The sequence below is a fragment of the Homalodisca vitripennis genome, chromosome 7, assembly GCF_021130785.1.
Source record: "Homalodisca vitripennis isolate AUS2020 chromosome 7, UT_GWSS_2.1, whole genome shotgun sequence".
NCBI classification, from domain to species: Eukaryota; Metazoa; Arthropoda; class Insecta; order Hemiptera; family Cicadellidae; genus Homalodisca; species Homalodisca vitripennis.
In genome coordinates, this window is record NC_060213.1 from 128,865,345 (window position 1) to 129,442,060 (window position 576,716).

At 35.1% G+C, this 576,716-nt stretch overlaps 7 protein-coding genes across 18 annotated transcripts in view; 2 read left to right on the plus strand and 5 right to left on the minus strand.

The window, feature by feature from the left end:
• The first annotated feature begins 34,835 nt into the window (after positions 1 to 34,835).
• Positions 34,836 to 127,461, plus strand: LOC124366312 (cationic amino acid transporter 3). 3 transcript variants are annotated; one of them, XM_046822758.1, is made up of 14 exons: positions 34,836 to 35,027; positions 83,739 to 83,976; positions 101,995 to 102,123; positions 102,216 to 102,371; positions 106,988 to 107,092; positions 107,935 to 108,108; positions 109,465 to 109,589; positions 110,544 to 110,641; positions 117,831 to 117,970; positions 119,532 to 119,634; positions 119,732 to 119,916; positions 121,226 to 121,392; positions 122,854 to 122,962; positions 125,086 to 127,461. In XM_046822758.1, exons 1-14 carry the CDS (start codon positions 34,995 to 34,997, stop codon positions 125,205 to 125,207), a joined length of 1,884 nt encoding a protein of 627 aa, XP_046678714.1. In that variant the 5' UTR covers positions 34,836 to 34,994; the 3' UTR covers positions 125,208 to 127,461. The 3 variants fall into 3 exon arrangements, with proteins under 3 accessions (XP_046678714.1, XP_046678713.1, XP_046678715.1); XM_046822757.1 differs by lacking the exon at positions 117,831 to 117,970 and adding an exon at positions 115,435 to 115,574 and having other exon boundaries at positions 34,838 to 35,027; XM_046822759.1 differs by lacking the exons at positions 34,836 to 35,027; positions 117,831 to 117,970 and adding exons at positions 75,644 to 75,659; positions 115,435 to 115,574.
• Positions 127,462 to 132,047: 4,586 nt separating this feature from the next.
• On the minus strand, positions 132,048 to 168,495 carry LOC124366314 (cationic amino acid transporter 2-like). Of its 3 annotated transcripts, XM_046822760.1 has the most exons (14): positions 168,309 to 168,493; positions 166,684 to 166,924; positions 165,645 to 165,773; positions 164,426 to 164,581; positions 163,799 to 163,903; positions 161,631 to 161,804; positions 160,922 to 161,046; positions 155,193 to 155,290; positions 148,782 to 148,921; positions 145,624 to 145,726; positions 143,747 to 143,883; positions 138,159 to 138,325; positions 134,724 to 134,832; positions 132,048 to 132,204 (listed from the first exon to the last, which is right to left on the minus strand). In XM_046822760.1, the coding sequence occupies exons 1-14, from the start codon at positions 168,315 to 168,317 to the stop codon at positions 132,080 to 132,082; spliced, it is 1,818 nt and encodes a 605-aa protein (XP_046678716.1). In that variant the 5' UTR covers positions 168,318 to 168,493; the 3' UTR covers positions 132,048 to 132,079. The 3 variants fall into 3 exon arrangements, 2 of the variants coding, with proteins under 2 accessions (XP_046678716.1, XP_046678717.1); XM_046822761.1 differs by lacking the exons at positions 166,684 to 166,924; positions 168,309 to 168,493 and adding an exon at positions 166,561 to 166,676; XR_006922798.1 differs by lacking the exon at positions 132,048 to 132,204 and having other exon boundaries at positions 143,743 to 143,883; positions 168,309 to 168,495.
• A 1,522-nt stretch (positions 168,496 to 170,017) lies between these two features.
• LOC124366885 (cationic amino acid transporter 2-like) lies at positions 170,018 to 238,863 on the minus strand. Its single transcript, XM_046823485.1, has 27 exons — positions 238,795 to 238,863; positions 225,959 to 226,196; positions 220,413 to 220,541; positions 219,212 to 219,367; positions 218,370 to 218,474; positions 216,840 to 217,013; positions 216,621 to 216,745; positions 214,823 to 214,920; positions 213,480 to 213,619; positions 211,322 to 211,424; positions 210,223 to 210,410; positions 208,917 to 209,083; positions 208,320 to 208,428; positions 199,565 to 199,707; positions 194,988 to 195,222; positions 194,196 to 194,324; positions 192,793 to 192,948; positions 191,329 to 191,433; positions 189,726 to 189,899; positions 184,845 to 184,969; positions 182,012 to 182,109; positions 179,204 to 179,343; positions 176,609 to 176,711; positions 174,362 to 174,504; positions 173,039 to 173,208; positions 171,414 to 171,522; positions 170,018 to 170,200 (listed from the first exon to the last, which is right to left on the minus strand). Exons 1-27 carry the CDS (start codon positions 238,825 to 238,827, stop codon positions 170,079 to 170,081), a joined length of 3,717 nt encoding a protein of 1,238 aa, XP_046679441.1. The 5' UTR covers positions 238,828 to 238,863; the 3' UTR covers positions 170,018 to 170,078.
• A 7,568-nt stretch (positions 238,864 to 246,431) lies between these two features.
• On the minus strand, positions 246,432 to 387,199 carry LOC124366315 (dual oxidase maturation factor 2). Its single transcript, XM_046822763.1, has 10 exons — positions 387,038 to 387,199; positions 306,941 to 307,111; positions 301,474 to 301,531; positions 274,268 to 274,402; positions 264,627 to 264,843; positions 256,386 to 256,600; positions 250,503 to 250,698; positions 248,938 to 249,045; positions 248,139 to 248,267; positions 246,432 to 246,627 (listed from the first exon to the last, which is right to left on the minus strand). The coding sequence occupies exons 2-10, from the start codon at positions 307,094 to 307,096 to the stop codon at positions 246,576 to 246,578; spliced, it is 1,266 nt and encodes a 421-aa protein (XP_046678719.1). The 5' UTR covers positions 307,097 to 307,111; positions 387,038 to 387,199; the 3' UTR covers positions 246,432 to 246,575.
• A 25,995-nt stretch (positions 387,200 to 413,194) lies between these two features.
• Positions 413,195 to 515,206, minus strand: LOC124366316 (protein polybromo-1). 7 transcript variants are annotated; one of them, XM_046822767.1, is made up of 35 exons: positions 515,075 to 515,206; positions 507,869 to 507,941; positions 495,889 to 496,010; positions 495,618 to 495,737; positions 495,209 to 495,334; positions 492,400 to 492,546; positions 487,467 to 487,583; positions 484,727 to 484,888; positions 483,060 to 483,319; positions 476,850 to 477,013; positions 473,844 to 473,956; positions 473,043 to 473,207; positions 469,462 to 469,623; positions 468,316 to 468,483; positions 462,809 to 462,957; positions 461,265 to 461,427; positions 460,439 to 460,606; positions 458,102 to 458,307; positions 455,370 to 455,549; positions 453,579 to 453,741; positions 452,452 to 452,694; positions 449,681 to 449,857; positions 449,362 to 449,523; positions 448,591 to 448,742; positions 447,939 to 448,111; positions 446,721 to 446,893; positions 446,253 to 446,321; positions 439,479 to 439,619; positions 438,050 to 438,172; positions 437,186 to 437,459; positions 435,173 to 435,323; positions 432,811 to 432,896; positions 423,849 to 423,914; positions 420,242 to 420,332; positions 413,195 to 417,473 (listed from the first exon to the last, which is right to left on the minus strand). In XM_046822767.1, the coding sequence occupies exons 2-35, from the start codon at positions 507,921 to 507,923 to the stop codon at positions 417,257 to 417,259; spliced, it is 5,208 nt and encodes a 1,735-aa protein (XP_046678723.1). In that variant the 5' UTR covers positions 507,924 to 507,941; positions 515,075 to 515,206; the 3' UTR covers positions 413,195 to 417,256. The 7 variants fall into 7 exon arrangements, with proteins under 7 accessions (XP_046678723.1, XP_046678726.1, XP_046678721.1 ...); XM_046822770.1 differs by lacking the exon at positions 432,811 to 432,896 and adding an exon at positions 433,319 to 433,398; XM_046822765.1 differs by having other exon boundaries at positions 469,465 to 469,623; positions 476,850 to 477,034.
• An 8,897-nt stretch (positions 515,207 to 524,103) lies between these two features.
• On the plus strand, positions 524,104 to 534,268 carry LOC124366317 (DDB1- and CUL4-associated factor 12 homolog). Of its 2 annotated transcripts, none has more exons than XM_046822772.1 (6): positions 524,104 to 524,952; positions 525,692 to 525,907; positions 527,509 to 527,790; positions 528,934 to 529,093; positions 529,867 to 530,018; positions 530,957 to 534,268. In XM_046822772.1, exons 1-6 carry the CDS (start codon positions 524,539 to 524,541, stop codon positions 531,110 to 531,112), a joined length of 1,380 nt encoding a protein of 459 aa, XP_046678728.1. In that variant the 5' UTR covers positions 524,104 to 524,538; the 3' UTR covers positions 531,113 to 534,268. The 2 variants fall into 2 exon arrangements, with proteins under 2 accessions (XP_046678728.1, XP_046678729.1); XM_046822773.1 differs by lacking the exon at positions 524,104 to 524,952 and adding an exon at positions 525,044 to 525,618.
• Positions 534,269 to 537,272: 3,004 nt separating this feature from the next.
• LOC124366886 (chondroitin sulfate synthase 1) overlaps positions 537,273 to 576,716 on the minus strand; it is a 70,803-nt gene continuing 31,359 nt past the window's right edge. The window contains 8 exon segments of the mRNA XM_046823486.1: positions 537,273 to 538,751; positions 540,091 to 540,827; positions 542,325 to 542,526; positions 542,722 to 542,879; positions 543,680 to 543,955; positions 544,010 to 544,253; positions 544,386 to 545,381; positions 546,196 to 546,336. Coding sequence (XP_046679442.1) covers positions 538,455 to 538,751; positions 540,091 to 540,827; positions 542,325 to 542,526; positions 542,722 to 542,879; positions 543,680 to 543,955; positions 544,010 to 544,253; positions 544,386 to 545,381; positions 546,196 to 546,336 — 3,051 coding nt within the window. The 3' untranslated portion in view covers positions 537,273 to 538,454.

The window sequence follows — 576,716 nt, forward strand, 5'->3', positions numbered from 1 at the left end:
AACCCGTCAACATTACAAAGTGTCCAACTGATCCTGTCCAACTTGTATGTGGATTAAAGGTTTGTTCAGAGCTGGCATTGCTGACAGTGGATCTGCACGATCTTCCTACGTGTTCCGACACCTTGGCACACAGAGAGCTCTGCTGGAGAAACTCGTCAACATTACAAAGTGTCCAACTGATCCTGTCCAACTTGTATGTAGATTAAAGGTTTGTTCAGAGCTGGCATTGCTGACAGTGGATCTGCACGATCTTCCTACGTGTTCCGACACCTTGGCACACAGAGAGCTCTGCTGGAGAAATCCGTCAATATTACAAAGTGTCCAACTGATCCTGTCCAACCTGTATGTGGTTTAAAGGTTTGTTCAGAGCTGGCATTGCTGACAGTGGATCTGCACGATCTTCCTCACGTGTTCCGACGTCCTGGCACACAGAGAGCCCTGCTGGAGAAACTCGTCAACATTACAAAGTGTCCAACTGATCCTGTCCAACTTGTATGTGGATTAAAGGTTTGTTCAGAGCTGGCATTGCTGACAGTGGATCTGCACGATCTTCCCACGTGTTCCGACACCTTGGCACACAGAGAGCTCTGCTGGAGAAACTCGTCAACATTACAAAGTGTCCAACTGATCCTGTCCAACTTGTATGTGGATTAAAGGTTTGTTTATAGCTGGCATTGCTGACAGTGGATCTGCACGATCTTCCCACGTGTTCCGACACCTTGGCACACAGAGAGCTCTGCTGGAGAAACCCGTCAACATTACAAAGTGTCCAACTGATCCTGTCCAACTTGTATGTGGATTAAAGGTTTGTTCAGAGCTGGCATTGCTGACAGTGGATCTGCACGATCTTCCTACGTGTTCCGACACCTTGGCACACAGAGAGCTCTGCTGGAGAAACTCGTCAACATTACAAAGTGTCCAACTGATCCTGTCCAACTTGTATGTGGATTAAAGGTTTGTTCAGAGCTGGCATTGCTGACAGTGGATCTGCACGATCTTCCCACGTGTTCCGACACCTTGGCACACAGAGAGCTCTGCTGGAGAAACTCGTCAACATTACAAAGTGTCCAACTGATCCTGTCCAACCTGTATGTGGTTTAAAGGTTTGTTCAGAGCTGGCATTGCTGACAGTGGATCTGCACGATCTCCTCACGTGTTCCGACGTCCTGACACACAGAGAGCTCTGCTGGAGAAACTCGTCAACATTACAAAGTGTCCAACTGATCCTGTCCAACTGGTGGAGTGCCTGAGAACGTTCCCTGTGTCTGAGCTGCTGGACATACAGGACTCACTTAAGGTGGTGTAACCGAGTTTTTGTTGGGAAAATATTTATTTTATTTCTCATTAATAGGACATTACCGCAATCCTTGCATACCTTGACGCTCGAACCAAATATAACCTGAACTGTTGCTTCGCCCAGCTCATGGACTGTGAGTAAGGAGGAAACAATCATGCTGGCGTCACAACAGACAGGAGGTTGAGAAAAGTGACTTTGCTTACATTATAGTCGTATCCAAAGTAAACCCAGAAAATAGTTTCTTGTGGGAAAATCTGTATTGAATATAAATTATAAACTCAGTATTAACAGATAATCGTAAAACAAGTAATTAGGATTGAGACACTATAATCCACGTTTCTGAAAAGAAGTTAATATTATAGCGCAGTTTTAAACTTTTGCCTTGTGTTAATAGCCTCAGATAAGTGGCTGACAGATCTATTCTCTCCGTTTAGTGGCCTTATAAATGTATCGTTTCTGTGTTAAAAGAAAAGTGTTTATATGGTGAGATAAAAGTTGGTTTATTTCTTAGTATTCATCCTTACCAAAATCTTTGAAGTGAGAAATGGTAAGGGAGAATCATAATAGATTTTACATGGACTCTCCCTAACACATTTTACAGATTGTGTATAAATAAATTTAAATAGAAAATTACTAGAAAAAGCAAATTTCCATAAAACAAATCTAGGAGAATAATTAATACAGGTACTCTTCTTTGTTTAAAGTTTGTTATTGACGATGGAAGGTTTCATAGGATAACAGGATTTCGGATATTTGACATCCTTAAGGTCACTTTTATCCGTGCAGATGTGATTGTGTTTCTCATACTCGTGACTTGTGCTCAGGACTTCTCTGCAGTGACAACGCCTGGACTAGACTCCAAGTAGCTTTTGGGTATGTTTGAACTCTTTTCTTTCCCTTCTTTTCTTCTTTCTGTTATCTATTTTTTATGTACTAATACCTCCTCCACATGACAAAGAGGATCAATTCCACTCCACGAAACGTTATGTTATACCTTTCATAACCATAACGATGGAAAATGTCCGAAACCCTGTTATCCAGCCAATTAATACTCCATAGAATAAAAATAACGCTAATTAATATCAAATTAGAGTCAGTCATTTTATATTAGGTAGGGAAACCTCCACTTTAGTTTCATTTTCTTTACTCTACTTTCATAGGCCATAATTAGTGCTTTCAGATAACTTTTCATTGCCCACAACATTCTGGCACTTAAAGTAAATGTAAAGAAGTATATTTGGCCTTTGGCGTTTCTTATAAATTAGCTGTTATAATATTGTGGCGATTGTGCCTAAATTCTTCCATGTGCTTCTCTAAGTAAATTGTCTGTTTATCAGAGGACATCCAGTGACATCAAGAGCCAAAGCCCTGTGTTCAGACCGGTCATTGAGCCAGACTGTGTAGAGGATGCTCTGATCACAGATGATCCCTGGAACACGACCATTAACTTCCCTCTGCTTCAAGGAGCCAATGAGATTGAAGGGTTGTTTTTTACAGTCGGTAAGTCAACAGGGTTAAAGTGAAACGAGTTAGGTGGTAAATTCGGCTTAGTTTGAAGCAGCCGTACCGTGACCAAAATGTTTTTTTTTGGGGGGGGGGGAGGGTGCAAAGCATATTAGCATTTTTACACTTTGAAGTCAGAGGGTGATACTGACACGTCATAGCGGGAATAATTGGTCTTCAGTGTCGATATGGCAACATCGGCTCAAATCTTATCGACTATTTTGGTGGGGTCTGCCCTAGTATCCGTTACTTCAACCATGGATACTGATTAACTACTAATATCGTAGCGCTTCACCATATTACATCATAATTGCTTTTACTAAGAAGGCTATGGACTGCGGGAATTGTGTCTGAAGGTACTTTATCAATATTTGTAACTACTTTAATCTCGATTTATATTTATAACTTTAAATACAGTTTTATAAATTTATAATTATATAATAAAATAATAAAATATAGTATATATTATATAACATATAATAATAATTATTATTTAATTTGTTAAATGTAATTGAAGTGTTTAATCCAAGCTAGGTAAAAAAATTCAAAACATTTGTGAATTTATCAAACTATGAAATGTGGCAAAAACAAGCAGATGTAATTTTTTACGAATCTGTGGAGGAAATCTAAACCCGTCCAGAATACTCATAATCCGGAAATTTGGCCACAACAAGGTGCCACTCAACCGGGAAAACTGGCTACCGGTTTCGGACCCGGAAAAAATCTAAAATTAAATTTTTATATAACATTACCTTGAACCCCAAAACAGAATTTGATCCACTTATTCAATTGGGACCCCATCAATCTTATTCATGTATTTTTCGATTCATGATCCGTTGTTTCAAAAATCTAAATTTCTTAAAACGAGTCTTATAAAAATCTAATTAAATAAACAATCAAATCGTTTCTAGAAAGAATTGTAATTTTTTTAATTCATAGAGTTTTATTTTATTTTGAAGAATTACACAAGAATACTACTTACTGTCTTCCTACGTTAGTTAATTATAACCAGATGGATTACAGAATAAAGGGTAAATGAAGTAGTATTTTATTAAAGAATTAAGTTTTGTAATTAAGTAATTCCTCGACGCAGCGTGAACTGAAAGACTTAAATGTTAATTAGTTATATAGCAGATAATGACATTAGGTCTATTACAGGTGGTTTATAGGACTCATTTCAGAATTATAATTTCAGAAATCGAGAAGGATAAAACTGACAAGAGATTCCAGGAGTTGAATGATAACTACGAGGACATACTGCCCTACAATCTGTTTTTCGATGATACTGCAAAGCATCCTGAAGCAGTTGCAAAAATGTTGAAGAAATTTTATATTGGACATGGACCTATCGATAGAGAGCATTATCTCGGTCTTGCTGATGTAAGTTGAAAACATATCTACATTTTTAGAAATACATTTGTTTCAAACTGTATCTTTAAAACTACAGTAAGAAGATGGTGAACCGGATTGGAGCTACACTCAACATTGGTATTGAATCAACCCTTTCCACCTTAGCTTTACTTAAAAATGTTTCAAAAGAATTAAGATTTTTTTGGAAAAGAATTGTCAAAACCTCATCAAGTCGTTTTTAGAACGAAGACCCGCAGATACGTTCATGGCAATGATGCACTGCATGATCATTTGTTCCTGACCATCAAGAAAACAATGGTACTACTTTTTCTAGAAAAAGCGTAATCTTTTATTCTTAACTATAATTAGAGACATAGTAGAATCAAGAGACAGTGTGGTGTGCGCAATAACGAAGGGCGTTCGTACTTGAAATTGAATAATTTATACAGGGTGTCCCGTAACTCTTTGGACAAAGGTATAGCCTTCCACGTTATTGTTAGGTCAAGACAAACATATTTCACCATATGAACATGGATATCCGATGGTTAGTTTCCCATCTATCTGTCTGTAAATAATTAATTAAACTATACCAAATTTGGCTCAAATCTTTATAATAACAAGGCCAGTTACTGGAAAAAAACTTTAGTATTTTCAAAATGGCGGCCATTAAAACTTTTAAACTTTGAAATCCTTAAAAATTAGCATTTTTCTCAAGAACGGCAAAAATAACTGTTTTTAGTAGATTTTATCACAAATCTAATGATTATTTAAACCGAATAATAAATAACTGATTTAGAGCAGATTTACTGTGACAAGACATGTAGTGCAGTCATTGAAGCGAAAAATACGGTCTAACCTCCGAATTTTTTTACTGTGAACCGATTTGCATGAAATTTTGAAATTAGGCTCATCTTACCCTTACCTTCAAAAGTGAAAATGATCTGAACTCCGCCTATTATTTTTAAGGGGTGTAAACAACCCCTTAATGGAAAAATCGACATTGAGCCATTTTATCGCTAGAAAACATGTTTAATAGTAAGTGGTGAAATTTTAAAGTGTTTTATAACACAATTACCTCATATTAAAATGATATTCAACCCCTTGAACATCTTACAACCCTTTCAAACAACCCCTAAATTGAAAAAATCACAAAAAAATACTTTGGTATGATATAAAAAGAAGTAAGTATAGAGTTAGTAATATTTTATATTTTCTATAATAATTATCAAATTTTTAACCCCCTTTCACCCTTGAAAACTACCCCTTGATAAAAAAAATTGTTAAAAATTTTTTTTGATAAAATGAAAAGGATTTAAATATTATTCTACACTCTCGAAAATGATTATCATATTCTTAAGCTTTTCTACCCTTAAAAGTACCCCTAAATTAAAACAGTAAATATATATGATTACATATTATTTAAAAATAATTTAATTTAGAGTAAAAAATTGCCATTTATTGGATAAAATATTTACAAATTATACAAAATTTACTCAAATGTGTTATATATTCATATAAGAAAGTTGGTATGTATTCATGCCTACGTTTCCAAAATATATGAACCATATTATGTATATATATACACATTACAATAGTTTTGGGTCTCTATTATATTGCGTACTTTCACATTGCTCCAAATATTCACAGTCCGAAATTTTCAGTTACTACTAAGTAGAAAAAAATATGATAAGTTTTTTGACCATAACTCCTTCAATTTTCATGCTATCACAATTTATAAAAAACCATTGTAAAGTTAATTAAGAGAGCTACAACATCCTTCATTGCAATATATAGTAAAAAACCTTTTTCTCAAACGGTGAAGGGTTAAAGGGCTTAAGAGAGGCTGTGATTGCGCTGCCACGCGCTCTTTAAACAATCATATTTCCGTCAATTTTTGTTTTAAAGAAAAATCAAAAAATCCAAATTGGTTGTCAGAAATATACCTACATTTTATACCTACACTTTTATTCGTATGTGTCGTCATTTTTGAGATATTATGAAAAAGGTGGTTTTTTTAAAATTTTAAATTTTTCTTAATCGTGACTTTTTAAAAAAATATGTGTTCTGAAGCAGCCAAACTGTATATATATATATATATATATATATATATATATATATATATATATACAGGGTGATTCGGTTAGTGTTGCCGGCACTTTCTGAGCTGATTGTACTATAAAAAATAAAGAAAAAAGTTCATATAAACATGGGTGGCACATAATTTTATTCAGAATTAAATTTTCTGCAAGTTTCTTTGTAAAAATGTGGGTCTTCAATGCCTATTTAACAAAATAATTGTCCGTTAAACCTTAAAAAAGTGTTTTCAAAATTATTTTATTTCTGTTTTTTGTAGTATAACAAAAAAACTAAATGAGATACAGCTATGAGATGAACTTTATTCAATTTCTCATCTAGAAATCCGTTAGAAAAAGTTGCATTCGCCTATAAATATCTCTTCATAAACACGCGGCAAATCATCATTTGACCTCCTGCACACAATTTTTGGTGAAATCTTCGATTGGCCATAACCCAGTAAGGAAGCATTTCCGGACCCATGTTTATATGAACTTTTTTCTTTATTTTTTATAGTACAATCAGCTCAGAAAGTGCCGGTAACACTAACCGAATCACCTTGTATATAGAGTATATAGTATATATCTCAAATAAATGAGTTTTTATTATTGATAATACATCACCAGCAAAGTTTATTGACAGATAATTATGCATACATTTTATGGAATTAAATGTTATTGTTTTTCAATCAAGTGTTTGAGACATTCTGAGAAATTCACCTCTCATGTCAATCCCCAAGGAAGCTGACATAGATGTTGAATAACACAATCCCCTGCCGTAACAATAAATACTGTATTATATTTATTGCATTACTTATATATTCGTAAATTACGTAAATTGTAGTCCTGGTATGCCTGGAGATATTCCAAACGGATTGCGATATCGATGTAAAATCTTCACCATAACTATCAAAATACCTTTATGAACTTTTGAAGGATAAAAATATTTCCCCCCTTTTTTAAAGGGGGAAGAGGGGGGTCACTATAAATTTTCAAATTGCAAACACAAAAACACTGCAAAAGAAACACAATGACAAGAGCAAAACATCTCTACGACGATCCTAGCAAAAGTTATCGGCAAGCTACCCCTTACATTTAAGGGTGTAAATTAAGTCCGGGTGCGCTTGGATATATTAGAAACGGATTGAGATATCAATGTACAACCTTCACCATACCTATTAAATTACTTTTTTAAATTATATTGAGGGTAATAAAAATGTCACCCTCCCTTTTCAAAGGGGGGTAGAAGGAGGTAACTATAAATTTTTAAATTGCAACCCCTATCTCGTGACATGTCTTAGTAAAGTTCTATTTAATTGAATCACAGTGGCACTAATAAAACACCTTTACGCTGTTTCTAGCAAAAGTTATGAGCAAATAACGCACACAAATTATAATCTGTAGGGACAGTGCCAATTTATTGCGCATATCAACACAATGCATGCTTGCTATCTTTTAGTAGGACTTTGAGGGGCCCAGCTTAATTATTTACGTAGTATCTAATGTTTCTGATGTGCATAGTTGTGGTAAGAGGTGTCTTTTCTAGATGACATTACAATGTAAGGAGTTATTTGCCCATTACTTTTGATAGGATCGTCGTAGATATGTTTTGTTCATGCCATTATGTTTCTTTTTAATTTACCTTTAAATTATATGTCACAAGATAGGGGTTGCAATTTAAAATATTAAAGTTTCCCCCTTCTACCCCCTTTTGAAAAGTGGGGGAGATGAAATTTTTCTTACCCTCAATAAACCCCAAAAATTATTTAATAAGTCTGTTAAATGCTGTTCATTGATACCTCAATCCGTTTGGAATATACCCAGGCGTATCAGGACTTAATGTTCACCATGCATAAGTAATGTAATGATGTGTTTAAGCTACTAATGTAACACATTTAAAGATGGTTTCAGATGACAGAATCAACTACGGGCTTACTGTATCCGCCCGAGCCAACAGGGGCAAGACGTACTTCTACCGTATGAACTACAGGGGATCCAACACTATGGTACATTACCTGGGCAGTCAGGTTTACTACGGTGGGTGACTGACGTCCCGGGTGTCTTACCAGACAATAGTGAGATGGAAGTTAATAATAATATAATTACGTTATTTCATTGATAAAGACGCAGTAATGTCTCATTTGGTAAAGGAAAGAAATTGTTATAAGTTATAACAGTCTGTATATTATTACTATATGTACAGGGTTATCATAAAAGATTGGTACGGTTTCAGTAATTCGTAGGAAGCTAGTAGGGAAATTTCTAGATGTTATATTGGTATCTCTGAAAGCCTCCAACCCAAAAGTTTGTTTATAAGCTGTTCTAACCTCAAAATCAATTCTTATATTGTTGTTGCGGTGAGTTTGATGAGTTACTATGTTCTCAAATAAAGACAAAGCAAAGTGTGTTTTATTGTTGGCTGAATTAAAATCGGTGATTTTTGTTCCAACGTGAATTTGGAAGAGATCCACCGCACAAAAATAACACGACACATTGACAAATAATTCGAAGGAACTGGATCAGTTAAGAAACATAAATCAACAGGCAGACCAGGTGTACCAGACGGAACGGTTGAACTAATTAAACATTTGGAAATTAGAAGTCACAGTTTTACATCAAAACTTAAATTACATGCTTATAAAACGTTCGCTGTTGAAATGTTGGACAGAATAAGTGAAAACGAGTAATTTTTAGATTATATAATTTTTACAGACGAAGCTACTTTCCATATGAACGGATGCCAACAGACACAATTCACGAATATGGGGCTCTGAAAACCCACACGTAATTGTTGGGAAAAACGTGATTCACCTAAAGTTAATGTTTGGTGTGGTGTAATTAAAAAATCGCGTAATAGGGCCTTTCTTCTTTACTGAAGAAAACAATTAATGGAGATGTGTATCTTGACATGTTAACCAATTATTGCTTTCCTCAGCTAGATGAATTCGAAAATATTAACCAACTTCATTTCCAACAAGATGGTGCTTCCCCACACTTCAGTGTATAGGTCCCGGACGCTTTGAACGAAATATTTGGAGATCGTATATGCTGTGGCCTCCACGGAGTTCAGACCTGACACCTTATCTTGTAGGGGTACATCAAAAGCGTTGTTTATTCACAAAGAATTCTCGACCTGAACCACTTAAAACACAGGATTAATGAAGCAATGGCAACCATAATCGGAGAAATGTTAACGAATGTTTGGAGGGAACTTGAGTACCGTTTGGAAATTTGTCGAACGACTAAGAGCGCACATATTGAAATTTATTGTTCATGTAAAAACATTGCTTGAGACAATAAATTAGATGAATAAATAACATTAACTGTAACTAATTCGGGTTATCTTTAAACCATGTTTGAAGCTGCACCATTCTTTTATGATAACCCTATATATTAGGTTGTAAAGAAAATAATTATAAATACAGGGTAGAAGCATATATTATGAGTCATGAGTCGGCGCTCAGAGAGTGAAGGTCGCAGAGATAACGCTGTGTGCCGGTCGTTCTAAGCCTAACCTGTATATGCCAGTTAGTGCAAGCTTTCTATTTATTTTCTACTTTGTATACTTATTTTGGTGTTTACATCGACAATATTTTATTTCGCTGGTTCGCTATTATTTTTTCAAACATGGCTGTTTGTGACGTGTGTGTGAAACCTGTGAAATCTAACCAAGTTAAGTTGCAGTGCAGTGACTGCAAAAAGGAGTTCCATGCGCAGTGTTACAACTATAGTAGGGCTGACGTAGAATGTCTAAATGCAGAGGGTTTGCCATGGAGGTGTAAGCCTTGTAGTGCAGTAAGAAGGAAAAGTCTTCGTTTTGATGCTGAAGTTACTGAGGGGTCGCTCACTTTGGAGGATGTAATGCAGAAAATCATAGAAATCGCTGATAACCAGAAAAAGCAAGAGGCGGACTTTAATAAGGCCTACGAACACATGAATGAAAAATTGGAAGAAAATACGAGGTCAGTGATTGAGCATAAGGAGTCCATTGATAAATGTTTGAAGGTAGTAGATGAAATAATAGCAGAAAACAATAGATTAACACGTAAAGTTTCTGAGCTTGAGCGTAAGATCGAAGACATGGAGCAATACTCGAGGCTGAACGCGGTCGAAATCCATGGAGTTCCTGAGAGCAAGAATGAGGATGTTGTGCAAGTGATCAAGGATGTCGGGAAAGGTTTGGATATGGATATAACTGACTCGATGATAGATGCCTGTCATCGACTGGGGAGACGATCTGAACCTGGAAGTCCACCACCTGGTATAATAGTGAAGTTTGTTAGACGTCTAGACAAGGAGGAACTTCTGAAGAAACGTCGTGTGAAATTCAACTTCTCGACCAGACACATGAACTTGACAATGGATCAGCCTGTGTACCTGAACGAGTCCCTTTCACCTACAAGGCGGAGACTGTTCGCGGAGGCGAGGAAGGCAAAGAAGGACAAAGGATACAGGTTCCTGTGGGTCCGCAACGGGAAGATCCTCATGCGCAAAGAAGAGAAGAGTCCAGTGATTCAGGTGACCTGTCAGGCTGACGTAGCTAACCTGTAGGTTGTAACGATAATGGTAATCACCTTCCAAAGATCAATTTTGAGTTACCGATGTATTACTAAGCTATTATACCTTAGTTTGATTTTTTCTAAGAAAATTTATAAACCAAGTAATTATTTAAAATGCAATTTTTATTTATCTAATTATATATAGTTTTTACTTTAATAGTATTAATTTTCTGAGATATAGCCTTATTATTAATATATGTTTCATTCTTGATTCAGGTTTTTTACATTTTATGTAACAATAAATGGAAAATAATGTAGTAATATTTCATCAGAATATTAGAAGCATAAGAGCAAACTTTGATCTATTTTCAGCTGAAATGATAAGTAACAATTTTTCTCCTGACATAATAATTTTATCTGAAATTTGGATAAATTCTAATGAAGTTAATTTATATAATTTAAATAATTATAATGTATATTTTAAATGTAATGAACAACACAGGGCGGGTGGTATAGCAATTTATTTTAAAAAGTCATTGATAAACGTTAGTAAATTAGATCTATCTTGTCAATCAGCTGATTTGCTCCTGTTGTCGTTTGAAATAATGGGTAAAAAGTTTTCATTGATCGCTATTTATAGATTGCAGTCCTTTACAGCGGATGTTTTTGTTGATGATATGAAAATGTTGTTCAACAGAATGAATAATACTTTTAAAAATATTAAAAATTTATTGTGGGTCGGAGATGTAAATATAAATATTTTGGATTGTTATAATTTTAAAACAGCAACGTATGAATACAGTAGTTTTATGGCAATTAATGGTTTAGAAAACTGTTTGAATGAACCAACTAGAATAACTAATGAGTCAAAAACTTGTATAGACCATGTGTTTGTTAGGCTTTCTGATAAAGGTGTTGTAAATGTAGAAGCAAGTGTTAGGCATCTGGACATAACTGACCACTCACTCGTGCAAGTACAAGTGTGCGTGTTGGGAGGGGTGGAGGGGAGCGGAGCTGTGCCTCCCCGTCCCTCCGCTCCTCGCTGCCGCACTGATTACAAACGTTTGGAACAGTTGATAGACAACGCTGACTGGACACCGGTGTATGGTCGGCTTGATGCGTCATCTGCATTCGATGAGTTTTTTGACGTATTGGAGACGTTCATAATTGAAAGTAAGGTTGAAGTTAAATCTAATTATTCATCTTTCACTAAAATCAAGCCTTGGATTAATGATTACATTTGCATGAAAATAAAGAAAAGAAATCATCTATTTAAATTAGTAAAAAAGCACCCTCAAAATGTGGAATTAAAAAAATATTATTCAGCGTTTAGAAATAAGTTAAAAATAGATATTAAGGACCTCAAAAATAAATATTACAAATATCAATTTGAGCAAAGTAAAGGAAACTCGAAATCTACATGGAAATTAGTGAATAAATTAACAGGTCAAGGAAGAGAAAATGATTGTCAGATAAAAGTTCAAATTAATGATGATGATGTTGTTGATGAACCCTTTGTAGTAGCTAATGAATTTAACTCTTTCTTTTTGGATATAGTAAATCAAATAAATTTAAATTCACAAATCAGTAATAATTTCTTAAATCTGCCTTATAAAAACCAGTTTTTAAATAGAATAGAAAGAAAGTCAATATATTTAGAACCAGTATTACCACAAGAGATTATACTTACAATTGATTCTCTAAAAAACAACAGTGCTGCAGGTGTAGATGGAATTAGTTCTGTCTTATTGAAGAAAATAAAAACTAAAATTATTGATGTTCTAACGTATATCATAAACTTAAGTTTTACTACTGGAGTTTTTCCAGAAAAACTTAAACTTGCTGTAGTGATACCTATATACAAGAATGGATCCAAAACACAATGTAACAGTTACAGGCCAATATCCTTGTTGTCATGTTTCTCCAAGGTATTTGAGAAATTAATGAAAAAAAGAATAATAGGTTTTTTGCAAAATACAAACTTTTTTAGCTGCAACCAATTTGGATTTAGATCTGGGCTAAATACCGAGCATGCTTTAATTAATTTTATGACTGATGTACACAATGGTTTAAATGAAGGGAAGTGCGTGGGAGGATTATTTTTGGACATTAGGAAGGCATTTGATACGGTTAATCATAATATTCTTCTGGACAAACTTAATTCGTGTGGTATTAGAGGTATTGTTCATAAATGGTTTGAAAGCTATCTTTTGAAGAGAAAACAATGTGTTAAAGTAAGTTCAGTTATTAGTAACTTGGGTGAGATAACAAGTGGTGTTCCGCAGGGTTCGGTATTGGGTGCACTATTGTTTATAATCTATATAAATGATCTGTGCGGAGCTACATTTAAGGGTAACTTGACATCTTTTGCTGACGATACGGCATTGTCTTACAAAGGACTTGAGTGGAATACAGTAGAAATAGCAATTGAGGAAGATCTTAAAGCATTAAAGTGGTGGTTTTCAACTAATTGTATGGTCTTGAGTTCAGAAAAAACCAAATTTATTACTTTTACCTTAAAACAAAACCCAACTGTCTTCAAAAAAGTTAGATACATGTGTGCGTTCTGCCTTGAAAATAATTGTATGGGAACGTGTTTAAGAGATGAGTGCACATTTGTCAAATCCACAAATGAGATAAAATACTTGGGTGTTATATTAGAAAGTGATGTTTCTTGGAAAGCACACATAACTAAATTAAGGGCTAAATTAAACAACATAACAAGATATTTTTATTTTTTAAGGAACTTATGTGATATAAATGTTTTGCGTATGTTATATTTTTCATTGGTTCAAAGTCGTTTGGAATATGGAATCGTGATTTGGGGTAGTACTTATAAGACTTACTTAGACATAATATACATACAGCAAAAACATATATTAAGATTGATGTGTCTTAAAAATAAATTTGAACATACAAGCCCGCTTTTTAAAACACTTAAAATTCTCGAACTTTATCATTTGTTTGCTTATAAGGTAATATGTTCATTTTACTCTAGGAGTGGTATCAATCCTCAACCAGCAAATAAGTATAGAACAAAACTTAGAAACTGTAGCAATTTCATTGTTCCCAAACCAAACAATGCATACTTTACTAGAACTTACAACTTTATCGCGCCTCGCATGTTTAATAAATTACCAGACAATATAAAAAATTCATCCACTAAATTCACTTAAAAAAAAAATTAAATGATTATCTTGTAGAAGTAAATAGTGTTGATTTTCTTTTTAATATACAGCAGTAAACCTAATATAGTGACAAATGAGTAGTTTTTATGGTACAACTGACTACAGCCTGTATTTTCCCAAAATATTACAGAATAATAAATTCACAATGATGTCGGTGATTAATAATTGTTTTTTATTAATTCTTTTTTACCGATTTTGTTTGTTTGTTGAAGTTGTTGCAGAGTTTAGGTATGGCAACAATTCAAGTAAAGTAGACCGTTTGTTTTTAAAGTTAGTATAATTTTTTTTCCTCTCTGGTAGCTGAGATTTTTTTTTGTTAATTTAAATTGTAGGAACATCAAAACAGGCATTGCCTAAGAGGCCCTAGATTTCCTTTTATCCATATTTGTAAATTTTTAAATATAGTACGAGTATAATGTGTAGTTAAGTTTATAGGTAAGAACTCATTGGTTATATTAATTTTGTAAATAATTTACTGTTTTGTATAATAATGTACCATTGTATAAAAAAAGGAAATAAATCTATTCTATTCTATTCTATATAATCAGCCTTTGTGATCTAAATTCAGTGAGACCTAAATGTTAAACTCTGTCAAAAACACGGTGTTTTGCATGAATTTGGCAATGTTTTTGGTAAAATGATCGTTTGGTACAAGTAAATTGATGGCTCTGTCTATTAGGGGTGGGACACACGGATGAACTGTTCTTCTTGTTTCCTTTGCGTGCTCCTGGGAGGAATATAACACAAAGTGATACCATCTTCTCTAAGCAGATGGTCAAGATGTGGACCAACTTCGTCAAGTATCTGTAAGCAACTTATATTTGTATGTACTCATATACAACAAATGATTTAACGTTACACGCTTGTAAATCAAACTTTATTGATAATTAGGATTAGTGTTGTTTAATTTATGTGGTGAGAATTCCCTCACGTTTGCAATTATTGGTAGACAATTTCAGGATGCCTCATTGCTTCTTACCTTCCAGGTGAATGATTAACCTGAAATAGACTTGATAAAAACATTAAAAACTCAAAACCTCATGTAATTAATTGAATAATTGTAAATTGTAATTGATCATGTTTGTTTCTATTTGTGAATTTTGAGTTTAGCTCAGGTTTTCCCTCCTCTTAGTGCAGCATCTGGAATCTGAAGCTGTCACAGACTTGACTCCTGGAAGTTGAGTCATGATCGTCTGAAAAGATTCAAAAAAGTCGGCGACGAAGAAGCTGAAAATGTACTAAGAGGAAGGTGAACTGGAGCTAAACTCGAAATTTTCATTGAATTTTACCACCACTATGTATTGGTATTAGTTTTAAATAATTTTATGCTTTACTGTGATTTTCTTCCAAAAGTATATAAAAACAGTTATTTTGTATAGTAAAATTATATTGAATATCGAATCTGATGTGGAAGAGATGTTAAAATAAAATAAAGGTATCATGAAATATATGTCAAATCTGGTTATGATTGTTGGGTTTTGCATATATTTCTTTACAATGTTAAATAATGCTAGTCTTTGCTACATTCTCCCCTGACTGAGTTTTCATGACGAATCACTCCCCCGATTAATACACTAACTAATGGTTGAAGTATTACAGCTGATTCGCCTTTGAAACTAAAAACAGACAACACTCATTATTTCCACATTATCAGGGATCCAACACCCTCTGGATATCCGGTGAAATGGGTTCCAGTGACGTCATCGTCCGTAGAGTACCTCAATATTGGACAGCACTACTACGTCATGGAGAGAGCATTTCTCCAAGAGAGAATGGCCTTCTGGAACACTCTTCCCTTCAGAAACAAGATGGAGAAAGGTGAATCAAATTCTAGGTTTATGCACATAATAGATGCAACATTAAAATACTTTTGACTTTTTAGGAAATTAATTGCAGTTAGAAAAATATGGTTTCGTATGAGCAATATCTTATTACAGGTTTTAGTCCCTTGCCAAAATTGTTCCATCTCATCATTAATTTTTAAGGTACACATAAATTATCTTCAATTAATTGAAAACAAATGACAAAGAAACCATAAAACACAGTCAAGAACACCATAATTCATTCATCCCATTCAGGGGAGAAAGTAAAGCTGTCTTTTGTAGCTATCGTGGGAAGTGTTGATTTAATGCGAATATTGAGTTAACCTCCACTTCGCCTTCTGTTTAATGCAGCGGCTGAAATCTGACACTGCTGTAGATTGACTCCTGGAATCTGGAGTCCATACTCTGTCTGAAGAGATCCATAAAAAGTCGGGGACGAATCCGTTCAAACTAAACTCATTGCATCATTTCGACATCTAGACTACAAATGAGATCAGTCTAGAAAGTCTAGATGAAGACGTATTTTCATTCTCTCATTAGGTGCACAATTGAATGAACCACAATGTTTTGGATACGAATTCAAAGCACGGAGGAGCAAGTTTTCTACACATGATGTAGGAAGGGTTGGTTCAATGCAAATATGGAGTTCGTTTTAAACGAACCGACTTTTTATGGATCTTTCCAGAAACACGTAGACTTCAGATTCCAGGAGTCATCCTTTACCAGTGTCTTTTTCCTTATCAAAAGGAATATGAGTCACTTCTGTTATGGAGTGTAGTGTACTGTAATGTTCCATAACAAATTGAGTTAAGAGGCTCCATATAGGGGAATTCCTCTGTCTCTACCTACTCTGGAGCACAGTACGTATAGCTACAATTATAAGTTAGGAGTACAGTACATATTATCAGCAATCAGCATTATTAAGGAATTAGGTTTACTGTTCATAGCTATTCTCATTTTAATGTAATTCTTAGGGCTTCCGCTGAGAAAGCTTAGGTTGTAGTTATGTGTTAGATTAGTATGTTTAATGTTAGATAGTATATGTGTGGATAGTGTTAGATCAGTGTTGTTAGATATGTGTGCGTTAGATCCACCTGAGGAAGAGATAAGATTGCAAATCTCGAAACGTTGTGTTACTGATAACACCCTGTAACACTGATTCAAGTCCGTCAAAACCCTGTTGTCCTTATAATGAAGGGATGAAATGTATATTCAATCCAGCCATCTTTCGCTCTCACGTAGAACAAAAGAGAGAAAGTAATAACTGATTTTGCAAACAATTAATCTTCTACATTTAGTTTATTTGGTTTTTATTTATTATATTATATTTCATTTGAACTAAACTGGTTTTTTAAAGAAATAAAATACTTTATTTGCAGATTGAATATATCATAAGTAACTCAATTCTTAATGCAATTATTTATGATAATCGCTATAAACCAATAAAGCTATACCCTATTAGTAGACCCATCACTATAATTCTAGAAACAGCCAAAATATGTTAATGAACTATCACGAGTTAAATGTATTCTGTTTCTTCCAGCACTTTTCAACAGTAGTACAATTTTCTGTTAAAAATGGAACTTATAGACACTTGTGACTATTATTTGTTTAATTTAAATCCTTGAGACGTGATTATGAATAACGTAAGTCTAACAGCTAAAAAAGTCTTTATACAGAGAGAACTAATTTTACATTTGAAATTCAACTATTGAGTAAAACATTTTAAACATAGGCGACTCACTGAGGTTAGTGACTAGGGCTATGATAGCACTAGGTCTGGCCGAAGGATTGCGCTGCAGCAAGATTTCTATGTCAATGGATGTAGGCGACGCAGTGCAAAACCGATGCTGTCACTAAAATTTGGGCAAGTCATAGATGTCCAAGAATAGCATATCCTAAGAAAACTTTGGGATACCTAGAGGAGAGAGACCACTTTCTGCCAGCTTTGACCGGCAGGGGTTGGTACAGAATTAGCATTTCCCCCCCTCTAGCATATCTGAGATCCCCCCTTCTGGCTGCTCTGCCACGCTAGAGCTCTGAACTAAAGGCACATCTTATCCTCCATCATTATCCCTTATGAATTTTCTGTCCCTCTAAAAGCTGCACAGAACAAGTTATCGGTTTGAGTACAGTACAGGTTTCCTTGTCCTAGAGTAAAAGTATGTATTCATCTGTAAAGAATTTAATGCTTTTTGTGCGTTTTGTTTGTGTAAGTAGATTGGTGACATCTATGTTGGAACTTTGCAGTTTACCACATTTGGTATGTTTTCGTGTTTATATAGAATTGCCTCAATAATGTGCCTTGTTTTGCAGGACGACCTCGATGTTGATAGGGTGGAAGTCATTCTGGATTGGGCGTGATATATAAGAAGTAAATACATTGTTGTTGTAAATCTCATTACGTGTTACTTCAATGTACTTTTATAAAGAAATATGCATATAAATAAAAATAATTAGAAGAATATATTTTTTCAATGTTTTTATTTTATCAGAACTCTCCTCTATACACATTTCCACAGCATTGGTGTATATGTATTAATATCTCCTCCACCGGACGAAGAGGATAGATTCCAGATCTTCGAAACGTTGTGTTATACCTATAAATTATGGCATATGTCCGAAATCCTTTTATCCTACTCAACATGTTCAGTTGAGGAAACAAGAAAGCACAGCGAGCTCGAGACTATTATAAATGAAACCGCAGAACTATCTACCAGAGTACAAAGAGTATAAAGTACAATTTGTTGGGGGGGTGGGGCGAGAAAACCATCGGTGAGCGCCTAGTCCTTTCACATTGGTGAGGAGGGATAAGATACTGTCTATAGTCTGTAACATGTCCCCTGAACCCTTGACTACAATAATTTGTAGTCAAGGGTTCAGGGGATTTAGTAATCTATAAATCGTCGATAACGCGCCCTACCACAAGAAACAAATTGATAAGGCTCCTATTAACTTAATTTGTGTCGAATTCAAAGGTTGTGTATCTAAAAGGCATGCATCATATCTATGTCTCATTAAAGACCTCTGAGAAGACAAGTGCCAAGTACGGGCGCAGAGCAGTGGTCAGCAAACTGCATGCACGTGGCAAAAATCAAAAAGGACTTTGCAGCCGCAGTACACCAGATTGACAATATTATAGAATCCTTTACTATATCAGTTGGAGTTGGTTCGGATACAGACAGCAGTGACAGTGGCCCAGAAGATGAGGACCATTTGTGTGGGATCAGAGAACTCAAATGAAAAACAATCATTGTATGTTACACTTGTCATTATAAAATTGTATTTGTTCCAGTATTTCAATTAACTAAATATTATTGAATTCACTAAAAATTAAATAATTTGAGAAATTCAAATAATTGCAATAATAGGACATTTATTGTTTTTTTTTTAATTATTATTACATTTTTATAGTCTCGTTTAGCGTGTTTAAAAAAATTAGTTGTTTTATATTAATCGGAAAATCAATCCTAAGTTTAAACTGATGTTAAAAAGATTATTGCGCCTTCATCTCAGCGCCTAGCGCGTAAACGCAACCCGCCACACAGATAGCGTTTATTGGTTGAAATGGTAGTCAAGTCAAGTCACTGTAAATGAGGAGGGGTGGATCCCCCACTTCTTTCAAGGTCTCTGCCGTGAGGCTTTTACCTTGTGTCAACAAGGGTCAGAGACCTAGCAGCTATTGCTGCCTGTCAGTTGAGTAGTGTTGTGGAGTGTTGGTCTAGTCGTCCATTGGAAGACGAAGTTGGGGGACCTTCTGGGCACGAAGTTCTTGAATGTGATCCCACGGCGAGGATTCTGCGGAATCTTCGAGACCTTTTGTTAGTCCTTCCACGAAGCTCCTGATGGCAGGGACGTTGCACGACGCTCTGACGACCGTGTTCCTCACGAACCAGGGCAACCCAGTGGCCCAACGTAGACACACGCTCTGGACTGCGAGCAGTTTTCTCCGGACGGTCTTGTAGGTGAGATGGTACCATGCTGGGGCCGCGTAGGTTAACACTGGCCGTATCAGAGCCGTGTAGAGCAGGACCTTCGTCCTGGTCGGTAGCTTCGTGGAGTTGAGCAGGGGGCCGATGCTGGAGAAGCCCTTCCTCGCTAGACCGCAGATCCTCTTGACGTGGGGAGTGAAGGTCAATCGGGTGTCCAAGAGTACCCCCATGTACTTGACATTCGTCCTCCAAGGGATTTTGTCCCAGTTGAGTGAAAGGTGTCTGCCGTCAGCTTGCCTCCTTGTCCTCGTGAAGTTGATCGCCTCACACTTGTCAACGTTGACCTTGATCCGCCACTTGGTCAACCAGGGCTCCAGTAGATGCAGCTGCCGCTGGATGAAGAATACTCAGGTTAGCAGACGTGACCGTGAGGAGTGCATCGTCGGGCTACAAGGACAACTGCAGAGACGGATCGGGCAACGCTGACGGAGAAGGTCCGGCTGTGGAGGTAGCTTCGGAGCAGCTTGAAGATCCTGCCAGGCAACAGGGACTCTGAGCTTGAAGAGCAGTCCTTCGTGCGACACCTTGTCGAAGGATTTGCTCACGTATATCAGGACCGAAGTGGAGTGGTGCTTCATCTTCACAGCTCCGGTGATGATGTTCAAAACTCTGCGTAGCTGGAGGGTGGTAGAGTGGCCGGTGCGGAAGCACCGAACTGTTTAGTCCTGATAGATGTGAAGAACTCCTCATGGAACCTCGCTAGGACGATCTTCTCCAGGATCTTGGAGAGCACAGGCAGGAGGGAAATCGGCCTGTGATTCTCCGGGAAGAGAGGGTCCTTGCCGGGCTTGGGGATCATGATCAACTTAGCATCCTTCCAGGTGGTCGGGAAGTGAGCCAGGCGTAAACAAGAGTAAACAAGATCACACAAGCCGGCAGGTTCTTCAGCGCTGAAGTTCCCAAGGAGTCCAGGCCAGGGGCTTTCTTCGGGCGAAGGCGGCGAAGGTGGTCTTGGACTTCAAGAATAGTCACAAGGGCCAGCGGGTCGTCGTCGTCGGGTTGGTATCTCTCCAGGGAATCCTCTATCATCTCGCAGGTTTCCTCGTCGTAGACGTCTGTGCGTGATGAGAATTGGTCTTCCATGGTGTCGGCGAAGGCTTCCGCTCGGTCTCCAGGGGAGTAAACGATGCCACACTTGCCGTGAAGTGGTCGGTTGTGAAAAATATGTGAAAAAATTGCTTGTAATAAATTTGTAAACACAATTTGTAAATTGGAATTGCTTAAACAATCATTCGCTTAATATATTCTATTTATTTCGCAGTCCTAATATTAATGAAATATGCCAGTTGATAAATATCGAGACATCTCATATTTTATGGTAAAAACAATAACTGCAACTAGAAGAAGCGTAACTTCAAAGTTGACAATACAACTTATTTATTTGAGTTTTACTACAAACTTAGCGTGGGCACCTCGCTGCCGCCGACGTCGCGTCGACCAACCGCGGGACCTACATGGTTGGTGTGGAGAGGGGGGAAGGCAAATTGTGGATAGCCCAGGGGCGGCAAATCTTCAAATCCGCCTCTGGGTTAGAATAAAACAATAAAATCATAAAAATTAAAACGATATCCCTAATTTTAACCATATAACAAATAAAATTCATTCAACATTTTACAAACCTTTATGAGAACATTTTATGCATAAAATCATAATGTTTTGTAAACACGACATATACATATAGTAACCTCAAAGAATATACTGGGGTCCGCAGGACCTCAAACAATTTCATTTTTATTTTTCTCAGTTTAAATTTGTCATGGGAAATTTTGGTTTCCATGTAATTTTATTTGGCATCGCTAGGCTTCAAGCCCCACCACCGGCCTCCTTACTTGCCAGCTGTCAGCTGAGTAATAAACAATTTTATTTGTCTTGGGGTCCAGTGAACCCCTGTGTGCCGTTTAAAGTTGAGGTTTTCCTCATTGTCTACATTTGATTATATTACTTGTAAGTTGTAATGTAATGTTTGTAGTTATGTTTTGAGTAATTTACATAATCTAACTTATTGATCAAAGACAATTTTTCAATCAATAGCCAATATAAAAGTTATAAAATTTTGTAAAACCAGTGTTTTGAACTATATAGTCTATATTTTTTATTCAATTTTTGCATAAATTTGCGACTTTGTGTCAGATAGGTCATAATTACGATGGACTAAACACATACATATATTGTTTCTATATATAATAAAGTGTTAGCCACTGTACAGTTTTTCATAAAAATTTTTTAAGAAAACAATACACATGGCTATATTTGAAAAGTTTAAATTTTTCTTAAAATCACAGAATTTTGCGAGAAAAAAGTGTAAAATTGTTATATTTATTGTATTTCACCAATATATTAGGCCTACAGCTCGCATACACTAATATAGTCTAAGGAAACAAACAAAACTTATGTAAATGCAATTTATTTATATACCAAATAGATTATGTGTGGAAAGAATGTATGTGTACCCTTTAAAGGTTAATTAATGTATTTCCAAGGTACATAGATAATATTTACACTTCACAAATAAACTACATTGAAATATTAATTTTGTGGTATTGATGGACATTATTATAATGTAATAACATTGTTATATAAAACTAACTTTATTGTTACAAGCTTTAAACAGACTGCATCTATATTCTTTCGTGTTTTATGAAATGTATCCTTGTTTAGTATGGTTCATTTTATTTTTATGAGTATTTTTCAAATATTTGATCACATTTCAGAAATCATGATTCGGGTAACAGCTTAGTAAACTAGTGGGGAAGCTAGTAGGCGAGTCATTAAGGAAACCACTGTCTAGGTTACATCATACTAAAGAGTTCATACGACCAATAGATGGACTATACTTATATAACTGGCATTACAACAGCTGTAGCTGTGTCCGCCATCTTGTCGTGGGCAAGGAACGCAAAACTACGCTCAGAATGGTGCAAAATATGAATGCTCCTGTTTCAATACTATCTAGCCTACTTAGAATAACAATTACGTTTTGAAACTTTGTCTCAATTAAGCTGATAATACTTTGTTTAAAGTTTGTTATTGACGATGAAAGTGTTGACAAAATCACAGGATTTCTGACATTTGCCATCTTTATATGTTACTTAAAGGTATAACACAACGTTTCGAGAATTGGAATCTATCCTCTTCGTCAGTTGGGAGAGGTACTACTACTACATACAAAAAAGAACAGAAAGGAGGAAAGAAGGCAAAAAAGTTAAAACATGCCTAAATTTAATTAATTGATATGTGTAAACATTTTTTATGACTGCACACCTATATGTTTTATTAATTTAATGATTTTACGTTTTAGTATGAAAGCATAGAGTAAGCTTCATAATAACATCACATATTATTTCAGCCTTTCCTGCAATTGCTGTTGAACATAGAGTACGAAATACCTAGATGAGAAAATTAAACGTTCTAGTAAAAATATACTTTTAAATGAAACTGTAAAATATTAAGTATTAGATATGAAAGGACAAAATTATTATCTAAGTTTTACTATAAATTTAAAGACTGCTATGTTATGAAACCAATCTTAGTTGATTTTTGATAGAAGTAGGCTTCTCACATCTGTGTCTTCTCAGATTTTTTGAATCGTGACAAAAATGCAAGCTCAACATTGGCTTCTATAATATAATTCACTCAGACCAGAAGTGCTCATACACGTGCAAATCCTACAAAATTGCGCGCGAAACCGCTAGTATGCTAGTGGTCAAATCATATTAAAATCGTAGAAAGAAAAATCATGAACTATTGGTGCCTTCAATTCATCGAGCCATGTTTACATTCATTAGTGTATTTATATTTGTATTTTCTATTAGCAGGCGTTCAAAAATGCAAATATCACATACCACACAAACAATAATTCAAAACGCTTGTTTTTCTATTCGTTGCCTTTCGTTTCAAAGTTTTTTTTATAATTGAACAGATTTAATTTTAAAACTTAATTATATATTAATTGCAACGAACAGTTGTGCGTATATTTAGCAAATTAAATAATAATAATATGAATAATAAGATATGACATCAGGTGGTGGTTATCTGTACTCCAATCTGCACACAACGGAGATAATAGAATCTATACAAAATTATTCACACAGTTATTTTATAATTATGTATGTTTCATGTTACAAAATACACGGTACCTTAAACTTGTTTAGTTGTATATTTATTTATCAACGGTAATACACCATTTTACAGATAAGGATATCAAGATGACAATACAAATATATATTGTATTTATATTCAACGCATTTCAATTGTAAATAAACGATAGTAGCCAAAGTCTAGATTATCATCATCAGATGCTTTAAAGAGTGTTCACAAAAGGGTGTCACAAACTTCTGTGGGTGATAGTATTCTTCGTTTCAAGTAAACAATTTCCTATAAGTCTAGGTCGAAAAATGTGACGTTTAGCCGCTGGCCGCTATTTTGTATTTTTTTATAAAAAAGTTAATATATCTAGAACTATTTAAGCTAAGGAAACCCAATTTGTCACATAGGTTTGAATAGATGGGAGGAAATTAAAAAAATCATTGTCTTATTTCCTTTAATATTAACAAAATGGCGTCTATTGGAAATATTTAAAGACACATAACAAAAAAAACCCTTATAGTTATAAAAAAATATATACAAAGCACCAACTATTTGACCAATTTTATTACAATTCTAACTGCACTTCAACGAAATCCGTCTATGCATGAGCGACCAAGGCCACTTTTAAGGTACGCTTGCACAAGCCGGGAGCAATAAATATTTTGTCTTTTCATAGTCATCAGCTGTTTTACGTAAGTTAAAAAAATTTACAAGATACCAACTACTTTTTAATTTTTATGATAATTCTAACGGTACTTTTTTTAACGAAATCCGTCAACGCATAAGCGAGCACGAATACTTTAAAAATACACTTTTACAAACAGAAGCGTCAAACATATCACAGTTGACAGTTATCAGTAGTTTGATGCTCCTGGCTTGTGCAAGCAATATTTATAGGAAATTGTTTATAGACCTATTTATAGGAAAAACTGCTTATAGAATTTTTTATAGGAAATTGATGATAGAACACCTTGTACTATCATCCACAGAAGTTTGTGACATCCTTTTCTGAACACCCTGTATTTATCACCAGTGAGGAAAACAATCAGTAAATGACTTCAGGATAGCTTGTATAACAAGTAAGCGAAACAGCGACTCTAAAATGACGTTTTTTTTATCAAAATCTATTTTTGTCTATCGGATTGTGAATGTCGAAGATCATTAGGAATGACGTTGGGAAACGATGACGGACCCGGAAAGTGAAGCTTAGGGTCATTATAGTGTTTCCTTCTGACACCTCATCCCGTAACTTTAACATAAATACTGTGGTTTCCGGTGAATCAGTATTTTCTGAGTCATGCAGCTAGTAAAACCCCTGGAAGTCACAGCCATTAGGAACATTTAGACAGTGGTTACTTCGATAAATCAAATGATAAGGCGGACAGCTATGTACACATAATGATATTATGTATGTATACATAATGCATTCTTATTATGTATAATATGTAGAATATAATTAATTACATCTATGTATATTCTAAATCTACTATCTGCTCACTCAAGTTGTTTTTATATTTACTTTGGAATGAGTCTTATAATGTACGGTTCAAGCATGTAGACCTATATTAGTTATTAACGTGAGAAATTTGTAATTTTTCTTTTTTCATATAATGTAATATTATAATCTTTAGTTCCTCAATTTAGCACAGGCGCCACGGAGTGCGAGTTTTTAATTTGTTGCTGGACTCACAAATTAATGGTTTATATTTTAATTTTCTAAAATTAATTATCGTTGGCCACAATTACTGGATACTGTGGTCAACTTATATTCCTATGATTAAATTGTTTTGTATGCATACTTTTAAAGGAAATAAATTTCATTATTTCATATTTCATTTCATTAATTTCATTTCATTATTTCATGTTTTGTAGACATTGAATTCTTTAAGACGTCCTCCATAGAAATGCTATTCCTATAGGCAGAATAGCAGTAGTAAATTACTGCTAGGAACAATGACTGACTTGCAGTAGGATTGTAGATTCTGGTAACAGATTTCTGAATCTGTACAGATCCTTCAGTCTTCCCATAGCATGCTGGATACTATGAGTAATATGGTCAGAGAAATCCTTTTCTAAGACGGTTCCGAGACAAACTCTTATCATCAAACTTAACCTCAATGTCACTCATTGTAAAGGCCTGCATCAGGTTTTGAGGTGCTATATGAAGGACAGTGCTCTTGCCTTTTTTGAGTTACACTCCATTATCGGCTGAACATTCTGACACATTGTTGACATCGGCGTTGATTTTAAATTGGCACCACTTCCGGAAACTTCTAGTAAGGACATTGGACGGTTATAGTTATATTTCAGTAACTATGAAACGTCTTTTCATTCACATAACAGACTTTTTACATAAAAACTAATCATACTATTAAAAAATCAAGTATGTTACTAAATAAAGTTAGGATGATAAATTCACTACAGTACAACATATCATTGCAATCATGACCATTTGATTTATTATTTATTAATAATGTAAAGAGATATCAATTAATAATGTTCATACTAGTGTTATCGCAAGAATTTAATTTTCTATACTCATGCGAAGTTTAAATACATCTCAGGCCTAAATACATCAAACAACAGTTAAACAACCCAGGCTCCCAATGACATTTCTCGTACTATAAGCAATTGTGTTATGTAAATTTGAAATCTGTGACAAACTTAACGGAAATTTTCGAAACTCTACATTCAATATCAGAAAAGAAAATTATAATAAAACGTCTTAGTGGCTTGTCTGTTGGTGGCTACATGTTTCGATCAATGGATACTAATGAATACATACATTTCACTCAAATGAGTTTCAGTCTTGCTAAAACACTGTGTTCTGAAATATATGACCTAATGGCAATAATGAAATAAAAATTGCGAAACAGTTAGATATGTGGTCAACTCAATGAGTGCCAAGAGTGCGTTTTCCTCAAAACTATATTGCTAAAGCAATAGCACTAAATGTCAAGTAACGTAATCGTTACAAATAATTGTAACAATAAAGTCATAAAGTACGCAAGAGTAACCAGGATTTTGTTGAGTAATAGAGGTGGTTTTGATTTCGTTAAAGTGAGACTAACTCTTTTTTGGACGAATACAAATTTAGTTTATTCATCTGAAACAATTATTGCAATTTATAACAGAGAAATATAATATTTCTATTGATAATTGTTGGATTTACGTGAAAGAGTATTATACTTGTATCATTAGGGTAAAGGGTGACGGAATAATCTATATTTTCCAGATTAGAGTTCAGAAAAACAGGTAAATAATTTATAAAAAAAATAGGAGAGGACCCAATATTAAACCTTGAGGAACTCCTGTTATTACAATAGAAAAATCGGACCGATAATTCTTTGCCCATATGGCTTTGTTCAACACATCGAACTCACCCTACCAGAAAGAATTGAGGCCATTTTAGAATATTACCGTAGATACCAAAACGATTAAGTTAACTTAAGAGAATGATTCACAACATCGAATGTTCGACTAAGATCACAACATAACCCTAAAGCTTACTGTCTTGACTCAAACGAAGATGGAATATGTTTGGTAGCCAAAGCTATTGCGTCATTGGTACTTAGACATGTCATGAACCAAACTGACAAACAGATATAACGTTGTATTTTGAAATAAATCAATCAAATCTCTTAAACAGCATTTTTTCAAATATTTTGGACGTCACTGTTGTAATTGATATTGGTCTGTAAGAATTTGATTGGGAAGCAGAGTTATCTTTAGGGATTGGGATTGTTTTGGAGATTTTAACGTCAGTTGGAAAAGTCCATTGGGTTATGCAATTATTAAAAGTTAAAATAGGAGAAAGTTCTTGAATAGTTTCTTTAACAAAAATTGAGGATAAATAAATCATGTTCCCTAATTGGGTGTTTCTTAATGAATCAACTGCTTCAAATGCCTCAGGCACTGTTATTTTGACAACGAACAAAAAATTAACTACCTGGGAATTCATTGCATACAAGTGAACTAGTATTCACGTTAGTAGGCGTAGGCGTTATTTTATCAGAGTATCAGCCACATGTATAAACATGTAGATTAAAAACGAGGCTATCTCTGATGTTCCAAGAATTGATGGCCCCGTCCACTTCCAGCTCACACACTCCAGGGTCACGACGAACGACCAAGCCAGATCTACTGATGTTGATAGTATCCTATTGTTTTACTGGAAGTGAACATTGAACCTTCAACCACTTTTGAATTTGAGTCCTTGATAAGTTTCCTATGCTGTTTCTTAAGTAGCCCGAGTTGAGTTCTACGGGTCCATCAACTTGAAGAAAATAAACCCCTTACCTCTCTTTTTCTGCGAAGTATTTCTAGGGACAAACATTTTGGATATGCACTTGTTCTTAAACGGACTTTAATAAGAGGAAATGCAGAGTTGAAATGGATAACAAAGATGTACATGAAACGGGAAAACACACATCAGATGATGTTTGCAGAAATTGCAGAAAATCATCTTTCCGTGGTTCATGTTTTAAATATGTTTTTCCTTGGGACGAAACACTCATATTCGGACAAATTTAGTTGTGCTCTCGTAGTAATAATGGTATCTCCCCATAGACACAATATTGGAATATAATATTCAAGAAACAATAACGACTCACATTGTTCGGTCCTCTTTATGAAACGAAATTTTGTTCCAGCAATATCACACTTTATAAAAACATAAAGTACTTCTGAAAAGATATATTGTGGAACCAAAATACAAGTTAGAAGTTTTTATAATCAGAATTAACACGTATTGTATATTACAGATATCCAGAGTAAAGCCCTTCTGGTCTTGATCTAATGTGAAAGCTGTTCTTTTAGCCCACGAAGTGAACGGGTTAATCGATTTGTATCTGATTGTTTAATTTCCTCACTTAAGCCGCCTCTTCAACTGTTATAATCCCGATAGCTCTTCCCTATTTTAGAACTTCTGCCTTTTGCATTATACGGTTTGTTAACCTCACCAACAATAAAACGTGTATAAGCAAAGCCAGTGGAGGATTCCCCACTAGGCACGGGCCCAGCCTTTGAGGGCAGCCAGCTTGAGGGTTTCGCCGATAAATTTAAGGAACAGTAATTGGCTACCGAGTTGACTTGGTTTTTGTTATACGGGCGGAGGTCACCTTTTTCCGAAATCGATGTTTATTCAATTTAATATTGTTAGTGGTGAAGAAAATTTTAGATTCACAATCCAGCAATGTTAATGGTTACCAAGGACAATCCTTTACTAATTCATGCAATATGTCTGAGATTTGCTCCGAACTAGAAGCTTGTATTAAAGAAATTAACCCCAAAACACCCTATGCTTCAAGCTGCTTGCAAGAGGGATGCACGTTTTGTAATTTAATACCATATGTATATAAAATTTCTTCACTGGTTCTACAAAACGTTAGGAGGAATTAATGCGGCACCAGGTACAGGAAAGTTTCGTACAGGAAGGTACAGAAACTGTAATGAGTTTATCTGATAAAAGGTGGTTTGCGTGGAGATGTTTGCAGAAGTGTGTGTAAAAACTGAGAAACTGTAATCGAAGTACTGCATCTGAATGACTCGTGTAAAAAATCTCAGGTCAGAAATTAAGCTTCTTTTCTATTTTCAATGAAATGTACATACTTTTATATTGGGATTTTGGAGATTTTATTTAGAAAAAGATGTCAATACTCTTCAAATTGTTGATACGTCTATTGAGAGAGTAAACCGACTCTAGGATTCGCTTTTAGAATATCTGAACTCTCTCCGTGATATGTTTGACTTATACGAAAAGATGGCCTTAGATAGATGTGAATAGTTGGACTTTTAGTGTTTCCTGACCTTTACAAACAAAAAACCACCAGTCTTTGTAAAACATGCAACAAAACTGCAGAACCTTTACGATATTGTTCTGGAGTCACCATTTGGAAGTGAGTGCGTACAATTTTTTAAATTGATCAAATGCAATAATGCCACATGCTCTTTCTATGAGTTAGTTACTTAGAGAAGAGAACTTGCAGTATACGCTAAGCTATATTCGTAAATACAGGACTAAGAATGTATTTGTGTTAGTGACTGCTCCATAGAAAGGTTATCTGCGTTACTGAAGACAAATTACTATTAAAGAATAAATATTGAATTATCTTGCAATTCTGACCATTTAATCTGATATCCTTAATGGAAAAGAGTTAGATTTGTGCAATTAACAGAAGAATGCAAGAAACAAACGTTTAATGCAAGATTATATTTTCAATAATAAAATTTAGCATACTTTTCCTCGTAATATAAATATTCAACACTATATTCGACCTACGTACATTAATAGTAATTTATATACCTATTTTTTCATTATATATTGTTGTATGGAATGGAAGAATAAGTGAATACCTTTGTTTGTTAGGAAAATAGTAATTAACAATTTTGAAAGTTGTCTTATTTTGAAACAGTTTTATTCAAAACAACGTTATATTCTAAACACATTACATTAAAAAATGACATAATCATATGTTATTATTATTTTGCTTTTCTTTATAATACATTATAATATGTAGAATCCTAGTATCGTAACAGGTAATGACATTAATTGTTACGAAATTGTGTAACACTATAAAATATAATAAAAATAGATTTGGAGCAGGCTAAGTTAATTTTAAATTTAGCTAGGAACTTAATTACGTTCGGCAACCAATTTAGTCATATTCATGATGAAAATTCATGAAGTCAAACGTAAGTAGACGGAAAATTAAAAGTCTTATATAACTTTGGTACATCTCTTTTAAATTCGCGGAGCGCAAAAGGCGACAGGCCGAATCGTGGCTAGGGGCAGTGCCATAGGGAAGTACGCCACTTCCTCCTATAAGATCTGATCTCTCACCATTTTGTAATTTTTAAAAGGCTCTGTAGGATTTTTTGTTTTAAAGGAAATTTTTTAATTATTAATGCCAAGGTTAAGGAAGGACGAATACTCAAATATGAACTGTTTGTGTCACCCGCAGACTTCCAAACCACTGTCTATAATTTTACATTTTAATCCAACAAGGGTCTGTAGTATTTTTGCTTACCATAGTTCTACACTTCTTACCGATTGTTCAGTATAAAAACAGTTTAGACCTCCTTAGACGTTTAAATCCTTCCGTTTAGACGTCCATTGACTGGAATTTTCCGGAGGAAGTACTCCGGATTCATGAGGGCATTCTAGGTCCGGAAAATACGAACTTTAATAGCCTGCACTCGTTATTCGGGTGTTTTTTGCTGAATGAATAATTCGATATTACAATTAATTTAACTTAACGTATTATTTCAACTTACTAGCTACAGTAATTTTTAATAAACACCAAGAAGTAACTAATTTTTGAGAATTTGAAAATGGCGATAAATATGAGGAAATTATGTGAGATATTTCTAAATATACATGTGGGTTTGGCTTCTGATAACCCATGGGGAGAATCCTTTCCTCAATTTCACAAAAGCAGTTGCTCACCCGGGTAGGGATATAGGGCATGTTGTAAGGTTTTCGTAATATGCAGGTCTATGCCATATTTGGTTTTGTTATTTTACAATGTTATTACTTAATTTATACACAAATACTACAATAATTAAGAAATTTTATTTTTGTGAGGCCTTTTGTATTCAATGAACACATCATCAGACCCACATAACTGAAATAAAGTTGTTAAAGTAAAAATACAAACAATAAAAACACGTCATTAAAATACGAAGAGATAACATTTTAAAGACCAGGAAGTATGTCTACTGTATATGTAAAAATTAATATTTAATTACATTAAAGGCAGTAACGGTGAATTTTGGAGAGGTCCAGGCTCAATTATTTACTAAATCATTTTGGTTTTTATGTATAAAAATCGTTTTGTAAGCATCGAGGAATTTTTTTCTTTAATAATTTTACTTGTAAAAAACCGTGTCCAGTATGAATTATAAAATTTCATAATTATTGTAGTGTTTGTGTATAAAATAAGTATTTGATTCCAATATGAAGAAGCTGGTTGAACTTATAATGTTGTTAAATTTACATTATTAAAAATTATATGTTTTATAATATTCTTATTACGATTATTATATACTATTGAAGTTTGATAATATATCGAATCGTTCGATAATAACAACCGAATACAAAGTGTAGGCCGCTTATTATAGTTTCCCCATAGACTCTTCTTCGTGGAATCGGTATCGATATTATTTTCTATAAAACTCATATGGGATAATCTATTACATACATGTCTGAATAAAACTTTGTCTTTCCCTCGTGGGAAGACAACATGTCTTCTTGTACATGTAAGACAACATGTCTGCAAGTTTGTCTTCTTGTACAACATGCAGAAGACTGTGAGCTAGATTATGGCGTTGGTCAGAAAAGTTTAAGTTCCCGGAGAACTCTGTTTCTTGCTGTCAAGCATCAGCTATCAGGGTTTGATGCTGAAGGAGAAAACTGATTACGAAGTTGCAGGAAGGAATGATCCGAGGGAGAAAGTAGATCTGGAAGGAGGGTCAGGATAGAGACATTGCGCTCCCTGAACCGTGGATCTGGGCTTCCTGATATCCAAGAGCCTTACAAGCGGCAGGAAGTCCTTACTTGTCAGCGAATCGATGAGAGCTGTGTAATAAAGAGGTTAGACCACCTTTAAGACCTTTAAGAGGGTACAATAATATATTTAGCTCTCAATTTTATAATTTAAATTTTTTCTGGTCTCCGGGGGTGTTACGATCAGACTCGCTTACGCGGTCCGATATTTTAACTTAAACCGGGTAGAGTACGATAAAGAGGATCCGGTTTTTATATCAATTAGTACAACCATCGATACTTAATACTCATTTATCGAATACGCGTTTATAAATTACATCAACATATCTATAGCCATAATCACAATCATATTTTAAATTAAAATAACTAATACAACGCACAAAGCGCTAATATTATACGTAATAAATGAGCTCTAACGATCAAACAAACGATTATAACTGGAATTAGGAGAAGCTCATAAATAATAGTGAAATGATGACAACATAAACAAAACATGTATAAGTGGACATACGAAATATGCGTTATTATTTATATATTTTCTATTGTATAGCAATGATTAGCAGTTTTCGAGAAGTTGTTGAAGCATCTTCTCTAGAAAACTGTACTTCTCTTCTGCACAAATACTCACAGAGGTGATCTGCAAACAGGTCGGCTGTTATGTTACTTTTTAAACTTCCTCCACAAGCTTTTGACTGTCTGTTATTATCTATAAAAGAAAATACGTTTATTATATGAAAATGTTTATAGTTAGTACAAGCTAGTCATTGTTCAACGGTTAAATTAATAATCAACAATTCGGTTAGTTACATCGAAAGTTATAATTAAGTAATATCGTTTTTCAATATCCATATAAAAACCGGGTGTGCTTATCGTATGCTACCCCTTAAACATGACTTCCGTTCTGCAAATTCGGTACATAGTTGTGATCGACATAGAGAAGGTGCAGTTGGGGTATTTGCTTGCTGTTTGCTCAGCAAGGATAAGTAACCGGAAAACACGAAATCCGGGAACTAAGTGATGTAGTCTTGGCTTTTGAATCCCGTGAGTTTTTCCCTGAGACTCTTAAATGATTTTCGGACGAACCAAATGATTAAAGAGATTGTTTAGGGATGCTAGGACACTGCACCGATGTGTGGGAACACTGTTTTAAGTGGGTTTTGAGCAGTCGACTATACGTTCTACCTTTCAATCTGATTGTATAATTGATGAAAATTTTCAACGACCGTCCAACGTCATTTCCACAATTTTGGTTTGCGTAAATCAGATTATACAAATAGAATGGAGCGTGTAAAATTTTTAATTTGCACTTTACAAAGGATCCAAGTTATCAAAGTTATACAAAGGATTTCAAAAGTAGTTCTCAAAGTTAACCCTTTGAGTGCCAAGTATTTATTGAGTGGGTGTACTGAAAAGTGCCAGCGCTTTAGAAGCCAATTTGCAAGATTTCAGTAAAAAATCACAGTTTGATTATTTAATAACCTACCAACATAATGTTTTTCTCTGAAAACTCTGCATAATTAACATAAATTAACAAAGTTACCCTAAAATTAAATTTAAGAATAAAAAAAATTACTTACCAAAAGAAATTCCAGAATTTATTTAAATTTAATTTTTTAACCAAATTATCATTACCAAAAACATTCACTCACTTTTCTGTGTCCATATTACTGGAAAAGGTACTCAATCGTCTATAAATATTGAAAAATGTATACTGTATTATTTTCTTCAATAATGAGTGAGTTATACAACTTTTAAGAAACCTAATGTCACATTGTTTCCGGTAACCATGTCAAACAAAAAATGCTTATTTGTGAGTTCTAGATTGATTTTCGTTAAAGTCAACTGTCGGAAGTGTACTATAACAATTTATTTTGAAAAGAACAGTTCTTCACGAACAATTCAATATAATATTAGTTTAAAAATATAAAGCTTTCGATTTTTAGTGATTTTTTTCCCCTGAACATCCGGTAAAATCGGACGTTAGCACTTTCGGCCAACTTTTGACGTCCGGTAGAATCGGACGTTGGCACTTTTCAGACAACTTTTTTGACGTCCGGTAGAATCGGACGTTGGCACTTTTCAGACAACTTTTGACGTCCGGTAAAATCGGACGTTGGCATTCAAAGGAAAGTTATTCTTTAAAAAATGCAATATCTTTCAACAGATTTTCCGGATCTTGAATCCTCAGATTGTGACTTGCCTGTCTACATCTATAGGATTCGGTGCTATAGTCAGAGATTCGGTGCTTTCATCTTTGTAAGAACATATGGATCCTGTTGTTCCCGTAAATAACGATTTCTAGGTAGTCCATTAGACTTGCATAGCTTTCATCAATCCTAAGTTTGACGTCATCACTACCCAGGCGTCACCAATTCCCTCCTAATATGAGGAGGCTGGAGACCGTGAGGTCAGTCGCGATAGTGGTGCAGACCGCGGACTGAGACCTGGAGGATCAGTGTTTGGACATTTCTCCAGTTTCTCCTTCCCTCGCGAACAGTAAGAGGAAACCACTGGCACAACACACTTGCACAGCACAAGGAGGGGGAACAAGGACGTTGCGAGCCTAACTCACTTTCCCAGCTGTTGGTGTCGGCCGCACGCTACACGCCGCTCGCCAGTGTGTATTCAGTCGGTGTGCAAGTGTGTCAGTCAGTGAGCAGTGAGCAGTGAGCAGCGACATGGTTGTGCCTGCTACCAACACAAATGTCTCCGTAAGTCATTCTGTGTATTTAGTGGATCAGTTGTAAAGTATAAATTACCACTTAAGCTGTCATTCAGTAGTACCTAATGTTCTATTTAGATTTCGTGTGTATTAGGCTTCGTTTATGCTTATACCCAAAGTGTATAGTGTTTCAAATAATAAACATAACAATGCATAAAAACAAATTACAAGAATGGTTTTGATTAACTATTATGATTTATAGTTATAGCTGACCACGCGTTATTTGTAGGAGTAACATATTGTCATCGTAGGATTAAGTGTTGCAATAAAAGAAACGTTTCGAGGACACAAATTAACACCCCACATAGCAGATTCCAGCGCAAATATCTTTAATTCTATTATTATAGTTTATTTTCCAAATAAGTTAACCCGCACACTGTAAATTGACAACACTGTGAATTTAACTGTAACAAAGCAATAAACTTTGAAGTATATTATGGCGTACCACAAGGCTCTGTACTAGGACCTACTTTTTTATTATTTTTTCAACTATTTGCCTGATTGAGACGAAGATGACGCCGAACCAACAAAATAAATAAAAATAAAAAGTATTTGTAGAACACAATCAGTAGAATGTCATACGCGATTATAATCATATAATTTTAAAGAACAAAACCAAATAAAAACTAATGTGTGAAATACAAATAATTATAAAATAATTTCAATAAAGTTTCAGAGTGATATGTTACTAAATAATAAGTTAATTCCAGCTAAACAAATTTTTTTGCTACAACAGATTCACGATGGAACTGAAATATACGTAACAAAATGTGTAAAGAAATACATGTAACCTACTAGCAGTTACCCGCGATTTCGCAAGAAATTTCTCAGGCTTTGCACGAGTATGAGCACTACTAAGTCGAGTGAATTATATTTCAGGCTAAAATGTTAAGTTTACCTTATTGCTATGATCAAGGAAATATGCCAAAAAATGTATATATGGCCATTGTAATTTATTCCGGTCTTAGTATTTTTTGTGCCTTAATTGATTTTGCCTTGATTCCCCGATCAAATGCTATGAAAAATACTGTAAACTACAAAAACAGCCTATAAGACTCATCAACATAGCACCTGTTTTAGAATTCTATTTCAAAATTTAGATATAATGTTTTTCAAAACCATGCATGTTTATGAAACTTAATATGTACATTCATTCTATTTATGAGAAAGTAAATTTTCCGTTTAGAAATATACATCACGTAAAAAAATAATAATTGCATTTTAACCTTTTGAAAAGCTTCGAAGCAATTTCAGTACAATGTTACAATAGTTTACCTTAATTAGTAGACAAATTTTAACAAATTAATGTATGAATACATTTAAAATACTTAAAAGTACTGCTTTTATAGTACAATTAAAAATGTGTTGACATACTTTAAGTAAAAGATTTCATGGATTATACGATTTACTATGTTTTATGAATTCATTTAACATCATTATCGGTATTTTATTAGACTAAATAAATCTTTTAAGATAGTAAATTATAATTATTAAAATATTACTTAAAAGTATTCTTTGAAAAAAATGTTACGTTTACCAAAATCTTGAATACTATTACATTTGGAATTGGAATAATAAGTATACAATTACTTATTTCATTTCTCCCACCAAATCTTGTGCCATGCAAATTGTTTGCATCTTAAATATGATTAGGAGATTTTTAGTAATTATAATCTTTATATTACACGCATCCACCATACAGGAAGAAAATATCCACAGTCTTTTTAGAATCCTTATTACTTTGCAGTCTGACATTTTGTGGGGAAAGGGCACTATTTTAAGTCTTTGAAGTGTTTATGAAAGTTCAAACATTTAACAAAATGCTGCTATAACATTAGCTATGTTTTATAAATGAATTCTCGCAATAATTACTTGTGGTTTAATAATGTCCTAGTTCACCTTATCTTATAGTCCACATTTGAGGGTATTTAGTTTTAAATATTTATTTCTACGCCTCAGTGGCTACCTTAACGTTGCTTATCGATATGTTACGTATATATACTTAAAATATAACATCTTTGTCCACGTTATGCGTCATATATACAAACTAAGGCACAGGCTAACCGATTACTAGTAGTAACAGTTGGCTCTAGTAACTGTTTTGTATAGTACGATTATGCAAGTTTATGAAATTTCTCCTATACTCTATATCCAGAATATAGTAGTTAATACTTGTCACTTGTGCTCAAGTGACAAAAACACAACACAAGTGACAAATATTAACTACTAAACCCGTAATTATTTTAATTTCAATAGTACTCGGAGTTTACAATTTATGGTTAATAACTTTTTACTAAATTAAGCTTTAAGAATTTCTTACTCAAAAACGTAAAAGATTGTTAATAATGTTCATTTGAAAACTTTACAATTCGTCATTAGCCTCTATATTAAACTATTTTCTACGTTTTTGAAAGGCAATAAATTAATAAGCAAATTAATTAATGGGGGAAGCATGATTTTTCGAAAATTTACCACTATTCAGTGATAAAAGATACTGTAAAACTTCATTTCCAGATCTGCAATCTAATCTTTTCCTCAGGTGGATAACTAACCTAACACATAACTGTAACCTATGATAAGATAGAAATCATACCAGAATGTTGTGATGAAAGGTTCTGATATAAAAACGTACTGTTACTGATATTTTGTATCACTGAACTATGGAAGATGTCCGGAAAAAAGTCCTGTGTCCTTCACAAACCTTCTATCATAAAAACTGTAGATGTTTGAGACGGTTTCCGGACATTGAATACACCAAATCTTCAAGTAAAGTCAAACATTATTTACACAACAATGATGCACAATTCCAAACTCTCTCTCTCCATTAATCGTTTTACGTCGTCCGCGCCAGACTGCCGCGTTGATAATATGTAAATACTTGGACTATCCTCCAAAAAGAAATTTAAAACAATATGAAGTGACAAAGTACCGTAGGTAATATAGATAAAAGAACAGCAGAATGTGCTAAAGAACCGTTCTTAGACAAATTAATGTTCCTATTGTGAGCTTTAGCGTGTTGCGCGTTTTAGTCAAACATTGGCCTGACAAAAAGCACAATGGTTTTCCTCATAAATACACCGGGACTCGGTTTTGACTACGTTTATCAAACAACAGTTTGACAAATATTACGATGATTTTCCTCATGGATACCGAGGGACTAGGTTTTAATTATGTTTATCAAACATCAGTTTGACAAATATTACAATGATTTTCCTCATGGATATACCGGGACTAGGTTCTAACTACGTTTATAAAAAGAAACAGCCTTACAAAAATTAAATTTCCTGTTGCTGCCTGGTATCATTATAAAATTTATATTTATATTGCTAAATCTGTAGATAATTACGGGGCAGATTTTTGAATCTTAACTGCGAATTTTAGACTTTTGTCTTTAATGCTTGCCTTAGCAAAATCAATAAAATCTAGTGTTAAATGAAAACACAAAAAGTCTCACGAACAGAAAATGAATTAAAAAAAACTGTGAGTATGCGGACTCCAAAATGTGTGTGAATTTTGGAAAATCGATGGGATATATAGATAAATATTCTAAGCAATAGTCTTGTTTGAAAATAATCATAAAATTATCCACATTTTAGTGCATAATCCTAACGCCCCATAATGGCTAGTTAAGTAAAGTAAAGTAGTCTTATTTGACCAGGCGAAGTTACGGCTAAGAAGCCCTCTCTAACACCTTGGGGACCAACAGCTTAAAGGTGACTTTCGAACCACCACCAATTGTTAATTAAGCCAGTACTGTCTGGCTTTTATTGAATTAGTATGCATTAACGTAATTATCACATGTTATGCAGTATTTAAACGTTACTAAAATAAAAAAGAATAATACTATAGCATTTTAACATTAATTATCACATTAATCGTCTCAAGGAAAATCACTGATAACGCAGCTCAGGGAGTACTTGCTTTGTAACACTGTTTTGTGGGATGGCCTCTTGTGTTTTTGTTCAGGGAAGTGGGGAGATATTTCAATCAAAACACAATGCTGTGGTCGGGACAGATAGCACTTTGCAGGCTACTTCGCCGTGTAGCAGAGCTCAGAGAGTTGTTGCTTTGTAACACTGTTGTATGAGTTAACTACGTGAGGGTCCGCTGGTGTTTTGTTCACGGAAGTGGGGAGATATTCAATCAGAACACAATGCTGTGGTCGGGACAGATAGCACTTTGCAGGCTACTTCACCGTGTAGCAGAGCTCAGGGAGTGCTAGCTTTGTAACACTGTTGTATGAGTTAACTACCTGATGGTCCGTTGGTGTTTTGTTCACGGAAGTGGGGAGATATTCAGTCAGAACACAATGCTGTGGTCGGGACAGATAGCACTTTGACTATGGGCTACTTCGCTGTGTAACAGAGCTCAGGGAGTGCTTGCTTTGTAACACTGTTGTGTGAGATAACCACATGCCCCTTGGTGTTTGGTTCACGGAAGTGGGGAGATCCTTATGTGTGGTCAAATGTAATCTTTCTAGAACATCGAGAGTACAAAAACAAAACATAGTTTTTCTAGAGAATATAAGACTAATTCTGTTTCAGTAGAATATTTATGAAAATTCTTTAGTTTTTTTTATTTAAATCTTGAGGTATACTTCTGCCAAATTTAAGGTTCCTGATATATGAGGAAGTTGGAAAGTTAGTGATGAGTGTGTGAGTGAGGGCTTTGCCTTTTTTATATAAAAATTAAAATAAAATGTACTTTTTATTTTTTGTGATAAGCACATTTTAAAATTGACCACCAACAGTATATTCTGCACAAGATACAGTAAATACAATATAACTCACTTTTACCACCAAATATTGTGACTAGACCTCAAAAGAACTACAAAACGAAATTAGCATTGTTATTGTGTATAACCTTGCATCACATGGTGCTGTGCAATGCACGTGCGGAGAACCCCACTTCAACACATAATCGTTTCGTCTACAATTCTCCAGTGTGTAAACTGTAGTGAATATGCTGCACAATGCATACTACAAGGTATTATAGGCACAGAATTCGAAATTTTTTGAAGGAATTCCCGTACCCTCCTAAACTATGAAGATATTCAAGTCAATTACTGATCCTCTGAAGCAGTTTAGATCCGACCCTGGTCATTCGCTTCGATGTATTTGCTAAGATGTATGAAAAAGCTTGCACAAGAAAAGTTTAGTATCAGGTTGACAGTGAGCGAGGCCATTGTACAATTCACTTCCGCATCCTGGAGGTCATCAGGCGACACGGCCGGCGACTGGCCACTGATGTTCTGGTCTGTTGCTGGCCTGCAATGATAAGTAGTACTCAGGCCAGTAGTCTAGTCACATGTCTACCTTAGGTACTAAGGTTAACATTCATTTGGACGCTTTCTACAAGAGTAAATATTGTAGATGAATAACGATATATACTTATGATTTAATTGAACTTAAATATTGTAAAACAGGGGTATAGGCCCGCAAAGCCAACTGCTGTCTTTAATTGAAACATACCGGACAAGTACATATCCGACACCATTTTCTTTACAACAGACTAATGAGTTCTCCTGATTAGTTAAATCCAATCCCCCAAGGATGGCATCACACCAGTTACTTTATCCCAAACTAGTGAGTACATCAGATTAGTTAAACCAAATCACCCTAAGATACCATCACTCCAGTTGCTTTATCGCAAACTATTGACTTCTCCAGATTAATTAATTCCAATCATCAAAGGATGCCCTCACTACAGTTGCTTTATTGCAAACTAGTGACTTCTCCAGATGAATTAAATCAAATCGTCCAAGGATGCCCTCACTCCAGTTGCTTTATCGCAAACTAGTGACTTCTCCAGATTAATTAAATCCAATCATCAAAGGATGCCCTCACTCCAGTTGCTTTATCGCAAACTAGTGACTGCTCCTGATTAATTAAATCCAATCATCCAAGGATGCCCCCACTCCAGTTGCTTTATCGCAAATTAGTGACTGCTCCTGATTAATTAAATCCAATCATCCAAGGATGCTCTCACTCCAGTTGCTTTATCGCAAACTAGTGACTGCTCCTGGTTAATTAAATCCAATATCAAGGATGCCCTCACTCCAGTTGCTTTATTGCAAACTAGTGACTGCTCCTGATTAATTAAATCCAATCATCCAAGGATGCCCTCACTCCAGTTGCTTTATCGCAAATTAGTGAAATCTCCAGATTAGTTAAACCTAAGGATACCCTCACTCCAGTTGCTCTATCGTAAACTAGTGAGTTCTCCAGATCAGTTAAACCCACTCACCCCAGGATGCCCTCACTCCAGTTGCTTTGTCACAAACTAATGTATCTTCCAGACTTGCAAAACCTAAGCACAAAAACGTTCCACTGCACTAGTTGTTTTATCGTAGATCGTACATCAGATCAGTAAAACCCCGTGTGTCTAGGCACTTCCACACCAGTTTCTTTACCACTTACTTACGTGGTTAGCAGTTAATTATACTCTAAGAAACCAAACATGCTTCTCCACCAATAGATTTACCACGAACCAATAAATTAGTATATGTATTTAATTTATATTTCCATATGACAAAATCTTTTCCCATCCCGTAGCTATTATCCAGAGGGATGTCCTTTAAACGTGTACTAGCTACCTAATAAATGTCTGCTACCAATTTAGGCTACTATTCATTATACTTATTATTATATTTATTTTGAATAATAACCTGTGCACTATTTCCTCTTAGAACTGCCACCAACATAGAACCTTTGGTTATACTGAGTTAAAACGTATTTGAGCACTAATAGTTTCTGTATGTACAAAACAACAATTAACATTCTTTTAAATCAACAAGTTTACTCTATTGTTGACGAGTGATTCAATAACTGAGATCTTTACTCATTGTTTCCTCCAACTTGGAGATCTGAACTAATCCTATCTAGAAGTGTTGATTTATTAACACATTAACGTCGAATCAGTATTTGTTAATTACTGATTAGCCTAACTAGTTTCTTCACTTAAATTCCTTTTATCTGCGATGGAATATTGAATTCCTTTACTCGCTTTGAATATTTTACAAGAATCAACTACTTTTATTCCATCAATACGTAAACTTTGGAAAATATTACATTTAAATTTTATTTCATAATCTGGAATTCAAAATATATAATTTTTTTAACTTATTCATCAGAACATTATAACTCAATTGAATGATTTCTTGATTATAAATTGATTACACTCCTTACTATTCTTGCTTATATGTTTATAATATGGCATACTCTGAAATTCATGTATTGCTGCCACTTATATGGTTAGAACATACTCGTCACTCTAACATAGCCGTCTGTGGCTGCTAATAGTTGGTTATAATATGGCTCACTCTAACACAGTCGTGTATTATTGATACTAGTTGGTTATAATATGGCTCACTCTAACACAGTCGTGTATTGCTGATACTAGTTGGTTATAATATGGCTCACTCTAACACAGTCGTGTATTGCTGATAGTAGTTGGTTATAATATGGCTCACTCTAACACAGTCGTGTATTGCTGCTACTAGTCGGTTATAATATGGCTCACTCTAACACAGTCGTGTATTGCTGCTACTAGTCGGTTATAATATAGCTCACTGTGACACAACCGGATACTGGTACCACTAGTTTGTTAGAACGTGGCTCACTCTAACACAGTCGTGAACTGCTGCTAATAGTTGGTTAGAATATGGCTCACTGTGACAACCGGATACTGGTACCACTCGTTTGTTAGAACGTGGCTCACTCTAACACAGTCGTCTGTTGCTGCTAATAGTTGGTTAGAATATGGCTCACTGTGACACAACCGGATATTGGTACCACTAGACTGTTAGAACGTGGCTCACTCTAACACAGCAGTTTGTTGCTGCTAATAGTCGGGTTAGAATATGGCTCACTGTGACACAACCGGATATTGGTACCACTAGATTGTTAGAACGTGGCTCACTCTAACACAGTCGTCTGTTGCTGCTAATAGTTGGTTAGAATATGGCTCACTGTGACACAACCGGATATTGGTACCACTAGATTGTTAGAACGTGGCTCACTCTAACACAGTCGTCTGTTGCTGCTAATAGTTGGTTAGAATATGGCTCACTGTGACACAACCGGATATTGGTACCACTAGACTGTTAGAACGTGGCTCACTCTAACACAGCAGTTTGTTGCTGCTAATAGTCGGGTTAGAATATGGCTCACTGTGACACAACCGGATATTGGTACCACTAGATTGTTAGAACGTGGCTCACTCTAACACAGTCGTCTGTTGCTGCTAATAGTTGGTTAGAATATGGCTCACTCTAACACAGTCGTCTGTATTGCTGCTAATAGTTGGTTAGAATATGGCTCACTGTGACACAACCGGATATTGGTACCACTAGTTTGTTAGAACGTGGCTCACTCTAACACAGTCGTCTGTTGCTGCTAATATTTGGTTAGAATATGGCTCACTGTGACACAACCGGATATTGGTACCACTAGTTTGTTAGAACGTGGCTCACTCTAACACAGTCGTTTGTTGCTGCTAATAGTTGGTTAGAATATGGCTCACTGTGACACAACCGGATATTGGTACCACTAGATTGTTAGAACGTGGCTCACTCTAACACAGCCGTTTGTTGCTGCTAATAGTCGGGTAGAATATGGCTCACTGTGACACAACCGGATATTGGTACCACTAGTTTGTTAGAACGTGGCTCACTCTAATACAGTCGTGAACTGCTGCTACTAGTTGGTTAAAATATGAGTAATTCTAATACAGTCGTCTGTTGCTGCTACTAGTTTGTTAGAATATAGCTCACTCTAACATAGTCGTGTATTGTAGCTACACTAGGTGGTTAGAATATGGCTCACTCTGGCACTCATAAACACATGTTTATGATTGATTTCAGATTGCTTTACTCCTTCCAGGTCATGGATTTTCATAAAGCAGATTTCTATATCGATCCGTTGATTTTGCTTTCCCACTATGCAGAATCAGTCGGACTCGGTGGTCTCTGTACTGCAGATGTGCGGGGCAGCCGCGCCTACCGTTATTGCTTGGCAAGTGGCCAGGTGCGGCTAAATAATTGTTCCGCCGCAGAAAATATTGCTTCCTCGTGGAAAACGCCATCGGAACGCTTCCACGTCCCACGACTAAAGGAAGCTATGTTTCTGGGTTTTGGAAGATCCTCTCTTCTGAGCAGAGGCAGTCACGGTGACGGTTTAAAGGTTGGGTTAGAGGAGCACTCCACACACCTTTGATTGTGAGTCTATAATTGTTGAGACACTTGCTCCCATACGTGTCTATGTAACTTGTTTCAACCAAAGAGAGGACTATGCAGAGCCGTAGTTAAACGATCTTTTGCCAAATGCTCACGGAAGGGCGCCGAGACCTCGCCGACTATCCGAGACACTCTGGATGATCCAATTAAATATCTTTAGTCTCTGCCAATGCATCGGTGGGTAGAATCATCGGTTCTATGCCACAACACTAATATAACTTACTTTGAGAGTGCATAGGGACTATCTGCGAATTAACTTTGTACCTCTTTGTTTTTCAGTGGTTTGTATTGTTGTTTTACTATTGTAGTTCTTGGTATATTACTATAAGATAACGAATAAATAAATAGATACAATTTAACTCTGTGATAAACTTTCATAATTTGGCTTGACTGTATTCATTGTACTGTGAATACCATCTAGGTTTTCCGGTAAGAAAATCCGCGTCGAAACTAAACTCGATTCTAGAAATCCCCCCCCCCCAAATATTATTCTATAAATTACCACAATATGATTATAGAATAATTCTAGAAGGATAAATGCAATGCGTATTTACGAAGGAATAGCTCAAAATATAGCTACAAATCTTAGAATGATAAGGTCATAAGTAAATCAAGCACAGAGGAAGAAGGCCCCGTAAAAGGGAAGTCGATCAAGTCACCTATGATCCAAAACTACTATTGGATTCACATGAGACGTGTTGTTATTTTTATTGGTATAATATCAAATAATCTAGCCATTTCTCAGCTACGATACAGAATAGCTCTTCACCAAAGTTGCAATTCCGAAAACATGTAAATATAAGTTAGGAAAATCAAATAAAATATTTTCAGAATTGGTCAGATAAATATGCATTCTTACTTACTTTTTGAGGGTGACTTTTATGAGTAATCTGATGGTGAGATTCGCATAGCCCATTGTCATCTGCCGGGGTAAAAAAATACATGCACAACAGAGACGTTCGCACTGGATGTATAGGTAGGTTTTTCGCACTGAGAAAACAGCCTAGATTAATTCTTATAATATATAAATACCAAACAACCAAACGCCTACAGTAGGGGTCACAAAAGAGTGCAGTTGGCGGTAACCAATAGAATGGACAGGTTCATGCAACGTTGCCACACAACACGTCAATGGCGCGCTGCGATTACAGCGGGGAACAAGTTTGGCAACGTCGCTTAGTCCTCATTGGCTGCTCCAAGGTCACGCGCCAAATAGGCTCCTCCCTCAACTGCACTCTCTGGTGGTCCCTACTGTATCTTACTATAAAAGTTGGAAGTAAAAGTCTTTACCAATTTTAGACGTGGTGACAACAGGGAAATTAGAGAGGATATAGGAAATCCCGTACACAGGAAGCCAATAAGGTAAACATTAAAATTATCCAGCTCAAGGTTCTAGGCATTGAATATATTAATTAATCGTGCTACATAACAGGTACGTAAAGATAATTGGGGTGGAGAGGAATAAGTGGGCATTGCAGGAGAATGGGTACACTACTATACAAATCAATAAAGCATTTGAAAAAAATAACTAGGTGTCAGGATTTGCCATAGTTATATCCCAATTGAAATTAAACTTGTCTAATTTCCTTACATCCAGGGATCAACTGATTACTATCCAGGAGTTACTGAGTAGGTAGGACATGAAAAAGGCATAATATGAAAACTGTATTCAAGCAGGCTAAACACTGAAGAATTGAAAACAGTAGAAGACTTTGTATGGTTGGAGATACCACGTAAAAGTATCTGTACGATTGAGTGAAAACATTAAGAACCTGAATTTTCACTGTACTGAAGCATCAGACTTAGCGAAACACAGTTAGAAAGTCAAACAGTGAGCAAGAATTCCTCAAAACAGAAGCATGAATGTAGAGTTTTAATAAAAAAGAAATTGTTTATTCTTCCACATTTAATTTATTTCAAAAGCGCTTTCGCTAACGCTGTCCCAGACTTGACTCTTGGAATCTGCAGTGCGTCTAGAGGTATCCAACAAAATTGGCGCGAAGAAACTCAAAAGAAACTCTTTGCATTGTTTCGACATCAACGACACCCAGACTACAAAATACAGTGTAACTTAAGAATAGAATTTTCATTGTCTCATCAGGTGCACAATTGAGTGTACTACGATGTTTTAGACACGATCTTTAAGCACGGTGGTGCAACCTAGTTTTCTGCACATAATGTAGCTAGTGTGGAAGAGCTAATTCAATGTGGATGTTGACATTAGTACAGCTCCAGTTCACCTTCCTCTTAGTGCAGCGTCTGGAATCCGAAGGTGAACTGGAGCTAAAGTCAGCATTCACATTGAATCAGTCCTTCCCAACGTTATGTGTACAAAACAAACGTATTTGCAAAAATGTCATACTACTATCTAGTAATAGTAGAGAAACTATAGAAAGTTAATAACTTAAAACAGATGAGTTTTATTTTACATTTTAGATATTTTACTTGCTTATGTATTATCAAAAAGTTGGCAGTCTTTGGTTTGTCGTACTGATTGTTGATTGGTTCCGTTTTAACTAAACAGGACATAGCTCCGCCTCTCAGCTCACCTCTATAACCGGATGTGTGTTATTGGTATGAAAACTACTGACCAATGGTAGCTTTCCACATTGAGCCCGAAAATGTTCAAGAATTGAACTGTGCTAACAAATTTTTACATGGGTGTGGACCGGAAAATGTAGATAACGGTGATTACACCGACAGTGCAAGCGTAGAAACTAAGATTACTCGTATGAAGTTTAAATTAAGATTGACATTCTGTAAATGATAAAACAAATGGTATCTTGGGTTTGGTATGCTCTTTGTTTATTCTCATGACTGTTATCAAATAATTATTTGGATAACAGCGATAGCTGTAATTAACGACGAGGGGCCCAGCGTTAGTGAAGCGTCGCATGGTTGTAGTCAAGTTGGTCAAATCCGAAAAGCCCCATTCAGTTAGGAAGTAAGTTTAATAAGACTGTGATTATTTAAACCTAGAGAAATATATTCTTGAGCTGACCCTTCTTCCCTTCAGCGCTGAACGCACTGACTTTAATGATACTTCGCGACTTCCCAATTCTCTATAAAACGTTGGATTTTTTCCCCAACGCCTGAAATTCAGGACATCAATGCCCCATTTTTGGGAAATGGTATTGCTGGGTGGAGATAAAAGTTTGTGGAACTGCGATTGTCGAACGTTAGGACATCCTTTAAGGTAATTTTCACTACAAAATATTTCAGTTCGATATAAATTTAACTGGATTGTTTATATATGGAGCACATGAGAATTTATATCTGGTCAACAAAGTTCGTTCTAAGTTTCAACACGAGTCTGAAGACGATCCAGTCATACGCATTATTCTATAGGCGCATAAAAAAACTGGTTGGGCAATCTTACCAAGACGATCAAATTTCTTGTCTGAAGCATTCCAAATCGTGCCATATAGAAAATATTCTAGAAATGTGGGAATCTTAGTTTGACAATGCTTTATAGCTAGTAGGCTGTCGAATTCCTTAATGATCTATCCTTGGATTTGTTAATTATGCCTTCACAGTAAACAGTTTTATCTTCTGTTTGAGAGATTTCACTGTTACAGTTGGTACTCATTTGGTGTCCGAAACTGCTCTTAAGAACAATCTACTAAACCAGATGAAATCAGATTCTTACTAGTTTGAAATTATTGTAGAGTTATTGTAGAGATAAATATCTTAAAATTGATTATTGACCCGTTTATTGGAAAGTAACGGAAAATATTTAATTTGGAAGCTTTTCTAAAATATTCGGAATATAAATCTGAACAATACGGAATAACGTATCTGACAAACATCGAATATATCTAACCTAGTAATAAAATTTTAAAATTTTGATTTAGAATGCTCCAATAAGGTACCGGTAACAAAAAACTATGGCGCAAGACCAAGTACAACGCGTATGCCACTTGTACCTTGATAGCATAACAGTTCGTGAAGAACACGAGATCAATCACCAACAGATCACGTAAACATTACCGAAAACGATGCAAGCTCATGGTTGATAATCAGAGATACACCTCGTCGTCGAGGTGTGTTATGTCACGTAACTAAAACACGAGCTGTTAGTCAAGGTTATGTCAAATAAGGTCACATCACAGCTCAGTTCACTTGCTGTGCATACACTGGATTGATGAAAGTATATATGTAGTAGCATAGTTGAGGTATTTGCATATGTCACGTGACTAGCACCAGCTGACAGTCAAATGGTTCGTCAAATCACAATAAAGTCGTATGACAGTCAGTCCATATCATATCAGATTATTTTTACAGCTAATCGAATCTGGCGTGATACTTTCGGTTTGCTTTGTCACGTGACTTCAGCACAAGTTGACGGTCAAGGTCATTTAAAATCATATTGGGTCATGTTGTCAGTTCTTCGGATCTGAGATGATACTTTCGGTTTGCTTTGTCACGTGACTCCAGCACCAGTTGACGGTCGAGGTCATTTCAGATCATATAGGTCATGTTGACAGCTCTTCGGATCTGAGATGATACTTTCGGTTTGCTTTGTCACGTGACTTCAGCACAAGTTGACGGTCAAGGTCATTTAAAATCATATTGGGTCATGTTGTCAGTTCTTCGGATCTGAGATGATACTTTCGGTTTGCTTTGTCACGTGACTTCAGCACAAGTTGACGGTCAAGGTCATTTAAAATCATATTGGGTCATGTTGTCAGTTCTTCGGATCTGAGATGATACTTTCGGTTTGCTTTGTCACGTGACTCCAGCACCAGTTGACGGTCGAGGTCATTTCAGATCATATAGGTCATGTTGACAGCTCTTCGGATCTGAGATGATACTTTCGGTTTGCTTTGTCACGTGACTCCAGCACCAGTTGACGGTCAAGGTCATTTCAGTTCATATAGGTCATGTTATCAGTTTTTCGGATCTGGCGTGATACTTTCGGTTTGCTTTGTCACGTGACTCCAGCACCAGTTGACGGTCAAGGGCATTTCAGTTCATATAGGTCATGTTGACAGCTCTTCGGATCTGGCGTGACACTTTTGGTTTGCTTTGTCACGTGACTCCAGCACCACTTGACGGTCGAGGTCATTTCAGATCATATTGGGTCACGATTACAGTTCTTCGGATCTGAGGTGATACTTTCGGTTTGCTTTGTCACGTAACTCCAACACCAGTTGACGGTCGAGGTCATTTCAGATCATATTGGGTCACGATGACAGTTCTTCGGATCTGACGTGATACTTTCGGTTTGCTTTGTCTACTTTCGGTTTGCTTTGTCACGTAACTCCAACACCAGTTGACGGTCGAGGTCATTTCAGATCATATTGGGTCACGATGACAGTTCTTCGGATCTGACGTGATACTTTCGGTTTGCTTTGTCACGTGACTCCAGCACCAGTTGACAGTTAGAATGAGTTTACAAATTAATGACATCGGTCTCTATCTCTAATTTATTCATAACTGTTTATAAATATCCTGCTTGAACTCTGAAATAAGAAAGTTAGTTTTCTATTTAAAGGTATCTTTCCTTTTAGAGTTCTCTATTTTTGACAAATATTTTTAGGGTTATAAACAATGTTGTATACAATATAGCTTATTTAATAAAACATTGCTATGGAATATATAACAAGAAATAATTTATAACATTAACAGATACACTTGTGAACAATACTAATAATACTATACTAATCGTGTGAACAATTCTGTACTGCCTATAACACATAAGGAAATCTTACACTGGCAAAATACACAGTTAGATTACTTGTCTCTGAAAAACCTTACGTTTTCTGAGGAAAAAGTGCGCGAATATACTTTATTGATTTTGATTAAAAGGTATGTGAAACTTTTTGTATCAAATAACGCTAGAGTTTGATCTAATTTAAAATTAAAATAAAGCCTTAATAAAATGCAAAAACGTACTGAAGTAAGAATTGACAGTTCCCCTCAAGAAGCGGGTTTCCCAATCATTAGCATAGGCTATACGAGTTGGAACGACATCAATATTATCGAGGTTTTACTGCCTTGGCACAGAAAGATCACGAACATTGGACCTTGGGTTCACCCTTGGACACCTGCAGATTGAAGAATAGCAACAACAACCAATGGCAGTGGCAGCAGTTATTCTAGAATTAGCATTCCACTCCACGCGAGCGAATGATGTTTTCCTACGTCACCAGTTGAAAAAATGCAGTAGCATTAACATTAACGAGTTTATCAATTAATTAACGACTCTTGCAATACAGAGGTTAACCTCTTGCTGCAGTCACCTTGTCGGTTGATTGTTTTCACTTACTCCAGGACCATAAATCATCCCTCTTTATTTATCTATATCATGTCTTGATTAGTAATAAAATTATTAGCCTAATCTCTCTTAAGAAAGTCTACGAAGCGATTTCGCATTCTTATTCCCTTGGCGCGACAACTTTATTTAGGTACAATTCGCATCTTCAAAATTTATAAATTCTAAAAGTGCGATTCTATTCCATTTAATTTAACTGTACGGTTATTTTTTCCAATGAAATATATTTTTACGTCCCGATAATTGTGGGATTGAATAAAGTAATCAGTCTCAGAAAATATATACTACATACACGTTTCGCAACACACTAATATTTACAGATTGCTTCTTCTCTATAATCATTAAGCCTAAGCATGACGTGTCGCATTTGTGAAAATGTTTACCACAATAAATTTTCTGATTCTGATTCTAACAAGAATGAAAGTTTTTCGAAAGTAACAAAAGAGCGTAGACACATTACTACGCATTACACATTACACCGTAGTAGATATAAGAGAAATGCAAATGTCTATTATACCAATTGCACCCATTGAAGTTTATTATAGACGATGGATGAACTGAAAGGATTACAGGATTTCGGACATTTGCCATCGCCGTTTGTTGCAAAATATTAACACTTCTTTTAGAGTATCAACGCTCTTCTATTTTGAGCGTTAGTCCATTGCTTCAATTTAGATGTATAACATATATATTTGCTGGACCTATCTTTCCACGGGTGCGGCAGGCACTGGCCAAACTTGATTTTTGGAAGACGAATCGGTTTCGTGACTACCGATGGAACACATGACGAGGCAGGCACCTGTGGGTGTAGTGTGGGTCGCAGCCGCGCCTAACTTTCCACCAGTGCGGCAGGACTTGGCCGAGCTTGATCCTTGGAAGACGAATCGGTTTCGTGACTACCGATGGAACACATGACGAGGCAGGCACCTGTGGGTGTAGTGTGGGTCGCAGCCGCGCCTAACTTTTCACCAGTGCGGCAGGACTTGGCCGAGCTTGATTCTTGGAAGACGAATCGGTTTCGTGACTTTGTGCTCACTTTGTGATTGTAGAATGGGTTTGCCAATAAGAAAGCAGTAATTTTTTAAATAAATTTTGATGTCTTTAAGGAACGAACGGAGCCTGGAAGTTTATTAAAAAACACCTTGGTGATGCAGATTAGATTTAGATTTATTGAGCCTTTTATATGGAATATTGATAAGACTTCTATTTCCTAGTATTATATCTAAGAACATCACTTCTCAATATTAAACTCTCGTAATTTTCCTTAATATTTTAGTGATATTAAAAATATCATTATAACTGCGGTTATTATTAACCACATTCATGCCATTCTGGGTTATAAACAATGGTCTACAGCTAGTTAACTTTACATATGATTCTGAGCATTCTTTTGAAGTAGTAAAACACTATTGACATTAGAACTGCCTCCCCATATAGGATTAGGGTTTGAAAATATGCAAAATATGCTGTCTTAACATATTCAATAGGATCCCTTTGTTCTTTCTCAAGAGATATATTACTCTAGATAACTCACTACTTAAAATATGTGCATGCTCATACCAAACTAATTTACTATCTAGGTTTATGCCCAGTAGATTAACACTATCTTTAAAAATATTCACATTACACAAGCTAAATATCATTATCTGTGTTTTATTTATGTTAAGTATAAAAAGGTTGGTTCGGAACCAACTGGAGGCAGAGTCAAGTGAGTTCTGCATCGATATCACCAAGTCTTGTATATTAGCATTAACATCAATCAGACTGGTGTCATCAGCGTAACAAATTACATCAGAGTCGGTGTTACAGGATAATATGTCATTTAGCGTAACAAGAAAGAGTAAGGACCCTGTTGGAAGAAGTATCGGTTTTGCGACTCTCGATGAAACACATGATGAGATAGTGAGACTGTGGGTGTAGTAGTGTGGTGGCCGAGAAAGTAGTAGGCGTTGACCTAATCTCTCCAATTTTCTTCTGCTCTCGATTGATCGATGTCGGAATGAAGACCTCTTTCTATTTTGATGGAGTGTAGGCCTACTAGGTTCTTATGTTGTTTTCGTTTACTAGGTTATATTTTAGTTACATTTTATTAGTTAATTGTACGCTCTGAAGAAAGGTATAAACTCTCGTGATAATCACAATCAAATTAATGAAATATTCTACATACACATTTGTATTTTACTTCACACTGGGCCAAAAACATAAAATCAAAGTGCAAAGTTAAATTAAACCGTTATTGTAAATATACTAGTTCCTATTTATTCAGAATAAGTAGGTCAATTTTGTGGCAATGGTATTATTTCTTCTCATGGTATTTACATGTGTTAGATGTACAGAAACCCGTTCAAGATACCAAAAACTGCACTAAATGTTTCGTAAAAATGTTGCAATATTTTTTTTTAATTTTAACAACCATCATGTTGAAACAAAATAGCACACGAAGCCTCAGAACTTAATCGAAATATTGCAATATAGATTTTTGTAACAAGTTTAAACTGTTTGGATAAGTTCCATAAGTCGTAATATATAGCATTGAAAAGGAAGATGATTTTGTGCTCTGTGGGTCATGTAGACATTTTCCGAAAGTGCCACCAAGAGGCCAATTGCAATATACTGCTTTTGTTTTAAATTCTACCAAAATGTTTGAGATAATACTGTTCTTTAGATATTAACGATTTAGGTCAAGAAAGTTCTTCTATGTGAAAATCTAGTTTGGTATACAGTTTTATGACGTTATGTACACGTATGAATCATCTGTTCCATTGCATTATTATCCTTGATCAAATCAGGTAATAATTTATTTTATTAACTGATTTGATCATGGGAGATGATCGAACTGAATTACTCAGTTTTATTTTGTACTTTTCATCGATCATATCATAATCATACAGGGTCGATTGTTTAAAAGCAGACTCAATCAGATTTTGAGTGGATGCCGCAAACATTTAACTAATAAATTCTAATTGAAAATGTCTTGACTAGATGTTTTGAAGTTTAATGATTGCAGCTTTAGTATTTTCAGCTCTCCGACATTGCTGTCAGTACTTGCCAAATTTTCCTCGCCTCTCGACAAACCTTGAATTGACTTAATTACTTGCCAGACCGACTTCCTTGAGCATCGCAGTCAGCCGTCTTCTGTCTGAACAATGAGTTTGTTTCGCAACAACGCACAGGCAGGCCTTGGTGTTGCATAACTGACGGGCTGACATTCTGCGCTATTCCCACAACAGGTGGTTTAGTCTACTTATGCGGCAGCAGACCTGCTCGAGACTTGACCTTGAGAGATCTTGTCATGTCGAGTCGGAACAACCAAAATACTGAAGAAGTTTAATACGTCTCTTATGTTCCTGTTCCCTTACGTATGTTATGTTCTTCTTACGTTGTTTACAGCCTCAATCTTAAAACAAAATTAAGCAAAATCCAATTTTATAAATGTTGCTTTACGATCAGTAGATAGTCATGACGAGCCAACTGTTATATTTGCTGACACCATGCTGGAAGAAGTGTACTGTTCGAAATTCTTGGCAATGTACCTAGATCGAGGGTTGACTTGGAATGATCACATCGACAACGTTTGCTCCAAATTAGCCTCAGGCAGTTAGGATTTGAGATCTCTAGCAAAATACTGCCCGAATCAGGTTCTGATGATGGCGTATTATGGCTTGACCTACCCCCACCTCACTTACCTGGTGTTGTGGAAAGTTTGTGCAAACAATCGATTCCTGAGAGTGTTCAAGCTTCAAAAAAGCGATCCGCATCATCGCTAAGTAGAAATTTAGAGAGTCGTGCAAGGAAGCCTTCAAAATTTGCAACTGTTGACGCAGACAGTCTTTACATCTTGGAAACAACTCTGTTTTGTATGTCTAAATGTGCCATGACGAATGGCCGAGACATACACGTGGATGAGACTAGAGGCAGAGATAACTACCGAACTGGTAGACACAGAACGGTGGTTTACCAGATTCAATTATAAACACTCCAACGCTCAAGCTGTTAGAAACTCGTTTGAAACGCTTTTTAGTGTCACAAACATTTTACAATGTTGACGAGATTTTGGTATATAATTAGGAGACCACCAATTAAAAAGACTGACTGAATTCGACGCTGGAAGTGGGAATAATTGGTGAATGAATGGATGCAGGTAAGGTTGCAAATTGTGTGTTTGAATAAGATTTCTTTTGGTGTGTATGACAAAAGCTTTAGGAAGTAAAAAGTAAAAATTTGACTTCTTCCATGCGTTAACGTATAATGTTCCGGCAATAAAAATCTGATTTGATTTGATGATTCAAATCCTTGCTTGAGATTTCAAGTTCAATATTTTAGGTCAAAGGACCTAGGATTTTAGGTTCAAAGGAACTCTTCGTGGATTAGACCTGGAGTAAACAACAATGTCTTCTAGTTGAGTATCGTCACGCGATATAATTGAGTTGTTTATTTCAGAGAAAACTCTTAAGTGTATTCAGATGGTTTTGTGTTAATGAAGTTTTATGGTTGTAACTATGGTAGGCTACTGCTATGACAATGCAAGTTTCTGAGATGTGTTGAGATCAAAACAACGCATTCCCATAGAGGTTTCTAAGTGAATGAGGATGGATATATAAAATCACAGCACGTAATAATAACATAAACTGAATGTCTCAGTGCGTTCGAAAATTGTTCTGTAGTTTTAATAGACAAAGAGATATTCATGACCTCATCATCTTGTTGAAATCTCACCACAAAAGCTTCATTCCTTTTCTAAACCAATACTTAAAGCAAGATATGTCACTAGAACTATTTTTAAATATTAAAACCGAATAAATGCCTCTTTATTATACAACATCATATTTTTGTACTTTTGAGAAAAAGGGTGCATACAATATTCTCACGAGACATACAAGGCTCTTTAGGGTGGGGCTGAATCAGCAATGACATCTGAAAGAACCTTCAATAGACATACTACTTTTTACATATTTTTTGCAGATTTGACATACTTTTCCATATACATTCAGCTTTATAATCTGCAGTACTTTCTGAAGTGCGTACTTAAAACGCACAGTAAATTATTAACACACAAGTACTCGACTTGACGATGTTTATGTAGTACCAGCACATGTTTTGATGATGTCCTCAAGATGAAATTCCCAACTTGACGTGAAGTTCCTGTTCGTTGCAAACAATGATAACAACTGACGTGGTCCTCGAGACAAGATGATATGGGAATTGAAGTCAAGTAGCGTTTGTTTTCATAATATTTAGCCTATTGTAGACATAGACGACGTCTTAAAGTGTTTATCGCTATAAATGTTTATATTTGTGATAAAATATCGTTTCTGTAAACTGATACAAATTTACAGGATGTCCGTTATAAGAGTAGGTACAGTTTTGGCGTAGGCTTCGTACCAAGGTAGTTAATTAGCCTACTTCTACATAGTATTTTCTTAAGTTATATACATTATTTAGCGGCGTAGCCTAAAGTTTTGTCCAGCCATCGCGAATTCCCACAAATTTTATTGCCAATCGGAATTGTTTAGTTAATGATCTTTACCAAATTAATTTAGAAAATCCAAAATGGATATCATGATCAAGCTCTCATTACCTTTGTAGCGTTCGAAATCATAGAAGAAAAATAATTAATCGTTAATTAAATTACAGTGTTTATTTTACCCTATTAATAATTGTCTCTAAGAAACACCATCCCTTCCTTTTAAAGTTTCTTATAAATCAATTTGAGTGTTGAGTTTAGCTCCAGTTCACCTTCCTATTAGTGCAGCGTCTGGATATGACGTTTACCTATCAGAGACTCCTATTCAGACGCTGTACTAAGAGGAAGGTGAACTGAAGCTAAACTCAAATTTCACATATTTTAGCTAATTTGAAGCACTTTAAAAGAATGTGAACGAAGAGAAAATATTAAGTGCGCAGGAATGATAATAGTAACAAAAACCTATGTTTCGGCTTGTAAGCCTTGTGAAGAAACTATGTGGAGTATTCATTTTGAGCTTCTTTGTCGCTAATTCCTTTTATCTCTTCAGACATTGAATCTCTCCAGATTTCAGGAGTCAAGTCTATGACAGAGTCAGATGTCAGACGCTGCATTAGGAGGACCGTGAAATTGAGCTAACTCAACATTCACGTTGAATCAATCCTTCCCCCCATAGCTATGTTACTCGTATATGTGTAAATAAATTTGTTTGTATCACATTTTGTAAATAACAACTAATAGAGTTTAGTAATTTGCCAATGGCGCAGTGTAGCGGGTACAACGGTTATCGACAGATAACCGGATCAAGCAACGTGGAGCGTGGCTGCTGCTTGGATGGGTGACTGCTGAGCGATCCTGTCCTTGCAAGCAGTCCGCCTGCCCGGCCATTGGTGGTGGTTCGGAAGTTACCTTTAAGCCGTTGGTCCCCAGGTTAAGTGTTAGAGAGGGCTTTTTAGCCCTAACCTCGCCTAGTAAAATAAGACATCTTTACTTTACTTTTAATTTGAAGTCCTAAAAGAAAAATCCTCTTTTCCATTTAATTTTTCGTGTGATTATATAACTATGCAGCCTAAAGTTTAACTCTCATTTTAATTACATATTCTATTTGTATTTCCTGAGCAGGAAACTCACATGTAGTGTGTGGTTATTGTTTTACCGCTTACGTAGGACGAGGGCTGAAGACCGTCTTTGGTATATACAAAAAAGTATTAACAACTTGCTTGAAAATCGGAAGGTAATAGATGCTCCTCGAATACTGAGTGAATAAGGTTTCATGTTATAAACTGCGCCTAATGAAAAAGTTCTCTTGTTAAATACCTACTTGATACCGATTAAAATGTATCAAAATAAAATGCTTGTACTTACTTTAATATATTTTGATACGAAGTATACAACTTTAAAGTTAAACATTTTTACTACGAATGGTTGCAAACAGAACATGAAAAGCCCTTATTGTATTTCATATTTAATCTATACTATATTTACGACAACCAAGAACGTAACTAGGAACGATTTTGGAGGAGGTGATCCAGACAATTGATATTTACCTGTTGTGGGCAGAGAGTAAGGTCCCATTGTGTTCCTTAAAAAGTTCTTGGCCAATTTCTTTGTTGAGAACGATCATTCAGCAGTAAATGTCAACTGAATTATTTAAATAATAATCGTTTACTAAAAAAGTAATTGAAAACATTGAAAACTGAGGGATCCGGACCCCTTTAACCCCCTCGCTGGCTATGTTCTTGGCGATAACCTGAAAGTATATGTTCAGAAATTGTCTAGTTAACTGCCTATAACAAGTCTATATCAGTTTGTGCACCAAATTAGCTCACCTTATGCAAACATAGGCTGAGCTAAAACAACCATTGGTGATTCGTTATAATAATGTAATTATAAATACGAGGTTTAACGTATCTTTTCAAAAGATAAAGTGAACTGTTACGATATGAAAGTAAAAATGGTGGTTTTTAATGGCGGCTTGGTTTTACTTGTTAAAATGATATGGCACATCCTATCATATATTATTACGTAATATTACAGTAACTACAAGTATTCTATTTAAGACTTCTCAAAACAAAAAAAGTGTAAATACAATTTTAATAAACTAAACAAGTTTATATTACGTACTTTCTCTTGTATAAATTTGATTTGTGGAATTATTAAGCTTTCTTGTGCTAAAGGATAAAGTAATATCGTGTAATAAATTGTAATAACCGTGCAAAGATGCATTCGTGGTACATAAACTTTTAACTTTTCCCTGTCGAGGTCATCCTCTACTCGAGTCAAATGCGAATTGGTCAAGGCAGTTCATTCATAGGACTAGCGACAGGGGCAACCTTCGTATTAAATGGCAACGATTGAACACTTGGCGTCCCAGTATTGTAAATATAACAAGTAGGCTCCCTAAAGGTGTTAAACATCTCAATCGTGCCATACACCAAAAGTTCAAACCTCAACTATAACGACTCATGGAACCAAAGCCGTTTCACTCTGGTTGGAGGGTTCATGTTGGACTAGTTAATAATATAAATAATGTTCAAGAATAGTTTCTTGAACATTATTTATCAACAAAGAAGCCCTTCTTTTCTGCTATCCAAACCCGTGCAGTATAAATGTGATGACAATAGTACAAAACACATCTGTTGCTGATGAAAGATTGTTTATCCAATAAATAATTTATGATTGGAATTGTAGAATAATTATTGGAACGTACCTGTGATTTTACACTCTTTTAAATATTTTATTTGGGAAGCGTGGAGTATTAATATTTAGTAGTTAACATTGATAAGGGAACGTTTATTATTTATTACTAGCTGTTTCCCGCGGCTTCGCACGCGTTTCGTAAGCTTTGACCGTGTATGAGGACTTATGGTTCAAGTGAATGAAATTTCCAACGCCGATGTAGAATTTGCCTTACTGCCACAGTCAAAAAGATCTCTCAAAAGTGTATATAACCATTGTACATTTACATATACTTTATTATAAAGTGGTCTAACTCACTCAAGCTTTAAGTTCAATTAGAAATATATTTTAAAGACAAATATACATCATAACTTAACTCCTTCAAATTTGGCTTAACTCCTTGTGTTTGGCTATTTAATATACGTAGCTGGTTTCGTAATTGCAGTTTATAATGTGCAGGTGCTTTAAGGTTTAAAAACTTTTATCTTTTGCTGCGCAGCCTGTTGACGATTTACATCAATGGGCATAGCATATAAACCTTCTCCGAGGAATAAGCAATATACATACAACTTTTCATAAAGATCGGTCAAATAGTTTACGATTCCATAAAGAACAAACACACAAACATTCATTTATACATATATATATATATATATATATATATATATATATATATATATATATAGATTGGAACAGTACAATAAAACAGTACTGAAAGGTAGCCACAGCTGCGCGAATACATGATAGCTAGAGCAGCCAGTACCAAAATAGCCTGATGACGTTTAAGGCAGTGTTGCCAAATCGTTGCTGACCACCATGTGTTCCCTGATGTTGAGACGGATAAGTAATTTTTCATACGCGTAAACCTAAGGTAGGGGGTGTAGTGGGAGGGGGAGGATAAATGCAACAGCCAACACTAGATTTTCAGTAATGCCAACTGTATTTCTCATAATTAATTTTTGTGGGGTGATCTTTAAAAGCTCTACACGTAACCCATTTCATTGATTATGGTTCTCAATAAATTTCATTGATCCCATTTATCACCAGAAAAATGAAGTACAGCACATATTTCATAATCAAGAAGATCTCAGTCAGTAGAGGTATTTTAAATACTCATAAACGTACATAAATACTATTGAATATTTTTCTAAGGCAAATGATTTGTAGCTTCCAAACACAAGAGGGTACAGCGTGTAAGAGCTACTGACTGTTGTAGCATTGCAGCTGCCATGTTTCAAAACGATGTCTCATTACGTCAAAGATAACATGAAAATAACCTCCATAAATGTTTGGGGAAGGTTTCATTAGGTCTCAAGCATATTATAAACAGGCATGAGATAAAAATGGAAATTTTAATTTTGAATTTAAAAGTCCAATATTGCTTTTCATTTTGCTGGTTTTGTCTCAATAATAACTGTTTATTATGTAATTATGAAATTACTAAGTTATAAAATGATTTAATTATGTTATTAACTCCACTTATAGGGTTATCTATATAGGGCTGTAGTTATTTTCATTACATTAATAAAATGATTTAAGTTTACATTAAACTAAAGGTCTACAACAATTTTTGAACAGTAATATACTACTAGAGCAACCTACACCAAAATAGTACTATGAAATTTAGGGCGGTGTTGCCACATCGCCGATTCCCTGATGATGAGACGGATCAGTAATTATTCCTACGCGTAAACGTGACTGGGTTAAGTGCGAGTGTTGGGGGGGGGAGGTAAATGCGACAGCCACCACCTATTTTGACGACCTATTCTGGAAATTCTTTTAATTACGTACCTCTTCAGAGGGAATTCCACTCAAGAATTGAAGAAAAATCCTAAGTACCTTCATAAGGTCATGTGTATTTTTAAAGTTCCCTATGCTGTGGGAGCAAGGAAAGTGACGCAAATCATAAAATTCAAATTATTGTGCGGAAAATTTGATCTATATCATTTTTTTATGTGCGACTTTTTATACACTGCGTAGTAGTGTATATCAAATTGTGCATATAAAACACAAAGTCTTAGTACAAACTGTTGTAGCAGGTATTTTAAATTTGCTTATTATCTTTACGTTTGTCATCCGTGTTTTTGCCGGTGTCTATAATGTATAACAAAATTGTATTCAAGATCTTCATATTTAGTTTTGATCAGTATATCTGTATAGTCTACAGTAGTATAAATATAGGCATCCTTTATTTCCTTATGTAATAATATTTCATAGAGTTTTACATTTGTATGGAAATCAAGGTAATATTCCTTTTGTTCTGTATGAGATAAAGAACAAAACAGAATTTAAATAGGAAATTTCAATACAGGACAAGGCAAAGTTCTTCACAGTCAATAATGCTGTAGGTATTTTCAATACTCCTTGAACTGCTACGTACCAAAATACCTTGAAATATTTGCTTAAAATAAACTGTAGTTAAAAGACTAAGCACCGAGTGCAATAAAAATCCTTGCTGGGACTCTGTCAGACAAACTCATGAAATGCTGGAATTGATTTATTTTCCATTTATTTCTCGATTGAAATATTAATTATCCTTGATTATTATCGTTTAAAATCCATGTTGTTTATATTTTGCTTTGAGAAGTGTCTAAATTTACTATATCCCTATCTTCCATCACCATATTCGTATCTAAATTCTTAAATGATTTACACAAAATTCGTTAGTCATAGATGGATTCTAATGGCTGGAAACACAGTTTCAATACGTCGCATGAGGTTTGGTTGGGATACACCGGCCCCTTATTGTTATATAAATAAACATGTAAGTGAACAATTTATAGCTGTTATCAGCTCCAAGTACGGCTAAGACTTACAGTTATCAGGAGGATAACAGTAATTGTTGGTATTGGGTCGCGGGGGTTTAACGTCCAAGTGTTTACCAGCAGCTTGTCCTTGCAGATAGTCCAACTCATGCCCTGTCGAGACTAGGAGCTCGTGCACTGTTTTCTGTGAACCACTTACTCGTTAGATTAGGTCGTTTTAGAATACGGATGATCTCACTATTGGATTTACCCATTAGTTGTTTTGTTTCTTTGAGGACAAGAAGCTTAGAAATTGCACCTAGTCCTAAAATTGCTGCTTCCGGAGTGACAGGATTTTCTGGATGAGTAAGGTTTAAGGGGAGGAGCCGCATCCAGTCAAGATCCACGAGGAAGAATTTAGAGCATTAATCTCACTTAAGAAGGGAAAGCCAAGCTCAGAACCAGCCCAGCCAAAGCAGACAGGGGTGGCAGACCTTATGCCTAGGCTAACAAGAACCTTTGACTCTTAGGGAACCCCACAAACTCCAACAGTGATCTCCCGTAGTAGACTAGACCTATCGAACTACCCTTGGACCCCAGAACCAGTTGCGGTTAGTGATGTGCCGCTCCTGGACATCTATAAGGTTGCCCAGATTTAAGTGACATCGGTTTTGCCGTGCCCATTGTGGGTTCAACTTGAAGGTATAAACCAGCCAGAAGTGAACCCTCCTGGAGTTACAAATTAGTTACTAATGCATTTAACCACTTTTGTATATTTTGAAAAAGGTAGTAGTACGCCACACTATGTACCACAGGCCTTGCGAAGTTTGAATGCGTAATTTCAATTCTATATCTGCACGTCAAATATTACAATGTCATATACTGAGTTTCTTTACAAATTGGTTTATTCTGCATAAGACCAATGTTTACTGAGGCTCGACCAAATTCCATATAATGACATGCACCATCATCGAATTCGATGTTACCTATGTAGAAATCCAGATTTATACAAAATTTTAAATCTATAGGTCAATTTGTTCTCAAGATATCGTTTGGACAGACAGACAGAAATATACATTTTCCAGCCCCTCGATTGATACGCTTCGCTAACGCTCAGACAATAACAAAATGTCAAGTACATTCATGATCTATTTGTTGTCTTCACAACACGAGACGCTCTCTACGACTCTGCTGATAGTCCTATAATATACCTTGTAGTTCTGTTGTGGACTCAGCTAGAACATTTAGTTGCATTGTCCAAAACGATGGTGTATCATTGTCAGTGGATATTGAGTCAATATCATTTACGCGTTACCTTGTCATTAGCCACCTGAAAAAACGAGGTTATTATACACTCTGGCAAAACAACAACGATATATGTGTCCATGGTATCTGGGACAAGAATGGCTAAACATAGTTGCAATATCCAATGCCATTTCCAACTTTTAAAAATGTTCTGCATCTTCTGTTCGTATCCATATTGGCTTTGCATTAGCAGATATGATTTTTGGTAACACCAAGCATACTAATTCTCTAACCAATTTATATTTGACCTTTTTCTGATCATCTACAAACTTTGCACAATTTAAACATAGACTAATTTTAAATAATCATTCATTAAATATACAGGGTGTCCCACGAGTAACCTGACAAACTTCTCAAGTGGTTTCCTCCCATCAAAATAATGAAAAAGTTCATACAAACATATGCCTGGAAACGCTTTGTTAGCGAGCTACAGCTAGCGAAAGCTTTCGCCCGATTTTCTATGAAAGGACGAAATGGAGCAAAAATGATGATTTTATCGCTTAAAGATAGTAGTTAAATTTATTGGATTTTATGTTAAATTAACTGAAGAATTGAATAAAACACGTCCCCGACCTGTTAGACCACCCATTTCTGAGATATCAGACAAAATATGCAAAATTCGGTCTTGTAAAATATGCTTTGTTTAGATTTGAATTAAATGGGTAATAAGCACCCAAACTTTGCAACCAAAACTTTTAGAGGATTTAATTCCGAAGAGAATAATGTAAAATAGGCTATACAAGCACAAAGTTTAAAAAATTATTGTTTAATTAAATCAACACATAGGAAAAATAAGACAGAACATTCAATATCTGTTTATTAAATTAACGTTCTTCGTAAAAACAAAACATTTTAATTGCTGGCCTTTGCTAATCATTTATTCCAATACCTTATAAATGGTGTTCATACTCGATTTGGTAGGCGCTGTTAACCACCGTTAACCAAGGACGAAACATTTAAGGAGTTATACAATTATCCGATTATTTTAACTGCTTTCTAATTTTACTGTTCCCTATTCTTGTTCGATGTTGATTTATTATAAAGTGACTTCATTTTTCATGCTCAGCTACGCCCAGACTTAAAACTATAATCTGGGGCAAGTCTGTTCATTGAATGATTTCATTTATTTCAAAATGTATGATATTTATTGGGGGTTTTTTATTTTCGATTTTCGAATATGTAAAAACGGGTTCTGCATTTGGTTAGAAATGAACCTATTAAAACATCAGTTATTACTAAAAACGTATTCATGAGGCGGAACTAGGGCCAGGAAATCTTCTAATAGATTGCTCACATTATGGTAGCCTAGAGGGTTTAAACCATTAGAACTGATCTCTTCCGTGGAACTTTCACACCACATTAACCATTCAAGAATCACGTGACCGGTGATCACGTGCTCTTTGTCCTTTTGTTTTGTTGTGCAGTCTGTTTGTCTGGTCGCAGAGGACCAGAAAATCGTGTACGATGGTATTGTCTGTTGATCAATCCACGGGCCATCAGCGTAAGGGCGAATGGCTCTGTTTATAACCACATGTGGTATCAGTCCTACTCTTGCTAGAGAATCCATCCTAAGTTGTTTAGGCAGCCATTTGAGTTGACCATTTTCATAATCCGATATCAACATTAAGGAGGTGATAGGCAACAAACATATTTTTGTGTTACTGAAATAATTCGGTTGACGAAAAATCCAGCATCACTCAGGAACACAGAATATGATGACTTGATTACCAGAATTGAATTGACGTACAAACGTTGCCCTCTTGTTATTTCAATAAAATTCATGTTAATGTACCTGAATTGCAATTTAAATATAGTTAGTATAGTGGTTGCTGAGTTATGAAAAACGTAACCTAGTTCAATCAATCTACAGTGGTAATAAATTAAGGTGAAAATATTTAGACACCCTAAAAGTAGCTCAACGAAAGTTGTAGAAACGTAAGTAATAACAGTTTACAAAAATGTATTCAGGTTTAGGAATTCTAGAGCTCATGGCTAAAGGAAAAAAACACCTTCATTAGATTTCCAATTGGTTACCTTCAGGCTGCAGGGCTTGCAAAGAATAATTAAGTCTGACCAACAAACAGCTTCGCCAAACTATGGGAGACAAGAAGGTTCGTTAGTTAACAGACTTAGTTGTTGCTTAGGTTTGGTCAGTACACTAGCACTTGTGAAGAAACTAAGCAACATGGCAGATGACGATTGACGATAGTAATTGGTCTTCTTCCATTCCAATAAAAGGTACTGTAAACTGTATAGTATTAAGAATAATGTTTATTTCGTTCAGCTCTTTTTTACCACCCACTTAGTGCAGCGTTTTAAATCTGAACAGTTGACTCGCGAAATCAGGAGTCAAAGTCCATCTGAAGAGATCCTAAAAATTCGGTTACGAAGAAGTTCAAAACTAACTATTAGCATCATTTCGACATCAGCAACACCTAGATTACCAAATCGAATAAAATCTAGATCATCACGTAGATTGTCTCATTGTCTCATCAGATGCACTGCGATCCCAGATCAAGGTGAAGCAACCGAGTTTTAAACACATAACCTAGGTAGTCGAGATGTATTCGATGTCAAAACTATGCATAGAGTTCGCTTTGGTAGATTTTTCGTCGCCGACTTTTTTCGATCCCCTCATACAGACGTTTACTCCAAAGCTACGCTATGTGTATAGTATTGTACTGAATTGTACTGATGAACACTTGATTTACCGCGTTGTACTACAAATATGCATACGTAGGTCTGAAAAATTCAAAAAATGTAATGGATGTTCATAAGTATCTGATCTTTCATCTGTGGCGTGTAACAAGAATGTCGCAAACACAAAATTTCGAAACATAGACCATAACAGAATCTATAGAAACATTTTGTAAATAAGATATCGTTCTTTTACTACTGTACAGTGAATTTTAAACGATTTTTTTATTTATTTAAAATTCAATTTGCATTGAATTTTAAAATTGAATTTATAATCATAATTTCATTAAATTTAATAATCTACAAGAAACTCTGTACGAAATAAAAATCTATTTTCAAAGTTAGGTAGTTTTGTTTTTCAAAAATCTATTACGAAACTAATTTATAAAGACACGCTCTCAAGCAGACGAAATGGCAAATTGCAGTACTCCTCAAGATCTAATAAACTGGTTATTTACTTAATTGAAAACAATAAGTTTCAAAATACATTTTTGTTGTTTAAATAAAGGCAATCATTTTAAATCATATGACATCCTGAGAGATAAATTTTAATAATTATAATAAAAGATAAAAATCTATATTAAAAACCTGTAGAATAAGGTTTAATGAGGAATTACCTATTTGACCACCAGATACTTTATCGTACTCCATCATAACAACCAACTTATCCATATCGTTTTGTAATAATTGCTCTCTGATGACGGTGAGAAAGAGTTCAGTGACCTGTCTTGCTCAACGTCACAATATCATCTCAGGTTACTCCATCATGACAACATGACCAGCTCACGTATCCAGTCCCAACTTATTACGGTAAAATACATAACAGAGTCTCAACTGTAGTGTCTTGTAGTAATTTCTCTTTGATGATGGCGAGGAAAGGTTCAGTGACCTGTCTTGCTCAACGTCACAATATCATTTCAGGTTACTCCATCATGACAACATGATCAGCTCACCTATCCGGTCCCAACTTATTACGGTAAAATACATAACAGAGTCTCAACTTTAGTGTCTTGCAGTAATTTCTCTTTGATGTTGGCGAGGAAAGGTTCAGTGACCTGTCTTGCTCAACGTCACAATATCATCTCAGGTTACTCCATCATGACAACATGATCAGCTCACCTATCCAGTCCCAACTTATTACGGTAAAATACATAACAGAGTCTCAACTGTAGTGTCTTGCAGTAATTTCTCTTTGATGATGGCGAGGAAAGGTTCAGTGACCTGTCTTGCTCAACGTCACAATATCATCTCAGGTTACTCCATCATGACAACATGACCAGCTCACCTATCCAGTCCCAACTTATTACGGTAAAATACATAACAGAGTCTCAACTGTAGTGTCTTGCAGTAATTTCTCTTTGATGATGGCGAGGAAAGGTTCAGTGACCTGTCTTGCTCAACGTCACAATATCATTTCAGGTTACTCCATCATGACAACATGATCAGCTCACCTATCCAGTCCCAACTTATTACGGTAAAATACATAACAGAGTCTCAACTGTAGTGTCTTGCAGTAATTTCTCTTTGATGATGGCGAGGAAAGGTTCAGTGACCTGTCTTGCTCAACGTCACAATATCATCTCAGGTTACTCCATCATGACAACATGATCAGCTCACCTATCCAGTCCCAACTTATTACGGTAAAATACATAACAGAGTCTCAACTGTAGTGTCTTGCAGTAATTTCTCTTTGATGATGGCGAGGAAAGGTTCAGTGACCTGTCTTGCTCAACGTCACAATATCATTTCAGGTTACTCCATCATGACAACATGATCAGCTCACCTATCCAGTCCCAACTTATTACGGTAAAATACATAACAGAGTCTCAACTTTAGTGTCTTGCAGTAATTTCTCTTTGATGATGGCGAGGAAAGGTTCAGTGACCTGTCTTGCTCAACGTCACAATATCATCTCAGGTTACTCCATCATGACAACATGACCAGCTCACCTATCCAGTCCCAACTTATTACGGTAAAATACATAACAGAGTCTCAACTTTAGTGTCTTGCAGTAATTTCTCTTTGATGATGGCGAGGAAAGGTTCAGTGACCTGTCTTGCTCAACGTCACAATATCATTTCAGGTTACTCCATCATGACAACATGATCAGCTCACCTATCCAGTCCCAACTTATTACGGTAAAATACATAACAGAGTCTCAACTGTAGTGTCTTGCAGTAATTTCTCTTTGATGATGGCGAGGAAAGGTTCAGTGACCTGTCTTGCTCAACGTCACAATATCATTTCAGGTTACTCCATCATGACAACATGATCAGCTCACCTATCCAGTCCCAACTTATTACGGTAAAATACATAACAGAGTCTCAACTTTAGTGTCTTGCAGTAATTTCTCTTTGATGTTGGCGAGGAAAGGTTCAGTGACCTGTCTTGCTCAACGTCACAATATCATCTCAGGTTACTCCATCATGACAACATGATCAGCTCACCTATCCAGTCCCAACTTATTACGGTAAAATACATAACAGAGTCTCAACTGTAGTGTCTTGCAGTAATTTCTCTTTGATGATGGCGAGGAAAGGTTCAGTGACCTGTCTTGCTCAACGTCACAATATCATCTCAGGTTACTCCATCATGGCAACATGACCAGCTCACCTATCCAGTCCTAACTTATTTAACTGCAGTAAGACACACAACAGAGTCTCAACTGTAGTGTCTTGCAGTAATTGCTCTTTTATGACGGTGAGGAAGAGTTCAGTGACATGTCTTGCTCAACGTCACAATATCATTTCAGGTTACTCCATCATGACAACATGATCAGCTCACCTATCCAGTCCCAACTTATTACGGTAAAATACATAACAGAGTCTCAACTTTAGTGTCTTGCAGTAATTTCTCTTTGATGTTGGCGAGGAAAGGTTCAGTGACCTGTCTTGCTCAACGTCACAATATCATCTCAGGTTACTCCATCATGACAACATGATCAGCTCACCTATCCAGTCCCAACTTATTACGGTAAAATACATAACAGAGTCTCAACTGTAGTGTCTTGCAGTAATTTCTCTTTGATGATGGCGAGGAAAGGTTCAGTGACCTGTTTGCTCAACGTCACAATATCATCTCAGGTTACTCCATCATGGCAACATGACCAGCTCACCTATCCAGTCCTAACTTATTTAACTGCAGTAAGACACACAACAGAGTCTCAACTGTAGTGTCTTGCAGTAATTGCTCTTTTATGACGGTGAGGAAGAGTTCAGTGACATGTCTTGCTCAACGTCACAATATCATTTCAGGTTACTCCATCATGGCAACATGATCAGCTCACCTATCCAGTCCCAACTTATTATGGTAAAACACCATCAGAGTCTTAACTGTAGTATCTTGCAATAATTGCTCTCCGATGATTGGTCTTAAGTGATCTGTCTCGATAGATGTTATTCGTCCGTGACTATTAGAGAGGCAGCACGAAGGCCGGGGGCATTTGAAGTTTGTTTGTATGGTTTTATAAACAAACAAGACCTTTCACTTTATTAATAAGTCCAACGATTGATATATGAGTAGCCACTTTCATATCAGCGTGTTTGCATAGAAAATTGTTTGCGAAATGCGCCCGTACAATAGAAAAGAGCATAATACTTTGATGGAGTTTTCACTACTCAAGGTTTCACAATGCAACAGATCGTCAAGAACGGACCAATAGCTACAATGGCAAACTTGCTTTCACTAGGCTGTGCATTGAAAGTGAGCGCGTCAGAGCGTAATAATGGCTCATTGCAGGCTTCACGCTGTGAGCTTGCTCGGCGGAATGTCTGGTAATACGCGTACTTTGCGAACGAACAAATTATGAGACGCAGCATGCCGTATAAATTTACGCCCTGGTTTGGGAGTAGGTGAAGTACTCTTACTACCATAAGTTCCCCTGATTGTTGCCTTACCCCATTGTTTGACATAATCTGTAAAAACCTACCAATTACGCGCTGACATATTTTACACGGTCGTCTCACGAAAATTTAGAGGACACACATTTTGAGACTGTGAGGGTTTTTGAATGTTAGTTGACATAATCCGTCAATCTGTTTATATTGCTTATACCGGTACCTTATTACATTTAATCACTTAGTATTAGAAAATGCAATATTTTTCTTTGTGGGTTTGAAGGGACCGCTTTATAAAATATTATTTGGAATACTTATGCTTTGTCTGATAAACTCCGAATTAATTAAAATGTATTCTTTCTGATCGCTGATTACAAAGTTTAGATGTCACTACTACCAAGAACGTAGCCAGAAAAACATTTTGGGGTCCAAATTTTCTTGATATTTTTCTTGTAGTGGACAGAGAGTAAGGCTCCATTTTGTTCCTTAAAAAGTTCTTAACCCGTTTCTTTGTTGAGAACGATCTTCCAGTGCTTTTTAATAATACTTAATTATTTAATAATAATAATCGTTTTTAAAAAAAGTAAATGAAATAATTTGAAAATTTGGGGGGTCCGGACCCCTTGGCCCCTCACTGGCTACGTCCTTGACTGCTACGTTGAACAAGCAGCGCACAGTATATTATTTTATACTTGTTCAGTTGAGTTCGTGAGGTGCACAGTGAGGCGTTGCACGCTTGTTATCCTCATTATGTAGCTGTAAACCTCCCAGTGAATACCGGATTTCTCGGTTTTCCCGATCGGGCAGACTTCCTTCTTCCTGTAACTTTCCACATTTTGTGGCATCGGTATCATAAATGTGTACTACTTAAAAATCCGTTGGGCCCCTCTTCCCTGTACAATAGTCACTCTGCTGACCTGGCTCTGAAATAGGGAGCAGACGGAAGTACGTTAAGAGGGTGATAATGATTGGAAAGTCATGAGAAAATTTCATCCTTCAACCACCAATAAAAGTACTGAAATCTGGAGAAGCATGCCCTCGTTGCTGGGGAATTATCGTGTTACTTGATAAAATCTATTTCAAACAAACGATAACACTCATTTAGAATGTAGCACAGGCACGTCCTCCTTAAAACACAATAAATGTTTGAGTATAATGTTTTATATCACGTATCATTTATTGAAATGGTCTCTGTTGATATTTTAAGAAAAGCCTTAATTGTCCGACACAATTTGTGGAACGTGTAGAGTGACTTAGAAATTGGATTTTTTACCACTTAAAATTGTTTGTGGATATGATATCCGTGCTGATCCTGTGGATGACATAAAACTTAAACGTAAATATAATCATTCCACTCTGAGTGATAAAGGGATGGAAGTGGCATTGTGTGGGTTGTAATTAAATGTATGGCAAAGAACACAGATAAGGTCATACTTGATAAATGCAGAAATAAATGCTGATATACCAGGAAGTCCGTCATATTCTAACCAGCTCAGAAAATTTCCAGACAATCCATTCTTTCCTACGGACAGCCTCGATTATTATACCTGTGTAACTTCATTCCTTATTCCAAACAACGCTGACGTACTGAAAATTACACGAATCTGTAAGTCAAAATACAAGAATATCTTTTGTTACAAAATCGCACGATTCACATCACAAGATTCAAGTTCGTGTTACGTTTTGGCACTACTTACTTGTTTATAATGTATACACGTTGTGCTTTCACCAATTTCTACTGGCTGGAGCCAGAAAATGATTGCATAGAAAAAATGAAAGTTTGGATTATGCGTAAAGTCTTTTACTGTTTCTTTCACCCAGGTTAATTTAATTATTAACAGAATTGCGGAGAATACGAAGCCAATAGCACTAAGAAGGCATTCTTAGTAGAGCACCGTAATAACAGTCGACACAGCAGTTAATCGCACTAGGCATAGGGGTCAGTTTGATCGTGGAATATTCGCGTAACTTTCCAGTTACTACACATTACTGACTATGCTTGTGATAACAATTCATGGATTGTTAATCGTGGCTCTTCTGATAGACCTGAGAGATGACTTGGGTAGTGTTTGATCAGGATAACAACACCAAAATGACTACTTTTACACGAGACGGTACTGTCAACACACTGTAATAACTGTCAACACATCAGTTTACCGCACGAGACTAGAGTTCAGAGTCACTGCGGAATATTGCTTCCAGTTGTTACAAATCTCTGACTACGCTTGTGATAAGTATGTTGCCATGACTCTCCTGTTAGACGTGAGGGTACACGGGTAGTGTTTGATCAGGATAACAACACCAAAATGACTACTTTTACACGAGACGGTACTGTCAACACACTGTAATAACTGTCAACACATCAGTTTACCACACGAGACTAGTTCAGAGTCACTGCGGAATATTGCTTCCAGTTGTTACAAATCTCTGACTACGCTTGTGATAAGTATGTTGCCATGACTCTCCTGTTAGACGTGAGGGTACACGGGTAGTGTTTGATCAGGATAACAACACCAAAATGACTACTTTTACACGAGACGGTACTGTCAACACACTGTAATAACTGTCAACACATCAGTTTACCACACGAGACTAGTTCAGAGTCACTGCGGAATATTGCTTCCAGTTGTTACAAATCTCTGACTACGCTTGTGATAAGTATGTTGCCATGACTCTCCTGTTAGACGTGAGGGTACACGGGTAGTGTTTGATCAGGATAACAACACCAAAATGACTACTTTTACACGAGACGGTACTGTCAACACACTGTAATAACTGTTCAACAACACATCAGTTTACCGCACGAGACTAGAGTTCAGAGTCACTGCGGAATATTGTTTCCAGTTGTTACAAATCTCTGACTACGCTTGTGATAAGTATGTTGCCATGACTCTCCTGTTAGACGTGAGGGTACACGGGTAGTGTTTGATCAGGATAACAACACCAAAATGACTACTTTTACACGAGACGGTACTGTCAACACACTGTAATAACTGTCAACACATCAGTTTACCGCACGATTCTAGAGTTCAGAGTCGCCGCGGAATATTGCTTCCAATTGTTACAAATCTCTGACTACACTTGTGCGCGAGCATGCCATGCTTTGACCCTCCTGTATGTAACGGAAATGGAAGTAAGGCCTGTACTTGTTTGGTAAACTTATACGTCGTACGTCTCGTGCCTGTGCTCCAGGCTGCATTCTGTGCTGCAAGTGACGCACAGTAATAATTGTCGGCGCACAACGGTTTCCCGTGCGAGTATAGAGGTCAGTTTGATCGCGGCAACTTTCTACGCAGCCGCCTCGCCTTCGCTATATAATTAACTCGAATTAAATTGCGTGTACCGTAACTGCAGTAGAGAACAGGGTTACTTTGGTTTGCTCTGGAGGTTGGTTTAACTGGTAGAAGTAAAACGCCTTCTAAAAATGCAAAAATAGACCTTCTTGGATTGGATAAGTGGGTTGGATGTGCAGATGCATATTTAAAAGAGTAAAATCCAAGGATACAAACAACGAGCACATACGTAACGAAGGGGGTCTGCTGTAATATGTCCTCTAATCCTAGACGTGGATGTTTAAATGTCTAACCACTACGTTGAGTTTTTGCGTCAACGTATAGTTTCAAAAGTGAAATAATACTAATATTATAGGGCTCCACTATGATAAATCGTTAAGAAGGAGCACCACTAATAATAAAATAAACAATTTAATTGCAACTATTGAAATCTAGAATGGTAAACCAAGAAGTGTGCAATTCTTTCTATAAATTCTATATAATATCTCAATGGTGATCGCACAAATTGGTTTTCCCCTAGCTTCAAGTTTAACTATCAACGTTTTAAAATCGGATCTTGAGATGGAAATATATTTCAATTAACATCTCACGATATCTCAACTATTCGACAATGAGATTCAAATGCACTTAATAAATTGGAACTGTAGTTAAATTAAAATTGATCTTATTGCAAAAAATGAATTTCTTGAAACGGAAAATGATAAACTTGTTGAAGTATTCATGTTAAGTTTCAAAAACCTGACGTAAGAACAAAAATACTAGAGGAATTATGTGTGTGTGTGTGTGTGTGTGTGTGTGTGTGTGTGTGTGTGTGTGTGTGTGTGTGTTGTGTGTGTGTGTGTGTGTGTGTGTGTGTGTGTGTGTGTGTGTGTGTGTGTGTGTGTGTGTGTGTGTGTGTGTGTGTGTGTGTGTGTGTGTGTGTTTTAGGATGAAACGGTAAAACTATTGTTTTTTTAGAATTGTGATAAAACAGCTATAATAAACAATCTGAACTTTACTGCAAAAATCAGTGAACATTACATTCGTTTGATTTTCCTGCAACTATACGAAACTGTACCAAACCTGTTGTTTTGGGTCATATTTTATTATACCTTAAAAATTTGGGTTTACTATTATAGCCTTTACCAAAATTTGTTACTTTGTTTAGTCGATACTTATACGAGTCACTAATTATTACAAATTTTTAATATTTTGTTTATTTATTTCAAAGATAAAAAGGAATGAAATGCTTAGCTAATCTCCGTTTTCTGCTAGTCCATATCTGCCGAAGATCCACAAAGCGAGATAAGAAAAGTATTCAGAGGAATCAAATATATTTTATTTCATTTTGTATTCGCTGTATGATTCATATTGCCTTAATGGCAATTTTAGGAATTGTGTCAGTTTAGCTGCAACAACAGCTAGCTGCAGTTCTCTCGTATGCGGTATTTTAACTGATTGTGTTCACCCAGCCCTATATCAGGAAACATGGCGCCCTTCTACCAGAGCAAATATCCCGAGGCAAACTACCAAGGAAGCTAACCTCACGTGCAGCATTCCCTGTTTTGTACCAAATATTTTACGAGCAGTAACGAATTTCCCAAAGCATCAATCGATTTAAATTTGTCACCACGAATAGACATTCGGTAAACATTAGATTAGTTAAAAATCTATTAGACTACAGACGATGGACGATGTGGAGGCGTATTCATTGTGAAGTGGTAGGCCTACTTCTTTTACGCTCCTTCTGACGTATTCCCGTATTTTATATGTTAACGTGATCTTTCCAACTGTAAATTACTAATGAGGCCTGTTCTCCACAATTTTTTTTATATTAATTTCCGTACGCGCCTTACCCTTACGTTTTCACACCTGATGAAAAGAACAGATCGTAGCCCTTCAAACGATTTCGTTATCTTTCAATTTTGGAATAGTCACATTACGGGTCTTGTTAATTCGTTTGGATAGTGTAATTTGCAATTCATAATAAAAGCATTACGATGCAACTGCGTTTATGAGTTTGGGAATTCCGCGCGCCCCGTCAGAGAAGTGGATTGCGTTTTGGCTGATCAGGAACTAGTGGCAGTAAACCTTAAATCGTAATATGAATATATTGTTTTTCTTTGTGGTTTAAAACACACTGAATCTAACTATTTGACAAGCTTCGAGTAAGCGCTCACAAGTCACAATCTCGATGCTTAACGAAGCTAAAAGTGTATAAACACTGTTTTAATTTGTGTATTAATGTAATATTACAAAATAAAAAGGATAATATGATTGTAACTTATACACAATTTCAAGTCAATTTCAGGCTAGTTCGTTTTTAAAATAGCTTATAGATAGAGAGACAAAAATAGAATTTGTTCAACCCCTCAAGTTATAGGTTTCGCTAATGCTTAGCCAATAAAATCTTTATTTATAAAACATAATACTTCATATATTGTGTACCATTTATTTAGTTAGAGTTCTAGTATCCTTAATTTTTTCCTGGCCGTAGGAGAAGAAAGAAAATATAACAAAATAACTTACTTCTAAAGTATAAAAAGGTAGAGTTTGAAATAGTATTTTTAATAAATCATACTTTACTAACTTATTATATCCAGTACACATTCCCATTAAAAACTTAAATACTAAGAATTACGTGATTTTTTTATCTAAATGACCAAGATCATTTACAGTTAACTAATCGTAGTTCGAAAATAATGATGTGTCATTATAATTTAAAATAGTACATATTTTAGTGTAAGGCTAGGAAAAGAATTTGTAGCCATTTTAAAACTAATAAATTTTAGGTTGAACCTTCTGCTCAAATGAACACATTGCAATTCAAAAAAGTAAAATGATTAAAATTCATATAAAGATATTTTAACCATCCTTATCAAAACTGATTTGAATGGAATGATAATGTGCCAAAAAATTATAATTGATAGTATGGAGCCAAAGATAACAGAGTTAATAAAGTTAAGATGGCAGTAATCTTTATAGTGCTATAATCTTGTCAGAGTAGTTTAATCCACTGACTGTCTGACTATAGAGCGACTAGGTTTATGTGATTTCTTCCAGTTTAATAAAACATTACATTGGACTGTAATATTATAAACTTCGCTAGAAGGTAAGGTTTAAATTGTGGTCGTACGACTTAATCTAGTATTTTTCACAAATATAATTCGTAGATTTCATTTAAACTAAATAATTCAATCTCATTGCTTTCACACATATACTTGTACATGTTACAAGACTAATATGGTCTATATTATAGATGTAGTCAGTCAGTAGAGCTGGTAAAGACTTGAGTATGTATTCTCCACGAGATTATTTATCAACACTTTGTCATGAAACCGTTACATTTTTAGTAAGATACACAAACATCAATTTACTATGTACCTTATGAGTAACTCTTTTTACTCTTTTTTCTCTCCACTAGATATTTTTCTACATATTTCAATTCTGAATGTATTAAGACAGTAAAACAACTTGATTATTTCTAAAGTTTCTCTTATTACCCTTGGATAATAGTAAGGTGTTTTCGCAAGTACTTAATGGGGAAATATCTCAAGATTGTGTCAGAAACGTTTCGATGTGGTGTGAACCGGAAGATTTTGATGCTAGAATATTATAAATTGATACTGTTGGTCATAGCGGTTGTAACTCTTTCAAATGTGAATAAGTAAAAGTAAAGTAAAGATGTCAAAACTCTTTATTTATTTACATGATCTTTAAGATCAGTAGTTGCGTCAATTTACATAATAATACATTTCGTATACATAGACAACAAGAATCAAAAAGTTGTACACTAAGGGTTGTTCTGTGGTCTCCATTCAAAGAACTCAGTGACGGAGTAGAATGGGTTGTCTTGCAGCCAGGCTCGCAGATCTTTTCTAAACCGCTGTCGGTCTATCCTCTTGAGGGCTTCTGGTAGTGAATTCCAGATCTTCGCACCGATGTAGCTTGGTTTCTTTTCCGTTGAGGCGTGGGTGTGTACTGGAAGGCAGTAGTTAGTAGCATGTCTTGTATTGTACTGGTGAATTTGTACTCCGTTTCTCACTAATGATGGCATTTTGATGTGAGCGTAGGAGACTACTTCTAGGATATAGAGGTTGATTACTGTCATAATTTTGAGTTCCCGGAAGGCTTCTCTGCAGGATGCTCTCGGTTCCAAACCTTTAAGGCTTCTAACTGCTCGTTATTGTTGCACAAGTACTCGCTGCAAATTTCCCATTGTGGTTCCTCCCCACACTGCAATCCCATAGCGAAGATGAGACTCAAACAGTGCGTGATAAGCTATTTTTGCACTATCGATGTCACTGGTGTTCTTAATTCTTCGTATTACGTAGAGTCCTCAGCGGTCACCCATCCAAGCAGCAGCCACGCTCGACTTTGCTTGATCTGGTTATCGTGCGATAACCGTTGCGCCCGCTACACTACGCCATTGGCGTCTGTAGGTAGAAAACCAACAGTAAATGAAGCTATAGTTGGCGATTTGGCACACTCAAGCCTAAATTCCGACAATTGGCAAAAGGTAGTTCGTCGTGAACTGAGACCCGCTAAAAATAAGCAGGGTTTAACTATGTATCCTGTAAATCTTTGTGTGGGTCCTGAAACTTTTCTAATCGATACTGGGGCATCTGATAGCTTAATTTAAAAAAAGATTTCATGAACTATTTCCAAACAGACGTGTCATAAAGGCCGGAATAAAAATACGAACAACAATAATAAATAGATAATAAAAATGGGTTAATCTGTGTATTGAAAATGGTGATTTTCAAGCATGTTTGGCTTTGAATGGCTATGATCTTTTCAGTTAAACTGGACAGATCTATGTTCTGTTATTTGAATAAGAGTTGTTTTTATTCGATTGAAATAAAAGGGAAACCTTTCCAAAGACACTGAACATGTTGCTAGATTCTTAAAAAGATATTTTTAAACCAGGTATTGGTGAAATTGAAAATATTATACTCTGTATGATATAATCTGCCTTCTGAACCCTAGGCTACCTGGGACTCTCCCGGGCTATTTACTGACTCTCACCTATTAGCTTCTCTACTAGATAATCTAACATTTTTACCCTAATAACAGTTTCAAAAATTTGAAAAGTACATATAAAAATAACACCAACTATAAAACAGATACAAATTTAATAAAACACCAAATAATGGAGAGGTAGTCTATTTAAAGTTTTTAACAAGTTGGTTTTTTATTACAATACGACAATAAAATTACATTATAAATGTATAAAAATGTTACAAAACTAATTTCTGTCGTAGTTTATTAGTGGCATGGTTTTCATATAACGAGTGTCACAAGGAAAATTTGTGTTTTGTGTTATAACGAAACCGTCACTTGGAACAGTGGCCGGAGCGGAAATCTGACTCGGGGTGGTTCCGATAAGTGATTGATTGAAAGCTTACAGGTTAATAGGGTTAGAATAATAACTCCAGATACGATATTATTGGGTAAAGTCTTAATATCACAACCCATACTTTAACAATGCTATCAGAATACAACATTAAATCATACAAAATAAAAACACACCCCTACTTTTAATCATATAACAAATATACTTTAAGCAATATTTTACAAACTTTTATGAGAACATTGTATGTATAAAAACAAAATAAATTGTAAATACAATATTTTCGTACATTAACTAATAATTTCTAAGTTATATGCATAGACCTAATATTTACACAATACAAATAATATTTTAAAAAACTTTTATGAGAATTTAATATAAAATATATGTAATGTAGTTTTTAGATGTATATGGTACCAGGGAAACTTTTATTAGTACAGTAAGTTGTTCATTCCATTGAGAGGCCATCTTGTATCATAATTCTGCAAGTAAAGAAGGACTATATAAAATGTCAACTAATTTAAAAAGTTTATTTCTTTTGCAAAAAGTTTATTAATTTCCACTACAATCATTGCTAGAGGATGAGTTAACGGTACTTTGTTTTTCATTAGAAACTAATTTCTCTCTAAAGTGAATATAAATATAAACATATACAGTGAGATATATAAATATAAATATATATATATATATATATATATATATATATATAATTAAATTTGTAAAACTTTATTTGTCCACCATTAAAAAAATGAATTTCTTTCATATATTTGTTCTTGTCTCATTAAGACATACATATACCATGATTCAATTTGGCTTATGATAATCAACTAACACTCTTGAGAAGGTAAAATATCATCAATAACATACAAAGTTTGAAGTTTATACTTAAATTGAATCATTAAATAGTTAGTGTGTTCCGGTACTTGTCTATGTCATATGTATATACAATTTTCTAAATTTTCCATCTTCTAAGTCACTGTTATCAACTAATAATTTCTGTCCAGACCAGTCAAAGAAATAACTTCTATAAACAGTTTTATTAGATGAAATATTCTGTATTTGAACCGTAAAATATGAGAGCTATCATGTTACTCTATCATATGAGATGAGGATTACCGTATCTTATCTAGTAACATTGTTCTTAATTGAATATTTAAATAACTAAAGAGAAAGTTGTCTTATATAAAATTATTATTTTGAAAATTCTTAATTTAATTACCCCATTTGATTTACTTACTGAGGATTGAAGCTATTTTAGCACCTATCCAAACATAATAACAAAATTATTAATAATATGGAACAAGTATCCTGAATTGAAGTACTAACAAAAACTATATTTAACTATTATTTACTTGAAACCATGACCTGTTTTTTCATCAATTTCTCAGTATTCCACACAAAATGTATGCACCCTCATCGTACTCAGATTGTCACAGGTATGATGAAATGTAAGAAGCTATTACTGTGAACTGGCGAAGTACTATCATACCAATGGTAAATTCCCCTATCACCAGAACGAACAGGTGTGCAAACACCAATTCCTCAGTCTCTGTTTTAACTCTCTCAAGAACACGTTTCTCAGAACTCTCACAATTAGTAACAGTGTCATTCTTTGTATCAAACAAAAGTTTATAATATCTTTAGACACTATCTTGTAAAGGTTTACAACTTTTTTAAATATCTGACATAAGTGTTGTGTTGCTCAAATTAGTGGTGGTTTGATGTTTCATATAAATAATGACATACTACAGTGGTAGTGAAGTGGATTTTGATCTCAAACGTTTTGTTAACGTCAACAAATAGTGTTTTATGAACATTGTTAACGATGATGGACGAAGTAGAATTCAGTGAATCTTCATTCTTGGAGTTTACGTTTTACGGAACAGTGCAGTTCAGTAAACGACAGGTACTAAGTGTCAATGTCGGTGTGTTTATGGCACAAGGCTTCGCCACACATACATACCACATACATTCTAAGGTCAGATACACATGAAAACTCACTGAAGATCACAATCATTTATCAGGAAAAAGGTATCAAAAGAAGTAATTTCACTGCTTGAATGTAAAGCTTTTTTTTAAATAAAAAATAAACTGATCCACAATTGATAACCCAATTAACCCTTGTATGCCCACTTTTTATTAAATATATACTCTACACTAAATGTTATCATGTAATGCACCAATTTCTTTTAAAATACCTTCAGGAATTTCCATGTTGCCTTCTGTATTTGTTGTTGTACAGTGAAACAACTATAATAAAGTAATTAATTTTAATGTACTAATAAACTTGAACCAGGCGCCTTCTCAATGTGTTATTAACAAGGAATTGAAAACAATCATTTAAGAGACAAGCTTTATTGTGCAGTATGATATATTACTTATTCTATGGACAAAAACAAAATAAATTGTCACTTAAAATTTGTTACACAACTAAAGTTTGAATGGAAGGATAAGAGTTTGCCTCGCACATTATTTACTACATTAGATTTCTATTGTTTCAATGATGACACCAGGGTTATTTCTGCAATCATTGCAAAAACTGACACATGCACTGTGTTTACCTCTGTTTTATTTGAGATAATTCAAGTTGGTGACAGTATTAGGGAGATAAATCATGTTCATAACATTATATAACATTTTCCACAGATTATTGTTATTGAGGGATTGGATTGTGGTTACAATATTTGTCTGTCTATTAAAGAATGTTGAATAACCATGAATAGGCTACTTTACATTGCCTATCGCTTGGCCTGTAAATTGTCTCAGTTCGTGTACAAAAATTACTTGTGGTAAATGTTATCAGCACAGTGTTAGTGATAACGACTATAACTTACATAATAGCTACAGCTGGCTTAATGACAATGATAATAACACTCAAAGTAATTCTTCAAGAACAAACTTTGTAAAGTTAAAAGAAAAAATAATGTCAATTTATTAGTATTATATAAATTAGTTTTAACAATACCAGTTCAGTATAAGCTGCAGTACAGTAATTATTTTTATTACATCCTAAGGAACACATTTTAAAATCCTGGATGAAAATGTCTAATATTCTCATTTTATTATTTTTGGTCTATTTTTTTGATAAAAAAATTTATCAAATAGTCTAGGATGTACAGTTTGGATACCATATATTTTCAGCATAAAGAATTTTATTATATAAAAAATGTTATCTACAGTTATATTACTGTATATGTAAATCCAGGTATAAAACAAAAAGTGATTGTATTAATACAATTATTTCAAGTATATATGTTTAATATTTTGTTGCTTTTTATATTAAATTGGTAATTATCCAGTTTAAAAAATCATTAAATAATTATCACCTTCAAAATTCTGGTAAAAATGAGTGCCCTCTTGAGTTTCAAATCAAAATTACATTTATTTTCACAAAATATATAATTGAATATAAAAAGTAAATAACTAGAAGAAAAAATGAAAAGTTTGGATATGCAACTATGGTATAAACAATTCTGAACAGAAAACACTTAATAGATGATAAGGTAATTCTAAGCAATATATGGGTCAACCTCGATTTTTCTCATATTACAATATAATGTTCCAATAGTCAATTAAAAAAGGAAATGACTAGAATTTCTTGCCGGAAAGCAATTATAGGGAGCAGGCAACTCATATTACATTATAATGTTCCAATAGTCAATTAGAAAAGGAAATGACTAGAATTTCTTGCTGGAAAGCAGTTATAGGGAGCAGGCAACCGCGAGAATTACCTATTAGTGATCAGGGGCACTGACGTGATCTGGGCTTCAAATTTGGAACTACTCGAGTTAATTTTTTTTCCAAAAGAGCAAGCAGCGCGAAGCGCTGCGCAGCGGGCAAGCATTCGTGCGTGATCTTCGTCTATACTGAATTGATTCAGGCCAAAGGAATGACACAGATTACTTTACCAGATTTTTACGGAGATTTTGTATTGGGCGGATTATATTGGTTTACTTTGCTTTCCAGCATGTAATTATGTGTTTAAAATTGTTTTACATACATTACCTACATTATATTGTAATATGTAATAACAATTTATCAAAAATTTTTAATAAAAAAAAGGATCACGCACGATGCCTGCCCGCTGCGCAGCGCTTCGCGTGCTGCTTGCTCTTTTAGAAAAAAAATTAACTCGAGTAGTTCCAAATTTGAAGCCCAGATCACGTCAGTGCCCCTGATCACTAATAGGTAACTCTAAGCAATATATGACCGTCTGGCAGTTGCCTGCTCCCTATAACTGCTTTCCGGCAAGAAATTCTAGTCATTTCCTTCTCTAATTGACTATTGGAACAATATATTGTAATATGAGAAAAATCGAGGTTGACCCATATATTGCTTAGAATTACCGATGATAAAGACATATTATATTATATTACAAAACAAATAAAGACATATATATTAAATTTTAACACGTAGGCTACAAACCCAACTCTATTGAGGGATATAACACTCGAAATCCAAACATTACTGTTTTTGCCTATTAATTTTCTTTAGTATATTATAATAATATTATGGAATATAATTATTTTTATGAAAATAAAATTGTTTAAATAAAAAGTACTATGACTCCAACATGGTGTTGACATAATATGTCCTACCCTCAAACTCACTTATCTCCCATAATGAAACATGTGAGCATATAGGAGGAATCCTAGTCAGCAAATAGTAATAGAATCATGTGAGAGACTAATGTGAATCTAAGTCCTAAGTCAGCTAATCAGAACAGCTGACTAGAAATCAGCTGACACTCAAATTGTAAACATTAAAATATAATCAATACTTTGAAGAATAATTTCTGAAAACCAAGGTCAATTTGTATTCTTAGACATCTAAATAAACATTTAATATAGTGATAACTATGATTAAAATAGTACTATTATTAAATAGCAACAAATTTTGTGGATTACTCTGAATACTTTGTGGCATCTTTGCGACATGTACCACCATGGCGTCACCGGGATTGAATAAAAAATAAGAATTTATTTTAGATTTAATTTGCTAAGATGGTCTATGCAAAGATTTGAGCTCTATTTAAAAAAAAGTTAAAACTAACTAAATTTAGTTTTATTTATTCTTATCTTGACCAGTGTGAGAGTGTGGATTAATTTTATACAAGTTTAATTGAAAAAAGTGCATTAAACTAAGAAATAGATAATGGATATGATTTAAGAATTCTGACAGTTAATGATAATATAAAAAAAATAAAATCCTTATGCATTTTTCCTGGTTGATATTTAAACTTTTAGAACTTTTAGGCATAATAAGTATTAGAAGATAGAAAGTTCAAAAATAACTTATGATGAAGATTTTTGCTATCCTATCTTGAGACAGTATTATTTTTTTTATTTTTGTTTTTTTTTTGCCAATGATGCAGTGTAGTGGGTACAGCGGTTATCGCGAGATAACCGAATCAAGCAATGTCAAGCGTGACTGCTGCTTGGATGGGTGACCGCTGAGCGATCCTGTCCTTGCAAGCAGCCTGCCTGCCCAGCCATTGGTGGTGGTTCGGAAGTCACCTTTAAGCCGTTGGTCCCCAGGTTAAGTGTTAAAGAGGGCTTCTTAGCCCTAACTTCGCCTGGTAAAATAAGACATTACTTTACTTTATTATTTAAGACTTTTAACAAATAGAGCACCTCTAGAAACCAACATTCACTTCCCCTTAAATTACTATAAGGATTAGGAAACAACCAAAAGCCTCTATGGTGGAACTACCTCAATTTAATCAAAGAAGTTTCAGTACAAGGTTATTTGTTTTAAACCCAGTATTATATTATTTTTCTTAATTATCTTTTATGTAATCTGATAAATAACAATAACATATTGCAATCTTTCTTACAGGGCAAAACAATGCGAATCGCCAAGATCCTGGCGCGGCGGAAAACAGAAGAAGAGGAGGGTAATGATGGTGGGACCAAGCTGAAGAGAGTTCTGGGACTGGCAGACCTCACGATGTTGGGTGTGGGCAGCACTCTGGGACTGGGAGTGTATGTGTTAGCTGGGGCTGTAGCCAAGACTGATGCTGGGCCTGCAGTTACAATATCTTTCCTCATTGCTGCAGTAGCTTCAGCTTTTGCAGGTAAGTTACCTGATAAAAAATAGATTTCTTCACTTGACAAGCACATTCAAAATTTCCATTGAGATTTTGAAGAGTTTTACTATCTTTGAATATTTTAGTACAGTATCTTGGTTGCAATGTAGAATCTTTGCTCATCATGGGTTGCACATCAAGATCCTTTCATATACAAAAACCAGGTTGAGTGCTCTACAGTCAAGATTCACTGTTTCTATGTGTTGCTCTCCAGGAGCTTTTACTGTACGAGGTTCATTCAAAGATAAACCAGATTTCTATATCTGTGACTCACAGACTGAGGACAGTACAGAGGTTAGCTATATTAACGTTGACAGTGAAAGATGTGAGGTACTGCGCAAAGAGGTCTGTGCATATTCAAGAGGTCTGAGAAACCATCTTGCTTGCTACCGCAGCTGTGTCCAAGACAAAAGTTACATCAAAACAGCAACAGAAGATACACAAATCCATACATAAAGTGGTGGGAAGGGTTGATTCCATTTGAATGTTGAGTTAAGCTCCAACTGACCTTCCTCTTAGTGCAGCATCTGGGATCTGTCACTGTTACAGACATGAGTCCTGACATCTGGAGTCATGTTCATCTGAAGAGGTCCAAAAAAGCCCTTCCCACCATATCTACTTTATATATAGAAAACTTGGTTTCACCACCGTGTTTAGAGATCGTGTCTATCACATTGTATTTAATTCAATTGAGAATACCTCTTCACCTATATTACACTATATCTTGTTGTCTAGGTGTCTGTGATGTCAAAACGATGTAACATTTTCATTTTGAGCTTCTTTGTCACCGACTGTTTTTTGGATCTCTTCAGTGAACATGACTTCAGCATTCAGGAGTCTAGCCTGTAACAGTGTCGGAACTCAGAGCTGGATAAATTGCAGCTTAATTCAACATTCACACCAATCCATAGTTGCTGTTAATGATTTGCAAAATGAAAGCTCCTTATTTTGTATCAAGTGATTGTTGCACGCTAGAAAATTCTCCAGAAGGTTTCATTTTTGGGAATGTCCAGTTGAACTAGCTTAGGGTTAACTTGTTGACTTTGGTAGTCACCTTACACATCAAACTCCGTATAGACCAGCAGTGAAGTTGTTAGCCTTTGATTTGCTGGTGGTTTCATAGAAATATGAATTCATCTATACAGTTATTCTAACCAGCTGGTCGTGCTGGAAAAATCAGTGACCCCACTCACACATTATCAGCTCCTTGCAAGCAATTATTCAGGTACTTAACTGAACAATGCGAGCTATTGGTATTATGACTGGCAATATTTGTTTGTATGGTAGATGTCAGAATATATCTGGCCTCTGTGACAAGTAAACAATTGTGTATTCGATTGACAAGTAGTTCTTCAAACATCGGTGCATTTAATTTAGTTTAATTAACTTTTCTATATTTCAGTTTGGTTGCATATTAAATGGATTTGAGCATTTGATAGCTACAATCTCAATAGCAAATCTCAAAGCTCTTCAAAGCAGCACTGTCAGACTTGTAAACTCAAACAATGTAACAATATGTGTGGGTTGGATACTAGAAGATAACTGTTTACCCATTTTGAATAGGTAGATTCCCAGGTGCCAAACATATTTTCTTTACTAGCAGCATTGTCAGCACCAGAATGTACAGCTTTGCCAGACACTAGTAAATTGTAAAAGGCAATTATGAGCTAATTGTGCCCATTGTATAAGCACACTACCTGATGTCGATAGAGGAATTCCCAAAGAAAGAAAATGATCTTCAGATGTACTAGTGGATGGAGACGGGCATGGAAAAGTATCAAAACGGTAAAAAGTAGTAAATGAGTAGGTAAATAGTATAACCTATAAAACCTATGATTGTTAACCTATAAAAAATATCTTTCATAATTATTTCAAGGTCATAAGAACATAATTTGATTTTAAAAATAGTGATTTTAACTTTTTAATCTCTTAAAAAAAAAGAAATGTTAACTTCTAAAACACTTGAAAATTTAAATCATTAGCTTAACAACAATAATTATTATTTGTGATTTTTTACATTTGTGATCATGTTATATTTTGACTTTCAACATTTTCAAAAAAATTTAAGGATCCATGTCTTTTATGTTCTGAATTTTGGGCTTTGTACACAAATAAGGAAGGGTTAGCGTGTTTTAGAAACTAAATACTATTATATCACTGCTAACTGGTTACATTTAAATCCGTAAAAACATTTTCCAAGATTGCTCGTAAATGTTGAAATTCCTCATTGCAAGACTGTTGTATCAGACGTGTCTCAAGTCAGCAAACAAGTTACAGATCGGTAGTTCAGTAACCCCCAACACAGCTCAGTAAGTGGTCTGATAATAACTGACAAAACTTTGACAGTTCAACACTGTAATCATCACATTTTACAGCTGTCACCTCTCTGTTAGCCATCATGGGCTAACACTGCCAGCAACGTATTTAATCAGAATTAATAACTACAATGTGTAAAAAAGTAAAAAATGAAAATGTTTGCTCTTTTAGTTTATTTATATCTCCTTCTACATATAAGTCAATTAATCTGTTTAGAGCGGTTCATGTGCTGAACCCCAATTTTGGTTAAGTTACCATTAAAAAGCAAACAGCTTTTGTGCTGTTTACTTAATCTTTAATCTTTCTTTTTACTTAATCTTTCTTTCATTGTGTAGTAAACATCTGTTTTTCAAACACAGCGTATAGATTAGACTGAGAGATCCATTTGGGTGTCCTTTTTCACCAATTGGCTCTAATGTTGAATGTTAGCCTTTGTGCAGAAATCAAAATTTAATCCTTTTCAACACTTTGATTTATGAGCGAAGGACTGTGTAATATCAACATAGTGAACAGCAGCCTTGATTAGACAATAGACAATAGACAATAGACAATATTCTTTATTTGTTGTTCTTTAAGAAATACAATTGCGTCAATAGTAGATAATAACAAAAACTTAGATTAATATTTCTTGCTTTACAAATATTGATGTGGTATTTATAGAAGATCGAAGAAACTCCTTCAATGAATATACAGGTCGTTCCATCAGCCAGTCTCGAAAATGTCTTTTCAGTTCGTTCCCTTTCATGTTCTTGAGATTTGGTGGTAGTGCAGCAATTAATGATTTTGCGTCCAATGTAAGAAGGTTTTTTGCTGAATTGCGATGTGTGGTGTACAGGGGAGAATGTAGTCCGTTGCTCGTCTGGTGTGGTATGAGTGAGGCATTTTCATTTCTAGGAAGGTCCATCTGGCTGGTGTAGATGACGACTGCATGGATGTATAGTGCTATGACAGTAAAGAAGCTGCAGGGGATTTGAAAGCTTCTCTGCAGCTTTCCCTAGGGCTGAGGCTATAGAGTGCCCTTACAGCTTTTTTCTGGAGTATCAGGATTTTGTTGAGATTGGTTTCAGATGTTCCTCCCCATGAAATTAAGCCATATCTGAGGTGGGACTCCACTACAGCATAGTATGCTGTCTTTGCCGTCTCCAAACCTCCTATCCACTTCATTCGCTTTACCACATAAGTGCCAGATGAAAGTTTTTTGGTCAGATCGCGTATGTGATCTGTCCAGAGAGAGGTCAGCATTAATTGTTAGGCCAAGCAGTTTTGCCTTTTTTTTCAACTAAAATATTAGGTATTTTTGGAATCTGCTCTTGTCTTCTGCTGCTAAAATTTATCTGGGTGGTTTTGGATTGATTTATGACCAGATCGTTTTGAAGGCAGTATTGGAGTGATTTTTCTGTTGCTGATGAAATATCCAAAATTAGATTTTTGTGCTGTGTTATTTGTAAACAAAAGAGTTGTGTCGTCTGCGTACATAATGGTTTCTACAGAATTGTCATTGATAAAACTTGAAAAATCGTTTGTAAAAAGTATGAACAAAAAGGGGCCTAAAACTGAGCCTTGAGGCACTCCTCTACTTACTGTGAGTTGTCTTGATCTATACACGCATTTACTCCCATTTACATTTTGTTGAATCTCAACTATTTGCTTGCGTCCTTTCAGATAGCTAGTCACCCAATCTTTCGCCCAAGCCTTCAAAACCTAGGGCTGAAATCTTTTTCAAGATAAGATCATGATCTAGACAATCTAAAGCCTTACTGTAGTCTAATAGGACAGCTGATACGTGTTTGTGGTCTTCTAATTTATCTATGACATATTCAATTAGATTAGTGACAGCTGTGGTGGTGGATCGTCCTTTGAGATAGCCATGTTGGTTCTTTGTTATTAGATTATATCTGTCCAGATGTTGTAACATTCTTGAGAGTGCTACCTTTTCTATTATTTTTGAGAAAGTTGGTATTAGTGAAATGGGACGGTAATTTTCAGGTTTAGTGATGGATCCTTTTTTGTGCTTTGGTATATTTTTGATATTTTTAAGGGGGATGGAAATTGGCCTGAGGAAAACGATTGATTTATTATGGTAACCAGTGGTGGTGCTAGTTGTTTGGCACAGTGTTTTACTAATTATTTTGAAGGAATTTCATCAATTCCACATGATAATTTAGTTTTCAGGGAAGCTATCACTCCCAAGACTTCTTTAACAGTTGTTGGTGTTAAAATTAGTGATTGACAATTTCTTTGTGGAAGCAAAATCGGATGAGTTATGGCTGTGTATTTTAAGATGTTCTCTATTTTCGCCTAATGTGGGAATCTGCTATTTGGGAAAAGTATTGGTTGAAATGTTCGGCTATTTCGGCGGGGTTGTCTGTCTATTATGTTTCCTTCTATCTCCATCTTCAGTGTTGAATTTTCTTTCTGTCGCTTACTTTGCTTTTCTGAGTTTTTATTATGTCCCAAACGGCTTTAGACTTATTGTCAGAGTTAGTGATTGTAGTTAGCAGCCATATGTTGTTTGGAGACTCCTAAGCTTGAGATCGTAGGCTTTCTTTTTTGCTGCCATGGATGTTCTATCATGTTCATTTCTGGTGAGCTGATATCCTTGTAAGGCAATTAGAAAATCTTCTTTTAGTATTTTGGACTCTTGGTCATACTGAACTTTTAGTCTGCCCCTCGGCTTTTGCTCTTACTTTTTTGCTAGGGCATATATGGTCCAATATTTGTCTGACAGTTGTCTGAAATGTTCTGTATGGCCTCTTCAACATCAGGGGCATCGTGTACCAGTTCCCACTTTTCCATTTCGAATTTCTGTTTTAAGCTATTAAGGTTTTTTATTTGAGAAAATTCTTTTTTTGTGTAGCTTCTTTTTTAGGGAAGACTTCTCCTTCCACTGCAATAGAACAGATTTGGCCAGTGTGATCCGACATTCCACCTTTGGGATCACTGAAAAATCGACTGCATCTTCAGGTATATATTGGTACAGATGCAGTCTATTGATGTTGTAGAATGATTAGTAATTCTTGTCGCTGGAAGGGGAAGCCGCCTGACACTCCAAAAACCAGCAGTTCATCTTCGAAAATAGTATTATTCGTGTTAACAGTTAGCCTGTCTATGTTGATGTCGCCCATTAAGATAAGTAGTTTTGCCTCAGCTGTAAATGAGGTAAGTATATCTGATATAATGTTGATAGCTACATTTAGCTTGTCCTCCTGGTGAATGGGGTGTCCTCCATTATGAATCCTTCTCAGAAGGATTATGAATTCTCAGAAGGATTTATAATCACGGACAGCAGTCTTCCGTAGACTGCAGTAATGAATGTGTTGTATAAAACATTTTATGAAGATACAGTTTGGGTCATTTTAAAACTTTGTAGTAGACTATAAATTGTGAATAAGTAGAAATAAACACGTCAGTCCTTTATTTGAGATAAGTTTTTTTTATTTTTCCGCAAATGATGAATTTTAAACGCAAATATCCTTTTGTTTCTACAGAGTTTCAGTTGCCTCTTAACAAACTATTTAAATACAATTTGTTCCGGTGATATTAGAACAAGAATTTCAAGAGGAATACAATTAGCAATAGATTGTTAAATGTTTAAATGATAAAAATGTAGTTATATCAGTTATAAAGATATTAAAAGAAGATCAAGAAAGTCTTGAATTTGTCCACGCAAAATTTATTTAAATAATACATCCGTAACTAATTTCAATTCATAAGTGAAAAATGGCTTTATTCTGTATGACCTTCCTACTCATACAAATAAAACTTTAAGTGCCTATCCATAAAAGATTTTCCTTTCATACAAGTAATTGAGGGTGAACCATACAATATAAAACTAAAGAATAAAGATTCATTGTAGTAATAATAAGCAGAGACAGTAAAAGAGACAAGACAAAAAGTTGAAATCATACTCCGTGACAGTGTCTAATTTCCGTTATGCTTTGTGAATGTAATCATTCTCCATGGTATTAGTGGGTGTTGCTAGCTTTGTTAAGAATGGCTTTGGTTTTTTTCGGTTTAGTTCAGCTTCTTTTGTGTTCCTCTATTCAATAAACTATTACTAATCGGCAAATCAAAATTATAAAATCAATACTCAACTAATTAATACTGTTAAAAATAAAGGTTTCGGAACAGGTCTCATGGACTTTTAGTCGAGACTGAGCATAATTGTGATATTATTTTAGATTAATATGAAACTCTGGCTGTACTTGACAATTTTGCACCCCCCTTATTTTACCATGGTTTTGTGTTTGGTGAAATTACATTAGGAAATCACTTCTTTAGTCAGTTTTTTATTTGTTTAAAAGAACCTTAGCTAATTAAAACCGTTAAAAATTTTAACATTCACAACACAAAATTATGTTGTTTTACAAATAACGGTATATATTGCATTGTATTGTACAAGTCATCATATTCGTGGTTCGTTAATTTTCCATTTAGGTAGTTCAAGAAGCAAATCTCTTGCATTTCTATATTTTAACTTTTAATTGTGGATTATAACCACCTACTGATGAATACAACAAATAAAGAATACAGAGTTATAAACAGTTTTGAACTCTACTTCTCTTGAATTGATATCCATTACATCTGTACATATATTGTTATGATAATACTGATATTCAACATGCATGATTGAGGAAGTTATTAGAAACACATTATTTGTATAAAACTATGTGGACAGTAAGCATTACCATTGCAATAAAACAGTTGCCTATAGATAGTGTGTTTTGATGCATGGATAGTGAATAGAATGTGTGTGTGTGTGTGTGTGTGTGTGTGTGTGTGTGTGTGTGTGTGTGTGTGTGTGTGTGTGTGTGTGTGTGTGTGTGTGTGTGTGTGTGTGTGTGTGTGTGTGTGTGCACATGCGCAAATTTCAATAACTGTTTTTCTGGCATGCACTATGACTCAGTTCATAATAAGTTTGGTTCTCACACCTCAGGTACATTGGAAATCACAACCAAATGTTCTCTACAACAATCAAGTAAATAATACACTAAGATTATTAGTATTGTATAATTAATTGGAACAGATGCCCTACGAGTGGAGCTGAATAAAAGAGGTGATTATCACGTCTGACACAGGACATATACCAATGCCTTTTTCCTGATGTCAGTTCTTTCCTATTTCTATCCAACTTTCACTGATCTATTGATATTATGTTGTTGGAAAATGTTTGAGTTTTCTTGATGCCTGTGTTGTAATCATCATCAACTTCTGTTCCCAAAAAATTAAGAGTAACTTTTTTGTTGTTCTTTTAGGACAAGAAGCTTATAAAACTGTATCTAGTCCTATAAGGACCTTTGCGCTGCTTCCGGAGTGACCCCTGATGATCCTGGTCCTCGTTAAATTATCAGAAAAAACCGGTCTGAGTACAGGCCTGGTTTATTACTAAACCTTCTACATTTCATCCAAATCTGAGCTTGCTGAAAATAAAAAAAGACATTTGAAACATTGATGATAAAGAATGAAAGATTGATTATGAAGAATGATTCACCTAATCTCAAGTGTTGTGTCAAATTACTGATCCATGTGCACACACTGATAAGTACATGTATTGTTTTTATAGCTACAAGGGGCTCTTATCAGTATAGATGATAATAGTCACAAAATCTTAACATGTTATTATAAATAGACGAAGAGTACTTAACCTAGCTTTTTCTAGAATTTCACTGCAATGAAGATCCAAATATGGGAATCCACTCTATCCCCACGAGATTTCTTGTATATAGCAGAAAATATTAAACTAAAACGACTTGTGATTGAAGGAGGAGTCTTCTTTCCTGGAAAAACATGTTTCTGATGATGGTATCTTTGATGTTGAAAAACCTTGTGGAATAAACTTTTATGTGACTTTTTGTTCTAACTTACAATAAAGAGACTTCCTCATAATTGTGAAATACCGGACTAGGCTGTTAGTTGATAGTTGACGTTGTCTATTGATATACGTAATTGCATATCATTCGAGCTTGTCACAGGTGTTGTCCTCGTGACTTGATAAAGAAACATTGTTTTGTGTTTTTTCCTTGAAAAATCATGGAAAATTTATTACTGCTGTTTTTCACACGACATTCTCTTCATTAGTCACTCTTTTCATTCTCTGTGTGGAGCAATAAAAACTCTTGTCTCTGAGTTCAGTATCACTTTTCTTCCTCCCAAAAATCATTTACACATTTTATTTTGGGTTCGATTTGTCCAGTTTGTTTACCCCAGGAGAACACTATATTTAATCATAGCAGCTTGTAGAACATTTATGTTTCAACATATGTTATAGTATAGGAGCCAAGGGCTTAGTTCCATTTTATGAGTACATAACCTGGTTTTCTTGAAACTAAAGTAATTGTTCTTAAGAAAGAATTAGAGTGTGTCTTTCTTAACTTGATACACTTAAAACCAACTGTCAAACACATAAATAATAGTTATATCATATGGTTTATCTTACACTGATTTAACATTTATTTACATGCGTCATGGATGTTTTTAAGTATGTTAAGGTAAGCATAATTTGATTCTAGAAATATGATCATTTTAAACCCTTTTCATACCCTCCCATTTTGACCTCAACCAAAATTAGTATGACTGGATCCGTAGACAAGATGCCATTTAATAAAAGGAAACAGCCTTCTAAAAGAAGTGATAAGAGGAATTTTTTCAGCGTCTCCCTTCAGGTCGCAAAAAGTGCACGGATATCCAGCAAGAAACACTGCACTCTAACTGGCAAATCCAGCACAGATCAATCAGAAAACCCAAAATTTGAACTCAGTAAAACACCACCCCTACATGCAAAAATAAAACCTATAAATCAAAGTACTGAAGAATTTTTTGCACAAAATATTAACTTCTACTGCCAGGTTATGGGTAAAAATAATGACCTTGAACCAGTTATCAGCAGGACAAACACTCCAACTACATCACCTAAAAATATCTGCTCTAAAAATAGCCTACCACTCTCTCTTTGAGAGCCATCTTCGGTATGGAATCATCCTTTGGGGGAGTTCTTCAAATGGTAATCTCCAGAGGGTACTAATCTTGCAGAAGCGGGCCATAAGAATCATGGCCGACCTCTCTTCCCGAGACAGCTGCAGAGAATCTTTTACTGAACTCGACATTCTCACTGTGACTTCAATCTACATCATCGAAGTCATCATATATGCTTCCAAGCAAAACTTCCCGAGAAACAGTGAGGTGCACAACTACTACACTAGACAGGCTCAAGCTCACCGTCTACCAGCTCATAGAACAACGCTCTTCACCAAAAAAACCATCATTTGCTGGAATCAAGCTTCTGAACTCCCTTCCTGATGCCATCAAGACCGGCAACGCTAAAACTCTAAAAAGAAGACTACACAAGTGGCTGGTGAAGAACTCTATCTACAGTCTCGATGAGTTTTATGACATTCTCAACTCCTGACTTGTAATGTTTTTGTTGTTAATTTTTGTTCTTTCCTTTCAATGTTATGTTTCATAACTTATTATTTTTATTATTGATTGACAACTATTCTGTTCTTGATGATCATGAATAAAGCTTTCTGTATTCTGTATTCTATTCTGTATTCTAATTCCTCAACACTTCAACTGCAGCCTTTTTTAGTAATAGATCCCACTATCGAACAAACAACCTAAATAAAAAATCTCTCTCTATACTCCATCAAAACACAGACCGGATTGCAAACAAAATTGACAGGATAAACGCTCTCCTATACACGCATAAGGCTGACGTAGTTATTCTAACTGAACATGGTCAAAAAAAAGAAACAATGCTCAACACAAGAATAATTGGTTACTCCTTGCTAACAGAATATAGCAGAGAAAATCACCTAAAGGGAGGAGTTGCAATCTTCATTAAAGATCACCTAAAAAACAATAGCACAGCTCTTAACATCCAGCACTTCTCGATTGAACTCACATGCGAAATGACTGCCATAAATCTTAAAATAGGAAAAAGTCTATTCACGATCATAGGGGTTTACAGGACAAAAAGTAATCTTGAGACCGGTCTTGAAGCAATATCTGATGCTTTGGAAACCATACAGACACACAGACATCAAGTCATCTTAATGGGGGACATAAATATTGACTCTCTTAACAGAAATCATGACTCTACTTTATTGACTGAAACCTAAACCAGCTACAACTTATATAGGCTAGACCTCCCACCTACCAGAATTACTCCAACATCAAGGACGTCAATTGACTGTGTATGCAGCAACATCCCAGAAGACAACCTAAAGGTAGAAGTAATTGAAACAGGAATTTCAGACCACACAGGGCAAATATGCACTATAAATCATACCTCACCCTCCCCTATGAACCACACTATAGCAGAAAGAAGAAATATGAGCGAAGAAAATCTGATGTCTCTAAAAGAACTCTTAAACCAGCAAAACTGGACAGAGGTCTATAATACCGACGTAGCTGATGAAGCCTACGCTAAATTTAGTAGCACCCTTCTTACCGCCCTTAACGAAGCATGTCCAAAAATAAAATCAAGACAAGGAAGAAGGAAAAAGAATTATGCTCTGTCTGACCCCACAGCATACCAGTTGAAAAAGGACTTCCTCAAAGCACAAAACATCTATAATACTACAGGTAGGGGTGAACATAGGCAAACTGCCATATTATTAAAGAAGGAATACGATCTCCAACTACGTCTCTTGAGGAAACAAAACACAATATCAACAATTGCAACGGCTGAAAACAAAACAAAATCAATATGGAATTTTATTAATTTAGAAAGAAAAGCAAAATCAGACAACAGTGCCTTAACACATCTCAACATAAATGGAAACATAGTATCTGAACCATTGGAAATGGTAGACCACTTAAACACCTACTTTATTAATGCAGCCGATCAAACAATAGCAAGTAAAAACCCAAATACTAACCACTTAACAGAACCAATCCCACAGGGAAATATTCCCAACTTAATCCTAAGCCCAACTGATCCAGAGGAAATTTCCAAAATTATCAATGAACTTAAACCAAAAACTTCCTCAGGTTATGATGAAGTCTCCTCTAGGCTATTAAAATTGTGTAAAGACGACCTTATAGAGCCTTTAGTTCATATTGCTAACAAATCATTCTCTACTGGAACCTTTCCATCAGCTTTGAAACTTTCAAAAGTATATCCAAAACACAAACAAGGATGTACAGCACAACCATCTAATTATAGACCGATATCCTTAATTCCAACCATATCAAAAGTTTTTGAAAAAATAGTTCTATCTCGTCTTTTAAAACACCTAACAAACAATCAACTTCTGACAAAATACCAACATGGTTTTATGCCTGGAAAATCCACAACCACTGCTTTGATTAGTCTGGTGGAATTCATCATTGACCAACAGGAAGAAGGAAATACAACTACTGCTATTCTGCTTGACTATAGTAAAGCTTTTGATTGTCTTGACCACAAACATCTCCTTAAAAAGCTGTCATCACTAGGAATTCGGGGAACAACAAAAGAGTGGTTTAAAAGCTATTTAACAGACCGAAAACAACTGGTGGAGATAAAACACTATAACAATGGAAAACTAGAATTAGTAAGATCACATCCGAAGAAGATCACAAGAGGAGTCCCTCAAGGATCGGTTCTAGGCCCTGTTCTGTACATACTCTTTACAAACGACTTTCCTAAACTCCTTGAGCTCTATTGCAACTGTTTAATGTACGCAGATGATACAGTGTTATTACTTGGCAGAGAAAACACAGAACAACTAGAAATTGATTCCTTCACAGCCATAAATATGGCAATCCAATACTGCCACAACAATGACCTTGTCCTCAATGAAAAGAAAACAAAACAACTAGTACTAGGAAGAAACAGAGAAGTTGTCACACGAATACCAGAACTTGATGAAGTTAGCTCCACCAAATACCTTGGAGTTACAATTGACGAAGACTTATCGTGGACACAACACATCAACTTACTCTGCAAGAAACTTAGCACAGGACTGTATGTGCTGAGAAGAGTGAGAAGTATAAGTGACACCACAACTACCAAGACTGCATACTATGCACTCTTTGAGTCACACATACGCTATGGAATAGCTGTATGGGGAGGAACAACTAACACTAACCTACAACGTGTCTTCCTAAAACAAAAAAGAGCAATCAGAATTCTAGGGAACCTTCAACCAAGAGAAACATGCAGAGACACTTTCAAGAGCCTGAAGATCCTCACAGTCATAAGCATCTACATTCTAGAAGTTGTGACTTATATACACATCAAGGCGCCAGACGCGGCAAGAAATGGAGCACAGATCCACCACCATAACACCAGGCACGCAACCAACTACTGCCTTCCTGTGCATCATCTTAGTAGGACTGAGAAGAAACCCAGCTACACTGGCGCCAAAATGTGGAACTCTCTACCAGAAGACCTTAAGAAGACAGAAGTACAAAAGTTTCCACGCCGCCTGAAGAGTTGGCTTCAGGACCGACCCTTCTACAGCCTAGCAGAGTTCTATAACTGGAAACAACATTTCAACTAGCACTAACTTGAAATTATTTTACCACTTTGATAGAGCATTTTAACACAAACTTTGACATGTCCATTTTTAACTCCAACTTGTTTCATTTTGTATCATCAATGTTAACTTTAGATTTTTTCATTCTATTTCATATGTACATTTTTCTCTGTAGAAGTTTCATATGCAGCCAGATTGTATTCATTTAACACTGCTTTATTTTTAATGTTTAACAGTTTTAACATTTGTGTCAAGTAATAATCACTGATCATGTAACATTACATGTTTTATAATATGTTAATTAATGTTCTACACTGTAATAGTTAGTAACTTTGTATTTGACGCCATTACTAATCTTAACGATTAACGATTATGTAAATAAAGAAATTTTGAATCTTTTGAATCTTTGAATCTTGAATCTTTGAATTAGAGTAGATGATAATCAATTTCTTTCTTAAGAAAAATTACTCTATTGATATCAAGAAAACCCATGTTGTGTACTTATAAAGTGCAAATTTGCCCTCTCCTCCTAGGGCACAGATTCTCAAAGTCAAGTGAATCACTGATCCCCACCTAAAATCTTACAGTCCTACCAAAAACCTCATTAAGATAATTATTCTTATTTTTACCCTTACAATTATAATATACATAAATATATAGTTTTATTTAAAGTTTTTATTTGATTAAGTATCAGGTACGAAATATACTTATCAAAAAAATATCAAAGTTTAACAACGTTTAAGATAATAGAAGAAAAATAATTTATCAATTACACACTTGCATAATACATTCATGAAAATTAGTACCTAATCAAAAGTTTATACAATTTGTTTTTCCAATATTAATGCAGTAATAAGAATTCAGATCTGTTTTATTAGGACTTTAAATAAATAAGTTCCTTACAAGTACCCTTATAACTCATCACTATCAAAGGAAGGAATGCATTTCAATCAATCAAACATCTTTATTACATGAAAATTAAGTTCAGTAATAGTGTTATGAGCAAAGAATACTTAGTTGACTATATACTACTTGTGAGGAACTCTTCCAGAGTGTATACTGGTCTTGTCACTAGAGTCTCGAAGTTCTTTCTTGAGTTTATTTAAAAGTTCCTGAGGTTGTCTGGTTGCAAGTTTCTGAGTTTTCAGCCGATGTAAGAAGGTCTCTTCCCATACAGTGCAGTCCGATGTTGAGGTAAGACGTATCTAGAGGCGTGATGAGTGTGGTAGTTGTGGATGTCCACATTTGTTTGTAGGTCTAGCCTGTCGACATGTAAGATGGCTTCATAGATGTAGAGGGCTATAACAGTGAGTATGCAAAGTGACTGAAAAACTTGTTGACAGCTCTGAAGAGGCTAGAGATCTAACTACTTTCTTTTGTAGGACAAATATTCTATTGAGATTTTCCAGAAGAGCAACCCTAAACTACCAACCCATATCTCATATGAGATTCAACTAATCCATAATCAATCATTCTCTTCTTTGAAGATTATTTTCCAAGCCCAACTACAAAATAATTCTACCAGTTGTTGATCTTGTTCATTTCCAGAGAGATCAGTAAGGCTGGCAACATCTTGTTGTTTGGAAGGGTGTCTTATCCAGTCATTGTTTGCATCTGGTGCAGGATAGTACTTGCTCAACGTACTTGCTAAGTCGGTCATATGTTAAACAATTATGTTAGTTCAAGACAGGTAGACTTTCTTCAGATTTGGCTAGAAACTGTTGTAACACAGACAATGATGTGTAAGAATTTCTTTCAACTTGATTTTTTCCCACAGCTTCAGTTTTCAATAATGCTTTGATTTTGTCTTCTATTACGAATATATTAGTATCAGGTCCTTACAGCTTCAAGTTTAAAACATTTAAATATATAAATAAATCCGCAATTTTGCATCACACCGAAGTCATGAACGTTATCTCTTAAAATGAAGTTTTCGTGTTTTTTATTAAAAAGAAATATTCTTACATCATCAGCTAGTTCGAAATAAACACATGAGAACATTTCCTTAAGAAAGTTAACGATTACTGTGTGTAAAAACGTGTTACTGCACATTTCCGATTTCCTGACATAGATGGGAAAGAGCGAGAGTTTAAGGATCATGCCTTAATGTAGTTAACAATTTTGAGGAATTTGTCAAACACAGATTTAAGCTCAGTTGACATTTTCTTCACTGCCAGCACTTCTCTATATTTTGAACAGTGTATCCACTTTACGTAGGCACTACTTGCATCACCCAGACCATTTTGTGACATGTCATCTCACTAGTTCCATCAGTATACAAGAATCCTACACATTTATTTGCATTTGGTTATTCTTCTGAGTAGGAAGTGCTCATTTCAAACATAAAATAACGTTTTAGCTGCGGTCCTCTGGGACCCCCTGGTATAGGCTTCCCAATTTTTCAAAGATCTCACTTTATATATTGTAATTTATGTTGACTATATAGTTATTTAGTTATTTATGTGTTTGTATATATAAACACAATTTAAAATCAAGTGTGTGTGTGTGTGTGTGTGTGTGTGTGTGTGTGTGTGTGTGTGTGTGTGTGTGTGTGTGTGTGTGTGTGTGTGTGTGTGTGTGTGTGATATTTAACAATAAATAAGAGTTAAACAACTTCATTACTTACCATTTATTAAAACACCTGGACTTGGTAGTGTTTTGAAATTGTATCAATATGTATAAATGTTTAAAAAATTATAATTGTTGTTATTGGAAGTGGTTGCTTGACAGGAAATGCAGATTAGTGTTGGACAATAGTAATACACTATAAAGGAGTGTTGGGAATGTGGCTTGATAATGAACATGAGGCAAACTTTGAACAGAAGCTACACATTGTTCACTGAAGGATGTCTTGTCTTTGCATGTCAGAATAAATTAATGTATTGCAACATGCAAAAACAAAATAGGTAGACATAATGAACTTCTAAGAATAATCACTGGCAACATTTGCTCTTTAAAAACATAATACCAATCACCAGATAGATAATTTGTTATCAGTATAAAGCCTGTGGTGCCAATCAGAAGTACATAGTATCTTAAACTACAATATATGTGATGACGTGATGTTGGTTTCAAGAAAACAAGTTACAGAACTGATAGCTTTACAGTTAAATATGGCAATGAACAACAAAGCCTCATAGTTAGGTTATGTTTATAAGAGCCTATAGGTGGCAGTTTCTGGCCCATCCTGGATCCTCTCCAAAATTTCATACATAATGATTTTAGATATTTTGATGGCTGTGAGTAGTTTTTCACTTGATAGTTTGAGATTCAAAAATGCAAGGATACACAATCAACGGTATGAATAATGATGATCAACATAAGTATTGTAAATTCTTCAAAGAGAAAAATACCTATTTAGAACAATGTTAAATTTATTTACATAACATATATGTATTATAATAAAAAAATAACAGAACAAAAACATCAACAAATAAACAAAGCAAGTGTCAGACAAATAAACTTACTACCAGATAACAACATTGGCAAAGATTATCTTTTGATTAATGACTGACAATATAAACTTCATTTATCATGAAAACCGTCCAAGATTATATTGATAACTGTTGTTAGGAAACTTGGAACCACTCACACACCCATACAAAACACACAAACAACAAACGCAAAAGAGATATCATCCAAGCTGGCTGCTTTTCAGTTTAGGAAAGTGGAAGTAGGAACATAAAAACTGTCTGCTGGAAAGGATCTTGATGGTGCCTATCAACTTTTTTCAACTTGTTAACGTTGCACTTAACTTTTTTGTGTTACTGGAGCTTTACCTGTTTTGTTACATAACTTAGGAATATTGGTGCATTTCATGATGTATTCCTTCAGAATCTTCCCAGGGAAGAGCTTTATAAAGTAAAGATGAAGCTTTCCACCCATTGCACACGAAAAGATATTCTACCTATGAAATTTTTATAGTTGTTAAAAGAATTGAAGCAGACAGTTGGATAGTCTCACCTGAGTCTCACCTTACTGTTAAGATACTCTTCTTGCTCTTAGCTTCAGCCCGGTTTACGATTCCTTCCCTTCCTGAAATCTCAATGAACATCTCGGTGGACAACATAACGAGCTTTGTGAGATAAACCGGCACGTTTTTCAGTCCTTTAGGAGAGGTTTGCCAATTTGTTGCAGTAAAATTTCATCTTTGCCAAGGAAAAAGTCTTTATGTATATATGGATAATTTCAAATATCAAGATAAATATGTGCTGAGAATATTGGGAAATGCATCGATGGATTTTTGTACTAACTGGCTTTGGTTTTATTATTTACCCATATAAACTGAATCACAAGTAGGAGAATAACCATCGCACCCACGGTACAATAAAAAGCGTATGAAAAATCCTGAAGAAAAGATTCAGAGGAAGGCCTAGACAGGGATGTTGGAGTAAAGTAAAATCTGATATGGATTTATTAGGGAAGATCGGTTAAGATGGAGAAGATATTCGTGGGGCGAAATATCAACTAAGATTTAGTTGAAATTTAGTTACTTAATAACTGTAAGTAAGTAAATAGAATGAAAAAATTCATGATGCAGGAGAGGTGGCATCAACACCATTCAGGAGCGGAGAGGCAACTTTCTTACAAACATAAGTAGCTCATGTAGTGCCATGATAATACAACGGGGCCAATGTTCTAGAGTTGGCAAGTTTAAAATCAATTTCACATGCTCATCTAACTGCTTATAAGTATCTGTTCATGCATTATTGGCAGTAAAGGTCAAGAAAAGTTCTTTATTTTCAGTCCAGTGTGGAAGACATATACCATTTTTATCATAGGACAAGAATTCCCAACGGCTGTGGTGAATGTTGACGTTCCTGACATAAAGGACAGAATGTTCAAATGCTGGAAGTACCGTGTTTGTTCACTGGATGTTATGGTGAACATAAAAAGGGCTGTTAGATATTTACTGGTAACTGCTGCCATAACTGGGAGAGTGCAGTTTGTGAAAGTCCAACTGCAATCACCTTGTCCATGTAGTATTTCCTGATAAGAACAATGGGGAACATGAACACTCTTGAATAACACCATTCCCCAGTTCAAACTATGATCCTTCTATTAAAGAAAAAGCTTAGTCCTCGTAAAATGCCACACAACAGTCCAATAACTCACTTGGTGATGGCATTGGAGATGGATGTAGCCTTTTGTATTTTTCAATACCTAATAAAAAAACTGTTTTCCAGATGCTATGAAAAATTGGTTTAAAACCACTCTCGTATTTCAGGTCTCTGCTACGCTGAGTTTGCAGCAAGAGTACCGAAAGCTGGCTCAGCCTACGTCTACAGTTATGTTACAGTCGGTGAACTTGCAGCCTTCATCATCGGATGGAATCTCATCTTAGAATACGTAATTGGTAAGTTGTTTGTATCAATCGATTACTTTTGAGTTCCTAGTCATGTAAACTATGAGTATGATGATATTCTATCATGGTACATGTTGTGGCAGGCACGGCCAGTGTGGCCCGAGGTCTCAGCAACTACATCGACTCTCTGTTTGACAAAGTGATGAGCAACGCCCTCACGGAGGCGATGCCTATCGGAGTGTCCTGGCTCAGCCCGTACCCGGATTTTCTCTCCTGTGGATTCATCCTGGTTTTGGCACGTGAGTAGCTCAGACTGTGTAAGATTATAAAGAAATAGTAAAAACAACTGTTTGTGCTCTTCTGATGAAGAGGTAGTACATACAAAAGTATTCTTGAGCCATTTTAACACATTCTGAACTGTACAAAATGGACAGCCAGGAGTATAACTTCGTAGTGTTTGCATTCTGTGTGTGCCGCAGTCAGTGAGTTACTGACTGATAAGTGCTGAATTAATAATAATAAATTCTTTATTTTCTCAATTTGCAAAATACTTTAGCAATTTCTTAAATACAATCATCAATACATAAATTAATTAGACTCTTTTACATAAAAACTTATATAAATAAAATGTCCTTGCCAAGTCTGGCCAAAAAGTAAAAGCAAAACTCTAAATACATACAAACTAAAAATTAATATTAAATACACTGAATAAAAAAAACTTAACAATTAATGCTTTTATTACTGAACAAAGTATATACATATACACATATTCTTACATACAAGTTAATGAAATTGCTCAATTATATTCTTAAATAGAAAAGCAAATAAGAAAATTTAGGGCCTCCAAGGCACTTTGCCTAATAGGAGGTTCCTTTTACTTACATTTTACTTAGTTAAACAGCGATCAGATAATACAATTTTATTGTTTATATTTTTTTCATCAGCAAATGATAAAATTTGTTTTCATGATTGCTTTCAAATATAGAGTTGTAAGGAGCAAGAAATAATCCTCTTATGAACTAGCAGTGAATTTGTGATAATAATTGTAGTTAATACTATATCAAAGAGTATAAATAATTGACAAATACTACTAATTGCAGTGGCGTAGCGAAGGGGGGTCCAGGGGGTCCGGACCCCCCCCCCGAAATTTTAAGACATATTAAAAAATAAAGCATGGAGCAGGAGAAAAAAGGACAGTGATCATTACTCTTGTCTACAAACATTAAATTGATTGAAGTGACCGTTGTTAAAAATATAATTGTCCTTACGTTTAAATCATAAAGTATCAAACGATACTTTTGGGCTCGGCCTTTCGGATAGTGTAATGTAATCACGGTATTTATATAGGGCGCGGTCACGTGACGTCGCAAAGTAACCTGGACCGTAACACGGCGAACAGTTTAAATTAGCGACCACTTCGTTCAAATTCGTATTGGGGACGTAAAATGACTGCTTAGAATTAAGTTACGACGTTGATTTTAGGTGTCATTAAACTGTAAAAGTGTATATAATTATCGAAAAAAATCATTTTCGGTCGGAAAATACACTTGAAAAACTCTACTGATTATAACTTCAACTAATTTGGACTTCAGTGATTGAGGTAAACGTGGTGTTTTCGATTGAGTTAGGACGACGATTTTTGTTATCATTAAACTGTACACTGTACCTATATAATTATCGAGAAAGAAAATCACTTCCGGTCGGTAAATACCGAAGAAAAGCTCTCTACAGATTCAAGTTTTGACGATTTTGGATTTCATTGGTTGAGTGGTTGAGGTAAAAGTGGTACTTAGGATTATGTTAGGACGGTGATTTTAGGTATTAATTCAACGCCGACTAATACATATATAATTATCGAGAAAAAAACAATTAAATCACTTTAAATTAGCGACTTTTTTCCCATGGAGTCCCACAGGGATCTATACTTAGACCAGTCTTGTTCCTTGTGTACGTCAGCAGGCTGAACTCATCGCTCCTGAGAGGGAAAATGGTCTAGTATGCTGACGATACAACGCTCTGCATTAAAGCTCCAACAAAACATGAATTAGAAATCATTTCCTTTTTAGAATTCATGTATTCAGTTTTTTTCTAAATTAAATCTGAGGACCAACAACTCCAAATCAAATGCACTAAATTTCTGTTTGCGGCAAAGAGAGATTGAGGATGGCGCTGCTGTGATGGCGGACGATGTCCTGATAGAGGAACTGATTCCACCAAGTTCCTCGGAATGTACCTTGAACGAAGTCTGACTTGGGACGATCACATTGAAAGTACCTGCTCAAAGGTTTCTCCAGGCATTTATGCTCTACGGTCAAAATTTTGCTCCCGGGATGTACTAAAAATGGCCTACTTCGGCCTTGTACACCCCCATCTAACGTACGAGTTGAGGCTATGGGGCAGCTGTTCTAAATACAAATTTGAGCGAGTATTTAGAAGTCAAAAGAAAGTTGTCCGCATCATTTCAAAATTGAAATCCCGAAATTCATGCAGAGATGCCTTTAGGGAGCTTGGATTGCTAACTTTGCCCTGTCTCTACATCCTCGATGTTGCCCTGTACTGCCGATTTAAGTGCGAGTTGGTCCGGGGCAGGGACGTCCATCAATACGGGACAAAAGGCAGGGACAACCTTCGGTTACATCCGCACAGAACAGCCGCATTCAAACGTTTGCCATCTGAGGTTGGTGTTAAGCTGATCAACAAGCTCCCTGATGAAATGCAAAAGTTTGAATGAACCAACAAAATTTAAAGCTCGATTGAGACACTTTTTGGTGTCGAGGGTGTTCTATTCAGTGCAAGAGTTTATGATGAGCCGCTGGGATGAAATTTAAAGTAATTGGATCATCCTCTATTTCTGGTGGTAAAATTTAGAAGATTTTAAAACGTATGGCTGAGTCTTAGGAATGAGTGTGGACTGTGTATGAACGGGTATGAATGGGGGCAATTTTAAATAGATATACATATTTCTAAATAATTTAATTTGACGATTGTATGCAATTTTTATAATTGTTGACACAATAAAAAGTATTATTTTATTATTAATATTACTTCCAGTCGGAAAATACCAAGGAAAAGCTCTACTGATTCAGATTTTGACGATTTTGGATTTCACTGGTTGAGCCGTTGAGATAAAAGTGGTACTTAGAATTATTTTAGAACATTGATTTTATGTATCAATTGAACGCCGACTATTACCTATATAATTATAGAAGAAAAATTGAAAAAATCACTTCCGGTCAGATAATACACCAGAAAAACTCTACTGATTAGAAGTTCCGATTACTTTGGATTTCACTGACTGAGGTGTTATTTCATTTTCCTTAGTATATTCCGATCGGAAGTGATTATTTTTGGTTTCTTTCTCGATAATTATATATTTATTAGTCGGCGCTTAATTAATCTCTAAAATCAATGTCCTAACATAATTATAAGTACTACTTTTACCTCAACCACTCAACCAGTGAAATCCAAAATCGTCAAAACGAATCAGTAGAGAGCTTTTCTTCGGTATTTACCGACCGGAAGTGATTTTTTTCTCGATAATTATATAGGTAGTCGAGTACAGTTTAATGATAACAAAATCGTCGTTCTAACTCAATCAAAAATACCACGTTTACCTCAAGAACCGAAGTCCGAAGTAGTTGAAGTTCTAATCATTAGAGTTTTTCAGGTGTATTTTATTTCCGACCGAAAGTGATTTTTTCCGATAATTATATACTAGTCTACAGTGTAATGATACAAAAAAATCGTCATTATAACTCATTCATAAATACCTCAATTAGTGAAATCCAAAGTGGCCGAACTTCTAATTTTTTATTTTGTTTTTCCGGTGCATTTTCCGACCGTTAGTTTGATCTGTACCCGAGCAACGCTCGAAAATTTCCCTCCTTTTCTAAATGGTTTTCGGCCCTCAGTGGCCCAATGTCCCCGAAGGGGTATTTCATTTTTTCCACAGAATATAGTTGAGTCAATTATACGCTTGAGTGAAGCTCTGTTTTTGGTTCCTTTTCTTTCTTATCCAGTGAATCCAACATCACTTTGGTGCCTTCTACTCGGCCAGAATCGAACTTCGTAAAGTTTCTGTAGCTATACAAGAGAATTTGTGGTACTAGAGTTGCTGTGAGAGTTTAATTTGCCTATTACATCTTTCCACTTTCTATAAGGCGTAGTTACTAAAGCCCATATTTTTGGTATTTACCTTTTACCAGTGAATTCATTGGCAAATAACACACAAAACGTCCCCCGGATCCGCCGGTTTCGGACCCCCCCCCGAACGAAATTTCTGGCTACGCTACTGACTAATTGATTATTAAATTACTAATGTTGAATTTTAATCAATGAATCAAGATTACCCAGAGTCAACAACCATACCGAAAATGAAATTTGTCTAGAAACCATTTTAAAACAGGATAAAACTGTGAAAAGGAGATTTTACTGATTAGACAACATTTACTGTAGATGTGAAGATAAAATATGTCTACTTTTATATTGACTTCCTCAATAAGCCAAGGGTTGTTATTTTGATATGCAAATTATAGTAATCCTGATAATAATATGTCTATAGAGAATTGCTTATTTCATAAGTTTATAAAATGGGCTAAGGAAAGTAAAATAATTTCTTCTACATTCAGATTCTATTTGATTTGTAAATTAAACCTTAATAGGCATGAAAAATCTTGTAAATTCAAAACAAAAATGTTGGATTTCCAGTTAACATTAATGTTTTATTTGTCACACCATGTTTTTTTTTCATTTACATAATCATAACAGTTTTCAGTAAAACACTAAACAATTTTATATACATATGGTAATCCTGGACCTATTGAGTTTGAATTCATTTCCAGTTCCCTCTAAAATGCTATTTTCTACAAAACGCTACAATGTATTTTTTCTTATTCCCTCCGATTGTTGTTTCCAGTTCTCCTGGCATGGGGTGTTAAAGAGTCCTCCTTCCTCAACAATGTATTCACAGCTGTCAACCTCTGCACTGTGGCTCTAGTGGTCATCGTGGGTGCTTTCTATAGTGAGTCTGCCTTCTGTTTTTGTTTCACCTGGTGTTCACTTAATACTGACTGTAATAATGTAATGAAATCCAATATTGACTTAAAAATCCCATGAGAAATATATATTCAACATAAATTATGAACCATTTACTAATAGATATACTATAATCATATTTTAATAATTAATTAAATAACACCGGCCATACATACACAAATATTGAAAACAATCTTGAAATTTTACACACGTGAAAAAAACTCCCCTATTGTCAACTGTAAAACATTTTTAAATTTACAAAATAAATCCTAATGTAATATTAAATGACAAAGATTTTTTAACAAAAAATGTATTATTCGATAGACTTTTAAACAATATAAATTGATCAGATATAATATTAAATACAAAAATTTAGCCACCAAGGTAGTTAAAAACATATGACAATTTGGTTTCAATTATTTATTTACTTTATTTACCTTAACCTACAAGTACCTGATGATGAATTCATTGAATTCTAATGTACATTGTATAATAAGACATATAAAAAAGTGTTAAAAGATTTATTATTGTAAATTATATTAATAATAACGAAGAATGTATAAAAAACATTCCTAGAATTGAGGCGAGTTCCTATTTATAATGTGGTCATTCTAAACTTCTGCAAGTCAGAAGAGGGGTTCCACAAGGCTTGGTTCTTGGACCAGTCCTATTCATATTATTCATAAACGACTTTCCAGAACATCTAGGAGACTATTGTAAAATGCTGATGTACACAGATGATACTGTGCTCCTCACAGCTAATAAGGATACAACTAAACTAGAAATAGACTTATTCATTGTCTTCTAATACTTCATTTTCATTTTCAGTCAATGTTCAGAACTGGGCTCTGGACCCTGATGCAGCCCCGGATAAAGATGGCAGTGGAAAAGTGGTCAAGGCAGGAATGGGAGGGTTCATGCCGTTTGGGGTCTCTGGAATCATGGCCGGAGCTGCCAAGTGCTTCTACGGTTTTGTAGGATTCGACTGCGTAGCAACTACAGGTAATATTTCAAATGTACCTTTGTGAATGTACCATCATTATATTTTTGAACTTTTTAAAAATACCAATCAATATTTAGTTGGTCTGACACACAATAACACTGGAGTGTTAAATTGTTGGATACATACTGTAGTTGAGCGACAGATGGCATTATAAGTGTTAGCCTAGGCACAGGACTAACATTGGACATCTGAGCATCCTCCACATTATGTGTCAAGTGTTTGCGGTATTTAGCGCTTTTCACATCTTAAATACACAATTCCTGGAAGAATGGCATACTGTGACAACACAAAGATGCCATATCTTGTACCAACTCTTGTATATTGGTTTAAACTTTACCGATGTCTTCAAAGTCACACATTGAATGTTTGAAGTGTAGCTCAGGCTATAATAGCCAATAATGAAATATACTAACGAGAATGGTCAGTCCAATACATTTGAAGGTGTTGAATACACAGTGTACAAGACATGGCTTTAATATGTCCCTTAAAAAGGTGTTAATTTCATTCCATTTATTGTTGGTGTACATAACTATTAATGATGCCATCTTTGCAACTTTTAAATGCATAACACAATGTTAAGTGAAATCTTGTTCTACATGGATAGTATAAATAGTAAAAATGTTATCAACAAAGGCAATCTAAATTACTGAAGCTAGTAAAATGTACCAGGCAATAGAATTCACTAGTGTTTTGCTATGTTCCACTAATGGTAGTACTAGATCAGGCCATCGGATAGCACTGTCAACAGTTGTTTCAGTGAGACTTCTGAGTTAATACTTTTCTGTAGTTATCAAGCTGTATATTTTACCCAGCAGGGATCACTTCTGGCTGGTTTATACCTTCCAGTTGAACCTACCACTGGGCGTAGCAAAAACCGATGTGTCACTTAAACCTGGGTAACCTTATGGACATCCAGAAACAGTACAGCACAAATGTCGAGATTCTGAGGTGTAAGGGTATTCAATAGGTCTAGTCTACTGCGGGAGATGACTGTTGGAGTTGGTATCAGAGGTTCTTGCTAGCCTCAACATATGGGTGTGCCACCCCCTGCCTGCTTTGACTGGAGAGGCTGGTTCAGAGCTAGCCTCCTCTTCTTCCGAAGGGACATGACTTGAGATTAGTGCCCTAAGTTCTTCCTCATGGATCTCCATAGGAGGCGGCCCGTTCCCCCGACCTTACCCATCCAGAATATCCTGTCACTCTGGAAGCAGCGCAAAGGGTCCTTATAGGAATAGGTGCAATTTATAAGCTTCTTGTTCTAAGAGAATAAAAGAAAAGAAAAAAGCTGCATATTTTAGCTATTTCTAAAAAATGGTTGTCTTTCACCCTTCTTCATTTATGATTGAATATTCCAGGTGAAGAGGCAAAAAACCCTAAACGAGACATTCCACTCTCTATAATCATTTCTCTGCTCATCATTTTCCTGGCTTACTTCAGCATTGCCAGTGTGATGACACTTATGTGGCCCTACTATCTGCAGGTGAGATACACTTTCAATGTAACTAAATCTTGGAATACTATCTGTTTATAAGGATTTTAAGTGAACAGAAAGAACTCAAAGCAAGTAAAGAAAGTGTTGTGAGTCAGTAACATAATTTACTTTCATTGTATAGAACAGAATAGAAAATACTTCTTTGTTGAGGCAAATTAGGCCACCATGCCCTATCTTACTTCTAACCCCAAACGATAATAACCTAACTGATTATAAACAAGTTGATCTATTTTAAAGTTAGCTATAAAATAGCATAAAAATTTCTTAAAGCTTAGTTTTACTCATGCACACATCATTCATTATAATTAATTAACGAGTACTGATGTGCCTTGTGAATAGCAGGATCCCAGTCCACGATCATAAGGTTAAAAAATATTTCTTCAACTCCACCACAAAATGAGACCAACCCTCAATCCCCATAATGGTGTCTGGTAAGAAGTTCCAAGTTCTTGCTGTTGTCAGTTAGCATTAAGGTGGAAGATTGTCTAATAAAGTGTTACGTAGTCATCCCATCTGAGATCAAACAAAAAACGGATGCTATAATTTTCAACTCTGAGGTTTATTACTAAGGACCTATGTCATGTTATTGATTACGGTATTGAAGTAGTTTAAATGAGAGAATACAATTGTTTTCAATAGAAGTTTGACATGAAAAGACAGAAACTGTCATTCGTTTCAGTGTGTATACAACAGCAAACACCCTGTTACAGGTTTGAACTACTGTGTCTGTTCATCCCAGTGTGTTGTGGATGATGAGTCCAAGGCTTTTTCATTAAATATGTAATGTTGGCTCTTTGTAATATAAATCAAGCCAAATCAATTATTACTATTCTATAAAAAATACTATGATATAAAATTTATATTTACTAATAAATTAAGAAACTAAATTTTCAAGTTTCTTCAAGTTTTTAACCCAACTGAATATTTTTGATCGCTATTTAGGATGAAGCTGCTCCTATCCCGTACGTGTTTGGAGAGATCGGTCAGCCTGTCGTGAAGTTGATTGTTTCCGTCGGAGCTATATTTGCTCTGTGTACCAGGTATGTAGACTTACTAGATAATACATACATCTCAAACATTACCACTAACGTTATTGACTAATAAGAGTTCTTTTCAGTAAATTCTGCTTCATCCTTTTTACTACCAGTCATAAGATTAAAACTATCATCCATTTTCAGATGTTTTAAATATACAATTGTCAACAGAGACTGATGACTGATCTATTTGGTTTGTTAGACAATGCCATTATTAATTAAGGTGCATTATTGAGCCTATAACAAAATTAATAAAATGTCAATTTTTAATAGGATTTTTAAGTTCTCTTAAAGATGCAAAAGTTATGGAATATTTAAAGTTTATGAAGGATATTAAAATTATTGGCCAGTTTCAAAATATCACATTTTTATTAAATTAAAATTTTATTTTAAGAGAAGGAACATTAATTGATGTAGTTTTGTATTTAATAGAATATATAATATCGGAATTATAAAATAAATCACCAACTTACAATATGAGAATTGCCTTGAATCATTACAAAGTGTTTGGTTCTAATATATAAAATTATATACTGCAATAATTTTATCAACAAAGCTCTTATTATTAGACTTTAATTTTTTTGTTACCGTACACTTTATTATGGTAATTAAATTTAAATTATTCCTCATGGAAACGTTTGATAACACAAAATTGTAATCTCAATCCATAAACCAGTTTTTATTTTGCTGTGTTGATCATAAAATTATTTAAAATGCTCTTTACAGTTGTAAGATTTGGAGAATGTCGCACGAATTACTAAATTATTTCTTATCAGTGGATCAGAAAGAATTGAGATCTATGGCAAGTATCAAAATCCAGTAAATCTACATTTTGGAGTCTCACAAAGTTCAATAGTTAGTCTTATGTTATCTATAATTTATATTAAACAATGTTCAATAAATATATGCATAAAGCTAGTAAATATAATTAATTGAACATGTTGATGACAAATAATTGTGCCTAATAACAAAAAATTATTAAGAAATGTAAATGTTCAATATTTATTACATATACAAGATTTATCTGAAATTAATTTAACAGCAAACTTGCAAATCTCAAAGTTTTAAATTGATATTTTTTCATTCAATTGGAGATCAATTAAATATAAGGAATTAGTGTTATTAGTAATGAAATGTCAATCTATGAGATCTATATCAATGTTTACTACAAGAAGTAACAGTTATCAAATACATATTCATATTTTTTATGAGAATGAGAATGAATCTATCATTATTTACAATCTTTGAGATTATAAATAGTGCCAAAAAATACAAAATCAGGAATTTCAAGCTTTTTGGAGAAGCTCTTCCAGTATATAGAATAGCAATCTAGAAGCCATTCATGTACTTGTCTTCAGTTCCTATCATGTCAAGTACATATTTTCTAGAGTCTCTTTAGGTATATAAGCTCTAAGAGACTTTAGTGTGTACTGGAGTACTTTAGTGAGTACCGAATAACTATAAACATTTTTTTAAATTGTACAATTTGCTTTATATTTATGGGGTTGTTATATGATATAAGGAAAGTGTAATTTTAATTCAACAGTGAATCTAATTGTCCAAAAATTTAGAGCCTAATGAACATTCTTATGCAATAAGTATTTCTTCGACCCCTCTACTAAGTCACTGGTAAATCTTTCATTGTATAAGTTGCATGTCTTTCCAAGACAAATAACTGTAATTAAGTTCTGGAAAGTTTGGAAAAACTCGCAATCATTTACAGTTTTTGAACTTTGAATAATAAATCATTTGTATTATTTTTCACTAAATATTTACAAAAAGAATAATACAAAAAATGTTTTTCAAAAATACATTTGGGATAGAGAGTTTAACAATTTTATGATACAAGAGGTGATTTTTAAAAAATGATTTAAAAAAATAAATTTTCCCACTTCAAAAGTGTTAAAATGGGATAGATAGTATCACAATATTATTGTCCTTTCTTATTATCATGATATCAACTTGTAGCAGTTGGTTTTACTGTCAGTAGTTCATGCATAACAAGAATCAAGAATTTATTAAGTCATTTCACTTTTACAAGTAATAGACCAAGTCAAGTTTAAAATCTAGCCTATCTCTACATTACATTTAACAATAACATTTCATCAAAAGTGCTGACATTTCCTTAAAACCTAAAACTTGAATCACCGTCTAAAGCTTAAAAAGGCAAGGTTAAGGTCAGACAAGGGCAACTCAAGATATTCTTTAAGACTATAAAAAGGCTTATTGACCAAAAATCTATACAAAACCATTTTGAATTTATTTAAGTTTAACTGTTGTACCCAATGAGGCAGCATATTGAACATTTTTATGCTGATACAATCAAACCAGTTTTGTGACACTCTTAATCTAGAAAAAGGCTGTTCCAGTTTCCAGTTATTTCTCGTGTTGTGCTGATGGTTGTCACTCCTAACTATTAATTCACATTGGTCTACCCTTTCCTTAATTTTACAAAGACATACATAGGTATATACATTAAAGACAGTTAAAATTCCCTCTGATACAAAAAGTGGTCTGCAGTGTGCATTGAAGGAAGCCCTACTCATAACTCTAATGGCCTTTTTTTGTAAAAGAAGAACCTGTTTTACATTACAGCTACTACCCCAAAGATGAATACCATACAATAATATGCTGTGAAAGAAAGCAAAGTAGGCACTCTTCAAGATAGCCAACGGTAATACGTTCCGTAAATGCCTCAAGAGACAAACCACTCTACTTAACCTACCACGTACACTTTGAATATGCAAACTCCAACTTAGGGTTTGGTATCGTTACAGTGTGCAATATTTACTGGGACTTTGGTCATGGTAAAAAGCAGACTTTGGGTTTTAGTTTAGTTTAGAGATAGACCATTTGCTTCAAACCAATTTAGACTCTCTGCTTGGGCATCAGCCATAACTATACTAAGATTACACAACTCACTATTAGTCTTACTACTAAACAATGTTGTGTGACAAGTTTAGTCGTAGTCATGAATGTAAATGATAAAAGGAATTAATAAATACCATTTACTATTATTGGACAGATAAGAGAAATTCATTTGAACAAAACAACAAGTAAAATAACTGCATAACGTTAAACCTACTGCAGTAATCTTTAATTCCTTACTAACCTTAATTTCCTTTCAGTGTCTTCTAGTCATTCTTTTACTTTAAAAGAACTTGTTGATCAGTATTTTTATCAGACAGATACGGTACTGACGTGAATTGATATTTATATTGACTTATGTCTGAGTTCTTTTCAAATTAAAAAGAAGCCTTAATTGTGGTGAACACTATTTTTAACCTGGTTAAAATTTGGTGTATCTAGGAGAAAATTACCCAAGGCCCCGTGCTTGATCCCTCAAAAGTGCGGGGCACACAAGAGTGGCAAGGACAAGTTTTGGTTTATGCGGTTTAAGGAGGGCGGTTTTGGCACAGAGGATAAAGAACATCAAGGAAGGCCAGAAACTTTTAAACATGAAGAACATATCGGAAGAAGATTCTTGCCAAAGACAAGAAGAACTTGTGGCAACATTGGGAGTAACTCGGGCATTGGGCAAATTAATTCGATACGTGTAAAAGCCATGGACATGATTCAGAAACGATGAAATTGGGTACCACATGTGTTGAAGTCAAGATATTTCGGAAGGCGAGGTTTCACCTGCAAACAAGCTGCTTCAAAGGCAAAAAAGAAAATGTTTTTTCATTACATAGTGACTGAAGATATGATAATTCAAAGTGAACAAAATCATGGGGAAGACCGGGTCAAGCATCAACAACAACTGTAAAGAAAACAACTTTCCTGGATCGAAGGTGATGCTCAGCATTTGGTGGGACTAGGTAGGGGTAGTGCATTGGGAGTTAATGCTTGTTTGCTAAATTCAATTGTTTATTCCATACATTTCAATTATTTGCAATGCCTTAAGTAAAAGACAGAGTAGTAGTTGAAACGTAATTAGTTTCATTTTGGTTAACTTACACGCATAGAAAACTAAGACAAGACAATTTTACATTATTTACATTTCAAAAACGTTACTAGCATTTATTTCTTAAGAAAAGTAACAAAAACAAATTGTTCACTAGAGTGAACAATTAAACAAGTAAAAATCTTGTAAAATATGTTCTCAGATATAATTTTCTTTAAGTGAATTTACAATCTAAACCAGAAGAATTCTTTTTAATTCGGACTTGGAGTGGTAAAAATAATCAATTTGATGGTGTATCTATCTATGGATTTCAAAATATCAGCTTCTAAGTGTATAAACAGTAAAGATTCTAAATTTTTGTTTATCAAAGGCAATTTCAATCTGGTTATGACATGTCTTCATCATCATCTTCTTCTTGATCATTGTCATCATCACTGTGGTCATCGAATTTCTCATCTTAAACATCTTCATACTCATAGTTGGCGTCCATGCAGTAGTAACCTACAGTCGCAATACTCAATCAGACCGCTCATCAGCAATATCGACGATAGGCCTCACCTTAGAATGATGCAGATTGAATTATATTAATGTCAATTATTTTTTGTTTACTCAAGACGGTGTTAATTATGCTGTTAAATGAGACATAATTGAAATCAAGTAAACTGCTCAGTGTTGGTGTTCTGAGTGTAAAATTTGTCAGTTTCGGAACAAGAGGGCGCCAATAATTTCCATACTGGAGGGCGCACCGGAATAGGCCCTGGTGGCCCAGCATGGGCCTGAATTACTCTTAGAACTTATTATTCTCATAACTCCTGTAAAGAAAATATTTAATTAATTACTGAACAAATTTTGAATTGGCAATAGTTGGTACCACTGTAAAGTGATGTTTTAGCCTCCTGGGAGCCATGTTCCCTCTGCCACGAGTCCTGTACGCGATGGCCCATGACGGAATCCTGTTTGATTTCTTCTGCCTCATCCATCCGTCAACTCAGACCCCAGTGCTCGCAACTCTTGCGTCTGGCGTATTCGCAGGTTATAACACAGCACTTGCGCTCTGCACGGGTTGATACGGTACTCAGAACTAACAATTACTAACCATTCTAACAGCATTGTGCATGACTGATATTAATTTACTAACTTTTCAGTAAAGATTGTGCGTGCATGATGGCAGCTTCGCTACTAACATTATTTTACTTTTTCTTGTATTTATTGATGTAGTCAGCTATTATAACATACAGGAAATAGTTCAAAACACCAAGCAACTGTGTATCTAGCAACATTTAGAAAAATATTTTCCATTGTCGGTTATTTATGTTTAATAGATCCTGGTTGGTGTTTTTTGTCCTGCAAAAATAACAGTTTCATAGATCTACATACTCCATCTTTCTGTTAAGTAACAATCTGATTCTTTTAGCTGACTTTTCCCAGTGTTGCTGGAGTCAGCACTCACAGACTTGCAATCAATGTACAAACCTAGTACTTCACTTCAAGAGTAACAATATATCTCTTACATGCATATCACGGTTTTTCAATTTGAATACAAGTATAACTTAAAATGAGGGAACACCATTGCTCAAGTTCAACATGAGACCATTAACACAAATGGTTAGTCTGGTTTCCCCTCAGAATATCAGAGTGAATACATTTTTCACATTTTTTCTAAAAAAGAAATCCCATGTAGTTAATATCTATCTCAATGAATAATACTCGTATATCTGAGAAGTACTAAACTACGAATTTATACTTTGAGATTCTCCTCCAACCACTACCCTAATCAGATTTTGACGGGAACATATTATAGCTCTCCATTTATTCCCATGCGCTCATGGGTTGATGTATGGAGCCTAAAATTAACTTAAATCAGCAATTAAAAAATCTATTAAATAATCAATGTTCATAAGAGCATTTAAGTTGCTAATATATGATTTGCATAGCTGTGCTTTTAAAGTGTAGCAAAGGAAGCATTAAAAAATCAAATTTTTGACTTTGCCATTCCTCTACATCTCATAAACTGCTGTGTTTTGTACATATCTTAAATGTATATGACATGTAGCCGAAACATAATCAGTTATTATGACAGTGTTATAAAGTGTAAGACTAATGACAGAGATAACCACAAACTGGGAGATATGGAATAGTAGTGTATAAACACTTGTCCCCAAAGGCAGACGATGATTTCATTAACAAATTACAAAATTTCAGTAGAAAATACTCATGTTTACAGTGTAACAAAACTTATTTTCGGTGTCATGGTCATTTTATAATGTTTGGTAGGGGAGATCCAATAAGAATAATGGCTCATAATGTAAAATAAATATATAAACATATGAATAAACTTGTGTGTAATTTGTAAGAAGATTTTTTTTAATGTTTGAATAAGCATGTAGCATGTATATTATTATTTTTCAAGGGCTATATTGACTTTTGTTGTGCATTGTAAGATATTCTGCCAATAAAAGATATGTATACATATGTGTTTTATTTCTTAGTATAATTTTTTACTCAGACCACAAAGTGAAAATTATATTAAACCGGCGATTTTTTTATGACCCCAGAATGTTTGATATTGAAGAGATACAATAGAACCTCAGTTTCTCGACACAATGTGGAATATAAGGTTTTGAGTTTTAGGGTTATCAGGTTAGGACAGATTGAATAAAAGGAAACACTGAAAATGACTACAGCTTTTATGATTTCCTTTCCCAAGTTAACCTATCCCCCATTCCTACATATGTAATATATTACTTATACAAGATTGAATATCTAACATAAATAAAAAAACATCGAACAAAAACTAGGGCTACCTAAACAGATAACAGTGTCCAAACATGACAAAGTAAAATCAGATTAAAATTTCTTGATCACATAGAATTTGAAACTTGAAAACTTCATTGCAAAGGCGATGAATGAAAATAATGTCCATTGCAGATGAACTCTGTTGTTATAAATACCACAACAGCCACTCAATCTATTGTATGCTGTCACTGTAAGTAATTCTGTCTGTTTGTGGATCAATTTCTTAGCCATCATCAGAGTCATCTTTTTCCTCTCTTCCCTTTATCATTGATGACAGTGATTATTTCTGGCTCCAAGATCCATCCATTCTTCAACATCAGTGTATGAAGTATTTCGGCACCCACGCCAAGAGATTATCAAATACTTCTGAAACATCGGTAACTAACAATCCCGCCACACTGTTGAGTATCGGCTATTTAGTTAGAGAGGTTCTACTGTAAATTCCCCAATCTAATCTACTGAACTCCAGAATTGAACATCCACCTGTTTTAGTGTGATCGGGTCTCAGTTTGCCATACCCAGAATGCTCTACGCCATGTCATACGATGGACTCCTCATCGCCTCCTTCGCCAAAGTGAGCGTCAAGCGGCAGACTCCTGTCATCGCTACCATGTTCGGGGGTGCCGTTGCAGGTCTGCTGCTCTGTCTCCTTCCTGCAGAAGTGACAGTTACAGGATAAAGCGATACCTCGATAATTCCACCCCATCTCTCCTCTCTCTGAGAGTACAGATAAAAATCTCTGATTGTTTGCAAACTGGCTGATATATTAAACGAATATTAACAGTTCATTTACCAGTGATAGATTTTCAAGATTTACTTTCATTGTTATTTTCCAGAAATGAATATACTTAATATACTGTAAATAAAAAAAAAATAATTTCAACTACTAGACCCTGTTTTGTGTGTTGAATCATTGCCAAAAATAAACTTAACCAAGGGTGTAATGCCTCTGGAATAGTACTATTTTCACAGTAATTTTTGTTATAACATTTAAAATTTTATTTTTAGATTCCATTATACTTAAATTTTAGTACGTTTGAAATAAAAGAAATAACTATAGATATATTTATAACCCTCTGGATCCCAACTGATAATTTTATTATGAAGAAAACAATTCCCAAATCATAGCCAGGAACTTATAGCCTTAATATTTTATATTTTAGGTTTTGGCCATGTAATGATCTGAGCTATAGATGATGATTTATTCATTGTACCATCATGTGATTTTTAACCCCCAGCTGATTGTTCAAAAGAAAAGAAAATGCCCCTAACACAGTGCCTTGAGATGGACTTAGTCCTTAGGTCTGTCCTTGTTACATCATTGATAATGTTAACTTTATCTGTCCAATAGAGAAGTTCATAACTATAAAAGTATTACTTCAGCTTTTGGTTTTGTATTACAATAAAACTGCTATATGCAAAAATCATTTCCAAAATAAACACTAAGTAAATCATTTAATCTATTGTTATTTTCTTTAATTGATCATGGACTGTCACTTCTTCAGGAGCCTTTCCTTAAGCTGACTAATGCTTGCATGTGCTTTTATAAAATTTTGCTTGCCTTGCATGTTATTACTGCTTGACACTAACTTTTACTAACACTTTTTTTGAAAATTTATTAAGTCCTGTCTGAATTGGTGCTGTCTTAGTTTTAATCCACTGAGAAACAATATTAAGCTTCAAACAATATGACACTCTTAATATTAATCTCATATAAGATTACTTCGTGCCTAAAGACTTTTTAGTTTTTAAATATTTTTATTGACTACATAGAAAAATTAAAAATCTTTTGTGACTTTCACCATTGAAGTATTGAAATATATGTTTTTGCAAGAAAAATAAAGGCCTTTGGATGCTTACTGACCATATATTTTGGTTTATAAAGCTGTTGAAACTGTAGACTGGTTGGTCTTATGGTGTGATTAAGGCTTTAAGGCCATAAGGCTTAATAGAAGAAGAACCATATCTTTAAAATGAGACACTTCCAATAATAATATGAATATGTAAATAAAGAATATTGTCTATAATCAGAATAGGGGGAAAACTGTTTGAGGTTTACCATTTGTCTTGTTGGATACAAAAATACTTCAGTAGATACAAGTAATTTCTTATCTAAAATTATAAATGATATAAAAGTTTCTCTCAGAGAATTACTGTACATTTTTAAAAAACTAACATTCTTTAATGTTGCAGGTATAATGGCGGCAGTGTTCAACCTGGATCAGCTGATAGACATGATGTCAATAGGAACTCTGCTGGCTTACACTATAGTAGCCATCTGCGTCCTGGTACTTAGGTGTGTATGGCTAGTAATGCAGTTGATATTCTATCTAAAATTTGTAATGCGTAGTTCAATAATTTTTGTTTGACATGGATTTTTTAATTGTTGATAGGTACCGAGATCCGAACCCAGTGATGTATGAGGTACCGATGGTGGAACGATCAAATGGGAACTCAGCAAGGCCTGAAATTCAAGCTTCGACAATATCCTCTCTCAAAGACATCTTTAACCTCTCTATGATGAAGTATCCAAGCAGAACTTCTGAGATGATTTCCTACTGGGCCCTTGCTTCTTACAGTAAGTTTAGATCAAATCAATCAAAATTGTGCTTTATTTTATCGTAGTGCCATAATTAAATCAATGGGTGCCACACAGAGCACACGGCTGAAAAACATATTTCAGTTTTGGTCGACAGACCATGACACTGGACTGGTAACCCAACAAATGTTGTTACTTTAGCACACAAAAAATATTTACAGAACATACACTTACACATTTTTTTCCCAAATACTAGTTATGTTGTACAATAAGTCTATCTTAGTAAATAAATTTCATCAACTTAAATTGTTCGTGTCAAAACAAAAAACATGGGCAATGCAAAACTTAATATCCTTAAAAAAACCTGATCAAAACATATAAACTAAGAAATTTAAATCTATCAAAAAAGGATTAATATTAATAATATCCCTCAACAATTAATTAAAATTACCATTCAAGTAGAATTTTTCTCAATTAAACAAACAATGTGCATGGTCTGGGCCCCTCTAGATAAAATTAAAAACTGTTAGAAAGTACAAATACAAAGCGTTTTTTTTTAATGGTTACGTTACCAAACATTTATAAATATATATTATGATTACCAAAACTGATAAGGATAGTAATTAAAAGTTAAATTGATAAACTAGATTCCATCTATATTGCCATGCATACTTAAGATAGTTTCCTAGAGCTTGCCAATCCATACTATTCATGATAGATAAAAATTCAATTTGGTTTAATTCCAATTTAGACAGCCATATTTTTCTTTTATGGGCTAATATAGGGCAGTTAGTTATATCGTACAGTAAGTTTATGTTATCTTTTATCAAATCAAACAATAAAAATTGAAGAGGGATAAAGTTAATTATTGTCATTTATAGTTAGGAAGTAAAAGAGCAATCTTGCAAAAGGGTTTGGTCTTTGCATGTGAAACATCAACTGTTTTTAAAAAGAGCTCCAAGAGGAAATAGGAAGCGGACAGTACAAAGTCGATGGTACTGATAAAAAAATGCTATAAAGTTGACCTCGACATTGGAGAAAGGTAGCGGTTTTTTAAATTTTGATGTACATATTTTTAAATATGTCTACAATCAAGGAAAGGTACCCCATCTAAAGTTTGCTGTCAGATTTGTATCTTCCAACATCATAATGGTGATCCATTTATAAAATCACCTCTGTATTATAGTATATACATTTTGTTATAGGTGCCTTACAGTTCTGCTACTACAATTTATTTTCTGGTACTTCTGGTATTTCTGGTACTATAATTTATATACAAGCAAGCACAATGAATCTATTTAAATTTTGATTGTTGTTGTAAACCAGGAAATTTGTTTTTTGTGAACAGTTGTCCTGTCAGCGGTGTTCTGCATCACCTTGGTGAATGTGGAGGATTTTCTGGCCAACGGCACAGTTTGGGCGATTACAGTCGTCTCAGTCCTGGCCCTCTGCATGGTGATCATCCTGCTCATCCTTCACAGGCAGCCTCAGGCTCAAGAGAATCTCAACTTCAAGGTAGAGTGTACATCCTGCAGGATCCTGGGAGTTTCTGTAGATATATGACTTGAAATAGATCTAGCAAACATCTTGCACTGTAGACATTTGCTTACAGTATGTCTAAGGAAGTAAAATGTAAATAGACACATTTTAGCAATAATAAAACACAAGATGCAAGATGTGGAAAGACTGGACTATTCTAGTTGAGAGCAGAGTGTTGGAGGACAGAAAATCCACCCATGATGCTTTACCACTGTCGATTAATTCCTAGAATATCTGGTTTATAGCAAGTCATGCATCTGCTAGCACAATAACAATCTAGAGATATTTCAGTTTTGTTGTGGAGAGGTATATTCTGTCAGAATATGTTTTAGTCAAGAGGAGGTTCAATTTACCATTTCTTGATTGAAAATACCTGAAGAAAGGTCAAAGTATCTCAAAATTATAATAGTTAAATGAATATTATGGTGTGTTTTGAACAAAAAAAACAAGAAATATATTTTTTTTAATGGATCATCAATATCGTACATGTTTGTATTGTATTGTATTGCATCTTTATCTGTTGATACCATCTTTTGATACCTTATTTTATAAACACAACAGGTTAGTGTTAGTCAGTGGTGTATACAGACAATTATTTCAGAGGGGGCTGATGCTCTGAGTAGTTTAGGTGCATAAAATACCCTCCAAAATGAGGGGCTCAGAATCTTCATCCAGGAAGTATTGAGCTTTAAGACCTCATAAATGTCCTCTAGCTTAAAACAAACTACTGGGTGCAAATTTAATGTTTATCTCTAAAAATTTTGGGAGGGGGAGCTTGAGCCCCTCCCTATACCGGGTGTCTTAAAAGTTCCCCTCCCCCCCGCTATTAACTTTCTTGTGAATAAAGATGGAGAAATTTACTTTGGGGGATGTTTATATGACAAAATGATTCACAAGCAATGGGGGTTTATAAACCAATTCAAACTTTAATTAGCCACCAAATTTGATAGGGTAACATTAGAGACATCTACTTTGTGCAATTCTTCTAATTTTTTGAATACCTTTAAAACGATATGTCTGCTAGGGGTTCTATTTAAAAATTTTGACATATCCCAAAATACCCCATTTGGCAGGGGGAGGGGAGTCAAAAGTTTTTGTACATTAAAAGATTCCTCAGTTTGTCATATAAACATCCCCTAAAGTAAATTACTCCATCTTTATTCAGAAGAAAGTTAATGGGGGGGGAGGAGACTTTTAAGACACCTGGTATATGTTCATGGTGTTGGTATTACTCTACCTGACAACTCCTTTGCATTGCTATACCGAATTTCCATTAACATGATTTTCCTATTTGATTTCAGTACTCGCATTAATTAAAATGTAGCTTATTGTAATTCAGTCTCCTTAGAAACTGACCTCATAGATATAATCTATCTATAACTAGGTTAATAGACATTCTAAGGATAATTACAAATAAACTCCTATATTTTGTTGTAGGTTCCTCTTCTCCCGCTGATTCCATGCCTCAGCATTTGCATCAACCTGTACCTTATGGCCAAACTGGACATTCACACATGGATACGGTTCGGCATCTGGCTCTTTGTTGGTAAGTATTTTAGTCACAGCTAGTTCCATTATAATTGCTCTTTTTTATTTCATAAAAATCTCTACACTTTTAAATGTACTATTAATATTAGAAATGTAGCCTCGAAAAGTGTTTGATATAAGTAAACCATAATAAACCTTTGAACACTGTTGCAGATTTTATTTGTACAATGTACATTTCTATCGTCGAGTACTTGTACATTAAGGTAAATGCCTTAGAAAAGCAAATAGATAAATGAAAACAAACTGACATATGTTTTTAACTATCTTGGTGGCTAAAGTTTTGTATTTAATTTTATATGTGATCAATTTATATCATTTGGAGGTCTATAAAATAATACATTTTTTGTTAGAAAATCTTTGTCATTTAATAATACGTTAGGATTAATTTTGGTACTTTTGTAAATTTCAAAATGTTCTAAATTTGACAATAGGTGACTTTATATGCATATATGGAAAATTTTAAGATTCGATGTTTGTGTATGTATGGCCGGTGTTATTTAAATGGTCAGCGTATTTTGAATTTGATATTGTCTTCGATGCTTTTATGTGTTCATTAAATCTAATTTTGAAGGATCAGTGGGTTTGTCCAATACAGTTTTGAGAATCATTGCATTTTAATTTGTATACTCCATTATTGTTAAATTTTGAATTTTGATTTGTTGAATTATATTTGTTTTTGATTATAATAAGTTCAAGATTGTTGGAAGTTTTAAAATTATTTATTAATTTTGTGGCAGTGTTTACCAAGGTATTCTGATCGAATGTATTTCATATCTTTCTTTTTGTAGTTCTTCAATAATACATCAATCGTGCTTGGCTTGTATCCATTATTTTGGGCGATACATTTGTCAGTTTGGTTTCAATTATTTATTTACTTCATTTATCTTAACCTGCAAGTACCTGAGGATGGTTCTTTTATTCCAAAATGTAAATTGTTCAAATAAAATGTACATTTATTAAGATTTAAAATAAAAGTGTTCAAAGGTTTATTATTGTTTACTTGCACTATTAATTTTAGCATTCTACTCGTAGTTAGAGACCTCTTATTCATTGGGTCAACAACATAATCCCTTCACAACATATTAATAAGAATAAGAATAATTTATTTTCACTTCTTTTGTACATAATTTTTTTTACAAAAATAAATACTTGTACAGTAAAAAGATTCTTAGAAAAAAAAATTACAAAATGAAAACAATAAAAGAGAGCACTAGCTAGCACTAAGAATAATAGAGCATCGTGCCAGGAATGACTACAAAAAAAAATCTTAGTCACATTTACATTTAATCTAAGAACTAAACAACAACAAAAAATATTAATAAGTACCAGAGAAATTATTACATATTACATACAAGTATTTATATTAAATCAAAAGTGAAAATTTAGGACCTCTAAGGTAAAAAACCTGTTTAGAGGCTCCATTGCTAAAATATAAATAACAAAAATAAATATCAGCTCTCAGAGACATTAGACATATAATAAAAAGTAATCTTCTAGTGCTAAAACAAAAGATTTCATGAGTCTAAAAAGTTTATAAATTAGAGTTAGCTTATACAACTTATATACAGCAATATATAAAAGAATCTAATTAACAGTTAAATAAAAAAATTTAATTTATTCAGAAAATAAAAACAAAATACTACGTTTGAATATTTAAAAGAAAGTTTACATCTTCAAATTTCAAAAGCCACTAAAGAAAAATAAAACTAAAAAATTTAAAACCTGCTAAATTGTAATTTAAATCACTGTAACTTAATTCTTTTATTTTTGAAGCCATTGTTCAGTATATACCATATTTATCTAATTCAGAACAATTATTTTATCTAATTTATATTAACTGACAGATTATAGTAGTTTTTCTCTGTACTGTAGATAAAGATTAGATTACATCTCAGCAACCGTTGAAACATTTGGTTCTGATTGATTCACAATTCTAGGTTTTGGCAGTTTCATTTTGACACAGAAATATTAAAGTTTTATTCCTCAGGGATTGGACTCAGACATACATCCCCTCCTTGCACATATCTCCCTTTTGATATCCTTGGATCTCATTGCTCTCAAGGATGCTCAGAGAGCATGAAGCGTACAACTGGTTTTTTAAATATCAATTTGTTTGTTCAGGGATGCTGATCTACATATTCTACAGTATACCCAACAGTATGGAGGGAATCAAGGCGAAACAAGCCAAGGCGGAGTCCAAAAGCCAGAACAAATCTTCGACACGGGAAAATGCCAAGATATAGCCTTTAACTTGTACTTAGCTTGCCTTTACTTTGTAAATATCAACTTGTCTGTGAGAGTACCAGTGCTTGTACATAATAAGTAGTTTTGTAAATAAACAGTAAACAATGTGATAGTCCTAGTGTTAAGTTGTTCCCTCGTAATTTTACGCTTGCAAAGTGCAATTTTAAAATTAGATTTATCAAACAGTATCTGTTTTAACCGTAGTGTGACCTAGATGCCGTTGCTGACTAGTTCTGCTGTTAAATAATTTGTATTAGGTACTGTTCACAAATTATAGTAGACTTATAATTTAATATAAACTGAAATCATTGTACAACGTTTTACATAAACACTTCTTATTCAGACAAAACTGGCACAATGTAAAGCAATATCGTACCACTCAGTTCAAAATTGAAATGTACAGTTCTACCTCATGTCTATTAATAATATGCTTGAAACCTGATGAAACCTTTTACAAACAATGAAAATTTATGGAAGTTATTTCTAAGTAATCTTTGATGTATATGGGACATGTTGTTAAGGTAACTACTGTTTGAAATATGCCCTTTGCAATGCTACAAAGGGCAGTAGCTTGTACATGCTGTACCTTCCTGTGTTTGGAAGCTACAGATCATACTGATTGAGATCTTCTTTACTATGAAATTCATGAGTTGTGATTCATTTTTCTGGTTCTAAAGGTATTAAAGCAGCCAAAATTTTGCCATTAAATCAATGAATTTTATTGTAAAAATACCATAATCAGAATTATACGGAATGAAATGGGTAGAGCTTTTAAAGATTGCCACAAAAAAATTAATAATGAGGAATTCAATTGTCATTTTTGAAGATCTGGTACAGAAATTTATAAAAAAAATAAAGAACATATGCATTCTAATTTCATTACAATTTGATGTGTTTCTTCAAGTGTCGGAACTTTCAGAGGTGTCTATGGAATTGTCATTAAGTATTTAACATGTTCACAATATGTATCCGATTGGATACACACTGGGCTTTCGTAAATGTTTTTGTGCACATACTTTTCTCTTATAGTTAGACATTTAACTTTTTTTTAATCAATGACAGTTTTTGATTATTATTAAAAATTTTGACAGCATATAAAAAATTCCGAAAATTAGCCGTCGTCGTGAATGTGTTAAATGATCAAAAGTTTATAGTTTATGCTGGTTATCAAACTTATTGAATGAACTGCAGAAAAGACACATTTAGTCAGTAATCTTTCAAACTCGAGATCTCATTGTATCCTTGGGAATAACCATCTCCCTTTCATACAGTGAAAATTTAGAGATTAGTGACTACCAGCTGTTTGTGCTGTGTTTTGAAGTCAGCATGATGACGATAAGCTGAAAACAATCTTGTTTCAGTGGCAACCAAACACATGATGAACTTGTAAAAGGTGGGATTCTAAAGTTGGTTGTACAATTTGACAAGTGCCTCTATGAGTGGACGTATATAGAAGAGTAGATTAAGAAACAGGTTTTCAAGTCAAAATAAAACTGTTCAAATTATTAAAAATATTACAAAATGGTATTTACTGTAAGACCTGTCTCATATCTCATTCAGTCTCATATAATTTGGGATATACTACTTAAGATTTTAGGTAAGTAAATCAATTTATAGCCCTGAGAGTAACCTATTGAAATCAATCAAATTTTTGATCTGTTTAGTGTTTATTTAGCTATCCATATTTCATCTTATAACATCAAATATAGCAATTATGTATTTAGGTTAGCACCTATTGTTACTTGCCTACAATGTGACATATTTTGTTATTTTAGTTTAGTGATCTTAATGGGATTTTCAATACTAGAAGTATTAATTTAAAAAGCTGTTGTATGACAACTACACTGGGACAAATATAACTTATTAAATACAAAAATAGGTTAATATAATGTTGGAATGTAAATAATGAATGTAAAAACTTGAATATTATAATATAAAATAAATAGTAATTTTATGTAAGGGTGTAAAATTGTTAACCATTGTCCTTTACTACAAATCTAAAGCAATAGATAACTGAAGAATAATATTTTTGTACTACACTTTAGTAAAATACAGAATTGTTTGCTCTCAAAATGTTTTAATATGTATATTGTTACTTCAGAACTAGGTTTTATTTAGTAATATTACAATCAATATTTCTCTTTAAAATGTCATTAGAAACAACAAAATCCTTACTAGATTGAATAGTAATGTTAGAAGTGACAATTTTTTATTTGTATTTACTGAATTATAATTAAAATGTTTGACTTATAACTTGGTTTTTTATTTCTTCTGTAATAAAAATAGTTGAGCTGCATATTAACTCAACCCCCAACAGCATTCTACCTGTTGTTTAATTTTGTTAATTATAAATCATAACCAAATAAATAATTTTACAACTTCAAAATTTAGCATGAACGTTTCCTGCAATACAGTAGAACCCCTCATATCCGGCCTCGGTTTTACCGCACCTCGGTTTATCCGGCCACTTCCCGGAAGCCAATATCGAAATTTATTTACCACGGCTTGCAGACGCGCAGTTGCACGCACTAGTCTCCCACGACTCTTGCGTTATTTTTGTGTATCTATTTGTTTACATTTTCCTGTGTTGTCCTCAGTTGAGCTAATAGGTTTAACCTGTAAACAGTTCGTTGATTATTTCCAGTGCGGTTAGTACAGTACAGTACAATTGTTTTGTTTCGTCAAGTGCTGTGTACTGTAGGTTGGTTTATCCGGCCGAATCGTTATTCCGGCCAGGGGCTCGGTCCCGTGGTGGCCGGATATGAGGGGTTCTACTGTAATTAAAAAGACATACTTTCAAATATTTATATTCTTTCGTTACAATTCAAGATGACTGTTTTATTTACATAGTTAATTTGACAATTCTAACCAGATTTGGAATAAGGTAGCAGGCCTAAATACAGCTTCTAAGTCACTTTATTTACAGTAACAAAGTTGGAAGAAAGTGGTACGAGAATGTCTATCGCACTAAAACAGAACTGCAATGTCTTACGACTTTGGACAATTTGAGTAAGAAAATACAATTTGGTTACTTTAACAGGTTAATGATAACAGTTAATTTTCAAACTTTTATAAGCATTGAATTTTTTAATAATAATGGCCAAAAACCGTAATCATTTTTCTGCATTAAAGAAAAAATGTGTATAAAAAATACATCAGTATTCGGCTGTATTTTTCTTATAATGTCTCAGCTCAGTAATATCTTGTTTTCGAAATTGCTGTAGTTCAAAATTGTTATTTTTTTATTTATCAATACTATTATTTGTGACTTTTTATGTTAGGTTGCAGTTTTCCTCCCACTGAACCTTCGGTTAAGGCAGTATCTAACTACATATATACATAAGTATCAGTCAAATTCTTTCAATAACGTAAGATGATATGGATTACCGGTATGAAATGATTTATTCTGACTGACCAATACATCAACCAACAATTTTCTTATTTACATGTTCATCCAGAATGGTAACAGAGTCAAAGTATAATATTTAGCATTCTAAGATTATGCACATTGGAAAATGTTAAAGAGTGAAATTAGCTATGGTACTATTAAATGTAAGGATAATGAGATCTTCAGCATTTGCCATTATTATACATTACAAAATGTAAAACATAGCGTTTCGAGAATTGAAATCTGCCCTTTTCATCAGTAGAGGAGACAATTTATGCATAGAAGTTAGAACATGCAGCAATGGACTGCCATTAAAAAAAGAAAGAAAAAAGGAAGAGAAAATGTTAAACATAACCGTAAACTACTTAGAGTTGTCTGGGTTTCTTTACTTGTCTGGACTTCAAGCAGTTTACGATGTGTTTAACATTTTCTCTCTTTTTTATTTCTTTTTTTAGTGGCAGTCTGTTGGTGTATGTTCTAACTTCTATTTACAAATTGTCTCCTCTCTTGATGAAAAGAATATATTATATATCCTCGAAACTTTGTGTTATACATTTTGTAACATATAACAATGGCAAATATCTAAAATCCTATTATCCTTTAAACTTTCCATCATCAACAACAAACTTTAAACAAGTCTAACTGTAAAAATTACAAAAGGATTATACATATATGTACGTAATATGTGCTTGCAATTAGTGAACTGTATACTTAAGATAAAAGGAAACCTTCGGTTTTTTATGTCTCAGGAAGTAAGAGGACAATGAAAGAGATCATCATCGAGAAGGATAGGAGGAAGAACTCAGAACATAAGATAGTTTACTCAGAAAACAATAATAGAAAAAGGCTAGACCAGTTCTGGACAACCATCTGGACAAAGTACTTCAAATCTAATAAATTAGTTGAATTTTGTATAGTTTACAAAACCCTCACAAACCATCTCATGTCTGTAAACCATACCATCCACCTTAGTGAGCCTCATATTTAGCCACTTATAGTTTATCTACATGTTAATTACCTATTGTTTCATCTTTATTTGGTAGAAATGAACTTTTTGTAAAAGAATCAGTTTATTTTGTTGAACTTATAGTGGACAATGTAAAGGTATCCTGTCAGGTTTCAATGTGACGAGCATTGTTACAAACTTGCCAGACAATGAGGCTATGAATATTGCCAGGAGTATCAAGAGGGTGCCGAACTTCCTTTGAGAAATTCACGGATTTGCTTATAATTTGTGTATAATGTAACTTTGTAGTTCCAGGTGGGTGAGTTATTTTACTGTCACAGTTATGGGATTGCAAATGGAATTTGCCACTAAGACATTGGATGGAAACCTGTAATGTGGTTCCGGTATATGGGTGACGTATGTTGCGTTTGGAGAGATAGATCTCAGGAGCTTAGCGGTTTTAGGGACTACTTAAGTGGCATATGTGTATCATTAAACACAACCTTTGAAATTGAACACAAAGGACAGCTGACTTTTTTTGGAAATGGTTGTGACAAGTAAAGGTGGTTGTGACAATACTATTAAAATCATCCTGAGAATATAAAGTTTACTTTTACCTTTGGTTTGGTACATAGTGGTAAAAAATATCCGTCATTAAAAGAATTTTCTTCTAGTGGACACTTAAATGTATCACAAAATGGTTCAGAAGTAAAGCCTACTACAAATGTGATGCTTCTGGGATCAGTTATTTAAGCTTTTGGTGTAAAGAAGAATGGCACAAACTAGAGGTCTTTAATTTATTACTATATCAAATTTGGTGGCTAATTAAAGTTTGAATTGTTTTACAAAACCCTCAAAGTTTGTCATGTTTAAAGTTATTGTAAGACAGATAAAACATACACTCAATAGTTATTTTGAGAACTTACATCACCAAATTGTAAAACAAGTTATTACAACAATCAACAAACATAAAAAACAATCAATAACGTAGCATTTATTGTGTTTTACCTTTTCTGACGAAAGTTCAGTAGGAAGTCCTGGGAATACCAATGGCTGGTTTTGCCATGTTGTCTCTTATTGGTTACCAGTTAGTAAGTGCTACATATTCAGGAACTGACAAGACAAAACACAATAAATGCTATTTGGTGTTCTTAAAATAACTAGGGAGTGAATGTTTTATCTGTCTTACAATGACTGTAAATAGCCTATAGCTTTAATTGCGGGGATTTTTTAACAATTCAAACTTTAATTAGCCACAAAATGTAATAGAGTAACATTAGGAACCTCTAGTTTGAGCCATTCTTCTTCTTTTCACTAAAAGCTTGAATTGCATATTTAAATTACATGTAATACATGTTTGGAAACTTCAGCCAACTTATATTAAAGCCAACTAATTACTTTTCAAGAGAAAAATTTGTGGGGGAGGGAAAAATTGTACTTCTATGGTAGCCCCATCAACATTGTGGACAAGATGCTGAAGCAGAACAATAATAGATTAATGCTAGAACATCAATGTCTCTTTCTCTGTTATTTATATTTCAGGATAGAGAAAGAGATTCACACATTCTGAAATTTAAGTACAGTGTGATTCAAAAAGAGTGCCACCAGTTTTGGTATAACAAATGAAGAAATTTATTTTAATAAGAAGCTAAAAATAAATACATCATGTTCATACGACTTTTTGATTTCACACATGAAAAATGATGCCTTGCATGAGGTTTCCTGCCACGCTGCTCGTGAAATAATTGTGTCCCTCAATGAACTGTTCCAGGAGCATGTCATTTCTTGGAATTTCGACCATCAATGGCCACGAAGGTCGTGTGACTTGACCCTTGTGACTCTCACCTTTGGGATTACCAGGAGTCATTGGTGTATGTGAGTAAACCCCGAAATATCAGTGTCTTAAAGGAGGAAATTTAACGGGTTAATGACAAAATGGAAATGGAAACTTATTGTGCAGCCATATTGAATTTCATGCACAGAGCTGTTGCATGCTAGCACAGTAGAGGAAGCACATGCATGACATACTTTTTCATACATGAAAATCAGAAGGTTATTTGAACATATTGATCTATTTAGTTTTAGTTTTTTTTAAGTAAATCTAAATAAAACAATTTTATTTTGTTGCATACGCATATTTTTCCTGGAAGAAGCATAAAATCTCTTCCACGTATACTGAAAAAGGCATGTCAGGAATCATGTACGACAATGTTATCTTGAGTAATGTTTCTTGTCAAGAGCTCTTTCTCATCTTTTTCAGTTTAAGAATGTGAGTGTTGCGTCTTATTCCGATAAATTTCCAGTATCACATTGTTGAATATTTTGTAGGATTACACCAAAACATTGTTCTCTCGGAAAATGAGTGAGAGAGTAAACAACACCGCCCTTCTCCCTCTTTCTCTGTCCAATCTGGGACGTCCCAAATCTGTCTTCCATGTGAATCTTTCTTTTCTTTCAGTGGTCCAAAGATCATGAAAATTCTAAAAGGTAGAAATAGACTATAAATTTAATTTTAAGAACACATTTTATTGTATTTCTCATGAGTTTTCTGCAGCAGGGACCCGTTGCTCCACCCGTTGCTCCGCCTGCTCCTGTTGAGCACGTTTCATCTTGAGGCCCTTGACACTGTGTGGAATCCCGTACGATGTGTAGATCATCATTCCTGAAACACGAATCACATTTCTAGACTATGATATCCTTGTGATGTTATTAGATATGCTGTAATATTTGCATTAAGCATCCCAGCAGGGATCACTTTTGGCTGGTTTATGCCTACCAGTTGAACCCACCACTGGGCACAGCAAAAACCGATGTGCCACTTCAATCTGGGCAACCTTATGGATGTCCAGTAGTGGCACATCACTAACCGCAAATGTTGAGATTCTGGGGTTCATTGTCAATTCGATAGGTCTAGTCTACTGTGGAAGATTACTGTTGGAGTTGGTGGGATTTGTTCCCTTACCTCAGAGGTTCTTGTTAACCTCAACAAGGGTGTGCCACCCCCTGCCTACTTTGACTGGAGAGGCTGGTTCAGAGCTGGCCTCCCCTTCTTCCGGGATGACTTTGAGATGTAGTGCCCTAATTCTTCCTCATGGATCTCGATAGGAGGCGGCCCCTACTCCCCAACCTTACCCATCCTGAATATCCTATCACTCCGGAAGCAGCACAAAGGTTCTTACAGGACTAATTGCAATTTATAAGCTGCTTGTCCTAAGAGAACAAAAAAAAAATTTACATTAAGTTCACCAAAGTAGTCTTTTTTATGAGACTCAGTACTACAAATTAACTTCCAAAAAAACAAGGTCTTTATTTTTGAGTGCATTTCAGTCATAGAATCATGTTTTATAAATCAAATCAAAATTATCATTTTAGATTCAGATTATCAAAATTATCTTTCAGATTATCATTCCTGAAACACAAAACACATTTTTAGACTATGGTCTCTTTGTGATGTATTAGATTGTTATGCTGTAAAATTTGCAATAAGATCACCAAAGTACTCTTTTTTTATAGTGATTTATGAGACTCTGTACTACAAAGTAACTTCCAAAACAATAAGGTCTTTATTCCTGAAAGTATTTCAGTCATAGAATGAATAAATTAACTCATATCAAAATAATGAAAATACAATATTTATAAATTATAACAATCTAATATACTAAAATAATGTTACTAAGATAATTTACTTTAAACACTTATGCACTTTGACCTCATTAACTATCAATTATCAAGTTTCTTTAAACTATTTGGTAGTAAATTAAACAATTTAAGTGAAAAAAAGAAAACTGATTGCTGAGTTAATGTGACAGTCGATATATGTTCACTAAAATGTTTTCTTTGTATCTTGTATTATAATTTTGTTCAAGTACTGAATACACGTGTTTATTTTGTAAGCCAAAAATTATTGAGTGGTAAACTAGCAGGCTGGCAAGAATAAGGGCGTCACTTGATCGAAAGAGCTCCCTACAATTGTCCTGTCGGTCCAATCCCCAGACGATGCTCAATGCCCTCTTCGGGATGCAGAAAATTCTGTTACAGCAATTTGCTCTACACTAGCCCCAGAAAATAATCCAGTAACTTATCTTTAACTCAAAAAAGCCATTGTAACCCAGCCTGAGAATCTCCTCAGAGGGAAAGGTTGCTTAGTTGAGATGTTTATCCAAAATGTTTATGTGGGAATCCCATTTTAGATTGAAATCTAAATGAACTCATAAAAAAGTTAAGGGTGAGAGTGTTTAAAGTAAAATGATTTGGAAGATTTAGTGTTTTTCTATGAGAGATTCTATGAGATACGATTTTGAGCTGTTAAGAAACAGTTTATTTGTGTTCAACCACTCCATAAGACGTAACGAAGTTAAGTCAAAGTGTTGAGAAAGGTAATGGTAATTACTATGATTGTAATACAAACTGGTATCATCTACAAAGAGGGTTCAAGAGAGTGCTTCATTATTCACTGTGTTATGAATAATATTAGGAAGATTATTGATATAAAGTAGAAACAAAAGTGGTCCCAGCACTGATCCCTGAGGTACGCCTGTCTCAACTACTGAAAAATCTGAATCATAACTCTGTTTAGGTGCATTTTTGGAATTGAGTTACAAAAGAAAAATATTCTCCTAATATGCTCTAGAAATCTGTCAGTTGTTTCTAGACAACACCTTGCATACGGCCGGCTCCAAGTACAAGCATTTAATGTTTTCAGAAAACCGGAGAAAGGACAATCAGAAAGGTTATGAATGTTGAATTTAACTCCAGTTCACCTTCCTCTTATTGCAGTGTCTGGAATATGATGCTGTTACAGACTTGACTCCTGGAGTCTGGAGCCTTGTTCGTCTGAAGAGATTGAAAAAAAAAAATTACAAAGAAGCTCAAAACGAACTATTTACAAAGTTTTCGTTTCGACATCAGAGACACCTAAATTACAATATTGGAGGAAAACAAAAATAACCTCAATTCATAAAATTTCTTATGTAAATATTGTTTCAATATTATATACTTTTTAATTAATCTGTCTTGTTTTAGAACTACAAAAGTAGCTTATGTCGACTGTTTTAACTCAGATTAACTTCCAAAATATTCAAAGCATTTCGTTTTTATTTAAATATATTACAACATCGATGTCATTGCTTAAATTAGAGATAAATACACCCAAAGTGTAATTTTAAAAAACCAATTGGTTACCTATGACGAGCCAGAAGAGGAATCTCATCCAAGTATGCCTGTCCAGCTTGGCCATCAAGTACAAATTGACGAAGATGCTGATGCAAGGAATCAAGGGCAGCATAGGAACCTGTTCCGCAAACTTCATAATTAATAAGCTTTTCTTGATTTTTGTTTATGTAAAGTGTTTTCCAAGCATTCAAGTCAAGTTTTTTGTGTTTATAACTTCTTTTAGTAATCGTAAATTTTTATTAGGGATTTATTTATTCCTTGTAAATATTTATTCATTTGTAAAGTTGCCTGACGATGGAATCCTCGATTTTGAATGCCCTCGCAAAATTAGATTAATGTTGGAAAATGTGTTGTAATTCACTAGTTTCACTATACTGACAAACTAATTGCAATCCATCTTCATTTCTTGCAGCAAATTTAAAAGGCCAAGCAAACTTATTCGACCATTGAAAATTGTATATAGTACTAAAAAGTTCTATTTATGATTTTACATTAATTAATTTGAATAAAAGCTATAGTTTCAGTCTGAAAGAAGTTTTTATTTGACGTTTACAACAGGCTTATTTTTTTGAAAGAATGTTTTCCGTTTGTTTTTTTACCACCACAACTTGTTCTTAGGTTATGTTGTATTGTAGTTTATATTTACCGTTCAAGGCAAAGTGCTGTTGATGATTTCGGAGATATGGGGATACTAGTCGTCATTAAAATACGAGAGTGTACGTGAAAAGATTTATAGAATAGTTCTGTTAAATAGAACTATTGTGGTTGATAAACAAACAAAAGACGTGTTTTAAATTGTACACATCTGTCTAAGGCTTAAAAGAGCTTTAGAACGATTTTCTTGGAAGTAGGATATTGTTAGGGAAACAGGATTTTCCGGACATTTGCCATCTTTGAGTGATACAAAAAAGATCAGTACCACTATGTTTCGAGATCTACAGAACACAGGTCACAATAGGTCGGCATTCTGTATATATATATATATACAGGGTGTATATTATGTCTGGAAATACCCAAATATATCCTTTAATAATTTAAATATAAATTTGAAACCTCTTGCAATCGTGATAGAGATTGGGCATCTACTTTTTAGAACAATGTTTTGTTATGTCACACCAACGGGGGGACGTCCCTGCCGAGAGTATCGTGAATATTCTTAATGGAAGCCTATACCTTGTGATACATAATTTTAAAGGTAATAGCTTACTGATTGAATGCCACAAAACCGCATCTCAAGGGAATTATTCTATCAGAAAATAGAGCATTTTTAGTATTGAAAATTTACTGATGTTCAACAATGTAATTTTAACATGGTTCTTGCCACAAAATGTGTTACACTAATTTTTTAGCATTTTTTTTAAATGTTCAATTAAATAAAAACAAAAATTTCATTTTAAGCTGGTTCTATTAGCACAAATTTGCCAGTTTTTATTACAGTACAATTATGGAAATACTTATGTTATTGATTTCCTTATTACAAATAAAAAAATAATGTATGCTGTTAGAAAAGTCTTACAACAAACGTTTTTACCTGCATTTGGTGTCAAAGCAATTGTTCGAACTGTGTTCCTTCTACGTTTGACAATGAGCCAATCTTGTGTAAAATGATTCGACAGAGTTGCCTAACATTTCTTCAGTTATCAAAGCAATCTCCTCTATAATCCTGTTTCTTAGGTCTTCCAAATTATGAGGCTTTCTTCTATAAACATTGGATTTTAAATGACCCATAGGAAATAATCGATTGGTGACAAATCCGGAGATCTTGGAGGCCATTCGATTTCTCCTCTTCGGCCAATCCATTTATGAGGAAACCTTAAATCCAAATACTCTCTTACCTGTCTCCCATAATGGGGTGGAGCACCATCCTGCTGAAACCATACATTATCAAAGTATTCTCCTGATGCAATTTGAATAGCTGGGATTATTTCATTTTGGAGCATATTGTAGTAAAGTTCGGCATTTAAATTTCCATTGATGAAAAAGGGTCCAACAATTTTTGTTACCTAAAATTCCACACCATACGTTCAGTTTTTGTGGTTGCTGTGAATGGGACTCAGTAATCCAATGTGGTTTTTCACTAGCCCAGTAACGGCAATTGTGCCTGTTAACATTGCCATTTAGGAAAAAAGTTGCCTCATCAGAAAATAGTATGTTTGGTCAGAAAATCTCTATTGTTTATCACATTTGCGCATCACAAGTTCACAAAAACTCAACTCTTCTGTCGTAATCATCCTCACTTAACTGTTGGACTAAATGAACTTTAAATGGTTCGTATTTATTAATTTTTTCAAAATCTTACTCACAGACATAGGGTGCATATCATGTTGCTGTGCAGCTTTTCTGAGCGATGTATGTGGGTCTTCAATAAATGTTTGCAAAACATCTAGTGCATGTTCTTCATCTGTTGCAGATTGTATCCTACCCGACTTTGGCCGATTACGTACACTCCCTGTCATTTTCAAAACGCTCAATAGTTTTTGATATTGTTGAAACACTTATGGGATTCCTTTCTGGGAAAGTGTCATTAAACAAATTACAAACTTCCCGATAAGATCTTTGACGATTCCCATATCCTCCGCATCATCAACAGAGTAATTCGTTCTCTTTCAGACAATTCCATTAAAATGCCAAATAAAAAACTGAACTACTGTAAATTAGATAACTTGTTGACAGCAATGCTTCAGCAGACACTGATTAACTCGACAGGAATGATATGACCTTTGTCCATTGTAATTCCCAGCTTAGACCTGTCTAGTGAAAGCTCCATGCTCAACAAACTGAAACCTGTAGACCAGATGATTAATAACACAATAATGTTTCTCATAGGCTAGTGACCTTTGTCTCTTTAAACCTTCCTGCTGACTGGAAAAACACCAAGTACAGATTCATAAGTAATCAGAGAAAGTGACTCATAAGTTTTATTCATTGTAATAAAAAACTGGTAAAATTTGTACTAATGAAACCAGCTTAAAAATAAATTGTTTATTTTATTTTAATTGAACATTTAAAAAAAATGCTAAAAAATTAGTGTAACACATTTTGTGGCAAGAACCATGTTAAAATTACATTGTTGAACATCAGTAAATTTTCAATTAACTAAAAATGCTCTATTTTCTGATAGAATAATTCCCTTGAGATGCGGTTTTGTGGCATTCAATTCAGTAAGCTATTACCTTTAAAATTATGTATCACAAGGTATAGGCTTCCATTAAGAATATTCACGATACCCTCGGCAGGACGTCCCCCCCCGTTGGTGTGACATAACAAAACATTGTTCCAAAAAGTAGATGCCCCAATCTCTATCACGATTGCAAGAGGTTTCAAATTTATATTTAAATTATTAAAGGATATATTTGGGTGTTTCCAGACATAATATACACCCTATTATGTATATAGGTATTGTAGTTGGGGTCTTATTGTAAAAATGTGTTCAAAAATACTTACGTTGAATGAGAGTCTCTCTCGATTCTTGGGCTGGCAGCACATTATCAGTATAGTAATGACCAAGAGAAGAACCAATACCAAGAGAGTCACAATGGCCCACAGTTCTCCATTCACTAATTGGTTCTCAACGTTCACATGGGTAATGCAAGTAGCCAGCGCTAATACGACTGAGTACAAACACATTAGTTTAGTGTGGAAATGTGTCAGTGACTTGAATATAATATTGTTGTTTCACACCAAAAAAGAGTTGAACATGTATAGAACAAATGCTAAGAGTCATTATGACTACCGTAATTAACATTCACATATATAAGCGACTGGCTGAGGTTGTTGTTAGGGTTCAATTGATGTCATGGTATAGACTGGTGCAAAATATTCACATGGGTGAGCGTGAGGCCTAGGTTGTGGTTAGGGTACATCTGATGTCATGGGTTAGACTGGTGCACAATATTCACATGCGTGAGCGTGTGGCCTAGGTTGTGGTTAGGGTACATCTGATGTCATGGGTTAGACTGGTGCACAACATTCACATGCGTGAGCGTGTGGCCTAGGTTGTGGTTAGGGTACATCTGATGTCATGGGTTAGACTGGTGCACAACATTCACATGGGTGAGCGTGTGCCCTAGGTTGTGGTTAGGGTACATCTGGTGTCATACATTAGACTGGTGCACAATATTCACATGGGTGAGCGTGTGGCCTAGGTTGTGGTTAGGGTACATCTGGTGTCATGGGTTAGACTGGTGCACAATATTCACATGCGTGAGCGTGTGGCCTAGGTTGTGGTTAGGGTTACATCTGATGTCATGGGTTAGACTGGTGCACAATATTCACATGAGTGAGCGTGTGGCCTAGGTTGTGGTTAGGGTACATCTGGTGTCATACATTAGACTGGTGCACAATATTTACATGGGTGAGCGTGTGGCCTAGGTTGTGGTTAGGGTACATCTGGTGTCATGGGTTAGACTGGTGCACAATATTCACATGCGTGAGCGTGTGGCCTAGGTTGTGGTTAGGGTTCAACTGATGTCATGGGTTAAGACTGGTGCACAATATTCACATGCGTGAGCGTGTGGCCTAGGAAGTAGTTAGGGTTCAACTGATGTCATGGGTAAGACTGGTGCACAATATTCACATGAGTGAGCGTGTGGCCTAGGTTGTGGTTAGGGTACATCTGATGTCATGTGGTTAGACTGGTGCACAACATTCACATGCGTGAGCGTGTGGCCTAGGAAGTAGTTAGGGTTCAACTGATGTCATGGGTTAGACTGGTGCAGTGCTTAATTTCTAAAATTTTAGGTGTGGGAACTCTTAAAGCGGGAAGCTCAGACCGGTGGGTATGGAATACACCCCAGGAAGGAGGGAGGCCCTCACCCAGGAAAACTTTTGAAAATTATAACTGTAAACCTTTGTTTTTAGGCCACCCAGACATAATAATACATTCATTTTTATAAAATACCAAGTGATATTTTAATGCTGTTTATTTTCTTTAAGGTGCTTGATTAGGATGTAAGAAAATAAAAACATGAATTTAAATTATTGAGTTTACTCTCTACTCTACTCTACTCCATTAACACCTTGTTGCCTACTTTAAATTTCCCAGAAATATTTGGTTTGATTTCATTGACCATTTTGTTTGAATCAATGAAGCTCGCCAATATTAATTTTTTAATGAATGGTAAAATAAAAACAAATTGAGCCTTATTCACAGTTTTATTTATACACATTACAGTAGTAATAATAATACATATTAATATGTAAATGGATGTTTGTTAATATAACAGCTTTTTTACAAGTTTGCATATTTTACAAAACAATTGCATACCTTATGGGTACAAAACAATATTAATACATTCAAAATAAACCAACTTCTTGCAAAGGAGAAGGAAGAGTTTAATTACACACAAAATAAATGACACACAGAGTGGAGTAACACGGTTTCATTTTTTAAAATTTAGTGTAGTTTTAAAAAGTTAAGGTTGATTATTTTATTTGCTTATTAGTTATTATAACAAATATGTACGGATTTGTAGTATAATATTGTAAGGCAATGCCAAGACTGTTGGTAAACTTAGTTTTAGTTGTTTGTTAATATTTTAAAGTGAAAACTACAAAAGAAACAAAACAACAATACACAAAACTAACTGTAAGTACAAAAAAGAACTCAGAAACTTGAGTTCAGAACACAACTATAAGTTAGGCATAGGCTAGTTATTTTAATGAAAACTTAATGTTCTGAAATTCTAAAAGATATTTAAAAAACAGATTTAGGAAAAAAGTTCCCACAATGCAATGCTGTCTTCATGGTAAGTTTTCTGCCCTCGTTGTTTTGACTTGGTGTCAAGTGCAGAATGGTGTCCCTTCGCCAGCCAGGTTTTGACGTGTCGCTCGGGATTGTATCTAGCCACAGGAGGTCCTAGGAGCCTGATCCGCAATAAATCGCAAACAGTGTGTAGAGTGAAGATCTAAGAGGAGACATAATTAGATTCATTGCAGAAAACCCACGTTCACATTCAGCACTAGACACTGCAATACTATTTATGATGGAAATCAGTTTCTTAAACGACGGCGGTTGCTCTAGAATAGTAGGTTTCTCTCCACTTAACATAGGCTTCAGTCCCTGCTTGAAGTGTCTGAAGTCTCTAATTATATCCTGAGAGCTGCTAATCTTAAATCTATCGCAGATTCGCTGGATCTCACATTCTCCGTAGGTGATGGATAAGTCTTTTGGCCAATACATGGGGTGGATCACTTTGATGTCATTCATGATTTTGGTGTAGTGCTCAGCCGCATTTGAAGATGATGATAGCAACCTTGAAGTCAAGTTGTTAGCGAGGCTCCGATAGAACTGTTTTTCTGGAATACTGGGTATCTTGGATCTTACACAAAGTTTAAAATCTTGAAACATCAAATCGTCAATAGCAATTTTAGCTTCCACTGAACGTCTACCCATGTTTTCAACTAGGTTTTCAAATACTTTGATTATCAGTGTTACATCACTGTGGGCTTGGATAAGGTTGAGGCTTGATTTTTGAAGCTGTAAGGACAAATCCGATAACTCTTCTAGAGCATCGAACATCAATGCCAGGTTGTGTACAAAAGTTGTAGAAGATAATGTACTACAAAGCCCTTTGTAAGTTGAACGTTGCTTCGAGTCCCTTTGTTTGTCTTCAGATGCTTCAATGTAATGATTGTACAAAGCTTTAAAATCTGTCCAAACTGCTTTCACCGCCATTAAGCTGGAGGCTACCCAACGAGTATCTAAAACACGGCCGATTTTCAACATTTGCTCCTCTAGTCCTTTAGCAACTTCTGCCAACTCCCTGCAGTTTTTCGGTGAACAACTAAACATGTTTCTAATTTTATCCATGAATATCTTAAAATGATTGATTCCAGCTACTTCTTCTATGGAATCGTGCACGGCAAGCTCTAAACGATGGTTCAAACAATGCCAAATGAACAAGTTGGGGAACGTTTCAGTAAGCTGTATAGCAAGGCCAGATTTCTTGCCTAGTAGCACTGAAGCACCATCACAAGTTAGAGCAATCATATGGTCTTTCATGAATTCAAAGCTTAGACCTAATGCTTGTAACTGATTTAAAAGTTCTTGTAATATACCAGCTGATGTTGTGCTATTTAGCTCAAAAAGTGTTAAGAACACTGTCATAGGGTTTTGCATTCCCTTTAGAACAGTTCTGATATAAACCACCAAAGCATTTTTGTTTGAAACTGAAGTGGCTTCATCCAAAAGCAGGGAAAATTTAGAGTCTGACTTGATTAGGCCATTTATCAAGTCTGATTTCATTTCATCAGAAATATGATGAATTATATTGGAGCAAGCAACATTTGAATGTAGGATTCGCCCCATATCTAAGCCATTCATTATTTGAAGATCAATTTCAGTTTCAAACTCAAAAAATGGCCTATTTAGTTTAGCTTGCTTATAAGCCGTGCGGAAAATGCGCTCAGTTACAATCTGCTGCTCTTTATGCATAGAAGCAACAGCTTTTTTCATTGTATCTTTCTTAGCTTCAATGAGTATTTTTTCAGCTAAAGAATGAGCTCGAGACCCACGGTGTAAAAATATCTTTTTCCTAAGAGAGGATTGCTGGTCTTTTTTATTGTTTCCATAAGCGGTAACAGTTCCTAAAACCCACTCTTCGCTAATCTTTAGGCCCTTCGTTTTCTCTGCACCTAGAGTACTCACACTACGGCAAACGTTGCAACCTAGTTCTCTGTTCACAATTAACCATGGAATTTTAGCTTTAAATTCAACAATTTGTTCTTCAGACCAACAAACTGGCTGTTCACCCCTATTAACAAAATCATTATTTTCATTACTAACCTTAGCTTCGTCTGCATCAGATCCCAAACCCACCAACCTGGATACTATTTTGACCGACGAGGAAGTCGAAGGGGAATGGTAATCGCAATTATCCTCATTGATCCCGATTGCGTCTTCTTTTTTATCTTGATCAACAATTGAAGTTGTAGTCAATGCTTCCGAACTGCAGTTCTCATTATTCGCATAACCTTTTTGTTTCTTAGGGTTAGGTTTAAAGAAATAAACAATTTTTCTGGTAGTCATAGTCAATTAGGAAACTATTTAGCTGCACCAGCACTAATAAGCATAAACACGAACACAATCAACGACCTGTACCTCAAAAACGAACTTAAGCGTGATGGGATGCGATGCAACTTGTAACTTAAACGCGAAACACACCAAGGTCAAGTCAACTAGTTAACACACTTGTGATCACTGGGGCGGTGGCGCGGTGAAGGAATGGAGGGGGAAAGGAAGGGGGTGGGGTGGGTATTGCTTTGTTATTGAGAGGCGCAGCCGCGCATGCGCGAACTAGGATGACTCGCCCGTCACCTTCCTCCTGCCTGATTCCGTGCAAGACTCATCACAGCACAGCTCACAACTGCTTGTACGGGCGCTTACTATCTGCTTACGAGTCACTCGCAAACAAAGCATAGCATAATATTGATCCTACCTACAATTTTTTTTAACTAAAACTTGTACTCGTAGTTTTAAAAGCGTTCCCTTGCGTTCCGGCACTCTTGGGAGGTAAGGGAACGCCGTTCCCTTGCGTTCCCACTGAAATTAACCACTGGACTGGTGCACAATATTCACATGAGGGAGCGTGTGGCGTAGGTTGTGGTTAAGGTTCAACTGATGTCATGGAATCTACTGGTGCACAATATTCACATAATAATCACGATTTGTTATAAATTTAGTGTAAAAAAAGCTTTTCAAATCATAAGCCATAAAATCTTTAATTGAAGCTAAAGTTTGTGAATATGTACATTATATATAACTAATGTATAATTTATTGACTGTGAAACTAATTAAAATACTATTTTCATAAAATAAAAACAGCCCTCTTAGTGGAAATTATCGATTGGAAAGTTGTATGAGAAATGTATTCATTTCAGTATTAGATAAACCACAAATATGTTTCTGCCTCTAATCGTGTATGCGACAAAAAAGGTTTCATTTAGAAAAAAATTCAATTAAAATTGTGAGCAATATTTTCCACTTCTATCAATGGCACGTGTTCATCACACAGAGCTTATACGTCACCTACTATAGGCTGAAAGTGCGCAGAAAGCTCTCCTCGCAGAAGCGGAAGTAGGTGTAGGATGTGATGTACCACCTGCGTCATCATCGTCATCCGATGATGATGATTCATCTAGCTGTTCTTCACCTTCTCTTACTTTATACCTGTTACAATATCCAACACAGATTTTTAGTATTGAATATCTATATTCATCCACAAGGCGCACTCGCCTAACCTACCTAACATACATAACCTACGTAACCTAACTTAACCTTATACATAATAGTTGTTACTGTACAATTAATTATACTAATTTGACTCTTAATTTCATTCTGATAGTATTTTCTAATTCTTTATTGGTACACAATATTTTACATTTAACTATACTTCCAATTAATTTCCTTGTTTATTTGTTAAAAAAAATTAATCAACTTGGTTTAGTATTTTATATACGCCATATACGAATTGTGTGTTATTTTAACAGAAAATAAATGTAAACAAGTGTTCTTCTGATAATCATTGAATTATCTTGGCAAGATAATATCATTGTATATGTTTCTCATTGCTGATAAGAGAAAATTGTTATTAGGTTTTTTAAAAGATACCTACAATTGCTCTTTTTACAGTCGATTTCATTTTAGCGTTATTTATATCACGTGTAAGTTGCTCTCCACAGAACTTTATATAAATAACGATACTATGTAAATTTATTACTTTTCAATGCCTAATGAGCTTTAATATATTGAATCTTTTCCTTTTATGTATACTTCTATTTTTACAGTACCATGTGCATTATAAGTTTTTCTACCTAAACATTGATATTAAGTGAATCTAATTTATATGTTTCACAGCCATAGAGTCAGTTTTTACTTGATTCCATTAGGTTACCTGTCGGAGCATTGACATGAAATGTCACTTAGGGAGAGAGTTCCAAGCATTTTTTGTTGGGACTTGTTAACACATTATACAATGTTTTGAATCAACTATTTTCCTCTGTATGGTTAAATAAAGGCGTTATGATTCTCTATACAAACGGGACTAGCTGATTTCTCTACTTTGAACTAAAAGTGTTTATAATCTCTTCATTTTTCTTTAGTCTACTGAGCTGGTTACATCCCTTGCCATTTTTCCTGCGACTGGTTACAAACTTTCCCAAAATTACTACGTACTTCCAATGTCCACAGAAATTCCTCGTGTTGTGAAAAACCCCTTATAAACATTTTTTTCCAAGATAGTTATTTTAAAAGATCTTGCTTGACTCAGAAATAAAATAAAAACCCAACACAACAAAACACCAACTGTACCACCTAAACTTTTGGACCGCGATCTTATAATTTAAAATTTCCCATTAACACTATTTCTGTACTAAGTGCAACCAAGTATGTATTGTACCCGTCATACTTCGAGAATAATTGTAAACTGGTGGAGAAGAAACTGCCAATGATGTTGAGGTCCACACCTCGTTTACAAACCAATAACAATAATCAGCTTCTTGTTACACAAATGGAACTTGGAGGATTGAATCATCAAACTTTGTTTAGGAGTGAGTGCATATTTCCGAATCCAAAGCACAAAGCATCTCATTATACACGTATATTAGAGAACAACATTAACACGATTATAAACAGCCCAGAATAATTAAAACAACCGTTTTAGAAAATGTTTTAAATATTAAACTTAATATTAAAAAACAATACAAGCGAAATCGCCATTCATGTTTTGAAGAGTAACAGTACAATTATTTTGAATAGAAATATTTTGTGGTGCAGTGCAAAAGATATTTTTCCAATATTTGTCATAATAGATAAAACAAAGACAAATTTATTTTATCAATTTATATCGAATGGCCTTCATTTGGCACTTTCAATCGCTATTACGAAAAGGCTTTACCATATGTGGCTAACCTGAGTATGAGGACACACACAGCGACCACCGTGTAAGCCATCAGAGTTCCGATGGACATCATGTCTATCAGCTGATCCAAGTTGAAGAGAGAACCGGTTAAAGCTGCAACAATACAAGAAGATTACTTCAAGTTTTTTTGCACATAACTGTCGGTGGCTAAAGACATATTGTGCGCCAATTATTGAAATAAATCCACTGGTAGTCCAGATTTAGTAATTTTGTGGAAAATAATAATTATTTTTCATCGTACATCTGAAAAAAAAAACACATCTTTGAAATATTAATTCAAACAAACTCTCCAATAACATAAAGTTTTTTATTTTTTTTATTTTTGTGAGGCCTTTCGTACTCAATGAGTACATCTTCGGACTCACACAACTGAGGTTGAAAACTGAGGTTGAGGTGAGAGCTTCCAACGGGGCGACAAATCAGTTTTTAGTAACTGTCCAAATGATTATCGGGATTTTGTTGACTTTAAATAAACTCAACCATAATTTTTCCCCTCACATATTTATTAGGTACTTTTATATTGTTTTCAAATCTGTGGGTCAAGGTTTGCCATTGATACGTTAATCATTACAATCAGACTAATGAAGCTAAAGATTTAGTAACCTCATAAAACGTTACTATTTTCACTGTACATCTTTAAAGAAACTTGTATTTCATAAATCTGGTAAAATTTGTAGATTTGGAGATGTCAGTTTATTGTATCTTAAATATAACTCTTTATTTAGTTATCTCTGTGGAAAACATTTATTTATGTACAGCGACTGGGGTTAGTAAAATACTGGGAGGGGCAGAAATTTTGCTTGATAAATAACAGGCTTTGTTGTAAATGAAGAAATGAAGACGAGATAATGTAGCAGTAAGTCTGAAGAGAAAAATCAGTTGGTGCGGAGGTCCAACCACGTAATTAAAAAATGAAGAGGAGATAAGGTACTAGGAAGTCTAGAGATCAAGGAACAGTTGGTACGGAGGTTAACCCACGCAATTTAAGAAATGAAGAGGATACAAGGTACTAGGAAGTCTGAAAATCAAGGAACAGAAGGTATGGGGGTCCACCCACGTAATTAAAAAATGAAGAGGAGATAAGGTACTAGGAAGTCTAGAGATCAAGGAACAGTTGGTACGGAGATTAACCCACGCAATTTAAAAAAATGAGGAGGATACAAGGTACTAGGAAGTCTGGAGATCAAGGAACAGTTGGACGGAGGTCCATCCACGTAATTAAAAAAATGAAGAGGATATAAGGTACTAGGAAGTCTGGAGATCAATGAACAGTTGGTACGGAGGTACAGCAGCGTAATAAGAAAAATGAAGAGGAGATAAGTGTTAGGAAGTCTGGAGATCAAGGAACAGAAGGTATGGGGGTTCACCCACGTAATTAAAAAATGAAGAGGAGATAAGGTACTAGGAAGTCTAGAGATCAAGGAACAGTTGGTACGGAGATTAACCCACGCAATTTAAAAAAATGAGGGGGATACAAGGTACTAGGAAGTCTGGAGATCAAGGAACAGTTGGTACGGAGATTAACCCACGAAATTTAAAAAATGAAGAGGATACAAGGTACTAGGAAGTCTGGAGATCAAGGAACAGTTGGTGCGGAGGTCCAACCACGTAATTAAAAAATGAAGAGGAGATAAGGTACTAGGAAGTCTAGAGATCAAGGAACAGTTGGTACGGAGGTTAACCCACGCAATTTAAGAAATGAAGAGGATACAAGGTACTAGGAAGTCTGAAAATCAAGGAACAGAAGGTATGGGGGTTCACCCACGTAATTAAAAAATGAAGAGGAGATAAGGTACTAGGAAGTCTAGAGATCAAGGAACAGTTGGTACGGAGATTAACCCACGCAATTTAAAAAAATGAGGAGGATACAAGGTACTAGGAAGTCTGGAGATCAAGGAACAGTTGGACGGAGGTCCATCCACGTAATTAAAAAAATGAAGAGGATATAAGGTACTAGGAAGTCTGGAGATCAATGAACAGTTGGTACGGAGGTACAGCAGCGTAATAAGAAAAATGAAGAGGAGATAAGTGTTAGGAAGTCTGGAGATCAAGGAACAGTTGGTACGGAGGTTAACCCACGCAATTTAAGAAATGAAGAGGATACAAGGTACTAGGAAGTCTGAAAATCAAGGAACAGAAGGTATGGGGGTTCACCCACGTAATTAAAAAATGAAGAGGAGATAAGGTACTAGGAAGTCTAGAGATCAAGGAACAGTTGGTACGGAGATTAACCCACGCAATTTAAAAAAATGAGGAGGATACAAGGTACTAGGAAGTCTGGAGATCAAGGAACAGTTGGACGGAGGTCCATCCACGTAATTAAAAAAATGAAGAGGAGATAAGGTACTAGGAAGTCTAGAGATCAAGGAACAGTTGGTACGGAGATTAACCCACGAAATTTAAAAAATGAAGAGGATACAAGGTACTAGGAAGTCTGGAGATCAAGGAACAGTTGGTACGGAGGTCCAGCAGCGTAATCAGAAAAATGAAGAGGAGATAAGTGTTAGGAAGTCAAGGAAGATCAAGGAACAGTTGGTATGGGGGTCCACCCACGTAATTAAAAAAGTGAAGATGAGATAAGGTACCAGGAAGTCTGGAGATCAAGGTACAGTTGGTATGGGGGTCCACCCACGTAATTAAATTATGAAAATGAGAATAGGTACCAGGATGCCTGGAGATTAAGAATGCCTTTGGACTTTCAGCTACATTAATGTGAAATAATTGAGACCAATTCACATAACATATTTTAAACAATTCCTGAAAGCAAATGGCGTAATTCACGAAACTACTACCCCTAATCATCCTTCATCAAATGGCCAAGTGGAGAGATTCGTGAACAATGTTAAGAATTCAGAATAGCCTTGAAAAGTGTTTGATATAAGTAACCAGAATAAATCTTTGAACACTTTTGTAGTTTTTCTTTATTTCTACAATGTACATTTCGGATTCGAAGAGTAAATTACAATGGGCATAAATATGCATTCTTGACAGATTTTCTTAATCCCAAGAAAATGTGTTTGCAGCAAGGCAAACACAAAATGGACGTCGGAAATATAATTAACTCGAACAAAAAATGCTCGTACACGTGTAAAGCCTACGTAATTATGTCCGGAGCCGCGGGTAACTGCTAGTACTGTATATAATGTACCTGCTAATAACCCAGCAAAGGTGATGGCAATCACAGGTGTCTGTGTTTTGGAGTTCAGTTTAGACAATGGGGAGAACAACAGTCTGTCTCTGCCCATTGAGTAGAGGACCCGAGGGACCGGAAATACACAGCAAAGCAGACTGAAACAGACACATCATACATTCATTCCTACCTGACCTGCAGCTTAAGTCGAAACGAAACTAAGATTTCAAAATTGCAGATGCATATAAAAACATCTAAATAATTAAATGGCATCAGTATGTTTGTAATAGCTAAAAAAATGACCCTACAATGAGGCAGATACAAAACCCTTGCATCCACGTTCACCAGTAGTGGAACGCAACTTCACACCTCAATATTCGTTCTGTGTTTCAAAAAAATATTAAGTTACATTTCATTCACACATTATATTTAGCATTAATTCACATGCACGTATATATCTCGTATAAACGTCAAGGTCCAGTGGCGTAGCGAAGGGGGGGGTCCAGGGGGTCCGGCACCCCCCCCCGAAATTTCAAGACATATTAAAAAATAAAGCATGGAGCAGAGAAAAAAAGGAGAGTTATCATTACTCTTGTCTACAAACATTAAATTGATTGATTTAAATTGAAAGTGACCGTTGTTAAAAATATAATTGTCCTTTCGTTTAAATCATAAAGTATCAAACGATACTTTTGGGCTCGGCCTTTCGGATAGTGTAGTGTAATCACGGTAATTTCTATAGGGCGGCGGTCACGTAACGTCGCAAAGTAACCTGAACCGTAACACGGCGAACAGTTTAAATTAGTGACCACCACTTCGTTCAAATCTTGGGGACGTAAAATAACTGCTTAGAATTAAGTTACGGCGTTGATTTTAGTGTCATTAAACTGTAGACGTGTATATAATTATCGAAAAAATATAAAAAATCACTTTCAGTCGGAAAATACACTTGAAAAAACTCTACTGATTAGAAACTTCAACTAATTTGGACTTCAGTGATTGAGGTAAACGTGGTATTTTCGATTGACTTAGGACGACGAGTTTTTGTTATCATTAAACTGTACACTGTACCTATAGTCCAGTCATTTTAGGTTTTTTAAAACTCAATCTGCGGAAAAAATTCCTAGTGAGCTGAATTTTTGGTATACCCCTTCATTATGGCGTTTTAATGAAGATGGGAAAAATCGACATGGATATCGTGCTGGCTAAAAAAGTTATAAGGGTCAAAATGTTACGAAGACCAGTTTTTCGTGAATATCTCGCGATCTATGGCTTCGGAGGTCAATAAAGATTATTATAAAAATTATTTCTCATAACGATTATCTACAAAAAAATGTCTCTTGCATTTTTTCTGTAAAATCAACCGTTTTCGGACTAGAGTGCTGAGAAAGCGAGTAGAAGGCACTCACATAGGGTATTTTATAACCGTATACATGTAAGGCGTCAACTCTATTGCTTTTTTCAATGTATTTAAGTTAGAAAACTTTAAACTCGTCGGGAGTCTTGTGACGAATATACTTATATTATAAAACGGCTTAGAACTTAGTAAAATCTACTACATATAATATAAATGACCTCCACTGGCGAATGTTACATTCTTTATTGTTTTGAGACTCGTCCCTTTTATACCTGCTACTGCTCTCGGACTGAGTTTAGCCAATGAATACAAACCTTATAAGAAGCGCAAAAGCCAATGTTAAAAAGTCTGCCAATTTTTATTTGAATTTGGCAAGCTTTAGCGCGTCCACCGCTAGGCAGCGTGAAGGGCGCTCGTGGCGTGGCGAGCTAGAGTGAGACAGAAGACAGAAGCGGGAGCGAATGAGAAGGCAGCGTGCGGCCAGTTAGACAGAGAGAGAGAACAAGCTAGAGCGAGAGGGAAAGAGGGGGAAACAAGCGCTCCTAGCGGCGGACGCGCTAAGCTCGTTTTGGCGGGAAACCAACTTGGCAGACTATTCTCCATAAGCTTTGCGCTTCTTATAAGGTTTTGTATTCATTGGTTTAGCTCAGTGGACAAATATTTCTTGAGTTTTTTAGACGTTTATTTTCGAAGTTTTGTGCTCTTGAGCAGTTTTCATAATGAGTGATAAATGTTTCATATGTAATGAATCGTTATCTAGTGGTGACGTAGTAGAAGTTAGATAGACGTGGTCTACAAACATTAAAAACATGCTAGTGTCGCTAGAAGTGATGGTAACATTGAATATTTGAATACTGTAACATTTGTAAATGTTCACAGTAATTGTCGTAAAACGACGTCCAAGAAGAGCCGAGTACATCAACATCTCCGGCAAAAGTCAATTCTTTTGATTTCAAAAATAATGTTTGTTTTGTGGAGAAGAGGCAAGTGAAGAAATTGAATGAAAAAGAGAAAAAAAAATACAGACGCGCTATAAGAGAGAAGTGAGTACTCCTACATTTAAAGACACAGTGGCTATTAAAAGCTGCAGAGGCGCGTGGTGATAAATGTGGAGGAAATGTAAAAGAGCGAGTAAATTTTGAGCATGACCTTGTCTTTGTCGAAGCTAAGCACCATGATAAGTGTTTCTCAATTTTTTTGTTATTTAGTAGAAAGAGTGATGTAGGCCGTCCATCGATGAGAATATCAGAATTGCTATGGACAATGTTTTCCATACCATGACGATTGTAAATTCAAATTGGCTGAGTTGAAAGATGCAATTCAAGGTTACGTTCCAGATGAAAAGACAATTATAAACAAATTGATTGCTCGATATGGAAGTAATATTGTAATTACCGCGAAAAGCAAATATTTGACATCCATTTTTTTAAGAAACCAGGGAAAACAATGTTGAAACAAAAAATATACTCGACTGAGAGCATCAACAAGTATCCACACTGCAAGAGAAATATTCTTTTTTCTACATGCCATGACCGGATGTGACACAACTTCAACTTCAACACTTTTTTGGGAAAGGAAAAATTAAAGTCATGAAGATGTTTGAAAAAAGACCCGATTTTACTCAATTCTGCAGGAATATTCTGACAAAAAAATTGCGCTCGAGATCCCGTTGTCAATGCTGGAGTATACTTTCTACTGTACTAGCAATTTACGGTGCTCCAAAATCATAAAATTCAATTGACAATTAATCACAGATACTGCAGCTTTGCTAAACTAACAAACAAAGCACAGATGTGAAATTTCAATTATTTCCACCCACTTTTTTAGCAGCTCAACAGCACATTTATCGAGTCTATTATCAAATTTAAACTTGGCTAGGAAAAGAAATTGATCCAGAACTGTGAGGTTGGGAGTTGAAAAATAATATATTACAGCCAATAACAAAATAATGTATTGCCACCAAGCACCCGATTATCTACTAAACACAATCTGTTGATTGTACAAAAGGTTGTGGCGGCAAATTTTGATATATAAAAAAGTGGATTGAGATGTTCTAAAGCTTGTAAACATTGTTCGTGGTTAGTCATGCTTAAACGCAGAGTCCAAAGAAAATGATGATGTTGATTTAAATACAGCAATAAGTCTGCTCGATTTTTGTCAGCAACTTTTGATGAAGTTTGAAATTGAGGATATCGTCGCCGAATGAATATAAAAGAAAATTATATAAAAAATAAAATTTTCCCCCATTTTTCAATGTAAAAATATATAGTTATTAAGCATAAAATAAAAAAAAGCTATTATTACAGATCGTGGGTTATGCCTATGGGGGAAGCCAATGTAAAAAACGCGCCTTGCATTCTTCCTCAAAGATGGTGCGGATACGAGTGCATCTTCATAATGTAGTCGCTTTTCTCAGCGCTCTAGCCCGAAAACGGTTGACTTTACATAAAAATGCAAGAAATATTTTTTGTAAATAATCGTATGAAGAATAATGTTTATAATAACCTATATTGACCTCCAAGCCATAGGTCGCGAGATATTTGCGAAAAACCGATTTTCGTGAAATTTTTAACCCTTAGAACTTTTTTAGCCGGCACGATATCAATTTCGATTTTTCACATCTTTATTTAAACGCCATTATGAAGGTGTATACCAAAAATTCAGCTCAATAGGAATTTTTCCGCAGATGAAACCTTAAATGACTGGACTACTAAATAATTATCGAGAAAAAAATCACTTCCGTTCGGTAAATACCAAAGAAAAGCTCTCTACAAATTCAAGTTTTGACGATTTTGGATTTCACTGGTTGAGTGGTTGAGGTTAAAGTGGTACTTAGAATTATGTTAGGATGTTGATTTTAGGTATTAATTCAACGCCGACTAATACAATATAATTATCGAGAAACAAAACAATAAAATCACTTCCGGTCAGAAAAATACCGAGGAAAAGCTCTACTAATAAGAAGTTCCGACTACTTTGGATTTCACTGACTGAGGTATTATTTAATTTTCTCTAGTATATTCCGATCGGAAGTGATTATTTTTGTTTTTTTTTCTCGATAATTATATATTTATTAGTCGGCGTTGAATTAACACCTAAAATCAATGTCCCTAAAAAAAATTATAAGTACCACTTTTACCTCACAACCTCTCAACCATAAAATCCAAAATCATCAAAACTTGAATCTGTAAAGATCTTTTCTTCGTACTTACCGATCGGAAGTGATTTTTTTCTCGATAATTATATAGGTAGTCAAGTACAGTTTAGTGATAACAAAAATCGTCGTCCTAACTCAATCAATAATACCACGTTTACCTCAATAACTGAAGTCCGAAGTAGTCGAAGTTCTAATCATTAGAGTTTTTTCAGGTGTATTTTATTTCCGACCGAAAGTGATTTTTTTGAATTGTTTCTCCGGTAAATTGTATACTCGTCTACAGTTTAATGATACATAAAGTCGTCATTATAACTCATTCATAAATACCTCAATCAGTGAAATCCAAAGTAGTCGAATTCTAATCAGTAGTTTTTTTCCGGTGCATTTTCCGACCGTTACTTTGAATCTGTACCCGTGCAACGCTCAAAAATTGCCCTCCTTTTTCTTAAGGGTTTTCGGCCGTCAGTGGCCCAATGTCCCCGAAGGGTTTTATTTTAATTTTCTCCACAGAATATAGTTGTGTCAATTATACGTTTTGAGCGAAGAGCTCTGTTTTGTTCTTTTTCTTTCTTATCCAGTGAATGGTGTCTTCTACTCGGCCAGAATCGAACTTCGTAAAGTTTCTGTACCTATACAAGGAAAATTTGTGGTACTAGAGTTGCTGTGAGAGTTGAATTTGCCTATTACATCTTTCCACTTTCTATAAGGCGTAGTTACTATAGCCCATATTTTTGGTATTTACCTTTTACCAGTAAACTCATTGGCAAATTACACACAAAACGTCCCCCGGATCCCCCGGTTTCGACCCCCCCCCCCGAACGAAATTTCTGGCTACGCTACTGTCAAGGTCTCCACAGTTTTTCACGAATCTGCATAACCTGAAGCTTTCACTAACACAAATAAGTGTTCTCGAAATGACTCTCTCGAAATGTGTTCTCATCAAATTTCGAGTTGAGATTTTGATGAGATCCACCTGCAAGATCCAAAGAGGAAATAATCATAATAATATTATTAAATTTAGAAGTACAATTCTATAATTCGAAGTGTACCAAACGAACTTAAGTATTTATCTCGAATAGCACTAAAGTAAACGAGGACGTCTTAATGTGTCGACAAGCCAGCAAAACCTTACATGGTTTAGTTATTAAATATGTATTAACAACATGTAATACGTTTTAAACTTTTGTTTGTTTGTTTGTATTGATCAAATTAATAAAATTTGTACTAAAAGAATCTTCCAAATTATAAAATTAGATCATAAGATTTAGGATTTTCAAAATGTCTGTCTGTAACAGAACTGGTCAAGATAACATTTTGTCCCACGAATAGTGAAAAGGCATGTTTAAGATGAGGAGATTTGCTAAAACATTAATTTATATATGCTGTATGTACAGTTACGTGCAAACACAGTAAAATATAACATAAAGTAATACCATTTCCTATTTATATTTTTAAGAGCCTGACATGTTCTGTGTGAAAGTCGGGTTCATAGGTACTCAGTTGTAATGGTTTATTATTTAAGTATTTGTTGATGTCTGTCACATACGAGTATATCGCCAACGAATTCTTAAAAAGACGTTTCATTCATTTTATTTAATATGTTTAATTATGTAATTATATTTATTTTAATTACACATGAAAAATTTATTGTGGAGGACAGCGCCCTCCACAACCCTAGTGACATGACTACGTGTCGCCGTGTATTCTTTGAATGTTTTACACCATTATTCAGGAATCCTTTTACGAGGAGTACCAAGCAGAAAGCGATGACGTCATTTCTCATGACGTCAATAACTCATTTAAATTATTCTACTCGTCTAATTGAATTCCAGAGGATAGTAACCCATATTAGCTTTAAGCTGAACTAAATAATTTGAAGTAAAATATGAAAAAATCAAAGTATTTTGTGGCTTACCTGGTGCTGATGGCAAAAATTGCTCCAAATGTCACAATATATCTGACAGGGCTAAGATTTACATGGTCAAACACATGGGGCAAGGGAGCATCTTCATCCTGTAGGGCAGAATTATTATACAGAATAACAACACAGTCTGCACCGTGTTGATGTTTGTGAACATATGTTGATCGAAACATCTTAATTTCGAATATTTTCTATTATAAGAGATCTTAAAATTACTTTTGCAATTGATTTTGTTATTGGTTAACCTTATGTATTAGATTTTTGTCACCTGAAAAAGAGGTTTGATCCCAATCCATGAAACGTGGTGTAGGTACTATTGTTGTAACATTTAACTGTGCCAAACGCCCAGAATCCTGCAATCTTAACCTTTATCAAAAATAAAATTTAGTCCATAAAAAGACCATTTTACTCTGTCACATTATCTTGACAATATTGATTCTGCGATGGTATGTTGGTATGTTCTTGGCAATATTCATTTTTGTTGGGCCGAAGCCAGGTGGTTGAAATTCCATTTGTTAACGATTCTGGTTGCTTGAGTTATCGATTATCCTCTGTAGATGCAGTAAAATCGGGCATGCCCCAGGGCTCAGTCCTTGGCCCCATCCTATTTCTGTTATTTGTCAATGACATCTCGTCTAGTGTAGGTATAGGTAATTTGTGTCTCTTTGCGGACGATACGTCTGTCAATATGTCACATGAAGTTAGAGGAAACCTGGAGTGTGATATGTTCGTACAGGGTAGTTGTCTGCTTCAATGGCTGGAGGATAATCATCTTACTGTGAACACAGCAAAAACAACTTTTCCCGATTTTCATATTAGAGCTCCTATGAGCTGTGATAGTGGTTCGTCCATTATTATTGGGAATTCTGTTATTGAATCGTCAGAGTACACAAATTTTCTGGGCTTGACTTTAGATTCTGGCCTGAAATTTTCTCTTCATATTGACAATGTATGTAGCAAATTGGGCAGCGGAATCTTTGTATTGCGTCGACTGTCCCATTTTGCTAATAGAGATATTCTTTTGGCTGGATATTATGGATGTATTTACCCACACCTTACCTACGGACTGCCTATTTGGGGATCTGAAAATACCACGACACAATACATTTTTCGGCTTCAAAAGAAATCTCTCAGGATTGTGTTGGGGTTAGCTAGAAACCAATCATGTAGGGGGTACTTCCGAACCAACAAAGTACTTACATTCCCGTGCCTATACATCCTTGAGACCTTAACCTTCTTAAGGAAAAACATGTACATGTTTACCTCTGATCTATCTAAATATTACAACTTAAGAAAATCTTTCCGTTTGCCAACTCCAAAGCACCGTACATCATTTTTTGAAAGACAGTTGTATTAGTCTTCGGTTAAATCATTTAACCATCTCCCGTTAGAATTGAGATCCGAAGAAGTAGTACCTAAATTCAGATCTAAACTTAAGTGTTTTTTTAATTGATAGAGAGTATTACTCTGTTAGAGATTATTTGATGTCCCATTAATATTAAGTAATTAAGATCCATTGTTGTTCTTTTTATTAAATGTATATTGACCTTTGTCATGCAATGTATTTTATTGTTGATTGACAAATAAACGCTTTGACTTTGACTATGGGCTAAAATCAACCACATGTCCCTGAATCTTAGCAAAACCATGATAGCAAGTTTTAATTTGTATAAAAGAATCTTTCGTTATTTTTTATAATTTGGTGACTGTAGGGTAAAAAGTACACTTTTTAGAGTTGGGGTGTTCTATCTGAACGTAAACTTTGATCTTCTATTATCACGTAAGCTATTTTGTATCAAAAGCCAGGTTTTCAAACTTGGATTTTATGAAGTGGAACGGCCGTATTTTTAACACAGATCCTTGTAATGCTTAACAGTTTAGAAGCTACATTGGTTCGGAACAGGACAGATACAACCTTCGAGGCCGTGCAGGGAAAATTCTTTTCATAGATGTCCTGGAAGTTTCTTGCGCTGGTATAAGAAAGTATGAAAAGGATAATCTATTTTCAGCTCTTTCATACTATCCTACTATAGTAGACTTTGTTTTCCGAATACGCAAAAACTTTGAACAATACAATTTTTCGACAGAATTACGGAGGTTTAAAATAATATGTAAGCTTTGTGAAAGGAAAAGGATTTTTAATTGATACAAACTAAATATCAGATCAGAAACAAAAACAAATTTAACATTCTACATCTCAAATCTTACTTTTTAAAAAACCAAAAGTTTTATAATCTATATGTATATATAAATGCGAATGTTTGTTTGTATGTTCCGTTATAACTCTGGAACCAATGCACGAAACATCGTGAAATTTTGTACAGTGATTCTACACGTTCCTGGGAGTAACATAGGCATACTTTTAGAGAGGTATTTGGTCCAATTTTAATAGTTTATTTCATTAATTTTTTAATTATAAATTGTTGTTGATGTTGGTGTGTTTTATATTGGATCCGACAGACTGCGCTACGACACGTAATACAAAGCGAACTGATACTTAACAGCTGATAATACTTTCAGCTGAAGTTCATCAAAGAGGCAGAAACATTTGTTTACATTTAAAATTTAAAACATTTTTATTGTAAAGTGCTTGATCAGTAGTGTTTTTAAATTCAGATTGCATCAATGATCAATAAACTATTTAATTCAAAGAAAATACTACTCGTATTAAACGCTATTATGAAAACAACCTCATTATACAAATCCGTGAATGTTTGCACATAAGGTAATCGAATTTGGTTACATCGAAGGTAAATGAAAAGAGCCGAAAGAAGACACTTTATGATCGAAACTTGGTTTCTTTGATACATTTTCTTGAAGGCACACTCCTAAAATAATACTGGAAATATCTTAGACAGAAAATTAATTTTAACAGACCGAATGTGATTCTTTATAACCTAATTAGTTTACCGAGATTCATCCGTATACAGTAACTGTTCTGAATAACTTATCAACACCTAGCAAAAACCACGAAAGAAACATTACCAATTGACATTTTTTAATCAGTTTATTGTATTTAGGATATTACAACAAATTATTGTAACTAGAGTCACAAGTTTCTCCAGCATAATATAAATACGAATTTTTGCCCTTCAGTATACAATTACACATATTTTTTGTTGTCATGCACTTCAAAATCATTTGTTCTTGACTTTTAGTATATTGTGGAGTATATAAAACTAAAATATATTATATAAGCAGAAGATATACATACCTTACTGTTTATAAGAAAACATACTTGAAGAACTAAGCTAATTTATACTTTGGTTTATGTGAGACATAAATATATCAAATATAAGAAAAATGTTATGATATCTATATACAAAATTTAAATCTCTATGACCTTTCTATTAAAACCTTTCACACATACAGATTTTTTTAATCTATTTATATAAAAATGAATGTTTGTATGTTTGTCCTTTATGGAATCGTGAACTATTGGACCGATCATGATGAAAATTTGTACGTATATGTATTTTTCCACGGAGAAGGTTTATAAGCTATGCCCATCCCTTTCCCGATTCAGGATTCCGCCCCACTGGTTACAGAAATACCCATAAGAAATGCATTGCAGCAAACATATGTTAACGTCTTTTCAAATTTTTAATCAGCTGTTCTTTGTAAACATATATTACACTTATAGTTTTTAAAGCATAGAGTAAGCTTAAGAGAAACGACAAATTTTGTTTAAACTGTTTTTGCAATCACTGTTAAACATAGACTTTACTATCCAGATAATACAATTCAAATTTGACGTAAAAATTCACCTTTAACTGCAATATTTATTTAATATAAACCATGCTCATGCTTGATCAGAAGAGTAATGCAGATATCATAATTACTATCTTACGTTGGCTACAAATATAAAGAATGTTATAAAATCAACCTTAGTTGTTTTTTTTGACAGAAGTATGGTTCTCAAAACTCCGTGTGTACATATTCTCTCGATCGAGACAACAAAGCAAGCTCAATCGTGGCATCGGAGATATAACTAATTTAATCTAAAATTTATTATAGTAAAAAAAAAAATTTACTAAGTAATATAAGGACTTCGGTTCTTAAGATTTGCGTGCGAAGCCGTGGGTAACAGCTAGATAGAGGCAGGAATATGGTACATACCTTCATAATACGCCCAAGAGGCTCACGATGGAACGACTATCAATTATCTCAGCAATGTTTAGAATGTGATAGAAAAAGAATAAGTGAATATAGTGTACTGTTTTCAACGGGAAATTGCGTGCGAAGCCGCGGGCAACTTTTGCAAAAAATTATTGAAATGCGCAGCAAAGCGCGCCGGGCCCGCTAGTACAATATAAAGCATACAGATGGCACAATTGTAAGAAGCCCTTAATAAATATAGAATGAGTCAATGAATTGCCTTGGTATAAATGTAGAAACTAGAATGTAATAAAGTGGTTTATACAGAGATACTTCAGAAGTGTATTAGTACAATGACCAAAGACCTTTAGGTGACAGAATGAAGAAACAGAGATGCTGCAAAGCTGTTAGATAAGATTTCTTATGAGTAGCATTGGATTGGCTAGAAGGAAAATGTACTGAAAGACAAGAGCCAATTGCAATTTATGAGAACATACTTTTCATAAAATCAAAAGAGGAATTTTCTAGAAAAACAGAAAAAATGTGTCACGCTAATTCTGGTATAAATAGAAATGGGAGGGTAGCGAAAGAGTTAAAACTTAAGTAATCCTTCCGACTGTCAGAAGAAGTAGGTAGAAAATGCGACAACTGAAATATTATCAATTAATTTTCATGGAATTTACTGAACTTAGCCAAAACATTTTTAAGATAAATTTTTATACCAAGTTTCAACTTGTTTGGGCTTTTTTGGGACAAGTAGAGAGAGAGAGGGAGAGAGAAAGAGAGGGGGGGGGGTAATTTGCCAAGCAATCTAAGTGTACTAATAATTGCTAAGGACCATGGTAATGACTCACATGGAACTAATATGTGTACTAACAATTTCTAAGGAAGATGGTAAAGAATGTAAGCTTTGACTGTGAGTCAGTCATATTCTTACTCTGAGTTCCTCCGACACCTAACTAAAAATGATCAGGGTCCATTTATATGTAGTGTTACAAGCTTTGTTTTCAAGGCAGTTTTAGAATTTTAAGTTTTTGAGAGTACTACTGGTTCTTTTAATATCTACTTGTCGTATGGTATAATGCCAGCTTAAAAAAATAACGATATATTTATGCATAAGAATAAAAAAGTGCAGTAAGCTGTCGTATCGTATGGTAAGAAAAATATACATCTTACGTCACAAATTCAGGTCTAACCACTTAATCCTACGAATAGCATTCCTGACAAACCAAATTTAGTTCTGGTTTACTTTTGGAAAGGAATCGCAAAGGACGATTGCTCTCATTGTGGATCGTCTGACTGATGGCTTAAACATCTGCCAACACCAGAGAGATCCTGTAATAAAAGGAAATTCCTCGCTCATTCTACCAGATCCTGTTGTTGGATCAGCTCTCAACTTGTGTTTTACTTGTAATGCCAATTAAGATTTAGCATTGTTACCTAGCTAGATCGAATAAGAAAAACCTATTCGAATGTAGCTGGTACTATGATAATTACATAGTACCGATTACGGTGGTCTTCGAGAGCTCAACATACTTACCTGCAATGGTAAAACTGAGAAATCGGGAATGGAATTATTAATTTTGAGATGTTCAGGTAAATGTAATGTTTAATGTATTACACACCTGTAGGTAATAAGGTAACATCAGCGTGAGGATGCAAGCTCCACCGATGTAAGCAATGGTAATGACAATCAGAGACATCAGGATTGCCAGAGGAATGTTTCGTCTTGGGTTCTTGGCTTCTTCACCTGAAAAACACGTCCAACACAATATTTTAGAGTCCTGTTAAATATGGCAGAGCTTCTGACTATGTCCTATAAATGATTTCCTCTTTAGAGATAGTGACAGCTGCGAGATCTAAACTCTAAGCGATTCATTCTTTCATTAAGAGATACTGAAATCAGAGTTAATAATCAATCAGCAAGTTCCACCAAGGGAGTATTTTTATGTCAATTTCTGTTCAGATACACTCTGGAGGAATCTTTCTGTAGACTGCGAATAGAATGATTCTTCAGGTAGTATTAGACAGATCGTTGAAATATCAGACGTTAAATACGTTACAGCCTACTAACAAGCTTTAAGTATTCCTTAACTGATGTTCTACTATGAAAATTAAAAATGATTCTAATGGCCTTTTCTGCATGTTTTAGAATAGAATTTACTAGATGTCACTAGATTTCAATAGTCAATATTTAAAGGACTTAAAATTGCATATTTCCCCATAAATTGTATGTTCTCTGGCCTCACACACTTGCTATATCAAATTCCTCTGTCAGATATGCATTAAGTGTAAAATCAACTGATAATGACATGTTAATCAGACGTTTCTTACCTGTAGTCGCAATCCCATCAAACCCCACGTAGCCGTAGAAACAGGTGGCCGCTCCTGCCATGACGCCCGAGACTCCGAATGGCATAAAACCTCCTTCCCCTCCACGAACAGGTTTACCAAAATCATCCTTTTCCGGTATTTCGTCCTTTTCAAGGGACCAGTTGTTCTTATCAACTGAACAAAATATAAAATAATCATGAAATGATGTAGTATACTATTGATAAGTCACAGTATACAATACGAAACGTCACAATATTTCTCAGAATGGAGTCAGTAATGTAATCGTGGGGTTTCACAGCACCTAAAGACGTATTCGTGTCACAGCACCTAAAATTCAACCGTCCAATAAGGTCGATTCCCATAGCACCTAATGTCGTAGTACTTAATCTCACAGCACCTAAAAAAATGCCTGAGAGTCGCACGGCGCCTAGAATCGTGCCGGAGTTTTATAGCACCTAATCTCACACTACCTAAAGATAAATGGTGGGTTTTGCTGGAGAGCTCTTTGAATTGGTTATTGACAGGTGCTGTGCGGGTTGCATCAACGCGCTCGCTGGAAGAATGAAGGTGGTGAACGTAGCAGATTACTACAATTGCAAAAATGTAAAATGTACAAAACTTTTTCCAATGAGGTTCTAATCAATAAGCTTTGCCAGTGAAGTGAAATCGGTTGTCTTCGCCGTTTCATAGAGTTACGTTCTGGTGTGCTGTGTTCTCTCAGACTAGTGTGGCTCCCCTCCTGTGTCACGATTAGATTGAACTCTGCATTTGGCCCCAGCCATATTGTAATAGCTATATAAGGTTAAGGCAATACATCCGAACAATGAGGTATCATGATTATTGCAATGAAGCAACTTTTAAACAGAAATAAAACTCTTGTCTACCAAGAAGTTTAAAAGAAAAAGCCTAGTTTTCTTCCACTCGATCACGATCTTCAGTTACTACAGAGCCATCAATCTCTAGGATCTTCTTGAGTTGGAGTTGTTCCACACAAAGCTTGATACACTACTCAAGGAGAAAAACATCAGTATGTGTTGAAAAGGTTCAGAAGCAATATTCTTAAACGCAATCGAATCCTTAGTTGGTACAGAACCATCCAACTTCATGGTTCATCCTGAGTTGGTTTGGTATCAAACGGAGTCTGTTCCACCACTCAAGGAGAAACACAACGTTCTGCAAGTGCTCAAAAGGTTCTGCAAGCAAGATTCTTCAACTCAACGAAAACCCTCCGTTTCTACAGAGCCATCCAACTTCATGGTTCATCCTGAGTTGGCTTTACATCACACGGAACCTTTTACACCACTGAAGGAGAAATACAACGTTCTGCAAGTGTTGAAACGATTCTGCAAGCAGTATGTACATATTTTCTTCCCCACAGTCGAGGAGTTGTAGCTGTCGGTGACAGCTAATCTTAGCGACTTCATCTAAACAGCTTATTCTTCTTCCATCAGATTAATTCTGCTGTTGTGAGACACTTGAAAGCAGTAGTTTTGTTCATGCTTATTCCATTGTAGTGTGCCAATAATTAAAATATACTTCTACAATTAGAAATTATTTTAAAAATTATGTGTTGTTCTCAATAAATTCTATAATATTACACAGTTTGTAACATATTTTTCATCTACAAGGCAATGTACAATTAAATAAATACATTTGCTAAACCTTTAAAATGTATAATGTAAAATGTATAAGTGTAACAACTTATGTGCAGGGAAACACGTGTACGCCTACAAACTTCAAAAACGTTGTTTTGTAATATTTAGTCTTTGCGGTTATTACCGTTCTTCCACTCAGCCCTACAATTTACAAGCTGACACTGAAAAATGTTTCAAGTTAAAATGTTAAAATAAAAATTACAAAACTGTATGCAAGTACTTGATGGTGAGAGGAACGTTCTTGTGTATTTTAATCCGTACAACTATTCACATATCGTTGTTTAAACTCTGCTCCCTGACAAGTGAGAACTGTCGGTCTACTTCCCCCTCCACGCTACTACAGAGTGTAGTGCCCCGGTCTCACAGGCACTGACGCTTATCTCGAGTTCCCAAAATAGCTGAACAACATAATAGCGATACTTGCATAGCATTAGCCATCACAAAGACCATTACATTTTCAATATTGGTAATTCAATGAAACGGTTGAAGACAAGTCTAAAAATCTGTACTCACTGTAGAAAGAGCCCGCAACAATGACGGTAGTCAGTGTAAGCAAGTTGACCGTCGTGAAGATGTTATTCAGCAAAGTCGATTCTTTTACTCCCCAAGCAATGAGACCTTCCAACAAAAGACGTAAAAGTCGAGTATTTAGCTTGTAATATAACACTATGGGTAAATGTCTCTTCGTAGTTATGTGTTCATAAACCTCTCTGTTTATTTAAATTGATAAGTACCTGGTGTAAGATTTTTTAATACATACAACTGTTTGGTTTTTTTCACTAAAAGAACCTCTTAAAAAATAAAATGTCACAAACTATTTATTTTTAACTTTAATGCAAATTTTAAAAATAAATGTTTGTAAATGAAAGGACAATGTTGATGAAAGTACTAAATATTTTATGTTTAAATTAAAATTAAGAATCCAATTTATTAAATTTTTGATTTCAGAATTAAAGATGATTTATTTTTTATATTATAAATTTTTAATGGATAAATCGATACCTCTTTTAGTCTTATTTTGCCCATCCTCATAGTCACTTGCCTGTGCGAGGATCTTACTAAACAGAATAATATTAAATATTCTTCTTCCTTTTAGAAGACATTTCCACTTACAGATTATTTCCTTATATCTCTTCTCACCTGCCACGGTCACGATGAGGAAGAAGGTCAAGAAGTCTGGATAAGGACTGAGGAATGACACGTGGAGTGGCAGATGTTCCAGGAGATATTTACTCATCGCCTTGCCAAGCAAAGAGTCTATGTAGTTACTGAGGCCTCGAGCTAGGCTGGCGGCACCTGAGACAGTATTTGATATCTCACATTTCTAATTATCAAAGATGATGAAGTAAGTATTTTTATAACTCGAGTCCTTCCGGGAAAAGAAGGTATTCAACAGGTTGCCAATGGCGGTGTAGCGGGTACAACGGTTATCGCAAGATAACCGGATCAAGCAACGTCAAGCGTGGCTGCTGCTTGGATGGTTGACCGCTGAGCGATCCTGTCCTTGCAAGCAGCGTGCCAGTCCGGCCGTTGGTGGTGGTTTGGAAGTCACCTTGAAGCCGTTGGTCACCAGGTTAATTGTTAGAGAGGGCATTTAGCCCTAACATAACCTGGTAAAATAAGGCATCTTTACTTTACTTTTATGTTATTCACATTTGCAAGTTACGGCCTATAACCGACAGTATCAATTTCTAGTAATCTAGCATGCACACCACGTCGAAACGTTTCTTACACAATTAACTTCTTGAGATATTCCCCCCCCCCCCAAAAAAAAACAATCGTAGGGTTTTCTATTATCTATTATCCAAGGGTAATAAGATAAACTTTAGAAATAATCAAGAAATAAAATAACTTCAACAAAGAAGATAGCATGAAATCGTCTAAAAGCTAGCAACCCGTGATGAAGACGTCATACTGATCATAAATCATCGGTGGATGGTTAAATGGCTGTATAGGCGACTGCTTAATATTTTTGGTAGTTTCATGTGTTGATTGAAGATTGAAGAGCGAGGCATGTAATATCAAGAAATTAACTGTGTAAGCAATGTTTCGACGCGGCGTGAACTTGAAGACTGATGTACTTTTGAAACGAGCCTAAGAATAAAGTCTTTTTTATCCTATTTCATCGTCCAGGAGATTTTGGAATGATTGATAAATTCGACCATTTATTTGTTTATCCTGCCATGGTTTGGACGAGAATACAGAGATATGTTAACTTCTTTATGGTATGGAAGATATCAGCTTTACTAACGTGAATGTTCCAAAATCGTAAGTCCCTTCAAACTGGACTAACCTACCAATTGGAGAAATTTTACCAACAGATATGGTATGCACAAATTGAAATAACTGAGCTATTTACCAATGACGTATTCTAGAACAAGATCCCAGCCGATGATGAAGGCTGCCAACTCCCCGACAGTGACGTAGCTGTAGACATAGGCTGAGCCAGCCTGGGGCACTCTGGCTGCGAACTCCGCATAGCACATGGCTGTAAGAACTCACATTCGTTACATCTGTTATTTACTGCAACTACAACTGAGAACAGATCACGTGAAAAAGTGTTACTCGACTTGGGCAGTTTCCTTAAAGTAAGGAAGTTGTAAAAAAACTAGATATGTTTATGAAGATAACCTCCTCTCCGTACAAAGTCTTCCAATATGCGAGCTTTGCACATTGGATAAACGTTTTTTTTCGACTCGTGACGTATTTTCGAAGATGTTGTTTAACTTATCTTTTTTAAATTTCAACATCTTTTAATTAAGGAAACGAAGCCATTCGGTAAATTCATTAGTATAAATATCCTGCACTCAGAGTTATGATTAAAGGAGTGGAAATTACATTCCAGAAACATTTTGAGAGACAATAAATAGAAAAAAAACACCTCACAATTTTATCGAATATTTTGTGTGAGCAATTTTTACTTTAATTATTCTTTCACCTTGCCATTCGGCCATCTCGTTTAAATTTTAAAGTTTCTCCATGCACTAGAGTTTAAAATCCACCAAAAACGTTCTATGGCCCGTTTGGATGAATATTAATATCTATAAAACGGGAAATCTCCCACAACTGTACGTATAAAAAGTCCGTAACACTACATGAGGTTTAACACCGTTATAAAAAGGAAAAACTAGTAATTTTACTACAGCCGTTTCTTTGAGAAAGCAATATAATTTATGTTAAAAGAACAGGATAAATCAATGAAATTTAGTAATTTTGAGTCTTTTAGAGCTTCATTATTATCGGTATACTCTACTTTTTTAACATATTCATGTTACCAGCGAAGGCAGAGGCTGTAGCTGCCACCATAAATGAAAGGACTACTGCAGGCCCACCCTCAGTCTTGGCCACAGCCCCAGCCAACACGTAAGCTCCAAGCTAACTAAATGTACTCATGTTACCAGCGAAGGCAGAGGCTGTAGCTGCCACCATAAATGAAAGGACTACTGCAGGCCCAGCCTCAGTCTTGGCCACAGCCCCAGCCAACACGTAAGCTCCAAGTCCCAGAGTGCTGCCAATTCCCAAAAACGTGAGGTCCATCAGGCCGAGGACTCTCTTAAGTCTTATTTTCGTGTCATAAGTCTCCTCTTCCTCTATGGACTTGCGTCGAGACAGGACGTGCGCCAACTTTACCGACCGATCCTGCAACATAACAAATGAGACATCAATTCAAGGTGTCTCTTAAGTAGTAATTTCGATCTTCAAGACTTACGATATCTCTATAATAGAAATACATGAGATATAGCTGCTTGCAGACTCTCATGTTTAGTAAAGCTCACTGTGTGTCGTAAGTATCTTCTTTATGTTTTAATTCTCTTCCGTTAGAAAACGGTATTCCGAGTCTGTCCTAACCGCAATCGTTATCAGTTAGTCAAAACGAGTAGACGCATCGCTGTCGTTTTGTAAAACCTGCAGACGTCGTCTTAACCTGTTCGGTTGTAGTTTTTATTTTATTTGTCCTAATAAATAATGCCAGCTTGTAATATATCCGGTTACCCGTTTCTCGAAACTGTTTTTTATTTTTATTTTCCTTTAGAAATTAAATGACCCTGAAATTTAAAAACTATTGTACAGAATTTCGAGTTAATGAATTATTTTCAACTATATAATGGACACTTATAACACCCTGATGCAAGGATTAACAGTACTGTAGACTAGACCATACTAGGACATGGAGAAGGAACTGAAAGAAGAAAATGGATGACTCCAACGTGGAGGGTACGGAACAGTTCTGCGTTAAATTAACATGGAAATAAATGCCATATCAGAAACACAGAACGTGAATGTCAACAACGCTCTGGTGGAAACAGCCAAGGATGTGAACCTCGATTTAAAGACGGATATTGTTAACCATGAACTTGAATAAGGTAGCAGCGCACCGTGTACCAAGTAATAATGGAAAACGAACATCTTCCACATCATCAGGTTTGAATTCTATCGATCAGGAGATAGAAGATAAACTATTCCAAAAATAGTGGTAGCCCTGATAATTCCAAAGAATCAAAATGTAACAGGATTTCGGACATTTGCCATCGTTATAGGTTATAAAAGGTATAATACATATATTAATACATACAAAAATAACGAACAGAAAGAAGTAAAGAAGGGAAAGGGTTCAAACATACCCAAAAGCTGCTTGGAGTCTAGTCCAGGCGTTGTCACTGCACAGTATGCAGGTTCGTTATTTTTTTATGTATTAATACCTCCCCCACCTGACTAGATTCCAATCCTCGAAACGTTGTGTTATACCTTTCATAACCTATAACAATGGCAAATGTCCGAAATCTTGTTATCCGTTCAAACCTTCCATCGTCAATAACAAACTTAAACAAAGTACCAAAATGTGTTACTCAATGAAACTCGTACTTTCTTGCAGTGTGTTGGACATTGTACAAAAGGTAGAAACATTTTTTGTTTGCTATGCTTGTGTATACTATACAAAATAACACCATATATATTCACTAATACTATAATAATTTATTAATTTTATTGTAACCAAGACTTTTAAATTAGCTGTGTAACTCACCCTGATCATTTTGTAACCGTTTTGACAGAACTATACAACACTGGCATTAAAATTGTTTAATGGCACGGGAATAAATTTAAAACAAAACACCAGTTATTAAAAAAATCTTGTAAACGATCCATGCTACCAATTTCAGAATTATTTGTTTACTTTGAATTGACGTTTGGAGGGCAAATCATAAAAATACAATAAACAAACATATGCCTTGAGCCATATGTGTAAATACAGTCACCACTTTCTTAATTCCTATACACATTTATTTACTTGAATTAAAGTCACGTCAGGTATCTTCTCTTGGTAAAGTCGTCTCATCCTGTCGACTCTAACATAGTATTTATATGGAGATAATTAGCATAAAACAATAAAACATACACTTACAACATTACTAACACAAAATGGACGATTATTAATTATTGAGAAATTGTATACACAAACCTATAACATCTACTCTAACAGTTTACTAAGAAAGCTGTAAACTGTTGTAATTATCCATGTTTAAGATTGAAACACACATCTATCTGAAATAATATAGTTGTAGTTTCATACGTACGCATATAATAAAATTATTAACATTGTTTATTAATATGCAACATTATTTCTACCATATTTCAAACGACTGCATACTCGAAAATAAATCAACCTGTATGACAGAGTGTCGAAGTCTATAACGACAGACTGTAAAGTCTCCGAACTCATTGTAAAGTCTTCGAACTCACTGTAAAGTCTCCGAACTCACTGTAAAGTATCCGAACTCAGTGTAAAGTATCAGAACTCACTGTAAAGTATCCGAACTCAGTGTAAAGTATCCGAACTCACTGTAGAGTATCCGAACTCAGTGTAAAGTATCAGAACTCACTGTAAAGTATCCGAACTCAGTGTAAAGTATCAGAACTCACTGTAAAGTCTCCGAACTCAGTGTAAAGTATCAGAACTCACTGTAAAGTATCCGAACTCAGTGTAAAGTATCCGAACTCACTGTAAAGTCTCCGAACTCAGTGTAAAGTATCAGAACTCACTGTAAAGTCTCCGAACTCAGTGTGAAGTATCCGAAATCAGTGTAAAGTTTCCGATCTAACTGTAAAGTCTCCGAACTCACTGTAAAATATCCGAACTCAGTGTAAAGTCTCTGAACTGACTGTAAAGTTTCCAAACTGGCTGTAAAGTCTCTGTAATTCCCCCCCCCCCCCGGATTATCACATCTTCGTGACTCTTAGGCCTTTGACCTTTTAAATTAACAGGATAAATGAACCTTTCCTTATACCTTAAACCTCTCCTAAATATTAACAGGATTCCTTTTGGGATCAAGAGGACGCTATGCGTCAAGTTTCAAGTCCTGATTATTAATAATTTAAATCATGATAATTGTAAGGACAGGGAAGTTCACTATTAATAGCCTTGGACTTTCTTCATGGAAACGTATTATTGTTGTCAGTGTTGTTTAATTGTCTTGACTTGTCGATTAAGCTTTGGCGTTCATAATCGTCCTCTACAATTTAAGACATAGCTTAGGGCTCTGGTATCTTGTTTAATACTTGAGATACATGGAACCTATACATTAATGTGGCAATCACACTACAAATATTGTCAATACGCCATACTTTTTCCATTTATGCTTGGGTACTCGTACCTTGTGTAAATAACCAAAAAGGCATACTCGTATATCATGTTAAGGATAACATTAAATACACACAAATGCAATAAGACGTTAGTATTAAAACATATGTGTATAGACTTTATTTTATTAGGAATTACTATACATTAGAATATTCTTCAAGAAGCAGCAGTCGGTTCCTCTGGAGGTTCTGCGGTCTCCTCTTTCTGCTCTTGGGCGAGCCTGGCCTTATGCCCCTCGACACTATTCGGTATTCCGTAGCAAATGTAGATCATCATCCCTGGTAACATAACCACAGTATTAATACTGACCAGCGGTAGCTGTTTTACCAGTATAAGTATTATTACTGTAAATATCAGAACACTTTACTGTCACATTACTTTATGACGAAAGCGACTATTTTACAGTGTGTGTAGTGCATCGAACCTAGGAACGAGATATATGAATTATTTTTACTTAATTTCCCACTAAATATACCATGGGACTTTCAAAAAATTTCTATCTATTTTCAAGAAAGGAGTCTCAATGCCGAAGAGTCGTCCAGTGCTCGGTTCTGAAAAGATGTAAATAAAAATATACGTATGGTTGTAAATAATTTTGAGTCGTTCTTTATTTCTATTGAGAGAAAATATCTCTTTTTATTCCTTACTTAACTTATTGTAATACTAAATCTATGTCCTTTTAATACAGGCTTAACGCAGTCATTTTTGAACTTTGATATCTTCACATAATTGTTTTCATTACTAAACTGTGTCCTTGTAATACGGACCTAACCTTTCCGTATTTGGTTTCTGGGTTGACTTTATTTAGCTATTGTATTACATTGTATTACGTGTGATACGGATGTAATATTCTTATACGGGGCGATTCCCGAAGATGCGCAGAAACTGTGGGAGATTATTCTAAATGTAAAAATAACGAAAAAAGTTTACATTAACAAGGGCTCGGAAATGTTTCCTTATCGCGTTACGGCTAGCGAAAGATTTCAGCTCACCATGTACAAACAGGCCTTCCTGAAATCCTGGCAAGATAGATTATGGGGTGAATTCAATTATTTCTTATGGTTTTCGACCTGATAAATTGAATGAAACAGCTCACAGAACTCTAAATTAAGTATATATTGAGAAAATTAGAGCCAAATGCAAAGAAATTGAGTAAAATATATATAATTTTATTCCGAATTCAGGCGATAATATAATAATAATAATTGAATATATTTGTTAAACATAGACTAATGGAACATTTCAACATGTTATGTCTTGTTTTATAGAGACTACTTACATCGTTGATAATCTGCGAAAAGTCTCCACCATACAAGTAAATAGTGTTCCTAAACTTTGATTAACATAGTTAAATAAATTAATAAGACAAGACAATGGCATACACACGCTTTGTACACTGTATAAACCGCGTATATCAGAGTTACGCAGAGTACACTGCAGTGTTACTACCAAATAAACTCAGCATAAGTTACGTGTTAACCAAACGGTTACCAATGATGAGCCAGACGATGAATCGCATCCAAGTGTGCACGTCCAGCTTGACCATCAGGTAGAAGTTGACAAAGATGCTGATGCACGGCACCAGCGGCAACAGTGGTACCTAGGGGAGCAACCTTGCATCAGTTTACACATCATAATGTAATCTATATATATATATATATAAAAATGAATGTTTGTGTGTTTGTCCTTTATGGAATCGTAAACTATTTAACCGACCATTATGAAAATTTGTATGTACATGTATTTTTCCACAGAGAAGGTTTATATACTATGCCGATTGATGTAATTCGCCACCAGGCAGTGCTGCAAAAATATACAAGTTTTCAAAGCACCTGCACACTAAAAACTGCAATTACGAGACAGTTATGTATACTAAATAACCAAACACTATATTGAAGTTATGATGTATATTTGTCTTGAAGATAAATTTCTGATTAAACTTAAAGTTTGAGTGTTAGACCACTTTATAATAAATTACATGTAAGTGTATGATGGCTATAAACATACACAGATTTTCTTGATCGTGGCAACAAGGCAAACTCGACATCGGCTCTGGAAATATAATTCACTTGAACCAGAAGTGCACATACATGGCCAAAGCGTGCGAAGCCGCGGGATACAGCTAGTATATATATATATATATATATATATAAAAATGAAAGTTTGTGTGTTTGTCCTTTATGGAATCGCACACTATTTAACCGATCATTATGAAAATTTGAATGTATATGTACTTTTCGACGGAGAAGGTTTATATGCTATACTCATTTATAAAACTCACCACGAGGTGGCGCTGCAAAATATAAAAGTTTTCAAAGCGCCTGCACATTATAAACTGCAATTACGAGACAGTTACGTATATTAATTTGCCAAAGACTATTTGAAGGCACTAAGTTAGAACACATGTCTGTCTTTATGATACATATATGGTTGAACTTAAAGCTTGACTGTTAGACCGCTTTATAATAAAATACATGTACGTGTATAATGGCTATATAATAAGCATACACAGATTTTCTTGATCGTGATAACAAGGCAAACTCTACATCGGTTTTAGAAATATAATGCACTTGAACCAGAAGTGCAAATACATGGCCAAGGCTTGCGTAAAGCGTGCGAAGCCGCGGGAAACAGCTAGTTATTTATATGCATGATTTGCATTGTGAATGTAACATATGGATTGGTTTGTCCATGACGTAAATCATGAATGCATTCCCAAGTAGTTGACAGATTCTGTTGTTTTGAGATAAAATAACCTAGCTATGAGGCATTGTCAGACCGGATACGGGTAGCAGTTGGGACAAGATAGCGATCCCGCTGCGTTTCCAAACTGTGCAAATCCGAAAAAAATTATGACGCACTGAGTGTAGTACTAAAATCTTCACGATTTGATAACGCCAACGTTAATAATCCAAATAAACCTAGTGCAGCAGTGGCGGTTGGATGGTAGCCTTATAACGGCTAGTCCTAATATTAAAAAAAACTTCGCAACAGACAGGCGGATTAGTATGGATTGTCTCTGATCCTGCCTACCCTGAGCCCACACTAAGCTAGACCCTGAATTAATTTTATAATTCCACCCCTATGATATTTGTCACGACTAAAACCATACTTACCTTGAACGTGAGGTGTTTCTCGCGCGTCCTAGGCTGACACCACAGTATCCCCACGGTGATTACCATGATACACATCATCACTGCGAGTACGATAGCTGGTAACAACTCTCCCTTTACCAGTTCATCCTCCATGTTGACCTGAATGATACACACAGCCAACACCATCGATACTGGAACAGAATAAGTCATTTAACATGTTGCAATTAACAATCACTATAGTAATTGTCCGATTAAAAGTAATAACTATTCATGAGAACTGTGTTGAGGGCCATTTGGTGTCTCCTTGTGGTGCCTTTGGTGGGTCACACTGGTTGTCACGTGACACGGCGACTTACTGTGCCGTAAAAGCAATCTGAGTCTTGTGTTTTGCCGAACGCATTGTCATTTTGTTTTACCTGTCTCTATTTGTACCCTTGTTAATCATTGTTACTGATTGTTGTTGATTCTCGTGTATATTAACCGGAGTATTACCGGTGTTGTCCTTTGGAAATACAGCATTTTTCACTATGTACTTGGAATAGTACTTTTTGGTTACTTATTAATTAGTTGCATCTTGCTATCATTTACAACTTAATTAGAGTTATTTTCTTTTGATTAGGGAGTGCATTTTCACAATTATTGTTTTGATGTTAAGTATTTATAGATTACCATTATTGAGTTGTTGGGCATGTTATGTGTTTTTGTTGATAGCGGCTTATTAATACTTCAGCCATGTTTTTTTAAGCCATCTAAAACATATTGGTTATGTAAAAAATTGGTTTGTACCGTGGGAATTAACAAATAATATTTTTTTTAATATATTTTGTAATATACAGCTTTTTATTTGCCTATTAATTTTGGATGTAAGAAAGATATTATTTGAAAAGGGAGTGCCGATAGCCGAGTGGTCTAACGCGGTGGACTTTAGGTTTGAGTTAGAGATAGCGCAGATCCATATCTGTCTGTGACCAAAGCACTTTTATCAGTACCATCGATCTTCTACTGTATCGACACTCCCCCTTATTCTGTTTGATCCTCGCACAGGCCAGTGGCCCATGAGGACGGACAGGATAAGGCTTAAAAGGGGTTCGGCCTCTCCTTACAAAAAAATTAGGAATGACATGAATGTACTTGGACGTCACAATACACATGATCGCATACAAAATACTTCCAATTAATACTGATTAAATCTTGTTGCAGCACCACCAGATTTGTTAACCTCTAAACAGTAATGTAAAGTATTGTTTTAATTACACAGTTATGTTTAAACATTGGTACTGGTATAATGTGTTACAGTTTAAATTAACAGAACTGCATTCTGAAGAAAAAACAACATGCACCTACAGTAGACTGCAAGGGCGCTGAAGGCTCGTCTTTGAGAGGAAGAAGAAGGACCGCTCGCAATACTGGACTCTGTGGTGACCTGGGATCTGTTCTCGTCTGCGTCGTCTTCCGTCTGCTTCACGACCCGTGTCGGTACCTTGTACCTGCAAATAGTTCCCAAGTTAAACGGTTCACCGGAATTATAAACATTGCAATAGAGGATCTCAAACGGCTGACGTGATGTAGAAAGTCTTTGCTGATGACAAATACATAGCCAGCGAGGGGGTCCAGGGAGCCATACCCCCCCAAATTTTAAATGTTTTCAGTTTAGGAGGTATAAAATACCTTTAAAATCGGGCTCGGGAATCTTCCCTCGGCAAATTGTAAGCTTTAAGACCTCATAAATGTGTTATAGGATTAAAAGAAACTACTGGATATACTTTTAATATTCATCTACCACAATTTGGGGGGCCTTGAGCCCCCTGAACTCCCCTCTTATATACACACATTTATCGAGACTAGAAATGTTTGTTTGTATGTGTTCATACCGTATACGGAATATTTAACTCGCATATATGCAATCATAATGCCATTCAACTGTAAATTATTTGTAAAAATTAATAAACAAAATTCTAAAGGACGTAGCCAACAAGGGAGTCTAAGGGGTCCGGACTCCCCATTTTCATTTTTTAAATTACTTTTTTTAGTGAACGATTATTATTATTTAAATAATTCAGTATTACTGACATGTACTGCTGAAAAATAGTTCTCAAGAAAGAAACAGGTCGAGAACTTTTTAAAGAACAAAATGGAGACTTACTCTCTCTCCACTACGGGAAAATATCAGTTTTCTGGACCCCTCCAATTTTTCCTGGCTACGTATCAGATTTATTGCAGAATCAAAAACTTTATCCTTGAATGGAAAAGGAGAGAATTGGTCTGTGTATATAAGTATATATTTCTAGGATTATACAAAAACTAAATACGTGGTTACAAAGCTGAAACCACAAGAAATTCACGTTTTTTTCAAGAATGATTAGAGGTAAGTGAGGTACTTAAACACTCATACGTTTCAAATATGTTTCTGACGATGGAAGGATTATGAAGAAAACAGGACTTTTCCGGATATTTGCCATCCATCGTTCAATGATACAAAAAACCCTACCTTTCGAGATCTGCAATCTGATCTCTTCCTCAGGTGGATAACTAACCTAAAAAATAACTATAATATATGTTAAGATAAACAAATCATACTAGAGCGTTGTGACACACATAAGTCAGGAATCACGACAACCATGCTGAATATCAATTTCATGCACATAATAAAAAACAAACACTAGTTCTTAAGTCCGAACTAAACAAGACAGGCCCCAACACGTCTCTAAAACACTAATACGAGTAGAAAAGTTCATCTAGAATGATCCAATAATAAAAAAGACTCATTCCTGTTTCCTTTTATGTCGCCTTCTTGTTTCTGCCTTGACGATCGCCATTTAATTTTGGCTCTGGTCAGTTCTCTGTGGTTGGTCGGTCAGTGTAGATCAATTTTGGCCTGTATGCGTTCAGTTTTATTTATTAGATGTTTTGTATTAAGATGATGTTTTAGAAATAGAGTACATGGCTCTGATACACATTATGGTTTGTTGTAATTCATGACTTATAACAATGCTCTGGTGTCATTCGTTTATTGTAAACTATATTTTAGTTATGTGTTATGTTAGTTGTTCATCTGAGAAAAAGATCAGATTTCAGTAAAACGTAATGTTCAGATACGATGCTCAGATTTCAAAAAAGATAAAAACGAAATATACGTGTGTATTAATGGAAAAATGAAGAAAATTATATGTTTGGTAAACTGAAATGTGTCTTCTATACATTAAAATGGAACACCAGAACATTAAAATGATCAGTAAGATAATTATATACATAAATTGACCAATCACATGTTGATTATTATCAATACTGATAATTGTGCATTTATTTTGAAGCACAATAACAAAAATGTAAGCATATTAAATTGCCAAATAGCGGGGTCTATAATAAAAAACACACCTGGTATCAGGCAAGAGTTCGCAATTTGCCGGGGTTGCAGCGCAAAAAAGTTGGCCTCTTCTTTGTTATACCAAACCTGCTTTGTTTATATGATTCCTGAAAATGTCCACAGGATTTGAACTTATATCCTTCAGATTGATCACTTAATTTATCATGTCTTGCAGAATATAATAAAACAACTATAGAGTCTATAATTGGAGTTAGAATGAGCTTAACCTGAGTATGAGGACACAAATGGCGACCACCGTGTAAGCCATCAGAGTTCCGATGGACATCATGTCTATCAGCTGATCCAAATTGAACAGAGAACCAGTTATAGCTGCAACAATATCAGGAATATATCTAACATGTTACTATAAAAGTAACCTGAGTATGAGGACACAGATGGCGACCACCGTGTAAGCCATCAGAGTTTCAATAGACATCATTATCAGTTGATCCAGATTGAACAGAGAACCAGTTATAGCTGCAACAATATCAGGAATATATCTAACGTTTTACTATAAAAGTAACCTGAGTATGAGGACACAGATGGCGACCACCGTGTAAGCCATCAGCGTTCCGATGGACATCATGTCTATCAGCTGATCCAGATTGAACAGAGAACCAGTTATAGCTGCAACAATATCAGGAATATATCTAACGGTTTACTATAAAAGTAACCTGAGTATGAGGACACAGATGGCGACCACCGTGTAAGCCATCAGCGTTCCGATGGACATCATGTCTATCAGCTGATCCAGATTGAACAGAGAACCGGTTATAGCTGCAACAATATCAGGAATATATCTAACGTTTTACTATAAAAGTAACCTGAGTATGAGGACACAGATGGCGACCACCATGTAAGCCATCAGCGTTCCGATGGACATCATGTCTATCAGCTGATCCAGATTGAACAGAGAACCGGTTATAGCTGCAACAATATCAGGAATATATCTAACGTTTTACTATAAATTTAACCTGAGTATGAGTACATCTTTGTTATCTTTTAGGTGTGTTAATGATATCAACTCTTTTAGATCAAATCACACCGTTTCCAGAAATCCTTGAATACTACGCGTTATATAGCATATATCTGCAAATATTTACATGTACTACGTGCGTTCTAACTTTTCATTTGGAGTTCTCGTCTAATGATTACTCAAAGTTAGATTTTTTTCTGAAAACGAAACTTTTTCTTCAAAATTTATGTAACATGTAATAAAATATACTGTTATTAAACAGAATTTTCTCATGACCACAACCATCTAAAAATATTTTTTGTCAGACGCTTAAGTAATGGTCCCGAAAAACAGTAATAGTTCAAAGTAAGTTTCGTATAAAAAACAATACCTAAAATTTCCCGATTTGCATTATTTACACATTTTTATTATCATTAAAGCAAGGTTAATAACGCCGTAAAGGGGAATAACTTAGTTTGTGACTTTGAAAACCCTTTTTAGGACGTGCAACTTCTATCCAGAATACTAAGCAGCATCATACTATTTGTATGGTCGCAGACATTCGTATTTAGGTTACCTAGAATTTTGATGATACTTCTGCAGTGAGAGGTGGTCGCTTTATCGCCTTATTCTATTCCTTATCTTACTGTCCAGTTATATCTGATTCAGTCGCTTGTTATATTTTATTTCTTGCTTGTTCTTTATTGTTGTTTTGCTTCCCATAATGTTTTTGGCAATATTCAAAATTATGAAGTAAATTTTCCGGGTCTTTTCTAATATGTCCCCGCATTCACAAAGATCGTAATTAAAGCGGTTAATTCATTGTCAATTGAAAAGCGGGAAATCCTGAAACTCTGGTTGGTCACTTTTAACTGACGAATCACGAGTTTGGCCACCTCCTACCTATATAAGGTGCGTTTTCCACTCGTCTTATCTTATCAGTGATAAACGCGCGCCGCTTGATCTGGGCTTGGACTTTGCAAACTCGAGTTAATTTTTTTTCTGAAAGAGCAAGCAGCGCGAAGCGCTGGGAAGCGGGCAAGCATCGCGTGATCTAACCCATTCTGAAAATTTTGTTGTTCCTACAACAGGAGCACACACACACAGAATCGAATCGCTCTGGGCGTCGGCAAAACGGCGTAATAGGAACGAATGCGGTACAAGTCGCAGACTCATACTTGTGTGAGTTTCTGTGGAAACATCGCCACCAAAACACAGATTTGTTCGAACAAATCCTGGAGGACATTAAAGCGTTCTGGCCACCAGAATAGTATATTATTTTAAACATCTTTCATTACTAATTTGTGTTTTTTTCGTACAAATTAATAAACTCGTTTTTCCAATTGTTTTTGCAAATTATTGTCAAAAACCAAGCTTAACCTAACCTCAATTACCTTTAGAAATTACATTTGTAGCTCTAGTAACGTAATCTAACTTATAGAAATTAAAATAGAGAATGCGGGGACATACTAGAAAAGACCCCATTTTCCGTATTATCACCCATCTCCTATTATCTCAAATAAATATAGTACTGTGTGAAAGACATATTCGAGTTTAATATAAGCTGTATGCGACTTACATTTAGGTGATGTTGGTATTTGAAACCTTGGTAATCCGTAAATTAACAATCGAATGCCGTAAAAGAACGTCAATGGTTACTTGAAAAAAAAAAAAAAAAAAAAAAAAAAGAAAACATAAAGGACTTTGATGCTAGTTAACAACCAACTTTAAGGATGCGGAATAAAATAAGCGACTGCGGCACAATAAAATTATTAAAAATGTATATTTTAATAATTTAGTTGCTAAGACAATTATTGTCAGTCACGGATTATCAAGGTTCTCTGTTTACATATTTTAAATTATAAACCTGCGAGGGAGCCCGCCGAGAGAATCGCCAGCAACGGAGTGTGAGTTCTTGCGTTTAGTTTACTGAAGGCGAAGAACAGCAATTTGTCTTTGCCCATCGCATAGAGAACTCGAGGCACAGGAAATATACATCCTACCAAGCTGAAACACGAATTCGTTTATTTTTTTATTACAAAATAAGCTTGGTATAAATATTAAGCTACCAAGTTACTATTTTAATCGTCAATCTGAGTATGTGTTTACATTATCACACATGTTAGTTTTATGTACATACAGTATCTTTAAAATGTCGATTTGTACTATTTAAATTAATAATCGTGACATGCCAACGAAGCACAAATTATTAAAAAATAATACAAAACTAAGACATTGTTTGATTTTGTTCATTCTTAATAATTTATTATATTGGTTACTTAAGTTTGTTTCAATTATGTGCTTCAGTTGTTATAGATATATTTGCTAACCCACACAAAACCTGTTAAAATCTTAAATGTGAAACCATTACACTGAAATACTTAATAAGGTTTTACATTCTGCATAAGTACAATTTAGCTTTTTTACAAGAATAGAGGTCGGGTGACGTTCCTATCTTATCTTATGTACCTCCGGCAATGAAATGAAAATTCTCTTTATTTTTTCAGGCGAATACAGGACTACATAGTCTTTTCTTACACTTAACCTGACGTTCAAGTATAAATACAAACCATTCGTAATCTTCTATACAAAATCAAAAAAACTGCATTTAAAGAATAGAATTAATTGTCGCTATGTATTGCAAAACTAACAATAAAATACTCAATAAAAACAAAATGCACTCTTAAATCTATACTGTGTATAATATTAATAATATACTGGAAAATAATATTGATAACCTTTAAACAGAAATAAGGTTAATACGTAATATCAAAATAAAAAAAAAAACATTTTTTTAATTAAAAGTGTTTACTTTCACTCACACATTCATTCTGTCTGCATAAAACCAAGACTAGCAACCTTCGGGCACCACTGCTGCCAACATCTGCTGCCAAAAATATAACTGAAGAGTCGAAGCAAACCGATCCCGGTCTAACAATAAAATACTTTAATTAACAATAAAATACTCAATAAAAACAAAATGCACTCTTAAATCTATACTGTGTATAAAATTAATAATATACTGGAAAATAATATTGATAACCTTTAAACAGAAATAAGGTTAATACGTAATATCAAAATAAAAAAACATTTTTTTAATTAAAAGTGTTTACTTTCACTCACACATTCATTCTGTCTGCATAAAACCAAGACTAGCAACCTTCGGGCACCACTGCTGCCAACATCTGCTGCCAAAAATATAACTGAAGAGTCGAAGCAAACCGATCCCGGTCCTCCAAAGACTTTAAAGGAGCTGGGAGGAAATTCCAAAAACGGCAAGCTGGTACTACAAATGATTTATTGAAAACAGCCGTTCTGTGCCACCTTTATGGCGACAAAGACAAAAGAAAAACATCCTTCTACTCAACCCCAAACAAGGATGTAAAATTCTGAAAATGGACTTACAACCCCTCATAAATACAACTTGACTGATTGTTTCAGTTTAAACCCCATTGAAAGATAATTTATTTAAAAAATCATACAAATTAATTAACATACTAAATGTTTAGTATTTAAATCAATGGTTGCATTATTGGTTGAGAGAGGGAGTAAGGGTTGTATTGTTTTGAAAATATGTGTTGGCTGACTTTTAAGGATGGTTTGTGACTCACAACTTGTTTTTCTGGGAAGAGCATAAGTGACCAACACGTTTCTAATATTGTCAGGCTTCTTGAATGTTGCTCATACTTAATTGGAGCCAATATAAATACTTCTTGTAAATATACAAAACATGTCTCCGTTCAGGGTATTGCTCCATAACCTATTCATACATTTAAGATGCAAGCTATTAAGGTCTTTGATTTGTTTACTGGTTCCGGGTCCTTACCGAGAATGATTTATTTATTAGAAGTTTTTTTACGACAGAAGGATTGTGAAGGAAACAGGATTTTGCCGGACATTTAACATCGCTTAATGACACAAAAAAATTACTAACACTACGTTTCGAGACCTGCAATCTGAGTGTCACAACGCTTTGGTATAATTTGTTTATTTTGACCTAGTTTGTAATTGTGCCAGGTTACCTGAAGAAGAGATCAGATTGCAGATATCGAAACGTAGTGTTACCAATTTTTTGTATCACTGAACAATGGCAAATATTCGGAAAAAATCCAGGTTCCTTCTATTTACGTAGATGGAAGAAGAGATTAGATTGCAGATTTCAAAACGTAGTGTTACCAATTTTTGGTATCACTGAACAATGGCAAATATTTGGAAAAAATCCAGGTTCCTTCTATTTACGTAGATGGAAGAAGAGATCAGATTGCAGATTTCGAAACGTAGTGTTACCAATTTTTTGTATCACTGAACAACGGCAAATATTCGGAAAAATCCAGGTTCCTTCTATTTACGTAGATGGAAGAAGAGATCAGATTGAAGATTTCGAAACGTAGTGTTACCAATTTTTGGTATCACTGAACAACGGCAAATATTCGGAAAAATCCAGGTTCCTTCTATTTACGTAGATGGAAGAAGAGATCAGATTGCAGATTTCGAAACGTAGTGTTATAATTTTTGTATGACTGAAAAATGGCAAATTTCCAGAAAACCCCTGTTTCCTTCACTATCCATACAGTTGGCACGAATTTAATGAGTAAATGTTAGAAAACTAAACGTTGTATACTACATCACAGCTGTTTCCTGTACAAGGAATTAGTATAAATTTGGTGTATCTTACTTGGTGCAGAGCGCGAAAATAGCTCCGCCCGTCACGATGAACTTGACGACAATAATGTCCGCGCTGTCGAATACGTGGGGTAGAGGAGCGTCTTCGTCCTGCGGTTCAGAATAGATAGGTAGATTAGGTTTAGAATAGATTAGGTTTTAAAATTAACTTATTATTAATAACCTCATAGTAGTCAACTATAGTGAAAAAAGTACCACCCCCTAGGATTGCAAACTTAGGATTATGATGATGCACAACTTAACTGAAATATCTCGGTATCATATTCTGAGAGTTAAAACAGAATATGATGATCTAGCACGTGATCTGAGTTCGGGAAAGTACCGATCGGAAATGCTCCTTTCCGTCAGCGTGGGCTTCGCCAGGTCCACCCCACACTGGAAAAAGAAACACATCCCTCGAGATAGTACCCAAATTCATCTTCAGATCTCTCTGCTTCTAAAGATTGGCTTATTCATGAAAATAGCCCTTAAAATACCAGTCTTATCAGGTATTACGTATACTCGAATAAGTGTCGAAGAGCCAGAGCCCTCACGATCTTCAGACGTCGGACTTTGTGTGAGATATAGATCGCACAGGTAAAAAATTCTATAAGTTACTGTAGCACTCTATCAATACAGTCGATAACGTAGCTATGTAGGAAGGATTTATTCGATGTGAACGTTGAGGTTAGCTCCAGTTCATCCAGTTCGCTCTTAGTGCAACGTCTGGAGTCACTCAGCAGGGATCACTTCTGGCTGGTTTATACCTTCCAGTTGAACCCACCACTGTGCACAACAAAAACCGATGTGTCACTTCAATCTGGGCAACCTTATGGATGTCCAGGAGCGGCACATCACTAACCGCAAATGCCATGATTCTGGGGTCTATGGGCAGTTCGATAGGTCTTGTCTACTGTGGGAGATGACTGTTGAAGTTGGTGGGGTTTATTACCAAACTTCAGAGGTTCTTGCTAGCCTCTAGAAGGTTTTCCGCCCCCTGCCTACTTTGACCGGAGAGGTTGGTTCAGAGCTGGCCTCCCCTTTTTCCGGGGAGACATGACTTTCAGATGTAGTGCCCTAATTCTTCCTCATGGATCTCGATAGGTGGCGGCCCCTACTCCCTAACCTTACCCATCCAGAATATCCTGTCACTACGGAAGCAGCGTAAAGGTTCTTACAGGACTAAGTGCAATTTATAAGCTTCTTCTGCTAAGAGAACGAAAAAAGTGTGGAGTCTAACGCTATCACAGACTTGATTTCTAGAATCTGTAGTCATGTGTATCTGAAGACATCAAATAAAAGTCGGGAGAATAAGAAGCTCAAATGAACCTTATCAATTAACTATGTCTGTGACGGTATCAGGTTCCTGATGCTGCACTAAGAGGAAGGTGAGCTGGAGCTAAACTCACCATTCACAGTACTTGGTCATGTACTTTACCGACTCTCCTGCTTAATTTGCGTGATAAGATCCTCGCACAGGCTTGTGCCATAGGGATAGGCATAATACGGGTGAAACAGATTGACCTCTCCTTTATTTAAGAAAGGCTCACAAAGGCCTCCAGAACTGCTGAGGATGGTGGCACAAAACCTGTTGGGAATTTAAAAAATACATTTGATTCGGAAACCAAATGGAGAATAAAACGTGGAATTTGCATTTAAAAATGATTACCTGACTGGAACAATAACTTCTTCACGAAGGGTAAAAAATAAGTGGAGAATCATTCTTGTCTTCGTTTTGCTAGCGTTTGAATAAGGTGAGGTGAAGAAGAGTTGTGCGTGAGAATGGTTTAACGCAACGGCAGGAAGTCGTGCCGAAGCAGAGTGGAGGTCCATCATGGTTCAGTGGAGAATTCGAGGAGTGCCCAAATTATAAGAGCTGATGTGCGGTTGGAGAACAAAGGTCCGTGTGCACGACGTGAGTTTCATATTCAGAGTAGCTTGAAGTGTCAAGGCACAAAGTTGTTGGAACAACACTGTTTTTAAAGGAGGATAAGGCGGTGTTGAGATATATAACATCATACACTGTGCATAGAGATAGTGGACAAGGACAGAGCGACGAAGGGCTGAGGGCAGTAGTTAGTCCACATCTTCGCTCTTTCTCCCGGCCGTATGAACTAAGTATAAGAAATGAATGTCTGAACTATGTCACTACTAAAGATTAACGTGCCTAAACGTAAAAGAATTAAGAAACTAGAGTCCAGCAACCAGCCGTTTTCTGGTGTAAGACATCATAGCTCTACCAAAATCGACCAAGAAGAGTTATTTTTATTAATTCAATTATGATTGAATATTACAATTTGTCGCCAACCTATTCAAAATTTGTAATATTGAACCTTATTTTTTAAATAATACACCCTTCCAAAATCAACCAAATTAAAAGAAGGTTTGCAAACAAACTAAATAATTACAACAAAGGGTTATTGGACTTATCAAGAAATTGGTACAATTTATTTTAAATTTACATTTAAAACAAAATTAAACTAAAAGTTTTAAAAAATATATTATTCTTTTTAATAATTCATCTTGGTTAAAGAATAATTAAAACATTTGAAATTAAATAAAACAAATCTCTCAAGAACAGTTTGAACATTAAAATATAAAATAATTTGTACCTATATAATTGTTATGAAATGGTAATAAACACTTGCACACTATTGTATGAAGGCTATCCAGAAAGTATATTACGTTTTGATTAAAACAAAAAAACGAAATACAAGAAAAACATTGTACTCGTATTACATACATTTGAAAGTGACACTATAGTACCATACAAATTTAGGCACTATAGTACCATACAAAATTATCATAGCGGAGAGATAATTTTGAAAGTCCAGCGTAATACACACCTGCAAGTAGTAGGGCAGCATAAGTGTTACAATGCTGGCTCCGCTCACATACGCTACTGTGATCACGATCACAGAAAATAACAAAGCCAAAGGAATGTCTCGCTTAGGTCTCTTAGCTTCCTCGCCTGAAACAAATTGTCGTGTACTTTACTGCTATCTGATCATAGTAGGTAGCCTTACACTATATACCTTGTAATTGTGTTGTTTTGGATGTGTCAGCTGCGCTGACTGTAACTTCTGCTTTTGAACTGCGTTGTAAATTGACTCTTTAAGATTGTTTATGCCTTAGTTGAAACACTCATATAATAGTCAATTGTCTTGTTGTTAGTTAAGCAGAGAAGTATTTTGGGCCATTTGTTCTATTTTGAACATACAGCAATAAATATTTATTGAATTTATATAAACGACAATAAGCTAATTTAATTTCAATAAAAATTGAAACAAAAAAATGTTGCTCAGCCGGGACTCAAACACGGATCTCTCACTTGTCGGGCGAGTATCCTACCACTACACTGCACAAACCCCCTTTTTACGATTCAGTTATCGTGTATTTGACCGTTTTTGTGTTTGATTAAATATTTATTTAAATAAAATAAATAAATGTATATTGTATAATATATAATATATTTGTTATGTTTGTGTATAACAATGTGTGTGTGTGTGTGTGTGTGTGTGTGTGTGTGTGTGTGTGTGTGTGTGTGTGTGTGTGTGTGTGTGTGTGTGTGTGTGTGTGTTTTATACGTTTGTGTAACCAACGTCTTCGTTCTGTAAACAGATATGTTCTTCAAACATATTTTACTTTTTCGTTTTGGTTTATAACTCACAGAACATATAAACACAGAGACCTCACTAGAAAGTCCATTTTGGCTTTGTCCCAAACCTTTTAAAATCTCCATAAAATTGTGGGTTTTGGCAACAGAAGCTCAAACTTGTGTTAGGCTACAATTACTATAGAGATAGATCTGTCTTTAAGGCCCAGTTACTTGATATCTGAGTTTGGTTAATTTATTTCTGTTAGTTGCTTGCATAAATTCTTGCTGCTAATCTTGTAGCTGCATGAGGATATTTATAATTATTTCAATTTTTTCGTAACCTTAGTTTTTAAGAGAAAAATAAATAAACTGGCAGAAGCAGAACCAATCACCGCCCAAGTATGATAATCATGTTTTCTGTATCATTGGTTACTAGTTTTAATGTTATTTCAATTTATCACAAGTAGATAATATTGATGTATCCTAACTAACACCAAAGCCTTCTGGGTTGCAGAGCTGCTAAACATTCCTTACACAATTAACTTTAAGAATATTTCGGTTTCACTTTGGAAAGTTATCTTCAGACAGCAGATATTAAACCAAAACTGCTACAAACACAAAACCATCTGTATACGCTAGTTAAAGGAGCAAAGCTTTCTCGTAATTAGCTGAAGATTAACAAATCACCGACTAGTAATGGTCAAAGTCTTTGGTGATATCTGAATTTTTAAACACCTTCAATTTAGAATAATATCCATTAAAATATACTTAAACATAACCTAACAACGTCTTTCTCCACAAACTTTAAAACTATGAATGATCAAAATAGATTATTTAAATTTCTATTGCTAATCAAACTAAGTTTTTTCGTTAGCGAACGATCCAAAATGGCCGTTCAGCACGATCTACCCTTGGTATAAGCCTTCTAGTCTCTACCATAATCAGTCACTCAAGCAAGGATGTAGCTAGCGAAGTCCAAGGGGTCCGGACCACCCCAAAATTTTAGATCATAGTTACAGTATTTAAATAATTTAGTATTACTGAAATGTACTAATGAAAGAACTTTCTCTACAAAGAAATGGGTCAAGAACTTTGTAAGGAACAAAATGGGACCTTACTCTTTGTCCACCACGGGAAAAATCAGTTGTCTGGCCCCCCTAACAATTATTTTTCCTGGCTACGTTCTTGCACTCAAGAAGGCTTATGTTTATTAATTAACATTAATTATAATTTAATATTAAATTTTGTCCGCAACCTGTTCAACATTTGTAGTTTGTAAACCCTAATTGTAAAATAATCCATCCTTTTTAATGTTCATGTTCCTGTAAGGGGAGCATGTACCTTTTTCGGGTCCCATGTTATTTAAATGGGAGTACACTGCAACATGTCTCGGTACCATTATCTCCTAAACTATTAGACATATTGACTTTAAACTTTAGGGTTTTGTTCTACATTTATATTTTTTCATGCCTTTTTTTTTAATATCTCAATAAACAAAAAAATTATCGTGGTAGCAATTTAACAAAAATTTTTTTTTTTTAATTATGTAAATACAATATTTTTTAAAATTATAAAAACATAATATATATTGATAAAAAAGCATGAATCTACTCACCAACTAGTCTGCAATAAGTATGTAAAATTTGAAGTCTGTAAGTCTAATAATTGTTTCACAACGTTTTCCGAAATGTCACAAAACGGTTACTTTCGGTAAAACAGCTTTAAAGTTTTAGTTTACACTTCAAAACACATAATCACTTTAAAATCCACCTGGACAGTAATCATCTTCTTCATTTTTACTCTTTTTTCCTCTCCCTTCTTTTTATCCTCTTCTTTTTATTTTCTTCTTGGACTTCTTTGTCAGCTTTTTTAACCCTATTGGAATCGATTTGTTGAAGGCCTTCAACCATAAAGCGTCCTGGTTGGATGCATAATCGTTCCAAAAACATTCACTTTGGCCATTGCTCCTTCATTAAAACTAAGAACTGCATCAACAAACCCCCTAATTTTAATGTCTGAATGCCAACAAATGTGGTCTTGGGTAGCCTATTCCAAATTACGCTATTGATGCTTTCATTAGGGTTCTGTGTTTTACCGTGCAGACACCTCTTTAGTAGGGCTGGGGGCTGATAAATCCTTATAGATTGGTTTTATTTCTTCCATAATAGATTCAGGCAATGAGTTTGTATGTTTGAAATCATCTAGCTTATTATTTGCCTGAGCTTGTCTGTATTTGCACCAAGACTCAATCCCAGGCGGGCATAGTTCGTGCTGAGGTTTTGCGTCAGTCGATAATTTGTGATAGAACGTAGCCCATATTGCTCTCTTCATTTTTTCAACATCTTCCAAATTATTCCTTATTGCCATCCCATAAAAACGTTGTAAGTGATCTATCTCTACATCAGTCAACCTACCTTGTCCTCCAAGTCCTTTACCATCCTTCAATTTGATTCCTTTTTTATCCCTCTTCAATCGCCGCAGTCTTGTTCCTAGTCCGCTTCTGAATATGGCCTACACATTCAAGTTTTTCTAACAAAAACATCATCACCATAGGGATTGTTTGCCACAACATGAGTAAAACCCCTTAGAGTCCCATCTCCAAGGTATTTTGTGTATCGCACATTGAGTTTTAGCCTCAGAGCGGCGACAAAGAGTCAGAGCTCCCGCCACCTCCATTCCACCACTTGTTACCTGAAAAATTTGCCAAACAAGTACCAGAATTTTTGTGCTGTTTCAATAGGGTTTTGTCATGGCTTAGAGGTTTTCTGACACATTTATTACAATATTTGCTGAAACACTCAAAGTCCATAACCTTTTCCTGTATCGAAGGATGTTGCTGTCATTACGCCGTTCACAGAGGTGAAGCCTCGCTTCTGCCAGGTACCGTCAAAAGCGGCTGCTATATCACGACAATCATCATTTAGGCTACGAACTTCATCAGCTGCCTGTCTAAGTGAACATTCACTTACCTCTGTTACAGCAGTAAGCAGTTTTTTATTATATTTTTCAATTCGGCTGTGTTTGATGGAGCGATATTCATCACAGCAGAAAATACCCTACCAGAATCTAGGCCTTTGCCGATTGAACGTAGAGCATAAACATATCTTAGATTCAACTCATACATATTTCTAACACATTTGGAGCTTATTACTGAGTTCAGTATGTTTACATAACATTGCAACAAATATTTACACGATGTACTATTCCACACTTGAAGTCTTCATCTAGGCTTATGGCAATGCAGTCGGAACTACTACAATATTTACATGCAGTGAAAGATTTTATTAGGCCAGAAATCTGTTGTAAATCTATTATAATATTTACATTTGTTTATGTCATAATCACTAAAATTTAGGCAACTTTGAATCATTAGTCTTCTTAGAACTAGATGATTGTTTAGGCCTAGGCCTATTAGATTCACTTGTACCTGGAGAAGCACTTAGTCCTAGTTCACTTGAATTTTTACGAAATTGGTTACCTCTGTAAGACTGTTTATTGAACCTTTTCAATCTAGGCATGGCTAATACACAATAATATCACTTATTTATATAATAAATACACACTAAGAGTCCAAAGTTTTTGATCACTGGCACCACACACAAAATAGAATTACACTGACAAAACACTGTTAGTAAACATAAACAATAACAATAATATCAATAGTGTAGGTTAGGTAAGTTACAGATGACTTACATCCTTCAAATGCATCTAAAGCAAGCAGTGCTACCAACCTAAAGGGGAAAAACTTAATAATCATACAATTGGAGCAAGTAATATGTATATAATACATTCTGACACTACAAATCCATATCCATAGCGCGCCATGTTGTCAGCTGAAAAAAGCGTGCATACATTTCTTAAAACACATTTTACACATATTTCTAAACCTCTCAGATATAGAGTGTTATATATTTTTGAAAAGGGCATAAAACATAGTATTTTTTATGATATGTTTCAAAAAATCGATATTTTGGTGCCAAAAAGGTACATGCTCCCCAAGTATAGTATAAACGTAAACAAACTTACTGTACAAACTTTCTTACTTACAAACTAACGTATCTACTTATTCCATTAGCGTTTAAGTATTTATTTAATTTAAGATAACCATTTTTCAAGTCAGTTAACTAACCTGTAGTTGCAACAGCGTCGAACCCCACGTAACCATAGAAGCACCTGGCAGCCCCTGCCATGATACCAGATACGCCGAATGGCATGAACCCTCCTTCCCCTGCGTTCACAGGTTTACCGTAGTCATCCTCCTTTGGAATCTTATCCTTGGCGATCGACCAGTTGTCAAAATTAACTGAAAATTCGGAAATAGTCGCCCAAATTATAACTCCAATACTGTTTTTGTGTTTCAAGTAACATCTGTTGTGAATGTTAAGTTTAGTTAACTTCCTCTTAGTGCAGCGTCTGGAATGTGACCTTGAATCCGGGAATGTGCAGTCATGTTTGTCTGAAGAGATAAACAAAGTCTTCGTCGAAGAAGCTCTAAACGAACTCTTTGCATTTTTTAACATCAGAGACTCGGACTACAAAATCACGTTGCAGATGTATCCTAATTGTCTCTTCAAGTGCACAATTGATCTCTTCACGTAGATTACACTGTATTTTGTAGTCTAAGCGTCTCCGATGTCGAAACTGTGCAAAGAGTTAGTTTTGAGCTTCTTCATCATGGACTTTGTTGGGATCTCTTCAAACACTCCAGGAGTCAAGTCTGTATCAGTGTTAGATGTCAGACGTTGCACTAAGAGGAAGGTGAACTCTAAACTCAACATTCACATTGAATCACCCCTTCCCACCATTGCTTCGAAAAATCTGTTGTATATAACAGCTAAATGTTGCATTCATGTTGTAACCGACCTTTTTGAGAGCGAGTCAACCTTCTGGGCAACAATAGAATACTAAAAACAATACTTACAACTGAAAAAATAACAGATGTTAACGCAAATAACACCTTTATGCATTGTAACAATAGTTCATTGCCTGAAATAGCTTCTCAATGAATGTCTCCATACATCGACTTTATTAAGGTCTTAATAATTTAAAACTTTAATTTCTCCTTGGGTGCTACGTTATAATAATGAAATAGCAATAAATAACATGTTTGCTTCTACATGTCAATGTAGCAGGGAAATCTCTTAATCGTTACCAAAAAGCGTTACTTATTAATTATTTAGGAATTTATTTAATAAGTGCTCTACTAAAATTTCTATTGTTCTAGAGACTTAGAAGAAATATCGACCCATTGTTAGTTGTGATAGGGTTTCAGCTGTCAATGTCAGATATATCTTACTATTTCACGGTATGTGTAATTTAGTAGTAGTCTACTAGTAATATAGAAGGTCAAACAGAACGGCCAGTTAATTGTATCAAATATAATGATGAGTTAATTGTAAAACAGAACGGCGAGTTATTGTATCAAATAGAATGATGAGTTAATTGTCAAACAGAATGGTCAGTTCTATTTGATGTATTCACTATTGTTTAGATCGGAATGTAATTAATCTTTTTTAGGACACGGTCACTTGTAACAAGAGCTGAAAATGTCATGTCAAAATGTTATCTAGTATAAATAAAAACGTCACTGATACACTTAATCTTATTCAAATACAGGTTGCAAATGTCTTGATCAATTCTGTATAAGATTTTATTTCATTCATAGATTAGTTGGGAGGGTTAATAAGTTAATGATGGTGTAAAAGTAAGAAACTCAGCGTCGATATACTCACCATAGAAGGAACCTGTGGCTATGACAATAACTAGAGTTAGCAGGTTAACCGTGGTAAACACAGTGTTCATAAACGTTGATTCTCTCACACCCCAGGCCACCAAAACTGTTCAATACAAGACAAAAGCGCTTTAATTATAGAGATCATCTTCAAATTTTGTAATTACACATCTATCTATTATAATACGCAGTTTCAGTGTCTATGTATAATTAATAATATGAGCACTGAAACATTTTTGGAACGAGTAATAATATTTTATTTACTTGCAATGCAATAATTCTGTAAACGATAAGGACAACAATACTGGAGCATTTAAAGTAAAATCAAATTAAATTATGAATACGCACAGATTCAAATGGCAATTTCTTATTGCGAATGCTGAATTTAGCTCTATTTTATGTTCCACTTAGTGCAGTGTCTGAAATCTGACAGTACGATAGACTTGACTCCTGGAATCTGGAGTCCACGTCAATCTGAAGAGATCCACAAGAGATCTAAGACTACAAAAGAGCTCAGTTTGGTTTACCCAGCAGACATGCAGTGTAACCTAGATGAAGAGGGGATCTCATTGTATCATCAAGTGCACTCCAGATTTCAGGAGTCAAATCTGTGACAGTCAGATTTCAGACTCTACACTGAGTAGAAGGTAAAATAGACCTAAACTCGAAATTCAACACTATCCACCTAAAGCCTTAACTTTCTTTTTTTCCTCTTTCTCTCGTTGTTTTTATTAGGGTTTTTTGCTGTTGTTACTTGATTTATAATTATTGTTTACCGCGTTTTGTTATTATTTTTATTCTTAGAATTCTTTTGCTGTCCTTTAATAAATGTATTACACTCATTTGAACCTTTTTTCCATCAAGGTTAATAACGTGGTATACCTTTGTTCAGAGAGTTACGGGACACCCTGTATAATCGATAAGTTGTGTCACACAATCTCATTGAAGAAACATAAGAAATGTATGCAACTTGTTTCATGAATAAAAAACCTTTGAATTCTGCAGATTAATTACACATCGTCCGTTATAAACTAAAATAGATGTCACTCGAACGGAATTTACTCATACGCGTTTTAACCGTTACAAAACGTATAGTGGACAATGGTTACAATCGAAACATAACTGAAAGACAACACTATTAGCAGAGGCCTGCACTGATTACGCAATTTGTTTAACGAAATCCGGCAACGCAGGACCACTTGTTACCTGATTTTGCAGGCACTGAAATCAGTAATAACGTCTGCAACATTATTGCACACGATTATATTCCCACGAGAGTTGATTAGCGCCTTCAATTTGCCGGTATGCAAATATACCAAGGTCATCTCGTGACTCGCCTACTAACAGTATTGTCAATCGAGTGGTATCAGCTTTTATGAAATGGTTGTTGCTCCCGGCATGTGCAATCGTGCCTTTAAGATGGTGGTTGTTTAAAATCATAAATACATAAGTAAATACGTCTTACTTGCAATGACTACAACGAAGGTGAATGTCAAGAAGTCAGGATAAGGACTCAGGAAGGACACCCCAATTGGTAGGTTTTCTATCAGATATTTACTCATCGCCTTCCCAAACAACGAGTCAATGTAGTTGCTGAGTCCTCTAGCAACACTGGCTGCACCTGGAACACTGTCTTTCTTATTCTCACATCACATTTTCAATGATGACTTCAATGAAACAAAGTCCCGTGAAAAGTATTCAATTGTCTGAAATTAAATGTTGGACAAGACTAATATAGTCTGAAATATAAATTAAACTATTTGTAATGGTTTTATCGTATTATCATGTTCGATAACTAAACAGAAAGTGATTTTGTTATGTAGGCTAATTTGATTAATTACTGCCATTTCAGTGTTATAGACAGGATACCGTAATCTTAATATGAAGATTATTTACAGCAAAACTATTCTGACTTATTGCTTTCAAACCTTAAAAACTACAAATGTTTGAAAATTGTAAGCGAACATACACATTAGTGGCCCAAAGTAAAGAGTTATTTGTTATCGACTAATTGTTTGTAAAGAAATTTTATACACAAAGCATGTATTTAAAAAAATACTATATGGACCATTGTGACGGTGTTCAACATTATGCAAACTGTTCAGGATATGGTGACACAAATTTCTGTGGCTGATAGTACTCACGAATTTTAAACAACCATCACCTTAAAGGTACGATTTCACATGCCTGGAGCAACAAGCATGTCAAATCAGCCTCACGATTGACAATACTGTAGGAGAGTCACGAGATGACCCCTGGTCTCTTTGCAATCCGGCAAATTGAAGGCGCTAATCACCTCTCGTGAGACTATAATCGTGTGCACTAATGTTGCAGACATAATTACTGATTTCAGTGTCTGCAAAATAAGGTTATACCACTACAATACACAGCTATACCGTGTACTGGGTCATTGATCATCTCGTGACTCGACTACAGTAATGTTTGTTGCTCCCGGCTTGTGCAAGCATATGTTAAAAGACGTCCTGCCTTGCCGGATTTCGTTGAAAAAAGCGCGGTTGGAAAAAACTGCAAAATAGTTGGTATGAAATACATTTTTTATAAATACCGGTATACTTTTTGATAGATTTTACAAAATTTCAACAACATATTATTTTATTTTTTTCATAAACTGTTTATAAAGTTTGGTATCTCTAGCTTTACTGGTTCTAGAGATAATTAAAAAATACAAAACTGTGGCTAGCAGCTAATCTACAAGTTTCTCACCTATATTTAAATGGCAATGTTTGTTTGAAATCATGAATAGGCTACTATCAGCCACACAGGTTTGTGGTATCCTTTTCTGAACATCCTGAATAGAGAATTATACATTTTCTTGAATAAAAGACCAACTAGCCTACTGTGATTTACCAATAATATACTCTAAGATGAGGTTCCAGCCGATGATGAAGGCTGCCAACTCCCCGACAGTGACGTAGCTGTAGACGTAGGCTGAGCCGGCCTTAGGAACTCTGGCTGCGAACTCGGCGTAGCACATGGCTAAGAAAATTTAATGGAAATTAGTAAAGTATAACAATGCAATGAGGAAGTATTCTCCATGCACAGTATACCGGTCAATAGTCGTGACCAAAATCCTAAATTAAAGCAAATACAGTATTAAAGAAAACAAATAATCTCAATAAATATTGCCACTTGAGAGTTGTGAATGTGCAATTCCAAGATTAAGATTCTGCATTTTGTACAAGTCAGTGTATATATTATATAATATTATATGATTGGATCTTGCCCAAATTACCTCCTCTCTTCCCCCTTGAAAAAGTGTTTTGAACAGAAGAACACAAAACCTTTTGATCTATGTTCCCACTTACATAGGAATGGAAATACATTTATCTTTGTTGGGAGATACCTTCTTTTAGGTGCGAAAACTTCACATCAACCATAGTTGAACCAACAACCTACCACCAGATCAAACCTCCCAGCCACAGCACCAGAGTTTCCATAACTACCAGAAGATTTAGAGGCTCTTGGCACTTGGGCAAACTCTTATTCATACTAGATCCTATACTGTCATTTCGGTATAATGACACAATTGTTGAAAGGTCATCCTGTATTCAGTAGTTATTTATGTAATTTTAAGCTCGATAAAAATTATAACAATTTTTAAAGATATTTTCTTTGGCAAATCAGGATATTCTCAGTTACCTGCAAAAGCTGAAGCCACTGCGGCCACAACGAAGGAGACGACCACAGCAGGTCCTGCGTCAGACTTGGCCACAGCCCCCGGCAACACGTAGGCTCCCAGACCCAGCGTGCTCCCTATCCCCAGCATGGTAAGGTCCACTAGACCCAAGACTCTCTTCAGTCTGATGCCGTAGTCCTCTTCGTCTTCGATGGGCCTTTGCCTCATGAGGGTCTTGACACAGCGCGTCGCCAGCCTCTGCCCCATGGAAATGAAACGGATTAAGGCAAGGCTATTGCATGCGAAGAAAATGGGCCGGTTATTTACCGACCCATTACTCTCCTGTTGACTTTTTTGAGAAAACCGAATTTTTAAAAGGCCCATTCCAATGATATTTCGAGAGGTGAGACTCAATTTGCACGTATCGAGGACATAACTTAGTTTTTCTTGAGAAATTTCTCCAAAGAAAAATAATGTACTTTGGTAATATCCGGAGGCCTCTATTTTTGGGAGAGATTTTCTCACCAGAAACCTAAAAACATATACTATTAGAAAGAAAAGAATTTATTTGAGCTACTGTGAAAATTACATGTCATTATGACGATTTGTTCTTGTTTTCTGCCAACCAAAAGGAAGCGATGTTGGCAAGAAGGAGGTCACTGTGTCCCTATCTACTACTTATTAGCTCACGTGATCTTAGCGTGAATTTGGGTATTATTTCGAAGGATGTTTTTCTTTTTTCACAAGAAGTGCAGGGACGGAAGCCCGCACTGATGGCCAGGGATAACATGATCGAACGAACGTCAGAAAAGTTGGACGGTCTAGGACATTATCTGAGGTCAAGAAAATACCAATCGGAAATGCCCCTTGTCATTAGTGCGGGCTTCAGTACCGCCTTCGGCGTCACCCCTAAATTAAGATCAGATCAAGAGAGCGCTCGTTAACATTTTATATTTAAAACACGTACATAAGTATTTACCCTGTAGCCTAATAACAAATAGTATATAGGACATAGTGGCTCCTCGCCATCATCGTTTTTTTTTTGGGGGGGGGGGGAAGCCGGAAAACAAGAAACGATCGTCATAAGGGCATGGAAATTTCACAGTAACTCAAATAATAGTCTGCTCTTTCTAATAATTTACTTTTTTAGGTCCACGGTTAGAAAAAAATCCATAAAAAACTCCTCTGAGCAATACCAAAGTACAGAAAAGAATTGACCTTTTGCCACTGAACTGTCCTCGGAGCAGCGCTATGTGTAGTTCGCTCTGCCGCTCTGATTTTGTGTTGAGTTAAATAAGAATAGTCACAATATTTCAAGATACCCTTTCCTGAATGCAGAAAAAGAACAACCAAATTTTTGGACCACTTCACGAGAAATTAAAGACATTTGAAGTGGTCATTTTGGGTCTTTTTATAATCCGGCCCAAAGGAAAACGCCTGATGATAAGGATTTTAAACTTTTAGTAAGTACGTGAAATGTGATTGGAGTGAGTGACATATTTTTTTATTTTGAATAACATGAGTTAATTTTTCTACTGTGTTTAAAATTTTACGGAAAATATATTAATGTTTTATATTTTGGAATTATAGATGTTACTCCCTCTGGGAGAATGATATCTACAATTTAGAGTTTTTAAATTGTAAAAAACCCATTCATATGGAATCTGTGTTGATTCTTAAAAAGACACCGCGCGCCTTCGGATTTTCAGTCTTCTTCTTGCCTCGTGGATGCACGAGCAGGAGCGCACTCGCCCGTCTTCCACACAACGGCAAGCCCCTTACCCGGTCTTACCCTTCCAGATTCTTCCATTGTTTTTTCCTGTAACATTCCTGAAATTATTGCCTTTATCCTTGCAATCATAAATTACCATTTGCAAGTGTCTATCACCTCTATGTCAACAATTACGAGTCATTGTTTCGCTCAAATAAGCATTCAAATAAGTCATTGTTTATTCTTAGAGTAATTTAATTTTTATGTACGATCTTTAGTTAGGTTTACTATGGTGAATATCTACAATATTTTATAACTACTTCCTTCAAATCGAAATGCAGCTTACCATATTTCCGTTGATTTAAGTAGCACTAACCAAACGCAAAAATGGTCAATGTTTACTTTAAAACAGTATGATGACAAATTTTAACTATTTATTTAACTACTAATTGTATATTTAGATTTTCATAAGACTATTTTGTAATATTGACATGAATCCCTGTCTGGAGTGAATATTGGTAAATAAATGACAAATAATCTATCATATGTTTTTGATAGACATATGTTTTAATATTGGTAAATAGTCACAGAATAGGTGAGTACCTCTTCACATCCGACGACCGAATTAACCGAAAATGCCGTCGGGGGGGGGGGGGATGGATCGGTCAATCGGTGTGTCTAATGCTTGAAAATAAAAATGTATTGTTATTTAAAAGTATCAATTTATATTTGAAAGTCAAGTGTTCGGAAGAACAACCAGAATTTGTATTGGCAGTGTTATTATTACTAGGAGTAATGCAGATAGCAAAGACAAATTATCTAACTTTTACATTGAACTGCACCAATGACGAATTTAAAATATTTAATATACGGGAAATATTATTTAACCACTCTATTATTTGTATAAAACTCCCCTTAATGAACAAAGCTGTGAATGTTTGCCAATAAGATACTCGAAATCGTTGGATTCCTTGACATTATCATTTGAAATTTTCACAGCGACTTTAGGTAAAATAGGCACAAACATGCCTAAACGAGCCGTTTTGCCGAGACTGTAATCCTAAAAACAAGACATATATCACGCAAAACCTATTATAAATTATTATTTTGAGACGAAATGAAATGCATGAAATTAATGAGGACTTTTCCCTCCTTCTCTAAGTAAAGTAAAGTAAAATAGGTAAAGTAAAGTAAATAAAGTAAGTAAAGTAAAGATATCTTATTTTACCAGGCGAAGTTAGGGCTAAGAAGCCCTCTATAATACTTAACCTGGGGACCAACGGCCTAAAGGTGACTTCCGAACCACCACCAACGGCCGGGCAAGCGGGTTGCTTGCAAGGACATGATCGCTCCGCGGTCACTCATCCACCAGTAGCCACGCTCGACGTTACTTAATCCAGTTATTTTGCGGTAACCATTGTACCCGCTACACTGCGCTATTGGCATTTTCTAACACCGGATGTGAACTAAAAGAATCCTTTATTAGATGATATTTTATCGAATCAGGCTTCTCAAGCCTATTTATGCATGTATTTTTGATAGGGTAAACAAGGCAAATTCAAAAGCTAGTACCTGAAACATCTTACACCGGCGTATACTAAAATGCCCAGAAACAGATACTTTTTTACTGGAGTAGCTTTTTTTAATATCTTCCAGGGACTATCACTTACATCAGGAGTGTTTGTTATATCTTATTTAAAAAGGATAATGCCCATGACATGTCTGTTATACTATACAGCAGGACGTTGTGTGTGAAACGGCGGGTACCGAAGCTGAATACGTCAGCTTCAAATAAACGCAAACAGAAATACCTTGAAACATTGATTTATCGTTAATTCTGCTATTTAAAGAGTACATATATCAGACTGAATTTGAAGCATTATTACAAACATTGAAAATAAGAGAATTTCAATTTGAGTTGAATCAAATGCTTCAAAAAGGCTGATAAACGTTAATATGTAAAGAAACATTCGTAAAGAGGATAGAGGGTTTAGTAGCAACTTTTCAGTTTCAACTAGTTCAGTATCCTTAACAGTCTATGAAAATTATATTCATAAGTCTGAGTTCTATTACATGTATATACTTATTTAAAGCAACGGTTACATTAACCACTAAATGCGTTGCTAAGTCCTCGAAAACTGACCAATTTAGCAAGTTTTTTTAATATCCGTTGGAATACAAGGAAGGCTTATATGAAGAGGTATATATGAAGTTATTTGAAATATTTTATAATTTTTTGGTAAAAATGGTAATATTTATGTTTCATAATCCAAATTTAACTGACACTAAACAGCTGTTGATGCTTTCAGCTGAAGTTCGCCAAAAAGGTAGAACAGTTTGTAAACTGGACTACTATAACTGTTTTGTCACATGTAGTTTTTAAGGTATTCGCGTCTAAAGTTTTTAAAAAGCCACAATTTCGAAAATGAAGTTTGTAATACAAATAAATTATGTCAAATGGAAAACTAGATGGCGGCTGGTAGTTATTGAGTTTTGGAATGTTTGAATATGCTATTTTGGTATCTGTTTGGTTCGAGAATAATGGATTGAAAAGTGGGCAAAGAGTTCTGGCACACCCTGTATTGTTACACAGGATGTTTTGAAGAAAGTATGTACATCGGAAAGAAGGTAAATGCTTTAAGCACTTTTGAATAGAATTTACAACCATTAAAAGTAGAAATGCACATTTAAAGCTAGTTCAATGAACCACACACCATAGGAACAGTACTTTCACCACCTTATAATATTAAATACTGATAGATCAGGGAGAAGGTAGAAAGAAAGTCACATGTTTGGTAGCATAATTTAATTTTTAGTCGCTGTAAAAAAATTACAAACATATATAAATAGCTATTTACACAATAAAAGTACATCGTAAAGTATAGTTCATAGATTCGCTGATCCATTATGTGTTGGGTGCTTTGGCGGCAACTGGACGACCATCTGTGGCACATGCAGCTTCGCTTGAGCGAGCCTGGCCTTCGCGCCCTCCACGCTGTTCGGTATGCTGTAGAATACATAGATGAGCATTCCTGCAACCAAAACAGTCACTCTTAATGAAGTGTTGCTTCAAAGAAACTAAGAAACCGTTAAATTTTACAAAAGTGTACGATTCTATTTGTAAAATAGATATGCTAACAGAATCTTTGGGATAGCATTAAAAGTTCTTGAGATATTACCATTAACGCCCAAGTCTGAAAGCTGACCACAATCCACAAGAAAGGTTATGTGTAACAATATCACGTCATAAAGAGTCATCTTACAAATTTATTACAATCTTAGGTACTTTGGGATTATACCGACCACACCCAGACATGAATCGTTATTTGACATTTTGCTTCTACTGATTACTAGATTAGCGTGGAACAATATTTCGTCAATATAAAACAGGAATTGTCTTATCGCAAACCCCTCCCCGCCCTCAGACAGAGGTCAAAGTCGAGCGGTCTAGTAGATAACGTGATTGCAGAGTCTCGCCGCCCGTTCAGCTGGTACGTCGCTTTGTTATTTGTTGTACTTCCGTGTTTTACCTCTACATTTCTCCAAACACAAAAATTCAACAAAAACAAACATTACCAAACTAAAACTAAACTCTTTATCGAAAAAACACTAAAAACTTGTTTTTATTCTTAATCACACTCCGCCACCCAAAATGCGAGTGCCTCCGGTCATCAGCGCGGGCTTCGGCAGGGTGCTGCCCCGCGCTGATGTCGACGAAAGAAAAACATCCCTCGAGATAGTACCTATCAGTAAAAAATATCAAATTCTAGAGGGGCTTATCAGAAATATAAATTGAATTGTAATGGAAAGGCAATTATGTACCGTGCAAATGATGTGATGCCGCTCCCTGCCCTAATCGGGATTCTCGAGAAAGATAAGATAACAGCGACAACAATACCGATCACAATACCTGGGAATGCTTGTAATTTTGTAATTAAACAGTTGTTTTTTCGTTCTATCATATTTGTTTCTATAAATGTATATTTTTGTGTTCTTCATACTGGTGTGGTCGGTATAATCCCAAAGTACCCAATCTTATCTACAAACTGAAACCCTGAAAACTGTCAACAACCCACATGAAATGCTGTGTATAACCGAATATTATGCCAGAAAGAATTATCTTAGTAATTTATCATAATCTCGCCCACAACCTGAAACCCTGAAAGCTATCAACAGCCCACCCGTAAGGTTGTGTGTAGACTAATATTATGCCATAATGAATCATGCTAGTAATTAACCACAATCTCACCCACAACCTGAAACTCTGAAAGCTATCAACAAGCCCACCCGTAAGGTTGTGTGTAGACTAATATTATGCCATAATGAATCATGCTAGTAATTAACCACAATCTCACCCACAACCTGAAACCCTGAAAGCTATCAACAGCCCACCCGTAAGGTTGTGTGTAGACTAATATTATGCCATAATGAATCATGCTAGTAATTAACCACAATCTCACCCACAACCTGAAACCCTGAAAGATGTCAACAACCCACCAGAAAGGTTGTGTAACTTAATATTACGCCATAAAGAGTCATCTTACAAAATTTTTTTACAATCTTATCCACAACCTGAAAACTTGAAAGCTGTCAACAACCCACCCGTAAGGTTGTGTGTAACTTAATATCACGCCATAAAGAGTCATCTTACAAATTTATTACAATCTTATCCACAACCTGAAAACTTGAAAGCTGTCAACAACCCACCCGTAAGGTTGTGTGTAACTTAATATCACGCCATAAAGAGTCATCTTACAAATTTATTACAATCTTATCCACAACCTGAAAACTTGAAAGCTGTCAACAACCCACCTGTAAGGTTGTGTGTAAACTAATACTATGCCTTAAAGAATCGTGCTAGTAATTTACCACAATCTTACCCACAACCTGAAACCCTGATAGCTGTCAACAACCCACCCGTAAGGTTGTGTGTAGACTAATATTACGCCTTAAAGAATCGTGCTAGTAATTTACCACAATCTTACCCACAACCTGCAGGGCTGAATGTAGTCAACGAACCAGTGTGTTTTTTCAGACCCCCTTTCATATCTAGATAGGATGATAAGTCAAGGTCACATTAGGTCCTTAAGGTTGTCCCTATGTCACTATCACAAAGTCTGACCGCTAGATCGCACGAGTATCGGTCGTTTACTTTTTTCTGCCGTTCCAACGATAACGCAGCCCGCTGGCCCACCCCGCCCCCCACTTCGGGGCATTACCAGGAAATAGTTTTATCTGTGTCCCACCTGTCTTGATCTCTTTTTCTTTCAATCCTCTTGAACCCTAGATCTGGTAGTTTCTATTGTAGCAGAGCATTATTTTATGGTTTGCAAGCTTTCTTTTAGTAATTAATTACACATATTTTGTATACTAAATCCTTTAAGTATTTGGTATTGCTGTCTTCCTAACATTCTTCAGTTTATTTATGTACTTATAAATAAATAAATATATATATATATATACAACTTGTTATATATCAATTTTATTAAGTTATACGTATAAATTTAACATTTGTAAACAAAATATTGTTTAGCATAACAATGTGAGATAGCAAAATGTTGCTAAATTGGTTTCTACAACTTTACGAAATAAGACGAATAAAAACTTAGATATAACTGTCCTTTTTCCAAATATTTAACAGCCATCAACTTTAAAGCTTAAGATAAAGTGTAAATATAATAAACTTGTCAATTATTACGTAATATTTAAAAAAATACTATATTGTATATGTATTGGTAAATATTTCAATTAAACCGATTCAGTTTTGAATTATATTCAAAAACATTGCGGAAATAGAGGAGAAATATCATAATTTCTAGCCAATTCAAACTAAAATTTGTGTCAAATCTCAACCAATAAAAGGTTTTGAGGTAACGTCGCCTGGTAAAATATGATATCTTCAACTTTTTAAATGTATAGTCCTAATACAGCGATTTAAATCAGAGCTGTGATGCTTTTCTGAGACTACATATCAACCTGTTCTAATTTATGTTATTTCCTTCTAACGGTCAAAGACCACTTTATAGCTATGAACTACTGCAAGGTTTTATTCTTGAACTATCGAGCTAGTTTTCAACAATGACTATGTGTGGCCTCTATTAGATTTTTTGTGTAATAACCGCACAATTTGACTGATTAAGCGTGTTGTTCTTATAAAACCATAATGTTGACTAAATACTATTCTGTTTTTTGGACTAAATAATTTTGCAACGATTCAGAGAGGCAGACTTTTACTAGTACCATATTTTTCTGTATCACAAATAATTCAGGATAAGATGTGTTAAAAAAATGATATTTTGATATTATTGTTTGCTTTCATGGAAACCAAATAAATTTAAAATGTCCGTATTGTTAATTATTTCCGTGGAAACTAGGTGTCTTTTAATTAAAGGCTTGAGCTTGTCGCACGTGTTTTAAAAGCTCTTAAACTGTAAACAAATCGCGGTTCATTCTAATTGAAAGGTAATTACTAAAGAGGGGCCGTAAAAAGTTAAGGAGGTACACAAAGAAGCTTTCATCTATCCGGCTGTAAGAGAGTTCCAACCAAGAAAGACTTTTCCTAGACTTCGCTACAGCTTCGTCTTCAGTAAGGAAAGGGAAAGTCAACCAAAGTCCTAAACACCAGGGTTTCTTTTTCCGGAAGAGAACACAACCCAGCGGAGAGGACAGCAGATCAACCAAAGTCCAAACCACCAGGGTTTCTCTTTTCGAAAGAGAACACAACCCAGCGGAGAGGACAGCAGATCAACCAAAGTCCAAACCACCAGGGTTTCTCTTTTCGGAAGAGAACACAGCCCAGCGGAGAGGACAGCAGGTCAACCAAAGTCCCAAACACCAGGGTTTCTCTTTTCGGAAGAGAACACAGCCCAGCGGAGAGGGCAGCAGATCAACCAAAGTCCAAACCACCAGGGTTTCTCTTTTCGGAAGAGAACACAGCCCAGCGGAGAGGGCAGCAGATCAACCAAAGTCCAAACCACCAGGGTTTCTCTATTCGGAAGAGAACACAGCCCAGCGGAGAGGGCAGCAGATCAACCAAAGTCCAAACCACCAGGGTTTCTCTTTTCGGAAGAGAACACAGCCCAGCGGAGAGGACAGCAGGTCAACCAAAGTCCCAAACACCAGGGTTTCTCTTTTCGGAAGAGAACAAAGCCCAGCGGAGAGGACAGCAGGTCAACCAAAGTCCCAACCACCAGGGTTTCTTTTGCGGAGAGGACAGCAGGAGGTTTTAACTTCAACAGCAGATCCGAAGAGGCTTCGAAAAGAGCTTCTTTGAATTCTCGTCAGCAGAGAAGAGTCCTTCTATATCCACCTATATTTGTGAACTTCAACAGGACAGGCGTCCAGAGAGTCTAAGGGAGATCTCCAGGCTTTCTTCTGTGAAAAAGGACTTCGTTGTCCTTGAACTTCGCCTACTAAAAGAAAAGCGTCCGGAAGGTTTCCTGCGGCGATCTTTACAACTCCTTGAATCTTGACGATTCTTTTTAGAACCATCTGTAAACAATCGGCCACAGAGTATAATACAGAAATGTGGGGCGGTGTGTTTGAGTATGCATTCTGGAAGCGGTATTAGATGGACAAAACAGATAGGATGACCGCTACACTACGTCGCGATGGTCGGGGCGGCGTAGACACGGGGGGTAGGACCCCCCAACACTACCAAGAGACACTCTACACACCAACAACACACCCACCAACACCAGTACCATTGGCGAAGATTCTAAACACTAAATTATTGTTATTGTAAGCCAACTAAATTTATGTAATAAAATGAAAATTCCTATTTTGACCTTTTAATAAAGTTTGAGGGTTCTAGCATATAACACTTTGTAAATATTGCATATTAATGCTAATAATTTTGGAATGTCAGCTATGAATATAACTTATAAGTGTGAATAGATTATGGTCCAAAAAAACGAACATTCGAGTACTATTTAGAATGATGAAAGGAAATTGTTCATAAATAAAAGAAATACACATTAATCTGTATCAGATTAATGCATGATTATAATCTAACAATTTCGTAAAAAGTGAAATTTGGTAACTACTCACTAAAGATACTATTGCTGATTATTGAAATGTACAACGAGTTATTAAGATATCTATTGCGATAATACACCACGAAATGTTATTGAATATTGTTAAGTTTTAACTATGGATAACAATTTCATTCATGAAAGAACTTCTTGGTTTTTTCATTGCGAAACATAGATAAAACACATCCCAATTATAAAAAAGATATTCTTGCGTGGTAGGATGTTCCGTAAATACAACTAAATTACATTTTTTACTTGGATATATATTTTTCTAAAAAAGAGCAAGTTGAATTCTTAGTAATTCAAAATTTCAAGAATAGTAAACATGCAAAATTTTGTTTGAAGTTTATACTGTTATGCCATAATTAATTGGTTATTTAGTCAAATGAATACCTGCAATCGACAATCTAAATAATAATCATTTGGACTTGAATCTTGGATTTCTTGGAACTAAATTTCACTGATATTTTCTCATTGCCACCATAGTTATCCACAAGACGAATGTAAAAACATTCGGTAACGCTCAGCCAACTCCCAAGGTATGACAAGCCATCATCGAACTCAGTGTTGCATATATGGAAATGCGGGTTCATACAACATATATGGACTACATCAGGTCGTTTTCGAGATAAAGCGCGGGCAGAGCAGACAGAAATGAATTTTCTAGGCCCTTGAGTGGATTGACTTCGCTAACGCCATGTCTATAGACTTACCGGCTACAGCGGAGTTTCAAAGGGCCCGATGGAATTTAACGAAAGCCCTACCAACAAATTTACGAAATATCACATTTCCAATGTCATATGAATAAGGTCAGTCTGTTTACAAATTTTTATTCTAAATTTTCTCGTTTCCATCATGGTTGCCTCATTCGATCATTTTAAAAATATTCGCGAATGCGAATTTGAGAAGTGATCGACAACTTTATATCAGTTATAAACATTAAAGTAGAAAATTTAGGTAATTGTGTAACCAGGCTCAAATAAAAACAGCTGAAGATAGATTTTAACCTTTTGCAGTATATGTGAGATATGTGTTGAACCTATGTGTGTATTAGTTGTGTACCTAATACTATTAAACCACATACTATAGATACTGCTATAGAAATATATATATATATATATATATATATATATATATATATATATATATATATATATATTTTTCATATATATATATATATATATATATATATATACAAAATTCTTCAAAATTGTCCACTGACAGACTCATTTATAAAAAGTACTCCACGTATTGTTTTTAAAAGACCTCCTATCTTAAAGGACATTATATCGAAACCAAAATTACCAGCTGATTCTGATCTGGAAACTAAATTTAAAGGAGCACATCCGTGTAATAAATCAAGATGCATGGTGTGCAATCAAATAGAAGAGTCATATATATATAGTCTGTGATCATACCTTCAGGAAGTTACATTTTTAACGATTTATCACTCGAGAAAATTACATTTTTTTTAATAATTATTAAAAAACTTACATATTACATATGCTTTAATAAATTAATTATTTTGGTATAAAAGACACGTCAATTCTTCGTCTGAATGTATCTTACGCATATCTATATATATAAAAAATGAATGTTTGTATGTTTGTCCTTTATGGAATCGTGAACTATTGGACCGATCATGATGAAAATTTGTACGTATATGTATTTTTCCACGGAGAAGGTTTATAAGCTATGCCCATCCCTTTCCCGATTCAGGATTCCGCCCCACTGGTTACAGAAATACCCATAAGAAATGCATTGCAGCAAACATATGTTAACGTCTTTTCAAATTTTTAATCAGCTGTTCTTTGTAAACATATATTACACTTATAGTTTTAAAGCATAGAGTAAGCTTAAGAGAAACGACAAATTTTGTTTTAAACTGTTTTTGCAATCACTGTTAAACATAGACTTTACTATCCAGATAATACAATTCAAATTTGACGTAAAAATTCACCTTTAACTGCAATATTTATTTAATATAAACCATGCTCATGCTTGATCAGAAGAGTAATGCAGATATCATAATTACTATCTTACGTTGGCTACAAATATAAAGAATGTTATAAAATCAACCTTAGTTGTTTTTTTTTGACAGAAGTATGGTTCTCAAAACTCCGTGTGTACATATTCTCTCGATCGAGACAACAAAGCAAGCTCAATCGTGGCATCGGAGATATAACTAATTTAATCTAAAATTTATTATAGTAAAAAAAAAAATTTACTAAGTAATATAAGGACTTCGGTTCTTAAGATTTGCGTGCGAAGCCGTGGGTAACAGCTAGATAGAGGCAGGAATATGGTACATACCTTCATAATACGCCCAAGAGGCTCACGATGGAACGACTATCAATTATCTCAGCAATGTTTAGAATGTGATAGAAAAAGAATAAGTGAATATAGTGTACTGTTTTCAACGGGAAATTGCGTGCGAAGCCGCGGGCAACTTTTGCAAAAAATTATTGAAATGCGCAGCAAAGCGCGCCGGGCCCGCTAGTATTTCATAAAAAGTCGTACCGTTTTATTCAACCGTTTTACTTTGAGTTTAATTATAAGATGGATCCTAAATTCTGCGTCAAATGCATACTCTCGTCGAGTGATCGATGTATATGGGTTTTTCAATTTCCTGTATCTACACTTATATATAGATAATTTTATAATTAGACTATTTATTCTAATCTGACACCGATAGCGTAGTGAAAACGATAGGTTTCAATAATTAGGGTAGTGTGATTTTATTATTCTGTTATGTTATCAAAGTAAACTATAATTTTCCGCTATCATAAAAAAGAATGCAACATTTTAAAGGACAGAGCCCTGGATGCGTAAAGGGCCCTTGTTGTCAAGCGCTGAAGATGATTCAATCAATTGTAATATTTACATCTACCGATGTTTTGAATGGTTTATTGTTTTTATTATTATATTATTATTCTTCATTCGTAATTGAATTAAAAATGTGTGCTCAACTTAACAAAGGCAACTTAAGCGAGGCTACGTGAGATTAGCCTTGATGTAAAAACTATTTGTTAGGTTATGATAGAGCCGAGAACGGAGACGTCAAGTGCAGAGCGAAGGACGAGAGGAACTAATTCAATTGGAGGGTTGAAGGGGTAAGGGCCGGCAAGGGACTTGCTGTAATGGGGGAAGAACGAGTGCGCCCCTGCTCGGGTATCCACGAGCACGCAGGAAGCAGACTGAAAATCCGAAGGCGCGTGGTGTCTTTTTTTAGAATCAGCACAGATTCCCTATGAATATGTTTTTCAAAAATTAAAAAACGCCAGATTTTAAATATAGTTTTCTTAGAGGGAGTAACATATTTTTAATTCCGAAATATATAAAATTAATATTTTTCCTGCTTATCAAAATAACAATATGTCAATCCGTCCGATCACATTTCAGATACTTAATGTAAAGATGTGAAACCCTTATCATCAGCCGTTTTCCATTGGGCCTGATTATAAAATGGCCCGAAAAATTGTTTCTTATATTTCAGTCTTTAGGAAAGGTACCTTGAAGGATTGTGACTATAGTATTAAAAAATTTACTCAGCCCAAAATTGATTGCACACCTCTACTCCTTAATACTTACTAACACAAAGCCAGACTCACCTAAAAACAGCCAAATGCAGAACCTGAACCACGTAATGATGTCCAGTTTCACCATTAGATAGAAGTTTATGCAGATGCTGATACACGGCAGTAGCGGAAGAAGTGGAACCTGCAAACATTTTATCAGTTTTAGTTTTGTAAAGAGTATACTTCGAGGGTAACGTATTGTCAAATTTTCCAATACGATTTTGTGGGAAACCAAAATACAGTACCTTTTTAAAGTTTGTTATTGACGATTGAAGGTTTGAAAGAATATCAGGATTTCGGAAATTTGCCAACGTTATGCTTACAAAAGGTATAACTCAACGTTTCAAGGATTGAAATCTACCATCTTCGTCAGGTGAGATGGTATTAGTACCACATTAACTTAATTCTGACATAAAAATACCCTGAAAGCCCCTTAAAAATACCTTGAATTTAGTACTAATACCTCCCCCACCTGACGAAGAGGATAGATTCCAATCCTCGAAACTTTGTGTTATACTTTTTGTAACCATAACGTTGGCAAATATCCGAAATCCTGTTATCCTGTCAAAATACAGTAGATGTAAATTTGGTTTCTTCTTTTAAATTTTGGTTCCAGTGGGATCTTAATACCTTGAAAGTGAGATTGGTGTCAGCCTTTGGCTGTCTGTAGAGGATGAAGAGGGTGACAGCCATGAAGGCGACCATGACAGAAGTGACGACTATGGCCCAAGTTGCGCCCTCGGACAGAGCATCCTCAATGTTGGCCAGAGTTATGCAAAGAGTCGCTGCCATGGTGACTGCAACCGACAAGCTAACATAATTAACATCTCTGCTAGAGAAGCCATGAAAAATAGTAGTTGAACATTCCGAGGCGAAATATTAGAGCATATAATAATTTATTACTGTTAGAAATTGCTTTTGTATAAGTAATTTGCCTCTATTAATTAATATCTACAAAAATAATTTTAGGCACAAAGAGAAAACAGCAGGTCCAAAACCAGATTTGTAAAAAAATTTTGATTTTTGGGATCGAAAATGTATAATGAAGTACCAAAAGAAATATGTGATTAAAAAATACACGTATATTTCCAAAACAATTGAAATTATTGCTATTAAATAAACAAAATATACATTTTCTTCTGCGTACTATTAGTTAAAACGTTCTATTCTGATCACAGTTGCACATAAGTATAGATTTAGATGTAAAGCAGAAATTTGATAAATGGGAGTTTTTCTAACCAAAAATAATTGACATTTTATCCGAGCTATCACCAATTTAATTTAGCATGAATGAACCTCTGCACAAGTTTTGCCTTCAGAGGCCCTATATATTCATACAAGTATATTTAATTAAAATATTGGTTAGTATGATCTTATAAGTAATGTGTTTCCCTTTTTGTTTATTTTCTTTTATTTTGATGTAAGAGTCATCATGCAAGTGGTATATTGAAATGTGTGTTAAGTGCCAAATATAGTTAACGTTATTCTTAAAATTGTTACTTTAAAATTCTTAAAACTTTAACTGTTAAAATGTGTACATAACACTTTTATGAATAAAGATATTCTTAACCTATACTTAAATTAAGCATCGTGTTTTATAAAACGAGCATGAATTATTACAGCAACTGAAGCGAATGACGTACTTTAAATACATATAAATGTACTTCTAGAAGTGACAATTGATGATAATGTGCCATTTTTAACTTAATGCATATAAGAGTAATTATTTAAAAAATTATTTACTCAGATCTAGAACTGGTTTCCTTAAAAGCTGGGCTACAAATTGGACAAAATGGCTATTTTTCGTCTTCAGAACAGTTGGTTGAAGCGATTACAATTCTGACATTAAACTACCCTTAAAACTACCTTAAATATAATTTTTGGCTTTTATCAAATATAATTTTTGTAAAGATAGTGGAAGTTATGAGCCACTCACCATAACCTGCAAGGGCCCCGTAAGAGACCCTCTCGGATATACTTGTAGGATATCTCTCTCCCCTCAGGTTGAAGATGTCCTTGAAGGTTGCTGCAGTACTTTTGAGCTCAGACTGTGCAGAACCATTTATCAGCATTGCTACAGTCGGCACTTGGTACCCAGGCGTGGGCGGTTTTGGATTTTGATACCTGTTAGGAATACTGTGTCAGCAGCTCTCTGAATATGGTAATTTGGAGTTAAAGTTCATGAAACTGTGGGGGGGTGGGGTGGGTTGTATAGAATTGCAAAATATTTTTATTTTACGTACGATCAGTAATACATGATTTATATTAGCCCAGGACGTCAATACTAAAAACACACGAAGTGATCTCTTCAATTCACTTGATACTTTTAACTAAGGAAGACAAGAGATTGAAGAAATCGCTGGTCTTATCCTAGTGATTATCACGGATTTACGGTGACATCCTAGTGACTATCACTGATTTCCGATGACTTATCTTCGTGATTATCACACATTTAGATAACATCCTCGTGATCATCATATATTACGGTGACTTATCCTCGAGATATTCACAGATTTTAGCAATGATTTAGAACAGGACGAGTTTATGAGCGGCTGTTTATGGGAAACATTGAATGAATAAATAAATGGAATTGGTGTTTTAAATAAATTATTCAATAATAGCCATCATCCAAAAATGTCAGGGTCATGAAATGTGGGATATCGGTGAAAAAGTGTTCACGAGCCCCAATAAATTTCACTGACTACCTTTTCAATTCTTTGAACCGTTAACAATCGTGTAGCTTGATCATTGATCCAAGCAAAACGTTTTAATTCTTATATTGATATAATCCAATATAAGTAGCTAACCGAAATCAATTCCAGCCAGCTGTGACAAAACGCGAGTATTATACTTACAAATGTACAATGAACGATTCATTGCAGTGTTATAAAAACTTTATCGTTACGTTTGACCTAATTCTCATTTTAAACACAAATCCTTTATAAGAAAACTAAAATATTTAGTTACAATAACATTTTTCTTCAATAAATTAAATAAACTTTGACACTTTCAACTGGGTCAAGGTTTACACATACCTGAGTACCAGGACGCAGATGGCTACTATAGTGTAAGCCAGCAGAGTTCCGATTGACATCATGTCTATCAGCTGATCCAGGTTGAACACTGCCGCCATTATACCTGCAACATTGGTTAGTCAGTCCACTCTCAACACTATAAAGTAAATTCTAGAGTAACTCACAGACGCTCATCGCCCTTCTTAATAATAAAATTTACTATTATTGAAATTCCGAACAATAAATTATTAGTTAATAAAACATACATCAATTTATTCCACTTTAGATTAATTATATAGTGTTTTATGAAGTGATAAAACAAAGTTATATTAAATGTAACTATAAAAGATATAATATGCAAAATGAAAATAAACCAATAATATAAAAATACACCTACAAGGTATTATTTGTCAAATATTAATAAACATTTAATTGCCTTACATAACGGGTACACTCTTTTACTCGATACAAAATATCACAAATATTTATAACTTTGAACATTCATATTTCAAACGATTAAATATAGGTACTTTTTAAACTAGTCAACTACATTATTTCTTCCAAACAAAAGATGTTGGATATATACCATATTCTTTTTACAACCACATTCTCACCAACAGCCTCGAAATGACTAAGCTATAATAGTACTAATATAGTTTTGAAGGCAACTCTATTTAACCAGTTATTTAGGATTTCGTTTTTATTGGAAATCTTATTTACCACTGTTAAAATATTTATTCCTAAACTATACTTTTACAAAATAATTATTGCGGTTAAAAATCAAGAGTTGAGATGATTTTTTTTTTAACTGAAGTGAAATATTTAATTATAAACAATATTCCACCTCCAATTGTTTTATAGTGCCTAAAGCAATGAGGCAAAATAAAAAAAATATTCAACAGTTCTTGGGTTGAATTAAAACACCACTGCAAAATCCGTAAAAAATATTAGTAAATTTATTGCCACTGAAATTAATTTTCCATCAACAACTTCAAATCAACGTCCGATTCTTACGCAACTTCACTAACACGATATTTATTACGTTAGTAGGCTGTGAGTCTATCAATTGGAAAAGTCTTTCCAAAAATATTTTACTATTATAAATATAACACCAAAGCTCTTATTAGTCTTATTTTGTACATGTTTTATTGCTGTACTTTTACCTAAATTATTGTTCATGTTAACATTCATTACACCAAAATGTTCCCTTTAAAAATAACAATACTGTATGCGTAGTGAAATAATTTGTTTTATTTTTTTATTGGATATGAAATAGAAGGAACGTTGTGTTAATTTCTTTAAGGACAAAGCAGTGTATTTTCCTTATCTTTCAAAAACGTGTGTGAATCACTGAATAGTTGTATACAGAGTTTATGGAATAAGGTAATATCTTTGTAAGGTGTCATACTATACAATGGATATCTACATTCAATGGATATATCCCTTTTCTTCCACAAAAATCTTTAAGTAAACCTTATTGTCTGTGAATTTTTGTCAGTATATTGTATTTACTGACTCAAAGGACAGCCTTAAGAATAAATATTTTATAGTATAATAGGATTTCGGTTATTTGCAATCGTTATACGTTACAAATTAATGTAAAACAGGTTTCGAGGATTGAAATCTATTAAATATAATTAGTACATGATTAAATATAGAAAAGAAAACAAAAAAAAGGTATAAAAAAATACCCGAAAACTGCTTTTCCCGATGAAAAATTGTTAAAAACCCTAATACAGTATCCCATTTTCGCTTGAGCTGTTGTGACGTATGAAAGTGCTTTTGACTTTTCATGCTCGTGACTTACATCCAATGCTGTTATAACGTTTGGGTTCATTCTCTCCTGTCGAGACAGGAGTCCTGACATTTCTGGAGTTCAAACTCCAAGCAGTGTTCCGGTGTATTGGATCCCTTTCCTTCCTCACCTTTTTTCGTTTTTGTAATTTTTTCTCGTTTTAATTATACTAGCACCTGACGAAGAGAATATATTTCCAATCCTCAAAACGTCGTGTTATAAATTTTGTAACATATAACGATGGCAAATATCCGAAGTCAAATTATCCCATCGTCATTAACAAACATTAAACAACGAGTAAATATTTAATTTAGTTTTTTGAAATTAAAGAAATAATACGTTCTGAACGGTAGATTAATAAGTATTGATTGACTAACTATGAACCTGAGAAGCCACCACCCAGCAGAATGGCTAAGAGAGGCGTGTGTGTCTTGGCGTTGATTTTGGCGAGAGAGTGGAACAACAGCTTATCGTTACCCATGGCATACAGAATCCTCGGAATAGGGAACAGGCAGCCCAACATACTGTAACAAAACTGACAATTGAAAACAGATAGTTTATGTTTATTAGGTCCGGAAACAGGCTAGGAAGAGGAAGAATAGCCTGTCATTTCCCATGGCGTACAGAATCCTCGGACTAGGGAATAGGCAGTCCTACATACTGTAACAAAACTGACATTTGAAAACAGATAGTTAATTTTTATCATGTCCGGAAACAGGCGAGGAAGAGGAAGAATAGCCTGTCATTACCCATGGCGTACAGAATCCTCGGAATAGGGTACAAAGCATTCCAACATATTGCAACAAAATGTATTTTCTTTAACCTTTATTTAAGGATGAAAAAATAAAACTGTTTTTTTTTTGTTCGTGTTTAATGTTTTTATACATTTCTTCATCTGATGGGCATTTAAAATATTTTTAGAACCAAAATATGTAGAACCTGATTAATTCTTACACTAAATTATGATTTTAAAGTGAAGTGCATTTAGGCACCATTTTATGTTAGAAGGAACAATTTATGTAGATACCATTTGCGTTAGATATTGAAGGATTAAAGAGAGATCAACCCTTTTATTGGCAGTATGTAGTAAGTGAGTGACGCTAATGATAATAAACATAGTCATGTTAATGTATCTAAATAGACACAATCTAAATAAAGGTCATATCTGAGGCTTGGAGAACAAGAGGAGTCTTAATCACAGAAGAGGACTTTTAGATTTCCCACGGATGAGGGATACTTGGAAACTATCTATTCTTGTATGAATAAGCATACAATTCTTCTGTAATCTTATAAAGAATGGCTGCAAAACCAGGATGACAGAAGAGGGGAATGTCGTAGCAATGGTTGACAGGATGGAACTTTACAATTCACCCAACATACTACAAGTAAAGGACATCCTGAAAACAGAACGTCCATCATGTACGGAAATTAACAAGAGAGTGACACAAGAGATTGTTAAATGATTAGCCTCTAGATATATTATTGCCACGAACCCTCCACTAGATATTTGGTTGCTAAAAAGCTATCAAAAACAACAACATACTGAATTTAGCGATCAATACCATGAAGAATGGACTCAATAGTTTTAAGTATAATTACGGTATAGTTTTGATAACAATCTCAAGGTACTAAATTATTGATTCTCTACTATAGATCTGTATTTTACATCTAGGTATATCTTAGCAAATATATTCACAATATGTGATAGAATATTTGTATTAACTCACTTTGTGCACAGAGCGAACACTGCACCCAAAGACACTATCCATTTGACCAGCGAGAGACCAACTTCTCCAAACACGTACGGCAGAGGTGCATCAGCATCCTGGAAACAAATTATACTATTACTTTTAGTTGTTACTAATTGGAAAACATTTTGCTTAATTCAAATGTGTGGTAAAATAATTTAAATAGTAGTATTTTAAATTAATAATGAATTAAATAGAGTAATTTTACTCACAGTCATACATATTTAGTTTCAATCCTATGAAATTGTGATAATAATTTGTAATAGTCAATATTAATAAATATAAAAATACTAGCAGTTGTCCGCGGCTCCACACTAAATTTCATTTTGAAAAACAGGGGCACCATGAGCAATTTTAAGTATAATAACAAACAATTCTAAGATTAGTGATAGTCTCTGAAAGATATTCCAATTTCTTTATCCAAGTTTAGATTAGGCCTTACAGTCGGAGAGTGTCTTTTCAAGCACCTCTAAAATTTCTTGACTTTTCCTCCACTATTCAATGATAGTTTATTGAATAAACGCAACGATTTCAATAACAACTGAACTATTTTAGGCCACAGTGGGGAAATCGAAAGACTATATGGAGACTAAAGTTGGTCCTTAACTTTTCAGTTAACACACTTATGATGAATAAATTATGGCATTTTATTATAGTTGATTGAAATCCCAATAGAAACCCCAGACTAGGAAAAGCTTCTGCACATAACATGACATTTATAAATGAACTGACTTTGAAAGATAAATTATACAACATTTACCATCACCTGTGTATAAGTGTATAAATTATTACACTTATTGCTCTTGTCTTAGACAAGTGATTAAAAACACATTTACTATTTGCCTATCGAGCCAAGTCCATAAATACAATAGATAATAAATTGTTAAGAGGGTATTCAAGATAAGAGGGGCGTAGCCCGGGAGGACTTTTGAACTAAGAATAGACCTATATGTTAACCAGGGACCATTAAAAAAAAATTGCAGTAAATTGATGCAAACATAATCACTAGCTAAACGTTCCACTTTTTTTCAATTTACAGAAATATCTGTTGAAATTTAATAGTACAAAATATTTGTACTATATAAATCGACTTAACGATGTCCGGTTAGAGAAATTATTTTACTCTTTTACTTTCAACAAACATGTTTCAAAGAACGTTTTTTTTAATTTTGTATAAATTAAGATATAAATATATTAATATTTAGCTCTAAAAAGTATTTTGGTATTTGAAAAATGAAGGGCTAAATATTCTGATTACGTTGTAGTGATACGAGTAAATTGCATGGCCAACTCTACACAATTTACAGCTTTAATGATTTTCTTGAGAACTTCAGAGAAGTATGCTTAATGTGCAAGTGGAAAAAATTATTTTATGATGCGAAAAATAAAATGAATATCGTAATATTGTTTATGCTGTCTATTTTATCGTATTTTAGGTCTAATAATTTTAAGTTGATTTATTTTAAGCATTAAAGCTGCATCAATTTTGTCTTAAAATTATAGTGGTAAATATATTTTTCTTTCATTGAATGATAAAAATACTTTTATTTAACTGTTTGAGTCTCCATATTTTTTTAACTATCTATTTTTAGCACTTCAATTTTCAGTCATCTCCAAATTAAATTTCATTGCCATACAATACTTTAGAGTAGTTATTTCATTATCTTCTATGTTTAAATTAGTTATATCGCCTGATTTTCATGACTGTCAACATTTCAAACACAAACGGAAATTGATACGATCACAATACCGTAGTTATAGCAAAACTCAAGGGTACCTGTAGGTAATAAGGCCACATAAGCGTGATGACTGTAGCTCCGCCGAAGTAAGCGAGGAATATGATGACGAGAGAGACTATGATTGAGACTGGGATGTCTCGCTTCGGGTTCTTCGCTTCTTCTCCTAAAAATTGGACATCAGAGTAAAACCAAAGTGACCACTCTTCATTGTAAATGAGTACAACTCAGGAAGAAGAATTAGAGACTGTAATGGTTACCTGTAGTGGCCACACAGTCGAACCCTACAAAACCGTAGAAGCACTTTGCAGCCCCTGCCATGACTCCAGAGACCCCGAATGGCATGAATCCTCCGGCACCTCCCTTGATAGGGTTCCCGGCAGAGTCTGCAGCAGGAATCTCGCTCCTCTGTTTGGTCCAGTTGTGGACGTCAACTGTGGAATTAATTTTCTTAATATAAGTTTGTTCTGATAACCCAACTATAACTAACAAATACTATTAGCGATACAGGAAAGACAAAACGTAATGGATCTAGTATAGAATGATGGGCTTTAGTGTTATATGTTGGAGTCGTATAATTCTTTCGAAATGCTCGTACTAGTTCATTGTTTGAACAAACTGTAGAAATAAATGCTGAGTTATAAGGAAAATCGCTTACAAAAAGATACTGGGCGATTTTAGTTCACCCAGGGCGAGGTAAATTACCCTCCGCCACTGTGATGCCACCCTCTCCCAGTATCCCCACTACTGCTCGGCACTCGCCTGCTTGCTCTATCCCCTGACCTGTCCACTGCCACTTTGCGGCTAATCTCACACCAAAATGCAAGCTCCCTGGACACATCTATGGCTGCATTAGTCTGTTCAATTAATGTTTTACGCTTTTAAATGCCTACACACAAAATGCAACATACTTAGAGAATAGGTAAGTAGCTGCAGTGTAAACAAATTGGCGCGAGTCAGACACGATCCACACAGCTGATGAAACAAAGACCAAGGGATGCTTTTCCCACTCCCCGCCACTGGAGGGGCCCCTCCTGTGCGTGGCTGCTCATATATTTGCTTCTGCGCACGTTTCTTTGCAAGCGGTTGATCTATAGCTCCAGTTCCACTTCCTCTTAGAGGAGCGTCTGAAACCTGAAGCTATCAGAGACTAAGAGGAAGATCTTTGACAGTGTACAATTTCAGACGCTGCACTAGTAGAAAGGGGAACTGAAGCCAAAATCAACATTCAAATCGAATTAACCCTTCACGCCATAGCTACGTTATGTGTAGGAACTGGAGAAGTTTGGTTTTAATATAATTCCTGGTGTCGTATAGTACTGTGTTAAATACTGTTATACACTGTTAATAAAAATAAACTATGAAGTTTTAACTCTACACGACAAGGACATATAATGCTACTTTTTGGGCTAACATCAGGTGGACTGGACATCCATTGAAAAGTGGAAAATTAAAATTGACACCAAAATTAAGCCCCATTTGTATTTGAAATCTTTTAGAAAGCACAAAATATAAAAAGGCATAATAAGTACTAGAATATCTAAACATTTACTTCCGTTGGAAGAGATTTTTTTAATTCATAAAAGGAATCAAAAAACAAACATATAAAAATGAATGTAGTTTGAAGTGAGCGAGAAACTGTTTCATTATTTTGACTTAGCAAATAATGTCACTAAATGTATATAAGTTACGAGTATTTTTGGGCTCAGTATTTCATTTTGATCTTAGTATTATATGTACTTCTAGATGACGTATTTAATTGTTTTTATTATGCTTGGATTTATACTCACTGTAAAATGATCCTACGGCAATTACCAAGACAACAGTTAACAAGTTGACTATCGTGAAGACGTTGTTGAGAACAGTAGATTCCTTGACTCCCCATGCAACCAGCACTGTCAACAAAACTTTAAACTTATACGCAATAGCAATTAGTAAGTCAACAAATTAACATAGTGAAGGCTTTGTTGAGAAGAGTTACTTCTTGACCTCCCTGTCCCCATGCAACCATCACTGTCAACAAAACTTTAAACTTATACGCAATAGCAATTAGTAAGTCAACAAATTAACATAGTGAAGGCTTTGTTGAGAAGAGTTACTTCTTGACCTCCCTGTCCCCATGCAACCAGCACTGTCAACAAAACTTTAAACTTATACGCAATAGCAATTAGTAAGTCAACAAATTAACATAGTGAAGGCTTTGTTGAGAAGAGTTACTTCTTGACCTCCCTGTCCCCATGCAACCAGCACTGTCAACACACATTGACCTTACAGACAACGTCAATTACCAAGACAACTGTCACCAACAGGACTATCGGTAGGATTTGTTGAGCAGACATTGAAATCGTAGTTAAAATGAATTGTTCATGGGTTTATAATGTAAAAAGTCTTATAATGATACTAGGGTGTTCAATTTCCAGAAAAAATGTTCTACATAATAAGCGCGTAGTCTGTTTTTCGGAATAAGGACAATTTTGAATTATGTGTGCACAATTTTGAGATTATGAGTACCATAATCCATATTGGTGTGAGGATCTTCAGGAGCTGAAGAGGGCAATATCTCATGCACTTACTAACCTAGACATTAACATTCACCTTACTTGAGTACGTCAGAGTCTAATGTTTAACTTACATGAGACAACCAGAATGAAGGTGAAAGAGAGGAAGTCGGGGTAAGGGCTGAGCCAGGAGACACCGATGGGCAACGCCTCAGTGAGGGCGTGACTCATCACCTTGCCGGAGAGGGAGTCAATGTAGTTGCTGAGTCCTCGAGCAACACTGGCAGCACCTGCAACAGATAGATTTGTATTTTTCAACGTTGACACCCCTTGTTTATTGAAGAGGAGTTAGTATAATGGTTGTCCAATTTATTTGGCCAAAAATTTTGATTTTATGTTTGATATTAGTGCTCGTAGAACTCGTAGGGTGCATCTTTATTATTAATTCCAATTCGTTCGACAGTCTTTCTGGGATCGCTCTCCCAGATAATATTAGAATTATTGACAAGCTGAAGTTAGTCTTTGGGGCTGAAGTTAGGGCCTTTCTGCTGCGGACCCGGCGGGAGTGACGGTTGGTGGTTCTTGTGGCCGCACTTGGGGTAACTACATGTAAGCTAAGGGAATGGAGAATGAAAACTGATAAGGATGTCATAATTATATTAGTCGATTATTGTATTAAAGATAGTTTTGTTATTGTTCAATGAATATACTAAATTTCAAATTTTTAAAGAGACACATTTTAATGAACCATGCAGCGACCGTTCCCCGGTGTACTAATTAATTGATTTACTATCAATAAATAGGATTTCGGACCTTAGCCATCTTTATATGTTACGAAATTTATAACACGACGTTTCGAAGATTGAAATCTATCCTCTTCATCAGTTGGGAAGATAAAAAAGTACATACAAAACAAATTAATAAATAAAGATGAGAAAGAAAAGGGTCAAATATACACGAAAACTGCCTGGAGTCCAGTCAGCAGAAAAAGGACACAAGCGTTGTCACAGCACAAGCACGAGAAAACAAAGCACTATCACACGTCACACCAGCACAGGCGTAAGTAGGACACTGACGAAGAGGATAGATTTCAATCCTCAAAACCTTCTGTTATACATTTTATAACATATATGATGAAAAATTTCTGAAAATATATCATCCTTTCAACACTCTCATCGTTAATATACAAATTTTTAAAGAACTGATAAATACTCTATAGTATTTCAAAATTTACGTTTTTATTGACCTTGAATATAAAAATAGTGATACTACTCGTATAAAATCAACTTAACAGTAAACTCCATAAGCCAGTAGACTTTATACTACAGGACTTACCAATAATGTATTCTAAGATGAGATTCCAGCCGATGATGAAGGCTGCCAACTCCCCGACAGTGACGTAGCTGTAGACGTAGGCTGAGCCGGCCTTTGGCACTCTGGCTGCGAACTCTGCATAGCACATGCCTGGACCGTAGATTTCAAAATTGTAAATAAACAATAACAAAATCAAAAACTATTAGGAATTGATAGTTTTAAAATTCATTTGAGACACTAGACACAATTATATTGGATTTCTAATCTTAGTGACGTCCCCCCAGGGGTTCACTTCTGGCTGGTTCATTCCTCCCACTGGGTGGAACAAAAACCGACTTAAATTTGGGCAACACTATGGATATCCAGGATGGGAACATCACTAACCAAAAATATTGAGATGTAAGAGTAGATGTAAGGTATAGTCTACTGTGGAAGCGATTGTTGGAATTGGTGGGGTTGACTTAGTGTTAAAGACAGTTGCTAGGGTCTTAATGTTGTGCCACCCTTGCCTGCTTTGACTGGATAGCTTGGTATTTCCCTACTTTGAAAGGAGAAACGTGTGAGCCCAAAATCCTCCCACATGGTCTCGACAGAAAGCGGCCCCTACCTATAACCTTACGATTACAGAATATTCTGTAATTTAAGAAACAGCGCAATGACCTTTTAGTACTAAATGCAATCTTTCAGCTTCTTGCCTAAGAGGAAAAAAACAATAAAAAGGTAAGTGGAGGAAAGTACTTAGAATAGTAGGCTATTAAGGGCGTAAAAATTGTAATAATATGAATTCTTGAAGAAAATTTCTAGTAGGCATAATATAGAATTTTTCAAACAAAATATAAATGTGTACTGATATGTTGATAAGTTTAAATAAGTAAATAATAACAATTATTTAAAAAAAAGTAGGAACCACCATATGATTAAATGGTTGGAATTAGTTTTTATAATGTAATTCTAGGATTAACTGGAAAATTACTATAAAACTGTAGTTTATTATTACTATTATCGTGTTGCCACACAATGTCGTATTGTTTGAGCAAATGTATATGGTAATATCTGAGTAATGTATATGGTTCCTATTTGTCTTTCGAATTTCTATTTTGACTATTTTATCAAGAATTCTATTAAGTATCTTTTTTACTTGTAGAATAGTCCATTGTTAAAATTTAAAATACGGATTTTCTATAAATATTGTGTAGGATTAAAGGTTTTAGGAAGATTTAAATTCAAAGCTGTGAGTGTTTCTGTCTGCAATAGATCGACCATTAAATGCGTATATTGGCTTTTACACCTTGAGTAGTCACGCAAACAGCCACTGTTGTGGTATCAGTGCACATGGCGATGCGCTGTTGCCATCCTGATAAGAAAAATGCAGCGCACTACGCGTATCTTGATACTTGAGCTAATAACACTATACATGTACGAATAATCCATGACCTACCTTATCTCTAACAGACAGAAAAATTTACATTATTTTATCATCGAGTATTCTCTTGAGATCAAGTCTGTATCTGTTGACTTTACGGAATCGGTGTAAACTGGATAATACCAAACAGGCCTAACCCATTTTCACGAAACAACTGTCCAAGCGTACATGCAAAGTATAATATAGTACTTCCCTAAACATAACAAAAGTGTTGAAATTGAATTAAGGTAGAGAGAAAATTTTTATCGGTAGGTCTAAAAAGTAAATTAAAGAAAGATGTCTTATTTTACTAGGCGAAGTTAGGGCTAAGAAGCCCTCTCTAACACTTAACTTGAGGACCAACGGTTTAAAGGTGACTTCCGAAACACCATGTTAGAGCTGGCGGACTGCTTGCAAGGACAGGATCGCCCAGCGGTCCATCCCATCCAAGCAGCAGAGCCACGCTGGACGTTGCTTTATCCGGTCATTTTGCGAAAACCGTTGTACTTTCAACTGAGTGTTTGCCTGAATACAGCGGAAGATGTGCTTCTTTTATTTAATTTTAACTGCGTAGGCTAGGATCACTATTGTGTTTTATTATCATTTCTGTCTCATCATATTTAACTGTCTCTTATCGACATTTCTTTCAGTTACAAGTAATCCGTTTGACATTAAGTCGGACCATGAGCTGTTTATGAGAGTATAATTTATAATAATCAACAGGTCCTTGTGTGTGGTTCTTGTGCCATTCATACGAAGTATGAGTTTTAAAAATTCCGTACTGTTTATTGAACTATTTTGGCTAATGTGACTGGAAAGTGGTCCAGAAAAATATCTATTTACGTCCCTGATATACTGAAGACTGAATTACCAGCGGATCTTAGTCAGCCGTACTTACTTAGTTTGAGCATACTTTACATTTTTGTTATCATAAAAAGGTACAAACGGAAAAAGGGATTAAAGCAGTAGATGAAAAGGTTTTGCAGGAAGGCTCTGGCATTTACAGGACTTATCCAACCAAACATTCCCACACCTAGGATGTTTGGACATATTATCTACGTTATGCTCTTGTAGCCATCTTGATCCACCAGTTGAACATCGTGGAGAATATCCGTTTCGGAAAGAGAAGCCATGTAATGGCTGGGGTGATGACTTATAAACACTACAAGGTGACAGATTTTGCACCAGTGATGATGTATGCTAGGAGGGGGAGGCTCCTAGTTCTAACTGAAGAACTATCTAAAGATGTATACTTTTTAAACGAAGGCGCATTAGTATGACAAAGATATAAGGAAAAAGTACGGGTTATACCTCGTATTAATACAAGGGAATGCATTTCCCCACTGTTCTTATTCCATCACATGAAATTTAAGTTCAGAGTCAACAATGTGAATTACAAGTTCACATAAAGTATTATTTGTATTATTATTAAATGATTCACAATAACATATGTTTTTTTATTACAACATTTAATATTTAGTTTGTTACCAAACATATAGTTTCTCGAATGTTATTTGTTACCCCCACCGCCTTTTACATATTTATGAATTATTTACTGAATTGATCAAATAATCAAACGTACTCATTCATATATTCCAAAAAAAGGACACGAAAATTGAGGCAACACCAATCTACATCAGGGTATAAACGCACCTTCTCCTACAGTGAAAGTATGAGCTATAATAAACCTGATCTTAATTTTACAGGGCGAGAACAGGTACAAACCTTAGCCGGTACAAAGAGTAGCCCAGCGCTATTCCTATCACATTGTATGAAGACTCTTTCTTCGACTCTGCAAATAACGGGGTCTGTCAGCTAAAAAGTTAAACTCACTGGTCAAAGTTATTGTCTCACTGGTTCGCAATCTCAAAGCCTACATCTAGAGGCACGGTCCTCTGAAGAACATCTGTAACGATGTGACCCCTCTTCAGTTGGGTACGCAAATTTATACAACCCCCTCTTGTACCATAACTTTGCAAAAAATGAGTTCAGGAGTAGAGTTGTTAGCTAAATCAGAAAAAGACGCTCAGTATTCAAATGAGTTCGTGAAAATCTTTCATAATAATATTCATCTGCACCCGCTGTTGTCTTAGAATAGATTTCTAACGTTAAATAGGGCGTCCAAAATATGTTTCATTTCCATACAAACAAGTATGATTATTATATATAGATAAAATTACGAAGTTTTTTTACTGCACCACTTTTACCACTGCACCTATCGTCAAATCAAATCTGACGCAGGTGGAAAAAGTTCGCAACCCGAAGACCTTGAGCCAAGGATTTAATCGATTGATACCTACTCAGTAGTATCAGTCTCGATTAAATCCTAGTAAGAATAGATTTAATTTAGTAAGAACGGCTGAATTGATTTTGAAGGCTCTAAAGATATTGTGACTGCAGGCCCAGCATCAGTCTTGGCTACAGCCCCAGCTAACACATACACTCCCAGTCCCAGAGTGCTGCCCACACCCAACATCGTGAGGTCTGCCAGTCTCAGTGTATCTATTGACTTACCCGCAAAGGCTGAGGCTATAGCAGCAATGAGGAAGGATATTGTGACCGCAGGCCCAACATCAGTCTTGGCTACAGCCCCAGTTAACACATACACTCCCAGTCCCAGAGTGCTGCCCACACCCAACATCGTGAGGTCTGCCAGTCTCAGTGTATCTATTGACTTACCCGCAAAGGCTGAGGCTATAGCAGCAATGAGGAAGGATATTGTGACCGCAGGCCCAGCATCAGTCTTGGCTACAGCCCCAGCTAACACATACACTCCCAGTCCCAGAGTGCTGCCCACACCCAACATCGTGAGGTCTGCCAGTCTCAGTGTATCTATAGACTTACCCGCAAAGGCTGAGGCTATAGCAGCAATGAGGAAGGATATTGTGACCGCAGGCCCAGCATCAGTCTTGGCTACAGCCCCAGCTAACACATACACTCCCAGTCCCAGAGTGCTGCCCACACCCAACATCGTGAGGTCTGCCAGTCTCAGTGTATCTATTGACTTACCCGCAAAGGCTGAGGCTATAGCAGCAATGAGGAAGGATATTGTGACCGCAGGCCCAGCATCAGTCTTGGCTACAGCCCCAGCTAACACATACACTCCCAGTCCCAGAGTGCTGCCCACACCCAACATCGTGAGGTCTGCCAGTCTCAGTGTATCTATTGACTTACCCGCAAAGGCTGAGGCTATAGCAGCAATGAGGAAGGATATTGTGACCGCAGGCCCAGCATCAGTCTTGGCTACAGCCCCAGCTAACACATACACTCCCAGTCCCAGAGTGCTGCCCACACCCAACATCGTGAGGTCTGCCAGTCTCAGTGTATCTATTGACTTACCCGCAAAGGCTGAGGCTATAGCAGCAATGAGGAAGGATATTGTGACCGCAGGCCCAGCATCAGTCTTGGCTACAGCCCCAGCTAACACATACACTCCCAGTCCCAGAGTGCTGCCCACACCCAACATCGTGAGGTCTGCCAGTCTTAGTGTATCTATTGACTTACCCGCAAAGGCTGAGGCTATAGCAGCAATGAGGAAGGATATTGTGACCGCAGGCCCAGCATCAGTCTTGGCTACAGCCCCAGCTAACACATACACTCCCAGTCCCAGAGTGCTGCCCACACCCAACATCGTGAGGTCTGCCAGTCTCAGTGTATCTATTGACTTACCCGCAAAGGCTGAGGCTATAGCAGCAATGAGGAAGGATATTGTGACCGCAGGCCCAGCATCAGTCTTGGCTACAGCCCCAGCTAACACATACACTCCCAGTCCCAGAGTGCTGCCCAACACCCAACATCGTGAGGTCTGCCAGTCTCAGTGTATCTATTGACTTACCCGCAAAGGCTGAGGCTATAGCAGCAATGAGGAAGGATATTGTGACCGCAGGCCCAGCATCAGTCTTGGCTACAGCCCCAGCTAACACATACACTCCCAGTCCCAGAGTGCTGCCCACACCCAACATCGTGAGGTCTGCCAGTCTCAGTGTATCTATTGATTTACCCGCAAAGGCTGAGGCTATAGCAGCAATGAGGAAGGATATTGTGACCGCAGGCCCAGCATCAGTCTTGGCTACAGCCCCAGCTAACACATACACTCCCAGTCCCAGAGTGCTGCCAACACCCAACATCGTGAGGTCTGCCAGTCTCAGTGTATCTATTGACTTACCCGCAAAGGCTGAGGCTATAGCTGCAATGAGGAAGGATATTGTGACCGCAGGCCCAGCATCAGTCTTGGCTACAGCCCCAGCTAACACATACACTCCCAGTCCCAGAGTGCTGCCAACACCCAACATCGTGAGGTCCGCCAGTCCCAGAACTCTCTTCAGCTTGGTCCCACCATCATTACCCTCCTCTTCTTCTGTCTTCCGCCGTGCCAGAATCTTGGCGATTTGCATTGTTTTACTCTGTAAGAATATAAATGTTACAGGTTAGTTTAAAGAGTTATGTGTTATATTTTGTATAAATCTCCTTATTATAACACTCTCCTCGTGTTATAATTTAAGAAAATTTCTTGGTTTTTTTTTAATTACCAGTTTTATACTAGATATTTCTATACTCGTTGAGTTTGTTGCAAAGTAATACTTTCAAACAGGAAAGCGACGTAAATCTATCAATTTACAAAATATGAATTGTAAGATGCTGTTATGCAATGTCTCATTTGAGGTGCATAGAATTTTAATGTTATACGTTTAATCTTTCAAAATGAATACTAACCCTTTTATAATTACGCGATGAGTATTGTGGGCTAAAATAGAATCTATAAAATATCGAAAATTGTCAACTAAATAGTGTAACACAAATAAAACTTGTGTTTATTTCATTTTGTTTGTTATTTTAGAAGAAATGTTTAAGGTTACCAACTAGTTACTTAATTAAAACAATTTAATATTGTCTTAGTGAATTTTGAATATATTTTTATATTAGTAACTAGTAGTGTATTAATTATTTACGATACATAAAATAAAATCAATTAATTATAATTTTCCAAATAGAAATTTGTGCAGATTGTATAATCGATTAAACTCTGAGTCACAACTCAGATATAAAAAGTGAACTTTGCCTTTAAGATAATTACATTACATTCTGCTAAATGCTCTGTATGATACTTAATGTTTGAAGTCTTTAATTCATGCACGCAATATTTGAGCACTTCCCTACCCAGAATATTGAAAAGATAATTGGTTTGATTAATTCCCTATCCAAAATATTGAGGATATCAATTCATCGCCAAAAATTTTGAGGATATCAGTAATTTGGTTACTTCCTCATTTATATTTTTTCACTTCCCCATCTAAAATTTGAGATCATTAGTTTGATCATTTGGAAGAGATCATGTTTAGTCACTTCCCCAACCAGAATTTTGAAAAGATGAGGGGTTTGGACACTCCCCTCCTAGAATTTTGAGGAGGTCAGTGGTTGAATCACTTCCTCAGCCTGTACTCCAGTTTGACCTAACGAGGTTGTAATTTAATTTTGAATTATATAGCGATCATAGTATCTTACCTGTATCGTTAGTATCGTATCTAGCCCATTTTAATCGCCCTGAAGTAATATACATTGATATCGGCATTCAATAGATGACATACGAACGGGCCCATCATCCAACAAAACAAGATCCATGATATTATATCCTAGTTCTGAAATAACTACAACAACTTTCTTTTGTAGTCTGAAGAAGGTGCTGTGGTTGGGTTAATATAATCGTACTACATAGGCCATTGTGAAAAACATCAAAGCTATGCCCGTTTACACAAAAGAGTGGAAGATTGGAATAACCTAACCCAACCAAGCCTAACCTAACGTAACTGAACCTAACATAAACTAACTAAACTTACCCATGCCTTTGAAGTCCACAAAATGTATGCACATAATGTTTCAACACTCTCCATCCAGAATATTGAGAAGATCAATGGTTTGATAACTTCCATACCAGAATATTGAAAAAATCATTTTCAAATCAGAATAGTTTGATCAATTTTCTATTCAGAATATTAAGGATATAATTGGAATGAGCTATTTCCCATCCATAAGTTTGAAAAGATCAGTGGTTTAATTATTTCTTCATCTATAATTTTGAAGAGACCTGTAATTTTGTCACTTCTCCATCTAGAATTTTTAGGAGATTGGTTTTACCATTTTTTTCATCCAGAATTTGGAGGAGATCATGTTTGGGCAATTGCCCGACCAGAAGTTTGAGGAGCCCAGTTGTTACCTCCTTCTATAACTTTGAGAAGATCAATGGCTTAATCGCTTCCTCAACCAGAATACTGAAGAGGTTAGTAGTTTGATCACTCTTTAACTAGACTCTTTAACTAGAGATCAATGGTTTGATCACTTCCCCACCCAGAATATTGAAGTGATTACTAGTTTTATCACTCCCTAACTATACTATTGAAGCGATCATTGGCTTGATACTCAGCAAACAGAACGATGAGGAGATAAATGGTTGGATCACTTCACCAGCCTATGCACTTAAACTAGCAAAGTTACTATATCATTGTGAATTTTATAGCGGTCCTAGTATCTTACCTGTATAGCTAGCTATAGAGCCTAACCCATTCTAATCACCCTGCAATAATCTAAAAAGATACCGGAATTCACCAGAATACATACAAATAGGCCCAAAATCCAACAAACCAAGATCCACCATATTATTATCATAGTTCTGAAATAACTATGATTGCTTTCTTTTGTAGTGTGCAGGGGTTGGGTGAATACCCGTAGTAAGTAGGTAATTACGAAACACGTTAAATCTATGCCCGTTTACACAAAAGAGTGGAATGTTGGAATAACCTTACCTAACCAAACCTAATCTAATCTAATTTAACTAAACCTAACATAACCCAACTAAACCTAACCTAACCTAACCTAACTAAACCAAACCTAACCTACTCAAACCTAATCTAACCTAACTAAACCTTACCTAACCTAACCTAACCAAACTTTTGAAGTCTGATACACAAAATTTATACACGTGATGTTTGAGCACTTCACATCCAAAATATTAAGGAGATCAATTGTTTCATCACTTTTCTACCCAGAATATTAAAGAGACAATTGGTTTGATCAATTTCTCGTGCAGAATTTTGAAGAGATCAGTGGTTCGGTTACTTCCTCATTTATAATTTTGAAGAGACTTGTAACTGTCTGAAGAGGGTGCTGTGTTTAGGTGGATATACTCGTACTACTTAGGTAATTCTGGAAAACTTCAAATCTATGCTCGTTTACACAAAATAGTGAAAGAGTGGAATAGCCTAATCTAACCTAACCTACAATTTTGTGGTCACTCCAAATCGTACCTCCAGGCCATCCAGGCGTAATCGTAATTGAGATGGTCTGGATAACAGCAGTATGCAATATATGCACTGGGCTCAAGAAATTATTGTAGGATAGCAGGACCAAAAAAATTATATGGGAAAAGTGAAATTACTTTAAAATATTATGCTTTGTCTTCTAAGCTCCGTTTTCATATAATATATCATTGTAAAATATTATTTATTGGTTTAAATTAACTTTCTGAATAGACGTGTTCTTATAACTATTTCGTAAAAAAACTGTGTGGTTTATTAATAATATTCCAATATGTTACAATACCACATTTTAATATACAATTGACTTGTGCTTAAATCAAGTTTTTCTGCGAACCTCACGTCTTCCTTAAAAAAAGAAAAATTAATGCCGATAGTGTACGTTATTGTTCCGATACAGTTGATGACATGTAATTAATCATCCAAAAATTAAACAGGATCAAACAAAAAGGAATTTTGCTGTTGAAATAAACGTAAACCTATGTCAATATTTTACATGCTGCACAACGCTTCAATACACAAAGCACTCTCTTATCAACAGATCGCAAAACATGAGTTCCTAATAACATATGTAGGAGGGTAAAATGGTTTAGTGTTAACCAATTAATTAATTAACGGCAAACTAGTTAATTGTTTGTTGGTTTTACAATGAATAACAACTACTTTGTAAAAGTATTCTTAAATGCTACTAGCATGAGTGCCTGCAAAATAATAAGATACCACTCTAATACTAGCTTGGGCTAACTCGTGGCTTGCCAAAAGTAATAATAATAATAATAATAATCTCTTTATTGCATTTTTTAAACAATATAACATTGTATCGCAATCGTCATAAGCAAAAATAAATAGTTCTAACTATACCTTCATACACATTCACACTTACAATTCATACATTCGCTCAGACACATTCAAACTGACTCCAGATCCAAAGCAAACATACACATACCGACTCCAGATCGAGAGCAAACACATACAAACTGATTATTTAAATACAGTGCAAATTTAGACCTCCCAGCGGCTCGTCATGAATTCATCGACAGAATAAAACGCTTTTGACACCAAAAGGCATTTGAGACGAGTTTTTAATTGATTTTGATTGATGGAATTTTTTACACTCTCAGGGAGCTTGTTGATGAGTCTGACACCAACTTGTTGCGGGAGGTGTTGTGATAACGTCAATCTGTATTGGCTAGTTCGAAAATTGTCCTTGCCTCTTGTCCCATATTGGTGAACGTCACCGCCACGAACCAAATCACACTTTGATTTGCAGTATGTGACCACCTCAAGAATGTAGAGGCAGGGCAGAGTCAACAACCCCAACTCCCTGAAAGATTCCCTACATCATCATCAAACAATAATATAAAGTTTACTATAGGACAGACATCATATACCTCAACAATCTTTTAAGCATTACAGTTTATGAGTTTTAGTTTTCACTTTTGTTATGGAAGAGAATGGTCCTGGAAGGACTTACGCCACTGTCACAAAATGAAAACTTTTGGAAATTATTTAAGAGTACACACATTGGAATACAAATATAGAACAATTTATTTGAAAATATTTCAGTTACACAAATTAAATAATTTGATCAATGTTATGGTAATATATGTTGCAATGATAATCTCTATTGATAATAATAATAGCAATGTATAATTTTAATTTTCATCCTACGCGTAATTTATTAATACGATTTATATTTTATGTACACAAGGATTTATTATAAACGTATCACATAAACTGTAATATAAATATGTTAATGTATACATTAATAGATAATTATGTTACCTGTGGATAACGCCACAAATGTTTATTAAAAACAAGGGTTCAAATGTTCATAACACAACTGTTGTTCTATTATTATCAGCTGCATGATATACTACTATCTAATATGATCTAATCTAATCTCCGTCAAATTGAATAGAACTATTTTCAATTACTGTGTAATGGGCAAACATTGCAGTGCGTAATCTCTAACTAGTGTTAGCGCAGTCATTCATGTAATACTTAGTGAATGAAACTTTGACAATGAATTAGTTTTATTAATTCATATTGAATTCACACAGATTTTAGTTTGCTACGGCAATGTTATTCAGTTTTGAAACCCGTTCTAGGAAACGACAAAAGTTAAAGAAAAAATATCATAATTATAATTTATAATTAATCTTAACTATAAAAGAATTTAATGTCTTGTGAAATTTGTAATTAAACCTGTATTTTTGTTATGTGAGAGGTGATAGAGATAGAAAATATTCCTAAAAGAGGAAGAAGGAGAGAAGGAGAGAGGGAGAGAGAGAGAGAGAGAGAGAGAGAGGAGAGAGAGAGAGAGAGAGAGGAGAGAGAGAGAGAGAGAGAGAGAGAGAGAGAGACAGACAGAGAGAGAGACAGACAGACAGAGAGACAGACAGACAGACAGACAGACAGACAGACAGACAGAGAGATTCTCTGAAGACGTTTTCAGCCAGTTTGGTGCTTTAGGACATTTTTTACGCTGGATCATTTTAAGAACATTTTGTTTTGCATTACTCATTTTAGTAATACTTCGTAGGATGCTTCAGAGCTTGCCATTTTTGTTCAAAAAGCTTTCCGGTTTATACTTGAGTCCATTATGTTTGGTTTCCAGATGACGCGACATTTTCAATGGTTTCGTTGATTCAGCGGACAGTACTTTAACACAAGCGACACACTCCGGCTTAGGGGCGTAAATCCAAACTTCAAATAAAACTCTATGTCCTGCATTTTTGTTTTTCATTTGTATCTGCCTCGTGTCAGGCACTTCATTTTAAACATGTATCCATTACAACGCTGAACTAACTCAAAATATCAAGTCAAACACTTGAAGAGTAAGAAACTTACAGATTAAATTGAGCAGACAGAAGGTTAAGTCATTGGAACCTTGAGTTAGTTCATAAAATCTCCTAGCAAGCAGCATATGCGCTCGTCCACAGGCTTTATAACGCATTATAAATTAAATATTTAGATTTTGTTTTCACGTTACTTATTATCGGTTTTACCGTCGTGCTTTTACTACTGGAAGAATAACATTTAGTTTTAACAAATGTTTTATGATGCTACTATACAATAAAAGCACAACATTTTACAGGATACGTGCCTCATTTATTTAATGGTATTATACTGCCCACCCCCCCCCCTAAAAATTGCAATTTTGGGGTCGGAGATCGTCAAAATTTTAAACACAAAAAGAGGGTTGTAGGTTAGAGAACCAGTTGTTTAGATAGTCTCAAGTCTTTCGAAATCGTTTTTAAAGTGATTATGTCGTTATACTCGTAGTTATAATTGAAACTACAAGATCCTCAGACCATGACACAATTGTTAAAGCCTCTCTAGAGATCCAGAGAATCGAGGCTTACCAGCTCAAGTGTTTACCTTAACTTCGATATCAGACAGAACAACTGAGATTAACGGATTGCATTTTTACCAGAACATGTTGTATTTATATGCCAATATTACATAAGCAGTCATTAACCTGCAGATTTATCTTATCATTCTACTCCACGTCCTTGTGAATCTCAGAAAGACCTTTCTAATTATTCAGTAACCTTTCCTGCAAAAACACATGTTTAGAAAGGAAAGTTACAAATTTTAATTGACATCTCTCTTTATAAATTACTTGACTGTCAACAGTCAATGAGATTTTAACAGTCATTTCGAAAACTGTGGCCATTTTACAATTTACATGCCAATTTTACAAACTCCAAAAAACAAATATTTATGAAATAAATAAATATTAAAAAAATATATATTTTTTAACCATCTGTTATAATCTAACAGAAATTAAACAGGATCAAACAAACAAGAATTTTTGCTGTTGAAATAAACGTAAACCTATGTAAATATTTTACATGTTGCACAAAGCTTCAATACACAAAGCACTTTCTTATCAACAAATCGTAAAACATGAGTTCCTAATAGAGGGTAAAATGCTTTAGTGTTAACCAATTAATTAATTAACTGCAAACTAGTTAATTGTTTGTAAAAGTATTCTTAAATGCTACTAGCATGAGTGCCTGCAAAACAATAAGATACCACTCTAATACACAGCTGCTTGGGCTAACTCGTGGCTTGCCAATAGTAGTTAGTACAGGAGCTGTAGTATAGCCATGAGCGCCTGATACTCGTTTGGCTCAATGTTTCTTGTAGCATGCTTGTTCAGAAAGTATTCTTTTAGGTTAAAAAGAACGCTTTGACTGAATAAAAAAATAGGAATTGCACCTTTGGTAAAATAATTCGTTTTAAAACGCCATCTTAAAAAACAGTTTTTGTCTGCAGGCATAACTAAATCGTTGGTCGCAACTCTTATCAAAACTACGAGAGTATTTGGTTCTAATATTAGTTAAGTACACGAGCGACATACTGCACTCCAACTTGCTGATTATAGTTGATCAGTTTCAGTATAAAAAACACCTAATAAAACCTGTAGGCTTAACCTTCTTAACGTATACTTATCTACCTGTCAAGTAGAGAATTAATGAGGTACGATAAGAGGTAGACTATCAAGGTTCATGCAATGGATATTGATAAGAGAAAAGTAATAAATGTTATCTACCTGTCACAGGAGTACCTGAACTTCGTAGTTTCTAGTGCCTACTCAAAGATTTTGAACTTTATATAACAAATTGGCTAGAGTTCATTGGACTCGGGAAATATATTGTTAAATCTGTACAGTAGTCTCTTTTGTTAAGAGAATCTCGGGAAATATGAGAAACAAAGCGTCACTATGTCACATACAGACAAGTGTTTTCCACACCTCCACTAAGGTCCTGAATATGTAAGTGAGATTGTGGAGTCCCAGATAAAAAATATAAAAAGCAATACAGTTGCCTATATCATATCATCGGGAGTGCCGATGGCCGAGTGCTCTAAGACGTTGGACTTTGAGTCTGGGTCAGAGATAGCGCAGGTTCGAATCCTGTCTGTGAGCTTGGACTTTTCATCAGTACCATCGACCTTGTACTGTATCGACTCTCCCCCTTATTCTGTTTGATAAGATCCTCGCACAGCCAATGGCCCACGAGGACGGACAGAATAAGGCTTAAAAGGGGATCGGTCACTCCTTTTTATAAAAAAAATTGAGACAGAGTTTAATTTTCACAATATAATACAGTATTTTAAGAACAGTCTCACAACAATGTGAATGTTGAGAACTAAACTCAACATGTAAATTGATAAGTGTCGATCTTCCCACTATAGCTATGTAAAGTGTAGAAAACGTGAAGTGCTCCACCGTGCTTTGGACTAGAGTCTAAAACATCTTTGTTGTGCACTCATTAGATTTACACTTTATTTTGCATTCTAGTTGTTTCTGATGACGAAACGATGCAGAGTTCATTTTGAGCTTCTTCGTTTCCGACTTTTTTATCTCTTCAGACGAATATGACTCCAGTTTCCAGGAGTCAAATTCAAGTCTGTGACAGCGTCATACTTCAGACGATGCACTAAGAGGAAGCTGAACTGGAGCTAAACTCAACATTCACAGCCTCGCCAATCTAATCAAGCTCGATGTAACTAGGTCAACATCTGGCAGTCGTCTCACACTCGTCTGAGCTTCGCAATATTTAAAGAGATAAGATAACATGCACAGATATAAGAGATAAGTTAAACATAACAGGCACAGGACAATTCCCTGAGGTCCAACTTGCCACATGCATTTAAACCATAGTAGTTAAATACATTTTTCTGATTGTAAGTTAAGTTAGTTTTACCGATTTTTATAATTATTAAAATATTAATTGTGTGTTTTTAGTTGTAGTAACATCTGAAAAGCAGATATACTTAGAAACGTTGGAAATGAAGGGATTTTTATTTATTTGTTATTTAAAATGAGGCATTTAAATATCAATAATAGTCTAAATGTTGGTGATATGAATAAAATATAAATAACATTATGTTTTTACTATGATAAGATCTTACACATTTGGTAACAAATTACCACTAGTCAAAACAATTCATTTTAGCCAATAGCATTGTTTTAACAACCTGATGAGGATTGTCAAACAAGTAGTCCAGCATCACCAATGAACTACAATTCCCTTTATCCTTCGCATATAATACCGCTTTCCACGTACGAAGTGTCGAAAGCAAAAACATCCGACAATTGTTGTATTACTGGTTTATTAATAAATCCCTACTTTTGATATTCGTACAGTAAATATTTGCAAGCTGTGTATTATTATTCTTATTATTTTCAAACTCGGTAAAACGTGAAAAAAATTTTTAGCTCGAAGATCTTTTACCCGATGTATAATTCATAATTAAGCAATGACCTTATAATATAATGTAAGCTAAATTTCACTTAACCGCCAATACTTCATTTCTAGAAAATTTTGAAACTTGTTTAGTTGTATTAAATCATAAATTTTGTTCATGATTGTATTTGTATAAATGCTCAAAACCTTCAAGGTATAGGTTAGCCACAGCACGTTGCTTCGCTAAAGTTGCATACAACAATTGAAGCCTAAAGGTCATTTATACAGAATGCAAACTTTTACATTTCCCGGTAGGCAAACTAGAAATTGTGCCAGCCTACTATGTGCTTCAATGCCGCTCAGCCAAATTCCATGTTTGGACATGCATCGTCATAGAACATATTCTTGTCTAAGTAAAAATGAAGTTATGTAAAATTTAAAACCTGCAGATTGACTAGCCACATGACACATTCACAGTTTTGTACATTGAATGGGGTTCCATAGCAGTGTTTGAATACTAAAGTTCCGTAAGGTAGAGAGGGTCACCAACTTTTACCATTGACTTTCACTCTATTATTTTTCTTTTTGCTGCATGAATAATCTGCATGTGTTAATATGTTGTCATTACTCTGTATGGTAAAGGCTGCTTTCCAATTCAGCTGAGATCTGGCTACTTTCCAATACTGGAAAGTTATCGTTTTCTTCGTAAACAATGCACATAAATCTCTTTCCCTGTATAACCAATTGGGTATTATTCCATTCTTTGACAGTTCTATGTCCAAAGATCTGACTTTATACCAAAATAAATAATAAAATAATGATAGTTTCCCTATGGAAGAATAATTCCTAGGCTTTGTCAGATAATCTTTTAAAAGATTTTGTATGCTTTTTGGTGTCGTGATGAAAATTGTAGTTCAATACTTGTCTGTAAATTTCTATTCCGAGACTCAATAGAACTTTCCACAAAACTTTCCTGTTTTATTCTGCTATTTTCTCGTTGCCTACATGATAAGACTAAATATTTGCTGAAAGCTCAGCCAAATACCATGGATTGAAGTGCACCACAATCGAACTCAGTGTTGCTAATACCTTCATTCAAAATTTAAAATCTATAGGCCAGTTCATTTTCGATATATATTGGGGATAGACAGAAAATAAAATTTTCCAGACCCACGAGTTTTATAATACATTAAACTATAAAAATATTGTAACTATTGTAATTTATAATTTTATAACAATTAATCTTCATTTGATAAAAATCAAAGTATTATCTTTCTTCAACTAAATCCTGTGTCCCAAATCAAATAATTACCGTGACCTTCAAGGAACTGACCACCAAAAACTGCCTTTGTTTATCACGTCACCCCAAAAAGATTCGGTCTTAAAAGCGATCACATCTGATAAGCTAAATCTTTTTTCAAATTTATTTGTTAATTATTTTAGAAACCCTTTGTGAAACAAGTTTTTTTTCTGTTCAAGTTCTTCTTGAGTGAAGTAACCATTGGAGTAAGTTAATTCTAATATATTCCTACTAACAAAATAAAATTTCGTTAGAGAGCACTTAGACGTCTTAGGGATTTGTTTTAATACGAATTTCCTCATTGAAAATGCAGTGTTTCACATTAATCCATTGTTAATTGTGTGTTTATTCCAATCATAATTGTATCTATTTTTCCAGTATATCTATTAAGGAAATATTTTTGGAGGGATTTTCAACATATAAGGTCGTTTCTAATCAACTTTCAGAAGTGTAGACTTCAGTATGTTTGGAATGGCTACAGAGTCACATCACAGTCGACTGTACCTCCAAACCTGCTTGAGATGAAATTGAAATCGTTGAAGGGCTGAAAATTAGTGAGTCAGCCCTGAGGAATCAAGGGATAATCTTAAATGTTAGCATAGGTATGCATAACGGTTACATATCTTAATGGGATGGTGGAGGAAATAGAATAGAGATCTTAATGGGATTGTACCTAAACTAAACGTTAAAAACATGATATTGAAAATTCTCAAAAAATTGCGACTTTTTAAAATTTTTCTATGCTGGCAATCATAATTTTATATTATATATCATACAATAAAATTTTGGACTGATGTTTTATGAATTAATTTTTGAATTTTAAGAGCTAAATGTGCTCTCTTTAGGTAACTTTATTGCCACGAATTGGTTGGTTTTTAACTTTTTGTACGCCTAACATTATGGCTGTTTTTACCACTTGAAGAAGAGGTTACATCCCGAATCTTGAAACGTAGTGTATTATAGTACTACTAGCGATGGAAAAAGTCCGAAAATGTGTTGTTATTCTTTCAAATCCATTTTAATGACTAACTTTAAACCAAGGGGTAGTATTTTAAATTTTCGAAATAAAACAACTAACAGTTGTTAGTTAGTTTCTTGACCATTATTATCGCGAAGGTTATTACCATGATTTTATTTATAGACGTAGAACTAACGATAAATAATTCGGACAGACTGTCGATTACATGATAACACTCAATGTAACTTTTCCGTAATGATGTCTAATAAAATCATAAATGATGTGAGGAAATACCACTTTATAGAAAAAGGTGATGTAGTCTTAACAGACTGGTCTTTGTTTAAGAATTTGGTATTCTTTGTTTAAAGATTGTTGCTGACGATGGAAAGTTGAAAGGATAATAGGATTTCCGAAGCTTTCATCGTTGTAGTTATAACAAATTATAACACGACGTTTCGAGGATTGAAATCTACCCCCTTCTTCAGGTTTGAAAAAGACACATTTTGTGGAAAAGTTTGTATTGTAACTGATCCGCCTTATAAATAGGTGAAAACACGTATTTTGCATTTGCAAGTAGTAAGATTACAACACATAAAAACAACAAAAATTAAAATAAGAACTACCATAACAAAAATTGAAGTAAATACGCGGCGCCAAACGATGTAATGATGAACCAAATACCAACTTACCATTACTACACTACCGATTATGATTACCTAGTTTATAATTGTATTAAAATTGTTAAACATCTACTGTAACTGTACTGAATTTTGTAATTAAATTATTGTTACTGTCTGTAAGAATTTTCCATTATATTTTATTAGTTATTAATCAATTTGACGTTCCCTACTGTTAAGATTTGTGTTATGCACTGTTGTTATTTTTCTGATACACCGTACTTACCATCTTCTTTTTATATGATTACTGTTATTTTTTCTAAACTGTCATTTATGGTTTAGAAAAAATAAATAAAAAATATAATTTATTGATAACTAAAAAAAATAAGCATTCTTAAAAAGTCTACGATTTAATAAAGCACATTTTACAAATAAATAATGAACCAATCATATAATATAATTACAATACTATAAAGAAATAACTGTTAAAAACTTAATGCATTTAATATTATTCTAAATAATAAAGATTACAGTTAATATTATCGGTTTTATGAATTTAATTGAGATCCTAAATGAAAATATAAACGTCGATATGAACTAGAGGTTTTTAACGTACCCGGGCACCACTGTTAGATGTAGGTACAACCATGGTCGAGTCAGCGATAGTGTTCACAATGATCGACAAGTTCTACTGTACTTGACAAAGTACCTCTCTACCTTTACATAACGGCAGATAGCTTATCTTTCTCTACCTCGTGTTATAATGGCTAATCCCGACCATTGAGAATGATCGTGTCTTTGGTAGTGGAAATTTTACACAACATTTAGTAAGAGAAGAAATAATCGTTTTTTTTGTGAGATCTCTATATACTAACAAATGTCCTTTCTAGTAAAAATTCTGAAAGCTAAATTTATGCCACTCTAAAAAATCAGATTAATTTCTTCAAGATCGTTATCCATAGCTGTGACAATTATCTCGAAATCACCTATTGTGGATGTAGATCTAAAAAAAATTGAGTAATTAAAAATACCTAGGTGTCACATTTGAACACCGATTAAAATGGACAGAGCACATATAATTACTAATAAAGTACATCAGTAAATATGTATTTGTATTTTATCAGCTGAGTGATGTTCTAAGCAGGAGAGGTTCTCTCTTTTGGAATAATCGCTTGGGGCGTTACATACAAAACAATGCTCGAAACCTCAATATTGTCGAAAAAAGTATATAAAATTCGCATTTAAAAAGCTCCGGCGATTCCCAACTAACACTCATGAAAGAAAAATTCAAATATTTACCATAAAAGAACTTTATATAAAGAATCTCGTATTTTTTATTAACAAAACTCAAATAAAATTCCCTATTAAAATAGTATTAGAGATCGATCTCTCAGAGTGAATAAATCAAAATTGTTTATTCTCTGAAAAATTAACAAAAGATACATATGAATATTTTCACTGTCTTAAAAAATATATAATTAAATTACATATTTGGTTTTTTAAAGTGAAACGTGTAAAATAAATTTATATTTCTAATTTAAATCGATCATAACTACTAATTGCTACTACACCTCACAAATTGTGTATCAAAATATTTTTTTCAAATTTACACACTACTAATATTTTTCTGCTACTTCAATTTTTATTTTCATAAAACCGCATAAATAACACAATTCTTAAGGCCAAGTCATTGGTAGTGACAACGTATGGATAGATTTGAACGCTGCTTCTCCCTCCCTCCCCACAACACATAGACACAATCATCAATGTTGGCTACGTATAGTTTAAGGGTTGTGGCTTTGATCGATTAGATAAAATGATAATCTAATAATTATAAAGAATAATAGTTAAATATAATTCTTTTTGGAATAGTTATTGCAATTATTGTTTCTAGAGTCTTCGCACAGGCCGTTATTGCCTATGTAGACCCATTTCCTTGGAGCAACCTTTCACTCGGTGATATAAAGTAATGATTTATCATAAAAAAACGTGCTTGGATACTTTATTTGTCCCTTTTTCATTTATAACTTCAGTATGATAATAATTGTAATGTGTATACATTCTATTTCTGTATATATTGTAAACTCTTGCTGGAAATAAACTAATTAATTAATTCAGATGAATTAACATTGGGCATTGCCACATTTTGAAAGTTATAATGTACATAGTTACGTAATCTACGTACTTTGTCATCTACCTAGGGTCATAATACAGTTGACTCGATTATTTTTTTAAGTAGTTGTAGACAAAATAATCAAGGTTGGTGAATATAAAAGTCAAGTGAGTCCAGTAATTGACGTAATCGGATAAAATATTTGGTAAGCGGGTCCAAACGAGATAGGTGCTATGCATCTTATTGTTTTCTAGTAAATATTTTCTTCGTAACATCTCTCTGTAATTAAAAAAAGATGTATTTGATGTAACCGTGTTTGATATCCAATTTATCCAATGGATCCGTAAAAATATATTTACTATTTACGATATTCTTTAACGTTCTAAAAAAGAAATGTCACTGCTTAAAATGAAAAAAACACACTAAGAAACCAGTCCAAAAGAAGAATTTCCTTAAAAGAAGATTGATAAAAACTTACTCCAGTTCTTTCTTTTAAAACCAACAGGAAATTTTCTAAACATAAAATCACATTTTCGTGTCATTTTTGCCACCTTTGAAATTTTTAGGCTATCTATGGTTTCCTTTCCACGTTTACAAAATGAAAGTGGTATTGTATTAAAAAAACTTCAAAATGGAGAGGACACTCCCCAGGAGAAAATTTCCAGTACTATTTATAAACCTTACAATAATTATTATAAACATTTGGTTCCGTTAATGTATTTGCAAAAGTTTCATTTTATATCTGCACATACGGAAAAGTGGCCAAGGAAGAGAAATGGTAGACCACACGTCACATACATAGTACCTCAAGGAGATCCGACGTATTCGGTAAACATGTTCCAACAAGCTGTAAGATTTGCTGGAGTCCTCCTTAAAAATAGACAAATCCGAGCTGCTAAAATAAATAATTAATAGTTCAGATATTCTTCTGAGTTGCACAAATGATTTAATAATGACCTGCAATATCAAGAAGGATAGTGCTAAGAAACTAAGTGACAGTTGTTAATTGTGTGTGTGTATATATGTGTGTGTGTGTGTGTGTGTGTGTGTGTGTGTGTGTGTGTGTGTGTGTGTGTGTGTGTGTGTGTGTGTGTGTGTGTGTGTGTGTGTGTGTGTGTGTGTGTGTGTGTGTGTGTGTGTGTGTGTGTGTGTGTGTGTGTGTGTGTGTGTGTGTGTGTGTGTGTGTGTGTGTGTGTGTGTGTGTGTGTGTGTGTGTGTGTGTGTGTGTGTGTGTGTGTGTGTGTGTGTGTGTGTGTGTGTGTGTGTGTGTGTGTGTGTGTGTGTGTGTGTGTGTGTGTGTGTGTGTGTTGTGTGTGTGTGTGTGTGTGTGTGTGTGTGTGTGTGTGTGAGTGTGTGTGTGTGTGTGTGTGTGTGTGTGTGTGTGTGTGTGTGTGTGTGTGTGTGTGTGTGTGTGTGTGTGTGTGTGTGTGTGTGTGTGTGTGTGTGTGTGTGTGTGTGTGTGTGTGTGTGTGTGTGTGTGTGTGTGTGTGTGTGTGTGTGTGTGTGTGTGTGTGTGTGTGTGTGTGTGTGTGTGTGTGTATTTGATTCATAAAGCCTATAAAGAACAAAAAAATTATTTCGTGAGAAATTACGTTCATGCATACCGCGAACAGTTACGTGCAACAGTCGAAAATTAAAGTTATGTCTTCGTAGTTTTGTAGTTTTATATTTATTAAAAAAACGTTTAACTAATATTTTACAGTTTAACTACGTATGAAGTGCATGACCGCTAATATTTTTAATTGGTCTTATCAATAACCATCATTGCAACGATAAAATAACAGAAGCATTGTAAGAAAGTTCAGTACAATAATATGTGGTTTTGGCATGTGACGAAAGATTCTATTGAGTCTCGCAGTAGAACTTGACAGACGAGTTTAGAACGACAATTTTCATCACGTTGCAAAAAAAACACAAAATCTATTAAAAGATTATCTGACACAGCTAATTATTCTTCCATAAGGAAACGTAGCATTATTTTATGATCTATTTTGGTACAAAATCAGCTCTTTGAACATAGGGATAACAAGTAATACCAACAGCAAAGAAAGGAATAACACCCAATAGCTGTGTGGACACAATATAGAGGAGGAGATCGCCAGAGTGATAAGAGAACTCTCTTCGAAAAAATCGAATGATTCAAACTATGTCTCAACGTGGCTTCTAAAACTGTGCTCCAAGCATTTGTTGAGGCCACTCGAGCATTTGATTAATCTCTCTTTTCACTCGGGAACGTTTCCATCCTCTCTCAAAATTGCGAAAGTTACTCCAATTTTTAAGAAGGGCAACCCCCTTTCAACTCAAAATTATCGCCCAATTTCAATGCTGCCGGTCTTCAGCAAAATTTTTAAAAAAGTTTTTTTCACTCGATGTGTGAATTTTTTTGAAAAACACAACCTACTATCAGCAAACCAATTCGGGTTCCGAAGTGGAAAATCAACAACTGACGCAATCGTTTCGTCTGGTCGACATGATAGTAGAAGGAATGGAAGATCGAGGAGACACGTTGAGTGTATTTCTCGACCTATCGAAAGCATTTGACTGTGTTGACCACCATTCCCTCATTCTCAAATTGGAACATTACGGGGTGCGAGGAGTGCCACTCAAGTGGCTCGAATCGTACCTTAGTGATAGAAAACAATTTGTTGGAATTTCAGACGTTCGATCTGAAGGGAGAGGGCTTTATTATGGAGTTCCCCAGGGCTCCATCCTGAGTCCTCTACTCTTTTTGATCTACGTCAATGATGTTGGTTCATCGGTAAGCCGCGGACAACTCGTCCAGTATGCCGATGACACGGCTCTATGCTTCAAAGCGAATTCAAAAACATAACTCGAAGAGATTACATTCATTGAACTCAACAATGCGATCCAGCATTTCAATGAACTCAACCTCAGAACAAACCCAACGAAATCAACATTCATTCAATTTTGCCTGAGACAAACGAACTCAGGCTCTAGTCCCACTGTCATGTTGAATGAGACTGAGATCGAAGAAGTCTACTCAACAAAATTCCTTGGAATACACCTCGATCAAGGATTGACATGGGATTTTCATGTAGACAGCGTTTGTTCCAAGGTATCCTCAGGCATTTATGTTTTGAGGAGACTGTCCGAGTATTGCCCGACTCAGGTGCTGATGACGGCGTACTATGGACTAATCTACCCACACCTCTCCTATGGATTGGTTTTGTGGGGGGGTTGCTCAAAAACAAATGTTTCCAGAATCTTCATACTGCAAAAAAGAGCAGTCAGAATCATTGCCAAGCTGCAAAGGAGAGAGTCGTGTAAGCCAGCATTCAAAAATCTGAAACTGTTGACACTACCCTGCCTCTACGTATTAGAGACATGCCTTTTCTTCATGTCAAAATGCGAAACCATAAGAGGTAGTAACATACACTCTTACGCAACAAGGGGCAGGGAGAACTACCGAACTGGGAGACACAGAACGGCAGTTCATGAACGTTTACCGTCACAGGCGGGAGTTCAATTCGTCAACAAATTGCCAAATTCAATCAAAAATGCCCCAATGCTCAAAGCATTTAAAACCCGTCTGAAAACTGCGTTGATTGCAAAAGTATTCTACAGCACAGACGAGTTCATGGCACACCATTGGGAGACCACCGAATTGGAAGACTGATTAGGTGAAAGAGTGGGACAATTCGAATGATTGGGAATGAATAAATGTTGACAATGTATGTCTAAAAGGGATTGAGATGTAAGAATGAGTGGAAAATTTTTAGTTTAAACAAATATAATGACGATTGCCATACAGTGTTATATTGTCTAACGCAATAAAACATTTATTTATTTATATGTGTTTGATCTATAGCTTATTCATACTATAGTTAAAAAAACACAAAAATAGAGTTGAAAGTCATTAAAAATTCATTTGAGCGCACTCTTGCACTGTAGTACTCTCCCTACCATTCCGGAACTTTTATTATTTAAAAACGGCTATGAAATAATCTAACTCAATGAACGAAAATGCGAATGTACTGTGTTCCAAATATACTAAAAAGATTATCTGTAGACTCCAAACTTTGAATCAAACTTAATTTTCTACATAGATAAGAAATAGTTGTATGAAAGTATATGTCGAACTATGTAATTGGGCTGAGCGTCATTGAAGCCTACCACTCAGTAGGTTGCTCAATAAACAAAAATGTGAATGTATTGTGTTCCAAATATATTAAGAAAAATCATCTGTAGACTTTAAACTTTGCATCAAACTTGATTTCTAGATATACAAGAAAGATTTGTATGATAGTGTGTGTCGAAAAATGTAATTTGGCTGAGCGTTATCGAAGCCTATCACTCAGTAGGTTGCTCAATAAACAAAAATGTGAATGAATTGTGTTCCAAATATATTAAGAAACATCATCTGTAGACTTTAAACTTTGCATCAAACTTGATTTCTAGATATACAAGAAAGATTTGTATGATAGTGTGTGTCGAACAATGTAATTTGTCTGAGCGTCATTGAAGCCTATCACTCAGTAGGTTGACACACTTTTTATTTTGTCAGGCAGAGGAATTCTGGTTGTCTGTCTGCCTTTCTGTCCGAAGAACTCTTGAGAATGAATTGAGCTACAGACTTGAAATTTTGCATGCAACCTCTGAGATTTCTGTTCTGATACACATTGTGTGGCGTCCTCACATAAAAAAAGGATTGTTACAAGGCCTGTTAAATACACCTGTAACAGTGCGATAGGTACTGAGGACCATGTCACATAGTCCTGGACAACATACTTACTTTATACTTAAATCTACTTTATATTAATACTTTATTTGTGTCTACGATTCCAACATAAGGTGTCAGCATGTTTACAGTTCTCTATTCCTGATTACTTCATAATTCTCAAGAACAGAGTAAATTTAAGTATGACTATATTCTAATATTTCCAAGTTCACACCTCTTTATAACATTTTCAGTACAATTAAAACCTTAAAATTTTCTGTTTGGCAGATGTTAAACCGTAACTTCCAATATACACGGGCTTCTGAAATAAAATGTGAATAGGAAAGCTTAGATGATATCAAAACTCCGGATCCGCAAGGCCTAAGATCTGAGATTCAATGCGAATGTTGTGTTTAGCTCCAGATCACCTTCCTCTGGAATCTGGAGTCACGTTCGTCTGAAGAGATCCGACGAAGAAACTCGAAATGAACTTTTTACATCATTTCGACATCAGAAACACCCGGGCTACAAAATATAGTGTATTCTAAGTGAATAGTTATTAGGTATTCTCGTTGTCTTATCAGGTGCACAATTGAGTGCACTACGATGTTTAAGACAGGATCTGAAATCACCGTGGAGCAACCGAGTTTTTCAGATTCCAGATAATGCACTAAGAGGAAGGAGAACTGGAGCTAAACTCAACATTGACATTGGATAAACCCTTCCCACCATAGGTACGTGTAAGATTCTCTTTAACATTTTTTTCAAGTGTACTGTTCATGGAATTGAACACCGGATTGGATTTGGATTCCATTTGCGTAAACCTTATATACAATCTAATATAATCCAAATCTTCATAAAGGTAAAGAAATCAGACACACCGTCACAACTTAAATTAAGCTTTATTAATAAAAGAAACTTACGAACAACACTTTGCTGCTAACACAGCAATACACAACTATGTACATAATCTACAAACTGTACAACTAAACCTAAAACTTGATCACATGAAAACTGAATCACAATGTCATCACAAACCAAGGGCACTATCTGAGATTAAAATGAAGATAACAAATAATAAATAAACATTAAGGCTAAAGATAACTTACAGATGTAAATATTAAAATGAAAACTATGAATAAGTAGATATTACGTAATATGTATGCTAATTATTAATTCAATCACATCTTTGTATTGTTACAAATTCTTTTGGTAATTTTTAAGTTAAACATGGCATTAGTTTGGGAAGTTTATAAATTTAATGAATGAGACTTTTTACCTTTAATAACTTTTGTCAATCTTTTGGAAATCGAAAATGATTATGCCTAATCTGTTTGTGACATTTTATGCCCACAATGTGTTTTATGTTTAATATGATACTCTTTTAGACTGCGTTACAAAACTACAGAAGACAATGACCTCCTAACTTTGGTAAGACTACAATACAAGAGTCCAATCTTAACAAAATAATGAGTAAACAAAGGTTATAGCATGAGAGACAACACGATAACTTAACCTAAGAGTCACATGTGAGAGGAATGGCCGCAGTATGTCGTTGGGTCGAAGTTGACTGGTCGTTGGACGGACGTTGGACAGGAGTCGGTCGTCACCACATGGAGGCTTCTCTCGCTGGAGGCTTGTGCTCCGAGAGGGGTCTCCTGCAATCAAAGTTTCATTGATGAGGTGCACATACAATTCATTCATGTTTAGAAAACTGCATAACGATGCTACATTGTCGATGGCGCAGTGAAGCGGGTACAGCGGTTATAATAAGACAACCGGATCAAGCAACGTTGAGCGTGGCTGCTGCTTGGATGAGTGACCGCTGAGGGATCCTGTCCTTGCAAGCAGGCCGCCTGCCTGACCATTGGTGGTGGTTCGGAAGTCACCTTTAAGCCGTTGATCCCCAGGTTGTGTTAGAGAGGGCTTCTTAGCCCTAACTCGCCTGGTAAAATAAGTCATTTACTTTACTTTACTTTTTATAATAACATCAGGCAATATTTTTAATGCAAAAAACCGATAAACGTTATAAATTATTTGTTAAATAGTATTTTACATAATTTAAAACAATAATCCATTAAGTTTGCTACACGTAAAGATGTATTATCATTCTCTTTTCTGCAAGAAAAATTAATCAGTTTAGCCAGTAGTTCTGGGAAAAAATCGTTGAGACTGTAAAATGCTTTTGAATGTGTTGGTGTAAATCTCAAACCACATTCGGCATTGAAAACGTTTTTGTTCGAAATTGGAAGGGTATCGAACAATACATAATGTGTTTCAAGTTTAGTTTTGGCCATTGAAGGATTGTGAAGGAAATAGGATTTTCCGAATATTTGCTATCGTTCAGTGATACAAAAATCTCATTAGTACTACAATCTTATCTCTTCCTCAGGTAAATAACTAAACTACACACAAATACAATCTAGGTTACAAACTACGTAACTAAACAACCGGTATTTCCTTCACAAAATGTGTGTGAATACAGACAGTCATGTATTATCGTTTTTTTTCTGATCTGATAATTAACATTGCCTTTGCTTCTACTATCGAATCTACTCACTTCTATTGAAGTCTCAATTAGACGTTGAAGAGATTATGTTCAATAAGAGGTAAGGTTGTATTTAACATTTGTGAACATAGTTAAAGAACGTTAATGAATTGTTACGTACTAGTATATTATTCTTTGGATTTGCGAATTTCTGAAGCTTCTTCTTTGTTTTCTTTAACAGAAGAGTCGTGTCACGTGCTTACTACACAAAAGTCCCGTACTTTACAACTTTCTACTACTTTACTATACCACTTAAATTAGGAAGATAATGGAGCATATTATTGAACCTTGAGAAATGCCATATATTAAAATAATTTTTGAATATTGTCTTGAAGTTTCAATTAATTGTGAACTTATATTAGTGCTAAAATGGTTGAAAGGCCTCTAAGGTCTATGATTGCATAAGGATGTAACAAACCTTATGATTAACTCGGTATATATAGGTAATCGAGTTTTGTTGCTTATAGTCTATTTATCGAGTGTTGAAAGTGATGTCCCAGCCACAGCGCAGTGACTCCATGTGACCTATGCGAATTCTCAGAATGTTGTCGCACAAATTCACAACCGGAAATTTTCGCCTTGCTCTTTTCGCTCTTTTAGCAGGCTTAGATTGATTGTTACCTGAAGGACGGGTCGGTGTGGACGACAGGGGCATGGTCACCGTTGTTGAGGAAGCTGACAGCGAGGCTGGACCCGCTGCTAGCAGACTCTTGCGACAGACTTCGCTTGAACGCCGACTGGAGTGCAGGCCTAGACATACACAGTATTACTGAACTATAATTGTGTAGAGGACTTCTGCGACAGACTTCGCTTGAACGCCGACTGCAGTGCAAGCCTAGACATACACGGTACTGTACTATAATTGCGTGCTTCTTTCATTAATTTGTTTAAGTCGTATTTTCAGGTTATACATACATGTGTGAAAGTTTATTAATCAAGAAATGTTTTACAGTTTTCGTCTCCTCTTACGTTTTATACTAATCACACATTTTCTTAAGCGTTCATATCCAAACATAGTAATGTGTAGCATCATAAATGTTTCTTTCCTGTAGTTATTACATCACATTAAAGTAGAAAAACTTATTAAAATTTTTATCTGTTTAAAATTTTATTTCAGATTTCATATTTGTTAGTTGATGTCATATTTTTATCCTACCCTAAAACAATTTAGTTCCTTTTGAAGAAGTGCATTATGAGAGTTGACGCCGTGTAAAATGTGAATGGTGAATTTGTAATAGAAGTCTTCGCAGTAATCGAATACGGCGCAATGTTTATATGAGGGTTTTGGTTGAAACAAAGAACACGATTGATGAACAGAGACATTATATCTGCTCGCAGTACCTACTCTACTACACTGAACGGTATAATTTTGAATAAACAGTAAAATACTACAAACTAGCGTAGTAGTAGGTCAGCGTACCTGTGAAGAGGGTAGCGCCAGGGCGACTTGGGTGGATCCATCTCAAAACCTCGGTTCTCCAGACCTCGGATACTCCTGTCGCTATCCTCCTTCTTGGAGGAGAGACGTCTGCAAAGGCAATGGTCAGAATATAGTGTCGGGAAAGATGTGCGTTACGGTGAACAAATATAAGCGAGTGAGATACATTGGGTAAAGTATTCACATAAAAATGGCCATAGAGTGAAAATTAGATGTTGCCTGCAAGAAGGCAAATTCACAAAATTTCAATTTTTCGGAAACGATACATTTCGACCAAATATGTATTTAGCAAAAAATGTTTGTATTCACATCCTCTATCGACCCTGAAAAGGCAAACTTTATCAGAATCACCGTCTATCAATACCACGTCGCAACATAGACGAGTGTCTGCAAAAGCAGCATTCGACTATATTGATGCTGAAGTTTATGGCAAATAGTATTTCAGTAATGAAGGATACTTAACGGGTAAATCACTACTTCCCTGCCGATAGTGTGAATTTTTGTAAGTACTTCCATATAGACGTATCTATCTGCCTAATATTTTGGATAAGTTCTGCATATCAGATTTATGAACTCGGTTTATTCATGAAGCTTTAAATTTAGAATTATTTACAATTATAAAAGGGTAATATTAGTCCGTTAAATTACTCCTTCAGTAGTGAAATACTATTTACTATACACTCCAGCAACAATATAGTCGAATACTATTTTTGCAGGTACTTCATCTACGTTGTGATGGATTGTTATTGTTTTAAATTAAATTTAAAAAAATAATTAGTCTATGTTTTTATTTTTACGATTTAATTATTGTAATTTTTAAATGAGTATTTAACCAAAATTTAAAACTACTGATTCTTTTATTGAGTAGAAAAGAAATTCGAACTTGTATACAACATTTTGAAAACAGTTTAACATAATATATTACATGGACCATTTCCAAATTATTATCCTGTGTTTAACTGGCGATAATTAGCAAGTTAATTACAGATATATAATTAATCTTGTTGCATTGTGTTTTAAAATAAAAATACTATTAATATCTAGGCTACTGTTTAAACACTTTTTTGTGATTGGTTTGTTTTTGAGAGTGAAATTCGATCAAATGTTTCTAAATTGTATTTGTGTTTTTTTTTGCAATGCGAAAAATTGATTTTGTAAATACTTAAGACAATCAAACATAGCTCGAATGTTCGGGCCATTTAGGAGTTAGAGGAAACAACTTTACTGCACATAAAAAATACATTTCTTCAGCGTATAACAAGTTACATCTGCAAGATTATTTATTGCTATTGGTGGTCAGCTTTCAAACTAAAATGAAAATTGTTAAAATGCTATTAAAATTCTTTAAAAAGTTATTTGCTACACTTTATTTTAAACGGTGTACTTAATTTTAAAATCACCAAACAGTAATAGAATTTACCAAAGCAATAAAAGTTTATATTTTCAAATGCTTATATACTACTGTTGACAGCTTTTTTTTTGTTCCTCCAGTCAACTCTTCCAGGCTAATCCTGTAACCTCTAGGGTACAGAAGAGGTCATTCTTACCTGAGTATCCTCCTACCGAGACCAGGCGGCTCCTCTAATCTCTTCTTCCAGTTTTTGGTCTTGGTGTGGCTCTCCTCGATAATGACGTGGCGGTCGTAGGGGGTGTCGTAGTCCACCTCCAGCACGGTGGAGAAGCGGTGGGGGTACGCAAGGTCCACGGCCACGATGCAGAGCCCCACCACCAGACACAGCGCGCCTGGACAGGACAAGGGTGAAAACATCATCACTGCATAATAGTACTACATGCTATTAATATTTAATTCTCTTGCAATCGTATGATTGAATACTAACTTCAGTCACGTTCAAAGACGCACGTTGATTCAACAGGAGTCTTTTTTAGCTTCGCAGGGTTTTAATATAGTTTCACATAGGTGCATTGCAATGCCACAAGAAAATATCATGGTTTCACATTATTCCAATAATTTTACAGGAATACTTTATAATTTCACAGAAGTGTTTTCGAATTTAGCATAAGTATGTTATATTTGTAGATGAAAAGTGTTTATTAGGTTTCATAGTAGCAAGGAGGTCCGCGTCTTTTATTTTATGTTCTACTTAGTTTTAAACCATGTTGTCTCTATTTGTGCCCGCTTCTATTTTTCGAATGATCAGGTTCGCCTAAAGTTGAAGAGCCAAAGTAGCAGCCTGGGGATTGCCCCAAACAACGTTGCTCTAAAATGTTCCCAAATTCTACTACGAAGAAGCAAACTAGTTGGAAACAAACAAACAAATTTTACTTCGCTGCTTCAATTTTACATAGTAACGTTCATGGTCCGAAACCAAAACGACCACAATAAATAATTCTTTTTTTACTTGCCAATAATAAACCTAACCCCCATTTATCCATATGTTGTAACCATAACAATATAAATATAATAAACTATTACACCGAGAGTAAGAATGGAGCTGGCTTAATGTTTTAAAGCGGATTTGTAAATTGTGGGAAATAACTTGTGTATCTCTACATGGGGTAAAATTTAAAAAAAAATTCACCGTATGTCCCACATCTATTACTTTTACTATTTACAAAAACTCGTATCTCTTAACCGATAAAAGTATACTGTTGACGCTAACTACCCTAACTTACTACTCGTACAAATTTTAAATAGTTTTATTTATTAATTAAATGTATTTAATTAATATATTATTGATTTAATAAATTTATTTTTTAATAAATTAACATATTTAATGTTATGTATTTATTAAATTTATTTCAATAATTAATTAATACTATTTCATGTTAATTATTTATTAAATGTTTTAATTAATTAATCAATATTATATTTTTATTTAAAGTAAAAACTCATATAAACTAGGTTTTAAAGAGAATTAAGAGATTAAATTAAATTGCAACCGAAAAAAGTTTTTAATACCATTGTATTAAAAACTTTTTTCGGTGGCAATTGTTATTAATTAACGTTAGCAAATGAAAATATAGCACATTAATTATCTTATACGCTCAATAAGTTTCTACACAATTCGTATGGACAATGAACGAACTTCTTACAAATTTGTAATATGCGTAGTGTGATCTAGCTATAAGACAGCACCCTGCTTCTCAACTCTTCCTCTTCGTTTTCGCGCTTAGCACACACATCAGCCTTCCGACGTTTCCACAGATACGGATCTATGGAATGTGGTCCAAGTCATTGGCTTCAGAAACTGGTCCACCTCACACGAGCCATCGCTCACCGCTTCCAAATGTATCATCGTGCATAAATCACAGTTTATTATTTTTGTCAAGGAGAGGTCAATCTCCTTTAAGTCTTAATTCAGCCAGTCCTCGTGGACCATTGGCCTGTGCAAGGATCCCATCAAACAGAATCTTAATAAACAGATAAAAAGTGCTACGGTTACAGACAGGATTTGAACCTGCGCTATTTCTGACTCAGATTCGAAGTCCGACGTCTTAGACCACTCGGCATCTCCAATCCGGTCCTTGAAGTGTCCTTTTCTGTTCAGGACGTATAGCGTCAAAAATGTTATGTAATGTGTTTCAATGATAGTTTAAGAATTTTCATTCATTGAATTTACTTGGGGAGAAATCTGAATTGGCGTGTTTCTGGAAATACCTCCACCATAAATTTAAGGAGTCTCTGAGTTGGTGAACGAACAGCACGATGCGAATGGTTTTCCTTCTGCCTATGATGATGATCCCCACTGTCAGCTGGGGATAGAGTGCTAAGACATCGTCACTGAAAGCACCTATGTTGATGATTCCCACTGTCAGCTGGGGATAGAGTGCTAAGACATCGTCACTGAAAGCACCTATGTTGATGATTCCCACTGTCAGCTGGGGATAGAGTGCTAAGACATCGTCACTGAAAGCACCTATGTTGATGATTCCCACTGTCAGCTGGGGATAGAGTGCTAAGACATCGTCAATGAAAGCACCTATGATGATGATTCCCACTGTCAGCTGGGGATAGAGTGCTAAGGGATCGTCACTGAAAGCACCTATGATGATGATTCCCACTGTCAACTGGCGGTGCAGTGTTGAGTAAATTTTTGGAACTACACTATACTGTCTCTGAGTAATTCGATGATACAGATCAGAGGGTCACAGGTCATTGGTTCCAAGAATACAGACAGCTCTCGCTATACTCGGGCCAGTATTAGTAAAAATACTAGCAGTAATACACAAGTAAATGGTTCTAATCTTTGAGTAGAATCATATCTTGTTTGTTCATTTGTGACAAAAAGCTAAAAAACGTTTCATTGAACTTTCAGTGAAATCAATAGCGCTATATACAGAGTACAGGATATTTAGGAGAGATGAGGTTGGGTGTGTTATATTTACCATGGAGAAACCTCTCACAATAGGCATAACACCTTAGAATAAGGGAGCGGGGCAGCTTTTACTCAGCCTCCCCCAGCCCACGTGGACAGGAGACGATACTCTCTTGTACAACAATAGCAATAACAAGAACAATAAGGGTGTCCGAGCCACTCCTCCAGTCATACATCCATCAACCCTTTTTACCCCATTGGGTAAAAGCCACGAATGGTCGATAAAGATATTGATTGCAGATAATGACGTGCCACTTCTGGACATCCGTGAGGTTGCCCAGACGTAATTCGGTTTTGTCACCAAAGTCCAAAAATCCTAAAAGGAACAAAACTATCCTCGCTATAAAAGCAGAGCCCTTCCCAACAGATAGCACACATTCTTAGGTTTTTGCTGAAGTACTTTCATCGTGTTTTGGGAGGGCTGATGGCTGAGCGGTCAAAAGATGTTGGACTTTTTATCAGTATCACCGACCATTTATTGTATCGACTCTCTTCCTCCTTTTGCTATGTTTGACTAGATCCTCTCATAGGCCAGCGGCCCAAGAGGGACAGGATAAGGCAAGAAAGGGGGGAGAGACTCATGGTAAATCCCTTTTGAAACCCTGGCTACGCTACTGACTCATGGTGTTAATTGGGAGTTGCTGCAGTTAGCCAAATGGCTTTTCAAAAGTGGGAACTCTGGAGTACTAACATAGTGCCAATAAGTGGCCGCCACGATGCGACGTCTGACTGTGCTGAGCCAATGAGCTGGCAGCTACGACAAAGTCCAATCAGCACCATTGTGTCGCTGTCTGTTGTCACAACACGACTGTCCGCGCACAATTAATCAGCGATGTTTGTGCGATAATATTATGAGATAACAATCAAACTCGCCATTTGTCGTCAGCTCGAGTGGACGTGCCAATCAACAGCTTTTGTCCCGCTCGGCGTGGGCTACTAACTGGTCTCCCACAGTTTATTGTGTGCCAGAAACTATGGCACTGACAAAACTACATCAGGTAGACGTGTTTAGTTCATAAAATAAACCTAATATTAAATACGAATATCGTAAACAATCGATTCTCGTTTTACCTAAGTCATTCAGTAAACTTGAAGCTCTAATTTACCCAATTTGGGATCCTTGTTTCTTTTGTTATATATCACTAGTTAACATCCTCCTCTAAATTGCAATTTCCAAAAATTTAGTTTACTGTAGTCTCTTCCGATCGTCGGAATAACAGATCTGTCTTAAGATCTTTAGTTCTTATAGGAGTGCTGAAGGTTGAGCGGTCTCGTATGAATTTGTATCTGGGTTAGAGATACGTTCAAATCCTTTACGTGACTGATTCACCTTTATCAGTAGCATCGACCTTGTTCTGTATCGACTCTCCTCCTTATTCTGTTTTATAAGATCCTCGCACAGACCAGAAGCCTATGAGAACGGACAGAATAAGGCCTGAAACGGGAGCAACCTCTCTTTTTATACAAAAAAAGCTCATTTAGCTATAAAATTACGCTCTGCTTACGCAGTAAGGTGGGCTAAAATCAACCTCGTGGCTCTTAACCTCAAAAAGGTAATGATTATCTTCTTTGTTACAGAATTCGTATCAGGTATTACTTTACCTAGTCAGGTACGCTATAAAACATAAAATAAGAATACACACGCGCGCGCGCGCGTATAATTGAGAACATTCTTCAATACTAATAGCCTATCGGCAGACAGGTTCATAAAACGTGAATGTGAAGTTAAAGACATTACAATTAGTAAATATTTAAACACTCCTCTAGAGCCTCACGTATGCTCTATTTATGAGATATGTGTTATTTTGAATAGTTAATTAATACGTTATTAGTGTTATTCAGGAGAACATTCAACCTCTTTTCTAAGCCGTTTGCAGTGTATACAAAAACGTGGGTTCTTCATGAAAAACTATGAAGCGTTTGGTAGTGTTTTAGTTACACTTTCCATAACTCAACGACCAACAAATGAGGACATAACGGTGTTTGAGATATAACAACTTTCATGGCAACATAGTTCGTTTACACATTGAAAGATTAGCTGCCGCAGAAGGTTACCCCATTCGGACACAGTGTGGATAGAGTAACCGAGTGAAGTATTGAAGAATGAACCGCGGGTGTAATGTCAACCTTGACGAATCTGCGGAACATTGCTCGGTTGTAAGAAGATTACCTCTCGCCACCACCACACCCTCGCTACATCACGTGGTTGGGCAACCGAGTGATTCACGTGATAGCCAATATGTTTCTGGTTGCAGCTTCGTATTAACACTTTCAACTGAAAGGTCAGTTCAGCTTCATTGTGGTGAAACAAACACGTCCCTCAGAAAACAGAAGTCCAGGATTTACATAGAACACTAGCAAAAGTTGCCGTCACAAAGATATGTTAATTTGCCTAGGTTTCCTTGTCTGTAGCTGTTACGTTCATGAACATTTAGTAAACAAGATAATAGTTAAACTAAAAAAATATCCAATCTTCAAAATAAATAACATTAATTTATGATCAACAGGTTTACTACAGTGAATTCACTATTAGCAGGCGGTGGTACAAGATTTGGATCAGAATTAGTGATACAAGACTCAAGACTCGGTTGCAGACTCAAATCTTTTCTGTGACCGTATTAATTTCATGTTCTTGTACTGTACCGACTCTCCTCATTCCATTGTTTAAGGTCCTCGATCAAGCCAGTGGTCCATGAGGACGGCAGAATGAAGCTAAAATCCTTTAAAACTTTAATTGTCTCTCCCATTAATATAGTATTTTTGGGTGAGAGACGAACGGTAAACGGACCGTAGGTCCACGTTGTAAAACTGTCGGGACCATTTCTTACCTACTTCTTGAAAGTGGAACGGTTAGTCCACGGGTGTTGGTGCAGACTAACTGTCCTACCCTGCAGAAAAGTGACGTCAACCACCCTCGTCAAAACCAGGCGTGGACAGTCCTACAATCGAGACGTACATCAGTCGAGACGTTACATAAACACAGTATGTGAAGTAAGGTCTGCGACCAGTAATTGTACTCCACAAGGTTTGTGATTCGCCACACTCTTGCTTATCAGCAACTAAAGATAAGTAGGTAAAGTCCTGTGCACTCACCAGCTAGTATGACCAGGTAGAAACACCAGCCGAGGCGGAAAACTAGTTCTTGCTCGTTTTCGAAGCGGACCCTGAGCGGAGTGGAGGGCAGGAGACAGTGGTAAGCGAGGGCGGCTCCCAACATGAGCGCGCCGGTCAGCGTCATCATGTAGGCGCCGTAGCGAGGCACGACGACCAGCAGCAGGTTCATCAGCAGCCAGGAGGCGAAGGCAGCCCTGGAGGTGAAGACAAAAATTAAGATTCAAACACAGTTAAAGATATAGATAGAAGAGGAGAGGAGAAAGGAGAAAAAAGGTGTGGAAGACAAATGGAACACGAGGTACCACAACCAGCTGTAGGTCCATCAGTAGCCAGGAGGCGAAGGCAGCGCTGGAGGTGAAGGCAAGAATTAAGGTTCGACTACAGTTAAAGATATATATAGAAGAGGAGAGGAGAAAAAAGGTGTGGAAGACATGGGGGACGTGAGGTACCACAACCAGCAGTAGATTCATCAGCAGCCAGGAGGCAAAAACAACCCTGGTTGTGAAGTCAAGGATTAAGATTCATCTGTAGTACGATATATATATATATATATATATATATATATATATATATATATATATATATAGGATAAGAGATGAGAGAGAAGGTGTTGAAGACATATGAACGTGAGGGTATCAAACCAGCAGTAGATTCACCAGCAGCCAGGAGGCAAAAACAACCCTGGCTGTGAAGTCAAGGATTAAGATTCATCTGTAGTAAGATATATATATAGGATAAGAGATGAGAGAGAAGGTGTTGAAGACATATGAACGTGAGGGTATCAAACCAGCAGTAGATTCACCAGCAGCCAGGAGGCAAAAACAACCCTGGCTGTGAAGTCAAGGATTAAGATTCATCTGTAGTAAGATATATATATAGGATAAGAGATGAGAGAGAATGTGTGGAAGACATATGGGACGAGAGGCACATCGACCAGCAGAAGATTCATCGGTAGCCAGGAGGCGAAGGTAGCCCTGGAGGTGAAGGTAAGGATTAAGGCTCAACTGCAGTTAGGGATACAGATAGGATAAGAAAGGAGATAGAAGTTGTGGAGGACAGATGGGACATGAAGCACCATAACCAGTATTAGATTCATCAACAGCCAGGAGGTGAAGCAGCCCTGGAGGTGAAGACAAGGAATAAGGTTCAACTACAGTTAAAGATATAGATATAATAGGAGAGGAGAGAGAAGGTGTGGACGTGGAGGTGAAGCCGAGGATTAAGCCTCAACTGCAGTTAGGGATACAGATAGGATAAGAAAGGAGATAGAAGTTGCGGAGGACATATGGGACATGAGGCACCATAACCAGTATTAGATTTATCAACAGCCAGGAGGCGAAGCAGCCCTGAAGGTGGAGGCAAGGATTAAGCCTCAACTGCAGTTAGAGATATAGATAGAATAAGAGGAGAGAGAAGGTGTGGAAGACAGATGGGACGTGGGATCTGGTGAAAGGAGAGAAGATGAGAAAGTACTGAGCTTCTGGTTACTGTGGGTCAGTTCTCACTCATTGCCGGACCTCTCTGATCAGGTTTGGAGTGCAAGTCCACATTTCTCTACAACTAATGCCCTCCAATCTTAATAACTCTCTAACGTACCGTATGCCTCATTATACAAAACCAATAAAGATTAAATTATTCAACATTTTCAATTTTAACTAATATTTTATTATTTTTTATGATTTCGTTTTTGATGATTTTATTTTATTGTTTTACATGAAACACTTGTGGACCTGTTTCAAAATAAGGAATGTAATCTTCTTTCACAGATAAATTATTGAGCTTTCTTAAAGTACTTTAGTGGGTATAACACTACTACTAGAAATATTTTTATAAAATACCTGGAATACGTCATAATTATTTTTCTAACTTTTAATATTTTCTTAAAACTGTATAAATAAGATTTTTCAGCTCTTTGGTCAGACAGAAAGATGTATCAGATATGTTTAACAGTCTTGCCAAAAGAAAATATTTGCATACGATCTTGACTTAATGGTTTGAATTAAAATTGTTAATAAGCTCTTATTGTTTCATCTGTCAAAAATGTGTTGACTAGAATTCCCAAAGTTTTACCAAATATAATCATTATTTTTAATTTAAAAACTTTTTTAATTGAGTTGTTAAAAGAGTTGGATTGGCTTTAAAGGTCACTATTTAAATAATATATGAACTTTTATGAGCCAAACAGTCATGGGAAACAACGAAAATTGAATCTTGAGGAAAAATAAACTTGAATATGAAATCATTCCAGAAATAGAACATTTAAAATTATTTTGCCCTAAAAATGTAAGGATTTAAATTATTAAATAAATAAATAACAGAGATCATATGAATTTAGTTGGTGTTGGGAAGAAAAACTCCAGTGATCGCTATTGTTTTTGAAAGCCACCTTAGTTCATGGATAAAAAGCATAAATTGTAGTGGTCAGTAATTTATTTGATTGGAACATATACAGAGTGAGTTTTATGTACGGACACACCTGGATATAATTTAAACGGCCCGATATATCAATGTGAAACCTTGACCCTACCTATTATAACATATTTTTTTAATTTTTCAAGTTGTTGAAAATTTTGCCCCCCTTTTCTAAAGGGGGGTAAAGGAGGGCAACTAAACATTTTCAAATACAAACCCCTATCATGTGACCCCTCATTTTAAAGGAAATAAAGAAAGAAATCCAATAATGCAAACTAGAGGTCTCTACGTTTATTTTAACAGATTTTATGACAAATTTACAATTGAGTAAAGGGGGGAGTAAAGGGGAGCAACAAAAAATTTTCAAATACAAAGCCCTATCATGTGACCCCTCATTTTAAAGGGAATAAAACAATAAATCCAATAATCCAAACTAGAAGTCTCTACGATTATTTTAACAGATTTTATGACAAATTTACAATAATAAAATCAGTAACTGTCTTGTCCTGTTTATCGTAACATGAGTCAACACTAACGCAAATTCTAAAAACAGTTACCTGTTTTAATGTAGCAGGTGTTCAAACTGTTCACCCTCGGCTGTTTGACAGTGTGCTAGACGTGTGTAAAAACTTGAGACATGATAGGGGTTTGTATTTGAAAATGTTTAGTTGCCCCCCTTTACCCCCCTTTAGAAAAGGGGGGCAAAATTTTCAACAACTTGTAAAATTAAAAAAATATGTTATAATAGGTAGGGTCAAGGTTTCACATAGATATCTCGGGCCGTTTAAATTATATCCAGGTGTGCCGGTACATAAAACTCACTCTGTATGTATTATGTTATGTTAGTTATGTATTAGTCCTTTTACAAGCTCGTAAACTATCTTAATTCAATTAAAGATTTTACTATGTTGGTCGTTTGTATTAGGCCTACTTAAGAATGGATATTTGGTGATCATACAAAGCATACTAACTAATCAACTGATTTTAGATACGCTTTTATTATAGGTTGTATATATTATCAAAATAAAATATTTCAAACGTTTCTGTCCTTGTAACCCTTTTAATGTTACTTATATAATTCCCATTTTAAAATAAATTTCAATATTACATACATTAGAAAGGTTGAAAAAATGTTTTTTCAAAATATCTGATACAAAGATGGCCGTACTTGAAATTCACCTCTCAAAGGATAATAACTGTGGATTTTAATTTTTTCGTCTGCATTTGTTTTGTATAATATTTAATGTCAATTACCATTCTAAATACTTAAATATCAATTACAAAGGTGACTAAGGATGACTCATTTTTGTGACAAGTGTTTCTAAGTGTGTCTTGGAGTCAACGTTATCCAAGAGCGTCCCACAGTTATGTTTGAAGTCCAAAACTGGAATTCCGGTCTTGACTAAGACGGCAGACTGTAGGTCCCTTGTGGGCGTCTTCAGGCGACTTCGTGTCCCTAATGCAGACGTCAGACGATGTAGGATTGATTACTCACTGGGCCTCTAACTACCTCCGAGTGTCTCTCCACCGATCCCACTCAAATCCCTTGGACAGTGATCATCCTCTCAATGGATAGACTTAGAAAGGCCGGACATTTCTGGAGTTCTATAAAAGGGTTTTTTTTCTAATGCATGTTTGGCAACAGCTGATTATTTAGTTTGAACGATGAGTACACGAAGGAACTAAGCAACATAAAATGTATAGCAGTTTTCAATGGATACTCAACTAAATTAATTGACAGTTTACTTAAAAAAAAACGAAAGAAGTTGTCAAAATAATCAACAACTACTTTTAAAAAGTGAACAAGAAGAAAAACGAAACTGGCAATCCATTGGTTATGGTCCAGTTATAAATAAATAAAAAAAGTATTTAGAAATAATGTTGATATGAACATAACCTTTTCCACATCGAAAAAGATAAATAATCTGAAGGAAACAGGATTTTTCCGGACATTTGCCATCGTTCAGTGAAACAAGAAAACAGTAACACTACGTTTCGAGATCTGCAATCTGATCTCTTCTTCAGGTAAAGAACTAACCTAATACATAATTACAAACTAGGTTAAAATAAACAAATCTTACTAAAGCGTTGTGGCACGCCTAAGTCAGGAATCACAACGTACATGTTGTTTGTCAACTTCACTAACTCTATAGACATGCACTTAATACAAAACTATACAAAACACTAATCATTAAAACTAAACTACGGAATACAGGTCACAATACGTCTGCATTCATTGACCACCCACCTACGACTGACCAGAGGCCATAGTAAATGGCAATCGCCATGGCAAAAAAAAGATGGCAGAAAAGTGCTTGTCACTAACACTAAAGACATGCACTTAATACAAAACTATACAAAACACTAATCATTAACTAAACTACGGAATACAGTTTTCCATCGTCAAAAATAACCTTCAAACAAAGAATAAATAATCTACTTTTAAATACAAAAGATAAAATTTTGTATGAAAATAAACGTGGAATTTACAAAATTAACTGTGAAGTGTGATAGGAATTAAATTGGTCAGACAAAAAGAATCATTAAACCGGGTTTTAAGAACATGAAATGTATTTAAATACGGACTAATTAAAAATCAGCTATTGCCAAACATGCATTAGAAACAAATCACGCCTTTAAAAACTGCACATTATTAAAACAAGTCCATAAAAAAAGAAGGACTCGACGCTTATGAAACATTATAAGTACATAAAAAAACAAATATTAAATAATTTTTGACCGATTCAAAATTCACCCTTTCTTTATAAGCATAACTAAATTCATTTTGACCCAAACTTTTATACATGCATTAATATTTATTTTATTTTACTTTTAATTACACAAATCTTGTATTAAGCTTTATTCAAGTGATAATTGTTTTAAATTGCAAAAATATCATATTATTTGAATTGCCTATTCACACCTGACGGCATCTTAGATGTCGAAAGGCCTCGTGTGAGAAAATTAAAATTATTGGACAATTATAAGTTTTCTTTTATATCAAATATTTAAAAAAAGGATATTAGTTTGTTATAAAATGTCTGTCCGAAAAAAACTACAGACATTATTGTAAGTTCCAATATCTGAGAGGTTAAGCGATTTTCACTAAGAAATTCTCTGTCCACAGAAATTGGCTGCTACAAGGTTTGTTTGTTTTGAAATGCTCCAAAAACTAAAACACACCAGTAACTGAGGTGGTACACGTATTGAGCGGCCAAGGTTTACAGTTGTTCTGTATTCTAGTCCAGTCACGTACGGCGTTGTGCGAGAAGCCCTTGTTTGTCATGCTGAAGAGGTTTTATCAATACCCGAGAGGGTTCAAGGCCGACCTCTTCTGGGCTCGGGAGCGCTCTTCGGCCTCGGCCTTGTGTGTTGGTTCCTCGTCCCGTCGCGGCGTGCCGACGTTTAGGATATTAGCCGCACTTATCACAGCTGATGGAAGTCACAAACAAAACACCCTGGAGCCCCTCAGACTACAGTATACGCTTAAGAGGCAATTGTGTGAAGTAACAGTAAATTATTGACTGTAAACTACCGACCGATTTCACTCTTCCTTGATATTTCAAAACTTTTCAAAGTATTGCATAAAGTTCAAAGGCTTTCAGAAGACGTAACAAATTGGATAACTTCAGCAGCTATATAATTCAACGTGAACATCCTAGACATCATTAAACTAATATTCTAAAGGGTAAAGTAAAAGGTATTATTAAAGGTAAAGTATTTTTAATAAACAGAGAAATGTAACATCGAGTATGTTCCCATTGTGAGGTTTAATGGAAATTCACTTAGAGTTTCTAGTCCAAAGATTTGACAAACAGGCGTTCTGTTCTAATAGGACGTTCCAATCTATGAACAATTAACACTGATGACAATTTAAATTTAACTAATACTCAAGGACGTAGCCAGAAAAATATTTAGGGAGGGGGTCCAGACAACTGATATTTTACCGTAGTGGACAGAGAGTATTTGTTCCTTAAAAATTTCTTGACCCATTTCTTTGTTAAGAACGATCTTTCAGCAGTACAAGTCAGTAATACAGAATTATTTAAATAATAATAATAATCGTTTACTAAAAAAGTTATTTACAAAATTTAAAAATTTAGGGGCGGTCCCCTTGAGCCCCCTCGCTAGCTACATTCTTGATTACTGTGAATTGTAATTCTAAAAAGGAATGTATCGTGTCATATATTTCAAATAAACCAATACGATCTTAGTATCGAAGGACCCAATATATTGTAAAAAAAAAAACGGCAGACGGGCGGTCATATTTACTTGTTTGGCCTTTTTACCTTTGTTCTTCCATGGAACAAAAAACCTATATACCAAATTTCAAGTTTCCAAGACCTTTCTATCAATAGTCACCGCTCAGACAGAGGCAAACATACGATTAAGGAAGGCCTCGGGTTCTTAATAATAGCCATAAAATGGTGTAAAAATTAAAGTTGAACGGATTTGGAATTCAGCGTTTGCTGAATTTGAAAAATTAACTTTAAAGTTAAAAGTGATTAAATACTATAATAACAGGTCCTTTTAACAATCCCACCATTCTTTACCAATCCGTTTACTCGTCTGGGCTATAACTCTTGTTATAAAGGTCCTAGAGATTTTATAGCTCGGTAAATCGATTCCTCTTGGCCCAAGGATGAAATTTATTAATTTTGGGGTCAAAAGGTCAAATGGCAGTTCGCTGTTTATCCGTATATCTGACCGTCTGTGCGATAGCTATTGACATAATGATCTTTGAGACATGAAATTACTTTGGGGATTTTATTACCTTTAAAATATAGCTTTCTCATGTTCAAAGGTAAGAGCACCATTGATTTTGGAATCTAATGGTAAAGGGCAGTTCGTCTATGCCATAACAGCTCTTTTAATATTTTTCTGTAGTATTATTATTAAGTATTTTTTTCTGGGTCCTTCGATTCTTCGATGTATTGGTTTGTTTATTAAAATGATATTTTTTTCTTTTAGCGATAATACCTTAATTTTATTGAAACAGTGTGTGAAATAGCCTTTTTGGAATGCTTCTGTCAAATCCAAAATTTGGAATTGTTCAGTTACAATAATATACGTTTCTGATTTCAAAACATTTCAAACCTTACTATGTATGTGTACCTAATGATTGTGTTTAATATAATTCTTAGTTAGTTTTTTAATTTTTATATGCATATAAGATTTATTAAAAATGGAAAACACACTCTATAGGTTTGCAACAAGAAAAATTGTAACACATTTACCTATAAATAGTTCTGAATAAAAATATATATTACTTCATATTTCAAAAGAAATCATATAAAAAAATATGTCTCAAAGGCAACAAATCAAAATTGTAGCTTTCAAGTTGAACCTTTAAATACACCCAACATCTTTAGCTTACAAATGATTTCTTTGACTATTTTTGGGCAAATTTAGGAACTAATGATATTGTATTGTATACAATAGCATAAGCCAAGCTATAAGAATAGTTTTAATACTTTCAAAATCTAGCTTCAATTATGAAAGTCCTAGCAATAATCCTGATTGCATTGCAAAAAAAGTTGTAGTATAGGCCTTGACGTTAGAGGTTATATCATTTTAATGACTCAATAGAACAAACCTGTTGGTCTAGAGTTTGGGCAATACTAACAAAACACCAACCATTTGAAGGCTTGGAATGTTACGCCAAATAAAGGATGGCAATGCCTTCGGTACACAAAGTTCTCTCGGGAGAATTGAGCTTACTCGTGTTCCTGCCTGGACCACTGTATTGAGTATTCCATGTTTTGGCCACTTGAAACATTGATATGTTTCTCGAGATTCTTAGCTCACCAAAGGAAGATGCTGCCGTAGTATCCCGCGGCTCGGTATTGGCCACCCCACGTGAAGCCCTCCTCTCCCAGGCTGAAGTACTCGGCCACCTTCATGATCGGGAAAGGCACCCCTCTCACCAGCGCCTCCCGGTAGCTCTCGCCCATCTCCGTGGAGCCCAACCAGGAGAACCGCTCGTTGAAGTCTATGTCTTCACTGTTGTTCTCTTGCGACAGCGCTGCAAAACGAAAGCCAATCAGATCCTAGTCTGTCTGTCTGATGAACTAAATTGATGATCTTAATATTGAGTTTCTACTGGAACATCTTTATAATATCAGTCTGGAAAATTAACAAAGAGTTCACAATAAATTCTTATGATATGATAAACCGTTTAGAGCAGATTTTACACACTTTGAGTTGGTACACACATCAGGTTTAATGTACGAAAAGGAAATTTTTTTAAATCCAAACTTCAATATTTTTATTTAATAGGTGGGAAAAGGAGCACATTAAAGTCTAAAAATAATACTAAAAATAAATATCTAAATATATTTAAACAATCAAAACTCATATTTGGACTAGACTTTTATTTCCGAGTTTTGTAGTTGGTCCCTTTTCTCTGAAGGAACCTATCAATTGAACTTTTAAAATAACCACTTCTGCTTTGTGACCCGGAAAGTGAGAGAAAATAATTCTGCATATAAATTAATATCAATTTAAAATGGCTGCTTACTTAATTTTACATTCTTTTTATATGTCTTCTAAACTAAGTTTTCACTAAGTATTGTTTTTTATTTTTATTTCAACTTTTTTATGATATAGGATTGCGATTGAAAATTTAAAGATTTAGTTCCAACATTTCGATTCAAATTAAATCCACATTCGCTTACAGATCATCTCGCTCCCACGCCCAAAGTGGTAACTATTATAATATTTCAATTTATTTTTTAAACAAAATCAGGATCTATTTTGGTGATATGAACCGTATGATGCTTTACCATAATATTTAGTACTTTTGTGATAATTTACATTAGAAGTACCGAACCCGCATTTCAACAATTATAATTTCGAAGGAGTTTGTATTCAATCCAAAATATGAAATTTCAAGAGTTGAAATTTTTTGTATAATTCCCTTTAGCGAATTACAAGATGTGATTTACCGTCTGCCAATTTTGAGTAGTGTCGTCTATAAATTAGGAAGCCCTATTTAAAAATAAATTTAAAGAAATCTTATAGTCTGATAAGTACTTGCTTATTCCATTATGTGTCTATGACACGTTGGTCTTGAAAACCTTTAAAAGGTTTATGACTATTATCATACCTATGACAACCATGACAATCATCAGACATAACTAGATACTAACGCCGACACAAGTGTGGTACAGTAAACACTTGTGGTCTAAACTCCCTTGTAACTGCTATGGATCTGTACCGTTGCCAAGCACTGCTCCACAGCCGTTGCCAATGAAGTCATCTAAGTGGTGTTGGGTAACAAGGATTTATCAGTGCGGTACTCGCGCCAACGCGACTGGTAGAATTGTTTATTAAATATAATCTCTTCCTAATTGCCCGGGCTGGAGGTAAGTCACGGTTAAGCGCACAAGAGGGCGTACATTACTGCGGCTACACTGTCATTCGATACAGTCCGGCAGGGGCGTAACCAGGACGCCTTGGGGGACCTTAATCCTTTACCCGAATTTCTAATTTGGACTTATGGTTACAACAATGAGTTCAGACACTCTCACGACAGGTAAAATCAGGGTACCGCAAAATCACACCGGGATCAAAAGTTCCACAGTCCAATCGTAAATTGAGATATCAGAGTTTAAGCAAACGTCGAGCGTGGCTGCTGCTTGGATGGGTGACCGCTGAGCGATTCTGTCCTTGCAAGCAGCCTGCCTGCTCCGTCATTAGTAGTGGTTCAAAAGTCACTTTTATTCCCAGGTTAATAGTCAGAGAGGACTTCGTAGCCCTAACTTTATCTTGTGAAAAACGGCATTCTTTATTTCAATGTTACTTTTAAAGGGCGTGGCAACATTCATAGAATTCTTTGGTTAAAGTTGGTTGTTAACGATGGAAGGTTTGACAGGATAACACGATTTCGGACATTTGCCATCGTTATGGTTACAGATGGTATAACACAACGTTTCGACGATTGGAATCTATCCACTTCGTCAGGTGGGGAGGTATTAGTACATAAAAAATAAAGAATAGAAAGAGGAAAAGAAGGGAAGAAAAGGGTTCAGTTCGTAGAATGGCTGAAAATACCGAAAGGTTTAGAGAAGATTTCCCTTCATAGAGTTTCCGTCAATTATTTGAGTACACCGATGTCAAGAAAAATAAAATAAAAATATTAAAATGCTATTTTTAAGTTAAGGACTTATCTATCGAGAACAGATTAAGATTAAGAATCATCTTATTTGACTTGGGGACCTTCTCAACTAATGCCTCCATGGCCTCAATGGCCCCTGATTATAACAGCAAGGAGCGTTACACTAGTTGCTTGACTCGGTTAAATTGTTACCTACAATCAATGAATCCATTACACAAGGTCACTGGTTAGTTTTATTAATCCAGTAGCAATACTATGATGGTATTTTTGACAACCAGAGATGATAATGAATAGCTAGCTATCATTAGTCATTAATCTAGGAATCCAGATTCTTGCTCTTCATACATCGAATATACATTTCCTCAACTTCGAGCAATTTTATAATCTGTTTGCTTGAACGAAGTACCAATGATGACGAGATATACATATAGTGTAGGCGGGAATAGACAGAGACAAACTACAAGGCTGGTTTGTAATGCGACCTCTCAAACAGCGTAAACATGAAAGATGAATAGCCACGAGCTCTAAGTTTATGAGAGGTTTGGACATAAAACAGCGACAGCTTCATTGACCGTTATCTACCTCTGATTGATTCACAGTGCTGTACGCGTGCCCTACATCAGCAACCAGACTCGACAAATCTGCAGAACAATCATATCTTCCTCAAGCTGTCCTGTTGATAGTTAGGGTATGTTAACGCTCAGCCAAATCCCACATAGGAATTTTCCCATACTCAAACACAATGTTGCCTGCATATAAATGACGTTACATTCCAAATTTCAAGGCTGTAGCTCAATTTGTGATATCCCGAGAAAGACAGACACACAGACAAAAGAGGAACTTTTACAGAATCATTATTGGTATACAGAAACATACAAAATTCCAAGTTCACGGCTCAATTCATTGTCGAGATATCACCTTGAGTTGTAGGATTTGTTAAAGCTCAGCCAAATCTAATGGAAGGTCATACACCACCATTGAACTCTATCTTCCATATATGAATCAACTCAAACAACAGTGTATCGAAACGACTTGATAGAATGCAACGAAAGTTTTACCAACCAATCCACTACATGTTACATGTTAACATATCGAATGAGTATACACAAACATGTTTACAAATTTGTGTATCTTTGATTTTCTTGGTGTCATCACGGTTACCTACAAGAAAATCGTTTGCTAAGGTCAGCCAAATCCCGTGGAGTGATATGCGATGTTTATAATCCCACATTGAACACGGTTTTCATAAAAATAAAGCTTCATGCAAATATTTGAATGCCAAACAGGCAGAGAAAAATTAAATTGATCTAGCCCCACGAGCCTTTTACTAACGCTCAGCCAATAAACCGATCGAAATATCCGACAAAACGTAACGTTCGAAGTAACCTAATTATATGTCTTACTATGTCACATTTAAAAATGTTAAATTTCTGTACTTAGTTAGGTTACAGTTTTATTTATCCTAAGATTCTCTTTTGGTCATCACAGATTACCCATAAGAACAATGTTCGCTAATGGTCAGCCAATAAATAATAATATGTTAGTAATTAACTTTTTTCTTACCATCACCCTTTCCTCCTACACTCGTTTTCTTTTCTCTCTCATTCCTTTCTCCTCTTTCCTCCTCCTTCTGTTATACCTTCCCCTTTCTCCCCTTATTCGCTGTTTAGGTAGCTTTATAATGCACTTAGATTGTCTTCCAGGCTCCACGTTCATTTTTATCAGAGATAAACAACGAGTTTCGTCAGTTCGACTTAAAAGTACGTAATTCGTATTTTTATTTTTTTTAATTGAAATATTTCCATATTGCCACGGAATTAAACCTGTACTTTAACCCACACATCTCCCAGGATTGGTTTCTTTCTAGAAATTATGGCCTAAATAATCGCATCAAATATCTTTAATGCCTCATCCAAATGCGTGAAGTACAGCGTTTCTTCAAGAGCGTTATACAAGAGACAATAGCTGGTAGATGATCAGGATAAGCACAGTTGAGGATAAGGATACCGTATTTTAGACGTACACCATAATACAGTGTCCGTGAACCCAGAGTACAGTGCCTCTGATTGCAGAGTACACGATCTATGAATTGCAGAGTACAGGATTTATGATTGCAGAGTACAGTATCTCTGGACTCAGAGTACAGTGTCTGATTGCAGAGTAAAGTGTCTCTGAACGCAGATCTAGACGCAAAGTACAGTATCTCTGGTGGCAGAGTACAGTTTCTCTGGGCGCAGAGTACAGTGTGTCTGTTCGCAGGGTACAGTGTCTCTAATTGCACAATACAATGTCTCTGACCACAGAGTACAGTGTCTCCGATTACAGAGGACAGCATCTTTTAATCTATCAAGTTTTATGGTAAAGTTTCGGTTATTAATAAAAATTGCTGTAGCATTTTACGATACAGTCACCAGGATTTTATTAGGTGGAACTATGGTCACGAGTGGTGATGGAGCCAACCCATGCCGGAAGTGGAAGGAAGGTGGGATAATAAAACAGGTTACTATCACGGGTATCAGTGCCTTCCTCATTATTCCTTTCCTCTCCTGTTCCAGAGTACAGACTTCCATGGAGAGCGGCGGCAGCGACCTCCTCAGGCCAGGAACGGTCGCGGGTCACCAGCTCCGCCGTTCCGCTCGACCACCCATCCCCTTTCCCCTCATGTGAGTTCCCCACTAATTAAACTAGCCTTATTCCTGACCCGTTCGCTTTCACACAAACATTGTGCTGTACAATATCCACGCCGCGCGATTTACACTTCAATCCTGAATCCTCAACATCTCTGAATTTTGACAATTTAACAAACGTCAAGAATATGTGTTAGTCACGATGTGTTTCTAAGAATATGACAGAAGACATCAACCGGTATAATTTATTAGAACTGAAACATCTTAGCTTCTTGTATGTAGCAGTTTATTTTTTAACCCTTTTAAATAACTAATTTAGTAAAACACTAACGAGTAATATTTTTCTAAACAATACCCACTACATGTACAGTAGCAGGCATTAAATATATAGGGTGTATACTGGATGGAACTGGTTAGGAAGAGATTCGTAGGTCAGTAATTATATTATTATTGCGATATACAGTGTGTTCCAAATTTTATGCACACTGAAAAGATCTTGGAAACTATAAGAGATACTGCAAAGATTAAATGATAAAATATGTGCGTAATACCAAAACCAACAAATTAATGTGGTCAAGTTGATTATTGATTGCGTCGTTCATGGAGGCCTGACAGTCTTAGGCGGAGGACGCATTTCTGCTGCTACTCTACTCGTGAGCTCCATACAGTAGACGAGAGCAGGGTAACAATACCTTGTTAATCTGTTTTTTCCTTTCAATTGACTTCAATTCCAAAGTGCTATTATACTGGGAGGCACATCAATGCAGGCCTGGCCGTTTGGGCAGTTACCGCACCCCACTTACCCCTTCACCCTGCGGCGTTGCCACATTGTCATATCGGCTGATTCTCAGTATGAGGCGACGCAACGATGTCTCGCTTCGTTCCGGTTGTTTACACCAGTTTTGTTCTTCAGTGTTCGATTATTCTACGTTTTTATGTAAATATTTGTTTGTTCTAACGTTCTGTTTGTAATGTAAACACGCGTTAATGTAAATCGTGAAGGTAAATTATTGAATAAGATGAATAAGAAGTAAAAATGAGCAGTAACGATCGCTCGATTGTTGAATTTAATCGATTGTTCAATCACTCGTTATTCCCCCGTTACAGCTGGCAACACCGCGTCACAACCTAGGCTTGCATTGATATGTCTTGTGGTATAATTACTCGGAATTACCCCTCTTTCGTGAATATTGTTTTTTTTTTTACTGAGTCACGATCCAAGTACTTGATCCTCTTATTTGCCCTACTGGTCAACTAGAGGGATACATGAACAGAATACTCATTCTCTTTAAGCACCCACAGCTCTTTGGCTATCGCGAAAAGTTCAGCCGTATTTATCTAAACAATCTGAACATAATTGCCGAAATATGTAATATCTCTGCGTAGTTATTTAGATTTTGCAACTGGTTACATTATTACCAATTGTCAGTATTTATCTTCTAAGACCTTATAATACATGTAAAACTGTGTTTACCTAACAGATCACACACAATACACTATAAACCGTTTTTATCATACTGTATAACTACCAGCTGTTTTTGTTTACTTAGACCATGGAGTGTACCTTGTAACAGGGTCTAAAATAAACTGGGTGTTCTGTGTGCTAAAATGAAACTTTGATATAGTTTCAGTACAAGTTAATTGATACGTAAACAGACAGCGAGACTATGTTGAATAACATTATGTAATAAAAATAAAATAAAATGTATCAAAACTTTGCTTTCCGTACGATAAAAAAAAACGCCGTTCACCACACGGAGCATAATATGTTCGGCACTCAACCACATTTCCGACCTCGGCAGTTCGTAAAACTCGATTGCCACCGAAAACAACCACTTTACTCCTGGTGATGAAAACTACAATTTTTTCAGCTGCTTTAGGTAGTGGCCGACCTTCAAAAGTAACATCAGTTCATAGTTCAATAAAGTTTTACACAGATGCATTATGAAACACCTGTGAAGTGCAACCGTAGATAAACAACTGTACCAACTACCGCATTATGTCTTTTTATGCTCCTTTATACTCCGCCTCGTTGACGTTTATGACCCTCGTCAAGGCAGCTTACTCCTTGTGTTACGGCTCTCTATTATAACATATTTTGTGAGTGCATTTAATATTGCAAAAAAAAACAACATTATTGTTGTAGAAAATGTTTTATCTTATCTCGTATACCATTACTACCACAGTTTTCCATATTTACATCCAAATAATTATTACCGTAAATAAGTATTGCAGATTACAAATAATTAAAACTTTGCAAATTTATCTATCAACTTGTAACATACATAATTGTTGCTGCACGTACATTTTCAGTCAATTCATTCCGCTCAATTCAATTAATTCGATATCTATTCAATATTATCTATACAAATTAATAATTAAAAAAATTGTTACGATTATAAAATAATTTAACAGGTATTGTCGTTATTACAAGTGTAGTCTTATAATTACAAAATTTGGTACTATTATAAACATTTATATGTGAATATGTTTATTAGCATAATTTCTTATTATTAATAGGTAATTAGTTGATAAAGATCAAGATCCTGTTTTGACTTGCAATTTTGTGGGATCATAACGATATTCGTCTTGCAAAGATTTCGGGGTTTTCCAAATAATACATTAAGAATATATGAACATGAAAATGTATAGAATATCATCGGCTTTAAAATCATTAAAGGTCTAATTATCAGTAATGTATCTTCAGTTTGCCATTTCAAGACGACAAGAACGTAGCCAGGAAAACAAAAATTTGGGGGGTTACAGACAACTTATATTTTCTCGCAGTGGACAGAGACTAAGGCTCCATTTTGTTCCTTAAAAGATTCTTGACCCGTTACTTTGTCGAGAACGATTTTTCTGCAGTACATATTAGTCATACCGAAAAATGTAATTTATAATAAATGTTTACCATAAAAGTTATTCGGAAAAATTTAAAATTTTGGGGTGGTCTGGATCCCTTGACCCCCTCGCTAGCTACGTCCTTGACGGGCCATGAAATCTACATTTCTTCTACAATCCGGAAGGGATATTTCAAGTGAGGTATATACAGACTTTGTTAATCCATCAGCTAGTGAGGTAACACATTTAATGATGTTGACTAACGATGTTTGCGCTTAGTCACGAATCGGAACAATCTTGATAAACCAGAACCACGCAATTAGAAGAGAAATGGTTACCCCGCGCAAAATGGCATACAACGTTCTTCAATTTTCAAAAACTAAGGATCTGTTTATATCTTATACTAAGTCTCTTGTTGAACCCGTGATCCAAGTAGAAGAAAGTTATGTTTGGATGTTTTGGCAATCACTATTTAGCTATACAACATATTGGAACGTTACCAAAGAGATTAGTTTTCAAAATATTTAAACAACCATAATGAGTCATAAGATTTTGCCAACACTTTTATATGGTCAGTAAAACGTAAAAGTAAAGAAACGTTATTTTACAAGACGAAGTTATGGCTAATAAGCCCTCTCCTAACACTTAACCTGGGGACCAACTGCTTAAAGGTGACGGACCACAACCAATGGCCGGAAAGCGGGCTGCTTGCAAGGACAGGATCGCTCAGCAGTCATCCATCCAAGCAGCAGCCACGCTCGGCGTTGCTAGACCCGTTTATCTTATGATAACCGTTGTACCCTCTACACTACGCCATTGTCGTATGAAAAACTGTAGAACACATTGGGGCAAATGGAATGGATTATCCTCCAATACTCATAAGTGACATCCATACCGTCATTGTTATATAAAAACACACGTAGATCAGTTGGAATTAGTATTATTGTTCACATTTTACGGACAATGTTCACAAGTTGGATGACCGAACAAAGCAATGGTACCTAAAGTTCACATCCAAATCCGTGCATTGAATGAATGGACTACGTGCTGATATCCTGAACATACATCCAACATTCCACGTTGAATGAAAGGCTTATCGGGTAGGCCTACCTATATAAGGTACCACCATTTATTTATTTTAATTCCCACGGTATAACCATTTTGCAAAATATACCACTTAGAATGGCTAACAATAGCAAATGCTTATAAAAATAATACGGTACCATTTATCACACTTTTAGACGCAACTGCTAATAAAGATTGCTCCGAATTTCTCCAGTTTGAGCAGCTCTGTCTGAGTTCCGTAGCTCTATCAGCGCTTGAGAATTCTTATCTCAACCTTCAATGATCTTCGATGTTACAAGATGTTAGTTAGCTCGGAATGAGACAGTACGTGTAAGAATTGGCATTGGAAGATATAGTGACTCACGGACAGGGATGTATTGTTTCTACTTTCTTGGCAGCGATAGTTTATAATAAAGGCTCCGCCCAGTGCAACCGAGCGTATGACAGGGAACGGCTCGAACCCGGGGCTGTCGGAGCGTGGCGCCCCACATAGTCCGCGTGAGTCCTCCAATTAGTGGGAGGGAGCTTTCGTAGTCGAGGCCAGGCGCGGTGTAGCAAGTTGTGTGCCGATTATACCCACCAGAGCAATCGCCCTGGTATCTCTTGTTATTTACCAGCCATCCTGATGATACGATGATAATCACGGAAATATTGCAATACCATTCACTAATGTCAAGATAATATAGTTTTGAAATACAGATCCGTCGTGAGGTTGACAATTGCATGATCAATTACTATAAAATACTCTTTAATAATTATTTGATAACTTTCCCTAAGAAACAAACAATAAGGTTTACCTTTCAGGGTAATGTTGACGTGTCCAAGTCCAATGAAGGCTCCCAACTCAGCGTGAATCAGTTCTCGTGAGAATGCTCGGTAAGTGCTGACTATCTCGGTCTTCGCCACGTGCCACCCGCTCTCTAGTCGAGTCACTGTAACAACAACAGCATGGTCAGATAGTGAGGTCTACCTCAGAGAGAGATGTAGGCATGGCCAAGTCTAATGAAGGCTCCCAACTCAGCGTGAATCAGTTCTCGTGAGAATGCTCGGTAAGTGCTGACTATCTCGGTCTTCGCCACGTGCCACCCGCTCTCTAGTCGAGTCACTGTAACAACAACAGCATGGTCAGATAGTGAGGTCTACCTCAGAGAGAGATGTAGGCATGGCCAAGTCTAATGAAGGCTCCCAACTCAGCGTGAATCAGTTCTCGTGAGAATGCTCGGTAAGTGCTGACTATCTCGGTCCTCGCCACGTGCCACCAGCTCTCTATTCGAGTCACTGTAACAACAACAGCATGGTCAGATAGTGAGGTCTACGTCTGTAGCCATGGGCAAGTCTAATGAGGACTCCCAACTCAGCGTGAATCAGTCAGTTCTCGTGAGAAGGCGCGATGATGACTATCTCAGTCGCTAATGGAATTTGTAGGTAATTATCACTTTGGTGTGTTACTCAGTATACTCTCGCTTTCCTCAAATTTACATAATCAATGCAAATGAAGAACATGTTTTAATCATATCTGAGTTTGACATTTACTGTACTCCCGAGCTGAAAGTAGCATTAATTAATTAGCAACCGGAAGAATGAGAATCAAGATTTGAAACTAGTGTGTGAGTGAGGAGTAGCTTTGTCTATGATCCGAAATTGAAACCTGATCATGAGTGCGATGAACTAACTAAAGAACCCAACAGACAAATAAAATGTTACATGGACTTCGAGCCATGGAAATTCCGGTCTTTGCTATGCTGTTGGATTGCTAAATTTAGGACAAACTGGCTGCAAGAGTTACCGGAACACGCAAGGTCACATTTCATCAGAATGCAGGACATCAGATCTCAAATACACCTTTATCTGATGGTTGATACACACCAAGCTCAATTAACTCAAAAAAAAGGGAAAGTAATTGGATTTCAAGATCACATTCTTTTACCTCTTAAGTAAATTGCTGACGACCTGTAATAAAATGTTTGATATGAAACCTAAAATTGTATCTGGCTGATTTTATACAGGCTTGCATGCGTGAGTAGAACGCAAATGCATGGGCAGTCGTCAGTGTTAGTGATACGTTCGTCTGAATGAATTACGGTTAACCTGTGAACATAGCGTTTAAGGAGGCGGCAGACTAACCGTCCATTAATCCTGAGTTTGACCGCTATTAGTGCTCTCGGTGACCTGTGACCCAAGTGCTGACACCTGGTGAGCGGGTGATGAATTACCCAGACGTAAGGTCTGCAGAAGTAGGAGGTTTGGATATTGCCGATCGTGGTCAACAACTGCAACTCTTGCTCTTCGTGAATAAAAATATTGGGGTTTCAATGATTTCAAATTATGTTTTTAAAACTCAATTCTTTTGCATGACAATGTGGATTTTTATATGCCATGGCAAAACTCATTGGTTAGTACGCGAGTGGTCGCAACTTCTTCCTGGACGTGTGAAGAAAATTTGCTCACGCTTACTTTTTTTATTTCCCTTCGATGGGAAATCTTCCCAAAAATTTGATTTGTATGGCTTAGAATAGACTAGTTAAATTATCTGCAAATAAATCAAGTCGTAAAAAACACTTTACAAGTAATGAACTGTTTGTCGTACAGCTTGGACTACGCACGCTTGAGCATCTACTTTCTTAAGCATGGATATAATTTAAAGATAACGTGTCTAGTAAAAGAGCAAATATGAAAAGTGGAACTTGTATTTATTACAAGTGAATGATTGTATTTATAAATTAAATGTTTTTATCACAGAACATTGCCGAATTAGGTGCAGGGGTCAGCAAACTTTTAATAATACTTAAAAAAACAAAGTGAGTAAAATCAAAAATCTTGTGAAGAAACATACGAGAAGAGATAAGACGAATTCAAAAGTTAAAAATATTGTTAATCATAATAAAACTACAGAATTTCGAAAATTGGGGTATACTGCCGCGGGTAGGCCTCATGCGTATCAAGCAACTTTATTGTTACAAAGGTGAAATATTTAACTATAATTTACAATAATTACTATCACAGTTTTATCAAAGTTGAAATTTACTAATATCACTCTCCTCTTTAAATTTAATGGTATTTCTTTACGTGTACAGTCAAATCTTATCAGATGATGGACTTATCTTAGAATATTATAAGGATTAATTTGCTCTTGTTGGTTCTCGAACTATGAAAGTGTCTCTGGACTCAATGATGTACCGGCGATGCTCTTGGAGAGAAGAAGCGGCTGGAAATGTCAACCGAGAAAGCCAGTGACATCTTTGGTGACTGGCGGGAAGAGACAATTGTGGACATGTTGCAAGTGTTGTGTAAGTTCTCGTGTTTCGGTGCAGATTGCGATCTCGTGTGAGTGTTCCTTGGGTCAACAAGATCCAGCATATCTAACCTAGGATGCGGCGAAATGCCAGCTGAAGAGTAATAGCATGTTGGTCTCTAGATTCTTGCAGATTCCTCATTTCACTCCTTCCATCTTGAATAATGTAAGAAATCCTTGGATTATCTCTTATCGGGAAAAGGACATTTAAAGAATTGATCATCGTGTACAAGAGCTTCATGACACATGGACTCTCTAAAGGTGACACCTTTCACCAACTCGTCATTACGATATCGCACTAACAGAATCTCTAATGAACTCTGTCGCAATAGAATCCTTTCTAGCAAAATAATCACAACCTAGATCTCATCACAATTAAACTTTCAGTTTTACGTTATCGCTCTTTTATATTTTTTCCTGAGAAAGTCACGATCCAAATGTTTGGAAGTAAAATAAAACCACACTTTTAGCCAGCTTTAAGACTCCAGAGCATACAAGACATTTATACTAAACATAGACAGTCTGTTTATCAAATCATATCATTAAATTATACATGTGAAATGTTAATTTTTAAAATTTATTAGGAACTAACCAGTATTTGAGCTATAAATTTCTTATAGTAGATTAATAGTAAGTACCTGGCACAATGAACATATTTATCACCATGACTATCATCTATATGTTTTTATTATCACCGCGTCAAATAATAGCTAAACAATTTTTACTTCAGTTATTTTGGTACGGGTGTGGAGGGCTATCTTCAGTTATCAGATGTTAATTACCACCGAAACATTTCAATTTTTAAATCTTGAGATATTTTGGCCTAGGTGTGGAGGGCCATCTTTAGTTATCAGATGTTAATTACCACCGAAAACTTCTCAATTTTTCAATCTTGAGATATTTTGGCCTAGGTGTGGAGGGCAATCTTTAGTTATCAGATGTTAATCACCACAGAAACATCTCAATTTTTCAATCTTGAGATATTTTGGCCTAGGTTTGGAGGGCCATCTTTAGTTATCAGATGTTAATTACCACCGAAACATTTCAATTTTTCAATCTTGAGATATTTTGGCCTAGGTGTGGAGGGCCATCTTTAGTTATCAGATGTTAATTACCACACCGAAACATCTCAATTTTTCAATCTTGAGATATTTTGGCCTAGGTGTGGAGGGCCATCTTTAGTTATCAGATGTTAATTACCACCGAAACCATCTCAATTTTTCAATCTTGAGATATTTTGGCCTAGGTTTGGAGGGCCATCTTTAGTTATCAGATGTTAATTACCACCGAAACATTTCAATTTTTCAATCTTGAGATATTTTGGCCTAGGTGTGGAGGGCCATCTTTAGTTATCAGATGTTAATTACCACCGAAACATCTCAATTTTTCAATCTTGAGATATTTTGGCCTAGGTGTGGAGGGCCATCTTTAGTTATCAGATGTTAATTACCACCGAAACTTCTCAATTTTTCAATCTTGAGATATTTTGGCCTAGGTGTGGAGGGCCATCTTTAGTTATCAGATGTTAATCACCACCGAAACATCTCAATTTTTCAATCTTGAGATATTTTGGCCTAGGTGTGGAGGGCCATCTTTAGTTATCAGATGTTAATTACCACCGAAACATTTCAATTTTTCAATCTTGAGATATTTTGGCCTAGGTGTGGAGGGCCATCTTTAGTTATCAGATGTTAATTACCACCGAAACATCTCAATTTTTCAATCTTGAGATATTTTGGCCTAGGTGTGGAGGGCCATCTTTAGTTATCAGATGTTAATTACCACCGAAACTTCTCAATTTTTCAATCTTGAGATATTTTGGCCTAGGTGTGGAGGGCCATCTTTAGTTATCAGATGTTAATTACCACAGAAACATCTCAATTTTTTCAATCTTGAGATATTTTGGCCTGGGAGTGGGGGGCCATCTTTAGTTATCAGATGTTAATTACCACCAGAAACATCTCAATTTTTCAATCTTGAGATATTTTGGCCTGGGAGTGGGGGCCATCTTTAGTTATCAGATGTTAATCACCACCGAAACTTCTCAATATTTCAATCTTGAGATATTTTGGATTGGATTAGGTGTGAAGAGCCATCTTCAGTTATATGATGTTAACCACCACCGAAAACTCTCAATTTTTCAATCTTGGGATATTTTGGCTTGGGTGTGTGAAGAGCCATCTTCAGTTATCGTATGGTTATCACCACCGAAACATCTTAAAATTTCAATATTGAAATATTGTGTCTTGGGTGTGGAAGGCCATATACAGTTATCTATTGTTAACCACCACTTCAATATTGAGATATTGTGTCTTGGGTTTGGAGGGCTCTTTTCAGTTATAAGATGTTAATCACCACCGAACATCTCAATATTTAAATCTTGAGATATTGTGGCTTCGGTTTGGGTTTGGAGGACTGTCTATCAAATGATAATCACCAACGAAACATCTCAATATTTAAATCTTGAGATATTGTGACTTGGGTTTGGGTTTGGAGGACTGTCTATCAAATGATAATCACCAACGAAACATCTCAATATTTAAATCTTGAGATATTGTGGCTTCGGTTTGGGTTTGGAGGACTGTCTATCAAATGATAATCACCAACGAAACATCTCAATATTTAAATCTTGAGATATTGTGACTTGGGTTTGGGTTTGGAGGACTGTCTATCAAATGATAATCACCAACGAAACATCTCAACATTTCAATGATGTAAGAAAGTTTTCGATGTGAGCAGGAAAACGTCGTAACAAAGCTGCGTAATTCTAAGTGATCTTCACAACTCCTAATAACCACACATCTAGAGAGATCTGTCCGTTGTGTCTCCAAGATAAATTGACATATCTATTTGTGTAAAAACAAATTGGCTCTGCTCTTGGACTGCTAGCGATCGTTATGACAGAACTGACCGAACTAATGAATACCGATCGAATGTGGGGTGGACACGATATTTCCAACCTCGTACCGATAAACAAACAGGCACACTTCAATAACGTGGTATTGACCACATGTTCCAGAACCACCAAATAAGGCGCTGATATCCAGATATTGATAACATCGGCGGCATTCTTGACCGGACGGCATGGTCGCAACGAGCCTGTATAAACACTACTTTCACTGTATTCTGCGAACCCGCAGTTTAACACTGGTTTATTTCTATAGGCTGCACTGTTATTTTATTCCAGATAAACTGGTCGTGGTTGGTTAATCCGGTTTTGGGCAAACAACTATGTCAATGTTTAGTATTATTATTCTGCCTTATATTCTTAACATTTGAAACGCAATTTTTTGCTTTGGTGACAATGATTTTCATTTCCTTATCTTAGACTTATTTTCATTCGACATTGCAAAAACAGCAAGCTCCGCACTACAACTTATAAGAAATAGGCAACTAATTTAAAATATATAAAATAGTACCCTTATATGAAATGTTCATTGTAAGAGATCTCAATCGGCCCTGATGTAGATAATGGTCTTTGTAGAATATCTGGATTTAGATATTGCCTTCCAGAATGAAGAATCTAAGGACAGTAACTTTATAAACGGCATTCCAAGCAGTCCTGATACAGATAATGGCCATTATCTGTATCAGATTACAGTTGTGGAAATCGCTTCTGGAATGTAGAATATCAGGACAGTAACATTAGAAACAGTTTTCCATTCAGTCCTGATTTAGATAATGGTCATTCAAGAATACCTGCTTATCTAGGTCCACATCCGGAATGTAGAATATGACCTTAATACGGATTTCCAAGCTATACATATATCCCGATACATATAATGGTCATAGTAAAGTATCTCCGTGTCTAGAACTACTTCCAGGATGTAGACTGTGAGGACAGTAACATTAAAACAACTTTTAGTTTAGTCCTGGTGTAGATAATGGTCAATGAAAAATGCCTGCTTATCTTGTTCCACTTCCGGAATGTAGAATATGACCTTCAAAACTGATTTCCAAACTATCCTGATATACATAATGGACATAGTAAAATATCTCCATGTCTAGAACACTTCCGGAATGTAGAATGTCAGGACAGTAACTTTAGAAACTGCTTTCTAAGCAGTTAAATATAGTTAATTTTGAGATTTAAATCATTTATACTCAAACTTAAATGGCCAAATGAGTAAATCCTGAGTAGACCACGAGCACAGTCGGAGAACAAATAGGATATTTAGGTTAATGTAAATATCTATATATAATCCAATGGCACTTGGGATACTACTTATGAAATATCTCCCTACTGGGCTTGATGACGTTTCATTTGCGTCATCATTTCAGGCATGACAGTTGCTAAAAGAGTTGCCAAGTGAGCGAGTGGTAAATCATGTATAATGGCATGTATATTTTACGAACTTCTGTTAAAAATACTTGCTGTTCAACTAAAAATATATTTAAAGTGGTAGTGATCACATTCAACTATTTTGATTTTAAATTATGTTATACATTTCTAAAACTAGTATAGCAGTAATACACTCTGCAGTATTGTATGTTGACAAAATGTATTGCTCGAATATCGAAACTCGCATCGGAATACTGGGAGAGCGGACGAGAAATCGTTTGGTCAGGATGGAGAATATCGTTTGGTCAGGATGGAGAATATCGTTTCTCAATTATGTTTATTGTTTGCTGGAAACCGCGAGAAGCCAAGGATAAACAAATTCCTGTTTGTTTTTCTTGTAAATACAAGTTGAATCTTGTTGTTTCCCTCTAGGTGAAACCAGTGGCAGGAAAAGATATGAAATTTAAATTAAAGCTATTTCTCCTTTGTATGGCCCACACGAAACTTATAGTGTTTTGCAGATCTGATACTGTTATCACTTGAATAAATAACTTAATTAACTCAACAGATTGACAATAAGATAAATGTGAAACACATGTAGCATTGACCAATCCTAGTCACTAACCTCATTGAGACCTGTGGGTTTGGACTGTCTTTCCTTGAAACTCCCCACGTTCTTGAAAGGTAACTTAACCTCTTCAGTGACAGCATTGCGAACTAGAGTACGTCGCCAATACTATCATTTGAGTCCTGCCTCCACGCGCCCTTCTACCCGAGCGATCCTTATCGGACACGAACCATTTAAAGTCGTGCCGCCCCGGCGCGGCGGTAACTGGGGTCTTTTCTTCGGCAACATTTCTTAACCTGAAGTAATTTCAGGATCGGGAGAGCCCGCACCACCCGCCACCGCACTGTGCTGACGCAAACCTCCATGGGCACGACTCTGGTATTTACACAATATGGCGGGAACTTCTGCAGGTGGCATTTTGGCGGGAGATGGAGTCTACGGCCATCGGTCGATTTGATGGGATTGGAAACACCGTGTGAGGTCTTAGCGATGGCGCCACCGGAGACAATACGATCGTGATAGACCACACCAGAGTACTCTGATGACGTCATCACATCTACTGTGTATCTAGAGAGTCTAATGTCGTTTGGGTGGTTAGAGTCATAATGGGGACTTCTTCAAACAAGAATTCTTTAATGTTTTACTCTTCACAATCAATACATTTATTGCTTAAATATACTTTCCCAAATTAATTTTATCTTGCAAATTGTAAACTACTGTACCTTCAATATGAAGGAAATAGTATTTTTCCAGACATTTGCCATCGTTTAGTGAGACAAAAAAACAGTAACACTACGTTTCGAGATCTGCAATCTGATTTCTTCTTCAAGTAAATACCTAATCTAACACATAATTACAAACTACTTAAAATAAACGAATCACAATAGAGCTTGCTTTTTGTTGTAAAAATCCTGTTTCCTTCACAATTCTTCCCATCGTCAAAAATAAACTTCAAATAAAGAACCTTCAATGTGCAATGGTTATTGTTCCTAAATCGTTTGCAAGAGGGATCTTATTAAATGTAGTATGCATATATTGAGCTTTTTACACTATAGGGGTTTAAATGAGACTTAAAATTATGTGTTAATTTATTGTACTGTTATTATATTCCACAGAATCGCGAAGAATCTACAGGAAACCCCTCGTTTTCAGGAATATTCATTTTCAATGTCTGCAGATTTTGTTTCCAGGCTCAGAAAAAATGGTGCAGATCAGATACGTAAATGAAATATAACTTAGGGAATCTCCATGATTTTAGTCAATAATGCCATTGGGAAATTCAGGTTTCAAAAGTACTAAAACGTATCTTCAGCAGTTTTGACTTAAATCCAATTTATGGGTGATTCAATTACTACTACTTTTAATATCTACAACTTCTCGTGGAATTGTATCTTAAATGTGTGCAGTACAAAATTTCAAAGAAGGGAAGTTGTGTGATTGAAAAGGTATTTTTAATTATGCAATCGAGATCAGACAGTCCTATCCGAAAATCTGTCAAGTAGAAAGAAGAATATGTTAAACACTTGTTTGTGAGCGACCCATGTGGCAGAGGCTCTGTTGTGCAAGGATGGTAAGAGATATGAGATGAGGAGAATGCGATGTTATCAGCACCCTACTTGGGCACGTGGACGGTGGACAATGGACATAGGCTATAACCGTCACCAGGTTACAGTCGTGGATATCCTTCTAGTTACATCTTGTCAACTTCGCGAATACAAGGTGTGGGCGTGGCGAACGTTATACGCAACTCATATCAGGATCATGGTGCCGCAATCCTCGTCTATCTATACATTATTGGAGTATAGGCCTACTATGTTTTATTTGGTGTCTGTAGGTAATAAATATTACGCCTATAAGTAAAAAGTTGGCCTATATGCCTCCAACATAACATTCCTAGACTCTCTTACTCAAATTTTAATACTGGATATTTACTATATCTTCTACAGCATTTGTCTCCAATGCATAACAACTCCCAGTGGAGTAAAACATCCCAACCAAGAAATGCTATAGTAGAGGTTGAATCTATCATTTTACGATATAATATACTTGACAAGGAAACTGCCTATATTAGACAAACGTGTTACGTGTTAAAGAAAGATAAAAATGAGAGCTCTTTTCTTCTGTTTAGATTGTTGAAAATATTACCACTACAGAATTTGTGTGTTTTTAAAGTTTTAGGGATTTTTCCAGTCTTATCAATAATTCATTTGATAATAGGGAGAGGTATTTTTATGTTTTACCCATTGTATTATTAGTTTTCCAATACGCCATGTTTTAATTATTTATGTTAGTTGTGGAAGAAGTAATTAAGTTTGGTTTACCACCACACCGTCGACTGATTCAGTTTTTTTTAACTAGGCTCAATCTTTTGTTGTTTGCTTTTTGTATTATTTTGTATCTCCTTATCACAATTGCTTTGATAAGTAAGCAGGCAATTTTCTACTACAGTTTTTTTTATAATTCTTTTAACTTTCTAAATATATTAATAATTCATTTAATTCACTGTATTGTAGTTCCTCTGTACTTTTGCTCTTTATATTCACATAAAATAAGAATAAAATATGTAATTAAATAATGGTTGACAGCTTCAGTGTAACTTCCGACTGACGTGTTCCAGGAATATTCCGCCAAGAGAATTAATTTAGGAATTGGCTGCTGGAATGAGTATAATTTCTTATCAACCATAGCAGCCATATTTACTATGACAGGTGGAGTCTAGTGTAGACCGTTACAAACGGTTAAGTTAAACCATAGGAAGGCTAACCTGGAAACGTTCAGTTAGCTTCATAGCTTTTGGAGTGTTAGCAACTGCAGTGGTAAACTTATTTGAATGGCCGTTAAATTTATTACTTTTCTGTCCATATTGCAATTAGAGTTCCCTAATATTTCGTTTGAATTTCTTTCCACGTGATTTTTAGTCCATATTTAGCTTGAAGCGTTGTATTCCTAAAAAAACTATATGATCTTTTAAATATTTGTTTATCATATTTTGGTGTTCTTCAAATATTTTTACTTGCCTTTCTTGTGTTGTAAAATAAATTTAGATCTCCAGTATTAGCAATGGAAAGGTAAAAGATGTATAAAACTTTTAAACAAACAAATTCCGTAGTGGTAATATTTTCAACAATCTAAACAGTAGAAAAGAGCTCTCATTTTTACCTGTCTTTAATACTATTCTCATTCTCATATAAAAATTTTGAAGCTGTTCTTAATTTAATAATGTGAATGATAAATGTGATACATTTGTCCAATCTACTCAGTTCACTGTCAAAGTATATTATATCGTAAAATGATCGCTTAAACATCTACTACAGCATTTCTTGGTTTGGATGTTTTACTCTACTGGAGGGTTTTTTGCATTGGAGACAAATGCTCTAGAAGATACAGTAAAATTTCAGTATTAATATTTGATTAAGAGAGTATAGGAATGTTATGTTGGAGGGATATAGTTCAACTTTTTATTTATTGGCATAATATTTATCACCTATAGTCAAAACTTCAACACCAAATAAAACATAGTCTATTCCAACAATGATAGTACCGACTATTTAAAATATAACTGAGTTAAACAATACAATAACACATCGCATGTAGTAATGCACTGAATTTTAATTTCAAACTCCGTAACAGAAATTTGTTTATAGTCCCTGTTTTGTGTAAAAGTAAGATTTTGTAACAAACAAGCTCGCAAGTCATACGTCGGAGGCGTCTTGAATTCGGCCACATTAGGCCCACTTTCTCGGGCTTTAGGGAGCCATTAAAAGTGAGTAGTAAAGTATGATTAGTGACATCCTCGGCGAAGTGGCCCAACCACGACCACGGTGGTGCTGTCTGGTTGCCCAACCTCTCTGCCCGGGTGTCAACATTCGCTGATGGCTCATTAGGTTATATAAAGCCCAATTATCCTCCGATGGGTCCTCCCAACCGGTGGACTGTTATTTTCGGCCACTTGCGCTAATCGGTGAAAATATCGGCGAGGTGCCAATGGCGGATTTCGGCAAAATCGTCGATTACGCTGAAGTGTTCCTGCCTTCGCGCAGTCTCGTCGATGGCAAGGCCGTCGCAACCTCATAGACGTGAGCGTTTCGTAACAATGTTTATCTAAATTTAAAGATGGAAATCTTATTATTTTACTAAAATCTATTACTGACGATAAGTAATTTGAAATAATAACAGGCTATCGGAAATTTTATATTTCAAAGACCTGAATCGAACCTCTTCTTCAAGTCTAAAAATAAAATACTATTTTTGATCGATAGATGGTTTGAATAATAACAGGCTATCGGAAATTTTATATCTCAAAGTTCTGAATCCATCCTCTTCTTCAAGTCTAAAAATAAAATACTATTTTTGATCGATAGATGGTTTGAATAATAACAGGCTATCGGAAATTGTATGTCTCAAAGTTCGGAATCCATCCTCTTCTTCAAGTCTAAAAATAAAATACTGTTTTTGATCGATAGATGGTTTGAATGATAACAGGCTATCGGAAATTGTATGTCTCAAAGTTCGGAATCCATCCTCTTCTTCAAGTCTAAAAATAAAATACTATTTTTGATCGATAGATGGTTTGAATAATAACAGGCTATCGGAAATTGTATGTCTCAAAGTTCGGAATCCATCCTCTTCTTCAAGTCTAAAAATAAAATACTGTTTTTGATCGATAGATGGTTTGAATGATAACAGGCTATCGGAAATTGTATGTCTCAAAGTTCTGAATCCATCCTCTTCTTCAAGTCTAAAAATAAAATACTATTTTTGATCGATAGATGGTTTAATAATAACAGGCTATCGGAAATTGTATGATTCAAAGATCGGAATTTTTCCTCTTCTTCAAGTCTAAAAATAAAATACTGTTTTTCATCGATAGATGATTTAAAACAACAATAGGCTATCGGAAATTTTATGTCTCAAAGTTCGGAATCCATCCTCTTCTTCAAGTCTAAAACTATGTCTGTATTTTTTATACAGTTGTTGTCAAAAATTGTAAAATAAGTGTTAATTCTTATTAATATGTTTAGTACTTCTTATTATTGAATACAAAAAACGCCATGGTATTATAGTTCGGACTTATGATATTCAATCTCCGACATCAATGAAATAAAACCAATAACAGAAAGGTAATCTAGGAAGGTAAACAGTAAGAATTAAATAACAGTAGTTAATTAATACAAACATATTATAAATTTAATACAGAAATAAATGTCTTTTTAAATGGGAAAAAGTAAAAACTCTAGCTACTTGTTGAATAGTGTCGCAAAATGGGTTGCACAAAACTGACGTCATAAATGATGTCAATGTAGGTGGCTCGGTTCCAGAAGCTGTTTATGTAGCCTGGTTGTAGATAATGTAAATAAGCTTGGTTACAGAAGTTCTCAGTATGCCCTGGTTGTAGATAGTCACAGAATCTGTAAATGTTTCCTGGTCATATAAACTGTCAGTAAGCTTGGTTACACAAGCCGTCGATGTATCTTGGTTATTGATGCTGTAAATGTAGATTAGTTACAGAAACTGTCGATATGTCCTCGTATATACTATAAACAAGCTTGGTTACAAAGGCTGTCGATATGTCTTGGTTATAGATACTGTCAGTGAGTTTAGTTACAGAAGCTGCTGATGTGTCCAAGTTATACCTGCTGTAAATGTGGTCTGGTTACAGATGATATCCATATGCCTTGGTTATGAATGATGTAAATGTGTTGTGGTTATAGATGCTGTCGCCATGGTCTGAGGTTATAGATTCTGTAAAGGTGGCCTGGTTACAGAAACTGTCTTGGGTATGAATGCTGTAATTTTAGTCTGGTTACAGATGCTGTTGAAATGTCTTGGGTATGAATGCTGTAATTGTGGTCTGGTTACAGATGCTGTCGAAATGTCTTGGGTATGAATGCTGTAATTGTGGTCTGGTTACAGATGCTGTCGAAATGTCTTGGGTATGAATGCTGTAATTGTGTCCTGGTTACAGATGTGGTTGATATGGCCTAGTTATGGATGCTGTAATAGTGGTTTGGGTACATTTGTTGTCGGTGTGGCCTGGTTATAGATGCTGTAATTTTGGTCTGGCTACAGATGCTGTCGAAATGTCTTGGGTGAATGCTGTAATTGTGGTCTGGTTACAAATGTTCTCGAAATGTCTTGGTTATGAATGCTGTAATTGTGGTCTGGTTACAGATGCTGTCTAAATGTCGGGTGAATGCTGTAATTGTGGTCTGGTTACAAATGCTCTCGAAATGTCTTGGTTATGAATGCTGTAATTGTGGTCTGGTTACAAATGCTCTCGAAATGTCTTGATTATGAATGCTGTAACTTTATTCTGGCTACAGATGCTGTCGAAATGTCTTGGGTGAATGCTGTAATTGTTGTCTGGTTACAAATGCTCTCGAAATGTCTTGATTATGAATGCTGTAACTTTAGTCTGGCTACAGATGCTGTCGAAATGTCTTGGGTGAATGCTGTAATTGTTGTCTGGTTACAAATGCTCTCGAAATGTCTTGATTATGAATGCTGTAACTTTATTCTGGCTACAGATGCTGTCGAAATGTCTTGGGTGAATGCTGTAATTGTTGTCTGGTTACAAATGCTCTCGAAATGTCTTGATTATGAATGCTGTAACTTTAGTCTGGCTACAGATGCTGTCGAAATGTCTTGGGTGAATGCTGTAATTTTAGTCTGGTTACAGATGCTGTCGAAATGTCTTGGTTATGAATGCTGTAATTGTGTCCTGGTTACAGATGTGATTGATATGGCCTACTTATGGATGCTGTAATCGTGGTTTGGGTAAATTTGTTGTCCATATGGACTGGTTATAGGTGCTACCAATGTGGTCTGGCAGTGTTTTGAAAATTATTTTATAATAGAAAAAAATAAACCTGAGTGCTGTAAAAAGCTTGTGAATTCAAAGGCGTTCAATAATATACCCTATCTTCTTCATAACATAGTCTGCATTATTATTTCGATATTTTAAACTAGGGTTAATCTCGAAATTTGTTTTATTTTAATCATAATTACTACGACACGAACAGTAATTTGTGCAATTTGTAAATCAGTATTTGTGCCGTCGTGTTTTTTCATCCTCAATAAAAAATATTCCAGTTGCGCTAGTTTATTGTGAATTATATATTCTGTTCTTCTCCTTATATTCAATCTATTTAAATTGTAATAAAATTTCACATGAAAATATCATACGCCGAACAGTCTTGAGAATTATTCCATTGACCTTTCCGGCCGCTTATGAACAGTATTTATGTAAAACTTAGTAAAACAATAACAAAAGAAAAGTCTACAATTTCTGGAGGACATTATTGGCCAGAGGTGGAGGGGGAAATACCAGCGTCTGTCATTATCAGATAAACGATCAGATAATCAAATCGATCGATAAGACAAAAGATGGCCAGAGCGACATTGGGCTCGAGATTCTCGTGACGTCAGAGGTCGCCGACCGTCCTTGCTGAACCGGAAGTGCTGACCGTGACACAGATCCGCTGAGTTCGGCAATCTTCGGCTCCATTCGGCTACCGTCGGGTCGGGTCACTAGTAGCTTTTCCTCGCACCTACGCCTCTCAATATATTAATGCCTTGGGTGCGCGGCGTGCCTTGGAAATTAATCCGATGCGATGGATACAAAATATAAATTTCCCGAATTTTGAACTAAATATTACATCCCGCTAAAATATTGTTGCATTATTTATTTGGTTAGCAGAAACTGGCTGTCTTCGGAACTATATACAGAAAATTAATAATAATTCCAAAACCATATAAATGTCCTTGGGGCATGCATATACTGCACACTTCTTACGATGAAGTTAGAAACCATACTAATATTGTATATTTTTTACGATGAAGTTTTTTTGAAAGGGTTCTTCAAAAACCCTTCGCCAATGGCCAATGGCATTCTTTCCATTCAATTCATTCGCGATTGAAACGCCAATGGCAATTCAATCGAGCCTACTAAACGTTCTTCGAAACGTGAAAACGGTCCAAACTCACTTGCAAATATTATTGATCACCCCGGGAATCAAACCCGTAATCTCTAGGTTAGATGGCAGCAGTCTTACCCATACGCAACGGTCAAATATAAGACCATACACGTATTACACATTTTTTACGATAAAGTTTTAAACAATTACCTGACTGTTACACAAGCACAAAAAATGAATAAATAAAATCTGTTTCTCTTTTAAAATCATGACTAATGCCAGCAGAGTACATCGTTCTCCACTACCTAGCACGCGGTCTTCATTTTGAGTCGCCTCATTACTTCATACTGGGGACTTACCCAGCAAGAACCGTAAGAAAATCCACTATACCAGACCAAACAATGGGGTTCTAGACCCAGCTCGAAAGAGAAATTGTTGTAATATCCAGTAACGTTGACATAAATAAGCTTTGCGCCTTGCCAAGCACCGCACCACAAGGGGTTCCACTATACCAGACCAAACAATGGGGTTCTACACACAGTCCAAAAGAGAAATTGATGTAACACCCAGTAATGTTGGCATAAATAAGCTTTGCGTCTTGCCAAGTAGCGCACCACAAGGGGTTCCACTATCCCAGACCAAACAATGGGGTTCTACACACAGTCAAAAAGAGAAATTGATGTAACACCCAGTAATGTTGGCATAAATAAGCTTTGCGTCTTGCCAAGTAGCGCACCACAAGGGGTTCCACTATCCCAGACCAAACAATGGGGTTCTACACACAGTCCAAAAAGAGAAATTGATGTAACACCCAGTAATGTTGGCATAAATAAGCTTTGCGTCTTGCCAAGTAGAGCACCACAAGGGGTTCCACTATCCCAGACCAAACAATGGGGTTCTACACACAGTCAAAAAGAGAAATTGATGTAACACCCAGTAATGTTGGCATAAATAAGCTTTGCGTCTTGCCAAGCACCGCACCACAAGGGGTTCCACTATCCCAGACCAAACAATGGGGTTCTACACACAGTCCAAAAGAGAAATTGATGTAACACCCAGTAATGTTGGCATAAATAAGCTTTGCGTCTTGCCAAGCACCGCACCACAAGGGGTTCCACTATACCAGACCAAACAATGGGGTTCTACACACAGTCCAAAAGAGAAATTGATGTAACACCCAGTAATGTTGGCATAAATAAGCTTTGCGTCTTGCCAAGTAGAGCACCACAAGGGGTTCCACTATCCCAGACCAAACAATGGGGTTCTACACACAGTCCAAAAAGAGAAATTGATGTAACACCCAGTAATGTTGGCATAAATAAGCTTTGCGTCTTGCCAAGCACCGCACCACAAGGGGTTCCACTATACCAGACCAAACAATGGGGTTCTACACACGGTCAAAAAGAGAAATTGATGTAACACCCAGTAATGTTGGCATAAATAAGCTTTGCGTCTTGCCAAGTAGAGCACCACAAGGGGTTCCACTATCCCAGACCAAACAATGGGGTTCTACACACAGTCAAAAAGAGAAATTGATGTAACACCCAGTAATGTTGGCATAAATAAGCTTTGCGTCTTGCCAAGCACCGCACCACAAGGGGTTCCACTATACCAGACCAAACAATGGGGTTCTACACACAGTCCAAAAGAGAAATTGATGTAACACCCAGTAATGTTGGCATAAATAAGCTTTGCGTCTTGCCAAGCACCGCACCACAAGGGGTTCCACTATACCAGACCAAACAATGGGGTTCTACACACAGTCCAAAAGAGAAATTGATGTAACACCCAGTAATGTTGGCATAAATAAGCTTTGCGTCTTGCCAAGCACCGCACCACAAGGGGTTCCACTATACCAGACCAAACAATGGGGTTCTACACACAGTCCAAAAGAGAAATTGATGTAACACCCAGTAATGTTGGCATAAATAAGCTTTGCGTCTTGCCAAGCACCGCACCACAAGGGGTTCCAATATACCAGACCAAACAATGGGGTTTTAGACTCAGTTCGAATTAGTAATTGTTGTAACAACCAGTAATGTTGACTTAAATTATCTTCGCGGCTTAGCAAGCATCAGTAGGGATGGTGAAAGTCAGAAAGCAAATGCTAAACCACCGTCGCCTAGTATGGTTCTACTTATGTGTGCCAGTATAAAATTGTTATCTACCCGCAGCTACAGCCATCATCGTCACGTCGAGTCGGATAGAAGCATGTGCTGATATATTCATAGATTACAAGCGCAAAACTATAATATAGCTTGGAAGTAGACAATTTTTAGTCATCATCTAAGTTTTAAAAGAGCTTCAGTCAAGACCTCAATTGAAATTTGAGCCGAGGCGACAGTATCCACAGAAGACATTTATAGCAACATTTTCTATTGTTGTCTGTGCGTTAGCCAAACCAATTCCTCGAGAGACTGAAAAATTGTAATTTATGCCAAACTGCCTGTCCGTCTCTCCGGACGATAGCTCAAATAGAAACTGACATACAGGATTGAAATTTTGTATGTAGCTTCAATTTTATATAAGTAACATTGAGTTCGATGGTGGCCCGTAACTATATGGTATTTGGCTTTGCATTAGCGAACGTTTTTTACATTCGCTAACGCATGTGTTATGGGTAAACACGGTGTTCACGAGAATATCAGAATACATTCGTTTGTGCACAACCACTGAGTACAACCATATGATACTTTTTGAAGTGACATGTTCATTCATGATATAAAAATAAAAAGCAATAGAGTGGAAAGTAAAAGTTAAAAGACGGTGACAATATTGGATTTCAACACAATCCTGTGTTGTAGTACCTTCCCCAGTTCAACAGAACTGTTAATATTTGAACTCTACTATAAAAACCTAACTTAATACATATAAATATGAATGTATCATGTCGCAGTGCATGTCGAGAAGGGTTTCATCTGTAGTCTTTTAAATGCGCATGAAACTTTATTTATACATACACAAGAATTAGTTCTATGGTGGTATATGTTGAATTTGGCTGAGCGTTATTAAAGCCTCAGTAGGATGATACTGTTTCTCTTTAGTCTGCAGGTGGGGGAGGGGTAGTAAATGTATTTTCTGTGTGACTTTTTGTCAGTCTTTCTGTGCGCAGGCCACCTCGAGAATGAAATGAGCTGAAACTTTGAATTTCTGCTTTGAACTTCGTCAAGACATTTTACGCGACGTAAGGTATGGCGTACTTCTACTTTGCAATTCATTATTATAAGTTGTTAATAACTACTTACATTCTTATTGTTCTGGTAGGAAAATTATTAAAAGGGATATTAAAATTTGTAATCAGAAAAAACTCATAAAACACTTTTTCAAATCCTTACTATGTTTAGAATTTGGATTATGATAAACCTATACCGTCATAGTGAGATTTTAGTTAATTAATATAATGTTCCCTACGTGGCTTGGCAATCGGCAAATGTAGAAATGTTACAACAATTCTCCTCCATGAGAGAATCTGATGAAAGTACAAATTAACAAACCACAATGAATGTTAACAAATGCTGTTGCAACAGAAGATGGGATTGCTATTTTAATATGAAACCCAAAAGTTCAAGGTACGCTATTGTCCTATTTACCTATCCCCTTGAACCACTACTCTGAGTTTCCGGTCTGCTTAGTTAAATGCCAACCAGGCGGAACCGATCGGTTTTCCGCTCCGATCGTAGATCAAGGACGGGAAAAGCGTGCGATATCGCGCGCCCAATCGCTGTGGAGCTCCCTTGGCGATTTGGCGCTTGGGTGCACTTCACCTCTGTGGAGCGCTTGGACCGTTACCGCTGGTTTTACACTTGAAAGGTCATTCGATTCAATTTGTCTGTTTTCACACGAGTTTAAATTTCGCATAATGTAGATTAAAATGTTAATTGTCTATGTATTAAAGAGTAAAGTATTAAAATATCGAATAGTACGCTTTATTTTTTAGGCAAAACTTGAGGTTTTTTTAATATATTTATTTGGTATTTGGTAGGAAAGGGACCTCGATCCTGAGTGATACGCTCCTTGTGAGCAAACAATGAAAACTGGCGAATTTAATCATTGTGCGTAATTGACGGCGATGTTTTTAGTCTGCAAAAGATTTGGATGGTATAATCTTAGACATCTTAGACGCACATTGAAGGCAATGTTAAGTTTTGGTAATTTAAAAATATCGTTTGCATGACTGCAATGGATTAAAAATTTAAAATGGTTCTTACGTCTTTATAATTTTCCCAGCTAGACTCCAATGTCTCAGGTGCGAATACACATGAGTGTGGTAGACAGTGTTAACTATTTCAAAGCTAATCGATGACGGAATAATTTTAATAACAAAGAAAGTAGAACTTGCTTGACAGAAACAAATCAGCTACATGTTCTTTCAACTTACATTCCAATATATTAGTACACCTAGAAACCTTGCATGTTAAAGTTTTGTTGAGATATTTCTGAATACTTAATTTTAATTCATAAACGTTTATTACTATTTAAAATAAGCCCATTCATAGCTCATTCACCGTTCTCTTAAAGTGTAGCGTTAAAATAATATGTTTGTTCATTTTAATTATTACCAGAAACATCAAATATGGTATCGTTCGCAAAGAGGAATGTGGTTGTATTTGTAACAACCTACCGGAGATCATTTACATGAACGAGGAAAATAATTGGCCCCAGCACTGATCCCTGAGTTACACCAAGTTCAATAGTCCCGCTCTAAGATTTATATCCTATAAGCATACTGTACTTGTAGATTTCTCTCTGATTTCTTCCTAACAGATATGATTTATTAACCATTATTAACAGCCATTATTAACCATTACCATATATTGCGTAGCATGTTTCTTTAGATGTAAAGGGAGGTTTACACAATCAAATTGCCTTGGAAAATTTACCTGGCATTTATCGTTTAAAGCTTGCAATATTGTACCAACTTCTATAAATGTGGCAGATTTAGTTGAACGTTCTTGGAATCCAAATTGCTTGTAATAATGAATCTTGTGTCTTGTCAGTAAATTTAATCATCTCATAAAGTCTTTGAAGATTTTTGAAAAAACTGGAAGAAAAACCGTTGGGCGGTAATTAGATACTTCGGTCTTGTTTTTTCTTTTGAAGACTGTTTTCACTTAAGAAAATGTCCGTTTATATGACAGAGTGAAACATACATATGAATAGCCAAATATTACACAGTTATCTTGGAAAATTAAAACCATTACAAAATCATATTGCGCTCTTTGTTCTAAGTATACGCTTTTAAAGGCTGTAACACTAAATAAACATTGAAAGACGTTTCAAGAGCAATCTTAGGCAATAGTATATTTTTTAATTAAAATTTGTTTACTATTATTATTTTTAATTTGTGCACATTAATTTTTAATTTGTGCACATTAATTTTTAATTTTTGGTGGTGGTTTTTTGTGTATTTTTATGAACCTTAAAACCACGCGACATAGCGTCTAAATCTTAGACATGAGCTTTTAAGACATGGAAGAAGGAAGCATTATCCTCTGTTCTGAAGAACTCTTGAACATCGTTATAATACGATATGTTTTATCGGTATTCAGGTACACACATTTTTGGTGTAACTTTTAGTTGTAAGACAGAATAAAACATCTAAACCAACAGTTTACCCAAACTGTATGTAGACTAAAATACATTCTCAGTAAGTTGTATGGTGTTACAAGTATACAGGGTGTACAAAAATCTCTACGCAAACTTTAAGATATTGCCCCATGGACCCAGTGAACATAAAAACTAAATGCAACCAATGATATGTCTCTTTTTCGTATACCATCTGTCTACCTGTATGTTTTGTATTTCAGAAACCAATAAAACAAAAATTTGGTACAATTAATTTTCTTGAATTCTAATATCTAAAATTATTATTATATTATCATATCACATTTCATGGCTGCGGAAGGTTGAAGTTTTTAAAGCTTAATACCATAAAAACTAATAAGATAATGAAAGTAAAGTAGAGTAAAGATGTCTTATTTTACCAGGCGAAGGTAGGGCTAAGAAGCCCTCTCTGAAACTTTACCTGGGGACCAACGGCTTAAAGGTGACTTCCGAACCACCACCAAAGGCCGGGCAGACGTGCTGCTTGCAAGGACAGGATCGCTCAGCGACCACCCTTCCAAGCAGCAGCCACGCTCGACGTTGATTGATCCGGTTATCTTGCGATAACCGCCGTACCCGCTACACTGCGCCACCGGTAACTTAACAACTTTTTAAACAAAAGCCAAAAGATGCTCAATCTTTATTACAAACATCCTTACAACTAGACAATAAAAATCGGTCAGTAAATAATGTAAATATAAACTTTTAGCGGTTGCCGTGCATGATTAATGATGACGTAAACATGTAAACAAATTAAAATTTGGCATTGGCTAGATTTATTTTTAGTTTTTTTTTTATTCATGGAACAATGTCTTATAGTTTGTAAAGAGATTTTTGTTACACCTTGCGTATAAATTATAAATTTAAAAATCTAACTTGACAATGAAATTATACATCCTCAATATGTAAATATAACTCGATATTTGGTCCAAATGCGAGTGGGTATAGTACGAATATGAGAATACTACACTGCACTAGTTGGGTTAATTGGGTGGTACCAGATGGTTGTTATGTGAGTGTGAAGTAGACTGGTCGGTATCTTCACCACATCTACGTGAGAAAAGCCACAAGCACCACAGTATTGCGCTCTGGTATTGCGCAAGGATTATCACTTGTACCAAGTATATTTTTACTCTGATGTTTATTGCTATCCTCTGCCATAACACCTGTATTCCCTTTAGTACTAGGTAATTGATGTTTAACGTGTTAAAATAACACAAAGCAGAACAAAGTTGAAGGCGTCTATTACCTCTATAAATTTTTTCGAAACCTGTTCCCTCGGATATGTGTTGGAAACGTCGTAATAGCAAAGATTGTACATAAAAAGGAGAAGGTCATGCAAAGAGAAACGACCTTAAGGTTTCCCCATAAGAACAATGTTAAACCTCGAGAACAAATTTCATCGTAGCGATAAAAATGTGCGCATCCCCAAGTCTTTATTTTTTTCTGTAAAGTGAATACTTTTAGAATATTTGGACGATAAAGTAAAGTTCAGATTTTTCCTGACCAACGTACAAAAAAAAAAAAAAAAAAAAAAAAAAAAAAAATACAGCTTTTGGTTACGTACTACTTTTTTAATGATACACCTCCAATAATTCTGCAACTTTAAACAAGATAGAGACAGTGGGTGAGGTTTAAAATTGTCCTTATGGGTCTACAATTATGATGGCAACAAGTAAAATTACAATCGTGTATTAATAAAAGATTTATTTGGTACTTAATTCGGTCAGTATTTTAAGTGTTTAACTAACAACCATTTTAAAATTAACATGTCTGTCTTTACACATGCCTTTTGTATGCCAGTAATGTGGGTACTAGCCTATATTATCAAGCCTTTCCTTTTTCGTTGTACCATTTTCATTTCTTCTTGGTTGCTCGCAGTGTTTTAAAATCTTTGGGTGAGGTGCGGTGAGTTAATAATGTTAGTACGATTTGTACTAACAGAATTGCGGACATTTGCCATCGTTATATGTTACACGCTGTATAACACAACGTTTCGAGGATTGAAATCTATCCTCTTCGTCAGGTGGGAAGATAACTAGAACATAAAAAGAGTTCAGACAGGACAAAATGAATCTAGGCGTTATCACAGCACAGGAAGCAAGTCACGAGAACAAGTCACGATCACGAGAAGCCAAAAGCACTATCACGCGTTACACCAGCACAGGCGAAAGTGGGATACCGATAACGATGACGAATGTTCGAAATTCTATTATCCTTTCGAACCTCCCATCGTAAATAACATACTTTACACAAAGGATTTGTACTACTTACGATTCCAATTCACAAGTGCGTTTACCCTGACATTTTCCTGTCGATTTGTTGATGTTGATAAGTTGGTAAGCCTGCTTCATTCCGAAGTTCGGAGTTATGGAGCCGACTAATTGAGTCACTTTAGCGAATAACTCGCGGAGGTCGTGAGACAGAATGTCCGTAACGGTGACACCTGCCACTGTTGCGTCCTGCGGAATGCTGGAATGCTGACAATTCCGCCTGATCAGGCCGGTGTCCTTTTAGGCGCACTTGTTAACCCCTATCGCTCCTTCATGTTCGAACCGCTTGAGGTAGAGGGAAGCAGCAACGGCAGTGTCGGTAGATTAGCATTCACTCTCACTCGGAGTGCACCGAAGGATATGCAACCAAACGTGAAGATCCGTCTTCAGGACCTCTTATCAAGCTGTAAACTAGCAGTAGCGTATGAAATTCGTGTCAAGGACGTAGCCAGCGAGGGGGTCCAAGGGGTCCTCCCCCCAAATTTTCTATTATTTTAATTACTTTTTCAGTAAATTATTATTATTATCTAAATAATCCAGTGTTATTGACATGTACTGCTGACAGATAGTTATCAACATAGATACGGGTCAAGAACTTTTTAAGGAACGAAAGGGGCCTTACTTTCTGTCCACTTTGGGAAAATATCAATTAATTGTCTTGACCGCCCCCCAACCTTTTTCTTGGCTACGTTATTGATTGGTGTTTTCATAAGGGAGATACGAAATGTTGGCTCTTCAACGTTTAGAGACTTTTAGGAAAGCATCAGGACTAATAAAACGAATTTTTAATGAAGGTTAAGTATGATAATTATTGAGATGTTACAGTGGCGTAACTAGAGCTTGGTCTTGGAGGGGGATAAGTCTGATTGAAGGGCACGTTAAATCGAGGTTGTGAAATTAAATCGGAATAAATCTAAATTATAAGTAATTCAAAGTAAATAAATTTCGAAAAAGTTTAATTACTGTCATATACACATTTGAAAAAATTTAAATGGCTTTTGAGGGAGAGAGTTCTATCCCCTTCAACCCCTTTCTAGTTACGTCACTGAGTTGTTATTAGGCAATGATCATAAATCAGATTTCAGATAACAAAAGGCAGCTAAATGGATCTTTGTAAGAATTGGTAAGAATCTGAACAACAAGGCTTCGAGGCTTTGTTTATTTACAGCTAGGTAATATTCAATTTGCCACGTCAAAGGCTTTTGTCTTAGGTATGAACTGTCCTGTTGAAGAAAATTGACTACAATAGTCACTGATTGATTAAGTAAAATAACTGGAGCTTTCTCATTCACTGTATTAAAGAAATATATTTACAAATTGAGGTAAAGGGTAAATATTACCCCTCGATAATACATAATTTCATCTACAGTATCCTACAAATATCGGATCTACTCATGAACATGTGAGTACATCCCTCTATATTATCTTTTCAAACAATATCCACGGCAGAATATGAACAGCAGTTCCCAAGTGTGCAACTAACATTTCCGACTTTTGTGAACACCAGCAGTCAGACGTGCAATTACTACGACATCAAGCAGCTTAATTAAGGTGGTAGTTGGTCTGAGGCAAGCGAGTGTCGACCATTGTGTCCGCACAATCGGTAATCACTAAGATCCACAATGGCGTGACGCAAGCAATCAGAAGCCTTCTTTTGTGACGGTCATCAAGGGACGTTTGATTTTGCGATCGCCATTAGATTGCGCCACCGGCTACTGTCGTGATCACGTGACCACGACGACGTCTGGCGGAGAATCCGTGAAGGAATCCTTCCACATCACCAGAAGGATAACTATCTCATTGGCGGAAATGACACAAGCGTAAGTGCCTAGTCGCTAATAATACGTTTGGTTATTCAAGAAGGCGTTTGGAACAATTTAGCATGTAGCAATATTTAACAAATCACCACGTATGATGATCAAAAGCTTCAGCATAAACGGTGATCTGTCTTAACGTGTAGATGTATTACTCGAAATAGCCAAATCCACTCTCTGCCAAATTTTTCCTAGCAACGCGTTACGAGTAAACCTACATGCCCTTAATGGGCGTTCCATTTCTGACGTCACGTTTGAGGCAAAGCGTTGAATATTTTTGGGCGAAATAAGTGTATCTCTGTTTCTGGTTCAATATAAGAATGGGTGATTACGGGTAGGGAAAGAGTAAATTCAAAAGGTTTCCATTGGTCATTACTTCCTGACAACTATCATGACTACCCGGATCACACATCACTCTAACATCACTTTTGCAGTTTAAAATGTTTTCCAAACTGAGTTAAATGAGAATGTACTCCAAAAGATCAGTCCGTGCGCCACTTTCAGGAACAAAATATCCAAAATAAACCAGCCTAAGAATAAAACTAAAACGTTTAGACAAATAATTCAAGGAATCCTACATAACATAATAATATGTATAGACCATTCCAAATTAGAGTCCATATAAAGTCATAAACAATCTAGCGGTATGGATTCCTGACCAAGAGCATTATCAAGCCACCCCGCTCATATTACCATTGAATTTGAATAAATTAAAGTTTTTTTGGGTGTTTAAAAATAAATTACTTACTGAAAACTTTCAGCTGATAGTTTTTAAAGTTAAAGAAACTATCTACAGTTGCAACGATGTTGAATAACAACAACAGTGTCTTTAGCGTATGATTGAACTAAGTGGCTCTTGATGGATTTGTTCAGGTCGTTTAACAAACAATAAATAAAAGAGGGCCAAGTCTAGAACCTTGGGGAACACCTACCGTGACAGGTAAAAGGCTAGATTTACCCTTGTCGGTCTTATTAGCAATTTCAACAAATTGAGAACGATCTGAAAGTTAAGAACGAATCCGATCACCTCTGGCACCATAAAGTCCCAGATTGTCAGATGGTAGACGATACCAAAAGTACGGGTGATTACAAAAAAGTTATTAATGGGCAGCTATCAAATAAAATGCGTTTACCCAGAACGAGTTGCAGAAGATAATTTGTGTAATGGGCGATAGCGAATAAAAACTTTGTTTGTGGATTTCTTCATTCGAGTGTGGAAGTCTTGCACATATATAACAACAGTATTCTATCATCTTATGACGTTCCCACCTAAATTGAATAAATGAATAATTCACTATTATATAAAATTGTATACTGCCTAACTAAGCACAGAGGTCAAGCTGGTTAATGAAGTGATATACAGGGTGTCCAAAAAGTACCGGGTCAGTTAAATATTTTTCAAAATATTTAAAATAGAGCTACAAAACCTTACACAAAGTTACTGGACGTAAAAATCTATTTTATCACATATTCAGTGATCCGCTACTTCTTCAGGGGGGCGGCCCGCCAGGAGTCAGAAGAAAATCTTAAACGTAAGCATAGGTTGATATGCATATCAAATAAAAGGTCTTCATTAGTAGAGTACAGAGCTGGAAACCCGACCTCAAACGGATAACCGAGTCAAAAATGACAGCCATTCAAAGATGGCTTGAGTTTGCAACTTAGGTTAATGTAAAAAATAAACTGATGAGCTTTTTGATTTTAACTTTACTAACCCAAAACTCCGATTCCTCTCAGAAATAACGAAACTTATTATTCTACAACAACAATTAATTGTAAACAGTTTTGGGTTAGTAAAGTTAAAATCAAAAAGCTCATCAGTTTATTTTTTACATTAACCTAAGTTGCAAACTCAAGCCATCTTTGAACGGCTGTCATTTTTGACTCGGTTATCCGTTTGAGGTCGGGTTTGCGGCTCTGTACTCTACTAATAAAGACCTTTTATTTGATATGCATATCAACTTATGCTTACATTTAAGATTTTCTTCTGACTCCTGGCGGGCCGCCCCCCTGAAGAAGTAGCGGATCACTGAATATGTGATAAAATAGATTTTTACGTCCAGTAACTTTGTGTAAGGTTTTGTAGCTCTATTTTAAATATTTTTAAAAATATTCAACCGACCCGGGACTTTTTGGACACCCTGTATATTGTTTCCTCGAGTATGTTTTCTATTGTATGTATTCTAAAAGAAACAACTATTGAAAATTTTTGCTTTCTTATGTGCTATGCTTTAGTATTATTTTCTAAACTCACCCATAATGGCATTTCCCACGAACAGGCTGAGAGTGACCGTGACGAAAGTTGTGAACCTCTGAAACAAACGCAAATGTGGGAATTAATGAGGCGTTTGGTTACATTAGTTCATATTTTTTATAACACACTAGCCACAATAATAAACAATATTTCAAACTAAATATGAAATTGTATTCGAAATACATATGTTAATAAATATTTAACATATGTACTAACTTTGAATAGCGAAACAAAACTATTCGACGATAATACAAATATTTTGTGGGCGATTTTCATTATATTTAAACTGTAAAGAGATCAATGCATTAGACAGCGAACAAGAAAGTAAACAACACTAACATTTCCACAGTAGGATAATGATTGGCTGTATTTTTACATTAGTTGCAAATAATATTGTAGTTAAGGAAAGGATCATTCCAAAATGCACTGAACACCTTGAGTGCAAGTTCAGTAATTTTCAAAAACCTCAGTTTTGAACAGCTCAAATATAATTTATCTTCTTTAAAATGTATTCAAACATTACAAAAAGTAAATAATACTACAATGTAATTTTAATTATATGCATTCAATAGCTATATTCAATGTATTTCATTTTTCATAATATTTTTGTATAAATTAAACTACTTTCTCGACTGTCAGTTTCTAATATAATATTGAATAAGTCAAGATATACATTACATTTATTTAAATCAACCAAACACTGTCAAAATGTTTAAAATTGTGAAGCAAAATTAATTCTTGGAAAAAGAGAATATGACTAACGTTTCCCATATCTATCTGCTATCAAATAAAATGCGTTTACCCAGAACGAGTTGAACGAGTTAATTAATTCTTGGAAAAAGAGAATATGACTAACGTTTCCCATTACAGTACTTTGTGTTACAATTACCAACAATAAATATCCTTTTTAGCACACTTTATTTCACTTTAGATTATTTCATAAAAATGTAATTGTTATACTAATTTTAGTCTTACAGGCGAAAGAATAAAACATTCACTTTAATATTACACTCACATGTCAATTGTTATGAGTAATGGTCTATCGATGTACCAGATATTATTTCACTACTTTTCCTTATTGGGTAGTACCTTATAGTAACACCCTTATATGCACGACAATCCATACCGTATGTGTTACGATGTACCAATCAACAGCTAATGCTGCTTCGGTCTGATCTCCTGGTACTCATCCTACAATGTGTGTCTAAAAAGTATTAAGTTGCCCTTCTATGTCATTTCACTATTGCAGTACAATTCTCTGTGGTTTTCTAAACGAAGCCATATTTTCCTCGAAGGTGTAAGTACCAATACTCGTGTTAGTAAGTACCAATACTCGTGTTAGTAAGTACCAATAAAGTAACTCTATCCTTCTCAACTACGTTTGGAATTGTTCATTCTGTTTCCACTAAACTCGAAAATGTCAAAGACAAAGAGAAATAAACTGCCCTGAGGACAATGTGTATTGCTATAGTCTGTCATTTTAAAAAAGATGACAAAACAGTCATCAGTGGCTTCTCGCTTGTTTATTATTTCTACCTTGTATTCTTCATTGTAAGACCTTTAGAAAGCTACCTGTTCTAACTAGAACCTAACTTTTTCTAAGAAAAATATAACTATGTTGCAACTAGAACGTAACTATTTTCTAATTAGAGTATAATTAGAGTATGTTCTAACTAACGCATAACTTAGTTGTAAGACAAATGTAAATGTTTTCAAACTATACTCCAACTATGTTCTACCTAGAATGTAATTATGTCCTAACTATAATATAGTTATGTTATAACTAGAACCTAACTTAGTTCTAAGAAACATGTAACTATGTTGCAACTAGAACGTAACTATTTTCTAATTAGAGTATAATTAGAGTATGTTCTAACTAACGCATAACTTAGTTGTAAGATAAATGTAAATGTTTTCAAACTATACTCCAACTATGTTCTACCTAGAATGTAATTATGTCCTAACTATAATATATTTATGTTATAACTAGAACCTAACTTAGTTCTAAGAAACATGTAACTATGTTGCAACTAGAACGTAACTATTTTCTAATTAGAGTATGTTCTAACTAACGCATAACTTAGTTGTAAGACAAATGTAAATGTTTTCAAACTTTACTCCAACTATGTTCTACCTAGAATGTAATTATGTCCTAACTATAATATAGTTATGTTATAACTAGAGCCTAACTTAGTTCTAAGAAGAATATAGATATATTGCAACTAGAATGTAACTATTTTATAATTAGAGTATAACTGTTCGAACTAACGCATAACTTAGTTATAAGAAGAATAAAACTATTTTCAAACTAGGATATAAATATGTTCTAACTAGAATGCAATTATGTCCTAACCAGAACATAGCTATGTTCTAACCACAACATAACTATGTTCTAACCAGAACATAACTTAGTTCTAAAAGAATATACGTCCAAATTCTAATATTCAGAACACTAATGGCTTAAAGATCTGATTAGCCACTAGTAATATTTTATTTTTTTAAACTCTTTTTCTTATTTATACTCAAAATTGTCGTAAAACTGTAATTTTATTGTTTTTTAAACATACCTGAGGTAACCACTTTAGGAACACTTAGTAATTTCAAAGATAGTTTTCATCGATTAAATTAAATTTTCAATAGCTCTTCCCAAAAATAGGCACATTTAAGAAGCATATGGAAAATGTTGTCAATTTTGAACTTGAAAATGTTTTTTATTATTTATGTTTTTGTTATTTTATAGGTATGCCATAGTAAATGCATAACTTTATTAGAAAACAAAATATGTTGTTCATATGAGATTCTTTAATAAAAACAATGATGAGTAATAGTTCCGTATATTCCGACTTTATTACAATTTAGTTTTACTTTCGCACGGTTTTAATACAAACTGTAGTTTTTCGGAACTACTGGAATTGCGTTTTAAACGTATCTCTCAACTATAATTTATGAATTTTAGTGAAAATTAATTTACAACAGTTGGTGAGCTATCTGCATAGAAGTATGCACAATGTTGGTGCTGAACTTCAGCCTATGTCTTGAAACAATTACAATTTTAAACACTAATAGCTTCTTTAATTTGTACAACGGATTTTAAGTGTTGGTTTAACAGTTTTCTACCAATTGAGCATTACATTTTTAGATGATAATTTTGTATTTTCTATGAATTTTAATTTTTTACTCTCCCCTACACTTAAAATGTTCATTTACAGTATTTTTCTAAGTAACGATTGTAAATTATGAATTTCTAACGGACTTTTTATTTTGGGTCATTTGGTTGCAAGATACAGTCTTTTCTCTCTATAATGTTTGACTATCTGGCCCATCAACCTGTTAAATAATTTAATTTTCTCGGAGTATCAAACAATTAGAAAGACTATGAATGCAATCGTGTCGAATGATTGGTGTTAATTTAAATTCGCTGAGGTATTGTGTTGGAAGCTGTTTATAATGCGACTTCACCTCTGGTGGGAAGTTAATGGAAGGTTTTACGGACGGACAGACAGACAGTCCTTCACCTTTCCATCGGCAGGTTTTCATGTTTCAAGGTCATATTTACAAGTATGCGTTAATTTACTAAATAAAATAAAATTGAAGATCAGTTTTCGTGCAATATACACACTTTTATATTGCTTTCAGTAGTAAATACGTTATCTCAGAACATTTAAAAACTTGTGGACTGCAATTCTTTTATAATAACCACGTTTAACGACTTAAGTTAGTTAAAAGGAACATTAATACAATCAGGGAGCTCTGTAAGTCAATTTATTGTGAACATGTGGGGTCGGAAAAAAGAAATTGAAATATTACGTTCATAAAATTTAATTAAATATTCTTTTGTGATTCCTATTGCAGCTATAATGGCAAACCTGAAGTTGCTATCTATCGCCATTCCAAGATGGCGGTCGCTAAATGGCGGGAAATGGGGTTTTCAGCTATTTACATGCGTATTTGCACAAAACTTGTTTTGGGGTTATAGGTTCAAGAAACGCGTAACTAAGTACTGCGTACAAAATATTTTGTGAAACATACAGTTAAAAGTATATTATTGTCCTAAAACTTATAATATTATTACGTGGATAAACTCTGTGCTCAACAGCAATTCCAGAAAAAATTAAATAAGAAGTTGTGCTACTATCAAGCTTACTCTTTCCTTTCAAGTTTACAAATGTAAGTAAATTGATAATAATAGTTTAATTAATGAAACTGGTTGACCAGTTACTTAGTAAAATTGGAATGAATGTGTCTCACTTCCTAACTGGTAAATAATAAGAGATGACATGGCAACCCAGCGATTGGATTCCTGGGAATTCCTAATGGGCTTTGGTCAGACAATACAAATTCTAATAAATGCTATGTTAATCATGATTGTTGAAGTTTATTGGTTATTGTTACTTGTTTTATGATTTCGTGTCGTAAGCTTTCAAAATAACTGGTGAGTGAATGTTGTATCTGCCTTACAATAACTTTAAATGTAAGAGGTGTCACTTGCTACGGGTTCTTGTTTAAAATTATTGATTTAACCCCAAAATACTCCATCTGAGGCGGAGCCAAAAATTTTCATACGTTAAAAAACTCATGCAAACATCTTCCTAACTAAATCACTCCATCTCTATTCATAAAAAAAATTAATGGGGGATAATACATCCGGTATAATAGTATACATAAAACGATGATACCAACTTGCATACTACAAAAATTATTTGCAACTATAGTATTTTTGTCTTTAGATAGAGGCATGAGGAAAGCTCTACGAAACTTCAACCTAAAACGTTTTCTCTGTGGTTTCCGGATTAACAGAATCTTCAGGATGGGTTAAGATGGGATTAGGGCCAGATCCCAATTTTAAATTACTATGAGATAGACAGTAACTGGCCATGACGACAGAAGGATTAGGACGACTAAAAATTAACTTTTAGTATTCCTAAAGTCTTCATCACTTATCACTAAGGAAGCATCTCCTATTCTAGCCATTATTAATCCCCCACACTTATCGATTTAGTTGTTCCTTTACCCCAAAATCTGTGTAAATTATTGATGTGCCACTCCAGGAGATTCGTAGATTTCCCTAATATAAGTGACAAAATCTGTTCCGGTGTATCTTCTACAGGGCATGTTGTACATTCGTTGAGAATAGAATCATGTTGATATTACATTTAGCCCCAAAGACCACTTCCTCTTAGTGCAACATCTGAAATCTGACGCCGTCACAGACTTCACTCCTGGAATCTGGAGTCATGTTCGTCTTAAGAGATCCAAAAAAGTCGGCGACATCAGACTCTTTACATCGTTCGACATCAAGGACACCTAGACTACAAAAAAGTGTAATCTAGGTGAAAAGGCATTCTCATTCTCCGTAAAAGAATCTAAGTGAAGAATGATGTTTATGAAATAATACAAATCACAGTGTGATAGGCAAATATTATAGCTTAAAATGACAAACAGAACTTCTAAAAATTGCGATACTGACCTCCTTCCTGATGCCAGGGAAGATGAGCAGGAAAGCGATGAAGAGAGTGGCGAAGATGAGGTAAACGATGATAGCTTGTATATCCCCTGTGACCGGGGTCCGGTTGGGGTAGTTATACAGTGTGGGTCCTCCATCGGCCCTCAGCCAGCCCGTCATTCTGTTAGTAACCCTCTGCAACATACAGACATCCGTGTTACTAATTGACTTAAAATTAGTGATGACACCAAAAGTTATTTATAGTTTAGATATTAAGGTTGATACCGGGAATTTATCCCTTTTACATGAAAACATTTTCTTCGTTATTTTACAATTAAATATAATGAGGTAAATTGTTATATCAAATTCGTACATCAACAATTGGTAACAAAGCTAACATATAACGTAACATCTTTACATTTACTTTAAGTAATGGACCAGAATCGTGTATTTAAATACATTAAATTTACTCTTTTACAGCTTTAAACGAAACTTTTTAAAAAGTTTTGTATAATTTTGTTAAACTTTGCTGGCAATACAGTCTGTAGGTGTTTTTGAGAAACATTATGAAAAACATTGTCTTTGAGTTGAAACAAGTGTTTAAAATAAGATATTTAAAAAAAGTAAAGTGAAGTCTGCTTATATTTAGATGCAAAATGTTTTTGAAATGTATGCTCCTTTTGACAGATATACAAATTAACTTATGTAAAAACACACGCAAAAATTCGTGTACAAGTACATAAAATTTTGGAAATCGTTTTTACTACTAGAATAGCTTGAAAAAAATCCAAAATACAGTTTTTTCCCTAAACAATACTTTGTATCACACATATTTTATTACAGGATAAAGAAATTTTTTTACATCGACTCGTAAATAAAAATTTAAATAAAGTGAACCCCGATGAAATATATTTTCAATATTATTATTTTGGCAAGGGCTAAAACAGAATATGTTTGTGCTGTTAGCAGTGTTAAGTATTGGACTCAACTTTTTTAAAGAGCGGTATTTAGCGGTCTGGTCAGTTCTCAGTGGTTGGTCGTTAAGTGCAGACCTAATGTGACTTATATTCTTTAGTTCGATTTTAATAATAAACATGTGTGTGTTTGTTTAATCGAATATGTGTTTCAAAGATGCATATATAGAGTTGACACACAACCTGTTTGTTGTGATTCCTCAGTCATGCGAGTCACAACGCTCTGGTTCATTAGTTTATCTTAAACTAGATTGTGGTTATGAGTTAGGTTAGTTATCCACCTGAGGAAGAGATCAGATTGCCAATCTCGAAACGTAGTGTTACTGATTTATTGTAACACTAAACGATATCAAATGTCCAGGAAATTCCGGATTTCTTGAATGCAGGTAGAGCAACATTTTTATGAATATTGATCAAATTACTTCATTCGGTCTGTTTGAGATTTTATAAAAAGTGTAATAAATTACCAGACACGATGTTTTGTTGAGGTTCACAATTGGACCAGAGAGTTTTTCCATAAATCGGTAAAACTGTAAACAAAACTTATTATTTGTTATGAAAAATCAAAGAAATAATTTGAAGACGGATAAAACTTATTTTTTATGAATTTCTGGTAATCCTCTTTACTCTTAACGGTCCTAAAATAGTAAAAATGATCTAATATTCTAAGATTTTTGAACACATCAAACTTTTTCAAAACCACTTTCCAGACTTTATAATCCGGAACGATGTGGGAAGTTTGATTCATTGTCTCCACTATAAATCAGCAGATCGACAAGAGATGGCCTTGCTGATGAAATCTCCAGCACAGCAACTGAGATGATCCTAAGACCAGTGGATGGAGACTGGCACTTCGAATCGTCTGGTAATTACAATTACATATTTAACAGACTTTCCATCCTGACGCCTGCTGCGGCGAGCGAACTGGTCAACACTCTCTGGTTTGTTTAGTGACGGTATTAGCCAGTGTGTATACTTAATATTACAATTCACCTACCATAAGCTTTGAATAAAGTTTTCTTTTGTATTTAAAGTATTCATTTAAGTATATAGATTTTTTACTTTAAAATAATTTAATTTTGTATAGGTTAAGCATTTTTGTTTATTCTATTTAAAGAATACGTTAATAATTTACCACAATTGTATAAACTATTGTATATTTACTGTATACAATATGAGGTTGAGTGGTAGAGAGGGCTTGATAGCCCTAACTCCGCATCTTTAATAAAGGCATTTTTCTTCATTCATTCATTTCATAAGTCTCACCATACCATAAGTATTAAGTTTTATTGAGCTACAATAAGAAGTTTAATATCTTAAATATTATCTGTTTACACCGGCATGGTGGTATTTTACACTAAAATGAATATGAATCATAATTTATTTATGAGTTCCTTATATGTATAGTATGGTTTTTACAGGTAAAATAGAATATGTAACTAAATATTTCATCAAAACGATTTGATTTCGTCGAAACACATACTATTCTTTGTTCATCTCTTTATACACTGGTATTAGTAAAACATCACATTTCGGAGACAGGTTTGGCGTACATACAAGCTGGTTAATTCTTCGTGCATGTAAGTTGAAACTTTACTGATTTAAATTGTGTACGATGTTGTTCAACAGCTTTGAATAATTCGGAAGGAGTGAAATATTTTGTTGTATACACTTTGAAACAGATAGATTTAGCATCAATGAATCTAACCATCCGCGTGCACAAAAAAGAGCAACGTTTAATTCAGTGTTTTACAGACTTTAAATACACCACTTTCAACAGAAAACTACGATAAAGAACTAAATTACATAAAAAAATATTGCAATGTTCAATGGTTACACTACACAACTTATTGACAATATGTTACAAATAGCATTGAAAAGAAAGGTTAGAAAAGATAAGACAACATTAAGGCCACCTCAAGACACAAAACAAGAATTTATTTGCACAATATACAGCACTTTCTCGAACCAAATATGCAAAATTAAAAAAAAAAAAAAAAAAACACACACACAAATAAAACTGTCACTCACAGAACAAGCAATAAACTATCCCAAATTTTAGGAAACCCTAAAAACAAAATTTCAAATGATAATATATCGGGAATTTGTGAAATTGGATGCAATGACTGACAAAATGTATATTGTACAAACAAAAAGAACAATAAAAACACGATTTAAAGAGCATTTATCGCACAAAAAAATATGGAAGAGTTGTAAAATCTGCTGTAGCCAAGCAATACATCGAATCAGGACAAAGAACATAAATTAAAAATCTAAAATTAATTAAAGAAGTAACAAAACCAATGAACGTAAATGTTTGGAAAACACTACACATAAATAAAAATAAAGAAACACTCATAAACAATGAAGAAGGTCCTATTGAAAATTCCAGTCTTCTCCATTCTCAATTTATTCAAAACTTATACTGTAGTCATATTTAATTTTTCATACTGGCTGAAATATTTCCAAAATGTTTATATTTCCATAAAATTTGTGTTTTTTTTAACCGAGTGGATGTTTCAGAAATGTGAAATGTTTCGGGAGATTCCAGAGAAAATACACCATATGGTATTTTAATTGTAATACAAATAATGTAAATATTTATTTGTGGAGTTGTCTGATGATGAAATCTTTGGTTTCTAAAGGCCTTGTCCAAAAAATAAATAATTTGGAAAAGTATTTCATTATTTACATTTAGTAGTATTTATTCGTTTTTTTTCCAATTGCTCCAAGAGTTACATTTGTTTGCACGTTTCGTAAGGTCAAGCTCTGGAAATATCGGTATACACACACACACACACACACACACACACACACACACACACACACACACACACACACACACACACACACACACACACACACACACACACACACACACACACACACACACATTGGTATCAGTTCATTCACATTGCACATGAGATGTAACACAATATTTTAACAGCACCGCAGAGATATTTGGTCTGTAGGCTGTATACTCTCTGTGATGTAATGCCCTAAGTTTGATCTTAACCGGAGCCATTATCAGAAGGAGTGAGGGAGGCGACTGACCATGACGTCACGCAGAGCCGCTCCGGAGTCAGTCGACCGGCAAACGGCGTGATTCTGGCAGATACCGCGGTAAAAAGTACAGTACAGGAGAGTTGCTGAAGGCTGTGTAGATTATACGGCACGGCGTAGTTAGCGTCAATGTCTATCCTACACCTTTATAGATTTCACTTTTGGGCTTGTACAAGAACGGTGCGCGAAAAGGGTAACCAGTCGTCCGACTGTAGGAGGACACGTCCTGCTGGCTTTTGAAAATTATGTGGAATGTCCGGCTTTTTGGCAAACGCTTAAATCTTCGAAAATAGTAGCATCACATTAAAAAGATTTTCGATAGGCCATGAAATATTATTGCAGCCCACCTTTAATGCCATGGCATGTGAACTGCTGTTAGATCCAGTTGTATGTTGAGTGTTGTCTATAGTGTCACTGACTCACTGTTACTTCTATCCGCTCAGCTGCACTGGCGCTACTACCCCTTTGATTCTCTATTTATACCGGGTGAGTTTTTTAAAGTGATCCAATAGCTAACTTTTTAATTACACAACTTAGCGCCACACTTTAAATTTGGAACTTGCTCAATTTTAAGTTTCACTCAGGAATACACTTTCAATTTTTTTTAAGAAGGCCGCCATTTTCCAATATGGCGGCCAACTTTAAAATCTTTTATGGAACATCCTATATTTTATGTTGTTTTTAGATTCTACTCTACAAAATAAGACATTTTTGCTTTTGAGAGTTTTTCAATATCTCTAATGGTTCAGGAGCTACGTGGGCTGGAAGCTGATGATGATGATGAACCACTGATGATGAAAACTTACAGTTCACGTAGCTCCTGAACCATTAGAGATATTGAAAAACTCTCAAAAGCAAAAATGTCTTATTTTGTAGAGTAGAATCTTAAAACAACATAAAATACAGGGTGTTCCATAAAAGATTTTAAAGTTGGCTGCCATATTGGAAAATGGTGGCCATCTTCAAAACATTTGAAATTTTATCCCTGAGTGAAACTTAAAATTGAGCAAGTTCCAAATTTAAAGTGTGGTGCTAAGTCGTGTAATTAAAAAGTTAGCTATTGGATCACAATAAAAAAACTCACCCGGTATATTATGAATTATAGACTAATTTTGTTATAATACGTTATATATTTTTATGTAATGGTGATAATTTCTTATATGTGTGTTATTATAGCCTAATCAATGCATTGAATTAATTCCAGTTATATCACATAAACTTTGAGTTCAAATCAGGTACAATTTTTAAAGAGAAACATTTTAACAATAATTAATTCAATCTTATGCCACATACAAAACAAAAGCCTCAAATAATACTTATGTATAAATATACTCTTTAATAACATAAATTCCTTTTATTTTTCGAATTATATGTAAAAACAGATCCAATGTCAGTTGTTTTTATTTGCATTACAATGAATACAGTAGCTTAACTACTATAATTTATAATGTGTTTTTAATAATGTACCAATAAATGTTTCAGTAAGGTTTATAAGAATATTTAATAATGTCCTCCTTTCGTTTTAATGTTATCCTTTTTCACCCCAAAAGTCCTCCTTTTAGGAATTTTCGTCTGGTCACCTTGTGCACGAATATATTTGGGCTTGTTACTCCTGAGGCTTTTTGTTCCTGATACACATAACTTGAAATGAATCTTGAAATTTTGAACTAAAACAGAAAATATAGTGTACTTTACAATGACACTTGTTTATTGCCTCAAAAGGGCTCTTATACTCCAATTCTAAATAAAAATAAAATTATAAGGGTGTCCAATTCAGTTTTCTGTATTGGCAACACTGGCAATTAAATAGCTGTTTATTATTGCGTATTTGTAATACATAAAAAGTCAGTTTATGGCAACAAATTTACAAACTGAATCGTTTAACTGTTGCTCAATGCGTTAATTGTTCAATTGTTCTAAAAAAAATTGCAATTGGTAACTTTATGTCTGATCTCGAAACTATGTAAAGGTAAATTTGTAATTCTTCAATGTTAATGATTTAATCTATTATTATTTTAGTTTGTTAAGTCATACTGGTACGTGGTTTGTTGTATTTACAAAATCAAGTACGTTTTTACACATAACCCGAGATTTGTGAAATGTCGTTTAATGTTATTCTAGAAAATATGTACATAGTCAGACATAGTACAGAAAGGAAAGTTTTAAATCCCAACGGTACACAAAAGAGAGAAAGTGTCAGCTTACTGAATGCTTTACTTCAATGATGCTCAATCAAATTCAACAGTTGGAGATACCATCATAGATCCCATTCTTATTTATGTAGAAATGAAGTTTCATGCAAAACTTGAAATCACAGGTGTAATATTTCTCATGATGCCGTGCATCAGGATTCATTAACAATTTTTTTCATTGAGTAAGGTACCACAGCAGTGTTTAAATAATAAAAGTTGTGATGAGGTGGGAAGGGTACTATTATCTTTCGTGCGCTGAAACCAAATCTCCAACTTTTAAGATTGCTTTTCCACTCTTTATTATTTTGTTCTCCTGACTTTATTAAAGAATAACATTTTGTTACTATGCAACGTTTTAAAATCTCATATAACTGTACACAGCTTGTTAATAAATTTATTTATTCTGGGATTTTCTCGTTTTCATCATGGATGCCCACGAGAAAACCGTAAAAATATTTGCTTATATTGAGCCCAATCCGTTGAAGTGGCATGCACTTTTATAGAACTTAGTGCTCCGTATACAGAAATGAAGCTTCATGCTAAATTTCAAGACTAAAAATCAGTTTTTTTTTAGATATGATGTGAACAGACAGATTTAACAGTAATAACATTTTTCCAGCCCCAAGACAGATAGGCTTCGCTAACGCTCAGCCAAAACATTCAATAGAAGTGAAAATACGCCTTCATTGATGCCTATCGGTCGTGAACGAACTGAAATAAATCACACTTGCTTGGAGAAGGATAACAACAGTAGTTGCTAGACCACACCTTATCCATATATTACACTCGTTATCTGTCACTCCCATACATCCATAACTCTCATTCATTTATTAACACCTTCGGTGTGGTGAGACTGACAAACGCTGGTGACTCAGAGATCACTTTTGATTTGTTGTTGACACCTTCAGTCCGAAGAGTAATATATACGGTAACAAGTGTTACACATATCGGAAGCATAGTTTCGTCTGATGCTAGAGAAGGAAAATTATTTCCACATTTGCAACTTATATCCTTTTCAGATGACGCAGTTAAAACCCTATCCACCCTCCCTGGACCGTGTATGCACTGCTAGGCCCTGACACGTATTCCATACGGCCCAAGGCAGGGTGCGGGCAGGGGTCAAGGTAGGGACGACCAGAGGAATGACCTTTCGGACCTGCTGCTGCCACCGTCTTCACGCGCTCCGGGGTGTCCGGGCCTGCATCGTTATCCTTGGTGTTTCTATCGTTACCACAATAGTGTGGTCTGTAAAGGTCGAAGGACCCCATTTGAAACTATCGACGAATTGCGGTAATCAATGATTCTTGACTGACCAGACAATATTCTTGCAAGATGTATACTATCTCAAAATAGAATAAAACCTATAAATAAATTAGCGTTCGTTGTTAAATTTTAAATGAAAAAAATCTATACAGGTTTAATAGTTTTTAATAGGGTGGTTCAAGTGTCACATTGACCATACTAAACGTTGCATACTATCCAGATATTTATATTGATATATAAGTTGATTATATAAGGCCGACTGCCCGAATAAGTACAAGAATTATGCTAATACTTAGGTTCTCAAAGTATCATGCAGTGGATGAACACGATTTTGTCCACCTGAGTCTTTTATGTTCTCTTTCACTTAGGATAAGAAGCTGAAACCCCTCTTATTGCACTCAGTCCTAAAAGGGCCTTTGCGTTAGAGTCATAGGATATTCTGGATGGGTAAGGTTTTGGATGGGGGCCGCTTCCTGTCAAGATCCTCGAGGAAGAATGTAGGGTATTAACCTCAATAATATCTCCTTGGAAAAGGGAGAAGCCACCAGCTCTGTACCAGCTTCTCCAGTCAGAGCAGGCAGGGAATGGCACACCCTTATATCTAGGCTAGCAAGAACCTTTGACACTTAGGCAGCCCCACCAACTCTACAGTCATCTCCCACAGCGGACTACACATATCATCTACCCTTACACCTCAATATCTCGACATTTACGGTTTTTTGTTCTCTTAAGACAAGAAGCTTAGACATTTGCACCTCGTCCTATAAGGACTTTTGCGCTGCGTCCGGAGTGACAGGATATTTTAGATTGGTAAGGTTAGAAGTAGGGGCCGCCTCCTGTCGAGATTCATGAGGAAAAGTTTAGGGCACTGATTTCAAGTCATGTCCCCTCGGAAGAAGGGGAAGCCAGCTTTGAACTAGCCTCTCCAGTCAAAGCAGGCAGAGGGTGGTACACCCTTATGTCAAGGCTGAAAAGAACCCTTGATTATTAATGAACAAACCCCTCCAACAGTCATCGCCCACGGTAGACTATACCTATCGAATTACCCTTGCGCCCCAGAATCTCGACATTTGGGGTTAGTGATGTACCTCTCCTGGTCATCCTTAGGGTTGCTCATACTTAAGTGATAAATCGAGTTTTGCTATACTCAGTGTATGTTCAACTGGCAAGCATAAACCATTCAGAAGTGAACATCCTGGGATGTCCGCCTGCTTCAATAAACCTGTAAAGCCGTTTCCAATATTACAAACAATTTACCTAGTGTTAAATGTTACATGAGCACATTCCTAATTGTTGCTCAATCATTGATAATCGATTGCAGGACGATGGAGGGGTCCAGGAGCGGCCAGTGCTGTAGCTCTCGACATACATCGCGCTGTGTCATGGGGTCAATATTTGGGGACTCACTCGACTCCAGCAGAACGAGCACTGAGTGGCCCACTGGAGAGGCCCTCAGCTGGAGAACTGGAGAAGGGCTCGGCCACATGTAGGTGGGACTGACATGTTATACTAGCCTTGCAATACAACTGATTATATAATTATGGGTTAAGTTTGTGAAGTTATTTTTGAAAACCAGTGAAAAGGGGTTGTTTACGGTGTGTGGGTTTGGTTTGACTCAAACATGATATTGTAGGGACCGCCCAAATTATAAAGTTTTAAATACGATATTGTGCCGCACAGATTATAAAATTGCAAACATGATATCGTACCGCTCATAATATAAAATTGCAAACACGATATATTACCGCCCAAATTAAAAAATTGCAAACACGATATCGTACCGTCCAGATTATAAAATTGTAACACGATATCGTACCGCCCATATTATTCAATTGTAAACACGATATCGTCCCGTTATAAAATTGCAAACACGATACCGTACAGCTCATAATATAAAATTGAAAACACGATATCGTATCGTCCAGATTATACAATTGTAACACGATATCGTACAGTTCATATTATTAAATTGCAAACGCGATATCGTTCCGTTATAAAATTGCAAACACGATACCGTACAGCTCATAATATAAAATTGAAAACACGATATCGTATCGTCCAGATTATACAGTAAATTGTAACACGATATCGTACCACCAATATTATTAAATTGCAAATGCGATATCGTCCCGTTATAAAATTGCAAACACGATACCGTACAGCTCATAATATAAAATTGAAAACACGATATCGTATCGTCCAGATTATACAATTGTAACACGATATCGTACAGTCCATATTATTAAATTGCAAACACGATATCGTCCCGTTATAAAATTGCAAACACGATATCGTCCCGTTATAAAATTGCAAACATAATACCGTACAGCTCATAATATAAAATTGCAAACACGGTATCGTACAGTCCATATTATTAAATTGCAAACACGATATCGTCCCGTTATAAGATTGGAAACATGATACCGTACAGCTCATAATATAAAATTGCAAACACGATATCGTACAGTTCATATTATTAAATTGCAAACACGATATCGTCCCGTTATAAAATTGCAAACACGATACCGTACAGCTCATAATATATAATTGCTGACACGATATCGTACCACCAATATTTTAAAATAGGAATGAGCTCATAATTATTTACTATAACATTTCAAAAAGCGAGTATTAAGACACATCACTACACAACTACGGCCCTTAGTATTTGAAAGTAAAGAAGCATCGAATTTGAGAATTAGAACAAATAGCGTGGTATTTGTGTATAAAAATTGTTATACGAGACATATCATTGCAAGCCTTGGCATTTGGCTGTATTATTTATTAATATTGTAAATAGATCTCAATTAATAACTTTCAAGCTAGTGTTATCGCAAGAACTAATCTTCTGTACTTGTGCGATGTTTAAACAAGATATCTCAGGCCTAAGTGCATTAACCACTACTCCATTTGCCACAACCCAGACTTGCAATGACATGTCTCGTACTGCAGTATTCTCAAATTATGTTAGTAACCTACTTGTAATAAACTGGAAGATCCAGTTTTGGCCATTTTTCAATTTATGCACACTAGTTCGGATTGAATAAATGTTTCAAAAGTAGTAAATTAAAAATAAATCACATTTGTTGGATTATATTCGATAAAACATTCATAGAGGGACGTTGAACAAGGAGACTTGCTCGGCCTGAGGCCGATCTTGGACACGTCTTACAACAGCTGTTTGCCAGTACTCGAGGCCGACAGACTAATCTCTGCTTGAGGTTGACTGGCGTCCAAAATTGAAAGATTAATCCGGGATTGGATCTGGCGCCGTTTATGTAACGAGTCGGAGGAGAAGGTATAATTTGGCGCAAAGAATCCGGACGTAACCGCTGCCACGCAGAGCAAGGACGCTAGAGTGACACCTTATTAACTGACGCTTGCACGCACGCGCGAAGTACCTGCGGCAATGAGCGGTCAGGGAATTCCTTGAAATGCTCTTGCCATTCTATTAGTTACTGTTCGGATCCAATTTGAGATTACGTATATTGTACAGTGTTGAAATTCGGACAATTATCGACCTATTTCTCTCCTGTCCATTTTTTTAGAGAATTTGGAAATATCGTACAGACCGTGTTATTAAACCTTTTTCGGCATTTCCTCGTATTGTCAGTACATTATTAAATGACGAGGGACGAATAGATCTGCCCTTCAGGGAATCAGTCCACAAGGGGTTAGATGTCAGCCGGAGAACTTAGAATATGGTTATAAATTATTGACACATTTCCCCTGGATCACTGTTACTTTAAATGAGTGATGCTTAACCGTATACACCCAGTAGATATCAATCCTGGCTGGTTTATACCTTCCAGTTGAACCTACCACTTGGCATAGCAAAAACCGACGTGTCACTTAAATCTGGGCAACCTAGGTATGGATGTCCAGGAGCGGCACATCACTCTGGGGTGATATTCGAAATTCTGGGGTGTAAGGGTAATTCGATAGGTCTAGTCTACTGCGGGAGATGACTGTTGGAGTTGGTGGAGTTCGTTCCCTAAGTATCAGAGGTTCTTGCTAACCTCAACAAGGGTGTGCCACCCCCTGCCTGCTTTGACTGGAGAGGCTGGTTCAGAGCTGGCCTCCTCTTCTTCCGGGAGGTCATGACTTTGAGATTAGTGCCCTAATTCTTCCTCATGGATCTCGATAGGAAGCGGCTCCTATCCTCTAACTTTACTCATCCTGAATATCCTTTTACTCCGGAAGCAGCGCTAAGGTCCTTCCTTATAGGACTAATTGCAATTTATAAGCTTCTTGTCCTAAGAAAACAAAAAAAAACCATATGTTTACTTACTATTATCTTGGTATTACTTGGAAGAAGGAAGTTTCGATTAACAACATTATTTAGCAATTTGAATATTGAGTTCTGCTCCTTTTCACTTTTCGCTTAAGGCAGCGTCTGAAATCTGACACTGTCAAAGAGTTGACTTCTGGAACATGAAGTAAGCGTCCAAAACAGGTCGGTGACGTAGAAGCTCAAAAGGAACGTTTTACATCATCTCGACATCAGAGACACCTAAACTACAAAAGATCTAGATGAAAATATGTCCTCACTGTCTCACCAACTGCCCAATTGGATGCACTTCAGACACACTCCTAAACACTGTGAAGCAACCAAGTTTTAACACATGACGTTGGTATGGTGGGAAGGTTTGATTCAATGTGGATGTTGGGTTCAGCTCTTTTCTATTTAGCAGTACATTAAATTAACCACGTATATTTTTTTGTTCTTATTGTAAATTTTCGGCTATAAACAAAAAGAAACTTACTTAACAATCTGATACCATCCTTTTTTATTAAATCGAGAGAATTTAACTCAATATGACTCAACAACTAATTCCTACTCCAACTGTGTTTCACTGGTGCTCATGCGTTTTTTGGAAGGATTACAAAATGTCAAACCCCCCCCCCCTAAAAACTAATTCCTACTTCAATGGTGTTTAACTGGTGCTCATGCGTTTTTTGGAAGGATTACAAATCGTCAATCTCCCCCCCCCCCTTCCCACGGCCTACAAATGTTTATTGTCCGCAAGAATCTCTCGGTTAGGACACCACTCCTAGGTAATATTTAACGCTTGTATATCACAACTAAGAGACTAGGCCGATGGCCGGCTCAGAGACAATGCCCGCACTGTTCGTCCACCGGACAGAAATCGTGAGTAAACTATCTAAAACAATTATCTCTGGCCGGGCGAAATTCATAATCCGTCCAAGTAGGGAGGCACAGAATTGACTTCCTAGTTGGAAGGGAAAGTGGTGTGGGTGTGGTAGGAAGATAAGGGGGCTAGGTCACGAATGTCGTTAGAGCTAACTAACTGGTCAACCCGACTGTCGGAGTAGTTCATTCCGCGGTCGAAGAACTAGTTCTTTTAGAACTGATGGTCAATCACGGGCTGGTGATGATTCGTATAGAAAAACAACTTTAACTACGTGAAATTGCTGTAACATTAATTACTTAAATTGAAATAGAAATTTGTCAATACTATTCTGTAGTGTGAAAGATGGAATAACAAGTACATCTGTAATATCGCGTAGTAAAGTGTTAGTATTACTGTGTACTTGTGTACTTTCAGCAAAATATTCCTGTGTTAGTTAAGTTGAGCAAGAGCATACCTGTGACCTCAAGGTTGAATGCATAAAATCAACAATTCTTAGTGTCTTAAGGTTACTTGCAGCAGTGCCCTTTCACACGCGTGCCTAGGACTTAGAGGAGCCAGTCTGGAGAATTCCAGTTGAAACTCCTACTGGAGAATCACGTGCTTCGTTTAAACACTTTCACTGCCGACAACGTAATTTGACGTCGCGCAAGGAGTTCTATAGACTGCCGACAACGTCATTTGACGGCGCCGACTTTTACAGTAATAAAAACTCATTTAAACGACTATGAAATTCGGCATTGATAGTCATTCGCTAATTCGATGTTTTTGTTTCTTACTCTATGTATTATAATCTATGAAATGTTGTTGGCAGTCATCTGTAACATCGGAAAAAAAGTGGTTTGTTTACCGCTTCGCGTCGGGCGTCGGCTATTTGTTGTCGTTCTGCTACCGTAGTTCGTCGTCTGCGTCGTTATTGTTTTGCTTGCTATTACGTTTGTTTATGATTGTTTTGTGAGTAAATACAATGAATCGTAACAGTATTGAAGACAATCAAGTTCTAGAAGAGTTACTCAGATGTTCAAGTGACAGTGAAAGTGATGATTTATTCCAAGATGACACAGATAATGATCCCGATTTTACTACTGATGGACTTCTTGGAGATGCAAGTAAGTTTGTTGACATTGTATTTTTACTCAAATAACAAATATAAGCAAATTAGTAATAAAAACATTTATTCTTGTGTTTTGTAAATAATTGGTTTATTACAGAATTTTACAGTTTATTGTTTATTTTATTTTATTTATTTTTTATTTTTTATTTTTTATTATTCAAGACTTTCCACACTAAAAAAAAATATTTCAGCATAAGTAAATTTTAATTGTAAACATGTGTAGCTATAGTGTTAGTAATGACAATTCTAAATACAGAAAAAAATAATAAAAAATATATTATGCTACAGACTAGTACATGGTGATGTTTTTTTGGTCAACTTTTTATTTTTTACAAAAAACGTTATGTTTTTAAGTTTTCAACCAAGACTTTCTGTTTGAAAATATTTATGCATGAGCATCTGTGTAGAAAGAGAGGAAGAACTTAGCTTTAAAAAAATGTAAGTCCTATGGTTTTCTTATAATTAGTTAAAAAATTATATATATTTAAAAATCGTTAAAAATGGGCGGCAGTGTAAGAAAGTTGTCAAAATTAGGAGGCGGCAGTGAAAGTGTTAATAGCATCTTAGTATACCTCATTTTTTCCGTGTTATATAACGTTTTATTCACTAAAAACCTGAGCTCCATTGAATTTAATATTCTGTGATTTTTACGTTGCCATTGTGGTTATCCATAAGACCAATGTAAAAATGTCCACTAACGCTCAGCCAAATCAAATGGAGTGGTTTGCACCATTTTATATATCGGTTGACATTAGTTGTTCTCTTAGGATAAAAAGCTTAGAAATTGCACATAGTCCTTAATGCCTTTGCGCTGCTTCCAGAATGACAGGATATTCTGAATGGGTAAGGTTGGGGTAGGGGCTACCCCCTGTCGAGATCCATGAGGAAGAATGTTGGGTATTAATCTCAGTAATGACTCCTTGGAAAGGGGACAAGCCAAATCTGTACCAGCCTCTCCAAACAAAGTAAACAGGAGGTGGCATGCCCTTAAGTTGAGGCTAGCAAGGCAGCAGCACCAACTCCAACAGTCATTTCCTACAGTAGACTAGATCTATCCACCTTTGCATCCCAATATTTCGACATTTGCAGTTAGTGATGGGCCACTCCTGGACATCCATAAGGTTGCCTAGTTTTAAGTGACACATCGGTTCTTGCTGTACCCGGTGTAGGTTCAACTGGAAGGTATAAATCAACAAGAAGCGAACCCTCCAAGAGAGCCTAAAACAGAAGAGCCAATCTAAAGAATCCAGTTGAATCCCCACCTACTGGCGAATCACGTGCTTTGTTTAAAACATCCTACTATACCTAAATTTTGTCCGAATTATATAACGTGTGTTCACTAAAAAGCTGAGTTCAACTGTATTTTAATATTCAGCGATTTTACGATGCTATTGCGATTATTTACATATTGGTTGACATTTTTTAATATCATTCTAGTAGGTTAACATTACACTAATTTAGCATATTAGATAGTTAGCATAAATTTCCTTATTTTGAAAAGTGACTTTGATTGTTTTTTCGCAGTAATATTAAGTTAATTATTCACTCATGCACTCACACATTGGTTCTCAGCCGCCCTAATTTTGGCAGCGGTCAAAATAAGTGAGTATCGAAAGGGTTAAACATACCTAAAGATATTTTTTTAGCCCGCAGATTTTTAACTTGAAGTTATATCGCCACTAACTCAATGACTTTGAAAGTTCCATTTTCAGCCAGGTACTCGGTCCTCATATGGTTGGTTGACTTAACTTTTATTTAAGTTTCTGAAGATTAGTCAGAATGTGCCAAGCTAAAAAATACGATATTATGACGAATTTCAGTTCAGATGGGGCGACGGATCCTAATCTGCACAGCCGTATACAACACTGTTGGAGAGCGGCAGTCAGGATATTCCGCAAGCTATTTATAGTATCATGACGGTACCAACTAATGTACGACCCATTGTGTCTTCGGCCTTGGCAGAGTCGTGCTGTGGTCCGAGTCTCGTGCAAAACTGTCCATCCTCTCTCCCGATCGCTTTCCACACCATACTGTCTCCATTATCCAAAAAGAGATTGTAGGTAGTTAAAAATCCTAAATATTACTTTGCTATACCATACAAACTAGTCTCCTTCAAGAGCTTCCTGACTACGTCACTAGAAAAGAAAACTCTCCTAAAACCTCTTTCAGTAGCATCAGTGGCCAATTTGAAAACCACCCCACCCATCCCTTAATGTATGAAACAATAAAGAAAACTGTACTCATCTGTTTTGTAGTCAGATGTGAAGCTGTCATGAATAACTTTATAATGATACCTGTAAATCGACATCTTAATGCAGACTTTATTACATTACCAACAATACAACCAGAAACCATTCATAAGGCGGTATGGAGTAACAAAGTAACGGTAAGGTGGATGGTTTTACTTTTATTTCCTCAACTCTCACACTTGGGATAAATGATGGGTTACTTCAACCCACATTACCGCTGCAGCATCATAAACCATCTATTACAGTCTACGGTGTAAGCATCTGGGACATTCTAGTTCGTGATACCCCCATCCTGGAGAGATTTAAGACCCAAGCCCATGTGGAATAGACGAGCCCCTATCACGTAATTCACCATCAGGGAAGACGTTACTTATTAAGAAATTGTACTACCTCATGAGATGACCTACCTCAAAGCCTTGTTATCAAAATACATGGCCACTTTCTGTGGGCCCAATAAACCCAAGACTGCTTTCCGAGGAGTTCCCGTTCTAATATCGAATTATAGAGTAACTGTGAGTTATTATACACGATACTCTATTATCGCATACTCTAGTTTCCAGAAATAACAAAACGATCCAACCTTCCGAACAGTTTCGGGACGATAGACTGTAGCGGCCTTGAAGGATGACAGTCTGTAGCTCACGAGACTATACAGACGACGATGAGGCGACACAAGAAGTGTGACCAGACAGTTCCGGGACGATAGACTGCAGCGGCCTTGAAGGATGACAGTCTGTAGCTCACGAGACTATACAGACGACGATGAGGCGACACAAGAAGTGTGACCAGACAGTTCCGGGACGATAGACTGCAGCGGACTTGAAGGATGACAGTCTGTAGCTCACGAGACTATACAGACGACGATGAGGCGACACAAGAAGTGTGACCATACAGTTCCGGGACGATAGACTGCAGCGGCCTTGAAGGATGACAGTCTGTAGCTCACGAGACTATACAGACGACGATGAGGCGACACAAGAAGTGTGACCAGACAGTTCCGGGACGATAGACTGCAGCGGCCTTGAATTACGCCAGTCTGTATCCCACGACCCGGGAAATGCGGGGGCGACCACATGAATGCTTGTGACTCATTTAGAAACTTCGGAAGAGCCCTTCTTATGTTCTAAGTTTCCATGAATTCCACTTTCCTGAATATATGTGCTTATTCCAAACTGTATTTAGCATTTTGTAAATGAATTTATTTATTTCTTAAGAAGAATTAAGAAATTATATAGGGATTATAACTCAGTAGGACGTCCACGCTTCTATCACTGAACTTGATCTCAATTGTTAACGGGTTATCGTGCAAACCTAAGAGTAGAAGAAGGATAAACTCATAAGACTGTTTCTTTTATTTTGATGTTCCCAGCTACACCAATTAGTGTTACAAATGTACAATGTTATTGGTTGTTAAATCATTTAATAACACTAGTCTCTTATGAAAGGTTTTTTTAATGCAGGATGCACGTCAGAAGTCTTATCTCATCTATGCTCCACTGGTTCCAAAACCCGATGTTCTAGGGTTTCGGCTACCATGCTCCATAATATCATTTACGTCTTTTATATAACAGTGATCATCCATATATTCCCCGATGTCTGCACCGATGGGAAGGCTGCCAGCTCGACCTTGGATGAGCCGGATTCCGGAACTGGAGGCCTCAGCGGCCTAGGCCTACGCAAGACCACTCAGAGGCAATAATTCTCGGAATCTGCCGGTCATTGTTCTGGAACACCAAACCTCCAAAGTCATCGTGATCTAGGCTGCTCTTTATCAAATGTGCTGTAATTTTCCGAATTTTCTATCGGTCAATATCAGTTTAATTGGCTCAGACATAAAAGCATGACTTGGCAACCTTATCGTTAGCTGAAGCTGAGTCGGTGATATTGGAACTCTTACATCGCTGACGCAAAGGAAGGGTACTTCACCTATGACTCGGTTGTAAGCGATTCCATTGTTAAAGCTGAGCAGCCCGAATTTTATTGCTTTCAGAGATATTGTATTGACGTTTATCGCATTTTATCTTCATGGTAAAATATAAGGCAGCAAAATATAAACGATTACTACATGTTCTTTGAACTAAGTATACAATATAATACGGTCCAAGAGTGATGTAAAGGTATGGTACTGCCAGCAGCTGTTTTACAAATTCCATGATTTGTGATTATTTTATAGTTATATCTTTTATTGTATTAGTTACACAACAGATCCAATACTATAAATTTAGACACGGGAAACTTGAACGATCGGAGTGAGAAGCTCGGATATTTTAACGTTAGGAATCAATGTTACGTGGCGCAGACCAAACGGTGCGTCGGGGCTCAGAAGTAACCAAAGTAATCTCCAAGAACTCACTCAGCACATCTCGTCTGTGTGAATACCAAGATAGATCCTGTAATTAATACTATGATAGAAAGTATCCAGTGGAAGAGAAAATTAGGGAAGTATGGTCAACGATAGAAAACCAATTCTAAATCTGGTGCTGTTTGATTCCCTTATTTTGTCAAGAATTATCTTAGAAATATATTAATTTTTCAAATATGAATACTCTGGTTATTTTAAGTGTTCTAATAGAAACAGTTAACGAATAATCTAAAATATTTTATATAAAATCCAAAAACATGTGGGCGCGAACAAGCTAGAACTCTCAAATATTCTTGAAAAGCTGTAGAACCTGAAATAAGAGAGCAATGGTTAATGGTCCAGTATTATGCTTAAGAAACAAAACTCAAAATAGTTACAGTGTAGTTATCATCCACAGGTATTCAAAAGATAGCAGATCTCACAATTGAAATATATTTAAAAATATGTTATTTAACTTGGAGGATTACATAAATTTTAAATCCGGCGGGTCCAACCAAGGTAGGTTGCGAATCACAATATATAACTGGGAATCTGGCCTATTTACACGGCATCCATCAAAGGCAGCTGCCTGCACCATACGGTACAAGCCATAGGGATGATGTAAGCAAGGTTATACTATAGTATTCTATTAAAAATGCTTGGACCAAGAGAAACCTGGACCAAACGAAGCCGTCTCAATTGTCTTGTTGGAGGGGTATTCTAAACAGATTGTAAAAAGTATGGGCTATAATTAAGTTTATTTCTTCAACATACTACACAAAATAATCATAAAAGAAATCTAAGTTTTAAATTCTATACATGCTATTATTCTTTTATATTTGTTAAGTGTGTAGAAATAATTCACGCCAGTCAATTTGAGAAATTTCTGTAGACTTTCTCAGAAAATAACCGCATTGTAAGAGTGAACTATTCTCAGATATAATAGCATTAGTAAGAAATTATAGAGAAGGTCGTAACAGTAGTTAATAATTTATCATAATATCCCATTAATATTTTTAGAAAAAGAAATACGTAAAAAATAGTTTTACTGGTTATCTTTCAATGATCTAAATCAAATTCCCTATTGCAATTTGGCAACAGTACGGCTAACAATAGCAGATAATTGACATTTTGGCTAAGGTATGAAGGGCGGGAAACCACAAATCAGCCTCCACTGTTGCAGCGTGGGTCACTCGAAGGTTCGTCCCTCGCCGCCGCCCCCGCCGCCGCCCCCGCCAACTATAATGGGCCAATAAAAAGTCGGTTTCATAGCTCGGCCTCGCTCTTTGCCATTCCTAATGTGGACGACTCCTCTATCGGCTAATCCAAATTAGCATAACACAACAATAGCTAAGGTCCGCTGGCATCTACAGTTTTTATGTGTGTTATTGAAATTGGTTTTCCTATGCCGCGAACGAATAGTTTCGACATCGGAGGCTAGACTTGTTCAACTCTATAGAAAGCGACTTGGTGTTGGCTCTGTTTGCAGTACTATATACTGTTGTAAGATTGACTTTTTATGCAACCATGGAACGCCAGTTCTCGTTTATCACATATGATTAACCGTATTATTTGGAAGTTTGTTATAGCGGCAACGGTATTTGTATTGCAACCGAAGTTGTCGTTTTAAAAGCAAGAACAAAGACGGACTTATTGACTGCTCTAGGTTCAGGAGATCAAACTCTGTATTGTTTTGGGTACCAGAAAATTCGTCAGAGTTGCCACACTAGGGTGAAGGAAACAGGATTTTTCCGGACATCCTGACTTAGGCGTGCCACAACGCTTTGGTAAGATTTGTTCATTTTAACCTAGTTTGTAATTATGTATTAGGTTAGTTCTTTACTTGAAGAAGAGATCAGATTGCAGATCTCGAAACGTAGTGTTACCGATTTCTGGTTTCATTGAACGATGGCAAATGTCCGGAAAAATCCTGTTTCCCTTCACAATCCATCCATCGTCAAAAATAACCTTCAAACAAAGGACTAGGAGTGAAGGTCTACCTCAAAAGTCCACTGAGTGAATTTCAAAAATAGAAGATGTAAACTGTATAACTAGCGTATAATTCAAGATCTGGTTATTGTTTTGTATTACAATGTTGATGCCTGATAATTCGTGAAGAGTTGCCACAATAGGTGAAGGTCTACCTCAAAAGTCCACTGAGTGAATTTCAAAAAATTGTAGATATATACTGTATAACTAGCGTATTATTCAAGATCAAAAACTCCAGTCTGGTTCAACAACGAATGGTCAAATTTTGAAATCCAGAATTTAAGCTTTCAGCAAAGCGCCTTGGCGATCGTGCATGTACATCAGTCACGTGACCCTAACGTTTTTGATTCTTCCTCTCCAAGACCAATTCTTTGAAAATGCCAGGATTCTACTAAGTGAAGTATATAAATCTCGGGTTTATTCCCAAGAGCACGTATTAAGTGCTAGACACGGCTAAGTGTCTGCTGTGACCGTGGAAGCTAGGCCTACCTTGGGTAGGGACGCCGCCTTGACCTTGCCACCGACTGTATGACCCCGGGCTTGCCTGCTGGTGCAGTACTAGAGGCTGCATCAAGATACACTAAGTCAATAGTGACAGTAGCGATAGTAAAGTACGTAGTAATGGACAAATATTAGTAAACAAGCAAAATGTTGGGAACAAACGTAATGCCTAAACACTAATGATCATTTTCTCCTTTGTATTCTTGATATTGAACGAGCTAAGGCTAAAAACAAAAGTTGCAAGCAAATTAACAAAAAAGACAATCCTAATTATCTCACTACTGTAACTATTCTTTATGTAAAAGGAACATCAGAAAAAATTCTTAAGAACATGTTTTAACATGTTTTAAGTCACATCATAATCTAAAAAGCTACTTAACAAAATTATAACAAAAAAAACAAACAGGAACCAAGAATGTAATGTATAAAATTGACGTAGCCTACATCGGCCAAACATCAAGGACCTATGGAAACGAGGCTCAAGGAACATATTTACAATTATACAAAATAAAACATTAAAAAATCTAAATTAGTTGAACATGCTATAAAGGAAAATCACCATATAAATTTTGAATCATCAAGTGTAGTTTTTAAAGAATCTTCCTGGAATAAAGAAATAAAATTGAAAGTGCATGTACGATGGTTTAAAAAAATAATTATATTTCCCAACCTTCCCTAAATTTCAGTGACATTTTTCTACCATTAGTAAAAGAAGAAATCCATTCTAATATTATGAACTGCAAACCATATTTTTCTACATAATTCTTTTATAATTTATTAGTTTTTGGTCTAGTTTAAAATTTTATACTATTTAATATGTGTTTTTTTTCTATTTTATACATTTGTTTTTTTCTGTAAACAATATCTAACTCACGATGCCTTAATCGGTGAAAGCGCTTTTGAAATAAATTAAACGTGGAAGAATAAAAAATGTCTTTTGTATTAAAACTAATGATGCAGCTAAGTTACCAAAAGCATTCAATCGAATAGTGTAAGAAACTAAAATCTCTTCGACGGGAATCTGGACGATTTCGTAATGTAGTAGTGAAATTTCCAGTTCTCACTGGCTTGTACTCAACTATTCACAAAATACTCGTTCAACAGCGCTGAGTTTATCAATAACTGGGGGCTGTTTATCCGATTTCCCCTCGCGTAACGCAAATCAGGCAGCAGAAAAAAGGGGAAACTTGGTGCTCGAGCAAATAACCGCCGACAATCCCCGCCACTTTCTATCCCCGCGGTTAACGACCACTCAAACTGTGAGTGTCTGGCAAGAGTTCTGGGCATGAAATATGTAGAGAATACCCTGACCTAACGGGGACCGTGACAGGGTCGGGTAGGGCTCCATTACACAACACATTTCGCTGCTCTTCTGCTACTCAGGAGTTATCGATAGATTTCCGATCACTCCCTGCTTCCGCTGATGTTTAAAATTAAATATCATTACGATATACAAAAATGTCAGTAACAGTAATTTTTAGACTAACCTTGTCAGATTTTTTTGATATTTCACCAAACAGCTGATTACAACACTGTGTAGTGAAATATCAGTCAGGTTTACCAACTATCCCAATAATACAATAACAATTCCCTGCACACAACCACAAAAAAGTGGGGGTTTATGCATTATTTTATGAAAACCACGAGGAATGTATAATATATAAGTTTGTTTTTTTAAATCAGTAAAAATCTAATTTTTTAAAGTAAAAAATGGGTTATTGAATTTAAATATACTGATTCAGACCCTACACATCCTGCTTGCTGGTCTAGAACGATTTTACAATATTTAAAACAATCATTATAATATTTAAAAACTACAAGAAATTTAATGTAAAAAAGGTGTCGATATAAGTACTAATAAAAGCTGTGATTGTTTGAAATGTTTGACCGCAAACAGTTTTTTGACCGTACCGAGTGAATGAAGCAACCAATAATCAACTTGACCACATTAGTTTGTTGGTTTTGTTACATGCACAACTTTGTCCATTTAATCTTTGTTGTATATCTCATAGTTTCCAAGATCCTTTCAGTGTGCATAAAATTTGGCACAAACGGTATATTAGTTCGTAGCTGACAATATCCTCTTTATGACAACAAACACTCGTGATATAAGTGATGGTCACTGGAAAATATTCACATTTCTTTATCAACTTAAGAATAAATTGAACTTTAGGTTTAAAGGTTAGTGTTTCAGGGCCCTGATGTTGGAGAGTAAAGCCTTCGTTACAATAAAACAAAATTGAATGGAACATGTTTCATTTTAGGCAATGGAACAATGGAACAGCTATTTTATTGAATAGCGTTCAAAAATGTCAGTAACACCTGAAACATTTAGGCTAAAGCGCAGGAATCCTTTAGTCGCAGTTCCAAAGTAGAACTTCCTTTGTGACAGCATTTACGGTGCAAAATGATGGAGCTCCGTGAGAAATTTAAATGAAAGTACGAATCAATTTTGGGTACCAATTAGGTGTAGATGCTAAATATCATCACGATTGTACACACTACAGTAGATTGTGGCTAACAGAAGCACACACATAGAATCACATCTATAGTATTTACGATTAGATTAAATCCCTAAAAGAAGTCTGCTTACTTCGCGGATCACCGGCTCACTGACTTCGTTTGTACCTTTAATTTTAGTTTTCGAAAAATATACATAATACATACATCATGTATCATACATACATACATAAAACAATTCGGGATAGTTACACCATTTATAACTCAAGAATGGCTGCACCGATTATAATGATCTCTGATTTATTGATTTCATCTCCGCTCCGAATAACCATTAAAATATCGCGAAAGTTTACGCAATATTTATGTATATGATCGGGGAAACAAAGTAAAATCAACTACTAAAATATCTCTCAAAAATATTAAAACCTGAATAAATTACAATAGTTATAAATATACACTTTTTTACATATTTTCTTCAATATGAAAGGTAAACTCAATATTGTTGTCGGAAATCAAATGCAATCAAACCAGATGTGCTTGTACACGTGCTGAGCCAACGAAATTCTGTGCGAAGCCCCGCGTAACTGCTAGTAACCTGATAAAGCCCCGCGTAACTGCTAGTAACCTGATAAAGCCCCGCGTAACTGCTAGTAACCTGATAAAGCCCTGCGTAACTGCTAGTAACCTGATAAAGCCCCGCGTAACTGCTAGTAACCTGATAAAGCCCGGCGTAACTGCTAGTAACCTGATAAAGCCCCGCGTAACTGCTAGTAACCTGATAAAGCCCGGCGTAACTGCTAGTAACCTGATAAAGCCCCGCGTAACTGCTAGTAACCTGATAAAGCCCCACGTAACTGCTAGTAACCTGATAAAGCCCCGCGTAACTGCTAGTAACCTGATAAAGCCCGGCGTAACTGCTAGTAACCTGATAAAGCCCGGCGTAACTGCTAGTAACCTGATAAAGCCCGGCGTAACTGCTAGTAACCTGATAAAGCCCCGCGTAACTGCTAGTAACCTGATAAAGCCCCGCGTAACTGCTAGTAACCTGATAAAGCCCCGCGTAACTGCTAGTAACCTGATAAAGCCCCGCGTAACTGCTAGTAACCTGATAAAGCCCCGCGTACTCCTTGCTTTCCTAACTCTGATCGCTGTACTATCCTATTTATTTTGTTCAGTCTACGAATTAAAGCAATTTTTAAATCCTTAATCATTATTGTGTCCCTTATCAGTGAAAAACGGATTCGCTGTCTCATTTGTTATCTAAGCCCTTAAACTACATTTTTTGCCTAGTGCACTGCATTGTGATTTTATTTTTCATGGGCTCTACAGCTCGTTGGTAAATGTCCGTTCCCTCTATATTGTCTCTTTTGTCTCTGTAAATATAGCCAATGGCGCAGTGTAGCGGGTAAAGCGGTTATCGCAAGAAACCGGATCAAGCATCGTCGAGCGTGGCTGCTGCTTGGATGGGTGACCGCTGAGCGATCCTGTCCTTGCAAGTAGTCCGCCTGCCCGGCCGTTAGTGGTGGTTCGGAAGTCATCTTTAAGCCTTTGGTCCTCAGGTTAAGTGTTTGTGAGGGTTTCTTAGCTCTAACTTCGCATGGTAAAATAAGACATCTTTACTTTACTTTAAATATGGCTTGCCACAATTCCAAAGAAAACCATTTTCGAGTAACTCATTACACTTATCACACAAGGGAACACTTTTGGGACCACACCGTATTAAACACGGAATGTAGGTAACAGAAGTTGTAAAATTGCCATCATCAGTCAATAATGATAGTGTTAGCTTGGTGTAATGTAACAAGTGAACCAGTTTAAGAAATTAATAATAAATTATTTGGGCGTCACTACTGACAAATGTGCTTGGTATGCCTATGACGTTCCAGTTATCCAGAAAGATATTGCGTGCGAAACCACGGCTCGTAGCTGGTACAACGTGTTAGCTTTAATCCAAACATATTAAAATATTTTGATATATTCAACGTTGGCCCTCTGGAACTGATAGACGAACAAAATAATACGATATTCGTGAAATGTTCAATCAAAATAGTTTATATTAAATTGTTAAACACCACGTTCGTAAAATTTCGGAGAAACTATTTAAAATATCACATTTAAAGAAATTTAAATTACTAAAATGTTTTATAAGAAACAAAATGTTTATATTAAAATACAACAAGAACAATGGTGATTGGTGTTGCTAAGACGACATTTTCTAATATGTGTTTTTTCACTTCAAGTACTTGTATGTATGAATATTAGAGAATTGCATGTATACCGGAAGTGCTTAATACATAAATCAGGCAAATTACATGTAAGAGGACAGATTTTGTTAGATTGTGATTTTGAAATTACATACGTAAAATACACTGGCTCATAATTAGTTCTAAGATTGAACTTGAGTACTAGAAGGGGGAATTTTCTGAAAACACGTAAGAGGGGAGAGGGGAATATCACACAATTTAAACTTATTTATAAGCAAGAAATAGGATCCGAAATCCTAACAAATATTATAAATGTGAAAGTGAATTTTATTGTTTGTTACGTTTTCACGCGTAAACTATTCAACCGATGGTACTGAAAGTTTACACGGTCATTCTTAGTCCTATTCTTATTTTTAAAACCCTTCCGGGCTACGCCCCACTGGTCTCTAAGTTGCGAAAAATCCCATGTTGGTCCCTAAAGTTGCATTAAAGCAAACAATTAATAAGTGAAAGAGCCTGTTAAATGTAACCAACTGTTATGTGTAAACAAAGGCATAATATAAGAAGGAAAAATATACTAAGACTAAAATGTACTTTTGTTTATCGAGACAACAAGTCAAAATCAATATTAGCGCCGGAAATATAATTCACTCGAACTAGTGCTCATACACGTGCAAAGCTTACGAAATAACGTGCGCAGCCGCGGGAAACTGCTAGTAACCAATAAACGAGAGGCAGGAATTGGTTGCTCCAGGCACAGAAGGTATGGACAAGAATTGGCTTCGTCTTCATGAGAGAAGTTTTACATATCTGCCTTGTTGTAAGTAGTAAATAATTGCATACAGCTTAACTTAACCTCAAAAGTCCTACCAACTAAACCGGTCCTACCAATTTTAATAATAAAACAATGTCCGTTCTTCCAGAAGTAACATTACTGCAGAGATTAATCAATATACGTCCAGCGTAAATATAACGGATAACTCATATATCAGACAGGTTAGTAACGTAAAATCGTATATCAAAAAGATTAGTTGCTTTGTTAAAATTGGTTTTCTTGAAAATATAAAACGTTTTATTGGGGGAGTGTTAGTGCATATCTTTGTGTAGTGGGGGGGGGGGGGTGCTGGAAAAATCTATTTTCTGTCCGTCTGTCTGTTTTTAAAGATGTTTTGTCTTCTCTTCATACATACTTTTGATGTTCTGTTCATACATTTTTATTTTTATTTTTTCCGAAGTATTTCCCTTACCATAATTAGTTTATTTTGACAACATTATTAACGGCCATAATTAGGAAATCCCCAGAATAAAAACAGTCACCCTATCAGTGTTGGATTTCTCAGAAAGCCTCAACAGTGAGCGATGTCGAGGTAACAGTCAAGGTCACAGGGAAAGTCTCAGAGCTGATGTATTCTTAGTCATGCCTGCAATACATCAGGACCTACGACTCCAGTGTGGTTTACTGTGCTGTAAACTGTCAGAAGTATTGTATACTTGGTTACGTCGTTCAACAATACACTACTACGCTAGTGGGTGTTGACCACTGGTTCAGCAATTATTGTATCAAATAGAACACAATTAAGTTTTAAATAAATTATTAAAATTTATTTTTTAACCCTTATCTTGAACTCACTAGGTGCCTTATAAAAGTACATGCATATAATTTTACTATCCACTAATAAAACATCCTTATAATTATTTTTTATTTTAATGTTTATATTTACATTCTTATCAAAAAGTTTAATAATAAGTTCTTTTTGACAAGATAAATTTTAGATTTCTTTTATTTAAAATTAATTATTTGACTTAAAAGCAAGTATTATTACGAAAAATTAAATTAAATTATTTTTTTTTTTAATTTGACGTCTGTTGAACATTTACATGCGGAATTAGTATTGCAGTAGTCACTACATTTTATTTGTGATACCAGAAATTGCCACTAAAATTAGGCCTGTATCCAAAAATAAAATTCAACACAAATTTAATGTACCAAACTTCAAAAACTCCCGCCAAATCAACACATGAACCCCAGCCAAATGAAATCCAAAATTTTGTAAAAACAGCCGGATGTGATCAAACACTCGTAATTAATGCAAAAAACACTTCTTCCGGATTTATAGTAACTTAATTAAACAAAGAAGGTTCAAATAAAGCGGAGTAAAATTCAAGAAGCTGATGTCTTACCGAAAAACTTTGCGGAGGAAAATAATCCAGCGAGTTGCACAGCACTGAGGCGCGTGGAGGCGAAGACTGAGACCGGCCCAGGGAGCACCAAGGTCGGGGCCTTCCCCGTACTTCCGAGCTTTCGATGGCCCCGACCCGCTTCCGCCCAGGAACACATCCTTAGAGCCAAGGGCATGTCGTAGACACAACAATCGCAGACGTAAGTAAACACGGTCAATTTTGGGAGCGATCCGGAGAGCGCTTTGTGGCCGCAAGAAAAGTTGAATTCCTCTATACGTGTTGCTATAACGGCTGCACTTTGGGGGGTGCAGAAGGGAGTGCCGATGGCCGAGTGGTCTAAAACGTTGGAATTTGGGTCTGAGTTAGAGGTAGCGCAGGTTCGAATTCTGTCTGTGACCCTTGCACTTTTTATCAGTACCATCGACCTTGTACTGTATCGACTCTCCCCCTTATTCTGTTTGATAAGATCCTCGCTCAGGCCATTGGCCCATGAGGACGGGCAGAATAAGGCTTAAAAGGGGATCGGCTTCTCCTTTAAAAAAAAAACTTTGATATCCAGAAGTTATTAGCTTGTAATAAATTAAAATAGTTACTAGTCTTGTTTTACAATGCCTTCAAGTATTATGTGTTTGTAATCGAAAAGGGTGATGAGAGACGAAGATATGAAATGGGGAAAGTTTAAAGAAAAGCATTTAAAAGTGTTTTTTGTTTTTTATACCACTTAAGAAGTTACTCATCGTCTTCTAACTTTTGCATCAACGTCAAAGATTCACAGCAACATTCATACTATGATTAATCGTGTTTGCTTATGACAGAAAATATACTAACGTATGCAACGATACGCGTGTGTATCGTGCTCTCCTAAACCTCCCTAAAACTCGGGCAGGGTTCCTAGTCGTATCTTGTATCCTGAGACTGTACTTTTAATGAACCGAAGTATACCCAGAATCTCGAGCATATCAATCAGTGAACATATGTTTGACTTTCAGAGGGTCGACTCTAACCCTGAAACTTAAATAGGTTCCGTAGAGGTTGATAGAGGCGGAAAGGGTTGATTCAATACGAATGTTGAACTCAGCCACATTTCACCTCAGTGCAGCGACTGAAATCTGACTGTTACAAATGTAACTCCTGGAATCTGGAGTCAACGTCGATATGGAAAGATTGAAATAAAGTCGGTGACGAAGAAGCTCAAAACGAACTCTTTTCGTCGTTTCGACGTCATAGACACCTAGACTGCAAAACATTTAATTTCGATAAGGAGATGTTCCCATTGTCTCATTAAGTGCACAGCTGAGTGCACTACGATGTTTTAGACACGATCTCTAAGAAAGGTGGAGCAACCGAGTGTTCTCCACGTGTGTGCACCTGATGAGACAATGAGAATTCCCCTTCACCTTGATTGCGCTATATTTCGTAGTCTAGGTGTCCCTGATACGCTTTACGTATCCTTGTTGTCAGTTGGAAATAATTGCATGCAACTGAAATAGTCCTACCAAGCTACGTAAAGAGTTCACTTGCAGCTTCTTCGTCGCCAACATCTTTGGATGTCTTCAATGGAACATGACTTCAGATTCCAGGAGTCAGGTTTATGACAGCGTCAGGTTCCAGACGCTGCACTAAGAAGTAGGTGAACTGGAGTTAAACCCAAAATTCACAGTTTCACATTTTTCGAATCAGCAAAAGATCGTTGCTGATACTGTAAACTTATGCGGGTTAATGTAGTACAAGTTATTTTGTTTTTGTGTCATTCAGTCCCCTAAAAACAGCGGCCCGTTGTCTCCTTGGCCTCCAGGCAACACAGATTTCTATACTAATTAACTGAAGTCAGTAGGAAGTATCATGTTAAATTTTATCTCCCGTAATGCCAGAACTTCTCAAATCCAAAATTAAAAAGTCAATGAATATCTTATTTTACCAGGCGAAGTTGGGGCTAAGAAGCCCTCTCTAACACAACCTGGAGACCAACGGCTGAGAGGTGACTTACTTCCGAACCATCATTAATAGCTGGCTATGCGGACCGCTTACAAGGACAGGATCGCTTAGCAGTCACTAATCCAAGCAGCAGCCCGATCAACGTTGCTTGGTTCGGTTATCTTGCGATAACCGCCGTACCCGCCACACTGCGCCACTGGTAAAGAAGGCCTTGTGTGGGTTAGCGAAATTATTTCGTTACGTGATTTAGTAATTTGTGGTATTTGTTATAGTTGTTGTATAAGTGAATGGTTAATGTCGATAAAAACTTTAGTTCTCTATTGTACTTCTAACGTCAGTAATATAGTGTACTATGTTATCAAAGCCTGTTGTAATTTAGAATCACAGTTTAATCCTTATTACGGTAATTTTGTCCCGTAATAAGTTGGGTGAAATTATGTTCCCAACAATGTGAGAGAATTGCTAAACCGTATTCATAGAATAGCACAAATGGAGGCATTATAAATAGAATGCTACTGGAATGATTCACATTTTAAGTGTTTGAGGTCTTTTACGGATCTGTGAAAATTGTTTATACCGAGAAAGCATCCTCTGAGAAAATGACAAGCTGAAACGTAAGTGATAAGCAGTTAACATAAATGCTCATTAACAATTCTCTTTGGAGCTAATTTCTACTGAATTAGTTCGCAAATAATACGACCTTCACAAGACCTTGGACAGAATGTGAGACCAAGCTCTTGGTGCATTTAATGTTTTAATAAAAGAAGTGCCAACATTTTATTCGTCCAAAACTTCTGTTGCTCAGCCTTGAAGCGCATTTCAAATTGACAATCCGGTGTAGAACTCAATGTCTCGGACCCTTAATTTAGACATATCGTCAATTTCGTTGATTTCTGGCAATCAGAAACACCAGTGCCAAACAAAACCGAAAGGGCGAAGGCCGATATATCGGCGTGTTTACAAGATAACGTATCTGCGAGTGATTCAGAAACCTCGACCCAGTTAGTCCCACCAGGAAGCTTTCCTCAGCCCGCGGCAAGGACGGTCAGGTGGCTACCATGTGGTTTGGAATATATCTGGTGCCCACGTAATGGAATGTAGGGCCACTGACTACCACAGATCGTACTTTCTCAACTTGGCTCCTAGATGGGCAGGTCTGGTGTGTTGACGAAGTGGTTAGGTCTAGGGTTCGAACCCGATTTATGTCAACTAAACTATCAGTAGTTGTTTATTCTGACTCCATACATTGCTGAACCCTCCTACATGTGACATAAATCAAATCAGTGTTTACTTCTTTGAAAAGAAATTGTTGAGTAATTTGTTTGAACAATGTAAGAAAAGTAATTGCACTTTGTAAAGCTACTTTTATCCTGGACTAATCTCTTAGTACTTAACCAAACTTCCCTAAATCAAACTGTTTGAATAGTTCTATTAATGTATAATAGATTCGGAATAGGAGAAGTACTATATTCTCGGAAAATAAATTCGTATATATAAGGGAAATTTCTCAACTTCATTAATTTTACAACATTGGAATAGCTCAGAAAGATGAAAAGTAACACGTGTATGTCTAATTAGTTGAATGCGTGCACCTTACTACTCAGATACCTACACACCATTACTCAGATACGTACACCCCATTACAGGTATTTACACCTCATTACTCAGGTTCATACACCTCAGTACTTACATGCGTACGCCTCAGTACTTAAATTATTATTCAGATACACCTCATTATTCAGATACTACACTCCATTACTCAGTTAGGTACACATTATTACTCAAATACGTACTCGTCATTACTTATGTTACGTACACCCTATTACCCAGCTACGTACGTGCCATTACTCAGATACGTTCATACCATTACTCAGATATGTTCACAGTACACACCATTACTCAGATACGTACACCTCGTAACTCAGATACATACCCCTCAGTACTTACTTGCGAACGTCTCAGTACTTAAATACGTACACCCCATTATCCAAATACCACACTCCATTACTCAGTTAGGTACACATTATTACTCAAATACGTACGCATCATTACTTAGATTACGTATACCTCATTACTCAGATACGTCCGTGCCATTACTCATATAAGTAACCCCATTACTCAGATACGTACGTGCCATTATTCAAATACGTACACCTCATTACTCAGTTACATGCATCACATTTCTCAAATACGTATGCATCCTTTGTTTGAAGTTTATTTTTGACATTGGAAGAATTGTGAAGGAAACATAATTTTCTCCGGTCATTTGCCCACGTTTAATGATTGAGTGTTACTGATTGTATAAATGTCCAGAAAATCCTGTTTTCTTCACGTATGCATCCGTACTCAAATAGGTACGCCTCAGTACCGAAATATAACGAAATCATTTTCATGAAAATCACATATTCGGTAAACGGACTGTAGGTCCACGTCATAAAACTGCCGGAAGCATCTCTTACCTACTTCTTGAGGGGTGGACAGCGGGTCCACGGTCCCGGCCTGGGACCCACTGTCCGACTCACGGGTTTCTTTTGACGAGGGGTTGACAAGGGATCGTCGTACTCACACTGTAGCATTTGAATGGATGTTTCGAGATCTAAACTCTATATCTGCTAAATAGTTTTCAGTACACTACATAAGACAGCTGCAAAAAGAATGAAACAAAATTATATACATAAAATAAAGTCAGGTTAGTTACGCCATTTCTAACTTAAGAATGTCTGTAACGATTATAGTGGTCTTTGCTTTATTGGATAGGTTTTCGCTCTGACTAGGAGAACAACGATTTAAATATCGTAAGAACGCACAGAAAAATCAGGTAAAGAGAACAAGACATTTATATAATAGTATAAGAGCCTCTTAACTTTAGTCAATTGTTCTGTGTAAACATTGTTTTATAGTAGCACAATCATTTAGTCATGAAAGCATAGAGTAAGCTTGATAATAACAACACTTCTTATTTCAAACTATTTTGCGACCACTGTTGAGCACAAGTAAGACAAATATTTAGATAAATAAACTAAAAGTGTTATTAAAAGTCTACTTTTAACTGTACACTTTAGTAAATATTGAGTATACATGATGAGTATGCAGACATCAAAGGAATGTACTATATAACTTTTATACAGTTATAAAACGCATAGTTTATTTGACTTTTGACAGAAGTAGGCTTCTCAGAAGTTTGTATGTATCTTGTTCGAGAAAACAAAGCAATATTAACTAGGGCTTTTTTATTAACTAAACACCAAATTTTAAAACTTTTAACGGTTAACGGTTTATTTTAAAGGGGAATAAAACTAATAGGGTTTAAGAATAAATTTAAGAATTTGGAGCGTTCGAGGTCCTTATAACTGCTAGTAATTAAACATGTTATCTCCTGTCGTTCCGGGATCACTATTTGAAATAACGTTAATTTTTTTCGCAGCGAGATATAGCGATGAATAGCAATTGGAAGTTTAAATGAAACTAGACAAATTTATTGTTTAGCCGTTCATCGAATTCCTGTTTGAGTGATATTTACAACGTATCGTTAGCGGCATAAGGTCACTATTATGTAAGTTAGTATGTCTGTGTAGGCAGATGTTTTGTTTACTGTTTGGATTATATGCCAAGAGCCACTATTTAAGGTAATAAAATATTGTTTCTTCGTATCTATTTAACTTAATTTGGTACAACTTTAAAAATGATATATTAGATATGAACTAAATGGTTTTTTTTAACTATTAACAATGTTAATAAAACAATAAACCATCCATTGCAATTAACGTGTACTACGAGTAACGTGTCTACTGGTATATACAGTATTATACAAACGATGGTCCAATATAAGGAATAACTAATACAAACTTACTGTAGATGTTTATGATTCATTAGGACAATGCCAAATTAATCTGAAAGTAATATAATGCTATATGGAATTCGTTAAGATATAATCCCTATTAGTAATCCACTTCATATGTGATAGCTTGAGTAAACTGTTGTTAATATTTACTGATTTAGCAGTACGCTGTGCGAATGTAGTGGAAGCATCACTGACCAGAATAAAGAATGAGTGCAGGTAGAAAAACTAATGCACGGCCAGGTCAGTTTTGAAAAGTAGGACAGTTAGTCTGCAGGTGTCGGCGTGGACTAACTGTCCTACCCTGCAGAAAAGTGACGTCAGCCACCCTCGTCAAATTAGGCGTGGACCTACAGTCCTACAATCCACATATTCATAGGTTTTGAAATGGGTTTGAAACCTCTAAAAGAATTATATGTTTGTTTATCTACAATTTGTGTAGCTATGAACAGTCCTATTTTAATACCTCATCCAACATGCACATAGCATTTTTTTTTCACGGTGCAGTTATTTTACAAATTTAAAGAGTTATTTCAACATAACTGATTTTATGAAGCTATTGCGTGTTTCCGCGTAGTTCACGACATGTAGATAGTGTACTCGAGGTCCACAGTTACGCGACGTTTCGTGTAGTTGCTGTCACCTTCATCTGGGACATTACCTCGATCACATGATATACACCGCGCCACCACACGTCATGGGCTAGGCTGGACTGACGGGCCACCCACGCGGGTCTAGTGTAGGCCATACGTCATCACATTGCTAGAGCAGGAACAAAAGGTTGACAAACGACCATATAGTACATGTAGATCGTGTATAACGAAATATATACAGAGTGTAACAAAAACGTTGCGCTGGCTATGTATTTTCAAATTCTGTGTGTGATTCTAAGCTAAAAATGAAGAATACCTTTTTTCTAATTTCGACTTCATTTGTTTGCTAGGCGCCATCTTGTATTTTTTTTATTAGCAAATTATTATCTCTAAAACTAGTAAAGCTAAAGAAACCAAATTTGGCACACAGGTTTGAATAGGTAAGACGGCAAAATTTTAAAAATGTGTGTTATTTTCTTTATAACTAACAAAATTGCGTGAAATTGTTAAAGTCATATAACGAAATAAAAAACCAGTATAGTTATAAAACATTTACTAGACATCAACTATTTGGAGAATTTATTGCAATTCCAACGGTACTAACATGAATGTAATCCGTCAAGGCATAAGCGAGCACTACTTTAAAGGTACGCTTGCACAAGCTGTGAGCAGCAAACATTTTGTCTTTTAATAGGTATCTGCTGTTTTACATTAGTTATAAAAATATTAAAAGATACCAAAAATTGTGCAATTTTTATAGCAATTCCAACAGTACTTTTTTCATCGAAATCCATAAACGCATAAACGAGCACGACCATTTTAAAGGTACGCTTGCACAAGCCGGGAGCGCCCAACATTTCATAGTTGAGAGTTATCAGTTGTTTGTTGCTCCTGGCTTCTACAAGAGTATCGGTGCTCGAGCTCGCTTATGCATTGACGTATTTCGTTGAAATAAGTATCATGTATATATAATAAATTAGTAGTTTTCCTAAAAAAATTGTAGAACTGGAATGAAATTAGAACTTTAAAAACTGTCTACATCTTCAGAAATTCCTAAATTTGTCAAACGATCTTCTCCCTCCGCTCCTCTTTATTCTGTTTGATAAGATCCTCGCTTAGGTCTGTGGCCCACAAGGACGAGCAGAATAAGGCTAAAACAAAGTTTGGCTAGAAAATGTAAAATTTAATACTAATTTCTAATATTCAACAATAAAGGTTTTTTGCAAATGGAAATTCACAGAGCAACCCAAACCTGGCCTGAGGATATCCTGCAATTGTAGCGCTCCGGACGAGGATCATCTAAAACAACGCTGTGGTGGAACTGTTGATCATTGATCGTGACGAGGCCGCTTGATTGATCATGATTGATCACAGGAATCGTGTCAATGTTGATTGTTTCTCCCCGGGCTTCGACTCTTCCGAGGTCACAGCCTTCATCACTATAGCGGAAAATGTGAGGAATCGGACCGCTACATGCATTTGTTAAGACACTTGTTTATTACTAATTTAATCAATTTATTTCCCAAATTGGTATGTAGCTAGCTTAATTTCTAAACTCAAACATAACATTTTTAAGCCAACTATGCTACCTTTTAAAGTGCAGGTAAAGTAAATAGAATAGAAAATAGAAAAATACGACACAAGTTTTGTTCTCTGACAATTACTATCTTTATTAAAAACGTATTTTGTACTCATTACAGATTTCATGGTTGAAATAACACACTACTAATACTAAACTATTGTATATACAGGGCGTCCCGTAACTCTGTCGACAATGGGATACCATATTATTGCTCATGTTAAAACAAAAATATTTCACCATATGAACATGGGCCTGTGATGCTTAGTTTCTCATCTGTCTTGTCTGTATGTGTTTTTTTTTTTATAAAAGCTAATATCTTAAAAACTAATAAATTAAATTATACCAAATATAGCGCAAACTTTTATAATAACAAGGCTAGTTGTTGAAATATACATCATAAATTAATTATATCATATCTTTGGCATTTTAAAAATAGCATCCATTAAAACTTGAATATCTTAAGAACCAGCAGTTCTTATCAAGAAATACAAGAACAACAGCTATTAGAGCATTTTATACAAATCTAGTAGGCTAACACCAAAATTATTTAACTCGAATAATAAATAACTTATCTATAGCAGATTTACTGTGACAAGACATGGCCCACATTGAGTGCTGACGTTTATTGAGTGTTTGTCTTGGGTATTCACTGAGAAACTCAATGTGGGCCATGTTTTGTCACAGTAAATCTGCTCTAGATCAGTTATTTACTATTCGATTTAAATAATTTATGTATCATTATATTTGTGATAAAGTCCTTTAAACAACTGTTTTTCTTTCAATTCTTAAAAACAGTTATAGATTTTAAGATATTCAGTTTAAAAGTTTTAATGGCCACCATTTAGATAATACTAAGGATAATTTCATTACATTTTGTTCAGCAACTGGCCTTGTTATTATAAACATTGACAAACTTGGCATAATTTAATTTATTAGTTTTTAATATATCAATTCTTTATAAAAAAAAACACAGACAGACAGATGGGAAACTAAGCTTCCGATACCTATGCTCATATGGTAAAATATGTCTGTCTTTTGTCGAGCAATAACATGGTATACCTTTGTCCACAAAGTTACGGGACACTGTATAACGGCTACTATAACTAATTCTTGTGCAAGTGCGTGAAACTAGGCATTCTACATATTTTTAGCTCGTGTTGCTAGAAAGTTAAGTTTTTTTTTTTCAAAATAACAAACGATGTCTCAAAAGTCTACTAATACAGCAATAAAAACAATGGTCTTGAGTGTATTCTATTAAATAACATATTATTGCAATGCAGATTCATTTCACTGTAACACTTTTTTAATCTAAGTGTAAAATTCTATTTATAGATTTGAAAAATTAGAATATTAATAGTATGTATTAATAGTGATTATAAACCTCAAATTAACCCAGAGGAAGGTTACAGAATAAATACACTATTAATTTTTTTTTATTAAAAATACATCATAATAGTTACGTATATGTCCGGGAAGGGTTACAGCATTTCCCTGTAAAAATTCCCACAAATAATAACTAAAAAAGATGAAGCACCTAACATCGGTAGTAGCTTATTACTAGGTTCATCGTTGGGTATTCAGCTCTGGAGAGGGTAGATGTTTGTTTTTTTGTACCCACACTTAATTTGTTTCAGGAAACCTCATCTGGAAGATGTTTATAGAAAGGATATGCATTAAAATTCGAATACCAAAAAGTACGACACTATTTTCATTTAATTACGAGTACTTATCATATTCTGTTCATCTTAATGTCCATGACAATTTACTTGGTACATTCTGGGATATATTTTACTTAATGAAATATTTTTAATTTATAGTACAAAGCCCCGGCCTATGACTAAGGATGATTTTCCTTTTCTCATGGGTGTCCTTTTTACTGGTTACTATAATAGATCTCCTTTTACGATGCATGAATAATATGGATTTATCTCTGCTTTATTGTCGTCAGAATATCTTGGATACTATCCATACGACCTGAAGTGGTGATATATATCTTGATGAAGTGTTTTAGGGATATACTCAACTTGAGATCTCCATCTGTATTGTTAGTTTGCTTTGACAATATTCTGACACCCACTTTCCATTTGAACATTGCTTGAGTTTATTATCCTTAGTTTACATCTCACAATAAGGCGGACGTGTTTGTGTTGTTCTGTCCTAGTGAGTATATTTCAACTCAGCAGCTATCCATGAGCGATAATGTATCCATGACAGTGAGATTTGCAAGATTACCTAAATGGTTCCCTCAACCTTATCACTTTGCTTGAATAGAAGCTATCAGAAATTATTGATGAGTACGAAGTCTATTAAGGGCTGGAAGAGAAGAGAAAGTGGAACTGGATCGCTGAAAACGGGAACATGCTGAAAGGTCGAATGTGACCTGAAGTCTTGTCTTGATCTGACCTGACCTTAGTCTAACTCAACCAACTTTTGTGGAAATATGATTTTCAGGAGGATTCTCCCTCAGTCCAAAATGTCAGGAAAGATTACATAAGTAATCACCTTACTCTCACGTCGGTTTAAGATCTTATTTCTTCAAGTTTTGCATGCGTACTAAGTCTATTTTGGAGTGCATTAGAATCTTATTTTGTGATGGTTGTTGGAAGAACGGTGAGTTATTGGGTAAATGCGAACACTAATCGAAAAGTATATTCTCTCTGTAATACACATAGAGCCTACTGTTAATGGCAAAAATACTCATATATTGAGGTTTTATAAATAATAAATATTTATAATGGATAAATTCAAATTAAACAGCAAAATCGTGTTACTCTCATTCGCTGTTAAAAGATTTTACTGACACTGAGATTAAAAAGAAAATACTTTTATCAGTATGGGTACTTGTGAAGAAAACGAGATTTTCCGGAAATTTGCCATCGTTCAGTGAAATAAATAATCAGTAACACTCCGTTTCGAGATCTGTAATCTGATCTCTTCTTCAGGTAACAAACTTCAAATAACTAACCTAACATATAATTACGTTTTTAGGTTAAACACATAATTATGTGTCAGGTTATTTATTTACCTGGAGAAGAGATCAGATTGCAGATCTCGAAACGTAGTGTTACTGATTATTTGTTTCACTGAACGATGGAAAATGTCCGGAAAAATCCTGTTTTCTTCACAATCCTTCCATCGTCAAAAATAAACTTCAAACAAAGCATGGGTGGTTTAAATTTTTGCCCATCTCGTACTTAACAAATGCATACTCAATCATCAAAAACCGATGATACTTTTAGCTGAACCTTGTTGGAGTGTCCAATTCCGGTCATAACACTTCTTACTAATTGTAAGAAGTCTAGCTGGTTCTAAAGAATTACACTGAAGACCTTTGTTTACTGTATGCGGCAGAAGAGATGGAATCCAGTTAAGAAATCGGAGACCGAGTAATTGCGGCGTCTAACTGCGGCTGCGCAGTGGTATCCGAGACCGTGCAGTGCGCATGCGTGTTGTGTTCTGCTACGGCTAGAGATATTATGGCAATGTAGTGATGATGGTTGATAATAAAACGGAAAGTTCAGGAGATAAGTGCACTTCATAAACTGCAGTTATGATGATGTTACTTTTATTGACTATTTTAATAATTATCTACTAACTCTAATAAATTGTCATGAGTCTTTATTTTTTAAATCATTTAATTATCCGAAAAACAATTCGCTATATTGAATTATAATTAGAAATACCCAAAGAGTTGTAACAAAAGATACACCATTGTATGTTTTGGGTTAATTAGGACCAAAAATTAATAAAACTACTAACAGTCTTGGTTAGTGTCAAACTATAAATGATTGTGTTGTATGGAGTTTATTCAATAGCTTCTTGTAATACAAAGAATTGTCTGGTATCCGCGTAATATTTCCCATTTTTAGTTTATTTTTAACTGAATGTTTGTAATACAATATTATAACTCATAAGTAATTTCTAGTCTATAGCTCATTTAATATATGCAGATAGACAAACCTACGGAAATACAGAGAGAAAAAAGTGTTACATTCTCTCGGTATACAAAAGATTAATTGTGTCAGATTACTAAGTGATGATAGGCTTCAGGACCATCAACCAAATTCTAAGGATGAACATCCACCACCATGAACTCATCATTGTCTATGTAGAAATTAAGTTTCATGCAAAATTTAAAGTCTTCAATTAAATATTTTTTAGATATATTTTCATAGCATACATTATACATTTTCTATCATTTAGTTAGGTTTCTTAACAATTTTTAAATAATAAAAGTTCTGCTGAAATAGTGACGGTATTACAAAGCAAGTGTGCGTTCAAATCAGAACTTGCTATCGACTTATAACATTAACTTTCCACTCTATAATTTTGTTATCTTTTTACTGCCACATATTTTAATCAGTCACATGTAAAAATTTCGTATGTTTGTACTCAGCTTCTTACATACAGCCATACATATCTTGACGTAAAAATGTAATAATTGATTCCCACATTGTTTCAGTACAACGTTTATTCCATACATAATTTAAGAAAAATTGCATTTTCAGGTCAATCGTTTTATCTATCATATAATGTGTAATTTCGATTCTTTATTTCCCCGTATGTAAGAAACTTCCCATAGACGATAACGATTCGTTTGAAAAAGGGATGGTAAATGGGATTGGGTAGCAAAATGTGCTTTCCTCAATTTTTCAAAACATTTTTACATTCCCTAACACAGCCAATACATTCATTGAACACATGGTCAATCGATTCCTCAACACCACTTCTACATGTTTAATTAATAATTAGGGCTATCCAATACTTATCCGGTGAAATCGTAGTGCGTTTCAAATGAGTCCAAATCCTAACCTGCACATCAGAACTATATTTTTGTATTTAAAGTACTCAATGCTATCCACCACATTTTGGTTACATTTGCTTGGATTTGTTTGTACCATTGGCCTTTGTCAGAACTTGAGAAATCTTGTGAGCTTCAACAATCAATTGCTTTATATTCATCTACCTTTGGTAATGAATTATATTCTGTCTGAAAATTCATATCATCACTAGCTTGTTTAGCAAAAACGGTCAGCAAAATCCCAAGGAGCACCATCATGGAATTCAGTGTTGCCTGTACAGAAATGAAGCGTCATCGAAAATTCTATAGGCCAGTTCGTTTTCGAGATATTGCACAAATAGACAGAAATGACAATTCCCAGCGCCTCGAGTGACAGGCTTCGCTAACGCTCAGCCAACGACTACGACCGGAGTTACGCACACATCTGCCGCACGTTAGGCTGCGCGCTGCAGGATCGCCGATTGCCGATCTGCCGCACTCAGTGATTAGACCGGAATGCGGCAATACATTGCGCATGCGTAGTCACCGCCCCAGGCTCTCTGCTGTGACGTAACAGTACTCTCCGCAGTTTCCACCGAATGCCGGTTGAAGCAAGTCTCGGGTCAATTGATTGGCCGCATGCCAGAACAAACTATCTAGCCTAATAGTTACTTAGTCGAACGGCATATTTCGTTCACGTATAATTCGTACACGGAACATTTTTACCAGAATTTCTATCGGATTACCAAATTTTGTGGTTTAATGGCGAGCCTCATGTTTCATGGGAATGAAGCTTTACAATTTTGTTTGCGTTTACACTAACAACAATTCAAAAATTATAGTAACACTTTAATAATATTGCTTTGAGAAATATAAAAAAAGTAATAAAAATGTTTAAGAAATTCCGATTAGCGAGTTGAATTAAATGTTCAACTTGTATATGCATATAATTTGTATACGTGGCAATAGCGTTATTTAATTTTCAATAAACATTGACTCACAAAAAGTACTTACTCGACCGGGACTGGAACCTGAGTCTCTCACTTGCCGGTTACCTCTACACCCAGCGCCCTCACTTTTTCGATTGAATTATTTTGTGTTTAAATAAGCAATATATGATCGGTTTGTGATATATGTCAAACAACTTATTACATTTTTACTAAATTGTTATACGTTATATTTATTTGTATAGGCTTACTTAATTTTCAATAAACATTGCATCGCAAAAAGTAATTGAGAGACCCGGGTTCGAGTCCAGGCGGAACAAGTACTTTTTGCGCCTTAATGTTCATTGAAAAGTATGTGTGTGTGTGTGTGTGTGTGTGTGTGTGTGTGTGTGTGTGTGTGTGTGTGTGTGTGTGTGTGTGTGTGTGTGTGTGTGTGTGTGTGTGTGTGTGTGTGTGTTCATTTATAAAACGTGCGACAAGTATACCATATATATTTAGAGTAATGTTAGAAATATTCATGTTATAATCATGTTCGTCACAGCCCTCATCTAATCTATAAGGATTATTCTTCCGAAGGTTACAGAATTTTATCAATTGGATCAAATCTATCTCGCGACAGATCAAGAGATTGTTCAGATAGTTTATTTCCAATATATTGATCAGTTTATGTAAAAGGATCAGTTTATGCACGAGACCTTCTTACAAAGTATCGTAGCAGTCGATTAACTTAATCGGAAGGAACCATGTTCGGTAAATTAATCGAACACCGATAAAAAATCATTTCATAAATAATAACTCTTCCAACATGTTTATGAAGGTCAATAACTATTTTTCTACGTGTTAAATACGGTCTAAAGCGTTCGTTTTAACGTAGAGGGCATCCGCCGAGAGAACCGTGTCCGGCAAGATTTCAAAATAGAAAATAGTGATGGCCCCAAACCTGGCTCTTGCGATAGTCCGTAGTATTAGCACAGCCACTAGCCGACACCACAGCGCCGTGGACATTGTCACAACATTAGCTGACATTTCTGTTATGTTACAGCAAGAGTCTGGACACGTCATCCGTGAAAGTTTGCCTGCGTCTGTCTGTTTGTCGCCAAGAGATCATCAACGACCTCCTCGACTCTATCCACGAGTTACAACAACAACGGTGGTGTCAAAATATGTTGTTCTTCGCCTTCATAAGTATCTTGGTGCAACGTGGTAAAGAAATAATTTTAAGACGAAATTCTGTTGTATATAATAAAAAGGAGTATCGCTAACCCCTACACTTCGGTTGATCTCCAAAAAAGAAGAGTCGTGACTCGCAATCAGACTCGGAAACATCGAAATAAAATGAAAAATACCTTTATTAAAAAGCCAGAGTTAGGACTATCAAGTTCTCTCTGCCATTCAACATCATATTGTATACAGTAAATTTACAATATTTTGATACAATTGTGGTAAATTACTGACTTATTCTTTAAATATAAATAACAAAAATGCTCAAACTATACCAAATTTAATGAATTTAAAGTAAAAATCTATATTTCGAAATGAATTCAATATTTAAAATACAAAAGAAAAACTGTATACATATTATGGTAAATACAAAAAAAATCAAAATGAAAAGAAAAAAGCAAGAAACATGCAATCACTCTAACACACCGATTGACCACATGACCACAACAAGCAGTACCACCAGTCACCCCTACAGACCCCCAGCAACAAGCCCCTAACCACCGCCCCGAAGCAAGCACGGTCAACACATCTGATATCATCGGGGAGAGCGTTCCAAAGGTGACAAGCCTGAACAGTAAAGGATCTATTAAAAATTGTTGAACGATGAATTGGAATTGATAGTAATGTTGCTCCCCTTCTTGCACATCAAGCATGCGATATTTGAAGAAAATTAAATTAAAGTGTTAAAACGCTAAGACTTTATTAGACTATATTATTTTATAGAGAAATTGATTGCTATCACACTAATCTTTGGCCAAGATTATAGGCTAATACTGAATTATGTACTAAATAAACTGAGCCAACAGTTTATTATAAACACGAACAGGAAGCAAAACCACTGTTATCTGATTAAAAAAGAATAATTAAATACTATTAATGTGATATTTGAACTAGAACTAATTTTAACCAGACACTAAATGTAAGGGTCATGAAGAAATTTGAAAGCCATTTCAACTCAATTACTGTGAGCTTAAAAATAAGGTCGTGCCGGAAAGCCTAAACAAGTCAGCATGGGTTACACTTGTCTTAAATAGTTTTACGTCAATTTCAAGTCAGAGTCAACGGTAATATGCATAGAAGGTCTGAATAAAAAATTCTTACCTTTGTAAAGCACAACCAAAATTAATGGTGTGGGTTCCTAAAGTCCAACTTCAGCACCTCACCTTATTTTCTGAACGGTTGAGAACTTTCAAATGTCCTTTGAAGAGATTGAAAACCATTAGCTTAGACGTTTTTACTAATTTCAAACTTACCTTACCTTCCCTCAAAATGGTAGGTGGAGGCAACCTTTGTGTTTATAAAGAAGAAGAACTCAAAAGTCCAGTAAAAAGGTGAGGTAACCCATCAAGTAAGACGGCAAATCCAAGGCCTTCATGATTCGAAACCAAATCACACCAATAAATCAAATTTCAGATCACTTTGTCCAAAATTGGTACCGTTGAGCAAAGGTAAAATTCTACCTTCAATTTGAAGGCTGTTTTTGCTTGAGTCGATTCATAAAAATCACTCTTCCGTTTTTATTCAGAATTTAACAACTAGGTAAAATGGCATGGATATGTAAATGTTTTACTCACCACGAAAAATGGAATTCGTAGGGTTAAGAAGTGGTTAAAAATTTGAATTAGAATTTTTTGTATTTCTAGTACGACACGTGCATCAATATACTCAAATGACAGTCGAGAGATAACGGCAATGCAATCATACTGGTGTCTGTAGTATCCATTGTGGGGGATCTCAGATTCGGAATTCGTACAAAAAATAGCCGCGGCCGTTTGAATACTTAGTGCCACATTAGATTGCACAATCAAGGACGAGCGAGCTGCCTTGGTACCTGTAATAAACCTGTGAACGTCCGTCTGTCTGTCCGACTATCCGCCCAAAAATAGTCCGATGACACAACCGAGAGAACGGTGTCAAATAATACACATTAGGCCGAGCGAAGTGGCCCTGAGGACGGCTGGGGATGCCGCATCGAAAGGTTGAACTCACCATGTGTGTCTGTGAGAACACGTAATCGATACAGACGTGCGAGAGGTCACTGCAGGACAAGTCTGTCATACCTTTATAGTGACAAACTATGTCACTATAAATGTCACTATAAAAATTGTTTAAATGTATAATACAGCTGTTTTAATATATTAATAATGATGGGTCTTTTTCGTTTAAGGGCCAGCACCTTACAAACATACCTGACTGACAGTGCATTTAATCGTCTTTTTAGTGTTATTAGTTCGTAGGGCAGTAGTCCAGGTACTACTTCTAGTATAAACTCGTCTTATCTTATCAGTAATAAACGCGCGCCGCTTATCTTTTGCCTGTAATGAAACCTGCGTCAGTTCTGTCTGAGTTTTGTGTGTGTAAGCATGGTGAATTGATCTGAGCTTGGACTTTGCAAGCTCGAGTTAATTTTTTTCTAAAAGAGCAAGCAGCGCAAAGCGCTGCGCAGCGGGCAAACATCGCGTGATCTGAGTTTTGAATAGGCAAGCTAGGGTATTTTGTGCTGGCCCTTAAACGAAAAAGACCCATGTTTTTAACTTGACAATGTTAAAAATATTTTCCCTCACAATGACTACTGACTTGTGAGGTCGTTAGTTCTGTAGGAACACCTAAGTGCATATCGTTAGTAAATGAAACAGGATTTTCAGGACATTTGCTATCGTTCAATCAGTAACACTACATTTCGAGATCTGCAATCTGATCGCTTTCTCGGGTGGATAACTAACCAAACACATAACTACAATCTAGATGAAAATAAAACCTTTAATTTCAGATCTTGAAAAGAAGCGTTACAGATTTCCTGTGTTACTAACGATGACAAATGCCCGAAAATATTAATTCTTCCATCGGAAAAAAGCAAACTTTAAACAAAGAATATCGTAAGTGCCCCAAAGAACCTTAGGTTTTAGTTAACAACAACAAAAAAGTGCAAAACAGTCAAATTTCACAGTGCTGAAAACTTTCTATAATAAATTTCTAGGGTTCTGACGTGTTTTTGGAGAGCATATTGTAAACACTTTTGATTTGACAAATCTTCACACAACAAATCAGAGAGGCAATATCTGTGTATCAGAGAAGTCTTTAATCAAAATATGAAATTATATGTACCAATTGGCGTGTCAAATTTGGGCTACCTTGGTCTTATTGGAAGTAACCAAATTGTTAACATGCCTAAAAATTACCCTTATATCAGAAGCAGAATACAAACGATGGAAGTAGGTGCATTTTGATTAAAGTAGTCTTTATAAGCTTAGGTATGCACATATTTTCTTGAACGAGATAAAGTTCAATAGTACTTATTAATTAAATATAAGTTGGATTCCATAAAATATGTGTTTATTTTCTGGTTCAGTGCAACAACATAAGCTCAACTGTGGAACCGTAAATAAATTAGAGCGGAAGTGAATTTTGTTGGCAGTAACTTTTCAGTCCTGCGTAAGTTATATATTTTCTGTATCGGGACAAAAAAAGCAAACTATCACTATGGCACCTGAAAAATCTTGAACAGAAAATAAATTAAAATGTCCAAAAGTAGACGCTTTTAAATCGAAGTTGGTTTCTGTTGGTGTATATTTTCTTGATCGGGGCACAAGTCAAACTCAAAGGTGTCACCTCAGATAGAAAATTAATCTAAACAGACGAAAGTTGACAATTTTTAACCAAATTATTTTTTAGAGCAAATATGTGTATATTTCTTCATACAACATATCCTTAAGTAGAACCAGTCGAAATTTTAATTACTTATTACTTTAATTATTAGTTTTGAATCTCTCAACCATGGATACAGAAATAATATGCACCTGATATGTCTACTTGTGTTTGAAGCATTGTAGGGCTCTATCATAACACATAATAAACCCTTCACTGCAAAAGGTATGGTCTTCGATTTTGAAAACCGCGCGTGATGCAGTGGGTAACTGCTAGTATTGTATATTTAAATCAATTTAAAGAATATGATATGTTTGTAATTTTTGTAATTTTCTCTCCTTCATCTTTCATGTTTATGCTGTAAAATGTTCATATACTTATCATCAACCTTTTCTTATTCTTAAACCCGATTATAAGATGTCTCAAAATTCTGCTTTGAATGCCAACCAGTCCACTTAGGATCATGAAGTATCCTATTTTCTTGAATCAGAAATGGGATCTTAAAATTGAGTGGTTAAAATATTCTTTCGAAACTAAAAAAATATTGCCACTGATAATAAATTGCATCACCTTCCAAGACAGAAAGAAATGTTCAACCGAGAAGCGTCAAATTAACAGTAAATCATAAATACAAAACAGTTCTACAAATTTAGTGAAATCTACGAGTTTGCATGCAGGTGAGTTATGACAGAATATCAGTACGCAAGTAACGCGTACGCGTTGCCGCATACGAGCCACATAAATACGAGTTCATAGCGAGATCACTGCTGCCGGCTCATAAACGTAAACACCGTCCCTTAAAAAGCGGTTCCATAAAGTTAACGCGAGTCGCCATAAAGTGCGGGGGCGAGCCTACAGGCTGACAACCAATTAGAAAGTGTGAAATTCCGCCGAGCAATTGGAGCTGTACACCGTGTGTTCAGTGTTCAGTGTTTACATCATTTTCTTGTTTTCTTCCTTTCCACTCGACTCACCGCCTCTCAGTGTGATAAACCGTTCTAGTTCTATAGTCCAGGTGGCGAGAACCATTTTGTATTGTGTAAGCACACAACGGGGGTTTCTTGAAATCGATAGGTGAAGGAAGAAATCAATCATCAGGCCATTAGTTTAGTTTTTGAAGGGTTAAAATGGTTAAGGCCCAAATCAGAGGGGAATAGCATTAACTGTACTGGTCCCTACAATCAGAGTTAATATGAATGTTGAGTTAACCTCTAATTCAGATTCCTCTTAGTGCAGCGTCTGGAATCTGGCGCTGTTACAGACTTGACTCCTGAAATCTGGAGTCATGTTCGTCTGAAGAGATCCTAAAAATGATGAAGCTCAAAATGAACTCTTTACAACTTTTGAAAATCAGAGATACCCAGACCACAAGATATAGTGTAATGTAGGTGAAGAGATGGTCTCATTGTCTCATGCACGATCTCTAAGCAAGGCTTCTATGGCATCGTAGTGCAATCAATTGTGCAACTGATGATCCAGACTTCAGGTTTCAGGTCTGTAACAGACCTGAGGCACTAACAGGAATAGAGCTAAACAACATGGACATGAAATCCCCTTCCCACCATAGCTAATTTATGTCAAAAGTTAAGTTACATGAATGTCAGACAACTAGATAAAGGAACTTAAATTCATCAATTTGAAGTTATGCATAGAGTATAGGGTGTAAGGGTATGTTACCTGACGCTGATTCAGTATTTATCTTCGTGTCTGGTAGTTTTTCTTAAGTGTGGCAAAGCTAAGAAAAATACGTTTTGTGAAAAATCATTGTGGTTTCATATTTTAACCCTTTTCATAGCCGTCTATTCGACCTCCACCAAAACCAGCGAGTCAAAATTGTACACCTAATGAAGCAATGAGAATATTTCTTATTAGATTACACTATATTTTTATCTAGGTGTCTCTGATGTCAAAACGAAGTAAGGGGTTCATTCTGAGTCTCTTCATCGCCGATTTTTTTGATCTCTTTCGACGAACATGACTCCAGATTATAGGAGTCAAGTCTGTCACAGCGTCAGATTCCAGACGCTGCACTAAGCGGGGCTAAATCAACATTCACAAGGTCCAAGTATCAGTCAAGACAAAAAACGTTAACATACAAGTTCTTGTTAGTCCTGAGATTCAATCAGTAAATCCAAAGTACCGGTATCCGCCAAGTATCTATAACAAAGCATTACTAAGTACCCACTATTAGTGATGCACTAAGTACTGTGATACATTAGTAGTAGGAAACAAGTAACTGAAAGACATACATTTTACGTTTGTTATAAATCAAAATTAAAACTTTCTAGCAGTTATCCGCAGCTTTGCTCGCAATTTTGAAGGTTTTGCACCTGTTTGAGCACTTCGGGTTCAAGTGAATTATATTTCCGACGCTAATGTTGAGTTTGCCTTGTTGCCACGATCAAGAAAATGTGTAAAAAAGTGGTATTATTGTTCCAAAACTGATTTTGCCTCTCCCGATCAAGAAAATATAAATACAGCTCTGAGAAGCCTACTTTTGTTAAAAGACAACTTAGATAGGTTTCATAATAGTCTTTAAACGTACAGTAAAATTTAGGCTACATTGTTTCTTATATCTGCACTGCTAGCCGGTACCCGCTGTTTTGCACGCAATTTAATAGGCATTGCACGTTTAAGATCACTGCTGAATTATATTTCCGACTCCAATGTTTAGTTTGCCTTGATGCCACGATCAAGAAAGTACGCCAAAAAGTTTGTAATTATGTCCATTTTAATTTACTCCATTCTTGGTATGTTTTATTCCATAGTTAATTTTGTTCAGTTTCCCGATCTTGTCACAGAAAAGGGAAGCCTACTTCTGTCAAAAGGGAACTAAGATGGATTTTATTAACAATATTTATAATTTATAGAAAATATTTTTTTTTAACATTTACGGATAGAATTGGTTCGTTAGTTAAAAAAAATCCAGCGAAATTTAATCTAGCATAGTTCTTGTGTACTGCTTCAAAGGCAGTATTCGAAGTCAAATTCTGACCTTCTTATATTTTTGGAAATTTTCTAACGTAGATTAGAAGTTACCTAATCACTGAAATCAAAAAGTGTAAAAAACTAAGGTTAGTCTTTAGACAATTATTTACTTACTGACAGACTGAAAATAATATACAATGTTTACACAAAACAGTTGATTAAATTTGACATACTCATTCAATTCATATTACACGTGACCAAGATGGGATATTTTTTGGTACGTTAAAGAACAGTGGGGCGTAGCCCTGAAGGATTTACGAAATAAGAATAGGCCTATGTTCATCCTGGGGAAATCTCCATGTACAATTTCAGTTCAATGGGTAGTTTACGCGTGAAAACAAAACAAACAAACAAACATAGGCACTTTCGCATTTATAATATTATTAGGAATTTCAGGAGCTTGATTGGAGATTTTAATTCTACAACACTGTACATTTCTTTAGATTAGACCTTTAGTTTAACAACATAACAACAAAATATATTTGTTTAAACCGCACAATCAGGTATATCTTATTTTAATCTTGCCGGCAAATTAATAAAGAACAAGCAACAATTATTAAATTCAAAATCAAATTTTCTTTATTGCAGTAGACAATTTTAACAATTGTATTGCATGTGTCTAACTTTTCCTAATATAAGTTGAAGTGTAAAACATCAGTATTGATCAATGTTACATTAATTAAAACAATTTTTACAATTTATTGTCAACACAAACATTTTCTTAATCTCTGCAACAGAGTTAAAAAATAGTTTTATTGTTCCCAGCGCTTTGTCATGAATTTGTCAAGGGAATAAAACGCATTCGACACTAAAAGATCTCTTAATCGAGCTTTGAAACGTTTCTTTGTTGCCAATTCTTTAATGCACTCCTGGAATCTGTTGATCACTTTAACCCCAACCTGCGATGGAAGTTGTTCATAAGCCATCGTTCTGTGAGACTGAACTCTCAGGTTGTCCCTTCCCCTCGTATTACGGAATATATCCGTGGACGTCACTACCATGTGTAAAATCGCATTTGTATCTACAATACAGGGCAACCTCCAGGATATAGAGGCAGGGCAAAGTCAGTAATCCCAAACTCCTGAAGGTATCCCTACACGACTCTCTAAATTTTAAATTTACAATGATTCTGACTGCCTTCTATTGTAGCCGAAATTATAAACGTAATTACCCTTAACTTTTCATAACTACCCTACTTTCGCTACAACTTGCGACAACAATAAATTAGAACTGCACAACAGTCCCTTCCATTCCCCTCGCTCTTCACGAATACAGTAAATCACACGAGTCGAAATAAAGGTAGAATGACGCAACCTGGCGGCACGCAGCGGAACCCCGAACACGAGCTCACGGCGCATGCGCTGTAGAGACAATACAATAGAGCGCATGCGTGACGTGCGCGCGGCCGCTGTTATCATCAGACTGCGCAGGCGCAGTCGCACCAGTCACTCACTATAAATAACTGCTGCATCACGACAAAACCAACTATATTACGGTACATACACGAGTAACAGTGACGTTGCTGTGTGGATCACTTGAAAAGGTATAAATATTAAGAGAACGAATATTAAATTACTTTATGTAATTTCAAGCTGTTTGCTATTTGGAAAAAACTGCAAACACACTCTTTGACGGTTCAAGATGTGACTATGTAAAATGGTATTTGTTAAATTATGTGTCGCCCATAAAAATCTACATTGGGTTAAAATAGTAATTGATCGGGAAAAATCAAAATATAACATACTATTTATTTATTTTGGCTCTATGTGGTTGTTTTAGGAATTACTCATATTACTTGAAAATACAAACTCTGGTCAAACTCTGTTTACATTGTTTCCCTTACATCCCTGATATCAGAGTCAATCATTAGAGTTCTGATTTCTTTCTCTGCTTGACCAGGCACAAAAGCTCGAGACTAAAAAGTTTTGATTGCTGGCCTTAAAGCTGCGCTGAAGCATTCCAGAAGACAAATCTTTGAGAGAAAACTGAACTGCCGACCTACTTTCGTGTCAGTATAATGAAAATATCTATCTCTTGGCGAAGAATCCTCTTCCTTGTGTAAAATTTTACCAATGTTTAAAGTTCCAGTTCGTGTCTACAAAACGAACATTCTTGATCAATATATATATCCTAATTTTCATTCGGTTCCAAAATTGTATAGTACCAGAAATTTAAGGAATGCTTTGCAGCTAATTGTATTTTAAAGATATTTTAATCTTTTAAAGAAGAAGTTAATGCATAATTTACTCTGAGGGTTAATTCCCCAACAGCACTGAATTACTTTAGTTGCTCCACAACTCCAATGTACTTGGCCACGGATTAGTAATTCTTGTCATCTATCGGGGACAAGATGGAAGCCGGGTGAGATTTGCCATGGATCATTGAATCAGCTGCTATCAGATCAAGATTCCATAGCATAGGAGCTGCAACATTTCCACGATTACTGTTAATACTATTCAGTACTTCAATATTCAACAGTTGTTGAGTTCGCTGGAATTTGTAACTACGCTCACCACCACGCCTTAGAATCGGTTCACCCCCCACCAATTCACAAATATGAAATGATTGAGGTTAATACGATTGATCGTTATTTTCCCCTTACGATTAAAACAAGGTAACGGATACAAAAAAAACGAAGGGCTGCCACAATTACGATATCCGCGGCCTCAACTGAGAGGCTAGAGACGGAAGTGAGAGGGATTGTTATAATGTCAGTGTCGCTGCTGTTTTATTATTTACCTTCCAGCCTCTGACCGGACGCAGACATCAAATTACTGATCGCTATCGATATACTACTTACTAGTAGGGCTTCCTGCTCAACCGCTTGACCAACACTACCGCCATATAATTATACTTCTTCATCTTTACATTTTACTCTATACCTTCCAGCCACTGCCCGTATGTAAACTTCACATTACTGATCACTATCGATATACTACTTACTAGTAGTGCTTCCTTCTCGACCGCTTGACCAACACTACCGCCATATAATTATACTTCATCTTTACATTTTACTCTATACCTTCCAGCCACTGCCCGTATGTAAACTTCACATTACTGATCACTATCGATATACTACTTACTAGTAGTGCTTCCTGCTCGACCGCTTGACCAACACTACCGCCATATAATTATACTTCATCTTTACATTTTACTCTATACCTTCCAGCCACTGCCCGTATGTAAACTTCACATTACTGATCACTATCGGTATACTACTTACTAGTAGGGCTTCCTGCTCGACCGCTTGACCAACACTACTGACATATAATTATATTTCATCTTTACATTTTACTCTATACCTTCCAGCCACTGCCGGTATGTAAACTTCACATTACTGATCACTATCGATATACTACTTACTAGTAGGGCTTCCTTCTCGACCGCTTGACCAACACTACTGACATATAATTATACTTCTTCATCTTTACATTTTACTCTATACCTTCCAGCCACTGCCCGTATGTAAACTTCACATTACTGATCACTATCGATATACTACTTACTAGTAGTGCTTCCTGCTCGACCGCTTGACCAACACTACTGACATAAAATTATACTTCATCTTTACATTTTAGTCTATACCTTCCAGCCACTGCCCGTATGTAAACTTCACATTACTGATCACTATCGATATACTACTTACTAGTAGTGCTTCCTGCTCTACCGCTTGACCAAACACTACTGACATATAATTATACTTCTTCATATTTACGTGTTACTATTTACCTTCCAGCCACTGCCCGGACGCAGACATCAAATTACTGATCACTATCGATATACTACTTACTAGTAGGGCTTCCTGCTCGACCGCTTGGCCAACACTACTGACATATAATTATACTTCATCTTTACATTTTACTCTATACCTTCCAGCCACTGCCCGTATGTAAACTTCACATTACTGATCACTATCGATATACTACTTACTAGTAGGGCTTCCTGCTCGACCGCTTGGCCAACACTACTGACATATAATTATACTTCTTCATCTTTACGTTTTACTTTTATTGATGAAACTTTTAAATGTGTTCCAATTTTACATTTGGGCAACCTTCAACATTTCTTACTACATATTGAATATTTGCCATACTCTAGATAATGTACTGAACTTGATTGGTATCTGTGTGTATGGCTGAAAACAAAATGTGTGTATTCAGCCGCATCCATTTCAGTGGAACTTATATTTGGGCGTAGATGTAGGGTCAATAAAAAGTGTTCGATAGCAATTCGCTGTACGTAATTAATGAAGCCTAACTATCCAACACTCCATATTAAATACTCACACTGGACATACATAGAAAAGTACCAAAGTTTGCCTGTACTTCAGTATATTTGTACACAGTGCAGATGCTGTATTTCTGTTAACTTTTCTTCAAATTTTGTTCTGCAAGTAAATTTCTACGAACAAACTATATCCAACAGTTATTACGTACCAGTTATCTATATTGAAGTAATTTTAAAGAAACTTGATTTAGTAGAGGTACAAATTGATTTACAATTAAGGTTTGATTTCATTTATACAGGTCAGAATATCTGAACCGGTTTCCGAGCGGTCTAAGACGTCGGGATTTGGGTCTGAGTTAAAGACAGGGCAGGTTCAAATCCTGTATGTGACTACGGCACTTTTTATCAGTATCATCGACATTGTTCCGTATTCCTTCTCCCCCTTATTCCGTTCGAAAAGATCCTTGCACACAAGCTAGTGAGCCACGAGTACGAGCAGAATGAGGCTTAAAAGGGAATTGTCCTCTCCTTTAGCAAAGCAAAATCATTAAATACAGAAACTTCTTCAGAGTTTCTTATTCAACGAATCCTTTAAAATTGAAGGGATTATATATATATATATATATATATATATATATATATATATATATATATAATAGGTAACTAGAACTGTAGAACTGTAACTGAACATATTTGAAACAAAACAAGATCTGGCGTTGTTAGGGTTTTCAGTAAAGCCGGACATATTGTTTTATGGATTTTGTTAAAGCCCTCAAGCTTCAACTGAGTATGGCCAAAAACTGCAAAACTCTTAGATTGAAGCAGTGATTTTCTGCAATAGAACCAGATCAGGATTGCACCAAAAAGGACATTTGAGCGGTTTCCGGAATGACCGGATATTCAAGATGGGAACTGGTGGGAGAGGATTTTCCGGTACAGTCATCATGCATGAAGTGATAGTTGCTTATCTCAGCCATGCGTGCATACAAGTCCGGTCTGGCTCAATTCAGCCTCTGGCAGCTAAAGCGGACAGGGGAGTGTTCTCCTTCGCGTGGCCTTACACGTTTAACACTGAGAGAGCTTCTTCTTCTTGCAGCTCAATCATTCTTCGCAGTTAGTACAAGCACCGATCAATTTATTTCTTACTCCAATATCTCGAAATTTGTGGCTAGTAATTTGCCGCTTCTGAAGATCATTTGGGTTGCCAGAAGATTGACATACCAGAAATAAGCAGAAAATTCCCAGAAAATCGTTTGTCCGATTCCAAAGTATGTTGTAGTGGAAGGTATAATCCGACCCAAAGAGAACCCTCCTAGGGAACAAAAGTGTTTTACAACCACCGATAAAGATATTTTTTTACTCCAAGATCTCGACATTTGTGGTTAGTAATGTACCGCTTCTGAAGATTAATTAGGTTGCCCAGAAAATCGACAGTTGTTTGTCTGACCCTTAAAATATGTTCCACTAGGAGGAATTAACCAGCCAGAATTACCTACTTAGGACTGAGAAGCCTACCTCGGTCAAAAGTACTACCGGACGTTTAAATTCTCTTTTAGTCTAATGTGTCTACGGTGTCAAATTTGAGTTCGGTTTATTGACTCGATCAAGTATATATAAAGCAGGATATAAGGGTGAGTGTGTGAAGATTTAAGAATTCAATGTCAAAAAGTGTGGACTTCCGGTCTAAGATATTTCCAGTGCGATAGAAGAATATGTATACCACATTATCCCGATAAATAGAATGTATGTCAACGCGTACGAATGAAAAACTTACTTCTTTCACAATAAGTCTACTTAGGTCTATTGCAATCTTCTTTCGGTCTAACATGTATCCAGGGTCATAGTTGAGTTTGCCTTGTTGTCACGATGAGGAAAAAATACATTCATACCTAGGCCTGAGAAATCCACTACGGTCAAAATCATATATTCTCGGTACATTTGAAGAGGAAATCCTTAGGAATCTTATGCAACATTTTCAGTAATCATTTATAGTCTTGTTTTTATGACTGTGGTAGTGTCAAGGAAAGCACTCCTTCTTGAGTATGTAGACATTCTTGCACATAAACATTCACAGTTATTGTGAAACATAAATATTATCATTAAAATAGTGGTTAAATGAATTAAACATACGGTCACGCTGTGAAAAACAATGTTGAAACAAATAGTTTATTACATTTAACAGGATCTTTCAATTAATATTTCATAACTTTAGAGACTATGATGGGGTTTTTGCTATTTTAGAGACCAGTGGGGTGTAGTCCAAAGAGAGTTTCGAAAAAATAATAGGCCTGTCAAATATGACCATGTCAAATTTGAGTACAATCGGTTTAATAGCGTATGCTTAAAAGCAAAACAAAACAGGCACTTTTGCGTTTATAATATAAATAGATTATAGTTTTAGCTGCCCTTCACGCAGGCTGGCGCGATCTATACTCGTATTTTTCATTGATTCTATAGTTTTTTATTTTTTATTTTTTATTTTGCTGTCGCATATATCAGTTATTATTGAATGTAGGATAACCAAACCCTTACCATAGTTTCCTTATATCCGAAACTAGTTTCATTCAAGGAATTTTCATTAAGAACCAAACAAAAATGCTAAACCTATACAACAATTATTTCTTGTCTAACTAAAATTGTATTAAAATTATAAAAATGTATCTTTTAAGAAGTTAAAATTACTCTATGTAAGAAACTAGATATTGAATTTATCTTTTAGAGAAAATGCTTTTAGTCAATAGTACAAACAGTTTTCGAGACATATAACGCTGATTTTATCTTTAAATATCGTTTAAACTTCCCCATTGCAGTCAATTTCAGTTAAATTCCACTTTTAAATTTAATTAAATCTCGGTTTATAATAAGTTACACGTATATTACGAATACAACAATCAGTAAGTTTGACACTTTTTATTCGAACAAATTCTAAAAATTCCACCAAATTAAAATTTTGCTTTGTTCCTGTGTAAACTAGAGTTTTATTTGTATATTGCTTCATTAATCACAATACCTTGTGAATATTTTGTTAAAAGTTACGAAGTCTTGTTCTTCGTTCAGCTTATTACGCAATTTTCATAGTGTATATTTCTACGATTTGAAATAAATAAGTGAATTTTATTGAACAGAAAACGTCGTTTTCAAAAAATAAATATGAATTAGTTACTATTGCCGAAGCCACTAACTCGACCATCATTTGTGTAACTTGAGCTCAGTGGCTGGTAGGGGGCGATGACTTTCCTTGCCGCTGGCAGTGGTTACGTGTCAACAGTGGCTGGCCACTGGATTGCGATGATACTCCGATGATCCTTGATCATCAAATATCTCAAAAATTTAAATTAAAACAGTTTAAACAATGAAAGTTAACTAATCAGTTTAGTTTTCGGCATCACTATCAAAACCTACTTGAGTTAACCTACTTAACTGTTAAAATGACTTCATTTTCTAAAGAAAACTCTTGTAAATCCTCCATCATCAAAAACGGAGAAAGAATTGTGGATATAATGTATTCATTATCCACCATTTGTTTCATAATATTATGATAAAGATCCACATTTTTATACTTTAATTCGCGTAATCTTATTAACTCACGAGCGGATTTAGACCACTGATACTTTTCAATCAATTATAATCTCAAGAAAGTTTATTAAAAATTAGTTCTTTGTTAGGGCATAGCACATTGTTAAATCCAACAGAATATTTGTTTCAACTCCACACTAACTAAACACACGAAAATGCAATCGCATTTGAATATAAAAAGATGCAATTTAACGGCTGGAAAACCCAATGTGTTAAGTTCCTTCAAGGTCGAAGCTTTTAGTGGCCTAGTGGTGCAGTTTTAACTGAGGAACCCCAGTGCCAACACAAGCAGTCTAAAAGGAAACCTGTGTCACCTTAATGTAAGCAACGTCAGAGTTTCCAAAGCTTAAATTGCTACGTTGCTCAAATACGAGTAAATGCTGTTCAATTAAGTTCGTCTGAATATGTCACCTAACAAGTAAGCCGGTATTAAAAGCAACATGGACGTGGTGGTGTTCAAGACAGAGAAAGTGTTTTATGGAGAAAGCTTGCAAGAGAGCCGTTATTGATCTAATTGCAGAACCTTGCAGAAAGTGATAGGCCTGGGTAGACGTACAGCTTCTAGAAACACCCGAGGTACAGATAACTTAGCGTTTTTCTTTCACTATGTACGTGATGATGCATATGCTGCTGATAAGACTCGTAGTAGATTACATCTGCTAAGGCTTAGTTCTATTAGAGGAGATGTTGCGACATTAATTTACGAAGTGGTTTGCACCGCGTGGTAACTAATGCGATAGGTCGAGATTTGTTGAAACGTTTTTTATCACCAGAATCTCCGGAGGCAGCAGCTGACTCCCAACCAATTAGACAAGCAGAAGCTTCTCACGGTCCTCGCTGTGGGTTTGCGCAATCTACGTCTAATGAGCAACAGCCAGTAATGTGTTTGTTAAATTTTCAGCGTCATAATCGAGAACAGACACTCCTGATATAAGATAAAATTTCGAAAATAGGACGAGAAAGGCATCTTACAGAAAAGAAAATACAATGTCTTTAATACAATCTATAGTTTTATCACTGGCTTTATTTCTTTTTCAATGTTCCCTTCATTATTCAACGTCATTAATAAAATTCATTTATACGTAAAATGTACAAAACGAGACACTGACACAACTCAATGACGTATATATCCGACGCTCTGAGGCAGCAGCAGTCTCAGCCTGGAGCTCCCGACGTGCCAATTACACAGGAAGGAGATTGCCCGTGATAACGTTCAGTTCCTATCATTGTTCTGGCGCCAAGCCCATCCTCCAGGGACGAGCTATATTTGACAGTGAAAGTCAAGCGATGCGGCGGAGAAAGCCGCTGGGTGGCTACCGATAGACCCGGCCGCGAGTCCCGACCTCTCGACGCCATCTTGGCTGGGACCAGCCGGACACAGGGATACGTTACCTCAAGGAAGATTTCCGACCTATCAACAAGCTAAAGTTAATCTAGAACAAATTAAAATGCGAGGTCATCTAAAGAAAGAAACATATTCAAACACAGACAAATTTGCAGCAGCATTCGAGTGGGGGAATATCGAGTACAAACTCAGGTTGACATCTTTTGCAATCTGTAGGCGATCATTAGATACATTCTCAGCAGGCATAGTATACAATCTTAGAGAGACTATCAGGTAAAACCTCAGGGAGATTATCGCTTGCAATTTGTAAGTGATCATATATACATTATCAGGTGACATCGTATACAGCCTCATAGGGACAATTAGGTACACTCCTAGGGAGATTATCAGGTACGATCTCAGGTTGACATCTTTTGCAATCTCTTGTCGATCATTAAATACATTCCCAGGGAACATTGTATACAAATTCAGAGGGACTATCAGGTACACTCCTCCCTGGGATTATCTCCCTAGATTATCAGGTACGAACTCAGGTTGACATCTTTTGCAATCTCTTGTCGATCATTAAATACATTCCCAGGGAACATTGTATACAAATTCAGGGGACTATCAGGTACACCCCTCCCTGGGACAATCTCCCTAGATTATCAGGTAAAACTCAGGTTGACATGTTTTGCAATCTCTAGGTGATTATTACATCCGTTTTTGAAGGGGACATCGTATACGACATCAGAGGGAATACCAGGTACACTCTCAAGGAGATTATCAGGTACAAACTCAGGTTGATTTTTTGCAATATCTAGGTGATCATTAGATACATTATTAGGAGCCATTGTTTACAATTACAGAATAACCATCGTGTATAATCTCAAGCGGATTATCGGGTATAGTTTCAGATTGACTGTCAGATACATTGTAAGGGATAGTATAAGCAGTGTCATTAAATATATATTCTATAATGCCCAGTATATACAATTTTAGTGGGACTGCCGCGAACAATTTCAAGACGATCTCTAATTACATCTCGGGGACTATCGTGTATATCCTAAGAGAACCAAAGTATACAATATCAGAAGGGGTATGCTCTCAGGGCAGACATGGTGCATATACTCCGATTAGGTACAACCTCAGGATGGCCATCAAGTACAATTTCTCTGTGATCTCTGGATACAATTTTTTCTTTAGTATTTCATACTATCACCGAAAGTAAATTTTCCATTGATTATTCAATAGTGAAGGTAAATAAGAATTTTTCTAAATTCTTATTTTGATCAGAGACATTTTGTCTAAACGTTTTCGGAAAATTTTAGCAAATGGTTTGGATGGTTTCCTTAATGACCTGGGAGACAGCCAAAGCTAACTATCAACTGCAGGTAGCCATGAGGAAGATTGCAGGTAAGTAATGTGGGGCATGACGTGCCCATCTCGCGATCGTGCGGTGCCCATGAAGTATGGCGTAATGAAGTAGCGAGTGAAGTATCAGCCGAGCTATAGTCAAGGTTAGTGGACGTCATGCCAGAGAACCAGAAGTCAAACGGTTTTTGAACCAGACGGTAAGTTTGTTAAATTAGTTCCTCTACTATACGTGGATTCGCGATACCTGCTAAATTAAATCACTTAAGAAGTAATGGTATTTGATCATTATGTAAGTTGCAAGAGAGATACTGATATTCTTGACAGGCTTCCATTAATGGTTTTGGCTTACAAGCCAGATATAATGGTTTTCAATTTGTGTGGAACACCCACTAAAAGACTCGTATAAGTTTAAAATCTTATTTATAATTTTGTAAATTTAATTACACACAAAAAATGTACCTATTACAGAAATTATATTTATCGGGGAAACAGTCCGGGTGGTAGAAGATACAAAATGATTTTGTCGTTTTGACTTAACTCAAAACCAGCAACACATTTGCAATTATCTAGTAAACATTTAATTGAGTAACGTAGTCAAACATTTTTACAGCTTCATACCGAATATGATTATCATCCTTTATTGTTTTAGCCCGCTTAAAAAGTAGTATGAGTGTAAAGTCGAAAATTTACCCGAGAGCAAGGATATACTAAGGGGTTTTCACAAAACTTAGTTCTGATGCATGAACGAATCACTAATACAAAAAACTTCATTTGAGATTGTATTTTAAAAACCTTTTATATTAAAAACTATACACTTTATATAATTTTTCCTCTCGTGTTTCATCCGAATAATAGAATTTTTCAAGTATGAAATCCAATCTCAAGTATGAGCACATGATTAAGGAAAAAAACTACTTATTTGTTGAGGCTAAAATTTGGACTTCGTGAACTGTGCATCCTTATTATTACAAGGATAAAATAATATCAATAAACTTTAACATTTTTGTGGAGATAAACTAAAGTTAGCTTGTAAAAAACAAAGTATATCTAAATAGCTTTCCTATCAGAATTTGGTTGTTCACACGGTTCAATACCTTCATCGTTATGTAAATACATAAAAATATGCATTACGTAACTTTTTTCAATTCCATTTCACCTTTCGCATAGTGCAGCCTGAAATCCAAAACCACCTGAAATCCAAACTTGACTCCTGGAATCTAGAGTCCACGTCCGTCTGGGAAGATAAAAAAATTGGTTTTGATGTCTTCATCGCAGACTTTTTGGACTTCTCCAGACGTACTCTCCAGGTTCCAGGAGTCTAGTTTGTGACTGTCAGATTTCACTGCACTAAAGATCCAACTGATACACTCTTGTATTGATGTGACATCAACTCGTTTGTCATAAATTCGGGGCAACAAATAAACCAGTTCGACATCGACATCTCTCAATGGCAGGAGTATGACGATCGGTCAGTTCTTAGAAGGCAGAGTGACTCACACGACAATGGGAACATGATTGGGGCTGACCCAGTTACATCGAAACAGATCATATCTTCTGCTGACCTTTCTAACTGCACAATCAGTGTCAGATGCAGTCAGACTCAATTCCACGATGGCACAAGAACATCAGATAGATCACAAATTGATGGAGTAAGACGCAACCGTTCACAGAGGATCTCGGCCATCCAGACGACTCTGACGCATGTAATTCTGACGCAAGCATGAATACCTCTTTGTTACTAAACAATGGATTAGTATGTCAAATCCAGATTTACGAGATTATTATAACTAAATGTGCATCGACAATTTGACCGCCTTAGCTACTTTATCACTGCTGGAGTGCCAACTGAAATTCAAAGTCTCTATGAGCTCACCAAACGGAAGAAGGACCGTGTCCTGCATTTGTCAAAGCCTTTAAAAGTAGTAGGCGACATTGTCGATCTCCTCTTTTGTCTTATTGTGAACCTTGTTTTGAGTGAGGACTGTACTTCGAGGTACAGGAGAATTTGAATTTGAGATTTAGGGGTTCAATTCATTATCTTCTTCTTAAAATGTTATCTTTTTGCAAAATTAAATTAAAACATTCGTACAACACTGGATCAGGCGAAGGAGCCATGGTGCCGTCAAAGCGTCCGAGGTAGATACCGATCCTTTTCTTCATGTCGTTACTGGAGTTCCAGGCCAAAATATGCGTGTGGGTAGTGACAAAATTGTATCCTTGTAGGACTACAAAGGCACCGTATCCAAACCAACAACAGGATTTCACGCTGCTTTTATACTTTGTACTGACATTGAAAAAGTGGGTTCCTGAAGATTTGCCTGCTGCTTTTTCACGAAGCGGTGTGCGTGACAATTTGCTTCTACAGCCTCCCTCCCCTTCCCTGGATTCCATCACTGGGTTGATTCTTGTCAGGTTGCAACGCTTGAACAGTCACGCTTTTGCTATAGTTTTCGTATCGATTAGATTGAGAGCTGAATGCTTGCGCTCGGAAAGGTCTTACAACTCTCCAGAGGTAGTGGAGCCTAAGGGAAGCGTGGCAAACAGAAGTATTTGACAGTTCGTCGAAGATTTTTAAACTGAAAGAGTTCAAATATCACACGCCACCTCTAAAACGTAGGTGGGCTCTGCTTCTCTTCGTTTCCAACTCGAGATTACTCCTAATTCATCCAGATCCGAAGCAAGAAAACACACTGCCAGAGGAAAGCGTTATTTAGATGTCCTATATTTTGTCGGTTACTATGAACCGAAAACAAATGGTCATTTCATAGAATTCTAGAATTGTACAGCATCCTAATACTCTGTGTTCGTCTGTGAAGTCTTTATTCTCTGCTGCTTGAACTGTGAAACAAGATAGATGCCCTATTGATAAATGCCGTACATGTAATATTATATGCAACAAATTGTGCAGAATCATCATGCTGTACACTACAAAGGCTGCGCCTTTATTCTATGCTGTTTGGCCTGTGACACAGGTGCAGTTGATTTACCCTGACGACAGATGCCGTAAATATGATATTATCTGCAACAAATTGTGCAGAATCATCATGCTGTACAATACACAGGCTGCGCCTTTATTCTATGCTGTTTGGACTGTGGCACAAGCACGGTTGTTTTACCCTGACAAGAGGTGCCGTAAATATGATATTATCTGCAACAAATTGTGCAGAATCATCATGCTGTACACTACACAGGCTGCGCCTTTATTCTATGTTGTTTGGACTATGGCACAAGCACGGTTGTTTTACCCTGACTAGAGGTGCCGTAAATATGATTATTATCTGCAACAAATTGTGCAGAATCATCATGCTGTACACTACACAGGCTGCGCCTTTATTCTATGCTGTTTGGACTGTGGCACAAGCACGGTTGTTTTGCCCTGATGAGAGGTGCCGTAAATCTGATATTATCTGCAACACATTGTGGAGAATATGATGATTTATGTGACATGGGCTGCGTCTTTATTCTATACTGCTTGGATTGTTGCACAAGCGAAGTCATTTGACTGTAAATCGAATCGCAAAACTCAATCTTGAGAGACTATTGAGACTACAAAAATGAGCTGTCCCAATCATGAAAATTGAAACCTAGAGAGTCGTGTACAAATGCCTTCAGGGAACTAGGATTGCTGGCTTTGCCCTGCTTCTATCTCTTCGAGCTGATTCTGTAGTGTAAGACGACTTGTGCTTTGATTCATAGCAGTGATGTTCACCATTACGAGTCTAGAAAGAGGGCCAACTTCCGAATTCAACAACAGAACTACCTCACAAGTTGGTGCAGACTGATAGATGGTCTCCCAAAGGCCATAAAAACTCACTAATTCATTACAATTCGAAGCTCGCCTCAAACGCTTGTTGGTGTACTAAGCGAAGTTTTTTTGGCCCTGATGAGAGATGTCGTAAATTTTATGGTCCTGTATTAGCAGTTTGTACGCCAAGCAGGTATTCGAGTTTCAGGATAGCTAGTTGTAGATACCGCTCTGCCTCTTAGGGACTTATCAAGGGATTTCCCAGAGCACTGAGTTCTTCCGTTTTAGTCTCACGTCAGCTTCATGTGTTGATGACCACTACGGTTCTCTGTGACTGCTTACTATGATGTGCAGAGTCGGGTAGGGCGTCCCCTATGATTGTACAATCAAACTTGAACTTGACACAATTAAATCACACACGACAGTTAGGTACTATTCCCAACCTTTGTGAGTAAGAGAGGTCCTAATGCTATAAGGTGGAATATTTGCGAAGAAGCTTTTCGTAGTTCTACAGGATAAATCAAACTTGTAGAATAATCACATTTATGTATCTCTAAAAACTATATCGCCATCATGAGTTTTCTGTATTTATGGTTTTTATCACATTCCAACAGCACATAACTAGGAGCCGATTTACGCTTTGTAAGCACAAAACCTAGTTTTCTTTTAAATCGATACTGAATTTTTAACTAAGAAAGAAATTGATCGCTAGCAACGCTAGTTTTTGTGGAGGTCGAAATGGGAAGGTATCGAAAAGGTTAAAACATGAAACTATAATAATTTTTCTAAAATTATATTTTTCCTAGGCACATAAATAATAGTTATACTACCGGCAGATAATAGACTGAAAGTTGCCAATTTATGTGTATGTATATAGATAGTTAAAACTGATCTAATATTCATTTACAGTTTGGCTGTAAGTGTGTCGAGCTAAGAAAAATTTGACGTGAGAAAAATTATCATTTCTTTTTTTAACCCTTTTGATACCCTTCCATTTCGACCTCAACCGAAGCTATGGCGGCTGACGATCTATTTCTTTCTTATGGGATTTTTCTCCATTGATTTCAATGAAACCCTGCTTATACAATGGAGACTGGCCTTTAATTGGTTGAGGTGTCTTCAGCAGTAACGAAAATACCAGATCCTATGTGATGTAACCTAAAATGTGATCCTTCTTGAGGTCTATTTGTGGACATTGAAATTACATAGTTTTATATTATGATGAAAAGCAACTATTGGGCACGATTGGATAGCTCTGAGTATGTTTTATTATCTTTATACGCATGACAACTGGTTATTTCGGCATCGGACCAAGAGAAACGTCCATTACAAATATGAAAAGCCAGTGGGTGAGTGTTTAAATATTAATGCGGTGAAAGCACCGAGGGGGTTCAGGCCGTTCAGTGAAGGTCATCGCAATCGTGTCAATCAGTTGAAGTTCCTAGAATGTGTAGTTGTTGACCACTGGACAGCCCTACAGTAGGTGAACTGCGCCCAGAGGGCTTAATTGGGAAACCTCCCATCAGACAGATTAGGCCGATTCCCTAAGTTAAACGGTCTTGATGATCAGCGAACTCAAAACTCATTACTCTCCAGGGTCACGGTTGATTGATATTTGGTAAATTGTTCGGTTATCCTTTTTAAGGGCATCGCAGTTTGTGGTCACCTCATGGTGATCATGTATGAGTTGTTGGTGACAAGTATCCGAGTACGGTGATTGTTTCCAAACCTCGCTTCTTGGACTTGAGACAATAAATTCAAAATACCGTATTTGCTGATTATTATTGAAATTCAAGGAATTACAAATTTCAGGTGATTTGCTCTGTGACCGTGCTATTCGGCTACTTTGTACCTATATTAACGTATGAATTGGTTTTTTGCGAACTACTTCAGTCGATTCGATTAGCAGAGTCTTCAAACTTCAGAAGAGGGCTGTAAGAGTGATGTGTGGTATGGGTAGTCTTGATAGCTGACGGAAGGTATATCCTAGGGGATATATTTTGATTTCACCATCGTTGGTCATATTTTTAGATTATATTTTTACTTTTAAAAATGTTCATTCTTTCCCTTCTCATGCCCACTTGTATTTAACACGATATGAGCAAAAAGTAAAGTAAATACGTCTTATTTTACCAGGCGAAGTTAGGGCTAAGAAGTCCTCTCTAAAACTTAACGTGAGGACCAACGGTTTAAAGGTGACTTCCGAACTACCACCAACGTCCGGGCAGGCGGACTGCTTGCAAGGACAGGATCGCTCAGCGGTCATCCATCCAAGCAGCAACCACGCTCAACGTTGCTTTATCCGGTTATCTTGCGATAACCGTTGTACCCGCTACACTGCAACGGATATAAGGATGCTCTTATAATACCACAACACCACAGCTAAACTTTTGAAAAATCAATGTCGTGTTTGGATCCTAAAATGTACGTTGCTTTGCCACTTGAAATAAAATCTAGTAAAATTGAGACTTCTTTCAGAAGAAATTAAATCATTTTTCAATAATTCAGGCATTTTATTCCGTTCATAAACTGGTAAGCAGCACAACCTTGAATCAACATTCTTTCATTTATTTTTTATATTTTTGAACAATATATATGGGTTAAATATTTTTATTCTGTATAATTAATTAATTATTTACTTGGCTACGTAAACTATAAAATAACGGGATACTTATTAGGAAGTAAGACTTATCAACTACTAGGATAGAATAAGTTACAATTATTACAACGTTTTTACAATTATCTATCTAATTGTCCATGATAAATTAATGATTTGATTTGACATTGTATTTGATCCAACATATACAGCCACGAACACGATGATTTAGTTCAAGCATTTTAATTTAATTTAAAAATGTCAGTTTATTTTTATTTCTTTACTCGACCTTTCCTGTTACTGTTTCCTGTGTATTGCACACCGCTTTTTTCTTTGTCATCACCACATTTTGGAGCCACGCTTGTTTTCACCCGTGTGTGTCTAACGTGTATATTACTGTCAGCAGCGAAACTGAACGAACGAATGCGTGCCGCTTCACGGTGCGTGAGAACTCCGATCTGAGGCTAATAGCGTGTGGATGTAGCACGCTCTTTTACGCACTTTACGCAACGTTTCGTAACTGGATACGGGCAGACGGTCCGCGCCACAGCCATCATCTGGCCTTGCCGGTGCCGACTATTGCGGGGCTGCGCAACCATTGTTGAAACTATCAGCGATACTATCTGTGGGTGGATGTCGGCAACTGGCGAAGGTCGCTTTGGAGTGCCCCAGGGCGCGTGCTTGGGACCGACACTCTTTAAATTTCAAATTCCTAATCTAATGTATCTAATCGTGGCGCAATCTAATGGCAGGACACGGTCAGATCGTGCTCGGCCAATAGAGCGCACTGCAATACATTTCCAAAATACCAGAATGATAATGGTTACGGGATAGATTTTACATAATGTAGATAGTTTGTGGTCACCAGTTCCATCTGTTTCGAAGACGCAATTTTATTTAGCCTTCTTCATTTTTGACAGGGACAAACTCCTATTATCTTTCACTGATAAGTGCAATCGAAAGGTTTAGCAAGAAGATTTATCCTTGTCTAAGCTGAAAGCATTGAATTTAATAGCGGTTCTTTGAGAAAATTTGGATTACTATTCATTGGAAGATTATTATACAGAATTATAATACTCTGTTGATCTAGCTGTATCTGTGTAAACGCATTCTTTTATTATTACAATAAAACTTTCTTGACTCATAAATGGTCAAAATTTTACATTGTAATTTAACATTGATATTTACTATAAATGAACAAATAAAGTTAAAAAAAATGGGACAATTTAATAATAAATGTTATTTGAAGTAACATAAGAGAAGGAAACCACACACATTTTAGAAAGCAAAAAACGCTATTTTCGTTTTTATTAGAACCTGTTCAAAACCAAAATCTAATAGGAATTCACTTAAATTGGTTCTATCAGAGCTATGACGTCATTTGCACTGAGAAAACTAAATTTATTTTAACACACTTCAACACAGGAAGTGTAACATGATTTATCTAAATATGGGCAATCTTGTTACTGTTATGTAGCTTTTCGTAATATTTAGCTACAAAAGTGGCAATTTCTGAATTGTATAAAAAAGAATCAGAATCAGAAATTCTTTATTTGTCAATCAATCACACATTACAATATGAATAAAGAGCCACATGGGACGAAGGAGTGCGCACAGGAGTGCGTGGCTCTGAGTTCCATTAAAACACTGTACGCTTACTACATAATACATAAAAAGACAGAAAGAATAATAAAAAAGAAACACATTACACTAAAGAACAAAATAAATTTAGAAATATATGTACAGTATACGTTAATAAAAATAAGTGCATACTAAGACTGCTACAGAATAGTTGTAACTACACTTAACACATCAACCACCGTATTTGACTAGCACTACAGAAATACTTTTCTTCCTCACGTAGGTTCAAAGATGTTTTTGACCATTTACTTTATGAAAAATATTTACGAAAAAATATGTACACCTAATACAAGTCAGTTTTAATAAAATACGAAAATGTGTACTGGTCAAAAGAAATCCTTTAACAAAGATAAACAATTACTTAGATGCGTTCTGAATTTATTGGAAGTTTGGTTTTTTTCAGTCAAGGAACAATTTATCAATACTATATCAGTGAATGTTGCAACATTATATACATTTAATCCATAGAAAATTAATTTGAAATCAATTACAAATCTATTAATAACCTGCAAAACCATTATAAATTTAAGGTAACCACATCAACCATTGGCCGCCACAACAAGCAAGAGATCCTATTCCATCAACTCATAGCCCAGAGCTGTTTGCATGGAGGATAGCAAGTGCCTATTACCGTTCGACGGGCAGTGATACACAAGAATCTGCAGATTGTAGCAGACAAGGTCCCTTCACATCACTCGATCTCTTATCATCCGCTGTCCATACCGACGCGTTCTTGCAGTAGAAACACGCGCGTCCTCCGAGCTTGTCTAATCATAGCCCAGAGCTGTTTGCATGGACGATAGCAAGGGCCTATTACCGTTCGACTGGCAGTGATTTTTTACACAAGAATCTGCAGATTGTAGCTGACAAGGCCACTTCACATCGCTCGATCTCTTATCATCCGCTGTCCATACTGACGCGTTCTTGCAGTAGAGACACGCGCGTCCTCCGAGCTTGTCTAATCATAGCCCCAGAGCTGTTTGCATGGAGGATAGCAAGGGCCTATTACCGTTCGACTGGCAGTGATGTTTTACACAAGAATCTGCAGATTGTAGCTGACAAGGCCACTTCACATCGCTCGATCTCTTATCATCCGCTGTCCATACCGACGCGTTCTTGCAGTAGAGACACGCGCGTCCTCCGAGCTTGTCTAATCATAGCCCCAGAGCTGTTTGCATGGAGGATAGCAAGGGCCTATTACCGTTCGACTGGCAGTGATTTTTTACACAAGAATCTGCAGATTGTAGCTGACAAGGCCACTTCACATCGCTCGATCTCTTATCATCCGCTGTCCATACCGACGCGTTCTTGCAGTAGAAACACGCGCGTCCTCCGAGCTTGTCTAATCATAGCCCAGAGCTGTTTGCATGGACGATAGCAAGGGCCTATTACCGTTCGACTGGCAGTGATTTTTTACACAAGAATCTGCAGATTGTAGCTGACAAGGCCATTTCACATCGCTCGATCTCTTATCATCCGCTGTCCATACCGACGCGTTCTTGCAGTAGAGACACGCGCGTCCTCCGAGCTTGTCTAATCATAGCCCCAGAGCTGTTTGCATGGAGGATAGCAAGGGCCTATTACCGTTCGACTGGCAGTGATGTTTTACACAAGAATCTGCAGATTGTAGCTGACAAGGCCACTTCACATCGCTCGATCTCTTATCATCCGCTGTCCATACCGACGCGTTCTTGCAGTAGAGACACGCGCGTCCTCCGAGCTTGTCTAATCATAGCCCCAGAGCTGTTTGCATGGAGGATAGCAAGGGCCTATTACCGTTCGACTGGCAGTGATGTTTTACACAAGAATCTGCAGATTGTAGCTGACAAGGCCACTTCACATCGCTCGATCTCTTATCATCCGCTGTCCATACCGACGCGTTCTTGCAGTAGAGACACGCGCGTCCTCCGAGCTTGTCTAATCATAGCCCCAGAGCTGTTTGCATGGACGATAGCAAGGGCCTATTACCGTTCGACTGGCAGTGATTTTTTACACAAGAATCTGCAGATTGTAGCTGACAAGGCCACTTCACATCGCTCGATCTCTTATCATCCGCTGTCCATACCGACGCGTTCTTGCAGTAGAAACACGCGCGTCCTCCGAGCTTGTCTAATCATAGCCCCAGAGCTGTTTGCATGGAGGATAGCAAGGGCCTATTACCGTTCGACTGGCAGTGATGTTTTACACAAGAATCTGCAGATTGTAGCTGACAAGGCCACTTCACATCGCTCGATCTCTTATCATCCGCTGTCCATACCGACGCGTTCTTGCAGTAGAGACACGCGCGTCCTCCGAGCTTGTCTAATCATAGCCCCAGAGCTGTTTGCATGGAGGATAGCAAGGGCCTATTACCGTTCGACTGGCAGTGATGTTTTACACAAGAATCTGCAGATTGTAGCTGACAAGGCCACTTCACATCTCTCGATCTCTTATCATCCGCTGTCCATACCGACGCGTTCTTGCAGTAGAGACACGCGCGTCCTCCGAGCTTGTCTAATCATAGCCCCAGAGCTGTTTGCATGGAGGATAGCAAGGGCCTATTACCGTTCGACTGGCAGTGATGTTTTACACAAGAATCTGCAGATTGTAGCTGACAAGGCCACTTCACATCGCTCGATCTCTTATCATCCGCTGTACATACCGACGCGTTCTTGCAGTAGAGACACGCGCGTCCTCCGAGCTTGTCTAACCATAGCCCCAGAGCTGTTTGCATGGAGGATAGCAAGGGCCTATTACCGTTCGACTGGCAGTGATGTTTTACACAAGAATCTGCAGATTATAGCTGACAAGGCCACTTCACATCGCTCGATCACTTATCATCCGTTGCCATACCGACGCGTTCTTGCAGTAGAGACACTCGCGTCCTCCGAGCCTCTCTAATCATAGCCCAGAGCTGTTTGCATGGAGGATAGCAAGGGCCTGTTTCTGTTCGCACAAAGATAAATGGAAATACAGCTCTTAATGTGCGCATTCACTAGAAACTATTCGAAAACGTTTTTCCTTGGCCACACTACAATAAACCTATCAGCAAAGCAGGAGATCTTCAGAATAACAGGATTTCGGACATTTGCCATCGATATGGTAACAAAAGGGATAACACAACGTTTCGAGGATTGAAATATATCATCTTTATCAGGTGGGAGAGGTATTAGTACATACAAAAATAAATAATAGAAAGAAGAAAAGAAAAGGGTTCTAACATACCCAAAAACTGCTTGTAGTCTAGTCCAGGCGTTGCCACTGCAGAGAATTCAAGTCCCGAGCACAAGTCACGAGTAGGAGAAACACAATCACACATCACACCTGCACGGATAGAAGTGGGATACTAACACGAAAATCGATGTCGGCTCTTTCTTTGTTTGACGTTTTATGATAAAAAAAGTTTTCTCATGATAATACTATTACTTTAAATATTGTTATATCGTATGAGGGATTCACGAATTCCTTATACGAACAAGTAAGTATAGAAGTCTCTTAGTGTCATTAAAAAAGTGAAAATAGAGAAAACCTAAACACAAAAGATTTTAAAGTGAACTTCGACTTTTGGATCTCTAAATCGATTTTGGATTGTTGCTCCGTGTGAACATCGAGATGAGAAGCAACCAGTTGTGATACTCAACCAGCTGGAACTTTCACACAGATTATTCCCGTCTGAGGCTCTCAAGGTGTAATTTGTAGCCGAGATAATTATCTCCATGTGTATGTACGTAGCTCGTGTCTCGAATTGTCTTAGTGAGGACTCAATAAAACTAATATTAATAGTAATAATATTCTTTATTGCTCGAAACAACTACAATATTGTATGGATGGGTTAACGTAGCTAAAAAAAGTACTTAAGATAAATGACGTTTGTCAAGATAAATACATAGGATGCAACACAATACGTCTTGTATGTACTAGAAACGTAGGTTTCGAGGTTGTTGCTATTTTCAAAATTTTCATCCCAGCGGCCCATCATTAACTTATCAGTCGAGTAAACCTCCTTTGACACAAGAAAGAGTTTAGTCGAGTTTTGAATTTTTTGTTTCATTGAATTTTTTCATGCCCTCAGGGATTTTCTGTACCAATCCGACTCCAAGATCATGGCAACTGTTCGAAAGTTGTCGTTCTATGCTGTTCGACTCAAAATTTATCCCTGCCTCTATTCTCGTATTGGTGCACATACACCCCTGCCCTGGACCAATTCGGAATTAAATCGGCAGTGCATGGCAACCTCGTGAATATAGAGAAAGGTCAAGGTCAGCAATCCAAATTCCCCGAATTACCCATTTGTTACAGTATTAAAAGTCAGTTAGTTATAAAGGATTCAGTTGCAAGCTAATATACCCAAGTGACGTTTAAAGTGATTATGAACGAAGAATAACAGTATGCGAAGCCCTAACTTCGTGTGGAGCACGAACCACGGAGATTCCGGTCTAGGCTGTGTTGGTAGTAGACTTTGGAACGCCATTTACTATATACGACTATTCCTTTGCCACTCAGGGATTGTCTGAATGTCTTCACAAGGTTTCGTGCAACCCAAGTTATTACGGACGTTACCCTCAACGTCCTTACAGAGATTTCAGGTCTTTCCTCAATTTTAACATATCTGAATTTCTATGTATATAGTTTCAATTCAAAGATAACCGATGATTGCACTGCTCTCAGAGTCAAAGATTGTCGATGATCGTATTAATTTCTAAGTCAAAGATAGCGGATGATCACACTACTCCCAGAGTCAAAGATTGTCGATGATCGTATTAATTTCTAAGTCAAAGATAGCGGATGATCACACTACTCCCAGAGTCAAAGATTGTCGAGGATCATATTAATTTCTAAGTCATAGATAGTGGATGATCACACTACTCCCTGAGTAAACGATTGTCGATGATCGTATTAATTTCTAAGTCAAAGATAGCGGATGATCACACTACTCCCTGAGTCAACGATTGTCGATGATCGTAATACTTTCTAAATCAAAGATTGTCGATGGTGGTACTTCTTTCTAAGACAACGATAGTGGATGATCACACTGATCCCTGAGTCAACGACTGTCGATGATCATACTACTTTCCAAGTGAACAATAGCTGATGATTGCACTGCTTCCCGATTCAACGATACCCGATGATAGTACTGCCTCCTGAGCGTAAGCTATTTGATGATATTACAGGTTTTGTTGTCATAAATAGCTGATGTTTCCAAGGTTTCTTGTGTAATCTACAGAACAGAAATAAAAGAAGCATGCCTGATACCTGCAAGTGGTATTTTAGGACGTTAAATATAAAATACGAGACAGACCCGAAAGGTCCGCGCAGATCACTAACACTATGACCTGGCGCGGTGGATGGTCAGCTTGGTTATATAAGCCGCATTCTTGCGATCACCAGCCACAGCGCAGTCGCAGTCCAGACTGGCGCTCTGGTTCACCGCGCATGCGCGGGCGCTTCGGTTCAACCAATTATTCGCTCTGGCGCAATTCACATGCGCGGGTAATTGTTTAAGCTCCACCGGATAATGAGAAATCCATTCTTTTCCACCTTTTACTCGCTCAGCTACCGCTATTGAAGATACTGTTGCCAAAAAATTTCACGACCAACGAAATGTTGAACATTAAGGAACATTTGCTTTCTCAATTAGGGTTATCTTTTTAGAGTAATAAACAATATTTTTGACACCACCATAGAATAGGTTTGGAAGGAAACCAATATTTCAGTTTAATTTTATTATGGATCCATAAAATGACCATTAGTCCATGAAAATCTTAAATATTAGCATAGGTTATATTATATATAATTACAAGGTAGAAGTACACCACACTACTTGTCGTAACAGGCTTCGCTGAGGTTGCTACAAAATTCCAAATCATCCTGTGAACAAACAGACCGAAAGACAATCGTTGAAAAAGAAATTGAAACAAAAATAACGCATTATAGATCTTCTTGTAGAAATTAAATTTAATGCAAAATTAAAGTATACATAAAACATCTTGCTCGGCATATCTTGCCATATAATCCATTCAGATTTTAAGTTAGATTTCATGTCGGTGTTAAAATAATAAAGGTCTGCAAGCCAAGTCGCTATAAAATTATGCTTTATGTGTTGGTATAGTTAGTTTACATGATTGTGTAAATATGTCATATGTTTGAATCCCTTAAGTATTGAGTTTGTTTACAAATTTATTTATTCTGTAATCGACATCATGGTTACCCATGAGATCAAATTTTAAATAATTGCCAAAGCTCAGCCAATTCCCATGTAATGAGACACATCATCATCGTACTCAGTGTCTCCCATATATAAATGAAGCTTCATGCACAATTTCAAGTCTATAGGTTGCTTAGTTCGTTTTCGATGTATCGTGATGATAGACACACATATAGACAGACATATAGACATAAATGACATTTTTCCAGCCTCAGATAATCTTTATAATTTGTTCACTACGCCTTAACTTGGTGTTAATATCGTGATTGAGCAACACTAATGTAAGTTTATTTACTAATAAATACATGTTAGAGGTACAGACCAAGCCATCTAACATGAACCTCGACGAGCGCATGCGCACGAGCCATAGTTCCCTCTCCAGTCCACAGGAATACACCTGGTACAGTTCACGCCAGACGTAGTATTGTCATTGTCAGTGTCAGGCGGGGCGATCTGTATTGTAGTAACGTGTGGACTTTGGAGCGGGCTGGACTCGGACAAGCTATGAGAGGGGTAGGTTATTTGCGGGGGGTGGGGGATTCGTCACCCTCCCCTCACCACGCTTCACGCAGGCTGGAGCGATCTGTACTCGTATTTTGCATTCTTCCTATTGATTCATTATTTTTTCTTTCGCATATCTCAGTTATTATTGGATGTAGGATAACCAAACTCTTACCATAGTTTCCTTATATCTGAAATTAGTTCCTTATAAAAAGAATTTTCATTAAGAACAAAACAAAAATATTGAACATATAAAACGATTAATTTTTATAAAATTTAATAAAATTTTATTAAAATTATTAAAAAATGTATCTTTTAAGAAGACAAAAATACTCTATGTTAGGAACTAGGTATTGAATCTATGTTTTAGGGGAAATACTTTTGGTCAATAGTACAAACAAACTGTTTTTGAGATATATAACATACGCTGTCTTTATCTTTAAGTAGCATTTAGACTGCCACTCTGCAGTGAATTTCAGTTCCATTCCATTTTAAATTGAATTAAACCACGGTTATAATACGTTACACGTACATTACGAATATAACAATAAGTAAGTTTTACAATTTAAATTCAAACATAATTTAAAAACACGTCAAATTCAAATTTAGCTTTGTTCCCGTGTAAACTACACGTTTTGTTTGTATATTAAATTAATCACAATATCTTGTGAATATACACTTTGAGATATATTTATGTTTAACGTATTAATGGTTGAATCACGAAGAAATAAAAAATACCCCCAAAGTAATTTGAACTAAGCTCACTACCATACAAAAAAAAATACCAAGCTACTACCAAAATAAAATTTTAATGACGTCAGTGACACTATGATCCCAACAGTAAAATTCAGTAGAACCAGTACTTTTATTCAGAACCTAACTTGCTATTTAAAGAATCAAACTTATTTCTTTGGCATAGAGGGCCCATTTGTTTGTGACATTTACCATCAGAGAAAATACCAAAAGAACGACCTTGACAATGCAAGACACGTCATCCTGAGGAACGCAATTTCATTCCGCAATAAACAAATTTAATTTGGCCTTGCGCGCATCGCTGCTCTGCTATGTTCTTATGTTGCAAGTGAATAATTAATATGACATTGACCTGGTGCTACTATCTCCTTCTTACAAAGATTATTTGAACTGTATCTATAAAGTACAGTAACTACCATCTAAAATTTACTATTTAGTAATGTAGAAAGTCTATGCTGTATTGGTTAAGAAGTTGCTATCGTTTTATACGCTCTCCTTGATTACCGCATTTTTAATTGATATTTTAACATTTAGTAGGCCTATACGAGCAATACGAGTATTATTGCCGATAAATTGCGCGAGTGACAAGGCAATTACGAACACATTTCTCTGTTTCAGACAAAAACATTTGCTATAAGATCAATACGAGTATTATTGCCGATAGACGGCACGAGAAAGTGACAGGAAGAAAATTAGTCTGGCCTACAAGTGGAATTTGTAGCTACAAACTTCTTAATTCAGAAAAATCCTAACTTAATTTTGGACTACGAGAAAAAGGCCATAGAATAAAACGTGCTTGGTACAAAACCGCGCCGTTTACAAGACTTTTATACTCTTATAAAACAGGTAAAAAGTCACAACTGTGATAAGGTAGATTTAAACCACATTAGTTCAGTCATTCGTATAGGGAAAGAAACGAAGTCCGTCAAGAAGAATTCTAACAACGGATAAAAGTAATACGCGTACATTGGTGGCTATGGAGGCACCTTTTACTTTAACTACCCACGTTAGTTTCAGGAGAAAATCACTGATATAAAGAAAAATAACTTCAAGAAACCATAATGTTTGTCTGTATGTCTTTTATAGGCTCAGAAACTATTTGACCGATCATTATTAAAATTTGTATTTACATGTATTTTTCAACGTAGAAGGTTTATATGCTATGCCCATTAACGGAACTCACCACCAGGTGGCGCTGCAAAATATAAAAGTTATCAAAGCGCCTGCACATTATAAACTGCAATTACAAGACAGTTACGTATATTATATTGCCAAACACTACTTGAAGGCGCTAAGTGTTTTATGTATATTGGTATTTAAAATAAATTTCTGGTTGAACTTAAAGCTTGAGTGTTACACAACTTTCTAATAAAGTACATGTACGTGTACAATGGCAATAAACATACATTTTGGAAAGATTTTCTTGATCGTGGATGTTTCAAGAAAATCCACGATCAAGAAATTCCACGATCCACGATTACTTGTAGGCAAATTCTACATTGGCGACGGAAATATAATTCACTTGTACCAGTGCTCATAGGCGGACAAAGTTTACGAAAAGCGTGCGAAGCCGCGGGGAACAGCTAGTTAAACATATAAACCAGATCCAACACAGAGCAGAACACACCAAGAAGAGTGATTTGAGTAAATGTGAACCAAAATCAACACTGCGTTGAGATTGCTTAAAGTTCATAAAAAGTGCTCTTGTAATTGTCTGCTGTATTGGTTGATTGATTCAATGCACTTCATGGCAATCATAAAAAACTACAAATATGATACTAATTATTTACGAGTTTCTGTCATCCTTTAAAATCATTAATCGGCAATAATAAATTTAACAAACAGTAGGCCTTTAGAAATTTCAGACATGAAAAAAGATTTTGGCTGAGGTATAGAACACTTCATATATAGGAATACAAAACACACCAACAGACACATACCTTTCCAACACACCATTATCCAGTCCAGAAGTTTGGAGTGTTGAATATTAATAGTATATTCTATATATCAGATGAAGATAACTTACTGGAATGCAAACAATAAGATATTACACAAGTCGTTATAGGAGAATGAGTACACAACAACACAGATTAATAATGAAAAAATATAAAAATGTTCAGAATGTGTCACAACGAAAACCAAATAAAAGCGAAGAATGTTTATAGATCTATATTACTTGTAATCAAAGTACTACCGACAATACAGGTGGTGTATTAATAAGGCGTAATATTAAAACTATCTTCAAGCCAGCTCAAGCATCTGGAATCCAACGCTAGCACATACTTGACTCCCGGAATCTGGAGTCATGTTCGTCTGAATAGTTAAAAATAAATGCGACGACGAAGAAGCTCGACCTGGTCTCTCACATCGTTTCGACATCAGAGACAGACACCTATACTACTAAATATGTTGTAATCTAGGCGAAGAGGTATTCTCATTGTCTCATCAGCTGCACAATCGGATCTCTTCAGACGATCATGACTCCAGATTTCAGGAGTCAATTATGTGGACAGCTTTAGATTCCAAACGCTGCACAAAGAGAAAGGTGAACTGGAATTGAACTCAACATTCATACTGAAGAATTGCTGAAACTGGTAAAAGATATTAATTTTACACGCCTAGAGTCTAAGTTTCGAGCAGATATGGAAAGTAACCTTGACAAAGACAGCGTTAGACTAGCCAACATTTAGCAGCCTATAATTGATTGCTGCCTGGTAGAGTTCGAGCCAATCGTGTCACAGATCCATCCCCCCACTCACCTTTACAAGCGGATATGTATCACTGGCATTGCCACTTTCAGTTTAACCTATTAGCGATGTCTCTCCACAGTGAGGACGAATTATGTTACTAGCATTTGGATGGAATGTGTGAACTGGAAAACTTGGAGATAGCTGTGGAATCGGCGATGTAATCGGAAACTAAGTTATTATTTTCAAATCTTTTAATTTAAGACTAAAATTAAATCCTCCATCATCCTGGCTCAAGACAGTCATTAGCTATAAGAGTATAAAACAGTTAAGGAATATGGCACACAATTATTCAAGATCCGACAATGTCTTATTGAAATTTTTTCCCGTCCGACTTCTCAATAACTCTTGATAGAAGAGTCCTAGAAACGTGAAACTTGGTACTTGGGTTCCCCTTGGTCCAAAGAACGACTCTATTGATTTTGGAATCAAAATGTCAAGGGAAAGTCCGTCTGCTTGTATGTGCCATAACTCTTAATAGAAACATTCTAGAGACTTGAAACCTGGTACATATGTTCCTATTGGTCAAAGGAAGAACTCTACTAATCTGAAGGTCATACGGCTGAAGAGCAGCCCGTTTGTCTATTAGCCTGTCTGTACGATAACTCTTAGTAGAAAGGTTCTGGAGACTTGAAACCTGGTACATATGTTCCTATTGGTCAAAGGAAGAACTCTACGAATTTGAAGGTCATCCGGCCAAAGAGCAGCCCGTCTGTACGATAAGACTTGATATACAGATCCTGGAAACGTGAAACTTGGTACATTGGTTCCTCTTTTTTCCAAGGAACAACGCTGTTGATTGTAGAGTTAAAAAGTAAAAGGGCAGTAATCCTTGTGTGCACTATCTGTTTAATTACGTGCGCGGGCCCTTCAAGACATCGGTCTATTGAGTTACAAAACGCAACCTCTACTAGCATTTCTGACAACTTTAACATTATAAAAATTACAAAAAAATGTCACATATCATAAACACAGTTAACACAATAAACTTCTACTAACACAGTAAAATACTGTTATTAACACAACAGTAACTCATACACATTCAGGATAGCGATGCTACATAAGGACAGTCTTGTTCTCCTAGGAGCAATAAATTGACAATTATTAACTAAAGACTAACTAACGAGTTTTAACGAGCGTTTCCCACCACCTGATAACATAAGACAGACATCGTTATGAGACAATCTCTAGAGAATACGCTGGAGTTTATAATACCTTTGAAGAGAGATAGCTATATTGAAAACTCTTCAATGCATTATTTTTGTGATTTCAAGCTCCTGAATGCTATTGGAACATTTTCATCAATTAATTGTATGTCTTAGTTGGGCGTTGAGAGACTTTTGAACTGTCTGGTATAATTTTGTTAACGGCATAACAATATTGTAAACATTAAACTTTACGCATTAATGCCAATGATATTTTCTTTTTGCATAAAATAAACTTTAGCATGTATACCTTAAACTGAATGTTTAAAAAATACAATTACGAAAATTGTTCTCCAGATACAAATAATATGTATTGTTCTTTATTTTATATACACACGAAAAAAATAAACATGTCAAGGTTCTCTGAGGATCTGCAGGGTTACCAATATCCTTTTCCCAGAGCTTTCCCACACCTTCAGTGTGCCATGTTTCTTTGCTCGTTTCATCGCTCAAGAGTGGGAAAATCAAGTTTAATCGTTTCGTGCACAATCTCAACTTTCAATACGAAATGTTTCCCAGTTAATTGTTTTAAACAATACTTTTTCAATGTTTTTCCATATTTAATACGTTAAGCTCTAATTAAAATTAGTACAGTGCGTGGAGCTTTGTGTTTGCACACGATACGCAAATTTTATATGAAATATCTTTTTATTATTATTATTATTCATTTTTGAAGTTGCCTGATGACGGAATCATTGATTCTGAAAGGCCTTGCAAGAATACAATTAATATTGGAAAATTTGTATCCATTTACCAGTGATATTAAATTAAACTTTTTCCAATGCTCCAAGATTCTTCATGAAATATCTTATTTAAACAGTCTTACATTTATATTATCTTATATCTTATTATTTTTCAGAATTTTTCAGTTTTTTCTTTTTAAGATATAGCCTATTGACTAATTTTTCTTGACATAACCAAACTTATATTTTTCACTTTAACTAATACAACATAGAAAGTAACAAAGAAATCTTTCAAAAAACGTTGTTGAGTTTTTCACACATTACGCAAAATGATTATTACAAGAGGTACCTGCGGTATGAGGGCTTATCCCTTAACATGTTCCCTTATCAGAGGGGTGGGTGGGTAGGTGTCTCAGTCACTGTAACACACGACACACGACACACGCGACACGCGACACGGTACGACACAACACAGCGACACGGCACTGTGTGTCTCCCGGCTACCAGGCACCGCAACTGTGGTCTGAAGGAGAAAGTTACCTGCTATCCACACAGCGCTCGCCGACTTCGTCTTCACTTTCTTTTTGGACATTTGTGGGCGACACCGCCCTCCTCCCCCCCCCCTCCGCGTGCAGACACTTGCCGGGTCATGCTGCACTGTACTACGAGTATTACTCTGGGGTCGAGTATTTCACACCTTGAAATAATAGCAAGGTCTATGTCTGCGTCTGCACATATCCTGCCTATGAACAATTTCTATCAGCACTATTATTATTTTACTTTACTGGAAAAAATCGTAACAAATTAATCAAAAATTTGATTTCACGTCGTTTTAGCTTACGCGGACTACCTCAGAAGAGTACTCCTTAAATATAGAGTACTAACTTAAGAGTACTCCTTAAATATCGGGTACCTACTAACTTAAGATTACTCCTTAAATATCGAGTGCTACCTTAGGAGTACTTTTTAAATATCGAGTACTAACTTAAGAGTACTTTTTAAATATCGAGTGCTACCTTAGGAGTACTTTTTAAATATCGAGTACTAACTTAAGAGTACTTTTTAAATATCGAGTACTAACTTAAGAGTACTCCTTAAATATCGAGTGCTACCTTAAGAGTACTTTTTAAATATCGAGTACTAACTTAAGAGTACTCCTTAAATATCGAGTATTACCTTAAAAGTACTCCTTAAATATCGAGTGCTACCTTAAGAGTACTTTTTAAATATCGAGTACTAACTTAAGAGTACTCCTTAAATATCGAGTATTACCTTAAAAGTACTCCTTAAATATTGAGTACTACCTTAAGAGTACTGCTATTAGTACCGATAAATAATCATACACTAACAAAAAAAAGAGATGCAGATAAAGACGATCTGTAAAAGAAGGAAATCAAACTAATTGACTGACCCTTTTGGCAGAACCAATTTAATTATTTTACGGCAAAAAAGAATGAAAGACGATTGTGATAATAAAATTTAACTTCGTCATTACAAAAGATTACTAATTCATTTATTGAGCACAATCGCTGAGTGGTCTCGTTGGTGATGATATAATAAACCGATACGATATCCGGAACACAAAAGTATTGCCTAGTCTTGCAAGACAATGGGGATCGCCTCATATGTAAACCATCTATAATACATAGGGGAATCAGAGACGAGAGTAAGCGGCGGATATTCATGTTTGTCACGCCGTCCTTGCTCGTGTACGAATGTGTAGACAGACGCCTGCAGCAATATTGTATTGGTACAAGACTTTGGCAGAACACAGAAAAGGTGCACAAGAAATGCTTAGCAAACAGTATTCAAACTGTCCTCATATTTGTGGGTTTGGACTCGAGAAGAAGGTTGCTGCGGGAAATGGGGGTTCGCCTCCCCCCCCCCCTTGAAGCCTGTGTACGCCCGATGCCAGAAAGAGACAAGGGGCAACTATGGTTCATGAGGAGATGTAGCAAGGTGGGGAAGTGAAATTTTATCTGACCCAGTTCCTCACAAGCAATGGTAACGCCCGGGCTTACCAGTGTAAGATGGGCAAGGTCAGAAACACTTATCACGCGGAAGATGAAAGAAGAGAGAACAGCGTAGACATTGAACAACTTCCGCCGAATTGTAATGTCTAGCTTGGACTATTGTCTTAACTTTTTGGACAAGGTGTGCAGAAACCCCAGAAAGGAAAATGGCACTACAGAACCAGCACTTCTAGGCTATAGGAACAAAAGAATTCCAGCAGGAGCTCGCCGAGAACTTACCAGGAGTAGCAAAAGATGCTTACTCTCTGAAAGAGATTCAGAAAGCGATCCCCAGAAGAATCTATATCATAAGCTGTATTTAGTGGACAAGAATACCTTCACGCCCCTGTAGTTAATTTCTAATTAACACAGTCGTCTTCATTGCAGAAGTTAATGCTTAGTAATGTTACGGAGTAATTATCAGTATTAAAAATTATACCACCATAATACACTCATATGAGTGTCATTTTGTATTTAGTGTACATAAAATGGGGCCGTTTCCAATATAATAATCCAATAATTTTAAACAGTAAAACGGATATTTCGGACTAATATTTCACGCAATAATGAGTTTTTGAGATTTTATCACAGAAATAAATACTTAATGGTACTCATTCTGATAAGATTCAAAATTAATCAACTGGCTTCAGGAATAACAAAGTCTCAAATACAATAATTCCTTTGCGTAAAATTCACTGTTCTTACCGCAAACATTCGCATTTAGTGCTATTTTGTAATAACATTGAAATGTTAATGTTATCGTTAATATTTTGCTAAATTGTAAGTATTGTACGACCTTCAAATCATCAAAATGTACAAGTTTATTTAGTGGCTTAATTAGAAATTGTTTTTAAACACTGTTGAATGTTACGCAAAAACAAATACGGCAATACAACCATACTCAATTAACCTATCGCCATTTGAATATTGTCGTTCTTTATTTACACGTTATCGTAAAAAGAATTTGTATTGTGTCCATAATTTCGTTTAAATTCCGTTCCAATTGTAATATCGGTTTGGACAGCGAATTACAGAGACATACTTATCTTCCATGTTTGAAAGTAAGAACATAATGTGAGAAAAATAAGTTGCTATTAGCCCGGTCGTAAACCACTCTATTGCTCTGTTTTAGGCGCGTACAAATAGAATAAGTGCAGGGAATTTTCTTGACTTTATTGCCGCCAGAGATGGTTTACCGTCATAGCAATATAACAATACACGCAAAAACTATACTATGTTTAAATGTGAAATAGCCAAACGGCCAGGTACACCCTTTGATTTCACCGTCACCTTGAGTTACTAGTAGACGTCTACAAAACCGTTCTTTCAACACATTTCAAAACTGGTCATCGTACCTAAAGAAACTAATAGTTGAAATAAAAGCAAACATTTTATTTTCCCAAACCATCACAAAATGAGCAGTTGTCAAAGTACTATTTGAAATATTAAAATTAGAACATCCACACCATATTATCGAACCTACAGTCAAACATATAGTACCTTCAGTCGTACCACATTCACCCTTGCAATTTTCCCACTTCCAGTGACGGTTGTCAGTGTACTGATTGTGCATTCGTATGCCATAAACTCGTCTTGAATGATATTCGAATTGTTTGAAGTGACTGCACTCTGTTTGTACAACCCAATATTTTGTTATTCTCAAATTACTGTCTTCTAATTAAACCTAAACTGCTTAATGGTATATGCAGGCTTCTCACTATTATCGCCATGTTACCAGAACCAGTTGCAGTCCAATATTTTTTGACTGAAGGCGTATCTCCAAAACAAGACTGAAATGTTTCCAGATTTGTATTGTGTTACCAATTTTTGGTGCGATTTGTACAGGAAAAAATAGATTACAATTTGCCACCTGTCGCATAAGACTTATAATTAGTTGAGTTTCTCACGTTTACTTACGTGCCGCATCTTGAGATGAGAGGACAGTGCAAACTTCTAACAGGTATAAAGCTTTAGTTGTGGCACGACTGTTTAAACAGCTGAAGAGACAGGCAGTAGTGATAAAGACCCATTTCATCCGAGACCTCTCTTGGGTATAGAATGCAAACAAGTATCGGGAAGAAAGAACATAAAGCAGGTCTGTTTATGGCGACCTATGTGTACTTTCTAAAAAGGACATTTGAGGGTATAAACAAGCAAAGAGATCCAGGATGGCCAAGGTTAGCAATTTTTGTGTTCTTTTAGGGAATTAGAACAACCCCCAATGCCAATGGCCAATGGCGCAGTGTAGTGGGTACGGCGGTTATCGCAAGATAACCAGATCAAGCAACGCCGAGCGTGGCTGCTGCTTGGACAGGTGACCGCTGAGCGATCCTGTCCTTGCAAGCGGCCCGCCTGCCCGGTCATTGGTGGTGGTTCGGAAGTCACCTTTAAGCCGTTGGTCCCCAGGTTAAGTGTTAGAGAGGGCTTCTTAGCCCTAACTTCGCCTGGTAAAATAAGACATTCTTTACTTTTTTTTTAGAACAATTGTAAGTTTGTGAACGTTTGGTTAACTTTGCTTCTGAAATTTAGAAAACTGGTGTGGGCCTAATCGTGTCAAAATCGATTACCATTCACACGCACTGTATCTCTAAACTACGAGGCCGGAATTGAGAACATTCATACATAGTAGATGCGTAACACGACTGCAAAATTTCGCAATATAAGTAGATTAAATTACGGATAATAATTACTCATGTTAATGCTCGATTCAAAATTATAGCACTCTCAAAGTAGAATGATATACGTAAGTTTTATACTTGGGCGCCTAAAAATTTTTACTTCTTAGAAAAAGCTTATAAGAAAATACTATCTAGAATATTGAAAATTCGTATTTTATTTTGTATTTTTCTCTACCTGATCACTTTAGTTTGAGAATGTCAAGTATCTATGAGGCTGAAATGTCCTATCGTGTTTACTCTAATTGAAGCTGTTGAAATTGTGTTTTCCTCTCATATTGTAGATCTACAATGTGTTAAAATGTTATAAGTGTGGGTATTTATTTGTGTTTTACTTTTATTATTATTAAACATTTTTATTCTTTCGACTTTAGGATTCCAGCTACGTGGCCTTAAAAATTAAATATCTGATTACTCCAAAGTGTAAAATGGGAATGTATAGATATTTAATGACCGTCACTCACACGTGTATGACGCACTTGTTACAATGTTGGAAATCGTGTGTGAATCCTGAGAAACAGCTAGTGCAGGACTTCTCAAACTTACCTCCAGTCCACGTATTCGCTAGCTCCCTTACAATGATTGTGAGAACCTACTGACTGATTATCACGGTAGCATTTCAGTTTCAAACTGTGTTATGTTTTATAATCTTATAAAGAACTAGCAGTTACCCTCGGCATCGCACGCAATTTCAAAGGCTTTGCACCTGTATGAACACTTCTGGTTCAAGTGAACTATAATTCCGACGGCAATGTTGAGTTTGATCAAGAAAATATATTTACAAGTGTATATTTATGGTCATTTTAATTTACGCCAGTCCAATTATTTTTTGTTCTAAAGCTGATTTTACCTGTTTCCCGACAAACAAAATATACGTACATACCCAGCTCTGAGAAGCCTATTTTTGTCAAAAGACAACTTAGATAAGTTCCATAACAGTCTTTAATAGTATAGTATAAGTCAGACTACATTGTCTCTTATATCTGCACTGCAAGCAGTTATCTGCTGTTTTGCACGCAATTTAGTAGGCGTTGCACGTCCTGCTAGTTCAAGTGAACTATATTTCCGACGGCAATGTTGAGTGTGATCAAGAAAATATATTGACAAGTGTATATTTATGGTCATTTTAATTTACGCCAGTCCAATTATTTTTTGTTCTAAAGCTGATTTTACCTGTTTCCCGACAAACAAAATATACGTACATACCCAGCTCTGAGAAGCCTATTTTTGTCAAAAGACAACTTAGATAAGTTCCATAACAGTCTTTAATAGTATAGTATAAGTCAGACTACATTGTCTCTTATATCTGCACTGCAAGCAGTTATCTGCTGTTTTGCACGCAATTTAGTAGGCGTTGCACGTCCTGCTAGATCAAGTGAATTATATTTCCGACGCCAATTTTGAGTTTGCCTTGTTGCCACAATCAATAAAATAAGTACGTTAAAAATTTTATAGTTATGGCCATTGTAATTTTCTTCGTTCTTAGTATGTTTTGTTCAATAGTTGGTTTTGTTTTGATTCCTGATCAAGAAAATATATAACACAGATCAGAGAAGGCTACTTCTGTCAAAAAAGAACTAAGAAGGGTTTTATATCAGTATTTAAATTTATAGTAAAAGTTTTTAAATATTATTGAACATTTCGAGTTTGAATTGGTACATTAGTTCAAAATAACAGTCCAGCAAAATATCATTTTGTCACCTGCCTGCGTGACCTTCTTATGTGTTAGGACAGTTTCTAAGGTAGATTAGTACTTACATAACAGCTGAAATCTAAATCGACGTTATAACATATGGTTACTGAAAATGTACAAACTATAAATTTAAAGAAATTGAAAATAATAAGAAGTTTACAGAACAGTTGATTAATTTTACAGGCTCGTTCAATTAATATTACACAACTGTAGAAATCAGGATATAAGTTTTCGTTTCTTTAAAGACCAGTGGGGCATAACCCGGAGGTATTTTTGAAATAAGAGTAGGCCTATATTCATTCCAGGAACCTCAAGAATGTTCATGTAAAGTTTCAGTACAATCGGTTAAGTCGTTTTCACGTGAAAACGTAACAAACAAACTTACAATCGCATTTATAATATTAATAGGGATGAAAATCGTTGTATAAAAATAATAAAATAAAATCCTAATTAAATTTAAACAACAGCTGCTATTGGACTTTTTATTCGGGAGCAAATCACCAACAAAAGCTTAACACACAGAACAACTCGCAGTGCTGAAATATTTGTATTATGTGCGTAAAGCAGAGAAGGGGCCACATTTAACTCCTTTTGTAAATTAAAAGCTACTTCAAAAACTGAATTTTTACGTTTACGTTCCTATTATGTACAATAGTTACGTTTTTAATTGTATTCGTTTCTAGTTAGAGTAGCGTCAAAAATGTAATTGGGTTGTTTAATTATTTTCATATGATGATTTTTATTTATTTTTATTATAAACTGTGATACAATTTGAATGCAACAGTATTGTGGTAATTAGTCACAAAAATATATTTAACAGCTATTTTTAGAATTAACTTGTCAGAAATTTTCGATTTTTCAATAAACAGCTGATTCCAACGCTGTGTGCTGTGAAATATCAGTCAGGTTTACCAACCATCCTAATAGTAGAATACCAATTCCCTTCAAACACCCATACGAAAAACGGGGTTTTATAAATATTTGACGAAACTCACGAGAAAATTATAACATATATGGTGGGTTTTGAAGTCAGCAAAAAAATACCATTTAAAAAAGTTTACTCAAACCCTACATCTCCTGCTTGCTGGACTTGAAAATGTTTTCATTGTTATATTAAAAACTAGAAGAAATTTAATACAGTTTTTTTTTTAAATATAAAAACGTTCCATTATTATATTATAGATTCCATTATTCCAAACGCTCCATTATTATTATAGATACTAATAAAAGAGCTGCGTCAGTTTGAAAATTTTTATCAAAAACAGTTTTTTGAGCACATCGAGTGACCTACGCAACCAATAACCCACATTGATTTGTTGGTTTTGTTATTACGCACATCTTTGTCCATTTAATCTTTGTTGTATCTCTTACAGTTTTCAAGATCCCTTCAGTGTGCATAAAGTTTGGAACACCCGGTATATTATAAATTTATTTTTCACACCGTCTGTGTGTGAGGTCAGACAGTGTGTTTGGAGCGATTAAATGTTTTATTGTTCTTGTTATTTTCTTTTTTACATTTTTAGCTTCTTTTCTTTATCTTTCATTACGAACTATATTTTTAATTTGATGAGTTATTTAGGTGAGTTAAGCAATTTTGTTTACATTTTATCATAAAGTTGAAATAGGTTTTAACAGTTTACATGTTTCTGGATTCAATTATTGTAAATTTACTGTGTATGATATGAGGTTGAATGGTAGAGAGGGCTTTACAGCCCTAACTCCGCCTCTTTAATAAAGGCATATTTCATTTCATCACTATAGAATATCTTCAAATACATTTAATACAAATTTCTGAGAAGGGAACAAAATGTTTTCTTTATAAATAAGGGTCTTAAACGTGGCATAGCATCGTTGAAATTGTTTTAGTGTTGCAATGCGAAGTTACATGAATGTCGTGTTCTTTCAACAATTACTCTTTAAGACGAGTTACTGAGCTACACAACAAAGTGGCATTTTATGAGGCGTCCATCATCCACCCAATTACAGAGGCGCTTCTGCCTTGGTAGTGAGCTGACTGGTGGATTCTAGTCCCGCGTTGTTCAACCTTTGACAATTTCTGTTTCAATAACTCAACGCTTACCCTAAGGCTATTTCTTGGATCATACGTCTGACAGTTCTGTAGGACCAATCGAGTCTGACATCACGTTGGCAAGTCCATTCCCCGAAGTCATCCACTTAAGTACGGGTCTGGACGAACAGATATGGCAAAAAGTCAGCCTTGTCTAGATCTATGAAAAGTACTTCTCACTATCTCTTGAATAAATCACAAACAATGTGCAAGCAGTGTATCATTACGGGGTTCAAAACGAGGTAGGGTTGCCACAGCTTTCGCCTAATCGCTTTTCGTAATCTCAGGAAACTTTATCACCTTCTCTGAAGATTTTGCCGTCTTCAGTATCATTTCTCACAATCCGTAATTTTCTTTCAGAATCTACGGCCTAGAGTAGCTAGACTTCCGGCTGATTTAGAAAACTGGTGTAGGCCTAATCGTGTCAAAACCAATTACCATTCACACGCACTGTATCTCGAGAACTAAGAGGCCGGAATCGAGTGCATTCATACATCGTACATGACTACATTATTTCGTAATTTAAGTAGATCAAACTACAAATGTTCGATTAGAAATTATAGCACTCTCACAGTAGAATTATATGGGTTTTATACTTGGGTGCCTAAAAAATGTATACTTCTCAGACAAAGTTTATATGAATACTAAAATGTTGTTACCTACAATATTACAATTTCGTACAATTTTATGTGGTATTTTTTCTCTACCTGATCACTGTATTTTGAGAATGTCAAGTATCTATGAGGCTGAAACATCCTATCGTGTTTTCTCTCACGGAATCTGTTGAAATTGTGTTTTTCTCTCGATACTGTAGATCTACAATATGTTAAATGTCCGGTAAGCGTCGGTTTTTATGTTTTACTTCTAATATAATAAAACATTTTTATTCTTACATTTACTCCAATTCCTAATTAAAAAATGACTCAGACAATCTCTCTGAACGTGTAGAGATGACACAATGTAAACTTAGTACTGTATATCAAACTAATCAGTTTGGTTAGATAACATGCATAATCTCCACAGTGGTTTTCAAGAAAACTAGCTGATAAAGATCAAATAAGAAATCTCCACAAGGTTAAGAATTCTTAGGTAAAATTAGTGTTCTGTAGGTTTCCATTATACATCGTGGAAAATAGAGAAAACCCTCTAACACACTCACTTCTCGTGAACTCCCCGTGACTGGTAATTGGTTTTTGAGTATTAGAAACATAAAGTATAGCGCCTAAGTACGGACCACAAACAGGTCTGCTCACTGTGAATCAGTTTTAAAACCTGTACAGTCGGATTATTGAGCGTTGAAAGGATTGTAGTATTTGCACGAAACTTCGTACACATAGCACGACACTCAGGCCAAGGACAAAAAAATAAGAACACGAGTGGCTGCCCAACACCCCTTCCCTTCCCGAACATCACCTTCCTGTCCTCTATGCTTCAGATGACGCGCCGCGATACTGCAGGAAATGCCGACATTGTTTCCCCAGTGTTCCACCTTTGTTAGTTCGGCGGCGACATGTTGTTTGTGCTCTTGGCTCCTTTGCATTGACATCGCTTATCATTCTCCCCAGTCTGGATTTCGTGTTGTACGTCTACCAGTAAACTATCAATTACATGTGTATGTAATTACCTGTTAGTGGCAGTCTATTACCGTACTATTTACACTTGAAGAAGTGGGTAGATTTCAATCCTCGAACGTTGTGTTATATTTGTTCTATCATTCAACGATTCATCGAGGAATGTCCGAAATCCTATTACATTTAAAATCACCCATTGTTAATAACAAGCTTTAACAAAGTACAGAACGTTGTTGAAACTACACAAATGTCCAATTGTTTTGGAAAATCAGCGAGTTATAGATTTAAAATACGCGTAGTATTTCACTGTTGATTAGGATAATGTGTTTTGGCTCCTTTCATGGCCAGTTGCGATAATTTTCGTGATTATGTTGTGCCTGAGAATTTAAGTCCTTACCTCACTAGCTACATTATAGTATATTTTAAAATGATCGAAACTACTCAACCTAATACCATAAAATGTTATCCATAGATGCACACTAAAACTGTTGTGCTATCCGACTTTCCGACTTCAGATTTCGTCCCACTATAGGCTTATAATATAGGTACCTCAAAAGCTACATACACTATGTACTAAAACTTTAATCAATTTCTTTTCGACACAAATTATTAGTCTCTGTAAGTTGAATTTCATTTAACTGTTTTATGGATTTCAAAGATCTTGTCTGGTACAGTTTTCTTCTATCCATAAACATCACTTACTTCTTCAGCGCTGTACCGAATTTAAAAAGCATCATGACGAAACTGATTTAAAATTCCTGCAAACTCTCCAAACATAGAATATTTATCAGCAAGGATTCTGGCAAGAACTGTGGGCGCTGAGCCAACAGACTCAGGATTATCCTGGAAACAATGATAATTATCAAGGTGCAGGAGCGTGATGTGCCCGCGTGAGCCTTGGTCTCGATTCGGTCCGGTGGTTCGCCGCTCCGCCGCCAGTTGCGCCACCCTCGCTTAATTGTCGACTCCTCTGGGAGATGTGAGCTCAAGGTGTTTATTGAGACAGGGCCGGACCTAACGGGTGACGAGGGGGCATGTAGTCATTGTCCGGTGGTTCGCCACTCCCCCCGTCAGTTGCGCCACCCTCGCTTAATTGTCGACTGAGAGATGTGAGCTCAAGGTGTTTATGAGACAGGGCCGGACCTAACGGGTAACGGGGGGCATGTGGTCATAGTCCGGTGGTTCGCCACTCCCCCGCCAGTTGCGCCACCCTCGCTTAATTGTTGACTCCTCTGGGAGATGTGAGCTCAAGGTGTTTATGAGACAGGGCCGGACCTAGCGGGTGACGAGGGGGCATGTGGTCACTGTCCGATGGTTCGCCACTCCCCCGCCAGTTGCGCCACCCTCGCTTAATTGTCGACTCCTCTGGGAGATGTGATCTCAAGGTGTTTATGAGACAGGGCCGGACCTAGCGGGTGACGAGGGGGCATGTGGTCACTGTCCGGTGGTTCGCCACTCCCCCGCCAGTTGCGCCACCCTCGCTTAATTGTCGACTCCTCTGGGAGATGTGAGCTCAAGGTGTTTATGAGACAGGGCCGGACCTAGCGGGTGACGAGGGGGCATGTGGTCACTATCCGGTGGTTCGCCACTCCCCCGCCAGTTGCGCCACCCTCGCTTAATTGTTGACTCCTCTGGGAGATGTGAGCTCAAGGTGTTTATTGAGACAGGGCCGGACCTAGCGGGTGACGAGGGGGCATGTAGTCATTGTCCGGTGGTTCGCCACTCCGCCGCCAGTTGCGCCACCTTCGCTTAATTGTCGACTCCTCTGGGAGATGTGAGCTCAAGGTGTTTATTAAGACAGGGCCGGACCTAGCGGGTGACGAGGGGGCATGTGGTCCTTGTCCGGTGGTTCGCCACTACGCTGCCAGTTGCGCCACCTTCGCTTAATTGTCGACTTCTCTGGGAGATGTGAGCTCAAGGTGTTTATTGAGACAGGGCCGGACCTAGCGGGTGACGAGGGGGCATGTGGTCATTGTCCGGTGGTTCGCCAACTAGTTGCCAAATTAGTCTACGCTAATCACGCTTATCTCGTTCAAATTATTGTTGGCTTTTCTGGAAGAGTTGAATTCAAGGAATCAACTAACCAAGGGTTTTATTCGATGAGGGAACATTTTTGTCATTTGAAGATACAATATGGTGTAAATCAATTATTTTTCATAGCTTGCCATGGGGGGGGGAGAAATCTTCTGAGGGAAGCCCTGCTAATCCTCTGGAGTTTTTGAGTTCCACTCTAGTCGGTATGCTTGTGCTACATTCATGATTATCATTCTCTATCCTGATAACCTCACCTGTTGACTTATAGGTAAAATAAAAATATATAAAATATATAATGTTACATAATTCCTTGCATAATATTTTCAAATGAGATAACTATGTCCACTCTTGTTATAACGGGTCATAGTAGGAGGAATAATCAGTAATGTACAATTCTCATATCGACTTACGTCCAGAAAACCTGCATTTGGACAAGTACGTTAGACATATTTTCTAAATGGTATACGAACTCTTTCGATATTTTATTTCTTAGGAAGTAAATTATATTTAAAGCCTTATAATCCGTATTCATCCAGGACGCTATTGAGTGTAAAGATCTTAGCACAACTTCCTTCGATATAGAGGTCACATGATTATTTGATCTGGCACCAATCATTTGGACAATTTTGTTAAACCATATACCAAATGCTTGATAGCAAAAAATCAATCTAGAGCAAGAAGAATGTAAGAAAACTACAATACTTGAGGTAACCAATATGGTCCACACTCTTCGTAATATTTGGTCTCCAATATATTGAGAAAAATAAAATGTTAACTAATAATCCCTACATCCGCACATCTTTTCCCAATAAATCCCGTTCACTTGTAATTAAATTTATACAAGTTCGATATTTACATGTTGAACATTGAGGTGTTGAGGCTATTGAGGCCGCTCACCTCACAACTACCAGCGTTCCGCTTGAGGTACGAGGGTTTATTGAAGACCAGCTGCTGTATAACAGAGCACGCGCCTTGAGGCTGTAAAGACGGAATGACGCGGAAATGCAGCCGCATAACAAGTGCCGTAATCGGGTTTATTTTCACAGTTCCAGTTGCCTGGCAAATCTGAGTGTCCAGACGTACTAAAGTCCTTTTCTTCCGACTCTGATAGTATTTGAAGAACGAAGCTACACATTACAAATTCCTCCGTTGGCTTTAAACAAACAAAAAGAAGAAATTCCATCACCCTAAGTGATCTTAAGTTCAGTAGCGAAAGTTACAACTACTCTATTCTCGTCCACTGACCATGAACTTCTAACAAAAGTCAGAGTTGATTCGTTCACTACCTTAATAATTAATCATGTCTTAAACAGAATGGACAATCATTTCTTGTATGGGGAGTAATATTTGTCGACCAAACCATCCAGTCCAGTGTGGTTGTTTCATTTGGTCCCTTTAAGATTCGTTCCGATGAATTGAAAACTATCACGGTTTCTTATAAGAGCAAATATTACAAACTTAGTTTCCAAGTTTATGGATAGCTCAAGGGTTGGGAGAGCTACCTCATGATTGGTTGGATCTCAATCAATCTGAATGAGTTCTCTCACGCTGGTTGTCAATTTTTTTTATAACAAAAAATATTTTCCGTGTTGAAAATACTTATTCAGTTTTTATTTAACGGTCATTTATAAATCCCTTATCCGAAAGAGAAGTAAATAATTTTTAAATTGGAGAGGCGAAATAATTATGTTAGAATGAAAAACGTCGGAACAGTCGTACATGGGCCTTTAAATGCAGAAGTATATAGTGTCTAATAAATAAATGATAATCAATGCAGAATTAAAAGTCCCGTATATTAGGAACTGTGTATTTTCCCACATTACCAACTATACGGGTTATACTGAACCCAGCACAAGTTACATGTTTTGCAAGCAGTAGAAGAGTTCACATGTGTGATCTCTATAAAGACTTTTCCACTTAAATATAGAAAGTGCATACGAGCACCTGTATATGGGGACAACAAATACAATATTTACGACATAACGTTTTTGCTTGCAAAAGAATAGCACACATTCTCCCGATTATGTAAATTTGCTAAGCATAATCATACAGTAAAATGGTTAAAATGGCATTTGATGTTTTGCACAAATTTAAAAATGGCAAGCCACTAATGCAGTTTAAAGTTGTTTCTCGAAAAAAGTGTTTTTGTTAATACGAACACCGCAGAAGTTTGTAAAATTATAATAAGACATTTTTATTAAAAATCAGACATTATCCTTGATTGGTTGTCATAACTTTATTGTGTTTAGAAGTTTATATTACAGCTGAAACTGGATTCTGAACTCTGCCGAGAGAAAATTAACACTCGTGTTAAGAAATATAAACAAGCTAGTTCATGTTATTTATCACAATATAACACATATGGTTTGCAATCATTTTTTTTTATTTGAAATCCAGATAGTATATTTCTCTTGTCTTCAAATATGGTATCTTACAGGGAATTCTGGCCAACACCTTTTTTTAAACAATTATTTAAAAATTATTCCAACCAAAAACTGATTGATCGTATTAATTGAATTGCGTAGATGATGTGGATAACGGGGAGGGTATATATTATAATATATGTATACTTTCAAATTTCCTTGATACTAGAATTTTGAGTTTAGCACAATTTCATCTCACCTTTTGCTTAGTGCAGTGTTTAAGATCTCACACTGTGACAGACTTGACTCCTGGAATCAGGAGTCCACGTCTATCTTAAGAGATAAAAAAACTCCACGGCGAAGGCGAACTCTGCATCATTTTGCCACCCAGTGTAAAGTAGATGAAAAGATGTTCCCATTGTCTCATCAGGAGCACAACTGAGTGCATTATGACGTTTTAAGCACGATCGCAAAGCACGGCGGAGCAACCGAATGTTATATTGTGTGTAAGAAACTTTTATCGTAAGTACAACGAATTTGTCTTTCCTTAAACAAATAGCTTGTAGACCAAACTGTTTCAGTGTAAATCTTGTAAAACCACACATTTTATTGCATATGTACAGGGAAAGTAAAGTTCCAACCGGCCAACTCATGGGTTTAGGCTGAACGAAAGATCCACCCCATGTGCTTATGTAGTATATATCGGAGAAACATTTGGATCTTTATGTCTTCCATCTCTTGACTATTTGAAACTAACAAGCTATGTATTAAATGTTAGTCACATCTATATATATAAAAATGAATGTTTGTATGTTTGTCCTTTATGGAATCGTGAACTATTGGACCGATCATTATGAAAATTTGTACGTATATGTATTTTTCCACGGAGAAGGTTTATAAGCTATGCCCATCCCTTTCCCGATTCAGGATTCCGCCCCACTGGTTACAGAAATACCCATAAGAAATGCATTGCAGCAAACATATGTTAACGTCTTTTCAAATTTTTAATCAGCTGTTCTTTGTAAAACATATATTACACTTATAGTTTTAAAGCATAGAGTAAGCTTAAGAGAGAAACGACAAATTTTGTTTAAACTGTTTTTGCAATCACTGTTAAACATAGACTTTACTATCCAGATAATACAATTCAAATTTGACGTAAAAAATTCACCTTTAACTGCAATATTTATTTAATATAAACCATGCTCATGCTTGATCAGAAGAGTAATGCAGATATCATAATTACTATCTTACGTTGGCTACAAATATAAAGAATGTTATAAAATCAACCTTAGTTGTTTTTTTTGACAGAAGTATGGTTCTCAAAACTCCGTGTGTACATATTCTCTCGATCGAGACAACAAAGCAAGCTCAATCGTGGCATCGGAGATATAACTAATTTAATCTAAAATTTATTATAGTAAAAAAAAAAATTTACTAAGTAATATAAGGACTTCGGTTCTTAAGATTTGCGTGCGAAGCCGTGGGTAACAGCTAGATAGAGGCAGGAATATGGTACATACCTTCATAATACGCCCAAGAGGCTCACGATGGAACGACTATCAATTATCTCAGCAATGTTTAGAATGTGATAGAAAAAGAATAAGTGAATATAGTGTACTGTTTTCAACGGGAAATTGCGTGCGAAGCCGCGGGCAACTTTTGCAAAAAATTATTGAAATGCGCAGCAAAGCGCGCCGGGCCGCTAGTTTTGAATAAATATCAGACTGGTTGGAAGTATGGTGCATTGCTATCCCTAACACAATTCCTTCTAGTTTAATGCACAACCTTGTAATTTGATCGGTTTCCAGACTTTCTGCTTGCAAATAGAGGCAATAGAAAGAAGGCAATGAGAATCCTATTTTATTTTAAAATAACACGTTATTTACTATACAGAATATACATATATATATATATATATGTATATAAATGAATGTTTGTGCGTTTGTCCTTTATGGAATCGTAAACTATTTGACCGATCATTACGAAAATTTGTATGCATATGTATTTTTCCACGAAGAAGGTTTCTATGCTGTGTCTATTGATGTAACTCGCCTCCAGGTGGCGTTGCCAAAGATAATAGTTTTCAAAGCGCCTGCACATTATAAACTGCAATTACGAGACAGTTACGAATATTTAATAGCCAAACACTATTTGAAGGCGCTAAGTTATGATGTATATTTGTCTTGAAGATAAATTTCTGGTTGAACTTAAAGCTTGAGTGTTAGACCACTTTATAATAAAACACATGTACGTGTACAATGGCTATAAACATATACAGATTTTCTTGATCGTGGGAACAAAACAAACTCTACATACTCGGCGTTGGAAATATAATTTACTTGAGCTAGAAGTGCACATACACGGCTAACGCTTACGAAAAGCGAGCGAAGCCGCGGGAAACAGCTAGTACTATATAGATTTAACATACTTGTAACACAATGTTGTTAAGTCGTGTTCATTAACCAATAAAGTAGTCAACAAACTACAACTTGAGTTTGATTAGAAACTTCGACAAACCTCGTGTGCGGATTTATAATAGTATTTTCCTCCTCTAATAGCCTAGTGTCATTGGCATTCAAAACATATTCGACAAGCAATGACAAACATTGTATAAGTATGTTCCCTTACTTTCGACCAATGAAATAACGAACAATAAAAAACTGTTGCCTAATTGCACACGAAATTGATTTAGTGTGCGCATTGTATGGTAATTGCAGTAATGGCAAGCACCCTTTCTAAACAAACCTTCGGAGTAGTGCTTTCCCTGTTTCTCTCGTTGTGTTGGGAACACTGCCTGTCGCTGTAATACACAGTGGACACATCTATTCTGTACTACCATATTAAATAATCCATCAATACTCATTTTTTATCATAACTGTCATTGTTTTAGTCAATCAATCAATCAACATTTTTATTGACATAAAATAAAAATCATTGCCAAAGTGTTATTACAGCTTTCATTATACATATAACCAAGTCAGTTATAAAACAGGTTAATTATATCGTTAAGTTACGTAAACATAAACTACAATACTCAAATACAGCCAGTGGCATTGGAGAATTTAAAATAATAGGTTTTTTAGCCGGAAGAACTCGTCCAGTGCATAAAATGGGTTATATAACAACCATAAGTAATATTTATTAAAAAATATTTTTATTGTACTTTAGGACTAAGAGTAACAAATGGTTGTATACCCTCAGTGCAATAACAGAATGGCTTTTAAGAGTTTTGCTCAATCTATTAAAATTAATAGATGCAGCACTTTTATTCCTGGTATTGTGGGAGTGTTTTATACTGCTAGGCTTTACTAACTGAGGATTTTTAAAGATATATTTCATAACAGATACAGGTTTATTATGGTATGAAGTTTACAATAGTAAAAAGAGGTCTACAATGTTCAAGTGGCTGTGAGTTACTAATAATTCTTATAGATTTTTTTTGAAGGCTAAGAATGTTATTAATTTTACTTGCATTGCCCCACACTACTACTCCCATACCTTATAAAGGATTGAAAATTGCAAAATAAGCCGCTCTCACATAATTTGTATTAACATAGAGTGTAAGCCGTCTGAGAAGATAAATCACCCTAGATAACTTAGTTCAAAAATAATTAATATTGCACTGAGGGCATTCCAATTTAAATTTCTGTCAATAATGATTCCCAAGAATTTAGCATGATTAGATAGGTTGCTTTGAGAGTTTACAGATTTTCTTAAACTGAACAGGATATTTTGAGTTTTAGATATATTTAGATGGAAAGCATTGTTTTTAAACCAGCTTGAAGCTTCTAATAAAGTATTTTGTGTGAATTTTTAGTTCCTCAATGCTATTACCTGTATTTAAAAATGTTGAGTGATATCTGTTGAGTAAAGATGGCCCTACAGGCTAGATCGATCTATTACAAGATTGTATCTGTATTAATTAACAATTTGTTTCAGACTAGATCACTTAAACTTAGATAAATTGATGCTTGGATAGTTTACTTTGTTGTTTCTCAAGTTATTGCTATAACTAAGGATCATATTGCTGCAGCTATAAATAACAGCTAAGTACCCATTCGATATTATAATTTATCGTCAGTCAGCGAGTGTTATCTTTTCTGAGAATAATGGTGCTATAATTGATCCTGACGTTAATGATGATGTGTTTAATGCTTATATAAATAAACCTATACACAATGGCGTATCGAAATCCCCGACAGAACCTAACGAAAGTATTACCAACCAACCCAAGAAAGTAATAAGTTTAGCGTTAGCGAAGTATCTCGAATCTTCTGTCCGTGTGGTATCTCGAAAACGAACTGACCTAAGTCTTGAAATTTTGCATTTCTACATTTTCTATATAGACAACATAGAGTTCAATGATGGCACATGTCACTCTATTGGATTTGAATAAGACTTAGCGAAAACATTTATATTGGTCTTATGCCTAACCATAATGGCAACGAAGAAATCGTAGAATTAAACAAATTTGAACAAACTGAGTAAAGTCAATTGCTTTTTTAACAATGACGTAGTAAAATAGCAATAAATGTTATTCAAACAACACTTTTCCGAAATAACTTTTTACGAGGCCCTTCGAACCAAAGATTTCATCGTCAGGTGATTCGACAAAAAAATGTATAGAATAATTTAAAACTCCTTGTTGTACTATAAAAAAATTTAGGGAAGTAGACTTATATTAAACTTGAGATTATAAATTGCAAAAATTTCGTTTTAACAACATAACATTAAAAAAGATTTAAACAATTTGGTTGTTTTGGAATTGTACATTCAAAACAGGAAAATAAACTATAGATTTTATTTAACATTGTTTAAACTATTTTTAACAGATCATTTCTTATTTAACCAAAAGGTAATTTTGACTTAGTGACTAATTAATAGTTTTAGAACAAGCGTATCAATTAGTAGCGTAACAATCCCGAAACATTTTTTCTAAGTGCGAAATGAAAGACAGCCAAACTTTGCAGAGTTATATTTTTGAAGTGACTACTTCTTTTGACGGGTTATGGATGTAAGTTTTGCACGGGGAGAAAACTTTCGTTTCGCGTCACGGAACGTCACGCTTGTACGCTTATAGCCGCTAGGGACGGGAATATCGCGTCCATCTTGATGTCAGGGCGTTTCTCCGTTCAGTGGCTATCCAGCCGTGTTAGTGAGAGCTTACTGTCGCTCCTTGTTGAAGTGACTACCTTTTAGGCGGGCTATGGATGTATGTTTTGCACGGGGGAAAACTCGTTTCGTGTCACACATACCATGTATGTTTCCCACATGCATTCAAAGTAGAATGACAGCTTTACCAAAACGTAAACAAACCGTTATATAAACATCTGCTCTGAACTGACAGAAGTTGACGCTAGTGAAAAATCTGTTCGGGGGATTAAAAGAGAAATACAAACCACAATAACATACAGCATTATATATGATAATGAAAATAACGAAACGCTTCTCTAATCTAGTAGTGTTTTAAAATGATTCGATCATTACTCATATTACTATTGACGTAAATGTTGTCCGAAATATAGCATCGTCTGGATCTATCCCTGCTTCTGCAGACTTTCCTTGGTTATGGAATTTTTCAGGTTAGGTTCATTGAGCTCCAATTTAAAAAGCTTTCAAAATTACAAAATCAATTCATATTCTGCTTAGTAGCTATGTTGACTTTAACACACTAAAATTTTCTAACGCCAAACGGTTGTTACAAAAAGACTTAAATATGTGGTAAAATATTGGTTTTAATACATTACAGCAAGGTTAATGTTAATTCATATTCCAGTTCACTACTACATTCTTCCTGACGGGATTTAAAATAAATTGATTGGACATTTTCTATCTAACAAAGCTGTAGTGTAATTTAATCCTAGAAGTAAATTAGTCTTTCTGTTGGTTATAATTAATTGTAACATTTACTTAAATTACGTTTGGCCTTACCTTACATTCACTTAAGAAATAAATTGAAACAAAATTTTGTCGAAAAAAACGTCAAAACCTTTACTTTTAAAAGATAAATTAAATTTAACAATGCCAAACGATAAAACATAAGTAAAACGATATAGGGAACAACAATAGATAGGCCTACTGTTACGGGTTTTCTTAAATGAAACACTCGGCGAATATTGAGTCCAATAAATGTTTATTAATCTTACAAATAAATATAAACATAATTTCTACTTAAAACTTTCTGCCTTTAAATAAACTACTTGTTTACAAAACTCGCTAATTTATTCTGTCACAATCCACTATTAACTAAATTAACTATCTAAGTACACAAGAGACTATATTTAACACTGACAAAATAATTATTATTAACACAAATCCAGCTGTCACGAATATTACTACTAGCTGTCATTTCACAAGTTCACTCCTGGAGCTCAACTCCCTTCGCTGCGTCGTTCCAACTCCTTATAAGGCCACTGGCGCTTCCAAAACATTCAGACGAGAAGTCCAGACCCCACTAGAAGAGTGGAGAAGGATCACAGCGATAAGAAGAGGCGGGAACGGCCGGATCCACTGACCGCTCCCCATTCGGCCCATATCGGGGATCGGCCCGCTTGTCCGGGACATTCTCCTATACTCTCGTAACAATACTGTGTAAATATATTTAGCAAGATTTTGTTCCAGAGTTTTTATTTCTTATTTCTATTATCACATACCGATAATTTCATTTTTAGGATATAATGACAATGAAATTGAAGTAATTATTTCGGAAATACAAGATTGTAGTGGAAACGATACTGACCAAATTATATTATAAAATAATGTAAATAATAATAATAATGAAATTGTATAAATATTTATTAGTTTAATATTTAGGAGTCAGTGATCATTGTAATATATGAAATGTAAAAAATACAAAATACGTATAAAATTAATAGAAAATATAAAATTAATAGAAAATAGAAAACTTTTTTATATTAAAGGATTAAGTGTTCCATATTATTTTAAAATATAAAAATAACCATTTTATAATTAGCAAACCTACTTATTAAAGATACATTCACAGCCCGTTATAAGAAATAGCCACTTCTGTCAGTCAGTCCCGCGACTGCCTTTTGATTTCCTTTTCTTTGTTGTATCAACATTTTACATGTTTTTTAAGCATGGACGCCTATGGCCACCCATAGCACACAGCATCAATTTTCTTGCTATATTCGGTGGGCGCCCATAGGCGTCCATTTTGTTTATTAAGAGCGAACTTGCTTTTCAATTTTTATATTAGGCTATATAATGTATCCTGAAGGTCCTGTCATATGACAAAACAAACTGATAAAAGTGTTACTTGCACTAAAGTAGAAATATATATAGGAAAGTCACATAACACACAGTAGAATAATCTTGTGTTTTAACAAAATGGAGAACTGTTCTTGGCGCCTAGTAAAAATACAAGGCAAGCTCCCTTAGGCGCCTGCCGCACAAAGCTTGTTCTTAAAGTCGTCAACCAAACCAATCAGCTTATGTAAAAAAAGTGCAGTGCAAAAGTCGTCCAAACCAAAAAACGAAGAATGAGATATAACACTCAGAATCTCATAGAACAATAATCACGATGCACGATGCACCAACAGGCGCCAAATTCCCTTGCGCAACGCGAAGCGCCTCTCGGCGCCTGCAACAGTCGACGTAGGAATGAATCTCTTTTTAAATACTTACTATAATCGAAGAGCATCTCTTATATAGAGGGATTAGCTGTTAACAAGTATAAATCTGTCTTCCTACGACATTGGGTATATAAGACCAAGATCATCGTACAATTTTTTCACGTCACACTGAAAAGACTACTTTATGGTTCACTTTCGAACACTGTTAATGAATGACTACAACCGCAACCACGAATGAAAGGTACATTTTGAACCGAGTGTCGTCCACGTGTTATAAAGGTGAATGAACAAAAGAACCCAACACCGAAATAATGTCAGCGGTTACAAAAAGAATGGAACTGAATGAAGAGATGAAAGTCACCACTTTATTGTTTGTTTTGCAGATAAATCCAGACGGCGGGGTTCGGAGAGCGTGAGTCGGACTCCCTCAAGGCTCCCCTTTGTGCCCTGTATCCTTGCTTTCCTTCGCCACACCAAGGTCAATCCGACTCTGGCAACAAATCAATTCGACCGCTCGAAGAATGCACATGTCACTCCGACCGACCGCGGACTTCTAGAGTTCCATTGTTAACCCTGGCGATCTATTGCTTTCCCAGAATCCATATCACATTAGGTTATCCAGCCTATTTGTGCTACCGGTGCTGTTGCCGATTGTCACTGCCACTCGCTCGCTCTTGCGAAACTTCCCCGCCAACATGGGCACGCGATTAGTAAGACATTCCTGTACATGTTTATACAAAAGGGCTAGAATGACGATCGCTACTGCTTGGAGAAGGGGATTTTCTGTAGTTTAGAAGCTATACGACTTCGGAAGGATGTCCGCGTTCCATTCCACCAGGAGGATCAGTGACAGCACAGTATCGACAGTGTCTTGCACAAGAAGAAGCAGCACTGTACTACAGTTCGAGGACTTTAGCTGCACGCGTGACCTTGAGTGTGTGACCGTTGTGATAGGCGGGAGGGGTGGCGGGGTAGCATTATGTGCTGCGTCCCGAAAACATTTCCTGTGACTCATGGGTAAAACCCTCCTTTCAGGAATCGTATTTGCCCAAATAACTCGTTACACTCACTACAATCAGTGGTGGAATTAAATTAAATAATAAAAAAATACCAAATAATAGCAATAATAGGACTTATCCATGTTTTTCAGTTGTTATAGTGTTGTTTAACGTGTTTTTAAAAATAATAACGTATTGTCAATACTAATCTGCAAATCGAAATCGTGAGTTTAAAGTCGTTAAAGAGATTGTTGCGCCTTCATCTCAGCGGCTAGCACGTAAACGCAACCCGCCACACAGATAGTGTGTATTTGTTGAAAGGGTATTACTGTATTTGAGCCCTACGAGCACAGCTAAATTCCTCCAACTGTAGCCTGCATCTCGCCTTGAATGAGAATCGCTGAAAACTGAATTTTGCTGATCAATTTACTACCAACTTTTTCAATGACAGATCGAATTCAAGAATGGCATTTGGAATAGCTTCATCCTTGATTCAGGCTTTAGGGAGGTACCTATGAGCTAACATTTATTTGTATACCATGGAGTCGGATACTATGAGTGGTCCAAAAAGTGGTCGATATTTGCTATAAACCACTCCAATGCCCCCTCACAATGCTCCCTCCACACAGAAACGCTACAACAAAATCAGCCTGGGAGGTATACAGAGATAATGGGTTAAATATACCAAAACAAATATTTTTCACGTCATGTTTTTTTAGCATGAAGCGCTTAAAACTGTCAAGACATTTACGTCAATCCATAGGTCCCTTCTTTTCCAATCTTACTTGAAGGAGCCTGGGGTGCTCCTTCACTAGGAGTGCTCAGAGATTGTGGTGGGATGAGTCTATATAATGATGATGCCATCTTTTTCTCAGAAAAGTCACAACTGTAAAATGAAATCTCATTTACAATGAATGTGTTTTATTGTAAATAATTCTATGTTAGTGTAAAAATATGTAAGCATGCAATTTTCAACAGAGGCTGTGTATGTATAAATTACATAGACTAACAAATATTAGAACGACACAGGACAGAAAGGGTAGTTTCCTACCTTTACCAGATTGGACTGATCTTCTTCTTCTTCTTCTTAACACAGTCATTAAAATAAATGGGAAATTGCGTGTTACGTGAATAAATTCTTTCAAGCACAGAGAGATCAAAGCCAACACAAACTGTTTGGCGCTCTATGCAAAATGTCCTTTTCTGCACTGCCCTAACTCCAATGCTCCACACTATAAAAAAAACAGAATTTCTTTCATGGCATTCTAATGAGACTTCAATTACCGATACCATAGGATATTTCGGTTTAGTGTATTTAATCCCAAACAAATAATTTAATGAATTTTTAAAACTTATCTTTTACAATTCATTAGTAAGAACTTTATTTCCAAAAATTACGTAGGATTTATCTATCACTAGTAGTTACCCGCGGCTTCATACAATTCTCAAAATCTAAGGCTATAACCATTTTATTGAAAGCATTTATGATGTAATATGATAAAATTATATACGAGATCAATGATAGAGAGATTAAAAAGGTTAAATAACATATTGTCGGGTTCTACGAGGATCATTTTATCAACCTCCGATCTCACGGCATAATTGCCAGACACGTGGCAGGTCCGCGGTGTGCGCATCTTCTCCGCTACATTGGTCACTGTCGAGTTTAAGCACTCAGTTCGCGGTGAGCTGCAGTCGCATAATCATGGCCGCTTCTATTGATTCTCTAGCCAAATGTAAATTGAGGAGTGTTATTCGTTTCCTGCAAGCAGAAGGGAATAGTACAACAGAAATCCATTGGAGAACGTGCGGTGTTTACGGAGAAAACATGAATGATGGAGTCGTGCGAGAATCGCGTCAAAAGTCTAATGATGGTCCGTTGTGAAATTCAAGGATAAATTCGAAAAATGTCAAAGCTGATTTATTCAGCGATTTTTGTGGGTGTCAGTCAACATATTTGGCTTTCTACACCACTCACGTACAACACCCTCACTCATAAAGTTTTCTCCGTAAACATGGCACATTCTCTGATGGATTCCTGCTGCACTATCCCTTATTCTTGCAAGAAACGAATCAAACTCCATAATTCACATTTGGCGCGAGAATCAACAGAGGCGGCCATTATTATGCAACTGTAACTCAGCGTAAACTGACTACTTGACAGTGACAAATGTGTAGCGGGGAAAATGCGCGATCGACTACTGCGCACACCGCGGACCTGCCACGTGTCTGGCCGTTATGGCGTGAGATCGGAAGTTGAAAAATAACGGCCCTTGTATTTTAGGTTTTGCTGTATGAAACAATATTCACACATAAGTTTCAAAATTCTAATTTCGTCAACAATTTGAACTTCCGTCTGTCTGGTTGATTTACTTCTGTCTAAGATAATTCAAGTGACACAGTTATAGTTTGTCTTCTTGTACAATTTGTCTTTCTTGTATGTGCAATTGAAAAGTTACTGCGATCAAAGAGTCTGTTCTGGCTGATTAAATTCACTTTAGGTCTAGTTATTTACAATCCCACAGTTGATGTTGCACTGATAAGAAAAACTACACAAATGTTGGTTTTCAAGACCTACTTGGGTTAAAACATGTATACTATCAGCACTTGTAATCTACCTCCAGTCTAAGATATTTCAAGTGCCATAATTATTTTTTTTTTATCATGAGGAAAATAAGTATATTTAGTACAACTAAAACGTTACTGTGGTCAAAAAATGTCAGTTCGGCCCGTTGAAATTCAAACCTGATCAAATTTATTAGCAATTCCACAGTTGAGTTTATGTTGTTGCACTAACCTAGAAAATAAGTAAATGTATGAGTTTTGGAATCCAACTTAGATTAAAAAAGCACCCATTTCCGGTTTACAATTGTTTAATTGTTTATAAGGTTTTGCGTAATGGAAGTCTTGTTGTTGATTTTCCGACAGTAGTCAGGGAAAGAATGGATCGTTGAGGCATGTTACTGTTCATTTCACTGTTTTTCCAGAAACCACTGTTAAAATGCCATTTCACAATGTAAAAGAAGCCCATCGGTTTAGAGTACCTTATGTGAAAACATTCACAGCTTTGTTCATTAAGGTTAGTTTTATAACAGTGTTTACAAGGCATTTAGCGTATTATATTCTCACTCACTATTTATGATTAAAAATTGCAAAAAGCCATTTTAACATGAAAATGTACACAGGATAAAAAGATCAGGATTACCTTTACCACATTGGGACGATACTACTCTTCTTTTTCATTGTGCGTTTTTAATGCCTTTTGACGAAAAATAGGAATACCCTTCCAGCTGGTAAAGTTAAGTCTGCTTTTCCTTAGTTATTAGTAATATTTAGTAACTATTCTTCATTCTTATTTATAAAAGTGACGATATAGAATCCAGAAACGAGAATTGAGACCAGATTTTGGAACTGGCATGAGTTTTTTGGAATCGACCAACACTATATATAACAAATAATAATTTCATAGCTGCAAGGTGATAAATAAATGGCCATTCAAAATTCAATTTTTTTATTACTTAAACACTATGACTTCAATATGAGTGCAAAATAAACCTAAGACAAAAACAATGACAATTTATCATAATGACAGGTTTTGTACATCAGTTTGATTAAAGTTTTAATCCTAAATAAATTGTATGTTCAGAGTAAAAATTATACATTTTATTCATTTTTAAAACAACAAACAACAATATTTCTTCAGATAAGATGTCACAAAATAAGATTTACTTCAATGGCGGCCACTGCGTTTTTTAGTATAATACAAACACTCGATATAGAGTCCTCTAAAACAACTAAAAGTTTTATAATTTACACAAATAAAATTGAAGTGGACAAAAGACATTAACTACTTGTTTGTATTGCTTTTCACCGAAGAGAAAAACTTAAATGTGCAACACAGTTCATTGGGGGTTATTATGGGCTCGACAACATTTCCAAAATTGGTATCTAATACAATAAATTATTTTTCACAAGGTTACATTAGATATGTCTTACGTACAAATTCTTGTTATATATGCTACATCAGAAGTATTCACATGAATGCAACAGCATATTTTTCAATATTTTTCTTCTTTCAGCACGATTTTGAATTATATATCAACAGTCCTCCCCCTCCCCATTATACACTACCGTATACTCAGCACCAACATATTCTGACTTAAATTACATATTCTGGAAATTTCGGTACTTGATTGTCATTTGAAGTAAAACAATTTTATAAAACCCTAGCTGAATTTTCGCTCATTACTGATTGTAAGTCTTCAATAAAGGGGGCACAGTACCACGAGTTAGTGCGCTTTGTAGACATCTGGAAGAATAATGATAACGGATCAATGGTGAAAATTATTTTCAACCTTACGGAGACCAGCCAAACAAAAAGACAAGGTCCATTTAATTTATTTTGCATAATTTTACTAATATGACTGTAACTTTGCAATTATGTTGTTACAGCTAAATTAAGTTTTTCCTAATATAGTAACTGTACAATCATAAAGTAAAGTTATAAGAAAAATAAATGTATCATGAGAAATTTAAAGCAAATTCATTTAACCCCTACCAGTACTAATATCTGGATAGTTAAGTTGAATCACATTTTTACACCCGTAAATATTTCTTGAAAACTAACCTGTGTAGTAAAATGACATTTATCCACGATTCGTTACTTAACGTTAAGATTTAACTGTCCGATGGATTGGAATTTCGTCTTTTAGGCATGCAATAGCATGATTGTCCAATATATCGGATAATTGTCTCCAAACGGTTCAGTTATTTATCTCGTAGTACCGCACCACAAATGGTTTTCTGGTAGCCTACAAATGGTATTTAAAAACGTTATTTTTCTCTTTCTTTGTTTAATTCTGTATGATTATATTTTTTTTAAATTTCTAAAACCAAAGAATCGTAGTGAAATTTAAGAAACACACAAGTATTTAACCCTCCAAGCGTTTACCGTTTCGATCTGAATGGTTAAAATATCGCTTTAATAATTCCATTGTCATTTCATTAATTCTTTTCAAATCAAGATGGTATATTATAGTATTGCTTGAAAATAATTCTCTGCCAAAATATGACAAAATAGATTTATTTTATTGCCCGTATATTGATAGGTGCAAGTCAGTTGTATTTACGTCAGTTGGGCATTTGTCGTTGGCCGTTCATGTGTTACATTGTGATATTACTTCTATCCTTTGAAATAATGGATTTTCATTTTTATTTATTAGTATGTGATTTTTATTTTATTTACAAGTAAAACATTTTAAAATCTAAACTTGCAATTTTACAGACAAATGTCCTAAGATTTCAAATAAAGGTAAGTGATTTAATTTATTTCTACACTATTCTGCGTAATCTCCTGAAAGAATTATATATAATAGTAAGATCCTAGTTTTAAAAATACATATAGAACAAATCTGCAAATAAGCACAAAGCAACAAAAATGTCTCCACTTTAGGAAAGAATTTAATCAGAACTTGGAGGGTTAATACTCTCTTGATTCATGAACAATAATCTTCCACGTGCCTGTTCTCACGTCCAGCGGTGCGGTAGGGTGCCCCCTTAATATTGTCTTACCTTATTTTAAAAGAATATTGCAATAAAACATAAACATCCGATTAACAACTGACCACTGACCTCTTTCATATTACACTAAACACACAAAATTATAATCTTATTATATACAAGAAACTCAATTATTCTACGGCCACAAGTAACACACACATCAAACCATTACAAAATAACAAACGAAAAACGATCGCTCGAGTGCCAAATAACCAATCACATACTGTGCTAGTATAACTTCTACGTCTGGCCAGAGAACCCTTGTACACCTGAACTCCTACGCTACAACAGAGATCACTTGAGGGAGGCTGGCGATTACCTGTCTCTAGTTTCATGTGATATTACAGAACCCTTGAGTACTTCACTTGACTTCAGATGTACATTTTGGTAACAACAATCAGACCTTGATTAAAATAGATACTTTTAAAACCTTCAACTCTAAAAATCACTTTGTAATGACAAATAGATTTACTCTATACACTAACATCAAGATATCAATTCCTAAAAAGAATGTAATCTTTCAAGAATTTAATGTCTTCTTCAATCAGCAATAAAATATGCTTTTGATTCTGAATTAATTTTCGCCTAACGGTTCCAGACGATCATTATAAACAAAAATTCACACGGAGAAATAAAATAAATAATTTTAATGTGATTATCAAAACAAACTGTCTTACAAAAATTGCATTACGAGTATACAACAACACAACAAAATACAATATATAATTTAGCGTCTAGTTTGTTTTCGTTCAGATCATGTTTCTGACATAATATTTATTTTTCATGTACAGATTCACATTTACAAAAAATATGTAATTATCCCTATAATATTGCAGATACATTAAATTAAATGTATTTCTTTAATAATTTATAACGATTATTTAAAATAAATCTAAAATCTGAATGTAAATTAGGACACAAGATGGTACCAATAAATCAATATATAGCTGTAAATTTAAATAGATTTAAATGAAGAAAACGTAGTAATAATATCATTTAATAATTAAAGACAAATATATTTAGTGATTATTATTAATAATCGGATCCCATATTTACTGAAAATTACCAGTTCACTTTTCTTATAACACTTTTCAAAAGGATTTTTCTGATAGTAAATTGTGTATATGAAGCTACATGGACAGATGATACATCATAACAGACCATGATGCAGAACAGTTTTGTTAAATTCCGATCAAATCAATAAACTACAGCATTACAAGTATCGGCTGACACAAACAAATTTTAATTTTTGTGATTTTTTTAAATTTACAATGAAGAACTAGCTGCTAATGTTTTTAAGGGGAGCAGTACTGACCAGGTGGTTACATTAAATAAAAATAAATATAACTAAGATGTGGTGGGTACAAAGTCTTTGCCTTTTTGAGATAATCGAGAAACTGGGATGGATCATTTGAACTGTAGCAAACATTTTTACGCAGTATTTCCAACAAAGAAATCCATTAAAAACTACTCCAAAAGGTTAAAACAATAAACAAATGTTAAAAGTTTTATGTTTGTCGTACTGGCCTTAGTGTAGGATTCACTGTGAACTTCCAACATTTTTGATGAATTAAAATTAAAAAAAAAGAAAATGTTATACAAATACTTTATATATTGTCATTCTTACTTAAGGTATGCTTATTCCCTTCTCCATCGCTGTTCTAGCTTAAAACAATAGGTACCTTTTTCATTTATATTTAGCCACTTTAAATTTACAACAATTTATTTTTATTACTATATAAATCTTTGCAATAACAAATAGATGATAAACGCCAAAGTCCAGGACTCGTCAAAGTAAAAAATAAAACCTATAAATTTTAACATCTAAATTCATGATTATATAAGTATTCCGCCATAAATACTAACATGATCTAAACAAAATATAAATTCTAAATCAATTTACAAGTATAAATAACCGTAGTGAAGCAAACGCGAAACAAATAAATAGTGGATTCAGTGTTCTCTGTTTGACACGAGAGATGATGAGGTGGATCCTCTTACACCAGTTTGGAGATTCCGAGAGCGTCACGAAACATGAAGTCCCGCAGGGTCCACAGAGCGTTGAGAATGTTGCCGTGGTTACCCACTCCGTTGCCGAGCCAGTGAGCCGGCAGTCGAGCCATGTCCGGTGGCTCAATTGTTTCTTGCGTCGCCTTCAGCTGACGATCCCAGTTGGACACACTGCGAGAGTCAGAGTGTAGCCCCTCGATGTACCTGTGGACACACAGTACACATTCACATTCATTACTCTAAAGCAGGGCTGTCCAACCTATGGCCCGCGGGCCGAATCCGGCCCGCGAGTCAGTTTTATGTGGCCCGCCTTGTTGCCAAACCAACCAAATTTGTTTACAAGCATTTGAAATATTAAATAAAAACAAATTTTGAGAACCAAGCAGTCCAGCCGATTTCACGTAGAACGAGCCGTATTCATTTGGTGGAGTATGAGTGTTGAAAGAAGTAAAGTAGTTGCAGACAGATTTCACTGACTACGGTGGTGGCTGCCGGCTGGCGAATAGAGCGCGCGTAAAGCACGGCACAGCGCGCGGTGCGGCGACGTAACCCCTACCCAACTCAGTTGTTTGGGGTTCCAAATCCCCTGGGATGTTGGCCCGCCTGGCCATAAAGGCTTTACAATGTGGCCCTTGGGTAAAAAAGGTTTGGGCACCCCTGCTCTAAAGCTACTTCCTCCTACTTAAGCTAATTAACCCTTAGCACTCCGACTCCAACTTATGTCTTCTCGGCTCATGAGGCCACTCTGTGTCAGGTCAGAAATTTACGACCAAGTCCTGTCATCAAGCCGCTTTTAATGGACTTTGCTGTTTCCCCATTCAGTTCATCCGGCCACTGCATTTCATAGTTATAAAATATCGGCCAAATAAAGCTTTGCACTTGAAAGGCCACTTTTAGTACAAAAAAAAAAAGACAGCACATGTATCAGTTGCCTTTGGAATGGTCCTCTCAGATCAAATGGCCACTAAGTATTCTCATTAGCTCGGAATTGTTTTGTTTCAGTTCAGTTGGCGACGTGTGCATTTAAAGTTCAAACACAAATGTGAAACATTATTTTACAAATGTTTTATTAAGGTGTTAAATAATGTTATACAAAAAAACTAATGTTAATGAAATTAATGTTTATCAAACTGATAAATGTTTTAAAATATGATGCTCAAATTTTCTTAGGTTTTAAAATTAGTTAAACTGTTACACTTAAGTGCATGTCTTACAAAAATACTTTGTTCTTTTTTAGTGCTTTTTACACTTCTGTCACAAAATGATCCTTTTATTCGAAAATGTGGTATTCTGCCAATAATCTGGTTATAAACGATAGTAAGACTGAGAGTATACTTTTTTCATTGAAAAATAATTTAGACACAATTAATGACAACTTTTTAAAATCGGTTAAACTACTTGGTATTTCCCTAGACAGTACACTCTGCTGGGATGAACATGTCGATGGCCTTTGTAAGAAATTGTCAAGAGTGTTATTCTTACTAAGGAAACTAAAGTATTGTGTGAGCCCGGATGTTTTATTGATGGCCTATTTTGGTCTCTTTCACAGCCATTTAAGTTACGGTGTACGCCTCTGGGGTAATTCTAGTGCTGCAAAAAAATCCTTTACATGGCAAAAGAAGGCAGTAAGGGTATTGGCTGGGTTATCTAATCGAGAATCCTGCAGAGCAAGTTTTTGTAAATATAAAATCATGACACTTACCAACTTGTATATTTATAGCAATTTAATATTTGTTAAAGTAAATATAAATAATTTTAATAATCACAGTTTAGTGCATAATTATCAAACAAGACCTGGTTGCACCAAATATTAGATTAAGTAAAACAATGAAAAGTTACCAATACCAACAGGTGAGATTCTTTAATAAGTTACCTGTTTCAATTAGATTGTTGCCAAATAATGAGTTTTACAAAGTTGTATCTAAGTGGCTTAAGTGTAATGTGTTTTATACAATTGAAGAGTATATGTCTTGTGAAAATTTGATATCTTAGTTAACCTTTTTTAAATTGTTAACATTGTTCTAGTACATAATATAGGTTTAGGAAATCTAGACTTACTCTGACGAAGCCTATTGTAATTTGTAAAAATTATTTAATGGCTAATAAAGATCTTGATTCTTGATTCTTTATTTATCAACACCTAGGGGATATGGAATGTGGAACTTTCCATTCAGCCCTTCTTCATCTGGTAGGTCTAAAGGCCTACATAATTTCTTCAAATTCTGAACATTCCCACTAATAACTAACAACTAATTCTTTAATAGGCTGTTTTCTAAATCGTCTCAGCTTTATTTTTTCCTGTGCTACATTCATATTGTACAACAAATAAGCATTTACAACTGCTGCCTCGAGAAGTCGGAAAAACACTTTCCCCCACCACCAGATTTTGTAACAAATTTATATGATGATGAAATTAACTAGTCAGCTACATTAATCTCCATCCTCTCCGCGCCCACCAATACTCTCGTTATATTTGCACACAATGAGTGACTTTAATTCCGCATTACTTGCTTTTGTCACACATCTACAGCTTTTGTGCTGTTGTCGTATAATGTAGTTAACAATGTAACATCAATAAATAATGATTTTTAAGCGTTTTTCAACATATAGTTGTTTTTCAAAAACCTTGTCATACACAATGTACATATATGTTCCAAGTAAAAAGACTAATAAATACAAACTATATTTCTACTCAACTTACACTTTAAAATAATCCTATTCCAATAAAGCTTAAGTTTATTTTTAAAAGAGCCATAGCTGAGAGCTTGAAATGTTATAGGATTCCATTGTAAATCTGGAGAGCAAAATAAGGAAAAGCATTTCTCCCCACCTGGAGTCTAACCTTGGGTACCTCTAGCATGCTATCGTGTGCAACGTTCTCTAATCTCCGGACTAGCCTGCAGCATGTTCCTTAAATAAAGGGGTGAACCAGACTCTACTTTAATTGACAAAGAATAATATTATATACATACTTGATATAAGCCTCCGAGTGGAGGAGCCTCTGCGGCCTCGGTGGGACTGTGACGAACAACGGCTCAACGTTACGCCCTCCTCCTGTGGAACCTGCAAGTAATAATAATTTAGTCTTTATTTGTCAGACAGATATTTACAATAATTGACAATGTCGTAATACAGCTATAGCCATGATAAAGTCAAACAGAATGATAATTTATTTACATTTCAAATTAATAATAATCTTTTAATTATAATCTTTAACCTACAATTTTATTTCACAAACTAAAATTACATTTAATGGCTTATATGAGTTAAGATTTAAGAACATTTAAAGATTAAACAAGTGATCTGTCCAACAACATGTACAGAAATAAAGGTTTATTTAAGATGAGTATTAACGCTATTTATTTATGTATACACATATAAACTTGTATACATCTAAAATTTATTTTTTGAATGCTAGAAATTCATCTAACCTATAGAAAGGGTATTTTAAAAGCCAACTATAAAAATCTTAACGAAAGTTTTGTGTGGATATCTATTTATGAGTGGTTCCAAAGAATGATGTATCTTCAACAATATCATTACATGGCTACTTAAAGTTTAACTAAGACGGTGGAAACCAATTGCAGCATTATTTTTCAAAAAATAGGGACAGTTAAAACTATAATCACTGATAAACTCACTTGATAGTTCGATAAAATAAAAATTTTTCATAATTGCTTTAACTTTTGGATAATGTCACTGTTCCTTATCTCACTATTGGAGTGGAAAACTTGGACTCAAAAAACCACAAACACAGTCTCACTATTAGTGCAGTCATTGAAGCGAAAAAATACGATCTTACCTCCGAATTTTTTTTACTGTGAACCGATTTGCATGAAATTTTGGAATTATGGCTCATCTTACCTTGACTTCAAAAGTGAAAATGATCTGAACTCCGCCTATTATTTTTAAGGGGTGTAAACAACCCCTTAATGGAAAAATCGACATTGAGCCATTTTATCGCTAGAAAACATGTTTAATAGTAAGTGGTGAAATTTTAAAGTGTTTTTATAACACAATTACCTCATATTAAAATCATTTCAACCCCCTTGAACATCTTACAACCCTTGCAAACAACCCCTAAATTGAAAAAAATCACAAAAAAAATACTTTGGTTATGGTATAAAAAGATGTAAGTATAGTATAGAGTTTAGTAAGATTTTATATTTTCTATAATAATTATCAAATTTTTAACCCCCTTTCACCCTTGAAAACTACCCCTTGATAAAAAAATTGTTAAATTTTTTTTTTATATAAAATGAAAAGGATTTAAATATTATTCCACACTCTCGAAAATGATTATCATATTCTTAAGCTTTTCTACCCTTAAAACTACCCCTAAATTAAAACATTAAATATATATGATTACATATTATTTAAAAATAATTTAATTTAGAGTAAAAAATTGCCATTTATTGGATAAAATATTTACAAATTATACAAAATATACTCAAATGAGTAATATATACATATAAGAAAGTTGGTATGTATTCATGCCTACGTTTCCAAAATATATGAGCCATATTATGTATATATATACACATTACAATAGTTTTGGGTCTCTATTATACTGCGTACTTTCACATTGCTCCAAATATTCACAGTCCGAGATTTTCAGTTACTAAGTAGAAAAAAATATGATAAGTTTTTTGACCATAACTCCTTCAATTTTCATGCTATCACAATTTATAAAAAAAACCATTGTAAATTTAATTAAGAGAGCTACAACATCCTTTCATTGCAATATATAGTAAAAAACCTTTTTCTCAAACAATGAAGGGTTAAAGGGCTTAAGAGAGGCTGTGATTGCGCTGCCACGCGCTCTTTACACAATCATATTTCCGTCAATTTTTGTTTTACAGAAAAATCAAAAAAATCAAAATTGTTTGTCAGAAATATACCTACATTTTTCATACCTACACTTTTATTCGTATGTGTCGTCATTTTTGAGATATTATGAAAAAAGGTGGTCTTTTAAAAATTTGAAATTTTTTTTAATCGTGACTTTTTTTAAAAAATATGTGTCCTGAAGCAGCCAAACTGATACAATCTATTAAACTCTTCATAATAAAGTTGATTCTAGGCGGAATACGATTAATTTTAATTTTGGTGGAAATGGCACTTATGAAAACCCATTGATTTAAAAGAAAACATTAGATGCTCCTCTTATTTGCAATACAGCTCACTTATTTTACGTGCAAAAGACATTTAATAGTGCTCATTTTAAAGCTTATTTCAAGCACTATAAAATTCTTTTTTTTAGAATGCCTAAAATGCATCTGCTCGCCGCTAGATGGCATTGACCACATCGATTAAATTTCAGACAAAATAAAAAACGGCTTTGATTTTTAATATCTAGCTTAATATTGCACTTAGAATACTTTATAAAAAACAAAAATTGTTCATTGTTTTATCTGCTACAATTGTGTTCCTTATAAAATTTTCGATAAAACGTATATTTTTGGAGATATTTGCTAAAAACCGATGAAAAAAACGTGAAACAATTGCGAATTTTCAATTGCCAATAACCTGAAAAAGTATTGGATTTTTCGAAAAACGTTATAGATGATTTTTTGCTTAAAATTAGGCCTTCTGTCGATATCCAAGGTTATTTTGAAAAAAATAAGTTCACTCCCGAGAAGGGGTGGCAACCACCCCCAGGGTGGTTGCGGAGTTCAAATCATTTTCACTTTTGAAGTTAAGGGTAAGATGAACCTAATTCCCAAAATTTTATGCAATTCGGTTCACAGTAAAAAAAATTCGGACCAACAATGCTTCAATGACTGCACTATATTGGGTGTTTGACATTGGATTGCGTGCCATGTATATCTTCTCGATCATACGCAGCTATTTATGACAACATTGACATAGCTGTGTACTGGAACCAGCGGACGTTCAAAAGTGGTGAGAAATTATTTTGTTTCTTGCTTGAATTTTCTTCAAATTTTGACAGAATGGACTGACATGCCTTAATTTGTAAATTGTCACGTTTATGAGTATCTGCAAGTGTTAAATCTGTTCACTGATTATTATAAAGAACCAACTCCAAGGGTGTGGTGTGAGAGAGGGTTGCATTCTGAGCCCTGTAATGTTCCCATTGTTGAAATGACCTGCCAGGTATCTCGAATGGTGGGTGTGATTTGGGTTGAAATCTAGAAAATGTGTTGGTGAACACTGATGATATAGTACTGATATTGCCCTCAGCTGCGGATCTCCAATACTTGATAATCAGATAGGAAAACTATTACAAAATGGAATTTAGTTTTGTCTTTAGGTAAAAATAAAATAATGCTGTTTAGGTAGGAGGAAGATTTGAGTGAAAATGTAAATAGTGGTTTGGATCTCTAATGCTCTAAATGCACATGAACTGAATCCAAGCCGAATTTCCTTCGGCATTTTAAGGGTTAAATTTGAATTGCACTTGGTTTGTACTACATGCTAACTATTCTTTTCTACTATTGCTGTTACCTATTTCAACTATTGCTGTAAATAAAATAATTGTTGTAAACCAAACGTATTATTCTATATTAGATCCAACATTGCACAGTTTATTAAATTGATGTTTTATAATTCACTTACCTCCTCCGTTCTGAGAGGCAGGGGACGGCGTATTCCTTGAGTAGTTCAGCAGGCCAGGTGCCATCGCTGCTCATGTCATGTAAAACATTCAGTAATGTATCAATATGGTTATAACATAAGTGCATTTAAATTAGAAATTCTTTTAACACACCAATATGACTAAATGAACTAAAAATGTGAAAGAAATAATAAATCCATGAACATAAAAAACAACCGTTCACCTATGAACACACATTAAGCAGCTTAAAAACCAACAAAAAAGGCCACGTGATTTGATAAGAAATCAGTACTATGTAATGAAAAAAATTTTATTATTAACCAAGCTTAACTAAACATTGTTTAACCCTTCGAGTGCCACAGCATATTTTCCCAAGTCATACGCATAAATTGCTGGAGCATTTCCTTCTGTTTTGCAAGCGTCTGGGGAAAAAACTATATTAAAAAAAACTATTCAACCGATTTGAATATTTTTTTTTTAGTTTGTGTGTTATAAAACAAGGTATTTTTTCCATATAATATTATAATTTTATTTTTATTTACAGAAAAAGAATATAGGTTATAACAAAAAAACTAAAAAATGAAAAAAAATAAATTTCAAGTTTGAACTAAAATTTTATTTATACAGTATTTTTTAAATTTATTTTAGCTATACCATATGAAAGAGCATGAAAAACTGAACAAAAATCATGCATAATATTGGTGTGTTACAGTAATATTTAACCAGATACTGCAATATATACAAAATACAACAAAAAGCAATTTTTGTTCAAGTTTGTAAAAAGTTTAGAAACAATATTATAACTATCCTATTTCACTCAATGAAGTAAGACGACTGTAAAATACTAATTATATAAAAAGTATATAAAAATATACACAGGCCTACAATATAACCTTACTTCACCTAAAATCAATAGTTTAATTGGAACTTGCGTTTTACTTCATCACCAATCCAACAATAAAATATACGCCACTAAACACGAAAAAAAGAAGTTTATAAATGCATTGTAAGTTTTACTGAACACAATTGCAGAATAGTAATAACAACAGTTTTCAGCATAAATACACGAAACTAGCACAATGTAAACACAACGAACGAAACTGTGTAGTTAATGGCAACAAGTAGCAGCTGACCAACTATTGCGTCATCTGTTTTTTTTCTGATGGCAAATAACTACAAGGGGACGGTGAACAATAAAAATCAATCACAATCGATTATTCGAAACTTGTAGATTGCCGTGAAATAAGTTATTTGTCAAAACAAAAACGAATTATATGTGATATTAATTAAATACAAATCGTCTACTGGGTAGATGCCGGCAATTTATGCACATTTCACAACATCTACTATGTAGACGCTGCACTCAAAGGGTTAAACATCTCATGATATTTACGATTAGTTTTAAGAAGTTTTTTTTTAACTTTATTGATATAACAGTATGACTGTTTGACGCATTGGCTTTCAGCCTACTAGGGTAACTGTAGGAGTTACAACTATTACAGTTTAAAAGATTTGTATTCTTACTAGTAATTCTGTTAAATTTATCAAATAAGACTGTTTACAAAGCCTAGCTTTATTAAGTCCTTAAAACTTTTATTCTTACTAGTAATTCTGTTCAATTTATCAAATAAGACTGTTTACAAAGCCTAGCTTTATTAAGTCCTTAAAACTTTTATTCTTACTAGTAATTCTGTTCAATTTATCAAATAAGACTGTTTACAAAGCCTAGCTTTATTAAGTCCTTAAAACTTTTATTCTTACTAGTAATTCTGTTCAATTTATCAAATAAGACTGTTTACAAAGCCTAGCTTTATTAAGTCCTTAAAACTTTTATTCTTACTAGTAATTCTGTTAAATTTATCAAATAAGACTGTTTACAAAGCCTAGCTTTATTAAGTCCTTAAAACTTTTATTCTTACTAGTAATTCTGTTAAATTTATCAAATAAGACTGTTTACAAAGCCTAGCTTTATTAAGTCCTTAAAACTTTTATTCTTACTAGTAATTCTGTTCAATTTATCAAATAAGACTGTTTACAAAGCCTAGCTTTATTAAGTCCTTAAAACTTTTATTCTTACTAGTAATTCTGTTCAATTTATCAAATAAGACTGTTTACAAAGCCTAGCTTTATTAAGTCCTTAAAACTTTTATTCTTACTAGTAATTCTGTTAAATTTATCAAATAAGACTGTTTACAAAGCCTAGCTTTATTAAGTCCTTAAAACTTTTATTCTTACTAGTAATTCTGTTAAATTTATCAAATAAGACTGTTTTACAAAGCCTAGCTTTACCAAGTCCTTAAAACTTGTTAGTTACGTTCTGATTATACGTAACAGATCTGATAAAAGATCTAAAAATTTAATTTTACAAAATAAGATGACACTAATGAAATGGAACTCTGTAAGAAAAAACCTTTTACAGTTTAAATCCGTTGTATTGACAATGTTAAAATTACTTTTTACATCATGCAAGAGTTATTCTATAAAGTAAAGTTCCATAAACCCAGCACCATATAGTTCGGCACGCTTGGTAATCGCTAAAATATCAATCATTCATTAAGCAACGATGTTTATTTTCCATTCATGGTACGGTAATGTAACGTGCTAAATATCTTGTAAACACAGCATCTATTTATTGTTATTCCATATTTTGTTGTTCTGTTTCTATAGTTCGACATTGTTAAATTTAATTTATCTTTAAAAATCAATTTATGTTAAGACGTTACTGCAGCAAAATTTGTATTAAAATCTGTTTTTACATAATTTATTTTTTTAAGTGAATATAATGAAAGTAAAAAACAAAAACCAAAAGTAACTACCACCCCTCACACAGTGTTCAGGCAGGTGTAAAGAAGAGGCTAGGCATCATATTAAGCTGACTTCAGGTAGTATCGACTAGACGAGTCACGTATCTGACCATGGCCTTCAGCTGACAGCCTGTGTAACCAGTTGTCGTTGTGTCATCTCGTTATATGTTCACACTTAGTTGTCATATTCTCAGTCTGATATTTATTTTTAATGTACAGTAATAACTTTAAATAAATTTCTGCAGTGCTCTATAAAGCTTGTGAGTGATTGGATTGCGATTAACTAGTGACACGGGTTGTGCCTTCAAAAAGAAAACACTTGACTCTTGCTTTGAATCAAAAGCTTGGCGTCGTGAAGAAGCTTGAAAATGCCGTAAGTCGTTACATTATTACAGCAGAATATAACATAGGATCGTCATCAACTTGCAACACTAAAACAAAAAACAAAGAAATGTTGAAACCGTTTTTAATTGATTTGGAGCATTTTGTCGTTCCTTTAAGGGGCTATCCAGCCCTGTTAGTGAGTGGTTACTGTTGCTTCTTGTTGAAGTGACTACTTCTTTTGGTTGGCTATGAATGTATGTTTAAAGGATTTACAAATAAATTGATTAGATCTTTTATAGCGAACAAAGCCATACTATAATTTAATCCTGGAAGGAAATTAGTCTTTCTGTTGATTATAATCATAACCATTACTGAATTACATTGGGCCTTACCTTATGTTCACTTAACCCTTTGAGCCCCGGACCTAAAAATATAGTTTGTGCAAATTTTTACCAAGTCTAGTTTTGCAAGTAACTGTCTAAAAAACCCCAAGGCCATTTCAGTGATTTTGTACGATTTCATTTGAAAAATCATACCATCACTAATATACTAGCTAATGGCCTAAATAATACATTAAAATGTTTGAAATAAGGTACTTTACAAATAAAAAATTCAATAAGGGCTAAAAAATGTTTATGTACTTTTATATATGTAAAATAACGCATATGTGCAAACTAAAAAAAAAGAAAAAAGTTACATTTAACATTTTTTAGAAATAAAACAAGGAACAATTAACCCGTGGGAAATAATTTTATTTCATTTGTCATGTTATTGCAAACATGCAAACAAATTTTCAGACAGATTAGTTCAATAATAAATATTTTGTAAAAATATTTTTTTTTTAATGACACAAAACCTGTGACATACTAGGCCTAGGTTGTGTAACATTATTCTGAGCTGATGTAGACGGTATCTCAGGTGTTAAGTCTTTAGCACTAAATAGGCCTACATTTCTGCCATTGTCACTATCATATTTAGGATCATACGTCGGATCAAGGTCACTATCATCGTCAAAAATATCAGATAATACTGAATCGTCATCTGAAAAGTCAATATTCAATTGTCTGTCAATGTCACTTGAATGTTCTGCTAGGTTTGAGGGTACTTTGGGATTATACCGACCACACCCAGACATGAATCGTTATTTGACATTTCGCTTCTACTGATTACTAGATTAGCGTAAAACAATATTTCGTCAATATAAAACAGGAATTGTCTTATCGCAAACCCCTCCCCATCCTCAGACAGAGGTCAAAGTCGAGCGGTCTATTAGATAACGTGATTGCAGAGTCGCGTCGCTTTGTTGTACTTCCGTGTTTTACCTCTACATTTCTCCAAACAGAAAAATTCAACAAAAACAAACAATACCAAACTAGAACTAAACTCTTTATTGAAAAAACACTCAAAACTTGTTTTTATTCTTGATCACATTCCGCCACCCAAAATGCGAGTGCCTCCGGCCATCAGCGCGGGCTTCGGCAGTACCCGCGCTGATGTCAACAAAAGAAAAACATCCCTCGAGATAGTACCTATCAGTAAAATATCAAATTCTAGAGGGGCTGATAAGAAATATAAATTGAATTTTAATGGAAAGGCAATTATGTACCTTGCAAATCATGTGATACCAAAGTACCGGTTTGAGTCACCCATCATTTACAAAATAAAACAATATTTCATACTGAAAGTACCGAAACAATAATATAACTGTCTACTCACACAAACGTAATGAACATCAACACAGTCTACTAAACGTAAACAATGTCACAGCAGATGCAGATGTTGTTCTTAGTAACAGCTGATCTTCTTACTCTTTCTTTAGGAGTAGTGTAAATATTATTTAGTAACATTTGACTATGAAATCATATTGTATATGTATGAAAATAAAATTATAAGTTCTAAAACCACTGGTGTCGCTAAAATTAAACACTTAAGAGCCATTTATAATAACTTATATCATGCCGACGACATATCGTCGGCTGGGGTTTTTAGACAGTGAAATTTACCGACGATATACCGGCGGCTGGGGCTCAAAGGGTTAAATAAATAAATGACGTAAAAACAGGTTTTAATACAAATTTTGTTGACATAATGTCATAACCATTAATTGACTTTATAAAGATAAATTAAATTTAACAATATGAAAAAATAAAAACATAAGAACAAGAAAATATGGAACAACAATAGATGCTGTATTTACAACATTTTATTCCAGAATCTTTATTTATTATTTCAGTTATCATAAACCCAAAATTTCATTTTTAGAATAGAACTACAATGAAAATAAAGTAATTATTTCGGAAGTAAAAAATTGTAGTGAAAATGATACTGATCAAATTACATATAACTAATCATCATCATCATCATCGTTAGACGTTTCCGTTCTCACGGGTCGTCGTACACAGCCTCCTCCACTTTAGTCTATCGTTCCATGTCTCCCTCTTCATCCACCTGTATTTTCTGTAGTCCCCTTCTCTCTATGTCTTTCCACACTTGGTCCTCCCATCTTCCTCTCGGTCTTCCTCTTGGTTCTTCTTCCTCCTTCCTCCTTCTCCAGTGCTATTCTAGGCATTCTATTATCTCCCATCCTCTTCACATGCCCCATCCACTGTATTCTTCTTCCTTCCATTGTCTCTTGCAGTGAAACTACCTTCAATCTTTCTCTGGTTATTTCGTTCCTTATTCTATCTCTTCTTGTAGTTTTCTCTATCCCTCTTAAAAATCTCATTTCTGCAGCTTGCAATCTGCTTAAATCATTTTTAGTACACGTCCACGTCTCTGCTCCATATAATAAAATTGGTTGGAAATAAGATTTATACATCAATACTTTTGATTCTTTCCCAATGTTCCAACTCCACACAATCTTCTTTACCATATTGAAAAACTTTTCCACTCTTCCATATTCTGTTTCCTATACTCTTCTCTTATTGTGCCCCTATCTGTTATGAATACTTCCTAAATAACAGAATTCCTTCACCTTTTCAAGTCTTTTTCCTTCAACTAACACGTCTTTGTTATTTTCCATCCCTTCTCTCTACTTTCATTACTTTACATTTTTGTATGTTCATCTCTAAACCATATTTCTTCGCCACTTTTGCCCATTTGTTTAACTCTCGTTCTAACTCTTCTTCCCTATTTTCCCATATCATTATGTCATCCGCATATATGCTATTTGTCTTAAGTTCTTCTGCTCCTCTGTTTCCTTGTACTTCTAGAATAATTTCATCCATTATAATATTGAAAAAGGAAAGGTGACAATATGCTTCCCTGCCTTACTCCTCTCTCTGTTTTTAAAAGTATCTGTATATTTTTCTTCAATTCTTACCCTGTTTTTACATATGCCGTACAGGTTCTTTATTCTTTCTACTATTCCCTCACGCAATCCTCTCTTTCTCATACTCTCCCATATCCTTTCTCTCAGTACCTTATCATATGCCTTCTGTAGGTCTATAAACGCTACCATTGTATCTTTTTCCGTATTCCCACCTCTTTTCTAACACTTGTCTCATCACAAAAATAGCATCCACCGTTGACCTACCTTTCCTAAAACCACATTGCTCCTCTCTTCCTGTTTCTTCCAGTACTGGTCTAATTTTCTGCAACAGTATTTTTTCATAAATTTTTTGTGTATGGCACAAACAAAGTTATTCCCCTGTAATTCTCGCATTTTTGCTTATTGCCTTTCTTAAAAATCGGCACTATTATTCCCATTTTCCAGTCTTCTGGTATCTTCTTTTCCTTCCAAATCACTCTCATCACTCTGTACAACCATTGAATTCCCAATGGGCCCGCGCCTTTATCATCTCAGCCGTCAGCTCGTCTATTCCCGCAGATTTCCCCTCTTTCATCTCTTTAAAACCGCTTTTTCCAATTCGCACATACTAAAATCCTCTTCATCTTCTGTTTTCCTCTGTCATATCTCTTCTTTCCTCTTCATTTTCTGTTCCTTCCAGTAGTTCCTTAAAATACTCTTTCCACGTCTTCAAAACCTCTTTCTCCTCCCATTTGATTTCCCCTGAAACATCCCACCACCTTAGTCAACATTTCTTTAGGTTTCGTCTTGTTCCTTATCACCCCCATAAAAAATCTTCTTATTTCCTTTGAAGTTTGATTTCAGTTTTTTCTTCAAAATCCTTCCATGTCCTCTCCTTTGCCTCCTTCATCATCTTTGCTGATGCCCTTGCAAGTCTCTTCCATTTATCCCTCTTTTCGTTTGACCTTATCCTTAAACCATTCTCGCCAAGCTCTATTTTTGTTTTTAACTGCTTCAGCAATTCCTTTCATTCCACCAAGGGGTCTCTTTATCCCTTCTTTTACCTGAAGTTCGTCCACATGTTTCTTCTGCAGCTTTGACTATAGCATTCTTGAAATTTGTCCATTCCTCCTCTCCTGTTTTGACCTCCCCCTTGGGTATCGTTCCTCTAATGTTATTTACAAACTCCTCTCTAACTTTCGTATCTTTTAACTTCCATGTCTTAATTCTTGTTAGTCTTTTGCATGTATCCTTTCCAAACCTCATTCTTTGAAAATCAGCTACCACCAGCCTGTGGTAGCTGAATCACCACCTACATAGCTGATCAAATTACATATAACTAATATAAACGAAAATAAGGAAAATGTATAAATACTTATTACTTTAATATTTAGAAGTCCAGTTATCATTGTAATATATGAAATGTAAAAAATATTACAAAAATATGTATAAAATTAATAGCAAATACAAAACTTTTTTTGTTAAAGATTTTAGTGTCTCATATTATTTTAAAATATATAAAAAATAACCCGTTAATTATTAGGAAATGTACTTTTTCTAGATATCCCATGACTGCCTTTCCATTTTCTTTATTTCATGAACTATCATTGTTGAAGTGTTTATAATATTAGTATACTGTAACAATTTACAGTTATGAGATTAAGGAAATAAATTATGTACTCAGTAGTGGAAGACCAGTCTTACCTATAGCTCGTCTATTTAATTCTTTGGCTTGAGATTATTAGCATTGCATCATCGCAACTTTGAAAGAAGTGACGCGAAAGTTTGGTACAAATTTTTCTCTTTACATAACACTCCATATTGCTAGTGATTTTGATTAGATTACACTGCTTCAACATTGCTGTAGCAATCAATTTTTTATTTAGATAGAAAGCTCGATTTTAAGTTAAGATGACTTAGATGATTTGAAAAATCTTTAATATTCAATCAATTTCATTTACATACTGAATTTGACTAAAATCAGACACAAAATATTATTTTCTTATGGGTTATTAATACAAAATTAACATGTTCACGACAAAGGCTAGTTTCTTAATTTTTTTAAATGCTGTTGAATTTTTCAATAATAATGGCAAAAAATCATAATTGTTTTTTGTATGTTAAACGTCTAGGTATACGAGAAAAATATGTAGGCTTTGCATTTTGGACAAAATAATATATTTCAATATGATTTTTTAACGTTCTATGTGTACCACAGGGGGTACTTGATAATTTCATTTACCTAAAAAATTGAACATTCGTGTGCCCGACACACCGTACATGATAGTCTGAGGTATTGTTTAAAACGCGGGATCATATTTAACAAACCAACAAGACAGGCAATGCGCAGCAACACCCATCTGATACACAACAGCAGTTGTAAACTTTTGCGTGTACCCAATGGGGTACACATCGTGAACATGTTAATAATAGATATTACCAAGAATTTTACTTCTATTTAAAAAAAAGTATAGTAAAAGAACTCTAAAATTAATACATTTTTTATGAAAAAAGAGCTGCACTAAAACATGATATTCCAATATTTCCATAAAAATAATAAAGAACATGACACAGTACGATACTCACAGGCCGCGTGCAGAGCGATGCCAGGCAGAGCGTGGGCTGGCAGTGGTTTGGTGACAGGCTTGGTGCGGGTGGAGGCCAGGAAATGCCTGTCATGCACATGCAAACACTTACACACAGACAGTACTAGACTATAAACCGTTCAAACATGGATGGTCTCACAAATTGAAAACCATCCATTTTTAAACAGTGCTACGTAAATAAATAAATGAAAATCATTATAAACAACAAAATTAAATGTTTACACAGCCACTGGAAATCGCCACTAAGTACGACAAAAACATGCGCTGCAAAAATCAATGCAAAATTAATCGTCAAACAAACGTAAATTAGGCTCAAACGTAAACGTCTGGAAACTGTGAAACGTATCCTTTAAAGTAAATACTTTAAATAGTTTTATGTAGCATAGTAATGTATTTTTCAATAGTAGGAAATCAACGTGTCAGGCAAAGGCAGTTTAACAATTTCCAAGACAACTATTGGAGCACGAGCCAAAAATGTGGGCACCAACCCGCAGCAGTTTCGCTGATAGATGAGGGGGTGGAGGTGGAAGTAGGTTGGGGGGGCGGGCGACTCGACGGCATAAAGTTCCTGTAAACAGCTCAGTTAAAACAACACTATATACAACACATTTCTAATCACACAACAGACTTGAAAAGGTGTAAAATTTTAAAGTACTGTAAAAATTTTATTTTACATATTAATAAAAGCCAATCATAAACAGACTAACATATTATTTATAATCTGTAATTTAAATATAATGTTATTGTGTATAAGCAAAAATAAAAAAAAACAAAATTATTACATTGTTCAATCTATTAAGATTTTTTAACAAATGTATGTAACAAAATAAATACTGCAACCTTATTTTGTTAAAAAATGTAATGAGGAAATCTGTAAAAATCATACTATTATAGTGAATACTTATAAATATATGGGATGTAAACCAAAAGCTTTAGGGTAGGGACTTTGGCCAGACACTTGTCTTCATGGTAGTGATTAGTAGGGAAAAATTGGCTTTTGGAAAACTTTTTCTCTAAAAACGATAGCTGATTGTACTAATATTCGGCTGTTTATATACATCCCTTCAGGTGGAAGCAAAAACAACATAGATTTCCATATAAATGATATCTAAACATTTCTTTCCGGAAGTGAATCAGTCCCCCAAAAATGTCTTAACCTGTGAGGAAAATAAGATTGCTTTACAAGATTTTTTTAAGCTTGAGTACCAAGGACGGTGAGAAAAAATACCAGATATGACAAAAATTAACTGGGGTCCACCCTATTGGCATTTAAAATTAAAGAAATCTTCATACGAAATAAATGCATTGGTGAATCAACAGTTGGAATTCTAGTGACATGTTCAAAGAATCCTTTGTGTCACTACTGTTGTTTATTAATCAGCTGTTTTAAATATAACAGCTGGTGTGAACAAACGCTGGTGTTCATATTGCGTATGTTACTGCTTAATGATTTTAGTGTTTTACTTAATAAAAATGTTTATACCGCGAGTTTGTGTAAGAGTATTTAAGAACGGTGTGTAAAAGAACGAACATGGTTTAGGATACTTTACAAAAACGTTTCGTATTTTTTATTAAGTTTAATTGAAAACGTTAAAAAGTACTATCATAATAGGGGATGGATAAAGTTTAAAGAACACATGAAGATTTTAGATTTGAAAATTAGGAAGATGCAGAAAACCTGACACTTTTAAAAACAGTAAGTGTGTTAAAAAAAAATTGTTTAGAAAACTGGTACCTATTTGGGAAATCCAGTATTTGATCGTGGACATTTAAATGTAGCTTTTAGTAGAGCAATAGCCCCCAAAAAATAAAGATCTAAATGGAAGACCAAAGCAAACAATGGGAAACAAACAATGACAATGGTTGCACAAAAATAATGTTAATCAAAAAGTACTATTGTGATTTCAACATAATATGTATTAATCTTTAATTAACAAGAATAATGTAATTAAAATTATGGTTTGCATTTAAGTTCATTTAATAACATTAAAACATTGATTGCTGATAAGAGTCACTAGTTCTAATTTTAAATAAACATAGGTGTATAAAACTAATGTTTATAAGTGTTCTTCATTGTTTCTATTTATGTAAAATTGTTGTAGTTCCTTATAAAGATTAAAAAATCCAAATAATAAAATCCAAATGACCAATATACTACAGAAATAATAATTACATTATTTTTTTAAAATTTTAGAATTTGAGAAGCCGTTTTTTTTTTTTTTTTTTTTTTTTTTTTTTTTTTTTTTTGCACCTTATTTACTGATTGATAAATTGTTGCTATAATAAATTATGTAGTAAAACACAGTAAAATCAATATTATTTGTACGTGGTCAACAACTCACTTGCTCCGGTGGTCCGGGTGGACGACTCTGCCTTGACTCTTCATGATGTGCACCTCCTTGACGTGTCTGGCGAGTCTGTGGAGGCTGGGGAATGGTGCAATAGCCTTTCGCATCCTCGTACAGCCTCGCCACTGGCACTGGAACTCCAGCTCTGCGAGCGAACAAGCACCAAGTCATTACATACAAACAAATCCGAGTATACTGATCTCTTTCTTTGTAAAAGCATCATGCTGTGTTTGTTCGAACCGTTACTGCGCTGATTTAACCAAAATAAATTGGCACTGAGGAATTAATTTTTTCCAATGAATTTCAGAATAGTCAGTATTAAGAATAAATGAATAAATGAATTTATTTCCCATAAGTACAAGGCAGTAATACAGTATTGGAAAAAGCGAGAAATTAATCCGGCCACTTTACCCAGTAGCGTGACCAGTTGAAACTATATACAATACATTAACATAGTATACCATAGTCTAGCATTTAGAATATTTATAAAAGAAAATCGCCAACTGTAACATCTGTGAGTTCAACTACAACAATTTTGAAAGAAGAAAATAATATTAGTGGATGTATAAGAAATATGATGTAAGTTAAGCAAACAGATGAAATTAATTGTAATTAATATGAAAATAGTTATCCTATATATTAGTTAAGTAGGTAATAAATATGCCTAATAAATGGGTTAAAGTTACATCTTATATTAGAAAAACTACCAGCAAGAAAATAACAATTATTTATACTACTTAATTATACTAAGACATAATTAAGATATTCCACATCTTGTTGTAAAGAAAGCCAAGTGACTGTTTCTTTGCAAAAGTGTTTGAAATTATTAATAATTTTGATTTGAAGTGGCAACTGATTGAAATATTTAGGACCTAGATATTGAAAGGAGTGACGAAAAATAACTATGTTGACTTTGGGTAATTTAAAACAGTTATTTACAAGACTTCTTGTATTGTGAAAATGGTTTGTCGTTGTGTTTTCTCTATTCCCACTTCTGATATAAAACAATCTCAGAACTTTAAAAACGAAAAGATGCTGAAATGGTAAAATTTTTAATTGTTGAAATAATGGAAAAGAAGTTGTTCTTTTGGTTTTTTTAAGAATTATACGTAAAAAGTAATTTTGAGTGGTTCTTAACTTATTTATTAATGTTTTTTATGTTCCTCCCCAGCATGGTAAAGCGTATTGCAGTCTTGAGTTGATGAGGGCAAAATATAGTGATCTCAAGAGTGTCAAGTTACAAAAATTTCTCAAAAAAATAAAATTTTCTAATTTGTGATCTTAGTTTTGCGTGTAAATCTAATATATGAGGTTCAAAAGTCAATTTTTCGTCGAGCAAAATTCCCAAATATTTAATAGTTTTTACTTTTTCTAAGGGCTGGCAGGTACATAATTGGAAATTACAGGATGTGGAGTGAAATATCAAGGGGGAGGGTAGATCAAAACCAAAAAAATCTTCTCCTAGAAATAAATATCTATTAACTTTTAGTGTTTCCAGCCAAAATATCCAGATGTTTAAAAGTTCCACTTAACTAATCGAAAAAAAAAAGAAAAATAATAATGCCGCTCTCTGCTATTTTTTTGAACCTGACTATCTATCTCAAGTCATGAGGATGAATTAGTTACACGCAAGTTATTGTAAACCGTGGGTGTATATAAGTAAGGGGGGGGGAGCTAAAGCCCTTGTCTGAAATTTTGAAATACGAACATTAAAATCTGCATCCATAGTTTGTTTTAAGCTAAATACATTCATGAGGTCCTTAAGCTCAACAATTTCGCTGTAGATGATTCTTCAGCTTTAGTATTTTTAGAGGGTATTTTATACCTCCTGAACCACCCAGTGTGTTAGCCCTCCCCAAAATAATTTTCCGTACACACCACTGTTGTAAACAGTATCACATACTATGGTAATTGTACCGATACATGTTCTATAGAGTTCCACTAAAACTCATCACAATATGATCAAAATCTGTGACTTTGTCGCATTGGTCACAGTGAGAGACGTACCGTGTGGTGGTACAGCAGCGAAGTACATGTGGACGTGGCCGCACCCTTCGGTCACGGCGTGCTCTATACAGTCCTGCATGTCCTCGAACTGCCAGTCGCAGTTGTCCCAACAGCACTCGTACACCAGGTCCGGGTGTTGCTGGCTGTTGGCTGTGGGTGCCGGGGACGGAGACGGACACAGCTCCGCTTCTGCCATCTTCGCCACTGTCTCCTCGTTGACCCGCGCTGCCTTCTCCTCCCACGCAATCTTCTCACTTGTCGGCAGGTTTCGCCACTGACACCAACATAAACATTATTTCACTTGTTTAACTCTCCTTGTGGTGGCCTTTTTACTTCTTATTGGCAGGCCATTTTTTATTAAATATTATAAGTTTTTTTTGTAATTATAACAAACAGAAATATACACTAATATACATAATGTTGGGTATCATTGTGTTTAGAAAGAAATTAAGAATCTTAATATAGCAAAATAAACTGTTTATAAAAACATAAGTATATAATTTTTGTATAAATTTGATAAAAAAATACAAAAGAGATAAGGTGGATTATGCATTTTACTAATTCTCAGCAAAAGAAGAATCTAAGATAGGTACCAGCTTGTAAATGTTAGTAGTTTCTAAAAAAGATATATAAAATTTGTTCCATATAGAATAATATGGAAGTTACAAAATAGAAATGTAATAAGGTATATAAAACTGAAAGAAACTGAATTTTGGTATGTTACATATAAAATTATTGCACAAATATATCATCTTGTATTAATATCTCTAATAAAACATGAAACAAACTACACAGTTCATGAGGATTATACACCACAAGAAGGGTATAGGAAGATTGTTGGAAACCAAAGTGACAGGTCTGTACCTCATTTCCGACCATTCGGCTGACTTCACCAAAAGAACAAGCTGGGTTATCGGCAGCAATTCCTTTCCTGACATCACCAGAGTACAGGATATATCCAGTCACCAGTTTTTTGGCATCTCTCTTCTGAAACAACGAACTCATTAGCGGAAAATCACCTGACAGCTTGTATTAAATAAAAATTTCAAATAAAAATGGAAACTTAAAGAGGTCAAAATATAAAATATAGTGTCGAAAGACCATCATCAGATATTTTGATGCAACGTAAATTTCATACAATTTTTATATTATATCCTCTATTGTATAATTTTTAAAAACACCACTTACATAACAGTTACAATATTTGTTTTAGTAAAGAAAAAAAAGCAGTTGGATAACCTTTTAAGTTACTGATACCATCAATGTAAGAAGTATCCTGTAGCTGCATAATGACTTTCCCATATTATCTTTATTTTACTGTGTACAACTCATGAAAATATCACTTTTTTATTACACAGGTAATTTTATAAAAGTTAGTGGATATTTCATAGATATTCATAAATTATAAAGACCAGAGTTATTCACGTTTTATGGCCAAGAATATTTTTTCAGAGAGAGGATTCACATATTGATTATACAGATTATTTGATCAACACTATTAACTTAAAGCCATTATTTAGAGATTTGAATTTGAATTTTTTTAGATCAACTATTGAGTTATCTATAACATTATGAGAAACTTTCTTATTATGAAACCATATGTAATTGACATTGAAATCATGAATAGTGTTCCAGGTATTTTTTCAAATGTTAAAATGGAAAGTAAATATTATTTACAAAAAATAATAAAAATATAAATAAAAAATATATAATAAAAAAATAATATAGTAAAAATAACTTTTTTAAATATTAATTTAAATAAATAGAAATTTATTATTATTTTTAATATTATTAAAAATTATATTTATTTATTTTATTTTAATATATTTATTTATTTTTTGTTGTTTTTTTACGAAATTATACAAAACCCATAAAAATGATCAGAGAAAGTCTGGCATCAGGCAAAACTTAACGAACTACAGACTGTGTGTTCATATTGAGCATGGAACACAAGAAGAGTTGCAGCTCCAGTGTGTCAAACTGCTGCAGACAATGTCTGGCTGAATAGATTCGCCTCTTGCTGGTAAGGGGTGTGCTCATGATGAGTTGTCATTGCGATGAAAAGAGCCCAAGATCGTAACTCAAATGAAACCGAACCACCAAGAAATGACAAGTTAAAAAATGAACTAATCTGGTGTGCTTATATTAAAATTGTCATTGCAATGACAAAACCCCAAGGAACAAATTCGAATGAGACAGAACCAACGAGAACTGTCGAGTTACACTATCAAACTAATCTGGGGCAAAAATTGTCCTCAATCTATCTCTGTCCTGTCTGGCTGCCTAGACTCGCCTTCTTGCTGGTAAGGGGTGTGCTCATGTTAGAGTTGTCATTGCCATGACAAGAGCCCACGGACCGAGGCCCTCCGTCCATGGAGTCTTCACACATCATGTCCTCCAGCTTGATGTTGTTGGCAGGTGATGAGGCCGAACACTGCAACAAACAACAAAAATAAATAAATATAAGATTTTTGACTGTTGTATGTGACTAAGTTGAAATTTTTACAATTTAAACATAAACTAAATCAACTATAACGTTCTGTGTGAAAATAGATACAACATTCAATCTCATTCCAAAATTTGTAAAAGCAATATTTTAAACCAGGTATTTCTAAAGCTCACCTTCTACTCAAATTTTGGACATTGATAATTAAAAAATATAATTTATGAATATGTAATAAAATAACCCATACAATAGGTTTGATGGTTTTTTTAAGTTACACCACAATTCTCCAAAATTGAGGTTAGGGTATAACTAAAGTTTTAAATGGAAAGCAGGAGTAAACGTTAATTTATAAAAATATCGTCAGACTATGCAATTACACATTAACAAATTATATTTGAAAAGTCTCAACATGTCAAGACTAGATAGGGGAACTTTAAGACATTCAAATACACAATTCCAAACTAAATTGACATGTTTACTGAAATGCCATGGCTTATGTTCAAATCATCCAAGATTATTCTTGTACTCTAATTTATTTCAAAGATCTATAAGATATGTTAAACAAAATTTATAACCAGGCCATAATGCGATTTGGCTACACTATGACGTTTTTAGTTACTTAACATAGAAAAATGATTACTCAAATTGACAATGATAAGAATTCAAATTAATCTTGATTCGTTCGTAAATGTCCCCCAGTGGTAAATATTAAAAATTCTATAACTTTACTAATCAATTCTCCCATGTCACTCAATTGAAAAATATTTAACCTGGGTAGTATTTTATTAAATCTAAGACAATGCACCATAAAATTTAGAAAAATTTCCAGAGCACTGCACTCAAGTGCAAGACTTTTTGTATCTCAAGATAGCAAACTGGGGCTACAGTTGAGTCTGATTGTTATAATCTAAGTTGTTGTATAGAATATAACTCTAACGTCTGGATCAAAAGCTCAAACCACTGCCAGTCAGAGTGAACACATTTTAACCCTAGAAGTGGCACGCATACATATATACTATAATGACACAATATTTTAGGTTACCCATTAATATCTTTCTCTACAGCTCATTTCACTTTCAACATAATTTTTTAATGCTTAAAATACGGTGGAAAATTGTTTTTTTTTATTAATTTCAGAGTTTTGTTTTATACCTAACTTGGAATATATTTAAGAAAAATCCAAAATATACATTTGAGCCCAAATTTTAGGCTGATTTCAGAAATGTAGTTTATATGACTTTAAACATTACGTATATTTTTAAAATTCAGGTGTCTTTAAAGATAAAAATAAATTAACAATGCAAGTCACCAGTTGTTGCTTTGTAAACAAACTGATGTAATACTTCATGTGTGTTCTAGTGAAGATCTGTGTTACTAACAACATTATAGATGTAAAATTACGTAATCACGATTACGATGATACTAGCGATTGTGTAATGCGCTACAATTAAAACATCGATTATTAAAATAATATGATCACACACTTTGAGAGCTCCGGCGATCCATAAAATTACAGGATCCGCACTCAAAGAGCTAAAAACATTATATTTGATGTACTTGGGTACTTCAAACCCTATACCCTCTTTGCAACCATATTAATTTTATCATGATCGAATATATTTACTACTTTAAAAGTTACGCAATATGAAATTATATTAATGCGCCATGTACATGGCGCATGCCACTTCTAGTATTAAACTACTCGTCACACAAAGAAAACTGTATGTACATTGTCACACACAAATAATTGTTACAAAATAATACAACAATTTGAAAAGAACAAAAAACTAATTTATTAATTCTTCTGAAATATTACATATGGCTAAGGTATGGAAACTTATGTTCACATTGATGTTCACATGGCCAAGTATGTTTCCGTACTATCTATGCACATACATTTTTGCAAAGTTTTATGTACAGTTACTTTTACTAAAGTACAACGTGTCATGGTGCAATACATATAGTAAATACAATACACTAAAAGATATTTTACATTTGTTTATTTTGATTTTGTTCATGTCTCACTAAGTAGTGCAGTTGAACACTTCAACATAAAACTAATAGTGATAATTATTGTTTTAGTACTTCAAGAACATACTTCGTATTTTAGAGAACATACTAATGTTGTTAAATGAATTCTAAATAATATTTAAGAATTCTTCATTAAAAAAAGAGACAAAGTGGCCAAAAGAAATTACTATGTGCAAAATGGAAGATTTCTAAATTTTTGACATATTCCCACCAGCGTTGTTGCACTTATCCTAATTGTTAAATGGTTTTTTATATTAACTTCAAAGAAGTCTTTCTCTTGATGCTTAAGCCACTAATTTAGAACTTCTTCCTCATAATAAATCCTTCAGTGGGCCAAACAAGTGAAAATAAGATCAAATCAGGGCTGAAGAAGGGATGAGGCCAGAGCCCAAGTTTGTTCTTCTGTCAAGTTTCATTACGTAAGTAAAAGCAGCATGAGGCAGATAGTGTTGTGATGGAGAATCACAACCTCACTTCTAAGGTCCATATGTTCTCTCATTGCTTTTTATCTGAGGGAAGAGTCTAAGGCCCTGCAATTAGTTCTACAAGGGTCTTTGCATCTCCCTAACTTTTATTTGTCCCTAAAATCTGAGACTTCTGCAAAAACCATCAAGTTTTCTCTAATACCCTCTGGACTTAAGGGATAAGTCCCTAGGAACTTTCTCATGAGAATATTTTTTTTATATATACGACTTTTTTATTATACACACCAATGGTGTTACCAACTTGAGTTCCAAATGAGGTTGTTGAAAGTACACTGACCAGCTGGAATTGTATCAGCAATACAGAGTCTCGGCTTTTATTAAACTGATCTTCCCACTTATAGAAATTACCGAAGGCCATACAATCTTTACCAAACACTTTGATTGTTCCAGTGTATACATTTGCTCAATTTTTCACATTCAGCAAGTAATAAAAACCATTCATAGAAGATTTTTAAATGAATGTGGAATCATTAAAAGGATTTGCTATCGTTGAAACATAGTTTTGAGATTATAAACACAACTATGTTGACCCGCCTGCTCCTACCAGAGATACCAACTTAGTACCAAATTTGTATTACCAACTATATTTCCTCAGGCCAGGGTGTCTCTTGAATTACTGAATGATCATTGTAAATGATTAGCTCTTACCATGGCAGTAAATATCATCTAGTTTAATCCGTATAATTTAAATTGAGTTCATCTTTGTTTCAAGTATTCCTAGGCACTGAATCAGTTTTAGTACAGCACAAAATACACAATAACACAAAACCCGTGACGGTAAAAGAATGTTAAGGTTAGGAATAAGATGCACAACAAGCACAATGAAGTCTGAATTACACTTACCACATTTAAGATCAAGAAAGCACGCAACAAGAAAAAGGCATTAATGTTTTGTCATTTTATATGCACCTGTTACAAAATCTGAAATTTTAATTTTAAATATTACATAGAAAAGTAAATTAAACCAGAGGAACATTAATTCTATTAAATATTAATATGCAAAAGATGTAGGCCTAATAATCACCAAAGGCACATAATTTTGTACAATCAAATATAAAATATATCCACATATATTTGTAGGAGAAGTGGAACGATTTTTTTACAAAATCTTATTTGTTTATATTTATATTATTTTATTGATTTTACGGTACAGTCTAATTCATCCTACATAAAACAGAGAAACAAGCTAATGATGTTGAGCAAGTCTCATATAAGTAAGAACTTGGAATGATAGAGAAATATTTATTACTAAATATCCGTCAAAAAACTTTGTTATGAAATAAAAATAAGAATTGATTAAGCTTACAAGTACTAATATGTATTATGAGTGTTAATTTTTATATACTATAATAAAAAAGTTACATAATGTGTTTTGTGTAATGTGTTGAATCTATTATTTAAAATTATACTACAGAATAACGTGTATGATTTAATACTTTGTACGGTATGAAATATAAGGTGATTTGAAAAAAAAGATTTGCAAGTGAACATTGCGAGAAATAAACACAGTATAGCCAAATGTACACCCGGTAATCACTGGTACGCTTTAAAAGATGCGTACGGTACAGAAAATACAGCACTGTCCATGTACAATGTGTATGGATCTAGTTTTAACGATTGAATTTTGTTCTTAAATAAATAATTAATCAAGGGACATTTTCCCACCATATTGTGTTGGATAAAACAGGATGTGAAGATTGCATAAGTGTGACTGTACTGTAAGTGTGATTTAATGGTGAAATTTGATATTGAATAAAATATGAATTGAATATTATGTTTCCAAATAAAATAGTTTTTAAATGCATAAATAGTAATTGGTAAAATACCTGATGAATAACCATATCATTAACAACATTATAACTTTATTTCACTTTCACCGAAAATGTGTTGAAAATAATAACATTACAATAAGATTATTTACTGGAAACACTGTTACACTGTATTACACAAAAAATTTTAATTCTTATCAACAAAATAAAATAAATCCTCATAAACCATTCTGAGTTAAAAGTTTTATCTAATGATGTAATAGGATAAAAAATACTTTAAAACCAAGTTCTATAAATTTCATTACAAGTAATAAAAATGTCAATTAGATTAAAATTCCAGCATGACCAGTTAGTTTATTTATTAACTTAGTGACAAACTGGATATTAACATGTTCACTGAGGCTCTATAATGAGTGATCTGAAGGAGTCACTAGACTACAGCATTAGCAAAATGGTGTCTGCGGCAGTCAAATGTTTAGTAAAACATCTTTCTTGTACACTTCTTGGCCCCAGTTTATGGAAATGTGTTGTTTAAATAAAACTAAACTGTTATAAGACCTCTTCACACAAATCCGTGACTTCACAGTGACATACCCGTGCCGTAACCAGCAGATATGGATGAAACGATGATGATATGTGGATGATTGCTCTAGCTCTGGACGAAGGAGAGCATGAGACACAAGTGGACGAAAGGATATTTTCCATAAAGCATGGAAGAAGAGACAAAGTGAAGGGGATATCTTTACTCTTTATAAGAAACTAGCTGTTTCACGCGGCTTTGCACGCTTTTCGTAAGCTTTGCCCATGTATGTGAACTTCTGGTTTAATTGAATTATATTTACAACGCCGATGTAGAGTTTGCCTTGTTGCCACGATCAAGAAAATATGTTTATATTTATAGCCATTGTGCATGTACATGTACTTTATTATAAAGTGGTCTAACACTCAAACTTTAAGTTCAATCAGAAATGTATCTTAAAGACAAATATACATAATAACTTAGCGCCTTCAAATAGTGTTTGGCTATGTAATATACATAACTGTCTCGTAATTTCAGTTTATAGTGTGCAGGCGCTTTGAAACCTTTTATCTTTTGCAGCGCTGCTTGGTGGTGTCAATGGGCATAGCTTATAAACCTTCTCCGTGGAAAAATACGTATACATACAAATTTTCATAATGGTCTGTCTAATATTTTGCGATTCCATAAAGGACAAACACAGAAACATTCATTTTTATATATATAGATTAATGGATGATGTTTTTCGTCCTTTACTTTACAAAACAGTACACAACAACATCTAAACAAAGGACCAAAGCAAAGAAGTATGTACATACACTGGCAGTGATTGAAGCAAATGTAGTCGGCAACATTCCTGACTGCATCAGTATGGTCACGGAAAGAGCACAAGCAGGTCTAATATGGCAAAAACTTCGATGAGTGAGAAAGGCCCCACTTAAAATTCGTACAAGAATATTTTAGCTTGCCGCAAGGACCATGTCACTGTCAAGGTACGGCCATGTGGAAAGAGGACTTTAATGAATTTTTTAAGAGATGTGTGAACAGAACTACATAAGCATCCAGACTGCAGTGAGAGTTATATTATAATAGCATAGCAAGAAAGTAATATTGTCAAATGACTGACAAATATACAAATATTTATAAACAGGATCTAATCTTTTTTGGTTATAAACAAGATTGGTCAACTAATTTCCCTTGTTTGATAGATTTCATGTTTTGCATAATTAGAGCAAAGTAAATATCAAAACTTTTAAAAGAAAACATTACATTATTTTCTAAAAATCACCAAATACAAGTTAATTTAAGTTTGAAAATAATATGGACACATAATACTAGAACTTTAGACTCAAGAGGATTATGTTTTATGTTTTAAGAGGAAATTGTAAGAAAGTGAATTCAAGTTGTTTTGTTGGTATTCGTAAATGTAAATTCAGGTCAAATCATGCTTAAAACGTGAACATTTGCCAAGAAGCGAGTCACAAAATGTGTTTTGTTTAGTTTGGATACATTTTAATAAATGTAGGGATTTTTTTTTAATATTTTAAAACAATATAAAACTTTTAAGGTAATACTGATTGATTAGTTCAAAATGAGTGACGTTAAAATAAATTAAAACATTAAAATGGATTCAAATTAGATTTCTAGTAGATAATTTATTTCATTTTATTGTAATTAATATATAACAATGCCTTTTTATAAGCCCCTCCACCAATTATCAAGTACAAGCATTGCTTTCATCAATAACCTATGTCAATGACAGCATATTAAGCTTTTCTTAAGATAAAGTAATAACAAAAACTGGCATGAGAACACTCACAGAGTTCTGATCAAAGTTCTGCAAGTACTGGTTAGTCTTTGATTCTTGCTCTGTCTGGTTGGCGCCAACCTATGGAACACAAATTTACCAATCAACTGTGCTACTGACCACTGTATGGGTTGCTGTAATATATTTTATTTGATTTTACAATAAAAGAAAGCACAATTTGAAGAGTTTCCTTGTAGAATTAGTTGTCAAAGTACAACAAACATTGAAATAATAATCTAAATAAATATAATATTTAAAAATAATTGAACTCAAACACAATTCCCATTAAGCACCTTAAACAGTGTTCTGTAAAACACTAAAGAATTTCATATAAAAATTGTTTAATTATTTTAAACTTTTTTTACTAATCCAGTTAAAATGCCTATTTTACTGCACATAGTTTTTATAATTTTAATATTTAAACTCATGTACATACGTACTAAAAACATTGAACAGAATGTATTACAATGATCTACAGACCTTCTGTGGGTTGATGAGTCTGCGGAAGAAGTAGATCTCGTCCTGCGTAACAGCTGCGGAGTGTGTGTACTTCTTCAGCCCTTCCCGTGGTAACTCCTTGATAGACCTCCTGGCCTCATCGTACTGAGACTCGCAAACGTACACATCGCTCTCCGGTATCTCAGTGGGCCGACCTACACACACATTTCATGTTTTAATTGTTTCTAAAATTCCTTGAAATGTCATTCATTAAAACCTGATATAAAAATCAAGACATACAAAACATTGTTAATACAAGTTTTATTAAGCTCTTTAACCTTTAAGACTATATATAGGCTGCCCTTGAATGTGCGAGAACTACAGAAAACTCGGGATCTTGACAATTGTCTCACTTTGCATATTCCAGACCACCTGCTTCACAATAGCTTTCACACTTGACCACCTAAGTGACAATCACAGCTATTACACTAGAAACGCCATGACTACGCCTTACCTACACACCACCTGACCCTGTTTGAAAAGAAACCCACCTTCATGGAAAAAAACTACACAATCAACTCTTAGAGTACCCGAAGAGATGCAGAGACAACAAGAATTTCAAGACATTACTTAAGAAATGGCTGCTAAAGAAGTCTTTTTATGCTTCAGAAGAATTTTTAAAAGCATGACTTTTTGCCATTACTGTACGTAATGTTTATGTAAATAAAGAACCTAATTGATTGATTGAGGTTTATTTATATTCACCAGTGCTTTTTCGCATTTCTGGAGATTTGTTTACCTAATTTTGAAGATTCCTCTAAAATTGAAAATACAAAATAAACATACAAGTTTTTCATTTAAGGTATACATTTAGAGGTTAATACCAACACAACATCACTTCCTGTTGGCCTCATATCCTTCCTTGCTTATTAAATATTGACCTTGAATAATACAACAAATTTATCATAGTTTTTTAGTCACCATTTTTAGTGAATCTCTATATTGCAAGTAATTCAATCAATTCCCATTAACTTTGTAAATTTTGAACTAACCAAATTTTTAAAATATGTACAATTTTAATTTATAAGTAATTTAATTTCATTAAACTGATGCGCACTACTTTATTACATATTCAATAGATTTAAAATTCACTGTGTATCAAACGTTATTTTTTACTATCAAATTAATATAATATTTTTCTTGGAACTAAAGGATCCAATACGTAAATATGTACAGTAGAGCAAGGACGTATACACTCACAGGATATGTACTCTCCGTGCTCCAGCACCGCACACTTCCCCACGATGTTGTTAGTAGGGTTGGTGTCCTCCAGAGTACTGAGGAACACCTCCTGCTTGTAGAAGGTGCGCGAGGGTGTGTGAGGAATGGCGGAAGGCAGCACCAGCCACGGTCCGTGGAAGAACGCCTCTCCTCTGGAACACACCATCTCAATTAGAATCTGTACTATCAGGGTTTTTTTTTAATTCAATACATTTTACCTGTTTATCTTAGCTGTACTTTTTCCATGAATCACGGGTGCAACAATTTCTATAAAAGCAAACCGATTTGAAACTTTGAAATTGCAAGCTTTAAAAAAAATGTATCTATTAGTACATGTCAACAAAAGGACTTGATTTTTCTACTAAATCTTTGTAACTGAGACTTGGATTTTACTCTTTATACGTAACAAACAAAATGCAATGTTTCATTAATGCCTTGTATTGATTTATTACAGTAACTACCAGTGTTACGTATTAACTGTATTTAAATTTAATTATTCCTCCCCTTCCACTTACGACATTAATTACCTAATATAATTGTAATAACAACTCATTAACTGTAATACTCTGTCAATATTTTACATATAAAAATAAACTTATCACAGGCACCATTAATATGCCAGAACACTCACTCAGTGTTGGTCCATATTGAGTCAATCTGGCTGATAGCTTTTCCGTCAGTATCAGTCTTGACGTAGACACAGTCGCCAGTCTTGATGACATAACCACTGCAGTTGTACTGCTCGTAGTACGTGACCGCCTCCTCTGTCTGGAGTGGAACGTTCTGAAACACCTCAATAAATTAAACCATCCGAAGCGCTCAACCAGACACTATAACTAATAGTAGGAGAAATCAACCATACCCTTACGTGGCTAATTTGGCTAATTACATTTAACCTCAGAACTGGCAGTCAAATTACACTCAGAGGCAGTCTCTGTTACTTTGATGTTCATCAATTACATTTCAAACAAATATATAATAAACTAAGTATGTAATTATGCGAAATTTCGAGTTGTCCTAAATAAATAATAAGAATTCAACATAGTGTGTTATATACTGTTTTGCTATTATCTTGCTTTCCGTTGCAAATTTATTACTTTTAAGGTTTAAAAGTTATGTATCTCACATAGGTGCATACATAACTGTGTGATGCCACTGCTAGACTCTCTGTTTACTATACAGCCTTCTCTAGTACCGGGGTAAAATGTGTATGTGTTTTTTTAATATATACGCATCTTCTGTTAAGATATTGTTTACATATTTTCCTCTTATAAGATTAAGTATGTTTTATTGATGATAAGAAATTGACACTTTCATTTGTAAAATTATTTAGAAAACCATATTAACACAAAACCAGCTTAAAAGTTGGCTAATACATTGTAGTTGTGCCAAAATATCTTACAGGTTTCTCCTTCTCTACGAGTTTCTCACGCTCCTCCAGCTCGGCTATCTCCTCCTTGTGTTTCTCCACCCTCTCACGGAACACGGACATGACTCGCTTGGGCTCCAGGGTCTCGTCTCTAGGCACCAGCTTGTAGCCGTTGTTCAGACTCTGCGGCCAGTTCTGCACAGAGAAGAATTTTTCCATTATTTATTTGCACTGATTGGGTTTTTTTGATTTCTAACCACTTGTCATCACAGTAGATTATTTTAATTACACCTTACAGAAAACTGGAACACTTAAAAAAAAATCCTAACGAATCTAAATAAAAACGAAATACCTTTATCTTCTTAAAGGCTCTGGCCTTTGACGAGTAGCGGGACTCGCAGACGTAGACATCCTTCTCGTCAAAATTCTCTGGACGAGAACGGAAGTAATCCTTGACACTCAGGACACAGCAGCGACCCAACACTTGGTTCAGTGGAATGGCTACGTGTTGATCTGTCTTGAATACTTCCTGCAACATCAAGTCCACCATGTGAAAACAGCCCAGAAATATCTTTCAAAGCTGCAGTGTTTAAACTGCAGAGGTAAACTAACAGTCTAAATGTATGATAGTATCTACGGGAATAATGGTGCCAGGATATAAAACTATATTGTAATATATGAAATTGTAAAACTGTTGATTACATCACTATGCCAAGACATATTTGCATCACTTTCCTGTTTCTATTTCTATTCTATTCCTATTCCACTCCTATCATATTTCTATCCCATTCTATTTCTATTCTGTTTATTTCTATTCTGTTTATTTCTATTCTGTTTATTTCTATTCTGTTTATTTCTATTCTGTTTATTTCTATTCTGTTTATTTCTATTCTGTTTATTTCTATTCTGTTTATTTCTATTCTGTTTCTATTCTGTTTCTATTCTGTTTCTATTCTGTTTCTATTCTGTTTATTTCTATTCTGTTTCTATTCTGTTTCTATTCTGTTTCTATTCTGTTTCTATTCTGTTTCTATTCTGTTTCTATTCTGTTTCTATTCTGTTTCTATTCTGTTTATTTCTGTTTCAATTCTGTTTATTTCAATTCTGTTTTATTTCTATCTCTGTTTATTTGCTATTCTGTTTATTCTCGGTGTTCTGCCACTATGTTCTCCATTCTGTCTATAGTTCGAGATTCCTTGGAATTCCTTGATCGAGGGTTCTGGAATAATCAAATTGATCACGTTTATATCCTATCTAGCCAAATATTTCAGGTACTGATGACGGCGTATTATCTTGATTTACCCCCATTACCTGTCATTGTGGGGTGCTTGTGCAAACAATCAGTTGATGAGGGTCTTCAGATTCAAAAGCAAGCGATTCGAATAATCGCACATTTGAAATTCAGAGAGTCATGCAGAGAATCTTTCAAAAGTTTGCAGCTGTTGACCCTGCCGAGTCTCTACATTTTCGAAACAACACAGTTTGTATGTCAAAATGCGTCAAGACAAGTGTTTCATATCTGAATTTGATTTATGAACGCCTGCCATCACAAGCAGGAGTTCATTTCATCAACAAGCTGAATAAAAAATGCCCCAACGCCCAAGGCGTTCAAAATTCGTCTAAAACGCTTTTTGCATTTTATAATGTCGACGAGTATTTCTGCAATAGGTATGTCGTCGCTGGTGGTGGGATGATTCTATTGAAGGTGAAATTGTATGTTTGATTGAGGATTTTGATGTCTATTTTAGTTACTGTCATTTGACGCATGCTATACATGTTAACCATGTCTTGGCAATATTCTGTTTGATTTGATTTGATTTGATTTGATTTGATTCTATTCTGTTTCTATTCTGTTTCTATTCTGTTTCTATTCTATTCTGTTTCTATTCTGTTTCTATTCTGTTTCTATTCTGTTTCTATTCTGTTTCTATTCTGTTTCTATTCTGTTTCTATTCTGTTTCTATTCTGTTTCTATTCTGTTTCTATTCTGTTTCTATTCTGTTTCTATTCTATTTCTATTCTATTTCTATTCTATTTCTATTCTATTTCTATTCTATTTCTATTCTATTTCTATTCTATTTCTATTCTATTTCTATTCTATTTCTATTCTATTTCTATTCTATTTCTATTCTATTTCTATTCTATTTCTATTCTATTTCTATTCTATTTCTATTCTATTTCTATTCTATTTCTATTCTATTTCTATTCTATTTCTATTCTATTTCTATTCTATTTCTATTCTATTTCTATTCTATTTCTATTCTATTTCTATTCTATTTCTATTCTATTTCTATTCTATTTCTATTCTATTTCTATTCTATTTCTATTCTATTTCTATTCTATTTCTATTCTATTTCTATTCTATTTCTATTCTATTTCTATTCTATTTCTATTCTATTTTCTATTCTATTTCTATTCTATTTCTATTCTATTTCTATTCTATTTCTATTCTATTTCTATTCTATTTCTATTCTATTTCTATTCTATTTCTATTCTATTTCTATTCTATTTCTATTCTATTTCTATTCTATTTCTATTCTATTTCTATTCTATTTCTATTCTATTTCTATTCTATTTCTATTCTATTTCTATTCTATTTCTATTCTATTTCTATTCTATTTCTATTCTATTTCTATTCTATTTCTATTCTATTTCTATTCTATTTCTATTCTATTTCTATTCTATTTCTATTCTATTTCTATTCTATTTCTATTCTATTTCTATTCTATTTCTATTCTATTTCTATTCTATTTCTATTCTATTTCTATTCTATTTCTATTCTATTTCTATTCTATTTCTATTCTATTTCTATTCTATTTCTATTCTATTTCTATTCTATTTCTATTCTATTTCTATTCTATTTCTATTCTATTTCTATTCTATTTCTATTCTATTTCTATTCTATTTCTATTCTATTTCTATTCTATTTCTATTCTATTTCTATTCTATTTCTATTCTATTTCTATTCTATTTCTATTCTATTTCTATTCTATTTCTATTGCATTCAAGTATGTAGAAAACATAGGCCTTTATAGATAACTTTTAGTATTAAAAAGATCAACAAACATGTTTCTTAATACAATATCAATATCAAGCAATATCAGAAGTAAAAAGTCCACCCACCTTCTCGAGAAACTTGCGGGTAGTAACATGATAGGTCTCGCGCGGCCGATAGTACTGGTTACCGTACAACATCTGCTGGCCCTCCTGGTTGGTCCAGAGCCGCTGGATGTTAAGTAGTATAGGCTCCATCCCCCGCTCTTTGGGCTCAGCATACACGAAGTCGCCGATGCGGTAGACCTGCTGGTTGTAGCTAAGAGCATTGTCCGCCACGCCCACCGCTAGGCCTCCGTGGGTGCTGCCGTCCTGATCACACAAATTCAAGGTTGGATACATTCGTAATTCAAAAATACTTTCAACTCTTAACCAGACGAATTAAGCAAAACTCCAACATGAATTATCCTAACATGCTGGAACTAAGGACTGAATTGATTTAGTCACTCTACCACAGAAGATTGTTCATGTTTGTTTGATTTTAACAATTCCATTGAAACAAAACTTATACATGTAACAACAAGTCATTGTAAAGCTTGTTTAATGCTCTACGATTAATTAGTATTATAAAAATTATTAAATTTACAAGTTTTCAGTATATGAAATATTAGTTGCCATACAATTAAAAAAATTACAATTGTATCTTATATTTAATTTATAATCCTTTAATTTATAAAAATGGATCGTTGCATTTTTTAAATTGACTCGAATCCTAAACATCCTGCTTGCTAGTATTGAAAAATGTGTTATTATAATATTTAAAAATTTGAAGAAATTCCATCTAGAATGCAGGTAAAAAACATTCCATTATAGGTACTAATAGAAAGCTGTGACAGTTCAAAAATTTTGACCAAAAACAGTTTTTTTGAGCGCAGCGAGTGAACTATGCAGCAACTTAACCACATTGATTCATTGGCATTGTTACTACGCACAACTTTATCCATTTCATCTTTGCTGTATCTCTTATAGTTTCTAAGATTCCTTCAGTGTGCATAAAATTTGGAACACCCGGTATATAGTAAATTAATCTAATTGAAAAGTAAAAAATACAACATTGAAATTCGAAATGGATATATTGACATTCATATTTCTCTGTATTTCTTCACATGGCCGGAGACTGATCGTTAGTACCCAAAGAGTTAAAAAAGAGCAACCACACTTGTGCCACTGATCTGATCTACCAACTAAGTACTAACCCGACTGGTATTGTCCTCCGAGCTTCTGGTCTGGTCCTCCTCCTCAGGCAGTTCCTGGAGCAGCTTCTGTTGTCTCATAGCGTCCACTGCTGTAGATAGATCCAGCAGGGTGTAGTTCAGTGCGGGCGAGTGCAGCAAGTCACCGTTCAGGCACAGTTCGTCCCTGGACACCAATTACATCACAAATCCACTTAAACATATTAAGTAGTTTTATTTTTTATCTATCAATTTGAAGTAAAATTCAATGTTTTTTTTTTTTTTTTGAAGAGACGATCCCCTTATAAGCCTTATTCTGTCCGTCCTCATGGGCCACTGGCCTGTGCGAGGATCTTATCAAACAGAATAAGGGGGAGAGTCGATACAGTACAAGGTCAATGGTACTGATAAAAAGTGCAACGGTCACAGACAGGATTCGAACCTGCGCTATCTCTAACTCAGACCCAAAGTCCAACGACTTAGATCGCTCGGCCATCGGCACTCCCACAAACATTTGAACATTTGACTAAAATTACAACAATATAAAAACCAGATAATTTCATAGAAATTTTTGTATATCACGAAGTAGGAGGAGTACAGCAGACCTCGTATCACGTTACAGTTTTTTCTAAAGTTTCATTCAAAATTTCAAATAGCTCAATTCATTCTTCAGATGGCCTTTGAAAATCGGACTAACCGCCGGAAGAGGAATTTTTCCACCCCCTTGAGTGATAACAAAATATGCAAATTATAAGTCCAAAGTCCAACCAAACATGAGAAAACTAAACCGATTACAAATGCAATAATACTGATTGATTTTTTGATGACTAATTCAATTCAAAACATAAACAAAAAGTACAGCGGCACACTGTCTGAAAAACCACATAAATTCTATTCAAAAGTTCCACAGCTAAAGAGAAAGATAAAAAAATTTTTAGAACTACTAAATCCAGTGGAATATATATTTTAGATTAGTTTTGAAATCAATCAAACTTATAAAACATACAGTATAATATGAGCAACTTAAATATTTGCAAATCACTAGATTTTCAGGTAAAAAAAAAACAAACACTCAACAGTTTAGATTATAATTTGACTAATCCTGAATAAAAACAATTAAAATAGCAAACTACACAAAAGATTAGATAAATCTTTGTTTATACAACAAAATTATTTTTAAACTGCGCTCCTGTGATCTTCCTCAATTTTTTTCAATTTTCTCTAAATATATATTAAATTATTTTGCTCACTTTTTCAGTGGTGAATATCAACATTTTAACATTGAACACCAGAATCTTCGCTTTCCAGCAGTATAAGTGGTTGTTTAACAAACAATTTTTATGGGGTACAAAAATCTTAACCCATACAATAACCTACATGATGTCGCTTGGAAGATTCAGGAAAATTTATTTTCAGAAACTAAATATTTAATATAGCCTTAGATGTTATAGTTTGCGTGTTTCTAAAAAATATTAAAGCTTGACTTAATTGTTGGGCACCACATTTAAAGCCAAAATTCAATAAGACTTTAAATAGAGAAATATAGAAAATTTACTGAAAAAATTTACTAAATTAATGAAAAATAAGTGTATTAATTTTAAGCTAACAAGGCAGCTATGACGTTATATAAGTAAATAGGTATTTGTCACATAATACGGAAATATAATTAAAAATTAGGTTAAAGCTATAAAAACTGAACTTAAGAAACAAACAGGAACATTCATTATAAACAATTAATTTGTGTTGAGTCTTCATTTCAGAATATTGTACGAAAATACTTGATCTTAGCACTTCTTAGAATGAAAGAGAACGCACCTTTGCCTGATGAAGTAAGACTGCAGCTCCACGGAGTCTTCAAAGACCTGTGAGTCAGTCCGTGACAGTTTCCGAGCCCGCTCCATACAAGAGAACAGGTCCTCTTGAAACTGGTCCAGTCTGCGGTACTGGTTCCCATCCAGCCTCCGCTTAATTAGGTCCAGTGACAAGGCTCTCACCCTGATAAATGAGGTATGTTATATTGTAGAATGTAATACTTATCCTAAAATTATTTTATAGTAATTTCTAACAACGATTTGATAAAATTTAGAAGATATGTAACCTGACTGCTGACTTGAAGAATAAACATTTTGGAATTTAAAGGGATGATTAATTATTTTCATTTTGTCTACATCCACCCAAGTTCTGTATCCAGTAGGCAGGGTGAATCAATGTGATATCAGCCATCACCAATCTGACATTGACCGACTCTTCTCTCAATATAGTTATTCACATATATACAGATTAGTTTTTTCAAACTTTGTACCATCTAGACAACAGATTTTATTCTTGAGAAAACCTTTTTATTGTTCCAATAGAATGGTGAATGCTGAAGTATTGTATAAGGTACTATACATTTTATTACAGTAATATTGCAACTGTACATAGCAAAATACCAAAATGATTAAACTAGAATTTAATTTGTTACATAGCACAAGTACACCAGCCCATAGCTCAATTTTTTAAAGATATCTAGTAGAAAACAGATACTTAGACGGATAGACAGATGTAAATATACTTTTGACAGGTTGGGTTAGTTTTTAGGTTTTCCTAATTTGTTTAACCAAAGTGATGTCCGAATTATAATTTCTGTTAATATTAATAACTTTATAGTTATATCAACTCTGAAAAATGAGTTTCCATACATTTTATAAAGTGTAAGTTACTCAGAGATGGGATTTTTAAATACAATTAAATATACTTTTGATATAATTACAATTAAAAATACCTGGGAATTACTGAACCCTGGTTCATGAAAAACTGGATATTTTACATCCCTAATGCTAACAAAATTAAAATATTAACATTTTTGGGATTGTGAAATGTCATCTTTGGTCAAAAGAGATTAAACTGAAACTGGCAAAGCCAGTGATGCTAATCCACTTATATCAGTAGAGGGTTTAGATGTAGTGTGATTGGCTGAAGCTCAACCAATTAGTGACCAATACAGCCAAACCAGTGTTCAATACAACTTCTTTATCACAAGATGCCACCCTTTCGATAATTTGATACTGTATTCTTTGTTCAAGTTAGTTATTGAATGATTCTTCATTCTATGTTTTGTTTCGTCATCTATTTTGGTTTTGTAAATCTGTTCTGCAACAGTATATTGTCTCATATCCTGATGTTTTGTGTGCCTTTTGTGTTTACAAACTCGCGTACGACTTGAGTCTATGAGAGTCCATGTGGTTGACACTCATTCTACAATACTTACTTACTCCTTACTCCCAGGGCCATTTATATCGGAGGTGATATTTAGCCGCACCAACAAAGCTCCTCCATCTTGAACGGTCCTCTGCATCTTCCTCTGAAGCGCCCACCTTCTCCATATCAGCCTTCACCTGGTTCCACCATCTCACTTTCGGTCTCCCATGGGGTCGTCTTCCTTCTGGGTTACCGTACATTACCCTCCTCAGTTTGCATTCCTCTTCTCTTCTCAAAACATGGCCTGCCCAACGGAGTCTTCTGCACTTTATTTCTCCTATTACATCCGTACTATTGTAGAGCTCCCTGATTTCTCTATTATGTTTTCTTCTCCATACCCCTTGTTCATATGATGGCCCATAAATTTTACGTAAAATTCTATTCTCGAAAACTAGAAGCTTTTTCTCATCCTTCTTATTTAGCCTCCACGTTTCGGATCCGTACAAAAGCACTGGACATATAATTGTTTTGTATATTCTAGTTTTAGTTTTGTGAGAGAGAGATTTGGTTGAAAGTATCCTATTGCATGCATATACACATCTATTTGCTGAGTTGATCCTATTTTGTATCTCTGGTTCATCTGTGTTTTTATTTGATATTGTGACCCCAAGGTACTTAAAGTTCTCCACTTGTTCGAAAACATGCCCATCAATTTGTAGGGGTCCTCCTCTTTGATTTTTATTCCTTCTAAAGTGCATATATTTAGTTTTTGCATCATTCGTCTTCAACCCCACTTTCTCTGCCTCACTCATAAATAGTCTAGTTAGTGACCTCAAATCATCTACATTTTCTGCAAATATGACAACATCATCTGCAAAAGCTAGGATGTTTTAGTTTAGCTCCAACTTCCACCCCTAAATCCCTCTCTGCTACACTCTGAAGTGCTTCTTCTATGGCAATATTAAATAAGATTGGAGAAAGACCATCTCCTTGCCTGACTCCTGAGTTTATCCCAAAAGGTACACAGTCCCGACCATTAATTCTTACTGAGCCTCTTGACTCTGTGACACTCATCTTAACTAAGTTTATTAATTTTCTCGTTGTGTCCACAACTCCTTTCATTCTACTAACTAACTACCAACTAACTCATTCTACAATAGGGAAATAAAACATTTCATATCTCCTATGTTAAATATTACAGTTAGCTTGTTGTTCAGTTGTTATTGTTATGTCTTTTAAAACTTATTTAGAAGCTGACTAAGTCTTTCCATAAATATTCAATGTTAGTATTACTAGATCAATAAAAAAAAAAAATTTACTTTGGGTAATCTAGTAACCAGCTGAATAAAATGTAATGAGGTCCCTACTTTTTCCCGTCGACATCATCATGTTCGGGCAGTTCTTGCATTGAGTCAGAGAAGCAACGGCCTTCTTCGTCCTGATGATTGTAAACGGCAGTGAACAATGATGTGAGCAGCTCTTGGACCGCAGCGGTCACATCAGGCACTGCATCCTCATTTGCCTTCAGCTGTAACTTTGTCTGCAGTGACACCCTCTGCAGCATCAGAGCATCCTGCACATACACGCAGTGGTTAAACAGTACAATCGCTGAGTAACAGTCACATCAGCACAACTTTGTCTCTAGAGATGTCCTCTCGAACATTAGGGGTTCTGCACATGCACCCTGTAGTATAATTGGTGCAAACTCTATACGTAACATATATATTGAATTAATAATTATAGTGTATGCAAGAACCAGATGGCAGCACTTCACATCTCCCACTACTCTTTGTTAATATTTTAAACTATAGTCAAAACCATATGTTTAATAATGTGCAAATTCTTTATATAATATTTGTTGCTTGAATGACCTTTATACATTTGTTATAGCCACACTTAAATAGAAATATACAATATTATTAAATTCATGTAATAAAAGATTTATTCTTTTCATAATAATTACACACAATGATAAATAAATTAAATTAATTGATTGACAATTTATTTACAAGACACAAGAAATTTTAATTGTCACTAAGCACAATTACAAATTATGGAATTGACAAAGTCATCAAATTACGTAGCATATTATTTTTAAAGTATAATATAAGTTGTTCCTTTTACTGGCTTACAATATGGGTTTTAACTACTGTACTTTATCTTAAATTACAATAAAGAATTCACAACAAATTAAAAACATTTTAACATATTTTTTTAAATAACACCATAAAATTTTTATAGGCTTAGCCTACACAACAAAACTATACATTCAAGTTTAAAAATACATTGGCTCCAATATGTCCTACATAAGTTTTTGTTACATCCTAACCTGAAAAATTCACAACAAACTTAGACATGACAAACGTAACATTAATTACCTGGAACTGATACAGTTAAGTTTCCAGAATAATACAGTGATTTGAACGCCTTTGATGATAAACTTTTCAAATTTAATAAAAAATATATTACAACAAACTATAATATATATAATGTAATGTTATTTTTATCAACATGAACTAGAGAATATTTTACTGTAACATAAATGAAAATTGCTATCCTTGTAAAATAAAAAGAGAGCCATTTATCAAATGCCAACGTCTATAATCAGTGGTGGGGTTGTTCGATGCAGTTCCTTTGTGAACACTTTATAATTATGCAATAACAATAGTTACAATATAAGGACAACGCAACAACTGACAACCGGCCTGAATGTTTGCTGATGTATTACTTTAAGTATTCAACTTCCGTATTAAGCTACTCATAATCAATATGAAATTCTTTATACAGGTCTGAACCTTATCAGAATATAAAAAAGCCAGCCCTAGACCTAAACGCTTTAAATGTGGAACTCGTTAAACTTTAATACAACACATTTTAACCCTTAGCGAGCCACAAATAAATAACCAAAACTAGTCCTAAGAGCCATACACCTTAAAAAAATAAAAAAAGAGGTAAAAAAAACGACACATTTTTTTCACTCTTTATTCATTTACAGCCAAAAAATGGTAAAATCATAATTTCACTGAAAAAATTTAATTTTGACATTCTATGTGTTCATATATAAAATTAACAATAGTTGAACACAATTATTGTAATATTTTACAAAAAACAAGCATATAGTAATTTTTATTTAGAGAAAATATAAAGAATATAGTACAAATTTATATATATATATATATATATATATATATATATATATATAAATTAAATAAAAGCAATGAAACTAAAAAAAAAAACTTGACAATAAAGCCCTACATCACGATAATAATGCATAAACTACACTCTACATTGATTAAAAATATTGATTTAACATCAAAATTGAAAAGATAAATATGCGGATCGAAAATGGAAGGGCGAATAAACATCTAACCACACGGAGGCTACAGGCAGACTAAGCGCGCGTCAGTAGACGTCGCTGGCTCTGCGGGAGACTATGAACATCCGGCCACCCACTATTTTGTCGATCGAACAAGAGCCGTGACCTTCAAAATAGACACGAATGGTTGTCCCTTGTTTAAATAAACCTTGTTTAACAGTTTTTACTAAGTTTGTTACCCAGAAATGCTTTTAATAATATTTTTTTTTTTAATTGATTTTGCGTCGTTGGTTTTTAGCGCTAGTTTAGGCATGAAGTCTAGTAACGTCATTGGCTCGGAAAGGGTTAATATATAGTTAAATTTAGAGTACTGATGATGTGTGTTTACCTTGTATATCTGAGAGTCAGGCTCATTGTATTTACAGGCGTTGTCGAACATGAGCACGAAGTCTGTGTAAAGCTCATCTAAATTATCATACAATCCGATCTTCAGCTTTTGTGCAATCTGCTCCATGTTGATTGGTTTCTTGATGACCTCGTAATAGTCTGGGTATTCCTGCACACAAAAAATGGTTTAATTGCTACACACAGATAAACGTAATGTGACGGCTTCTTTGTTAGTAGTCCGGGAGCCTAGGAGTCAACTTGTATAAATTGTATAAGCCCACAACCTGGGCTTCCTTGAAATCGATAGAGGAGTATCTCTAAGAAAGAAATGGTTGTCAGCCACACCAATTTTGGTGGAGGTCGAAATGAGAAGGCATTGAAACGAAAATATGAAAATATACGGTTTTCTCAAATTGGATTTTTCTTAGCTTGACATTCTTAAAACTATCAGAATATAGCTAACCTGTAAAATGTTGAGATTTTTCAACCTTGCTGTGAAAAATCATTTCCAGTTAAGAGATATTATAAATTGAAGCTGAGTTTATTACGAATAACTGGTACATTAGATGTTTAAGTGGAAATTGACTTGTTTTGAGGAGGAAGACTATCCGATAATATCACTCTAGACACACCATCTGGAGTGAATAGCCTGTAGTTACATAGTTTAAAAAATCGTAAAATACATTTGTTATATGGAAAATTAAAACATTTATAACTCCCAACATTTATAGTGGGTCTAAAATTTTTCTGTTTAGTGCTAACATTTAGTCCCGAGTTCGGAGGGTAAAATAAAGGAATGCGGAATGTATTGCAAATGATATACGTACGATCTTGGAGGGAAGCCTGTTGAAGATGAGACTGAGCTGTCTGTTGGTCTTCGGGTCCCTGTAGTCCTTGATTGTGTTGAAGAATGTCCTCATCTTTGCGTAATGGCTGTTGGAGCAGGTAGTTATTGAAGATGTTATCACTTTGCGAGGCTTTGGTGTCAGTCTGAAAATAAAAACACAATATTTTTAAGGTCAAATGCAGTTAGATAATGATATATCTGCTGTAAAAATATTATGAAATGATAATGTTTTAGACATTTGCTATTATTCACGATGAAATAAAATCAATAACACCATGTTTCGAGATCTGCGATCTAATCTCTTTATCAGATGGATAACTAACATACAAATTTGTTAACACATAAATTATACATAATTTAACACACATATATATATATATATATATATATATATATATATATATATATATATATATAACACATAAAACACACAAACTGGGTTAAAATGAACATATTGTAGCAAAGTGTTGTGACACCTATGTGCATGGAGTTTACACAACATGTTTGTTGTTATTTCTGGCTCATGCGTGTAACAATGTCTATGCTGCCTTGTGCTTTGATATGATTTGTTCATTCTATCCTTGGTTGAAGTAGTGAATCCTCTTGATTAAGAGGAACAATTCCCTGTTTGGTCTTATATTTTCCAATTATCAGTACATGAGATAAGTTTAACTGAATGTTTTTAAAAGAACTTTACCAGTTTCATTGTTACACTGTATTTAAAAAATAAAACTATATTGTTTATTACATTGTTTTGTCCAAATTTTTGTGTATTCACTGTGTAGCATTATTCCTATTTTTTGATTATCCATTATATTTTCATATAAAATACATCAGTTTGGTTGATTCAGTGTATAATGATATTTCCCCATTTCTAAAGTCAGCTAAGCTTAAATGACATTGTGACGCAAGGAGGGTTCACCTCTAGCTAGTTTATACCTTCCAGTTGAACGTACACTGGGTACAGCAAAAACCGTTGTATCACTTCCATCTGGGCAACCTTATGGATGTCCAGGAGCAGCACATTACTAACCGCAAATGTCTAGATTCTAAGGTACAAGGGTGGTTCAACAGCTCTAGCCTACTACAGGAGACGATTGTTGGAGTTGGAGGGACTCCCTAGGAATCAAACGTTCTTGTTAGCGTAGATGTAAGGGCATACCACCCCTTGCCTACTTTGACTGGAGAGGCTGGTTCAGAGCTGGTTTCCCCTCCCTCCGAGGGGGACATGACTGAGATTAATGCCCTAAATTCTTCCCCATGGATCTCGACAGGACGCGGCTCCTACATCAAGATCCAGAATAACCTGTCATTCCAGAAGCAGCACTCCTTTTAAAACTAAATGCAATTTCTAAGCTTTTTGTCCTGAGAGAAAAAAAAAAACTAAAATGATTATTACGTCAAAAGAGCAGTTGGCAAACATGATACTTGTCAGTATTTGTTTTGACTTTGATTTGTTTCTTCAGCTAGAGAGCATTGTGTAAGGCAGGATGTTATATGAGACTGCACTGTACTATTACTTACGTGCGGGGAGTAGTTTTCTTCATTATTATGTCATTAGTGAGTGGTCCCAGCTCCTTGACTCTGTCCATTAAGACCTTCTGCAGCTTGATGGCGTCTTCGTAGATCATACTGCCCTCCTCGTTGTACTGCTTGCAGTTGCTGAACATGAGCTGAAACAGTGTCACATCAGTTGTACCACTCACCTTTACCCTACACGCTCCATTCCCTACCTTTCAGCTTTATTGTTTGTAACGGGTTGCTAGCTTTATAATGACAAACAACGTAACACAGACCATCAGTTTTTTGTTTTATCATTATTAAGCTTGGGATGGATAATATTTTTAGTAAAACAATTATCTTCAATCGTTTGGAATCAATTTATTCTGTTTTGGGGCCATCAAGTTGGAGAGTGAAACAGTTCATATAAGTACCGTGAATAACTCAAATTTCTCTCCAATATTTCACGATAAATTATTTCAGTAACAATTAAACATTTTAGACTCGTGGAGAAATCCTATGTCGGAAGTTCTTAGATTTGCAGTTAACACATTTGTGATGTAATGAATAACGGGGCTCTACGTCATTTTGAAACAAAAGTTGATATTGTGTTGATGCCCAATCAAGAATATGTGTTTTGTAACAGCATTTAAATCTATAGCAAAAATTAGGTAGTAACTTTGTCTTTGATACCTGCATTACACTAATCAGCAAACATTGCATACTTAATATTTGTTTCAAAAATTATAATTAAAAGTTTATGTGTACTAAAACTTCTTATTTTATCTTGATTACCTCTGTGGTGATCAGTGATTACAGAAAGGATAAAAATAAGAAGTGTTGTTACTTTTATTAAGCTTGCTCTATACTTTCTGTACTATAAACGTAAAGAAATTTAAAATGGTACTTAAATTAATTAAACATATGAGTGTTTACAGAGAACAGTTGATTACAAAAACGCATTTACTATATGCTTATTAAGTCAAAAAGGGGAGTTTTCTAATCAGTGAGGCATAGCCCGGAGGGATGTTTGAAACAGGAAATAGGCCTATATGTTAACCAGAGACACTAAGAATGCCCATTTAAAATTTCAATCCAATTAATCCAGTATTTTACATGATTGACTAATACATATACACACACGAACACACAGACAGACACAACTAGATTTTATATGTGGTAAAGATGTAGTGCTATGAGGTTGAATTCCGCTACCAGCAAAACATACAAGAAATGCCATGTCAGCAATCATTTAAGCTCTGTGTCACTTAATGTTTTCAAAATCAATTTGTATTGAACATTTTGTTTTATTAATGAATATAACTTCATTGTTGACCATACAGTTTCATACAATTTTATGTAGATTAATATTAATAAGTTTCTAATTTGGAATTAATCATTCCATAATGTTTCCGTATATAACAATGTTTCCATTGTTGTATTCAACATATTTAATTTTCAAGGAGTTTGTTCACTTTTCATTAATTTCTTTAATTTCAATGTTTTATTATGATTATTTTTTAAAACCTGTACTGACTTGGTACAAAAACTGTAACCTACTTTTTCTCAATTTTGTAAAAATCTTTATGACAAAAATTATTATTTTGCAAAAATTACGGAAACTATTAAAAATACCTCAAGGTATTAAGCTGAGTCAGAATCTATACATCACCAATACAATCCTAAGGACAAACTCAGATAAGCTCAGAAGTTAGGGTGCAGGGGTAATTTAACTCCACTACGATTCAAAGTGAACTGGGACAAACAATGAATTGCGTCAGCTTTTCAAATAATAGATCTGGATCTCGATCAGCGGATCGGAGTTCTCGTTCCCGTTCCCGTTCTCGTTCTCGCTCAGCCTTGGAAATGGAACCTCCGTTTCAAGTAGTGAAAACTCGAAGAGAAATTGCAACTAATAGGAAAAGAAGACTCCAAAATAACCTTACAAATAATGGAAGCTCAAGCAAAAAAAGAACGAGGTTCATAACAGGCAATTCCACTGCCCAACATAACCTCAACACAATTGAGAAGACAATTTTCCTTTTTACTTCTCGTTTTAGTCCAGAAACAAAAAGTGAGGACATTGAACAGTACTTAACAAATAAGAAAGATGGAAAATATGTTGTTGATAAGCTCAACTCAAAGCGACCAGACTTGTACTCTTCGTTTAAAGTAGGTATCCCATCCCAATATTTCAACGAAATTTATTCTCCTGAGTTTTGGCCATACAACCTGTATGTATCAAAATTCATAAACAGAAAACCATCTGCCGACACAGTAACTTTGCCTACTTCCAACCATGGGCAAAATTTAAACTTAGTAAGTGCCACGCCCCTGGAAAAACCATGATGAACTCGGTAAGTACAGAGTGTCTCTCATTATTTAATTTCTATCATCAAAATGTGCAGTGTCTTTCTAACAAACATTCGCTGATTGAAAAAGTGGCCATTAACTTGAACCTAGATATACTATGTTTATCGGAACATTGGCTTTCCTCTGAGGAACTCAATGAATATTCTAACATTGGTAACCTTTCATTAGCCTATGGTTACTGCCGCTCCTCAGGGATACACGGTGGAGTAGCCATTTATTCTAGGTTCTCACCCACTCAATATAAGGTAATTGAAAAAATAAATAGCCTATCCACTGAACTGGATTGCGAACTAGCCTGCATTGAACTTGTAGATCTAAACTTAGTTTTAATTAATGTGTACAGAAGTCCAAATGGACACTATGACAATTTTATGGATATAATGGAAAAAGTGTTAAGCCATATTAATCAAAAAAGTGGAAACGCAATTGTGTGCGGAGACTTCAACCTTCACTTTTCGCCTCAAGGCCAGGACAAGAATGCCGGAAACTTTGTTAACCTTTGCTCCATGTATGGACTTAAAATCACAATAACTGACCCCACTCGACATAACACTTGTTTGGACAATGTTTTCACTTCCTTTGGGGATCAGTTAAATGTTAGCTTAAGAAACTTCCATGTTAGTGATCACTTAGGTCAACTTTTTGTGTTAAAAAATGTAGAGTTAGTTTCAAATTTTAATAGCAACCCTTGTCTAGTCTATAAAAATGTGCCAAATATTAATGATAAAACCATCAATCTGTTTAAGTATCTGTTAAGTAAGGAAAGCTGGTCTGATGTTTTTATTGACGAAAGTATTAATGAGAATTTTAACAACTTTGTAAATAGTTTTAAATATTATTATGACATAAGTTTTACTAAACATATTAGAATAAACCCTGGAAACACTAAGAAACCCAATAGGCCTACAGGAGGTACACATTGGTACACTCCTGAGCTTGGAGAAAAAAAGAATAGGCTAGACTTTCTCTACTCACTAGCTAAAAATGGGAGTGAACAGCAAAATTGCAATCTCTTTAGAACCAGTTATAATAGGCTTAAAGCATGTTATAGGAACAAAATAAGAGAAGCCAAAAAGGAGGCAAATATGTTAAAAATAAAGTGTTCAGAAAACCAAACTAAATCATTGTGGAATATTGTAAATAAGTCTAAGAAGGGTTCAAGTGGAACTCTTAGGTTTGATAATAATGTTTTTACTCCAGATGAATTTAATAATTATTTTGTAAATGTTTCAAAAGAAATCAAACAGACCCTGACTAGTCAAAATACAACTCATTGTGCTTTAGATTTTTTAGTTCGTAGAGATGTTCCTGAGACTGTAACTTGTTTTAGTTTTAATGATGTCTCTGAAAATGATGTATTAAATGTAGTTAAACAGTTGTCCAATAAGTCAAGCAAAGATCATTTTGGTTTCTCAAACAGACTGGTAAAAGATACCATCTGCTGTTACATCACTCCTCTTACTGCTCTAATTAATAAGTGTCTGTCTCAAGGTGAATTTCCTAACATTTTAAAGGTTACTAAGGTGATTCCTGTTTTTAAAAAGGGTAAAAAAGATCAACTTAACAACTATAGACCTATTGCAATTGTTCCTGTCTTATCTAAGGTAATAGAAATTATAATCAGCAAACAGCTTATGCATTACATGGAGTTTAACAAGTTAATCTGTAGTTCACAATTTGGTTTTAGAAAAGGACTTTCTACAGCCAATGCCTTAATAAAATTGGTGGAACAAATTCTAGGCTGCTTTGAAGAAAAGGAACTTGCTGCGGTCACCTTTTGTGACCTCAGCAAGGCCTTTGACTGTGTGTCTCACGAGCTTTTAGTAAATAAACTTCAGCACTATAAAATTGAAGGCTCTGCCTTAAAAATTTTCCAAAGTTACCTGAAAAATCGCAAACAATATGTAGTAAGCAACAATAAGGAATCAAGCAGCCTAGATGTAAATTGTGGTGTCCCGCAAGGGTCAGTGCTTGGCCCCATACTTTTCATTATTATGATCAATGATTTAAGTGAATGTGTACCTGCGGATGTCGTCCTCTATGCTGATGACACTACAATCATAAATAAACAACCTAGTAGCAGTCTAGCATTGGCACATGCTAAATCAAATCAAAATCTCATTCAAAATTGGTTGACTGCTAATGAATTGGTATTAAATACAAATAAAACAGTGACAACCTTTTTTGGCCTTAAAGAAAAACCAGAACAACACACAGAAAATCCAACTTTTTTGGGCTTAACCCTTGATCCAACATTATGTTGGCATCAACACATAATTGGTCTCAAAATTAAACTTAGCAGAAGCATTTATGCCTTAAAACGCTTATGTGGTGAATTGGACCAGAACGGGATCCGCACTGCCTATTTTGGTATTTTCCAATCACATATTACCTATGGTCTTGTTGTATGGGGTGGAGCCTCCCATGCCGAAGAGGTATTTATACTACAGAAAAAGGCTATCCGTATCATTGCTGGAGCTGGTAGGCTTGATCACTGTAGGGATATTTTTGTACAGCTCAGGATTCTCACTCTACCTTGTCTGTATATAATGCAATGCTTGTTGTATCTTAGAAAAAATGAAGACAGAATTATGCTCAGAAATGAAATCCACTCGTACAATACAAGAAATAGCCATTTAATAAATTTACCTCCACATAGACTTAGCAAAAGTGAAAAAAACCCTCTGCACATTGCATCTAAATTCATGAATAAATTGCCTATGGAAATGAAAAAATTAAAAGACTGTTCTTTTAAATCAAAATTATATAATTTCTTGTTAAATAATGCATTTTATTCAATAAGTGAGTTTTTATTGAGTCAATGGACTGACAATGACTTCTTTAACTAGTGAAGTACAATTATAAATTATACTGACCTGCCTATGTATTTGTGTGTGAAATATCTTGTGGCCAATAAATTATTCTATTCTATTCTATTCTATTCTAACTCTTATCTGTATCAGAAGCAAATCTAACACATTTAGAATTTTATTAATTAAAACAAACAATGAACTAGAGAGAGTGGAACATTTTCAGACTGACTAGTGATTATTGACTAGTACCTACCCTTACCTCCCATCACCATTGGCCCTCACTTCCAAACTTCTGAGCTCATCATAACACTTAGTCAAGGAACAAGACTAGGTGACCCAACTGACCTTGAAATCATTCAGTACTTCCTCTTCGCTCTGATACTTCTCCGCCTTGATGTTGGCCTCTATGGTGAGCATGTCTATCGGCTGGTCTATCACCTTGTAGTAGTCAGGGTACAGCTTCTTGCTAGGCTTCTCCATGAACATCAACATCGGCTGTCGCCCGTCCTCGCACTGTACATATGGCATTAGTCGTCGTGGCGTCAACCGCACATGTTCCCCACGTTTGGCGGGTTTCTACCATGTTGTTTCCATAATACTAATTATGAATTCGAGCTTTAAAGATAAATTATCTAACTGCAGACTCACAGATCATAGAAGATCTTTCCACGGAATATATTCTTCCCGTAGTCTTATTACTTTTTTTAATACCTTCATTTTTTTATATTGATGTTTTAGCATAATTTTTGTAATTTGACAAAATGTTTAGATTTTTTTAACTGTCCTTAACTATTTTACACTTTAGAGCTGTAAACTTTAAACTGGTAAACTTCTTAGAAATGCATTTATTAATTTTCTATGAAGAAGTGGACTGTAATTTTTGTGGAAACAATCTTAGATTAATAAACCAATTGCTTTAATATAGGCTATTTTGGAGTTTTACAGAGTATATGCTATTTTTATTAATTACAACTTATTTATTATTAGGTAAGATAAAATTTTCAAAATCAACTCTAAAAAAAATGTTTGCTATGGGATATGCTAATCATAATTTACAATAAGATAGCAATAATAGGAATAATCAATGATCAATTATGACCAACTTGTAGTAACATTTCGTTTTATAAGACATTATTTTTACAGAAGGAATATCCCCCTCACTGCCCACAACTCTCACAGTCTGTTTATACATTTTCTATGTGACACTGATACTATGTAGTCCTATAACCTCGACATGTCATTCCAAGTATTAGAAAAATAATAATCAGCACTTCTTTAATCTGTAACAAGGTTTTTATAATTCTTATTGATTCATAATTTAATTCCCTATTGTTAAAAAAGGTTTTAATATTATTCCCTATCTTACGTTGTTGTCAACATTTAATTTTGATCTTAATCCAAATATTCGTAAGGAATTTTAGAAATAGCTACTTTTTTCTACACTTAGTTTCTAAAGTTAACAGCTAGCGGAACACCAAGGAACAGACTTACAACGTAATCTATGAGGCATTTGCAGAGAGAGTAGAGCCGCCTCTTGAGAGGAATGTTGTCCAGATATTTGCCGCGCGTGAGGCACCGCGTGCTGCCCTTGCTGGTCACCACAGTCTTCGGTGGCGCAGGCTCATCTCCGCTGTCGTCTTCACTGTCCGAGTACTAACAAATATAACCGCTTTATCAGTCTTCAATAGTGAACCAATTGTAATACTATCATGAACCAGTTACGGATAAAAAAGTATAAGAAATCCATGAAGTATAGTGAAGTCTATTAAACAAAGTATGACTCCATTGTGTACATTTAAAAATACATGGATTACTTCACGTGCATGTAATGTACATAATGAAAAATAAATATTTGTAAGGCAAAAACTCAACCTTACGTAGATTTTGTATTTACAAGTTTGTATACCAAGTTTGTTTTTTCAATCTTTTAAAGTACCAGGATTATATCTTATATATATAAAAATCTTGAGTCACGATGTATGTTGCCAATAAACTCCAAAACGACTGAACCAATTTCAATCAAATTTCACATGTATCCGTAATTTAGTCTAACTTAGAAGATAGGATAGTTATTATCTGAATTATTCGCTTATGTCGTGAATATAAACGAATAAAATGAAGAAAAGTTTTCAAAGCGCCTGCACATTATAACCTGCAATTACGAGATAGATACGTATATTAAACAGTGAAACACTATTTGAAGGCGCTAAGTTATGATGTATAATTGTCTAAACTAAATTTTTGGTTGAACTTAAAGGTTGAGTGGTAGACCACTTTGTAATAAAATACATTATGCATGTGCAATACATTTTTGACATATTTTCTTGATCGTGACATCAAGGTAAAATCTACATCGGGGTTGGAAATATAATTTACTTCAACCAGAAATGCTCATACGCGGGCAAAAACTTACGAAAAGCGTGCGAAGCCGCGGGAAACAGCTAGTTTATATATAAAGTTAGTAGACTGTTTTATGGCAAATAAAGAATATCTACAGCTCAGATTTGATTTCTGGTTACTGATCACTCTGTAGTGATTGCTCAAAATTTACTCATCATTACATGTCGATCACTTTAACCCTCTCCCGCTCGCAAGGCATGAATCGGCACGGCCACCACATAGCCACTGCAGCTTAAACGGCACAGATCGGCATGCACTGCTTTACCCACTAGAGCCGATAAGTGCTGCTCTCGAGTAGCAATATTTTGTACTACTACGGGTTGTTTGCTATCAGGAGACCATTTACTTTACTATTACAATAGATTTATTCCATTATTTTGCTATTTATATTAGTTGTGCGGAAACAATGGCTGGTTGTAGTCGTACACTTCATGACAGTGAAATCAATCACGTTATTAGTAGTGATTGCGACGATTCAAGTGAGTGTAGTGATTTATCAGAGCCTTGTGAAGTGGTTGGTGGCATTGAGGATGTAGTTCAAAGTGATAACAGTGGCAGTGGCAGTGACGGCGAGCCAGACAAATGACCTTCACCAAGTAACTGCGCAACAAACAACCCCGCGCCACCAGCGCCCAGCTGTCCGTGAGCCCCCTCCCTGGTCTCGTACAATCAACTTCATTGAACCAATATATAGCAAAATAATTAATACATATAATTATAGTTAATTACAATTACAGAACTTGTGTAAGTTGAGGCGCCGTGTATTTTGACCGAGTGCGACCGGCAGAGCGAATTAATTGAGGTTAGAAGTACCGTGAGGTTGAGAAACAATGCGAGCGGGAGAGGGTTAAATTGTCACTCAGAGCTTATTGGATCATATTGACTATTCAGATATAACATGTACAACGTAATATTAAGATCCGATTGCTCAGCATCACTCATTCAGAATAGATTGTCCGTTATTGTTTACTATAAATATATTACTCATAATTTGTTATTTTACATCATTCACTAGAACACATAAGGTTCTCAAAATTGATTGTACCATATTGACTACTCAGAAAAAATTGTTCACTATTCATTGACCGGAATCCACCGCTCAGAACTGATCGCTCCAATAAACGTTATAAGACTATAATATTACACTCGGCTGCTCTATCAAAATTGTCAGAAATTTAACTAAAAACGTAGATTTTGTGAATTTACCATCAACAACTCGATATGATTATCAATTTGACTGTAAAACCATAATATAAATAAAAAATATCTTGATATTCGTGAAAACAATTAATTGGACAATGACACCAGCAAGACATAACATGATGTGCCATGCGTGTGACGTGCTTGTGTCTCAAACTCCTTCCGAGCCTTTCACGCCATTAACAATCTCTATATTTACTATCTTCATTCAACTGGCAATAAATGTAACTTTGTACCATGCCTCAGTATGAAATATTGAGTTTTTTATATATTATGTATTATTAGTATTTTTCTTTCAAATCTGAGTAAAAATTTTAAACTATTCAGTTACAAAAACAATCAAACTTTTCCTTTCTAAATAACCTACCTCCTTTAATAAACTCAATATACATTTTTTTAACTCAATTGTTGGGGCACAACTATAGAAAAACAAACAGTCAAAATATTTACTAGCAACTAGATTGGTTAAGAGCGATATTTTTAAGTCAAAACTATATTGATTTTGAAATTTCATGTTGTAAACAACTGCACAAAACAAAGTGTCAGACAAATACAGACTACAAGTTGCATTGTATTATGGCAAAACAGTCCAACTTGGCAACACTGTAAACGTGTCAGATGCTTTTCTTTACTGAGCTTAGATAACTATTATAAATTACATTTATATTTAAAGAATTGTTTAGGACTATCACTTCCAACAATTAACACATCAGAGTAAAAAAGAAGAAAATGGATTCTCTGTTGTCAATTTTGCCAATTTCAATGTTTTGCCTTTTGTATATGAAATGTGTCTATGTGCTATGAACTTATAAACTTTAAAATCTGTGTATTTATAATCTCAATTAGTTGACTATAACAAACTGTTAAAAAAATAATCTAATGAGTTATCTAAGCAGTGACAAAGTACTTTGGGTTAGGTTAGGCCCTATAGCTTAGTAAGTTGGTTGAGACAAAGTGAAATGTGCATAATTTGTCCATTATCACAATAATTTATTACTATTAACATTAATAACAATAATTAATTATTAATTTTAGTTCTATTACTAATGTAATGAAATTAGTAGTATTTTATAAATATATTGGATACATTTTATTTTTAATTTTACATGGTTGCATAATACAACTTTTGTTATTGTACTAGTTCTAGAAAGTACTACCTTATCACTAATGGGTTATAAGACATGTTTTTAAATCTCAATCGCTAAAGAAAAAAACTAAATATTATTTTTCACAACCACTTGCATTTTACTACACACTTGTAGAAAAAGTCATTCTCAACTAAATGATATAAAACACAACCATAAAATTTAGGCAAAAATTGTAATGAATTTTATTATTTTGTAAAGCTTGCATAACGGTAAAGAATTGCTCCGTACTGTAGACTTTTCTGACAGAAACTTCTGGATTTAAACTTGTACAATCGTGTAACCCAATAAGTAAAATACATACAAAATAGATTATAATGACGGTACCTGATGGTCCAACTCAAGGAGCTCCTGTACTTTGGACTGCATTAGTTTCTGGAGTTTTACGGCATCCTTGTACAGCCTTGAGTCTGCCCGGTTGTACTTCTTGGCATTTTCAAACATGATGTTCATGTCGCCCGCCACTTCACTCACTGTTCCGTAATCTCCTCTCTGCCAACAATACGACTCTGTATTGACGTCTCATAAAGTAATTTATTTTATGTAAAATAAAAATAGAGCAAAATCTAACGAATAATTGGTATTTTTTTACTAATTATAAAGTATAATAATTTGTTTCTATTAGTTCTGACTGTCAACAAACAACACAGACATTTCTGGTTAAAATAAAATCGATTGGTAATAAGAGTTGACAAAATCAAAAATCAGCAACGAAAGATAACAATGTACCCCTTCTATCAGCAATTGTGTCAAATAACTAAAATTTGTTTACATCTTATTTTGCCTAGTTGTGTCTAAATATATCCCGTATGAAAATACACAATTATTTCACTCTCTCTAAGTGCAAAAGTTCAACTTTAAACTCCTGGATCAAATTCCAGCTCAACTAAAGTAATTCGGAATTACATGTTTTTATAGCAAATCTTACTTGCTGAGAAAAAAATGTCATGAGTGACATTTATTATGATTTAAACTGACATATATTGTATATTACCTACACAATTTACTATACTACAAGTAATTCATTTGTTAAAATTATCATTAGCAATATAAAATAGATATTGTTACAGAGAATTTTTGATTCTGTTGCAATTTTCACTAAGCATAAGGATAATAATAAAAGTCAACCTTCAGTTTTTTGCCAATCTGCATTAAAGAAAGTGGATTCTTGATTTCTTTATAGTAGTCGGGATAGTAGCGCTTGGACGGAAGACTCCAGAACGGTTCACTCAATTCTTGGCCTGCACATTCAATGACAACACAGGGTTTAATTTAGCAGGCATTGTTTAATTCCTACTTTATAAACAGAAAACAATATGTAGAAATAGAACAAACAAAAGTAAGAACGTGTAGGCACATAGATCACAGCTGCAGACACTACGACATGGTGTCCCCCCGGGATCTATCCTGGGACCTACATTGTTCTTATGTTACAAAGGAAGTTTGCCAGGGGTGATGGAGGGGTTGGATGGTGCCATGTGTCTATGCTGAATCAAACTTTTTTTTCTAATCAGAGGCATGAAAATATTAAAATTATGCACGAAAATAGGATTAAGGATTTTCTCTCATAAAAGGAATCTTTTATCCAATCCAGGAAAATCTAATTATATTTATTTTTCAACAAAACAATCTAGATCAAATTTCAATACTGACATCTTTCTAGAAGAATTTAACTTGAGACATACATGTAAATCACATTACAAATAAAATGTCTACTAGTGCATACACACTGCGACAAATGGCAAAATTTAGTTATTTAAACACTTAAATTAATATATTTCTGATTGATCCACTCACATTTAGCTTGTGAAATAAGCATGTATAAAGCAACAACAATAAGCAATTTACATAAGTTATTGGTCGTAAAAAATCATTAAGTTGTGAAACATTTAACCCTTAAAGCGCTAATTTAAATTTAAACTGTCAAACGCTAAGATATAAAAAAAATATTTTTTTTTAATTTCCCAATGCTAATTTTTGTTTCATATTCCTTGGTATTACCTTTATAAGAAAAAATAATAAACCTGTAATATTACATATTTTTGAGAATTTTATATGCACGAAAACATTTGAAATTTTGAATAAACTGCATTGCAGGATAATGTACATAGGAACACTATTTGACAGACTACATTACATTTATACAGGTTATTTATAATGAGTAAATTGTAACTGAAGTTTCTGTATAATTAGTACGTAAAAATAAATAAGTTCAGTATAAGATTTTGAAATGTAATAATATGAAATTCAACACAAACTTATTTATACGATAGCCTACAAGGGAAATGAAACAAATATTGTACTTATAAACCTTATTTATTTAGAATAAATAAACTGGACTTGTATGGTGAAACTGGTATAAAATACAAAACAAATAATTCAAACAAAATATTACACATAATATACTAAAAATGCACTCAAACTACGTTGTTCGTAGTAAAATGATAAAAGTTGGAAAATCAGTTCACGTAAAAACAAACTAAAACACTATTAGAAAAACAACGGGCTGATTCAAAACACTTTGTTTAACAATATAACCAACATACGACCAATACACACGTAGTTAAACAGCTGAATGAAACGAACGCGTCTGTAGGCGTATGCCGCGTCACAGGCCATACAAAAAATGGCGGCGATTGCTTTCAACCCAAGTAGATACCGTTACAACGTCCACCAACGGTGACAAAGCATTTTGTCTAGTCCCGACAGTCGAAAGGAACATCGACCTGCTCTCTTACAGAAGTTTTAACAACTAATTCTTCGCCATTTCAAAAGTAAAGCTTTTGCGTTTGTAGACGTTATCCGCGTTTAAAGCATCAGTAGTTCCGCGTCTATAGGTGTTAGCCGCGTTGAAAGGGTTAATATATTCAAATTTTGTGTACCATATTTTTTTCTGAATTTAGTATTTTGACATTATATGGGCTACATATATTTAAGTTAATAATTTATATAAAACAATATTTTAATCCTATACTATAAATTATATCTGAATATAATAATTGAATTTACAAAAACAAAACATTTACAGAGGTGTAAAATATTATATAATCTACCAAAAAAATTAAGGTACTTTGGGATTATACCGACCACACCAGTATGAGAACACAAAAATATAAGTATAGAAACAAACATGATAGAACGAAAAAACAACTCTTTAATTACAAAATTACAAACTTACAAGCATTTCCAGGTATTGTTGTCGCTTTTATCTTATCTTATCTTTCTCGAGAATCCCAATTAGGGCAGGGCGCGGCATCACATGATTTGCATGGTACATAATTGCCTTTCCATTACAATTCAACTTATATTTCTGATCAGCCCCTCTAGAATTTGATATTTTACTGATAGGTACTATCTCGAGGGATGTTTTTCTTTCGTTGACATCAGCGCGGGGCAGCACCGAAGGGTGCTGTCGAAGCCCGCGCTGATGGCCGGAGGCACTCGCATTTTGCGTGGCGGAGTGTGATCAAGAATAAAAACAAGTTTTGTGCGTTTTTTTCAATAAAGAGTTTAGTTTTTGTTTGGTAATGTTTGTTTTTGTTGAATTTTTGTGTTTGGAGAAATGTAGGGGTAAAACACGGAAGTACACGCACCAGCTGAACGGGCGGCGAGACTCTGCAATCACGTTATCTACTAGACCGCTCGACTTTGACCTCTGTCTGAGGATGGGGAGGGGTTTGCGATAAGACAATTCCTGTTTTTATATTGACGAAATATTGTTCTACGCTAATCTAGTAATCAGTAGAAGCAAAATGTCAAATAACGATTCATGTCTGGGTGTGGTCGGTATAATCCCAAAGTACCAAAATTTATAATGGAAACAGATCTGTTAAAAATTAAAAAGAAATAAAGGTTATTTAACAAAATTGTCTCTGTAGTCTTTTGAGGAATTTTTACACAAAATCTCCTAATTAATTTAAAGAAGAATCGAATTATATTAATTAGTATTTAGTTTTATTGAGATGACGCTGTTCTTTGTACTTTGTACATATAAGGAATAAAGTGGTTTCACTATGACTAATCAGTTTTAGAAAAATACTTCGAAGTATGAATATGTATTTATTAATTATCTAAAATATTTTAAATGTTAAGTTCAATCATCATTATTCTCTTAAGTGTTACAAATAAACTCACCTTGAGCGTTACTAGCCGTTTTTACAGCTAGATAGAGCTGCCATTTAGGATTTTCCGCATCTTCTCCGGGCACATCGACGATTTCCTCATCGGAATCATCTTCATCATCCTTGAGTGCTGCTGTAATTGCGGAAAGAGATTGGCCGACGCGTAGTCGCTTGTTTCTGGAAAGATCTCTTCTTTTACTGACAAACCACGGAAAACACATATTGATGAAACGTGCGACACAGGACAACACGTACAACAAAAAGCAAGCCAACCGAACAACCCAACACACAATAAACATAAACAAATGTTTTAAAAAATTTATGATTTTAATGTATATAAAGCAAGCAAAACTCATCAATTAACTTATGGTATACCTTCAGTTTAAAAAATAAATTTTTAAAATTTTAAATAATTTAGAATAATTTCATTTCAATACTGTTTATGTTTTATTTTTTTATTCTGTCTTAGATTCCTATTATTATTTTTTACAAGCCCTTACTAGAAAGATCTATTAAATATTAATATATTATTCTGAATGCAATTTTTTTCTGGATTTATAATATTATAGATTTGGTTTCAATTCTTTGCTACCTGTACAGATTTGTATTTAATTTAATCCTTTTACGCTGGATTGTACAGACTATGAACTTGTCTGTAGCCTTTGTTAAATTACAGTGGTCTGCTGTATTGAATGTACATATTTTAATAGTGGTGTATTAAACATAAAAACCATTAACCAGGGTTGCTACAGGAGTCCAATAATGAAATTCCCTGACTTTTCCCTGATTTCCAGACCAAATTTTTCATTTTTCCCTGACTTTTTTCGACGCAATCCCCAGGGTTTTTGGCAATTAATGGGTGGAAAAAAGCGGTGTTGAGACTTAACAGGGTGGCAAATATAAAAAAGCAAAAAATAAAGTGAACACAGTTTAATACGTACAAAAAGATTGACTTAAATGATCTTTTACAACACAGAAGTAAAATATGCGCCGCGTCGTCTGCAGGCTTGGACTCGGCGCAGCGGCAGTAAGTTTATTTGTGTAAAGGGATTTTATATTTTTCCCTTACCAACGTCGAAATTCCCTGGACTTTTCCCTGACTTGAGACCGGATTCCCTGACTTTTCCCTGATTTCCAGTCCTGTTTTTTTTCCCCCTGACTTCCCTGATTTCCCTGACCTGTAGCATCCCTGTTAACGGTTGTTTTTTTTTTTTTTTTTTTGTAATTTCTCCCTCTCCGCCATGATACAATCAATTCTTTGGTTGAATCAGTGGCAATTCTATTTATATTATAACTATGCGAGCCTAATATATATGAATTTGATTTATGACAATATAATTGCATGTCTTTTAGACTTTATATAATTTTAAGTAGTAAATGATTTTTACAATAATAAAAATTACCTGATTGCATAGAAAATTTAAAACTGAATCTGAAGTGTTTAAAAACTATACTATGTAGGTTCACTACTCTTTTTTATCATTCTACAGAAAGCAACACAGGTCTTCCAAACTGAGTTTTATACAAATTCCACTATATCAACTGAAGGTAAAACAACTCAGTTATTCATCTTGCCTCCATTGAAAAATTAATTAAAAAACAAAAAAATTAATTGGAAACTTATGACAATAAACATGTGTTTTGATTTTGTTTATAAATTTTATAAAAAATGATTATTCAGTTTTTGGACCCACAATGAGATTATTATATCTTCATGATTATGATTTTCCTTTAAGGAGTCAAACAAAATTTGCAAACTATTTACTTAGATGAATTAAATATTCAAAAAACTAATATTACCACTTCATATTATTTTATGTTGCACAATTTAAACTTGTCATAATCTTAGCAAATGAAGGCAAACTAATTTAAAAATTAATTATTTAAATTTGTAAATGATACTCTATAAAAATAATACATTCATGCACACATTCATATCACAAAGAAGGGCCCAATGAGAAACTGAATCATGCTTACACCAAATTCACTTTAAGAGAGAAATTACATTAGCCAATAATTTATTAAAAATAAAAATTCAGAATAAAGACCACCTCCAAACTATTCCCAACACGCTACACAACAAGAAAAAACAATAAACAGTTCCATGTATTACCACCACTGAAACCAAACCAACTAAAACATACCAAATATAAAACAAACATTGAAACACAAAACCATTTTAAAATTTAGACAACAGTAAAACACAGTAGCATAAAGCAACTTTTAAATGAGAATTATTTATTATTATTATTATTTGACTTTATCTGCCTGTTTATTTCCACAGTTATGTTTAGATGAGAAAAACAAAATTTTTAACACTATGTACTACGACCTAACGTTAACCCTTTGAGTGATGTAGTTATTTTGCTATGTTACTCCCTTAAATTGTCATCCAGATTTTTGTATATTTGTACGCTTTTTAGATAAAATGGTTGTTCAATAACTATTCGACCAATTGTTTACTTAGAAATTGTGACTTAATATCTGTTATTTTGTTTTTTTTTTTTTGCAACAAAATAAAGATTTTAATGCATATTTTTTCTGATATACTTTTAATATGTGTCAATAAAGAATTTTTCAACTTTTTTATAAACTTTTGAGTTTCATTGAAAATTGTCCATATGTATTATTTTTACCTGGGCATATGATAGTTTTTATTCTTAATGATAATTTTTCAGAACAGCCATTTTCAAACCTTTGATCTAATTTTCAGTTTTTCCTATTTTCTGATATATTTTTTAAATCAAATATAAGCATCTGAGTTAATTTTAACTCTTTGATTGCCACTGCGATGAACTCCGTAATCAGATAAAACCAGGGTGAAATTCTACTGAGCAACAATAACCAAATTTCATGAATAACTGTAAGTGAGAAATGCCACGAAGACAATTCACCGCCATAACCAACTCTAGGTTCCTTCGTTTATATTGGTCAGTATTTCCACATACCATTGTGTAAGATATCAAAATAACACTCTTGTTACTGTTTCTTTAGGACAAGCTAGAAAACCTATTGCACTGTCCTAAAGGGACCTTTGTGTGGTTTGCACTTTGTGACAAGATATTCAGGATGGGTAAGGTTGGAGGTAGGGACCATGTACACGTCCTGTTTAATTCAAATGAAGATATTAATTTGTAATTTTTTTTTATCCTGAGGGAAAAAGACAGTTTGTCCCCATGATTAAACCTAAAAAGGACCTTTGCGCCTCCCTTACTTATATTTGTGTCCACAGAATCTGAGACTTTTACAGAAGCCGATCAGATATGAGGGCTCCTGTTCTCTGATGTCCTTGGGGCTGAGGAGATATGCTCTCATCTTTTCCGAATTTTGAATGTGGCAGGACAATTTAACCAAATATGCTCCGCTGATTCCTCCTCTTTCCCACAAAGTCTACATTCGTCAGTCTGGCTAAGGCCCACCCTCATAAGATGTTTCCTTAGGGGGCCATGTCCTATCAACATCCCTAATATCATTCTTATATCCTCCTTACTCTGATTTAGGAAAGCTGCCCACCCTTTAGCATAAGGAGAGATAAACAATTTGGATAGTCTTAATCCTGAGGCTCTACTCCAATTAAAGTTTCTTATCCTCTTTTCCCAATCTTTAACAAGAGCTTTACTGTTGGAGAAGGCTATCCCGCAACCTGGCTCAGACCCTCACCATAATGAACTCCGTTCTATTTTTGGTGAAGATGTCTGCTTTTTCATTTCCATGAATACCTTCATGCCCCAGCACCCAACCAAGTGTTACTCTGTTATTCATAGCCAGCTCCGCAAGAGCCTTCTAGCATTCGCAGACTGCTTTCTAGTCAAACGAACAGGTATCAAGTGCCTTTAGTGTAGCCTGGCTATCAGATAGTATCAAGTATTTTGCTCCTTTTATCCTCATTTTTATGAGTCTTCTGGTGCATGATTCTATTGCCATGACTTCCTAATTTGTAATTAAATGTATTCTGTTTTTAAATATTAACATTAAAAAATTACTATTTTATGTTATTGTTCTGCTTATACTATAAGACTTTATTTAAACATTAAGTGAAATTTTTAGTTACACTGTATATGTTTTCTTACATTAAATTCCTCAAATTTAAAAAAAAAATTATTAAACAATTTAAACTATGTGATTTAATATTCAGCTGCAACCAATAGGAATAGGAACAACGGCTAGTAAAGCCATGCACACAGAGTGTTGCCACAGTGTTTTGGCACAGTACTTTGGAAAACATAATCTAAATCTATTATATTAAACCAAGATTTCACTTTCATTTTGAAACGAAAACACACTGTACACATTTATTTACAAAAGAAACACAGACTGGTTTATACAATTATCACAACACATTTACAATTGTGGGAATTGTCTGCGAATATTTATTCAACTTAGGAATAAACAGCTTTAAGTACAATTAACACACAAATATTTTATACCTGTTTGCACCCTCAGCTCGTATATATTTTGACATATTTTCAGTCTAAAACAGCAGCAGAGTGTACAATTAGTTGTATACATAAATGAGCTTAATTTTAATATTGTTATTTTCTAAATTTCTCTTTCTTGTGCTACAGCATGAATAAATTCCATAAGTTGGTAATTTTATTTTGGTATTTTTTTCTTTTTTATTCCTCTTTAAGATAACTTTCCTTAATACGGATAAAGTAGAAAAAGTGTTTTTATTATTCTAGGAAGAATTATGGAAATCAGAGTAAAAATTCAGGCAATTGTACTCAGACCCAATAAAAATTGCTGAAAATAAAAATGTGTAATTCTTACAAGAGTCTGTAAAAGAATTACAGCCATAGGACGTAACATGTCTTTTATTGATTTATAAATAAGGAAATTATATTTTGAATTAAATATATTTGAGTAAACTGTGTTTTTAACAATTTTTCTTGAGAAAATTAATCTTTTTTATAAATAAAATCATATTGTTCCTTTGAGTCATATTACTAGTGCATCAGTAAAATGTTCATATCCTCGTCTTCAACTGCATTTCTCTGGGTCTGGATGACTCCAAGATTATTGGATGATCCCAAGATTATTGGATGACCAAAAGTTTGCTTCAAAGTCAAACCACTACTTATTGAATAACCAAAAGTATGTATGTACTTTTCATGTCTTTAGATATGGTATCATAAAGGAATGTGACTAAAAATGGTTTTTTTTATATGTATAAAAAAACTATTCCAAGAAAAAAACCCGGTTGTAATAACTTAACATATTTATTTAATATCTTGTAACTGTGAAATAATCTGCATAATTTGGTTTCAGCGTGACTAAAACTCTTTACTTTGTGATATTTACAGTAACAGTGTGATAAGTTACGGAACAGTGAGAAAATTTGATTACAATTTTTATGAAAAATAGATTCCTTGACGACATTTGAAGTCGTAGGATCTATCAATAATTTTTACTGTTTCGTTATTTGTTTACCAATTAATTACTTGAACCTTATCAAAACCAACAGCGTTTGGATAACGTAAGTTTTAACTTCTTAAGTTGAAAGGCTAAAAGTTAAGTGATGTGCAAACTGCAAAGTTAAGGCTATGAAAGCCTTCTCTAACATTTAACCTAGGAACTAACTTTAACTCTCAAGCCAACAGTAGGCAAGCAAGTGAACTACTGTTTGCTGAACAATTTCTCTCAACATTTACTATTGGTCTCTTGTCAGTTGTCACTGGTTGATTGTTCAGTGCGGACTTAATGTGACCTGTTGTTTTAATTCCTTTCAATAATTAGTGTTTTGTTTTTATCCAGTGGATGTTTTAGAGAAGTGCATGGTGTTGATGCACAACATGGTTGGTGTGATTACTGACTCACGTGTGTCACAATGCTCTCGTATGATGAGTTTATTTTAACCTACATTGCAGTAGAGTGACAGATTGATTAGTTATCCACATGAGGAAGCAATCATATTGCAGATCTTGAAACATACTCTTCCTGATTTCTTATATCACTGAACGGTGGCAAAAGTCCAAAAATATCCTGTCACCTTCACAAATTCTCTCAGAGGTCACTCATCTATATTGTTTTGCTCAGTTATCTAGAGATAACTAAATATGCCCACTGGCATTTTATGGTGAATGTTAGAATTAAATGAGTTATTTATCTTCTAATCATAAGCAGAGTATGATCAAATCAAATCATTTTTTAGTATATAATTAAACTGCTATTTTGAAAATTACTATCACCATCCCTTCCTCCACACCCACACAGTAACACTGACCTGATCCTCTCGCTGGTTTTCCCAGACGAGAACTTGGAGTGTTCCACCTCGATCTTCTTACTGAGAATGATCTTCCGCAGAGCCTTGGCGTCCTTGTAGATCTGGGAGCCGGGCTCGTTGAACGTACAAGCATTCCTGGTCATCTGCAGGAGATCTTTCTCCATCTCATTGAGCGACGTGTACTTACTCTCCTGGATCTTGCGGGCAATCGCGCGCAGGTCTATTGGGTTGTCAATCACCTCGTAGTATTTTGGGTAGCGCTACAAATATCACAAATTGTTATTATTAGTTTAACGACACTGTTAAACTCTCCATGAATTTGTAAATAACAGATATTGTCTATCAAAAGATCTATACAAAAATGTATAACAGAAAAAAAACCACAACACTTAAGAACGTAAGTTATTTATATCAAATGCACTACCAATGTTGCAGTCTACATTTTAAGGCATTGTTCAACTATGAAAACGTTAAATATTGCATTGGATCTGTTTCCTACGAACTTTTATAAATATATCATACTTTATGTATAATACAATAAAAAGCTCAATTCAAAAGAATGAAAATAAAATTTTGTTTAATTGCAACATTCAGTAATGTGTTTTTTTTTTTTTTTTTTTTTTTTTAAAATTCAAACCTTAACTTATTGAAAAAGTTAAGTTACTATTCCATTACTAAAACACGTCTTAATGCATATTCAAAAGATGATACAACGGCACAGTTTCTCCAAGGTAACTATTTCTCACCTCTCTTGAACCTCAATGGCTGAAATGTGAAGAGTCATAAAGCTTACCGAGTAGTGTTCCTTGCTCGCAAAGCTACACTTACAAAACATTTGTCACGAGGCAAAATTTCAGAGTTACTGGATATGACAGATTCTACTGTATAATATTTTCTACTTTTATAGATAATTGGATAATTATATTTACTGAATTTGATTGAAGACCACACATTGTTCATTTGTTTTTCACTTCTTCAGTTCCTTGATCCAAAAGACCAAAAACGTTGAACTTCCATTCCAGTGTTGACTAGTCAAACATAAAAATTATTTTTCTAAGTTCTAAAAGAATTTGTTTTATTTCTTTATGTCATATATTGGACTTCTAAGGATTATTTAGTGCATACCTCAGAACTATTTTTTAGTAAATAACAAAACAGGTATGAAGTGGTATTAGTCAACAAACAACTATACAGGTGTGGCACTGTAAACATGGTTTTTTTAATTAAAGTATGCACAGATTTTTAAAAAGTAACAAGCATAAAACTGATATGTTATAAAAGAATTTGTAAAAATAATTAAAATTTCAGTTAGTCACTATTCTTGTAAAATTAAAAAATTGCAACTTTAACTGTTATGGGAGTTTTCAAATTTAATAATGTACAATACGAGGTGTAAAATGAAACAGGACAAGACATTATGTTTGCCAACTTTAGATTGTTTAAAACTACCCGTGGTTTCCACCTTGTTAACACATTGGCTGTGGTAAAAATATTTTACAGACTATGAGAATGACAACCTCACTGAACCCTTAAACAAACAATGGCGCACACAGTCACCGGTGACCACACCGCACGCAATGTGTTAAATGGACACAGTGTACATAAATTTAAAATCGACACAATTGAAAATTCATTAGTTTCGAGATTAGTCACTCTATTGACGATACCTTTTTAGACGGCAGCAGCTGAAAGACCAGATGCAACGGTCGGTTGGTGTCGTCCGTCGCGGTCATAACGGCTGTGAACAGATCCTCGCAGAAACTCAACTCGTCCTCCTGACTCCAACTCTCGTTTGTGTCATCTGTGTCTCTGTCCAACGCCCTCTTAGTCTACAATCATTTATCACACCATTACAAGTCGACACCTCTCTTGGCTAACACATAACTTTCATTTAAACGTAGGGAAAGTTTTGTTTTCATCTAACTTGGCTAACACATAACTTTCATTTAAACGTAGGGAAAGCTTTGTTTTCATTTAACTGCTTATTTGTTTTAAATGGTAAGCTAATAGTGTCTAATTTAAACTGGCTACATGGTTTAGGGTAATACTCAATTATAACGAATTTTATATAACAAAAGCTTGAACTTTTTTGTAATCATTACAACAAGGACACTTTTAACACAACGGTTCCTTCGGTTCTTTCTGGTAATCCCAAAAATACTATTAAAACAAAAGACATTTGCTATTTAGTTCATTTTGTCTGGTTCAGAAATATACTTTCCTATAAGGGTAGGGGACAAATATTTAATAAATATATTTAAGGATTTAATAAAATTTCTAAATTAAATTGATGACTAAGAGAGTTAGTATGGGTGTCTCTATCATCAATTACTGCATGCTATTTGGCACATGAGCAAATTCATGTCTCATGCGCAAATGTAGTATCACAATGTCAGTACAACACATTAGACTGCACATTCTAAATGTTTTAATGCTAGTGTGTGGTAAATATTTATTTATATTTTACTTTGTGTAACATAATTGTACGTTCTTGGATTTCAAAATAGTATTGTGCCAAAATTATAGTAATCTTAGTAGTTTTATTAGTGTATAACAAGTAATGTTTTATTAGTGTATAACAAGTAATGTTTTATTAGTCAACTGAACAATTAACTGCGGTTTAAAATGATCTAAAAGAAGTTAATTACACATTACAGAAAACAAACACTAAACAACGACCACACACATTAAGAAGGGAAACAAACACTAAACAATGACAAGACACAAGAAAACAACAACAACAACACTGAAATAAGACACAAAAACACGCAATAATGTGTTATTGAATAGTAAAATATTAAACAAGTTTTATTAAATAAAAACATTGTTAAAATTAATTGTTAACTGAAATAGTGTATTTTTTTTTTTTAATCTATCATTGAATGTAATATAAAATCTGCACAGAAAAAGAAAAGAACTTGGGATTATTTAATAATACAGATACTACATGCAACAAATTCATGCACAAATTAAAAGTATTGAAAATACTACAATTGTCTAATACAAAAAGCATTATAATAGTTTAGAATTATTTTTAAACTACTTTAAGTAGCAAGCAATAAAATGCTGGAATTCACAAATCAAATCAGTAAGCACACGCAAAACTAAAACTATTAAAGCAAATTGAAAATGGATGAATAATTCATGGAAAATAAAAAGTTGCAAAATGACTGAATGAATGGCATAATGACGATGAACTCACTACATAGGATAACCAACCCTATATAGGACACACACTACTTAACACTTTGATTGGACTATTTTTTTTAAAGTGATTACATTCAAAAGTGCTTTTGAACTAATGAAAACATTCCTAAAGAATACAATTGTGCTTTATATGACATATACGTGCAAATGTACTAAACATAACAATTAATCAAATTTAAATTGAAAACTCCAGGCAGAATACAACAGTAATATTTAAATTAAAATGGTGGTGAAAATGATCTCTCAAAATTGTCTTTTAAAATTTTAGTTGGAAATAAAATATTACATTCAGTTTAATTAATCAATTATTTTATAAAGCATATTTTTTGACAATTGTTTCTAATATTATCACATTATCATGATATAAATTAATTGAAAGAATTATACATTTAAAATTACAAATCTCATCTGTTGATCCAATACACAACTAATCCACTGATGTTGATCAAAATATAAAATAATACATTTGTATTCAATATTTCAAACATACAAATAGACCACAAAACTATGAATTGGAAATCGAATTTGTTAACAAAGTTACGATCAGTAACTATTAACAATGACAAAAAATTACAAGATTAAAACAAAAACACTTGACAAACCGTTTAAAATAATGGAAATTATATAATATATAATTACGTGATACTGTAACATTGATACAAAACAATTATTTTAAATGACAATACAATTTTGTTATCATTTTTTTCACTTTTTTATAGTAGTATTAGTATCAACTTTAATAATCAAAAACTTATTAAATTCTTTAGTTTTAAATAGCTTAAACTAATTAAATTATTTGCATTAATAAATAAAGTCATTGTAACAAAGTTAAAAATGATCCTGAAGACATATGTACACAACTTTGATTATAAATAAGGACAATTTTAGTACATATAAAAAACAGTAATGCAAGTTAATTATGAATGTGCTATTAGGACTTCATCTGTATTGCAATCAACTGAATAAAACTATTGTATATACATCAAACACTTATTTGTTGGATTCTGCAAATTTAAGTAACTGCAAATAAGTGTTCAAATTTACTAGATTTGTTACAAAATAATGTTTGTTACAAACTAGTTAAGAGGTGAATTAGTGATAATTGCTTTCCATCTATTATTTTCCAAGACTATATCCAAAGACCAATTTTCATACCACCATCAATATTCAGTTTGGCCAACAGTGTAGACCCGTTCCTACCTCCTCTCTCGCTTCATCCCACCCTTTCCTCTCCTCTTTCGGGGGCCGTCCGGGCCCCCTCCGCTTTTTCTCCACAGGTTGATAATCTACCTCTTCCTTAACAATGGACTCTCCGACCTGCAAAGTAATTGTTTAGCACACACGTCACTGTTAGTGTAGTCCTGCCCAGCATCTGGATACAGTGAACAGATCATTACCAACATCAAGACAACAAGTTTGTTTACAGTCCTTTTCCAAAGAATAAATTCCAAAAACATCGACAACACGTTAAACCACACCTTTAGATAATCTCTTCTACCAATCACATGTATTTGAACTATGAGACATGTAATGGTTTGTGTTAAAAAAAGTAGAAGATAAATTACCCAAATTCCACTGTTCACTCAATGCAATCAAATTCCAATTACTTGGGTGTACGACAACCAAGTACCAGTCAATCTATTGAGTACAACCCTGAGAATTACACAGTTATGGAACATTTATCGGTTGCCAACAACATTGCGTTACAACAATAAAATACATTTCCAATTCTGCTTCTTTCAACCAGTTAGGACCAGCATAACAACGTTTAGTTCTTGAATGAGAAATTACATATGTATTCAATCAATGATCAATCAACAGAGTGGTTTTATGTTTTTATCTGCTTCTGTGCTTGGGTACTTATTTGTTTTTCAGATTTATTGTGTTAAACACACACTCAGTATTCACCGCCCATCACAAATGTCTATAAAAGCTTGTAATTTAAGAACGGTACGTCTGTCTATCAGTTTGATGTGCCATACATAACAAGAACTGTACTGTTCTTAGTTTCCCCACTTCTTCTTGTTCCTTCCCTCAGAACCCTTATTCCTACTTCAGAAACACATAAAAAACCGATTGTGGAAAACCCCTAAAAAAGAATGAATGAAGTTGGAAATGTATATAGAGTTATTCTCTGTGATGCAACAAAAGTTATTTGGTATAATACAATGCATTGGGTTTAAATGTTTTAAAATTTTACTCTTAACTACAATAAAAGTTACTATTCACAAATTTCTTGATTTATCGACAATGTATGGGTTATGACTCATAATCAGCAGGTTGTGACTCACAATCAGCGGGTTGTGACTCACAATCAGCGGGTTGTAACTCATAATCAGCAGGTTGTGACTCACAATCAGCGAGTTGTGACTCACAATCAGCGGGTTGTGACTCACAATCAGCGGGTTGTGACTCAACAATCAGCGGGTTGTGACTCACAATCAGCGGTTGTGACTCACAATCAGCGGTTGTGACTCACAATCAGCGGGTTGTGACTCACAATCAGCGGGTTGTGACTCACAATCAGCAGCTTGTGCCACCCTTCCCTACCACCCATCTAGGACAATTGGAGGTTGATTGCATTGTAAATACTTTCTCCACTGAATACAACCAAACTTTTTTTTGAAGAAATTATTAACTACCCATCATCTCCATTGTACATAATTACTAACCATATTCCACTTAACAATTATCATTGTTAATCCTCAAACAGAAAAAAATACAGTTACAATTGTTAGCTCAATTGTCTTTGAACTGGGTGTGAGTGGAAAATCATGGGACCACCAAATTAAAGAGCGAACGAGTCTATACTTACCCCACACAACACAGAAATGGGTTGTATTTGATTCACAATTTGAGCTGTGGTCACACTTTAAAATGCTGCAGTAAAATTCACTCGGAATGTGAATCACATTGGATTTACACACTCTGTGACGTTTACAGCAATGTCAGTAATACAATTCACCGCCAGAGTGTGCAAACTGAATTGCTTCAAATTGCTTACAAAGTAGAAACTAATTACCTGCATTGTTTGTTATTGTTCCCTCAGCTGACGTAAATATAAAATATTAAAAGAAATTGCAAGTCTAGTAAAATAGTTTGGTAAAATGCATTGTGTGGACACAAATTTGTAATTATTGCAAATAAATATACAATGCATTAAAAAGCTTATTTTATTTCTACAAAACAAACACAGCATTATATGTATGTAATATTTAAACTATTTAAACAAATTTGCTGTGAATTCACCACAAACTCCAAAATTGAAATAAAACATAAACAATAGTAGCAACGTCTATGCCTATGATAAATTAATATTATTTTTATTATATGTTTGATTAATTTACATTACATATTTTGTCCAGTAAATCCATGTTAATGTCTTCTTTTTTTATATGACTATCATAAACCGACATTACCTTTTACACCACTTCATTAATTTTAGTTTACATAACCCAAAACATAATGTATGACCATTGTATTCAATGACCTTGATGTAGTACACGATTGTTGTCCCACAATTCCTCACAGAGTGTATTTGTCATATTTTCCTCATTAGCAGAATGAGTTATTTAACAATTCCTCGACTAAGGGTTATGAAAATAATGATTATGATGATGATTTGATTTAAAATTTTAAACTGTGTTAATAGCTGTTAAAAGTCTACTTTTCACCCTTGGCATGCACTGGACCGTAAATCCTGCCATATTAACACCTCTAAGCATTGGAATGCTTGAGAAAACATAACAGTGTCACAAGATATTTTTTTCCAATTGACACAAAGTTGTAAATCTCAGATCCTGCAGCACTGAAATAGGTACAACTGTTATAACTGTTGTACCTATTAACTGTTATACCTATTAACTATTAACTGTTTTAACTGTTATAATAGGTTAAAACTGTTGGGTATTTGTTTTGATAATACATTATTATCACATTGTTTAGTTAACTTTCTACTACTTTTTTGGTTTTGCAAATATTTTCTGTTTTCTAGTTTCCACCTTATTAAATTTACATTTCAAAATATTTCCTAAAGATTTTTTAACAATTCTTGTAATTTTGGAGGTTTGATTTAATTTGCCTGGCAGGTCAAATAAGGTACCGATTTGTTAAACAAATCTTAAAATACACATTTGCGAGACTTAAAAGTAAATAAAAGTAATTATAAAGTAAAGCCTGCAGATTTGTTAGAAAGTATTGATTTATACTTCAGAATTTTATACAGAGTTACGTAACCTCTTCAGTTCTCAAAAGGTTTGTGATATGTTTGTAAACTATGTAATGACAAAATATAACAATTGTGAAAATTACTACTATGAACCAAACAGTTAACTGAAAAGCAATAATTGCAAAGCTAGTCCAGCTTGCAACAAGCAACCATAAGTTAGTAGCACTGTACCAGTTTAATCTGGAAAGAGCATAGAAGGTGTCCATAGTGCTGAGTTTGAGACACATATGCAATGTAACACTTGTGCGCCTTTAAAAATACTTGCAACTTATTGAAATTTGGGATTTTTATACATGAACAATACAAAAGCATTGTTTTAATGAAAATATTTCAATGTTTTTTAGCAAAGGAAGTTTGTTTGCATTGATATTATAATGAGTCAATTGTAAAATTATATGAGTCGTTCAGAAAGTAAGTTGCTTTTACAAATAAAATATTTACGTGACTACCAACATTTTTACTATATACATTTGAAAAAGCAACTCCTAAAACGATTTTTGAATAATTAAAATTAAGTACTTATCTGTGTACAAACTTTTCGGTAACGATTGAATAAAGTTCTGCCACCTGTGCACATAACCGACTGCGGCAGTTTTCGCTGAAATGAAGTGTGACACCATTCCTTCTATTATCTTATTTGTTCGACCTTGACGGTCACTTTCTCTTTGTATTGAATTCATCAGTTAAGAGTATGGATATCTATCGGACACAAAATTTATGATATTGAAGTTTCTCAGTAGCAGTTTCATACACTAGATCTGTGATAAATTTTCCTTAACGTTACGATTTATTTGTCTGGCAAGGTCATCAGTAACCACAGGTTGTCGACCAATTCGCATTTCGCTGTGAACATTGATTTTCACGAACCAACTAGCATCCTTTTAACTCTAGTAAACTTTTTTATGTGTTTTCCATACCAAACACAATTCATGATGAATTTTTATTGTTTGCATTTTGTTTATCAAAAGAAATCTATTGAGGGTATGTGTTTCACAGTCAGGAGATTTAATTGCAATGGCCATTTTGAACACCAGTTTCGAACGCTTAAATAGCATAGCGATCTTCACTATAACACTTCCAGAGTATACTATAGATACACAGCATCACTCCGATCAAGCTCTTACTTCCACCTGTGTGGAAATCAGATGTCTCGGCAACTTACTTTCGGAATGACCCTTATAAATTTTGCATTAGAATTCAGCTTTACAACACACATGATATTTTTTTCATACACCAGCAGTATACCAATTATTTTGAAAGTTAGAATCAGAATTATACATTCATTAACATTTTTCCTAACAGTAAAAAACTCACAGTAAACCAATGTGACTTCACAGTCAAAAACATGTTGCTGGAATTATGGTCTAACCAATAGACAGTGTCAGAAATGTCATTGAGATTTCCGACTGACCCACCATGCAATGTTAACAAAGAATTTTTCAGTTTGTATGACATGATAAAGTGTCATAAATTTGACAATGAGTTTTCAATCCCCCTATTATGCAGTGTTAAAAAAGTAATGTTGAGTTTTCAATGCATCCATACACAGCACAATTTGAGAAGTGTGTCAAAAAAAGTTTCTGATTCTTCCTGCCTTTATCCACATTGGGTTAAAATGTTATACATTTAATTTTACGATTACTCAAAATACCCAGTTAATTTTTAAGGTGGTAAATTTGATTAACTGATTGTAATTATGGTGCTGATGTTTCCAATTAAACTATGGCTTTAACTGTAAATAAAACTGTATCTAGTTGAAATATTATTCACAAAACCAGCCACACATATAGTTGGATGATTACTCATAGAAATCTAAATATTTATGAAGGATGTTAGATTCCCACAGATACTAGGTTAATCTACATGCAGTAGTGTATAGGGACGGGGTGCCCTTGCAAGACTTACCAGCTTTCCAACCTTCAGAATAATTTTGCTCTTACTGTCACTGGAATCGTCAGCACCTACTGATTTTGGATCTTCCAGAATTTTCTGTTTGGTTGACAAAAACAGCTCCCAGAACTCACAAGCATCTTTGTGTTCCTGGCTATTTCTCTGAAACAACAAGAAAATATGTAACGAATTATAAAACAACAACAACAACTTCATTATATCCGAAGAGATAGTACAGAGAGCAAACAATTTACTTTTATATACACATTTCACAAGTTGTCCCTTAAAGCACTGAATACAGACAGGTCTGTACCATCGGAATTTGCGCTAAATGCAGTATACAGAAATATACGTAATGTCTTATTTTTGTTTATTAGTACTTTATAAATCATGAAAATGCTGCGAATGTGTAGGAATGTGTACATGTATCGATCAATAACCATCGGGGAGCAAATTGTATTACATGTCATGTGAAAAATTAATAAAAACCAATGCTATATTATTGACGTTTTGGCTTACGATGTGAAGTACACACATTTCTTCTTCCAAAAACTAAGAAATAAATTTTATTTTGGCAAAAACATGCTGGTTTAACCTAGTCCAAATTTTCAACAAAACTTTAAGGATTGAAAATTTGCTTTGAAGGGTTTCTACAAAATTTATCTTAAAAGTAATTTAAAGGGTTTCAACGTGATGACGAATAAAACATAAGCATGATTTTAGATTTGCTAGCACAGGTGTTATTTATTTATTTTAATTATTAATTATATTGTTTAAAAATGTACAGTATTTGAGGAATAATGAATACAATTTGTTGTCCAACATTTGCAACTGCATATCTTATTAAGTTTATATTTACACTGTACTTTTGTGTATAATTTAATGTACAAAGTGTTTTGAAAAGGGTTCACAAACTTCTGTAGATGATAGTACTCATCATTTCAAACAAAATTATATTATACAAACATAAGTCGAGAAATTTGTATTTTGTATTTTTATTTAAAAAAATTAAAACTCCAGAACCAGTACAGCTACAGATACCAAACTTGCACATAGGCTGTGACAAATAAGAGAAAAATTAAAAAATAATGGTGTGATTAACAAACAAAATGGGACCTGTTGAAAACTTTAAAATGCAAATAAAAAAAAAACAGTATTATTATAACAAATTTACAAGATGCCAATTATTTTAAAATTTGTATTACAATTCCAAAAGTACTTTTTTCAATGAAATCCGTTAACTCATAAGTGAGCATGACCACTTTAAAGGTATGCCTGCACAAACTGGGAGCACTAAACATGTCAAAACAGCTAATGTCTTTCAATTAACAAAATTTTTGTTGAACCCCCATATATATTAATTAAATAAGCATCAATATATAATTAAAAAACAAACCCCATTAATATTGGTCCCTAAAGAGAACATACAATTAAATATACCAAAAAAATAAAACATGTGAAATAGGAACCATCCAAACGTTTACTGAGCCACTTCACATTAAGCCTATGTAATGAGTTTTAAGGCTTAATCCAAAAATTAACAAAAAAAAACTTAATACACCAATAAAAACAGTAAATAATCTATTTTTCTCTTCAAAAATGAATAGAGAAATCGCTACAAATATAGACAATTTTCCTTGCCTCACATAGATTGTGGCCTTGCAGAAAATATTAAACAAACGTTGAATGTAGATTATGTAAATATCTAGTTAACCCTTTTAACCCCGGCCATTAAATCAAGTGATGTGCCAGAAATCCCAAGACAAAATGTAAAGGTTTTGTAAAAAATTCATAACTCAGTTATCTTTTAAGATATTTAGGTAATTATTTTTTTGTTTTACTTCTTTATACATGTAGCTTACAGAAATATACAAATAAAATTATTATTTTGAAAGTAATTTTTTTTACATACATATACATATATAAAAAATAAATAAAAATGAAAAAATTTCAAGTTTGATCATGGAAACCATATAGATAAAAAAATATTTGACACAAAAATACCCATTTACTTTATGATATATTTAATCCTTAATAAAAGGAAACCAAAATTATAGGCCTACCTTATTTACAAGTGGAGTAACATCAATTTTTGTAAAGCCGTGTAAATTTTTCTTTTTGCCATTTCTGGGCAAGGCAATGTAACAAGACCTTTGACATTCACAGTACTTAAAATAAACATAAAACCAAAGTTTATTTCTGACAAAATAACTAAAACTGTTCATAATCTAAATAAAAAAAAAGTTTTAAAACAATATTTACATCACTACAAAATGTTTTCAAGATATCCATCACTCAAATCGTCGTCACTAATCACATCCACACCATTTGCAACTAGGTTACTAATTAGTGTATTTTCACTTACGGGAGACTTTGAACGATGTTTTTTACTCATTTTGAAATCAAACAAATAATAAACTAAACTTTAACTGCCGTACTTTACACTGCTTTAACCTAAAACTGTGAAGAAAACGGAATATTCACAACCACGTGATATACAGCTGTCTGCAACAAGCGTGAGCAGTCAGTCGAGACGAACTGCAATTGCTCAGTCACAGACTGACAAAATACGAAGTCAAACCATTACAAACTAATATATTTCGATGCAAAATATCTTTGTGCACAAGTCTGTGAAATTTCAAAGCATTTGGTGAAATAGGTGACCAGTAAAGTAATAAAAAGTGCACGTCCGCACTATACGGACGTCAGGAGTTGACGCCATTTTTACGACGTCCGTATAGTACGGACGTCAGGGTTAAAAGGGTTAACACATTCCTCACTAATCAGAAATAAATGTATTACTATTATTCATAAGACAACAAACCTTATAAAACGCTTTGGCGTTGTTCACCAATAACTCAATGTCGGATTGAAGCTGATCTAAGTCTTCGTACTCATCAGTCTTCAGCTTCTGCTGGATCTTCAGGAGATCAATGGGATTGGACACCACCTATCAAACACACAACTCTACTGTAAACACTAGACAACAATTAGGATTTTTCAGACTGATCGTAGAGTAAGGAAAATCCAAGTGATTTTACAGCTGGTTTTGAGAGAGTAAAGACTGTTTACGTATAATTAGTTGCTTTTTAAATCTGTCTTTTTAGTGTTTTCAAGATATAAAGGTCAGCATGTTAAAAAATACTAACTAAAGTACACTACATTTTTAGAAATTTGTTAGCATTCCTAAAAAGTTGAACTAGTAAAATTGGATTTCAATGTGAGTCGCTCACCTCATAATAGCCAGGCTCCTGACGCCGTTTGGGCACTCGGATGAAAGCATCACAGAGAAGTGTGCCGTCGTCCTTCTTGTGGTTGCGAATCAACTCGTACAGTTGGTGCACCATTTCCATCTGAAATATTGAAGGGATGCTTAAAACTGATGTAGATGGATCAATCGTTAGTTCGATTGTAATGCATTAATGACTAATTCATTCATATGCCTCTCTCTTTATATTAAAATAGTTTGTAGTTTTATCTGGCAATTTTGTAAAATAAACTTACTGGATCTAATTTCTTTCTTTTTCTCATGGGTTCCTGAGGAGAATCTGATTCATCATCTGATTTCTTGCTCCCACTTGCGACCGACGATGTCCGTCTCCTTTTCAAAGGAGGTCTGCCGGGTCCTGGAAACAAAACATTTTTGTTCAAAGCAAGATAACATAACTTGCTGTGTATAACTTTAGTACAGCCTAAAATCAATTTAGTTAATAGTAAATTAAATCTGCAAATAACTAACAAAATCCTTCGGCCAACACACTTTACTCTAATAAAGCTCTGACTGAAAACTAACTATATTTGAACAGAGCAAAATCTTATTTAATATGTGTGAAATATTTTGGAAATACAGAAAACCAGTACCTGAAAATCATATTAATATTCCTCAATTAGAATAAAAATGTGAGTAGTAATTCAGATAAAACTATGGAGTCCTCATTAGTTTCCAGACATATAACAGGTTCAAAGGTTAAACAATAAATATTTCAAGTCCCAAATCTACACAATAATGTGAAGAAATATTGGGTAATGTGAACAATTCTGAGTGTGCTCTCAGAAATAATGTGAAGATATATTGGGTGATGTGATTAATATTAAGTGTGCTTTCCGAACGAATGAGTCATCAACCAAGAGGTAATGTTTTAACCAGAATTACCAATTAACAACAAACCTAATTGATTCCTTTCTAAAATAGAGAAAAAAAACTGAGCTTCTCAAAATTCTGATGTTTTATACTATTCCTGGCCAGGAAACAATCGTAAAATCTTCACAGTCATCGGCACATTTATGCTTGCGAATCGTTTCCAGTTTATTTATTCCTGTCCGTAAAGGGTTAGTTTTATTACAGGAATGTGTGTACATTTAAGGCTCAAATAGCTGAAGAAAGTAGTACTTCTCACACTATTAACTATTTCCAATTTAATAGCATTCAGATGAATTTTAATTAAAACCTTATTATTCCCAACAACAGCAGTTTCTTAACTCTTTGTAACAGACGTCCTGTGACAACCGACTACTTCGTACACACCTGCTTGGAATGCAGGACCAAAATTATACTTCATTGGACCAGACCACAGAAAGTTTCATTGTTTTGAAAATTTCTTAAAGCCTCACCACAATTGGCATCCAAAAAGTGCTCACTCACCCACTAAACATTTTCAGTTTCAAACCTGTATCGTGACTTAACCCTTTAAGCGTCATGAAAAATTAGACCTGATCTTTGATAAAGTTACAATTTTTTTAAATTTCCAATGTGTAAAGTTAAATTTATTTTCGTTTCTGTATGTCAAAATAGAGTTATTTAACGGTAAATAAAATTCGTTTAGCCTTTTTTGGATTACCTAGGATAATTTTTAACTTTTGAGAATATCGTAGAATAGCAGTGTAGTTGTCACTAATATTTTTATAATTTATTCAGTAAGTATGGGAATGAAACACAGTTTTATAGATAAACGTATACTATATTACAAACCAATAAAATTAGAAGAATACAAAAGTAGACAAAGAGTGTTTATTTAGTGGCGGGCTGTCACAACTGACATTCCACGCGTCTCCCGCAAGCCACTGTTATCGCGTGGACTTTGAACCTTCTTATCGCTCGGCAACGTGTAGGACAGCCTTGCAGGGCTTGAATTATGTTTCTTGCTTTGTGATAACATCCTTATGACCGTAGTAAAATATTAAAAAGTTTGGGGTTGACCAAGTAATTGCTCAGAATTACCAAATCTTCAAATTCCGAATCGTCTGGATAGGCCATTCACACGAATAATGGTAAAAAACACTAAATAAATACTGGAAACTGCTGTATTTAATATGAATAATTTACTTTAAAAAGAATAAGACACAACAGAAAATTAGCGATAACCGAAATACATATGCGTGTACCGGACGCTTCTCACTAACAACTGGCTAGATGCCTTGACGGGAGCTCCCGTCAATGACTTTGTGAAAGGCGCGGGGCCACGCCCGCTAGACAGTGTTTGGCCAATTAGAAGCAACTGCCACTCCCATTGTAACAGAATTCGAGGCAGGGCAACCCGTCTGTATGTCGCATGACGACTAGAACCATCTAACAGCAAAATATTCAACTAACATAGCAGTAAGAAAATAAAGAATGCAAAAACGCGGATCCACGGCAATAACGTTTTGAGCTTGTAGTGGCCCTCCGCGGATCCGCGTCAATAACGCTGGAAAGGTTAAATTTGTCTTCATGGGTTTCACGAGGGATAACATATTGTTTTCTCTTACTAATCGGCATGAACTTAGCCATAGTTACGATAAGTTACTCAACAAGGGCGAGTCTGTCACTGCGGAGATTGGAAAATCATCGAGAGGAGACTGGCACAGCTGAGCGTCTACACACCACTATTCACTTCATAACTTGAGAACCGACTCAGTCAAAACTTTTCTCAAGAATGTGAGAGCACTGATCGTTGCAGTTTGGTCCGTGCAATCACTTGAACATAAGTGGGCACTCATAAATAAAGACAAATGAGTACCTACTCACAATTATTCAAATGGCGCATTATCTATTACTTTTTTTTTCTAAAAAAAAAAAAACACCTGATAATTTTAGCTTGTGTAATTTTTTAAAATCACATATCATTCTTTAAATCACTACATTCAAATAGCATATGAGAACTCTTAGAATCGTCAGCTGTTGTATAATGAAAGAATATTTCCATTCGACTATTTATGATTGAAGCTAGTTTAATCAATATAGTGTGTATCTAATGCATCAGATGAACATTTTACAGAAGACCTATACAAATTATAGGTTATTATTTATATAATTTCCTAACAAACTGTTACTTTGATGAGTAGCAAAACGAAATTTTTGCCCACATAATCGAAAAAATATATAAATACACATTAACAAACTTTGGTAAATTTTACTGACTAATCCAACAGAGAGAAAATTGAAGCCAAAAATTCTAATGTTCGTCGCCACATCTACTGAAATTACAATAATTAAAGATTTGTATCCAGATATAATTACAACACATATCCACAATTATAACGTTAACATAATCCCATGTGACTGAAGTCGTCAAATAGTTTCGTGAAACTTGAAGTAGTATCATTAATCAACTAATGAAACTACGTCGTTCAAGAGTAAATCTACATAAAAATTGGAGAATTTTGTAAAATTTAACCCTCAAAGTGCTACTATCGCACTGTGCGATATGTTCGTACCACTTCAAAGTGCTACTATCGCACTGTGCGATATGTTCGTTTTTTTCATATCACAGACGAACGGTTCGCTCAATAACGACGTGGTTTATAAGGCTACATATAGGAATAAATTCCCTATCAAGTAACGTAATTAGAACTATGTAATTCAGAAGTTTACGAGGAAGAGTAAGAAGAATAGTCAGCTGATTTCGATGCGTGTTTGTCCGTTACGGTCGTCTTGCGGCCGACGCTCTGTGACGTTATTGTTTTGCTTCGTTCTTTTGATTTGTAAGTGACTTATATTATTGTTTATTGAGTAATTATTTGTGCTATGAGTGAACTTAGTAATTCAAGTGCCATTAGGCGCTGTTTTGATGACGATTTGAGTGGAAATGATAGCGATGCAAGCAGCACCCCCACCAGAGAGTGACTCAGACTAATTTTTTTTAGTCTAATGTAAATATGTATGCAAGCCATTTTTTTTTGTATTTTTAATACTTTATCTGTCATTTTTCTTACTTTTACTCATATCAGTAACTAAATATATGTTTATTTTGAGGCAATAATCACTATTCAACTACTTACTGCCACTTGTTGATGTGGTAAATATTTTAGTAAAATTTTTGCGAAAAAACATTGTTTTGTTTTTTACCAATTAGTATTGTGATATGTTGTGCAAAAGGTTAAGAAGTGATATTTTTCTTATTCAGCATTATATTTGGAACATTTTGCATATTTTTAGAACTAGGACTACTACATTTTGTAAAAACTATACGTCAAGGATTTTGAAAAATAAAAATATAAAGAACTACACAACCGGTTAGCAGTACCAGATTTTTTTATGATAAAAGATAAGCATTTTTATTTTTACTTGATCTTATAGAACATATGTTTGTGTAAAAAAACCATATGTAATACATGCAATTTGAACATATGTACGTATATAAAAAGTTGTTTAAAAAAGATATGTCATATGCTCGAAAATGGCCTAGCACTTTGAAGTGGTTTAGTCATCACTTGGAGGGTTAAGTTTAAACTATATCCTAATAAAAACAATCAACAAAGACACATGCAGTTATTGATAGCCTCCATTAAAAGGTATCCAACCATTAAAACATTAATAAAAGGAACACTGATATTGCTAAGGCCTATGGACTTGGAAACAGGTCCAAAATGTTAAAACATTTTATAACAATCAAAAAGTACAATTTCATTAATTGGAATAAATTAACCCTTTTAGTGTCAAGGACCGCTGTGAGCGATAGTCCGTATTACTGCGAAAACTGCTGGAGCACTGACATCGACGCTACAAATTTCTTGTAGCACAAATTTTTTCACTAATTTGACAGTATTCTGGCCAATACAGTTAAAACCCAAATTCTTTACTTAATTGTTTTTCATTCTTTCTCTGCCAGGTGATACAGATGGGTATTTCAAATTTCATTTTTTTTATTTCTGTTTTGTTTAGACTTGCAGCCGCAGCGTTCCACTTATTGTTTTAGTTGGTGACGAGTCCAATACATTTTTTCTTATTTTGCAAAGTAAATGCTTTGTTTTTACCACAATGTACACAAGGCAGGAAGGAGGACACCACAACACGTGTCGCATAACACGCTTCGCTCAGATTGCATGCAAAATTTTATGCCTATAGCTCATTTCATCCTTAAGATGTCCTGCAGATAGACAGGCATCATACAGATATCACAATACTTGTTGTAGAGATTTTCTGCTTTCTACTGTGAAAGCTCTGGGGGGGAGGGGAGGAATTATAAAACTTGGGAATATATCTTAGTTGAAACTCAGAAATTTGGTTTTTGTATTTAATTAGACTTTTCAATTTTTTTAACCTAACCAGCAATCAACATCAAATTCCATTTTTCCTCCTATCAACAGGTCAAGGTCCAATCTTTTTAGCAGACCCAAGCTAGACAATGGTATAGGCAATCCAAATAAATTATCACTGGAAAATTCTATTTTCAGTTCAGTATTTTTACAATCAGTTTATATTTTAGTGTAATCTAATTATTTCGTCCATAGTTAAATTAAGTTTTTCATAGAAGGTACTGCGATAGTTGTAGGTATTTTTTATTCAAGTGTTTACATTCTATTGTAGTTTCAATAGCTATGTCTCTTAGTGAATTTGAGATAATAACGCTACTTATGATGCGTGGGTATGAAAATCTAGTTCGTCCCTATAAAGAAACAGCTCATTTGTTTAATGTTACTTTTCTCAATTGATCCCCAATCAGTGAGTCAACAAATCAGTTTAGGATAGTCAAAAGATTTAAAGAAGCTATAATAATTAAACATCGCAAATGATATGGCAAGCCTAAACCAATCAATGAACTAAAAGCGTTAGATGTACTTCAAACATTTGTTAATAATCCCTGCACTTTGGCCAGAAAGTCTGCTGAAGATCATGATATAAGCCATACCTCAGTGTTGAATGTTTTACACAAATACAAGTACCACTCCCTGTAAAGTAACCCTAACCCAAGAACTTGCAGAGGATGATTTTGATTGGAGAATTAAATTTTACAAAAGAAATGTGAGAAAGCGTGATGTTTTATTATAAACCAAGCAGCAGCAGTACAATAATAAGATAATGCGTGTGACTAGCAACTATATCGATCTGTGATGCATGTACTCTGGATGTTGCTTGGCCGAGTAGTAAATTCTTAGAATACATATCTTCTTGGTGAGGTAACAGTTGTTGATTTATGATAGGTCACCCAACGTTTGTTTGAAGGCTTGTCTGAGCGTAGGCTATGGGAATGAACTTTCACTGAGTGACACTACAACGTTGACATATATCTGGAACGCCACATACGTTTCTACTGCTAGTCAGTCGCACAAGTTATTTGGAGTTACTGCGGTTTACCCGTGTTTTTAGCTGTGGAAAGTGTTACAGCATGAGTGGATAACGAAAAAGGCGTGTGATTTCTCTGGAAGAAAAATGAAAGCAATAAAATGATTAGACAATGGCAAGACCATTAAAATTGTGGCTACAGATCTAGAAGTTGGTGATGTGACCGTTAGTGATTGGAGACGGAACTGACAAAACCTTAAAAAATGTGTAAAAGTGAGAGTGGTGTGGTAATGGTTTATTGCGAGAAACAATAAAGAAAGGCGAATATCATCTGACATCAGAAGTCTTGTTATTATGGTTTACCGAGCTTAATTTTCATATGCTGCCAATTAGTTGGCTTCTTCAGGCAATTACTAACCTAACACATAATTACAAACTAGGTTAAAATAAACAAATCATTCCAAAGTGTAATTGCTGAGACCAAATTTTCATTCAGTATATGGTTTCAGCAAGATGGAGCCTCACCCCATTACTATTTGCTTGTGCGCAATCTATTAGATAAAGTGTTTCCTAATCGTTGGATTGGTCAGGGTATCGTCGAGTGGCCAGCTAGATCACCTGTTCTTAATCCATTAGAGGCTATTGTGAGGCTTTTTAAAATAAAACGTGTATTAAAACTAAACCAGCCAACATTGAGGAGCTAACAAATCTAATATTGGAAGAAGTAAGAATAATTACACCAGGATGTTACAAAATGTGACAGTTTGTTTTTATCACAGACTAGCACATTGCCAACAAACATTTGGAGAAAAGTTTGAGCATATTTTGTAAAACGTATGGTTATTTCTTCCATAGGTAATTTGAAAGTTTAGCTATTTTGTATAATTGTATTCCATAAAGTGTAATTTTTAATCAGTATAATTTACTTATACCATGAAAATGTAGAGAAATAATTAATCAAATTAGTTCTTTGTCTGAAGTTTATTTTTGACGATGAAAGGATTGTGAAGGAAACAGGATTTTTGCGGACATTTGCCATCGTTCAGTGAAACAAAAAGGCGTGCTACAACGCTTTGGAATGATTTGTTTATTTTAACCTAGTTTGTAATTATGTGTTAGGTTAGTAATTGCCTGAAGAAGAGATCAGATTGCAGATCTCGAAACGTAGTGTTACTGATTTTTTGTTTCACTGAACGAAGGCAAATGTTCGGAAAAAACCCTGTTTCCTTCAAATTAGTTGCTATTGAAATTCAAATAGCCCGTACACTGGATAGGATCAACCTTTTGAGGTCCGTTTTGCGGCAATTGATCATAGACCTTTCATCTAATTTCAAACTCAACCTATGCTTATACGATGAATTTCGTACGAATCCTCATGAGCCGTTGCCCTGAAAAGATGAAATGTTGCTAATGGCCTCAAAAAGTAGGTTCTTGGTACCAACGGTGACGTACAAAATTGCACTTGTACAAGTTATGCCATACTAAAATTGTGAAAGTGTTTCCATTTTTTTCTACTCTGTACATACATGATAAAATATTAATGAACATTTTTATATTTCTTTTAAAGCCCAGTTTATTTTTTAAAACATGGTAAAAATTTCAAGAAAATAAAGATAACACAAAGTATTTCCTAAAGCTCTACATTTTGGAATAGCATGGCACTGCAATTTTCGCATATATCGATAAAGTGACAATAAAAGGGTTAAAGAATAATATTCAAACAAACATTTACTGACAAAACATGAATGAAGTATAATTGAAACAAGGCAAAAGACTATTTGAACAGAAATCTTACCAGATTCCTCTTCAGTAAGCAATAGAAAAATAAATCAGCATGAGAGGCTCGTACTTAAAATTCTCGTTGAGGATGGAAAACTGACCAGTTTAAAAGTATTTTTGTAAAATACCAACTTGTTCTGCTCTGAATTTCTTTGAGGTTTCGGTACATGAAATTCAACTTTTATTTTATTTGAGCCACAAATACAAGTTACAAGACTAACGAAGAGCTAGGTAGAGGCTTGTGTTTTCAGACTTATAACATTTTCAGCAAATAAAACGTTTTCAGCTGCGAATTAGTATACACATTGTACATTGTTCAACAATGCAATCAAGGAATTGAAATTATACAGATAAAGTTGCTGTGATAAGTAAGACCATGATCACAATGCAGTGCTCTTGATTTGGCTTTGATGTACCCAATCATCATGATGACAGTATTAAGAAAAAGGACCATGCACTTCTGTTTTAGTGCACATTCAAACCCTGTTTGTAACCGTAGCTTTTTTATCAGTACCACTGACCATGAACTGTATTGACTCTCCCCCATTTCTGTTTGATAGATCCTCGCACAGGTCAGTAGATACAGAATAAGGCTTAAAACGGGAATTACCTTTCCGTTTTTCTTTTTTTAATGTGTTTTTTTTCAAATCTTTATTCAACCTTAGTGATGTTTGCTTCATCCAATGCATAAATTCATTTCTGAATCATACTAAAATATCGCGTATTCGAACTTTAAACTTCTTTACCAAATCATGATCAGCACTAGATAATAATTCCACAATTCAGAGTAATTTCCATCTAAAATAAATCTAGCTCTCCTTTACTAAAATAAAAAGATTTTTTATCCACTTTTTCATTTAAACTTTTTCATTTGCAAATCCTCGTGCAGTATTCTTTTTGCCGTCTTTCTGCCAATGTCAATCATATCTGCCCTCATCTAACTAGTTAGAATTAAACAATCGACACTAGATTAAAGAAAAACGTAAGCCATTTTGTATAAATCAGATTGAACTGTTATAAATCAGATTTGCTGCATTGTGTTCTTATTAACCCTTTGAGTGCCAAGCACTTTTGACGGGATGGCAAGCCAGTGTGAAGCATTTCTGACAGTTCACTTCTCTCAGTGCCAAACATTCTTGTGATGTTTGTATACTGTCTGCTAAATAATTTTTAACTTTATCAAAAATAAACATAACAAGATGATTTTTGTTGTATTACGTAGGGAGAAAACTGGGCTAAATTACATATATATGTGAATGATAACACATGTAAACTTTTTTTCAATAACAAATGTAGTTTTTTAATATTTTTAACCCTTTGAGTGCCACAGCATATTTTCCCAAGTCATGCGTATAAATTGCCGGAGCATTTCCTTCTGTTTTGCAAGCGTGTGTGGAAAAAACTATATTAAAAAAACTATTCAACCGATTTGAATAATTTTTTTTTAGTTTGTGTGTTATAAAACAAGGTATTTTTTCCATATAATATTATAATTTTATTTTTATATACACAAAAAGAATATAGGTTATAACAAAAAACTAAAAAATGAAAAAAAATAAATTTCAAGTTTGAACTAAAATTTTATTTATACAATATTTTTTTTAAATTTTTTTTAGCTATACCATATGAAAGAGCATGAAAAACTGAACAAAAATCATGCATAATATGGTGTGTTACAGTAATATTTAACCAGATACTGCAATATATACAAAATACAACAAAAAGCAATTTTTGTTCAAGTTTGTCAAAAGTTTAGAAACAATATTATAACTATCCTATTTCACTCAATGAAGTAAGACGACTGTAAAATACTAATTATATAAAAAGTATATAAAAATATACACAGGCCTACAAAATAACCTTACTTCACCTAAAATCAATAGTTTGATTGGAACTTGCGTTTTGCTTCATCACCAATCCAACAATAAAATATACGTCACTAAACACGAAAAAAGAAGTTTATAAATGCATTGTAAGTTTTACTGAACACAATTGCAGAATAGTAATAACAACAGTTTTCATCATAAACACACGAAACTAGCACAATGTAAACACACAACAAACGAAACTGTGTAGTTAATGGCAACAAATAGCAGCTGACCAACTATTGCGTCATCTGTTTTTTTTTTCTGATGGCAAATAACTACAAGGGGGCGGTGAACAATAAAAATCAATCACAATCGATTGTTCGAAACTTGTAGATTGCCGTGAAATAAGTTATTTGTCAAAACAAAAATGAATTATATGTGATATTAATTAAATACAAATCGTCTACTGGGTAGATGCCGGCAATTTATGCACATTTAACAACATCTACTATGTAGACGCTGCGGCACTCAAAGGGTTAATACTGGTACAAAAATTGTAATATTATGTGGTTTATTTATTTTTACACATCCTTTATATTATTTTCTATATAAATAGGAACAATAATATACCATATTTTAAAAAATTAGGTACCAGTATAACTGAATTTAGAATATTTTTGTGTTAGTGCGCAATTTCTAAAATCTGCACCCGTATAAAAGACAACTCTCATATTTTGCAAATAGCTTTTACAAACTGTATGAAATTGAATCAAGATGGATATTTTTTTATTTGATTTGATATGTATGTAATGAGAAAACAATTTTTAAAATCATTCACAGCACATAGTTTTGTAAAATTAATTAAACTTACATTACTTCATTTTCATTACAAAATAAAAGACTCGCCACATTTTTGTTAGTTTGTTTCAGGCATGATGTCAAAATAAATAATGTTCCATCACACATAAAGTATGCTACTAGTAGTCTACGTCAGTTATACTTATTCAGTAAAGACTATATACAATATACTATTTACAAAAGTCACAATTAGTTACACGTGGGCAGGCTCACAGCCACTGCCTTTGAGATATCACTTACAGTACAATAACAAATACTATATAATGACAAATTGTGGATATGTACATTTTGTTGTACATTTCTTCAGCTTTAATTTGAGACTAAGTACAATGCCATATATGTCAACAATTAGTAACAGAATAATAAATATTTGAAAAGCCGATCTAATTGGCCCTTGGCACTTTCAGACATCCCTAGCAGGCCGACATCGGCCCTTGGCACTCAAAGGATTAACTAGTAAGAATTAAACAATCGACACTGGATAAAAGAACAATATAACAATATAAGCCGTAATTTTTTATAGATTTAACTGTTACAGATCAGATTTTATGTAATGAGTTCTCATTAACTAGTAAGAATTAGACAATCGTCACTGGATAAAAGAAACGATATGTCTTAATTTTGTATAGATTGAACCGTTACAGATCAGATTTGCTGTATTGTGTACTCACACCAGATACCTTTAACTTTATATACTACTCGACCTATGCTCTCATTCTTAGATTTTATTCTTACTCGATCCTTGATGGTCGTCTCCTGATATGATGAAAAATAGGATATTTACATGAAAAAGTAGATACTAATGTCTAGTATCGATGTGTAAAGTTTTATCTCCAATGGTATGATAAATATAAAGCAGTGGTGATCATTACTTCGTAGTATCTAATACTCATGTTGGCAATTTATTAATTACGTTTTTATATTTGAACTCAATCATCTTTTACTTTTCATTATTCTTTAAATTACTCACACAATGGTTCTCTAATATATTAGCACCTTCACTGTTGGTATTCGAACACAGTTGTAAGGTGTTAAAACATGTCATTTGTAATGAGCAAGTTAACAAAAATTGCAAAAAATATTTTTTAAATGTTATCTTTAAATAGAAAATTACATGAAAACAATGGTGTTTTCCATAAGAAATTTCAAAGTTGCCACCATATTGGAAAAAAATTACAGAAAATGTGTGAAATTCTAAAATCATATTTTAAAAAGTAGATGAAGTCTTCCGTTTAAACTTTCCTGTAAATTTACTTACTTATGAGATACAAATACACACAAAGTAGCATAGATAAATGGACAACTATACACAAGATATTTTTATCAATTTGATGACTGTGAGAGTTTATATAGTTGTACACTGCTGTGAATTTGGAGACTGTATAGATAATAATACCACGGATAAAAATATACACTTGTTTGATAAAATAATAATCATCATAAATGATAGGAGGGTTCTTATTGTTTTATAGTGCTTGGATGTACATTTATATTTTGCAATATTTATTACTGTGACTAAGCAACTAACAAACTTAAGGTAACTTTTCTACGTACTTACCTCTTTTCACAGGCGGGGTTCCGCCAGAGTCGCTTGCTGTGGACTTTGGCCTCATGTCGAAATAACTGGAAACCTATTTAAACAAAAGATCTGCAGTTATCAATTCCATAAGCAAATTGTTAGGAGCATCTCCTAAATCTATGCATACGAAGTGTCTGAAGGGCAAATAGTTGAACAATGTGTAAAACTCCAGGCTCGAGAAGTATGTAGGTGTTCTGTTTCACTCTGATCTCAGTGTTTACAATAAGTGCATAGGATGATTCACAAATGGAGGGATTATTATTACTGGGGATCGGGAGGTCATCCTCCAAAAAATGTACAAAAGCTAGGAGCTAAGCTTTTAAAATGTTTAAAATAAATACTCAAAAAGGCAAATTTGATTCACATATTTTTCTGTTATGCTCCATAGAAACTTCTATAATTCCAGTGTAAATTGGAACTTTATGGAGACCGCTAGATAAAACATAAAGTAAGCCAAGAATAATAATTAATACGTTACTTTAAAGGGATTAGATGAGGCTTTGGAAAATTGTTAAATCTTAAGAACTACTAAGAAGTCATTTCCACTACCCTTTTGCCTTGATTTTATAAATTATAAAGTAGACTTAGAAGAGAATATTTGTCTTTTACCAGTAAAAATATAAGCAGTATTTGTATTAAGCCTACTTATATGTATTGGAAACTAAACAATACTGGAGCACATTTATACTTCTTATAAAAGGATATATTTATATAAAACTAAACAAATTATCATGTTAACAAAAATTATTAATTGGAAAGTTTTTAGCCTTGAGCAGTGTTTATGTCCGCTTGTAGGTACAGCAGACATCTGGTGATGAACTTAGACAATGTAAACATTAACCTCAAGTTAATTACTATATACAAAACCACAATATTTCGTTATTGTTTATTGCTAACTTAACTGCGGATTTTCATACACAAAGTACAACAACAAAAAATGTAGTGATTTGAAATAATAATTGTAAAAATAATAAAAAATAATAGGTCAATTATTTACCAATCACCTGTTGGCCATGAATAGACATCCTGCAGTAAACGGATTACAAAAAAAAACACAAAATCCAATCAAATATTATATAAAAGACCACAATATCTTCTCACTTTGATTGTGTCCTGCAGATTTTTGTGAACATTTGATCCAAATATGTTATAAAATCAATGTAGACGAATTATTGCATCATTTTATTTTTATATGTAGGCTATTAAAGCAAATGTTTTACTACTTTAATTTATATTTATATATTTCTAACAGGCACACAATAAAAAAAAAAACCGTAACTGTTAAAACAAGTGAGATAATAATAAAGAATAAAGATTTCAAAATAGTAAAATTACCACTCTAAAACTGAACTTTTATTTTTCCAGTAACTACTACCACTATCGGCGGCACTACCAACAAAAGTGATTAAAACAATAAAAAAGTAAAGTAAAAAGTAAAGAATGTCTTATTTTACCAGGCGAAGTTAGGGCTAAGAAGCCCTCTCTAACACTTAACCTGGGGACCAACGGCTTAAAGGTGACTTCCGAACCACCACCAATGGCCGGGCAGGCGGGCCGCTTGCAAGGACAGGATCGCTCAGCGGTCAACTATCCAAGCAGCAGCCACGCTCGACGTTGCTTGATCTGGTTATCTTGCGATAACCGCCGTACCCGCTAAACTGCGCCATTGGCAAACAATGTTAACACTTAGAAGACTAGTTTTTGGAGGTTGTCTCTCTGAAGATTCGCCCGCTTAATACGATGATGTTACCTATATGTCGATGTTTCCTATTGTAGACTGGCGAGTTTAGACATGTAATCTTTCTCCACACCATAGCCATAATTACTATAATTAAAAGCATTTACCAATGTGGACTGAGAGTTTTATACCTTTTTAAAAAAATGATACATGAATGAGTATTTAATATCTATATGAAGTCAAAGTCAAATTGGTTATAACGGAAACATGCTGACATGTATAGCTAACGTCTATGAATTTTAATTAAAATAAAGGTACTTTGGGATTATACCGACCACACCAGTATGAAGAACACAAAAATAGAAATTTATAGAAACAAACATGATAGAACGAAAAAACAACTCTTCAATTACAAAATTACAAACTTACAAGCATTTCCAGGTATTGTGATCGGTATTGTTGTCGCTGTTATCTTATCTTTCTCGAGAATCCTGATTACGGCAGGCCGCGCGGCATCACGTGATTTGCACGGTACATCATTGCCTTTCCATTACAATTCAATTTATATTTCTGATTAGCCCCTCTAGAATTTGATATTTTACTGATAGGTACTATCTCGAGGGATGTTTTTCTTTCGTCGACATCAGCGCGGGGCAGCACCGAAGGTGCTGTCGAAGCCCGCGCTGATGGCCGGAGGCACTCGCATTTTTGGGTGGCGGAATGTGATCAAGAATAAAAACAAGTTTTGAGTGTTTTTTTAATAAAAAGTTTAGTTTGGTAAATGTTTGTTTTTGTTGAATTTTGTGTGTTTGGAGAAATGTAGAGGTAAAACACGGAAGTACAACAAAGCGATGCACCAGCTGAACGGGCGGCGAGACTCTGCAATCACGTTATCTACTAGACGCTCGACTTTGACCTCTGTCTGAGGATGGGGAGGTGTTTGCGATAAGACAATTCCTGTTTTATATTGACGAAATATTGTTCTACGCTAATCTAGTAATCAGTAGAAACGAAATGTGAAATAACGATTCATGTCTGGGTGTGGTCGGTATAATCCCAAAGTACCAAAATAAATTTTGTATTTATACCACCACAATACACATTCCGACATATAGTTTTAGCATTCATTCAGTCTCATTCATACCCACTTCTAATGTATCATATTCATAAAAAGAATAACTGAATTCTTGTAAAAGTAAAATATGCGTCATTTTAGATTAATTCAAGGTTTTAAATAAAAATTGAAAAATTACTTCATTACATGTCCTTTTTTAATGGGTTTAAAAAATTTTTTTTTTTTTTAATGTACTAGTAAATAAACTGAATTCGTGGGAGTGCCACCGATACAGTTGAGTGGTGTAAGACAGAGAGCTTGAGATAGCGCAGGTTCAAATCCTGTATGTGACTGTAGCACTTTTTATCAGTATCATCAACCTTGTACTGCATCGACTCTCCCCCTTATTGTGTTAGATAAGTTCCTTGCACAGGCACAGTGGTTCATGAAGATGGGCAGAATAAGGATAAAAAGGAGATTGATCTCTCCTTTCTTAAAAAAATTTTAAGTCAACACTGTTTTATAACTAAATAAGCTCTAAAAAATAATCCCTGTAGATTGCTTTGATGTGATAATAAAAACACAATGACGCATACAACTACGGCAATGTGCAACACGAAAACAAGTTGTTATTCCTAAATAAAAAAAAAATTCTCTCTATTCACAAAGAACTCAAACCCTTATAAAATCTGCCTGGATATTTGAAGCAGGAAACGTAATAAAGAAATAAATGTTTAAAAACATAGTCCCTAAGGGCATAATCTCCAAGTGTAAACTCGTAAGTCCTGGATAGGAAACAACCCGACCGTAGGTCTAATGGCAATAGTCTGGAGAGAGACGGCATGCACAAAAACGTCAACAGGACAAAACATGGTCTCCATAGATATTACGGGTATAGTCATTAAGTGAACTAACACAGCTCTTCAATGAAATGACTGGTTGGCGTTCATTGTCATTATTCAGTGTCTCTCGCTTAAAGCACGGGAAGTATGACAGCGACAGTGGTTACAATGTATTTGTGAAACCTCTACATGGGTAGCAGGTGGACTTATCTTTCCATGAAAAATGCCTAAGGAGTGAGCCATGTGATGTATTATGTAGCCGTAGCCTATAGTATGTATAGTGTGATTTCTTGCTGTTTTATTGCCAACATAAACATTATATACAAAATTGAACTGTGAAACATGGTTTGACTACAACCACATTTACTGTTTGAATACATTTAAATATAACTTGACATAGAGAAAGGGTGACAACCCCCAAACTGCCCTCTGGATGCACTTATGGTTTTTTTGTAATGTATCAAAGTACGGTTAAGAAATCATTTAAATTGCTCAGTGAGATGCTAAATGAAGTAGTTTTTATTCTATGATCACAAAGTGTTATCGTATAGTAATAAGTATTTAATATGATTTGTATATGCAATGGGCAGGAACACGTATTTCAGTTCTTTGTGTTTTAACAGCAAATACAACAAAACAGTTAAAATCCATTAAAATACACAATGCAGTACCAAATGTACAAAACCATTTAAAAATCTACAATCTTGCGTTGCTACATTTTGAAATACGAGGGAAATAGAAGTTTGATCTCTTAATCGGAGATATGCAGTATCATGCAGGATATTCTTAGTTTATCACCACCAATGAGCAATTCCCCACCTACATTGTTACCTTCCTTTTTCTCCTTTTCTAAACCTAGCAATTGCAGTCAAAGGTACTTTTGCAGCCGGCAAATTGATCTCTGATTATGATATTTTGATAAATATACTAATCCACCTCACAGTATCTGTTTAAAAAATGAATGGACAAAAAAACAGAAACTAATTAAAGTCCAAAAATTCTTAAAGATAAAAACCTACAAAAATAAACTAGTGAGGCCCCCAGTACAGTAACTTAACCCTTTTAGCCCCGGCGTCCGACATATCGGACAGAGGTGGTCTAGCTAAAATGCCCAACGTCCGATATACCGGACGTCTCGAGAATTTAATGTAGCTGGCTAATAATATGTCCAAATGCCATCAGTTTCGGTATAGTAGTCGGTGAAGAAACGGGCTACATGCAAAAACAATAAACCTTCCAATTGGCATCGTATTTCGTCGTCAATGAGCGTAGTTTATTTGTCGATGTAAGTTGTCAGACGACTTCAGTTGCATTGTTGTTGTATGCTAACTTATAACCTCAATTAGTTTGCGTGATTGAAAGCGGTTGTTTTTCGTGTGATTTATTGTATTATTAGTAAAAAAACATGAGTAAACGTCGTAGATAAAAGTTACCAGTGAGTGAAAACACTTTGATAAACACTGGTACTTTGGGATTATACCGACCACACCCATACATGAATCGTTATTTGACATTTTGCTTCTACTGATTACTAGATTAGCGTAGAACAATATTTCGTCAATATAAAACAGGAATTGTCTTATTGCAAACCCCTCCCCATCCTCAGACAGAGGTCAAAGTCGAGCGGTCTAGTAGTAGATAAGTGATTGCAGAGTCCCGCCGCGCGGCCTGCCGTAATCGGGATTCTCAAGAAAGATAAGATAACAGCGACAAAAATACCGATCACAATACCTGGAAATGCTTGTTGATTAATGGAATGTTAGTTCTGTTACTCAACTACATCGTTTTATAACGTTCTAAGTTCATTGAAAAAGGTTTAAGCGTTGGGGGCATATAACGGAATCTGACCCCATTCCCAAAGTACCATAAAATGTATATATTGTAAATATTATTTCTTTTACTTTTTTGAAAAATTAAACAAGTTTTAGTCTTACAAACCATTACAATCAGTTTGTGTTATTTTACAATTGTTATTATTTCAAAAGTGCAAAAACAAGTAAACATATCTGTATACTTCTACTGACGTGTATGTGGAAATATATGAAGAAGTGCTTATGCAACAATACAATTAATTGGATATATCTCCTGCATTTATCAAGGAGTTCTTAAAATTTTGTGTGTGTAGTAAGAAATATGTGTACAACAAAATTGCTTCATTTTTCAGGGGCTACAATTTTTTTTCTACCGTTTATGTATGTCCAAACTATAAAAAATAAAAAAAAATAAAAAAAATTTTATGTATAAATACGCTAAAAAAACAAATTATTCTGTAAAAGTACTTTTTAACTATTACATCTAAGAGTACACTTATTTGTGAACAATTTAAAACAAAAACCTAAAAATTATCTTCAAAAATAAGAAAACTAGATGAATTTTCCCTCAATTCTGCACTACGGTCCCTTATCGCCATGGGCTTTCTGGCAAGTCCATGGAAAAATGGCTGGGGTTAAAAGGGTTAATGCCTCCTGCCATCAGTGCACAAGCTTAGCACCACCTTTGAACCGTGACGAACAAAACACGTCTCTCAAATAATAGGATACCTAATTTAGTAAAATATTGATAGACTATTAGGGACAACGATATTTTAAGTAGGTACTAGGGTATAAGAAAGTTCCCGGACTGTACTCAGCGTTGTTTTAGACACAGCTACCCAATATTATGTTTTATAGTCATTTTTTAATTAACCCATTTATAAATTTAATAGTTTATCAGTCTATGTTACATTGTATTGAGTTAGTTAAATTTTTCTATACTAATATGCTACCAAGGTAATAGGTCACATGAACGTAATAACTCAACAAGTTACTTTGTAATAGGTAATTGACAAACAACAGTATGCTACCATGGTAACAGGTTACAGGAACGTATAATTCAATATGTTATTTTGTAAGTGGTATTGACAAACATCAGTATATCCATCTAAAGTGGCCATTACACAAATACCACACACATGATTTAACTTTGTTTCAATTACTTTGGAACAATAATGTTGAACTGAATTACGTTATAGACTTTTAAGATTGTATTATGGGGGTAAACACACGTCTGACGGCATTTAAATCATTCTAATTGAGGAATAGATATTATTGATCACTTGAGTGTGCATAATATACTACAGCCAAATGAATGTTTCCGATGAAGCTTCCTTAAAACCATTCAGGTTAACCTAGCCTATATAATTTTGTTCTGAAGTAGGTCTAAGTCTGTGAGTAGAATAAACAAATAACTATAAAATAATGTTAGAAAGTTCAGTGGTTAACATGAAAGATGTACTTCAAGCATAACTATGTAACCTAGACAGAATTTTTTTAACTAAATATGATTTAAACTTTAGACTTAGCATGTATACCTATATGACATGCTTAGACCACAACACAATGTTTAGACAATTTTGAGAAATTTACAGGTAATTGCTACAAGTTACTACCAATAACACTATCAGTTCTAGGGTTACAACATAATAATAGAATATAACTATAAGAATGCTCAAGCTTACTAGACTAGCCTACTCCCTTCCTAAAAAGTTAAAACTTTTTATTCAGAGATCTTCCGTTTGATCTGTGGTCTAGCTAAATTTCATGCAAAACACTTAATTATCTCACTAAATATACCTTTAACCTCTGTAGAAGAAGTGAATATTTGTTGATGAAGTTAATAACTTAAAACAGGTATTAACGTTTACTAATAAGACATCGGCAAAATTCAACTACAAACGAGTAACGACGGCCATGTTTACGTTTACATTGACATTCACGCCTATCCGTGCAGTGATGAGAGAATTACAAAGAGATCTACTTTACAGTAGACTATGAGTATTAAATTGTGTACTATAATTAGTATGTTATGAGTGTTATTATTATTACTTCTTATTGATTATTTTAAATTGTATGAACTGTTCTTAAAACGACAATAAGCAAATATAATTCAATTAGTTACGGCAAACACGGAATCAATTACGTGGAACAAAATAAAGAATTCTTTACAGTATGAGTACAAAAATAACAATTAATTCTTGGATTATAAATATAGATATCCAACTTTAAAATTTAATCACAGCTAATTTAAATATAATAATAAGAGTTACTTAAAAATGTATCTGTTTTATTCCCGCATTTCCACATTTAGAGGTAATTATTTGCTAATACAAACTTCTAATTACTATGTCGTTTACCTTACACAAGTTACTTGATTCAAGTTTACGGATAACGTAAATGTAATTCTAGAACTTCATGAAAAAAGTTACTACCAAACGATCTTTTATCTTAACTTCTTATTCAATGCCGAGAGGTTCAACAGTTCAGCATTGATGTCCTTATACAAGTTCTTAAAGCCCTTATTTTGCGCGTACAGTTATGTATACTACTGTTTAAACGTTTAATTTTTAATAAATATTTAATTGGGCACGTTTTGTAAATTTACAGGCACCTACTTAATTGAACGAACAAATCGCCATACTTCGACCAAGTCGATTTGCTTCTAATTTATTCTGTCTATCAATAGACATCGCTTTCCACCAAAACAATTACCCTTGGAAAACACACACCAAACCTGTTCATTATATTATGTCACCTTACAATAGAAAAACCCCTGGAACTAGATGTACTTAAACTAGAAAGTACCGATCGAGCCACTGCGCTTGGAATTTATACATTTCTTTATCAAGAAGAATATTCCCAAATATGATCAAATTTAAATACCTTCTCCAATCTACAAATCTTGGAAGAGAAAACAGACAAAGCGTATATCAACTCAGCAACATAAGGTTGGAAGTGAGGTATGCAGTCGGCGATTTCTGACAGTTTCTTATTTTGATTCAGTGTCCCTCAGTGCTCTCATATAAGTCGATATTTTCAATACATTTGTTTCTGACATCCAACACATACAATCAACAACCTTAACGTTTGTATGCAATCTCAAGCTCTCTCTGAAAATCACGAAAACGGAAGGCTGCATTTAACAGCAGCACTGGATAAAATTAGAAAGATGGTACAGCTAAAACTTTAAGACTATTGAAACGAAAAGTGTAATATCGTATCCTTCACAAGTAAAATATATCAGTTTAGATTAACAACCAGCTTCAAGGTTCTAAGGTTCAAGGTCATATACAAAGTGCAAAGTTTATTAGGGGTTTGGACATGGTCCTCACGAGCAACCTATTTGTAAACAATCAAATACAGTATGTCTAATATAACGCCAACCATCTCCTAGATTTCATAATTAAGGCAACTATAGGGATGAGACTTCCACTAATTCTTAAAATAATCTATTGCTCATTAGTCAGTAAAATATTTGAATTCCATTCTGTTACATAGTTTCCCTACCAAGTGGAACACATCGTTGTTATTCAAGAAAATACCAGTGAAATTGTAAAGAATTGTGAGAGTCAGTCAAAGAACTGCATAGAGTGAAGTTCATGTTGATGATCTGTATTTTTAATTTGGACTCATTGTTAGGGTGACACGCATGATGCTACAAAATGCATTTTTCCTACTTAAGGATCTTCATGATCAGATCAGATAATACGAATTTCTCGAATTTGTAAACCTCCAAGTTCCCTCGGAAACTAGGTCCCATGAACCTCTTGAGAGAAACCATCACACTCTTTCTTATTATATTAACAGTGCATGGCCCTTCAGGTATAATACACTCACGGTAATTGGGATTAAGATGTGTAAAGAGTAAAAGTAAAGTAATGTCTCTTTTTACTAGACGAAGTTAGGCCATGTTGTAGGGTCTTTCAATGGGAATGGAACTTTTGGCATTCGTCGACCTGGTGCCTTCATTTCCTTGTTCATACAATGAACGATTTACATTTACAGTTATAAAATCTTGACCTTGGACATTTTTATATGATGTAATGTTCCACTATCTACACAATCTTGTGGTTGTAGTTCTTGTCCGTTTCTGTTCTGATATTATTTGTGTTTATCAGTTACGGGTACGTCTGTAGTAGCTACAATGTACCTAGTAGAGCTCGGATTTATAGTGTCAATAAATAACACACGTTTAGACACTGCACATGAAATCTGTAACCCATTATGTACCCAACAGGATTAAACCTATTCTGGACACTTTACGTTTAGTTGTGATGGGGAAGTAGTATAATTGAGTCTAATATATACTACTGACCATATTCTTAGGTTTACGTGGTCTAAGTTTTGATATAACATCTGTTGAGTAAAGATAACTTTCCTCAGCGATGCTGAAATATTTTAAGAACATAATTGTAAATAACGTTTCAACGCGGTGTGAACCGTAAGACTTTTACGTTAGTTACTAATTATATTGTTTAATTACACGCGAGAACACAGGATATCTGCTAATGATGAAATTTACGGTACATACCATTTGCAAATCCGCCCCCTTTTATGTAATATTAGTATTCCTAATGCCCAATCTAAGGTTCCATATCTTATATATATAAAAATCTTGAGTCACGATGTATGTTGCCAATAAACTCCAAAACGACTGAACCAATTTCAATCAAATTTCACATGTATCCGTAATTTAGTCTAACTTAGAAGATAGGATAGTTATTATCTGAATTAATCGCTTATGTCGTGAATATAAACGAATAAAATGAAGAAAAGTTTTCAAAGCGCCTGCACATTATAACCTGCAATTACGAGATAGATACGTATATTAAACAGTGAAACACTATTTGAAGGCGCTAAGTTATGATGTAAAATTGTCTAAACTAAATTTTTGGTTGAACTTAAAGGTTGAGTGGTAGACCACTTTGTAATTAAATACATTATGCATGTACAATACATTTTTGACATATTTTTTTGATCGTGACATCAAGGTAAAATCTACATCGGGGTTGGAAATATAATTTACTTCAACAAGAAATGCTCATACGCGGGCAAAACTTACGAAAAGCGTGCGAAGCCGCGGGAAACAGCTAGTATATATATATATATATATATATATATATATATATATATATATATATATATATATATATATATCCTCGCATACATTTTAAGTTACCCACAAGATAAAACGTCAAAATCAACGCATATATATATATATATATATATATATATATATATATATATATATATATATATATATATATATATATATAGGGTGATTCGGTTAGTGTTACCGGCACTTTCTGAGCTGATTGTACTATAAAAAATAAAGAAAAAAGTTCATATAAACATGGGTCCGGAAATGCTTCCTTACTGGGTTATGGCCAATTGAAGATTTCACAAAAAATTGTGTGCAGGAGGTTCAATGATGATTTGCCGCGTGTTTATGAAGAGATATTTATAGGCGAATGCAACTTTTTCTAACGGATTTTTAGATGAGAAATTGAATAAAGTTCATCTCATAGCTGTATCTCATTTAGTTTTTTTGTTATACCAAAAAATAACAGAAATAAAATAATTTTGAAAACACTTTTTTAAGGTTTAACGGACAGTTATTTTGTTAAATAGGCATTGAAGACCCACATTTTTACAAAAAAACTTGCAGAAAATTTTAATTTCTGAATAAAATTATGTGCCACACGGCTATTAACAGCGAAGTATTAGTTTCTGGAATTTAATTTTACAACAAAATTCTACCAAGCAAGAAATACGTATTTAGTAAATAAACACCGTAATGTAATGATATAAGGTACACAAATAATTGATTAGCATACAATTGTAAATACGATTTTAATAGATTAATGCTCAACTAAAAAAACAATAAAAACTATTACTTTTTAGGGACTATCCAAATGGTTACATCATGTACCTACATATCTTTGTCACGTTAGTTTTACAGAAGGTAAATTATGTTTTTATAAGTTGGTATCACAAATCAGCTGTTCAACAATACACTGCAATTTATTGAGGAATCCAAATTATTTGTTACCAATTCTGTACTAGTTTAATGAGTGCAATTTAATACAATTAATTTACTACTCGTTTGTTAGTGAAGTGTATTTTAAAGTAACTTACTATCACAATTGCAATGCCTTTGTTATTTACAACGGAAGAATATGCCGACATGGTATTTGTCTTAGGCGTTTGTGACGGAAATGCAACCGCTGCTACTGCAGAATACCGAAGACGATTTCCTAATCGCAGAGTTCCAAACCCAAAAAACGATCAGTGGATCATTTCGTACCCTATAGAGTAACAGGTAAACTTCCTAGTATTAATAATTATCGGGATCGCCCTGCCCAGAATAATGTAGATATGGAAGAGGCTATAATCATGGCTACTGAACGCAGTCCTGGTGTCAGTACACGGCGTCTTTCTAGCCGATTCGCAGTGTCTCAGTCTGAAGTATGGAGAACTTTGCGCAAAAAATAGCATGTTCCCTTACCATAAACAACAAGTTCAAAGTATTCAACCAACAGATCCTCCTCTTCGATTGGAATTTTGCAACTGGTTAATTAGAAACCGTCAACATCATAGAACCATTTTATTCATGGATGAAGCTCAATTTACCCGATATGGCGTCAACAACCTTCACAATGAACACACTTGGGCAGAAGGAAATCCACATAGTACAATCGTGCGCAACTTTCAACACAGATTTAGTGTAAATGTATGGTGTGGACTCATTCATGATCGATTAATAGGGGACCATTCATTCTCCGAGGACATCTAAATTCCCGCATGTACCTAGAATTCCTTACAGAACAACTACCACTATTATTAGAAGATGTTCCATTAGCAGCAAGGTGCAATATTATTTATCAACATGATGGTGCCCTGCCACTTTTCCCATAATGTAACAATGCACTTAAACGAGCAGTTTCCGGGCGATGGATTGGTCGCGGTGGACCACACACTTGGCCACCAAGATCACCAGATCTAACTCCATTAGATTTCTGTATATGGGGTTGGATGAAGAACCTGGTGTACCAGGAAAAAGTAAATACACGTGAAGAGTTAATAAATCGAATTGAAGATGCCGCCGCACAAATCAAAAACAATCATGCAGCGTTGCGGAGGATAACTCGATCAATCAGAAAGCGAGCTGCTAAGTGTATTGAAGTACAAGGACTGATTTTTGAACACCTGTTATGAAAGTGGTACGTAGTATTTTAAGCTTTAGATGAAAAACAATAATTTATTTAAAACTTAATTTAAATTGCATCCTAATAAATCTTATGTGTAGGCTACTCTATGTCATTAAAATGCGGTTTTCCTTTGCTTTGGAATTTCTTGCTTGGTAGAATGTTTGTTGTAAAATTAAATTCCAGAAAACTAATACTTCGCTGTTAATAGCCGTGTGGCACATAATTTTATTCAGAATTAAATTTTCTGCAAGTTTTTGAAGTGAAAACTTCTTTAGGCGCGTTGAGCGTTTTGGTAGAGGGTAAAATCAAGGCCGCACTATACACCAGGCCGGAGCCATCCAGCTGTGACGTCACAGTAGCAGCCGTACGGCTAGGAGCGGCCGTTACATTCAATGCAAAAATACGCAACTTACAACCTGCCATTTGACAGCTTAAAATCTGGAGTAAAATTATATATGTTATAATCAAATTAAAGCTTACATCATCCTCTTTAAATCTGTGGCAATATTGTCTTATTTTGGCATGTATAAAAATAATAAAATTGATTTGAAAAGACGTGTACTAAACAAATTAGAACATTTCACTTCATGCTGTTTATAAATCTACTTGATGGCTTAAACTATCAAAAGACTTATTAAATTTTTTCAATATTTGGAAGTTGGGGTATAAATGAAGATTAAAAGTGAGTTCAAAAACTTATTTTAATTTATAAAAGTATGCTTATTTCGAGTAGGTAGTCACAATATTAGTTGCAAAGGTAAAAATGACATATTAGTAAAACAGTGTATGTAGGTATCATCTGATATTACAAAGAATTATAAATACCAAATAAACATAAAACAATACTTATTACTTGTTAGAATAAAATTTTACAAATTCAATTTTGTTTAGTGTTTTATACATTTTAGTTTGAACTTAACTTAGAAAACATTTCTCTTTTTGTTAGATTTTGTTTTTACACTACAATTCTGTTCAGACTGTTTTCTTTTCATTGAATCAGTTGCTGGTCTGGAATAAATTATTCAAAAGAATATTACAAAATGAAAAAATGAATTGTACTGTAAGTCTACTTTTTCTACATTACAAACTGTTACACTTTTCATTCTCATTTAAGGCCAAAAATTCTAAGATAGCTCTCTGATTATTTCTCAGAAGAAAATTTACTTTCATATCTATCAGATAAACAAACTTTAAAAGATATAACAATAACCTGAATAATGAAAATCAGAGGGGTATTTCAAGGCACCCCTATCAATTAAGTTAAAGTAAACATTATCCTTCCGTAAGGACCGATAGAAACAATTTGAGTCAGAACCAAGGGTTAACAATTCCTTGCACGATTTACATGATATATTCTTTAAAATTAATATGGCTGATATAACCACCAATTACTAAACTTAACATATTCATTCTCTGTAACTTTAACTTCATTCAGATCTACTTGAAACTCGTCAAAAAACTGGATTAACGATTTCTTTTTCACATTTCTCTAAATCATCGTTCTGAGAGAATATATCTTATTATACATATTTCAGAATATTTTGCAGAGTATAATTTCATGAGACTTAATATTTTCAACATTTTTTCAGATTGTATTACCTGATTTACTGAAGTTTTATAGCAGGCCCCACTCATTTGCCTAAATTGGCCAAAACGTGCTTCTAAACTATTTGTTTGAAATTTTCCTAGTAAGATGTAGGACAATTTTAGGTTCTTAGTTAAGAATTCCACTATTTCTAACAGAGTTTTTGTAGTAGGCCTATGTGCGGCTTGTCTCAGCTGATGCGGCCGGCCACTGCGATGACGTGGCGCGCTAAGTGGAGGGGTGGTGACTCCGGCCTGGTGTATAGTGCGGCCTTGGTAAAATCCTCGGTTCGCGTCACCGACATGCTAATGATACTAACCTGCATGAAAAAGTCAGTCTCGCTGTGTTTTTTAACGTTAGACTTGGCCGCGGACTACTAACCTGCATGAAAAAGTCAGTCTCGCTGTGTTTTAAAACTGTCCCGGCGGAGTATGAAAACAGACTGCGAAAATCAGTGACCTTTACGGCTTCCTCTCGCGATTTAAAAGTGAAGCCAATGTCGTACAATTCTGTAAGATGCGTCAAATTAAAGCTCTTAATATTGGCAATCTATTGGTTACATTTTTAAATATTAAAAAAATTTCGAAAATAATTTTGATTATGATTTACATTTTTACATAGCGTTTACAATGACAAGAAAAAGTAGTAAGCGAGGATTTTTTTTTATTTTTTGGTCAGACAAAATTTGTCAGCGAGAAAGTTGTGTGAAAATAGATGAATATTTTTTTTGTAATTTATCATTTTTTTATTGGAAATTTAGTTTAGCCTGTAGTAGAGTATGAAGTGATGAGTGAACGTTTCTGCCGGAAACTGTAGTTGGCGCATTGGGTCACTGATACCGTATTAACTCAATAAATTAGTTTATTGTGCAATAAAAATACCTTTACGAATGAACCAAGTTAATTTAAACTAATTTATTAGTTTTAAAAATATTGTGGGTTTAATTGTTATTGCAATTATATACTTTATCCGTAGCAATAACTGTATTATTTACAACGGTGTTCAACTCACTGTTGTGTTCACTCGGTGTTTACTCACTTGTATTCTATGTTTAACTAACTATTAATATTTGGAGTAATTACAACATATTTTTATACAGATAAATGAATAATGAAAACAACGAATATATTTTTAAACATTTTTAATATTTGTATTTAAAATTTAGCATTATTCATTTTAATTATGTTTTTAATATTTAACCTCTTCATCATGAAATGAGTGTTATTACGGTATAAGATTTATCTTACTAGCGTGGTAAAATAGATTTCTAGTTATTTGATAATATTTTTTCGTGGATTTTAAAATTGGAAAATTAAAAACGCGTCACATTTTACAATTACAGATGTACTGCTACTATAACGTATTGTTAATTACTCTCAACTTAATAGTTCCGTTTTCACTTCTATCGGCAGTCCCACGACTGCTACTGTTTTTTTTTTTGTAAAAATGTGGGTCTTCAATGCCTATTTAACAAAAATAATTGTCCGTTAAACCTTAAAAAAGTGTTTTCAAAATTATTTTATTTCTGTTTTTTTTTGGTTATAACAAAAAAACTAAATGAGATACAGCTATGAGATGAACTTTATTCAAATTTCTCATCTAAAAATCCGTTAGAAAAAAGTTGCATTCGCCTATTAAATATCTCTTCATAAACACGCGGCAAATCATCATTTGACCTCCTGCACACAATTTTTGGTGAAATCTTCAATTGGCCATAACCCAGTAAGGAAGCATTTCCGGACCCATGTTTATATGAACTTTTTTCTTTATTTTTTATAGTACAATCAGCTCAGAAAGTGCCGGTTACACTAACCGAATCACCCTGTATATATATATGTATATGTGTGTGTGTGTGTGTGTGTGATGTGTGTGTGTGTGTGTGTGTGTGTGTGTGTGTGTGTGTGTGTGTGTGTGTGTGTGTGTGTGTGTGTGTGTGTGTGTACATACACGGTTTTATCTTGTGGGTAACTTAAAATGAGTGTGGGAATTTCTTTTAATTCACGTTGGCCACCCTGCTTCTAAGTCAATCAAGTTTTGTATTCTATTAATTACTATCAGTCATATGTTATTAAAAATTAAGTAAAATTTAACAAAACACTTTGTTTACATTGGTTTCAAGTTTCAAGTGGTAGAAGAAAATTATTCTATCAAGTGCATAACCTATACAATATTTTATTAAAGTTTCAGTGCTCACTCTTAGTGCTTGTTTGTCATTAGTGCTTTTCTTCTCCACATAGTAGGCCTAGTAAAATTATTTTAATACCCAAAATATAAACAATTTAATAAGTAAAATCGCTCTTATTAGGTGTTGAAAAGTGGTTAAAATGAACCAATGTGTCAGCCTCTCACATAAGGGGAGCTTATGTTTTCAATGAGTTTTAAACTAGGCTAAATATTAGTGTTGCATTTAAGAAACACCTACAATTAAAAGTGCTCAAGGTCATCATTAGGCCTAATTGTCTAATATGGCAGAAACTGTAAGAATTCCAATTTTTGGTTCTAAACCTCCTTGTGCTTATAAATCTCGTTTGGAAGAGAGAAAAGTAAGGACGAGAGCTCTAAGAGCAGAAAGAAATAGAAAACCAGAGAAACCAGATGATTTTGTTTGTTATGAAGATTCAGAAGATGAAGATGAACTACTAACACCATTTGCTGAAAAGGAAATTCTTAACAAGTCATATAATTGTGTTGATTTTATAAGAAGTAGAGAAAGTGGTTTAAGAGAACCTAAACGCTTTAAGTCGAACCATGGTTCACGTCACATATTAACAAATGATATGTTCAAAGAAAGGCCAATTCAGCTTAATACCATGAACAAGGTGTTTTGTTCTCAGTGGCTGAGTGATCGTCAAGTTGCATTCGGTACAAAATGTAACAAGGTAAATTGAATCCTATCTAGGCTCGTTAGGATTTTGAACTTTCACTGTCATTACACACTCGCACGTGTATTCTTGTACGTTTCATTTAATATAGACTTACTAAGTTAGTACTTTTGGATGCAGTGTATTAAGTGGCCACAACAAAAATTGGATCTGAACCAAACTATTGATTAAAAACAGTACTAGTTGTACACCCTGGTAATTTTATGTCTGTTTTTTATAAAAAGTGTGATGCTGAGTTGTTCTGCAAACCAGTTTATAATGTGGTGAAAAAAAACGCTCAAAACAACAGGCATATTTATTTATCAGTGTGCTGTATGTTTTGTAGGAAGAGTGTTGGTATTTTATGTAGTTTATGTAATATAGATTTTGTTTAAGTTATTTAATATTTTTAGTTGAGAACTAATATTCCATTCGATCAGCCTCTCTGTGGAGAGCCGTCATGAGTAAAGAAATCTTAAACTGAACATCCTCATTAATTATTTCTATTAGACTGTGTGTTGTTCAAAATTGTTTTAAAGTAAATTAATTTTCCCAACCAAACTTGGCAAACTAAAAACATTTCCATTTCTAAACCTCTTTTACAGTTATACCTTATGAAACTTTTTATAATCTTCTCTGTACATGATTGGATGGCTGAAAACTGCACCATTTGATCTAATTAAGGTCAGTAATTTTTGTCTCGTAAGAATAATTAAGAGGATGCTAAAGAAAAATAGACAAGAGGAATATTTTTCAGCTGATGGTGTACGATGTGGTGACGCAGCGTATAGATCAGATCCCGTCTCTGAGCAGTCGCAGTATCAACGCAGTAGACTTGCCTCCGGAGCAGCAATGTGGCATTCACTCCCTGCAGATCAACCCTTCACGCACGCTTCTGGCCACAGGAGCCAAGAACAGTTGTGATGTTGCCATCTATAGGTTACCCACGTTGGACCCTGTCTGTGTTGGAGAGGTAAGGTAGTGTTCATTTCAAAAGAGTTACAAGGTCTCTGCAAGTCTTTTTCGCAAAGGACAAAAATTTAGGTCTTGCAAAAAGTATATAACGTTGTTATGAATTTTTTTTCCCATCCAAGAAATGTAGGTACATCAGTAGTACAATAATGGAAATTGAACTTATTTTAAAGAGTTTTATGAGTGGAAGGAAGGAAACATTGAGTTTGTGTTCGTGTTGATTAGTGAGAACTAACTTTCCTTAGTAATAATGAAAATTGTGTAAAACACAAAAGTTCATTATTGAAGGTTGTCGATGTTGACTGTGTAAATATTATTCTTACGTTGTTGAGAAAATACTATTAAAACATTACCAATATTTAGATCATATTTCATTTTGTTAGTTTTGTTTATACACAAAATAAATCAATTCTGCATGACGGTTAATATTTTGTTACTAAAAAGTTTGAAAATGATATCAGGATGTCTACCAGTCATGAAAGTTCAGAGAAAGTAACAGATTTTAATGAATGGTCATGGAATTCGTTGAAGCCACCACATATTATGACTTTAAATCACCAAAATTTTCTGATTAAAGTATCAGTTTTGTTTACATAATAATAAACTAGTGGTGTTTTGGGCCAAATCTCAAATCCAAATCTTCAATAGAGATTTAGGTTAGAGAATCAATCAACGGAATTTGACAATTGAATCTGTGGAGACTCTCCACATTTAATTGGTAGTGTACACCAAATAAACTATCTGTAAAATGTTTTTATAATATTTGGGTTTGAAAAATCATACATAGATTATCTTATTTGCAAATTATTTGAATTTTAAAAATAATATTTTGCTTGCTTTAGTACTTTCTATATATTTAAGTTCGTGCAACACAACGTATCTGCTTTGTATATGCCCAGATGACAGCTGAATGGCATTACTTAAATTACTGATCGTGAAAACATGATCTTTGTCGTACTTTGTTTAAAAAAACCTTTTAATACATAACATATTTATAACAAAATTATTCTATTTGAGTAAACCATATTTTGCTTGTAGATCTGTATTTGTGTACATGTAATGGTCTCAAGTGTGCTGGGTATGTTTGCGGATGGCAACTCATCACCAGTACACAATTTACCAATTCATAAAATGTGTTTTTGTAATTTTTAATTGTGTTTGAAAAATCAAAAATAGGTAACTTTATTAACGCATTATCTGTTTTGTAAATAATATTCTGCTTGCAGTTAGTATCTTCTATATTAATGGTCGGGCATTACCATGAGTGCTGTGTATGTTCACGAACGGTAGCTGATCGGCAGTATGCAAAGTACCACTTGCTAAATTGTGTATGTATTATATAATTTAACTGTACAAAAAATGTCCTTAGCGTTGTAACCCAAAATAATGAATGCTACTGACTGTTAATGTACACACACTGAGCCATTGGCTTTTATCACTGGTCATGTTTTGACAAGTTGTACTGTACAGAGTGAGGTGAACAGGTCAAGTGTACCTTGTCTGTATTGTCCTAATCCCAGATATCTCATCAATTGGCGTTCCCATTGTTTGAAGGTAAATTTCACAAATGTTTTTCTTAAAATAATGTGACATATATGACAGGGAGCGCACAAAGACTGGGTCTTCGACATGTGTTGGTTGGACGATCAGTTCCTGGTCAGCGGCTCGAGGGACGCCCGCATGGGTCTGTGGCGGATTTCTGATCCTGACATGGGCAAAGACAGCGACATCCCGACGTACCAGTCCATCTCCGCCGTGTGTGTCAAAGAGTGCAAAAGTGCGCAGAAGGTGCGTGCGCTCGTGTTCAATAAGCGTGCGCGTGAACTTGCCGCCCTCTCACTCAACGGTTACATACACGTCTGGAGCGCAGAAACATTCCAACAGGTGGGTTTGTCACGTTCCCCTTCCTTGGTTTGGATTGGCGATCGAGCAAGGTCATTAGTGTTATAAGAGATCAATAGTAGAAGTAGACTGGTAATCGTATGTTGATGTTTGAGGCTGGCGAGAACAGTGCGAGTATTGTTCACTCTAGCGGATCTATTCTGTAAACAAGTAGTGGTGTTGTGGGGCTGGAAGAGCAAGGCAGGGTGGGGGCAAGAGATGAAGAAGTGCAGAGTAGGGGGGACAGCACAGTGCAGCGCAATCTAGAGTGGACTGTCAGCACCATACAGATCGCAGTCGACTTCTATTATTGGTCTCAGGTATTATAAAACTACTCCTAAAATAATAAATGATTAAAATTCATATTTTTTGCATTACTGAACATTCTTTGTGAGTTTTCTGCAACTAAAATTCTTCAGTATATTCACTATTATCTTTCTCCCCGATGTCTATGAGATTTAGCCCAATTTAAAAACAAATTTGTTATTCTATTATTGATACTATGTATATGTTAACTCCTCAACTGATCATATTAACACGTGCAATATGGTGCAGTGGCAGTATCAGAATCTGAGATCTCACTTAGTATAGAGGTGCAGTGACGTTAAATTTGATGTTTTATATTGTTATGGAGAGATATTTTATGAATCAAGCTAGCTTAGTCTTGCTCTTCACTACCCATGGTGCCGAGATGTAGATTTTTAAAATAATTCAATTCTCCAACTTTTCATTGTAATATTATATGAATGTCTGCAGCACTCCACCCACATCAACAATCTGCCAAACTTTGATTTGTAAGATGAATATGTGATATACTATAATATTACTACCTATACATTGCTGGAATAGAACCTATTTAAATAATGAAATACTGCGAGTAACTTGATTAATGACAGTCTTTCAGTTTTTTCAGCGCAACATGCTTTAGGAAAATTTAAGAAATAATATTTTGGACATGTATATCATAGAAAATCTTCCAGTTCAGATTAACTTTGGCAAGGAAAATCCCAATTGTGAACTTCTCTTACCTTTTTGTGTGATAAATATGTTTTTTTTATAATTATTTGTAATGTAAAAAGCAGTAAAAATTAAATGTCTTATAAAGATTATGAACCAAAGGTATCAAGTAAATTTTGTATTCAATAGATAATCTCCCGCAAATTGCCGTCAGTTCAAGAGAATGTTTGCATGGCTGTCAGAGAGAATGGTTCAATGTATGCTGTTGGTTGCCGATCATACACTCTCCTCTTGGACTCTCGGACAGTGCAAGCGATAAAGAAAATTCCTTCCAGATATAGTGGTTGCGGTAAGTTTAAAATCCAAATTTCTCTTTAGGGCTCAGAAAATGCATGGAATTCAGTATAGGTCAGTATATAATGTGTCAGTATAGGTGATCCTTGTAGATCAAGTAGATCTTCGTCAACATTCTAATGGAATCTGACGTTACTTACTTTGTTGGGCCTGAAGTACAAATTTTATGTTAGTACTACTCTGTCCTACATCAGCTAGCTAACTTCATAAAGTTAAAAAGCTTGTAAGTAAATTTTATTATGCTTATTTCCTTGTTTTTACTGAAAATGAATAAAAATGTGCTACTTTGCAATCTTTTATGTTAACATTGTTCCATGTTAACATAAAAAATCATTACCTTTTACTTTTCTGAATCCCAAAAACTATATAGTTTTGTGTTTACAACTAAATCCCTAAATTTGTGTATTTTAGATTTTTTAAGCAGCTTCTATTTTATTATGAGGGAGATACTTTTATATAATATATTTTTTCACATGTCAAATACTAAGTACAATATAAGCAGTAATAATTTTTTATTTTTACTTCAAACCTAAATACTTAGTTTTATTCTCTGACTCTTAACAAGAAAAATGATATATAACACTTATACAGACACTAAATATAAGATTTTGTATGAAATGTATAGAGGGACCCTGTTAAAACTATGTACTATCAGAGTACAATTTAGAATTTCTGATAGACGCTTGCAGGGTTATGTCCATATGGGAGTTTTATTGCACATAACTATAAATGCTTGTAACTGGTTTACACATTTTCTTGATTTTTCAGGTATTCGATCTGCCAGTTTTCAGACAGATACATTGACGATAGGCACTGGACTCGGGATGATCATGTTTTATGATCTGAGAGCCAACAAATACTTAGAAAGTTCTATTAACTCCACTCGGACAGTTGTTCTGAAAGCTTCTCGGGGATACGTGGTAAGTACAGAAAATAGACGAAATTGCACAAGGCTGATACATTTAATTAGTTAGGTCTCTAATGACCGGAATTAAGGAGAAGGGAGTCTTGCACAATTACACACTGTATAACAATATATTTTATGAAAACCTGGTTGTGGCATATATTTTTATTGTTAGTGCAGAAAATTTTATATCATTATTCCAATCTGCTATCCAATTATCTTGTTACACAATTTTTTTAAATTATTACTTTTTAGTGTAAATAGTAACTGAACGTATTGTGATAAACATCTTTATAGTACCTAGTTACAGTATTTAAATTGTATTTAAATTAAAGAAGTATCTTACAATAAATAAAAACTTATTGTACTAAAAACTTGGAAGTAAAAAGGGTGGTTCATAAAAAAACTCCCTTAAAGTACTCTAATCTTAAGTAGCTACATGTGAAATCAATAAAAATACAATATTGCTGTATAAAATAACTTTAACACACGTCTCATCACGCTTTTCAAGTAATATGTCCATCAATAAGTATGCAGTGAATGCATCTTTTTTAATTGACTGTAACAAACCATAACAATTTAGTGCTCAAATTGATAGTAGTATTAATAACAATAAAAAACATTTGTACAGTTTGGAACATTTTTTTGTTTTGTTTTTTTTTAACTTCTTGTTCTTTTTCGTACAGCTAGTGAAAGTGAAAATTGACTCTAGGTAAGTGACGTGTCACTAATATAAATACAGTAATCATTGTCATAAACTTTCAAACAGAGCCCATGTGTAAACTTATCTGTCTCCAGATTTGCCTGGAAGGGATATTACTTATTATCAAACAAGATATTTTTGTTAATTATGAAATTTGCTGATTTTCCTTCAGGTATAACACATAAATGAATATACAGCGCTGTGAATTATTTAAACTTATCACAACTGAACAATAAAGTACTGTGTTTCAGTTTCCTGATGAAGAGTACTTGGACGGGTTTCAACAGGTTCGCTACACTCCGGCCATCTATACCCATTGCTTCGACTTTTCTGGGACACGATTGTTCACAGCGGGCGGACCCCTGCCGGCGAATCTCTACGGAAATTACGCCGGTCTCTGGCGATAACCAAATGAATTCTAGCACCTTTCTGTCGATACAATATTTACATTAATTTATTTGCTTTCGACAGTTTTATGTACCTGTTACTTTAATGTTGAACGTGGTCTTTTATATACGTTATTGAAAATGTTACAGATTAAACCATTTGTTATTTTATTTTATTATTAAGCATTTTCTGTACATGTATTTATGTTGTGTATATTTAGGTGATTTATATTTTTAATCACCGGACAAAATCTTTTTGAGAATATTGTATTTTTAATGTTTTTTAACTTCTTTTAGTTTGTTTACCTTTAAAGATTGGTATTATCGTTTTATTGATTTCTATTTGGTCAGAAACATATTGATCGTTGATGTTAATACAGAGTAACGTTCTGTTGCATTACACTGCTATGTTGTTTGTTACATAGAATTAACCTTCAAACATAAAACACTGTGAACATGACTTTATGTTGGCCTGTGTATGGAAATTTTCTCCTGACTTTTGTTAATTATTAACTTTTCGAAAAAGAAGTTCACTCGGTAGCCCAAGAAAACAGTTTGAGACACAACCATTTGTGGTATCTGCTTACCATGGGCAATATCTGTGTAAGTGCTGATTCCAAAATTTTAATTATAAAACACTAATAACAAATTATTTTAAAAATACCATGTTGGGTAGGGAATTGTAAACCCTAATTTTAAGCATTAAAATGTATAACTACTACAGTCTATTCAACGAGTGTTTACACTTCGCACACAGCGTGGTGAGCCTCTGGGGTTTTTACCAACTAGAAAGAGTGAAACTCAGGAGAGTGCACATGGGTTGTTCAAATTCCTAGAATATTGGCATGCTGAGTTTACATAGTCACTCACACCTTCCTTCACTCGAGACACTTTTAGTATATTGGTGCCTCTGCATTGCCAGTAAAGTTCAAATTCAGTGTCGTTTTTAGTGTGTTAAACAAATAAAAAGAACCTATGATATTGAGTTTTATCAAATTTTTTCAATTGACGGTTATGATATGAAGTTGGCGGCACCCGCGTATTGCGTTACAACTTGGGTTGTAGATGTAAAAAAATATCAGAATTGGCTAAAGAAACGATTCCATCAATTTTTATAGTATTTGATAACTGGGCGGTTACAACTTCACGTTGCCAGTGAGTTGGCACTACTGTGAACCAGCCTATCACACGTCACAGCGGTCGTGGGGGTCCCTTCACTCTCAATACTCGGATGAATCTACTGTAGTAAAGTAGTAATCATTCTGGTGGCCAAAAGAACAGGTGGTAATTCCTAATTAATGTATATTCTATGAACAAGAGCTGTTCACACATTTTCTATTTTTAGTGTTTTATATTAACCCTTTGCCATCGGCATTAAACTTATTTGATTGGCCTCTCATATCACCGGGCCACTATGGTGACCATGGCTGTCAGATAATTTATTTATGACCACATCCTGTCCTCAAGCTCGACGGGCCACTACATGTGGCCCACTGTGTTGTGCAGTTGTAAAATTCAATCCTTATCCAGTTTTGACAGAAAAGTGCTGCAACCTCTCAGTCAAATAAGTAACTAAAATTGTATGTTATTTGCAGCATATACCATAGTAAACATTGTTCAGAATAATTATGATTTATACCAGTGCATTTGGTGGAGATGAAGCTCGAAATATGGAAATGAGGTTATATTCTGTTGATACTAAAGACCTACTTGAAACTGGTTTTATTTTCATTCTGAAAATAAAAATGCTTTAAAAACAGATCAACCAATAACTTTATACTTAGTTTAAAATCAAATAATAAATAACCAATCAATGAAGTTTCAACGTTGAAGCTATTAAACTTTGTAAATTATTTGAGAATTTCATTTCAATCTCAGTGATTTTAAGGGACGAAGGTCAAATACTGCTTCTTAAATCTGAGTCGAAGTGGCGTACATGGTTACACAAGCCCCAAGTGGTGACGCAAAATCCAGCCGGCCACTGTGCGTGGCCCGGCGAGCTGAGAGGACAACCACTTGAGACTACATTCGAGCTGAGCGAGAGATAAATTTTGACCACATCAGTGGCTGTCCGATCGCAAAGGGTTAAGTTAGTGTTGTACATAATAATTTTGAACAATATTCGATAAATAAGTCCAAAATAAATCAAGATTAATGGAACTTGATTAAATATTCATCCTGAAAAAGGCTGTAATTGAATACATAATTCTATATTGACTATCCCTTAGTTTAAAAGACAGCATAATTAAGATAATTACTTGAAAATTTTAACAAATCGTACCAAAATACCATTGCTAGTAAGAGGCAGGCAATGCAATTTGTGAGCAACAGACAAAGTTTTTTACCTGGTACACACATTTAATAGTACCATAGTCACGGATGACAATTTATGTGTGAAATTTAATAATGGGAAGTCTTCCTGACAATTCCATCAAATGCTTGAATGTAAAGAATAATTTCAAACAAATTATAAAATAGGTTATTTGAAGGAAACAGGATTTTTCCGGACATTTGCCATTGTTCAGTGAAACAAGAAATCAGTAACACTACGTTTCCCGTACGTTATGTATTAGGTTAGTTATTTACCTGAAGAAGAGATCAGATTGCAGATAACGTAGTGTTACTGAAAAATCCTGTTTCCTTCACAATCCTTCCATCGTCAAAAATAACCTTCAAACAAAGGATAGGTTTTTTATGAAGTGAAACATTATTGCAACATAATACGTGATTAAATTTACAAAACGTGAGCCAAATATTTAGGTCGGACAAATATTGTTGTGACCAAATGTGACATAATTTAGTTTGTAGCTCAAAAACTTATAGTGATTTTAAGGATTTTAGATGCTTTCCATCGTTAACAATTTTTGTCACATAATGATGACAAATATCCTAAATTTGCATTATCCTTTCAAACCATCCACGATCATTAACAAACTTTAAACTTGTAATTTTGTTGGGATATTCACTTTTTGTAATTAAAGGGTTAACAACATAATATTTTGGGCTGGACTCAAATGTATTGTTTTGTTTTGTTCGCCCTGTCATTATTTGCAATTGTGGCAGTGAGCACTCCAAAGCTGTTATTTTGTTTTTGTTTTTTAAATTATGATTGTGATTAATATTTATTCTCTTTTATCGGAGTTTATGTAGAAAAAAATAAAACTTTTTTCTGTTTAATAGTGGTATTTATTGTAACCCATTCCTGTTGATATGAAAACCATTGTCTCAAACATTTTTAACACTTTGAATGCGGATCACATATTACATAATTTGACCTTCCTCAAGATCCCCGCTTAAGTTAACGTCACCATAATTCAACCATGATTCATCATAAAATTTCAAAACCCATTAAAATTGTAAATGTATGTAATTATGTAAATAATATAATAAAAATAATTTGCAATTTTGTAAAAAAACTTAGTTGATGGATTTTTTAAAGTGATACTAATTTGTTTTGTATACTTATAATAATTTATATAAAAAATTATTTATTTCTATGTGACAATAAAGAAGAAAACAGCGGGATTTCAGCACTGTAAGTATATTTTTTATACATTAACATGTTCACGACGTCAGGCATACACGATCTTTCACAACTGCCATCATGTACTGGTAGGGTTCACACCAGTCTTTCGTAATGCACGTTGTGCGTCCGATGTGGTACACATTATTTGCTATGCATTTCCTTATTGCATATTTACTGTTTCCCTGTCTTCGTGGGTTGTTAAATTTGATCCCGCGCTTAAATAAATGCCTCAGACTATCGTGTACCCCATCAAGTGCACAATTGCTTAATTTTAAGTTACCCCTTGAGGTACAGGCAGATACATTGAAAAAAAAACATACTAAAATAATTTTTTGTTCATGCTTTTTGTACATATTGTTATCGTCATACTTAACTGTTTAACATTAAAAAAGAGTAGTTTTTTGTCACTATTATTGAAATATTCAATGGCAAATAAAAAAGGTCTGAAATAAGCTGCCATCGTAAATGTATTAACAAGTTTCTCAGTTATGTTTTTACACTTACTCTATGGATGACATATTTTAAGGCATTCAAAGTGTTGTTAAATACAGATTTTTGTATATATGTTTGCCAAGCCAACTACACAACCCGTATTTGTATATTTTTATCCCATTAAAACAAACCAAAAAATTAATTATGAAAACACAATAGACATTATGGAAGACCTTTTGACCCTTTAAATACGTCATTTAACCTATACTTTCAGTTAGGATATACGCCTATTCTTATTTCAAAAATCCCTCTGGACTATGTCCCACTGTTCTCAAAAGTTGCATTACAGCAAACAAATATGATTAATTGAAGAGCTGTTAAATGTAATCAAATGTTCTGTGTTGACATTGTTTTTATGACAGCACAACCATGTGTTTAACTCATTTAACCACAATTTGAAATTTGTTTACACTAACTGTGTGAAAGCATAGACCTGCGGCATTACTTCCGTATTTTTCAAAAATATTTGAGAAAGCTATGTACGATCAATTAATTGAGATTTTAGAAAGTAATAGACTCAGAAATGAACAAGGTTTTCGACCAAACAGATCAGTATTAAGTGCTGGGATAGACTATTGAATCTATTATAGATTCCATTGATAAAAACAAAAGACAATAGGAATATTTTTGGACCTGACCCCATGCTATTGATACTGTTTACCATATAAAACTGATAAATAAACTTCATAACTTAGGATTACAAAAATGCAATAAAATAGTGTGTCATATATATCTAATAGTAAACTATTCAAATACACTATTTAAATAATAATGAATATTTCAAATGTAATTCAATCTTATTGCTTATTAAGAATGGTGTCCCACAAGTCTCTTTTTTGGGACCATTATTGTTTGTTTCTTATATTGGAGGATTGTCACGGGTCTTTAATGGAAGTCTTACCAACATAACTTGATGCTTAAGTTATCCTTTTATTTATGATCTAGAATTTAATCTAAATTTTAACAAAATTAATTCATTTCTATGTAACCATCAACTGCTATTGAATCCTAACAAGACAAAATTTATACATTTAAAAACTAAAAAAATTCAAGATAACCATTGTCCCAAAATACAATTTGAACAGATTGTAATATCTCAAGTGGCTAAATCTAAGTGTTTAGGTTTAGTAGTTGATGAAAATCTCAGCTGGAATAAACACGCAGATCAACGTCACAAAAGAATGCGAAAAATTTGCACACACTACAGGCATTCAAAATTTTGCTCAACAAAAATTTAAAGATTGTATATTTTGCATTTATTTACTCGACTATTACATATGGCATGAGTATTTATGGAGTAACCGTAAAAGAAAAGGTTTGGAACATTATTGGAATATTATTACAACAATGTAGCCTACAATTCAAATAACTTGAAGTACATCCGTAAAATCACATTTCAGACAGCAAAAAATAATTACTGTGTACTCGTTTTATGTATTTGAAAATATAATGCTTGTTAGTCAATCACTTGGTTCTTTGACGAATTTCAGAAGTTTTCATTCTTATAGCACTAGACGTATGGGAAGAATTGCTTCTGTTCAGAATAATTTGGAGTTTTTAAAAAGAAACTTATCTAGGTAGTAAATTTTATAACAAATTAACCCCAGTACATGAAAAAAATAAAAAGTAAAACTAAATTTTAAAAATTGTTAAAAGAATATTTAAATGAAAGACCACTAAAAGGCCTTGATGAATATTTTAAATTTTAATATCCAATAATTTGTAGTAGATATTGTGAGTTCTGTTTCCACTACTGTTTGCATTCTTTAAATTTTGGTTTATACTTACTAGTTTAATATTCATGACCTAGTTTTATTTATTTATATTTTTTAACATATAATTATTTTTTATGCCATTCTTGTACGTACTATATCAAGTTATATGCTATGTACAATGTATGAATAAAGAATATTTGAATTGAATTAAAAAGCTTGATAGAAACAACACTTTCTAAACCTTTCTGCAATTGGTGTTGAGCACAGAGTAAGAAAATTGAAGTTTAAGTAAAAATATACTTTTAACTGTACATTTTAGCAAATATTAAGTATGTCATGATTGCTCAGTACTCTAATGAAGATATAAAAGACAAAGTTACTATCTAAGATCTATATTTTGTGGATGAAAACAACAGAGACTGGTTGTTATAAAAACACCTGAGAAAAATAGTATTAAAAATGTATTTTTATTAAATAAATACAATGATCACATTGAAGTCATAAAAATAATTGGCAGCACAAGAGAAATAGAGAATACATCAATAATTAAAGAATTCGGACGAGACAGCAGTAGGTGTTATAGAATTCCACAAACAAGTTTTTATATTGTGGCTGATATGAAATAAATATCTGAGTAAATCTAAAATATTTTACGACGGAAGACAAAAAAAATTACAATAATTATTTCACTTTGAATTACCAAATTAGTTGTTTTCTGTAGGTTGCTTAAAATGGTATTGTCATTGTTTTCCTTCCTCCAAATTATTTCACCATTTGAATGGTTCTAAATTTAAATTTTTATGTCCTTAAACTTACATAACAAAACACACAAATATTGACTTAAAACACAACATTTATCATGGCACTTTATTGTATTGGATAAACTATTTGAAACTGGCTTTTAATTACCTAATTTACTAGAAGAATTTCATTTACTATATGGTATATGTACAAAACAGCCAGATCTTAAAAAAAGGTAAATCTATTTCTTGCCATAATTGAGTATTTTTAGGATATGAAATTTCTCATCAGAAAAAACTCTAGTTTAGTGCAGAAAAGAGTTGCCCATAGATACTATAGGCATTACCAGAGATAAAATTACATACAAAACAAAGTTAACTGGACAATAAACTCTTACAACGTACACACTATTCGTATTAGGAACTATGATATTATTCAAAAATTTCATTAACTATACAAGACCATTATTGTAATATTAAGTTCCTATATTCGCTTATAAAATATTTTCAAAAATACTTGTATTGTCCTTGTAATAAAATCGTATTTGTCATTCATTTTTAAATTCATCTTTTGATCTATAACACTTCAGTAATTGTTAATTTATGTGGAGAGTATTTTTAAGGTCCCTTGCCTAAAATACTTTTGAATGTGAATGCACAGTGTAAAGTATTAGGCTATAGTTTTCAGCATTATTGTAACAATTTTATTTTTCAATTTCAAGTTACAACATGACATAAATCAAAAGTTTGTTTTTTTTTCTCTTACTTTTTTAACCTTTTATTAAGTTTTCAAGAATTTCCGTTTTATACTCAGTTAAAATTAGAGAAATACAGCCACAATTCTTTTAGAAAAATTTCCATATTTTCCAATTGCATAAGGAAAGCAAACATCATCTTTTTCCGGATTTCTTCTTGCTCTTCAAGAAAGCCAAGTATTTTTCCCGGTCCCTACAGAAGATCTGCGCAAGGTGCGCCTGGCTGCCGTAGGTGGAGGCTCTCGTGTTCTTGCACATCTCTAGCTGCGTCTCGGTGAGGTTGGGGTCACACTCCACCATATGGAACACATGGACCAGCCCCGGATCGGCAGCTCGGAATATCGTCACGTTCTCAGCTATAGCTACAAACTTGTCGAACAGGTCAACGTCCTCCTTCCCCCACCCTTTGATTGATGTGTCGAAACCACCGACCTGAAAAAATCCACTGAATTATAGATATCAAAATAATAAAACTGCTGGTTTATCGTCTAAAGTTGTTTTACAAGAATTTAACAACTAATTTAATACACTATGTTTCAGTCAATATGTTTAAAGAAAATATAAAGTTTTAAGTACATTCATCACATCTTACAAAATTTAATGATTGAGTAAATTGTTGGCTAATATTCTAATAACTAAAGCAACTGTCTTGGTCAAATTTATTACAAATCGTGGTTATTGGCAGTCTCTCATATTCTAATTCTTATATGCAACTAGATTTCTTACTCCGTATGAATGTTTTAGACAGCCTGTCTTGCACTTTGGGGTATGCCTGCTTCTGAAGAGATTTGAGCTTGGGTCAACACTATCTTTGAAAGGAATAAAAATGTGATACTTTATACCTGAAACCCAACAAGATTTGGCTTAGCAGTATGGTAAGGGACTATCATCATCAATCTTGAGAGAATTCTTAAACAACAGAAGAGAGTATCGGATGTCTGGCTGGACTGCAACTCCAAGAAAGCTGCAGAGAGCCCTTTAAACACCTCAAAATCCTTACTGTTGTAGCCCTGTACATTCTGAAAAGATGTGATTCTTCGAGCAGTCAACTCTGGACAACATAGGCCTAACAACGTTCACCAACATAATTCAAGAAATACCATAAACTTCAATCTGCAATACCATCATCTAAGCTTTTTTACGGAAGGAAGCCTTCATACAAGTTGCCAAACAACTTGAAGCAACAGCATCCAAACCACTGACTGAATGGTTACAGGATATATCCTTCTACATGGAGAAAGAACTCTATGATTCCTGACCTTAACTAATTGTTTGTTAATCTTATCAACACCAAAAACTGTAATAATTGACGCCATTCTACTCTCTATGATCATGTTAATGAGTTATGGCTAAAGTATGGGGGGAGATCAAGTTCACTTGAACGTCTGCAGGGCTAATCATTGTGCTCATGTCGAGCTCATAAAACTGTTTAAAGTACTCTTTAATCCTATGTTAGTCTCATTCTTGTGCTAATAATTATTTAAAGTTATTTAAAAGTCTGACATGACTTTGTTGTCACACTGTATAAGTCTCATCTTAACTTAGTCCATAATTTAATATTAAGAGTTGGACTATTATAACAACTTGCACCAATCAGACTTCAAGCAGTGAGGTATAAAACTTGAACTGAAACTAACTCACTGTAAATCACACAATAAGTGATATCATATCTCAAGAAAAGTCTTGTTCTCAACCAACCATAACCTTAAAGATTATTTCTATATTGATGTTATTTTAATAAATACTATATAATCAAACATTTTGAACTTACACGACGTAAATCAGTCTTATACAGGCTGGTGATTCCAAACCCGAATTGGCGCCAATACCCAGTATCTTGAGAGATCCGGAAATGTGCCGGTGATTCCAGAGTATTGTACACTATACGAGGATCATACTGACTGAACACAATTGGAAAATATACACGTTTGCCCCTCACAGTGTTCAACCGGATCCTCAATAAGGCTTCAGCATTAAATATCATATCGACGTCAATAAAAAACAACAAATCATCCGGTTCCGTCACATGAGCAGCACCGTATTCCAGTGCTAGGGCTCGCGCAAACGTTTCATTCACTGGCAACACAGTTATCCTCGTGTAAACATACTTCTCCTGTAACCTATTTATAATTGAGATCGTCTCATTGAAACTGTTTTCCCTATCGTTCGGGAAGAGCACTACGGTGAGCGTTACTTTCTCCTTCGATTTCAAGCAGATGCTCTCGAAGTTCTCGATGAATCGGAGAAATGTGGTGTGCCGCCCAGAGAGAGGAAGGATGAAGTTGATCAACTTGTCAGTAATATCGTAGACCCCCTTCTTGTCGACTGAGGTGGGAGGCTGGAGTGCAGTGCCCTGTGCTGTCTGTCCTAGCCGCAAGAATCCTGCTTCCAAAGGCTGCCGAAGTCCAGTGGCCGTCAGCTCCTCGGTGATAACGTCCATCTCGACCTCGGTGTACGGGACGATATTCAAAATGTCTTCCATTTCAAATGTTTCTCGAATCTCGATAGCTGGAAAATAAGAAAAATTGTATGTAAACCAAGTTTAAGAAAGATTGATTATAATATTAAAAGACAAGCAAAGGTTATATAATTGAATAATTCAGCTTTTTGTTGAACATAGATATGAAATGCCTTATTATTTTAGGTTCCTTTTAATACAGCATCAAAATACCAGGTTGAAAAAAGTATACTGCTTAGTAGTTTTTGTCTACTTTATGAAAAGAAAAATCTGCACAACAGCTTAGGAGTTTACAAATTACTTTTAAATGCAATACATTTCTGCAACTACCCCAAGATATGACGAACAGCTTAGTAGACAATCTTACATGAATGCAGAAGTTCACATATTTCCACCAGAGTAAAGAATCTTTTTTTCTTTACACTTTTTAAAATTTAAGACTAAAGAGTATAAAAACATGAATTTAAAAATATATGTAAAAAATGGACAGTGGGCATTCATCAAAGTCTATTGGATTGTATTGTATACCACAACACTGTTCATAAAATATATCCTATAACGTTTGGGAGACAAAAGAACCCCGAAATTGATCACTGTTTTTGTTACACGTTCCATAACAAAATTAAAAGTGTCAAAACGCATAATTAAAAAAATATCCTAATCAAGATGACATTATACAGTTTAAATTGATGTTTTTTCTAAACGAATGAATGTTTATATATGAAATAAAAAACCGCTATTCCTGTCAGGAACTAAATATAAGTGAACTTGGCACTTAATACACAAGATATGAGTTTTCACAACTTGTAGAACAACCATTGTTTTTACATGTAGTGGCTTCTTTTTTCGTATCCATTTTGGGTTAGTGGAAAGAAAACAACAGCATAAACTCACATCAACAAAGTAACTCAAAAATTAATCAGCAGTCAGCTGTTTCTATTAATACTAATACACTTGAGGCAACACCTAGTGTCCATTTTAATTTATTTGATCACACGCCCTGCTTTACAGTAAGTTGTCCTACAAATGACTGTGGGACGCTTAAAAGTCCCGCTTTGGGGGTTGGACATTAAATATTCTGTAATAATATGTATAACATATTTATTTTATTTTTTCCTTCAGTTAATGTAAAAATAAATATTATTCCAAGTGCATAGAAAAAACGAAGATCTATTTTTTTCTATCCCTCCAAAAACAAGTAAATTCGTGTGTGTTCGGGTGAGTTCGGAACCACTCAGCGCTGGTACACATTTTGTCCACACGAGTGGACTACCACTGAATACTTAAGTGGTACTACTGACTGAAACTGGTTTGAATAGAATTTTTAATCAAAAGTTTATAATATAGCATTTAATAACTGCTGAAGAATCTGCTTCTTAAAATGCTGAGACTCCGTCTGTGGTGAACTATTGTTTTATAAATAATGTATACAAATATTTGGACTCTTGTTATTAAATATATTTGGATCACTGAATTTTCTTGCATTTTAAATTTAAGGGTACAGTAATTGTTCCACAAATTAAATAATTAAATACAACAAGCAATACCTGTAAAAGCCTGGTGCAAGTAGACATGTTTGCGCACTGGAACCGTCATCTTATGGCCTCGGAACTTCTTGTAAGTGAGCAACAAGTCGAAAATATAATCAGACCCGTGAATAGGATTCATTCGGAAATATCCATAGAGAAGTTCTTTAAAGTCAATCTCTCTGCCTTTCTGATCTGCATTGACATTTATTAAATCCATTACCTTAAACACAAAAGAACAAATTTTAAATTAGTTCCTCTTGGGGAAAAAATTTAAAAAAACTATTTAATTAGAGGTTTTTGTAATAAATATGCAAAGCAGTTCTCATATTTTGAAAAAAAAAGTTTGTTAAGGGTTTAGGTTAGGACAACATTTCTTTTATGTATCAAACAAGAATAAAATTTTGGGCTAACTAACCTCTCTGACAGCATCCTCAATTCCAACGTAGAGAGCTTTTTCTGGTCGTCTGCGAGGATTTAGGTTTTTGTCAGAATAGAGAGATTTTGAGATGAAATCCCACGTAAGAACTTCCTCCGATATCTTTGGCTGATACTGATTCAAACTGAGCTCCACACCTGCGAATAGTTTTAGACTTAGACTATATTTGATTAAAGGCTTCAATATCTCTATTTAAAAACTTGGAAATTCAATTATAGTGTTACTGACCTTTTCAACAATAGTCTTTCCTTGTTTCTTTGAAACCTTAACATGTTGGATTGTCTATTCATTCAATACGGCTTATATGGAGATGGCCTATATTTTTTTAACCATTGCGGATAAAGCAGTAACATTTTATACATTGATACTATACTTAAGTACTAACTTTTTTAAGTAATTATAAAATGTCTTAATCATTTCAGAGGATGGCCCACAAAGCAAATGAAAGAATAGGTTGAGTAATACATCAAATTATTTCATTTGATATCTTAATTATTTAATTATTAAATTTGATGCTAAAATATCTATTAGAAGAACCCAATGCTGCAAATCTAACCTCAAACCTTCCTCTAAACAAAGTGCAGATAGTTTAAAGTGACAAAATTTAACTTAAAGAATATCTTTAGTGTCATTCTTTTTATTAGTTGCATCTGTATCAACTCTTCTCCTTATTCTGTTTGATAACATCCTCGTATGGGCCAGGGGCCCATGAGGACGGGGAGAATAGGTCCTAAAGGAGGATTAGCCTCTCCTTTAAATAAAAAAATACTTAAAAAAGAGTAAAACTCCCACAATACACTTTGGAATAATTAATATGAGGACAACAAGATATCATCTGCTTCCTTTTATACACACCATAGCTAATCACAAGGACTAGTGAATGAGTCCAGAGTCCGCTAAACTTAACACTTAAAACAACCAGATATCAGCAACCTACCCAACAGAGGAGCTTCAATAACACAGGAATCACAACTGGCTGATCTACTCTGCAACACTCTATCCACAGACTTGTTGACTAGAGATGCCATGTACACCAACTCTCTGTACAGTCCCACCCTCTGCTGAAGAAGATCTCGCACTCGTAAACTCTGTAACATAGATAACTCTGCTAGTACGGCAAACTTGCTCTGCAACACTCTATCCACAGACTTGTTGACTAGTGATGCCATGTACACCAACTCTCTGTACAGTCCCACCCTCTGCTGAAGAAGATCTCACACTCGTAAACTCTGTAACATAGGTAACTCTGCTAGTATGGCAGATCTACTCGGCAACACTCTATCCACAGACTTGTTGACTAGAGATGCCATGTACACCAACTCTCTGTACAGTCCCACCCTCTGCTGAAGAAGATCTCGCACTCGTAAACTCTGTAACATAGGTAACTCTGCTAGTATGGCTGATCTACTCTGCAACACTCTATCCACAGACTTGTTGACTAGAGATGCCATGTACACCAACTCTCTGTACAGTCCCACCCTCTGCTGAAGAAGATCTCGCACTCGTAAACTCTGTAACATAGATAACTCTGCTAGTATGGCTGATCTACTCTGCAACACTCTATCCACAGACTTGTTGACTAGAGATGCCATGTACACCAACTCTCTGTACAGTCCCACCCTCTGCTGAAGAAGATCTCACACTCGTAAACTCTGTAACATAGGTAACTCTGCTAGTATGGCTGATCTACTCTGCAACACTCTATCCACAGACTTGTTGACTAGAGATGCCATGTACACCAACTCTCTGTACAGTCCCACCCTCTGCTGAAGAAGATCTCGCACTCGTAAACTCTGTAACATAGATAACTCTGCTAGTATGGCTGATCTACTCTGCAACACCCTATCCACAGACTTGTTGACTAGAGATGCCATGTACACCAACTCTCTGTACAGTCCCACCCTCTGCTGAAGAAGATCTCGCACTCGTAAACTCTGTAACATAGATAACTCTGCTAGTACGGCAAACTTGCTCTGCAACACTCTATCCACAGACTTGTTGACTAGTAATGCCATGTACACCAACTCTCTGTACAGTCCCACCCTCTGCTGAAGAAGATCTCGCACTCGTAAACTCTGTAACATAGGTAACTCTGCTAGTATGGCTGATCTACTCTGCAACACTCTATCCACAGACTTGTTGACTAGAGATGCCATGTACACCAACTCTCTGTACAGTCCCACCCTCTGCTGAAGAAGATCTCGCACTCGTAAACTCTGTAACATAGATAACTCTGCTAGTACGGCAAACTTGCTCTGCAACACTCTATCCACAGACTTGTTGACTAGTGATGCCATGTACACCAACTCTCTGTACAGTCCCACCCTCTGCTGAAGAAGATCTCGCACTCGTAAACTCTGTAACATAGGTAACTCTGCTAGTATGGCAGATCTACTCGGCAACACTCTATCCACAGACTTGTTGACTAGAGATGCCATGTACACCAACTCTCTGTACAGTCCCACCCTCTGCTGAAGAAGATCTCGCACTCGTAAACTCTGTAACATAGGTAACTCTGCTAGTATGGCAGATCTACTCGGCAACACTCTATCCACAGACTTGTTGACTAGAGATGCCATGTACACCAACTCTCTGTACAGTCCCACCCTCTGCTGAAGAAGATCTCGCACTCGTAAACTCTGTAACATAGGTAACTCTGCTAGTATGGCAGATCTACTCGGCAACACTCTATCCACAGACTTGTTGACTAGAGATGCCATGTACACCAACTCTCTGTACAGTCCCACCCTCTGCTGAAGAAGATCTCGCACTCGTAAACTCCGTAACATAGGTAACTCTGCTAGTACGGCAAACTTGCTCTGCAACACTCTCTATCCATTGACTTATTGTCAACAGATGCCATGTAAACCTACTCTCTGTACAGTCTCATCCTCTGACGAAGATCTTTGATTCATAGGCTCTGGGACACAGGCGATTCTGCGGTATAACAATTTGAGTTCGTTTGAATTATGTTGCAATTTCTGTAAATTGATTTAAATGTACAAAAACTTCAAATTAGTACAAATATGATTTGGTGAATATTAATATTATAACTATTTCTCTACAAATCATTAAAAACATTGTTAACAGGCTACATTTTTGTTGGATTCGTTTGATGTTGATTTTCACTGATCATAACAATTCTTACAATTTCAGGTTGCCGTCAAGGACGTAGCCAGCAAGGAGGTCCAAGGAAGTAAACGATTATTATTATTTAAATAATTCAGTATTACTGACATGTACTGGTGAAAAATCGTTCTCAACAAAGTATCGGGTCAAGAACTTTTTAAGGAACAAAATGGGGCCTTACTCTCTGTCCACTACGGGAAAATATCAGTTGTCTGGACCCCCCAAAATTTTTTCTCGGCTATGTTCTTGGTTGGTGTGTATATGGTAACCCACCTTCCAATACCTCAAAGATATGCTCAAGTAGGTGTGACTACTAACAAATACCTGGATGTAATTGTGCAGCCGATACATGTACTGCGGTTGTTTGATGGGGTGAAGGGTGACAGCATCATGTACACTCTTGGACTTGAGAGGCCCCGTGAAGGCTGTCTTCTCCGTATAGTTGTGATAGAACACGTTCACCATCTAAACAATCATTATACTAACTGAGCTGCACTTAAGTAAAAACTTATTATAACGCAAATGGTATTAATCTATTATTAAACAAATAATAGAATTTTTTAGTTTTAGAGTTACAATGAATATGGTCATTATACAAATTTATAAATCAATGTGTTAGATGCACTCTGTTGCAGTGCTAGTAAAATTTTTGTGCTTGGATTATCTCTCCAAAACATTTTAGTATTGTTTTTGTTATTCTTTGAAGAAAGTTTATTGTATTATTGTTGATTGTTAAATAATTTAATTGTATCCTGTTATTTCCTTTTTGTTGCTTATATTATGTTAATGAAATATGTTACTTAATTATTTACTAATTGTATGTGGGATTTTTAATATGAGATACGTTTTTTGTTGGCAATTTTTAGTTATATATTTTGTTGTTATCCACCATTGTTGAATTGTAGTTATTATTTAACTTTAATTTATTACACATCAGTCAGCTATTAATACTGTAAAAATTGGATGTACGTCTGTTGTAAGTAAAGAAATAAACAACATTATACACAACAGCTATAAAATATGGCTAGTGTAATACTATTACTAGGGGCTATCCCTTGCAAAATAATCACTTAGGCCAGACAAAGTTATAATAAATGACGATCATCACGGCAGAAAAACAATATGGCAGTAAAATATAAAACAGGCATTTTTGTTATATCTTCAGTCTACATAAACTTCTGAAAACCTTACTGTTACTTTGCATTAGTTAATTAGTAATTTCCAATTTGTTTGAAACTGAAGTGGGCTCTATTATTATTATTGATTCATTCTATATTAACTTTAATCTCTTTTATATTACAACAAAATTTTGTTTACTGAAACACAGTTTTTTTGGAATTCTGTACACCATACAATAAATTTGAATTTTGGCGCCACGTGTATGATGCCAGAAAGTACGGCCTCTAGTTTCCGTTGAGCTTGAGTACGTGCCGCAACGCACGAGTGCGTTGATATCACATCTGTGAGACGCCTTTTAACATTGATACTCCACTATATTTTTCTCTTTTAATCTATGGTATGAATCATGACTCCGGTCTGTAGTCATAGCGGGTACTACAACGAGAGTGTGTTGCATTTTATCTTGCGGCGAACGAAAGAAACTGTGTTTATTCTGTAGTCTGATTACAGATATGGCCAACTCCGTATGGTCAAGTTTTCAGTAGAGACAAAACATTGTTTAAACTACTACCATTTATTCTTGAAAACAATTGTTCTATTGATTCCAGGATACCTATAAACTATTAATAAATCATAAGTTTAGTTGTGTTTTGTATGCTTTAAGAGAAATTTACAGTCAAAATAAGATGGCCGATTTTGTTAGCAACATCAGTAGGCTATATGGCTGCTTTTGTCACCTAAATCACCTAGGCCGATTGAAGTCGCTACTGACATATAATAAGTTTGGTTTCTTGGTAAAAACTAACCTTTTTGCTTTTGTGGAATCCGAATGTGAAGCTTAACGTAATATGGGTCTGTAATGTTGACTTTAGATTTCGAATTCTAGTTTTGATTGGTCCAATCTTTTCCCAACAGTTTCACTTTCCAATGTTTTCTAAGTTCTTTATGGTACTTTTGAGTTGTAAAATCATATCTGACTTCTGAATACTTCTTTCGTTTGACTAAATACTAGATAACTTGGCATATACTAGGCCCTTTGACTGGAAATATGAGTTCAAGCAACCCTTTTCAACAGAAAATGTTTGTTCTTTATAGCTAAGCGATGCACATCGTTAGCAAGGCGCTATTTTTAGGACTAAGCGAGGGGACAAACTGTCCTTTTCCCTCAGGACACAAAAGGCGCTATTTTTGTTTTGGCCTAGACTACCATCGGTTAAAAGCCTAACAAGTATCTTTACCTTCACAATAACCAGATTCAGATCTACATTCAAGTCTCTGAAATACTGCAGAGGCTATATCGTTTTAAGATTTTTCATTTCATGGTCAGCCCAAAAATACATTGATACTACCTTAGGTCACAAGCCTTACAATATCTTTATCCATAAATATAAATAACCAGATTTAGATCTACATTCAAGTTCCTCAAATACTGCAGAGGCTATATCGTTTGAAAACTTTTTCATTTCGTAGTCAACCCAAAAACATTGATACATTATCTTTTCTTAGTTTCATTATTAATTAGAACCACTAGAACATCCGAAAATACTGTCAAATTATAGCAGTACAGCTGCCTAGAATAGTAGGTACTTTGTTCTGGAAGGTCCATGGCATATTTCTTCACGTCATATGGACACACTCGTGTCACGTTCAAGAATATTTACAAACACTACTTATTTCCTTGAACACTATAGACTCTATTTGCTAATCTTAAGATTATGCCGGTTGTTAACCTGTGTACTTTTGTCTGCTTACGTAACATTAGAGAAAATCATCCCAAGTACCCAATCTGAGACATGAGAAATAATTAAAATGTCAGAAATAAGTCATTGCGGATGTACCTCAATTTAGATTAACTAAGCAAAACACAAAATTGTTTTCCTGTTAATGGTATATAACTTTTTAATAGGCTACCAGTTCAAATCAAAAATTTACCACAAGCAGTATTTAAAAAAAACTGTTAAATCTTGGTTAGTAGAAAATCCTATGTACAATATAGCCTAAGTGAATATTTTGTAATCATGTATTAAAAACGATGTCTGCCTGATTTCAACTTCTTGATTTCAATTTGTGAATTTTAATAACTGTCAAAGTCAAAGTCAAAATTTCTTTATTGCCATAATAACATAAGTACCTACATGCATTGGCTTGCGTCAAAATAAATATAACTAAAAACTACTAGCAATCTATGTATGGTACTCTATCTACCTTTAATATACTCTTCTATAGAATAAAAACCATTTTCAATTAGAAATGACTTGAGCTTTCTTTTAAAATAGTTTAGATCCAAGTTAGATTTAAGGTAATCAGGGAGAGCGTTGAACAATGATACGGCACTGTAATAGGTGTGATGCTTAAAGAAGGAAGTGGTATCGTAAGGAATATTCAGTTTTTGATTGTTTCGCAGGTTATATCCAGATTGAGGGACAAGAGATTGAAAAATACCATGGTTCTGCTTAAAAAACATCAAAGTGTAAAAAATGTAAACACAAGGAAATGTCAGAACTTCAAGCTTCTTAAAACAGATTTACAAGACTCTCTTTGACGAATGCCAGAAACAATTCGCATTGCCTTCTTGTGCAAGACAAAGATACAATGCGTATTGCATCTCTCGGAACCCCAGATGGTTACCGCATAAGAAAGGAAAGGAAAAATAAGTGCTTAATATGTTGTAAGTAGAACATCAGTGTTTACAAAATGAGAAAGCCTACGCAGTACAAATATTCCAGAACTTATCCTCTGCGCCACGTCGCTTATATGACAAGAAAAACTTAAATGTCTGTCAATAGATAAGCCCAAAAACTTAACGCTTTGTTCAGAAAAGACTTCTACATCATCAACCCAAACACTAAGGTCATCATTATGCTTTCTTGTGATAGCAAATTCAAGTAATGTGGTTTTATTAGTGTTGATAACTAATCCATTTTCTTGGAACCATTGGACTATCCGGTTAGATTCTACAAAGGTTTTGACCTCCATGATTTCACGACATTGGCTCTCTATCACAATTAATTGATGTGTCGTCCGCAAACAAGCACGAGTGGGCATCTGAGATAAATCTTCTAAGATCATTAATATATAAAATAAACAAAAGAGGACCCAGAATGGAACCCTGGGGTACACCCACCTTAACAGTTTGCACATCAGAATGCCAATGCTTTAAAGTGTTTCCATCCACAAAAGGCAATTCTACAACTTGTCGACGTTCTTTCAAGTAAGAAGAAAACCACTGCTTTGCGACACCATGTATACCAATGCTCTCAAGCTTCTTTAGTAGATGCTCATGAGGAACCATGTCGAATGCCTTTCGTAAATCGAAAAAGACACCAGAAGCAGACTTGCCTCTATCCAGAGCCTTGATAACTTTATCGATGAAAGTAAACATAGCATTGACAGTTGACCCTTCTTTGACAAATCCAAACTAGCAAATTACCATGTCTAATGTATGTAATATTGTTTAATTGCTCAATAAGATTGTAGTATATGATTTATTACCGCTATATTAGGTTCTTTCTTAAAAAGATTTAAACAATCCACAGACAAATGTTTAAACAATCCACAGACAAATGTTTAAGTACAGAGAAGTCAGTTTGAAGTTGATTTGTTCAAACCCAGTTCCATTATTTCTGTTGATATGATAGCAGAACACTATTAATTACTAATAATAATAAGAAGCAGAGATTCTATAATAAGCACACAACGGATGCAGGTTCTATAATAACCACAGTTTTCAAACGACGGTCGACACTAATAAATCTTGTAAGGTCACGTGACACAGTACAGCCTTGTGATTGGTGCTTGGTAGTGATGGCCGTTTTTGTTGCCAAGACATTTGAGGGTTGGCCGACTGTCGCCAAGGCGTTTCTTAAGTGCAATTTTAACCCGCCTTTGGCCGACTTCGTTACCAAACAACGTCGTCATTGGAATCGGTACTTTCTGGTTAAACGGAGGCCACCTATTCAAAGCACGCAGCGGCTGATGTGGTTAGACGATTCAGGTTTACTAACCTAACCGTGGCTGCAGTATAATAAGAGACCACCACAATAGAATCATATTTATGATTATCTGAACTATATAAACAAAAATGTTGACACGAATTACGTTATATAAAAACTATCTATGTTGTGTATCTATAAAATGTAACAAACAAAACAGTTTAACATTCAGTTACTTTCTACTGTTTTTAAGGATATAATATGATTCTATTATTGTGGTGGCCTCTTATTATACTGCAGCCCTAACCGTTAGTATTTTTATTGTGTAACTGTCAACTTAAAGTTGCTAAATCCCGTTTATTATCGGTTGCCTCCGTCTAATCAAAAAATACCTTGGATTCCCCATGCCACTGTTTTAATTTTAAACCCAACATTATCTAGTATTATGAAAAAGTGAGTTACCTATCTTTGTAACTACGCTACACAAATATGTTAAAGGAAAGTAAAATATGTTATATTAACCCTTTGAGTGCTAAGAGTCGATGAGATCGCCCGCGGGTATTTCCGAAAAGTGCGAGGACCCAGGGCCTAGTAACAAGGGGCTGAGCCATTTCTTTGATCTCAGCGCGGTGCCGCCACGGCAGGCGGAGTGGTGGTGGGAGGGGGGTGCCGTGTACGTCACAGGCCTGAGCCAGATAACCGCCACCGCGCCTGCATGTGTTACATTGGCGCACTGTCGTTTACAACGCCTGCTGCACATGCCGAAGTGATTTAATTTGAGGTTGATCCTCAGTGATTTGATGTGGATTTTAGTGTATTTATGCAATGTCAAAATGAGTTGTTGTGCTGTGGCTACTTGTCCAAATAACTCTAGAAAGACTAAAGGAAGTGAACAGCGAGTAGTGTACCATAGGTTTCCAAAAGACAGTGAGACTTGTAAAAATTTGGTTATCAAAGTGTAAAAGAGGAGACGCGGTAAATTGTAAGTATGCCTATGTGTGTAGTGATCATTTTGCACCATCTGACTACATTGATGACATGAAAAAATCGCTTATTAGGGCTGCCTCAGAAATTGTTATTAAAGCCCTTTGTTGTTCCGTCAATAAAACTTCCCACTATCAGTAATGACGATGACGATGTACGCAATGAACGGATAGAAAAACGACGTGTTCGTAAAAACGCAATTGAACGATTAGACAGTTTAAGTCCAAAAAAAACCACGAATTGAGCCGCTAAATACAGACCGATTAGACGAAAGTAACCTCGTACAACCGAGTTCTGTTTGTGAAAAATGCGAGAATCTGTTAGAAGAAAACAACAATCTGAAATCTTCCATTGATGTTTTAGAACAACAACTAACTAATCTGAGAAGAGAGAATGATATATTGTATAAATCCATTGCGAAAAAAAGGAAAAATGCATTCTAAAACCTTAAGAAGGCATGCAAAAAAAACTGTTCAAAAACCCTGAGGACAAAATTTTCTTATTACAAAATCAAGTATAAACAAAATTCTAAAGTCACAGATTATGTTTCTAAATTTTTGTCTCCCCAGCAGATTAAGCAATTAATAGGAAAGGGCAAAATAACTAGATGGTCCAGTGAGGATTTATCGCGGGGCAGTTATGATAAGGGCTCTGTCTCGTAAATCTTATGATTTTTGGAAGGAGAAAATGGAGTTTCCTCTACCATCAGCAAGTACCCTTAGGCGATGGTGTTCTAATTTTCTTGTCGGCCGGGTATTCTACATAATGTATTCACTCTGATGTCCAACTGTACAGAAAATTTATCCGAGCTAGATAAATATTGTGTTTTAAGTTTTGATGAAGTGCACATCGATAGCAGGGTAGTTTATGATGCTGGAATGGATAAAATTCTAGGTCCATTCTCAAAGTTACAAGTGGCCATGTTGAGAAGTCTAACAAGTAAATGGAAAACAACCAGTGTTTTTTTGATTTCGATAACACTATGAATAAGGAAATATTATTTCGTATTATCAATCGTGCTCATCAGGCGGGATTCAAAGTGTGTTGCCATCGTGTCGGACCTTGGTGGCTGTGGGACATTGTGGAAGGAATTAAATATTTCTGTACGAAATACATGCTTTGTTAACCCTGCAGACAATAAGGAAACAGTAACAGTTTGGGTTTTTGCGGACATGCCACACTATCTTAAGTTGTTAAGAAATCACTTCCTGGATGAAGGTTTAGTATTAAGTGATGGGACCGAGGTTAACGTGCATATTTTAACTGAAGTGCTGAAACAATGATACAGGGGAAATCAAACTATGTTTTAAACTCGACCCCTCTTTTTTAACTTTAAAAGGAAATGACAGACAGCGTGTTGCTCCTGCAAAGGCTGTATTTTCTAGATCCACAGCTAAAGCTATAGACATTTTAATGGGAAATAAAAGAGTTGCTGACTTTTTTGAACTGATTGATTCATTTGTAGACATAATGAATAGTAAATCACCATACCCACCAGGGTCACATCCTATGAAAGCTGCGTTTGGGCATTGACCAATATTACGAGACTCAAAAAAAAATTGTTAGATGATGTAAAATTAGAAATGCTTGGTTTGCGGGTGTGAAAGGAAAGAAATCTTTGTTACCCTTTCAAAAAGGTTTTATCATATCAATAACTTCATTGAATGGTTTGTTTGAAGAGTTGAATAGCAAGTCAGGATTATCATACATAATGACTAGTAGATTGACGCAAGACCTTACTTGAAAGTTTTTTTAGTCAAATCCGTGGTACCGGAGTGTTTGCAGACCACCCAACAGCAACAGAAGTAATATCACGAATAAAAAAAATTTTGCTTTCTAATAAAATGCCCCAGGCCTTCGTCGAAAACAACATTGAATCAGAAGGTGTAATCAATGTAGACGTGTATTTGACGGCAGAACTTATCCAGTCGGCTTTCTCTGAAGATGAACTTTTAGAAACGAATGCCCCAGTCGAGGAGATAGAGAAGAATGAAGTTGACCTGTTAAACGAATATGAGAATAGAGATCGAAGTGAAACCGAAAATGCGCATTCAGAAAAGAGTTGGCCGGAAGAAGAAGCGCTTTCTTATGTAGCTGGTTATGTTGCCTTACAGGGCAAGGAAAGTAGACCCATCACTGGGAAACAATGAGTAGAGATCTACCTCATGAAACACTTAGATAACGAAATCTGGATTAAAACTTTTATCTCACGGAAAATTAACTGTGCCTTCCAAGGATTGGAAAAAAACAATTAAAGAATTTGAAAATGTATTTTTAAAGTTCCACGGAGAAGGAAATTCTTTTTCAAAACAAAACCATGTTATAGCCAATCTAAAGAGTATTTTAACTGAAAAGTTCCCTAATGTTTGCAAGCAAGCCATACACGTGTATGCCAGAGTGAGAACTTTTATTAGATTAAGGAACGTTAATAGTAACTTAGAATGCAAGAGGAAACAGCTTAAAAAAGCTAAGAAGTGGATTCAATCAAAAAAAGACTGAAGAACAGTGTTAAACTATATAAAAGAGTGCTGTAACTATTAAGTGGTATCAATTCTATTAATTAACATGCATAATTCATTAAAATGAACGAACTAATTTTATTTGGACTTGCAATCTTTTCGTCATTGGTTTCTACTAGACATTTACATTACCTAAGGTAAGTCACAAAATATATTTTTAAACATATTCATAAAATTATTTAAATAGTTATTAACCAATAAGATGTGTGCCAACATGAAAAAAGTATATTCGACGGATATTATACTTTCTAAAAATTATTCTATTATTAATTTGTGTAGAAAAAGCCTAAGGGAATATTAATAATATTTTATTCCAATTCTTCCAATTAAACTTATAGATCAACTAAATTTACTACAACTTTGCCGCTGAAAGTTTGTTTTTAACAAAAAAAATAACGCTTATAATCTTTCAATGTATTGCATTTCGGAGTTCAAACACGCCTTTTTGTGGTTGTACAATTTTCAAATCGATATAAACTGAAAATATATTTATACTAATAGTTTCAGCAGATCACACAGTTTAAGAATATATAAGGATGTCCTTAATTATATTATTCTACTGATGTGTAATAGCGTGTAAACCATAAACGCTCCCATAGTGGCAAGCGGGTAGACGCGGCAGACATCAGATTCGTGACGTATGCGGTCACGTGACCAGGGGGTCACGCCGGCAGGCAAAATGGTGCAGCCCTTGTTACTAGGCCCTGCCGAGGACCAGCGATCACATAAGACCAATAGATGGAGCAGTGGGGTTGCCCGTTGAAGTCGACTCTGGCGCGCGATGCTACAACAATGGCGGCGACCTTGGGATGATTCACCCTAGTGGCGAGCGCTCAGACTGTGTTCGCTGCTGTCTGGCAGGTTTTAGAACATGAGAAGGAAGATGAAGATCTCGACTATTTCTATGATATTGTAGGAAACACTTCAAATGTAACGACGCATATTGTGGAGTACCTTTCTGGTTTTATAGTAAGAACGTTAAGAAATCAAATAGCCTGTAGCGGGTGCCTAATGAGGAAACGCAATACCGCAACAGTTTGATAAGTTGTAAAAACCGAGGAGGACTTTTACAACCTTCTGAAGGTGTTGTGAAACTTTGTTTGTTATGTGAAACAGAAATAAAGTTGCGTATTAATAAAGGCGACGTGACAACTGTGAAAAAACTAGAGGACAGAATGGTAAATTCAGTGTTACGAAAGTGTATCGGTGTAAATCTGTTCCCAGGAGGGCATTGTTTTGAACAAGATCCTGGGGTAAATCACCTTATATTAGTTAAAAAAGCTATTTGTAAATAATACTTCAAAGTGCGACTACATCACCACTGCAAAAATGTCAGTGCCTCATTACACAAAAGCAGAATACGCAGTCATTTATTAAAAACTGTAACAATTGTAAGCTTTAGATATTTATGTTTCTAATTTTCATATTGTAATTTCCATTATATTAAATACATTATTTATAAACATAATAAGTCTATGTCTAGTGGTTTACTTTATTGTACCTTATATTGCCTCAAGTTTAGTTAATATTTAATTGCACTAAATGACAGTTTCTATTTAAATGAAATGATAAGCGAATGCCTTATAAATGGGGTTTAAAAATGTTTAACATATTAAAAATAATTAATTACATTTAAATGAATTTTAAATTAACGATATGTTGAGTTTTAATTTAAGAGCCGAGAGCGGCCTGGATTGTAGGCGATCTGTTTTAGGTCGGGCGATGCGGTCAGGGTTTTCGCCTATATTCTGCCGATAATATCAGGAAAACGACTGGTCTTAGAAAAAAAAGTTTCGAATGAAAAAAATAATTCAACTCTTTATCTCAAACTTTCCCGCTTGCAAAACTTGCCTGTCCTAAAAACAAAAAAAATTCCTCACAGACCGACTTTTTCATGTTACGATTTCTAATGTGTATAAAACTTTTAAAATTATACGTTTTTTGCTCATTAAAATTATATAGAGATCAAAACTGGTAATTTGAGTTGCACCATTGGAATCAGTGTTTTATGAGATATACGTACACTAAATTTGAACATTTTGGCTTAATCCTCAGTGGGCTAGGTGGCGATTTATTTATGCGCGCGCACTGCAATTTTTAAGCTTCTCTGGACGGGGTTTGGCGTTTCTAGACGCTCCCAAGATGGCCGCCACTGGCTTCAACACCAGTAATGTTGTAGGAATAGGAGTGCTCCATCTATTGGTCTTATGTGATCGCTGGTTTAGACTCCCCCTTATCTCGTTCTCTTGCAGTGTCTTGTGTACTGAAACGCTGTGCTTTATCGTAACCGTAACCCCATCCGCGTCTTTTGCTCATTAAAATTATATAGAGATCAAAACTGGTAATTTGAGTTGCACCATTGGAATCGGTGTTTTATGAGATATACGTACACCAAATTTGAACATTTTGGCTTAATCCTAAGTGGGCTAGGTGGCGATTTATTTATGCGCGCGCACTGCAATTTTTAAGCTTCTCTGGACGGCGTTTGGCGTTTCTAGATGCTCTCAAGATGGCCGCCACTGGCTTCAACACCAGTAATGTTGTAGAATAGGAGTGCTCCATCTATTATTGGTCTTATGTGATCGCTGCCGAGGACCGACTAGATCGGCTTTCGAATATTTATTTGATATTTATAAGAATATTAATTATTCTGTTACTAAATATTAATATATGCCATTGTACTTAAGCTCATGTTATACAAAATAAATCAAATAAACATTTTTTTTTCAATGCTATAATATTTTGATTTGATTTGTTGCAGCTGATAAAAGCTATTTACCAGATATGAAAGGCGACTTTTAAGTGAGTCCAGATGTTCAAAATGATGCATTATTACACAACAAAGAGCAGACTCAGTGTTACAGATACTTACCTTTTTGAAGCTTGGTAAGTTATACTTGTTCCTACATAGGGAACAGTAAAAATGTTGCATACAATTTTTCTTTATCAATTTGTAAATTTTTTGTAAAAAATTATAATTTAAAAGTGTCACCGGTTTTTTTTAGTAAATTAAATATTATGTCATATCCTACTTTTCCCCGACACAAAACACAAATCATCCTATTATGTTTATTTTTGAAAAAGCTATTAGCTATTTTGTGGAACACTACGTAAATACCAAATATTAAAAAAAAATTAAAACTAAGTTATACAGATACTTACTTTTTTAATTTGGCATGTTTTCTCCTATTTACATAACATAAGGAACAATATAAAAGATAAATATAAATAAATTAATATTGAAAAATTACAATTTTTGTATTCCAAAATTTAAAAACTTTAAAATTCAACTTTTGTATGTACTGTTGTTTGTTTTCTTTAAACATTTAAACATGTTTTATCACTCAAATAAATATTAAAAGTTATATCCTACTTTCCCCCATACACAATAAAAAATCTGGTTTTTTGTGTTTTTTTTTAGTTATAAATTATTTATCGGAACACTACTCAAACACCAAAATAATGCTTGGAACTGAGGGAGGTGACCTAAATACTTGGCACTGAAAGGGTTAAGAAAAGTATGACAGTAATTAAACATTTCAATATTTATTATTAATTATGGATGGAGTGTTGTAAGCTAATTAATTAAAATCCGTTACAAACATTAAAAAATATTAGCCTATATCTTGAAATTCGGACTTAAAAAAATGTGTCACGTTCTAGATTAAGTTTCTTTGTTTCTTAAAAATCTAGATGTACATATATATACTAAATGTAAGGCGATTTAATAAATGTTCCTCCCCAAGACGCAATATGGTTCAATAGGTTTGTCATGCAATAAATAAACCTACATAGTTTCCAAGATAATTTCAGTCTGCAGAGTAGAGTACAATTCGTCTAGGCTATAAATTGGTGAAGTATAGAAAAATATTTAACTATGGAACGCATTTCTTTACATTATATCAGCCTTGCCAGTTACAACAGTACGAGTAGAAAAGAGGCCATTGTTTCCTTTTAGATGGACTGAAGTAGCCTGATTGAGTAATGTTTTTATTTCGTGAATTGAATGCAAAACATTTACAGCACACGTTTCTATACTACTGTATGGAGCTCACGAGTAGAGTAGCGGAAGGAATGCGCCCTCCGCCTGTCAATCACTTTTCATACATTTCTAAAAACATTGCGCATGCTAGACTGTTAAATTTGTAAATAGCTCGTAACAAACTAACACTAAAATGACTCTCATGAGCTAAATTATATTACAAATTAAATTTGTAACAGAAATATAATGCAATTAATAGAATTTGCTGATTATTTTTGCAACTAGCTTTATTAAAATAACAAAACTGAACAATGAAAATAATTGTAAACTAATATTAGAAATTCCTATTTTTGAATACCAATACACAATTAATTAGAATGTATGAATGAACATTGAACGTTTCTATACTACTGTATGGAGCTCACGAGTAGAGTAGCGGTAGGAATGCGCCCTCCGCCTGTCAATCACTTTTCATACATTTCTAAAAACATTGCTCACGCTAGACTTTGAATACTTTACTGCTCATGCTAGACTGTTACATTTGTAAATAGCTTGTAACAAACGAATACTAAAATGACTCTCATGAGCTAAATTATATTACAAATTAAATTTGTAACAGAAATATAATGCAATTAATAGAATTTGCTGATTATTTTTGCAACTAGCTCTATTAAAATAACAAAACTGAACAATGAAAATAATTGTAAACTAATATTAGAAATTCCTATTTTTGAATACCAATAAACAATTAATTAGAATTTATGAATGAACATTGAATTTAATAAGCCTGGTAACAAATACTACATTAACAAAAAATTAAAGTTAACTTTTGAATTACAAGTTTAATATTGCAGTTTATACAAATTTAATAAATGTTTATTGTGGGGCTATTGCCCAAAGTTAAATTAGGCCTAGTTAAATTCAAACTAGTTACATGTTTCTATCCCCGAAATTGAGAAATTGTATATTTATAATACATCTGTGTATTTTTTTAATGTTTAGTGCTAGAGATTTGTTCGATAGCGCTACAGTATAATTGATATCTCTATTCGAAGTTAAACAGTTTTTAGAAATCTTGTGAAACTCAAACTCAACTATCTTTATTGCCATAAAAACATATAAATGCATAGCAAACGTTTTGAACATATTTTATATACAATGGTATTGTGCAAACTTAGCAACTAAAATGTCTATCTATATATATAAAAATGAAACTGTTCGTGTGTAACAGCATCACTCACAAACGGCTGGACGGATTCGCCTAATTTTTTTTTTTTTAATTTGTTCGTCTTGATCTGTAGAAGGTTATAGGATACTTTTTATCCCTTTCCCGATTCAGGATTCCGCCCCACTGGTTACAGAAATACCCGTAAGAAATGCATTGCAGCAAACATATGTTATTAAGTGAAAGAGTCTTTTCAAATTTTTAATCAGCTGTTCTTTGTAAACATATATAATGCGACAAAAAATTGTTGTTATTTTTGACAGTAACTAAGTAAACATAAATATTTTTGACGTTTCTATGTAAACAACTTCATCCCTCGCATCCCCTTAATTCCATCCGACTTGCCATTTGAATTTAAGAGACTTCAGTTCCCCGTTCGACTTGCGTTCGCAATGACGATTAATAAGGCACAAGGACAATCACTTAACGTCGCAGGAATCCATCTGGAACCCTCATGTTTCTCGCACGGTCAATTATACGTCGCTTGCTCAAGAGTCGGAAACCCGAAGAACCTTTATATTTATGCTCCAAATAATACAACTAATAACGTTGTTTACCAAAACGCATTAAAATAAACAAAAAACTTTTATAATAGATTTTATGATATGCTACGATGTATTAGTAGAGCAATAAATTAATTGGAAAAACGTATAATAAAATTAGTATTTCTTTTCGATGCTTGATTGATGTAGCCCTCTCTACTGCCACGCGAGCGGAGCCGCGGGTTTAGGCTAGTCTTTTATAAAATCGTCAACACAATGACTAGATGACAAGAGATGGAAATATATTGCTATGTAACGTAATATCAGAGATTTTGTTGTGACAAGTTTAGTCCTGTTCGATTAAACTATAAAAGTAATTAATCACAATCCAAGTAAACAAATTATTATTACAAAAAACATTTAAAGTATGTATAATTATATGTTGAGTGAGAAGCACAATATTTAAAGGCATTGGACTAATTATTTTTTAATTAATGATACCTTAGTGAAATGAAATATCCCTTTCATATAACGTGGGGACAGATGAGTACCTATATTAAAACCACTTACAGTAAATTCATTTCTAAAAATGAGAAAAGTCCATATTAAGCATTTACATAGAAAATATATGTACTTGCATATTAATATTACAACACATCTGAAACGTATTTTTGTACCACAGAAATAACACCCCATTGATACAAATATTCAAGGTATATTGTAACTTGCGTTAAACTGAAAGTATACTCGTAGTCAAACAATGTATCATAGTTCAGTGTTGTTTGAATTTGTATTGCTATTTTTTTATAACACCTGACATATAGTAAATCACTCGTACATTTTTTGAAATGACGAGTCCGTCTACGACCCGTGGGGTTTCACAAATATAGGCCTAATACAGACATTAGGCCTACTTCCCGCGCTTCGAGCGAGAGAGACAGCGAGCAATGGCCATGACCGCTTGCCTACCACTCATCTCTTTGAACGGCTAATTTGTAATAAGTCTTTAGTAGTTCTCATCGCTTTTGTTGTTTAGTTTGTTAAGCTCTTGCTAGTCATGTATTAATGACTTTTGTCATTAATGAATACGATAGTGGTTAGTACTAACAATACTAATATAAATTCCGCACCTTTAGATTGCGATTAGATTAAATTTTACTTTCCGTAATTATTACACTACTCCGGTATTGTTTCAACACAAATTGTGTAAGACGTATAAACAATTAGATGCTTATCAAAAGGTGTTTTATACTTCAATTACCTATAAAAATAAAATAATGAACTTTCAATTTTTTTACTTCTGATATATTATATATGACGTTAACCCATATATGGAATAACCCATTTAATTTGTTTTATAACATATTTTAATCAAACTGTTACAAAAAAACTGTAAGTCCTCAATCAAAGTATATAATTTAAATATCGTGGCCATTTAAACAATATCGATTTGAAGTTTGTAATAATTTAATGTGTTTTTTACACACTAGAACATGTTTTGTTTACATCAATTTCATGAATAAAATATAATAAATAAAAATAACGAAATAGGATTTGTGACAGTTTTTTAGATTGCCAACAGCAAAAATCAAGCTCCCGGGGCATGGTTAAATTTTACTCTAGCAATAAGTTTTATGTTCGAACATTTTCAACTTATAATAAGTTAACTATTAATTCTGGTAGGCAATTGAGACGTAAAATGTAAGCATCTTGAAGTTCTCGTCGATTAATTTCTAATTTTATGATTAAATATCTTTTGTTATACAAAAATGAATATATCAAATGAATATATCAATATATAATGAATAATGAATATCTTACTACAAATTATTAGTTTTATTTTTTTTAATTTCAGTGTAATTTTTTCTATGGAACTGTTAAATTTAATAAAAGGATAATTTGTTATGTGAAAGATTTAAAACAATTCTCTATAGCCTACCGTGCCTCCCCTGTCAGATCTCAGTTTTATGCCTGTAATAGTTTGTCTTAAATTGCAAACCAAAAAATATGGCAATAGAGTCTTTGTTACTAGTACGATGGCATTAAAATCGCCTAAAACAAAATATATTTATTTTTCGTCGATTTATATTCAAGTAGCCTACGTTAATTACTTATTACGATGATTATTAACTGATCGCCATAACGTGTTTCTGTCACACCTTATGTATGAAAATCCAACATTCCACGACCAAAGTTACGAAATATCGTGTTTTGTAAATAATATTTAACTAAAAGTTCATATTTTGTATACGTCCATATTTATTCATCGCCGAGCGTTTGCGCAATGCACGTAGTTGACGTCAACCGCTCAGCCGCGGTAAAAACACTACTAGCCTACTAATTTCATGTATCAAAATTTGTGTGGTTGGATACACAATAAATATATTCTCTATGAAAATACATGTCAATTATTTATATCCCAATATTTTTATAAGGGATAACATAGTTTGAAAAAAAAAAATTAAATGTAAAATATACATTATCTAAGTAATACAAATACACGCCCATATTTTCGTGTAAAATATGTGTATTCTGGAAGCCCAAATTAGAATGTGCAAACTCTAGGTAAAAGGTGAAGGATGTGTCTTTTAGTTCTTAAGATATAGCATTTTTTCCGAGTCTTTGTTATTCTCATTAATACAGCGTAATTTTCTTGAAATTCTTTTGTTATCGGGCAGTCTTCAAAATGGTTAATGTTTGCTTATGTTATAGTCGTTTATGTAGAGCATAAAATAATAATATTAATGTTCTCAAACGCCTGTCAAACTTACAATTTTTAATATTATTAGCATTTAACATATTACGGGTGGGTGGGGTGGCGGGTTGCTCATGACCTGGGTTGTACGGAAAGTTTTTTTGTGGTAACCGCCCCCCCCCCCATTAGGTCATCCTAGATACGCCCCTGTACATGAGCAATATGTATAAATTGGTCAATGACCCCTTTATTACTAAGATACGTCAGGAATGTCGTATTAATTTCGTGTTTAGACTCTATTTTCATGAAATAAAACGCAGATTTTTAAAATTACATAAATATTAACCCAACATAAAAATTATAAAACATAGGCTAAGGCCTACTATCTGAGTAAGGCATAGGAACGGCAGGTAGGCTGGGCTGCGCGTGTGACGGTGTGTGCGCGTTCGGGTGCAAGGGTCGCCTTGTAATCCTCTGGGGCTCTTGAGTCAGTGGACAAACTATAGTCTTGTGTAAAGTGTGGTCGCCTCGACAAACATTCTTGGTGGTAGCGCGCCGCCATATTTGTTCGGCCAAAATGTTTGCCGTATAAGTGAACTGAACTTTTGTTGACTTCGGCGAAGAAACCCTTTGTGCTGCACCCATTGCTGCCCGTTTCTTGCCGAGATTTATTATTATACCATGAGTAAAGAACATCATAGTATAACATGGAATCAATGCGAGGAATGTTCTAAAATGATGAACAGAGACATAACGACAGATAGAAACAATTGCTACTGAAACTGGTACAGATGTTAATTCAGTGAAGAACAAAATTTACAATATATTAGCACAGTACATACGAAAAATGGAGAAAAATAACAAAAATCCCGGTAGGGTTTAAAATACTTTGTATTTTTAATTAATAAATATTCACCAAGACACCTCCACTAGCCTTACATCTCAAGAGGAAGGAAAAAAGGATAGCAATAATATAATGTATGATAAGCTCAAAAAAATAAGGCAAAAAGGGAGAAGCGCTTAAGATCATGATCACTAGTTGCAGGAAATCAAACTGTGGATTGGCAAATGGCCTGTTTTTTGGAATGTTTCAAATTATTGTCCTGTTTTGAAATTTCAGGAGATGTTAATATTTTTTTGGAATTCAAAAACGACCAAGTTGGAAAGTGGTAGCCGATATGCATGAAAAATGCCTTTATTAAAGAGACGGAGTTAAGGCTATCAAGCCCACTCAACCTCATATTATATAGGCTACAGTAAATTTACAATAGTTTAATACAAATTCGGTAGATTATTAAATAATACGGACTCAGTTTAAAAATACTTAATGTTTCTGAGAAGACATTTTAATTCGAGCGCTTTGATGTCTAGAGTAAATTCTCTTCTTACTGTTTAGAAAGAAGTTCTACGATTCGATCTGCCAATCGTTCTTTCATGGCGCGTTTTCCGGCGGATCAGTCGTTGGGTAGGCTTGAAGCTGTCCGACGCGGATGGGGTTGGGTTACGGTTACGATAAAGCACAGCGTTTCAGTACACAAGACGCTGCAAGAGAACGAGATAAGGGGGAGTCTAAACACAGGGTTGCACAAGGTAAAAATAGCCAAATTTTTATGGGCATCGCCGGATATCAAGGGGACGCAATAAAACTTCACTTTCATAATTGCATAGACTTTTTTTATGAGAGGTCGATCCCATTTTAAACCTTTTCTGTCCGTCCTCATGGGCCACTGGCTTGTGCGAGGATCTTATCAAACAGAATAAAGAGGAGAGTCAATACAGTACGAGGGTGGTGTTACTGATAAAAAATGCAACGGTCACAGGCAGGATTCGAACCTGCGCTATCTCTCACTCAGAATCAAAGTCCAACGTCTTAGACCACTCGGCCATCGGCACTCCCAATATGAATACTTACCCAAGACCTGACTAAAAATTCCTTGAGAGATAATGGCAATTTTAAATTTCAATTGCTAATGAAATATATTTTGAATATTATGTTATTAAATAGGCTACGTATGAATGCAATCTGTTTTACAATTTTGGAGACCGTAGCAAACCAACTCATTGGCTGAGCGTCAGCGAAGCCTATCACCCGAGAGGCTGGGAAAACTTCATTTCTGTCTGTTCGCATGATATATATCTAAAACGAACTGACCTAGTCTTGAAATTTTGCACGAAGCTTCATTTCTATACAAGCAACAATAAGTTCGACGATGCTGCATGTCACTAGATAGAAGTTATTTGAGCGTTAGCGAATATTTTTTACATTGGTCTTATTAGTGACCATAGCAGAATAAATACATTTTTAAACAAGCTAAGTAAAATCATATGAGATTTTGAAAAGCGATAAAGGGTCTTTTTCGTTTAAGGGCCAGCACAAAAGACCCTAGCTTGCCTATTGAAAACTCAGATCACGCGATGCTTACCCGCTGCGCAGCGCTATGCGCTGCTTGCTCTTTTAGAAAAAAAATTAACTCGATCTTGCAAAGTCCAAGCCCAGATCACTGGCAACTGAACAACGCCATGACTGCTTACACACACAAAACTCAGACAGAACTAACGCAGGTTTCATTACAGGCAAAAGATAAGCGGCGCGCGTTTATCACTGATAAGATAAGATGAGTTTATACTAGAAGTAGGACCTGGGCTACTGCCCTACGAACTAATAACACCAAAAAAACGATTAAATGCACTGTCAGTCAAGTATAGTATGTTTGTAAGATGCTGGCCCTTAAACGAAAAAGACCCGCGATAAATTTATACATAGATTAAACAGAAAAAATATAATGGAAAGTCGTCACTGTTACAAGTTGGTGACAAGATTAGATTTCAGAGCACTTTTGCGTTTTAGTAGCCTACTCTCTCCCTCACCGGAGCTTTTACTAGTTGAACATTGAATGCATCATTGGAAAAATATCTCATGGAAGATTTTCTCCGCAACTTTGCAAGAAACTTCATTTCTAAATAGACATGAGTGCGTTCCATTATGGTACATATCCGACTATGATATTTTGCTGAGTGTAATTTTTGTGTTAATTTCTTTTCTCTGTGATTGTCTAGCCATCTTTCCGCCGGAAATCTAGAGAATTAAATGAGATACAGATTTGAAATTCTGCATGTAACGTAAGCGAATCATGTTTTGCGACTCGTGTTGTGCCGTACTCCATCCTTATTAATTACTCAACAAAACGCAAGGGTGCCTCTGTCCAGTCGTTGAAACGATAATTCGGTTCTGATGTACATTCCCAGGCCTAGTCCTCGCAGCGACGTACAGTACAATCGGCACTACCTCTCAAGAGCTGGATAGGTCAATGTGACAATGCTCTCACATGGTACGGAACTGCACAAATGTCACATTTTCTGCAGCAAAGTTTCCCCGCTATTCCCCCGCCGCTGCGACAGCGGACGCAGATCTGCTTGTCTGTCAGTGCGAAACACGAGCCCGTGAACCATTATACAATCACATGTCTCAATAGCCTCTCTCAGAACGGATGTCCTTCTCAAGGTCTGTCTGGTGTACAGTTACGGGTCAGCTCTCTCGCGTCGAGGGTATTTCCATGCTGGCATTAAGCGACGGCGCTAATCTCTTCGCGAAGTCTAGGTGTCTTTGACAGACTGCCAGATTCGGTAGTTGGCGACTGTGTTGTTTGTCTGGCCGCTGCAGCGTGTGCTGTGCATGTGTATCAATCTGAATACGGGAGACGTCCGTGACATTGTCTCGTTGTAGTTACCAGGTTCCGTAGTTGGCGACTGTGATGTTTGTCTGGCCGCTACAGCGTGTGCTGTGCATGTGTATCAATCTGAATACGGGAGACGTCCGAGACATTGTCTCGTTGTAGTTACCAGGTTCGGTAGTTGGCGACTGTGTTGTTTGTATTGGCGCTACAGCGTGTGCTGAGCATGTGTATCAATCTGAATACGGGAGACGTCCGAGACATTGTCCCGTTGTAGTTACCAGGTTCCGTAGTTGGCGACTGTGTTGTTTGTCTGGCCGCTACAGCGTGTGCTGTGCATGTGTATCAATCTGAATACGGAAGACGTCCGTGACATTGTCTCGTTGTAGTTACCAGGTTCCGTAGTTGGCGACTGTGTTGTTTGTCTGTCCGCTACAGCGTGTGCTGTACATATGTATCAATCTGAATACGGGAGACGTCCGAGACATTGTCTCGTTGTCTTTAGCAGGTTCGGTAGTTGGCGACTGTGTTGTTTGTATTGGCCGCTACAGCGTGTGCTGAGCATGTGTATCAATCTGAATACGGGAGACGTCCGAGACATTGTCCCGTTGTAGTTACCAGGTTCCGTAGTTGGCGACTGTGTTGTTTGTCTGGCCGCTACAGCGTGTGCTGTGCATGTGTATCAATCTGAATACGGGAGACGTCCGTGACATTGTCTCGTTGTAGTTACCAGGTTCCGTAGTTGGCGACTGTGTTGTTTGTCTGGCCGCTACAGCGTGTGCTGTGCATGTGTATCAATCTGAATACGGGAGACGTCCGAGACATTGTCCCTTTGTAGTTACCAGGTTCGGTAGTTGACGACTGGGTTCTTTGTCCGGCCGCTGCAGCGTGTGCATGTGTATCAATCTGAACACGGGAGACGTCCGAGACATTGTTCCGTTGTAGTTATCAGGTTCGGTAGTTGGCGACTGTGTTGTTTGTATGGCCGCTACAGCGTGTCCTGTGCATGTGTATCAATCTGAATACGGGAGACGTCCGTGACATTGTCCCGTTGTAGTTACCAGGTTCCGTAGTTGGCGACTGTGTTGTTTGTCTGGCCGCTACAGCGTGTGCTGTGCATGTGTATCAATCTGAATACGGGAGACGTCCGAGACATTGTCCCGTTGTAGTTACCAGGTTCCGTAGTTGGCGACTGTGTTGTTTGTCTGGCCGCTGCAGCGTGTGCTGTGCATAGGCTATGTATCAATCTGAATACGGGAGACGTCCGAGACATTGTCCCGTTGTAGTTACCAGGTTCCGTAGTTGGCGACTGTGTTGTTTGTCTGGCCGCTGCAGCGTGTGCTGTGCATGTGTATCAATCTGAATACGGGAGACGTCCGTGACATTGTTCCGTTGTAGTTACCAGGTTCCGTAGTTGGCGACTGTGTTGTTTGTCTGGCCGCTGCAGCGTGTGCTGAGCATGTGTATTAATCTGAATACGGGAGACGTCCGTGACATTGTTCCGTTGTCGTTACCAGGTTCGGTAGTTGGCGACTGTGCTGTTTTTCTGGTCGCTGCAGCGTATGCTGTGCATGTGTATCAATCTGAATACGGGAGACGTCCGTGACATTGTTCCGTTGTAGTTACCAGGTTCCGTAGTTGGCGACTGTGTTGTTTGTCTGGCCGCTGCAGCGTGTGCTGTGCATGTGTATCAATCTGAATACGGGAAACGTCCGAGACATTGTCCCGTTGTAGTTACTAGGTTCGGTAGTTGGCGACTGTGTTGTTTGTCTGGCCGCTGCAGCGTGTGCTGTGCATGTGTATCAATCTGAATACGGGAGACGTCCGTGACATTGTCCCTTTGTAGTTATCAGGTTCCGTAGTTGGCGACTGTGTTGTTTGTCTGGCCGCTGCAGCGTGTGCTGTGCATGTGTATCAATCTGAATACGGGAGACGTCCGAGACATTGTCCCGTTGTAGTTACCAGGTTCCGTAGTTGGCGACTGTGTTGTTTGTCTGTCCGCTACAGCGTGTGCTGTGCATATGTATCAATCTGAATACGGGAGACGTCCGTGACATTGTCCCTTTGTAGTTATCAGGTTCCGTAGTTGGCGACTGTGTTGTTTGTCTGGCCGCTGCAGCGTGTGCTGTGCATGTGTATCAATCTGAATACGGGAGACGTCCGTGACATTGTCCCTTTGTAGTTATCAGGTTCCGTAGTTGGCGACTGTGTTGTTTGTCTGGCCGCTGCAGCGTGTGCTGTGCATGTGTATCAATCTGAATACGGAAGACGTCCGTGACATTGTCCCGTTGTAGTTACCAGGTTCCGTAGTTGGCGACTGTGTTGTTTGTCTGGCCGCTGCAGCGTGTGCTGTGCATGTGTATCAATCTGAATACGGGAGACGTCCGTGACATTGTCTCGTTGTCGTTACCAGGTTCCGTAGTTGGCGACTGTGTTGTTTGTCTGGCCGCTGCAGCGTGTGCTGTGCTGTGTATCAATCTGAATACGGGAGACGTCCGTGACATTGTCTCGTTGTCGTTACCAGGTTCCGTAGTTGGCGACTGTGTTGTTTGTCTGGCCGCTGCTGCGTGTGCTGTGCCTGTGTATCAATCTGAATACGGGAGACGTCCGTGACATTGTCTCGTTGTCGTTACCAGGTTCCGTAGTTGGCGACTGTGTTGTTTGTCTGGCCGCTGCAGCGTGTGCTGTGCTGTGTATCAATCTGAATACGGGAGACGTCCGTGATATTGTCCCGTTGTAGTTACTGAGCAACACTCCTTGGATCTGACGGTTGTCTAACAACGAAACTACACATGTCATGTGAATTCGTCATCTTATAATTTATCAAAAACTCCTGTTCAATGGATCTTGATAATATAATGAATCAACATTCATATAGCCCTGCATAGTCTAGTATTCATGAAAGTCCAACAGTAAAGCTGCATTCCGACCGACACAAACACAGGCTGCCTCTAACAAAACAATCAAGAGTGACAGTGTAGCCCCAACACGACAGCCTCCTGCTGTGTTGTAATTATGCTGTTCCGAGTGCGGGTCAGTGCCCTGACCTCTACTCTCCCCCCCCCCTCACCCAACATATTACCGCCGGTGTCTATTACAGCTTTGTTTCTTATTTTTGATACACTATAATTGCCACCGGCCGTGGATGAGTGCTGTAGCCATCTTTGCTTGCGATTGATCCGCAAGAACGTCATCACTCTGCGCATGAAAGTTGTCAGATTGTTTGATGCGAGTGATGCGTTACGATAGAACGCCTGGTTGCTAAGCATGAACAAGAAAGAATGATTGCTAGGTATTAAATATCCTTAATCCATTTGCTCCGGTATGTGAAACACACTTGGTTGCATTCAGTACAACAACCCTACACACCCATAGTGGTTACTATTATATAATTGTACTAGCTGTTACCCGCGGCTTCGCACCCAGTTACAAAAACTGAAGGGCGTACCCTTCTCAGTGAAAACATTTATAGTGTAATACGATGGAGCACTGTTATATTTTTCAAACGAGTATACATATATCAGGTACATAAAATTTCAGTATCCCTGGTTAAGAGATTTAAAAGTTAAATACAATTTGATTGGTTCTATTTTAGGTTTTGCACATGTAAGGAGTGTACACTTCTGGTTAGAATCAATACATTTACGACGGTTCAGTTTGCCTGTCTTGATGCCTGGATAATAAATGACGTAGGAAAGGTCTCGGAACCTAATTTGACCAAAAAGTGTCAACTTCCTTCTGTTTGGATTCACTTTCGTTCTAATGTATTTCCGCCACAGCTAGAGTTTGCCTTTTTGTCCCGACGAAGAACATATTATATACAGAGTGTTCCGTAACTCTCTGGACAAAGGTATACCACATTATTGCTCAGGTCAAGACAAACATATTTCACCAAATGAACATGGGTCTCTGATGCTTAGTTTCCCATCTGTCTGTAAGTGTTTTTATTCAAAAATTAATATCTCAAAAACCAATAAATTAAATTATACCAAATTTGGCTTAATTGTACAAAGCCATTTACTGAAATAATATCGTGAAATTATCTTTAGTATTTTCGAAATTGCAGCCATAACTTTTTTAAGCTTTGAATATCTTAAAACCAGCAGTTTTCCTCAATAACTACAAGAATATCAGGGTATTATCACAAATTTAATGACACCAAAATTATTTAAATCTAATAATAAATAGATGATTTATAGCAGATTTACTGTGACAGGACATGGTCCACGTTGAGAGCTGCGGTTTATTCATTGTTTATATTGTTCGCCATTAGATAAGAACCCATGTCTTGTCACAGTACATCTGCTCTAAATCATTTATTTATTATTCGATTTAAATAATTTTGGTGTCATTAAATTTGTGATAAACCCCTCTAAAAGCTGTTATTCTTGAGAAAAATTGCAGGTTTTCAGATATCCAAAGTTTAAAAGTTTTAATGACCGCCATTAAGAAAATAGTAAAGTTATTTTTTTTAGTAACTGGTTCTCTTATCATACATATCTGAGCCAAATTTGGTATAAATTAATTTATTAGATTTTAAAATATTAATTATTTAATTAAAAAACAGATAGATGAGATACTAAGCATTGGAGACCCATGCTCATGTGGTGAAATATGTTTCCCTTGACCTGAACAATGACAATAGAGAGTTACGGGACACCCTGTATATATACTTGAAAGGTTGTCACAATCCGTGTGTGTGTCAAAAAAGTGTCAATTCCGGGCGTTTAACTTCATTTCCGGTCTAATTTATTCACGGTTCCACAGGTGAGTTTATGTTGTTGCGCTTGCCAAGAAAGGAAAAAATTATAGCCCATATGTAAGTTTCAGAAACCAAATTAAGTTTAAAAACTTTTAACTCCGGTCTACCATATTGGTTTTGCCTCTTTACCCCGATCAAGAAATAATATACATACGTAAGCTTCGAAAGACTTCTTCAATACAAAAAGTACCTACTTCCGGTAATTATGATTTCGGTATAAAGAAAAGAGTGAAAAATGCCAAAAATGGGTTAAAAATGAGAAAAAAATAACTTATAATTTTGCGTGAACGGAATATGTTGCTTTTTGGACGATGGTCTGGGAAAGTATCCACCCTCGTTTTTTTAAATCACACCTTCAAGGGTGCCAACTGGTTTCGAGTCAATGTGCTAAAATTCATAGCTTTGTTCATTAGTGTGTGTGTGTTTTTTTTTTAATTTTAAAACAGCGTTTAAATTCAACTTTCAACACATCAGATGGTTTATATTCATCATTGGTGAAATTTCTAGAACAATTTAAATTGTTTTTTACAATCTGTACTACACTACCGATCAAACACTGTACTTATTTATTACTTTCTAAATTTAAATCCAAACAATTAATGTTTCAGCCTCAGGGCTACTTCAGCTGAAAGTATCAACAAATGTTTAGTGTCAGTTAAATTTGGCCTACGTTTCATAAATATTAGCATTATTTTCATAAATTCTAAAATATACTAGTAAACTTTCCAGATCTTTCTCTTCCCATAAACTTTGCTCGCATTTCAAAGAATTATTATACACAAAGAATTATCCGAAATGGTCCAGCCGTTCTCGAAATTAGCGTTTGGCACCATATTTTGTGATTCATTTTTATTTACAAGATTGTAATAACCTTAAACCGGGAAATAGTAAAATAGGACGCCCACAAAAAATATAAAACAGAGATTGAACAAAAATATTGTCCGCAGTGCGATCCAATTGTCATGTATGATAATATAGAGACGCAATAGCATTCTAGCCTATTCTGTTGATTGGCCTTGGTTACTATTCTCAGTAAATAGTATGTTTGCTTAAAATTATTGACTTTGAATTTCAAAGTTTAAAGTAGAATAGAGATGAAGTTTAGGTCCGGAATTGAAACCAGTATCCCCTTGCTTCGTTAAGAACGTAGCCAAAAAATAATTGGGGGTCAACAAAACCGATATTTTCCCGTAGTGGACAGAGAGTTGTCTAAGGTCCCACTTTGTTCCTAAAAAAGTTCTTCAACCGTTTCTCTGTTGAGACCGATATTTTACCACTTTTTGTTTAGTAATATTGAATTATTTAAATAATACCTGTTTACTAAAAAAGTAATTAAAAATTTGGGGGGGGTCGGACCCCTTAAACCCTCTCGATGGCTACGTCTTTGTGCTTCGTACATTCGGAATCTACTAGTACACCGCTCTAAGGACAAAGTTGAGTCACAAACTAAGTTGTGTTTACTACTGAAGATTATAGCGTTCCTGCTGCTGGCTCCGGTCCATTTACATCTCATAACGTACTTCTAAAACTTGGCGTTTTAATTTGTACTCATAATATTTTGACGTGACAAAAAGTTAATGGTTGTACAACAGCTATAATTGTGGCTGCTGCCACTGGCGTGATGATGCCGCGTGTTTAACACATGTCGACTTCCACTGACTGGCATTCTAGTGGCAGCATTCCAATGCTTGATAAGTAGCATTCCTCACTGCTTCATTGTTTTTATGGGCTGGCTGTAAATGAGCCGCTCATGCTTGCCCCCTTCCTCTGAGCAGTGGGTGCATTGTTATAGCCTACTTCCCATGTGAAGTCTTGTAAGTCCATGTGATACTCAGCCTCTCCGAAGTGACGGTAGCTAGACGTGCATCACCCTATCGCCTCCGATACACATTTTAGGACGTAACGGATAGACGTTTTCAAACACGTCTAGCCTTCAGCCTCTCCGAAGTGACGGTAGCTAGACGGGCATCACTCTGTCGCCTCCGATACACATTTAGGACGTAAGGAAAAATTATAAAAATCGTCTTTGAAGAGTATACCGGTACTTAAACTAATAACTTAAGTTATTATTAACATTAATATTTTTAGTTTTATATTGAAATCTAATATTTTCATTGTGGGATAAAAGATTTTCTGTGCTCCTACCCATCTTGGATGTTTTAAAGATTAGGAATTTGTGTTATACGATCAGGAACTGTACTTGGGGGTTTACCAGGAGATGTCCTCCACTCATACATATTTAGGCATATTTCTTTTGAAGTGGAGTTAATATGACATCGTTTAGACTAGATCACTATCACATAATCGCATTTGGAGACAAATAATGAACAATCAAGAAGATGATACGTATAAGTTGAACTAACTTCTGTTCTATTTAATATATAAAGTTCTTTGGTTCACCCCTCCCCCCTCGTAATTTTAATCTATAATAGTTTTTTATAATATACGCCTTCATAAGCGAATTTTAACATAATGTTTATGCTTAATCTACCACACCATAAACTAATTTCTAAATGTGTACGTCACAGGTTATAAGGATCTTTTTTGGGTTGTAAGTAATTTTACGACATATTATTTGCTGACGTTTTAGTTTTGGTGTATCAATTATTTTACAACTTTCCTCACAATTGGTTCTTTCCACAAGTGGTGTTAGGGATAAGTGGCCTGATTTGTCTCAGTTTATTGTTGTTGGCTGAGAATTGAGTTGGCTATTGTTCAACAGCGTTCTTTCAGACCTGGTGACAGAAAATTTGTTGATATGGTTTGCTAATTCTGGCGGTGACGAGGTGGATTATTTGTCAACAATTAGTGGCATCTAGCCGATGGCCTGAGGTGTTGCCTTCGCTTTCCGTTTTAGTTTGAATCCTGTAAGCGTCTATCAGAAATTTAAAAGTGCGCGTTGATTTTTGTAGGTTTCACAGGGTCCCTTTGTACATTTCCTAAACAGTTTTTATTAGTTCATGTATTAAGCGTTATACATCACTTTTCTTGTTAAGAATCAGAGAATAAACATACAACATTAAAAGTAAAAATAAAAATAAATATATGTTTTACAGCATATACTGTATTTAGTATTTAACATGTGAAAAATATATATTAAATCAAAGTATTCTCATAATAATAAACTATAAGATGTTTTAAAAGTCTGAAATAGCCAAAATTGTAGGAACTTTTGTTGTGGACACAAAAATATATACTGCTGTGGGGTTCAGGAAAGACATGGAAAAAATTTGTATGTTTAAAGAAAAAAGAGCACAGTGGTAAATTTATGCCCATTTTCGGTTGCTAAGCAACACATTGAAATAAACAAAATAAAATTACTCTTATGCAAATTAATGGGGTTTTCAACTTTTTTATGAAGTTAGATGATGTAGAACAGTGTATGCGTTAGTTTTTACTTAAAAATTAGTAAACTAAAACTTTCACTCTGGACTCAACAAAATGAGTCTTAACAGATTACATTAGAATATCACGAATATCACTTGATCTTCAAGGATCAGCCATTCTGAGGTATTATATAATGAACTGTGTATGATAAAACTTTGCTTGATTCGAATTAAAAAAAATCTTCCGAACAAAGAGCAAAATTATTTGGTAACAAACAACGATCTCCGCGACACAGAGGTTAACAATAAAATCACATGTACAGATTGTCAGCTAGAAACAGGATAAAATTAAATCAAAGACCGTTAACATTAAAAAACTCATAGTCTTTCGATTAACGTATCATTTAAAGGTCTTTGACCGGTAATGCTTTTAGCGACAAAATACGAATCTAACCAAACGGGGTCGGTCGGTCAACGCTTCTAGGGTTAAACGTTATTCGAGTTTTTTTTAATCCAGAATTAATTTCTTAGCAGCATCTGATTCGTGTTGACCTCGATACAAGAGGTTCTGCCAATCAGCTGATTCCATTTAATACCGTCGCCTATCATCTGTTTTGCATATCTTTGTTGATAATATTTCCGGCGCAGACTCTGGGACATCTGCGATAAATCAACAATTCTGTTGGCTTTGATCTCACCATGTATGAATCCGGCGTGCAGCTTGTAAATAATGTCTCGTTGATTTTACTTATTCGTATTTTAATTACTGTGACAACATTTATGTCCTTTGTTATATTTATCCCTTTCCCCACTACAGAAAATGTTATCGCCCTATATGATTATGATATGTATAATCTATTAATTGTAGACATCTAATTAATAGTCATAGATAGTTAAAAAAAAAAACTCTAAACTAATCTTTTTCCAACTCTTTATACTTGATATAGTATATTAAACAGTACTGCCGATCATGTGCCATGCATGTGTGGAATAAATATTATGAACGATTCCCTTTGTCTTCTCATATACTGCACAAACACATGCCTGACAGACCTAACATATCCACAAGGAAAACTTTGTGACTTATTTCCTCTTGGATATCCCAAATTTAAATACATTCAAGAAAAATAATTTGGTATTAAAATAGCCAAAACGGTATCATAAAAATTAACATCAAAATAAAATTATGTCAACCCACATGATTTTATTCTGTGGTATAAACAATTTTGTTTTGTTTTGATACATTTTACTACTTTTTTACACCCATTTTGGATATTTCGACCAATTCGGTAAAGAAGGCTTTATGTCTCAATATAATAACTTTATACAAATTTAAAATTTAACTTTCAACCTCAAATTGTGACCTAAGACTGAATTGTTATTTTATTAAATTTTACTAATTTACAAAAAGAACTGAAACAACCTTATTTAAAATATGAAGCTTTAACTGCTTGAAAGTACAAAACAGCATAATTTTATTTTAATTAATATAATCGCACAATTATTATATTACATTAAACCGAGTGTTTATTTATATGCAAATACTAATTTGTTGTTTAATTGCTCTTGTTCCATTATTTTTAATCGCCTGCATGATCAACCATTTCCGAGAACGTTAATGAATAAATTATTGAGCCTGAAATATTTTACTATAAAATGTTTATACGTTTTATATACAGGGTGTTCATTTGAAAACTTCAAATTGACTTTTAGCCCAAGTATCAACATTCTGTAAACGGGAATTTATAGTATTAATTGGGGGAACAAAAAAAATATTTTCAAAAGGGGGGTGCTCACCTCCATGCCCCCCTGTTCCCAAAGCCAACATTTTGCAATGGCAACTAATACCTTGTGGCACCTCAAATTGAAGCTAAAAAAATGCTGTATTTTGGTAAAAAGAAATTGAAATCGGCCAAGCCGCTTGGTATCAGCAGCCAATAATGTACTGTACTACTGCTAATAACAACAAAATTACTCATGAATACTGTTGTAAATCCTTTGTAAACTTCAAATAGAATGTTCAAATTGGTAGCCATTGTTGTTTAAGCAAACAAAACCTATTTTCAAATTCTTGCCTAACCTTACTAAAAGTTTCTCTGGTTAAACATCTGCACTCAGTAGTGATCTTGTTTTATGTCTTGGACACCA

Bases quoted from the DNA above. Each gene is read 5' to 3' on its own strand.
- LOC124366312 (XM_046822758.1), top strand. From the start codon at position 34,995: ATGGTTGTGCCTGCTACCAACACAAATGTCTCC. The intron at 109,590-110,543 runs GTGAGATACACT...ATCGCTATTTAG, and splicing joins TGTGGCCCTACTATCTGCAG to GATGAAGCTGCTCCTATCCC. The intron at 119,635-119,731 runs GTGTGTATGGCT...AATTGTTGATAG, and splicing joins ATCTGCGTCCTGGTACTTAG to GTACCGAGATCCGAACCCAG.
- LOC124366885 (XM_046823485.1), bottom strand. From the start codon at position 238,827: ATGGTTGTACCTACATCTAACAGTGGTGCCCGG. The intron at 217,014-218,369 runs GTGAGTATAAAT...TTAATTCCACAG, and splicing joins TGCCGTAGGATCATTTTACA to TTGACGTCCACAACTGGACC. The intron at 182,110-184,844 runs GTGTGTATTACG...TCTGAACCGCAG, and splicing joins TGCTGCCCTACTACTTGCAG to GACGAAGACGCTCCTCTACC.
- LOC124366316 (XM_046822764.1), bottom strand. From the start codon at position 507,923: ATGAGGCCAAAGTCCACAGCAAGCGACTCTGGCGGAACCCCGCCTGTG. The intron at 452,695-453,578 runs GTTAGTACTTAG...TTGTGTGATCAG, and splicing joins CGGAGGACAATACCAGTCGG to GACGGCAGCACCCACGGAGG. The intron at 449,524-449,680 runs GTATTTCGTTTT...TTCTCTGTGCAG, and splicing joins GAGCCTTTAAGAAGATAAAG to AACTGGCCGCAGAGTCTGAA.
- LOC124366314 (XM_046822760.1), bottom strand. The intron at 145,727-148,781 runs GTACATTATATA...GTATTGTTGCAG, and splicing joins CTTTGCTGGGTTATTAGCAG to CTTTAACCGGTTCTCTCTTC. The intron at 134,833-138,158 runs GTAAGTATTTTT...TTTGCGGAACAG, and splicing joins GAGAGAGACTCTCATTCAAC to GTTCCTATGCTGCCCTTGAT.
- LOC124366315 (XM_046822763.1), bottom strand. From the start codon at position 307,096: ATGACGGGCTGGCTGAGGGCCGATGGAGGACCCACACTGTATAACTAC. The intron at 256,601-264,626 runs GTGAGCTAAGAA...CTTCACCTCCAG, and splicing joins TACGGCAGCATCTTCCTTTG to GGCTGCCTTCGCCTCCTGGC. The intron at 246,628-248,138 runs GTAACAATCAAT...CTTTGATTGCAG, and splicing joins CACACCGACCCGTCCTTCAG to GAGACCCCTCTCGGAGCACA.
- LOC124366317 (XM_046822772.1), top strand. From the start codon at position 524,539: ATGGCAGAAACTGTAAGAATTCCAATTTTTGGTTCTAAACCTCCTTGT. The intron at 525,908-527,508 runs GTAAGGTAGTGT...CATATATGACAG, and splicing joins ACCCTGTCTGTGTTGGAGAG to GGAGCGCACAAAGACTGGGT. The intron at 527,791-528,933 runs GTGGGTTTGTCA...TGTATTCAATAG, and splicing joins GCGCAGAAACATTCCAACAG to ATAATCTCCCGCAAATTGCC.